Here is a 576,716-nt window from a genome sequence, read left to right as displayed (position 1 = left end):
CTTTACAAAGAAAATAACATATTATCGGAAAAATTCTACAACATAACTCTTATTATCTAAACACATTAAGCCAGGTAAAACACAAATTCACACAGTGTAATAACACAAAAATACAGGACAGGGTTTGTTTCCAGTGCGACATTTGGTACTGCTGTCCACCCCAAAACTTCATTCCATATATCTTTCCTTTTATTTCAACATTTGTTTCCACCAAAAAAATTCTATCCAAGCATGCTTTCTGTATTTATATGTTCACACATTCCTTACCTCATTATTTATTTTCCATTATCTTACCTCATCATTTATTTCCAAGAAAATCCTACCTAAATCTGTTGTCTGTAAAACCTACTTTTTTGGTTCATATCCTCTTTCAAAATACTTTTTTGGTCAAACCATTTTCTTATAGCTTCTCAATGCATTTCTTCCAATTCATCACAACTTGTTCTCTTATATGGCCTACCCCATCTTAAGCTAACTTAAATCTACTGAGCTCAGATGCTGAACTAAGGGACGACGCAATGCAGCAGCACAAAACAATTAGTACAAACAGCAATGACAAAAAAATCAAATTGCAAAGCAAGCAGCAGTAAATCTAAATTAACAGATAAAATGCAAAATTACAACTAATATGAGCCAATGTGCAGCAACAAGAAAAATAAATCAGTAGTAAAACTGGCTTAACAGAGTAATGTAAAGTGAAATTTAGTAGCGCTATGCCTGGTAAACAGCAGCAGCAAATGTAATAACTTATATCTAAACATGACAAAGCTCAAGCAAAAAAAATATTACACTAAAGATAACAATGCAGATAAGGGAAATGTATATTCACATCTTAATGTCTATGTAATTAAAGTGGTGCACCACAACTTATTCTACAAAAGAAATTACCAAGTACTTGAAAAGAAAATTCTGTATGCAATTCCTGTGAAATGTTTTTGTGCTCCTTCGTTTTTTTTTTAAGTACATCATAAAGTGATTATTTACTGGATCTATAGGCATAAAGTATCTATATTAGTACATCTATTAAATTTAATTTTAACCAATGCTGCAGTGCAGCTAGAAACTAGATATTAAAGAAAATGAGCAAATATGTACAAAGCAAGGCATGAAACATCATTCATTAGCCATATGGCATTTCATAAGGTAGTAAAAAAAATCTCTCAACTAGAAAGACAGTAGTCATAATCAGGTGTATAGACATAAAATATTTCTCGGTATTTCATTAGGCATTTCAGTAAATATCATAAATTAAGAGCTCCACAGTGTTATCATATGTTTTCAAGTTTGAGCGTGTCGTATTTGTGATGCTTTCTACAAAGGAATGTCAATAGCGAGGATAATGGCCCCTTTTTTTTTTTCTTCTGTGCCTCTGAAAGGCACACACAAATGGCTTTTTTCCAGGCGATTGTGACGCAGCTGGGTGCCCACGACGCATTATGTGCAGGTGGTCACTTAACTTTCTTACCGAAATATTTATGACACCAGTTTGCACTATAGTGACAGTCTCATATAAAAAATTTCACAGGTCTAGAATTTGCGTTACAAATCTGTAGAAACAAAATCCTGTAAATATAACAGTGTCCAAAAAAATTTCGTCATCATTGTGGTACAATAATGCATTTACACACATTTCATAACTCTTAAAGTACGATTCTTGGTTTCCAACATCCTTTTTCACAAGTCAGAGTCCCTAACCACTACTCATTATTCATTATCTTATTACACATATACATATTTGTCGACACTTCTTCAATATTACATCATAAGAAATACGTAGCATAATCAAATTCCTCATATACGGTAGCATCATCTTATTGATCATAAACATACCTCAGCAGCATAATACACATCTTCGTCGTAATAATAACATCATAACACCTCAGTCAAATCTTGGAAACCTCGTAGCTTTCTGCAATAATTTGAAAACCTAAAGAAAATTCTCTGCTCATTTAAATAGAGTCATCTACCTCAAACGTACTATAAAAATCATGATCCTATATCAAATATATCATTCAAAGCTCTCATACTATCCCAACAGTTCCCAAAAAATATGAACAGTTCACAAAGTACAGACGAAATACAATTTCATAAGTGTGAAGTTATCCAACTTTGTAATTGCTTAAACATCTGTCACTGACGTAGTAAAAAAAAAATGTTTGTCTCTCAGTTAAATGATCAGATAGCTGTGTAATTTATGTGTTAGAGAAATATGGTACCGAAGAGTAAAGTTGTATAAGCAGATACCATATTAGCTAGGGCTCCTTGTGCTTGCCAAACACATGATACACAAAGTAAGCGTGTACCCCCCTGAGGATTAATGTAATTATACCCTCAGGTGCTACAGATTACAGCAATGGAATGAAATGTATCATGAAAAACTTTCTTTGTAATTCAAAAACCTTTAAAAATAAATGTTTTAAGTACAAAATTAATCACTGAACTGCGTGTCCTGTAGCGCTAAATGTGCGTCTTGCTGTAAGATAATTCTGTTGAAGTGTTGTAGTTATCGTCCTCTGAAAGCAAAGTTCTGCTGAAGTCAATGTACTCACCTCATCATAAACAAAAGTGAGATACTTTGCGTATAGCTATCATAGTTATTATGCTTATTGCTGTGATGAAGAAAGTACTATAATGTAACTTATTGTTGTGCTACGAAAAAGGCTGTCTCATTATAGCTATACCACAAAAGTTACTACTAAAACATGTTTTACTTTCCAGAACAATTCAGAAAAACTGTGCAGATATAAAACAGATACACCGCAAAAACAACATTGTAAATTGTCACTCATTAGTAGCGTCGTGTAGCTGTCACATAAACTAACCACTGTGTCATCTGGTATCTCACAGAAAGTACTTTAAATCCAGAATGTATTTTCAAGTAAACCAAAATGTTGCATTAAAATCTCATTAGCAGTACTGGTAAATGTTCTAAGTATGTGAGCCTTATAGTCGTTACGTAATCGTGCAACTAACAAGCAAGAATGTACACACACAATAACACTGTGTCGTCTGTTCACAATAACAATGCATTCGTAATTTCTGTTTAAATAAGTTCCCTTGGTTCTTGACTGGATATTTAACTTCAAACATTGTTGCATGTTAACAGATTCTAAGTCTGACAAAGCATACTAGTAATGTAAAGTGAAAAATTTTATGGCAAAGATTAAGTTATAAAGCAGATTATCTTTCAATAAACGGTTTTACATGTGAAGTGTGGTGCAATCCTTTACTCTTCCTAGTACGCAGAGGTTCAACTTGAACGGAATTATCATGCGGTATACGTCGGTGAGGAATGCTAAAATTTTTCTCAAGGTTAGCGTCTATGTTATTTTTCTCTGAGCCAGCCGGCGCACACGGCTGCCTGCGGTGCGAGTCATTGTCTGTTCCTTTGTTGGCGCGCGTCGTTATTGGGATTAGGAGACCTAACTTCTACAAATTCACCTTGACGAGAAGGCCCTGCCCTGTTTGAAGCTCGCCATTTCTGATGCAATTCAGGTCTGTCGTTACGATTATATCGTCTGTCGTCATGTCGGTAGATTCCATAGTTTCTTTCACGCCGGTCATGTGGTTGGGAATTTCTCCCTGAATCGTAACTGCGCACTGGACCGTTGCATCTAAAGTTATTCTTTCTCCCTTGATAATAATTATTTTGGTTCCCATATTGTCTGTTTCTCTGATTGTCTCTGTGATAGTCATTACTGCGAAGAGGTGATCTTTCCCTGTAATTATTACTGCTCTGCCAATGGTTGTCATACGGGTGGTGTCTGTTTTGGTCACGATTTACGTTGTAAGAATAGCCTTGTTGTGTATTATTTCTGTCATTTCTGTCATTGTTGTGCTCCTGTTTTCGCGTTCCGCAATTGTCAGTGTCAATTTCCAGTTCTTGTAACAGTCCCTGAAAAGCTTCAATGTCGTCTTTGCAACGTCCTGCTAAAATAATATGTCGTAAATGTTCAGGCAATTTGATTAAGCAAATGCGGATGAGTTCTGAGAGGCTGAATGTGTTTGAAAGATACTGATTCTTATGCAACATGTCTTCAAAATATTTCATAAGACTGGAAGATTCAGATTGTTCGAAACGTTTCATCATTATGATGCTATGTTTTACTCGGTCTTGTGTAGCTTGAGACCAATACGCTGAGAGGAAGGCATGATAAAATTCTCCTTCACTGTGGCCATCGTGGATGCCCAAGCGCATTCTTACAGCTGGTTCATTCTCTAAATAGCCACACATAAATTCTAACCTGTGTTACAATGACCAGTTGGGAGGAAAACAATGAGAGAATTGTGGATGAATATCGTTGTCAGAATTCTTAAATGTTTTGAATTTACGTGTAGTAATGAACAGCTTATAGTCAAAATCATCGTGTCGGCGAGTCGCATTTCGCTCATTGTTACTTCGTTTCGGCGGTTCCATCTCAAAATCCAATGCGCCTTGCCAATTTCTTTCATAATTTCCGAAGTGCCCTGTGTTATTATTTTGTGGTTGTTCCGTATTTCTATGTCCCTCTTCCTGTACTGGAGCGTGAGTGTCCTCTGAAATATGTAATTCTTGTATTACTTGTGCCAAGTGATCTTGTACTTCCCGGATTTCTCTTTTGTACTGTGTATTGATTTGATTTTGATTTTGTTTGAATTTTCTTATTTGTTCATACTCTTCAGTGTCCGTGAAGGCTACAGGTCTTGTGTCATTCAGATCATCATCTATCTTTGTAGATAAGTTCTGCTACTTTATCCGTTAGTGAAATTATTGCCTCTGCGTGTTTTCCTGAACCAAGTTTCAGAGTGTCCATCTGTGTTGAAATCGTATCTACTGTGTCTTTTAAGTTTTCCTGAGTTTTTGCAAGTTGCGTAACCGAATTGGTAGATGCAACTGAGTCAATTTTAGCTTGCAAGGTGTCGTGATTTTCATGAACAATATTTTGCAGTTCTTTTATGGCTGCTTCGTGATTCTGTAATGCATTTTCATGACGCAAAAAAATAGGTTGGAAATGCTCACAAATTTGTGTTTTTACGTCGTTACAGACTTTTTGACATTTCGATTCGATTTTATGTAACTCAGTAGTTAAATCTTCACGTGTTTGTTCAAGCGTAGTGTGAAGATTTTGTTCCATTGCGTCTAACTGTTGGTGTGTTTGTCTCTGGTGTTGTTCCGTCATGTCTAACTTTTGAAGATTTTGTTCCATTGTGTCTAACTTTGGAAGATTTTGTCCCATTTGTTTCTGATTTTGTTCAAGCGTTGTGTCTAACTTTTGAAGATTTTGTTCCATTGTGTCTAACTTTTGTAGCCTTTGTTCCATTTGTTGCACTAACAGTAATAACAATGCACTGGTGTCTGAAACATGTTCCTCAGTGCTATTCGGCAGTGCATTTGAACCGGCAATATTCGCATTTTGAAAAGCAGAAAATGTGTCTTGATTTATCTGAGAAAACGATGAGGACGCAAAACCTGAATCTACAGTATTTGCAAGATTGTGTCCTGTCATTTCGGAATCCTGAGGCGAGCTGTTGCCGACCGATCGATCGATAATGCTTCCCTGTTCACTAATTGTTTCACTGTCTACACCATTATTTGCCGCCCGCTCCATTTCCCTATGCACAATTAGCAAATTATTACTTTGAATGTCTGTTAATTCATTACACAGTGGTACTGATAAGCTACACTCGTCGTCACTAGTAATTCTCAGTTTACTTTGGAGCCTAGTGTTACGTTTTTCACACACCATTATTGTCACAATATTTCACACGATAACACAGAAAAGCACAATTTGAAGAGCAAAAATAAGAGAACACATTAACATAGCACTGAAATTAATATCTAGTTAATTGCAAGCGCAGCTGCGAAATACTTGGTGCAAATTTACATGCATGCCACAACTGTTTTACTGAACAACAATGAAAGACTGCAACTACAAAGGAAATTCTCTCTATAATTACGCGCTAGCAATAAACAATAGCTACACTAATTACACAAACTACAAGAAAAAATCAGAAGATTTCAGTGAGATATCCTTGGCAAAGGGTAGACATATGAAACATCCCCTCTGAACAATTATATACGTGACTGTGCTTAAACTGACACACAATATTTTTAGCGCAACGCAATCTGACTTTCAATAATCCCTACAAAACAATGGCCCTGACTAACATTAACCTATACCTTTCTCAAACCACTTACCTCACCAAAAATCTTCGTTACTCGCACTATTGCAATACAGCGAGCGCCACTACTGCCAGCTAAATAAAAGATTCAAACTACTGAAGGCACTAACTACTGATAGGCGTAGTTAGCAAATGAAAGATTTTGATAGAGAACAAATGATGCATTTACCTTAATTGTCATAATATATATAGCAGTTCATGACATCCAGTCTTACAAATTTCAAAACTCCGCCATCTCTCTCCCCACATCCACCACTGCTGGCGGCTCACCTCCAACTGCGCAACGCTACGTGCTGTTCACATCCAGCTGCCCAACACTACAATGGCAGACAACAATGCAAACTAGCCACAGACTGCACACAGCACAGCCAGTGATTTTCATACGGAGCGCTACGTAACGTTGCCAATAAGAAAACATAAACAGCCTACTTACACCCTAAGCATGTATTCTTATTCGCAGCTGTTGTTAATTCTTCGTTTCTGCATCCCGGCTGCAGCCTTGAGAGCACATGGTTTGCATTTTCTTCAAACTCCCGTCTGGAAACCCCAGGGACTACAAATAAGATATCATCAACGTAAGTCACAACAGAGACTGCTTCGTCAGTCCCATCTAATAGTTCCAGCAGTGGCTCACTTGTAAGATCCCAGAAAACAGGTCCATGTTTCAAGTCATATAGGCTGCCATTGGTAATATCTTTTATCATTTTGTGCCACTCTGCCATTTTGCGGTATCGAACATTGTTTGCGACGTGTTAAAATGTTTATCAATTATGTTGGGCCACAGCTCTTCGGATTTCTGGGATCTTTACTGCGGCCTTTCTTTACAGAAACTGCAAGTTCTGGTTTCCAGGTCTCTTACGTCCAGCCTTGTCTCAGTGCCTCGTTCAGAGGACGAGTTAAGGAAGGCTATAACTATAGTTCTGCCTTTCGTATTACATCCGAACAGATGAAAAATTAGTCATTAACATCAGGCTATTTTCCAGAGTATTTAAAGCAGACAAGGATTGAACCTCTTCTAAAGAAAGGTATTGCAGAGGACATAGAAAGCTACAGATACATTTCCCTACTGACGCCATTCCCAAATATAACGGAATCAAATTTGTGAGACAGACTAATGAAGTGCTTTAATAAATGTAACCTTCCAAGTAATCACATTTTCGGTTGCAAAGTAATAGAAGTACCGAATCAGCTGTAGTAAAATTCTTAAAAGCGGTTCTTGATGCTTTTGACAACGATGAATGTGTTACAGTCATATTTTTAGATCTGTTTACGGTTTGTATACTGTTAACTGAAAGAACAACTAAATAAGCTAGAATCATTAGGAATAAGAGGTGGAGCCGAGTATTCTTAGCAGATGGAATACAAGGAACAGAGATAACACGAACCTCAAATAAGGCTAAGCTTTTTATGAAACACCTTTACAACCAAAATACGTTAATATTGGAGTTAGTGGGGGTATCGTATTGGGAGACAGTGGCGTTAGTTATGGGGAAAATGCTCATTGCTGATGACAGTACCATTGGTCAATATGTAATAAAGCTCCACTGAAGATAAAGCAAATAAATGTTATGAATTTCAGTTTTAAGGGGACAAAAATGACACTTAAATGTAAATGATATTTGTACGGACTGTATACCAAGCGTGAAATTTCTAGAGATCAATATTGGTTCTCAGCCGAAGTGGCATCAACACTGTCATCCAGCAAAGAAATAAAGCCCCCCCATCAGTAGATGTTTTGATCCTTAGCTCCGGTGAATGTACTTACGTTGTGGTCGTTGGTTTGTCCAGGATTACAGATCCATCAATTCACTTTATGTTTATGTGATTTTGATTTATAAATAACAATAGAACAGGGAGTAATGTAAGACATGTTACTGAACTTCTACCTGATGTAGTCAGAGTTGCCGACGTAGTATTTAATAAAATAAAATAGCCTGAATCTCTTCCTCCTTCACACTTTTAATGTACATTATCCCAAATGCTTCATCAGCATCATATTCTTCGCACAACTGCTTTCTTCGCACTATTATTAAGGGATTTACTTTCTCTATATGAACCTCATTATTTCCTGTTTCTTCTGACAAGACCTCTCGATAGTATTAGCTGCCAATAACTCTAGCAGTTAAATTTTTATCACCTTTCCACCAACTGGGGCACATACATTTTGACAGAACAGCTAACTTGTCCCAGTCAGTCTTGCTATGGGATTCTGGGTTCTGAAATTTCTGCAAATAATATTTAAATTCATCCAGGCTTTCGAGATCATCATTAAACGCTTCTGAATTTTCATAATGTAGCTCTGTCTCTGCGGGATTCTCAACTCTTTCATGTGCAACATTGCTAGTGTGTTTCACATGGTTCGTTTCATGTTTCAGGGCAACTACACTGACTGCCATCAGCATATGAAAAATATTCTTTCATCTTCCTCAGCAGTTCTCAGAATTTGCCCAACTTTACTTCATTTCCAGCAGATTAACTATTCTTTTTATCTCGCTCCATTCCTGCCTTTCTAACATATAACTACGTTGTTCCTTATATTACATCACCTTCTAATATATGGCTGCGCACCCGAAAGATGATGCAATATTCAATCCACTGGGAAAATTTCAAGAAATGTATTATTTCATTCCCTCAGTCAAATGTTTCACATCACTTCCTATTTCTGGAAACTCAGTTTCATTGACGTCTCTCGTATATCATAACCCCATTATATCTTCACTGCTGGCTTCCTTTGTTTTATGTTTTAATGCTATGTGGCTTCTGTCCCGCTTTGGCGAGCAGGGGACATAAAAGTGATAAATCAAAATCGAGTAATTTTTGGTGACGTGGCCGTCAGCTTGAAGATTGAGTTGATGCATCTGTCCGTGCTAGCCATGTTGTGCAAGCCTCACGCTAACTAGTGTAAATAGTGAGATATCCCAAATGTGCTCGTCGTAAATGAGATATCCTAAATGTGCTTGCCGTAAATACTACATACAACATGTATAGTTAAACAATTATGTCTTATTCTCTTATAGACTGCTGATAATTGCTAATATGAGTATGTGAAACTTGTTTGGTTGAAAACAGTAATAAACATTCAGTTTCAGTAGATGGATAACCTATAGCCTTATCTCCTTAATGCACGTACAAGAGTAGCATCAGCCAGTGTAAAGTGGCTGGGGCGAGGATTGGACCACTGAACAATGCTGCTGCCTGCCCAGGAGTGATCAGACTAGTTGTAACATATTCCATTATTGTTGCAAGTGTATCTGACAGAGGAAGCTTTTTCAAGTATTTTTTAATAAAAACTTCTTTATTTTCATTTGTCTTGCTTAAATCAGCTATTTCATTCTTGTTACCTCATTTACGCTTACAGTAATAATTTTTTACCATGTCATTCTTTAAAGAAACGTCTTTTGGTTTGCAAATGTACACTCCTGGAAATGGAAAAAAGAACACATTGACACCGGTGTGTCAGACCCACCATACTTGCTCCGGACACTGCGAGAGGGCTGTACAAGCAATGATCACACGCACGGCACAGCGGACACACCAGGAACCGCGGTGTTGGCCGTCGAATGGCGCTAGCTGCGCAGCATTTGTGCACCGCCGCCGTCAGTGTCAGCCAGTTTGCCGTGGCATACGGAGCTCCATTGCAGTCTTTAACACTGGTAGCATGCCGCGACAGCGTGGACGTGAACCGTATGTGCAGTTGACGGACTTTGAGCGAGGGCGTATAGTGGGCATGCGGGAGGCCGGGTGGACGTACCGCCGAATTGCTCAACACGTGGGGCGTGAGGTCTCCACAGTACATCGATGTTGTCGCCAGTGGTCGGCGGAAGGTGCACGTGCCCGTCGACCTGGGACCGGACCGCAGCGACGCACGGATGCACGCCAAGACCGTAGGATCCTACGCAGTGCCGTAGGGGACCGCACCGCCACTTCCCAGCACATTAGGGACACTGTTGCTCCTGGGGTATCGGCGAGGACCATTCGCAACCGTCTCCATGAAGCTGGGCTACGGTCCCGCACACCGTTAGGCCGTCTTCCGCTCACGCCCCAACATCGTGCAGCCCGCCTCCAGTGGTGTCGCGACAGGCGTGAATGGAGGGACGAATGGAGACGTGTCGTCTTCAGCGATGAGAGTCGCTTCTGAATTGGTGCCAGTGATGGTCGTATGCGCGTTTGGCGCCGTGCAGGTGAGCGCCACAATCAGGACTGCATACGACCGAGGCACACAGGGCCAACACCCGGCATCATGGTGTGGGGAGCGATCTCCTACACTGGCCGTACACCACTGGTGATCGTCGAGGGGACACTGAATAGTGCACGGTACATCCAAACCGTCATCGAACCCATCGTTCTACCATTCCTAGACCGGCAAGGGAACTTGCTGTTCCAACAGGACAATGCACGTCCGCATGTATCCCGTGCCACCCAACGTGCTCTAGAAGGTGTAAGTCAACTACCCTGGCCAGCAAGATCTCCGGATCTGTCCCCCATTGAGCATGTTTGGGACTGGATGAAGCGTCGTCTCACGCAGTCTGCACGTCCAGCACGAACGCTGGTCCAACTGAGGCGCCAGGTGGAAATGGCATGGCAAGCCGTTCCATAGGACTACATCCAGCATCTCTACGATCGTCTCCATGGGAGAATAGCAGCCTGCATTGCTGCGAAAGGTGGATATACACTGTACTAGTGCCGACATTGTGCATGCTCTGTTGCCTGTGTCTATGTGCCTGTGGTTCTGTCAGTGTGATCATGTGATGTATCTGACTCCAGGAATGTGTCAATAAAGTTTCCCCTTCCTGGGACAATGAATTTACGGTGTTCTTATTTCAATTTCCAGGAGTGTAGTTCCTTGTTATTTCTTTCGATTTGATAATCTCATGTGTGAAGTATTAATGCTGACATGGCGTCGATCGGGAAAAGTCGACACTCTACTACTCGTGAAAAAGTCGATACTTTTCGAAACAGTTCATCTTTAACCTATTTAGCTCAATAAGATTTAGTTGCCGTATATCGCGCATAATACTGTTTTGCAGATTGACTTCTAAATCCTTTTGCATACGAAGTTATCATCTGTCAACCTTTCTCTTTACGATTGTTTTGAAATAATTAATTAACGGTATTTAAAGTGGTCTGTATTCCTGTATATTTGGTCTGATATAAAAAAAAACGATTGAAAACGGTCTGCTGTAGTCACTTAGATAATAGGACATTCGATGCATAGAAAATATGTACGATGGTCAGTGTAAAAACATGGAATGTTGTTGCGATGGAAAATACAATGGAGACGATGAAGAATGCAGCAAATATCACATCACACACTGAAAAGAAAAGTTTCAGAAAATACAGGGATACAGTGGACGGTAAATGAATTATGGGAAGATTAAAGAGTGTGTGCAGTGAAGAACAAGAAATAGTTATATTTTTGAAATGGAAAAACCATTTTATGCATTTATAGTGATGACCTATGGAGATTGGCATTCCAGTTCGCAGATGGGAACAGAATACAAAGAAACTGATATTTTGTGGAAACAGTTGTAAGGACATGCAGAAAAGAAATACAGAAAAAACATTGAAAAAACACATTTTACACTACTGGCCATTACAATTGCTACACCACGAAGATGACGTGCTACAGACGCGAAATTTAACTGGCAGGAAGAAGATACCGTGATGTGCAAATGATTATGTTTTCAGAGCATTCACACAAGGCTGGCGCCGGAGGCGACACATACAACGTGCTTACATGAGGAAAGTTTCCAACCGATTTCTCATACACAAACAACAGTTGACCGGCGTTGCCTGCTGAAACGTTGTTGTGATGCCTCGTGTAAGGAGGAGAAATGCGTACCATCACCTTTCCGACTTTGATAAAGGTCGGATTGCAGCCTATTGCGATTGCGGTTTATCGTATCGCGACATTGCTGCTCGCGTTGGTCGAGATCCAACGACTGTTAGCAGAATATGGAATCGGTGAGTTCAGGAGGGTAATACGGAACGCCCTGCTGGATCCCAACGGCCTCGCATCACTAGCAGTCGAGATGACAGGCATCTTATCCACATGGCTGTAACGGATCGTGCAGCCACGTCTCGATCCCTGAGTCAACAGATGGGGACGTTTGCAGGACAACAACCATCTGCACGAGCAGTTCGACGACGTTTGCAGCAGCATGGACTATCAGCTCGGAGACCATGGCTGCGGTTACCCTTGACGCTGCAACATAGACAGGAGCGGCTACGATGATGTACTCAACGACGAATCTGGGTGCACGAATGGCAAAACGTCATTGTTTCGGATGAATCCAGGTTCTGTTTAGATCATCATGATGGTCGCATCCGTGTTGGGTGACATCGCGGTGAACGCACATTGGAAGCGTGATGGTATGGGGTGCCATTGGTTACACGTCTCGGTCACCTCTTGTTCGCATTGACGGCACTTTGAACAGTGGACGTTACATTTCAGAGTGTTAGGACCCGTGCCTCTACCCTTCATTCGATCCCCTTCATTCGATCCCTGCGAAACCCTACATTTCAGCAGGATAATGCACGACCGCACGATGCAGGTCCTGTACGGGCCTTTCTGGATACAGAAAATGTTCGACTTCTGCCCTGGCCAGCACATCTCCAGATCTCTCACCAATTGAAAACATCTGGTCAATGGTGGCCGAGCAACTGGCTCGTCACAATACGCCAGTCACTACTCTTGATGAACTGTGGTATCGTGTTGAAGCTGCATTGGCAGCTGTACCTTTACACGCCATCCAAGCTCCGCCGTTATTACGGCCAGAGGTGGTTGTTCTGGGCACTGATTTGTCAGGATCTATGCACCCAAATTGCGTGAAAATGTAATCACATGTCAGTTCTAGTATAATATATTTGTCCAATGAATACCCGCTTATCATCTCCATTTCTTCTTGGTGTAGTAATTTTATTGACCAGTAGTGTATTTCCCACGTGTGAGGGTAGTGTTTGTTAACTGCGTATCGTGTTCACGTCAGAGGCTACGAACGATTCTCAGTGTGACGACCATATGCATCCACGACACTAGAGACTGCACCGAAATAACGATGGACCAACGAGTGCTCAGCTGTCATTATACACCTCGTGATCAGCTTAAGATCGCACGTTGGGTCCAGCATTCTTAGCCATGGCGAAGGTAACTTTTTCGACAATTCGCAGTGCAATTGACCGTCGATCTCTCCAGGAGCACTTCCGAAATCGTTAGTTAATTTGAACTTCCGAATGATGTTTTTCAACTCTGGCAAGGAAACAGGACCTGTTCGTTTACTGCGTCGATACTCGCAAAGAGCGGCAGCACTAATTCTGTTGTTTCGATAAGACAGCTTCACGAATAAACCCCTGCTCACCTTGTCCGGACCCGTGCAGAATGTCTGCAGCTGTAATGCTCACTGATGCTTATGTTTCAGCCCTACGTCACCGTATCAGTACTGGAGCCTAACGGTAAGTCTTGATACTAACAATATTAACGATGCAAATCCTGCAGCGCGCGGTGTGAATATTATTCCTACACTGAAGCGCCAAATAAACTGGTGTAGGGATGTGTATTTAAATACACCGATATGTAAACAGGCAGAATACGACGCTGCGGTCGGCAACAAATATATAAGACATCAAGCGTCCGGCGCAGTTGTTAGATCGGTTGCTGCTGCAATGACAGGTTATCAAGTTTTAAGTGAGTTTCGAAGTGGTATTATAGTCGGCGCAGGAACGATAGGACACAGCATCTCTGAGGTAGAATGAAGTGGGGATTTTCCTTTACAATCGTTTCACGAGTGTACCTAGAATATTGGGAATCCGGTAAGACATCAAATCTCCGACATCGCTGCGGCCGGTAAAAGATCCTGCAAGAACGGGACCAACGACGACTGAACAGAATCGTTCCATGTGCCAGAAGTACAACCCTTCCGCAGATTGATGAAGATTTCAATGCTGAACCATCAAGAAATGTCAGAGTGCGAACCATTCAACAAAACATCATCAATATGGGCTTTCGGAGCCGAATCCCTACTCGTGTACCCTCGATGACTGCACGACGCAAAGCTTTACGCCTCGCCTGGGCTCGTCAATACTGACATTGGACTGTTGATGGCTGGAAACATATTGCCTGGTCGGACGAGTCTCGTTTCAAACTGTATCGAGTGGTTGGAAGTGTGCGGGTGTGGAGAGAAGCTCATGAACCCTGCATGTCGGCAGGGAGCTGTTCAAGCTTGTAGAGGCTCTGTAATGGGGTGGGGCGTGTGCAGTTGGAGCGATATGGTGTCCCTGATAATCTAGGTACGACTCTTGCAGGTGACACGTACGTAAGCGTCCTGTCTGACCAGCTGCGTCCATTCATGTCCATTGTGTATTCCGACGGACTTGGAGAATTGCGGCAGGACAATGCGACACTCCACACGTCCAGAATTGCTACAGAGTGGCTCCAGGAACACTCTTCCGAGTTTAAACACTTCCGCCGGCCACCAAACTCTCCATTATTGAGCGTATCTGGTATGCCTTGCAACATGCTGTTCAGAAGAGATCTTCACCCTATCGTACTCGTACAGATTTATGGACAGCCCTGCAGGGTTCATGCTGCCAATTCCTTCCAGCGCTCGAGGCCATGCTACGTCGTGTTGATACACTTCTGCGGACCCGCGGGGCCCTACAAGATGTTAGGCAGATGTACCAGTTTCTATGGCTCTTGAGTGTATAAAGTTGGGTACCAGCACGGTAAACAGTTTTTCGTCTACAATGGCTCAAGAGCGAAAGTTTAATTATAACCTTTGTGTACATCGTTTTATACTAATAATCTGCACTGAAAAGTGGAACAGTGCTATGGAAGCCTTCAGAAAAATACATATACAGGGTGGTCCATTGATCGTAACCGGGCCAAATATCTCACAAAATAAACGTCAAACGAAAAAACTACAAAGAACTAAACTTGTCAAGCTTGAAGGGGGAAACCAGATGGTGCTATGGTTGGCCCGCTAGATGACGCTGCCGTAGGTCAAACGGATATCAACTGAGTTTTTTTTTAATAGGAACCTCCATTTTTTATTACATATTCTTGTAGTACGTAAAGAAATATGAATGTTTTAGTTGGACCACTTCTTTCACTTTGTGGTCGATGACGCTGTAATAGTCACAAACATATGGCTCTCAATTTTAGACGAACAGTTGGTAACAGGTAGGTTTTTTAAATTAAAATACAGAATATAGGTACGTTTGAACATTTTATTTCGGTTGTTCTAATGTGATACACGTACCTTTGTGAACTTACCATTTCTGAGAACGCATGCTGTTACAGCGTGATTACCTGTGAATACCACATTGATGCAATAAATGCTCAAAATGATGTCCGTCAACCTCAATACGTTTGGCAATACGTGTAACGACATTCGTCTCAAGCGAGTAGTTCGCCTTCCGTAATGTTCACACATGTATTGACAATGCGCTGACGTATGTTGTCGGGCGTTGTCGGTGTATCAAGATAGCAAATATTCTTCAACTTTCCCCACAGAGCCGCTCGGGATTAGCCGAGCGGTCTCAGGCGCTGCAGTCATTGAATGTGCGGCTGGTCCCGGCGGAGATTCGAGTCCTCCCTCCGGCATGGGTGGGTGTGTTTGTTCTTAGGATAATTTAGGTTAATTAGTGCGTAAGCTTAGGTACTGATGACCTTAGCAGTTAAGTACCATAAGATTTCACACACATTTCAACATTTTTTCCCCACAGAAAGAAATCCGGGGACGTCAGATCCGGTAAACGTGCGGGCCATGGTATGGTGTTTCGACGACCAATTCACCTGTCATGAAATATGCTATTCAATACCGCTTCAACCGCACGCGAGCTATGTGCCGGACATACATCATGTTGGAAGTACATCGCCATTCTGTCATGCAGTGAAACATCTTGTAGTAACATCGGTAGGAAATCAGCATACATTGCACCATTTAGATTGCCATCGATAAAATGGGGGCCAATTATCCTTCCTACCATAATGCCGCACCATACGTTAACCCGGCAAGGTCGCTGATGTTCCACTTGTCACAGCCATCGTGGATTTTCCGTTGCCCAATAGTGCATATTATGCCGGTTTACATTACCGCTGTTGGTGAATGACGCTTCGTCGCTAAATAGAACGCGTGCAAGAAATCTATCATCGTCCCGTAATTTCCCTTGTGCCCAGTGGCAGTTCTGTACACGACGTTCAAAGTCGTCACCATGCAATTCCTGGTGCATAGAAATATGGTACGGGTGCAGTCGATGTTGATGTACCATTCTCAACACCGACTTTTTTGCGATTCCCGATTCTCACGTTATTTGTGTGCTACTGATGTGCGGATTAGCCGCGACAGGAGCTAAACCACCTACTTGGGCATTATCATTTGTTGCAGGTCGTGGTTGACGTCACATGTGGTTGAACACTTCCTGTTTCCTTAAATAACGTATCTATCCGGCGAACGGTCCGGACACTTTGATGATGTCGCCCAGGAGACCGAGCAGCATACATAGCACACGCCCGTTAGACATTTTGATCACAATAGCTATACACGATATCGACCTTTTCCGCAATTGGTAAACGGTCCATTTTAACACGGGTAATGTATCAGGAAGCAAATACCGTCCGCACTGGCGAAATGTTTCGTGATACCACGTACTTATACGTTTGTGACTATTACAGCGCCATCTATCACAAAGCGAAAAAAGTGGTCCAACTAAAAGATTCATATTTGTTTACGTACAAGAGGAATATGTAATAAAAATGGGGGTTCCTATTTTAAAAAAACGCAGTTGATATCCATTTGAGCTATGGCAACGCCATCTAGCGGGCCAACCATAGCGCCATCTGGTTCGCCCCTTCAAGCTAGACGAGTTTCGTTCTTTGTAATTTTTTTTCGTTCGATGCTTATTTCGTGAGATATTTGGCTCGGTCACTATCAATGGACCACCCTGTATGTATACTATATGCTAATTTTTTCACTTGAAAATATTTGGTGCGATATATTGTAGATTCAAAATGAGCCAATGGCAAGCTTCTATTATTATCCATGTTTTGGTGTAAAATCGAATGCCCTTAGAGTGGTCACTTTAATTTGCTTTTCCCCTTTGGGTTCACTTTTTTAAAATTCTGCGTCTTATAATTGTACCACATTGTAAGGACACGCAGAAGAGAAATAACGAATAAACCAATGAAAGGCCGAGTTTGTAAGTGATCGGCTGTTGATACTGTAAGGTGGCATCATTTTGAGCCACATTACAACTACCACTCCAGAAAGAAGACCCTTCAATAGTATAAACATCGAGACAGGAAACCATTAACGATACTGACATCGGCTAGGGATCTTAATTTGTAGCAGAATATCTGCACGTTGGGCGATAGTGGAGCGGACGGAGACGGGAGGCTGGCAGGAGAACGGGAAAGACACAAGCGAGGGAGGCAGGCCTGAGAGCTGAAGACAACAGCGCCCGTAAGCTACTGGAAACCCCAGGCGGGTGGACCGCGGCTTAGCGGGAGCCACGTGGCCGAGGACAAGGAGAAGACATAGGGGCTCGTTCGCAAAACGCGTGGCGGCGTGTAGGTGGTTTTCCCAACGGCCCGAGCGGAAGATTCTGGAACAGTCTGGAAGCTTCTAGAAGCTTCGGTCGGTTGCAAAACTGAGATTGGTCGGCGCTCGGAAACGAACGCCTCCCAGCAACATGATTGGCCACACACTATAAAAGGAGGAAGAAAAAAGAACAGGAGCTACGAAAAAGGGTAGCGACTGAGAAACACTTGTTCCTGGGGCGTCGAGGAGAGAGGTTGGTCCTGGCGAGGTGTGCGACCTGGTTACTGGGACAGAGTACTTGTAGCGAGAGCCTGAGGATCGTGTGGTGTTCCACGGCAGCCGTGGAGGTGCCTACGGAAGCTTTTGGTCAGGTAGAATTTATGTTATCTCGCTGAGGTTCAAAATGGCTCTGAGCACTATGGGACTTAACTTCTGAGGTCATTAGTCCCCTAGAACTTAGAACTACTTAAACCTAACTAACCTAAGGACAGCACACACATCCATGCCCGAGGCAGGATTCGAACCTGCGACCGTAGCGGTCGCGCGGTTCCAGACTGTAGCGCCTAGAACCGCTCGGCCACTCCGGCCGGCCTCGCTGAGGCGAGAACCTTTGCAGCGATAAGCGTTAGATCACTATAGTGGTCGTGCATTCGCAACGGCGGTTGGGGAAGTAAATTGCTGATCACATGTCTTTTTCGTGCTATGCTGAGGCTTCACGTTGCTAGTCGCGAGTGTAGTTCTAAATATAATTACATTTGCCATAGCTGATGTCAGTATTCCGCGCTTGAATTAACGACCGCGAATACATCACAGGACAGTGCCAGACAGAGCGATTACCAAATGTGAATAGGCAGAACTGTAATGTTGCTCGTACTGTGTAATTTTGTATAGAGTAAATTGCAGAAGAGTAAAGAATTTAACACTACTGAGTGTATCATTTCATAGCTAGTACTTTTCTTTGCCATTTTATTATCTCCTTATTTGTGTACTTCATGTTTGAAACCACCTGGTGGAGGCAGTGTTCGTAGGTCAGCACATCTGAACATTCTAGTGTGTACTGAGAAGATGGTTAGAAACCAACCAGATTTGTACACGACTAGTTGATGTCAAATATAGAGCGAAGGATAAGTTTACCCTTCTGGAGAGCATATAAGTGTCAGGGCGAGAAATTAGCGTTATAAAATCCGTTGTGCAGAATTTTTCACTTATACATTCGGCTTGCAGGCTTAACCGTCAGCAGAAAAGAGCAAAACAGAAGCGGTAGCTTACAATACCAGCATTTTTTCGGATTATAAGGGACGTAAGTTCTTTGACCTATGAGGGGAAGAACACACGTGCAGAGCAGGTCGACATTTGCGCCGAGGTGGCGGCTGGTGACTCCGCGGAGAGCACGGCAGCCACGTAAGTCGGCCAGTGGCCAGAGAGACCGCACCCTTTGGAGGCCACACATGTGCTGCGGCCGCGGCGGTCCCCGGGGGCGCGTGCGGGGCCCGTCCCAGCCCCGGGGCGCGCAATGCGCCGTGAAATGCCACCGGCGGCTGCGGGCGCGACCTTTCCGCCGCGCGGCCGCGGGCCTGACCCCCTCCCTAACGGCGCCCTAACAGCCCTAACTCGCTAATGCCAGCCGCCGCTCGTTAGTGGCCGTATCAATAAACAACGACGCCGCTTCCGCAGCCTGCAGGAACGGCCCATCCTCTCTTCCTCGTAGAAGCCGTCCGTGACACGCTTCGGAACTCACCCGCGTCCTCTTCCGGAATGCACGCGCTCTTATCGCTCTCCGCCCAGAGACAACGCGGACTCACTACCGTCCGCCAATCATTATCGACTGAAGACAGACCGGGGAGATGTTGCGTGTAGCAAGACGCATCGACAACGGGGTTACTAGCGTATTCCAAAGACACAAAAGGTTGTTGTTGTTGTTGTTGTGGTCTTCAGTCCTGAGACGGGTTTGATGCAGCTCTCCATGCTATATCCTATGCAAGCTTCTTCATCCCCCAGTACCTACCGCAGCCTACATCCTTCTGAATCTACTTAGTGTATTCATCTCTTGGTCTCCCTCTACGATTTTTCCCTCCACGCTGCCCTCCAGTACTAAATTGGTGATCCGTTGATGCCTCAGAACATGTTCTACCAACCCATCCCTTCTTCTCGTCAAGTTGTGCCACAAACTCCTCTTCTCCCCAATTCTATTCAATGCCTCCTCATTAGTTATGTGATCTACCCATCCAGTCTTCAGCATTCTTACTAAACTGATAGTTCGGCAATTTTCACATCTGTCAACACCTGCTTTCTTTGGGATTGGAATTAGTATATTCTTCTTGAAGTCTGAGGGAATTTCGCCTGTCTCATACATCTTGCTCACCAGATGGTAGAGTTTTGTCAGGACTGGCTCTCCCAAGGCAGTCAGTAATTCTAATGGAATGTTGTCTACTCCCGGGGCCTTGTTTCGACTTAGGTCTTTCAGTGCCCTGCCAGACTCTTCACGCAATATCATATCTCACATTTCATCTTCATTTACTTCCTCTTCCATTTCCATAATATCGCACTGGTTTCCCGATGTCGTTGCACCTTTGAACATTAGCCCGAAGCTTTTCCGTCGTGGACAACGCGGCTTCCAGCTGTTTACGGACAGCAGTCAGTTCTTTTCGTAGCTGCATCGTGATCGTTTCACGAGATTACGTGCGACGAAGCAATGTGTTCGCTAACACTGCTTGGAACGTATGTTCTCGGAATTTCAATAATAAACTTTTCCAAGATACGCTGCGCATCTCTTGTAGCGTCTGCCAACAGAGTTTGTTGAGCATCTCTGTACTGGTCTTGCCCTTAGCAGACAAACCCTTAACGAAATGTGCGGCTCATTGCTGGATTTTCTCTATATTCCCTATTAGTACAACCCGGTAAGGCCATCGGCTGACGAATAAAAGTCAAGAATTGGCCAGATGAATATTTTCTAAGCCACCTCCTTCGAGGACGAATTGCTCTTCCTTCAAAATTTTTTTTCCATGATTCTCAGCCTGTCTCCTATTTTTCCTAAAATTAACATCCATCGTCTGCAGATCTTTTAGTGTCTTCTGTTATTGTAAATTTCATGAAGGCAACAGATCGCCTCTGATGAGCCTCACGGAGCTCCCAACGTTATCCACTAGTAGATCGCTTGTACAAGATGTCTCTCCTATGGGTCCTCAGGCTCATTTTCTCTGGTGTTTCGGCAGATATCTGCAATTTCGTTTGTGCAACGTGTACCCGGAGTCAGCCCAAACAAACACTACTTATCGTGTCTTTCGTACGATGCCCAGTACTGAAGGAACCCGTTGGTATGTTTCACTTTACAAACAAAATGATTTTCAAATTCGAATTTTACGTGCTCTTTCCACAGACCGTTCCCAAATTTTTTTAGTGCTATGTTCCTTTTATCGACCTATATTAACAGCGGTGTCTTGAAAGGAGGATATAAGATAAACATCAACAAAAGCAAAACGAGGATTATGGAATGTAGTCGAATTAAGTCGGGCGATGCTGAGGGAATTAGATTAGGAAATGAGACACTTAAAGCAGTAAAGGAGTTTTACTGTTTGGGGAGCAAAATAACTGCTGATGGTTCAAGTAGGGAGGATATAAAATGTAGACTGGAAATGGCAAGGAGAGCGTTTCTGAAGAAGAGAAATTTGTTAACATCGAGTATAGATGTAAGTGTCAGGAAGTCGTTTCTGAAAGTATTTGTATGGAGTGTAGCCATGTAAGGAAGTGAAACATGGACGATAAAAAGTTTGGACAAGAAGAAATTAGAAGCTTTCGAAATGTGGTTCTACAGAAGAATGCTCAAGATTAGATGGGTAGATTACATAACTAATGAGGAGGTATTGACTAGAATTGGGGAGAAGAGAAACTTGTGGCACAACTTGACTAGAAGATCGGTTGGTAGGACATGTTCTGAGGCATCAAGGGATCACCAATTTAGTATTGGAGGGCAGCGTGGAGGGTAAAAATCGTAGAGGGAGACCAAGAGAGGAATACACTAAGCAGACTCAGAAGGACGTAGGTTGCAGTAGGTACTGGGAGATGAAGAAGCTTGCACAGGATAGAGTAGCATGGAGACCTGCATCAAACCAGTCTCAGGACTGAAGACCACAACAACAACAACAACAACAAATCCTACTCCCGTTATACCATTTCTTCTTGGTGTAGCAATTTTAATGGCCAGTTGTGTATTTTAGTGCAATGTTCCTTTTATCGACGTATATTAACAGCGACAGTGAAACACGAAGAGTAACCGGCAGTCCGGTGGCGACAGCGCCGCCCTGGCCCGCTCAGACTCCTACCGCCATGCAGCAACGCTGCTCAGTTGCCGCTGGCGTACTGATTATTCCTAGTATATTACTGGCGCTGTTAATATATCAATAGAACGAATAACTTACTAGACTGATTTAGCATCGCTCTATCGAATGGGCACGTAAAATTCTACTTTAAAAATAGTTTTGTTTGTAATGAGAAAATGGTTCAAATGGCTCTGAGCACTATGGGACTCAACTGCTGTGGTCATAAGTCCCCTAGAACTTAGAACTACTTAAACCTAACTAACCTAAGGACAGCACACAACACCCAGCCATCACGAGGCAGAGAAAATCCCTGACCCCGCCGGGAATCGAACCCGGGAACCCGGGCGTGGGAAGCGAGAACGCTACCGCACGACCACGAGATGCGGGCTGTAATGAGAAACAAAGCGACACTTCCTGTCGACGCTGGGCGTCATATAAGAGACGTGATGACCAGGATTTGTTTGGGCTGACCACAGCTACATGTTGCGAAAGCGAAATTACAAATAGCTTCCGAAAGACCAGACAAAATACGCCTGACGACCCAGAGGAGACACACTCTCGATATGCACCGAAGAGCCAAAGAGACTGGTACACCTGCCTAATACCGTGTAAGGCCCCCGCGAGCACGCAGAAGTGCCGCAACACGACGTGCATGGACTCGACTAATGTCTGAAGTAGTGCTGGAGGGAACTGACACTATTAATCATGCAGGGCTGTCCATATATCCGTAAGAGTACGAAAGGGTGGAGATCTCTTCTGAAAAGAACGTTGCAAGGCATCCCAGATGTGCTCAATAATGTTCATGTCTGGCGTGTTCGGTGGCCAGCGAAAGTGTTTAAACTGAGAAGAGTGTTCCTGGAGCCACTCTTTAGCAATTCTGGACGTGTGGGGTGAGGCATTGTCCCGCCGGATTTGCCCAAGTCCGTCGGAATAACAATGGACATGAATGGATGCAGGTGATCAGACAGGATGCTTACGTACGTGTCACCCGTCAGAGTCGTAGCTAGACGTATCAGGGGACTCATATCACTCCAACTGCACACGCCTCAGACTATTACAGAGCCTCCACCAGCTTGAACAGTCCCTTTCTAATGTGCAGGGTCCATGGATTCATTAGGTTGCCTCCATACCCGTATACCTCCATCCGCTCGATACAATTTGAAACGAGACTCGTCCGACCAGGCAACATTTTTACAGGCATCAGCAGCCCAATGTTGGTATTGACGGGCTCAAGAGAGGCGTGAAGTTTTGTGTCGTGTAGTCATCAAGGGTATACGAGTGGACCTTTGGCTCCGAAAGCCCATATCGATGATTTTGCGTTGAATGGTTCGCACGCTGACACTTGCTGATGGCGCAGCATTGAAATCTGCAGCAATTTGCCGAAGGGTTGCAATTCTGTCACGTTGAACGATTCTCTTCAGAGGTCGTTGGTTCCGTTCATGCAGGATCTTTTCCAGGCTGCAGCGATGTCAGAGATTTGATGGTTTACCTGATTCCTGATATTCACGGTACACTCGTGAAATGGTCGTACAGGAAAATCCCCACTTCATTCTGCCTCGGAGATGCTGTGTCCTATTGCTCGTGCGTCGACTGTAACACCATGTCGAAACTCACTTAAAACTTGATAACCTGTCATTCCAGCAGCAACCTATCTAGCAACTGCGCCACACACTTGTTGTCTTATATACGTGTTGCCGACCGCAGTGCCGTATTCTGCCTGTTTACATATATCTGTATGTGAATACACAAGCCTGTCGCCGTTTGTTTGGCGCTTCATTTGTATATTGTAAATAGTAAGTGCGTGTAATATTCCCTTGCAATACTCTTAAAATTAATTTTACATCTGCCGACAGGGCTAAAATCGTCACTACTGTGGCCTCTCACTCCTTCCTGTCTCAGCGTCACGGAACCCTTCTAGCGTCGCATTATAAATGTCTTAGATGTGCTTCCGTGTTGCTGTTTAGCTTTCTGTCAACTAGCTTACTCGATTTAGTACTCATCTATGCCATCGTCTCACTTCAAAGACAATAAATTCATACGATACTAAAACATTTGATACAAGCGACATACTTCTGACTGTGAATCCGGCGGACGTATTTATTCACAGAACTTATTATGGATGTACTAGCGCTGTTTTGGGAACAATTTTACGATACATTTGAATAAAAACAGTGCGTGTTATTCCCGCGTCAGCTTTTTTTGTAAAATTCCTTAGATTGAATTACGTAAAGGATTAAATGTTGTAGCATGCTTTACCGACCTGGGACACAAACGTTTCACATCACGTACCTACCCCCATGAACCATGGACCTTGCCGTTGGTGGGGAGGCTTGCGTGCCTCAGCGATACAGATGGCCGTACCGTAGGTGCAAAGACAACGGAGGGGTATCTGTTGAGAGGCCAGACAAACGTGTGGTTCCTGAAGAGAGGAATCAGCCTTTTCAGTAGTTGCAGGGGCAACAGTCTGGATGATTGATCTGGCCTTGCAACACTAACCAAAACGGCCTTGCTCTGCTGGTACTGCGAACGGCTGAAAGCAAGGAGAAACTACAGCCGTAATTTTTCCCGAGGGCATGCAGCTTTACTGTATGGTTAAATGAAGATGACGTCCTCTTGGGTAAAATATTCCGGAGGTAAAATAGTCCCCCATTCGGATCTCCGGGCGGGGACTACTCAAGAGGACATCGCTATCAGGAGAAAGAAAACTGGCATTCTACGGATCGGGGCGTGGAATGTCAGATCCCTTAATCGGCAGGTAGGTTAGAAAATTTAAAAAGGGAAATGGATAGGTTGAAGTTAGATATAGTGGGAATTAGTGAAGTTCGGTGGCAGGAGGAACAAGACTTTTGGTCAGGTGAATACAGGGTTATAAATACAAAATCAAATAGGGGTAATGCAGGAGTAGGTTTAATAATGAATAAAAAAATAGGAGTGCGGGTAAGCTACTACAAACAGCATAGTGAACGCATTATAGTGCCCAAGATAGGCACGAAGCTCATGCCTACTACAGTAGTACAAGTTTATATGCCAACTAGCTCTGCAGATGATGAAGAAATTGATTAAATGTATGATGAGATAACATAAATTATTCTGGTAGTGAAGGGAGACGAAAATTTAATAGTCATGGGTGACTGGAATTCGAGAGTGGGAAAAGGGAGAGAAGCAAACATAGTAGGTGAATATGGATTGGGGCTAAGAAATGAAAGAGGAAGCCGTCTGGTAGAATTTTGTACAGAGCATAACTTAATCATAGCTAATACTTGGTTCAAGAATCATGAAAGAAGGTTGTATACATGGAAGAATCCTGGAGATACTAGAAGGTATCAGATAGATTATATAATGGTAAGAAAGAGATTTAGGAACCAGGTTTTCAATTGTAAGACATATCCAGGGGCAGATGTCGTCTCTGACCACAATCTATTGGTCATGAACTGCAGATTAAAACTGAAGGAACTGCAAAAAGGTGGGAGCTTAAGGAGATGGGACCTGGATAAACTGAAAGAACCAGAGGTTGTACAGAGTTTCAGGGAGAGCATAAGGGAACAATTGACAGGAATGGGGGAAATAAATACAGTAGAAGAAGAATGGGTAGCTCTGAGGGATGAAGTAGTGGAGGCAGCAGAGGATCAAGTAGGTAAAAATACGAGGGCTAGTAGAAATCCTTGGGCAACAGAAGAAATATTGAATTTAATTGATGAAAGGAGAAAATATAAAAAAGCAGTAAATGAAGCAGGCAAAAAGGAATACAAATATCTCAAAAATGAGATCGACAGGAAGTGCAAAATGGCTAAGCAGGGATGGCTAGAGGACAAATGTAACAATGTAGAGGCTTATCTCACTAGGAGTAAGATAGATACTGCCTACAGGAAAATTAAAGAGACCTTTGGAGAAAAGAGAACCACTTGTATGAATATCAAGAGCTCAGATGGAAACCCAGTTCTAAGCAAAGAAGGGAAAGCAGAAAGGTGGAAGGAGTATATAGAGGGTCTATACAAGGGCGATGCACTTGAGGACAATATTATGGAAATGGAAGAGGATGTAGATGAAGATGAAATGGGAGATACGGTACTGCGTGAAGAGTTTGACAAAGCACTGAAAGACCTGAGTCGAAACAAGGCCCCTGGAGTAGACAACATTCCATTGGAACTACTGACGGCCTTGGGAGAGCCAGTCCTGACAAAACTCTACTATCTGGTGAGCAAGATGTATGAGACAGGCGAAATACCCTCAGACTTCAAGAAGAATATAATAATTCCAATCCCAAAGAAAGCAGGTGTTGACAGATGTGAAAATTACCGAACTATCAGTTTAATAAGTCATAGCTGCAAAATACTAACGCGAATTCTTTACAGACGAATGGAAAAACTGGTAGAAGCCGACCACGGCGAAGATCAGTTTGGATTCCGAAGAAGTGTTGGAACACGTGAGGCAATACTGACCCTACGACTTATCTTAGAAAATAGATTAAGGAAAGGCAAACCTACATTTCTAGCATTTGTAGCCGTAGAGAAAGCTTTTGACAATGTTGACTGGAATACTCTCTTTCAAATTCTAAAGGTGGCAGGGGTAAAATACAGGGAGCGAAAGGATATTTACAATTTGTACAGAAACCAGATGGCAGTTATAAGAGTCGAGGGGCATGAAAGGGAAGCAGTGGTTGGGAAGGTAGTGAGACAGGGTTGTAGCCTGTCCCCGATGTTATTCAATCTGTATATTGAGCAAGCAGTAAAGGAAACAAAAGAAAAATTCGGAGTAGATATTAAAGTCCATGGAGAAGAAATAAAAACTTTGAGGTTCGCCGATGACATTGCAATTCTGTCAGAGACAGCAAAGGACTTGGAAGAGCAGTTGAACGGAATGGACAGTGTCTTGAAAGGAGGATATAAGATGAACATCAACAAAAGCAAAACGAGGATAATGGAATGTAGTCGAATTATGTCGGGTGATGCTGAGGGAATTAGATTAGGAAATGAGACACTTAAAGTAATAAAGGAGTTTTGCTATTTGGGGTGCAAAATAACTGTTGATGGTCGATGTAGAGAAGATATAAAATGTAGACTGGCAATGGCAAGGAAAGCGTTTCTGAAGAAGAGAAATTTGTTAACATCGAGTATAGATTTAAGTGTCAGGAAGTCGTTTCTGAAAGTATTTGAATGGAATGTAGCCATGTATGGAAGTGAAACATGGACGACAAATAGTTTAGACAAGAAGAGAATAGAAGCTTTCGAAATGTGGTGCTACAGAAGAATGCTGAAGATTAAATGGGTAGATCACATAACTAATGAGGAGGTATTGAATAGAATTGGGGAGAAGAGGAGTTTGTGGCACAACTTGACTAGAAGAAGGGACCGGTTGGTGGGACATGTTCTGAGGCAGCAAGGGATCACAAATTTATTATTGGCGGGCAGCGTGGAGGGTAAAAATCGTAGAGGGAGACCAAGAGATGAATAGACTAAGCAGATTCAGAAGGATGTAGGTTGCAGTAAGTACTGCGAGATGAAGAAGCTTGGACAGGATAGAGTAGCATGGAGAGCTGCATCAAACCAGTCTCAGGACTGAAGACAAGAACAACAACATGATCACGTAAAGACAATATTGCTTTGTATGGACTGAGGGTTGAAGTGACATCTCGTGACGGCTGTAGAGTCGCTAGAATACTAAATACACTTGCACTGTAGCAATATAACTACGTTCAGAAGTATTCCGAGGTGCTACCACTGGAGAAGAAACCGAACACTGCCAATATTCAATGCGCTGAATCCAATTGGCCCCTTGCAGTTTCCACAGAGGTCCTACACTAATACGAAACTGAGCTGGCATGAAAACTTAAGGACGAACTTGACTTTGACTGTGATGCGTGAGTGCCAATTAAGACAGCTCGATGAAACTTGGACCATACATATAGGGTGTTACAAAAAGGTACGGCCAAACTTTCAGGAGACATTGCTCACACACAAAGAAAGAAAATATGTTATGCGGACATGTGTCTGGAAACACTTACTTTCCATATTAGAGCTCATTTTATTACTTCTCTTCAAATCACATTAATCATGGAGTGGAAACACACAGCAACAGAACGTACCAGCGTGACTTCAAACACTTTGTTACAGGAAATGTTCAAAATGTCCTCCGTTACCGAGGATGCATGCATCCACCTTCCGTCACATGGAATCCCTGATGCGCTGATGCAGCCCTGGAGAATGGCGTATTCTATCACAGCCGTCCACAATACGAGCACGAAGAGTCACTACATTTGGTACCGGGGTTGCGTAGACAACAGCTTTCAAGTGCCCCCACAAATGAAAGTCAAGAGGGTTGAGGTCAGAACAGCGTGGAGGCCATGGAATTGGTCCGCCTCTACCAATCCATCGGTCACCGAATCTGTTGTTGAGAATCGCACGAACACTTCGGCTGAAATGTGCAGGAGCTCCATCGTGCATGAACCACATGTTGTGTCTTACTTGTAAAGGCACATGTTCTAGCAGCACAGGTAGAGTATCCCGTATGAAATCATTATAACGTGCTCCATTGAGCGTAGGTGGAAGAACATGGGGCCCAATCAAGACATCACCAACAATGCCTGCCCAAACGTTCACAGAAAATCTGTGTTGATGACGTGATTGCACAATTGCGTGAGGATTCTCGTCAGCCCACACATGTTGATGGTGAAAATTTACAATTTGATCACGTTGGAATGAAGCCTCATCCGTAAAGAGAAATTTGCACTGAAATGAGGATTGACACATTGTTGGATGAACCATTCGCAGAAGTGTACCCGTGGAGGCCAATCAGCTGCTGATAGTGCCTGCACACGCTGTACATGGTACGGAAACAACTGGTTCTCCCGTAGCAACTTCTCTGACGCTGACATTAGGGTTATCGTCAACTGCACGAAGAATTGCCTCGTCCATTGCAGGTGTCCTCGTCGTTCTAGGTCTTCCCCAGTCGCGAGTCATAGGCTGGAATGTTCCGTGCTCCCTAAGACGCCGATCAATTGCTTCGAACGTCTTCCTGTCGGGACACCTTCGTTCTGGAAATCTGTCTCGATACAAACGTACCGGGCCACGGCTATTGCCCCATGCTAATCCATACATCAAATGGGCATCTGCTAACTCCGCATTTGTAAACATTGCACTGTCTGCAAAACCACGTTCGTGATGAACACTAACCTGTTGATGCTACGTACTGAGGTGCTTGATACTATTACTGTAGAGCAATGAGTCGCATGTCAACACAAGCACCGAAGTCAACATTACCTTCCTTCAATTGGGCCAACTGGCGGTGAATCGAGGAAGTACAGTACATACTGACGAAACTAAAATGAGCTCTAACATGGAAATTAAGCGTTTCCGGACACATGTCCACATAACATCTTTTCTTTATTTGTGTGTGAGGAATGTTTCCTGAAAGTTTGGCCGTACCTTTTTGTAACACCCTGTATATCTCTCAATTGCTGTTGATACAATCTCTTTGAAAACATTCCACAACTTTTCTACACTTACATGATCAGATCGGAAGGAGTGAAGACTGTCTCTTAAAAAGGCGTTAAGAGCATTTTTATCAGCTTTTTTAAATAGCTATTCTTTGCGTTACTTTTGGATGGTTGTAGGTGTTACGTTATTCTGCCTAGCAGCAACTGCCTTGTGTTCGCTAATCCCTGTATTCGTCACAACACTCACTATTTGTCCAGGATTATGTGTTGATAAAAGGTCAAGTTTCACCAAATGGAAATATCCTACGTTACACAAACGTTCTGTCACTAAACTTCCAGGAACAAGTTTTTCTGAAACATTATACTGCATATCCGGAAGAAACGATCCCTGAAGTTACGTATATGGCTCCACTCCGATTTTATTTTCGCTTTTTCTTGTGATTAAGGGAGACGAAATTAGGACAATTAGGGGCTGTAATTGTTAAACACGAGCGATTACCTCGTTTCAACGTTACAGCAAGACAGACCAACCTAATTTTTTAACGTGAATACAGCACATAAAGTAGCAATGTAAATTTATGAATAATGGTTTAACCGCATGAGAGGAGAAAAAAAATTTTTCTTCTTTACACACAGTTTTTGGCATGTTGGTTGGATTGTTGTCTGTTTAAAACAGGTACGTATAAATAGCACAACAAAACCACAGACAATAAATTTTAAGTTTTTTTATTTGTGATCCGTTTCTGGGAGCCGGCCGGGGTGGCCCAGCGGTTCTAGGCGCTACAATCTGGAACCGCGTGACCGCTACGGCCGCAGGTTCGAATCCTGCCTCGGGCATGGATGTGTGTGATGTCCTTAGGTTAGTTACGATTAAATAGTTCCATGTTCTAGGGGACTGATGACCTAAGAAGTTAAGTCCCATAGTGCTCAGCGCCATTTGAACCATTTGATTTGCACCGTTTCTGAGGCTCTATCATCAGGAGGCACTTATGTTGTTATGTTCAGGTACAGTACTCCTGGTGAACCATCGATATCGAAATATCTGCTGTCCTGTGCACCTTTGTTGTGTACTTTCCGCAAGAGCACTGAATTTGAGTTTATCATATTTACTGTTTACAAACTAGCTAGCTATACGAGCACATCTACGTAGCTGCATTTTTGAAACTGAGAAACAAGTTCCTCTTCAAAGAGCAAGGTAGACATAATCTTTCAACAGATACTGTCTGTAGTTCAATTCGAACCCTCCCACCACAAAACATAGCATGTCTTTTAGTTTCCGCTTTATAAATGAAATGGCTTCAGTGAGGAAAAAATGACAATTGTTTCCAGAATTTACAATGATTCTGTAGCTCGCCTTAGCCGAAACAAGGAATGAATTTTAATGGTATATGAATATCTGGAATAGCATTTCGGCAATCTCGGGAGATGCGAGCCACGTGTTGGAACACGTGGATATTATATCGAACTGTCCGCTTGCTACTATTGTTTTGGTCTCTGTTAGAGTTGGGTTGTTTTGGGGGGAGGAGACCAGACAGCGAGGTCATCGGTCTTATCGGATTAGGAAAGGGCGGAGAAGGAAGTCGGCCGTGCCCTTTCGAAGTAACCACCCCGGTATTTTCCTGGAACGATTTAGGGAAATCACGGAAAACCTAAATCAGGATGGCCGGACACGGGATTGAACCGTCGTCCTCCCGTGTGCCAGTCCAGTGTGCTAGCCACTGCAACACCTCGCTTGGTCTCTGTTATCAACGAATCCCCACCCGGCAAGGCTGTTTTGGGCAAAAATACCACAGCTATATCACTCACGCACACGTTAAGTAAAGGACCGCCACAATCGTTTGCATTCCAATAAAAATACTACAGGAATTAAATGCGGAATTTACTACATCCATTGCCACCAACGCGTTACATCGCCACAGCGTCAATTTCAAGACACATACTGCCACTTTACCGATGATAGCACCTTTTCTTGCATACTTGATATGTTCCACGTTGGTGGAGGCGCAGTGACAATACAGTCTAGGTAAACCATGTAGAAGTAGTTTATTAATAAAAACACAAACAAAAGCGCGTTGTTGGATTAAGTTATTTACAGGAACTGTTTGTGGTAGCTCGTGGTAACCAATGATTTTGTACAAGTTTGTAAGTGGGCGACGGCGCCAATAACGGACAAAGATGAAGTCTGATTTCACTCTGGAGTTGAATAGTTATAACGTAAAGTGATGATGATGGCCAATACCAAAGTCTCTAGTGTAGAGGCCATTTTCTGGGGGTGCCTGAGATAGTCACTGGCAGGTCTTTGTACGTCAGTGACTTTCGGTGGCATGGCGTCGGTTACTCGGATGGTTCCCTTAGCGAGAGTTCTGGCTGATGGACCACTACTGTGGTCGGCTCTGACCCAGAGGACTCTAAGGAAATATCCGGCATGGCAGAGCTCGGCGTTGGCCTAAATACCCTGGTGGCACCAGCTTACAGCTAGATCTATTTGCAGTCACGTGACCCGTGGAAGCTAAGAGGTCCACAGGGCCAGTGACCTCTAGTGGCGCTCAGACTACCGCCTGTCCGCCGCGATAGCGTGTAGGGTCTTCTGTCTGTCGACTGCTGGTGTGGCCCCTGCGGCCTTGCCGGGTAGGCAACTCACACGACGGTTTTGTGAGAGGGGTTGCTGGCAGAGATGACGAACGGCCCACACACAGTCCCTGCCCGCCAGTAGACGAGAGGGTGTGGCACATCTCGAAGGCCCAAGAGAAGCTGGCCTCCCTGTCACCTGCTCACAGAACCGGTCAATGTCCATAGGACTGGGTGCTGGGCTGGATGAGGGCTAACCTCACTCCGAGCTGAAGGCTGCGCAATCTCTTGAAGCGGCGGCTGGATGGCCTCGTAGACATTTCTGGTACTCCAGAACAAAAGACTGTGAAAGTCAGTGGGTTGGAGGTTTTGATGTGCTCGGGAGGAATCCCTGGTTAATATGTTTCCAGCATGTTAGAGTTGCACTCTAAAATTTCCTGACATAAAAGATGTGTGTTCACTGCCGGCACCCAGCACTGACAGTTATTGTTATTGGAGAAGACCACCGTTCAGACCAGACCTCATCCTAGAGTAATGGTGGCGGCGTAACTGCTGAAGAAAGAGCGGAGCGGGGGGTGGGGGGAGGGGTGGGTGGGGGGGGGTAGTAGGAAGATGAAGGATAGAGAGTTGCAACAGAGGGGCCTCCCGTATTGTTTCCCACTCTGGCTGGCTGTGTCTTGCAGGTTAGAGCGGTATGGAGCTAGAAAAAGGGTCAGCGCTTCATCCACAGCATAGTATTGGTTCAGACAGCGGCTTGAAAATGCAGGAAAACGTTTCTGCCAGCCTTCTGGACGCTGTATCGAGAGATACCGGGCGCAACAGAGATACTGCGTGCACCAAGCGATACCATTGTTGTAACCAAGTTTTTAATTCAGAGGACGTGAACAGGGAACTGCTATCGGTGACTACTATTTCTGGGATCTCTTCTAAGGAAACAGTACGAAAAAAATGGTTCAAATGGCTCTGAGCACTATGGGACTTAACATCTGAGGTCATCAGTCCCGTAGAACTTAGAACTACATAAACGTAACTAAGCTAAGGACATCACACACATCCATGCCCGAGGCAGGATTCGTACCTGCGACCGTAGCGGTCGCGCGATTCCATACTTAAGCGCCTAGAACCGCTATGCCACACCGGCCGGCGAAACAGTACGAGCAAGAACTTCAGTCATTGGAGGTGTAGATGTCGACGACATGATTGATACATACACCATTAACCACTGCCTGTGTCGGTAACAATGACCAGGAATGACGTGAAAAGAGGCACTCTAATTCTAAATGGAGGTGTGACCAAGGTGTTGAGTATCTGAGTAGGTTTACTCTGACAGATGTTGCATGCTGCTACCATGTTGGCAATGTCGAACGATCCTCCAATGTGGACAGTTCATTACAACGATACCAGTGAGCTTGTACTGCCGCGTGATACCGTTGTTTGAGAGCCGCTGGCCAACGGGCTTCAGGAGATGGAGTACTTGCAGGATGACACGGGCCTCATTTTCCTTGTTTCAAATATTACCTTTCATAGCACGTTCTAAACATTCTGTTACTGAATATCGGCAGTGATTTAATAACAATGATGTTCGGGTTTTACTAAAAAGTGGGAATAATGAAATAATTTTTATCACGTGGATGTCTAGTGGATACCTGCAGTGCACTAGTTGTAATGGAAGTCTTAAAATCTGCTACCGTTACTAACTGCACGTTGAACTTCTTGCACCTTTTATCGCATTTTTGGATACTGAAGTTTTTGCCTGCGTGTACAACAGACCAAAGGGCGTGGCGCATGAACAAGGGAAGAAACGTGCGTTTTTGTACAGCTAAAGTAGGAATTTTACACGAACACATTTTCACAAACAAATTGTGTGGTGTGAACGCCAGATACAGGGAACAAATGTTGCTGGAGAACGCTGCGGTCGCGAGCAACGATGAGCAGCACGTTCCGTGTGATGTACCAACTCTTTTCTGAGCTCGCACCAGTCACGATGGAAACAACGTCTAGCGTCCTACACGATGAGATAGAGGTTCCCTGCGAGGACGATTTCGGCAATGTGCGCCGCGTAAGACAAACTACATGTTGTGCTGCTCCGCAAACGTACTCGAAACTTTTATTTGTGCACCCAGTCTGATCGCTATTCACTGATACACTTAAACACCACCAATAAATGTCGATTGCTTTCGGAAAGGTTACGAGATTCAACCACTGGCCTAAAAAGTGTACATCGCTGACAGTTCATAAACCACTCCCAGCTGGTTTCTAGTGTTCAGTAATCATCATCATGACCATCATCACCTTCACTTCCAGGGATTAGGCAACCCCTTGTTTCGTCCCCAAAGGTTATTGTTAAGCCCATCTCATTTTGGGCCAGCTAGGGGCTTCTCTCTCTCGCACTGTATATCCACAGTTGATTCGTCAATGTTTCTTTTGGCATTCTGCTCACATGCTCTTTCCACAAGTTTCTGTATTACTCTGTTGTGTTGTTTATTCCTTGAACATTCAGCTCTTCTCTAATTTGTTTATTTCTAAACCGGACTTGGCAGGTGCAACCGTTCATTGTTCTCACGAATCTCATTTCAGCTGCCTGTATTTTGCTTTTATTCCTCTTTGCGAGAGGTTAGGTTTCACTCCCATACATCGGAGACTTCGCACCCACAGTTGTATAACACTTTATTTTTATTTCCTTTGTCACTCCTTTCTTTAAGGTTATGTTATATTGCCACAATATTGCTGAAACTGATGAAACTTATTGTGTATGTCTCTAATATCTGGTAACCTAATTGGTTTCCTAAATAATTAAAATTGTCAACATGTTCTGTATTTTTGACCTTGACAAATAGTTTTGATTTCATTGGTTTGATTCGTTTCAGTCCCATTACCTTCGTTTTATTAATTGTATTTCTGTATAACATTCTGTGCACATGACGCGCGTGCTTATTGTAATTTATTTTCATCACCAAATACAAGAAACGGCAAAAGCGCAGGTATTCATGGTTACACACTGTGTGTCTGTAACCCAGGATGTACTTCTAGTTTCCATCTTCTTCAGATGTGCACGAGTGTGTTTTAAATAATATCAGTACTGAACTAAACTGCGCCGTTGCGTGACACCCTGATTCACAAATTTCATTCCTGAAATTCTTGCACCTGCTTTAACCATTATTTTAGTGTCTGCGTACGTTTCTTGTAGAACCTTTATGATGTTCAAATGTTCAAATGTGTGTGAAGCCTTATGGGACTTAACTGCTAAGGTCATCAGTCCCTAAGCTTACAGCCGGCCAATGTGGCCACGCGGTTAAAGGCGCTTCAATCTGGAACCGCGCGCCCGCTACGGTCGCAGGTTCGAATGCTGCCTCGGGCAAGGATGTGTGTGATATCCTTAGGTTGGTTAGGTTTAAGTAGTTCTAAGTCATAGGGGACTCTTGACCTCAGATGTTAAGTCCCATAGTGCTCAGAGCCATTTGAACCCTAAGCGTACACACTACTTAACCTAAATTATCCTAAGGACAAACACACACACCAATGCCCGAGGGAGGACTCGAACCTCCTCCGAGACCAGCCGCACAGTCCATCACTGCAGCGCCCGAGACCCCTAGGCTAATCCCGCGCAACTTTTATGATGTGTTTAGCGTAACTTCGTTTTCTACTATAGTCTAGAGTGTTTGCCATTTTACATCATCGAGCGTTTTCGCAAAATCTTGTAGGGCTGTATGCATCTCCATACTAAACTCACGCCTTTTCGATCGTAACTGTTTTATAATGAATACACTATCTATGCACGGCCTTCCCTTCCTGAAACTGCTCTGTTCTGTTTTCCTAAAGAAATGTTTCACTTGTACCCTGTAGTGTCTTGTCAATCGCTCTATCAAGTATCTTACAGGCTCAGTCTATCAAACTTATCCCTCTATAATTATCACAGTTATTACATTAGCCGGCCGGTGTGGCTGTGCGGTTCTAGGCGCTTCAGTTTGGAACTGCGTGACCGCTACGGTCGCAGGTTCGAATCCTGCCTCAGGCATGGTTGTGTGTGATGTCCTTAGGTTAGTTAGGTTTAAGTAGTTCTAAGTTTTAGGGGACTGATGACCACAGATGTTAAGTCCCATAGTGCTCAGAGCCATTTGAGCCATTTTTTTAATTACATTTTCCTTTTTTAGGAAGAGCTACGACAACCTCACTCCTCTATGCACTTAGTATTTGGCTATTCGTCCAGCACATATTAGCCCCTTAATGTCAGAATAAATTTCTGGATGAAAGATAAAAATCACGGTACTTTAGAGGCACCTGAAAAGTCCAAGAGAACGCAGCACTTTTCAGAAGCGTCGATAACTTTATAACAATGAGCATCAAAAACAGTTAACTTTCCAGTTATTAGCACAGCACTGGATGATACGAATTCGAGACACTTGGCTTTAAGGGGTTAAATAGATGGATCATTTTAATAAGTTTCCACTATATTATATAAGCCTAAAGCATATTCCATCCTATCCTGAAGCCTTTAAATTTTTTATTCTTGATGCAGACTGTTCTTAATATGTTCCTTTTCTCCTAGCAACCTCCTCTGATAATCTTTAATCGTATACATGCAAATGAGTTGATGTATCAATATGTGCATGTATGTTCCACATCTTTTACTAAACCACTTGAGCGATTTTAATGAAATGTGATGCGTGTGCTACCTTATTGTCTGGGTAGAACTATTGTGGGGCTTAGAAACGCCTAGTTCCAAAAGATGAGGGGTTAGGGGTGAAAAGAGTAGTAACCCCTGACATCTAGGCTGGTCTACATGGCAAGTATGTTGTGCGAGTTGTATCAAAATGTGTTATATGGATATATATGCCAGTGGGCATGATTGAGCCAAGTGGAGGAGGAAGGGATGAATGGTGCAATGGAAGATGATGAGGTGGACAGAGAAAGAGGAGGAGGAGATGGACCTAGAGATGGTGGAGGAGGAGTTGGACTGAGAGGGTAGAAGGAGCTGGACAAAGAGAAGCAGAAGGAAAATATGAACTGACAGGGAGAGGGAAGAAGAATATGGACATAGAGACGCGAAGGAAATGGACCTTCGGGGAGGACAAATTGTACAGAGACATTGGGAGGATGAGGTGGACATTTAGGGTGGAGGACGTAGTGGATAAAGAGAGGGGAAAGAGGTGACAGACAGAGAGGGATTGGAGGTGGACAGAGGGGACATGGGGAGGAGGAGGTGAACATTGAGGGCGGAGGAGAGAGATGCGAGATGGACAGAGAGATGTGGGAGGAGAAGATGAAGGGGAATGAGGGGATGGACAGAAAGATGGGGAGGAAGAGTTGGGCAGAGAGAGTATGGTGGAGAAGAGGGGATAACAGAAGGGGGAACAGGAGATGGATAGAAAGAGATAGGGGGAGAAGATGAACAAATAGAGGAGGGCGGGGAGACAGACAGTGAGAGGGGGAGGAGGAGGTGGAAAGGAAAATTTGGGATGAGGAGATGGACAGAGAGATGTGGGCAGAGGAGGCGGACATAGAAAAGGGCAAGAGGATAGAGTGAGAGGTGGTAGGAGGTGATGACTAAAGAGAGGGCAAGGATGAAATGGGCAGAGAGGGGGAGATATAGAGATGGCTGAGAGAGGGGGAGCAAGAGGCGGACAGAGAGTGGGAGGAGAAGATGCACAGACAGATTGTGGAAGAAAACTAGAGTAAATAAATACATGAGCAATGTCGAAATGTTCAAATGTGTGTGAATTCCCAAGAGACCAAAGTGCTGAGGTCATCGGTCCCTAGACTTACATACTACTTAAACTAACTTATGCTAAGAACAACACACTCACCCATGTCTGAGGGAGGACTGGATCCTCCGGCAGGAGGCGCCGAGCAATGTCGGGTATTCAACTAGTCTCCAATAAGAAGGTAACAGCAGAATTACTCAAAGTTTCGAAATCCGTATGCAGTCTGTGGTGGTGAGGAGGGGGTGTTGTTGTACGAGGGGGAGGGAGGGACGTAGGAATTGGGGACGGTCTCACACACACACCTTCAGCTAGCTACAGGCTCCGTTATCTGATCTCCGCATACCGAGCACGCTACCTAAACAGCAATAGTCATCTATATAACAGGAATATATTGATGAGGATGTACTCGGGGATTCTTTAATTTTCCAGTATTGAGAGACTAACTTTATGAATGACGAACGATCAGTCACTCCCATCTGGCTATACACAACAATCTTAAAACCATCACCTCCACTCCACAGGGCCAACAACTCGTCAGGACTGCCGCTGACCTCGGGACGCTCCACGAAGTTATCACAACACTTAGGCCTTTCCCCCAACCAGACTAACGAACAGAAATGCAGGCATTTCGTCGGTAAGTTCCAGTTCCCGCAGATATGACTTCTTTGCAAATTGCTTCTTATTGCCAGAACTCTCCCACAACTTATTTTCAACGTATGCTGGAAAATCTCTGCCGTTGTCGGAAAGGCACCCTGATCAGCACCATGGTGATCCTGCATCCCTGGCAGAACTTCAAACAGGGCCACCGCCCCTCCCCCCTATTAACTACCTATCTACTATTTTTTCTGCGCGGGATTGCACATTGTATAATTTCGTAAGTGGTCTTATTGCTTCCGTAATATTATTAATCAAACAAAGGAAACTTATATTTTCCTTTTTTTTTTTAATTTACGTAGCAAATAGTGATATCTGAAACTTTGGGTAGTAAAAGTATACATCTCCTCCATCTTCGATAAAAAGTTAACTTGCCACGTCAAACTCGAATTAAATCCTAAGCTTTCGGTGACTGCATCCATCGTCATCGTAAGGAACTAAATCTGCGAGGCTCCGAGTTGTACGCCTGAAGGGCGGCATCTCATCTGATGGATTAATACATTACCTTCGTACTAGTCAATGAACAGATACTTTTCAAGAATACCTGATTTCCATTAAATTATAAAATTATAATATTATAATATCTTCTAAATCCCATTGTTGCCTAAAGTTCACTTTAGAACTATAAATAATTAAGAGCATTCACTACACCTTGTGTATAGTTTGTAGAAAAAGGCAGGCTATTCTTGCCTAAAAGTCACTTCAAAAGTGTAGCTAATTTAGGAAACTAATAATAAAATCAGTCATACTTATAATACTAAATAGTTACCCTTAATATACAGTCCAATTACATATAAAATTTGTTATGTTAGTTCGAAACGCAAAAGCTGGATGTAATTCAAAGGCTTTCCGTTCTCATTATCCGCACTGGCAGTCAACCATCTTATGAATGCTTTCCTATCCCTCTTCTGTTCTCTCTAGTGTTGACTAATATGTGAGGAATCTCTGGACAACGGATACAGGACTTAAAATAAAGCAAAAAGTTCATTTATACAAACAGTCGATTTTTATGTTTTCTTAGTTACAGGCACTTTTTTGTTCTTACATGTTTACTTCATTTCTGCATTTTTGTTTTCAGATTTTCAGCTTGGTTCTACACATAATGTTTTTTTCTTTTCTAATGTAGCCATCTAATGGTTAAATGAAATGCTTTTAAATGCCGCGTCACAGATTGTCTTGCTCGCTCGCATATTCCAGTTGTCTGCTGTATGTGCTGTAATCTTTTTTGAACACGCTGGCAAAGAACTCAACATTCACGATATGTCTTGAATACACTATATCCTCTAAATAGCCCCAAAAATAAAAATCCAGTGGATCGAGCAAGGCAAGATGTTGCAGCACCACGACCTATCAATTTATTTGGGAAACGCTGACTTAAAATTGTTCTTGCTCGCACAGCAAAATGAGCTCAATCGTGCATGATTCACACTTTCTGAAGTAAGGTCAGTGGAACGTCTTCCAGCAAAACATTTAATTATTCCATTAAAAATTCACTGTATGATGCTCCAGTCAGTGTACTATGGAAAATGAAAGGTACAATTAATTTATTTCCACTTGTGCCAGCCCTTACATTAATGCTAAACTACTGTTGATGTCCTGTTTTCAAAAATGCAAAAAGATTCTCATCCACCCATACACAAGTGTTGTGAAAATTCTGCAGACAAATCCTGATAAGCTTTACTTCATCAATGAATAGGATGGTAGAGAGAAAGAATAGATCTGGACCAAATGTGCCAAGCAAGCAAATAAAAAAAAAACATTTTTCGACTGAAAATTTGTTTCAATATAATCTTGCACTCTCTGGATAACGGAGTTACCCTTGTGATACTTTCCATGTTGTGTGTGACATGACTCACATTCTGAGTTTCTGCTATTTTCTGGTACTGTTTAATGTTACTGGTATTTAAAAGAATAATAAAACATTAAATTTATTGCTTTTGCTGGTGGCAAGTTTCTAATGTGGCAAACTGGTGCATAGAAAACTTTTACTTGTGGATAATGAAATTATATATTCCACCAACCAGCATCAGACCGACGAGAATGTTGACCAACGGCATTGTTTGGAGGCCAGTGACCGATCTAAAAATTACGCACTCTGCGTAATTACATTTCCGGGTTACTGATAGACGAGACCGGTAAAAGATATCTCAAGGGCGCTGAAATAAAAATTTGATAAAGTAATAGCCGTTTCAAAGGAGAAGAAATAAAAAATCGGGAACAACATGGACAGAAGAAAGGAAGAGACTTCATGGGGAGAAAGTGAGGGAATACTGGAAAAATAGGAAACAACAACAAAGGAAGAAGAGGAACTGAAGTTGAAGTTGTTAACGTGATCCTAGTTGGTGAATAAGATTACAAATAAATAAATAAATAAATAAACAATTCGTCGGCAACTCTCCTTCGCTGCAGCCTGAAAACGTTCTAAAATCTAGCATAATAATTTGATATGTAGAATTAATGAAGTCTTAATTAAAACATGGCTATTGTAATTAAATTAGCGTAAATATTTAATCAAAAGTTATAGATACTACAGCGACACTTACATTTTTGAAACAACCATCGAAAACCAACGAGAGAGAGAGAGAGAGAGAGAGAGCTGATAGCTCCTGCTTTGATATAATCCAAAAACAAATTACGGTGACTGCCTTCAACGTGCTTTACAGTTTCAATGCATAAACATTTCTCTGGATATAAGAACGTAGGCTTCAGCGGCCGGTGTCACAGTGATTAAAATTCTGCCCTGAGGAAGGCCGTTGCAATTCGGCCGAATCGTCGGTTTTAGTTTATTATTGTTGTTAGTTTTTAGCAATGGCTCTGAGCACTACGGGACTTAACTGCTGAGGTTATCAGTCCCCTAGAACTTAGAACTAATTAAACCTAACTAACCTAAGGACATCACACACATCCATGCCCGAGGCAGGATTCGAACCTGCGACCGTAGCGTCGTGCGGTTCCAGACTGTAGCGCCTATAACCGCTCGGCTACTTTTAGCAATGACGCGGCATAATACCCCGAAGAATTTTAATTACTATTTCTCTGGATCTTTCTGAACCGGAACAGCAAACAAAATACATTCCTTACGTTAAATCGTGATCTTTTCTCCTTACATTACAGATTTATTTAGACAGAAAAAATGAATTATTTTTGTATTTTAGGCTTAATTAAAAGATTGGAGCATATTCTATGAATTATTCAAGAATGCAACATTTCAACCGCTACCATTATTGTTCTCAATATGAGGAAGTAATCGTTTTCTAAATCAAGTGTTCGGACACTGTATGGTCTTATGACCTTTTCTCAAACGAGGCTGTCTCCGCAAGCCGTTCATATATTCTTTGAAAGGTCATATAGTTCGATAAGTAGCTATTAAGAAATCTTTTAGCTTAAAAATATCTGGCTTCAGATGCATTGCAATTTGCATGTCCATACATCAGATGCATGTCCGCTATGTTCTGAACAGAATACAATTTAGCCATAAATAGTCCAGAAAAAATATGGTCAAGTAGGCGTCACGCCGATGACTGGAAGTCAGACGCAGTACGTCCCTCTCCAGCTTATGTCGTTGACGCACTCTTGCTAGGTGGCGCCACTTTCGGAAACAGCTGACTAGATTTTGGGGGAAGAGTGTTCGGTACACACTATAAACTAGTAAAGTAAACTTCGACTCCTTATTGTGTTCTCAATACCACTCAATACTCACTTGTACCATGGGAACTAAGATAAACATAAGAAGGCTTTGAATTAACACTTCCAATAAAAAAAACATTTGAAAAGAGAAAATTCCCGTAGAACCAAGCCGCTAATATCCCAGAAATAATTGTAATGTAAGTATTACAGGTCTTAAAAAATTTGAAATAGATGATGGGCAAAGAACCAACAAACTGGCATCTTACGCTTTGATGTTCTTCTCTGAAAACGCTATTTTCTTGAAAGGCTGAAGAGTTTATCCGAAGAGCATATCAAGAACAACTCAACAAAAAACGTTATCTCGAAAGGAGATAGGAGAAACGGACAGAACAGAAACTAAGATCAGTGAGCTTATTAAGTAAGAACACATGAGATTCTGTACTCCACAATTACATCAATGACTTCAATAGGGTGGAACCCTCATAAGAACAAAAATAGTGGCGAGGAATACAGGAGCAGAAGAAGTCATTCTTTTTAATTATCTAGGATGTGGTATCATGTAAAACCGTGACACCGAAGTAGACATGAAAGTAGCAACATCTGGAAATATATGCTTAAAAATAAAATACTTCGTAAACAAGATACAAAAAAATAATATGAAGCAAGTTTTACAAAGTAATGGCCGTCCCCACACTACCCTACGAAAGTGAATCGTTTGTCATTTACCAAGTACAATGTAGTAAGATCCCGGCAGCTAAAATGAGATTTCTTAGAGCTGTGAATAGCTATACCAGAGCAAACAGATTAAAGAACAGCGATATTAAGAGGGAATTAAACATACTGACGTAGGAAGCAATGTGGAAGACAAAATAAGAAAATAGGCCGAATATCCTCCCGGAATGAACAGTGGCAGTTTACAGTACAAAGTTAGAAAATATTATGTGACAGGCTGAAGAAGTCTGGAAGGTCACGAAAGAGAGGAGCACTGTACCAAACAAAGTGCAGAAGAAGATGGAACAATTTATATTATTACACCTTCACAATTTATGACCTGTTTTAAAATACTAGGTTGTTGTTGTTGTTGTGGTCTTCAGTCTTGAGACTGGTTTGATGCAGCTCTCCATGCTACTCTATCCTGTGCAAGCTTTTTCATCTCCCAGTAACTACTGCAACCTACATCCTTCTGAATCTGCTTAGTGTATTCATTTCTTGGTCTCCCTCTACGATTTTTACCCTCCACGCTGCCCTCCAATAATAAATTTGTGATCCCTTGATGCCTCAGAACATGTCCTACTAACCGATCCCTTCTTCTAGTCAAGTTGTGCCACAAACTTCTCTTCTCCTCAATCCTATTCAGTACCTCCTCATTAGTTGTGTGATCTACCCATCAAATCTTCAGCATTCTTCTGTAGCACCAGATTTCAAAAGCTTCTATTCTCTTCTTGTTTAAACTATTTCTCGTCCACGTTTCACTTCCATACATGGCTACATTCCATACAAATACTTTCAGAAACGACTTCCTGGCACTTAAATCTATACTCGATGTTAACAAATTTCTCTTCTTCAGAAACGCTTTCCTTGCCATTGCCAGTCTACATTTTATATCCTCTCTACTTCGACCATCATCAGTTATTTTGCTCCCCAAATAGCAAAACTCCTTTCCTACTTTAAGTGTCTCATTTCCTAATCTAATTCCGTCAGCATCACCCTATTTAATTCGACTACTAGGTAAGAGAATTTTAATCGTACAATAAATGCATAAATTTAGTTAGTTAGTTACACGTTCCATAAACGATTTGAACAAGTCTCAGTGGGTTTACGGGATATGTATACATGATTAGTGTTACCATTAATGAACACATTATTATTTTTAGTCCTACTCATGCAGCTGCACTTATTTATTGTTATTGTTATTAACATCATTAATATTTAATGGAGCCGTCAAGAAGTGATTTTAAATTAGATTTAAAACTTGCTTCGCTGCCTGTCAGACATTTTATCTTATTGGGCAAATGGTCAAACATTTTTATTGCTGAATATTTAGCCTCTCACTGAGTCACTTACAGCCGTAATAATGGATAATAAAGGCTATTTTTCCCTCTAGTACTGTAGGTATGGACATCACTGTTGCTTTCAAATTATGATGTATTATTTATGACGAGTTTCGTTAGAGAATTTATGTATTGTGACGGCGCAATTAAAATGCCTAGCTCCTTGAAGAGATACTACCTACATGACGTCCGTGGATGAAGACCAGATACTATTCTTAGTGGTCACTTTTGCGCAATCAATACTGCTTTATAAGTTATTTGTTACCACAGAAAATTATTTCGTAAGACGTTAGTGAGCGGAAATAAGCAAATTACGTCAGGAAGCTGATACGTTAGTTTCCAAGATTAGCAATTATAAGAAAAGCAAAAGTAACTGAAGTTTATTGCTTGAGAAGCTCAGGAATATGCTTTTCCATTTCAAGTTTTCAACAATAGGAACACCCAAGCCGGCCGGTGTGGCCGAGCGGTTCTAGGCGCTTCAGTCTGGAACCGCGCGACCGCTATGGTCGCAGGTTCGAATCCGGCCTCGGTCATGGATGTGTGTGATGTCCTTAGGTTAGTTAGGTTTAAGTAAGTTGGATGATGCTTGTTGCAGTTTACCTTGTCACCTTTCTTACGAAGTGGTGTAACAATGACATGTTTGAACATTTTTGTAAAAATTCCCTGTGCCAGTGATGCATTGCATATATTACTAAGGATATAAATGATTCGTCGAGAGGAGATTTTCGATCTTGAGGAAGGTGGCGAAAGGCCGGCGCAAATCGCGTTCCAAACTTGTGCAGCAGATTGACGGCAAAGAGCGGGTGATTGCTGGCGCCGCAGCTCGGCTAAACAGCGCCGGCACTTATCTCGTTGATCGCGCCGAGGTGCGGGCCGCCGCTGGCCTCATTACCTGCAGTGGTGGTGGTGGTGGTCCCACGCGATGCGGCCAGATAGCGCACGCGCCGGCCAGGCTCAGACAGCGCGGAACCGCCTCGTCACCACACAACAGGCCTCAAACAGCTCTGCCCGTCGCCGGAGGACAAACAAAGGTGCTCGAGAGCTGCGACGTGGTAGCTTGCGTCCTTAGCTCTTACTGCAAATTCCCACCGTTAACAAACGCGGGCAGTCCTTTGGGGATACCCGCAGGTGCTAGGTCTAACAAATGCTTGTGATAAAACGTATATACAAAGTGACTCACCTGCCCCTACCAATGTCGCTTTATGCAACCCGTAATGGTATATCTGGCAGTGCCCGATTTTTTTCCCCCTCGATTGCTACGTCGAGACCATTAATCCTACACAAAAAAAAATGAACAGGACCATTTTGTAGGTAATTTAATGTAGTTAAAATTTAAATTGGGCTGTAGGCCACGTTTTTCAATTTATTGAAGAAAAGATTGACCAAGTGCGAGGAGGACTTTCACACTGACGGTTCTGTACAAACCTAATTATGTATACAGACAGTTCAGTCATCCTAGGAAACGAGAATCTCAACGATTTTTACCTCATATCGATACTGGCAAGATATCGGTCCCGAGAATTCCAAGACCGTATCAAAATTTCTACAGCAGTTTTTCAGTCTAGCCTGGACACACAAAAGCAAGCAGGGATCTTCAATTTATAAATGTGTAGAGAAGTATGTATAGTGCATTACCCTTGAACTTTGCCACTGGGTGGGGGGGAAGGTGGGAGGCTTGCATGCCTCAGCGATACAGGCAGCCCTACCATAGGTGCAACCACAATAGAGGAGTATCTGTTGAGAGGCCAGACAAATTTGTGGTTCCTGAAGAGGAGCAGCAGCCTTTCCACGGGAAACAGTCTGGATGACTGACTGATCTGGCCTTGTAACATTACCCAATGATCTGGCCTTGTAACATTACCCAAAACGGCTTTGCTGTGCTGGTACTGCGAACGGCTAAAAGCACGGGGAAACTACAGCCACAATATTTCCCGAGGGCATGCATCTTTACTGTCTGGATAAATGATAATGGCGTCCTCTTGGGTAAAATATTCCGGAGGTAAAATAGTCCTCTATTCAGATCTCCGGGTGAGGACTACTCAGGAGGACGTCGTTATCAGGAGAAAGAAAACTGGCGTTCTACGGATCAGAGCGGTTGTGGCTGAGCGGTTCTCGACGCTTCAGTCCGGAACCGCGCTGCTGCTACGATCGCAGGTTCGAATCCTGCCTCGGGCATGGATGTATGTGATGTCCTTAGGTTACTTAGGTTTAAGTAGTTCTAAGTCTAGGCGACTGATGACCTCAGATGTTAAGTCCCATAGTGCTTAGAGCCATTTGAACCATCTACGGATCGGAGCGTGGAATATCAGAACCCTTAGTTGGGCAGGTAGGTTAGCAAATTTAAAAAGGGAAATGGATAGGTTAAAGTTAGATATAATGGGAATTAGTCAAGTTTGTGATAGGAGGAACAAAACTTCTGGTCAGGTGAATACAGGGGTTCTAAATACAAAATCACATAGTGGTAATGGAGCAGTAGGTTTAATAATGAATAAAAAAAATAGGGCCTCCGGTAAGCTACTGCGAACAGCATAGTGAACGCATTATTGCAGCCAAGATAAAAACGAAGCCCACGCCTGCCACAGTAGTACAAGTTGATATGCCAACTAGCGCCGCAGATGATGAACATATTGAAGAAATGTATGAAGCGATAAAAGAAATTATTGAGATAGTGAAAGGAGACGAAAATTTAATAGTCATGGGTGACTGGAATTCGATAGTAGGAAAAGGAAGTGAAAGAAAAGTAGTAAGTGAATATGGAATGGGGATAAGGAATGCAAGAGGAAGCCGGCTGGTAGAATTTTGCACATAGGATAACTTAATCATAGCTACCACTTGATTTAAGAATCATGAAAGAAAGTTGTATACGTGGAAGAGGCATGGAGACACTGGAAGGTTTCAAATGGTAAGACAGAGATTCAGAAACCAGGTTTTAAACTGTAAGACATTTCCAGGGGCAGATGTGGACTCTGAGCACAATTTATTGCTCATGAACTGTAGATAAAAACTGAAGAAACTGCAATAAGATGGAAATTTAAGGAGCTGGGACCTGGATAAACTGAAAGAAACAGAGTTTGTAGAGTTTCAGAGAGCATTAGGGAACGATTGACAAGACCAGGGAAAAGAAATACAGTAGAAGAAGAATGGGTTGCTTTGAGAGACGAAATAGTGAAGGCAGCAGAGGATCAAGTAGGTAAAAAGACGAGGGCTAGTAGGAATCCTAGGGTAACAGAAGAGATATTGAATTTAATTGATGAAAGGAGAAAATGTAAAAATGCAGTAAATGAAGCAGGCAAAAAGGAATACAAAACGTCTCAATAATGAGATCGACAGGAAGTGAAAAATGGCAAAGCAGGGATGGCTAGAAGCCAAACGCAAGGATGTAGAGGCATATATCACTAGGGATAAGATCGATACTGCCAACTGGAAAATTAAAGAGACCTTTGGAGAAAAGAGAACCACCTTCATGAATATCAAGAGCTCAGATGGAAAACCAATTCTAAGCAAAGAAGAGAAAGCAGAAAGGTGGAAGGAGCGTATAGAGGGTCTATACAATGGCGATGTACTTGAGGGCGATATTATGGAAATGGAAGAGGACGTAGATGAAGATGTAATGGTAGGTATGATACTGCGTGGAAAATTTGACAGAGTACTGGAAGACCAAAGTCGAAACCAGATCGTGGGAGTAGACAACATTCCATTATAATGGATGCTACTGATAGCCTTGGGAGAGCTAGCAATGACCATCTGTTAAGCAAGATGTATGACACAGGCAAAATACCCTCAGACTTCAAGAAGATTATAACAATTACAATACATAAGAAAGCAGGTGTTGACAGTAGAGAAAATTACCGAACTACCAGTTTAATAAGTCACGGCTGCAATATACTAACACGAATTCCTTACAGACGAGTGGAAAAACTGGTAGAAACCGACCTCGGGGAAGATGAGTTTGGATTAAGTGGAAGTGATGCAACACTGGAGGTAGTATTGACCCTACATTTATCTTAGAAGGAAAGGCAAGCCTAAGTTTCTAGCATTTGTAGACTTTGACAAAGCTTTTGACAATGTTGACTGGTATACCGTCTTTCAAATTCTGAAGATGAGAGGGGTCAGTACCGGGAGCGAAAGGCCATTTACAATTTGTACAGGAAACAGATGACAGAAGAGTCGGGGGCAACAAAAGGGAATCAGTGGTTGAGAAGGGAGTGACACTGAGTTGTACCCTATCCCCGATGTTACTCAATCTGTATATTGAGCAAGCAATAAAGGAAATAAAAGAGAAAAATGTAGTGGGATTTAAAATCCATGGATAAGATACAAAAAATTCGAGGTTTGCCGACGACATTGTAATTTGTCAGAGACAGCAAAGGACCAGGAAGAGCAGTTGAATGGAATGGACAATGTCTTGAAAGGAGGATATAAGATGAACATCAATAAAAGCAAAACGAGGATGACTGACTGCAGTCGAATTAAATGAGGTAGTGCTGAGGGAATTAGATTAGGAAATAATACACTTAACATAGTAGATGGGTTTTGGTATTTGGAGAGCAAAATAACTGATGATGTCGAAGTAGACAGGATATAAAGTGTAGACTGGCAATGGCAAGGAAAGCGTTTCTGAAGAAGTTAAATTTGGTAACATCGAGTACAGATTTAAGTGTTAGGAAGTCTTTTCTGAAAGTATTTGTATGAAGTGTAGCCATGTATGGAAGTGAAACATGGAGGATAAATAGTTTAGACAGGAAGAAATGTGGTGCTACAGAAGAATGCTGACGATTAGATGGGTAGATCACGTAACTAATGAGGAGGTACTGAATAGAATTGGGGAGTAGAGGAAGTTGTGACGCAACTTGACTAGAAGAAGGAATCGGTTGGTAGGAAACTTTTTTAGGCACCAAGAGGTCACCAAATTTGTACTAGAGGTGAATACACTAAGCATATTCAGAGGATGTTGATTGCAGTAGTTACTCGGTGATGAAGAACCTTACACAGGATAGAGTAGCATGAAGACCTGCATTGATCTAGTCTCTGGACTGAAGACGACAACAAAAAAAGAGAGGAGATTTATTAAAACATTTTTATTTACTTACTAAGACGTGATTACAACTTACATTTCGTGTTAGTTTGCAGTAATTTTCGTATACTATGCTTTTGACGGGTGATGAATCCAATGGATGTTCAAATTGCAAAATTTTTTTTATGTGATTACAGTTTAAAGAGTTTCAGATTTTTTACTTGGTTATTGCCAAATTTCGTGATTCTAGCTGAACGGGAAATACCCTACAGGTTCTGACGAGTGAGTTAGCCTTTATCAAGATATGTAACATAAATGACCGACTCTTTTGATTGCACAGAATTGGAAGCTTAAATTTTTTGCACCGCCGAGGCACCATAGACTTTAATATGTGACATAAATTTGAGCCGGCCAGTGTGGCCGAGCGGTTCTAGACACTTCAGTCTGGAACCGCGCGACCGCTCCGCTCGCAGGTTCGAATCCTGCTTCGGGCATGGATGTGTGTGATGTCCTTAGGTTAGTTAGGTTTAAGTAGTTCTAAGTTCTAGGGGACTGATGACGTCAGATGTCAAGTCCCATACTGCTCAGAGCCATTTGAACCATTTTGAACATAAATTTGAACTTGATACGCCAACCTGTTATAGGGAAAGAGGGGTCTTAAAAGATAGACATACAGACAGACCGATAAATATCATTACAAATTAACAGTTTTCGGATTTTTCCTTCACTTGTACTGCTTCTTGGCAATTTAATGATTCTAGGCGGACGGAAGTACCCTAGCCTATAGGTTTTGACTTGTGAGTTTTCGGGTATTCAAATATGTGACATAAAGGCCGTACCTTTTGGTTCAAGTCACTTAGAAACTTACAAGTCTTACACTTTAAAGGGACCATAGCCTTCAATATGTGACATAAATTCGAATTTCTGAGAAAATGGGTTCTAAAGTCGGACAGACAGATAGATGAACGGACAGAAGTGCAACAAAATGATGCTATAAGGGTACCATTTTCACAGGTTGAGGGACGGACCGCAGAAGTTCAGACGCACCTCCACCCTACACTCATCCCTCACCAGTCAGGATTTCTAGTATGTTGTTCGTGGCACTCCGTTCTACTACTGTACAAGAATATCCGACTGCACCAAGTATTCCTGATATTCGACCTTTTCTGGTCTGTATTGATTGCACTATTACGCCATCAGCATAGTCGGCTATTTCATTAACATTATTAATTTAAATGTGCCGGCGAGGATAATAAAAGAAAACCGACTTTTGTAAGCATTACATTAAAACTATCTACATTGACAGCGCTATCCAGATTTGACCCTTCCAAGCCCAGTAGTATCGTAGTCAGTAGGTCTGACGAATACAACAATGTAATTGTTTATTTTACGCTGTTAAAATTCACGAAACTGTTGGATAAAATTTACACATACGTCAATGGTACAATTTAAACGTGCTCGACTAAGCCATTGGCGTAATAAGACCAGTCAATGAAGACTAAAAAAAGTAGAATGTGCAAATAATTCGCGCAGTCGCAATCTTTTGTACAGGGGCAGGAGGGAGTGTCATGAACAACATACTAGAAATCCGGACCGGTGGGGGCTGAATGTTGGAGTAGGGGAGCGTTTGAAGATTCATTTTGTACGGATTTCTTGAATAACTCATTAACTGCGGCCTCTAGCGAAAACATATCCCAAAGAAAAATTTAACTGTACATTACTCTTTCCACAAGAAGGTCCTGTTAATTTTTTCTGTAGGACTGATAGTTGGCGCGTAGCGAGCGAGAGAGTATGAAAATCTCGCGCGTGGTTTTTGAAGGCCAGATATATTGTGGGTTGCATAAAGCGACATCGGTAGGGACAGCTGAATCGCCATGTAGAAACACTATCGATTTCGAAGACGAAGATCCTACACAGAACAAATTTCTAATGTGAATCCACACGCTCTCTAAAGACTATAAACGGCGTCATTTCACTCCTTGACAAACATAATCATTAACCTCTCTTTAGAACAAATCGAAATTACCGAAGAAGTGTATGTACTAAAACATAGCAAGTAATAATTGTTAAAATGTTGACATAGTGAGTAAAACGTCTTCTTCTTCACTTCATATATTGAACAAATTGTCTGTTACGGTATTCCATGTATCGCATGGCCTTCCTACATTTTTTCTTCTAGAGCACGACTGGGCAACCAGTGATCCGCGGGCCGTATCCGACTCTCGATTGGTTTCCATCGGGTCCAAGCGCTGGCATTGTATTGATTTAGCGTTACAGAAACAATCCAAGTCTATGCGATCAGTCATCGTAAGTACTTTTGGATAAGTATTTAGAAAATGCTTGCTAATATTGTTTGTGGATTTTAAGACACTAAATTTCAAACACTCTGATGAGCTACCTGCAGTCGCGTCGTGTGACGAGGCGGCCAGCGAGCTTAAGAAAGTATTGAAACGTCCCCTTTGAACAATTTTACACGAGACTGTGCTTAACCTGACACACAATATTTTGTTAGCGCAACGCAATCTGACTTTCAAAATTCCCTACAAAAGAATGGCCCTGACAAACATTAAACTATACCTTTCACAAATCACTTACCTCACAAAAATCTTCGCTGCTCAAGCTACTGCAATACAGCGAGCGCCACTACTGCCAGCTAAATAAAAGATTCAAACTACTGAAGGCACTAACTACTGATAGGGGTAGTTAGCAAATGAAAGATATTAATAGAGAACAAACAATGTATTTACCTTAATATCATCACAAGCCATAATATATATATCAGTTCATGACAAATTACAAATCTCCGCCATCACTCTCCCCACATCCACCACTGCTGGCGGCTCACCTCCAACTGCGCAACGCTACGCGCTGTTCACAGCCAGCTGCCTAACACTACAATGGCGAGTATAACAACAATGCAAAGCAGCCACAGACTGCACACAGCACAGCCAGTGATTTTCATACAGAGGTGGCGTTACCAATAAAAAACCTAAACAGCCTACTTACATAGCCCCCATGCTCCCCACAAAAAATTTTACAAATTGGTTTGGGCAGTGGCCAATACAGATTTGAAAAAATTTTCATAATTACAATAACAAAGAAATCAAATGCACACACTTATTTATACAATGCTGGTCAAAAGCTAAAATTTTTGTCACAGTCCATAAAGACAGTCCAGATTGTTCATCACTGTAAAATTTCAGTGTTTTTCTCAAAGTCTGAGCAGTAAAAGAAAATGCACACGGAAGTAGTGGATTTCCATGGAGTCTTGAAGAAGCAGTGTTGTCCTTCCAACGGAAAGACAGTGCTGACTCTTGACATGCTGACAGGTAATGGGCCACAATATAGCAAACCCACAGCAGAGTCATTCGACGTTTTGAAGAACATTGGAGGTAGGTCATCACAGAGCAGACCCACCGTAGTCCTGGTAGAGATTACGATACTGGTGGGCCACCAGAGGTGCAGACCCACTGCAGTCCTTGTAGAAATAATGGTATTGATGGATCATCAAAGATGTAGACCCACTGTAGTCCTTGAAGAGATGGCCAGCAGCCATCTGTTGTGACTGTGCAGGTGCACAATCACCACTGAAGAGTCTTGCGGATAATGTAGCAAGTCCATGAACCACCACTTGTGCACTCACAAAGTTTCTGGAATTGTCCTTAGAACCAGCAATGCTGTTATCCAGTCCCTTGCTGAATTATCAACACACGTGCAAACACTAACAGCCCCTACTTCTCACATATTGTCCATATACTATGACCAACAGAAACGTGTGCAGTGAAAGGAATGCTTACAAGTTACTTAATTTGATGAACTGGTAACAATTACAATTTTATAACAGAAGAATACAATTACGAAGGTACAAAATACATCATTAAAGAACGTAATAATACAGATAAGATTTGTAGTACAGGCTTTAGAAAAGAATCGAACTAACATATACATCAGTGGAATTATGACATGAGTACATACATAAAAGATCACAATAACTTTTGAAACATCAACTTTACACATGAGCATTAAACAGAATAAATAATGTGTAAACATATATATAAGGTAAATAACATATTATTAATGCCAATTATATTTGAGGATAACAGTATTCCTCATCATAGTGAATGTAGCTTAATATTAAAAGAAGAAAAAAATTCTATGAAACTACACAGAGACAGGAAGAAAACAAATACACAAGGGTACACAAACACATAGTGGGATAACACCAATAGGAAAGGACAGGGTTCGTTTTCAGTGTAACATGTGGTACTGCAGTCCATCCCAAAACTTCATTCTATAGATCTTTCGTCTTATTTCAACCTTTGCTTCCACCAAAAAAATCTTATCCAAGCATGCTTTCTTTATTTATATGTTCACACATTTCTTACCTCATTTTTATTTTCCATTATCTTACCTCATCATTTATTTCCTAGAAAATCCTACCTATACCTGCTTTCTGTACGTTTTTCGTATAGATTCTCAATGCATTTCTTCCAATTCATCGCAACTCATTCTCTTCTATAGTCTACCCCCTCTTAAGCTAACTTAAATCTACTGAGCTCAGATGCTAAACTAAGGGACGAGGCAATGCAGCAGCACAAAACAATTAACACAAACATCAATGACGAAAAAAATTCAAATTTGCAAAGCAAGCAGCATTAAACCTGGCTTAGCAGAGTAACACAAATTAAAATTCAGTAGCACTACGCCTGGCAAACAGCAGCAACTTATACCTAGACATGACATAGCTCAAGCAGAAAAAATATTACACTAAAATGGCCATGTCTAAAACCTATGTCACATCTTAACACTAGAGTGATGCATCACGAGAACTTACACTAGCAGATAAGTTACCAAATCGTAAAGAAATTATTTATGCAATTCCTGTGAAGGGAAATGTCTTTTTTTTGCTCCCTCATTTGTTTTGGATAGATCATAAAATTATTTACTGGATCTGTAGGCATAAAATATTTATATTAGTACATATATTAAATTTTATTTTAACCAATGCTGCAGTGCAGCTAGAAACTTGATATTAAACAAAATGTGTAAATAAATACATAAAGCAAGCCATATGGCATTTTTCTTAACTAGCAAGACAATAGCTGTGAAATGTTTCTCATCGTTTCATTAGGCATTTCAGTAAAATATCATAAATTACGAGCTCCACAGTATGCTTTCAACAAGGAGATGTCAGTAGCGCGGACAATGGCCTTCCCTTTCTTTTTTTCTTTTCTACCTGTGCTTCTGACGAGGCACTCACACTAATGGCTTGTTCTCCAGGCGTCTGACACAGCTGGGTGCCCGCGACGCATTACGTGCAGGTGGTCACTTAACTTTCGTACGGAAATATTTACGACAGCAGTTTCTGCTACCGTCTCACATAGAAATATTTCACAGGTCAAGAATTAGCGTTGCAAATCTGTAGAAACAAAATGCTATTGATATAACAGTGTCCAAAAAAATTTTCGTCTGCATTGTAATACATTCACGAATATACACACACATTTCATAACTCTTAAAGTACGATTCTTGGTTTCCAACAACCTTTTCCACAAATCAGAGTCCCTAAACACTACTCATTATTCCTTACCTTATTCGTCGACACTTCTTCAGTATTTCATCATAAGAAATACGTAGCATAATAAACATTCCTCAACAACATAATACACATCGTCGTCGTAATAATAACATCATAACACCTCAGTCAAATCTCAAAATCGTCGTAGCTTCCTCCAATAATTTCTAAGCCTAAAAAGAATTCTCTGCTCATTTAAATAGTGTCATCTACCTCAAACGTACTTTAAAAATCATGATCTCATACCCAATATATCATTCAAAGCTCTCATAGTATCACAGTGATTCCGAAAAAATATGAACAGTTTACAAAGTACAGACAAAATACAGTTTCATAAGTGTGAAGTTATCCAACTGTGTAATTGCGTAAACATGTGTCACTGATATAGTAAAAATAAATGTTTGTCTCTCTCAGTTAAATGATCAGATAGCTGTGTAATTTGTGTGTTAGAGAAATATGGTACCGATGTGTAAAGTTGTATAAGCAAATACCATATTAGCTAGGGTTCCTTGTGCTTGCCAAACACATGGTACACAAAGTAGGCGTGTACCCCCCTGAGGATTAATGTAATTATACCCTCAGGTGTTACAGATTACACCAATGGAATGAAATATATCACGGAAAACTTTCTTTGTAATTCAAAAATCTTTAAAAATAAATGTTTTAAGTATAAAATTGATCACTGAAATGCGTGTCCTGTAGCGCTAAATGTGCATCTTGTTATAAGATAATCTCTGTGGAAGTGTCGTAGTTATTTTCCTCCGAAAGCTAAGTTCTGCAGAAGCCAATGTACTTACCTCATGATAAATAAAAGTGAAATGCTTTGCGTATAGATATCGTAGTTATTATACTTATTGGCGTGATGAAGAAAGCACTGTACAGTAACGTAATGTTGTGCCACGAAAAAGGCTGTCTCATTGTTGCTATACCACAAAAGTTACTACTAAAACATGTTTTTCTTTCCAGAAGAATTCAGAAAACTGTGCAGATATAAAACAGAAACACCGCAAAATCAACATTGTAAATTGTCACTCATTAGTAGCGTCGTGATAAAATCGTGTAGCTGTCACATAAACTAACCTCTGTGTCATCTGGTATCTCTCAGAAAGCACTTTAAATTCAGAATGTATTTTCAAATGAACCAAAATGTTGCATTAAAATCTCATTAGCAGTACTGGTAAATGTTCTAAGTATGTGAGCCTTATAGTCGTTACGTAATCGTGCAACAAACAAGCAAGAATGTACACACACAATAACACTGTGACGTCTGTTCACTATAACAATGCATTCGTCATTTCTGTTTAAATAAGTTCTCTTGGTTCTTGACTGGATATTTCACTTCAAACATTGTTACATGTTAACAGTTTCTAAAGCATACTAGTAACGTGAAGTGAAACGTTTTATGGCAAAGACAAAGTTAAAAGGCAGATTATCTGTCAATAAATGGTTTTACATGAGAAATGTGGTGTAAACCTTTACTCTTCCTAGTACGCAGAGTTTCCACTTCAACGCAATTATCATGTGGTATACGTCGGATTCTGTAAGGTCCATTGTAAACTAGAAAGAATTTGTGACTCAAGTGTTTCTTCTTATGTGACAATGAATGAGCTTTAATGAGAACTTTCTGACCAATATACAATTTCTTTGCATTTGCTTTACCGTGTAGTTTTCTCCTTTTGTCTGCTGCAGATTTTATATTTTTAAGAGCCAAATCAATTATGTCTTTGTGTCGAAGTTTACGTGTATTCGGGAAAGGTACAAGCTCTCTGATTCTGTTCGGTGGTTCTTCATTCTTCAGTACAAGAGTAGGTGGTAAAGCAGTGGAATCATGAGGCATTTCATTCAGCACGTTTTGAAATAAGTGTAAATATCTGTCCCAATGCTGATGCTTTCTGTGACAATAAAGCCTGCAGAGCTTATTGATTTCTTTCATAATCCGTTCGGAGGGGTTACAATGTGGTGAGTACAATGAAATAAAAACAGGTTTGATTTTATGGTTGCGAAGCATGCGTGACCAAACAGCAGATCTAAATTGCGGTCCGTTATCTGAAATGACTTTAGCAACGTGGCCAACTTCACGTAAGAAATTTTTAACAAAGGCGTTGGATACAGACCGTCCAGTGGCTTTACGTAACGGTGTGAAAGAAACAAATTTTGAAGTAAGTTCAACAGCGACTAGAACGTACGAAAATCCATTAGATGTTCTGACAAGCGGTCCCAAGAGATCAACAGCAGCAAATTCTTTTAATTTAGAAGGAATGATGGGAAACAACGGAGCACGATGTGAGACAGTAGATGGTTTCGCCTTTTGACAAAGTTTACAAATAGACAAGACTCTTCGAATTCGCTTTTCCATATTGTTAAAATAACAAGTCGTTCGAAGAATATGATAACATTTTCGTGGGCCAAAATGTGCGTAGCTGAAATGAATGTACCAAATGAGCTTATTAACAAAATCGTCTGGAATGCAAAGTACCCATAGCTTGTCATCAACAGTGCAGCGTTTGAAGAGTATGTTGTTTCTAACCAGGTAATAATGCCGAATCTTTGTGTGTGTCTTTTCATGCCATTTGCTCTTGATGTCTTTCCAAATCGGATCTTTATCTTGTTCATGAGCAATGTCCTTTAAAGATGTGGTGATGAAGTTTTCAAAGGCGACTTTCTGAATGTAAAGAATACTGAAATTTTTCTCGAGGTTGCCTTCTGTGGTACTTTTCTCAAGCCCAGCCGGTGCGCGTGACAGTGCGTCCACAACAATGTTCTCCTTGCCGGGAATGTAGACTATTGTGAAGCGGAATTCTTGCAGAAACAATGCCCAACGTTTTAACCTGTCATGATTTAATTTTGAAGACATAAGAAATTGTAATGCACGATGATCACTGTATACTTTTACGTGCTTACCAGAAAGAAAGAAACGGAATTTGTTAAATGCCCAAACGATAGCTAAAGCTTCTAATTCAGTAACGGAATAATTTTTTTCAGATTTTGTTAGCACTCGGCTAGCAAAAGCAATGGTTTTCTGAACGGTAGTGTCATTTTCTATGGCTTCTTGAAATAAATGGGCACCAAGACCGACTTTAGAAGAATCCGTGCTAAGGCAGAAATCTTGTGACAGATCTGGATGAGCTAAGATTGGCGCGTGAAGTAACGCTTCTTTCAAAGAATTGAATTCCAACTGTGCTTGTTCGTCCCAGTTCCAAATAGTATTTTTTCCAGTGAGAGAACAAAGTTTTGGTGTAACAAGAATTTGCATATTCAGAAAACGACGGTAAAAATTTACGAGACCTAGAAAACTGCGGACTTGTCTTTTTGTGGATGGAACTGGAATGGCTCTGATTGCTTCTAACTTTTCAGGATCCGGCTGAATGCCTTCAGAAGAAATAATATGTCCCAAAAACTTCACCTTTGTCCTACCGAATTCAGACTTTTCCAAGTTAACTGTAATTCCAGATTCTGCAAAAATACGTAACAAACTGTTGAGGATGCGATTATGTAGTTCCCATGAAGCTTCTGCTATTAGAATATCGTCCACATATAAGGTGATGTGACGTTTTAAGAACTCAGGTAATATCGAATTTAGCCCGCGAATGAATGCTGCTGAAGAAATGTTCAAACCAAAGGGAAGTTTCCGAAACTGATAACAAACGCCGAAACAAAGGAAAGCTGTGTATTTTCTACATTCTGGATGAAGTTCGATCTGATAAAAGCTGGATCTGAGATCAATGGAAGACAACACTTTTACACCATTAAAATTTTGAAGAAGTTCTTCCATCGTCTGCGGCCTGTCTGTTTCAGGAATAATGATAGTATTGATTTGTCTCGAATCTAAGACAAGCCTGATCGATCCATTTTTCTTCTCAACAACATGTAACGGATTGTTGTATGAGCTTACTGCAGGCTCAATAATGCCCTCGTCAAGCATAGATTGTATTTCTGTTCTAACACGGTCCCTATAATGCGCCGGAATTACGTATGGTCTAACACAAAATTTAGCATGCTCACGAACACGAAATTGGTATTGAAATCCCTTGATTGTTCCTGTTTTGTGAGTAAAAACTGTGGAATGTTCTTGTAAAATCTCAAAAAGGTCCTGCCTATCAGTGTCATTACAATTCTCAATTGTTTGAATTTTATTCTGAATTAACTCATTAATTTCAAATATGCCGTCGATATCATCCCTGTCAGTTCTTGCAGAGTGATTGTTAGTGTCTAGTTCCGTAGAAAATTCCGAATTGTTGTCCAACAGAAGGTAAAGCCGATTGATTTCTTCGTCATGGTTTGAGAGCCAATCTTCAAATTTCAAAGCTATTGACTTACCTTCCTTCTCTAAACCTATTTCAGCATCGTGAAAGTTTAAGATTGCTTTGTATTCATTCAAAAAGTCTACTCCCAATATAATTTCCGTCGACAATAATGGAACAATGAGAAAGCTCATAGAGAAGCTGTGGCTTTGACAATAGAATTCTAAGTTGGTTTGTTGGCGTACATCTACACTTTTTCCAAAGATTGCACCTTGTAATTTAATCTTACGTAACGGAAGTGTGGGACAATCGTTCGATTTGTTGCATTTGCTAAAGGCTGTTTCACTAATTACTGAAATGGGACTGCCAGAGTCAAGTACTGCCGTAAATTTTACATCATTTACTGTAATGTGAATCACAGGATATGCAATATTGTTATGTTTTATGTCGTGTTCCTGGAGTAAGATGTCCCTAATGTCTTCCATTTTTACGTAATTACTAGCTACGGCAGCTGTGTCGTCAGTTTCATAAGTATGTTTTGTGGCTGCCAGCGGTGTGAGTCATTGCCTATTGTCTCTTTGTTGGCGCGCGTCGTTATTGGGATTTGGAGACCTAACTTCTACAAATTCACCTCCTCGAGAGGGCCCTGCCCTGTTTAAATCCCGCCAGTTCTGATGCAATTCAGGTCTGTCGTTACGATCACATCGTCTGTCGTCATGTCGATAGCTCCTGTAGTTTCTTTCTTGTCGGTTAAGTGGTGGAGAATTTCTCCCTGAATCGTAACTGCGCGCTGGACCGTTGCGTCTAAAGTTATTCTGTCTCCCTTGATAATAATTGTTTTGGTTCCCATATTGTCTGTTTCTCTGATTGTCTCTGTGATAGTCATTACCACGGAGAGGTGATCTTTCCCTGTAATTATTACTACTCTGCCAACGGTTGTCATACGGGTGGTGTCTGTTTTGGTCACGATATGTGTTGTGAGAATAGCCTTGTCGTGTCCAGTTATTACTTCTTTCATCGCGGAATTGCGACGGATGTGACCTGTAATTGTTGTGTTCCTGTTTCCGCATTCCGCGATTGTCAGTGTCAATTTCCAATTCTTGTAACAGTCCCTGAAAAGCCTCAATGTCGTCTTTGCAACGTCCTGCCAAAATAATATGTCGTAAATGTTCAGGTAATTTGATTAAGCAAATGCGGATGAGTTCTGAGGGGCTGTATGGGTTTGACAGGTACTGATTCTTGTGCAACATGTCTTCAAAATATTTCACAAGACTGGAGAATTCAGATTGTTCGAAATGTTTCATCATTATGATACCACCCGGTCTTGTGTGGCTTGAGACCAATATGCTGAGAGGAAGGCATGGTAAAATTCTCCTTCACTGTGGCAATCGTGAATGACCGATCGCATTCTTACAGCTGGTTCATTCTCTAAGTAGCCACACATAAATTCTAACCTGTGCTCCAATGACCAGTTGGGAGGGAAACAATGAGAGAATTGATGGAGCCACGCTTGTGGATGAATGTCGTTGGCAGAATTCTTAAACGTTTTGAATTTACGTGTAGTAATGAACAGCTTATAGTCAAAATCATCATGTCGGCGAGTCGCATATCGGTCATTGTTAGGTCGTGTCGGCCGTTCCATCTCAAAATTCGGTGCACATTGCCAATTTCTTTCATAACTTCTGAAATGCCCTGTGTTATTATTTTGCGGCTTTTCCGTGTTTCTAAGTCCCTCTTCCCAAGTTGGGGCACGAGTATCCTCTGAAATACGTAATTCTTGTATTAACTGTGTCAGCTGATCTTGTACTTCCCGGATTTCTCTTTGGTGTTGCGTATTAATCTGATTCTGATTTTGTTTGAATTTCCTAATTTGTTCGCACTCTTCAGTGTCAGTGAAGGCTACAGGTCTTGTGTCATTCAGATCATCATCTACCTTTGTAGATAAGTTAGTGACCTGATCCGAAAGTTCGGCTACTTTCTCCGATAGTGAACACATTTCCTCAGTGTGTTTTTCTGAACCAAGTTTCAGAGTATCTACTGTGTCCTTTAAGATTTCCTGAGTTTTTGCAAGTTGCGTAACCGAATCGGTAGATGCAACTGAGTCATGAACAATGGCTTGCAGTTCTTTTATGGCTGCTTCGTGATTCTGTAATGCATTTTCATGCCGCGAAAAAATAGGTTGAAAATGCTCACAAATTTGTGTTTTTACGTCATTACAGACTTTTTGACATTTCGATTCAATGTTATGTAACTCAGTGGTTAAATCTTCACGTGTTTGTTCAAGTGTAGTGTCTAACTTTTGAAGATTTTGTTCCATTGTGTCTAACTTTTTGAGATTTTGTTCCACTGTGTCTAACTGTTGCTGTGTTTGTCTCTGGTGTTGTTCCATTGTGTCTAACTTTTTTAGATTTTGTTCCACTGTGTCTAACTTTTGAAGCTTTTGCTGTGTCTGTCCCATTTGTTGTATTAATTGTAATAACAATGCATTGGTGTCTGAAACATGTTCCTCAGTGCTTTTCGGCAGTGAATTTACACCGGAAACATTCACATTTTGACAAGCAGAAAATGTGTCTTGACTTATTCGAGAAAACGGCGAGGATCCAAAACCTGAATCGACAGTATTTGCGAGATCGTGTCGTGTCATTTCGGCTTCCTGAGGCGAGCTATTGCCGACCGGTCGATCGATAATACTTCCCTCTTCACTAATTGTTTCACTGTCCACGCCATTGTTTGACGCCCGCTCCATTTCCCTGTGCACAGTTACCAAATTACTACTTTGAACATTAGTAAATTCATTACTCGGCGGCGCTGATAAGCTACGCTCGTCATCACTATTATTTCTCAGTTTAGTTTGGAGCCTAGTGTTACGTTTTTCACACGCCATTATTGTCACAGTATTTCACACGACAACACAGAAAAACACAATTTGAAGATCAAAAATAAGAGAACACATTAACATAGCACTGAAAATAATATCTAGTTAATTGCAAGCGCAGCTGCGAAATACTTGGTGCAAATCTACATGCATGCCACAACTGTTTTACTATACAACAATGAAAGACTGCAACTACAAAGGAAATTCTCTCTACAATTACGCGCTAGCAGTAAACAAAAGCTACACTAAATACACAAACTACAAGAAAAAATCAGAAGATTCCAGTGAGGTATCCTAGGCTAAGGGTCGACATATGAAACGTCCCCTTTGAACAATTATACACGACTGACCTTAAACTGACACACAATATTTTGTTAGCGCAACGCAATCTGACTTTCAAAATTCCCTACAAAAGAATGGCCCTGACAAACATTAAACTATACCTTTCACAAATCACTTACCTCACAAAAATCTTCGCTGCTCAAGCTACTGCAATACAGCGAGCGCCACTACTGCCAGCTAAATAAAAGATTCAAACTACTGAAGGCACTAACTACTGATAGGGGTAGTTAGCAAATGAAAGATATTAATAGAGAACAAACAATGTATTTACCTTAATATCATCACAAGCCATAATATATATATCAGTTCATGACAAATTACAAATCTCCGCCATCACTCTCCCCACATCCACCACTGCTGGCGGCTCACCTCCAACTGCGCAACGCTACGCGCTGTTCACAGCCAGCTGCCTAACACTACAATGGCGAGTATTACAACAATGCAAAGCAGACACAGACTGCCCACAGCACAGCCAGTGATTGTCATACAGAGGTGGCGTTACCAATAAAAAACCTAAACAGCCTACTTACATAGAGAAAACATAAACAGCCTACTTACAGTATGTGTCACCAAAGTTTGCTCTTGCCCGTCCTAGCGCGTTTATAATTGAGAGTGTTTGAAAAACTGTACGTTGTTATTTTTGGCCGGGAGCCCCTTCTGGGGTGTTCGGCCGCCTGGTACAAGCCTTTTCATTTAACATCACTTCAGCGACTTTCGTGTCGATGATGATGAAATAATGGTAGGGACGAAACACATAGTTACACATTCCCGAGCGGAGAAAAGCCCCTACCATGCCGGGAAGCGAATCCGGTGACCCGTGATCGAAAGTCTGCAACGCTGACCAAAAGACCACGGGCTGCTGACATTGGGAGTCTTCTCCACCAATACAGTCTACATATTCCTCCCACTTTCTCCTACTTTGTTTCCTTTTTACCGGTTACGTTATACATTCCTAAATACTTCCGTATATCCTAATTTCGTTTACGATATTCTCTTGCTCATCCTTTCACTCTTTTGAGTCTATATTGTAATTGGCACTTTGCTGTCACTCATGCTTCAGTTCCATATGTGAGGATTACTAATGGGATGATGACGCAAACAGCCTCTCTCATCGGTAATGCTGGAATTCAATAATTCAGTATGGTGTTGGCCCACCCTTAGCCTCGATGACAGCTTCCACTCTCGCAGGCATACGTTCAATCAGGTGCCGGAAGGTTTCTTGGGGAATGGCAGCCCATTCTTCACGGAGTGCTGCACTGAGAAGAGGTTGCAAAACATCCCAAAGGTGTTCTATGGGATTCAGGTCGCGATTCTGTGCAGGCCAGTCCATTACAGGGATGTTATTGTCGTGTAACCACTCCACCACAGACAGTAGATTATGAGCAGGTGCTTGATCGTGTTGAAAGATGCAATTGCCATCCCCGAATTGCTCCTCAACAGTGGGAAGCAAGAAGGTGCTTAAAACATCAATGCAGGCCTGTGCTGTGATAGTGCCACGCAAAACAACAAGAGGTGCAAGCCCCTCCATGAAAAACACGACCACACCATAACACCACCGCCTCCTAATTTTAATGTTGGCACTAAACACGCTGGCAGATGACGTTCACCGTGCATTCACCATACCCACATCCTGCCATCGGTTCGCCACATTGTGTACCGTGATTCGTCACTCCACACAACATTTTTCTACTGTTCTATCGTCCAATATTTACGCTTCTTACACCAAGCGAGGCGCCGTTTGGCATTTACCGGCGTGTTGTGTGGCTTATGAGCAGCCGCTCGAGCATGAAATCCAAGTTTTCCCACCTCTCGCCTAACTGTTATAGTACTTGGAGTGGATCCTGATGCAGTTTGGAATTCCTGTGCGTTGGTCCGAATAGATGTCTGCCTATTACACATTACGGCCCTCTCCAACTGTCGGCAGTCTCTGTCAGTCAACAGACGAGGTCGGCCTATACGCTTTTGTGCTGTACGTGTCCCTTCACGTTTCCACTTCACTATCACATCGGAAGCAGTGGACCTAGGGATGTTTAGGAGTGTGGAAATCTCGCGCACAGACGTTACACACAAGTGACACCCATCACCTGACCATGTTTGAAGTCCGTGAGTTCCGCGGAGCGCCCCATTCTGCTCTTTCACGATGTCTAATGAGTACTGAGTTCGCTGATATGGAGTACCTGGCAGTAGGTGGCAGCACAATGCACCTAATATGAAAAACATATTATTTGGGGGTGTCCGGGTACTTTTGATCACATAGTGTACGTTTTCCATCTGCCTCGGCGAAAAATGAGGGCTGGTTCCCCTTATTCCGCCTCAGCTACACTATGTCGGCGATTGCTGCGCAAACAAGTTCTCCACGTACGCAATGATGTAAAAATGTACTGTATTTGTGAAACCATGATGTGATATAAGAGTGCGCCTGATGGCTCTAATCAGTTCAGCCTACATAAATAAGTAAATAAAAATAAATAGATTCTCCTCTTACATATTCTGAAAGCGAATGTCTCTGGAACACCCTAGCCAATTTCCCTACAGAGATGGTGTTCTGTAGCGTAGACGGAGCACCACATCCAGATCCTCCGTTTTCTGTCCATCACCTGAATGGTATCATGGTTCTTTCATCTACTACTCCTTATCTCCTAGGGTTATATAGAAAGATTTCTTGCACGAGCTGGAAGTTTTTGTATAGTCATCTGGCATTTCCGCAACCATTCCTATATTTACCACATTCATTATTATTATTTTGGGATTCTGGAGATCTTAAGATTTGCAGGTTTTTTTCGGTTTAAAACCTGCATGCCGAGGCTGCTGCCTCCATTGCAAACCATTGTGAAGTCGCAGTCATCGACCACAGGAACCACCTGGTTGTTCCGCCAGTCTCTGCGTCTCCGCCAGCGGGAGTAGTCATAAAGTGCGTTCTACCTATGCAGGGATGTATAGAAAACGTTTCAACTACGCTCATATTATATCCGATAGGTGATGCATACACTTGAGTATGGCTACACATCTGAAACTACGTAGTACTGAACGATATGAAATAAAATGATGGTTTAAACCTAATAATAACAGACAGAAATGGATCATGGCTATAGGCTTTATTGGAATTAAAATATGTGGTAGTGTTAGTACTATTGTTTTCTTGGTGTTAGTGTCGCAGTCTTCTGTCTAAAGATTTGTTTGATGTAGCCCTTCACCGTAGTACATTCAGCGCAGGCATCTCCAACTTTGCACAGCTACTACAACCTGATTCCGCTTCAAACTGTTTGCTGCAGTCAAACCTCGGTTTCCCCCGGCAATGTGTGTGACTCACGGTTCCTTCCATTACCAGATTAACTACTGTACGACGCCTCAGGATATGTCCTAAGCTGGCAGCAGTGACCGAGCGGTTCTAGGCGCTACAGCCTGGAACCGCGTGACCGCTACGGTCGCAGGTTCGAATCCTGCCTGGGGCATGGATGTGTGTGACTTCCTTAGGTTAGTTAGGTTTAAGTAGTTCTATGTTCTAGGGGACTGATGACCTCAGATGTTAAGTCCCATATTGCTCAGAACCATTTTTTTGATATGTCCTATTAACAGATCCATTCTATTGTTCAAGTTGTGTCATAAAGTTCCTTCTCGCCAGTTAGAGCCAAAACCACATCATTAGCTACTCGACGTACCTGCTTAACTCGCATCTGTTGATATCATTGCGCAGTGTCCATTCAGTTTCGGCTCCCATATCGCGTCCACATTGTCTGCATCTACACTCCACAAGAAATCGTAGGGTGCGTGGTGGGAGGTACTTTTGATATCGTTACCTTTTCACACCTTCCCTGTTCCATTCGCAAATGTTGAATGGGAATAAATGCTGTCGGCAAACCTCTTTACGAGCTTTAATTTCTATGATTTTCACCCTCGATGACATGTGAAATCACAATGAAATCCAGACCTTTAGCTGCTTAAAGGCGTTGATAAATATCAATGGGGACAGTTGAAAATATGTTCCCGGACCGGGACTCGAACCTGGGATCTCCTGCTTACGTGGCAGACGCTCTATCCGTCTGAGCCACCGAGGACACAGAGGATAGTGCGACTGTAGGGACTTATCTTTGGCACGCTCCCCGTGAGACCCACATCTCCAAATTACTGTCCACACACTACATTTGTAATGCCCCTGTCCACTAGACTCATTACTCGTGGCAGCCGTAAGAGTTCGGACAATGTGAGGGCATCCGGAGTAAAGAAGATCATTGGTCGGTAATCCTTATCTTTATGAAGATGGTATCTGTACTTTCGGGCATGTAGTGTGTGGACAGTAAGTTGGAGATGTAGGAGCGTGCCAGAGATAAGTCCCTGCAGTCGCACTATCCCCTCTGTCCTCGGTGGCTCAGACGGATAGAGTGTCTTCCATGTAAGCAAGAGATCACAGGTTCGAGTCCCGGTCGGGACACACATTTTCAACTGTCGCCGTTGATATTTATCAACGCCTGTAAGCCGATAAACGTCTGGATTTCAGTGTGATTTCACATGTTATCGATGGTGAAAATCATAGAAATTAAAGCTCGTAATGAGGTCTGGATTTCATCGTAATTTCATTCCTCGAGAGCTGCAAAATCACCAATGATATCTGTTCTTTCGGACATGTGGTAGCACCGGTTCCCCTCAGATCACCGAAGTTAAGCGCTGTCGGGCTGAGATAGCACATGGATAAGTAACCAACCGGTCTACCGAGCGCAGTTGGCAAGCGGGATGCATGTCCGAAAGAACAGATACCATCTTCATTCTCGATAACATGTGGTTTAAAGAGGAGATGTACAGATCGGGAAGAAATGAACAGTATAAATTCGTAGTGGTCTAAACTCATTATAACTTAAGGATGTGTACAACATTTACTGGTTACTACTACAAAAAAAAAAAAAAAAAAAAATGGCTCTGAGCACTATGGGACTTAACTTCTGAGGCCATCAGTCCCCTAGAACTTAGAACTACTTAAACCTAACTAACCTAAGAACATCACACACATCCATGCCCAAGGCAGGATTCGAACATGCGACCATAGCGATCGCGCGCTTCCAGACTGAAGCGCCTAGAACCGCTCGGCCACACTCGGCTGGCTACTACTACCATTATTACAATTATCTGTGTATATAAAATGACTATGTGTGAAGATCCAATTTTGTAGCTTTACTTAGGCCACTGACAATGCTTGTGCAGCAGAAAGTAAACACATTCCTCAGGTGAGTAAGTGTGTTTATGCGTCTTACATACAGCGCGTGCACTAAATACGGCACTGTATACCTCATACCGGGTGGTTATAATTAAAGTGCAGCTCTCACAGAGGTCCACTGTGAGCTGTAATTATCGTATGCCACCGAAGCTTGGTATATATGCTAACGTGGTGATGAGGAACCGATTTACGCTGTAAAAAAAAATAGTTCCAATTTTGGCCACCAGATTCAAGTATGTCGCTGTGAATCCAAGAAAGACGTATGTAATGGGTTAGGAACGGGACGTGGGCAGAAATGTGAGAAAGGTATAGTATTGATTTTATTATTAACCGCCGCTTACGCAATTTGTTCAGTGTGGGCACGGAAGACGTCCACGAGATGCTGAATCCGTAGGACGAGAGCAGAAATGTGAGAAAGGCATAGTATTAATTTTATTATTAACCGCCGCTTACGCAATTTGTTCAGTGTGGGCACGGAAGACGTCGACGAGATGCTGCATCCGTAAAACGACGTGATCAACAGTGGCTCGCAGAAGTTCCTATGGAATCTGAGCAACGTGCTCCCGTATACCGGCCTTCAGATCAGATAGAGACCGAACGTGTCCCTGGTAAACGTATTCTTTGAGATATCCCCGTAGCCAAAGTCACACGGATTCTGATCAGGTGATCTCGAAGGCCACACATCTGAAAAACCTCCAAAGATAACACGTTAGTGGAAACTGCCTGGCACATTAAAACTGTGTGCCGGACCGAGACTCGAACTCGGAACCTTTGCCTTTCGCGGGCAAGTGCTCTACCAAATGAGGTACGCGAGCTCTGGAAACATCCCCCAGGCTGTGGCTAAGCCATGTCTCCACAATATCCTTTCTTCCAGGAGTGCTATTTCTGCAAGGTTCGCAGGAGAGCTTCTGTGAAGTTTGGAAAGTAGGAGACGAGGTACTGGCGGAAATAAAGCTGCGAGGACGGGGCCTGAGTCGTGCTTGGGTAGCACAGTTGGCAGAGCACTTGCCCGCGAAAGGCAAAGGTCCCGAGTTCGAGTCTCGGTCCGGCACACAGTTTTAATCTGCCAGGAAGGTTCATATCAGCGCACACTCCGCTGGAGAGTAAAAATCTCATTCTGGACGTTTGTGGAAGTTTGCATTGAGCAGATATTTCGGTTGGCGAGCGACGTGAGGTGTTGCCCCATCTTGCATCAAAATACAATTTCTGTACAAGGAGGCCTCGATAACATGGAGCTGAATGTATTCTCTTCAAAAAATACTGGGCGGAGTATAAAGATGCTTGTGAATCCACAGCACACAATCACATAAGGCGAGTGGAGCGGCTTTTCGCGCACAACACGTGGTTTAACAGTACCCCAAATTCGGCAGTTCTGCGTAGTCACTGCAACCTGTAGTATAAAATGTGTCACGTCCGTCGTTAGAATATTGCCTGGCGACGTGTCATGAACTACGATCCGTGCCAGAAACCGAATAGCGATTCAGAACGTTGCTGTGGATCATGAGGTTTCCATTGCTGCACCATCTGGACCTTGTACGGGCACCAGTGTGAAACATGTAGACCCCAGAAGTTTCTGTGCTGTTGAGCATGGGATGAATAATTCTCGCCACACTGCACGAACCCTAGCACTGCGTACGGCACGTGCTGCATGCTCAGTTACAGCAATAACTGTTTCTTCAATAGCCTCCGCCTGGATAGGATGCCATGCTGTTCCAGGTGCCACAACAAGCTCACCTGTGTTTTCAAATTCCATTGTCATCTTCTTTAGCGCATTTAATAACATCGCGTTTTTCTGAGGCCTTTCAGTCGGCGATATTCTCTCAGTGCAGCACTGTAATTGCTGCCACTCACATAAAACAGTTTCACTATCAGCATACTGTCTCTGTTCTCAATAGCTATACTATTCACTCACGTTAAGGCTTGTCAAATGACAGGACGGATGTGTTACCGTCATACAGGTCTTCTGGTCCAGACTGTATACCAATTAGGTTCCTTTCGGAGTATGCTGATGCATAACAATCATATACAACCGTTCGCTCGACGAAAGATCCGTACCCGAAGACTGGAAAGTTGCACAAGTCACACCAATGTTCAAGCAAGGTAGTTGGAGTAATCCATTAAATTGCAGGCCCATATCGTTAACGTCGACATGCAGCAGGATTTTAGAACATATATTGTGTTCGAACATTATGAATTACCTCGAAGAAAACGGTCTATTGATACACAGTCAACATGGATTTAGAAACACAAATGGTTCAAATGGCTCTGAGCACTATGGGGCTTAACTGCTGAGGTCATCAGTCCCCTAGAACTTAGAACTACATAAACCTAACTAACCTAAGGACGTCACACACATCCATGCCCGAGGCAGGATTCGAACCTGCGACCGTAGCGGTCGCGCGGTTCCAGACTGTAGCGCCTAGAACCGCTTGGCCACCCCGGCCGGCGATTTAGAAACCATCGTTCCTGTGAAACACAACTAGCTCTTCATTTACATGAAGTGTTGAGTGCTATTGAAAAGGGATTTCAGACCGATTCCGTATTTCTGGATTTGCGGAAGGCTTTTGACACGGTACCACACAAGCGGCTCGTAGTGCTTATGGAATATCGTCTCAGTTATGTGACTGGATTTGTGATTTCCTGTCAGAGAAGTCACACTTCGTAGTAATTCACGGAAAGTCACCGAGTACAACAGAAGTGATTTGTGGCGTTCCCGAAGGTAGTGTTATAGGCCCTTTGCTGTTCCTTATTTATATAAACGATTTTGGAGGCAATCTGAGCAATCTTCTTAGGTTGATTGCAGATGACACTGTAGTTTATCGTCTATAAAGTCATCAGAAGATGAAAACAAACTGCAAAACAATTTAGAAAATATATCTGATTGGCGCGAAAAGTGGCAGTTGACCCTAAATAACTAAAAGTGTCATGCACATGAGTGCTAAAAGGAACTTGTTAAACTTCGCTTACACGGCAAGTCAGTCTATTTTAAAAGCCATAAATTCAAGTAAATACCTAGGCATTACAATTACGAACAACTTAAATTGGAAGGAACACACAGAAAATGTTGTGGTGAAGGCTAACCAAAGACTGCGTTTTATTGGCAGGACACATAGAAAATGTAACAGACCTACTAAGGAGACTGCCTACACTACGCTTGTCTGTCTTCTTTAAGAATACTGCTGTGCGGTGTGGGATCCTTAGCATATAGGACTGACGGAGTACATGGAAAAAGTTCAAAGAAGGGCAGCCCGTTTCCAATTATCGCGAAATATGAGAGAGAGTGTCACAGAAATGATACAGGATTTGGGCTGGAAATCATTAAAAGAAAGGCGTTTTTCGTTGCGACTGAATCTTCTCACGAAATTCCAATCACCAACTTTCTCCTCCGAATGCGAAAATATTTTGTTGACACCGACCTACATAGGGAAGAACGATCAAAAAAATTAAAAAAATGGTTCAAATGGCTCTTTTTTTACCTTTTTTTCCTTTATTAAAACAACCATATATGTACATAAACACAAAAACAAATTATTGAAGTGCTGGAACTGATTCAACACGAATTGTATCCTACAATAGACTGAATAACACATTTCAATATAGTGCCATTTGTAAGCTTACAAAATAGAACATAAATAGTAAACTGACAGTAGCCTCTTCAGTCCAGACAGAGACACAGATCCGAAACGCAAACATATGAATAATTGATTGTCTTAACTGGAATGACAGTTCTGTGATTTGATACATAACCGTCCAAACTCAAAGTCATTTGGAGCACACAAACGGATAACAAGAGATGCACAGGAACATAAATTATGAAAACGTGATAATGAAGTTAATAACACCATTGAGAAGTCGGGAGTAGTCCTAGGAACTGGTATAACCCCCTATTCGTTGTGTATTTTGTTCGCTACGTAGTCTTGCATGTGATTTGTGTCCTTACCGGCATCGAGAATTACCCTACGCCTTGTTTTTCAAAAATTATGTCTAACATGTTAACGAACATCTTCCTGAAATTTGGGTAACGTTTCATCTTCCAGCGTGTCGTTCTCATGTAAGCCTCGAAACTAATGAGATTATCTTCACTATTGTGGATGATGATATATGTCACAAACTGTCCTAACATCCACATTACGGTGTTGTTCTTGGTAGCGGGAAAATGTTTCGTGTCCGGCGAGAGCAGGATGTCGGTGCAGTGGCTGGCTGGGCTGCTGCGGGTAATCAGGCCCAGCCTTTGCTGCACCCATTTCCAGTTAATGAGATGACCGCCACAAGTGAAGCGATGGCGTAAGGTGTCGACCAGACCACAGCGGACGCATTTATCACTGTCACTTAAACCGATTCTATGCAACCTTTCATTAGTGGGTATAACATCGTTTACCACTTTATACCGTGTGGACGCCACTTCAGCAGTGTGGATGGTTAAACTTATGTTGTCCCAAACTACCTTCCAATGAACACTCGGGTATTTAAGTTCAATGGGATTCCGGACGATTGGAGATGTCCAGCTTCTAAATAGCAGGTGCGTCGTCGGTAAATCCTGCGTGAAATAATGTCCATCAGTATAGCTTACTTCAAGAAAAAACTGCTTGACATGTTGTAGTTTGTAATGTATTTTACCTACATCAATGGGTGGATGCGTATCGGTGGGTTGTAAGGTTTGGAAGAGCCAACTGGTTACGCTGAGAGGTTCCTTGTCCAACAAATGGGTGATTGGTTTAATATATAACGCAGTACACTTTCGGTTAATGTCAGGCATGTTTAGTCCGCCGGCCTGTCTGGAAGAAGTCAGCGTGGTGTATTTCACTTTGAACAGGTGCCCTTGCCAGATAAATCTATTAGAGAGTTTCATCAGGTGTTTGGCCTGCATCTTGCGGACTGGAAATAGTTGGGCCATATAGTACGCTTTACTGAATATGTAACTGCTGAGGAGTCGTATGCGTTGGAGAATGTTAACGGACCGCCAGTTGTTTTCATAGATGGCACCTTGCATTTTATTGGTGATCTGCTTCCAATTTTTTGCATTCATTTTTAGCGGGCATTTGTCGATAATCATCCCCAGAGTGGTGTGGGTTTCGACACGCTTCGCCCAAGGTAAAATAACTGCGTCGAATCCTCGAATGTTGACAAAGGTGCATTTACCGGCGTTCATTTTAGCACCGGAAGCACGACAGTACTCGTCTACCGCGGTCTTGAGGGTTGATACGTCTCTGTCGTTGCGCAATAACACTCCGACGTCGTCGGCGTAAGCACGAACCACGAAGGGCGTCCCGGCGATCGAAAGGCCTGAAAGTTTGTCATGAATAGAGCGTAAGAGTGGCTCGAGCGATAAAACAAATAACATCATGGAGAGAGGGCTCCCCTGCGGCACTCCTCTTTGGACATCGATGGGTTCAGTAAGCTGTCCATTTACGCTGATTCTGGTTGTAATGCCCGTGACGAAATGTTGCACGACATTTATAACCCGTTGCTCAAAACCACAACGCTGCAGTAGCTGTAGGAGGTACTCGTGGCGGACGCGATCAAAGGCCTTGCAAAAGTCGATAAACAGCAATGCGAGATTCACGTTAGTGACTGACGCTATGGCTATTACATCTCTATATTCCGAAAGGGGCGTCATAATAGTGCGACCAGGGAAGCATGATTGATGGTTGTGAATCACTTGCTTCATTAACGGAGACAATCTGCTGTTGAGTGCTCTGGCGAAGGTTTTGCAATCAAAATTGAGTAAAGTAATAGGTCGGAAGTTATCTAAGGTTTTTCGGTGTTTGCTTTTTGGTATCAATACAATTCGGCCTTCCTGCATTTCGGCCGGCACGTCACTCCCTCGCATCACTTCATTGAGAACATCTGTAAATGCGTGTCCGATTATGGGCCAGAAGCGCACATAAAATTCCCGTGGCAAACCACCAGGGCCAGGGGATTTATTTGATGGCGAGCCAGAAATCAGTTCAAGGACTTCGTCTGGAGCAACATCGTGTACGACCGCCGAGTTGTCCGCAGGCGTGACTACGGTGGGCAGAGCACTCACGATATCGCCGCCGTCATCACTATATGTATCGCATTGCGAGTACAGATCCGTGAAGTACCGGTAAACTGCAGTAAGAATCTCACTCTGTCGGGTCAAACGGAGTCCATCATCTGTGTCCAGCTCCCCGATAAAAGCTCGCTTGCGATGGGCACGATGTTTTATGAGGTGACACAGCGATGCAAGTTCGTCCTCTTGAAGCGATTTTGCTTTACATCTGATCTTCAGTCCTTGAAGCTGCGTTCGCTTTATGCCTATAAGCTTCGCCTTTATTTGTTTGATGGTCGTCAGCTGTGTGTTGGTTGGTGTCGTAGTCGCATACAACTCTCGCAGAACTGTTTGGTAAAAATCAATGGTGCGTTTGACATCTTGCGCCCGTTGCCAACTGTAGTTTCTTAAAGATAATCGCATTTTTCGTTTGACCACAGCATTCCACCAGGCTATCTTGCTCGGATATCTGCAGCATTGCTTGAGACAATCCGCCCATGTCGTGGAGATGACATCTTGTAGCAAGGCATCGGCGAGAACAGAAACATTTAGGCTCCACGGAATCCTATGCCATTTAGTATGCTGTTTGGCCAGATTTATCGTGACACAGAGAGCGCAGTGGTCGGAAAAGCTAGCCGGAATGACATCGGCGTCCAGAACATGTTGGCAAATGTTCTCAGAGATGTACAAACGGTCTAGACGGCTACATGCGGTGGTGGTCAGGTACGTGTGCTTTACCAGGGTAGGAAATTTTAGTTCCCACGCATCCTTCAGCTGCAGGTGACGCACCAGATCATGTAGTTCCCTACAGTAATTAAAGTTTGGCGATTGGTCTTTCCTGTGGATCACACAGTTGAAATCACCACTAATTATCAACTGGGTTGGGTTGCGGCGTAGCAAGTATATGGTGCCTTGTTTAAAGAAGTTAGCTCTTTCTGATTTTAAGGTCGTTCCAGATGGAGCATAGATATTGACGAGGGTGACGTCAAAAATTTGGCAAGCCATGCCTCTACCGGAGTCCAACATTTCGATATTGCTCACTGGGATTCCGTCTCGTGATAGAATGGCCGTACCTGTACCCCCGTCCGCCACGGTGTTTACGATTGTTGCAAATCCTGATACATGAAAACTTAAGATAGACACTTCCTGTAACAGAACTATATCAGCTTCGGACTCATAGATAAACTGCCGTAGCATTGCTAATTTTAAATCTGTTCTAACTCTATTAATGTTCAGGGACAAAAACTTATAAGCTTGACTCATGATCGTCCGAGACTTGTGGGTGATGGGAAGTGTAGGAAGCCCAGTCCATCTCACCGTCGGACTTCGAACCTACATCCGCAGGTTTTGTACCAGTTTTTGCGCTGACTTTACTTTTTGAGTTACTTCCAGCCACGGAGTCCTTTGATTTAACTTTATTTTGCCGTCGCAAAGGCGTCAGAAGTCGGCGAGTCATGGCTGTAAGCAGTATGTGAAAGTCCTTGCTTCGGAACGGGTAACGGCAAGTCCGAAGACGCGGCTTCAGTAGGCTCACTGTGTTTGTTTGGAGCCGCACTGGCTGTTTGTATACAGCTGTCCGGGTCCTCGTGTTGTTTGGAAGCAGTTTCGAGGTGGTGGCTGTTTGTGTTATGCTCTACACCGCGTGCTTCATCCGCCGTGTTTACGAGTTGCAGTTGAATGAATGCCGCCTCTTCTGTGTTGGCCACCTGCGGCGAGTCGGCAAGCGGCATCGGAACGGATTGCTGTAAACACTCGGCTGCACTCGTATTGACAGTTTCTGCGTCGGGCTGTTGAATGGGGATTTGGCGGGTCGTAACTGAACCATCCGACACATGCGTGTCCTGTGTGGAGGCCCGTGGCACCGCGTCATCGGTTTGAGTTTTTACTATCTGTTCGCCAGAACCACTACCGTCGTTTGTTACCGACAGATAATGCAACACCGGTGGCTAGGGGGTGACTGGCCACGGGTTTTTGAGGCAAGGGTGGGAAGGTGCTGTTACCGAGATCGTTGTCCTCTGACGCAGATGCACTCGGTTGGGAGTCAGTCACAGAAGGCGTCCGATTTTGAGTTAGGACATCAGCCAATGTTAATCTCTGTCGTTGTTGCAGATTGTTTCGAAGTACGACAACTCGCCGTGGGCAATCCTCTGGTAAATGGCCACTCGTGTTACATATAAAACAAGTGCCTGCTTGCCCCTCGTAAATGACATGAGCCTTATAACCACAAACCATTATATAGGATGGGATATTGACTTTAACTGCCATGTCAACTGAGCGAGCCCCACTATAACATTGAAGTTTGTGACGGCTCGACCATTTTTCGTTTCTAATCTGTCGGATGTCACCGTATTTGGCGAGGACATCTCTAAGAAAACAATTCTCAACCTCAGGTGGCAAATTGAACACTCGCACTTGTTTATACTCAATGTCAGCGTTAGTTATTGAAACTGTACTCACCGACTAATCACGATGTCGGAACTCTGCTTTCCCACCAGTATTCACCAAAATTTTCTCCAGTTGTATCTGGTCTAAAAACTTCACAAAGAAACAGTATTCCGCCATGTCATAATATGCTGTTTGGACCTGATCGGATGTGATGCCAATAATACCTACTATCCAGTCATGGATTTCTAGAGAACTCGGTTGCACATTCCTGGAAGATTTCTCAAATGCAAAGCACAGGGTATTCTTACGTGGTACACTGGGAGCCATAACTGCACTATATGAGCGGTCGGGACCGCTGTGAGTAAATTAAGAAGCTTGTGTACGACGGTAGTGAAGAAGCACTGAGAATATCACAGGTCACAATCCAAGAATTTCTATAAACACGGCTTGCGGCGCTACGACTACGCGGAAGTACCGACACGTCCGATCGCTGTCGCGTCCCAAGCGGAACTGCCCTGAGCACTATGGGACTTAACATCTGAGGTATCAGTCCCCTAGAACTCAGAACTACTTCAACCTAAGGACATCAAACACATCAATGCCCAAGGCAGGATTCGAACCTGCGACCGCAACGGTCGCAGGGTTCCAGGCTGAAGCGCCTAGAACCGCTCGGCCACAGCGACCGGCAAGGAACGATCACCACGATAAAATAAGGGAAATTAGAGCTCGTACGGAAAGATATAGGTGTTCATTCTTTCCGCGTGCTGTACGAGATTGGAATAATAGAGAATTGTGAAGGTAGTTCGATGAACCCTCTGCCAGGCAATTGAATGTAATTTGCGGAGTATCCATGCAGATATGTAGATATACAGCGCAAGATTTGCACCTGGTGACCAAAATTGGAACTACTTCTTTCCAGCGTAAATGAGTTGCGCATTGACGCATTACCAAGTCTACCTAGTTTCGCTGCCCTACAATAATTACAGCCCACACTGGACATCTGTGAGTAGCTGCGCTTTAATTACAACTACCCGGCAATTTCACTTCGCTACCTTTACACAGCGCTCTTTAGTCAGACACTGGATGTGCCAATCCGGTGCGGGAACCTGCTGGTTAATAGGTTTAGAGCCCGGAATCCCTGTTGTGGAACTGGTGCAGTGTGGAGGGGAGGTGTTTGTGTGCCCTCGTCGAGCCGTCAAAAAGGCTAGTGATACGAGGCTCCCCGCTGGTATTGCGACGTGCAATATGCCGCCAGTCGGGGGCTCGGCTCTTTTTGTGATAGCGCCCCGCAGAGTTCTCTAGAGGGGGTGGCACCTGCCTGCAGCCCTCCGGTGCGAGCGAGGGGTGGCGCTTTCACACGGCGGGACAGCCATGGGGCCCTACCGCACTGGGGCGCCACGGTAAGTCTTCTGGCAGCGCTCAGGTCTGACAGTACGAGACGCCAGAGGAATGCCTGTGCATCTCCGCTCAGTTGAAGAGCTGCAAGCATTGTGTGCAAGTCCGATATGAAAAGGGAATGCAGAAAAAGAAGTTCTTGGCATGTCCCTCTGTAACCTTCCCACAAAAATATTAATAATTGAATGTTACTTCTGAACAAAATTGGTTCCCATTTATGATGTCTGTGCAGAAATGCATTCACATTTAATGTACTCACAAAATTCCTTTCTCATTTAATGTTAAGTTTGAAACAAAAAAAAAACTCCTAAACCCCGAAATAAAAAATTCAGTAACCTGGTAAATTTTACGACGACAGCAGCGCTGCCCCACGGCCCTGTATTCTGAATAAAGAAACAAAAATTCTTACCTCAATAAAAACCGCGAATATATCTGCTCTTGCCGGCCGGAATGGCCGAGTGGTTCTAGGCGCTACAGTCTGGAACCGCGCGACCGCTACGGTCGCAGGTTCGAATCCTGCCTCGGGCATGGATGTGTGTGATGTCCTTGGGTTAGTTAGGTTTAAGTAGTTCTAAGTTCCAGGGGACTGATGACCTCAGAAGTTAAGTCCCATAGTGCTCAGAGCCATTTGAGCCATTTATATCTGCTCTTACCTAAAAAATTATCGGCACAGCTCCGTGCAATGCTGGCCTATGCTTTGTGATTCGTGAAAGGAATAATCATCCATTGGATATATTCTTTAAATTGAAATGAATGCTTTTTTTTTTAAAAAAATTACTCTATATTATAAAAATTATTATTGGGGGCATTTTTTTAAAGAAATTGGATGACAGTTAACATACACTACTAGGCTGCTTCTTTACCTTCTACAATAATACTCATCCTCCAGAGTCCCGACCAGAGCAAACTGCAGACAAGCGCAGACACGCGCCGACTACTGCCGACTCACGCAGACTACTATACACTAGCACAGACTCCTGTAGACTACTGTACAGTAACGCACACAAGCGACAAGCAACAACTAACTACATACTGCTCTCTGGTCAGAGACTCTCCTATGCCTTGCCTATTGCAGGCAGCGCATGTAGCGCATACCTCTTACATAACCCTCCACTGGGGGGGCAAAAATTTGACAGCGATGGTGAGTCAATTGGACTTGCCATGAGCAACAAATTTTTCTTAGTTAACTAAGTTTACAGTCACAGAATATATACATATATATAAGTGCAGAACATGAAATATAGTGCACATGCACTGAGTACAGAACATATCAAGCAATAACAAAATGTATACGCAATGAGTACAAATCATATTAACAAATGACAAAAGTGCACACACACTGTAGTACGGAACATATCAGGAAATCACAAAATGTATACGCAATGAGTACAAATCATATTAACAAAAGACATAAAGTGCACACGCACTGTAGTTTTTTTTTTACTATTTTACAAGAACTAGGATAGGAAAGGGAAGGATTGCACCATGGTTGTAGCACATTAGGTTGCACGCAACTGCACTGAAAGTCCATATCTTTCTACAGAAGCACAACACCAAGTGAGACAATCTGAAGTTCTTTTCCCTGAAGTATTAATCAGTGTAGCCAAGACACTGAAATGTCGTATCATTTTGGTAGTACATTAGGTACTCCAAACAGTGGGACCATAATAACATCTCCATCGCTCAAGGTGGTGGACAGCATGTCGTGTCAACACCACGTTCTTGTAAGGTACACCAACGTAGAATTAGTGCAAAAACCAAATATAGTGCTCCATGATCATGAGGATAGACAGGACAAACGGATATTGTAGTAATTTCTGGTAATTAGGTCAGAAGGTGAAGGACATTAAGTCTTATGCCAGTCATCATTGATAATTACACTAGTCTATCAACTGATTTGAGTAATTCGTGCCACTCATCGCCCAGTTACTGAACATTTCTGTACCATGTATGAAGTATTACAGAATAATGTTCATAAGTCATCTATTTACAGAGAACATTGACACTCATTGACCAGTTACAAACCATCATAAGTCATCATTCAAAACAGGAGCTAATGAGTGTAGCATCAAGCTACTGGTATTCATATATATAGCATGAAAGTGACATAATATAAATTTAAAATACAAGAAACAGTGGCATTCATTGGCTAGCAAGTATTGAATATTACAAAACATTTTTCATCATTCAAGTGACGTATGACATATTTAAAAATGTAACACTCTGTAACTATTACTCAAGTCTGTGGTTGGAAAACATCATTCAGTATTACTCATAAGTCTTTTAAACTTGTAGTATTATTTGGGACTGTTAATACATTTTTTTTATATTAGCAATGCATTGCCTTGGGATCGATAATTAATTGCTGGGGCATAATAATATTTGCTTTTGACTTATTGCTGCAAATGAGGATAGGTAACGTCATTCGTCATGAGTCAGCTGTAGCAAGGTTATGAAACAAATAGAGTGTATGTGATCACATTCATGAATGACACAGGTTTAATAACCAACTGCTTATAGCACATTAATTTCATGAATAATTTCTCCTGCAAAAATACAAAATGGATTATTAAGCTGAAAGAAGAAATGCATATTATGCTGAAAAGTAGTGAACTCCGAATTAACAGGTAATGAAATATGTATTAAATATTTATGATCTCTAGCTGTCCTTTCCAAAACCTTCAGTCATCATACCATGCGACATAAGACATACTGTCAAGACGAACAGCAACAAACACTTAAATAACTACATAGCATAAATACATAAAATTCATCATTATCCTCATCTACAAAGAAAAACTTAAAAGCGGTGCATTTAGTGGCCATATAAAGTTTATCACTATCAACACCTGTAAACAAAAACTTCATTATTCATATCACTATAACTCCATTATTATCATCACCTGTAAAGAAAAACTTCATTATTCATATTACTATATTCTTCATCACTATTCATCACCATTCATTATCATCTGCAAAAAAGTCACATCATTATACAACTATTCATAGTATAAAGTTCCTTATTTCTAGCATATTTCATCACTAAAACTAAGATGTGTAGTTCTGTCTGACAGCCTGCATCAATCGCCTCGTTTTCTGAAAGAAAAAATTAGTTAAGACTGCTATCATACGATGTGTATAGTATATTCTTGTTAATGCTTGTTAATTCTGATCCATTTACTCTTCGTGACGAGGTATTGCATCTTCTTTTCGTTCATTTCGAAGGTGAAATTCCCATTTCTGTTTAATTTATTTCTTTTACACGTTATTTCTTTCTGAAAATGATAAACAATGATTAATGTCTTGCATTTAAAACATATACCCATTAAATAAAAGCTGTTTTATAGTGATATAATTGAGCATACAGCATAGCATGACAGAAAACGTAATATGTCAAAAACATAGACAGTGTGCTGGTACAAAAATGTACACAGAGTATCACAATGTAGCAGCAAAAAAAAAAAAAAAAAAAAAAAAAAAAAAAAAAAAAAAAAAAAAAAAAAAAAAGAAATAATAGCCACGATGTTGAGATATCATAAGGCAAAATGTCAAAGTCAACCGGTGTTTGTTATATCTTAAATATTTCATAGTGCATAGTGCAAACAAAACAGGAAAACAATCATACATACACGAGAAATGAAAAACGCGCACGGTCTGATGTGTAACGACAAGAAAAGCGACCTGCTAACCTTACCTTGCCGGGCACTTGCCAAGAAAAAATACGATAATCATCAGTAAGTAGTCACATAAATATAATTGCATCATTGGTCATATAAAAATCAGGAAATGGTATTACAGTGTGATAAATCATAAAGTACATTCATTTAATAAAGGGTTTGATGTTGGAGACATGGTGATTCCCTTTTGTTTTTCTGGTTCTCACAGTTCCGACGTGTACTACATTGGGATGACGAATGCTGCGAATTCGATGTGGACCTGCGTATAGAAGCTCAAATTTATTACATCTACTTTTTCCTTTGTTAGATAAATAATGTGTGCATACTAATATCTTCTGCCCAATGTGAAAGTCACAGCGTGTACAAACCTGTTTTTGCTGTCTTCTCCGGCGCTCTGCGGCACGTTTGATGTAGTTCAGCGCAATGTCAATTATTTCATGGTGTCGTAGTCGACGAGATGTAGGAAAGGTTACTAATTCTTTAATTTTGTTAGGTGGTTCAACATTTTTCAGTATAACAGACGGAGATAGCATAGTAGATTCATTTGGTATGGAATTAATTACATCCTGGAATGAGAGTATGTGTGTGTCCCAATCAATATGTTTTTTATGGCAGTATATTCTGCACAGTTTACCAATTTCTTTCATTAATCGTTCACAAGGGTTCGAAGAAGCATGGTACCTGGATATATAGATCGGAGAAATGTTTCTAGCTCGTAACATACGTGTTCATATAGCAGATCGAAACTGTGATCCATTGTCGGAAATTACTTTCAATACATGCCTTACATGAAATAGAAAATGTTTTACAAATGCTTTTGAAACAGTTTTAGCAGTAGCTTTGCGTAACGGTGTAAAGGTAACAAATTTTGAAGTGAGTACAACAGCGACAAAAATGTAGCAAAAACCTCTATTAGTTCTGGGAATCGGACCAAAAATGTCTACAGCGGCCATGTGTCTCAATTTAACAGGTACAGTGGGATGTAATGGAGGAATATGTGAAGTCGTATCTGACTTAGCTTTCTGGCAGATTTTACGTGACGCTAAAACTCGCCGAATACGTTTTTCCATGTTGGTAAAATAACAGTTCTGTCTCAGTATAAGAAAACATTTTCTGGCTCCGTAATGTGCGTAACTTAAATGTGTATACCAGATTAATTTGTTAACAAGTTCGTCAGGAATGCATAATAACCAATTGTTGCTGTCAGGGTGAGAGCGGCGAAACAGAATGTTATTGCGTACTGTGTAGTGGTTTCTAATGGTAACATTATTCCTATCTTGCCAAAGGTGTTTAATTTCTTTCCATACGTTGTCTTTACTCTGCTCTTGTGCTATGTCTTGTAATGACGACGAAATGAAATTCTCAAATGCAACTTGTTGATTCGTACATGACGCTGAAATTTACTTTGCAGAAGTTGGTTGCGATGTCTTGCTGATTGTTGCTGAGAGAACGGGATAGTGCGTCTGCTACAATATTTTGTGTACCGAGAATGTAAACAATTGTAAAATTAAATTCTTGCAAATAAAGTTTCCATCTACTTAATCTGTCGTGTGTAAATTTAGCCGAAAGTAAAAACTGTATCGCTCTATGATCTGTGTAAACGGTCGTATGTCTTCCATAAAGAAAATGCCGAAATCTCGTAAATGCCCATACAACACATAACGTTTCAAGTTCTGTAACAGAATAATTGCGTTCAGCAGGTGACAGAATGCGACTCGCAAAGGCTATGTTTTTAATTACTGTAGTGCCATCTTCTTCAATTTCCTGAAAAATGTGTACGCCTAAAGCGGTGTTAGAAATGTCGGTGGAAATGGAAAAATTTATAGTAAGATCTGGTATGATAAAAGTGGTGCATTCAACAAAGCTTGTTTTAGATTGACTAATTCAGACTATTGGTTTTTCATGTAAAAGTATGTCTCAGGTGTCGTCAAAAGTAATAACATTTTCGTGAACAAGATTCTCTGTGTCAAAAGTATTGCTTGCGTTGCTGGAAGATGCAACCTGTACTGTATCTAGTCAAATTCTATCTGACGTGCTATTATTTGCGGGAGGATGCTGTGGCATTTCCACTATTTGTACTGTTCTGTTATTTCTCCCTGTCGTATTACGTTCGGGATGATATCTACCGTCTGGTTCATTCATGATAATATGTTGTTGCGGATGATTCTGCTGCTGGTAAGACCGACTGTTATTAAACGTACGCTGAAAATTGTGCTCATTATTTTTACGTCTGTCATGATAGTCATTTCTATACGGTGCATAGCGATAGGAATTGAAATGGTGTGTTTTCTGTACGTACTGATTCCCTTCTTGCGGTGCGTTACTATTTGTTGGAGCTGACGCTATACGTGTAGGCGGCGAAACATTAAAACTTGGTTGACCTTGCAGACTACATTGTTGGTTAGGTATGCTAACCGGCTAATTTTGATGCTGTTGTTGAGAAAAACCTCTATTGTTACCAAAATGCGGTTGCTGATAATTTTGACGATTGCTGAAAATGTTGTACATACTAATGATTACAATTTTATCTGTTATTAAAATTACGCTGGTAGTTCTGGAGTGTCTAATGAAAACTGTCACTTTCGGTAAAACTTGTCGTATCAGGTTTTCTTTACACGTTTATAATCCTAGATAGATCGATAGTTGAAGAGCTGTTCTGACAGACATAAAGGATAGTAGAAGAGAAGGCAGCAGTGCAGAAAACTAAAGATGAAACAACACTACTGCGGCTCGGGGCCCTGTGCACGCTACGGTACATATTCATTGAAGTGTAATGAATCCCCTGGGGTTTATTACGCGCTACAAATAAATTTTAGTTTCTGCGTTACAGGAAACGCCGGAGAAAATTCAAAAATACACTCCTGGAAATTGAAATAAGAACACCGTGAATTCATTGTCCCAGGAAGGGGAAACTTTATTGACACATTCCTGGGGTCAGATACATCACATGATCACACTGACAGAACCACAGGCACATAGACACAGGCAACAGAGCATGCACAATGTCGGCACTAGTACAGTGTATATCCACCTTTCGCAGCAACGCAGGCTGCTATTCTCCCATAGAGACGACCGTAGAGATGCTGGATGTAGTCCTGTGGAACGGCTTGCCATGCCATTTCCACCTGGCGCCTCAGTTGGACCAGCGTTCGTGCTGGACATGCAGACCGCGTGAGACGACGCATCATCCAGTCCCAAACATGCTCAATGGGGGACAGATCCGGAGATCTTGCTGGCCAGGGTAGTTGACTTACACCTTCTAGAGCACGTTGGGTGGCACGGGATACATGCGGACGTGCATTGTCCTGTTGGAACAGCAAGTTCCCTTGCCGGTCTAGGAATGGTAGAACGATGGGTTCGATGACGGTTTGGATGTACCGTGCACTATTCAGTGTCCCCTCGACGATCACCAGTGGTGTACGGCCAGTGTAGGAGATCGCTCCCCACACCATGATGCCGTGTGTTGGCCCTGTGTGCCTCGGTCGTATGCAGTCCTGATTGTGGCTCTCACCTGCACGGCGCCAAACACGCATACGACCATCATTGGCACCAAGGCAGAAGCGACTCTCATCGCTGAAGACGACACGTCTCCATTCGTCCCTCCATTCACGCCTGTCGCGACACCACTGGAGGCGGGCTGCGCGATGTTGGGTCGTGAGCGGAAGACGGCCTAACGGTGTGCGGGACCGTAGCCCAGCTTCATGGAGACGGTTGCGAATGGTCCTCGCCGATACCCCAGGAGCAACAGTGTCCCTAATTTGCCGGGAAGTGGCGGTGCGGTCCCCTACGGCACTGCGTAGGATCCTACGGTCTTGGCGTGCATCCGTGCGTCGCTGCGGTCCGGTCCCAGGTCGACGGGCACGTGCACCTTCCGCCGACCACTGGCGACAACATCGATGTACTGTGGAGACCTCACGCCTCACGTGTTGAGCAATTCGGCGGTACGTCCACCCGGCCTCCCGCATGCCCACTATACGCCCTCGCTCAAAGTCCGTCAACTGCACATACGGTTCACGTCCACGCTGTCGCGGCATACTACCAGTGTTAAAGACTGCGATGGAGCTCCGTATGCCACGGCAAACTGGCTGCCACTGACGGCGGCGGTGCACAAATGCTGCGCAGCTAGCGCCATTCGACGGCCAACACCGCGGTTCCTGGTGTGTCCGCTGTGCCGTGCGTGTGATCATTGCTTGTACAGCCCTCTCGCAGTGTCCGGAGCAAGTATGGTGGGTCTGACACACCGGTGTCAATGTGTTCTTTTTTCCATTTCCAGGAGTGTAGATGGTTGTATCCAGTCCAATTCTAGTTTCTGCGTTACAGGCCAAGCTGGAGAAAATACAAAAGCAAATTGTCGTATCCACTCCAAAGCGTGACTCTATGTTCTGTCATTATTAAGTACCTTAGATTTTTTTACGGATAAAAATTGCTTATAATCAACGTTATCGTCTCTGAATGTGTGAACAGAAAAATGGTTCAAATGGCTCTGAGCACTATGGGACTTAACATCTATGGTCATCAGTCCCCTAGAACTTAGAACTACTTAAACCTAACTAACCTAAGGACAGCACACAACACCCAGCCATCACGAGGCAGAGAAAATCCCTGACCCCGCCGGGAATCGAACCCGGGAACCCGGGCGTGGGAAGCGAGAACGCTACCGCACGACCACGAGATGCGGGCAATGTGTGAACAGGTTCAGGATTGTATGAGAATCTATTTGTCTGTGATTGTTCGGAATCTAAGTCACGTACTCTCTGTAAATTACCTAAATTACACGGGCTGTGTGAGTCTGACAAATGTTCGCAAAGTGGCGTCTGCTGTGATGTGTTAAAGGCTGAAACATTTTTCATCTCTGTTGCCTCTTGCTGTAAAGTTGACAATTTTCTACGTAACGTATTATTGGACGAACTTATCTCACTGATTGTCTGCTGTAAATTTTGGAATTCGGGTGTTTGATTAAACGAAATCGGTGAAGCATCGTCTGATTTGCTGTCATTATTACTTTCAATAACGTCAATACGACTGGCCAATTCATCATATTTTTCAGTCAGTATTTTTACCTGATCATCGTTTTTAGTGTCACAAGCATTACTCTGTTTTTGTATTTTACGTGTGGTTTCGTTCAATTTTTTAACGTCTGCTTTGATGACATTGGGATCCTGTATTAGTTCTAATTGTTCAAGTCTATCGGTCACTGTCTGAAAGTCTACTGTGTGTGTATCTGTTTTTGATTTAAGATCGGAAATTTCATCACGCAATTCGGTGTTCAACTGTTCGATAGTATTAATTTCATCTGATACTGTAGCAATATTGTTGTCTACGTATGTTTTTGCTTTCGTAAACAACTTACGTTTATCTTCCTGTCTCTGTGCAGTAATTGTTTCCATGACTTGTCGTTTTACTTTATTTTGTTCCTGTATGAATTTACGGTAACGCGTTTCACTGTTTTGTAGGTGGTGATTAAAACGTTCGTCAATTTGGCTGTTCTGTTGTTCAAATTTCGCGTCTACCTTTGCATCCAGTGTGCGTGAAAGTTCTGCTGACATTAATTTAAACTCGTCGCGTAACTGTGTTGCTTTTTCAGAGCAGAGCGACTGCACTAATTTCGTCTCTAAGTGATTCTGTTGTAGCTGTTTGCGTATTCCTCAATTCTTGAGCAACAGATCTAATTTCTTCACTACTGTTCCTAGCACAAGCCTTAATTTCCTCACGTAATTGTTCCTTAGTATCATGACATTGCGGGGCAACGGCTCTAATCTGTTCACTAAGCTGTCTGGAATTGTTGTCTAGTTTTTCATTACGGTTGTCATGTTTTTCATTCACTGTTTATAATTGTTGTCTAGTTTTTCACTAAGTTGTTGTTTGAGATTTTCATTATTTTCATTAAGTTGTTGTTTGAGATTTTCACTAAGTTGTTTAAAATTGTTGTCTTGTTCTTTCTTCGACTGTTTGGAATTGTTGTCTTGTTTTTTAATATTTTCATTAATTTGTAGCAACAATGCCATAATTTGATCCAAGCTAAAATTAGCAACTCTATTGTCTGTGCTGTGTGTTGGTGTAACTGCATTTGTCACGTTTTATGTAACCATTTGGTCATTCTGTGATTCTCGAAAAGGTTTGCCAGTCGGATGTGCACTGTCAGTCACTATCTCGGAATCAAATAAATCAGACGTATTCTGATTACACTGTTCATTTTCGTTAGAAAAATTTATGTGTTCGTTACGTAAATTTTGCGAGCCGGGTATGTCGAACTGGGCAGCGTTCATTGTAACAGAACGTCCCGCGTCATCAATTGTCGTTAAATTAACAGAGGACACAATTGAATTTGTTTGCTCATCATTAGGATCAAAATCAATATTAGTGGTCGGTACGCACTGATTGTCTGTAAATGGAGGATTGTCATCATTACACTGAGTGTCGCAAATATTATCGGTCAAATTGTTCGAGTCGGCTATTTCACTCATTACACATCGCGATGTACTGTTAACAGTTTTTCGCGGCATTTTCCACAAATCAAAATTAAGCACAAATGAAACAAAGACAAAGCGAAATAGAACAAACAATTACAACAAAGTGCAATAAATTGCCGATGATCTGTGAAAGAAAGAGTGACAAATTAGTAAATGCGTTGCGCCAGATGCAAACTACATTTAAGTGAATAAGAGCAGATATATGACTACTTATCAGAAGATTCACAAAGAAATACGATCCTGGCCGGATGTCGCCAAGTGTAACCTCCCCACAAAAATAGTAATAATTGAATGTTACTTCTGAACAAAATTGGTTCCCATTTATGATGTCTGTGCAGAAATGCATTCACATTTAATGTACTCACAAAATTCTTTTCTCATTTAATGTTAAGTTTGAAACAAAAAAAACCTCCTAAACCCCGAAATAAAAATATTCAGTAACCTGGTAAATTTCATGACGACAGCAGCGCTGCGCCAGGGCTCTGTATTCTGAATAAAAAACTCAAAAATTCTAACCTCAATAAAAACCGCGAATATATCTGCTCTTACCTAAAAAATTTTCGGCACAGCTCCGTGCAATGCTGGCCTATGCTTTGTGATTCGTGAAAGGAATAATCATCCATTGGATATATTCTTTAAACTGAAATGAATGCTTTTTTTTAAAAAAAAAATTATATTATAAAAATTATTATTGGGGGCATTTTTTAAAGAAATTGGATGACAGTTAACATACATTACTAGATATGCGCAAGGCTGCTTCTTTACCTTCTACAATAATACTCATCCTCCAGAGTCCCGACCAGAGCAAACTGCAGACAAGCGCAGACACGTGCCGACTACTGCCGACTACTGCCGACTCACGCAGACTACTATACACTAGCACAGACTCCTGCAGACTACTGTACACTAACGCAAACAAGCGACAAGCAACAACTAACTACAAACTGCTCTCTGGTCAGAGACTCTCCTATGCCTTGCCTATTGCAGGCAGCGCATATAGCGCATACCTCTTACACCTCCGTTGCTGACACGCTTTATAACGACATAAGAAATTACATGGTAAATTTTCCAGTGGCGAACGGCCTTCCCGCAGTGGTAGCACCGGTTCCCGTTAGATCACCGAAGTTAAGCGCTCTCGGGCTGGGTTAGCACATGGATGGGTGACCAACCGGTCTGCCGAGCGCAGTTGGCAAGCGGGGAGCACTCAGCCCTTGTGAGGCGACGTGAGGAGCTGCTTGATCGAGTAGTAGCGGCTCCGGTCTCTCAGACTGTCATACGGCAGGGAGAGCGGTGTGCACCTCCATATTCGCATCCAGTGACGCCTGTGGGCTAAGGATGACACGGCGGCCGGTCGGTACCGTTGCGCCTTCTTGGCCTGTTCGAGCGGAGTTTGGTTTAGTTAAAGTTTTCCGATATTCTCAGAATGTCATTCTGTTCATTTGACGAGGTAGTGGAGATCTGGTTGGCTCTGAGCACTATGGGACTTAACATCTGAGGTCATCAGTCCTCTAGAACTACTTAAACCTAACTAACCTAATGACACCACACACATCCATCCCCGAGGCAGGATTCGAACCTGCGACCGTAGCGGTCGCGCGGTTCCAGACTGAAACGCCTAGAGCCACTCGGTCGCAACGGCCGACAGTGGAGATCTCCCGAGATAAACTGACGAAAAAGGTCACTGTCTAAGGAAAGTAATGTCACCAGAGGAAAAGATTTTCGTGACCTGTGTACAACGCCAGATGTGCACCTGGTGACCAAAATTGGAACTAATTCTTTCCAGCGTAAATCAGTTGCGCATTGGCGCATTACCATGTCTACCCAGTTTCACTGATCTACAATAATTACAGCCTACACTGGAAATCTGTGAGTAGGTAATCATTTGTTGTCTGCAGTGTTTTTTACAGTTTTAGTTGTGACTGTAAACTATACATAGAAATGTTCTTCAGTTTTCATTTGAAAACTACATGATGATAAACTAACGTTAAATTTAAAATTTTTTAAACAAGAAGGCGAAAACCTGTCGCCTTTGTTTACATGTTTTTTTCTCAAAATAATTCTAGCGTGCCTGATGTGCCTGGTCCTTTAGCATCGTTTGCTGCAGCAGGAGATGTAGCTGTGCTATTTCGGTCTGGAAGCAGACTTCAAGGTAAACTTACATAATTATACAATGAAGGCTTTCACGACCGGATGTTTCAGCTGCTAAGAATTGTTCCAGATTGTATGGCCGTGGTCCATGGAACTCTTCTACCCCTGACGTTTCGTCCGAGGCTGCGTTGGACATCTTCGGAGGTCCTCCTGGCTGTGCTGAGTCTTGCCGACTGACGAGTCGAACGTCGAAGGGGGGTCTAAATACCGTGGAAAGTGGGCGTGGTCTGGACTTCACGTGATAGCAGACATAAACCTTGTCAAACATAAAATATAACTATCGACAATACTACGTCAAGGATGAAAACTTCTCGTCGATTCTATAGCGCCACTGTCCATATATCGTTGAGTTTCATAGCTTCTTCTTTTCTGTTAAAATTCTTCCCATATTTACGTACTTCGATGGCTTCTCTGTATAGCCGTTGATAATAGTTCGTCATAGTACATAAAACTTCAGTTTCCGAAAGTTTCACTACGTGATCACCTGACTGAAGAGCATATTCCGCCACGGCTGATTTGTCTGTTTTCTCTTGTCGGCAAAGACTTATGTTCCTTCAACCTTGTATTCACACTTCTCTTTGTAGTTCCAATGTAGACCTTATCACACGTACTCGGAATCTTGTATAATCACTTGCACACACAGGGGGACGTTTATTCTTAACGGAACGAAGTGCTTTGCCTATTTTCTTAGTTGGTCTGAAAATCGGTCGAAGGTCGTGTTTGCCGGCCGAAGTGGCCGAGCGGTTATAGGCGCTACAGTCTGGAACCGCGCGACCGCTACGGTCGCAGGTTCGAATCCTGCTTCGGGCATGGATGTGTGTGATGTCCTTAGGTTAGTTAGGTTTAAGTAGTTCTAAGTTCTAGGGGACTTATGACCTCAGCAGTTGAGTCCCATAGTGCTCAGAGCCATTTGAACCATTTCTTTTTGAACGTCATGTTTCCTTAAAATCTTGCCGATTTGATCCGTTACTTTTTTGATGAAGGGCAGAGAAACCATGTTCTTCCATCGCTGTGGCCTATCGTTGTCCTTAGGCCTCCTGTTATTCGGTCGCAAAACTCTATTTATTTCCTTACTAGAGTACCCATTCTTCTTAAAAGCCTGCTTTAGATGTTTTAACTCGGCGTCCAGGTGTTCCGGCGTACAAATCCTTTTAGCTCTGTCCACTAGACTTTTAATACACCTCTTTTCTGTTGTGGATGATGACTGTAATCCTTATGCAAGTATTTGACGGTACGTGTAACCTTCTGAAAGACTTTATGTTTCATGCTGCCATCAGTCTGTCTCATAACGAAGACATCCAAGAAGGATATTGCATTGTCTTTCTCCATTTCCATGGTAAACTGGATTTTTGGATAGAATGGCATGAAGAGCTGCATCAAACCAGTCTCAGGACTGAAGACCACAACAGCAACAACAAGTATTTGAATAACAAAAGAGTTCCTCTAGAACGTTTTTGCCATGTGACCAAACTACAAATGTATCATTCACGTGTCGATACCATCGACATGGTTTCTTATTCACTTTTTCCAGCGCTAACTGTTCGAGTTTTTCCATGTAAAAATTAGCGATCGTAGAACTCAATAGGTTACCCATGGCCACACCATCAACCTGCTCATAAAACTCATCCTCCCACTGGAACGGACTAAAGGTGAGACAGTGTCTGAAGAGAGTAGTCAAATCTGCTGGGAAAACATCCGCTATGTAAACCATAACTTCGTTAAGCGGAATCATAGTAAATGAAGACACTATGTCAAAACTGACAAGAATATCCTCAGGAGCCAAAGTTAGTGCCTCAAGTTTCTCAATGAAATAACGTGAGACTTTTACATAAGTATCAGTTTTGCCAATATGTGTTTGTATACAAGTTGCTAGATATCTTGCTATTTGGTACGATGGGGAATTAATAGCACTGAAAATGGGCTTCAGAGGAAGGTTAATCTTATGAACTTTAGATAGGCCATAAAGTCTAGGACACATAGCTTCACTCTTCAACAAAACTTTCTTGTCCTCCTTTTCAACTGAAGTAGATGACTTTATCGGCGTATTTGTTTTCCTCAATATGCTAGCTGTAGGGTCTTTCTTAAGTTTATTATATTGTCCTTACCTTAAAAGATCCAAAATCTTACTTCTATAATCCTCTTTATTCGTAACAACAGTAGCATTGCCTTTGTCAGAAGGAAGAACCACTATCCCTTCGTCTGCATTTAAATCTCTGAGAGCCCTTCCCTCACCTTTCGTTAGGAGCGCTTGCAGCATCAATGTCAATGTTGTGTTATGTAATTAATAACGTTGTGTTTTAGTGAATGGTACACTGTGATACATTTTTAAATAGGTCTTTAGGAGAGGAAATGTATTACCGAATAAAAAATACAGGGTGTCATTTAAAAAAGTCAAACCACAGTTCGTATCTTCGTAAAAAACAAAGCTACAACGAAGACACCATGCTGATTGATGTCCCTCTGGCGGCTAAAGAACATTTGCTTGAAGAATTTTGTAATTTGCATCTGGACAGACGGCTATTTAGGGTGGTCAAGATAAATGGGACGCCCTGTACATGTACACCACTGGCCATTAAAATTGCTACACCAAGAAGAAATGCAGATGATAAACGGGTTTTCATTGACAAAAATATTATACTAGAACTCACATGTGATTACACTTTCACGCAATTTGGGTACATAGATCCTGAGAAATCAGTACCCAGAACAACCACCTGTGGCCGTAATAACGGCCTTGATACGCCTGGCCATTGAGTCAAATAGAGCTTGGATGTCGTGTAGAGGTACAGCTGCCCATGCAGCTTCAACACGATACCACAGTTCATCACGAGTAGTGACCGGCGTATTGTGACGAGCCAGTTGCTCGGCCACCATTGACCAGACGTTTTCAATTGGTGAAAGATCTGGAGAATGTGGCTGCCGGGACAGCAGTCGAACATTTTCTGTATCCAGAAAGGCCCGTACAGGACCGACGATATGCGGACGTGCATAGTCCTGCTGATATATAGGGTTTCGCAGGGATCGAATGAAGGGTAGAGTCACGGGTCGTAACACATCTGAAATGTAACGTCCACTGTTCAAAGTGCCGTCAATGCGAACAAGAGGTGACCGAGACGTGTAACCAAAGGCACCCCATACCATCACACCGGGTGATACGCCAGTATGGCGATGACGAATACACGCTTCCAATGTGCGTTCACCGCGATGTCGCCAAATACGGATGCGACCATCATGATGCTGTAAACAGACCCTGGATTCATCCGAAAAAATGACGTTTTGCCATTCGTGCACCCAGGTTCGTCGTTGAGTACACCATCGCAGGCGCTCCTGTCTGTGATGCAGCGTCAAGGGCAACCGCAGCCATGGTCTCCGAGCTGATAGTGCATGATGCTGCAAACGTCGTCGAACTGTTCGTGCAGATGGTTGTTGTCTTGCAAACGTCCCCATCCGTTGACTCAGGGATCGAGACGTGGCTGCACGATCCGTTACAGCCATGCGGATGTCTGTCTTCTCGACTGCTAGTGATACGAGGCCGTTGGGATCCAGCGCGGCGTTCCGTATTACCCTCCTGAACCCACCGATTCCATACTCTGCTAACAGTCATTGGATCTGGACCAACGCGAGCAGCAATGTCGCGATATGATAAACCGCAATCGCGATAGGCTACAATCCGACCTTTATCAAAGTCGGAAACGTGATGGCACGCATTTCTCCTGCTTACACGAAGTATCATAGCAACGTTTCACCAGGCAACGACCGTCAACTGCTGTTTGTGTATGAGAAATCGGTTGGAAACTTTCCTCACGTCAGCACGTTGTAGGTGTCGCCACCGGCGCCAACCTTGTGTGAATGCTCTGAGAAACTAATCATTTGCATATCACAGCATCTTCTTCCTGTCGGTTAAATTTAGCATCTGTAGCACGCCATCTTCGTGGTGTAGCAATTTTAATGGCCAGTAGTGTATAATATAACGTTTCTGTCTTCATTCATAAGTTCGTAAAACATGTTTGGTTATTCAAGTCAGTGTACAGTACAGTACTCGCCACGTTCTTTTCAAGACAGATATAGACCATTCGCATGCATTCGGCGTCTTTTTAATACCAAAAGCCTCAATGCCACACCTGATTCCAAGCATAGAGGCACCGTAGTATCCATCCCATCCCATGAGGTTAGAATCTAACCTACTTCACACACAGAATAGATTACAACCTAACCTGACCTAACGTAAACTTTGTGCCCCCCATCCCCCTCCACCCCCAACCCAAATACTGACGAAGGAGATGGGGGGCACTGTGAGGTAGCTGTCGGCCGATGTTATAGGGCGATCGCTGGCGGCGGCGTCTGAAAACCGTTGTCGGCGCCACTGTCGACGCAACCTTATAGTCAACAAGAGAAAAGTAACATCCAGATATTACAATAATTATAAATTAAAAGCTCAAAAATATGTATGATCTACAGGAGGGGTTCATAGATCCCAGTGACGTCGCGGCCTTATAGTGGCCTCTCGAGAAGTGACCGACCCCGAAGTTCATCGCATGCAGTTCCCGTCGCAATATCGTCTGGCGGGCCGCCTGCTTAGATGAGTGGTAACGTGCTTGCCTCCCATGCAGCGCGCCAGCTTTAGATTCCCGACAGAGTTGCAGATTTTCTCCGCTCGTGCACTGCGTGCTGTGTTGTCCTTCTCATCATTTCATCCTCATCACCGGCACGCAAGTCGCCCAATGAGGCTTCGACTGAAGTAACTCGGCGACCGAACTTCCCAGGATGGGGCCTCCTGGCCAACAATGTCACACCCACATTTTTTTTTTTTCGTCTCGGAAACAGGTTGGGATGGACTTCCAGTCACAGCCTGCAGCAATTTTTGTCGGGTTTGGGAGCGATTTTGCTTCACAAGCCGTGAAACACGTTTCCAGTTCGTCTTAGTCATTTTTTCTTTTTTTTACCCGACGGCAGTTCTGAGGTTCAGCGATGTTACTTTGTGCCTAGGTAAGGTGAAATATTACCGGTATGAATTTCACTGGATGCTAGGTATAGTAATTCTCACCGATGGAGTAAAAGAATTAAAAATGATCTCGAGATTTATCTGTGCTTGAACGGTTGAGGTTTCGCAGATTATGGACGACGCAGATTTATTTCATCTGAGTCACAATTCTATGTTTGTAACTTTCATTCATGTTCGTTTACTGTATCGAGATTGTTAGATTTACTGAACTTGGTATAAGTTCTGATGATTACCCACGTAGCTAATTAACAATATACTGATCCAGTATTTAACTCCTAAACCGCTTGAACGAGCAAATATGCCTGAGCATGAACATTAAGCACGGGCGTGTTGATGAGCCCAGAACCAAACGCAGAGGTTTCTTAACGTTTAATTAACAGTAAATAATTAAATATGGACAGACATTTTTGTAAACAATATTTAAGGAAACAAAGTGAATCTAAAAAAGCGTTGTTGTCAAACGAATGGTCAGCTGTGAGGTAAACTCAAGATGTCAGATCGACCCGATATGCAGTCACACAGTGAACAGAAATGACTAATTCATAATGATATATCAAGATCATGTAACGAAGTTGGTCCAGCTACGGCCTCTGAAGAAGTATTGCATCAAGTTCTTTAAATTTTTTAGCTTTTAGTGCCCCGGCTATATTGCAATGAGATAATGATCGGGAATTCTGTAATCAAGTCACATCTCAAAGAAGATAGTTCATGGAAAGCCGCGTCGCAGTCAAACACAGGGCTCAGTTGAAAGAGATAATTACGATACATAGAATGTGCTAACTGTGTGGATGAACGATAACGTTACAAATAGAGGGTCAGATATCTGCCCTTTGTTCAGTTTGCCAAGAATGCTTCATACCACGGAGGTACACACGAAAGTCATTACGAACCCATGTTTGGTGTAAAACCAAGGGACATAGCATCGTCATCTTTGCCTGGCGAACAAATCGCAAATATTGAAACTGAAGAAATACTCGGAGAAACTTAATACATTCGAAGGATATTTTGGCAGTGGCCATACCGCAAACTATACTCCAAAGGAAAATATTGAAGAAGAGCTGCAACCAACCACGTCTTCCAGAATCAAATCCAGGGTTTTAGTCGGGGGGGGGGGGGCTGAGTGAGCCACAGAAATCGTGCCATCTCCAAATTCTCTGGGGTAAATGAAGGTGTTTGCTTAACCCTGCAGCAGCTAGAGACTGTTAACTCAGAAATGCGTTTTGGAAAGAATCATTCTCTCTCTCATCTTTTTTTTTAGTTTATGCTGGAGCCCAGGAGCCCCCTCCCTCCAACCCCCGCCCTGGCTCGCCTCCGACGCCTTCATATCGAGCCCTGACTGAACAACACGCGTTTTGCCTCGAATGAGGATCTTCTACTGAAAACAACGAAAATGTTACGAACCTCTACATCTACATCTATATGGACACTCTGCAAATCATGTTTATGTGCCTGGCAGTGCGTTCATCGAACCACCTTCACAATTCTGTATTATTCCAATCTGGTACAGCTCGCGGAAAGAACGAACAACTATCTCTTTCCGTACGAGCTCTGATTTCTCCTTGGCCACAAGAGAAAGGTACTGCAACATTTGGTTGTGGATGGCGTCCGACCCTGGGGCGGAGTATAGGGATGAACTGAGAGCATGACCGAGCACCCTCATAGTAAAGGCGGCATTTGTAGCACTCACGATTCGAAGAAGAGAAAGGTATCGCCCGAGCCTCCTTCGCTCGTTTCCGATGGACGAAGGCAGGATGATAGTGGGAAGAGCTCTAAACTTCCGCAAAATGGTCGCCCAAGGTGTTGGAGATAGCGATAGTGTCCACGATGACATTGTCTGCTACTGTGAGGCCGGAAATGGGGGAATGGATCTTGGTCCCAGAGAGCCGCCGGAGGCTGTCCCACACGACAGAGGAAGGGGTGGAACAGTTAAAAGAATTAGTGAATGAAATCCAGCTAGCATGTTTGCTATCCTGAAGAACGCGATGACACTTTGCACGCATCTGTCTATAATGAATGCAGTTTGCCATCGTAGGTTGACGGATAAAAACGCGGAGAGCATGTTTGCGTGCGCGAATTGCATCGTGGCATGCCTCAGTCGACCAAGGGACTGTGTGGCGAAATAAATAAAAAAAATTAAATTTATTGATTTTTTTTGAAAAGAGAAAAAATTATGGATGTGGCGCTTTAACTTTAAAAGTTTTTGTTATATCCTAACCAGTAATGCCACCCGAGCCCGCTGCAAAAAGGTTGGCAGCATCAAAGTCCGGACGCCGTCCGCATAAGCAGCGCCAGCGAGACAGGAAATCGCCGCAAGTCTGCGCGCGCCACCGCTGGCTTCTGGGTTCTTAAGCGCTGGCGTCGCGAGCGCTAGGACAGTTCTGTATTCGCCGCTCAGTTGTATATTCGCCACCGATTTGTGTACTTGCTAGTCAGTTGTGTGTTCATCGCAGCAGAGTTGTTTTTTGTCGTCAGCCGACGCTGACCTAGCCGCTCCGACTCGAACTAGACAGATTTCTGTAGACACGGAGTTCACTACTGTGTTAATAAAGATAAGTACCGACTTTTATTTAATCAGAGTGTTTGGGTTTCCTCTTTCTGTTCACTGTTCCAGCGGACCGGTCGGCCCGCTATTAAAAGTGTGGCGGTGACTTCGTAAGCCGTTTCTACAGCGAATTGCTTGTCGCTACGAACACCGCCACAAAAGTTTTGAAAGGCTTTCTTTACGGACTGTATTGACCGGCTTGAATGCGGACAAATTCAGTGCTGCGTGAAATTTAGCCTGTAATATAATTCACAGTTCCGATTAATTACATTTTTGAATTCCATGTCATTGTTGATTTAATCAGAGTTCTCACCTTAGACGTAGAATTAGTCCTTCTGGCACAATATTAATTCATTAGTCGCCATCGATGTTTTTCTCTTTGTTGACCGTGAGTATCTTCCTAAGTCGGCATCGGTTTACTTCACGAAGACGGTGGAAACCAAGGAATACAATGCTACGTCGCTTTACATAATTCTCGTAAATCTTAGATAGTTTTTATTCACAAGAATAAGACTTGCTCTGCTCGTCGCACAAACCATAAATACTAACAATATTGCTGCCTTTCCGCGCACACCAAAAATTACGTCCGTCCCCTATAAGGTAACAATCGAAAGTGTATCTTAAAAATGGTTCAAATGGCTCTGAGCACTATGGGACTTAACCACTGTGGTCATCAGTCCCCTAGAACTTAGAACTACTTAAACCTAACTAACCTAAGGACATCACACACATCCATGCCCGAGGCAGGATTCGAACCTGCGACCGTAGCAGTCGCGCGGTTCCGGACTGCGCGCCTAGAACCGCTAGACCACCGTGGCCGGCGAAAGTGTATCTTAACTCCTCCTTGGAGTGTGAAACAAAAGAGAATCCAATATGAACATTACAGAGATTATATTCTACATCCCTCTCAATTTAATCTTTGGCGCAGTCTTTAAGGTACTGTATGTCTCTGCGTCGGAATGTGTCATTACAACTGTCCCCCCCCCCCCCCTACTGTATACTGTCACTAGAAAATTTTGTTTGGTTGACAGGATACAGTAGTCGAACCTTCAATTGACAGGTTTGGGGGTCTTTTATTTACAAACTTCAATTTTACTGTCTCATTTTCATGGCACTGTGAATTCTTTGGTATTACTGGGAGTGTGTCAGTTTTGTGGCATACTTATGCTAATATTTACAAACCTAAATCCTAATATACAAACTTTTGATTAATACTGAGAAAACGGCATCATGTAGTAAAGTTTGTACAATAAAATATACAATGAATACAACGTTACTTACAAATGTTTCCTTCCTCATCAGAGGTGAAAATTAAGTCCTTGTATTGCTTTCTGTATTTATTGTGGGGCGACGAGCTTTGTTCGCTGGCCCCGTATCAAACAAAAGAGAATCCAATATGAACATTACAGAGATTACATTCTACATCCCTCTCAATTTAATCTTTTGCGCAGCCTTTAAGGTATTGTATGTCTCTGCGTCGGAATGTGTCATTACAACTGGGACACGACGTGGTAAGGAGGAAGAGCGAGGAATAGAACGCACTGCAGCAGTAAGGATAACGTTGGTGAGACAGTCCCCCTGACCATCACAAGTGCGGAAAACTTGTTCTTCGAAGGTCGCCAGGGAGGAGTAAAGCTGCCCGTCAGCCTTAGTAAGCTGCCATTTGGGCATGCACGCAAGTGAGGTAGGATTCAGCAAACGGAGAGCACAAGGGAAATGGTCGCTCGAGTAGGTGTCAGAAAGAACGGACCAATCAAGACAATGGGCAAGCTGGGCAGTGCAAAAGGATAGGTCCAAGTAGGAACAGGTGTGCGAGGAGTCAGAAACGAAAGTGGGTGCTCCAGTCTTAACGCAGAAGGGGTTAAGTTGGTTAAGAAGGTCAGCCGAGAGGGCACCTCTCAGACAGATCCTGGGAGAACCCCAAAGGGGATGATGCGCATTAAAGTCAACGAGTAGCAAAAATGGGGAAATGGGGGAGGTAGCTGCCCAATAAGCTGAAGGAAGTCTGCCCTGGTGACATCGAGTGACGGAGGTACATATATGGTACAGAGGGATAAAGTCGAACTGCAACAGCTTGAAGATAGGGAGATGGGTTGACTATGAAGGTCATCCCATATGAGCAGCATGAAGCCCCCATGAGATGCAATGCCGACCTCAGGGGGAAGGTCAAAACGAATTGGTAAGTAATGCGAAAGCTCAAAGCGGTCGTGAGGGCGCAATTTCGTTTCCTGAAGGCAGAGTACAAGTGTATGCTGCGATGCCAAAAGCAGCCGTAAAGCCTCTTTGTGGAACCGAAGGCCGCGAACGTTCTATTGGAGGACAGTCATGAGGAGGAAGAGAATTTGGGGTGTCAACTCAGCGGCCGCCGAGTGACAGCCGGTGTGAAGTGGCTACTACAGGGCACAAGCGCAGGAGGATCCTGTTCCATGGGGTCCACAGAAGCATCGACTTGCTTGTGCAGTCGGTCAATGGAATCCGACGCTGAAAAACGGTTGGCAATGCGCACCGGCGAGAAAGAGGCCGGACGAGCTAAGGTACCACGTGGCGACACCGTCGAATAGGATCTTCGAGTTGGCGAAGGAGAAGACCGTTTGCCTTTGGTGGACTTCTTTTCCGGTTAAAGGAAGACTCGGGTGCTGTTTGGCTGGAGGTATGGAGGAAGTCTTCACGGGAGTACTCCTTCTGTCCTTTCCTGCCTACTGGTTGTGTAGCTGGTGGCATCGTCCCATGAGGCGAGAGTTTGACGGGTTGTTGCACAGTGGAACGGGTGGATGGCGATGCTACCTTGACACTGGGCGATTTCACAACTTCAGAGCTGTCTGCGTGGCCATGTCCTTCATGGAGTGAGGGTAACAAGAACAGATCTGTAAGGTGCCAGATGGGAGAACACAGGGTTTGCTACTAGCCAGCAATTTGCGAGCTACTGGGTAAGGCACTTTTTCCTTTACCCGAATATTTTGGACAGTCCACTCATCGAGATACAGGAGACAATCCCGAGAGGAGGCGGCATGGCGGCCATTGCAGTTGATACAGCGGGGAGGAGGAGGTGGACAATTGCCCTCGTGTGCATCCCTACCACAGGTTACACATTTGGCTCGGTGTCGACAAGACGTTCTAGTGTGTTTGAAACAAAGACACTGGTAGCAACACATCGGGTTCGGAATGTACAGCCGGACTGTGATAATTTTATGGCCAGCTTTTATCTTGGACTAAAGCAACACCCAATCAAAGGTGAGAAAGACAGCGCAGATGGACATTAAGAAGGAATCTACCGTTTTCGTTACACGATGGACGCCAATGACACCCTGATCAGAGAGGTAAGATTGGATTTCGGCTTTGGTTAGACCGAAGCAGCCTGGTGTAAATTACACCACGGGAAGAATTCAAAGTTCCATGGGCCTCGACACGAACAGGGTAACCGTGGAAAAGCGAAGCAGCAAGCAGTAGTTGTGCTCGAGAATCAGAAGTGATCTCCAAAAGCAAACTGCCATTCCGTAAACTAGAGCAGGATTTCACAGGGCGAGCAATTGTATAAACAGCTTTCTGAATAATAAACGGATTTACCGTGGTGAAGGACTGACCGTCTTCAGGATGTGAGACCACTAGGAACCGTGGTGCAGCGGCAAGGGTCTTTGAATCATTAGCCACATTACGTTTACGTTTTGTAGACGCTGACTCATTGCCAGGAAATCCTCCGCGATTGCCAACGTCTCCGATGACGCGCACCTTCCAACTGGAGGCCCGCTTCACAGGTGATCGCACCTGCCTTAGGTGATTGTTCACACCTCAGGTCACACCTCCCAAACATCTGACAGAGAGACCAAGTGGCAATTTGGTAAGGTTACAGCTCAGGCAATCACCCCTCCCTGGGCCTGGCCTGTACCAGGGGGTACGTGCGAACCCTACGTGTCGACCTAGGGCTGGGAATTACGCGTTACCCAGTCACCTGTTACGCGTCAGACGTGTGGGCCAGCCAGGGGATCCTCAAGCGCCAAAGCGGAGGAACGATAGAGGAAGGGAAACAAAGAAAGGGAAAGAAAACTAAAGGTGAGACTGTTCTGACGTCAGTGACGGAATGCAAAACATTCCCAATAACACCCCAGACATATTCCCAAAGAGAGGGGAAAAAGAATAGCAAGAGGATAGACATGCAGCACGGAAGAGAAAAAATGCTGCATAGACTGGTGCCCCGTGGTTGCCAAGCACGAATGCGCCAAAGAGTGGCGAGACCCTGGGGGGATTTCAGGAAGGAATGGGCGAGGACAAAATTCTAAATGTGGTGTCACCGCCAGACACCACACTTGCTAGGTGGTAGCCTTTAAATCGGCCGCGGTCCGCTAGTATACGTCGGACCCGCGTGTCGCCACTATCAGTGATTGCAGACCGAGCGCCGCCACACGGCGGGTCTAGAGAGACGTCCTAGCACTCGCCCCAGTTGTACAGCCGACTTTGCTAGCGATGCTACACTGACAAATTACGCTCTCATTTGCCGAGACGATAGTTAGCATAGCCTTCAGCTACGTCATTTGCTACGACCTAGCAAGGCGCCATTATCATTTGCTATTTATCTTGTGATGCATGTACCGTCAGACCGATGTTCACCAATTATGAATTAAAGTTAAGTATTGCAGTAGTTACTTACGTTCTTTACTACTATAAATTCCCTTAACTGTTTCAGACCTCACGCCAGCCTGCGTGAGCTTAAACGCGTTCTTTCGGCTACCGGTCATAGTGGCTTGGCTGTCTTGCCAAGTCACAACACTAAACATTAGGGATAGGAACACGCCAACCATGTTGCGAATACTAAGAGAAAAATAGTTTTACAGGAATATGAATTAAAGTACTGTAAGAAAAAAAGTCTACAAAATTCAAGCATACATAATGACGTAAGCAACAGAATTCTTCACAGATAGGTTATCATGTTTCATTATGTCTATAAGCACAGTCATATATGGCAGTAATAATTTGCATTATGAAAGCAGGTAGAAGAGTGTCCTTGTCAAAAATGACCAAACTTTCTTTAGCTCGTTGCAATAATGTCACCATGTGGAAGCAGACTCAGGCCAAGCACAGTTCTCATCTGACAACCCCAAACATGCACAAACGGTAAACTGTAGTAGCATCTGCTTTATGCAGACTGTAGATCCACTGATAACTCCAAAGCCATCTCATAGTATCGAAGAGCAACTTGTATCGGTGAAGTATGCCAACACCTGACAGAAAGTATTTCAGTATATAATCATTAGACATATTTCTTTGGCCATGACAAGTCTCAGTGATATGTGGTGAATGGCCAATCAGTTACAATTTGTTACATTTACAGTATACAGTTAGTTACCTGTATAAAGACTGGAGTAGCACGATCTTGTTTCTATGTCTTTAAACAAGGCAAGGAAAAATGTCATCATGGTTTTACAATAATGAATTACAGAAACATTAGACAAGGAAATCATGTGAAACAGTGTATAGTGACAAGTATGATAAGAAACAGTTGTCATACATGTACAGAATGATCTACGAGGTGCATTCAAGTTCTAAGGCCTCTGATTTTTTTTCTAATTAACTACTCACCCGAAATCGATGAAACTGGCGTTACTTCTCGACGTAATCGCCCTGCAGACGTACACATTTTTCACAACGCTGACGCCATGATTCCATGGCAGCGGCGAAGGCTTCTTTAGGAGTCTGTTTTGACCACTGGAAAATCGCTGAGGCAATAGCAGCACGGCTGGTGAATGTGCGGCCACGGAGAGTGTCTTTCATTGTTGGAAAAAGCCAAAAGTCACTACGAGCCAGGTCAGGTGAGTAGGGAGCATGAGGAATCACTTCAAAGTTGATATCACGAAGAAACTGTTGCGTAACGTTAGCTCGATGTGCGGGTGCGTTGTCTTGGTGAAACAGCACACGTGCAGCCCTTCCCGGACGTTTTTGTTGCAGTGCAGGAAGGAATTTGTTCTTCAAAACATTTTCGTAGGCTGCACCTGTTACCGTAGTGCCCTTTGGAACGCAATGGGTAAGGATTACGCCCTCGCTGTCCCAGAACATTGACACTATTATTTTTTCAGCACTGGCGGTTACCCGAAATTTTTTGGTGGCGGTGAATCTGTGTGCTTCCATTGAGCTGACTGGCGCTTTGTTTCTGGATTGAAAAATGGCATCCACGTCTCATCCACTGTCACAACCGACGAAAAGAAAGTCCCATTCACGCTGTCGTTGCGCGTCAACATTGCTTGGCAACATGCCACACTGGCAGCCATTTGGTCGTCCGTCAGCATTCGTGGTACCCACCTGGATGACACTTTTCGCATTTTCAGGTCGTCATGCAGGATTGTGTGCACAGAACCCACAGAAATGCCAACTCTGGTGCCGATCTGTTCAACAATCATTCGGCGATCCCCCAAAACAATTCTCTCCGCTTTCTCGATCATGTTGTCAGACCGGCTTGTGCGAGCTCGAGGTTGTTTCGGTTTGTTGTCACACGATGTTCTGCCTTCATTGAACTGTTGCACCCACGAACGCACTTTCGACACATCCATAACTCTATCACCACATGTCTCCTTCAACTGTCGATGAATTTCAGTTGGTTTCACACCACGCAAATTCAGAAAACGAATGATTGCACGCTGTTCAAGTAAGGAAAACGTCGCCATTTTAAGTATTTAAAACAGTTCTCATTCTCGCCGCTGGCGGTAAAATTCCATCTGCTGTGCGGTGCTGCCATCTCTGGGACGTATTGACAATGAACTCGGCCTCATTTTAAAACAATGTGCATGTTTCTATCTCTTTCTAGTCCGGAGAAAAAAAATCGGAGGCCTTAGAACTTGAATGCATCTCGTACAGAAAATTCTAACTCTATTGAAATAAATATGTTTCTGTGGGCATCAGTGGAATACGTAAAGTGTAGAGAATATGGTATCAAGAGACACATAAGGACGGTGATCACACACAAGAAATAAGGCGAACACAAATATATAATTAGGAAGAATATAAATTAGGAAGTAACCAAGGTTCACAACAAAGAATACTGTATATAGTCAGCCAAACGTCAGTCTATAATTATACCTAATACAGTAAGTAATTAGTATGCTATCTAGCTACACTTCATCTTTTACTTTCTGCACTTTTTAATCCTTTTGTCCATAATTTCATCAAATTTCAACTAATATCACTGCTTACTTTGCCCCTTCACTCCTTTCTGTCATATGTTTGATACATTCTGACAATTTCTTATTATTTAGCTCCTTCACTCTACCTACCATGTGTCATCTTTGCCCTGTCTAACCATTTCTCATATTTGTCCTTCATAACCATTTCTCACATTTCATTTTTGTAACCTTTTCTTTGCTCTTTCTTACCTTTTTCTCTCTTTTTCCTCCTTACACATCTCTCATGACTTATGAGAGCTCCCTACAGCACTACACTTAACATAATTATTATACTAATTGTGGCGCAGACTATAGCAGCGATTTAAACAGAGAATATGCATTATAAATAAATTCAGTAACTGATACAAGTGTAAAAAATAAATATAACCTTAAATTTCTTTAAGCTAAAGCAATGAATCTTCACTTAAAACTTCCGAGCTGATGTACAAAACTCTCCCCTGACGTTTCGTCTCCTACTGCGGGAGACATCCTCCGAGGTAAAGCGGCGAACTGCAAAGAGAACTCGAGGAAGCGCTGATTATATTGGCAGTACAGAGGGCGCCACTGCCCATCACGTGGCTTCGGCTGTGAAGCTGTCTCTGGTAATGCCGACATTATCGATTGAAAGCAATCGATCGTCGCGTTTCCGGTGCAACACCGACATCCAAATTTTATCCAGTTCTAACACCTTCCTCTTTTCTGTTAAAATTATTACGGTGTTTATCAGTCTCGATAGCGTCTCTATACATGCACCCATAATAAGGCGACGTTTTAGAAATGACGCTCGTCTCGTTGAATTTTATTTCGCGATTACATTCCTGGTAAACATGCTCTGCTACGACCGATTTATCCGTGTGACCCAGGCGGCAGTTCCTCTTATGATCAACAAGACGGGTGTTCACACTGCTCTTTGTCGTACCGATAGAAACCTGTCCACAACTACAGGTGCCGGCCGGTGTGGCCGAGCGGTTCTAGGCGCTTCAGTCTGGAAGCGCGTGACCCCTACGGTCGCAGGTTCGAATCTTGCCTCGGGCATGGATGTGTATGATGTCCTTAGGTTAGTTAGGTTTAAGTAGTTCTAAGTTCTAGGGGACTGATGACCTCAGATGTTAAGTCCCATAGTGCTCAGAACCACAACTACAAGTACCTCTATATACCACTGGTGTAGCCAAAGGATGTCGTGCATCTTTTTCCGATCTTAAATATTCTTTTATTTTCCTCGTTGGTCTGAAAATAGTTTACACCCCATACGTGCTTAACACCTTCCCATTGCGATCTGTGACCTTTCTAAGGAACGGAAGAAAAACTTTGCCGTTGGGCGGTTGTTGTTCGTTGTTGATCCTGATTCTCTGCCTACATCGAGCACCTCGCTCTATGTCCTTATTAGAATAGCCGTTATTCACGAAAGTCGACAGTAGATGTTAAATCCCATCTTTTAAATGAACAGGTTCACAAATATTGTACGCCCTTTCTAACGAGCTTTTTATTACAACTCTTTTTTGTCTAGGGTGGTGATTTGAATCTCTATGCAGATAACAATCAGTATTGGTTCAAAGGGCTCTGAGCACTATGGGACTTAACTTCTGAGGTCATCAGTCCCCTAGAACTTAGAACTACTCAAACCCAATTAACCTAAGGACATCACACACATCCATGGCCGAGGTAGGATTCGAACCTGCGACCGTAGCGGTCGCGCGGCTCCAGACTGTAGCGCCTAGAGCCGCTCGGTCACAACGGCCGAACTGATATATATATATATATATATATATATATATATATATATATATATATATATATATATATATATATATGACTTTTGAACGCTATTAAGGTAAATACATTGTTTGTTCTCTATCAAATTCTTTCATTTGCTAACTATGCCTATCAGTAGTTAGTGCCTTCAGTAGTTAGAATCTTTTATTTAGCTGGCAGTAGTGGCGCTCGCTGTATTGCAGTAGTTCGAGTAACGAAGATTTTTGTGAGGTAAGAATTCATGAAAGGTATAGGTTATTGTTAGTCAGGGCCATTCTTTTGTAGGGATTACTGAAAGTCAGATTGCGTTGCTCTAAAAATGTTGTGTGTCACTTTAGTGAATGTCTGTGTACGTTCCGATTTGCTCAGCTGTTTGAAAATCAAATGACATAAGATGTTTATCAGCACAGTAATTAATTAATTTTTCTAAGGGGACGTTACACAGGTGCAAGTGGAAGAAGAAGAAGTCCTACCAACATAAGGTTGCAGCAATGAGGAAAGGTGTCTAGCCAACTCGTGGGTGGGACTGGCTATAGCACTGACAGTTGGCCACAACGGAACCTCAGGATTAAGCAATTCGGGTAATCCATAAAGTGTAGGTGGGTACGCTTCTGTTTTACAAAGCAGCTTCTTATCGCAGGAGGAGAATGAAGACGCTTTCAGCAGTCGGTTAATCATTTTTAAAATCTGCATAGCCGGATCATTCTGAAGTTTTTTATAATTGGAGGGAACCAAAGTATCATTTTGGTTCGTCTCTATCAAGTTTTTGTCCCGGTTCGGAAATATCGTAGATCCAGGGCTGCCACTGAGTGGACGTGCTGGTTTTTCATCCTTCGTCGCCGGTGAACAGCAGACAGCATGGGTGCATGATTCAGGCGCCTGCTGCCGAGGCCCGTACGCAGCAACGTTCGCTGAACGCTTGTTGAGGAGACACCCGTGCTAGTCTTTCGGCTCACCTGAGGAGTCGGTCGATCAACATTTGCTCATCTATTCGCCCGCACACATCTCTGCAGCCGTCGTTCACTCCATTTGTGCACCACTATTGCCCCCCGGTTTCGGCTAGCGCCATTTTGCCAAGCACAGTACACTTTTAACCACGGCTGCGCGCCAACAGTTCAGGAAATGCTTCTACACTTCGTCCGAAAGCCAATGATCATGCCCTTTTGGACATCACATAAATCACTCCCCTCCCGCATTACAACGACTGCACTGTTTACCGCGTCCCATCGACATCGACATGCTTGATATACAGGGTTATTACAAATGATTGAAGCGATTTCACAGCTCTACAATAACTTTATTATTTGAAATATTTTCAAAATGCTTTGCACACACATACAAAAACTCAAAAAGTTTTTTAGGCATTCACAAATGTTCGATATGTGCCCCTTTAGTGATTCGGCAGACATCAAGCCGATAATCAAGTTCCTCTCACACTCGGCGGAGCATGTCCCCATCAATGAGTTCGAAAGCATCGTTGATGCGATCTCGCAGTTCTGGCACGTTTCTTGGTAGAGGCGGTTTAAACACTGAATCTTTCACATAACCCCACAGAAAGAAATCGCATGGGGTTAAGTCGGGAGAGCGTGGTTGCTGATCATGGTCACCACCACGACCGATCCATCGGTTTTCCATTCTCCTGTTTAAGAAATGCCGAACATCATGATGGAAGTGCGGTGGAGCACCATCCTGTTGAAAGATGAAGTCGGCGCTGTCCGTCTCCAGTTGTGGCATGAGCCAATTTTCCGCGGGCTACGCGTGAATCTTGCCCGCACGCGTTCAACCGTTACTTCGCTCACTGCAGACCGACCCGTTGATTTCCCCTTACAGAGGCATCCAGAAGCTTTAAACTGCGCATACCATCGCCGAATGGAGTTAGCAGTTGGTGGATCTTTGTTGAACTTTATCCTGAAGTGTCGTTGCACTGTTATGACTGACTGATGTGAGTGCATTTCAAGCACGACATACGCTTTCTCGGCTCCTGTCGCCATTTTGTCTCACTGCGCTCTAGAGCGCTCTGACGGCAGAAACCTGAAGTGCGGCTTCAGCCGAACAAAACTTTATGAGTTTTTCTACGTATCTGTAGTGTGTCGTCACCATATGTCAATGAATGGAGCTACAGTGAATTTATGAAATCGCTTCAATCATTTGTAATAGCCCTGTACATGTGACGGATCAAAGTTATTGTATCAATTTTCGTGTCGTCACGATTTAATTTTCTCGTTTCTGTATATTGTAATAGCAGTCAAGAAGTGAGATAAGCCAAGGAAAAAGGGTGTGATATTTATCATTTCATTGCAACTAAAGTCTATGTTGATGAATAAGTTCTAGAAAAAATCCATACTGTGTTCAGCAACACAAACGGTCGTACAGAGACTGTAAGCAGGCTGTTTAGGTTTTTATGTTGGTAACGCCACGTAGCGCTCTGTGTGAAAATCACTGACTGTGCTGTGTGCAGTCTGTGGCTGGTTTGCATTGCTCGAAATTTTGCTATTGTAGTGTTGGGCAGTTGGATGTGAACAGTGCGTAGCGTTGCGCAGTTGGAAGTGAGCCGCCAGCAGTGGTGGATGTGGGGAGAGAGATGGCAGAATTTTGAGAGCGGACCATCTGGACGTGTGTCCATCAGAAAGAGTAAATTTGTAATACTGTATATCATGATAACTTTTGAATATTATTGAGGTAAATACATTGTTCTCTATCAAAATCTTTCATTTGCTAAGTATGCCTATCAATAGTTAGTGTCTTCAGTAGTTAGAATCTTTTATTTAGCTGGCAGTATTGGCGCTCGCTGTATTGCAGTAGTTCGAGTAACGAAGATTTTTGTGAGATAATTGATTCATGAAAGGTATAGGTTATTGTTAGTCAGGGTCATTCTTTTGTAGGGATTATTGAAAGTCAGTTCGCGTTGTGCTACAAATATTCTGCGTCAGTTTAGTGTTGATCAAAATAAGTAAAGAGAGAAATGTCTCAATACGATCAGCTGTTTGAAAATCAAATAACAGCACAGTAATTCATTAATTTTTCTAAAAGGATGTTTCAAGACGTCAAAGACCGTCCACGCATCGTTGGCCGACAGTCGAGCTTGTTCGCCCTAGAGACCATCTTGGGCGAACTGGCCGCTAGGAGAGCAACCGACGGCCAGGAGATTCTCTATTTTGATTGTTAAGAAATAATGGTAACTCCCTGTATTTGTCTGAATAAATGGTTCAGTTATGATACTGAAAGGGTTTTCAGTCGTGTCGTGATCGATACTTTCCTGGTGTATCGATCATCTCGTCATTGATGAAATTTGCTGCGACTTTGTTCACAAAGTATATGAAGTTGTTCTTGGACTGAGTTCTGTTTGAAATGCGAGGTTTGAAGAATGCAGTAATTGATCTAGGGCATGATGACTATAATCATTTGGGAATCTTGTCAGAGGGTGCTCCTCGTATTTTGTGTGACATTTGACGGAGGATCAAGTGATTTTAATTTGGCACGGGTTTAGCCAAGAGTACACTCTGACAACATTTGATAGTAGAATTCGTGAGTCTTTAAAATACGACGACACTCTAATTTTGTCTTCAGTAAATTTGTGTGAAGTGGTCCATGTGTGTCCTGTGATGTGTGTTAGTTCACAAGCCAGTGGGTGTAGGTGTTGCAAATTGTGAGGGGAGATTTATGAAGAGACTCTATAGGGTAGTTGAGTGTCAGCTGCGAGAGTAATTTCTTGAGTATAGTGTCGTACCGCCAGGTAGTAACGTTATTGTATATGCGGAGTAACTGCTTATCGAGCACTATTCACGAAGATTTTCTTGATCGACGGGTCAGGCACAGAATCACAAGCATTGGAAGTGAGTTATTATAGATAGCTTATTTTATCGGCTTGTTACTGACGTAATCATTGAGTCCACATTGCCCTATTAAACACTATCGAAGGCAAATTCCAATTGCTACCATTATTTCTGTAACAAAAGTGATCAGTGACATTACATTTAGAATTTGCTAGAGAGTACGTGAGAGGTCAACATCTGAAGAGGCTGATATTTTGAAGGTCTGGACTTGAGAGATATAAATTGGTGGCGGCACCTAGGACTTATTTTGAGTTTTTTGGTATCGTTCAACTAGCAGTTTTTTGCAGTCACTCGTTCACAATCGATTTTTAGTCATTGTCAAGCGTTTTCGTTTAAAAAGAAATAAAAAACTAAATTTTAGTACTCGAGTTCTCATTTACCCACGACGAACTTCCAATAACTACTTGTAAAAAACCGAAGAATTTAAAAAGGAAAGTAAAAGTTATAGGTCTGATATTTAGCAAGTGGTGTAAGCGCGCTGAAGTCTGCGGTAAGATCCAAACAATTTTATTGAGCATAGTTTAAACCAAAGATAGTCATTCCAAAGACTGGCGCCTTATAGCTTAAGACATTAAATCAACTGCATAAGAGATTGGCACTGAAACTTTACGATTAATTAAATACCAGAGTTGCTCAGTATATTTCTGAAAAGATTTGCTAAAGGAATGAACTGGTATATGTTACCGCCATTATGTGAAATCCCGGTATTGTGTTGAATGCGAAGGTAATGTATAGAATGGGTGATGGTTTTAGGCAAACTATGAAGTATAAGTTTTTTATGAAAATGTTAACTACTTCTCCTAGGCGTTTTATAAAATTTCTTGGCATTTTACAGAGTGACCAGTACCATTTACGGAAACTGTTAAAAGAGCACAAGATGAGAAGCCTTTCCTAATTAATACGAATTTGAAATTGGAAGAACAAAACTACGAAACAAAGCTAAGGATATTATTACCGGAAAACAATGAAAGCAGAACTGAGACTGAAGTCCTTGTTACAATAAGTACTCACTTTTCTTCTTCAGGAAAAAAACACTTAACATTTTGCTAATTTGATTTTATACATGCATATCACGACTTAAAGAAGAATGCAAACAAAATGTTGTTACCGGTAAAACACAAAGCAGAACTAGCATGACCTACTTGTTGCAGGAGGAAAGGCTAGAGTGACATTTTGAATTGCACTTAAATTTCTTTTTGACACAAAGGCACCTCATATTTTAGCATTTCGTGCTGGACGTGCAGATGACAAAGCCTTGGCCGCTTTCTGTGGGTTGAGAAGTAGCTGTAGATCGGAGAGATACTTTGTGGTCAGGAAAGTCTTCAATTCTCTTCAAGTTCTGTGCAGATACGGCACATTCTGATCTTGTGGGCTCTTCGATAACAATGGCTTCATTACTATTTTGGTGGACTCCATCGTGGATTACACTCTCATCTATGTCTTATGCAGGGAGCTATGCCTCTTGAATTGACTCATCTCGTCTTTCTTTCTGCTGTTGTGTTGTTTGTACAATCTCTAGTGTTTTTTCCAGCTCTTCCGCAGTCTCTGTGTCTTGTAAAACTTCGTCAGGTAGAGACCTAATCTAGCTCTGCAACCCTGCAGCTTCGAATGGTGACCTGTTAATCCCTCCGTTTTTCATAAGTTGGAAGAACCGCAGACTGTCACTCCGGCAGCAGGTTTTTTCCGTCTTGCATCCGAGCACACAGCATATTTTCAATGTCCTGACTTGCTCTTTCGACGCTCCCCTAACTTTCTGAGTGACACGGTTTACCATGGACGATCTCCAAGGTGGGCCAATTCTCCTTGAAGCTGCTTACCACATTGTTTGCAAATTCCCTGTCTTTGTCGGCGCATTATATACTTCGTAAGCAGACAGTCTAGCAAAGTATACAATGACTCGGCAATGTATAAAATATTAATCTTTTCATACTTTGACGCATGATTTCAGGCATTCTATACATTTGTAAGGTGTCAGGCAAATCCAACTTCTTCCATGAAAACCTTGACATGATAAGCAAATCCAGTAGTATGTCACATAGCTCCGAATAAATCGTGACATTAAATTAACCAAAGTAATACGAGTAACGAGTGAGCAAATGGAATACCACAAACAAAAGAATGCCTAAATGCATGTCATACCTTCCCACTGTGAGACAGACGCAGTTCCGAGGGGAGAAACGAGAACAGAAGCCGAGAGCAGAACCGTGTTAAGCTGGAAGGCCCTACGATAAAGAACGGACTCCCACGTCGCCAGCTAACCGCTAGGACTACACCCCAGCCGCAAGTTTTAGCGTGAGACTTTTCCGCGTCTCTGTTACGTCAGGACCACCCCCCAGCCCATGTTAAAAGCTAGAGCCCCCCAGAAGAAAAGGTATAGATCTTACGATAACAGTAAAAGGACCACACCACCCGCAAGTTTTAGCGTGAGACTTTTTCGCGTCTCTGTTACGTCAGGACCACCCCCCAGCCCATGTTAAAAGATAGAGCCCTCCAGAAGAACAGTATAGATCTTACGATAACGCTAAAAGGACCACACCAGCTGCAAGTCTTAGCGTGAGACTTTTTCGCGTCTCTGTTACGTTGCAAACTTTAAAAAACATTGCCCCACCACGAAAAGTATAACGTTTCTCATTGGATAGACAGAATTTTTGTAGGCGGAGCTTAAAGTTAACATTGAGACCCTGATTGGTCAGATGAAAACACAGACCGATAGTTTTTTTAAAACCAACTTCGGTAAATTGTAGTAGGAAGAAGTTAGGAGAGGTGAGCGGAGCTGTGCTGTCCGCCGCCCCCTGACGAACACCGACAAGGTAATGAACGCACGCGATGCCGCATAACAGCGCATAAAGCTTCACTCAGAACTGCAGAAGTCTCATCTGTTACACCTCGTTTTTGCGTAATACTAGTGTCGATCGTCAATTAAAGCTCATGGTGTTCACATTTGCCACTTGAAGTAAAAATCTGAAACGCGATGATTTTTCTGTTATATAGTTATTGAGAAGCCACATCAGCCACTGTAATTTACGACAAGTTAGATAAGTAATTAAAGATAATTGAGGGTCACTGTAGACCATTTTGATAGTTTTCTCTTTTGTGAAACTTAATTTAAACCTAGATTATAGATGTGATATGGCATAGGTCATCCTTCGATCCATTGTAGAACTTGGAAACCCATTCAGGGAATATTCGCTCACATTTTTGTTGAATGAAGTTGGTTTTTACCATCCTGTATTAAAACATTTCCTTTTATCAATAGTGCAATTTATAAACAAGGTTTTGTGAGTAGAATAAAATTTCCAATGGTAAACTTAACTGCTTTTCCGACGTTATTTTACCAGCTAACTAAAAATAGGAAAGCCTTGAACCCCTTCCACTAAATTTAGTTATTATTAAGATTCTTTTACAGGGAGTGCAGTGGAGCTGACGCTGAAATCATTAAGTATTTGGTTATATCATCGCTAGTCTCACTGAACTCTTCTGAATTCTACATGTCATGTGTGGTCTGGCGTCTCCTTATGATTAACAGGTCCCAGGTTCAAACTAGTCAATTCCCTAAAAAACACGCTCAGAGCGTCGTTGCGCGAAAGTGGTAGGGAGACACGATATAAAACAAACAGACACCATGCAGAATGTTAGACATTACCTAGGCATTCTATAGAATACTGAATTTCACACAATGCCGGTAACATATATAGAGATCAAACTAAACATTTATTAGCAGCGGAACCAATAACCAAAGGTGCTGCCTAAAATTTATTTACGTTGTCTTAGTAACAGTTTGGAAGTCAGAGTCTATTGCGAAAACTTATTTAATTAATACACTACTGGACAATAAAATTGCTACACCACGAAGATGTGCTACAGACGCGAAATTTAACCGACAGGAAAAAGATGCTGTGACGTGCAAATGATTAGCTTTTCAGAGTATTCACACACGGTTGGCGCTGGCGGCGACACCTACAACGTGCTGACATGAAGAAAGTTACCAATCGATTTCTCATACACAAACAGCAGTTGATCGGCGTTGCCTGGTGAAACGTTGTTGTGATGCCTCGTGTAAGGAGGAGAAATGCGTTTCCGACTTTGATAAAGGTCGGATTGTAGCCTATCGCGATTGCGGTTTATCGTATCGCGACATTGCTGTTCGCGTTGGTCGAGATCCAATGATTGTTAGCAGAACATGGAATCGGTGGGTTCAGGAGGGTAATACGGAGGGCCGTGCTGGATCCCAACGGCCTCGTTTCAATAGCAGTCGAGATGAAAGGCATCTTATCCGCATGGCTGTAACGCATCGTGCAGCCACGTCTCGATCCCTGAGTCAGCAGATGGGGACTGCACGTACAGTTCGACGACGTTTGCAGCAGCATGGACTATCAGCTCGGAGACCATGGCTTCACTTACCCTTGACGCTGCATCACAGACAGGAGCGCCTGCGATGGTGTACTCAACGACGAACCTGGGTGCACGAATGGCAAAACGTCATTTTGTCGGATGAATCCAGGTTCTGTTTACCTGTACGGGCCTTTCTGGATACAGAAAACGTTCGACTGCTGCCCTGGCTAGCAAATTCTCCAGATCTCTCACCAATTGAATACGTCTGGTCCATGGTGGCCGAGCAACTGGCTCGTCACAATACGCCAGTCACTACTCTATGAACTGTGGTATCGTGTTGAAGCTGCACGGGCAGCTGTACCTCTACACGCCATCCAAGCTCTGTTCGATTCAATGCCCAGGCGTATCAAGGCCGTTATTTCGACCAGAGGTGGTTGTTATGGGTATTGATTTCTCAGGATCTATGCACCCAAACTGCGTGAAAATGTAATCACATGTCAGTTCTAGTATAATATTTTTGTACAATGAATACCCGTTTATCATCTGCATTTCTTCCTGGTGTAGCGATTTTAATGGCCAGTAGTGTATTTTTTTCCTCGCTTTTCTCGTCTACTACGATGGAGTGGCGCCTGAATGTCTTAACAGGAGTAAATATGTGGAGACTCGTAGCTCGAAATTCAGACACAATACATACTCCCCACTGCTGGTGCTGCCACCTGCTGTCTATGAGTGACTGTTGCACGTTGATGTCGAACGTGGTTGGTGACCACGTTAACGTGACTGGGCCGTGTAGTAACTGCAGTGATAGGAGTTCCTCCAGGCGAAGACTTTGTTCCTTGGAAGTGTACGGCGCATCTCGCAGCTGCTCTCCTCCCCCCCCTCCCCTGCCCCCTGCACCCACGACTGTTTCCTGGCTCTGTGTCCCGCCCCCGGAGAGGGGGGCGGGGCGACCCCGTTGGTGGCGCGCGGCAGCCCTTAACGCAATTTGGCCGCACTTAACAGGCGGCAGCGCTAATCCTGTTGCAGGCTGATTGCCATACAGAGCGGTGGCGGCGGCGGCGGCGGCGGCGGCGGCGGCGGCGCGGGGTCGCAGGCAGCAGCACAGTAGCACGCGCTGCGCTCCTCCGCGCCGCGCCGCGGGTTTTTACCACCCAAATTGACAATTACGCCGCCATTATTCGGTTTATTGGTCACATCCAGCGGCGCGGCAGTTGTGCGGCGGTTCGTTAGGACGCTCTTCAGGCGGGGGCGTGACGGGCCGCCACCGCCGGCGCGCGTGGGCGGCTCGGGGGGAGGGGCAGGGGGCAGGGTTTCTGCCACTGCGTGCCGCCCTCTGCAGGCACTGTAATGCTCCTGTTCCAGGCCGCTCCTAGTCGAGGTGCGGTACGCTGCTACGCTTTCAACTTCAGACGTACGCTTTACACCCTCTCTTAATATCTACATCTACATCTACATCTACATGGATACTCTGCAAATCACATTTAAGTGCCTGGCAGAGGGTACAGCGAACCACCTTCACAATTCTCAATTATTGCAATCTCGTATAATACGTGGAAAGAATGAACACCTATACCCTTCCGTACGAGCTCAGATTTCCCTTATTTTATCGTGGTTCAAAATGGGTCTGTGCAGTATGGGACTTAACTTCTGAGGTGGGGACTGATGACCTTAGCTGTTTAGTCCCCCCTTAAACACCCCAACAACCACCACCAACTTCTGAGGTCATCACTCCCCTAGAACTTAGAACTACTTAAACGTAACTAACCTAAGGACATCACACACATCCATGCCCGAGGCAGGATTTGAACCTACGACCGTAGCGGTCGCGTGGTTTCAGACTGTAGCGCCTAGAACCGCTCGGCCACACCGGCAGGCTTTACGGTGATAGGATCGTACGGTGATCGTTCCTCCCTATGTAGGTCGGTGTCAACAAAATATTTTCGCATTCGGAGTAGTTGGTGATTGGAGAGAAGATTGGTGAGAAGATTCCGTCGCAACGAAAAACGCCTTTCTTTTAATGATGTCCAGCCCAAAATATCGATTCACAGTGCTCTCACAAATAAGAGATATCGATATTTCCATCCCTTACATTGAAAAACAATTGAGGTTACTAATAGCTAACATCGAAGAAACAATGACGGAAAGGTTCAAGAGTGGGATTAAAATTCAAGGTGAAAGGATATCAATGATAAAATTCACTGACGACTTTGCTGTGCTCAGGGAAAGTGAAGAAGTGTTACAGTAGCTGCTGAATGGAATGAACAGTCTAAAGAGTACAGAATATGGACTGAGAGTAAATAGAAAGAAGACGAAAGTTATGAGAAGTATCAGAAAAGAGAACAGCGAGAAACTTAACATCAAAATTGAGGATAACAATGTTGACGAAGTTAAGGAATTCTTCTACCCAGACAACAAAATAACGCATGACGGCTGGAGCAGGGAGGGCATAAAAAGCATACTAGCACTGGCAAAAAAAGTCTTCAAATGTATGTGAAATCATATGGGACTTAATTGCTAAGGTCATCAGTCCCTTAGCTTACACGCTGCTTAACCTAAATTATCGTATGCACAAACACACACACCCATGCCCGAGGGAGGACTCGAACCTCCGCCGGGACCAGCCACACAGTCCCTGACTGCAGCGCCTTAGACCGCACGGCTCATCCCGCGCGGCAGCACTGGAAAAAAGGGCATTTCTGGATAAGAAAAGTCTACTAATACCAAACGTAGGCCTTAATTTCAGGAAGAAATTTCTGAGAAAGTACTTTTTCAGCACAGAATTATACACTCCTGGAAATTGAAATAAGAACACCGTGAATTCATTGTCCCAGGAAGGGGAAACTTTATTGACACATTCCTGGGGTCAGATACATCACATGATCACACTGACAGAACCACAGGCACATAGACACAGGCAACAGAGCATGCACAATGTCGGCACTAGTACAGTGTATATCCACCTTTCGCAGCAATGCAGGCTGCTATTCTCCCATGGAGATGATCGTAGAGATGCTGGATGTAGTCCTGTGGAACGGCTTGCCATGCCATTTCCACCTGGCGCCTCAGTTGGACCAGCGTTCGTGCTGGACGTGCAGACCGCGTGAGACGACGCTTCATCCAGTCCCAAACATGATCAATGGGGGACAGATCCGGATATCTTGCTGGCCAGGGTAGTTGACTTACACCTTCTTAGCACGTTGGGTGGCACGGGATACATGCGGACGTGCATTGTCCTGTTGGAACAGCAAGTTCCCTTGCCGGTCTAGGAATGGTAGAACGATGGGTTCGATGACGGTTTGGATGTACCGTGCACTATTCAGTGTCCCCTCGACGATCACCAGTGGTGTACGGCCAGTGTAGGAGATCGCTCCCCACACCATGATGCCGGGTGTTGGCCCTGTGTGCCTCGGTCGTATGCAGTCCTGATTGTGGCGCTCACCTGCACGGCGCCAAACACACATACGACCATCATTGGCACCAAGGCAGAAGCGACTCTCATCGCTGAAGACGACACGTCTACATTCGTCCCTCCATTCACGCCTGTCGCGACACCACTGGAGGCGGGCTGCACGATGTTGGGGCGTGAGCGGAAGACGGCCTAACGGTGTGCGGGACCGTAGCCCAGCTTCATGGAGACGGTTGCGAATGGTCCTCGCCGATACCCCAGGAGCAACAGTGTCCCTAATTTGCTGGGAAGTGGCGGTGCGGTCCCCTACGGCACTGCGTAGGATCCTACGGTCTTGGTGTGCATCCGTGCGTCGCTGCGGTCCGGTCCCAGGTCGACGGGCACGTGCACCTTCCGCCGACCACTGGCGACAACATCGATGTACTGTGGAGACCTCACGCCCCACGTGTTGAGCAATTCGGCGGTACGTCCACCGGGCCTCCCGCATGCCCACTATACGCCCTCGCTCAAAGTCCGTCAACTGCACATACGGTTCACGTCCACGCTGTCGCGGCATGCTACCAGTGTTAAAGACTGCGATGGAGCTCCGTATGCCACGGCAAACTGGCTGACACTGACGGCGGCGGTGCAGAAATGCTGCGCAGCTAGCGCCATTCGACGGCCAACACCGCGGTTCCTGGTGTGTCCGCTGTGCCGTGCGTGTGATCATTGCTTGTACAGCCCTCTCGCAGTGTCCGGAGCAAGTATGGTGGGTCTGACACACCGGTGTCAATGTGTTTTTTTTTCCATTTCCAGGAGTGTATGATAGTGAAACACGAACTGCGGGAAAACCGGTACAGAAGAGAATCGAGGCATTTGAGACGTGGTGCTACAGAAGAATGATACAAATTTGGTGGACTGATAAGGTATGTAATCAGGAGGTTGTGCACAGAATGGGAAAAGGAAGATATGGAAAACACGAACAATAAGAAGGGAGGGGATGGAAGGACATCTGGGGAATAGCTTTCCTGATACTAGAAAGAACTGTAGAGGGCAAAAACTGTTGAGGACGACAGAGATGGCAATAAATTTAGCAATTAATTGTCGAAGTAGATTGCAAGTGTTGCTCTGAAATGAAGAAGTTGGAACAGGAGAGGAATTCGTGTCAGGCCGCATCAAGCCAATCAGAAAAAAAGCGAACAAAGCGCCAGGGACGCCATGCAAACTGCGCAGAATAAAATTTACACCCAGAAAAGGCCAATTGATCACCCCGTCGGAACTCCAAGACTTTCCCGGCAGACGGAAGAGTCAAAGGGCTCTAATGTGGCACATTGATGAAGAGGACTGGAGATGCTCGACCCAGAGCAATAATGCCATAATTATACAGTAGGAAGTGACCATAACTTATTTTATTTTCTGTCGGATGCAATCACAAGCTTTTTGTTTACGTCTTTATCTTCAGAAACTACCATGGAAAATATAAAAACGAAATAATAAACACGAAATTTAAAAATCGTACCACGTTTACTTGACAAAGCATACTTTAAAATAAATGTTAAATAACATCGATGTACGATACATATACTATCTAAAAGGCGAGGATTATGCATGTAGACGCGTGAAATAAGCTGTACGTAACTTCTCTCCCCACAACCAGCGCTACTTGTCTGCATCTTCTGTATGTGACTTAAAAAGGATGAAAACGGTTTTCTTTATAGCTAGCTGAGTATCCGGCATAGCCCGCGTATGTATCTGTTCCACCAAACTTTCTTCCCATCTCCTCCGGTCTTTCTCCCTCTGTCGATCACCTCCTCGAGCCTTCCTCTGTTCGCCTTCTTCTCCCCTATGTCCATCTGCTCCTTCCCCCTCTTTCCATCTTCTACTTCCCTCCTCTTTATCCATCTTCACCTCTCCTTTCTTGCTGTCCATTTCCTACGCCTTCTCCCTGTTTATCTTCTCCTATTTCCTTCCTGTGTCCACTCCTCAACTGGCTCTAAGCACTATGGGACTTAACATCTGAGGTCATCGGTCCGCTAGAACTTAGAACTACTTAAACCTAACTAACCTAAGGACATCACACACATCCATGCCCGAGGCAGGATTCCAACCTGCGACCGTAGCGGTCGCGCGGTTCCAAACTGAAGCGCCTTTAACCGCTTGGCCACACCGGCCGGCTGTCCACTCCTCCTTCTCCCTCGCTCTCTGTCCGTCTTCTCTTCTTCCCTCCTCTCTCAACGTTGTAACACACACCCCTGTAGGAGTGTGGTGGTTCTTATCCCCCACAGTATTCCTAATCAGATCGTAAATAATATGTGTACCAAATTTGACTGAAATCGTTCCAGAGGTTTAGAATGACCTTTTTAGCTGTTGTTTGCTCACGTATGCACATGTCAAATATATTTTCATGTATTTCACCTATTTTTCACGTATTTGTACACATATTTCATCTGTAGCAAATTTTGCCCTGCAGTTTCGTTATCACTATGCGCAGCTCAATGATATAATTTTGTAGGTACATTCAGCGGCAGGTGTGGATTCTGTCTGCGAAATGTGTTGCGAAGAAAGTTAGCGGTAAAGAAGTAATAAATTAAAATGTCATGCTTCATGCGGCTGTTTTCACTGCTTGAAGAGTGAAAATGTAGTAACTGATGAACTTTTTTGTTTTCATCATTTTCTGAATGTCAGTGAGGAAAAGTTCCGCAAAGGTTTGAAATTATGTGTAAAGTTCGTTTCAAGTCACTAAGTGGTCTCATTCTCAAATACTGGTCGATTAAAGAACGGGTATTCGTGCATCGTGGGCTGCCCTGCTTTTTCATCCCCATCCCCAGCCCTTGGACGGTAGTTGGTCCTTAGCCCACAGTGGTTCTTTGCAGACAGTAAGTGTTGCGTGTTCCAAGTTTGGTTGAAATTGGTCCATCGGTTTAGGAGAAGATATGGAAGATAAATACATACGTAAATATACATACATACATACAGGCATTTTTATAGTGTGTATGGATTCTGAATATGACTGTCATTCTTACCAAACAGAAGATAGAGAGTATTATTAAACTGTAGATTAAGTAAGACATACAAGGAGGGAGATGCTTCATAAAATAACTTACGCAATAGAAAAAGCAAGCTTTTTAATTTGACAATCCATAATACGCTTTTTCGTATTAGGCCAGACTATGCATCATAAAAGGACAAACTGAATTTAAATATTGAAAAAGTAGAATCCGTGCTATATGCGAATCAACACTATGTGATGAAAAATGTGCGGACATCTGTCTGAAAATGACTTAAAAGTTCGTGGCTCCCTCCATCGGTGTTGGCCCACCCTTAGTCTTGATGACAGCTTCCACTCTCGCAGGCATACATTCAATCAGGCGCTGGAAGATTACTTGGGGATTTGCAGTCCATTCTTCACGAATTGCTGCATTGAGAAGGGGTATCAACGTCGGTCGGTGAGGCCTGACACGAAGTCGGTCTTCCAAAACATCCGAAAGGTGTTCTGTAGGATTCAGGTCAGAACTCTGTGCAGGCCAGGCCACTACAGGGATGTTATTGTCGTGTAACCACTCCGCCACAGGCCGCACACTATGAACAGGTGTTCGATCGTGTTGCAAGATGCAATCGCCATCCCCGAATTGCTCTTCAACATGGGAAGCAAGAAGGTGCTTAGAACATCAATATAGGCCTCTGCTGTGATAATACCACGCTAAACAACAAGGGGTAAGCCTCCTCCATGAAAAACACGACCACACCATAACACCACCGGCTCTGAATTTTATTGTTGGCACTACACAAGCTGGCAGATGGCGTTCGCCAGACATTCGCCATACCCACACCCTGCTATCGGATCGCTACATTGTGTACTGTGATTCGTCACTCCACACAACGTTTTTCCACTGTTCAATCGTTCAATGTTTACGCTCCTTACACCAAGCGAGGCGTCGTTTGGTATTTACCGGCGTGATGTGTGGCTTGTGACCAGCCGCTCGACCATGAAATCCAAGTTTTCTCACCTCCCGCCTAACTGTCATAGTATTTGCAGTGGATCGTGATGCAGTTTGAAATTCGTGTGTGATGGTCTGGATAGATGTCTGCCCATTACACATTACTACCCTCTTCAACTGTCGGCGGTCTGTGACAGTCAACAGACGAGGTCGGCCTGTACGCTTTTGTACTGTATGCGTCCCTTTATGGTTGGTTCAAATGGCTCTGAGCACTATGGGAATCAACTGCTGTGGTCATAAGTCCCCTAGAACTTAGAACTACTTAAACCTAACTAACCTAAGGACATGACACACATCCATGCCCGAGGCAGGATTCGAACCTGCGACCGTAGCGGTCGTGCGGTTCCAGACTGTAGCGCCTTTAACCACTCGGCCACCTCGGCCGGCCGTCCCTTTATGTTTCCACTTCACTATCACCTCGGAAACAGTGGACCTAGGGATGTTCAGGAGTGTGGAAATCAGGCGTACAGACGTATGACACAAGTGACACCCTGTAATTTTTCCTCCTATCTATGTAATTATGTAGTTACGTAGTTCTCAATTCGTTCGAGCAATCAATCATTCATAATAGGAAACACAGTCATAACTCAGTCACTCAAAATGATTCAGAAATTTTACTTGTTAGAATGAAATCAGGCGATGATTCTTCTTCTCTGCAGGCTCGTGCTTTGTGGCAGTCTGCTAATGTGTACAAATAAAATGCCTCGTATTTTTGGGAGCGTTGTATAATCAGTCGGGAAACCTCAGATCAAGCGGATATTTGGCTTTGATGACGTTTAACCTTCCGAAGAAGTAATGGAGCTCTTGGATTATTAAATGCAGGTTCGTATCCAGTCTTTCGGAAGTTCCCTTCTGATTAACAACCACGCAATATATCGATGAATATCATTAATTCTCAAATGTCAAATAATGTAAATTGTTACACTCCTTTTGTATGAAGGAGCAATTTATATATTTCCTTTTTAATCGTACAATTTCTTATCAGCTATCTTTTGTCATAAATCTCAATATTCAGATTACAATTCTTCAAACAATGCTCAAGCTAATCGGCACGAAGATAATCTCGGAAGCTTTTTTCTAACAACCACCAGAGATAGTACTACAAAGAATAATTATGCGCTCATGACACAGTTATTGTATGAAACTACTTTGCGCATGGATTCTGCGAGTGTGAAGATAGAAAATTAGTAAACGTCATTCAAGGGTAGAATTGTATCAGAATAATTCATCGAATATAAAGAGATATTACAACCCAATCACCTGACTACGTTCGAAGTCCGTGAGTTCCGCGGAGCGCCCCATTCTGCTCTCTCACGATGTCTAATGACTACTGAGGTCGCTGATATGGACTACCTGGCAGCAGGTGGCAATACACTGCACCTTTTATGAAAAACGTATGTTTTTGGCGGTGTTCGGATACTTTTGATCACATAGTGTATGAGGAAATCTCGTAGAACGTTATGTCGGCGACTGGTGACACTGCTCTTCCGGCAGCAGGATGTGTTTATTACCGTTTACCCGCAAGGCGTCATCGAAGCGGCTCGGGTAGGGCGCCACAGTACCTCACTGCAATTATGCGAAAGGCCGCGCGGGGTAGCCGCTCGGTCTAGGACGTCTTGTCACGGTCCGCGCTGCTGCCCCCCTCGGAGCTTCGAGTCCTCTCTCGGGTATGGGTGTGTGTATCATCCTCACCGTAAGTTAGTTTAACTTAGGTTGTGTGTAAGCTTAGAGACCTACAGGGTGTTTCAAAAATGACCGGTATATTTGAAACGGCAATAAAAACTAAACGAGCAGCGATAGAAATACACCGTTTGTTGCAATATGCTTGGGACAACAGTACATTTTCAGGCAGACAAACTTTCGAAATTACAGTAGTTACAATTTTCAACAACAGATGGCGCTGCAAGTGATGTGAAAGATATAGAAGACAACGCAGTCTGTGGGTGCGCCATTCTGTACGTCGTCTTTCTGCTGTAAGCGTGTGCTGTTCACAACGTGCAAGTGTGCTGTAGACAACATGGTTTATTCCTTAGAACAGAGGATTTTTCTGGTGTTGGAATTCCACCGCTTAGAACACAGTGTTGTTGCAACAAGACGAAGTTTTCAATGGAGGTTTAATGCAACCAAAGGACCGAAAAGCGATACAATAAAGGATCTGTTTGAAAATTTCAACGGACTGGGAACGTGACGGATGAACGTGCTAGAAAGGTAGGGCGACCGCGTACGGCAACCACAGAGGGCAACGCGCAGCTAGTGCAGCAGGTGATCCAACAGCGGCCTCGGGTTTCCGTTCGCCGTGTTGCAGCTGCGGTCCAAATGACGCCAACGTCCACGTATCGTCTCATGCGCCAGAGTTTACACTTCTATCCATACAAAATTCAAACGCGGCAACCCCTCAGCGCCGCTACCATTGCTGCACGAGAGACATTCGCTAACGATATAGTGCACAGGATTGATGACGGCGATATGCATGTGGGCAGCATTTGGTTTACTGACGAAGCTTATTTTTACCTGGATGGCTTCGTCAATAATCAGAACTGGCGCATATGGGGAACCGAAAAGCCCCATGTTGCAGTCCCATCGTCCCTGCATCCTCAAATAGTACTGGTCTGAGCCGCCATTTCTTCCAAAGGAATCATTGGCCCATTTTTCAGATCCGAAACGATTACTGCATCACGCTATCTGGACATTCTTCGTGAATTTGTGGCGGTACAAACTGCCTTAGACGACACTGCGAACACCTCGTGGTTTGTGCAAGATGGTGCCCGGCCACATCGCACGGCCGACGTCTTTAATTTCCTGAATGAATATTTCGATGATCGTGTGATTGCTTTGGGCTATCCGAAACATACAGGAGGCGGCGTGGATTGGCCTCCCTATTCGCCAGACATGAACCCCTGTGACTTCTTTCTGTGGGGACTCTTGAAAGACCAGGTGTACCGCCAGAATCCAGAAACAATTGAACAGCTGAAGCAGTACATCTCATCTGCATGTGAAGCCATTCCACCAGACACGTTGTCAAAGGTTTCGGGTAATTTCATTCGGAGACTACGCCATATTATTGCTACGCATGGTGGATATGTGGAAAATATCGTACTATAGAGTTTCCCAGACCGCAGCGCCATCTGTTGTTGAAAATTGTAACTACTGTAATTTCGAAAGTTTGTCTGCCTGAAAATGTATTCTTGTCCCAAGCATATTGCAACAAACGGTGTATTTCTATCGCTGCTCGTTAAGTTTTTATTGCCGTTTCAAATATACCGGTCATTTTTTAAACACCCTGTATGATCTCAGCAGTTTGGTCCCATAAGCCCTTACCACAAATTTCCAAATTGTGCGAAGGTTTCACGATGGACAAGGACGATCGGGGTGCAGTCAGGCCGTGACACAGTGAGCAGCGAGTTTCCAGAAATACTCGAAGTAAATTTCATAGATTTTTGTGTGGTCGCCAATTACACTGGGCGCAGACTCGTATACCCAGCTCCAGGACCTGTTGGAAATAACCACCGATAACATTCTTTCAGCTGCATTCTACTGAATGGTTTTCGAAGTACCATCACTGTATTCCGGTTTCTGTGATACTTAAACACTTGTCCAGTGAATCTGAGAAAGGAAGGGACAATGTTTCTGGCGACAGTATAATTGCAGCTCGATAGTAGCTTTTGATAAAGGAATATAAATTTCTGATCACCAAATATATTTTACAGTGTCTGTAACACTTATATCGAATAGAAGTTGGTTTATATTATATAACTTTGTATCTGTCGTTATGAAGTGTTTATTCTTTGTTAGTTAAGGTCATTAATTTTTGACAGGAAATTTAAAGTTTAAAATGTATATATGGAAAAACATAAATGATTGTTTAAAATAATGAAATTTTATAATATGTGTAGGTTTATAAGATAAACAATGTGTACTGGAAACTGGTTCATGCTTAGGGCACTTGATTGTAAAATGTAAAAGATGTAGTAAAGTCCCTCCAAAATGGAAGTGCCGCGGCGCAATGTAAAAGGTAGTTTTGGCGGTCGAACTGGGCGGCTCCTTGGTGTGAACGGTACGCAGCCAGTGGCTAGCCGTTGCACGGTACACATCGACGGTGCCAAGGGAGGCAACTGGGGGCCACTTTGCATGGAATTTTGCCTCGGATGTGGATTTGGCTGTTGCTTGGTACTCTCGGCAATAACCAATGGCTCTAATATGTTGGATAACCGTCGCCAAGAAGAAATTTTACAGAGTATTCAGACATCAAGAGCTGTGAGTACAGTTAGCCGCCACTTCGCTTGTTACCGCAACTTCGCCACTGCTCCACCAACTTCATGCATACAGATATGTATCAATGCGTGGACCAGTTAATTTGTGTGAGTGATTATAATAATAATCGAAGTGCTATAAACCTGTGTTTGGGACCGCATCTTCTATCCTGATCATCCTTTCCAGGGTTCCGTCCTAACCTATCTATCTATATCCGAATCCTGCTCCAGCTACTGCTGGGTCTGGGTGCTGACGAGTCCTCTCCGTTTAGCTCGGTCCTCCCACCACTTTTCTTTCTCCACTTGCTGCCAGTTCACACCTCCCCTTTCCACAGATATTCTCACTCCCGTTTTCCACCGTGTTTCTGGGCGCCCTCTGTGTCTTTTTCCGTCCATCTTCAGTTCTTCCATAATTTTGGGGAGTCTCTACCCACACATCCTCTTAACATGCCCATATCATCTTAGTCTCTTTTTTCTTTCAATTTCTTCTCTCATACTTTCTTGTTTAAGGTCCTTTCTGATATCTACGTTCCTTAGTCTGTCCATTCTTGTTTTTGCCTTAACTGCTCAGAGAAATTTCATTTCCCCTGCTTGCAGTCTGCTCCAGTCCCTTTCTGTCATTGTCCATGTTTCTCTTCCATAGGTGACAATATTGAAGTAATAACTCTTATACATAAGGAGTTTTGCTTTTTCTGAAACTCCCTTATTCCAAATCAGATGTTTTATTGTTTGGTAGAAATTGCCTCCCTTCTGTAACCTCCTACTGTAGGGAACCAGCCTACTCACGCCGTATAAAATTCACATCAATCTTTCCATGGTGTGCCAGCCTAGTCCGCTGTAACTAGCTCTGACGTCATAAATGTTGCGCAATACTTTAAAAATCAAGTAAATAACCTGAAACGTTTCTAGCATGTCAGGAGTAATACTAAATCAATATGTGTTGAACATCAGTTCAATAACTTTAACCATTTTAGAAATTTGGACGTTTTTCTGTAAAAATCATTGGCGCAACAGAAAAGAGCTAGAAACTTAAAAATTTACATTTAGATTCCTTTTTCATAATAATTTAGTAGAAACAGTATTCAGGATCTCACAAATTAAAATTTTTGTTGAAATTCATGAATTTCTGGTTTTTGTCTTAGAAATTAAGGAAGCAAGATAGATTAAGTAGGCGAATAAATAAGGCTACGATGTTTAAATTCAAGTAGAAGGGAGATCCGCTATAATCATAAAGATGTGAGAAGTTTCAATTGAATAACTATAAAACTATAGCGATAGCGTATCTCCAAAGGGCAAGTTCAGAGCTCATCTACTGCGTGTAGTGTAATTAAATTAATTCTCTGGCCCAAAATAATTGACTTAGCTGCGTCAGACTTTTATTATGATTATTTACCTGTGTGCTAGTTGCACATTTAAATTGAGAGCTTCATTGGCCATCAGCAAAGGAAGGAATGATTTATTCAATAACTTAAAGTGGTGCATTACAAGCCCAGCGGCTAGTCGGGAGAGCAATTTTGATCAGGCGTTCCCTTAGCCGTCCGCACCGCGGCTTTATATAAGAACGCTGCGCGAGGAAGTAAGGCCCCAGTTCTCTCCAGATGCTGAATAGCACACCACCTGTGCCGGGAGTCGCGTCGCGTCGGTATCATTGCTATAAACAGCCTCGGATGCCGTAATAAGTTACTCGGGATACGCGTAACCATGAAATCATTTTCGAGTGAAGTGTTCATTCTGGGATAACTTTAATGATCTATCTTCAGTTTGCGTATGTCGTATTTTCACAAGCCGCTGCGAGACAGACATTCTACCATTATTTAGCGTGGCGTTTGATGAACATTATCATCAACTTATGGCGAGCATTCATTTAAACATTTAATTTGAACAGTTATAGTGGCATCAGCGCATTAGACTCTGAACTGCTCTGTTAGTTGGATTGTGTCGATTCTTTTGGTCTGTGCCTTTCAGAATATAGTGAACATTTTTAGAGAATCGACTTTGATTATGAATCCCAGACAATCTCCTAATTCCTCAGTGCTATAAGCTGTAGCTATAAGTGTATTTCTCAGATGAAGTGGGCACTAGGAATTCTAATTACAGGCTTCACGTTTTGCTAATCACTTTCTGGTTGCCAATATTGTAGTTAGAGAGCCAGTGTTGAGAACGGCAAACAACAGCATAAATAATAAGAACATTTATATAACAATTAATTCCACCCGCCACCCCAGATATGGTTAATCGGCCGGGAAATGCATCTTTTCTACATTACATTCTACATTTAAATAACAACAATAATAATACCACAGCCGCCCCACAGTTGGTGCATCGGCTGGGAAAGAAACTGAGTAAAAGTGAAAGTGATTTTTAAATATTCGAATTCGGGAGTGAAATGCGACACACAACTCAATAATAAAACAGTGATAGTCTTACGTATGCATGTGGAAGACGCAACTGGATTAACAACGCATCTGGATTGACGGAGCTGGCACTGAGTCTAGCGGCGCTGCCGGCGTCGCGAGAAGCCAGTTTCGCCTCACCGCAGTTGTCCGCTGGAACAACCGGAGTCGCGCCTGGAGTTGCGGGCCATGCAAACACACAGCAGCCGTCGAAGTGCCGTCTGCAGTTCAACGCGCCGCGTCGCATCAGTAATCCTGGTACGCCGCGCCGGCAACGCCATACGTCGTGTAGAAGGAACTAAGTTAAGTGAAAAGCTGTTAAAATTTTTACTAACCTGCACTAAAAGACTGTCGGCGATGGAACCGCCAGAAGAAACTGAGGTTAAACCTATATCAGAACCTATGTCTGTTGAGGGAACCCCGGGTTCCCGGGTTCGATTCCCGGCGGGGTCAGGGATTTTCTCTGCCTCGTGATGGCTGGGTGTTGTGTGCTGTCCTTAGGTTAGTTAGGTTTAAGTAGTTCTAAGTTCTAGGGGACTTATGACCACAGCAGTTGAGTCCCATAGTGCTCAGAGCCATTCTTTTTGTTGAGGGAACTATAAATCCAGACAACGGTTCAAGTATAAATATGCATGAAAATAGTAATGTTAAAGTGAAGTATGAAGTATTGACTCCTGAGAGTAGTGTGAAAAAGGGCAATGATTCAATAATAGAGACCCCTGTAGTAAAGCAGAAATTGTTAATTTATTGGATGATAGTTTATCTGATGAGTTAAAAACCAACAGTCATCAGAGATGGTAGAGTTTAAGAAGGAGAAGTTAGATATGACTGATCCATCAGAAGTTTCATTTAGTTTTGATGATTCTGGTGTTGGAGCTAGTTTTTCGTCACCTGAGTGTGATAAAAAGCCAGCTAGTGAGCAACCCAAAGATACTGAGGCTATTGATTTAAATGTTATATTACAAGCAATAGCTACCAGTAATGCTGAATTAAAGTCTGAGATTGTGGCCAGCCAAACTAATTTTAATAAACGGTTTGAGGCAATGGACAATAAATTAGAATCCAATAAAGCTGAATTAGAAACTTCCTTCAAGACTGGCTGCAATAAGTTGAAAGAGGATCTGGACAGTTTGAATTATAAAATTGATTACAACCATGAGGATATTAAGAAAAAGGTTGCTCAACAATTTTCTGAAATGTGTAAAACAGTAAAATCCGAAGTTGCTGAGGTTCGCGAAGACTTCCAAATGGAAGATGCGAAGCTGGAGCACAAGTTAACAGAAAAGATCGAGGCGGAATCTGAACTGTGCTCAGATAGGTTTAAAGATGTTAATATAAAAGTAAACATATATCAAGCAGAAGTAGAGGCAATCAAAATTGATACTACTCATATTGTGCAAAGAGTAGATAATGTTGAAATGAGAGTAGAAAATTTTAGTGCTAACATTGCTAACATTGAGAGTAAAGTAGCTTCAGTAACTTCTGGTAATGGTAGTATGCAACAAATTGTAGCTACAAACGCCGCTTTTATCGGGTGTCGGCAGTTCTTGCGGTTCGATCCAGATAAAAATATCCACCCGTTAGATTTCTGGAACGATTTTGAAGATGTGATTCCACCAACTTGGTCTGAACGAGAGAAAATATCATTTATTAGAAGCCATTTAGCAGGTGACGCCATGCGTTGGTCTGCTGATGTTATGTTGAAGTGTAAAACACTAGCGGAAGAATTTTGGAGAGGAAAACGCTTCAACGCAGGCAAGGAATCTATAAAAGAGTTTGCTAGGTCATGGATCTCACGTTTGTCACATTTGGCCGAAAAGCTAAAACTTGAAATGATAATACTAAGTCTTGAAGCCAAACTGCCATGGTATTGGCAAACTAGAATTATATCTGCCCCTAGAGACAATCTGGATCGCTTCATTGAATATTTGGAACGTGTAGAACGTGTTGCTGCCAATGCGGAGCAAGCACGTAATAACAGAAATGTTAATAACAATAGTAGTAATTTTAAGAACGAGCAGAATGGCAACGTAAACATCAGAACAGTAGGTGTTCGTCATCCTAAGAGAGGTAGGAATTGGAGAACTAATTATCAGAACCAACAATGGCATCTAAATGATAATAATTTTGTTCAGAACAAAATTATGCAGGTAAACAACAGTGCGGAAAGCAATGCTGTGCCAGTTCACTATAATGGAAATAAAGGAAACAGTAGTAGGCCGAGGCAGGAAAACTAGTTCCCGTCTATGAGGACACTGGCGCTCACCAGGCGGTTATTTTTCCTAAGCCAGTAATTACAGTAATTGGTAAGACAGATCAGAATACTCAGACTGAACATGTGGATGAAGGGTCGGTAGCATCTAAGGATACAGCAGAAATATTAGATCACTCACAGTATTTGATAGATACCATGTTAGAGACGCTTTCTAAGTGGGAAGAGAAAGAGAAGGCGCAGCAGTGTAACGGTAGGGAGGAGCTACAAAATACTGAATTGTCAGGTGAAGAAGCAGAAGAAATTCATGCTTATATTTACGATGAGGATGATGTGCTCTTATCTAAAGTGCCTGTGCAGGATGTTGATACTGTACTAATAGATTTAGGACAGGAGGTAAGTGAGAATTTAGAGGATAGCCTGTTGGGGGTCGATGAACCCAGTAGCTGTGACCAGTTGTCACTTGAGAAGGAACCCGACGATAATAGTGAAAGTGGTTTAGCTGTAACTAGTGTTATGCCCGGTCTGGAGGCGCAGAATCGCTCAGACTACAGTAATTTGGGTCATGTTCAGCAAACTAAATGTAATGAAGTCGTGCGGTGTTTCGATTTGAAATTAATAGACCGACTGGAAAAGGCAGCTCAAAATGTAATTCAGGAAACCCCTACACACTTTGACCTAAATGTAATGAAGACAATGTCGATCACTTTAGCTGGAGACAAATCGAAAAGGAACTATTGGATGAGTTTGAGGAACCACCTGTACAACCTAGAACAAGCCACCCTATAATAATAGTGAATATGTTGGGTATCAATGTACGTTGTCTCTTAGACAGTGGAAGTGAGGTGAGTGCGATATCTCAGTCCTTCTTTGATGCATTACCTGATAAAGACAAGCTTACAGTAATGAGGGTATCAGGACTAAGAATAATTGGTGCTACTGGCAAGGTGTCAAAAACAGTAAAACAAGAAGCTTTGCTGCCCTTTAATATTAATGGTGATATAATTCATCATCCATGCTTAATTGTAACTAATCTCAGTATTGAGGTTTTAATTGGCATAGATTTCTTGTCAAAATATCAGAGTGTTGTTGACTTTGAAAGAAGCCAGTTAAAAATGGTCTTGCCGATAACCGGAGTAATTACGGTACCTTTTATTGATAAACATGTAGTAACTAATGATGAAACTTGGGAGCTGCTTATACGAGTTCTGAAAAATAGGAGATATTGGGACGAAGGTGTTAATCTTAGTAAAAGTAAGCTAAACACAGAAGAAGAAGAAGCAATTATTTTGGACAAAATAGAAGCTAAATTGCAGGAAATCGATAAAATTTCAGCTAATCAGAAGGAAGAACTGAGACAGGTTTTAAAAAGGCATCATAAGGTATTTTCAAATCGACCTGGCGTGGTCAAAGGTTATGAATGTCAATTAAAGGTGAAACCTGGCCAAGTGTTTTTCAGGAAGCCATACCAAATACATGTAGCTAGGAATGAGGCAGTTCGAAAGGAGATACAGAGAATGCTAGAGTGGGGTGTGATTGAAAGCGGTCAGTGAGTACAATAATCCTCTTGTTGTTGTACCAAAAAGAGACGGGAGTGTTAGATTGGTCTTGGACGCTCGTTGGTTGAATGAAATAGTGGTTAGGGAAAGTGATAGACCGCAGAACATGGACGAGTTATTGCAAAAGTTCCGGGGAGTAAAATTCTTAACTTCTATGGACATCACGTGTGGATATTGGAATTTGCCACTGGCGGAAAGTTCAAGGAAGTACACAGCTTTCTTGTACGAAGGAGTTTGTTACCAATACCGTGTGGTACCTTTCGGACTTAATATCTCTGTTTGTGCCTTCGTACGTGTGATGTGCCATGTTTTAGGATCAGCCTTAATTAATAAAATAACAGTCTACGTAGATGATCTGTTAATAGCAACTCCTACCTGGGAAGAACACATAGTTTTATTAGAGGAAGTGTTAGAGGCTATTGAGAGAGGTGGCATGAAACTAAAGATTGAAAAGACAGTGTGCGTTAAAGAGGAAATAGGTTTCTCGGGATATATGATAAGTGGAAAAGGTATTCTGCCTGACCCAGGCAAGCTAGCAGTCATTGAAAAATTTGAGGCTCCCAGAAACAAGAAGCAGTTGAGATCGATGTTCGGTCTTTTCGGCTTCTATAGGCGTTTTGTTAGTGATCAGGCTTTTAATGCGCCCTGTCTTCACCTCCTGCTGAAAAAGAATACCCCTTGGGTGTGGACAGCAGAATGTCAACAGGCGTTCGAGGTGCTTAACAATCTTTAATTAATAGTCCTATTTTAAATCATCCTGATTTTGAAAAACCATTCTGTATGTCTGTTGATGCTAGTGGCTATGGTATAGCTGTGGAGGTATTCCAAGTAGAAATAGAGAACGAACAAGAAGTGCACAAGACTATAGCTTTCGCAAGTCGATCTTTAAAGGCAGCAGAGAGAAATTATGGCATCTCAGAACTGGAAGCATTGGCAATTGTATTTGGGGTACAGAAGTTTGAGCAGTATCTATTAGGTCACAAGATAATTGTTAACAGTGACCATAAGGCGTTGACCTTTTTAAAGGCCTCTAAGTAGAGGAATGCTCGTTTGGTAAGATGCTCATTGTATCTCCAGCAGTTTGACCTTGATGTTAGATATATTCAATGGAAAGACAATCTGGTAGCTGATGGGTTATCTAGAAGTGCGGAGCTCTGTGGTGACGCGGGAATTACTGCAACAGACCTAAGTGAAGTACGAATGTTTGCGTTGCACAAAGTAAAGGAAGAAAGTGCATTAAAGAGGGTGATTAAGAACTTGAGACGTGAGCAGAATGCAGATGACCAGCTGAAATTAGTAAAGAGCTATTTGGGAGATGCGAACTATCATAAGGTTTCGCAATACTACTGTCTGCATAAAGGTATTCTGTTTAGGAAGAAAAAGGTAGGTGTTTCTGAGTGGAAGCTGTGCTTTCCCTCACAACACGTAGACTTACTAATCGACTATGTACACCTGAGGTATGGGCACTACGGTGCAAAGAAGTGCATTGCTAAATTAAAAGAGAAGGTTGTGTTTGACAGCATGTACCGCCGTGTTGCCAAGCGTCTAGCATCTTGTGTAGTGTGCCAGAAAGTCCGTGCTGCTAACACCAGAATACAAGGGGATATGCATTCAGTAGAGCTAACTGAAACGCTAGAATTACTGGCTTGTGATTTGTTTGGCCCTCTTCCTGCTTCGAGAGGTGGGTGCACCCATGTTTTTGTTGTTGTGGATGGATTTAGTAAATATGTTAAGCTATACCCAATTAAAAGAGCAAATGCAAAAACGTTGGTAGAAAAGTTGGAAAAGGATTTCTTCGTGAACGTTGGCGTTCCGAAGAATTTGCTGTCAGACAATGGGCCTCAATTTACTTTTGATAGGTTTAAAGAATGTCTGGGTAAGGCCAGAGTGAAACATCTGAAAATATCTGCGTATTTCCCCCAAGGAAATATGAGTGAACGTATTATGAGAGAATTGAATAGGCTTTGCAGGACTTATTGTGCTCGGAAACACTCAAGTTGGGCAGAGCACATGAAGTATTTTGAGAATGCAATTAACAACTTAAGGCATGATGCAACTGGTTGTGCGCCTTGTGAATTGATGTTTGGCCAAGAACCGCATAATGTAATTGCAGATATGGTAGAATTCCCTATTCTAACGCAAATATCCACAGACGAGAAGAAGTTAAAGGCTAGGGCAAGTATAAGAAAAAGAGCATTGGAAAGGAAGAAGCGTCATGACGCAAAAGCTGTACCCACCAGTTTTGAAATAGGTCAGTTAGTCCTTGTCAAAACCAAGGAAAAATCAAAGAAAATAAATGCAGAAACAAAGAAATTCATGTTCGTATACCAAGGACCTTTCAGGATCATAGGAAAACCACATGTCAATGCATATAGGCTAGAGTACCCTAAGAGTAAAAAGCTATTAGGTCTCAGGAACGTGATCGACCTAAAGAAGTTCATAGGTAGTGAATGAATTCTGTAGGGAGGAGGTTGTTCTGTAACCTCTACACAGTGTGGCAGCTGTGCAGTCCCAGCTGTGTGAGATCTTCTTTCCATTTCAGGTCTCACTCATTCTTCATCTTTCCTATGTACAAAAATTTTGACCCCTTCTTTCCAGTACGAAAATTTTCTGAAACCAATGAATTCTGTAGGGAGGAGGTTGTTCTGTAACCTATACACAGTGTGGCAGCTGTGCAGTCCAAGCTGTGTGAGATCTTCTTTCCCATTTCAGATCTCACTCATTCTTTATCTCTTCTATCCAACTCTTCTTTGCAATACAAAAATTTTCCGTCATGGCTATCAAGCCATGAGTTCTGTAACCATTCTATCCACCGATTAGAAAAGAAAAAAAATCTAATGTGACAAACGTAACAGTGACATAAACAACAGAGAACTATGACGTAATTAAGATACAAATGTATTTGAGTAACAATTATGTATAGAACCCTGGTAATATTGTAAGTACAAAGTGTTGTTTTATTGGAAATGGTCCCACAATAATATCTAAAAAAGATATACGAATTCGTGTACAAGCAGGATCTGAAGTGGCAGTGAAACCTAGTGTATGCATTAGAACTAACTAATAAATAGTAAGAGAGAGTGCTTAGTGCTATGAAAATATGCAGATAAGTTGTAAAAATGAACTCACCTTGTGTAGCAAGGAATGGCAGTGTAATAGAATTGAATAGTGTTTGTGGTTGAGACGTGAAGGACACGTCCCTGAAGTATTTATAAGGTTGGAACTGGCCATTGTTTTTGTGTAGTGTGTGACAGGACACACCTACACGTATTGAGGTTATGAGTTGGAGGCGTGAATGCGACCATAGGTACTTTTATGTTAGATGAGACAGAGCAGCTCAGGGTGTCCTATAGGTTTAAGGAATTTAGCATTACGCTCGTCCATAATTACTTAATGCACTTTAGTGGTAGGTCGAGAGAGACTACCTGTGGTTTCGGCGTCCGATCGAGTGGAAATGGATTGCCACGTGAGCAAACTGATCAGCTGCAGTACACTATAGATATGGAATAAATGTGCTATCCTATGCTTTAAATGTTAATAGAGTGAGTGTTAAATAAGTACATACACTAGCAACATAATTGAGTAACATAATGGCAGACGTAAAACATTATTTATAGCTCAGCATAAATACACTTCGATGAAGTAAGTACATAATTGCAGATGTGGAACTGACACAGCAGCAGAGGACCAATAAGCGGATTTAGTAGTCAACTAAACGTAGTGTGTTTTGAACACTCAGAACTGTACTATTACCACAAGTTACTCACATGTACAAAGAAGCTGAGAAGACAACTACTAATCAAATATACTCATACTATCTCTAAGAATAAGGTAATCGAAGATGATTCAGCTAAGTAAATAAAATACAAATGTATCAGGAATGTACCGAGCATTGGTTCAGTGTTCCGGCCCAGAAATGATAAATTGAGATTAAATATGATTTATGATTGTATGCCTTGAGCATAAATTTTCTCTAGTACGTGACTAACAGCGTTTTGAGCCATTTGTTTACCGATTTTATGACAGTTAAGTAACCACGAGAATAAATTGAAAAAGTTCTGTTAACTTTGTTCCAGTAACATATTGAAAGATAAAATGTATATATCCCCATTTCATTGTGAGCCACCCTTAGCTATTAAGTGAACAGAGTCTGAGGCACTCTTTTTGTCTGTTCTACAGGACAAACCAGATAATGGCAGCCTGGTAGCTGCGTGAAAGCGTGGAGTGATTTGGACACAACTCACAGTGACCCCTCTCCTTTCCCCATGTAATTTAGAGTGAACGTAAAGGACGCACACCATAGCAACTTCCCCTCCTCTACCCTTGTGAATGGAAGTGTAGAACGCAAGCCAAAGCGGATACAATCACGTGTGTAAAAATGAAATTGTCATGATTTGTGAAATTTTCTTTCAGGTTTAGAAAAGGCTGCTGAGATGTAATTATCTGTTTATGTATCATGAATAACTGTGTTATTTTCTTTGAATTTGTGTATGTAAAAATGTATTTAATGGCTTTAAGATTTTCATAGTTTTACATATTTTTATGTGTTTGTTCATCTAAGGCAATATGTATGCCAAAGTGCTTCATTGATTTTGCTTAAATTTTGGGGGACAATGTTGCTTAAGAGGCAGTGAACATGCCAGCAATTTAAATAATTGAAGTAGGTAATCAGTTTTCTTTTAATATTTCTATATGTTTACATTTAAATTTTAATTTTCATAGGGAGTTAAGCTGTACTCTTGCTTCCCTTTTTGTAATTAATTTTTTTTTTACATTAAAAAAAATTTAAGTAGAGGGTGATGTAGGGAAGCAGTCTACTCACGCCGTATAAAATTCACATCAGTCTTTCCATTGTGTGCCAGCCTCGTCCGCTGTAACTAGCTCTGACGTCATAAATGTTGTGCAATACTTTAAAAATCAAGTAAATAACCTGAAACGTTTCTAGCATGTCAGGAGTAATACTAAATCAATGTGTGTTGAATATCAGTTCAATAACTTTAACCATTTTCGAAATTTGGACGTTTTTCTGTAAAAATCATTGGCGCAACAGAAAAGAGCTAGAAACTTAAAAATTTACATTTAGATTCCTTTTTCATAATAATTTAGTAGAAACAGTATTCAGGATCTCACAAATTAAAATTTTTGTTGAAATTCATGATTTTCTGGTTTTTGTCTTAGAAATTAAGGAAGCAAGATAGATTAAGTAGGCGAATAAATAAGGCTACGATGTTTAAATTCAAGTAGAAGGGAGATCCGCTATAATCATAAAGATGTGAGAAGTTTCAATTGAATAACTATAAAAACTATAGCGATAGCGTAACTACAAAGGGCAAGTTCAGAGCTCGTCTACTGCGCGTAGTGTAATTAAATTAATTCACTCGCCCAAAATAATTGACTTAGCTACGTCAGACTTTTATTACGATTACTTATCTGTGTGCTGATTGCACATTTAAATTGAGAGCTTCATCGGCCATCAGCAAAGGAAGGAATGATTTATTCAATAACTTAAAGTGGTGTATTACTAGCCCAGCGGCTAGTCGGGAGAGCAATTTTGATCAGGCGTTCCCTTAGCGGTCCGCACCGCAGCTTTATATATAAGAACGCTGCGCGAGGAAGTAAGGCCCTAGTTCTCTCCAGACGCTGAATAGCACACCACCTGTGCCAGGAGTCGCGTCGCGTCGGTATCATTGCTATAAACAGCCTCGGATGCCGTAATAAGTTACTCGGGATACGCGTAACCATGAAATCATTTTCGAGTGAAGTGTTAATTCTGGGATAACCTTAATGATCTATCTTCAGTTTGCGTATGTCGTATTTTCACGTGCCGCCGCGGGACAGACATTGTACCATTATTTAGCGTGGCGTTTGATGAACATTATCATCAAATTATGGCGAGCATTCACTTAAACATTTAATTGGAACAGTTATAGTTGCATCAGCGCATTAGACTCTGAACTGCTCTGGTGGTTGGATTGTGTGGATTCTTTTTGGTCTGTGCCTTTCAGAATATAGTGAACATTTTTAGAGAATCGTTTTTGATTATGAATCCCAGGCAATCTCCTAATTCCTCAGAGCTATAAGCTGTAGCTATAAGTGTATTTCTCAGATGAAGTGGGCACTAGGAATTCTAATTACAGGCTTCACGTTTTGCTAATCACTTTCTGGTTGCCAATATTGTAGTTAGAGAGCCAGTGTTCAGAACGGCAAACAACAGCATAAATAATAGGAACATTTATATAACAATTAATTCCACCCACCACCCCACATATGGTTAATCGGCCGGGAAATGCATCTTTTCTACATTACAATCTACATTTAAATAACAACAATAATAATACCACAGCTGCCTCACACTTCTAATTTCGTTGGTTATTCTTCCATCACTAGATATTTCACTCCCTTAATAAGTTAAACTGCCTACCACTTTGAGGGGTTCTCCATTCAAAGTAATATTTCCGTTCATCCCTTTGTCTTTTCCAAATACCATTACTTCACTCTTATCTTTATTTATTTTTGATCCACACCTTTTCATTATTTCCTTCCACGCATCAAGTTGTAACTGTACATCTACCTCTTTATCACCCCATATTACCGTATCATCTGCAGAAATCATCATTTTGTATTTTTCTTTTACTATATCTTCAACTGTCCTAGTCATTCTCTCCATCACAACATCAAAAAGTGCAAGAGATAGAATACTTCCTTGTCTATGTCCTTGTCTTATTTGGAAATATTCAGAGTTCTCCAATGATGTTCTAATTCTACAATTGTGTTCTTTGTACAATGTCTTTATTACATTAATGTATCCATCTTCTGTATCTATTTTCTTCATTTCTTCCCAGAGTCTTTCCCTGTTAACTGAGTCATATGCCTTTTCTGTGTCTATGAAAACCATTATCACCCTTTTGTTATACTCCCAACTATTTTCCTAAACCCATGCTGTTCTTCCCTCGGCTTCTTCTCTATCTTTTCAGTTATTCGATTTAGTAAAATTCCTTAAAAAATCTTGGCTGTATTACTCATAAGGGTTATTCCTCTGTAGTTTTTACAAAGTCTTTTATTGCCTTTTTTGAAGATGGGAACAATGTCTCCTCCAATCGTCAGGTATTGTACCATTTCTACACACACTTGACAGTACTCTATACAGCCACTGCATTCCCACTGGGCCTGCTGCTCTTATCATGTCCACTGAAACTTCATCAGGTCCTGGGGCTTTTCCCCCCATTCATCTTCTTCACAGCTATTTCCATTTCTTACCGTGTAATTTGTCCTAATTCTGATTCCCAACTTCTCTCAATTTCTCCATTATTTGTTGTTTCCTCGTGTACCTGTTCCTCAGCGTTTAACAGTTTCTTAAAATGTTCTTTCCAGAGTACTTTTATATTCTCTGGATCTTCAGTCACAGTACAATCTTTACTGGTACTTCAGAAGCCTTCATTTTACTTTTCATCATTTTATTGAACATTTTCTTATTGGTCTTCACATCTTCGTCAAGTTTTTTTTTTTTTTTTTGTAAACTCTTCCTATGCCTTTTTCTTTGCTGTTTCCACTATTTCTTAGCAGTTCCTTTTTTCCTACATATCTTTTATGGTCCTCGTCATTTTTTCCACCACTTTCTCCATGCTCCATTTTTTCTTCTAACTGCTTGGATTGTGGTATCATCCCACCAACTTGTCTGTCTTACTTTTTCCTTTCCAGATGTTCTACCACATACTTTTGTGCTGCTTCGGCTAAAATGTCTTTGAATGAACTCCATTCTTTTTCTACTTCACAGAAAACTTCTTTTGGAAATTTTTCAGTGATTAATTCTCTGTAATTCTCAGCACTTTCACTCTCCTTCAGTTTCCAATCCCGTATCCTCATCACTTTCTTCTGTTTTATATTTTTCACACACTGTTTCATTTTCCATTGTCTCACCAGTAATCTATGGTCTCCATGTGCACTCACACTTGGAATTACCTTCACATTTGTTACATTCTCTCCCCATTTCCTATCTACTAGAATATAATCAATTACATTCTTGGTTCTTCCATCCCAACTGTATTTGTTCTTCCATCCCAACTGTATTTGGTGATAGCATGACTTTCTCTCTTCATAAACCAGCTGTTCGCTATTTTCATTCCATTCCACTGGCACAAATCCAGGAGTCTTTCCCCTTCTTTATTTCTGTTTCTATATCCAAAACATCCCAACACTTGCTCAAATCCCGTTCTGTCTTTGCCTACCTGTGCATTAAAATCTCCCATCACTATATAAGCACTCTCCATATTGTTCTTTAATTCATTTTCAAAGTCTATCTTCTCTTCTTCCCAAATGTTTATAAAACTGAGTATCCAGTTTCAAATGAACTTGTGATTTATTTATGTTTGTCAAATGTGCAAAGATCAACAAAAGTGAAGTTAGTTACAATTTTTCTAAAGTACTATCAGCTTATAGCAAAGTATCGTTTTGCAAAAATACTGTACCAGATTGTGTATATGCTACTGTCTAAAATACCTGCTTCACAGGTGATGAAAAAGGCAAATAAGTTGAAACATAATTTAGCCTTGATCACTATCATAAATGATTTTTGTTAAGTTAATTGAGCTCAGTGTTGAATAATTTGCCTTGAAAAGTAAAACATAAACTATCCCAAGTGAAGTTAAGAAGTGACTTTGTTCAAATTAAATTTTGCTACTGAAATAATCATAGAGTTTGAGAGTCATGCTATACCAGTTTATGGGTCCCGTCCATATTCTTCTCGTATTAGAATGATAATTGGAATATTATTGCTGCTAAGGAGAACAAATATAAGCAGAGGGATATGAAAAGTGTAATTGTGGTATCATTACTTTTATTTGTGGTTTTTACATGCCAGTTAAGACAGAGGCCCATCAGGTCCATCTTTAGTCGTGCACTTCTTGCATTAACATTTCAGTACTGGTTCAAGTAATGATCTTGAGTGGAACTGTTACTAGCATAAAATTGGTACAATTTTTGCTTTTTATGATTACTAGTTTGTGCGTTATTGGTAATTGCTGCCACCCACAGCTTAGAGTGCCATGTGTTTGCTTGTATCCTGTGTGCTATGCAAAGGGAAATATTAATGAAATTAACTTCAATAACTAACATTCAGTTTTCTTAAACATGTATTTCCAAATTCATGTGCCTAATTGGGCTGGCGACCGTTTATGAATTTTACTACTTTTATTAACCTCAGAGTTAAAGCCTCTTTAGTTTTCTATTAATTGCAATATCTTCAATATTACAGTCCAATATCTTTATCTATTGGATACCCACACAGTCAAAATTCCCATATCCTCTCAGGGGGTTACATTAGCTTGTTTCACAGCGGGTTAGTGTTTGAGAGGCACCCACATGCCTTTACTGTGGCATCAAGCAGTCAGGCCTGCAAGATGAGTGGTCTGCCAAGCGAGTGGACTCATTCTTATTTATCGAGTAATATGAACTCTAGTACTCACAATTAAGTTACAAGTTATTCTCCTGTTTGAATATTACGCAACGGGTACGGAAACGCACATCTGACTATTAGTAATTTACACAACTCTGACTGTTCACTACGCACTGGCAATACCACATTTTCTTTCTTATTTAACGGCTTTGATCAACACGTGGCCATCGCACTGAATATGAATGGCGCACACATTATAAATTCTGGGTATCGTGACAACATACTATTCGAAGGAAAAGGCCACCAATCTTTTTCTTTTCACTATCTTATTTATTCCGATATATTTTATAACCTAAACACACAAATTCTATAACCTACAACAATAACACATGAGAAATTCCGCCCAGTGGGCATGACTTTACATTGGTGATTCTCTATCTTATGGTCTCGTAATTATTTAACGCTACAGTGCACTTTCTGGATAGGATGGTGGATCTTTTGCTATATCTCACACTTCGACTCTCACACCCATCATCACGAAACTTTCCTCCAGACCGAGTGGTACAAAAAGGAACATGCATAACCCACTGCCTCTGAAACTATCTTGTTACTCTCCTATGCCAACCACACATACTTAAATTTCATGAAGTACATCACACTGGCAACATACAATACAAAACAAGGAATAGTCACAGCGTTATAATCACATCACTTTCAGCTTTCCCACTTCAATTAAAATTCATCCCAGTTTCACACGACACTGCCCCACTTCGTAACTTTTCTTTCCTACTACGAACTCTGGAGGATATATGCACGTCTTCCTGTGCAATGCAAGCCAAGTGGCGTTGCTGGATAGACGGCTGACTCACCTTGCTTCACTCTCAGAGTATTATAGTTTGAATCAAGCGTCACACGGAAACATAACACGCAAAGTAATATTAAGAACATATTCAGCACACACGCGAGTCCTCAACTGATACCATGGACGAGTACTTCTCTTTATCCTTTGTCTTATACACAGATTGAGACTCACACAGTACTCACCACGTGGAAGTGCACGTCTCTAATTTCAAGTCCTGCACACGCCATTTCTTAAATATTTCCAACTTATAGTACACACGTTAGTAATTTAGCTTAACTTAAGCCCTCGGAAGTATTTCAAATTATTGCTACACGTGGTTTCATTGCGACCATTGGTCACTTCCGAAGATTACTACGATCCCCTTAATATTACCTGCCTGACATTTAATTCTCCCCACAAAAGTTCCTGAAATGGAGAAATTATTATTCCAAACTACTCTTAAGTATTTCACATGCATAACATGTCTCCACTCTTTTGTCTTTACGGAGCACATCTAAGACAGGTCTTACCAACACTAGATCCAGCAGCAGAGTGCTGAAACATGGCCATTCTTCAGGTCATCTCGCACCTCCGTCGAGGTGGGGGAAGACCATGCTACCCATTGGTCAGCCCCATTTCAGGCGCTCAAAGCTCCGGTAAATTTCATCTCTTTGGTTCCACCAAAGGTGACCAAAAGATTGTCTCAAAGATGATCATATATTCACATTCACTATCTGCGATTAGCAGACGACCATACGCGAGGTAGCATCGGTACACGTAGTCATAGAAAAGTACGATCCAATGTAAACGTCAGAAAAGAGAACTTCAACCATCGTCAAGAAAAGTGAAAGTCAAGAATCCGACACTGCAAAACACACTCAAGTGGAGTATTTAGAGGCCTTAAAATACTCAGTATGAATGCAAAACAAGCTAACAAAGTCTTAAAGTCTTGAATAGTTCTAAGGTGTTCAACATGATGGCATTGTTCAAGTGGCGCGATGTTTAGGCAAGCCGGTTTCTTGCCATCCGTTCTCATGTTTCCCTTCTTAATTAATACTAATTAAAACTAGGTTACAATTAATTTACAACCAAAAGCTAGTTTGTGGTTTTTTCGATTTTACAATATTTTTATGTATTAATATCTGCTAACATTATAATGAATGATACATGAAACAGGATATTTCTTTTTAATGTGTTGTTGTAAGTAACTTAATTAACGTTTTGGATTTGGGCAGTGATGAGGTGTGCATTTTGCTAGATGTGCTGGTTGATAGATTGTTATTTAAGGTGCATTGTTGTGTGGTCACTGTTGCCACAGTAGTTGGTTTTCAGTCATAAACGTGTGCGTCTGCTTCCTTATTCTCGTTTGGCTCTGGTTCTGATCTCTCTTGTAAACGGGTTGGGGTGGGGAAATCATCTGTTAGTTCAAAAATGGTTCAAATGGCTCTGAGCACTATGGGGCTTAACTTCTAAGGTCATCAGTCCCCTAGAACTTAGAACTACTTAAACCTAAGTAACCTAAGGACATCACACACATCCATGCGCGAGGCAGGGTTCGAACCTGCGACCGTAGCGGTCGCTGGACGCCAGACTGTAGCGCCTAGAACCGCTCGGCCACCACGGCCGGCCTATCTGTTAGTGTTCGAGTTGTTCTGTGCTGAGGTCGGAGCTTATTTTGAGGGTGTTTTGTATGGTGATTCTGGAAAGGGTAAAAGTATTGAAATCTGGGTTTGTCGTTCATTGTTATACTAGTTGTTACTATGTTTCTCATACTCGTATCTTCTCTGTTGATGAGAATTTGCTGCTCATAGCCTGATCTCAGATTTACGAGGCGTGTTTGGAATAGGGTGATCTCTACTGATTCGTAGGCAATGTCTCAGCGGATTCTATAGTGAAATTTGACAACACTTCGGATAGGTTGTCGTTCAGTAGAGTACAATCTGAATATGGTCGTGCGAGGCAGTCTGGCAAGAAAAAAAAAAGAAGAAACGAACGACATAATACAAACTCTCTGATTCATCCCTCTCTCTTTGACCAACTCGCCGAATCACTCGTATTTGGTAGAACATGTAGACAAATACTACAACTTCAAGACACACATTCTCCACAGCCTATAAAAAAAACCCAACAAAGACGATCTCTAATCAGTCTGATTCAAGGACGATTTCATGGTTGTTGGGACGCGACAGCCATCCTCACCTATAACACGTTTATCCGACCTATCATGATAGGTCAGGTGATTTGCAGCTCTTACAGATTGCGTTCTGTACAAACCGTTAGAGCAACCGCCAAATACCACGTGCCTTATGATCGAGTACGCCAGGACCACAGCCTGCTGAAGATGAAGATAAGTTGGTTGCGACGGCGATTATTCCATACGTCGAAAACATATCAGCAAAAATCGGAATACCACTCCGTAAAAACAGTGCATGCACCGCCCGACAGCCGAGACGAAAACCTTATTAGTATCAGTGAAGGCTGACCAACAGCCTGGAAACCAGGATTCAATCGCGCCACTTGCTAGTGTGGAAAAATGTATGTAGGCCAGACCATCCGGATAGTAAAGAAGAGATGCACTGAGCATAAACGCCACACTGACACCATTCAACCGGCAAAGCTCGCTGCAGCATAGCACTGCGTCTACCACCGACGTACTATGAGTTATGATGTCACAAAGTTGTTGCAACAATCCAACACCTTCCGGGATTGTATTTTCAAAGTAACTGTAGAGATCCGTTTGCGTGACGGACTATTAAATAATGACAGTGGTTTTCTATTAAGCACGGCCTGGGACCCAGCCTTGAGCATGACCAAATCACAGCGGCAGTCTACGTGGAGGTATGTTCCCGCCATGACAACAGAAGAGGACGAAGAAGCATCGTTGCCACGCCAGCAAAGATCGGCGTCTGGCGCCGGCCGTGGAGCTACTGAGGACCTTGGATCGACGCCCCACGTCGCGTTTCCTCCGCCACCGTACCAGGTCTATCCACGGAGAAGGCTGGCTGAAGACGGCGAAGCGGGGTAGAGGGTGTAACTGAGGATGGCCAGACGTCAGCTTGCCGAAACGTCGCGTCTTTTGGAAGACGCCACCTGGCTGTACACCCGATAAGTATTCAAGATTTCCCTACGGCTGAAAAATTTAAAATCAAACAAGCTAATTAATTAATGGCGTAGGAATGCACAGTTCTTACCCTGTATATTAATAGACTCACATCCTATGTAACAACGGTTGCACTGCAGCAATTCATATATGAGCTTGAAACCAACATTATACTCTTACAAGAAATAACACAGCTAGCCATAGGGAACTTCACAGGTATGGCTATTCTTCCGCGTCAAAGTATCTCAGTCAGAGACACTGATAAACTACGTCGTCCACGCACATTAATGTGACCACTATGTTCAACGTCAACATGCAATAACTACTCACTGATGGCAGATGGCAGCAGTGGCAATGGAGGGTATATAAAGCGTGTCGGGAGGGGGCGTGCAAAATAGTGTAGTCGTTGTCGTAACGCGGAAAAGGAGCGTTTTATGTGACGTCCAAAAGGGCATGATCGTTGGCTTTCAGGACAATGATGGAAGCATTTCCGATACGGCTGTTTATGAACAGTGGTTAATATATAGAGTGCATGGCAAAATGGCGCTAACCAAAACCAGCTCTGAGGCAATTGTAGTTCACCGCGGGCCATAGATGACAGCGGTGAGCATTGGATGCTGACATGTATACGGGCGAATAGACGTGCAACTGTTGAGCAAGTGACTGGCCAAATGAACCAATGGGTTACCAACAGTGTCTCCTCAGCGACCGTTCAGTAAACGTTGCTGCGTCTGGAACTCCTCACCAGGTGCCTGGTTCGTGTAGCCATGATGACTGCTGTTCATGGGTGACGAAGGTTGGAATTAGCAACTGGACTTCCACTGAGTGGTGACAGGCGGCCTTTTAGGATGAATCACGTTATATTCTTCATAGGGAATACGGCCATAGGTGCGAAAGTCTGAAAGCAAACATCCTACTTGCGTTATATTCTGTGGAATACGTTCATGGCATTCCCTGGGTGATCTCGTCATTCTGGAACACACAACGGATCAACAAAAGTATGCTTATACCTTTCGGGACCCTGTCAACCCCTACAATCAGTTCGGCTTGGACAATGCAACTTTTCACACAGGTCGCAGTGATTCGTAGATCGCCAGGGTGAGTTCACCGTACTCCATGGATACCAACCAAACTCTCCGGATGTAAGCCCAATCGAGCATCTGTGGGTACACTTGGATCGGGCTGTTCGCACCACTGATACTGAACCGAGAAACCTGACGCAGTTCACCAAAGCACAGGAGTCGACATGAATCCGCATTCCTGTTGGTACCTTCCAGAACTCCATTGACTCTCTTCCTGCACGTCTGGCAGAGGTCCGTACTGCAAAAGGTGGTTAATCAGGCTTCTGACAGATTGTCACATTAATGGGACTGGACACTGTAGAATCCGGGAGAGGGATCGCTTGTCAAATCACAATTGCAGCCTTCTGATCGTTTACGCACTTTCAGGCAGTAACAAAGAGATAAAACAACCAGTTTTCTTTAAAAGATGAAATAATTTGTTTTCACAGAGATAAATAATCAACTTACAGGAAGCGACTTTAAAATCAACTTGGAAGACCAGTGATCAAATTTTAACTACTGTAAGGAACTGTACTACCTTGTGTGTACCTGTGGCTCAAAAGTGAGTAATTAAAACATACGCTAGTCTAATTGACGGAATGTATTTAACAGAGAACATTCGTCAACGAATTTTTGTCAACGCATCACTGTACTTCAGCTGCGACGTTGAACCTAGACAAACAGCCCGCAAAAAAGGAAAGGGCTCTATGGATGTGAAACGTCTCACACTGTGACCAAAAGAATGTGATCAAAAGTATCCGGTCACCCCCCAAAAACATACGTTTTTCATATTAGGTGCGTTACGCTACCACCTACTGCCAGGTACTCCATATCAGCGACCTCAGTAGTCGATAGACATCGCGAGAGAGCAGAATGGGGCGCTTCGGGGAACTCACGAACTTCGAACGTGGTCGGGTGATTGAGTGACATTTATATCATACGTCTGTACGCGAGATTTCCACACTCCTAAACATCCCTAGGTCCACTGTTTACGATGTGGTTGTGAAGTGGAAATGCGAAGGGATACGTACAGCACAAAAGCGTGGAAGCCGACCTCATCTATTGACTGACAGAGACTGCCGACAGTTGAAGAAGGTCGTAGTGTGTAACAGGCAGACATCTATCCAGACCATCACACAAGAATTACAAACTGCATGTCCGCCTGATTAGCTGGGTAGTATCGTGCTAGCCTCCCACGCAAGTGGGCCCGGGTTCGATTCCCGGCTGGGTTGGGGATTTTCTCCACTCAGGGACTGGTTGTTGTGCTGTCTGCATCATCATTTCATCCTCATCACCGGCGCGCAAGTCGCCCAGTGTGGTGTTGAATGAAATAAGACTTGCACGTGGCGGCCGAACTTCCTCAAATAGGCGCCTCCCGGCCAATGATGCCATACGCTCATTTCCATTTTTTTCCGAACTGCATCAGGATACACTGCAAGTACTATGACAGAGGTGAGAAAACTTGGATTTCATGGTCGAGCGGCTGCTCATAAGCCACACATCGCGCCGGTAAATGTCAAACGACGCCTCGCTTTGGTGTAAGAAGCGTAAACAATGGACAATTGAAGAGTATAAAAACGTTGTGTCAACTGACGAATCACGGTACATAGTGTGACGATATGATGGAAGGGTGTGGGTATGGCGAATATCCGGTGAACGTCACATGCCAGCAACAGTAAAATTCGGAGGCGGTGGTGTTATGATACGGTCGTGTTTTTCATGGAGGGGGCTTGCACCTGAGCCGTGTATAGACTCGTGCTACACCTTGTGTTTAGATTGCATTGGTTTTCCTTTTCTTCCCCTGACGTGTTTGTTTGATATGTTGTCTGTCATTAAGTCGCTGCTTGGTTGTCTTTTCCCTCTACTATCGACATCTGCGTTTTTGCTTCCGGGAAACTGCTTTGGAGGAAGTGAGATCTTTGACCGGTTGTAACCTCGTGTGGTGGCGCGTAAGTAGGGGGTGGCGCGCAGAGAGTGTAATGGACACGGGAGGGCAGTGTGGCTCTCCAGCGCGAAGTAGGCGTGGTCGGTTGTGTGTAACGAGCGGGTCGAGTTGACGGAAGAGCTCCCCGCGTGTTGGTTGTATACAGAATCGCCCCACGAGTAGTTGCTGTTCATTTCGCCTTGGTGGGACGTTAACAAGCTTCTTTAAATCCTCCGTATCAACACGAGTTTAAAAGGAGACACCTAACATGAAGGAGCGGTCACTACCCGTCAACGTAGCAGAGAAGACGTGAACTCCGGTGACAGAGCGTGTTGTCGCGTGACCGTGGCGTGTTGGGTACGCTGGCGACGCGTGCGCGGTCGGATGTGTGGATCCTTGCCATCGGAGGTCGTGTACTGCCTGTTCGAGCATATCTGCAAGTTAAGTTCGTGGAAGGTTTAATCATTAAGTAATAATTTTGTGTAACCAGGGTCTCTTCTGACTTGTGGCATCCGGCGACCGGGTTTCCTGTCCCTGGCACCAGTGTAATTGAAGACGGTGATCTTTCCTCCTCCTCTCGTTACTGTGCGATGGGAGGTGTAGTTTTGGCAGTTTAATTGTTTCGCTGTTCTGTCGTTTGTTATGAGTAAATTCATGCTTCTTGTTGGTTGATCATGTGGACGCTCATTCAGGACTGTGTGGTGTAATGTTTCCTTGCACGAGGTTAGCTCTAATTCTGTCAGCAAGTTAAGCCATCTTATAACAAGTTTTCGCTGGCTAGAAGTGGGTGCAGTGACCAGCCTGAGAGTGGCAATTGTGTTTATGGGCGTATTTAAAAAATGGTTCAAATGGCTCTGAGCACTAGGGGACTTAACATCTGAGGTCATCAGTCCCCTAGAACTTAGAACTACTTAAACCTAACCAACCTAAAGACAGCACACACATCCATGCCCGAGGCAGGATTCGAACCTGCGACCGTAGCAGTCGCGCGGTTCCGGACTGAAGCGCCTAGAACCGCTCGGCCACCGGGGCCGGCGGCGTATTTAAATTGGTCAGTATTCTGTCTAGCCTGAGCATCCCTGAGTGGGTGATTTGTGGCCGCCTTACACGAGTCCGTCATATATGTTATGTTCTAATGATATTCCAGGACACTTTGGTTTAAAATTTTTTAATATTCCTCCAGGTTTGTATATTCCTTTTATTGCCATTAATTGTGTGTTTGCTGAGACCTGTTTAATTTTTTAATGGCGGTGTTGGTAGCTTCACTACCTCACCGTACTTTATTTAAGTTCTGTATTTACTTTAGTAGCCTGTTTACTAATGTTCTTTAAAAATTTTTTAAACTGTTGTATTGCTATAAATTACTTGAATGCCGTTAGCGGCGTGTTTTAAAAGGTTGTTTATTGCCGTACTGCTAGCTTCTGTGTAATTTTTTTTTTAATTTTTAAATTGTTGTATTGCTATAAATTATTTGATTGCCGTTATCGGCGTGTTTAAAAGGCTGTTTATTGCCGTACTGCTAGTTTCTGTAAGATACGAATAAAACATCTGTGAAAATCTCAACTCGACAGTAAACTACTAGAAATTTGGCCCCGTTTCCCAACTTGTGGCGTGGCTTGTAGTAACCGTAACCACTGTGTATGTCAGCACCCTTTGTTGTTTTGCGTAGCACTATCACAGCACAGGCCTGCATTGATGTTTTAAGCATCTTCTTGCTTCCCACTGTCGAAGAGCAATTTGGGGATGGCGATTGCATCTTTCAACACGATCGAGCACCTGTTCATAATGTGCGGCCTGAGGCGGATTGGTTACACGACAATAACATCCCTGAACTGGACTGGCCTGCACAGAGTCAAGACGCGAATCCTATAGAACACCTTTGGGATGTTTTGGAAGACCGACTTGGTGCCAAGCCTCACCGACCTCATCGACATCTCTCCTCAGTGCAGCACTCGGTGAATAATGGACTACCATTCCCCAAGAAATCTTCCAGCACATGACTAAACAAATGCATGCGAGAGTGGAAGCCGTCAACAAGGCTAAGAATGGGCCAGGCTGACTGGACCTACTTCCAGGACGACAACACGACAGCGGCAGCCCCTATGCGAAGAGGACATAAGGGCCGTGACCGACTGGCGACGGCCCAGTTCAATAGCAGCTTCAAGATCAGCGACATCGATAGCAGCGTCAACGCTAGATCACTTCGCTTGTACTCTCTGTGTAGCACAGACTTGGGATTGTCTATACTGAAGAAGACTGATTATTTTCTATGTCCCATTTGCTTGCAACACATCTGTGTAATTGCCAAAGTTAAGTATTGTGATTTTCTTATTGTGATAAAACTTATTAATAGAATTATTTGATTGTTTGTCTAGTGAAACGAACATTCAGGCTTTCTAGACACTACATATTTGGCGACGAGGAGGTGGACGAACACCAATGCGATAACCCAGAGCCTGGCCGCCTCGCTTTTGTTTTGTCGTGGGCTTTTCTGTTTTGCTGGTCTTTTCCACGCTGGGGTGTGTTTACATGTTTTAGTAGTAGTGTTTTTTCTATTCATTGTTTTCACGAGGGCGTTGCAGAAATTTTCTTTGCTTGTGTGCTTATTTTTATTGCTTGCATTGTCTGTTCATTGTATTAGCCCGTTCCAAAATCAGCAACCCACCCGTCCCACACCCTGCTCAGACGCTTCAGCTACAAGCGATCGATGCAGCGCAGTTAACACAGATGTTTCATTCAGAAATTTTTCCCTAACGCCACTCCGAGTGAACTTTCTTATGATCAAGTTGTAGATTCTCTAACTGTCATGACTAACAAGTGAATGCGGTGGCTGCTAGGTACCAATTCTTTCATTGCTAGAAATGGTCACAACAAACTTACCGCGGGTGGGTAACAGACTTGCAGGGTACGACGAGGAGATGCAAATTCAAATGTGCTTGTGGTGCTTTATATTCAGATGTTGTGTAGCGTGATGCAAGTGGGTGTAATGTAACTGATGTCAGACTTGGAGAACAGATTTTGCAATAGTCAGATCCGTCATTTTATCAGGTAGTGGAAATTCTAGATCACTATGAATCAGATGCCGTAGCGGCCGATAAATTTGAGCAGCCACCAAGTTGATAGTTTGAGTCGTCCCTTGCCCACGACTGGCCCAGTAGGCAGCAACAGCACTCACGCACCAAGCCGCATAAACAGTTCTCTAAACAGGGAAACAGAATTACGTCATTCCCTCGGTGCCATACATGGTACAAAGCCAAGACTGCCCGTCCGAACAAGTACAGTGTTACGCTTGTGGCAAGAAAGGTCACATACAATCCATATGTTTGCAGCGCAACAAACTTAAGAGTTCTGCCCACTCACCAAATCTAGTCACATGGCCCATGTAACCAATGCTATTGTAACGTAGCAAGTCATTACGAGATAACATTCGTCTAGTACGGTGGCTGCAGGATGGCTGTTTCCCCTCCCCCCCCCCCCCCTCCCCCCTCACTGCTCACAGGAGAGCTGACTCTGCCTGCCGTGAGAACTGCATAGCGTAACATTCACTCGATACGAAGATTCATACCCTCCAGCAATCTAAATAATTCATATTAGTTATTATCCGATTTTGTTTAAATTTGGTACACAGCCTTTTGTTATTAATCGAATGATGTTGTCAAAATTTCAGATTTTTATTTATTATAGTTCCGGAGATAAAGAGAATTACCTAAAAGGCCTAAAACTTACGCTTGTTTTTTAAAACCAAGCTGGGAACAATAACAGATTGACTTTCATTATCATTTGAAGCCATTACAAAGTTGTCAGTGCATACAAATCAATTAATTACAATTTTCTTTTTAAAACTTTAGGCACTATGCATTCGTAATACAAAAATCGATCAAATTTATTATTTGATTATCTTTTGTTGTGTGAGTGCTAGGGAATGATTGAGAGAGTGTATGTATGACATACGTTATAATTTAATATTTCATTTTACGTAAAACCTTGTACAAACGAAGTGGGGAGAGTTATGTTGCAACCAAGATTCAGGTGACATATGTCTGTGTGAGCATGCTTTTGTATAAAAGCAGCCAGAATGACAGAGGCGGAATAAGTTTATTTATCAATTTGAAGAATATTTCGTACCTATTCTGATTAAACTTAATACAAGAAACTGAAGTTGTGCTGACAATTACTATCAAATTAGTGATTGGCTAAGGCAGGATTGCCCCGAGAATGATCAGCAAGGAACGTTCTGATTGGTCGTTTAAATCAACAGCCAATCAGAATTAAGCTGTTCCCGTGGGAATAGAGGAGTGTGCTGAGAGGAGAGTACCCCGGGAGAGTCGCTTGCCAGCCGGCCTATGGATAACACGATGTTAGATCGCTCCTTAAAAATACTCTGTAAGATCAGGAAATAGTGAGATAATTTCGGTTCGAAAATATCGTGACTTGAAGCGACTGGAGTTGCGGACATTTTAATGAAAGTTTGGTGTTTCTACGTTAAGTAGTTAAGTAGTTTCTGGTCGTAGTAACAACTCCCCATGGCGTGTTTCGTGCTCCGTGCGGAATATCTTGGCGAGCACTTCTTACGAAGAAGACCACTAAAACAACCGAATGTTTAACTCGCGAATAGTTGTAGGTCTGTGACTGGTAGAACATGAAAATTAGTTGGGTCGGACTTGCTAAAATTCTGGATGTTTCTTCGAGTGAATATTTGTTATACAGACAGTGAACTTTCAAAGATAACGTTTCACCATATTAAATACGGACTTGATAGCCGTTTCATGTGTTTCAGCATAAATAAAACACAGAGTTAATCTAATATTAAACGCTTTTCTGCAAGTAGACTGAATATCCCGAAAGCTCTATATTTTAATAATGAACTTTCAGGAACTGATTTTCAGCTAGTTACGCGGTGTGGTAGGTATTAGGTAGTGGTTTCATCAACGCTGCTTTACACTGTCTAGCACGTATCTGCTACCACAGAGTGAAGGGACATCGGCAAGAATCCTATCGGGGTAGGTGGACTGAACGATACCGTTAACGCCGGCCGGGGTGGCCCAGCGGTTCTTGGCGCTACAGTCTGGAACCGCGCGACCGCTACGGTCGCAGGATCGAATCCTGCCTCGGGCATGAATGTGTGTGATGTCCTTAGGTTGGTTAGGTTTAAGTAGTTTTAAGTTATAGGGGACTGACGACCTTAGAAGTTAAGGCCCATAGTGCTCAGAGCCATTTGAACCATTTTTGATAGCGTTAACAACACAGACGACCGACCCCGCCTTGTCGCACAGTGTATGCAAAACCTGCTACAGGCATTAGCAAAACTAGGAAGCAAACAGTTTCTTCAGAGCTACGCCAGTACAACAAACTTTTTGTTAGATTGCATATTAGTGGGAAACTTGTGAAATTTCAGTTGGACACAGGTGCCTCTGTTACACTGCTGAGTCGTAACACATACGAACCGCTACGCTCCCCACGCCTGTCTAAAACTAGTACACACCTGACGGCTTATAGTGGACAAGACATTCCCGTTCTCAGAAAATGTGCTTTGCCTGCCATGTATCGGTCACATACCTGAACTGTGACTTGCAATGTGCTACAGTCATGCGATTGTGAGAACATATTTGGCATTGATTCGTTTGAGCTGTTTGGTTTTTACTTTCAGGACAATGTGTTGTCAGTGACTGCTGTGTAGCTAGCTTGCTGAAAGAATCCCGTAAACCCTTTTCTAAAAGTTTAGGAAAGGCTAACAATTTTGTTGCACATATTTCTGTCCAAGACAATGGTCAGTAGAGATTTTGCCGGTCCAGAGCTGTTCCCATTGCATTACAGGGCAAAGTAGCTGCTGAACTTAAGGAATTACAAGACAGCGGAGCTATTGCACCCATACAAGCTAATCAATGGGCAAATCCACTGGTTTTGCTCCCCAAACATTCACGTCGCATTCGCCTCTATGTTGACTTTAAGTCTACAGTCAAGCCTGTGAATGATACTTACCCATTGTCACGCCCAGAGGATCTCATGGACAGATTAGGCGCTGGTCGCTACTTTTCAAAAAATGATTTGCATGACACATATCTTCAAATGCCACTAGATGAAGAATCTCAGGCCGGTCGTTGTGGCCGAGCGGTTCTCGGCGCTTCAATCCGGAACTGTGCAGCTGCTACGGTCGCAGGTTCGAATCCTGCCTCGGGCATGGATGTGTGTGATGTCCTTAGGTTAGTTAGGTTTAAGTAGTTCTAAGTCTTGGGGACTGATGACCTCAGATGTTAAGTCTCATAGTGCTTAGTCATTTCAACCATTTTAAGAATCTCAAACCATGTGTGTTGTGAATATTCATGTGAGCTTGTTTAAATATTTGCGTTTGCCTTTTGGCATTATTTCCGCAACCGCAATTTTCCAACGGTATTTGGAACTGTAGCGGTCGCGCGGTTCCAGACTGTAGCGCCTAGAACCGCTCGGCCACTCCGGCCGGCGCCTACATACAACTTTGGCCTGTGTTCTGCTGCATCTCACGGTTGCGCTCCCGCCCGATCGCGTCAGCACGTGTGAGTAGGTCAACACGTATTTGGATAAGAATTTCTCAGGTGTTACGTATGAATGGGGGTCTCACCACCTATTTGCGGGACCCTGGCGTGGGGCCCGTGCGTGGTTTGACAGCTGACGGCTGCGTCGACTGTACTTACGATCGTGTCATCATCGGTGTCTAGCGGATAGGAATTTCTCATGTGTTACGTATGAATGAGGGTGCTGCCATCTCATGCTTGTGGAAGCCGAGCAGGGGCTGTGCGTGGTTTGATATCTGATGGATGCGTCACACCTGTGTACTCTACTGGACAGGGGGAGGTGGACTGTGCTTGCGAGCATTGATTGCATTATGTCGCGAGCGGCTCTGTAGGCCCTGCTCTGTGATATTTGGACAGTTTACGGGCACTGAGCGTGTCTACACATCAGTGTGATGAATTATTTAGGAACAGTTTGCTATTGTGTACTGAAATTACGAGTTGGTTGCGTGTCTGTGGGCTGTGCAACATGACCCCAGGCACATCAGGGTGGATGTTTTGTATGAGTGTGGTAAATATACTCTATCCTTAAATAAGTTGTTTGAAAATAGAGTGCACTCCATCTTTACTCTCCCCAGCAGCCCAGAGTAGGCTGAGTCGTTTTCCCACCATTTTCCCTCACCATCTTGGTTTACGTCACGAAAAGGACGACAATGTCCTCTGCTGTTGGTACTGAACACTAGACCTCGTGGAGAACACACTGTTTGCCTCCATCACGGATAACTGTACTTGCGTCATCAGCTGGTGTCACGGAGGCGTTCTCTGGTAGCGACGAAATGTACTAAGCCAGTTGGGGTCTGGAGCTCGTGGTGAACCCACTAGGTGGCGCCATCTTAGATTACGGTACTTCATCATCACCTGACGTCACTACAGCGTCCTCTAGTGGCGTCGATATGAAGTGAGTTGGGCTATGGACTAAGTGGCGAATACACTTGGTGGTGGTGCTGCCTCTAATTGTTTGAATAAAGACTGGTGTGTAATTTCGACAGTTCACGATTAGCAAGCATGTTTGTGGGGTCTTTTACATCGATTATTATTTAGACAATTTAAGAGTTGTTTGGCTCTCTCGACGTAAATGTATTGCATTATTTACGAGTGGTTTGCATCTCTGTAGGCTGTGCAATGCGTTATTCTTGACGGTTGACAATTAGCAAGCGCGTGTGTAGAGCCTTATACATGAGTTATGTAGGAGTAGTTTATAGGTCTGTATGCTGTGGGAATGTCAGAGCGTGTTTTCTGTGATATACTCCATCCCTCAATAAATTGCTCCAAAATAAATAAAATACACTACTTCCTCTCGCCATCAGCCTAGTGCAGGCTGAGTCCTTTTACCGCCCGCCCCTAGGAAGAGGTGGCGGCCTCCCCTCCCATTGTCATGCTTCCTACACGTTAGGTTAGTGGTGGTGGTGAGCTTTGTTTGCAAGAATTTTTGTTACGTTGGTAGTGAAAGGCCAAGTGACCTTTCTTTACTGGCAGAATTCAAACTTGGCGCCGGTTCCTATGAGGAGCTGGTGGTTGGGTGGCTGAGGTTAGTACAAGTGTCCTTTCTTTCCCACAATTTTCATAGGTTGGTAGCGAAAGTGCAAGTGACCTATCTTACTACGATTTTCTTAGGTGTGACGCATTATCATGTTGGAATTTGAACTTCCCGCCATTTTCTTGGGGGAGGGTGGGTAGGTTAGTTGAAGTAAGCAAATTGACCTTCTTCCTGCCAAAATTCAAACTTCCCACCAAAATCCGCCATCTTAATTGACGTCACGGGGGGGTGTGTCTGACGTCACGACCTCCATCTTGGATAACGGTACTTTGCGCTCGTGTCCGCCTTGTCCCAATACGCCTGCCTCCCCTCCCATTGTCGTGCTCCCTACACGACGATGGTTGACCATACCATTGCAACAAGTGAAAAGTTCTGCAGAATACAACTTAGTGACATGGATAAATGCCCCTCATGTGGATTAGTCCATTCCCTTCTCCACCATTTCATTTGCTGCTCTCGTCTATGGAAACAGAGATGGACCCTCCTGCAGACAAAGAGTTACTAAACCAACTACACGACAGACATCCTACTTAGGCCTGCACTGCATTGTTAGCTGCTCAAAGCAGGAGACGTGTTTTGTTAGTGGTGCACAGTTATCTCAATCTTCACTGAGATAAACTGACGCTGCAGTTTTCATCTTCAGCACACCAGTGCAAAAGTTGTCACAGAATCAGCTAACTAAAAAATAAGTTCAATCCGCTCGCTTCTTGACGTGTAAAATCCAACCCAAGTTATTTTCATTGAGAGACCGTGTGTCCCATATTTTGTGTGCTAATTGCTTTAGTTCTTAGAGGGAATTAGTAATATTTTTAGCTTAACATCTTGAAAGATAATCAGCAGGCTTAGTTTGTATAAAACATTGCACCAGCCACAATGCAGCCCACTGTGAATGTGGTTCTCAAGCATGCGATGAGTCAGTTGACACTCGTAAGTAGCTGAAAATCGCCCTGACTACTGTCGGACAATTGGAAGCTGCTGTGAATACGTGTGTTAGGAGGGTTCCAGAGTTGCCAAAGGCATCTGAAGTACTAAAAGTACTACCCTCTATTGTTAACCCTGTCTCCCCTGTATGAAGTACGAGATCTCACTGTCTACTTGACTGCGAGTGGCGTCCTGTACAGAATAGAAAGGGACCTACAGGGCTCAGTGTGTCCCTGTAACCAGCAGGTTCGAGGTGTTGTCTACCTGTGAAAATGAAACCAAAAAAATCAAATGGCTCTGAGCACTATGGGACTTAACTTCTGAGGTCATCAGTCCCCTAGAACTTAGAACTACTTAAACCTAACTAACCTAATGACATCACACACATCCATGCCTGAGGCAGGATTCGAACCTGCGACCGTAGCGGTCGCGCGGTTCCAGACTGTAGCGCCTAGAACCGCTCGGCTACCCCGGCCGGCAACTGAAACCAGGCCAGTGGGACTCGCTTCACCTATTTGGGATACCTGCTTTATCCTGCGTCAAGAGGCGGTAAACGCAAAAGGGGAGAGGTCTACCAACCATCGGCAATTCAAACGTACGACAAATAACGGTTCCCCTTAGGGAAATGACAGCAGGGCGCAGGAAGGTACAGTAAATGTCCACAGTGTGTGCACCTGGGGGCCACATTTAACATGGTGAAGAGGCTATTCTGTCAGCCAGTGAAGGAACAGGGCGCAAAAAGCCGCAGATTATGTTGCACGTTGTAACAAACGATGCATGTCGCCTGGGGTTCAGAGCTCAGAGCTCAGGCTTGGATCATTGCGGTGACTGGCAGAGAATTTTGACAAGATCAACCGCGGGCACAGATTTTTAACGAAGCTCACAGTTTGTAGGACTGTCCCCAGAATTGACTGAATCAGAGACTTAGAAGGTTCTGTGAAGAGCGCCACCCGTTGTGGCCGAGAGGTTCTAGGCGCTTCAGTCCGGAACCGCGCTGGTGCTACGGTCGAAGGTTCGTATCCTGCCTAGGGCAAGGATGTGTGTGATGTCCTTAGGTTAGTTAGGTTTAAGTAGATCTAAGTATAGGGGACTGAAGACCTCAGATGTTAAGTCCCATAGTTCTCAGAACCATTTGAGCCATCTGTGAAGAGCCAAAATACGACTTCCTGGTCTTGTGCCATAGTGAAACTCCCTGTTGGCATCTGTCTCGGGTTCGGTCGACGTTCATCTGATGATTTTTATGACGTTTCGCCAGCACGAGTGGCTGCCATTGTCAAAGCTTCACCCTCCATTGCTGGTGGCGGACTGGAGTCGATCTCGCGACCGCAGACTATAAGTACCGGGCGCGCCAACGTCCAAGGGCTTCTCCGCGGTCATTTCCGGTGCGGTTCTCCTCGCGCTGTGTGACACCGACTTAGCGAAACTTGCACGGAGTCACATTCGTACCGAAAGGAAATGTGTTGACATTTGCACGGACCACAGGACGCTGCAGGTAGTGGACAGTGTGTTCCAGACGTAGCGTACAACGGCGTGTCCCGCCGCTATATGCGACGTTTTCTGGGAGAGGTCGAAGTCCGTTTCCTGCCCAAAGTTTCATGTCTCCGCACAAGTTCGTAATGTGCGTGGCTTTCTTCCAGAGTTCAATACTGCAGATGACCTCTGGCTCGCAAGTAGTGTTTCGTGTTTTAGTGCTGAGATAAGTGAGTTCACCGAGACCACCAAAGGGATGCTTTTACTGATTTACAATGGGCATCAGTATGCAGTTTACTATAAAGACAAACAAGAAATGACTTATTGAAGTTGGGTAAATTTTAATAAGAATAAGTGCACAGAAAGACTATTCACGAAAAATAACACAGTTTTGGGGAAGGTAGCCACGTGTGTATTCCAGATGAAGCAGAAAATTATGTGCGAAAACATTTTGTCAGCGCAAAGAAGCGGACAAAAAAAAGACAAACAGACGCTACAGTTTCATAAGTTTACGTTGAAAAAGTAGGGCAGCTCTTCAATCGAGGCTACGACTCAGTAACATCGTTACCGTCACACAGAAGTGCGAAGCAAACGTTACATCGTATTAGACGAAAATATATGGGCACTACGCAAGATCCTGCCGACTCTGGGGGAGTATGCTCCCAAGAAAATAATTTGCTGATGAATGATTGTAGCAAATTTTTACTTGCAGATGATAACAGGGGACCGAATGACAGAATAGTGGTGTTTGCCAGCCAAAAGGGAAAAGCATGTTTATCAAACTACGAATCTTTTTTTTGTGGATGGGACGTTTAAGAGTTCTAACAAGCAGTTTGGGTAGTTGTTTATACTCCACGCCGACCTTAATAGTTTGTAATCTTCCAACAGAAAAAATACGTAATTATATATAGCATCCACATTCAGTGTAACAGTTAAAAATACCTCCCAACAGTAAAAAATAATTATATCATTCACATTCAGCGTAACCTCCCAATAAATAAATTCCGTAACCTATCAATAATAAAATGTGACTAATCTCCTAATAAAAATGCGTCTCACTCATAACCTTTCAATAATTGACTGTGAATTTAAACTGGTAAATTTTGGACGTCAGCAGTGCTGCGTCATTGCCCTGAAAATTCATTCTGAATAAATTGAAAAATCTTACGTGAATAAGGTCGCCGGATGACGCGTATATATCTGCTCCTATAAGAAATTTTTCTGGCACAGCCGGGTGCAGTGCTGACCGATAGATTTGTCATGTGTAAAAGAAACAACTGATTTTTCTTTACAATAATCGGGATGACCATGGATTGAAGAAATTATTAAATTCTTTAAATTGAGATGAATGATTGTCAAAAGTTAATTTTTATAAGAAAGATTATTATTAAGAGATTTTTTAAAGGCGTTTACATGGGGCTTGATATAACAATAGTACATATGCGCTAGGCTGCTTTTACCTTATACTACAACGCTCAGGCTCCGCCATCGCTCCCCATGACTCGCCCAGCCAACTCGATACACCAGACTGCTAGCTACTACTACTACTACTAACACTGCTCTTACTGCATACAACACTGCTCTCTGGTCAGAGATTCTCTTATAGCTTACATATCGCAGGCAGCGCGTGAGCAATCCGTCGAAATTACATCTGTTAGAGTGCGCTAGCAATAAATTCCTTAGTCATGGACCTCTTACAAGTTCATGGGAGGAAACTAACATCATTCCAGTTGTTTACGCTTTGTTTCCAAATAAAAAGCGAGAAATATGTAAACTTTTTTAAAAGCTATTGAAACTAACATGCCTGGATGTAAGGATGTAACCCTGCATCTCTGATGTTGTTGTTGTGGTCTTCAGTCGAGAGACTGGTTTGATGCAGCTCTCCATGCTACTCTATCCTGTGCAAGGTTGTTCATCTCCCAGTACCTACTGCAACCTACATCCTTCTGAATCTGTTTAGTGTATTCATCTCTTGATCTCCTCTACGACTTTTACCCTCCACACTGCCCTCCAGTAGTAAATTGGTGATCCCTTGATGCCTCAGAATATGCCCTACCAACCGATCCCTTCTTCTAGTCAAGTTGTGCCACAAATTTCTCTTCTCTCCAATTCTGTGTTTTACCCCTGCCACCTTCAGAATTTGAAAGAGAGTATTCCAGTCAACATTGTCTCTGGTGATGGACTTCAAAATTGCCATCGTCCAAGCAGCTAACTATTCGTTTCTTGGAACAGCGCTTACTGGTTTCAGTTATCATTTTCATCAAAGTTTGTGGAAACAAGTTCAATGTTGTGGCCTCGTTCCATCCAACAAGGAAAACGAGGTGATACGCCACCACATAACAATGTGTTCTTCTCTAGTACATCTTCCCCTGGCAATGTTGGATGATGGTCGGCTGCGTATTCAGGAGAGCACTCCTGAAAGCCAAGCTCTTCAGGACCTTTATTACTATTTTGTGTACCATTGGCTCGATAATGAGATAATGAACGTATGCCAAGAGAGATATGGCATTACTGTGGAAGGCGCCAAGGCAACATGATCTATCTACTACAAGTACTTTACAAAGAGCAGATGTGTTGAACAGCTATGTCAGTAACGAGAGTTTTTAGTCATTTCAGAACAAGCTAATGCAAAAGTCATTTTTTGGCAAATAAAATCGTGTTGAATTTTGTCGACGAAGGAAGATTGTACAGTTACTGAGTGGTAAAGGCATGGTTAAAACACAAAAGCTCCTTTAACTGAGACGGAAGGAACTGGGTGACAAGTCGAGAAGACTGTGTAGAAAAACTGCAAACAGGAGAACCAAGGTTACCTAATATTTTCAGCCATTACGTAGTCATTTTTATATCGGGAAGTTTAATCGGCTACACTGAAAAAATAACAGATCGATTCAGTCGACTGGTTACATGTTCACAATGGACATTTTAATAACAAAACGTCAGCTCGAAATTAAGGGGACACTGTATGTCCTACGCCGCCAATGTTAAATTATCGAATTATGTGGCCCTTTATCTTGGAAATTTTTTAAAACACCATAGATAGTTTCTTTTTCAACCTTGCAGTTCACACTTGTAGTTGAAATAAGGAAGTGTCAAGTAACTAATAATTAAGGCCTAACATTCGAATGAAGGACGACATCGAAGTAACCAAGAGGCGGGTTTATGGATTTGTTGCCGGCAGGTTAAATGAACACGCGAGTATTACGGTGACCTTCGTAATTTCAAATGGTGATCCTTGGAGGGTTGGTTGATTGATTCCGGATTTGGGACCAAAGAGCAAGGTCGCCGATCCCATCGATTTAGGGAAGGATGGGGAAGAGAATCGGCCGTGCACTTCCAAAGGATCCACCCTGATATTTGCCTCAACCGATTTACAGAAATCACGTAAAACCTATATCAGAATGGCCGGACGCGGGTATGAACCGTAGTCCTCCCGAATGCGAGTCCAGTGTGTTAACCACTGCGCCACCTCGCTAGGTCCCTGTACGGAAGACTATGTTCTCGGGAAACGCTATTGAGGTAATTTAGAGCACCGGCATTTCCGGCTGCCTGCATAACTACCCTACCGCCGCCTGAGTACATTTCGCGAAAGGACTGCCAAGACAGCCGCGCGGGGTAGACGTGCGGTCTAAGGGCGCCTTGCCACTGTTCGCGCGGCTACACCTGTCAGAGGTTCGAGTCCTCCCTCGAGCATGGGTGTGTCTGTTATTCTTAGCCTAAGTTAGTTTAAGTTAAGTTAAGTAGTGTGTAAGCCGAGGGACCGATGACCTTAGCAGTTTGGTCCCATAGGAACTTACCACAAATTTCAAACTTTACTGCCAAGACAAATACGAGAAATTAGGGCTCATCATAGAATAGAAAGGCGGAAGTTAGAGTTTAATATCTCGTGGACATCGAGATCATTAGATCAGAACACAAGCTGGGGCTGTTTCAAGGATGTGGAAGGAAAATCGCCCTCACCCTAAAAAGCAATCATTCGTGCATTCGCCTGAAGCGATTTAGGAGAATCATGGCAAACCTGAACGTGGTTGGCAGGACGCCGATCTGACCATCCTCCTCCTAAATGCAAGGCCAGTGTGCTAACCACTGCGCCACATCGGTCGGTCGTCACAGGTAGGAGTCAGAAGCTGTTGGCAGCCTACGCTAAATGAGAGTAAGGCTCGATTCTGGTTTACACCTTTTCTACAAAATCAACATTTTCAGCTCACAAAGGCCCTCAGCAAACGCAATCAGTGAAACAGAAAGCAAGTAGTAGGAGCGCGCAATTAGATTATTTGGTGCTGACGAATGTGTCAGACATATCGCGGTGTTTCGACGTTACTCCAGTTAATCAATAACACTATACAGTGATATTCACAGCCAACAAATACGAGCAACGGAAATTGAATTTACAGCCAGGAAAATTGATCATCTCATCCAATTCGGCACAAAAGGAACCCTTTCATTGGAAATAGCTCTGTCAAAATTTAAGCGCGTCTCGACTCCGAAATTCATTTATCAGTCTCTAACTACACTGAACTGAACGAGAACTTCTCGGTGGTATGAGCAACTGCCGCGTCAGAGCTGCAACTTAATCACGGTCCGTGTCTAACACCGAAAATGCAGATGAAATGCCTTCTGCACCACCCAAAAATTTTGACGTTTAATATCCATTGATAACACGTACTGTACTTCTGAATTTGAATCTATAGATATTGAAAGCAAAGTAATAATAATAATAATAATAATAATAATAATGTCGTGTAATGAGGGCCTCCCGTCGGGTAGACCGCTCGCCTGGTGCAAGTCTTTCAATTTGACGCCACTTCGGCGACTTGCGCGTCGATGGTGATGAAATGATGATGATTAGGACAACACAACACCCAGTCCCTGAGCGGACAAAATCGCCGATCCAGCTGGGAATCGAACCCGGGCCGTTAGGATTGACAGTCTGTTACGCTGACCATTTTTTTTTCTTTTAATCCAATTTTGTTCGTTTTCGTTCGTTATATCTGCTCTGGGCGGACGTCGAAAGACACCCGTTTCAGGTCGTTGTTCATCTATTCACTCAGTTTTTTTATTACAGAGGGCAGCTAGCCCTCTGACCGAACACTATGAGCTACCGTGCCGGCAACCACTCAGCTATCGGGGGCGGACGTAAGTAAAGTTAAAACGAGCTAGTGGTTAAATAAATTACTGGCTTAACTTAAACTTCGTTACGTAAAAAATGACTTTCAGTAACCTCATTGTAACGTAATGCAAAATTCAGAAAAAGGAAAGCAACCTGCTTTTGGTTGTTGAAAGACTGAATTGAATTTACCTTGAGCAAATGAGCAACTGATTTTACTTTTTATATAATAACACTGAGATACATAGCTAGCCCGCAGAAGTCACTGGCTAAGCTCAATACAGGAGAAATGAAATTGCGCAAACTTAATTTGTGTTGTATATTTAGTTATTAGTTTCGCCAGTAAAATTTTACGTCACTTTAAATGAATGAAGTTAACACTTAAAATTGCAAATTACTTAAGCCTGTGTTGTGCAATATAAGAATGAACAGTTCAAATGGTTCAAATGGCTCTGAGCACTATGGGACTTAACATCTATGGTCATCAGTCCTCTAGAACATACAACTACTTAAACCTAACTAACTTAAGGACAGCACACAACACCCAGCCATCACGAGGCAGAGAAGATCCCTGACCCCTCCGGGAATCGAACCCGGGAACCCGGGCGTGGGAAGCGAGAACGCTACCGCACGACCACGAGATGCGGGCGAATGAAGTTACTCAGGCAGAAAATTTAGATTGATACTGGTCATCAGCATTCAATAAGTAATCGATGTACCAGTGTGCTTATTCCTGGCTTTATATAATTGATTGTAATTATTATGAAACTGTTGTAAGTTACTGGGTAGTAGCCAAGGTAACTTTATCTAAATGTATCGATAGCAACGACGAAATGGCAGTAGCTGTGCCTTTGTTTATCTTTGCGTATGGAGAGTCTCTGTTACGTTGCGAGCTGAGAGGAAGCAGAGCAGTTTCAGTCATGAGAGTGCGGGTGTCCCGCAGACACGGGGTGCAACTATGATCACGCCAGTGTAGGCGCGCCTAATTCGTTAACCCGCGAATATTGAGAGCTCGGTAGGAGTGAATAGGCAGAGAAGCTTCAATTCAAACTGCTGGCTTCCCCATAATTATCCGTGGCTCTGGAGACGACTCGGGGTTCTCAAGCGGCATCTCAGCATTGTCGTCGGCTACATTCTTCGTCGTCCGCACAGATACAACGTCGTAAGACTGTCAAGTGACAGATATAGTAATCAAGTGGCTTTACCCAGCTGAATTCCTTTCAGAAAGTATGACTAGCTTGAATGATAACTTGCAATAGTTTAAACTTCTAGGGCACCTGTATTGTCATTGACCTCAGACATTATTACCGGGCAGGGTCTCTTTCCAATCACCGAGTGTCGCAAGAACATGAAAAACTGATTAACTATTTACTGCCAGTTTTGTTTGCTGATGACCAGTATCAATCTAAATTTTCTGCCTGAGTAACTGTTCATTCGCCCGCATCTCTTGGTCGTGCGGTAGCGTTCTCGCTTCCCACGCCCGGGTTTCCGGGTTCGATTCCCGGCGGGGTCAGGGATCTTCTCTGCCTCGTGATGGCTGGGTGTTGTGTGCTGTCCTTAGGTTAGTTAGGTTTAAGTAGTTGTAAGTTCTAGGGGACTGATGACCATAGATGTTAAGTCCCATAGTGCTCAGAGCCATTTGAACCATTTGAACTGTTTATTCTTATATTGCACAACACAGGCTTAAGTAATTTGCAATTTTAAGTGTTAACTTCATTCATTTAAAGTGACGTAAAATTTTACTGGCGAAACTAATAACTAAATATACAACACAAATTAAGTTTGCGCAATTTCATTTCTTCTGTATTGAGCTTAGCCAGTGACTTCTGCGGGCTAGCTATGTATCTCAGTGTTATTATATAAAAAGTAAAATCAGTTGCTCATTTGCTTAAGGTAAATTCAATTCAGTCTTTCAACAACCAAAAGTGGGTTGCTTTCCTTTTTCTGAATTTTGCATTACGTTACAATGAGGTTACTGAAAGTCATTTTTTTACGTAACGAAGTTTAAGTTAAGCCAGTAATTTATTTAACCAGTAGCTCGTTTTAACTTTACTTACGTCCGCCCCCGGTAGCTGAGTGGTTGCCGGCACGGTAGCCCATAGTGTTCGGTCAGAGGGCTAGCTGCCCTCTGTAATAAAAAAACTGAGTGAATAGATGAACAACGAACTGAAACGGGTGTCTTTCGACGTCCGCCCAGAGCAGATACAAAGAACGAAAACGAACAAAATTGGATTAAAAGAAAAAAAATGGTCAGCGTAACAGACTGTCAATCCTAACGGCCCGGGTTCGATTCCCAGCTGGGTCGGCGATTTTGTCCGCTCAGGGACTGGGTGTTGTGTTGTCCTAATCATCATCATTTCATCACCATCGACGCGCAAGTCGCCGAAGTGGCGTCAAATCGAAAGACTTGCACCAGGCGAGCGGTCTACCCGACGGGAGGCCCTCATTACACGACATTATTATTATTGTTATTACTTTGCTTTCAATATTTAGTATTTCAGGATAAGTAACTGCAAACTCAGTGCTTTCTGATTCATTTATTTTCTCGTGGGCTGCTGTGCTGTGGACACGCCAGTGATTATTGCTTAAATTTCTTTGCCATTACCTTTCTTAAGATTCTGGAGATTCATTGCCCTAGCGGGCTGGAGACCGTTTCATTATCCCCTTTTCAGCTAATCAGTGTTTTCTTTTTACCATCAATATTTTTTGTAGTAAATATTACGTGTTACTCTTTTCTCTCCTGTGCGGTTCGCGAGCGATTGCACTATATTCCATCCATTTAGAAATTATCGTCATTATTTAGCTTAAGTTTAGAACAGATTCTTCCTTCAGAAGAGTCTGTTGTATTCTTTCCTCCAACTAGCCGGTGTTACTTTTCCTTCGGTAACGATAGCCTAGTCACTGCAAAATTTCATTAGGCATATATCGCAATCCAGTAAGCTGATTAGGAAGGGGGGAGGTAACATATGGCGACGCTGGTGACAGGACAATTTCAGTTTGTTTTGGCATGAATTTTGCATTGTACAGATTCGTAGCGAATTAAACCCTTGCGCTACGAATAAAGTCACTCAAGCACGGTAGTAGTGAGTGGTGGAAAAAACCCACAACATTTCTAAATTTGCATTAATCAGTAAAGCAGCCAACATGGTGGGCACAAATGAAATTTGTTGAGAGCTCGGTAGGAGAGGACTGGCGGAGGTTGGTTGGTTGGTTGGTTTGTGGAAGGAGACCAGACAGCGTGGTCATTGGTCTCATCGGATTAGGGAAGGATGGGGAAGGAAGTCGGCCGTGCCCTTTCAGAGGAACCATCCCGGCATTTGCCTGGAGTGATTTAGGGAAATCACGGAAAACCTAAATCAGGGTGGCCGGACGCGGGATTGAACCGTCGTCCTCCCGAATGCGAGTCCAGTGTCTAACCACTGCGCCACCTCGCTCGGTCACTGGCGGAGGAAGCTGCAGTTCTGGCTATTGCCTATGGCTCTGGAGACGACTAAGGGTTCTCTAACAGCAACAGCGGCATCTCAGCATTGTCGTCGGCTACAGTCTTCGTCGTCCGCACAGATACAACGTCGTAAGACTGTCAAGTGGCAGATGTAGTAATGTAGAGGCTTTACCTAGTTGAATTTCTTTCACAAAGTATGACTAACTTGAATGATAACCTGCAATACTTAAAACTGTTGTTCTGTGGAAAAGTGTGACAATCTTTTGTTAGCACGCCAGTGATTACTTGCTTAAATTTATTTACCATTACCTTTCTTAAGATTCTGAAGATTCATTGCCCTAGCGGGCTGGCGACCGTTTATTTACGCCCTTTTTGGTTAATCAGTGCTTTATTTGTATTATCAGCAGTTTTTGTAGTAAATATTACGTGGTACCCTTTTCCCTCCTGTGCATTTCGTGAGCCCACCCATTTCAAAATTATCGTCAGTATTTAGCTTACGTTTGGAATAGATACTTCCATCAGATGAGTCTGATGTACACTTTCCTGCAACTAACCCGTGTTATTTTCCTTCGGTGACGACAGCCTTACTCACTGTAAAATTCATTAGGCATATGAGATCAGCGTCAATTATATTGCAAACCAGTAGGCCGATTAGGAAAGGGGAGGTTACACGTGGATAGACCGTTTTGATTGAAAAAGTGCCTTTTATATAACAACATGTACATATCAAGACTGTCCATCTCTGTGTGTACATTAAGTGCACTTTACAGGATACCTTGGAACATCATTTCGTGCGCGCTGATTAAAACATAACGTTGTCGTGGGTGCATAAAACATTGACCAATGTCAGCCGCTCGGCTCCTTCAGCGATGACAATAAAATACAAAAAACGGGCATTAGAGGCTGTTTAATTCAGCAACACTGGTTCTTATAAAGCAAGTTACAGTTTTCTAGAAATGTCTCTCAGTAAAGCAGACAGAGGTTGCCAGACCAGTAATTTTCGCTCTTCTTCGAGAAGACTCCTTTTTTCCTCAAGGAAAGATTTACTTGTTCTCATGAAGTTCCAGCTCTATGCGTGTTTGTAGGCGTGTGTGTGTGTGTGTGTGTGTGTGTGTGTGTGTGTGTGTGTGTGTTTGGAGCTTATGGGCGCTCAGCGCCCCTTTGTCAGCGCCCTTACGTATGTTAAAATACTCTTTGCTTTCAATTGTTTTTTCAAGAAGAGCTGCTATTGGCTGTTTTTTCTCCCAAGAAGAGTTTTCTTCTTTGTTTTTGTCTTCCTGATGAGTAATATGTTGTGATCTTTTCCCACTTGATGACGGGATTTATTCATTTTTAGGATTCCGTACTAAAATTGCTAAAAACAGATACTTTATGGGATCACTTTGTTTTCCGTCTGTCTGTCTGTCTGTTCGACGGCTAAAAAACTGTTTTCTCAGGAAGGGGTAGACTTATCGAACTGAAATTTATGCCACATACTAAGGCTATGGTCCCTTGGCAGTGTAATAAATATATGCTTCTGAGGCAATGCAATCAAAAGATCCTATCATTAATGTTAATGTCACATATATTTATACTCGCAAACTCAGTAATCAAAACCTATAGGGTACTTCCTGTTGGCCTAGAATCATGACATTCGGCAAGGAGAATGGTTTCACAATGCAAGTTAAGGGGTAAATCTGAAATTGTTAATTTGTAATTAAATCCCACACAAATAATTTCGTCATTTATTGTTCGACTACCTCTCTGTCCATGAGTTTGTCGAGATGCCTTTATCTCAGGAAGGGGTAGACATATCAAGCTGAAATTTGCGTCATATATTAAGGAGTATAGTCCTTTGATGGTGTAAGAAAGCTAAGATTTTAAGTCGACTACGGTCGAAAGATACGGCTATTTGTGTCACGTATTTGGTAATTGCAATCTCATTCATTAAAACCTGCAGGTTACTTCCCGTTGACATAGAATCATGAAAATTGGAAACAAGCAAGGTTTCACAAAACAACTAAAGGCACAAACCAGAAAATTGTTAATTTATTATTATAGCAAAGAAAAACTTATTTATTTTGTCACTTGTCATATGACTCAAAACATCTTCTAGGGTGTTGGAATTACTGGAACATATCAAGCTGAACATTTACTGGTGAGTTCGTGTAAGAAAAAATATATTTCGTCTGATAATATAAGGAAGCTTTTGCACTAAATACGGTACTCGTTTTTAAATACCGAATTTCCTGTAAAGAACTATTTCATCTTGCTTTCCAATTTGTTTCACTGCCTCTCGGTCGTTTAACATCATTGGATAAATGACCAAAGATTTAAGCAGCAGCGTTGCTCATCCTAAAATCTGTTTCAATGAAGAATAATGATGGTCATTTTTTCTAGGATTATTATTATGAATGTCATTATTCCTTCTGAACTGTAACGTGTAGCCGAACCCCCACGATTTTACGTAAACTCCATTTGTACTTTCAAAAGGCGATAAATTACGTACAATTGTTCCGAGTTTCTTATTTAATACTTATTATGAAACTGCTTTTTGTGAGCAGTTGTTCTTATAATTGCTTTTTGCATAAGGTAATATCGTTTAAATTCTCCAGGCATGGTCAAAACTGAGTAAAGTCATCGGCGGCAGCGCGCGGAATCAGGCGCCGAAGTTGCCTCCTGGCTGTAGCACTGATCGTAATTTTATCCTGTAACAATCAGTGAACACAAAAGTTTTGGTCCTATCTTTCACTGGAGTATCTGTATTGCATTTACTTAGGCCACTAGCAATAAAATTATCACCTCTCTTCACGAACTGAACCGTGTGCGCACTAAACGGTCCGCGCAGAGGGGCCGCGCGGTTTGAGGCGTCATGCCACGGACTGCGCGGCCGCTCTTGCCGGAGGTTCGAGTCCTCCCTTGGGCATGGGTGTGTGTGCTGTTCTTAGTTTAAGTTAGTTTAAGTAATGTGTAATGTTAGGGACCGATGACCTAAGCACTTTGGTATCTTAGGAATTCGCACACATGTGAACATTTTCGCACTAAACGGAATTTTGTCAGACAATTAAGGTGATCGACTAATGATTCCGAAGTAACTGACAATGCAGAGGCTCGACCCCAAAATGTATTACCTACTACAAGAACATGGCCTCATTCATAGCATTAGCTTCTTGTGGAAGTATTTTGACCAAAAGTCGCCTTGCTCTATTTACGGTTCTGATTATAATCTGAAGTGTAAATCGCATTTCATTCAAAAGGGGAGTTGTTCAAACTATATTTTTTTATACACATGAATTTTCACTGTAGTGGTTTTACTTCTACCATTTAAATTTGGATTTCCTGTAAATCCAACTCGAGGAACTCTCTCTGGGTGAACGCTGTGGGAGGCAAAGACTGGAAACTAAACATAGCAAAATGTATTATCAGCTTTTTCGGGACGAGGACACAGACCGAACGTCAATTTCGTCAGTCAATATGAAGGAAAATGCTGGATTACGAAAGCAGCATTTTCACATCACATGTGTCTCTTCTTCGTCATTCGAAACGTATAACGAAAAGAAAGTTACACTGACGTGGCCAATACGTTATATTACTGGATCAAATGTGCGTTTAACACCAGGAAAACGTCGGGAAATGCCTTCCTTGCACTGTATTATCAGCCAAAGCACTGTAAAATTTACTATTTAAAACAACTATTGCGTGCACACGACAGAAATGAAGAACTAGAACCAGTCGTAAACAGAAGTCTGCTAATGTTTGGGGGCAGCTAACATGGTGGCGTTGGCTCCAGAGCAACGTACAGAGTAAGTCTGCAGCGCCATCTCCCCTTATTATACCTCGATGATTAAAACCACCTGAAACAACGCGGTAAATTCGTAAGCGAGAAACAGAAGACAGTTGGCTCAAGAGGGCTAGTCATAGATGAAACTTTGCGTCTAACTTGTGAGAATAAAACAATGCAAATGCCGAGTTGTCAGAACCGCATTGCTGACTACGAATTGTGTGCTAAATTATTAAAATGGATGGCATGTGTTGGAATGCCAGGCAGCGTAGACTTAGGACAATGTTTTCTCTGAGAGCGAAGACGTGGAATGGATGATTTCCATGATTTGTTGGGATGGAAACATTCGCCTCTATTGAGCAGATTGTCTGTTCATTAAATTTCCACAGATTGCTTGACGAATGAATCCTAGTAGGAAAAGAGTGCGGCCCTTATCTGGACTTTGCGGTTGTCTCTTGATTGTATCATTGATGGTTACAAGTCTTTTGTTTATACAGTGTTTGTATCTTCACAGTACATGTAGGGTGCTTCCGTAAGAACAAAAGTGTAACAGGACGTAGAGAATGCTCCACTGAAGAAAGTAAAAGATATGGAAGTAAACTTGTCCACCACTTTGTCTAGCATTACTCTTTTCCAGCTTATTTAAACTAACTTCTGTACAGGTTTACATGTACTGTGCTGTAAATTTACTTTACATTCTTTATTTGCTGCTAGGAAACAAGGAGGACAAGCCTGATTACTAGGTTCAAAATGGTTCAAATGGCTCTGAGCACTATGGGACTCAATATCTTAGGTCATAAGTCCCCTAGAACTTAGAACTACTTACACCTAACTAACCTAAGCACATCACACACACCCATGCGCGAGGCAGGATTCGAACCTGCGACCGTAGCAGTCCCGCGGTTCCAGACTGCAGCCCCAGAACCGCACGGCCACCGCCTGATTACTAGGAAGTCATGATACAGTTTTTTTTCACTTTATTTGTGGCTCTGTTGTGTTTTATTTACATTGCCCGATATCAGAATGTGCTATGAATCAACGACAGACCCATTCATTACTCAGTGCTATTCAGAGACGTACAGTACAATACGATGGAGCAGTACCGGTACAGTTTTGCAGAACTCACTGTCGCACACCTTCACTATGGGGAATACGTTGCAATGCTCTCACTGCTGAATGGGTATTCCGGGTTATGATTTCCTAACAGGCATCATCCGTCACGACGAGTGTTTATTTCTCTCGATCGACGAATGCGGGAGACTGGTTCACCGGAAAGGAGAAAAGGACATGGTAGTATGAGGATCTCTCGCGCACCCTATTTTGAAGAGTAGGTGCCGGATCGCATTGCAGCGGACCTCAGTACAAGAATTCGTTGTGTTGCGCGTGAAATGTGTGCTGCACATACTAGCGTGTGGCGAGCTCTCCACGAACAACGATTGCACCCATATCACCGACAACGAGTGCGTGCAATGACTTTGACTGGCTTGGTTCAAATGGCTCTGAGCACTATGGGACTTAACTTCTGAGGTCATCAGTCCTCTAGAACTTAGAACTACTTAAACCTAACTAACCTAAGGACATCACACACATCCATGCCCGAGGTAGGATTCGAACCTGCGACCGCAGCGGTCGCGTGGTTCCAGACTGTGACTTTGACTGACTGTGCACCAAAAGACGCATTGTGTCAGTGGTTGCTCCAACAATGCATTGATCGACCAGGTTTCCTCCAAAACGTGATGTTTACTGACGAGTTCTCATTTCATCGTAATTGTGTTTCGAACAGCAGAAATAGCCATGTGTGGGATGAGGAAAATCTTCACGCTGTGGTAGAGTCATATCATCAAGTACGTTTTGCTGTGGAAATCCGGGCAGGCATTTTGGGCGACAATTTCATTGGGCCACAGTTTCTACCTGGCCTTCTGAATGGCTACCTGTATTTGAAGTTCGAGTAAAGTGTTCTACCTAAGTTGTTGGAGAACGCTTGGCTGTTCGTGAGAGGATGTGGATGCAAAAAGGATTTGGATGCAGAATAAAATGACGGCGTCCGTCTCACACCAGTGTAGATGTCCGCAACCATCTCATCACTGTAGTTCGTGGTCGCTGTATTGGAAGGGGAGGTCCTATTCCATGGCCAGTTCCAACACATTTTGTAAGATACAGTACAAATGGTACGTTCATTGTGTCAATGGTATTTGCACTTAACTGTAACTAATGTAAATAAAAAAGTACACAGTAATGTTATTTTATTCTTATCATCTCCTTAAGCTGTATTGTCTGACTCCAGGTTCCCTACCTCAAATTGTTCAGTGGAGCATACTCTATTCCTGTTAAATTTTTGCACACTCTTACGGAAAACACCCTGTATATCACGAGCGTGTGCATGCATGTCTGAAGAAATAAAAACTGTTGCTGATGATTACGGACGTGGTAGATATCACAAAATAGATTCACATTGTGCGACGTCAACTGTTGGCTACACATAAAAATTTGTGCCGGACTGGGAATCGAACCGTAATTTGCTGCTTATCCTGAGCGGCCGCTTTAACAATTTTGGCTATCCGAGTACGTCACCAGAACCTATGCAAACTTCCGTATTTCACGTAATCACAACCCATGTCCTCTGACAATTTTTGATTCCCGCACAGAGAAAAGTTTAGATGGGAAAAGAGGAATATGTATTGGTGGAAAGAGAATAGAATGTGTAAGATTTGCTGATGACATGGTATTAGTGGCAGAAAGTGAGCGGACAGTGAACAACATGCTCAAAGATTTGAATGAAGCTTGTGTGGAATATGGGATGCAAATAAACACTGCAAAAACAAAGAGTATGGTCATCAGTACAAGACGCAGACTGTCCAATATTAAAATAGGCCAATCTATCATTAGCCAAGTAAGTGAATTTAAATATCTGGGAAGCATAATAACTGGAGACTTGAGATGTCACCAGGAGGTGAAAACTCGAATTGCCATAGCGAAGGAGGCATTCAACAGAAAGATGAGACTCTTATGTGGCAAATTAAATAAAGGACTAAGGAAAAGGCTTGCCAAATGTTTTGTCTGGAGTGTGGCACTATATGGGGCAGAAACATGGACTCTGAGACGAGAGGATGAAAAAAGGCTAGAAGCATTTGAGATGTGGATGTGGAGGAGAATGGAGAGAATAAGCTGGATGGAAAGAGTGAGTAATGAAAGAGTATTGGAAAGGGTTGGTGAGAGAAGATGTCTGCTGAAGGTTGTAAGAGAAAGGAAAAATAACTGGTTGGGACATTCATTGAGAAGGGAGTGCTTGCTAGTAGATGCTTTGGAAGGATTGGTTTGTGGGAGAACACTGAGAGGAAGAAGGAGATACAAGGTGATAGACGACATAAAGGGAAGAGGAAATTATGCAGACCTGAAGAGGATGGCAGGACACCGGACAGCTTGGAGAACTACCATGTGAAAACCTGCCTTTAGGCAGAACACTGATGATGATGATGATGATGATGATGATGATGATGATGATGCACAGAGGAACAATTATTATATCGTCTTTTTCGTCCGTCGAAGCATGAATGCATCACTCATCGTTTCAATGTGTTTATACAGTGTCTGTGTCTTTCACAACACAGTGTCACTCGAACGTGGATGCACGCTCGCAGTAAGAGATAATCTGGGTTCGATTCCTAGTCCAGCATAAATTTTCATGTGTTGCAAAGAGTTGGCGTTAATGCATCGACGCAGAGTGTGTATCGGTTTCGTAATATCCATGGAATGGTCCGTGGAAATACGATGTCCAGCCACTGCAAGTTCGTTGGGCAATAGAAAGCGGGTGTGTAGCTGGTAGCGAATGCACTGTTCTGTACAGTCCGTACTGTTCGTTCTGTGTGACGTTTACCTCAGTGTCCCGGTTGCACGCCCAAAAGATGATGGAATATTCTTTCTGCTGATAAAACTTCAAAAAATACGTTTAAATCCATCTTCTCCAAACCGTAGTGGAGCAAATGGTAGAGAGTACTTCCAGTTGTACCGCATATTAGAATTTCTTCCTATTGCATGGATGTCTGGAGCGAGTGACGTATGACTGCTTCAGTGCCCCTATGTGTGGTGTAATTAATAATCCTACCTTTCCTGTGCCTACCCGAGCGGTATGTCCGCTGTGGTATATCCCTAGATCCCTCACTTAATGCTGGTTCTTGAAACGTTGTGAATAGGTTTCAAGCGCCTGCGAGTTCAGCATTCACGTGACTTTTTCCTGTGACAAACGCAGCTAGTGCCCTTCTTTCAAACGAATTATGGGTTTTGTTAGTTGAATTCGTAATGGGTCTCAAATACTTGAGCAGTTTTCTAGGACAGGTCTCAAGGGTGTTTTGCAATCAATCTCCTTTGTGGACTGCCTACATTTCTCCCAGTATTTTACTAATGCACTGGACTCTCCACTTGCTTTACCTACGGCTGAACTTAGGCGATCATTCCATTTTGTCTCTCTATTAATACTTACTCTCAGATATTTGTATTCGTTGATTAATTCCGACTGCGATTCATTGGTATTGTAGCCTTGAAGCCACGTAGGTTGAAATTTCTTGTATTTTTGTGAAGTGCACAAATTTCGAACATTTGAAACAAGCTGATAATCATTGCATCACTTTGAATTTTTATCGACTGAAAGAGGTGTGTTATCTTCTTACGAGTTTTTGTTATTTATGAGGAGCACGTCTACCTCATTATGATGACTATTACAATCTTTTAAATTACCTCTGTTTGCCAAATAACATGGACTTATGTAAATACACTGACCTCTCAAAAAAAGAGGAAGAAATTAGTCATATCTTTCCTGATGATTCTCTCTCACTGCGTGTACAATGTCGCGCAAGCCACTAGCTAATTTTCTCATCACTCCTAGAAGTTTAGTAAAGAAACTTTTTTATTTGTGCTGTGGGTATCGCCATACCCTCAATTCAAACATGGAGATTATCATATTAAACAGCAGAGCAGTCTTTCCTTTACGAAAATCTGTCTGACAAGATTAACCTCTTTAAGATTTTGAACGCTTCAGTTAATGATCTTTTTGAGAATTATAAAAGGAGGTGGATCGTGTGTAGGGCCAGAATAATAGGAAATTATGTAAGAACAAATGGAGGTCTATTACAATCAAACTTACATTACTCCACAAGCACTCCAGGCACGATATGTATGCAATATTAATTATAATTGGTCCCTTAACATATACTGGGGTCGTCAATCGCTTTCTTGAGCACAAATACCAGCATGGATATCCCATGAGAGAGTTAGGCTATGGAATCCAGGAATCTCTAAGAGAAGAATAATTCTGTCTTACAATTTACATAATCAATCATTGGAAATAAATTACAGGAAGCTTCTATCCACTACTCCAGCCTGGGAAATCATTATGATCTGAAGGAGGTAGCTACACTAGATGGAAGTCTACTACTTCAGAGACTTCCGCAAACACGCAATTAAATTTTATACCTTTCCATTATCGAAAATACCTCCGTATACACTCAGACCAGTTTTAATCACGACAATTTGCCCTGTCGAATGGACTTTCTCTCCAACGAAAAACCATTGTTTTCTTTGCACATGAAGGACCAGTTCGTTGCCCAAAGGACCAACTGATAATACAAGGAAAATGACTATAAAACCACGACAAACTCAATAAATCGTATCCTGAATACTACTAATTAAACACTGAGAGCAGTTACTCACTGAATAGTCAAGAACTTTTCGCAGTTAGAACAGAGCTCTGTGGCGAAATCAATCAAGTCACAAGAGTATGATTACATTACGAAAATGTGGCAGAAATCACTTCCTCCGATGAGTTTAATTCTTCCTGAACTTGTGCATATCAGTTACCTGGCTCGGGGGAAGCCACTAAAGTAAACAAACAGAAGTTATGAAGGCTCAAAGTCGAGTCTGTCCGAGAAACAAAGCACGATTGCAAGGCCACACATTTCACTGAGATTTAGGAACGGATTGCTATCGATGGGTCACCTACAAAAAATTTGTAACAAATTTCTCTGGTACCATAATAAAAATTTTATTTCCAGTGTAACTAGAACATTATCTTTCGCGTTTCACTTTACTAGACACAGAAGTCATAAATATTCACTATTAATGAAACATGTGTTATCGACCCAGTCCAAGGCTTTCCTTCATTGTGTCACATAGTTTCCACTAACTGGCTATAGTATAACAGTTGTGAAATACTGCACTCATACAAGTCTGTCAATAACTTTCATATTTTTTTTTTTTTTTTTACTTTTAGGTATTCTAACCCCAGTAGGCTAAAGTACACTCATGCTCATAAATTAAGGATAACTGCAGAATGTGGTGCTACACAACGTGGCACTACACAAAACTGGCGATAATAGCATAGGCACATAAGAAACACACACGACACAGATTTGCAAGTCCACGGTATTGGTGATAAGTTGAGGAAACCGTCCCGAAACACATGTGCTACAAAACGCCACTGTTTCCTGCACATGCACCCCGACATCAATATCAGATATGATCACCATGCACACTTACACAGGCCGCACAACGGGTTGGCATACTCTGGAACAGGTGGCCGAGCAGCTGCTGGTCTGTAGCCTCCCATTCTTGAACCAGTGCCTGTAGGAGCTCCTGAAGTTTCGTAGGAGTTTGAAGACGTGCAGCGATAAGTCGACCGAGAGCATCTCAGACGTGCTCGATGGGGTTTAGTTCTGGAGAACGGGCAGGCCACTCCATTCGCCTGATATCTTCTGTTTCAGGGTACTCCTCCACGATGGTAGCTCGGTGGGTGCGTTATCATCCATCAGGAGGAATGTGGGACCAACTGCACCCCTGAAAAGGCAGACATACTGGTGCTAAATGATGTCCCGATGCACCTGACCTGTTACAGTTCCTCTGTACGTGCACCAATCATAATCCCACCCCACAACATCAAACCACGACCTCCATACAGGTCCCTTCCAACGACATTTAGGGGTTGGTATCTGGTTCCTGGTTCACGCCAGATGAAAACCCGGCGAGAATCACTGTTCAGACTATACCTGGACTCGTCCGCGAACATAACCTGGGACCACTGTCCAATGACCATGTACTGTGTTCTTGACATCAGGTTTTACAGGCTCTCCTGCGACCAGGGGTCAGTGGAATCCACCTTACAGATCTCCGGGCGAAATAACCATGTCTGTTCAGTCGTCTGTAGACTGTGTGCCTGGAGACAACTGTTCCAGTGGCTGCAGTAAAGTCCCGAGCAAGGCTACCTGCAGTACTCCGTGGCCGTCTGCGGGCACTGATGGTGAGATATCGCTCTTCATGTGATGTTGTGGACGTCCCATACTGTAGCGCCTGGACACGTTTCTTGTCTGCTGGAATCGTTGCCATAATCTTGAGATCACACTTTGTGGCACACGGAGTGCCCGTGCTACGACCTGCGGTGTTTGACCAGCCTCCAGTCGCCCTGGTATTCTACTCCTCGTAACGTCATCAATATGTGTTCTTTGAGCCATTTTCAACACACAGTCACCATTAGCACGTCTAAAAACGTCTGCACACTTACTCGCTGCACCGTACTCTGACATGCACCAACACAGCTCTGCGTATGTGGACTGCTGCCAGCGCCACCGTGCGACGACCGCAGGTCAAATGCACTGCCTGGTCATACCCCGCGGTGATTTAGACCCGCAAACCGCCCACCAGAGCGTTGTTTCACCATGTATCGGCATTATCCTTAATTTATGAGCATGAGTGTATTTAAATGCAACAAACTTTTTTCTTTCCTTATGTTGGTTTCTTTCTCTTTTGTATTTTTTGCTACTTGTTCGAGGATGCATAGCCCCTGTTATATTTCCGTTTCATCTAAGGGAAGCTTAATAGGCGAGCTACCATATCAATGAAATACGTGTTTTTGTGCTATGGTGGGTCGATGGAGTCATCCCTTGTTATTGCAACTGAATGCGACGGTCTGCAATAAACAGAAAATTTCAAGTAATTTTCTGCCTCTGTTACTGTTAAACCTAAGAAGTTAATTTTTCTTTCGGATTCTTTCTCTAAAGAGTATCTAATACTGTGATGTTGCTGGTTAAAATTCCCAAGCAGGGCATGCAGATTCCTCTCCCCTCCCTTTATGTATCATTTGTGTATGACTATCTTCTGTTTCAACAGTGGGTTATTCTGAAGCATCGCTCTCTCTCCATTATTGATAATAATTGGAATTACGAAAAATTATAAATCTGAAATAACTTGTGCATCAAATCTGAAAATGCGGGTCGACCAAAGAACCGACAGTACTTACAGATTGCAAGTACACACAGATTTATTACATTCACGTCAACAAAATGACAACAGTGAAGAAAAGATAATAAAAAGAAACGGTGAAATGAAACGCTTATTAGGCATTCTCCTTCAGACTGTTACCTTCACACACAAATATCTGTAATCAGTGCATACATGCTTATCATTATAATTAATTTTACTTAGGATTTTGAATTCACCACTATCTATATGTCTACAAGTACATGTGCGTCCATACTCCGCAAGCCGTCTTATGGTATGTGGCGGAGGCTAGTTCTAGTACCCTTGTCATTTACCCTCTTTCTTGTTCCCCCTTTCCCAGTCGCGGAAAGAACGATTGTTGGCAAGACTACGTGTGGAATTTTAGCTTCATGGCTTTCGTCGATATATACACAGAAAGAAGTAAAACACTGGGTGATTCTTTTAGAAATGTACTGTCTCACAAATTTAATAGTAAACCAAGCTGTTATGTACAGCGTCTCTTTTGTAGCGTCTGCCACTCGAGCTGGCGTTTCCGTGATTCTTTCGTGCTTACGAAATGAACCCGTAAAGAAACGCGTTGCTCTTCTTTGAATCTTCTCTGTTACTCTTATCCGTTCTGTCTGGTACTGACCCGAGAGCCACGATCAACATTCAAGGGGGTTTTGTATGCTATCTCCTTTGTTGGTTGATTACATCTCCCTAAAATTCTTCCACTGAATCTTAGTGTGACATCTGCCCTACCTGCGATTAGTTTCTTATTGTTATTCCACTTTAAATCGCCCCATATGAATACTCATTCATGTTTTATGGAAGTGACTGCTTCCAGTGATTACTCTACAATCGTGTAATCATACGATAATGTATCGGACTGCCTCTTTCTGCACAACACATTACATTTGCTTACAACGGGCATCAGCTGCCAACTCTGCAGCAAGTGTCTAACCTCTGCAGCTCATCCTTCACTTCGTCAAAATTTTCTAGAGTTGCGACTTCTCTGTAAGCAACAGAAGCATCCACCAAAAGACCCTAAGGAACTTCAGACGTTATAATGGGAAATCTAGGACGTAATGTAACGCTCTAATGAAAAGGATAAATGCTACTCACCGTATAGCGGAGACACTGAGTCGCAGATACGCACAACAAAGAGACTGTCGGGAAGTGAGCTTTTAGCCAACATACATACACTCACGCAAATACACACACACACACACACACACACACACACACACACACACACACACACACACACACACACACACAGATGAGCATAGCCTCTTCAGCTGCCAGGAACTGTGCTCAGTATGAAGTAGTGAATATTACTGTTCTTTCCTTTTTTTGCTGCGCCAACCGCTGCCTGGAAACTATACTAACAAATATGATTGCTTCACCCGGCAGGCGCAAAAATAGCTATTTTTTCTAAACGCTTGGCCATCTGGAGCTCCACCTTCTGTTACTTTCATTTCTGGCCAAACCCTGCATTTTTTGAATAAATCGGTGTGAGGAATTGGCACAGCGCAGCGGAAAGAGAACAAAACTGTAATCCGAGGGTACTAGGCTTGTTCCCTGTGTGTAAACTTTTTTATTTTCAATTTTTACGTTACTTATACTGCAAATGAACGGAAACAATGATTAGTAGGTCCTTTATATCAATATTGTCATGAAAGCTGCAAAAAAGATTAGAATTGCAAATAAATTTCCAGAAAAAGATCGTTAGGCGTACATGAGGACTTTGTAATAAAATTAGATATGTTTATTACCTTACAGTTGATAATTTACACGTGCTGGGGTGATATTCATTGTAATGTATTTGTACACCTAAATTTTCCTCTGGCTTTCTGTTTCATGTCTTTCACGAAAATATGAAATAGAACATAGTGAGCATCATACATATATGCTGCACTTCGCGTTCGGCATGTGATTCCTCATGCTAGTTTAAGGTTTTGCATGTAGCAAAACCTAGTCCAGTCAGTATGTTTCACAGAAATATGATTTAAAAAAGGAGGCTCTGGCAACGCTATAATTGCGTGCAGCGTGGCTAAGAGTAGCTATCATGAACTCTGCACTGTACTGGAGCTGTCCCATTAGTTCAGTTAGGTTAACCGCCACGGTAGCTCAGCGTGTTCGGTCAGAGGGTTAGCTGCCCTCTGTAATTAAAAAAAACTGAATGGATAAATGACGAAGTTCAACAAGCTTCATGGGACGTCCGCGCCGAACAAACACAACGAACGGTTACGAACAAAATGAGATTACAAAATAAATAAGTAAATAACGTTAGATGAAGCACTGCTTTGGGGTACGGATATGCCAAGTCGCCGATGTTCGAGCCGTATGCACACCAAACATTTATTTACAATTAAAGTATCAAATGGTATCCAAGTTTCATCCGCACAATGCGGCATATTTTTTTCTGTTACTGTTACCTGTATTTAAACATTCAGACGTAACATGAACTTCTTACAGACATAAACGGCCACTTTGTTTTGTCTATAACGCAAATAAAGCCAACAGAAAATAATAGTGGCTAGAGTTACATCTTCTGTATCCAGTGATGTACAGAAAACAGAGTATGTAGGTTGCACTAGATTGCATATTACGCGACATACACTAATTCTGTCCTGTACATTTGACGTCCAGCCTCATCTGCACAGACCCGGTACGTAAATGTACGAGAAACATTCACTTTAAAGACGTTCAAAGCGACCACCTTGCATTACAAACACTTGGCCACTCTCTGGACCCTACGCAACACAGTCGCGTCCATCACTGCCGAAGCGGCACGCATGCGAGCTGTTAGTCGTGTTCATCCATGGGTGGAGTACCACACACATCAAAAAAGTTTTGCTTCACCTCGGTTCCGAGAGTTCCGGAACCTGTACAGAAAATTGGAATAGAGATCAACATAAACGTCATATCCGTCCTTTTTATTGCTCGTGTAAACCACACATTGCGTGTTGTACCACCATACAGCGAGACCTTTAGAGGTGGTGGTCCACATTGCTGTACACACCGGTACCTCTAATACCCAGTAGCACGTCCTCTTGCATTGATGCATGCCTGTATTTGTCATGGTATACTATCCACGAGTTCATCAAGGCACTGTTGGTCCAGATTGACCCACTCCTCAACGGCGATTCAACATACGTCCCTCAGACTGGTTTGTGGTCACGTCAATCTATCCCAGGCATGTTCGATAGGTTTCATGTCTGGAGAACATGCTGGCCACTCTAGTCGAGCGATGTTGTTATCCTGAAGGAAGTCATTCACAAGATGTGCCCGATGGGGGCGCGAATTGTCGTCCATGAAGACGAATGCCTCGCCAATATGCTGCCGGTATGGTTGCACTATCGGTCGGTCGCTGGCATTCACGTATCGTACAGCCGTTACGGAACCTTCCATGACCACCAGCGGCGTACGTCGGCCCCGCATAATGCCACCCCAAAACAGCAGGGAACCTCCAACTTGCCGCACAGTGATGAATTCCAGCCACAGCCGTCGTTGTGGCTGGAACTCAGTTCCGGCGAGGCAGTGCATGAGCATTAACTCACCTGAAGATGGCGGCTAGCTGGTCCGCCGAAATATTGTGTCTGGACGACGACATGATCCGGCTGCAAACCCGTGAATAATATCAGCAGTTATTATGCCGGGAAAGTCTACGAAATCACATTCATAGTAGTTTATTGATGATTCCGGCTCAACGTTCCCTAATTAATGCATACCCTGAGTTATCGACATGACTGCTTCCCAGAAGGTCCTCACAATCTGATCATGTCAGTGTCCACCAATTTATGCGAAACCGCTCTTGTCTGAGTTCCTTCTGTTAAGTAAATCAGAGCTAGTCCTAACCAACACACAACGTTAAGATCCAATGCTGGTAAAAATGTGCACAATGGATTTCAACCGCAAAGAAGGTCGTGGCCCAACATTGAAAATTAACGTGGGAATCAGAATTTTTGTATTCCATTTTTTGCAAATGGACGAAGGGATAGCTTGTTGGTGGAATAAGAATCAAATGCAAAATTAAATTGTAGGATTATTGCAAATAAAAATCTGCATTAATCAGTCAAAAATGTACATGACTTTTAAGGTGTTACTTTACAACAATGTACATACAACTCTTTCCCGGAGCTACTGAGTGGCAAAGTTACATGAGGACGATGGAATTTAGCTGTTCATTCGTTCCTGAAACTATACAGAATGTTTGTCTCGCCTAAATATTGATTATGATAGCTGATCATTGGTTACAAGAGGTTATAAAAGAGAACCAAGGATCTTAGCTTTCACTAATAGACTGAAAATTCTCGCCCTAACTGCTGACGAGATTCCCATAACCGAACTTTCCTAACATGCCTATGCTGTATTCATGCTCACCCTAATATTCGACGCCACGTGACTTGAGCGGTGTCCAGGTGACTAGCTGTGAACTAGTACAACACTTGCTGTGTGGCGATGGTAGCAGACCCTGATCTCTACATGACGAATTCATGTGCGAAATGTCCTTTTTTCACTCCTTGTGAAGACCTGCACTGTTTGGCACTCTGGCATTTATTGGTCTTTATAGCTTGTTCTAAAACTACCATCCCTTTTACTTCTGCCCAAGAGTTAAAAGAGCCAATCACGTGCTGAACAAACCTCCTACGTCCATCTAAGGTCACAGGGCAGTCAACCAATCGTTGCCTAATGTTAAAATAGCTAGCCTCTCAATACAGTCTGCGAGAAAGCTGACAACCTAGACGAGAGGTAGTTCCTCACACTCCCACATATTCCCAAAATCGTACTCTGTGTTGGAAGTTTGCAGAAAAATTTCGACAGTGGGCGGATTTTACTACAAGGCGACTTTGACACACTAGGGACGCCTTGCTTCAGACGTACCCTCATTTTGTTGCCCGAAGCAAAAGCTGTTTCGTGGCCCTGAGCTGACAATACTCAGCGCCAGGCCGGAAACAGTCACTGCTCTTCTGCCCGGGCTGCAATTCCCAGAACGACTCACATGGGATTCGCTTTCTCCCAATCGTCCTGACACGCACCGTAAGCCCGGAGCTCATGGCTCGCTTCCAGATTCAGAAGAAGAAGAAGTTACGAGCACCTCGTTATTGGGGGTGTTAATTAGAAAAATGAAAATAAATCCGACCAACCACTGTCATGAAAATAAATCTTTTCTTTGTTGTTGTTATTGTGGTCTTCAGTCCAGAGACTGGTTTGATGCAGCTCTCCATGCTACTCTATCCTGTGCAAGCTTCTTCGTCTCCCAGTACCTATTGCAAACTACATCCTTCTGAATCTGTTTAGTGTATTCATCTCTTTGTTTCCCTCTACGATTTTTACCCTCCACGCTGCCCTCCAAATCTAATTTGGTGATTCCTTGATGGTTCAGAATATACCCTACCAACAAATCCCTTCTTCTAGTCAAGTTGTGCCACAAATTTCTCTTCTCTAGAATTCTATTCAATACCTCATCATTAGTTATGTGATCTACCCATCTAATCTTCAGCTTTCTTCTGTAGCACCACATTTCGAAAGCTTCTATTCTCTTCTGGTCCAAACTATTTATCGTCCACGTTTCACTTCCATACATGGCTACACTCCATACAAATATTTTCAGAAACGACTTCCTGACACTTAAATCAATACTCGATGTTAAAAAATTTCTCTTCTTCAGAAACGCTTTCCTTGCCATTGCCAGTCTACGTTTTATATCCTCTCTACTTCCACCAGCATCATTATTTTGCTCCCCAAATAGCAAAACTCCTTTACTACTTTAAGTGTCTCATTTCCTAATCTAATTCCGCAGCATCACCCGATTTAATTGGACTACATTCTATTATCCTCGTTTTGCTTTTGTTGATGTTCATCTTATATCCTCCTTTGAAGACACTGTCCATTCCGTTCAGCTGTTCTTCCAGATCCTTTGCTGTCTCTGACAGAATTAGAATGTCATCGGCGAACCTCAAAGATTTTACTTCTTCTCCATGGGTTTTAATTCCTACTCCCAATTTTTCTTATGTTTCCTTTACTGCTTGCTCAATATACAGATTGAATAACATCGGGGATAGGCTACAACCCTGTCTCAATCCCTTCCCAGCCACTGCTTTCCTTTCGTGCCCATCGACTCTTATAACTGCCATGTGGTTTCTGTACAAATTGTAAATAGCCTTATGCTCCCTGTATTTTACCCCTGACATCTTCAGGATTTGAAAGAGTATTCCAGTCTACATTGTCAAAAGCTTTCTCTATGTCTACAAATGCTAGAAACGTACGTTTGCCTTTCCTTAATCTATTTTCTAAGTCGTAGGGTCAGTATTGCCTTACGTGTTCCAACATTTCTATGGAATCCAAACTGATTTTCCCCGAGGTCGGCTTCTACCTGTTGTTCCATTCGTCTGTAAAGAATTCGTTTAGTATTTTGCAACCGTGATTTATTAAACTGATAGTTCGGTAATTTTCACATCTGTCAACGCCTGCTTTCTTTGGGATTGGAATTATTATATTATTCTTGAAGTCTGAGAGTATTTCGCCTGTCTCGTACATCTTGCTCACTAGATGATACAGTTTTGTTAGGCCTGCCTCTCCCAAGGCTGTCAGTAGTTCTAATGGAAAGTTGTCTACTCTTAACTAATCTTATATCAGCATCGGCACGCAAGTCGCCGAAGTTGCGTCAAATCGAAGGACTTGCACCTGGGGAGAGGTCCACCCGACGGGACGCCCTAGTCTCACGACCTATGTGCTCTATTCATGCGATCTCATTACAAAACTGAATAATTATGATAGGAGACAGGCCAGATGACTCGCCGATTTTCACGTTTCATTTCCGTGCAAAGAATGATTCACATGGCTCATCCATTATTATTGTATCTTATTCTGTATGTAAGAAAAATTGATAGGATCGTCAAAACCCAACATTTCTATATAAATATCTCTTTGGCTGACTCCCTGGCAGCGAGAGAGGCAGTATTTCCATCGTGCTCTCGAAATTTCGAAACCGTTTTGTCCTCTTATTTCTTTCCCCGCGGGGCAATAACGCAGTTTTCGGTAGCAGGTCCCCGCTGCGAGGAATCCGCTGGGTGGTGGGGGGCAGGCAGTTGCGCGAGCGGTGGGAGCGGGGTGGGGCAGAGGTCCTCGCCAGTGCCTCGCTTCCTCTCACACAACAATTGAATCGCGGCAGCTCCGGCCTCGCCTCACCGGCAAAGAAGCAAACGTGCGCAATCAGCGGCTCTCTTTATTTTCCTTCGCCCTCTTTCCCGCCATCTGATTCTCCTCCTCTTTTTAAACCCGTGTCCTCGTCGCTCTTTTTTCGATGCGGCTGGCAGTCTTTTCCCCCAGTGCCGAAGGGATGGCATCGGAGTTGGATCCCCTGCCTCATCTCTCCTCCCCCCTCACCGTCCCGAAAAAAAAGACTCCGAGAGTGGAGGGAGGGAGGATTGAATTTAATAACGCAGTGAACATGTGGCGCAGTAGAGGGGGCAAAAGGAAAATCGGGTTTTTCCGCGGCATTTCGAGCCGTCGGGAGAGCGAGCTGTCGCGTCCGCAGCGACAAATGCCGCTCGTCTGCCGCCTGATCTCGCTCTTTCCGCCAAGGGCGTACTTTTCTGCCGCCGGCGCTGGTGTGGGGACGGCGGCGGAGCGGGAGAACGGGGTAGGAGGCGGGGGAGGAAGTGGAAGATCGATGTGCGGGCAGAGTTGAAAGTCTCGCACTCGGCCAGGGCGAGGGCGCCAGCGCTGGAAAAAGCCAGCGAGGCGGCTGCAGTCTGCTTCCTCCCGGAAGAGGCCGCTTGGGGTCGCCTAACTCGGCCCGCCCGCATGTCACCGGAGAGGGTCCCAGTGTTCTACTGCCTATCGAGTATTAATTTCTCCAGTCCGTCCCAGCTTGTAACATGATTATTAGCGAGACCATTTGTAACATGATTATTGACGAGTGCACATCTCGGAAAGGGAAACCTAATACTTGTGGAGGCATTGCGTATTGTGAGTGACGTTGGTCTGCAGATGGAACGTTGTCAAGCAGTGTTCCTTCAATCCCTTCTCGATTGACGGTCAACTCCTTCACCAAGTTCCCTACCTCTGCGATGAACCTGGAGATCTAGTGGTAAAGTACTGGGTGATCAAAAAGTCAGTATAAATTTGAAAACTGAATAAATCATGGAATAATGTAGATAGAGAGGTATGGTGTTTTATTAGAACCATAAAAATACAAACGTTCAAAAAAGTCCGACAGATGGCGCTGCATCTGATCAGAATAGCACTAATTAGCATAACAACATAAGACAAAGCAAAGATGATGTTCTTTACAGGAAATGCTCAATATGTCCACCATCATTCCTCAACGATAGTTGTAGTCGAGGAATGATGTTGTGAACAGCAATGTAAAGCATGTCCGGAGTTATGGTGAGGCTTTGACGTCGGATGTTGTCTTTCAGGATCCCTAGAGATGTCGGTCGATAACGATGCACTTGCGACTTCACGTAACCCCAAAGCCAATAATCGCACGGACTGAGGTCTGGGGACCTGGGAGACCAAGCATGACGAAAGTGGCGGCTGAGCACACGGTCATCACCAAACGACGCGCGCAAGAGATCTTTCACGCGTCTAGCAATACTTTTTTTTGTTCTAATAAAACCCCATGTCATTCCAAGTATGTGTGTCAATTTTTACCTCTCTACCTACGTTATTCCGTGGTTTATTAAGTTTTCAAATTTATACTGACTTTTTGATCACCCGATATACTATGTGATCAAAAGTATCCACACACCTGGGTAAACATGAGAAGTCCGTGGCGCCCACCAACGGTAATGCTAGAATTCAATATTATGTTGGCCCACCCTTAACCTTGATGACAGTTTCCACTCTCGCAGGCATACGTTCAATCAGGTGCTTGGGGGATGCCAACCCATTCTTCACGGAATGCTGCACTGAGAAGAGGTATCGATGTCGGTCGGTGAGGCCTGGCACGAGGACGGCGTTCCAAAACATCCCAAGGTGTTCTATAGGATTTAGTGCATGCCAATCCATTACAGGGATGTTATTGTCGTGTAACTTACGCAGCCATGGGCTGTGCATTATAAACAGGTGCTCGATTGTATTGAAAGATGCAATCGCCATCCCCGTATTGCTCTTCGACAGTGCGAAGCAAGAAGGTGCTTAAAACATCAGTGTAGGCCTGTTCTGCGATAGTGCCACGCAAAGCAACAAGGGATGCAAGCCCCCTCTATGGAAAACACGATCACACCATAACACCAACGCCTCCGAATTTTACTGTTGGCACTGCACACGCTGGCAGATGACGTTCACCGGTCATTCGCCGTACGCTCACCCAACCATCGGATCGCCACGTTGTATACTGTGAGTCGTCACTCCACACAACGTTTTTCCACTGTTCAATCGTCCAATGTTTACTCTGCCTACGCCAACCGACGCGTCGTTTGGCATTTACCGGCGTGATGTGTGGCTTATGAGCAGCCGCTCGAACATGAAATCCAAGTTTTTTCACCTCCCGCCTAACTGTCTTAGTACTTGCAGTGGATCCAGATGCAGTTTGGAATTCCTGTGCGGTGGTCTGGATAGATGTCTGCCTATTACACATTACTATCCTCTTCAACTGTCGGCGGTATCTGTCAGTCAACAGATGAAGTCGGCCTGTACGCTTTTGTGCTGTACGTGTCCCTTCACGTTTCCATATCACTAAGACATTGTAAACCGTGGACCTTTCCACATCACTAACACATAGTAAACAGTGGACCTAGGGATGTTTTGGAGTGTGAAAGACGTATGACACAAGTGACATCCAATCACCTGACGACGTTCGAAGTTCGTGAGTTTCGCGGAGCACCCCATTCTGCTCTCTCACGATGTCTAATGACTATTGAGGTCGCTAATATGGAGTAGCTGGTAGTAGGTGGCAGCACAATGCACTTAATGAGAAACGTATGTTGTTGGAGGTGTCGCCGGCCGAAGTGGCCGTGCGGTTAAAGGCGCTGCAGTCTGGAACCGCAAGACCGCTACGGTCGCAGGTTCGAATCCTGCCTCGGGCATGGATGTTTGTGACGTCCTTAGGTTAGTTAGGTTTAACTAGTTCTAAGTTCTAGGGGACTAATGACCTCAGCAGTTGAGTCCCATAGTGCTCAGAGCCATTTGAACCATTTTTTTGTTGGAGGTGTCCGGATACTTTTGATCACACAGTGTAAATATATTTTCAGTTTGCTTTTAATCTAACTTTCCCCTTCCAACAAAGCAAGGAGTTGTTAGGGAAGACGCATGTTTCAGATTCTACGTTAAACTGTAGATACCCTTCCCCGGTTGGATAACTGGGATAGGTTAGGGGCACACGAGTCACTGAAGTGAATCCAGTTGAGAGACTTGCACTAGGAGATCTAGCAACACGCAGTTACAGGGGCTGGAGAAAAATATGGAAACACAGCGAGAAATGCATGCTTGAACGAACATAAATACAGATGCTAGCCAAGTCTGCAGGGTGAGCTGTTGTATTTGACCACAAACGGCAGCTTTGTAATGTCATAAACAGCTCGCAATGTCATTCGTAGTCAATACAGTGTTGTGTGTAGTTGGGAGTATATTATGTCAGATCTAAGTGAATTCGAATGTGGGCAAATGTTGGCGCTCGTATGATGGGTGCTTTCGTAACCAAGGTAGCTGAAGTGTTTGGCGTTCCAAGGGGAGCCGTATCTAAGATTTATACCACGTACAGGGATGTCGGATAGAACATGATCCGCTAAGTCACAATGTCGACGAAACTGTGTGTCGAGTGATCGTGACAGACGGCTATTGAAGACGATTGTGACAAAAAATAAGAGGATGACGGCTGCGAAAGTCGCTGCCGAATGCACTGTCGCACTCCCAAAACCTGTCAGCACCAAAAAAATACGAAGGGCGCTCCATGAGCTGGAAATTGCAGATGCGACTCCATCTCATCAATGATGCAAATGCCAGTAACAGGAAAATATTTTTACGAAGAAGTAAAACGTGTACTATAGAGCAATTGAAGAAAGTCATTTCGTCCTATGAGTCTAGCTTAACATTGTTTCCAGCTTCTGTCCGAGTTTACGTCCCAAGAAAGAAACTTGGCGGGGGATTCGGTGTTTATTTGGGCAGCCATAACGTAGTATTCGATCAACATCTCCATCCAGAGTGAGATTTTCACTCTGCAGCGGAGTGTGCGCTGATATGAAACTTCCTGGCAGATTTAAACTGTGTGCCCGACCGAGACTCGAAGTCGGGACCTTTGCCTTTCGCGGGCAAGTGCTCTACCATCTAAGCTACCGAAGCACGACTCACGCCCGGTCCTCACAGCTTTACTTCTGCAAGTATCTCGTCTCCTACCTAAGCCATGTCTCCACAGTATCCTTTCTTCCCGCAGTGCTAGTTCTGCAAGGTTCGCAGGAGAGCTTCTGTAAAGTCTGGAAGCTAGGAGACGAGATACTGGCAGAAGTAAAGCTGTGAGGACCGGTCGAGAGTCGTGCTTCGGTAACTCAGATGGTAGAGCACTTGCCCGCGAAAGGCGGAGGTCCCGGGTTCGAGTCTCGGTCGGGCGCACAGTTTTAATCTGCTAGGAAGTTTAACATCTACATCGTTGTCCGCAAGCCACCTAGTGCTGTGTGGCGGTACCACTGTCTCATCCCTCCAACCCTGTTCCACTTGCGAGTAGTACATGGGAAGAATGATTGTCGGTAATCCTCTGTATTGGCTCTAATTTCTCGAATTTTCTTCTCGTGGTCAGTACACGATATATATAGTCTGACTCCTCCTGAAAAGTGCTGTCACGAAATTTTAACGGTAAATCTCTCCGTGATGCACAACACCTCTCTTGTGATGTCTGCCAGTGGAGTTTGTTTAGCATCTCCGTAACGCTCTCTCGCCATCTAAATGATCTTGTGATGAAACGCGCCTCTCTTCGTTGGATCTCTATCAGTGCTATCTGATAGGTATCCAGATAAATGAACAATATTCAAGAATTGGGCGAACAAGCGCCTTATAAGCCACTTCTTTCGTGGATGAGTTGTATTTCCTTAAGATTCTTCCTATGACTCGGAGTCTGGTGTCTGCTTTTCCCAGTATCTGTTTATATGGTCGTTCCACTTTAGGTCGCTCTAGATAGTTACGGCCAGATGTTTTACGGCAGACCCTTTCTCCAGCTGTTTCTCATCAACAGTGTAGCTGTACAGTAGTGGACTTCCTTTCCTATGTATGCACAATATGTTACATTTATTTACGTTCAGGGCCAACTGCCAGAGTCTGCACCATTCATCAATTCTCTGCAGATCGTCCTGCAAATTCTTACTAGCCGGCCGCGGTGGTCTAGCGGTTCTAGGCGCGCAGTCCGGAACCGCGCGACTGCTACGGTCGCAGGTTCGAATTCTGCCTCGGGCATGGATGTATGTGATGTCCTTAGGTTAGTTAGGTTTAAGTAGTTCTAAGTTCTAGGGGACTGATGACCACAGATGTTAAGTCCCATAGTGCTCAGAACCATTTGAACCATTTGAAATTCTTACTATCTTCGGGAGTTGGTACTTTGGTATAAATAACTGCATCATCTGCGAATAGCCTTAAAGAGCATCCGATGCTTTCTACTAGATCATTTATATATATAGTGAACAGCAACGGTCCTATCACACTTCCCTGTGGTACTCCGGATTCTATCTTTACACCTGTCGATTTCGTTCCGTTAAGAGCGACGTGTTCAGTTCTATTTGCAAGAAAGTCTTGAATCCAATCGCAGGTCTGCACCGATACTCCGTTAGTTCGTATTTTTTTCATTAAAAGGAAGTGTGCGACGGTGTCAAATGCCTTACTGAAATCAAGGAACACGGCATCAACCAGAGCGCCAATGTCCACTGCGCTGTGAATCTCATGGAAGAATAGATCGAGCTGAGTTTCGTAGGATTTCTGCTTGCGGAATCCATGTTGATTTTTATAGAGGAGATGTTAAGTTTCCAAAACCGTCATAATTCTTAAGCATAAAACATGTTCCAGAATTCTACAACAGACTGACGTCAACGATATATATGTATAATTGTGTGGATCTATCTTATTGTCTTTCTTAAAAACGGAAATGACCTACGCTTTTTTCCAGTCGCTAGTAACCTTTCGTTGCTCAAGCTATGTACGATAAATTACTACTAGAAGGGGAGCAAGTTCTTTTGCATAATGACGTGTGTGGGTGACAGAGTATAAGCAGCTGATGTGAGAGGTCAGAGAGTGAGGTTGCGAAAAAAATGTGGGACGCCTCACGATTTTGTGTATCATTCTTGCGCAGCCGCCACGCTAATCTTCTCTGTATCGTTCCAATTTTAGTACATGTACCGCCAAAGCGGAATTTTACCCCACGGGTACTCAGCAAGGTCACTTTACTGCCAAGAATTATGTCACCATTTTGGCCATCGGGTCTGTCGCATGGTACAATATCTGTTGGTTCCCCAGTGGTGATGCTGTGTTCCAGGACAGGGCCCTTGTTCGCACTGCTCGCATAGTCCAGGACTGGTTTTGTGAGAGCGAGGACCAACTGTCACCCCCTCCCTGGCCACCACCCTCACCAGATCTCAGTATTGTTGAGCCTTTGCAGTCTACATTGGATAGGAGTATGCATCATCGCTATCCACCTCCATCAACGGTACCTGAAACTGGCAGTATTTTGCATGAAGAACGCTTTAAGACGCCCCTAAAGCCCATACAGGACCTTTATGTACCCGTTTGGAGACGACTGAAAGCTGTTTCGAATGCCAACGGGTTTCTTGCAACATAGTAGACATGGCAAGTGTTGTGTTTTTGGTGTTTTCATTTTTTTGTCCAATCCCTATCTATTATTGCTACCTCGTCTATCAACAACACAACAAACGTCGTTCTCCACTGGTAAGTATTCCTGTGAAGTTGTTTTTGTCTAATACTATCCTGCCATTTAACAGTCCGTTTTCTTATTCCTTTGTGGCCTCTGTAGCCCCTAAATGTTCTGCATTTTCTTCTTCTTCTTCTTCTTCTTCTTCTCTCATAGCTTCTTCCTCTTTTCTCCCGTTGTTCTTCCGAAGTCTTCAACGCCTCTCCTCTAGTTTGCTCCGTTGGCAACTCTCTACTGTTTTCCTGTATCCTCCTGTGTGTGTCACGTCCAAACATGAGCATTACAAGACGCCAATTAGAGACCCATAGTGTGTGATTATTTTGTTTTTGGCAGTTTCTAACAACCCTACCACAACAAAGGTCAAAATTTAATAATGATTCTGGTGTTTCTCACGCTGCTAAATACTGCATTTTCGGGCAACAACAAAGTTATAATGTGGCAGGTGTCATTAGAGCACTGTTATTAAAGTCATTTCATGTAATAACGAATAAACTAGGCACTCATCTTTTCGTGTTTCCAACGCTGGTTTCGTTGTAAAATCATGGCTCAATCGTCGGAAATCTAGGTGGTGATGATTCCAAGCTCGGATGCAAAAAGGCCTAGGTTTTATTCTGATATATTCAAAAGTTTTGTAGATGCGCTTCACAAACCATTCTTGAAGATTAAACCTTTCAAAGTTAGCACAATAGTGACGTAAAAAAATAATCAGCACTCCGAATTTAAGTTACACTTCCTTTTAATTGCTTTTATTGCAATATCACGTAACACACAAAACATCACTTCACAATACAAAACATACTTGAAAACATCTTCCTCACAGTCACTGTTAAAGTTCACATTTTATAATCTGACTACAATATGCGTCTTTCCAACATGACGTCCAAGCCTTTACTTCTTTTAAGGTCCGACTCTCTAACAACTAACTAATAATCGCTTACGCGCCCAAAAATCAGAGTTACAAGTACGTCAAAGATCATAGTGACAAAAGAAAGAATACACATAAGAATAATATCATTACAATATAGACATATCGATGTATCACAAATGAAATCAAATCTGAATGTTGTCTCAGAATTATGTTAAGTAGTTAACAGAAACGCAGTAAAATATCGCTGGTATCGAGAGGTTGAGTTGAGGTGCCGTAATGGTTACGTAATTCAAGTACCATTACAAGTTTGAACACAAGTTTGCGTATTTTTGTTTCACATGCAAACCTTTAAAGTGAAACTTTTTTGTAGCTTTGACAAGGGAAAGAGGAAGCGAGTCGAAGGCAGACGGTGACGAGCAACACCGGAACAGAAAATTCTCGGCGGAAAAATCAGCACTTGCCTCCGGCAGCTACATCGACAGCCATCCGTCAACGTTGAACTTCGGACAAGTGATAAAAATGCCATTCATTTGTCGACCATAAATGGTTCCACAGCGAGATAATATGATGTAAACGGCAGAGAACTTGAGCTTTTGGTCCTCAAATGAAATTAACTGAGTCGAGGTATTGGTCCACATCTGTCTCAAGTACCGAACACGTAAGAGGTGATTCGATCTCAGAGGGTTCTTTAAATGGAGTTTCTGTCAATGGGAAAGCTTCGTTTGAGAGGCACCCACATGCCTTGCTCATACTGTGGCATCAAGCAGTCAGGCCTGCAAGATGAGTGGTCTGCCAAGCGAGTGGATTCATTCTTATTTATCTAGTAACATGAACTCTAGTACTCACACTTAAGTTACAAGTTATCCTCCTATATGATTAATACGCAACGGAAACACGCATCTGACTATCAGTAATTTACAGAACTCTGACTGTACACTACGCACTGGCAATACCACATTTTCTTTCTTTTTTCATTTAACGGCTTTTGTCAACACGTGGCCACCGCACTGAATATGAATGGCGCATACATTATAAATTTGGGACATTATGACAACATACAATTCGAAGGAAAAGTCCACCAATCTTTTTCTTTTCACTATCCTATTTATTCCGATAAATTCTCTAACCTAAACACACAAATTCTATAACCTACAACAATATCACATGAGAAATTCCGCCCAGTGGGCATGGCTTTACATTGGTGTATCTCTATATTATGGTCTCGTAATTATTTAACGCTACAGTGCACTTTCTGGATAGGATGGTGGATCTTTTGTTATACCTCACACTTCGACTCTCACAATCATCATCACGAAACTTTCCTCCAGACCGAGCGGTACCGAAGGAACAAGCATAACCCACTAATCTTTTGAAACTACCTTGCTACTCTCCCATGCAAACCACACATACTCAAATTACATGACATACATCACACTGCAATAAGAAATATAAAACACTATCACTTTCAGCTTTCCCACTTCAATTAATATTTATCCCAGTTTCACACGACACTGCCTCACTTCGTAATTCTACTTTCCTACTATGAACTCTGGAGATATATGCACGTCTTCCTGTGCAATGCAAGCCAAGTGGCGTTGCTGGATAGACGGCCGACTCACCTTGCTTCTCTCTCAGAGTTTGAATCTAGCGTCACACGGAATTATATCACGTAAGGTAATATTAAGAACGTATTCATCACACACGCGAGTCCTCAACTGATACCATGGACGAGTACTTCTCTTTATCCTTTGTCTCATACACAGATTGAGACTCACACAGTACTCACCACGTGGAAGTACTCGTCTCTAATTTCAAGTCCTGCACACGCCATTTCTTAAATATTTCAACTTATGGTACACACGCTATTTCTTAAATATTTCAACTTATTGTACACACGCTAGTAATTCAGCTTAACTTAAGCACACAGAAGTATTTCAACTTATTGCTACACGTGGTTTCATTGTGACCGTTGGTCGCTTCCGAAGATTACTACAATCCCTTTAATATTACCTGCCTGACATTTAATTCTCCCCACAAAAGTTCCTGAAATAGAGAAATTATTATTTCAAACTACTCTTAAATATTCCACATGCATACCATGTCTCCACTCTTTCATCATTACGGAGCACAACTAAAACAGGTCTTAACAGCACAAGATCCAGCGGCAAAGTGCCGAAACATGGCCGTTCTCTGGGTCCTCTCCCATCTCTGTCGAGGTGGGGGAAGCACCTTGCTATCGTATTGGTCAGCCACATTTCAGGCGCTCAAAGCTCTGGTAAATTTCATCTCTTTGGTCCCACCAAAGGTGGCCAAAGGATCGACTCAAAGATGATCATATATTCACATTAACTATCTGCAGTTAGCAGACGACCATACATTCATTCATTTCACAGGTCTCACCAAACTGGATGTAGGAATTTACTTTGTGGGAGTGCACATGTGATCAATTAAATAAATAGTCATTCTTTCCCACACTGGTATCCGGCTTCGCTGTATTAAATGAAATAGAGTTATTTTACAAAAAGAATGTGTTGTTCTGACAAAAATAATGAAGTATGTTGTACCTATTTTCAATGTCGGGCGGTACTGTACCCTTTCACGTTAATTTTACTGAAGCGTATAATAACCGAATTTGACGGTGAACAAGACATTTGAACCCGATATTCGTTACGTATTGTTGCTTGAGTTAACTCTTAAAAAACACGTAAGAAATATTTTACGACCAACTCAATTCTGAATTTTAGAGTGGCTCAAAGACTGACTAAACAGAAATCGGAAGAATATTCTACTGGTATCTGGTACGAAGTAGCTTACATTCCAGAGCCTAAGTGTGCTGCATCTATGGGACCATGTGAAAGGCTGGAAGAGCCGCTTATTCTATGAAGTAATTTACTGTGGAAATGATAGGGGCTACTCATTAGTACCGCATTAGTTCTGTCGAAGATGGTTAAAGTCCATTAGTATCAGATCGTGTAGGCAAAATTTCGATCCCTTCTATCAATATACTGATCCACTGAATACCGAAAGCCAGCGTTTTTAGTTGCTTGATGTTGAATCTGGAGCTAATTATCACAACGTGCAGTGTAAAATCATTGGGACTAGTACTACACACAGTAGCCAAAGCCTGAAGATGTTGAGAGTTTCTCAATTTTAATGACAGGCTGGGTTCAAGTGGCGATGGGTGGCTAGACAAAGTTACAGGGCAGTACGTTACGCACGGAAAGTCATCGAGTAAAACAGAAGTAATATCCGGCGTTCCCCAAGGCCCTCTATTGTTCCTGATCTATATTAACGACATAGGAGACAATATGAGTAGCCGTCTTAGATTGTTTGCAGATGTCCTGTCATTTACCGTCTTGTAAAGTCATCAGACGATCAAAACGATTTGCAAAATGATTTAGATAAGATATATGTATGGTGCGAAAAGTGGCAATTGACCCCGAATAAAGAAAAGTGTGAAGTTATTCACATGAGTACTAAAAGAAATCAGCTAAATTTCGATTACGTGATAAGTCACACAAATCTGAAGGCTGTAAGTTCAACTAAATACTTAGGGATTACAATAACAAATATCCTAAATTGGAACGATCACATAGATAATATTGTGGATAGAGCAAACCATAGACTGCGATTCATTGGCAGAACACTTAAAAGGTGCAACAGGTCTACTAAAGAGACTGCTTACACCACGCTTGTCCACCCTATTCTGGAGTATTGCTGTGCCGTATGGGATCTGCATCAGGTGGGACTGACGGATGACATCGAAAAAGTATAAAGAAGGGCAGCTCGTTTTGTATTATCGCGAAATAGGGGAAGTAGTGTCACAGACATGATACCTGAATTGGAGTGGTAAGTATTAAAACAAAGCCGTTCTTCGTTGAGACGGGATCTTCGCATGAAATTTCTATCACCAAATTTCTCCTCCGATTGCGAAAACATTCTGTTACCACCCACCTACATAGGGAGAAATGATCATCACGATAAAATAAGAGAAATCAGGGCTCGCACAGAAAAATTTAAGTGCTCATTTTTCTCGCGTGCCGTTCGAGAGTGGAACGGTAGAGAGACAGCTTGAAGGTGGTTCATTGAACCCTCTGCCAGGCACTTTATTGTGAAAAGCAGAGCAATCACGTAGATGTAGTGGAATTCTGTTTTAACGAATGCATTGACTAACGACTAATAAATGTCGTTGCGTTTTATTGCAATAAAAAGATATAGCATTTGAAAAGGGTGAGAATACAAGTAATTGGTTGACTATTTGTAATACAGCAGCAAAAGCCAGAGGCTGCTAATGTAGCATGGTAGTAAGTCTGTAAATAATTCACGTAAAACATACGCTTAAAATAATCCCAATGAATCCGTGCTTCGGAATACAGATGTAGAATTAGGGGTAGAAGCTGTCCTTTCTGTCAAGAGGAACGTATCTGTGGGTTTGTATCATAGTGCACAGCGAGCTAGAGGGTAGTTATGTACATCTGTCGTTGATTTCTGGCATATAGCTTCTCCAATTATCCTTCCCTTCTGACTTGATCCACAGTTCCGATCAATCCCTTGTGGGTTTAACAGCCCACTTGGTTCCTGTCTTTTCTCTTGACCTCTCTGTTGTTTCCCACACTCTTTTCATCATTTTAGCCATATTCATCCTGTTCACAGGCCTCCCAAATCTGATTTCTGGTAGTATTGTCCTCATGCTCCCCAAGTCTTCGCATCCACGTCTCACCATCTATTTTAGGGCCCAGTGCTTTCTTCAGTATTTTTCTCTACTTGTTCCGCACCATGTCGTCCTAATAATATCGTCTGAGCCAAATACCGTTAATTTGTTTTACACTCTAAGACTAAAAAAAGGAAAACGACGCACCACGAAGGAATTATCCAAATGGAATGGAAACTGATGAAAATGATGTACATGTACAGACAAAGAAATTAGTAAACTTTCAGAAAAATCGGATGATTTACTCAAGAGAAAGAGCTTCACAAACTGAGCAGTTCAATAACTCGGTCAACCTCTGGCCTTTATGAAAGCAGTAGAGTTGACCGAATTCTGTCCAACTGGCGCATTAAATTGTCAAAACCCCGAGCTGGTTGCAGGGCTCTGCCCATAACGCTTACTCTTAAAATATTCCTTTTGGCGTGTATATCACTGGTCATGCAGAAAGCTGGCTTCAAATTGTTCATGCTCTGTTATTCCCTAATTGCTCTTATTTCTTCTTTTTCAATTCTCACGGAAATTGAAATTTCTCCACCTTCTGTACGGTACCTTCTGGTGTCGCCCCCCCTCTCCTCCTCCCCCCCCCCCCACCTCCACTCACAATGGTATTCAGTGCCTTCGTCTTGTTGTAGGCGAACCGCAATCCCACCATTTTGGCTATCTTGCTTAGATCACCGAACTGTGTCTTTGCGTATGCTTCTGTCTCACTTATTATCGCCCAACCATTCGCAACGTCCACTTGGGCACTACTGTCGTTTTTTCTCTCACGTTCGTGTTTGGTATTCTCAGTTTCTTTTTGATTGCTCTCTCCTGTGTGAACACTTCGTCCAACACTACTGGATCAAATTGGTGGCTACCACTCCACCTATTTGACACCGGTCTTTCTCAAACTCTTCCGATAGTGCGCCTCTGAATTTTACCCCTGCCTTTGTGACTGTCGAATTACCGTTATTAGTTCTTGTGTAATACCGCCTACTCCTATGTTCTTTGGGAGCCTTCCAAGAGTGTTTCTCAATGTAGTCTTAAGCCTTCATGAATTCCACGAAGGTTATTATGTTATGTTAACCGGGGACCTAGAAACGACGGATAGGCTCCATCCCCGCCGCAGCCGCAGTGGTCCGCAACCCCACGATGACTACCGCAGTCCACTTCACCCCTCCGCTGCCCCACACCGAACCCAGGGTTATTGTGCGGTTCGGCCCCCGGTGGACCCCCCAGGGAACGTCTCACACCAGACGAGTGTAACCCCTATGTTTGTGTGGTAGAGTAATGGTGGTGTACGCGTACGTGGAGAACTTGTTTGCGCTGCAGTCACCGACATAGTGTAGCTGAGGCGGAATAAGGGGAACCAGCCCGCATTTGCCGAGGCAGATGGAAAAAACCACCTAAAAACCATCCACAGACTGGCCAGCTCACCGGACCTAGACACAAATCCGCCGGGCGGATTCGTGCCGGGGACCAGGCGCTCCTTCCTTCTCTGGAAAGCCGTGCGTTAGACCGCACGGCCAACCGGGCGGGCACGAAGGTTATCACCATCATTTTGTCTGTAAGACTAAGTTCGATCAGCTGTTTCAGAGGAAATATCCGTCCCATGAATCCTCTTCCCTTCCTACATCTGTCCTGATAGTTTCCAGCTGTACTTTCTATCTGTTCTTCTATTTCCTTCAGGAGGCATTGTGGTTGGGCTCCAGGAGCAATATCCCTCTGTAGTTGTTTGCATCCCTCTTGCCCCCTTTCTTTTCTGTTGGCAATACGGTCGCATTCTTCCATCCTTATAGTAACTTCTCTGTCGTCCTAATCCGGTAGATAATGTTGATTATAATGTATGCCGCACTGTCTCCTCCCTACTTCATCATTTCTGCTGCCATCCCATTCCAGTTACTTTATTATTCCGTAAGTCATTTACAGCCCGTGCGACCTCATCCGTATCTCCAGTTCCATCCATATTTACTGTTTCTCAGACTAACTGCCACATGGTCAACGTCGAATTCTACAAGGAAGGTGCGCGGGACTGCCCATATCTATATCTTGCTCGTTTTGGCCCTGAAGTGTGTTGCCATCTGTCATTTTCTGTTTACGTCGCAGTTCAGTTAACCTTTTCCCATTACTGATTGTCCTACTGTTCCCTTATGTTGATTCTACCCTCCAATCTGTGCATTATAATCACTTAACGAGTATCCTCACCTGCCTGTGTGGAATGCTTTGCAGTGTATTATCTATATTCTCCAAGAAGCTATCTTCTACTTTCTGATCATTCTTGGTCTTGTCATTACTGTCTGTCATTGCTCGTGTTCATTTTTGCTATATATTCTCCCAGTTCGTTTACCATAGTATACTTTTGGTTCCCTGCTCGGATGGATAGTGTTCATAACATTTCAGATCCACTCTTCAGTTGTGTACTATAAACCACGTACCAAGGCATGCAGGTGCGTGTATTTTCTTTCCCACTCTGACTCCTGGTTTTCCTTTATGCATTATGAAAACTTCTGATGCCGCAGTATCCTCGTCACTCTATCTTGTCTGTTACATGGCTAGTATCACGATGCTCCGTTGTTCCGTAGCGTGTATAAACTATTTAATTTTATCGGTCAGGGTCAGTGTCTGTAAGTTTACGGTTCTCATTTTGAAAATTCCGATGACCTTGATATTCTTCTACATATACATCTACAGCTACATGGATACTCTGCAAATCACATTTAAGTGCCTGGCAGAGGTTTCGTCGAACCACCTTCACAATTCTCGATTATTCCAATCTCGTATATCGCGCGGAAAGAACGAACATCTATATCTTTCCGTACGAGCTCTGATTTCCCTTATTTTATCGTGGTGAACGTCTCTCCATATGCAGGTCGGCGTCAAGAAAATATTTTCGCATTCAGAGGAGAAAGATGGTGATTGAAATTTCGTGAGAAGATTCCGTCGTAACGAAAAACGCCTTTCTTTTAATGAAGTACATCCCAAATCCTCTGCCATTTCAGTGACACTCTCCTATATTTCGCGATAATACAAAACGTGCTGCCCTTCTTTGAACTTTTTCGATGTACTCCGTCAGTCCTATGTAGTAAGGATCCCACACTGCGTAGCAGTATTCTAAAAGAGGACTAACAAGCATAGTGTAGGTAGTCTCCTTAGTAGGTCTGTTACATTTTCTAAGTGTCCTGCCAATAAAACGCAGTCTTTGTTTAGCCTTCCCCACAAGATTTTATATGCGTTTCTTCCAATTTAAGTTGTTCGTAATTGTAATTCCTAGATATGTAGTTTCATTTACGGCCTTTATATTTAACTAATTTATCGTGTAACAGAAGTTTAACGAATTCCTTTTAGAACTTGATCTTCTGATGACTGTAGTAGTCGATAAACGGCAGCGTCATCTGCAAACAACCAAAGACGGCTGCTCAGATTGTCTCCCAAATCGTTTATATAAATAAGGAACAGCAAAGGGATTATAACACTACCTTGGGGAATGCCAGAAATCACTTCTGTTTTACTCGATGACTTTCCGTCAATTACTACGAACTGTGACCTCTCTGCGAGGAAATCACAAATCCAGTCACATAACTAAGACGATATTCCATAAGCACGCGATTTCACAACAATCCGTTTGTGCAGTACAGTGTCAAAAGCCTTCCGGAAATCCAGAAGTACGGCATCTATCTGAAATCCATTGTCAGTAGCACTCAACACTTCATGGTAATAAAGAGCTAGTTGTGTTTCACAAGAACGATGTTTTTTAAATCCTTGTTGACTTTGCGTCGAGGTTCCTGAGAACTCAGACTCTTCCCTTATGCACAGTCCAATAACCAACAATATCTACTCGCGAAGTTTCCACACAAATGAAGGCGTGACCCAAGAATCCGTTCTACCACCACTACTCTCACATACAAATAGCCGACATACAAAAACCACCCCCTCTTGTATTCCGACAACACCGTCACCTTTTCTGCAGTCCATCGTATCCTCCTTTCGTCCCAACGATTCCTCCACCTTCTAATCTGCTAATCTTCCTCGCTTTGTGCGTTTGTTGTTGATTGGTAAGCCAGTTTGCATTGTCAGATAATTCCATTGTGAATGTATGCGACTGAATTGTATTATGAGTATGAGGCACCGTTGGAACAGTCAACAGATCTTTCAGACGTTGTTCTCGATTTTCATTTGTCTAGAGAATAATTCCTTGCTACAAGAGGCTCATTAAATCTCTGTCTGATAGCTTGTCAAAAATGAAATGCTTCAGGTTTACTCTTTAAATTATCGTCATATTTTATTCATTTTTACAATATACAAATATTGATAACATTATCTATTTCACAAAATTTCATCTTTTTCTCTACATACGTGATCTAGAGTCTAGCCAGCATGGAGTCTAGATTGGAACAGCCGTGAAAAAATCTTATACGGTGAGAGCTCACGGTAACTGCTCCCAGCTATGTTTTAGAATATTTCAATTTTTAGATAATTTCCTCTCACTCATAAATGTCACATTAGTTTTGTCCATGTAAGTTACTATTTTTCTTGTTCCAATCAGAGACTTAACATAAGTAACATCGAACATATAGGTAATAATTTTGAGTTGTGTGGCGCTAATACCACTTTCTCCCATGTCGTTTATTGAAATACTGGAATTTTAACTACTGACACCGCTCCCACTTGCAGTTCCTTATGTAACCAAGAAAAATAGCAATAGCTTGATTAAATTTTTTACCAAATGTGCCACTTTAAACTTCATGTAAAATAAGAATGAGAAGACAATTTTAGAATAACATAAAACTTCAAATGCAAGAAACTGTTCAAACCTGGGCACGAAAAATGGTAACAATTAGATTGTTGGGGTGTAAGTGGCATTTAATTCTACTGGAGTAGTTAGTTTTGCAACCCAGGTACATAAAGAAAATAGTAAAAAAATATGTGCAGTGCTAATGAAGCTAGTAATAGTTTTGTGAGCGAATAATTATACGAAATGTAATTAAAGAGTTTTTGGAAACCCATGGTTTGCACACAGGTGCATTTTCATATTATCAAAGAACCAGTTTTGATCAGAAACGGACCATCGTCAAGTGTAATGTGTCATATATGATTAGATATATGACAAATCATAATTATTGGCAAGCATCACACCATAAAACAAAATGTTAAATTCGAATATAATGGTGGTGTACATACAGAAAACAGTCGTTAATGTCTACATCTACATGGATACTCTGCAAATCACATTTAACTGCCTGGCAGAGGGTGGCGAAAAACATAGCAAGACTCAAAATGCAATGTACACTGCCACGTTACCTACTGTGTGCTGTATGTACTCCATTATTACATTCAGATTTAATATGTTGGATGTGGCATAATGCTTGTCAACAGTTACGATCTTTCACACATATTATTAAGGATGTCACCTTATCCCTGAGGATGGTCCGTTTCTATTCGAAACTAGTTGTTTAATAAAGTGTTAATATAGCTGTGTGCAAACCATGACTTTCTGAGAGTTTGTAGAAGCTGTAAATCATCGCCTTCTGAAAATAATGTAAGCAAAAAGTGTCAAGTTATTCATAAAACAAATACACCATCATAGTACAAATGACCTATTCTTAATCCTATCAAAAATCTTTCTTGGAAAACATCTAAGTCAAAAATGAAGTAGGCACTGTTCATCTCAACAATTTCATCTCCTGGTGTAACCAGTAGTATGTAAAAAAAAAGACAAAAAAGTAAAACGAGGGCTGCCCAGAAACGGTAAAGCTTTGCACAAATGTGTTGGGCAATGTCTCTAGTATGCCTGTCGGTGGTGACGCGTCGCTCTTTTCAGTTTTGAGTGAACAGTGAGAACGTAAAGATGCGTAGGGAATAAAGATGCATAGGAAATAGCGTCTTCCGCCAAGTACTAGGGCCTAGTTAGAGATTTCGCCTGTGTCATGCAGCCCACATAACACAAATGTCGAGCAGTTCCTTCTTCATGCCAATTCTCCGCCGCACACTGCAGGGGCAATGAAGACGCTCCTGCAATGTTTCCAATGAGAAGTGTTTGATCAATCACCCACAATACAGTCCATAATTGGCTCCCCCTGAGTCTCATCTCTGCTCACAAGAACCGCTGGCTATGAAGACAAAATTTTTCCACAGACAACGAGCTGCAGACCAGTGCAGATAACTGGCCGAAAGCACAGGCGCATGTTTTCTATGACGAGGATAGTGGAAAGTTGATACAACACTTCGAGAGAACTCGAAGTTGGAGCGGCGACTATGTAGAGAAGTAGGTGGAAGGTGTACCTAACTGTTGCAAATAAAACGTTTCTGGTTTTCACTGTGGTTTCCATTTCCCGAACGATCGGAACTTACTTTCTGAACAACCCTCGTAGTTACAGCTGGAAAGCGCACAAAAGGCGAATATGCTCCTCTGTAACAGACTCTGGCGGAAAAGTGGGGACCAGCATGTGAACTTATTTGCACTCCTTTAACACAGAATATTCTAAATCCTTTTAGCCAGTCTTTCTCTGTACTGAAGTTTTCATAGTCTAGCGTCTCCTTCCAATTCCTCTTGCCTCTATTTTTGTGTCGTCACTTTGCCACTGTCGAGTCTTGTACCACGGGAAGCAAGCAGAGGATGTTGTTTGGTGGTCGGTATCCTCTTTCTACAACACAACTGCATGCATGTTTTAACAGGGTTCTTCACCCATAAGAACAAAAAGCTACTTATCTTTAAGGAAGTTGTTCTGGTACAAGCTCTTCCGTAATAGGCCACGTTAGTCTCAATGCTGGTAAAGTAAAAGTTCCGCTATGTACATTGAACTGGTCGCTATGTACTGACTGAATCTTAGCTAGAGACTGACCAACTGCGACTCCTACTGTGACGTACTAGGTGACTATCTGTGACTGACTGGCCCTCTGGTCCGCAGCGGCGATCTAAATACTGGTGGTCGAGAGTTGGCAGCGCGTTGCTTGCCAGTCTGTCTTTGGCCTCTCTCCTGATAGGCGCGCTCGACTCAGCGCCTGTTATCAGTCTTTTTGCAATCTCTTTGCTGATCGGTGCGCTCGCTATAGCTTAAGCCTGCACATACATAAGTCTGTCTTCCACTGTCTCCTTTTTCTGCCATTGGCACTTTCACCTGTGTTTCCCCCACTGTCACTGTCTTCATCCCTTTCTCTCAATCATCCATACCACTGTCCCCTTCTCTGCCACTTTCACAGTCCCTCTGTCCCACTGCCATTGTGTTTGCCAGATTCTTTTTCTGTCCCATTTCCCCTGTCTCTTTCTTTCTCGCTTATAATCTTCTGTCTTTCTCTTCAGCCGGCACTGTCTCCTCTCCACACACATCCTTGAGGGGGGCTCTCTCAGGGTTTGACCACTAGATCTGGAAACTTTAAAACATAGGTATATAGGATGGAGAAAACTGGCAAATTGTTTCACGTTAAAGTTCACCGTTCTGGGAGGAGTCCAGAGTCCCCAAGCCTGTGTATGGTCTCCACACAACTCTCTTCTTGATTGCCATTGTCTCCTCTCCCTGTTGTCCCCAATGCTGCTCTGTCCATCCATCTCTCTTTATCTTTCAATGCCACTATATTTCACATACCAACACTGCCCCCCTCTCTTTCTCAGCCACTGGCACTGTCTCCTCTCTCTTCCTCCGTCAACGTCCCTTCACTACTTTCTTTTAGCACAAAAATGCACTTATATACTATCACGAAAAAATTTTTGGTCAGGAAGGCGAAATGAAGATGAAGACAGCTGATTCCCCACTTTTCTGTCAGAATCTTTGAAATAGGAGTATACTCGTCTTTTTTTGTGCTCCGACAGGGGCTTTTGTCAGCTGGTTCCCTTTTTCCCCATTACAGCAGGGTGTGCTTCTTATATAAAACGAATTCTGTATGTCAGTAAAGTTTGGACAGTTTGTTTATATACTTCGGCACATTTACATACTCCGACACACATCAGCAACAAATACGTATGCATAATATAAGACTAACACAAAATCGTATCCCGTCCAACACAAGTTTACATTACCTCAAGTAAAAATACAAAACTTGTTTAGCCTACACCTACAGCATACTAAAAAATATCATGTTTGTTTTATAAGTACCTAGAATTTTGTATGACAAAATATTTTTTTTTTACTTATGCCGCCAGGTGGCAACTTCCAGGTCTAGACAACCTGTACAGGTGTGAAGTGCCCATTATACATACACTACGCGTCAAATTTTTCTTGGTGAAGAAATGACGTCGATAAACATAGTTTGGTGAACTCATAATCATTGCGATGACCCCAGAACCCTTAAAATACGTTCATTCCGTCAGTTAACACTACATATACGCCACAGCGGGATATTACGTGCACATTTTACATGCATCAGTACGGTAACTTTGAACCTCTGGATCTCGATAGGGGATAATGATACGGGAAAAAATGTCAAGACGCCACGAGAACATCGCCTTAAGAACATATGGTCAAAATTTCAACTATTTATCATGAATGTAAATACAGAAGTGGCCATCGCCATTAGGATACTTTTGGCATCCAAAAATCATGTTTTTCGGGTTTTTTCAGAAACCGCCCATGAACAACTGCTACTTTTATAAACCGTCTAAGACCCGCCCTAGGCCACATCTACTTCAAAAGAACCAACCGAATTGCTCAGTTTGATTGAGCTGGAGAAAGTGTGTATGTTTAAACTTTGATCCTGCGCTATAGGATAACTATAGTATGCTCGTTCTACCGATAGGTATACAAATGATCACTAGGACAAGGGCTATCCAAAGCACTTGACCTTCTTACGTCTGTCATCAATGGAAATCGACGTACGAACCGCATTATCATGCGTCGCTTTTTGAAACGTATTGCACGGACCGATATGAAAAGTAACCAGACTGTTGTGTCGCAGAGACCTTACCGATGGCTGCGAGGGAGGGGTGGGAGGTGAGGCGAGGGGCAGGCACCGTTGATCCTTCCTTCCGATGTTTGGGTCTAGGGGTGGGAAGAAAACCTGTTCCTTACTTTTGGAACACTTTGATGATACCAGAAGGGCGACACTCGCGAGAAAAGCGTCTCCTTTCGCATTGGCATGTTTGGAGCCAAGATTTCAATTCAATAGTTCCATCTTTTACCGATTTACGCCGTCTTGCGGCTATCTTGAATTAACTGGAAATCCACAGCCGTCCAAACCGCCTCGTTAAAAGGACTTGGACTAACGCTCGATCAGAAACTAATCTGGAGCTCTCACTAACTAACCACCTAGAAGAAAACCAACGGTAGAATAAAATTAATAACTGGGCGAAAATGGCGATTAAATCCCACGATAATCATTCATATAAATAAATCCCTCTCTATTCCAACCTTACCTACTCCGGTGTAGCTGGGACATCCGCTCCTCACAATTTCTCTCACTTCCTCCAAATCCACCTTCCTATCGTCTCCAAACTCTACAAGTAATTTCTCAGCGCAAATTCAATCGCCTTTCCCTCTCAGACCATGAACTCATCCCTAAAATCTAATGTTTCTTCCAACCATAACCTACACCCAACCTACACCATCCCAAATGAAGGCTGTAACCCACCCTTTTCGTCACCCATCGAGCATCCCACACATCTCCTAACCCGCACATCCTACCTATCAATTTATACCGTCATACACATACTTCATCCTTCTCAATATCATGTCAGTATCAATCCTTACCGCATCCCACCATTTACCTGCAGTTCCCAGGAGCGCACGACATATCATGCTCAAATAAATTTAAGGGTGCATGACACACTACTGGCCATTAAAATTGCTACACCAAGAAGAAATGCAGATAATAAACGGGTATTCCCTGGACAAATATATTATATTCGAACTGACATGTGATTAGATTTTCACGCAATTTAGGTGCATATCCTGAGAAATCAGTACCCAGAACAACCACCTCTGGCCGTAATAACGGCCTTGATACGCCTGGGCATTGAGTCAAACAGACCTTGAATGGCGTGTACAGGTACAGGTACCTATACAGCTTCAACACAATACCACAGTTCATCAACAGTAGTGACTGGCGTATTGTGACGAGCCAGTTGCTCGGCCACCATTGAGCAGACGTTTTCAGTTGCTGAAAGATCTGGAGAATGTGCTGGCCAGGGCAATAGTCGAACATTTTCTGTATCCGGAAAGGCCCGTAGTGGACCTGTAACATGCGGTCGTGCATTATCCTGCTGAAACTTAGGGTTACGCAGGGATCGAATGAAGGGTAGAGGCACATGTCGTAACACATCCTAAATGTAGCGTCCATTGTTCAAAGTGCCGTCAATGCGAACAAGAGGTGACCGAGGCGTGTAACCAATGGCACCCCATACCATCACGCCGGGTGATACGTCAGTATGGGGATGAAGAATACACGTTTCCAATGTGTGTTCACCGCGATGTCGCCAAACACGGATGCGACCATTATGATGCTGTAAACAGAACCTGGATTCATCCGAAAAAATGACCTTTTGCCATTAATGCACCCGGGTCCGTCGTTGAATACACCATCGCAGGCGCTCCTTTGTGTGATGCAGCGTTAAGGGTAACCGCAGTCGTGGTCTCCGAGCTGATAGTCCACGCTGCTGCAAACGTCGTCGAACTGTTCGTGCAGATGGTTGTCGTCTTGCAAACGTCCCCATCTGTTGACTCAGGGATCGAGACGTGGCTGCACGATCCGTTACAGCCATGCGGATAAGATGCCTCTCATCTCGACTGCCAGTGATACGAGGCCGTTGGGATCCAGCACGGCGTTCCATGTTACCCTCCTGAACCCACCGATTCCATATTCTGCTAACAGTTATTGGATCTCGACCAACGCGAGCAGCAATGTCGCGATACGATAAACCACAATCGCGATAGGCTGCAATCCGACCTTTATCAAAGTCGGGAACGTGATGGTAAGCATTTCTGCTCCTTACACGAGGCATCACAACAATGTTTCACCAGGCAACGCCGGTCAATTGCTGTTTGTGTATGAGAAATCGGTTGGAAACTTTCCTCATGTCAGCACGTTGTAGGTGTCGCCACCGGCGCCAACCTTGTGTGAATGCTATGAAAAGCTAATCATTTACAAATCACAGCATCTTCTTCCTGTCGGTTAAATTTCGCGTCTGTAGCACGTCCTCTTTGTTGTGTAGCATTTTAATGACCAGTAGTGTATAACAATCGTATTTTCATTGACATCAGCACCATAACTATTTGATGAACCTATCTGGACATCCCCATGTGATTGACCATTGTATGTCATGAGAGGCGCGAGCATAAAACGAGGCAGAGAATAGAGAAGCAGCACAGCAGAATGAGCTGGTCACGAGAGCTCAGTGACTTTGAACGTGGACCTGTCATTTGATGTCACGTGAGTAAGAAGCCCACGAGGGTCGTTTCAACTCTTGTAGAACTGCTCAAGTCGAATGTTGGTTATATGATTGCGGAGCGGAAACGCGAAGCAAAAAACACAGCTAAATCAAAAGCAGTACTAGCGAACAGGGACTTCGAGCATGGAGGAAGTTAGTTGTAAAAACTCGCACGGAGTCAGCGAAATGAGTCACTGGTGAGCTACTAAGCGCCACGACCAGTCCAGCTAGCACATTGACGGTGCGTAGGGAGTTAAAAATAACGGGGTACGGTGCGCGAACAGCTTCTCATAAGCCACACACTTCTGCAGTCGTGCTAAGCAACGCTATAGACCACGTAAAGAGCGACGCCACTGAAAAGTGGATGACGGCAAATAAGTGATTTGGAGTGGTAAATCACATTATCTGATGGAAGAATCTGGATTTGCCGAATACGTAGAGAAAGTTGAGCAACGACGTTGCCGCAGTGGATACACCGGTTCCCGTGATATCACCGAAGTTAAGCGCTGTCGGGCGTGGCCGGCGCTTGGATGGGTGACCATCCAGGCGGCCATGCACTGTTTCCATTTTTCGGGTAGCACTCAGCCTCGTGATGCGAATTGAGGAGCTACTCGACCGAATAGTAGCGGCTCCCGTCACAGAAAACCATCATAACGACCGGGAGAGCGGTGTGCTGACCACACGCCCCACCTACACACATTCTCAGCTGAGGATGACACGGCGATCGGATAGTCCCGAAGGGCCACTTGTGGCCTACAGATGGAGTGCTTAGAGAAAGTTACCTATCGTTATGTGTTATACAAATAATGATGTACAGAGGAGGTGATATTACGGTATGGCAATGTTTTTCGTAGGTAGGGTGTGTTCCCCTTATTATGCTTAAGGTGACAGTATATTCCTAAGGGTATGAACGCATTTTACAGCATTCTGGATTATGTACAGCAGATGAACAGTCAAGAATGGTTGATTTGGGGGAGGAACCAGACAGCGAGGTCATCAGTTCAAATGGTTCAAATGGGCCTGAGCACTATGGAACTCGGCCGGCCGGAGTGGCCGTGCGGTTCTAGGCGCTACAGTCTGGAGCTGAGCGACAGCTACGGTCGCAGGTTCGAATCCTGCCTCGGGCATGGATGTGTGTGATGTCCATAGTTAGGTTTAAGTACACTACTGGCCATTAAAATTGCTACACGACGAAGATGATGTGCTACAGACGCGAAATTTAACCGACAGGAAGAAGATGCTGTGATTTGTAAATGATTAGCTTTTCAGAGCATTCACACAAGGTTGGCGCCGGTGGCGACACCTACAACGTGCTGACATGAGGAAAGTTTCCAACCGATTTCTCATACACAAACAGCAGTTGGCCGGCGTTGCGTGGTCAAACGTTGTTGCGATTCCTCGTGTAACGAGGAGAAATGCGTACCATCACGTTTCCGACTTTGATAAAGGTCGGACTGTAGCCTATCGCGATTGCGGTTTATCGTATCGCAACATTGCTGCTCGCGTTGGTCGAGGTCCAATGACTGTTAGCAGAATATGGAATCGGTGGGTTCAGGAGGGTAATACGGAACGCCGTTCTGGATCCCAACGGCCCCGTATCACTAGCAGTCGAGATTAGACGCATCTTATCCTCATGGCTGTAACGGATCGTGCAGCTACGTCTCGATCCCTGAGTCAACCGGTGGGGACGTTTTCAAGACAACAACCATCTGCACGAACAGTTCGACGACGTTTGCAGCAGCATGGACAGTCAGCTCGGAGACCATAGCTGGGGTTACCCTTGACGCCGCATCACAGACAGGAGCGCCTGCGATATGTACTCAAAGACGAATCTGGGTGCATGAATGGCAAAACGTCACTTTTTCGGATGAATCCAGGTTCTGTTTACAGCATCATGATGGTCGCATCCGTGTTTGGCGACATCGCGGTGAACGCACATTGGAAGCGTGTATTCGTCATCGCCATATTGGCGTATCACCCGGCGTGATGGTATGGGATATCATTGGTTACACGTCTCGGTCACCTCTTGTTCGCACTGACGGCACTTTGAAAAGTGGAGTTACATTTCAGATGTGCTACGACCCGTGGCTCTACCCTTGATTCGATTCCTGCGAAACCCTACATTTCAGCAGGATAATGCACGACCGCGCGTTGCAGGTCCTGTACGGGCCTTTCTGAATGCAGAAAATGTTCAACTGCTGCCCTAGACCACACACTGTCGAGATCTCTCACCAACTGAAAACGTCTGGTCAATGGTGGCCGCGAAACTGGCTCCTCACAATACGCCAGTCACTACTCTTAATGAACTGTGGTATCTTGTGGAAGCTGCATGGGCAGCTGTACCTGTACACACCATCCAAGCTCTGTTTGACTCAATGCCCAGACGTATAAAGGCCGTTATTACGGCCAGAGGTCGTTGTGCTGTGTACTGATTTCTCAGTATCTATGCACCCAAATTGCGTGAAAATCTAATCACATGTCAGTCCTAGTATAATATATTTGTCCAATGAATACCCGTTTATCATCTGCATTTCTTCTTGGTGTAGCAATTTTAATGGCCAGTAGTGTAGTTTAGGGGGCCGATGACCTCAGATGTTGTCTCATAGAGCGTAGAGTCATTTGAACCATTTGGAAGTGTCCCCAGCAGGTCCTGACGTCATCTTTATGGATAACAAAGCGCGTCCGCATCGAACAACGCAGATGGAGGAACGCGTGGAGCGTGAGGATTTTCAGCGAACGCATTGGCCTGCCCATTCCCTCCACTTAAATTCCATCGAGCACATGTGAGATGCACTGGGGAAGCATGCTGCAGCTCGTCCACAAGAACCAGTGACCATCCAGCAGCGCTTAACCACGCTGGTGGAGTGGAACGCCCTACGACAAGAACTGTTTATCAACCTTGTGGCCAGCATGGGAGCATTTTTGCACAGCGTGCATTGTTGTTCGTGGTGATCGCACACCCTATTAAGTCTCCCCTACTAAGGAGACTGCCTGCACTACGCTTGTCCGTCCTCTTTTAGAATACTGCTGCGCGGTGTGGGATCCTTATCAGATAAGACTGACGGAATACATCGAAAAAGTTCAAAGAAGGGTAGCACGTTTTGCATTATCGCGAAATATTGGAGATAATTTTGGGCTGGACATCATTAAAAGAAAGGTGTTTTTCTTCGCGACGGAATCTTCTCACGAAGTAAATGGTAATTAAACCAAGACCCTAAGCTGTCGACAGGATTTGATACACATCAACGGGGACAGTTGAAAATGTGTGCTCCGACCGGGACTCGAACCTGGGATCTCCTGCTTACATGGCAGACGCTCTATCCATCGGAGCCACCGAGGGGACAGAGGATAGTGCGACTGCATAGATTTATCCGTTGCACGCTCCCCGTGAGATCCACATTTCCAACTTAATGTCCACGCACTACACTCGTAGCGCGCCTGCCCATTACACTCATTACTCGCGGCAGACAATCTTACCGAGTCCCGTAAGAGTTCGGGCAATGCGTGTGCACCCAGCACAGAAGAAGAAGGTCAATGGCCGGTTAGCCTTAACTATATGAAGATGGTATCTGTTCTTTCGGACATGTCCGAAAGATCAGATACCGTACCATCTTCATACAACTTCTCACGAAATTCCAATCACCAAGTTTCTCCTGCGTATGCGAAAACATTTTGTTGACACCGACCTTCATAGGGAGAAACGACCACCACGATAAAAAAAAAAGGGACATCAGAGCTCGTACGGAAAGATGTAGGTGTTCGCGCTATACGAGAATGGAATAACTGAATTGTGAAGGTGGTTCGATGAACCCTCTGCCAGGCACTGACATGTGGTTTGCACAGTATCCATGTTGATGTAGATGTAGACGTCGCGCGTTTTGTAATGTCCAGAGGGTCCATCATGAATGGCCGTGATTTTAGTGCAACATTTGCCTTTGAATAAAAGCGCCGTTTCTGTTCGTCTCATTACGTGTTTCTTTCGCTAATGTCCAGTACTATACTGTACTATACTGTTGTAGCAGTTCTTTCTTTGTGTGGTCCAAGTTTCATCGAGCTATCGAGTTATACTATATGGCAGTGAGACATCTTGCGAATGTTACTTTTGTCCTTCAGTTTTGCACACTAGTGCAATAACTACAACTGTACCGAACACTGGAATTGCATCCCTCCATCAACTTCCAGCGCTGCAAAGCCACTGTTTCGTGTAGCCTGGACATCCGCCGTAAGAAAGTCCCATCAATATCTCCTAACCTTTGAACGCCGCGCACCCCACCTTGCTTTCCACGTCCGTGTATCCTTCTCTACACAGCTCGTTTACCAGTGTATCATTCCTCCCGCACTCCTTACACAGAATGATCATCATACACACTTCACATCTCGCAAGCTCGACTCCAACAACCGCGCTGCACCTCATCTAATTTCCAATACTTTTGTGCTGCCGCGCTAGTGTCAGTTCATCCCACTAAATCTACATCTACGCTTTCCTCACAGCCTCTCCCAGAGCGGTTTTAACAAACTCCTCCTTCCACACAATGAAATCCATGGCTAAAATTATTGTTCCTATGAGATCTATCCCAATCCCCGCCTCCCGTACTTCACTCCAGGACTTTCTCTCCCCCCCCCCCCCCCCCCCACACACACACACACATACATTCTCCTACTCTTTCCTACCCCACAATCATGTTTGTTTACCACCAATTTTCCCTCATTATACGAACTCTAAAGTGTAAAATATCATGCTCCATTGATGTTCCACACCTTACATCACAAGAAGAACTAAATCTATCCATTCTCTAATTATCCCCCCCCCCCCCCATTGCCAAGTCAAAAGTTTTAGATCATGTGTTTCAACAGTTTTATCAGAATTTATTATAAAAGGCCATCAATGTGAAATCCTTATTTCAATAATTTTCAAAATCACGTAAACAGCAACATGTGGAAAGTACTGTTGTGTCATGCGTAAAAGAAATCACAAGTTTTCTATTTAGTCCACTGTTCCGATCAGGGGAGATTCTAGAAGTCGGTCAAGGGGGTGGGATGCTAATGGCGGGAGGGAATGGAAATGGAATATCGGTTAACAAAAAGAGAGTTGGGGGTCCTCCACCGACAAATCGGTAAAATTTGATTGCTTAAAGTAGTTTTTGGTAACTATTTTGGAGTTCAGGGTAGAAAAGTGTCTACGGAATGTGTGTGCCCGGGAAAATAATACGATTTGACCCAGATGTCCAGCGATTTCAAAGCTTTTGTCTGTGGTCAGCAATTTAAGTGTTGGTACTCCTACATTAATATCCATCCAGTGTATATTAATAAATAATAAGACGCCCATTTTAAGTTAAATGAAATTTATTGGTTTAGATAGTAAGCTCTTTGTCGCTCTTATTCTTTTGTTAAAATGTATTTGAAATACATTGCAACCTGTATTGGTACATAATTATATAAAAGAAATGTAATATATTCGCTGGTTTCTGAAGTGATCTTATCCAGTGTAATATGATACTCTATTTGGGGGAGGGGGGGGGGGGGGCGGGCTACAGCCCCCATAGCACCCCCTCCCCCCTTGTCACCACCCCTGGTCGCGAATTTGCAAAAACAACATTCATGATCTCATGTACTTAGACTTAGTTCCACAAAAGCTAAGTACCCTATTGGGCAACAAGCTTGCTCCAGGAAACTCTATCAGCTGGCAGGTTTTCAGCTTCTTCCCAGTTTAAGTCCTTTCATTGAACATCCTTCGCAATAGTTCGTTTACAGCTTTTACAAGGTCACCCTCTACTTCTGTACGCATCCATTGGTTTCCACAACAGTGTTGATTTGGGGCTTCCTCCGTCATTTACGCGTGGAACGATTCTGTTCAGGCTGCTTAGACCAGTTCTTCTCAGAACTTTATCATTTGAAACATGATCGCGACAGCTTCTTTGGAATACGTCGTAGGCATCATGGATGAAAAATATTGAGCTTGTGTGCTGACTCTACAGACATTTTCCAGGTCTCAAGTGCATATATGGCCATCGGCGTGATGATAGAGAGGTGTGGGAGCAGGTTGCTCTTCCATATAGTGTTTTGGTGTGTTAGTGAATGTGACATCGATAAGGTTGGCTTCAGAGCTATGTGGCCTGTAATGTCACAAGAGACAAAAGAAGATTGTATTGTTTGTGAGGGTTGTAAAACGTATCGTTGCCTAAGCAACACGCCAATTCACGTCTTATAAAATGTTATAGTAAAGAAGTTTTAAGTTCTTATTTGTGTGAGTGTTTACCTGTGTTAGATACCACCGACAGAGGAATACAGCCGAAGCTTTGTAGACGTTCTTATAGACTCTAATTGCCATATGGATCGCATACGTTGGAAGACTGCAAAAGCTTTCCGAGTTCTGCTGGTTATGTTTGCATCTACGATCCCGTTATTACAGGTTAGGTTGCTGACATATGGTAATCGATCCGCATCTTCTGTTGCACCATTATTTGGGTAGATACATTTCCACTTTTATGCACATTGTGTTTGTCTTAGCTCCATTTATTTTTAGCCTGCAGAAGTGGCCATTCCATCCAGCTTGGTAGTCATTAGTTATAAACAGGAAAATCCAGATACATAAATTAGTTTGTTCACTACAACGATTTCGGTGTCTACCGTCAAAAGCTTTTTTAAAATCAACAAATTTGAGATGAACTGTACAGCTGAATTCTCTGAATCGTTCTATTACGTTTCGCAGAACACATATTTGTTCACAGCTGGATTTTCCACTTCGAAAGCTAGTGTGTTTCTCTCGTAATCGACAGTCTGCTGCCGTTGTATCCTTTTTAGAAGAACGAGACAAAAGCTATGCCTGGCGCAGAGAGAAGTGTGATACCTCTCCAGTTTCTACATTCGGTTAGATTTCTTTTCTTCAGTAGTTTAAAATACCCGCCCGTATAGATGCACGCATTAGCACGCTGCTTCCGGTATTCGAATAACGACGAGAGCCGATGTGCGGCCAGCTTGGATCTGGTTTGTAGGCGGTTTCCAAATTTCGATTAGTATACACTGGACTGGTACAGACGTCTTGCCTCAGTTACACGATTCGCAAACATTTATAACACGTTCTCATACTGCCATGAAGTGCAAACAATAAAGTACGGAAGAAGTAGTGTTAAGGTATGAGAGGGTTTTTCATGGTTACTGTGTGGTCACCTTATTGCGCGTAACACAACGTTATATGCTCAAGAACATTCTACTGCATTGTCTACTAATAGTTCGGAGCAATGTGCTGCGTTGACAGAGTGGCGTCGATTAAGTCTCCAGGCGTAACATTGCAAAGTGATATGAAATGGAACGAGCGTCTAAGAAGTGTAGTCTGGAAGGCGAATGGTCGACTTCAGTGTACTGGAAGAGATTTAGGAAAGTGGAAAAGAGATCACCTATAGAACACTAGTACGATACATTCTTGAGTACTGCTCCAGTGTTTGGGATCCACACCAGGTCGTATTAAAGGACGACATCGAAGCAGTACAGAGGCGGGCTGCTAGATTTGTCACCAGTAGGTATTAAGGAGATGCTCCAGGATCTGAAATGGAAATCCCTGGAGAAAAAGGCGGCGTTCTTTTTGAGGAAAAATGTTGAGAAACTTTAGAGAACTTACATTTAAAGCTGACTGCAGATCGATTCTATTGCCGCCAACATGCATTTCGCGTAAGGACTACGAAGGGATATTAGGGCTAGTGCGGCGGCATAAAGACAGTGCTTTTTCTGTCGGTCAGTTTACATGTGGAACAGTAATGCAAACGATTAATACTGGCGCAAGGGACAACAGCCACGCACCATACGGTAGCTTGCCAAGCATGTATGACTGTATGCACACTAAAATTGCTACACCACGCAGATGACGTGCTACAGACGCGAAATTTAACCGACAGGAATAAGATGCTGTGATATGCAAATGATTAGATTTTCAGAGCATTCACACAAGGTAGGCACCGGTGGCGACACCTACAACGTGCTGAAAGGAGAAACGTTTCCAACCGATTTCTCATATACAAACAGCAGTTGACCGGCGTTGCCTGGTGAAACGTTGTTGTGATACCTCGTGTAAGGAGGAGAAATGCGTACCATCACGTTTCCGACTTTGATAAAGGTCGGATTGAAGCCTATCGCGATTGCTGTTTATCGTATCGCTGCTCGCGTTGGTCGAGATCCAATGACTGTTAGCAGAATGTGGAATCGGTGGGTTCAGGAGGGTAGTACGGAACGCGTTGCTGAATCCCAACGGCCTCGAATTACTAGCAGTCGAGATGACAGGCATCTTATCCGCATGGCTGTAACGGATCGTGCAGCCACGTCTCGATCCCTGAGTCAACGGATGGGGACGTTTGCAAGACAACAACCATCTGCACGAACAGTTCGACGACGTTCGCAGCAGCATGGACTACAGCTCGGAGACCATAGCTGGGGTTACCCTTGACGCTGCATCACAGACAGGAGCGCCTGCGATAGGTACTCAAAGACGAATCTAGGTGCATGAATGGCAAAACGTCACTTTTTCGGATGAATCCAGGTTCTGTTTACAGCATCATGATGGTCGCATCCGTGTTTGGTGACATCGCGGTGAACGCACGTTAGTAGCGTGTATTCGTCATCGCCATACATCTACATCTACATCTATACTCCGCGAGCCACCTTACGGTGTGTGGCGGAGGGTACTTATTGTACCACTATCTGATCCCCCCTTCCCTGTTCCATTCACGAATTGTGCGTGGGAAGAACGACTGCTTGTAAGTCTCCGTATTTGCTCTAATTTCTCGGATCTTTTCGTTGTGATCATTACGCGAGATATATGTGGGCGGTAGTAATATGTTGCCCATCTCTTCCCGGAATGTGCTCTCTCGTAATTTCGATAATAAACCTCTCCGTACTGCGTAACGCCTTTCTTGAAGTGTCCGCCACTGGAGCTTGTTCAGCATCTCCGTAACGCTCTCGCGCTGACTAAATGTCCCCATGACGAATCGCGCTGCTTTTCGCTGGATCATGTCTATCTCTTCTATTAATCCAACCTGGTAAGGGTCCCATACTGATGAGCAATACTCAAGAATCGGACGAACAAGCGTTTTGTAAGCTACTTCTTTCGTCGTTGAGTCACATTTTCTTAGAATTCTTCCTATGAATCTCAACCTGGCGCCTGCTTTTCCCACTATTTGTTTTATGTGATCATTCCACTTCAGATCGCTCCGGATAGTAACTCCTAAGTATTTTACGGTCGTTACTGCTTCCAATGATTTACCACCTATGGCATAATCGTACTGGAATGGATTTCTGCCCCTATGTATGCACATTATATTACATTTATCTACGTTTAGGGAAAGCTGCCAGCTGTCGCACCATGCATTAATCCTCTGCAGGTCCTCCTGGAGTACGTACGAGTCTTCTGATGTTGCTACTTTCTTGTAGACAACCGTGTCATCTGCAAATAGCCTCACGGAGCTACCGATGTTGTCAACTAATTCATTTATGTATATTGTAAACAATAAAGGTCCTATCACGCTTCCCTGCGGTACTCCCGAAATTACCTCTACATCTGCAGATTTTGAACCGTTAAGAATGACATGTTGTGTTCTTTCTTCTAGGAAATCCTGAATCCAATCACAAACCTGGTCCGATATTCCGTAAGCTCGTATTTTTTTCACTAAACGTAAGTGCGGAACCGTATCAAATGCCTTCCTGAAGTCCAGGAATACGGCATCAATCTGCTCGCCAGTGTCTACGGCACTGTGAATTTCTTGGGCAAATAGGGCGAGCTGAGTTTCACATGATCTCTGTTTGCGGAATCCATGTTGGTTATGATGAAGGAGATTTGTATTATCTAAGAACGTCATAATACGAGAACACAAAACATGTTCCATTATTCTACAACAGATTGACGTAAGCGAAATAGGCCTATAATTATTCGCATCTGATTTATGACCCTTCTTGAAAATGGGAACGACCTGCGCTTTCTTCCAGTCGCTAGGTACTTTACGTTCTTCCAGCGATCTACGATAAATTGCTGATAGAAAGGGGGCAAGTTCTTTAGCATAATCACTGTAGAATCTTAAGGGTATCTCGTCTGGTCCGGATGCTTTTCCGCTACTAAGTGATAGCAGTTGTTTTTCAATTCCGATATCGTTTATTTCAATATTTTCCATTTTGGCGTCCGTGCGACGGCTGAAGTCAGGGACCGTGTTACGATTTTCCGCAGTGAAACAGTTTCGGAACACTGAATTCAGTATTTCTGCCTTTCTTCGGTCGTCCTCTGTTTCGGTGCCATCGTGGTCAACGAGTGACTGAATAGGGGATTTAGATCCGCTTACCGATTTTACATATGACCAAAACTTCCTCAGAAATGAACGTTTGATGGTGGTCACTCAGATATTCTGCGATTTGTGCCCTATCACTCTTGTTAAGCAAATATATTAATCCTTCCTTTCTTGGCATTTCTTATTACACTTGTAGTCATTGATGCAACCACTGACTTATGATCACTGATACCCTCTTCTACATTCACGGAGTCGAAAAGTTCCGGTCTATTTGTTGCTATGAGGTCTAAAACGTTAGCTTCACGAGTTGGTTCTCTAACTATCTGCTCGAAGTAATTCTCGGACAAGGCAGTCAGGATAATGTCACAAGAGTCTCTGTCCCTGGCTCCAGTTCTGATTGTGTGACTATCCCATTCTATACCTGGTAGATTGAAGTCTCCCCCTATTACAATAGTATGATCACGAAACTTCTTCACGACGTTCTGCAGGTTCTCTCTGAGGCGCTCAACTACTACGGTTGCTGATGCAGGTGGTCTATAGAAGCATCCGACTATCATATCTGACCCACCTATGATACTTAACCCAGATTATTTCACATTCGCATTCGCTAATAACTTCACTGGATATTATTGAATTCTTTACTGCTATAAATACTCCTCCACCATTGGCGTTTATCCTATCCTTGCGGTATATATTCCATTCTGTGTCTAGGATTTCGTTACTGTTCACTTCCGGTTTTAACCAACTTTCCGTTCCTAATACTATATGCGCACTATTTCCTTCAATAAGAGATACTAATTCAGGAACCTTGCCCTGGATACTCCTGCAGTTTACCAATATTACGTTAACTTTTCCTGTTTTTGGTCTCTGAGGACGGACGTTCTTTATCATCGATGATAATGTCCTCTCTGGTAAGCCGTCAGGTATTTTATCGTTTCGCCCAAGGGGGGGTCCCTCTAACCTAAAAAACCCCTGTGTGCACGCCACACGTACTCTGCTACCCTAGTAGCTGCTTCCGGTGTGTAGTGCACGCCTGACCTGTCTAGGGGTGCCCTACAGTTCTCCACCCAATAACGGAGGTCGATGAATTTGCAACCATTATAGTCGCAGAGTCGTCTGAGCCTCTGGTTTAGACCCTCCACACGGCTCCAAACCAGAGGACCGCGATCGACTCTGGGCACTTTGCTGCAGATATTAAGCTCAGCTTGCACTCCGCGTGCGATGCTGGTTGTCTTCACCAAATCAGCCAGCCGCCGGAAGGAACCCAAGGATGGCTTCAGAACCCAAGCGGCAGGCGTCATTCGTTCCGACATGTGCTACTATCTGCAGCCGGTCACACCCAGTGCGTTCAATAGCTGCCGGAAGGGCCTCCTCCACATTACGGACGAGACCCCCCGGCAAGCACACCGAGTGCACACTGGCATTCTTCCCCGACCTACCCGCTATTTTCCTGAGGGGCTCCATAACCCGCCTAACGTTGGAGCTCCCTATAACTAATAGGCCCGCCCTCTGTGACTGTCGGGACCTTGCCGGAGAATCGGCCACTGGCCCAACAGGCGAGGCATCCTGTGGTGGCTCGGAAACGATGTCATCACCACTAGGAAGCACCCCGTACCTGTTGGAAAGGGGTAAGGCAGCTGCCACGCGGCCAGATCCCACCTTCGCCTTTCGGCCAGGCACGCGCGAGCCCACCACTGTCCGCCATTCACCCTGGAGTGATGGCTGACCGGTAAGATGCTCACTGCCGGAAGACGCAGCGACATCAGGGGTTCCATGTGATTCCAAGGCCACCGAAGTAGGCATAGGTCTCACCACAGTTGCCCCAACGCCACTACGAGCCGACGCCTGCGCCTCGAGCTCGATGAGCCTAACAGACAAAGCCTCCACCTGCCCCCGAAGAGTGGCCAATTCTCCTTGCGTCCGCTCACAACAACCACAGTCCCTACACATGACTATGTTTACCCTACTCTATACGGTGACAAATTCCCAAGATAATCTTCTGATGAGCTACTCTGATAATCAAGAAACACTCACTGAAATACGAGACGCGAAAACTACGCTAGGTTTTCCCAGAAAAACTATTTAAAAGCTAAGCGCAGCAAATAAGTACAAAAACGCTTTATACAAACAGTACTCGCTGCTGCTGGTGCTCTCGCTCTGGCTGTCACAAGACAACTGCTGATTCAAGTGACTAGTGGCTAACGGCCGCGAAACAAACAAAAGACGGTTTTAGGGCGCTTTCTGTTCTAAACGATCAAGAAAACACTAAGAAATCTAACACGAAAACTACGTAAAGTTTTATCAAGAACTGTTAGTTACTATGCAGAGCAGATAAACACAAATAGAATCCCTTCCTTAGTGGAAGGTCGTAAACAAAATGCAAAATAAACGCTTTATACAAACAGTACTCGCTGCTGCTGGTGCTCTCGCTCTGGCTGTCACATCACCCGGCGAGATGGTATGGGGTGCCATTGGTTATACGTCTCGGTCACCTCTCGTTCGCAATGACGGCACTTTGAACAGTGGAGTTACATTTCAGATGTGTTACGACCTGTGGCTCTACCCTTCATTCGATCCCTGCGAAACCCTACATTTCACCAGGATAACGCCCGACCGCATGTTGCAGGTCCTGTACGGGCCTTTCTGGATACAGAAAATGTACGACTGCTGCCCTGGCCAGCACATTCTCCAGATCTCTCACCAACTGAAAACGTTTGGTCAATGGTGGCCGAGCAACTGGCTCGTCACAATACGCCAGTCACTACTCTTGATGAATTGTGTTATCGTGTTGAAGCTGCATGGGCAGCTGTACCTGTACACGCCATCGAAGCTCTGTTTGACTCAATGCCCAGGCGTATCAAGGCCGTTATTACGGCCAGAGGTGATTGTTCTGGGTATTGATTTCTCAGGATCTATGTACCCAAATTGCGTGAAAATGTAATCACATGTCAGTTCTAGTATAATATATTTGTCCTATGAATACCCGTTTATCATCTGCATTTCTTCTTGGTGTAGCAATGCGATTAATCAGCATCTGCGAGACAATGATTTCTAGAAAATGACGTTTATGAAATGTATTAGCCTGCGTAGAGTCACGACCAGAAACCAATGGGACACCTTTGGGATGAGATACAACGTCGACTTCGCTCCGGACCCCAGCGACTAGCGTCAGTACTTTCTCTGGTTTCGACTCTCGTGGGAGAACGGGCAGCCATTGTTCCGCAGACATTGTCACCTCACTGAAAGTGTCTCCAGCAGAGTTCAAGTCATCGTAACGGCGAATTCCGCAAATATGTGTCCGGATCCTCTTCATCAGTTGTGCATTACATAGCCTTCCGCTGCTAAAGTAAGTTGGCATAAACGTTTTCTGGGCATGATACAGCGTTAAATTACAAAATACACTGAAGAGCCAAAGAAACTGGTTTTGGCATGCGTATTCAAATACCGAGATTTGCAGACAGTCTGTATACGGCGCAGCAGTCGGCAACAGCTCTTTAAGAGAACAAATGTCTGGCTAAGTTCTTAGATCGGTTACTGCTGCTGAAATGGCAAGTTACCAAGATTTAAGTGAGTTTGAACGTGGTATTACACTCGGAGTACGAGCAATGGGACACAGCATCTCCGAGGTAGCGATGAAATGGGAATTTTCCCTTTCGACTGTTTCACGAGTGTACCGTGAATACCAGGAATCCGGTATAACATAAAATCTCGGACATTTCTGTGGGCGGAAAAAAGATACTGCAAGAACGCGACCAACAACGACTGAAGAGATTCGTTCAACGTGACAGAAGTGCAACCCATCCGCAAATTGCTGCGGATTTCAATGCTGGCCCATCTACAAGTGTCAGACTGCAGGACACAAAGCTTTACGCTTTGCCAGTGCCCGCCAACGCCAGCATTGGACTGTTGATGACTGGAAACATGTTGCCTGGTCGGATGAGTCTCGTTCTAATTTTATCGAGCGGATGGACGTGTACGGGTATGGAGACAACCTCATGAATCCATGGATCCTGCATGTCAGCAGAGGACTGTTCAAGATGTTAGAGGCCCTGTAAATGTGTGGGGCGTGTGCAGTTGGAGGATATGGCACTCCTGATACGTCTAGATACGACTCTAGCAGGTGGAACGTACGTAAGCATCTTGTCTGATCACCTGCACCCTTTCATATCCATCGTGCATTCCGACGAACTTGGGCGCTTCCAGCAGGAGAATGCGACAACCCACGGGTCCAGAATTGCTACAGAGTGGCTACAGGAACACTATTATGAGTTTAAACACTTCCGCTGGTCACCAAACTCCTGAGACATGAACATTATTGAGCACATCTGGAATGCGTTGCAACGTTGTTCAGAAGAGATCTCCACTCTTGAGAATAGGACAGCCCTGCAGGATTCATGGTGTCCATTTCCTTCAGCACTACTTCTGACATTAGTCTAGTCCTTGCCACGTCGTGCTGTGGAACTTCTGCGTGCTCGCGGGGGCCCTACACGATATTGGGCAGGTGTACCAGTTTGTTTTGATCCTCAGTGTAACTGTAACTGGATAAAACTGGTGTACTTTGTTTTGAAGGGCCCATTATATTTCGTTAGGACTCCTCTACTGAGCAGTAAATTACGTCAGAAAGAAAAGGTGATTTTGATGTCATTGGTCTCTAGTGGTGGGAGGAATGGGAAACTTTATTAGATTGATTTCCGATTGTTGAAGGAGTAGAGATTCGCTGTTGTCTATTGTTCATTACAGTATGAGACACGTCGCAATCATCGGCGAATAGAGTGTATACTGCTGTGCTCGTCATGTGGCATGTAAGTCGCGCTGGAGTAGTTACTCGCTGGTAACGCTCGCGTCACAAATTGACTGTGTGGTCTGATGGGCTCTCGACAGCTAGCAGCCGGAATGATGCTACCTTAAGATCGTCCTCTCTATTAACATTGTTAGCGTGTTTTAACATGTCAGCGACCTTCCTGATCTTGCTTCACAACACCTTTCCGCTTGCCGAGTACCCAAGTTTCATTGAATTTTATTTTTGTGTTGCCTTCCTTTCGGCGTTCGGGCACCGCAGTTTTCTTCTGCTGTCCGAGCCGATTGTAGCGTTCGTGCTCCCAGATGTGTAATGCTACGGGTCTAGCAGTTTCGCCAATGTAGACTTCTCCATGCTCACTGTCCACCTTGTACACACCCACTGTGTGCAGAGAATCTACGGTATCTTGTCCATAGTGGAACCTGACAGCGTGGATGCTACGTTTGCTCCAAAAAATATCCTGACCGTTTTTCATTCTTTTATTGTGTAACGATGTCGGTAGTTTAGTATGTTGGATGGATGCCAGGCATCACCGGGAAAACAGACAGTAAATACTTTATGGTCTCTATTAACGCATCTTTCTCCATCGCAGTACGGGATGGCCGTGATTTGTCTGAGGAAGTCTGCTGCCTCGGGTCTTGCCGATGGAGCGCAGTGTAGGCCTGCCGTTATCTTCGCGACACAACTTTCTTCGTCAGTGGTATTTCTTCGTGCTCAGTGGCCTCTCGAAGCCCGTTGTGTTGGTGCTGTTCGTTCCTCGCCCGGCCTCTCCAACGTGTTGGAAGGCGGCTGACACGTGACGTAGAGGAGAATGATCCACTGCCCCTTCGTTAGTGACTAAGGCTGCTACCCTGCTGTGGCGTTGGCTCGCTGTGATGACGATGTTTGGTTTGTGGGGCGCTCAACTGCGCGGTCATGAGCGCCCGTACGAAGTCCGAATTTTTACGCAGTCCAATTTTTGCACAGTCCAATCTAGCCACTGTCACCAATGATGATGATGATGATGATGATGATGATGATGATGAAAGGATGAGGACAAAGCAAACACCCAGTCCCTGGACAGGGAAAATCATCAACCCGGCCGGGAATCGAACCCGAATTGGCCCACTGTGGCGACAGCTGAATTAAGGTTTAAGTAGTTCTAAGTCTAGGGGACTGACGGCCTCAGATAGTGTCCCATAGTGCTTAGAGCCGTTTTAATCATTTTTGTAGCTTTGTTTTTTCCAAAGATATGAAAAGCAGTATGACTTTTTTAATGATACCCTCTCCTAAAGACCTATTCAAAAATGTATCAAAGTGTACCATTCACTGAAACACTACGTTATTAATTACATAACACAACATTGACTTTGAGCCCGGGATCACAAACTCGCCCACTTGCTGGAGTTGTGAGAAAACAAATGAGAACCAAGTAAAAACATAACACACAAAAGACTTTCACTCTCTTGTACCATTGCCCAGGAGTAGAATATTCAAAGGCGCTCAAAATGGTGACCCTGGACACCGATACACTGGTGCACTCGTTGAATGAAAGAATTATTTACTGCTTCCGGTGTTGCCTGCTGAAGGGAATTACCAGCAAGTACGATACGTTCCTGCATGTCCTCTGGAGTTGTTGGAATATCGTGATAGACAACGTCTTTAATGCATCCCCAAAGAAAACGCTCCAGAGGACTTAAATCAGGAGACCTAACAGACCAAGTAACTGTTCCTGCTCGACCAATCCATCTGGCAGGATACCTTCGGTTCAGAACACGGCGTGCACGCAAGGCATTATGTGCTGGACATCCATCGTGTTGATACCACATAAGCATTCTTGTTCTTAGCGGCACTTCATCCAGAAGAGGAGGATGGTCTGAGGAAGTTGGCATACGCTGTGCTGTTTAGACTACCATTGATGAAAAAAGGGTCAATAACTGTAGCACCAGACGTTAACTCTTCATTGACGCTTATGTTCCACCTGTCTAAGCCATCGTGGGTTGTCGCTGGACCAATAATGCATGTTCCTTGCATTTACCTGTCCTTTATCTGAGAAGGAACATTCATCGGTAGATAGAACATTGGAGAAGAAGTTCGGATTGGCGAGGATTTGCTGCTGTGCCCAATGACAGAACTGTACACGATTCTGGAAATCATTCCCATGCCATTCTTGATGTAGGTGTACATGGTAAGGATGGAACCGGTGACATGTAAGAATGCGATGTACACTGGTTTTAAGAATGCCAATCTCCTGTTTAAGCTGTCGTGTGCTCACATGTGGATTCATAGCAACGGAAGCGAGAACAGTAACTTCGGCAGCTTCGTCTGTGCGAGTACTACGACGATTGCGTTGTCGTGGATTGAAACTTCCCGTTTCTTGAAGCGTAGCAACAAGACGAGGAAACATCCGTCGGGAAGGTGGGTTCTTGTCAGGATATCGCTCTCTTTACAGTTCCGCTGCCTGCGTAGCATTTCGCCTACCTTCAACAACAACAATAAAAGAAACGTTATGTCGACGCAGTTTGTAGGAAGGACAGCCTTTACTGTATACCTACTCTACACAACAGTATTTAAAAGGACTAAACTACTGTACTAAATGTAGCCATACACAAGGAAACAGTATCGCATTTACTGTTCTGCTAACTTACATTCCCCATAGATGAGTAGCATTTCTACCTTCTCTTCGTTGGTGTACATTCTACTCACACAGCTCTTCAACCGACCATGGTTGACGGAATGACGGGTATGCATTCTACTTATGGTTACATTTGTCAGCGTCAGTACGTGGATGTGTTCCATTACCCCGAGTACCTGCACCAAGCGCTGGGAGCGTCAACGTCGGTGTTGTGGTATGTAATGAATAACGTTGTGTTTCAGTGAATGGTACACTGTGATACATTTTTGAATAGGTCTTTAGGAGAGGAAATGAATTACCGAATAAAAACTACAGGGTGCCATTTAAAAAAGTCATAGCGCTGTAACGAATGCAATCATGCTGATTGATGTCCCCCTGACGGCTAAAGAACATTTGCTTGAAACACTTTGTATTTTCATTTGGACAAACAGTTATTTAGGGTGGTCAAGATAAATGGGACACCCTGCATGTGTCTGGAGTGTGATACATCTTTTGGCAAATATATTAAACATTTTCGGTGGCCACTAGTGCGGAAAGGCTTCTGAAACCCTGCCGCTTCAGTATTGGTGCGTGAACTAAATCACACAGTACCAGGCTGGATGGAGAAGGAAGTCGGGCGTGCCCATTTGAAGGAACCATCCCGGCATTTGCATAAGACGATTTGGAGAAACCACGGAAAACCTAAATCAGGATAGCCGGACGTGAGTTTGAACCGTCGTCCTCCCGAATGCGAGTCCAGTGTGCTCACCACTGCGCCAGCTCGCTCGGTCAAGTGTTATGAGCATCACTGAGTTTCTGTGCACGAATGGTCGGTGAACGTATGGCTGTGTTCTTACTCGAATTCGCCACCAAGACATTTACTTGTTAATTACAACGTAATTGTATATAATATAATAATATATACATATAATGATATTTATAATAATATATAATACACTAGAGCACTGTTGCCGGTTGAATCAGCTTGGGCCTGCTGTGCTCAGCACGATTCATTCGACGACAAACCTGTCGCTGCGCGAAGTTCCTGTAAGCGCTCACATCTTCATCGGAGCAAGAACCAAATCTCACAGCTAGCGAGGTTGGGTCTGCCCAACAATGTGGCTGTACTTCCGCGTATCTGCTTTCCAGAGGAAGTACTCAGTTTGCTCGCAAGGACGATGTGACACTGTCTAGCTATCTCTCTTGTAAATTAGATGGGATCTGTGGTATTTATTGAACCGCCTTCTATTGCCCGTTGTGGAGTCATCCTCATGAATATGGATTTCGTGACACGCAGAATGAATACACTGAATGAGTCAAAGTGTTACGACTGCGTGTTTGACAGCGTGCTGAATCACTTAGGAACCGCAATACAGCTGCAGTTCTGCGTTTCATGAATTCGGGGAGGGGGGGGGGGGGAGGAGGAGGGAGGGGCGTTTGTGCAGGTATGTAGCAGTAGATTCTTACATAAAGGTTGCGCAGTTTCCGTACATCACAGGCCGGCGGTTTGGGGGTACAGATTAAGTTCCCGGCAGCACCCCGTTGGATTCTATAGAAATCTGGACGCCAGGACATCAGCGTGAGTCCACTATCATGCTCCCAGAGCCACATTAGTACAGTTCTGGCCTTGTAACATGGATTGTTGTTCTGCTGACAGAAGCCATCGCCTTTGGGGAAGACATCAAACATAATCGGATGCTAAGGAAGCCCAGATGATTGTTCCTCATAGCATTGTACTGCCTCTACCAGATTCGTGAAAGGGTGCACGTTTCGAGAAGCCATTCGCATGAATGATGGAGTATTCAGTCACGAACAACGACATGATGCAACAAAAAACCTGATTTTTTTGACCAGGCGAGACACATTCCCATTGATACATGGTGCAGTCTCAACGTTCTCATGTCGAGGTTGTTGGTACAACATGAGAAAACATAGAGGTTGTCTGTTGTCTTGCCCTGTGTTCCACAATGTGCACTGAACGGTGTGCTGCAAAAAAGTTTGTGACTGCAACAGAACTGGACTCTGTCGTTTGAGCCGGCCGGAGTGGCCGAGCGGTTCTAGGCGCTACAGTCTGGAACCGCGCGACCGCTACGGTCGCAGGTTCGAATCCTGCCTCGGGCATGGATGTGTGTGATGTCCTTAGGTTAGTTAGGTTTAAGTAGTTCTAAGTTCTAGGGGACCGATGACCTCAGAAGTTAAGTCCCATAGTGCTCAGAGCCATTTGAACCATTTTTCTGTCGTTTGATCTGCCATAGGTGGCCGCCTGTCCCGCCTTACAGAGCCTGGAAGCCTCCGATCTCGCCGTTCTGTGGTGAGGTGCAGACGTCCAGTGCCTTGTCGCCTACTCATGGTTTCACCGCTCATGAACCACTTTCCACAGTTGATCACGACAGAACCTGCGAGACTCTCCATTATGTGCATTATCCTATAACGTTCGTAATCAGCGGTAGCTCTTAACACTTTCCAGAGCTAATGAAAGTCAGTACATTCTAAGACAAAAAACAAGGACGCACCACGAAGAAATTACCCGAATGGCACGGAAATCTGTAGATGTGATATACTGTACATGTAGAGAAAAATGATTACAGTTTAATTTGATGATTTATTCAAAAGAAAAAGCTTCAAAAACTGAGTAAGTTGTAAAGTATGTATGTAGAACTTTAATCGGAACCTAACCAAGGCTCGACATACGTTACGTACCAAGAATAATGGAGATGTAACCCTTGTGCGCGATTTCTGGTTAAGCCACCTCACAAGGAGAATTATAAATTTAAAAATTACAGGGTCACCACCAGCCCTAGCCCTTCCTAATAATTAAGAAAAGACCGAACTGCAAATTATCAGTTCAATTAAATTAAGAATTTAATTATAAGAATGCAATTGTTTTTAAAGACACTAATAAGATGAAAAGCATTGTAAGTCGTATATCAATGAGCTTGTTTAATTAAATTGATTTTTTCTTCCACTTTTTTGTTCATCACAAGGAAGCAGATTAACTTAAAAAAAAATCGGGGAATAGAAAATTAATTTGAAAACTGGCATCAATGAGAAATATAAAGGCCGCAGAGTTTATCTTTTACGTAGCACATTTATTTCATTCCTGAATTTGATGCACATCCTATGAATACACATGACTGGTGCCTGAATGAAAAATTCAACTAAATAATTCGCCAAGAAATGGTAGAACAGCGCAATTAAAAAAGAAAAAAAACACACAAAAGGGAAGTGGAACACAATAATTCACAGAAATAGTTCAGAGAGGTACCTATCACCATAATGCTCATGCACTGGATTGCAAAGAGATTTATCCGATTCGCAAGGCTTGTATAGTAGATATACGACATGGAATTCGCGCCTGCCGCTTACGAACGGCCGAACTTCAGCACGTTGTAAACTTGATTACGAGTTAACTGTTCAGAAACTAGACATTAAACCAGGCACAAATGTAAGAAATTGAATCATGCAATAGCAGAATGATTTTGCCGTCACGAAATAAAATTAACTCGGCAAGGCGGAAACCCTCTAGGAGCTACGAACTGTACTCATCAACCGCTAGCTGCATTGAGTCCTTTCTCCACCGAACTTCGCCTAAATACCGGTGCAGCGGAAGCTACCAGAGGGATAGGCTTCCGTCACCAACCTGACAGACAAACCAACCTCAGACTAAAAGGGGTAAACCTCTGTCCAGTTACTGGGATCCTAAGTTGGACATCCTGTGCTACCCTCCAAACGAGAAGCAAACATCACCTACTCCTAGCAGTCGACAACCAACTCCACGTCCCCCACAAAAGAAACCTGAAACCACTCGTAAAAAACACTCATTCAGTCACATTTACACACACATAGGGTAGGGTGAAGGGAAAAACGTAATAAATACGGGTCATGATTTCCTATGAAACACAAAAAAATCAAACATAATATCATTTAATAAGCCTTACTTTGATTGCTTAGTCTTTCTGGGAGAGTTAATGAATTAAACCTCAATCAGGTGGTGGACAGAATAGGATGCACAGAATCCAGTGAGACAAGCGTCTATGAATCCACTCCACAGAGACGTTTCGAAGTTAATAACGCATTGGCCCACCGCTGGTCCTTATGCAAGCAGTTATTCGGGTTGGCATTGTTGATAGAGTTACTGGATGTCCTCTAGAGGAATATCGTGCCAAATTCTGTCCAACTGGCGCGTTAGATAGTCAATATCCCGAACTGGTTGGAGAGTCCTGTCCAATATGCTCCAAACGTTCTCAGTTGGGGAGATATCCGGCAATCTTGCTGGCCGAGGCAGGGTTTGGAAAGCACGAATACAAACAGTAGAAACTCTAGCCATGTATGGGTGGACATTATCTTGCGAAAGCCCAGGATGGCTGCCATGAAGGGCAATGAAAACGAGGCGTGCCACTGTGCTGCATGGGTGCTGCGGATGGCAATCAAAATGGTCCTACCATGAAAAGAAATGACACTCTCAAATCATCACTTCTGGTTTTGGGCCGTAGGACGGACGACAGTCAGGTTGGTTTCCTGCCACTGTCTGGGACGTCTCCAGATACATCTTCGAGCTGGAATCTGACTGGTGCAGAACTGTCTTCAGGTGATTAGTCCCACTTCGAACTGAGACCCAATGGCCAACGAAGACACGTCTGGGGACGCCCCAGACAACGGCAGAATAGCAACCTGAGGATCGCCCGCCATAGTGTCTTATAGACAGATGTGATGCTTCGCAGTGGTACTTCATTTCAAACAGGTCGCCTTTGGTTGTCATCCGCGGCACTCTTACAGCACAGCGGTACGTCGACGATATTCTACGCCCCGTTTTGTTGTCAGTCATGAGGTCACAGTTCGCAGTGATGGACGGTAAATTATCGAGTAGATCAGAAGTGATATCTGGCGTTCCGCAAGGTAGTGTCATAGGCCCTCTGCTGTTCCTGAGTTATATAAGTGATCTAGGTGATAATCTGAGCAGCCCCCTTAGTTTGTTTGCAAATGACGCTGTAATTTGCCGTCTAGTAAAATCATCAGACGATCATTTCCAATTACAAAATTTTCTAGAGAGAATGTCTGTATGGTGCGAGAAGTGGCAATTGGCACTAAACAAAGAAAAGTGCGAGGTCATCCACATGGGTACTAAAAGAAATCCGATAAATTTTGGGTATACGATAAATTGAACACATCTAAGGACTGTCAATTCGACTAAATACGTAGGAATTACAATTACGAGTGACTTAAATCGTAAAGACCACATAGACAATATTGTGAGGAAGGCTAAACAAAGACTGCGCTTTGTTGGCAGAACACTTAGAAGATGCGACAAACCCACTAAAGAGACAGCCTACATTACACTTGTCCGTCCTCTGCTGGAATGTTGCTGCGCGGTATGGGACTCTTACCAGGTGGGATTGACGGAGGACAGCGAGAAAGTGCAAAGAAGGGCAGCTCGTTTCTTGTTATCGCGCAATAGGGGTGAGAGTGTCACTGATATGATACGCGAGATGGGGTGGCTGTCACTCAAAAAAAAGCGGTTTTCTTTGCGTTGAGATCTATTTACGAAATTTCAATCGCCAATTTTCTCTTCCGAATGCGAAAGTATTTTTAAGATACCCACCTAGGTAGGGAGAAATGATCATCATAATAAAATAAGAGAAATCGGAGCTCGAACGGAAAGATTTAGGTGTTCCTTTTTCCCACGCGCCATTCGAGAGTGGAATGGTAGAGAAGTAGCATGAAAATGGTTCGATGAACCCTCTATCAGGCACTTAACCGTGAATTGCACATTAACCATGTAGATGTACATGTAGATGTAGAAGCTACTCCTGGTTTACATTTCAGCAAGGTGATGCCCGCCCGCACATAGCTAGAGTTTCTGCTGCTCGTCTGTGTGATTAAAAAACTGTACCTTGGCCAGCAAGGTCGCTGGATCTGCCTTCAATTGAGAATGTGCATGGGCAGGGACCTCCAACCATCCCGGTATTATGACGATCCAGCTGCACAGAATCCGTCACGATATCCCTCAGGAGGACAGCCAAAAAATCTATAAACCAATGCCAATCCGAATAACTTGCTCTAATTGTGAAGCTCTTTATACATAAGACCCACCATGGATACAGCCGTTGACCTACAGTCTCCGGTACATGATTGACAGTTCACTTTCTTTAGTGAGAAAAGAACCATATGGAAGTCTTAACCATCACAAACAATTAGAATATTTTACCCATATATATATATATATATATATATATATATATATATATATATATATATATAATAGAGAACCTTATACGTTTGATAATCCGTTATTGCTGTTCGCTTAATTTTAGCCGTGCGGAATGGCGTAACACTTTTCAGGTACGTAATGCTACATGGACAGTAAACACTGAACCGCCAAAGAAAATGGATAGGCATGCATATTCAAATACAGAGAGAGGAAAACAGGCAGAATACGGCGCTGCGATCGGCAACACCTCTTAAAGTCAACAAGTGTCTGTATTGTTCTTAGATCGGTTACTGCTGCTGCAGTCGCAGGTTATTAAGATTTAACTAAGTTTCAGCGTGGTGTTATAGTTGGAGCACGAGCGATGGGACACAGCATCTCCGACGTAGCGATGAAATGGGGATTTTCCCTTTCGACTATTTTACGAGTGTACCGTGAATATCAGGAATCCGGTAAAACATCAAATCTGCGACATTGCTGCGGCCGGAAAAAGATCCTGCAAGAACGGGATCAACGACGACGGAAGAACACCGTTCAATGTGACAGAAGTGCAACCCTTCCACAAATTGCTGCCGATTTCAATACTGGGCCATCAACAAGTGTCATCGTGCGAACCATTCAACGAAACATCGTCGATAAGGGCTTTGGGAGCCGAAGGCCTACTCGTACACCCTTGATGGCTGTACGACACAAAGCGTTACGACTAGCCTGGGGCCGTCAACACCAACATTGGATTGTTGATGACTGGAAACATGTTGTCTCGTCGGACGAGTCTCGTTTGCAATTGTATCGAGCGGATGGACGTGTGCGGGTATGAAGACAACCTCATGAATCCTTGAGCTGGTGGAGGATCTGTAATGGTGTGGGGCGTGTGCAGTTGGATTGATAAGGGACCCCTGATACGTCTAGACACGACTATGACAGGTGATACGTACGTAAGCATCCTGTTTGATCACCTACATCCATTCATGTCCATTGTGCATTCCGACGGACTTGGCAGCTTCCAGCAGGACAATGCAATGCCCCACACGTTAAGAATTGCTACAGAATGGCTCCAGGAACATTCTTCTGAGTTTAAACATTTCCGCTGGCCACCAGACTCGCCAGACATAAACATTATTGAGCATATCCGTGATGCCTTGCAAAGTGCTGTTCAGATGGGATCTCCACCCCTCTTACTCTTACGGATTTATGGACAGCCCTGCAGAATTCATGGTATCATTTCCCTCCAGCACTACTTCAGACATTAGTCGAGTCCGTGCCACGTCTTGCTGGCCAAAGTGGCCGAGCGGTTCTAGGCGCTACAGTTTGGGACGCGCGACCGCTACGGTCGCAGGTTCGAATCCTGCCTTGGGCATGGATGTGTGTGATGTCCTTAGGTTAGTTAGGTTTAAGTAGTTCTAAGTTCTAGGGGACTCATGACCACAGCAGTTAAGTCCCATAGTGCTCAGAGCCATTTGAACCATTCGTGCCACGTCTTGTTGAGGCACTTCTACCTGCTCGCGGGGGCCTACACGACGTTAGGCAAGTGTACCAGTTTCTTTGGCTTTTTAGTGTAGATAGACTTCCATTACATGCATTTAAGTGTGTGAAATAATGCGAATTCATTTTCAGTCCTTTCCTTTTTATAGAACTCTGTAATGGAATCATGTCTTCCCGAAACATATTGCGTGTTTAAATTAACTGCATTACAAATTTGAACAACTGACACGTCATAATCTCCAAACGGATACCGTGATACTTCACAGCAGGTAATCGATTAGACGTCGGTCGACTACTTACAGTCGACATACACTATGTGATCAAAAGTATCCGGACACTCCTAAAGACATAAGTTTTTCATATTAGGTGCATTGTGCTGCCACCTGCTGCCAGGTACAACATGTCAGCGACCTCAATAGCCATTAGACATCGTGAGAGAGCAGAATGGGGTGCTCCGCGGAACTCACGGACTTCGAACGAGGTCAATTGTTTGGGTGTCAGTTATGTTGTACGTCTGTACGCGAGATTTCCACACTCCTAAACATCCCTAGGTCCACTGTTTCCGATGTGATAGTCAAGTGGAAACGTGAAGGGGGACGTACAGCACAAAAGCGTACAGACGACCTCATCTGTTGACTGACAGAGACCGCCGACAGTTAGACACCGTCGTAATGTGTAATAGGCAGACATCTATCCAGACCATCACACAGGAATTCCAAACTGCATCTGGATCCACTGCAAGTACTACGACAGCTAGACGGAAGGGGTGGAAACTTGGATTTCATGTTCGAGCGGCTGCTCTTAAGTCACATCATGCCGGTAAATGCCAAACGACGCCTCGCTTGGTGTAAGGAGAGTAAACATTCGACCATTGAACAGTGGGGAAACGTTGTTTGGAGTGCCGAATCACGGTACACAATGTGGCGATCCGATGGCAGGGTGTGGGTATGGCGAATGCCCGCTGAACGTCATCCGCCAGCGTATGTAGTGCCAACAGTAAAATTCTGTGGCGGTGGTGTTATGGTGTGATCGTGTTTTTCATGGAAGAGGCTTGCACCCCTTCTTGTTTTGCGTGACACAAGAACAGTGCAGGCCTACATTGATGTTTTAAGCACCTTCTTGTTTCTTTATGTTGAAGAGTAATTCGGGGATGGCGATTGCAACTTTCAACACGATTCAGCACCTGTTCATAATGCACGGCCTGTGGTTGAGGAGTTACACGACAATAACGTCCCTGTAATGGACTGGTCTGCACAGAGTCCTGACCTAAACCCTATAGAACACCTTTGGAATGTTTTGGAACGCCGACTTCGTGCCAAGCCTCACCGACTGACACCGGTACCCCTCCTCAGTGCAGCACCCCGTGAAGAATGTGCTGCCATTCCTCAAGGAACCTTCCAGCACCTGATTGAACATATGCCTGCGAGAGTGAAAGCTGTCATCGAGGCTAAGGGTGAGCCAACACCATACTGAATTCCAGCATTACCGATGGTGGGCATCACGAACTTGTAAGTCATTTTCAGCCAGGTTTCCGGATACTTTTGACCACACGAAAGGAGACGTCAACTCAACAGAGTTCTACTACAAGCTTGCTACGGGCTCGGCAAGTAGTCGATGAATCTGGGACTCTGCCTCCCGTACAGAAGTACTGTTGGAACAGCCGACGTCCACCCGTGGCAACGTTTTGACGGCCTAACAGCCGTCGCTCAAGACCGGGATCAGCGTAAGCCGCGCTTATCCGCTTTGGCCCGTTTGCCTGCCGGCCGCTCGGCGTTCAATTAAAGAGGATGGGCAGCGTGGCCGCCTCCCCTCACCCAGAATCACGCCGCCTCTCTTGTCTCGCCAGTTCTCACCTCTTCCTGCAGCAATCGGCATCAGGTTGCTGCGTTTAGAGGCCAAATTGCCATGCTGATTGCAATGCAAGTGAATCACCGCCTAATGAGGGATTATTATTCGTAATTTACTGGCGGCGGCTATTTCGATCGGGAGCCATGCAGCGGAAACCAACGTCGCTACTTAGCTTCAACAAAGTGATTCGGATGCAGCATGCGGCAACTGTACTGCACTAATCGATACAGCTTGCCATGCACCGGGCAGTTATATTAAACTGACAGGGTTCCGAGTGCTGTAAATGCGGGCTGTATACATCGCTAGCAGAGTACGATGAAAAAGTAATAGTTCAGTTCTCCGACACCAAGTGAAAATATGGCGCTGTAACCAGTCAGAATGTGGTGTGGGTGGAGGGCATGGGGAGGAACCATCAAACGCATGGTAGCGGTGGTTCTGGCACTTTTGTTAGAATGCGGTCACAAGTTACAGCATATGTTCAGTGTGGTCTCCCGACTCAGCAACATGAGAACGTAGCACAGTCGACAGCTGTTTGCAGCATGCCCCTCAAATCAAGAAGATTCATGACACATCCATGATACGCACGATCATTCAGATATCCCCAGGAACCGAAGTCACACAGATTTAGGTCGCGGCATCTGCAAGACCACACATCTTGAAATTGCCTAGAGATGATGTAGTCGTTACCGAAGGTTTATCGTTGCAAATCGTTCAGCTGACAAGCGACGTGTGGTGTCGCCCCACTTTGCATGAAGGACACGGTTGTGTTCTTGCGAAGCGGGAATCACGTATTTCACAAGGAGGTCGTTACAACGTGCAGATGACACTGTACACGTAACACGTCTTCGAGGTGTCTTCTCCTCGAAGAGAAATGGACCGAGAATGAAGGAGCTTGTGAAACCACACCACATAGTCACATAGTCTGAGTGCAGTGGATGTTCCTGCACGCATGTGGCGAAGCAGAACATCTAAATGCGACAGTTCTTTGAATTCACGGTACGGTGCGGAATAAAATCAGCTACGTCCCTCCAAAGAATATTCCCCGACCACATTTCATCCATTTCCATGCGTGCCAGAAATCAAAGGGCCATGGCGTTGTAATCTATCTTGGAGCTTCATTTGGTCCACATTCTGAATCTTCTAGGGATACCAGTGTAAAATGCGCAGTAAAATCTTTTGAACTTAGAGACAATTCCCTTGACACAGCTCGAGCACTGCCTGCAGAATTTGAGGAGCATGCTGCATCGCCGCCTGTAGCTACAGCAACTTCATCAACAACCGCCATGAGAATGGGCTGCCTCCCCCTCACTGCTGCACCACCTAATTCACGTGTTTCTTCAAATTTCTTGATCATATTCATTAGCCCATTTATTGATATAGGGCTTTTTCGCAGCTATTTCTGTCGGTCATATACTTGTGACGCAGGCTACTATTTCTGCTGTCAGTTCACGAAAGGAAATCAACATAAATCGCGAAGCAACAAACGGCATACTGACATGGAAACAGGAAACAATGGACATTCTGACTGCTTACAGCGCCATATACTCGCCTGGTGGTAGAACGTGGAACTGTTTATTTTTCAGGGTTCTCCGCGATTATACGAGAGCATATCAGGGAACATTACGCCCTGACATCTTGAAATGCAACACCACCACTGGGGAACAAACATTGTACCATGGAATCGACCTCGAACAGCCAAGATGGTCAAATAATCCTTGGCAGAGTAACGGTCAAATAGTCCTTGCTAGAGTAACCAGGGGCCCAAGGAATACCACCATGTGGCTGCCCAAATCTTCACTGAACGCCCCGCCTCCCCCGCATGTAACATTCTTGGGCCGTAAAGTCGTTCAGAACATTGGAACAGTGTGAAACAAGGCTCAGCCGACCAAATTACTTTCTTCCGTAACTCCATGGCAACGGCTTTGCCGCAGTGGATACACCGGTTCCCGTGAGATCATCGAAGTTAAGCGCTGTCGGGCGTGGTCGGGACTTGGATGGGTGACCATCCAGGCCGCCATGCGCTGTTGCCATTTTTTGGAGTGCACTCAGCCTCGTGATGCCAAATGAGGAGCTACTCGACCGAATAGTAGCGGCTTCGGTCAAGAATACTATCATAACGACCGGAAGAGCGGTGTGCTGACCACATGCCCCTCCTATCCGCATCCTCCACTGCGGATGACACGGCGGTCGGATGGTCCCGATGGGCCACTTGTGGCCTGTAGACGGAGTGGGGGGGGGGGGGGGGTAACTCCATAATCTAGATTTTGGTTGGCTTCGGCCCCATGTTTATCTGTTATGGGCATTTGCATCACTGACGAGTGGTTTTGAAATTCCAGGTCTCTCTGCAGTTCCCTGCTTCTGGAACTCCATTCGTGTTGTTTTGGTGCTGACGGGGTTCGCGAGTGCGACATTCAGCTCTGCAGTCATTTTAGCAGCTGTTGTCCTCTTATTTTTCGTTATAATCCTCTTTAATGACCATATATCACGATCAACCAACACACAATTTCACCCGCATTGATTTACCGGGTGATATTTTTCCGCTTTCACTGTGTCCTGTATAAATCTTCGACACGGTGCCTCTCGGAACACCAAATTCTTTGGCTGCCTTGTTTACGGAAAGCACCCACCATTCGAGCGCCAACAATTTACCCATTTTCGAATTCACTTAGCTCTGACATAATGCGCTCACAACTGCACAGAACACCTGACCACGACTGGGGATACTGGACAGGTGCCGTTCGTGATAAAATACAACGTTACTTGCAGGCTTGGCTAGCACATGCATTTATGTTCAAACATTCATTTCTCGCGATGTTTCCCTATTTTTGACCAACCCCTGTAAGGTTATACAATGGAGCTCAGTCTAAATACGTGAACGCCAATATACTGACTGACGGCCTCATCATCACCCAGCCCATATCGCCAGGGAAAGAAGCTGCAAATTTGGAGAGGGTGTTAACTTTATATTACAAGTCTCTGTCGACCCATTATGGCCAGGGGACATGGGCTGGTACGTACTTCTCAACTCAATATATTTTACCAATGTGACGTCCCCCCTCCGCCGCGTGCTGGTGTTGTCGACGCCGTGGAGCTGTTACTGCTACAGCTCGGTCGGTGGAGTCGATAAGCGATGTGCGATGATGGATGTCTCCGTCGGTTAAGGAGAGACAAGATCTGAAAAAGCGCTTAAGAAATCGTTCCTCGCGTAATGATTATATTGCGAGTCCGCACAGTTTCCTTATTAATGCGAACTGCCCACTCTGATTGTTTCTTATGGTTTGAAGTTGAATTATTATGTGCCCGGTTAACACTTTAGTGCAGTAATTGATGAATCTTCCCTCATGCGCATCGTCCACATTACCAAAAGCGAGGAAAAAGTTCAATTGCAGATCGTATTGGTCGTTGTTTGTTAGTTGCTAAGTAAAATTGTTCGCTCTATATGACGCGAGATCCACAAATACTCTTTAACAATGTCTTAATTATCTTGCGTCGTAATATTATGTATGTCCAAACCTTCCTTGTCACAACTAACAGTCCACGAATTTACTTCCAAGTTAGTCACTGTTCATTAACTTTTGATGAGCAATTACCAAATATTCATAGAACGATGGAGGTGACACGTTTTGCATTTCCACTTTTGATGAACAATTTTATTGTTCCTTTTTGCTAAATACTTTATAAACATCACGCCACACGCACACACGGTTAATTAGCACTGGCAGTTCTGTTAGTTTCAAGTATCGTGACAATTACGACAGCTTTAACCCTCGGCGTAATTGTATCTTCTTCATGCTATTCGTCTCAATGTCTCCTACTCGAGACTAAACGTGTATTGTCTTTTGAAACTTTCTATAAGTTCACTTACATGAATGTTGAGTCCAGTATTGCCTACTTCTGTTAATAAAGTCCAACAACTCGGTATACACAGTCAGCATACTATCTCGGTTCAAGTCTCTAGTCTGAATATCAGTTTACAAAATCCGTGCGTCTACGTCACGCAACAACGACTCTTGAAAGTAAAACAATCTCGTCGCGCTCCGTTCGCTCAACTATGGCAAGAACTGCTCTCGTATGACTTGATAGCACGAAAGCTAGCAAGCGACTTACTTTTTCCGTGATTGAGTATTGTAGACGCATTGAATTTCTTCGTTGCGTTTACAACTCTCTTCCACATAAAAGTTCTCTGACCGACATTTCTTTGGACTTATCTTTCATGGTATTGATTTGCAATTATTACTTAGATGTTTGGCAAATAACTAAAGATGACCTTTCTTTCTTCTTCCTTTCTACCAAAACACACTCTGTAATGCTTAATATTGGTGTTTATCAAGACTTTCTGGTGTTATATCATCGGCAAAGTGGTCGTACCTGTCAGGATAACTTTTCCCTACTTTACATCGTGATGGTCTTTCCTAATTGGGTTTTGGGGTTCATTAGGGTGTTACACTCTATACTTTATTTTATTTTATTTCGAACGCAACCAGTTTCGGCTATTTATTTTGTCATCTTCAGGACTCAATACGCTTTTTCCGGACCAACGAGCTTATCGTATAGCGCCATAAAACTGGATACCGTGAATCCCAATCGTTGTGCAACTGATTGTAAATAAAATAAAATAACCTAACGTGTACGGCTGTTGGTAAAGTTTATTGACTCTAGAAATTATACTCTAGGTGATGTTTAAGAAAGCACTATTCGAAATGCTACCACTATGGGGGTGAAATAGGGGATGAAAAACGTGTTTGAAAAAGTATCGCTATATCGCTATTAAGGCAACTTTGAAGCTAGACTACGAAAATTGCTATTTGGTTTCTCGGTCACAAATAAAAAAATACGTGTTTCAGTTTTCTTGGAAAGGATGGGAATTTGAAGTTGGCAGAGAGTGTAAATCTTGAAATTCCATTCCTAAGGTCGTGAAACGTGGACTGAATGGCTTTTTAAAAATTTGTCGTCATTTAGGCAATTTAAGCTAGAACTACGAAAATTGTTGTTTGGTTTCTCAGCCAGAAATAAAAAAATACGTGTTTCAGCATTTTTGGAAATTCAGCCAAAGTGGGTGAAACAAGAGATGAAAACTTTTAAGAAAATATTGCGTTATATTAAAAAAAAATTAGAGCTAAATCTATGAAAATCGGCATTTCATTTCTCGCTTACATTTAAAAAATAAAATGTGTCAGGGGATGAAAGTTTCTACGGAAATATCACCACAAGCACGCAAAAGGTATGATTAACAAAAACCTTGGGCTCCAGCTACCAGATCCGCTGTTTGGTCGGAGTAGACTATGCTTCTGTGGTCTTACATAGCATAAAAAGTTTAGAAGGTATTGAACTTGAGAACAGAATAAAAATTCGTTTGAAGGAAAAAAAAAAAAAAAAAAATCAGTGCACACCATACAGTATACGTGAGCGAAGCATCTAACGCGAAGCAAGTGAAACTACAGACGAACAACTTTTAGAGTTGTGGTTTATTTTTCTGTGCTAACAAAGAGAGAAAGGCAGTACAGTAACTTAGTTCAACTATGGTTTGAATGTCAAAAGAAATCGGTAATTCTGAAATTTATTCCTAGTAGTTACTCCTATGTCGAGGGAACAGCTTTCACTTTTGTTTATGTAGCCGTCAGTACACCATCACTTGGTACGTACGTTCTAAATTCAGCGGTGTGGCTGATATATAATCTCACTTGACAAAATACTGGTCGCGCACTTAAAAAAGCACACTGATGGCTTTGGAGGGCTGTAGACGATGTGGAGCCGCTAACAGATCCACGAATGAAAGTGGAGTTTTGTGTCTGCACCAGTCGGTTTTAGGGAATCAGCTCGTTAAGACGGGTCGACGTCGAGACGTGACGATCTCAGAAATGGGCTATCGCGATTCGACATGGCCACGAGCACACTGCGAAGGAAGTTGCCCGGTTCTTTCTTACATGAAAGCAGACAGTGTCTACGAGGAATGGTATATCACACGTAGCAGTGTTACACGGCGTGAGAGAACTGGTCGTTAATACGAGGGCTGTCCAGAAAGTAAGTTACGATCGGTCGCGAAATGGAAACGACTATGAAAATCGGATAAAGCTTTGCAAAGATGTGTTGGGAAGTGTCTCTAGTACGACTCTAGGTAGAATTACGTCGCTCTTTTCATTCCTGAGCTCTTAGTGAGCGCGTAAAGATGTTACAGAAAATAGTGTCTCTCGCCAAGTACGAGGGCCTGGTGAGAATTTTCCCCTGAAGCTATGCAACCAACATTACGTAACTGTCGTGCAGTTTCTTCTTCAAGACAATTCTCAGCCTCATTCTTCAGGGGCAATGAAGATGTTCCTGCATCGTTTCAATTGGAAATGTTTGGTTACCCACAATACAGCCCGTAATTGTATCCCACTGAGTTTCGTCTCTGCTCCAACGAACCGCTGGCTATGAAGACAACATTTTGGCACAGACAACGAGCTTTAGGCCAGCGTAGAGAATTGGCGGAAAGCACTGGCGGCTGCCTTCTATGATAAGGGTATTGGAAAGTTGGTACAACCATACGACGAATGTCGTAGTCAGAACGGCGACTACGTAGAGAAGTAGCTGAAAGGTGTAGCTAACTGTTACAAATGAAACATTTCTGATTTTTACTGTGATTTTCATTTCGCGATCAATCGTAACTTACTTTCTGGACAGCCCTCGTAGATCCTAATCGACAGGGACTGAAGACGAGTGTCACGCCTTATCTATGACAATCGCTTTTAGATACGTCGGGAGTTATTTGTATCAGTGAACGCGGGTCCACCTCAGCCAGTACTGGATTGAACAGTGCGAATGCAACTGCTAACCTCGTAAGGGAGCATCGTTCACAGACGCAAACAAAGTTGCATGTCTTCAATGGACCAAACAACACGGAAAGTGGACAGTAGTTTGCTAGAGACGTGTACTGTGTTCCGAGGAGTCGCGATTTCACCTCGTTTTACATGATGCAAGAGGTCGAGTCCATCGACAGCACTGTGAGGCATTGTAACATCAGTGTATGATGAGCGCAGATCAGGTTGCCGTGATCGTGAACTGGAACGACTATTTCAACATTCTCTGTGAACATGTGTTGTCCTTTCTTCACGATGAGTATGCTGTAGATACGCCCGTCTTCCAATATGATGGCTCAAATGGCTCTGAGCACTATGGGACTTAATATCTATGGTCATCAGTCTTCCAATATGACAACAGGTTTGTTCACAAGGCTGAGCACATACGTTTTTTATTGACGTGAACCTAGGAGAAAGGAAGGAAGATTAGGGTTTAACATCCCGTTGACATTGCCAACATCAGAGACGCAGCACGAGGTCGGAGTTTTTCAAGGATGGGGAAGGCATTTGCCTGGAGCGGTTTAGGGAAATCTCGGAAAATCTAAATCTCTGTCGCCAGACGCAGACTGAACCATAGTCCTCCCAAATTCGAGTCCAGTGTACTAACCACTATGCCACTGCACTGGGTCGCGAGCGCTTTGACACCCTGTCACACCTCAACCAGCTCGCTAAATCACCTCACATTATGAGGGTTGTCAAGAAAGTAATTTCCGATCGGTCGCGAAATGGACACCACAGTGAAAACCCGATGAAGCTTTGCACAGATGTGTTGGTTAGTGTCTCTAGTATGACCATCGATCACATCAAGACGCTCTTTTCAGTTGTGAGCGCACTGTGAGCGAGTAAAGGTGCCTAGAACAACGATATCTCCCGCCAAGTAGGAGGGCCAGCTGAGAGGCTTCGCCTTAATGAATGCAGCCCACCTAACACAACTGTCACGCACTTCCTTCTTCGTGACAATTTTCAGCTGCACTCTGCAGGGGCAGTGAAGACGCTCCTGCAACCTTTCCGGTGGGAAGTGTTCGATCACCCGCAACACGGCCCTAATTGGCTCGTCCTGAGTGTCATCTCTGTTCACACGAAAAGCTGGTTACGAAGACAACACTTGGGCGGAGGCTACGCCCTGCAGACCAGCATAGAGAATTATCGGAAACTACAGGCGGCTGCCTTCTATGACGATGGTGTTGGAAATTTGGTATAACGCTCCGACAAATGTCTACGTCGGAGCGGTGACTGTGTAAAGAAGTATCTGGAAAGTGTAGCTAGATCTTGCAAATAAAATGTTTCTGATTTTCTCTGTGGTTTACATTTAGCGACCGATCGGAACTTACTTTCTGGACAACCCTCATATCTTTGACCACTAATTTTGTTTCCTCAGTTAGAGATATCAATGAGCATTTCTTTTAAGTATTGTGTCAGTCAGAAGGATCAATATGAAACAAATATTTCCCGCTGTTTCGTTTCCCAACTTGGGGAGAGGCGGGATATGTAGGGTTATTTGAATCTCCAGGGCTTCAGAAGACAAATGAGCAAAAACTTCAAGTCAGAAAACAAACCCATATTAGTGGACGGAGAAACTCTCCAAGATTGTAACCCACATTACAGGCGCTCACTGTGGGCACCGTTTGTGATGCGGCGAACTTCAATACGTGGGTGAAATTCATTGACATTACTGTCCCGTTTTGCAAATTGTTAATTATGTTGCCAGACTGTTGGCGCGAGCTAATTTGAAGTGACATTACGCAGCAGAAGGGTAACACTGAAACTTAAAGACTGCAGGATGTACAGGTGCATTCTCTAATTACACTGAAGCGCCAAAGAAATTGGTGAACGCATGTGTATTCAAATATGGACATACGTAAGCAGGCAGAAAACGGCGCTGCGGTCGGCAACACCTATATACTCGTAAGACAAGTGTCTGGCGCAGTTGTTAGATCGATTACAGCTACTAAAATCGCAGGTTATCAAGATTTAAGTGAGTTAGAACGTGGTGTTATAGTCAGCGCACAAGCGATGGGACACAGCATCTCCGAAGTAGCGATGAAGTGAGCATTTTCCTGTACGACAACTTCACGAGTGTACCGTGAATATCAGGAATCCTCTAAAACATCAAATCTCCGACTCCGTTGCTGCCAGAAAAGGATCCTCCAAGAACGGGACCAGCGATGGCTGAAGAGAATCGTTCAACGCGACAGAAGTGCAACCTTTCCGCAAATTTCTATAGATTTCAGTTCTGGGCCATCAACAAGTGTCAGCGTGTGAACCATCCAACGAAGCATCATCGATATGGGCTTTTGGAGCCGAAGGCCAACATGACACACGACACAAAGCTTTAAGCCTCACCCGGGCCCACCAACTCCGAGATTGGACTGTTGATGACTGGAAACACGTTGCCTGGTCGGACAAGTCTCGTTTCAAATTGTGTCGAGAGGATGGACGTGTACGGGTTTGGAGACATCTCATGAACCCATGAACGCTGCATATCAGCAGGGGAATGTTCAAGCTGGTGGAGGCTCTGCAATTATGTGAGGCATGTGGAGTTGGAGTGATATGGGACTCCTGATGCGTCTAGATACGGCTCTGGCAGGTGACACGTACGTAAACATCCTACCTGATAACCTGCATCCATTCATGTCCATTGTGCGCTCCGACGGACCTCGGCAATTCCAGCAGGACAATGCGACAACACCCATGCCCAGAATTTCTACAGAGCGACTCCAGGAACACTCTTCTGACTTCCGCTGGCCACCAAACTCCCCAGACATGAACATTATTAAGCATATTTGGGATGCCTTGCGACGTGCTGTTCAGACGGGATCTCCACCACTTCGCACTCCCACGGATTTAATGAAGCCGTGCAGGTTTCGTGGTGTCAAATCCCTCCAGGGAGCACTACTTCAGACATTAGTCGAGTCCATGCCACGCCGTGTTGCGGCACTTCGGCGTGCCCGCGTTTATCCCACACGATATTAGGCATGTGTACCAGTTTCTTTGGCTCTTCAGTGTATAAGAATTCTGCAAACTATTAGAAGGATTGTATAAAGAAAGTCATTTTTATTAGACATAATGTGTTTGTTTAAGACTTCATAAGGTTTTATCTAAAAATAAAAGAAAAGCAAGGACATAACTATACGAAAGTGTTGTAGGGCGTGATTCTAAGCTCCGCCAGAAAGATATTAATTTTTCAGAAATGAGGGAACAGGTAAACACTCACGGAAAGCTGCTATCAAGAGCGTTTCATAATACCGGTTAGAAAGGTGATTGATCAGAACTGGTGGTAAATAAACCAAGTAAAAGGCGTTGCTATCGCGCTAGATCCACTGAAACAAGACCATATATAAGACGGTAATATTAATAAACCAGGGGGAAAATATATGAAAGTAAAAGAAACGTCTTTACAAAACGATTGAGCCAACGGGAAATTACCTTGGAAATCGTGAATACCACCGAGCGTAGTGCAGCGTAGAGTCACGCCTACATCACATAAACCTAAAAATCAGATAAGTAAACCGTCTGCAAGGCGGCCACAAAGGAACTAGACTGTGAAATACGTACATGTGGACTGCGATAGTAGAGTGGAACGAGCGTAGGGGGCGCAAATGTCGGAAAATCTTCGGTTCAGGTATGCGTAAAACTACAAGAAGAAAGTGGTTAAAAGTAAGAAGTAAAGTTTCTTTAAAAACCATATTATTGTAAAATGACCAATCTGCAACAAGCGGCCCGCATCTCGTGGTCGTGCGGTAGCGTTCTCGCTTCCTACGCCCGGGTTCCCGGGTTCGATTCCCGGCGGGGTCAGGGATTTTCTCTGCCTCGTGATGGCTGGGTGTTGTGTGATGTCCTTTGGTTAGTTAGGTTTAAGTAGTTCTAAGTTCTAGGGGACTGATGACCATAGATGTTAAGTCCCATAGTGCTCAGAGCCATTTGAACCATTTTTTTTTTGCAACAAGCGCCAAACAAAGACAAGTGAAATACGAGGGGCATTCAATAAATTGTGCAACACATTTTATTTTTGAATGCAGGTTGGTTTGATCCAGGATTCCAATACACCATATTTTTTCCCAACTCTTTTGACTACAAAACCCCATTTTCCAACATAATCTCCATTCAATGCGACGCCTTACGCCACCTTACTGGGTGAGCCCGTGTGCCCTCATGTTACCACCGTACTGGTCGACGCCGGGGCCAACGTCTCGCTGCATCAGTAACGAAATAGATGGAAGTCGGAAGGTGCGGAATCCGGGCAGTAGGGCAGATGATGAACACCCCAACTCGTGGACAAGTGTATCAGCACTACCAACAGAGACGTCCAGTTGAGCAGCGAGATGTTTAATTGTGATTCGTAGATCACCTCAAATGAGAGCGCACGTTCCAACATTTGCAGCAGTCACAGCCGTTTGCGGCCGGCCATCACAAGGGAGATCGGACATGTTTGCGCGACCTTGTTGCGATGCGACACTCGGCTCGCTCAACGATTCGCCGTGTTTTTGCTTCCCTGCTAGGTCTCTGTAGGCATTCTGCAAGCGCCTATGAATATCTGCGATGCTCTGGCTTTCCGCTAAAAGAAACTCAATGACTGCTCTCTGCTTGGAACAGACCTCCGTTACAGACATTTTGAAGCCTACGTATAGTACCGCCACCTGTCGGAACTTCATGAAACTATAGTTTTTTTCCCTTTATTGAATTTCGATTCCCACCCCCCGAAGGGGGCGGGCTGGTAGCAGCTTAGTACGCTGCTCTTCAGCCTACTGAATTTTTAAAACATAAGAATATAAGAAACAATAAAAGCAGGCGATAAAACGGTGACTTAAATTGTAAAATGGCGGAAAATTGTGGAAAGTTAAAACATGAAACAAAGGGTGGGCGATGATAATAAAATACGCAGGAAGCAGACAGGTAAAATAGTAGACAGACAATTAAAAAACACGGCGACAGTCTGGTTTCTGTTCGCAAGAGATATAAAAATCACACCCAGCGGCAGTATGATGTCCGTTCGCAACACTTCGGAAAAGACGCACAACACTTAACAATCACTGGAAACACTGCGCTAAAAAGTCGGCACGAAGATGACACTCCACATCCATGGGCAGATGGGGGGGGGGGGGAACTAGACAGATGAGGGGGAAAAAAGGGAGGAGGGGAGGAGGAGGGAAAAAACGAAAGGGGGGGGGGGACCGACGGAGGGAGAGGACTCAAATGCGAGGGGGGGGGGGGGGCAGGGCAGACGTGAGAGGGATGCGGAAAGAAGGCAGAGGAGGGAAATGCAGGACTCTGGGGAGAGATGAAACTATAGGGAACCAACTGTCTTATGAGGTTGATCTTATAACACGTAACATGAGATCATAATTAGCCTAATTTTTACTGACCAACTGATCGTTTAGAAGCCTATCATTACTACCAGTTAAATGTACAGTAAAGTCCGTCTCTTCAACTATTAGCTATAGCAGTGTTTCCTTCACCAGTGAGACATTGATACATAGCAGTATGATGTAACTCATTACCAATAATCCTCTGATGATCTATCGTGGGACACATTACTTCCAATGGTAGCAAAGGGCTCATCACATAGAAAATGCATGGGACTATTGTAAAAGCTGATGAAGCGCACTGTCAATACTTCCGTAATCTCGTAACTCAACGGGATCAAATCTTTAAAGTGTGGCATTAGTCTGATACAGCATGCCTCCCTTCCTCGCCGAACTGAGGCCGTCTGTGAAATCTTAGGTATTAGCGCGATGTCTCCTGAGGAGGAGGGTGACTAATTTCTTTTCGCTATGCTTACTGAACTGTGCGCAGATGTTATATGCACCATTCTTAAAATCTTATCAACCCAATCTAAATATCACAGTTCCCCATTAACAGAGAATACCTTCAGACAGTTAATCACCGAGCAAGCAAATAAGTAGATAAATGTAGCCGGCTGGAGTGGCCGTGCGGTTCTAGGCGCTACCGTCTGGAGCCGAGCGACCACTACGGTCGCAGGTTCGAATCCTGCCTCGGGCATCGATGTGTGTGATGTCCTTAGGTTAGTTAGGTTTAATTAGTTCTAAGTTCTAGGCGATTGATGACCTCAGAAGTTTAGTCGCATAGTGCTCAGAACCATTTGAACCATTTTTTTTAGATAAATGTAAACATTCGTGTGATGTTCGAATACAGTATTAATTGCATGTTGCTTGACTTAGGCGCGTCGATTTAGTATCTAGGCGTAACGTTGCAGATGACAGGGAATGGAACGAGCACATAAGAGCACTTGTATTGAAGGCTAACGGTCGACTACAGTTTATTGGAAAAGAGTCGTACATGTATGAAGCTGGTCGTAGGTTGTGTTCCATAAATGAACAGCATAGAGACAGAAGTGATGACACTTTCTGCAGGACCTGTCTATCATTTTGCAGGACAGTGCTCAAGCACGTACAGAGCAAGCCGTTACTGATTTGTTTGACTGATGAGGCTGCTAAGTGCTGTATCACCAACTGCACTTCCCTGATTTAAGCCCTCGTGAGTTCAACTCGATTTCTAAACTGAAGGAAACACTGCACGGCATTCGCTTCAGAACTGCTACAAATTCGTCGGGCAATAGCCCGCGCCGCTCGAACTGTCAACAGAACTGGCACTGCTAAGAGTATCCTACGACTTCCACATCACTGGCAACGGGCTATACACTATGCTGGTGACTACTTTGAAGGTCAGTAAAACTTTGAAACACGTATCTATTTTGTACGAGTTGTAAATAAACAGTTGCCACTATCAAAGTTCCGACCCTCGTATTAACGACAAGGTGAAAATTAATGAAAGTGCAGGAGCATTTCGCCAGTGGCCTCCTAGCCGTGCACAGGAAATTGGACAGCAGATAACGTGAGGTCAGCGTGAGTATATTGCCAAATGGTGCTGGCCCCGCAACACGAGATAGTTGAAGGAACAGAAAAATACTGTGTGTCAATCATCGAGCAGTTACGGTGCGATGTAGTGGTGTTCTTCATTACAAAGTGGCCCATAGACAACATCTGGATGAGTTTAGAGGGGAAGAATCAATGGGAAACTGTAAGAAGGACGAAGAGTGGTGACTGTATCCCAGGAGTTTGGTATTCTCACAGCGTTGTTTCACGTACCGTGGGGAGCGTTTGGAACCACAGGCACTGCTGCCCGAAGGAGAGGAGATGGTCGACCACGGTCTTCTGCAGTACCAGATGACCGCTACGTTGTGCAACGGGCAAGCAGGTGTCCACGTTAAACAGCGGGTCCAGTTGGAAGCACATTTAACAGCATTACAAGGCACACAATCTCACGCTTCACGGTCGCATGGCGACTGCATGGAGATGGTCTCTTTGCCCGACAAGTAATTCGTTGCTTTCCGTTCGTACCCATAAATCAGTGGAATCATCTCTGACGGTGTCAACAGCACAGTAAGTGGACCAACAAAGATTGGGGTTACGTGCTTTTCCGGATGAGAGCAGTTTCAGTCCGGTAGTAATTCCGGACGTACTCAAATATGGCGAGAGGGTGTAACACGTAATGGAGCCAGGAACAATGTAGAGCATGATCGTTTTGGTGGCTTAAATCCCACCGAGCATGAGTAGGATGCGAAGGGGGAAGTATCGTAGCACATCAGTACGCACCCGTGACTGTCCAGCGGTTGTCAACCGTACTAGTGGAGAGATGGAAATTTCTACCTCAAGGAACTCACTATCAACCTTGTGGCCAATATGAGAGAACGTTGCTGAGCATGCATTGCTGTCTGTGGCGGTCACACACCGTGTTAAGAACCGTGTTCTGCCTTTCGTAACATCCAGGGTACCATCATAAGTCTCGGTGACTTCATTCTAATTATTTGCCTTTGAATGAGAGTGTCATTTCAGTTCATCTCTCTATGTATTTCTTTCGGTTACCTTCTCTATTATATACTATGGCAGTTTTTCTACGTATATTACAAGTTTCATCGGGCTATGTTCCATGCCAGTGACAAATAGTGCAAAAGTTACTTGGGTCTTTAACTTTTGAACACCACTGTATTTATGAATCAGACAGGTAAATTTAGGTCTCTAATCCACTATAACCACACTTCTGTCCACTAAAATTGCTACACCAAGAAGAAATGCAGATGATAAACGGGTATTCAATGGACAAATATATTATACTAGAACTGACATGTGATTAAATTTTCACGCAATTTTGGTGCGTAGATCCTGAGAAATCAGTACCCAGAACAACCAGTTCTGGCCGTAATAACGGCCTTGACACGCCTGGGCATTGGGTCAAACAGAGCTTGGATGGCGTGTACTGGTACAGCTGCCCATGCAGCTTCAACACGATACCACAGTTTATCAAGAGTAGTGACTGGCGTATTGTGACGATCCAGTTGCTCGGCCACCATTGATCAGACGTTTTCAATTGGTGAGAGATCTGGAGAATGTGCTGGCGAGGGCAGCAGTCGAACATTTTCTGCATCCAGAAAGGCACGTACAGGACCTGCACCATGCGGTCGTGCATTATTTTGCTGAAATGTAGGGTTTCGCAGGGATCGAATGAATGGTAGAGCCACGGGTCGTAACACATCTGAAATGTAACGTCCACTGTTCAAAGTGCCGTCAATGCGAACAAGAGGTGACCGAGACGTATAACCAATCGCACCCCATACCATCACGCCGGGTGATACGCCAGTATGGCGATGACGAATACATGCTTACAATGTGCGTTCACCGCGATGTCGCCAAACAGCGATGCGACCATCAGGATGCTGTAAATAGAACATGCATTCATCCGAAAAAATGACGTTTTGCCATTCGTGCACCCAGGTTCGTCGTTGAGTACACCATAGCAGGCGCTCCTGTCTGTGATGCAGCGTCAAGGGTACCCGCAGCCATGGTCTCCGAGCTGATAGTCCATGCTGCTGCAAACGTCGTCGAACTGTTCGTGCAGATGGTTGTTGTCTTGCAAACGTCCCGATGTGTGACTCAGGGATCGATACGTGGCTGCACGATCCGTTACTGCCATGCGGATAAGATGCCTGTCTTCTCGACTGCTAGTGATACGAGGCTGTTGGGATCCAGAACGGCTTTCCGTATTACCCTCCTGAACCTACCTATTCCATATTCTGCTAACAGTCATTGGCTCTCGACCAACGCGAGCAGCAATGTCGCTATACGATAAACCGCAATCGCGATAGGCTACAATCCTACCTTTATCAAAGTCGGAAACCTGATGGTACGCATTTCTCCTCCTTACACGGGGCATCACAACAACGTTTCACCAGGCAACTCCGGTCAATTGCTGTTTGTGTTTGAGAAATCGGTTGGAAACTTTCCTCACGTCATCACGTTGTAGGTGTCGCCACCGGCGCCAACCTTGTGTTAATGCTCTGAAAAGCTAATCATTTGCGTATCACAGCATCTTCTTCCTGTCGGTTAAATTTCGCGTCTGTAGCACGTCATCTTCGTGGTGCAGCAATTACATGGCCAGTAGTGTATGTTATAGCTACTGTATGAACACAGTTTCTATTTATAGGATGCAGAACAGAATTAAGATTCAAGTATCGAACATGCCTTTACCAGATGAAATAGGCACATGAAACTACACTGTTGAGGCAAAACATAATGACCACTGCCCACCAAAGCATTGAATGTCGCCTGGTGCTGCGGGCACGTCACGTAGAAAGGAAAGTATACAATGGAAGCAGAGGCACCGAGCGAGGTGGCGCAGTGCTTAGCAGACTGGACTCGCAATCGGGAGGACTAAGCTTCAAATCCGAGTCCGGCCGATCAGATTTAGGTTTCTACTGCTTTCCCTAAATCGCTCAGAGGAAATTGCGTGGATGATTCCTTTCAAAGGACATGGCCGATTCCCTTCTCCATTCTTGACGCAATACGAGCTTGTGCTCCGTCTCCAATGACTTCGATGTCGACGCAACATTAAACCCAATCTTCCTTCTCTTTTCTTTCAGTGGAAACATTCTAGCAACCATGCGGTCCGCAAACAGCGAAAGCTACTGATATAAGCGGCTCTGACAAAGGGCAGATTTTTATGACAGAGTGCGTGGGAATGAGCAGCTCTGAAACGGCGAAGCTGGGGGGGGGGGGGGGGGGGCTATGTAAGGTGGTTGGTTGATGGTTAAACCACAAGTGGGCGATAAAGTGCTGGACCTCCAAGTACCAGCATAGAACGTGGGGATCAGAGGCTTGCCCGCCCCGTAAAGCGGGATAGCAGGCTCCCTGTGTCAGATCTGACGACACAGTACAATGTTCGTATAGACGCAAGATTTTGGGCGCAAACCGTTCAGCGGAAATTGTTGAACACGTGTTCATATTGACTCAACGACATCATCAGTTACTATTACAGTGGGTACGCCACCTTTGAGATTGTTCAAATGTGTGTGAAATCTTAAGAGACTTAACTGCTAAGGTCATCAGTCCCTAAGCTTACACACTACTTAACCTAAATCATCCGAAGGACAAACACACACACACCCATGCCCGAGGGATTACTCGAACCTCCGCCGGGACCAGCCGCACAGTCTATGACTGCAGCGCCCTAGACCGCTCGGCTAATCCCGCGCGGCTTTGAGACTGAACCATGAACCAATGAAAACGAGTCACCTGCTCGGATAAATTGCATTTATTTGTTTATTTATTTTTTGACAGGTCAATAGTCGTGTCCCAGATACGCCGCCATTCATGCGAACGGCTGCACGAAAAATGCACCTCGCCACGGACGCCAGCAGGCGGGGGCAGTATCATAGCATCATGCTCTGCGTGGCATTCATCTGGACTTTCATGCGTCCTGTGGTCGCACTCGAAGGCACCATGACAAATGTGGATTACGTGAGAATAATTACGAACCACCGGTATCCGTTCATATTTGATGTCTTCCCTGACTGTGATGGCATCTTCCAGCAACATGACTGTCCACGTCACAAGGCCAGAATCGTGCTGAAATGGTTTCTGAAGCACGATAATGACCTCCAGTTGATGTCTCGGGCACCAGATTCACCTGGTGTGAACCCGATAGAACATGTCTAGGATAGTGTCTGACACAAGCACCATTAAAACAAGTCACCGGCCTATGTTTTATGAAACTGCATATGAGTCTGCTGACACATACCTCTGGAAACTTTCCAAGAACTTGTCGAATTCGTACTTCGCAGAATATATTTAATTTACTGGAATTGTGTGACCTTTGTGAAGACATAAGATGCCACACACTTCCTGAGACCTACCAAGAATTTGTGAATCCATGCCATACAACCTCGCTGCTCTATTGCGTTCCAAAGGTAGACCAATGAACGAGGGCTATTCGGAAAGTAAGGAACGATAGGCCGCGAAATGAAAACCACAGTGAAACTCAAAACTGTTCAACAGTTAGCTACAACTTCCAGCTACCTATCTCCATAGTCCCCGATCCGACTTAGACGTTTGTCGTAGTGTTGTACCAACTTTCCAGTACAATCGGTATAGAAGGCAGCCGCCAGTGCTTTCCGCCAATTCTCTACGCTGGCCTACAGCTCGTTGTCAGTGCCAAATTGTTATCTTCATAGCCAGCGGTTCATGTGAGCAGAGATGAAACTCAGAGGAAGACAATTACGGACTGTATTGTGGGTAATCAAACATTTACAAGTGAAAACGATGCAGAAGCATCTTCATTTCCCCTGCAGAACGCGTCTGAGAATTATCATGAAGAAGAAAATGCACGACAGTTATGTAATGTTGGCTGCATAGCTTCGGGTGAAATTTCTCACCAGTCCCTCCTACTTGGCGGGAGACACTATTGTCCTAGGTATCTTTATGTACTCCCTGTGTGCTCAGAACTAAAAAGAACGACGTAACGCGATCGACGGGCATACTAGAGACACTGCCCAACACACCTGTGCAAAACTTCATCGGATTTCTCATTGTGGTTTCCATTTCGTGACCGAATGTTCCTTACTTTCAGAATAACCCTCGTACTATCACGTAGGTACCTCTAATGTTTCGGTTTACCATTGTATGTTCAGCGAAGGCGACAGTATCAATGCGTGTGCCATGAGGAACTTTTTGGACGATAATATAGTTAAAATACGTATATTAATTGTGATAAATTGTCAGCTCCGATCAGAGGTTGTTTCCTGCTCCCTGCAGGAAAGTATAGTCACTAGATTATGTCGCTAAAAAAATACAGCACGAATAGGAGGTGTGTTCAAAAGAAAAGGTACGAAATACTACTGTGGTTATAGTTGAAGTCTTTATTCAAAAGTAAATCACCACATGCCGAGCACAATTATCCCAATGTTTGATGAGCCGAAAAATTATCTGTTCCCAGAATTCCTGTGCCTGTGACAGGAGCCAGTCCTCTGCTGTGTCCTTCAGTTCGTTGTCCGAGTTGTAGCGCTTTCCTTTGAGATGTTTTTCTAGCGGTCCAAACACATGGAAGGTGCAGGGTGATATGTCCGGGCTGTAGGGCGGATGATCAAACTTTTTCCACTTGAACTTGACCATCACACTGTGTGTGGCCTTGGAGACGTCTGGACGGGTGTTATCGTGGAGCAGAATTACTCCCTCACGCCTTCGTGAGCAGTCCAGGCCGTTTGCTCTGACAGAACTTGCGTAGGCTACGGAGTGTCTCACAGTACACGTCACTGTTAATGATTTCTCCGTGCTCGAGGAACTCGATGACCTCGGACGTCGTAAAAGAAGGTGAATATCATCTTACCTGAGGGTCACAGCTTTGAATTTTTTTAGGGCAGGTGACGACACACGCTTCCCGTCCATAGATGTATTACTGCGTTATCCCAGAGCGGCAGATACAAATTTCAACCGGTTTGGTTGTTACAACGTTTCGTACATTTTCATTTGATCGCTCCTTATACGTAGTCTTCTTACTTGAATACTGAAAAATGGCTCTCTTAAAATGCTGATAAACGCAGCATAATTGTCATGGCTCAGAGGAAAACTCGACAGCACGCGATTTCAAGTTCAGATATAAGCTTCTGGTGCCCGTGATGAACTCTAAATTTTTAATGGTAATATTACATCGTGAAGCTACGTGAGGTGAGCCAGAGACGTGAAATAAGTAGCGGGGACAACGAAGGAACAAATTAGATTTGTTAGCAGGGGCCTGGGAAAACGTGATACATGTGTAAAGGAAACCACGTAGACGACAAGAGTGACAAATTCTAGAGTACTGAGTTAGGAGTCTCGCTCTCGTATGTGTTACCGCAGACAGCAAACTACGAATAGTTTAGAGACGCTACGATCGTAGCACATCACTAATGACCACACAGAAAAGTTATGAATATTATGAGGGAACTTCAAATAGAATGTTTGGAAGAAAGATGACGTTGGGTAAATTTAGACGAGCTGTATTCGAGGAAGACTGTGCAAGATCTCCGCTGCCTGTTTCATAAGTGGCCCACTTTCTACATCTACGTCTACATCTACATCTACATGGATACTCTGCAAATCTTATTTAAGTGCCAGGCAGAGCGTTCATCGAACTACATTCACAATAACTCCCTATTATTCCGATAACGTTGTAATGGTTCTCTATTTACGTGACTATTACGGCACTCCAACCCCAGTTCTCGCTACCAGTAATATCGTACTACTTTTCTGCGAAGTAATAGAGATATTTTTGTGACAATATTCACATTTGGTTTTATTAATGTATAAGTACTTCGATGTATCGATATATTACAGTGATATGGTTCTTGTGTGTATTCATTTATGTGAGACTATCATAATTTTTTACTTACTTGTAACCGTTTTGGCGCGAATGCGCACAGAGCAGTCTTTGTTTCACTTTGGCAGAAGTTGTTGTTTCGCTTTGTAAAAGAACAGTAAAGTCTTGTGTTTGGTTAAAGTGGAAATTAAATATATGAAGATTGATACAAAACTGTTTTCTTGATGATATGACAATTAAGAAGAAGTATATGTGAATTTACAAGAAGTTTAATAAAAATGTGGATCGTGAACACCAAGTCAAAAATTACTTCTACCGTACCACTGTTCTGATCTGGGATTGTTCGATCATTAAGAATTTCCTGATAAACGCATTTGTTAGGTCTTCAAATATTCCTAAAATATAAATCTGGACCTTCTAGCAGTCAAAGTGGAATCACTCTGGAATCAACAAGATGAGCCATAACAACTTCGACGAAATCTACGTGGGAATCCATTCAAGATAAGTGCCAAATTAATGACTTTTTTACAGTGACCTCATTATTTCCATTCTGACGATACCATCCACAGTCAATAACTTTGTTGTTGCCCGATAAAGCGAACATATGCTGTGTGGGCAACATTATTAATCTGATTTCTAACCTACTTTGCAAGTGGTGGTATTGTTAGAACGTACAGCGCGCGGAAAAAACGAACACTTATATCTTTCCGTGCTATGTCTGATTTCCCTTAGTTTATTATGATGATAGTTTCTCCCTGCGTAGATCGGAATCAACAAAGTATTTTCGCATTTGGAGAAGAAAGTTAGTGTTTAAAATTCCGTAAGAAGATTCCGCCGGTACGAAAAACGCCTTTGTTTTAACGATGTCCACCCCAAATCCTGTATCATTTCAGTGACACTCTATTTCGTGATAATACAACATGTGTTGGCCTTCTCTGAACTTTCTCGATGTACTCCGCCAGTCCAATCTGGTGTGGATCTCACACCGCTAGCAGTATTCTAAAACAGGACGGACAAGCGTAGTGAAGGCAATCTGTTTACTAGATCTGTTACATTTTCTAAGTGTCCTGTCAATAAAACACAGTCTGGTTAGCCTTCCCCAGAATATCTTCTATGTGTTTCTTCTAATTTAAGTTGTTCGTAATTGTAATTCCTAGGTATTTAGTTGAATTTACGGCTTTTAGATTAGACATTAACCGTGTTACCGAAGTTTAACTGATTCCATTTAACACTCATGTGGATGACCTCACACTTTTCGTTATTTAGGGTCAATTGCCAATTTTTGCACCATACAGGTATCTTTACTAAATTGTTTTGCAATGTGTTTTGATTTTCTGGTGACTTTATTAGTCGGTAAACGACAGCATCATCTGCAAACAACCTAAGACGGCCGCTCAGATTGACTCCTGAATCGGTTATATAGATTCGGAACAGCAAAGGGCCTATAACACTACGTTGGGGAATCCCAGAAATCACTTCTGTTTTACTCGACGACTTTCCGTCAGTTGCTACGAACTGTGACCTCTCTGACAGGAAATCACGAATCCAGTCACATAACTGAGACGATTCCATAAGCACGCAATTTCACTACAAGCCCCTTTTAAGTTACAGTGTCAAACGCCTTGTGAAAATCTAGAAATACGGAGTCAATTTGAAATCCCTTATCAATAGCATTCAACACTTCGTGTGAGTAAAGAGCTAGTTGTGTTTCACAAGAACGATGAAAATGAAACCTCCTGGCAGATTAAAACTGTGTGCCGGACCGAGACTCGAACTCGGGACCTATGCCTTTCGCGGGCAATTGCTCTACCAAGAACGATGTTTTCTAGGTGGGTGTCGACTGTGCGTTCGCCACGAAAATAGCACAATTCAGATTTTTGCAACGCACGGAAGTATTTAGATAGTAATTTTTTCCCTCGCATCACACTGGCATAGAACAGGAGAGAGAGCGATGTTAATATTGACACAGGCTGCTCAGCGTAGTGGCTTGTGGTGTACATGTTAACCGACCAACCGTGAAATACGGCGTTTAACGGAATGCCTAGAGGATATATTGAATAGCAAAAATCATGAAGCAGGGTATGGAGAACATCTTATTTCTTTCACTAAGACCTATACTTTTCAAAATTAAAAAAGGAGCCACTCAACATATCAAGGTAAATTGGTTTTTTATTGTTTATAAGGTTACATATTGCAGATATGTTCTGAACAATATATAGTTCAAATGTCCACGACGTCTTTGAAAACATGGACGTACACGATTGCCCTAGTGATTAGTTACTCTATCCAACGTTAGTGGTGTTATGTCCAAGCTAGCTTGACGAATGCTCGCCTCCAAATGTTCCAAAGTCTGTGGCTTGTCAGCATAGACCTGCGCTTTCATGTAGCCCAAAAGAAAAAAAAAAATCACACGACCGTGGCTGCCAGTTCCCTGCTCCACATCTTGAGATGATCCGGCCGCCAAACTTCTCCCTCCAAGCATAGCATCAGTTGTGTGGCACGTAGCACTATCCCGCTGGAACCACATGTTTTCAGTATCTGTGGTCTCACGTTCTGGCTACAGAAATTTGCGCAGAATGAGTTTGTAGCGGTTGCCATTGACTGTACAGGCTCTTCTCTCAACATCTCGACAGCAATAAGGTCCAATGACGCCGCCACGCTATAAACCGCACTACACAGCGAGTTTTTCTGAATGCAATGGCACTTCACGGAACGTTTGTGGGTTCTTCTAACTCCAATAACGACAATTTTGCGTACTGACGAAACCATTAAGACAAAAAGGCGCCTCGTCTGAGAAGATGATTTCTCCACTGAAATAGTCAGCTTCCAACTGCTGTACGTCCAATCAATGAACTCACGACGCAATGTGTGATCCTTTGGCTTCAATTCTTTGGCCAGTACCACTTTGTATGGGTGCAGACCCAAACCCTTTGACAAGAATCGTCACGTTGATGTCTCAGATAGCCGCAGTCGTTGAGATCGTCCCGAAACTGGCACATTCGGCCCTTCCTCAATACTGGCCACTACTGCTGTGTTCTCACTTCGCGCTTTCGTTGCCTTCTTGGTGGCTTCTGGTCGTGTAGAGTGAAATCGCGCTCAAACTTGGCCACAGTGTGGCGTATAGCCTGGATAGAGAAACGATGATGGCGACCCAGTTCTCAGATGAACAAACGACGAGCACCCACAACTGAGCCGCCACTTTGGTAGATTTTTGAATGATTTCTAAACATTCAGGGAGCGTCAGTCGCCGCGCGACGAAACGACAAATTGTGTTGGATATTTTCACATCAGGAAGTGCTTGAAAAATACTAGAAACTCGAAATTACGATTTTAAAGAGTACCACTCTTTACGAAAGCCCCTTTATTTTGACAGTGTTAAGATCCACAGATGTCATTATTGTAACAGTTTCAGCATAGTTTGGCCGGAGTTCAGTTGTATCAGAGTGCCACTTTCGTTAAAATGGAGACTGCACGTGATGACTCTGAAAATTTGTCGTTAATGAAAGTGCAAATGCAATGAAGCAAAGCTTTTGTAGAGATTTACAGACAAAAAAGAGTGATTCTTCAAGAAACAGTGTTTTTCTAACAGACGTTCACTTTAAGAAAATAACAATGGGCGCTAATGCGCGCGCATAAGACCGTGGAAAAAAACAACCTCGTCATCATTTCTTAATGAAAGATATACAGTGTACGTACAGGGAACACAGGAACTTATACAAACGCTGAAGGAAATATGTGATCGCGTACTTTATGAGACATATGTAGTATTGCCTATGATGGGCGAGGCAAGATGTTAAAAGGCTTGTATACCAGATAAATTAATAAACACATGGCACAGAGCTTTTCATACATATCTGTGAACCGTGCCATCAATCTATCGGGACCACACAAAGATCTGTGAAGTGCATGTGCAAAAATATGTAATTGCTAGAGCCTCAACTGCTTGTATGTAAAGAGGAAAGTTATTTGCGATTCAAAATGTCATTTCATTCCTGCTTGCTGTAATAAATAAAGCATAAAAGAGATATGTAAAGGCTCTGGCTCTGAGCACTATTGGACTTAACATCTGAGGTCATCAGTCCCCTAGAACTTAGAACTACTTAACCTAACTAACCTAAGGACATCACACACGTCCATGCCCGAGGCAGGATTCGAACCTGTGACCGTAGCAGTCGCGCGGTTCCGGACTGAAGCGCCTAGAACAGCTCGGCCACCGCAGCTGGCGATATGTAAAGGTTTTTTTATATATATGTAAAGGTGTTTTAAAATACCGCTACCAGTCACAAACTTTGTCAACTACTGTATTAGTTATTTATTTATTTAGCGACGTGTTTCGAGGGTTAAACCTTATCTTCAGGCTAAATGGCATTACAAAAACAACTTTACATTGAGGTCATACCGATATTACATAGTCTTTTCGTAAATTCTGTGGTCATCCTGTGGAAGAAGAGAAAACGTAGTAAGAAGCGATGTCACTTTGGAAGCTGGACTGATGTTTCCACGAAAATGTTGTGTAATGCTCACTCACTTCGTTCTTAAATTCGTTGTGATGTGTTGCGGTGCATCCATTTCCATCACAACGAGACTACCACGCCAGAAGAACGAAGTGAGTGACCATTACACAACATACGGTAGTTGACAAAGTTTGTGACTGGTAGCGGTAATTAAAAGAAAAACTTTATGTATTTCTTGAGACATTCGCGGTCGAAAAATAGTCAAAACGGCTTCAAATAAAAGAGATACATAATTGGAAGTTTAGATTCAGTTACTGCTTACTAAACGTTTGAAATAATACAGGTTGACTCTTACAGAGAAGACAACAGCAAGCGTCTACTTTTTATCATGTTATTTATTTAAATAGCGCCGTTACAGGTTTGGAACCGAAAGTTTCATCTTCAGACGGCTTGCTCACGTTACGATACATTTTACATTAGCTTTTTCCCAAATGATGAAATTTCCTTGGGGTTTGGAACCCATTCCGCAACCCCCTTACTCACCTGGTCTTGGACCCTCGGATTCTCACCTTTTCCGCTCTCTATCGAAAAACCTTCAAGAAACTTCCTGATGAAAACGCGCTCCGAATATGGCTCGAACGAGCTCTTCGCCTCAAAACCATGTGATTTCTACAGTCTCGGAATGGAAAAGTTATCCCAGCGTTGACAGATGACTAAAGTCTCTGTTATGTGTATCTGTTGCGTTTATGAAAGATTCGATAAAACGCTACGAAGTTGTGCACTAACCCAGTAATTAAGTCTTTATGACCGCCCTTAGTGTGTTAGTGTCTGTAGTTATGAGAATGACCGTAGCGCTGTGTGAGCAAAATGTAAAAGGCTCGCGGTAACAACAGAGAAAGAGAGAGAGAGAGAGAGAGAGAGAGAGGACTGTGCTGTCCAGAAGGGATGAGCTCGACGCGACGGCAAGGCAAGGCGAGGGCAATCCGTCGTCGTCGACGGTGGCGTTATATCGTCATAACTGAATCTCCGGCCGCTCGCAATTCTGCCTGCGAAGCCGGGAAGCGGGAAAGGGGGTGCATTGTAACGTCGGCCGTGCCCCTGCTCGCGCCCCCTGCAGAGTAATTCAATATCAGCTCAAAGCTTGTCTTTGTGTACTCGCCAATAACACGAATATTAACCTAATTGGTATGCTCCATTACTGCTGCTGTGAGGGGTAGGACCGCGGCGGCGCGCGGGGTTGGGGGCAGCGGCTGCTGGGATTAGGCGCACGTTCCGGGCGTCGTTGTAGTTAATTAACTCGCTGGCAACTTCTACTCCTCCCTCGCCGCCCGCCGACGGCCGCTCTGACCCACCCCTCCCGTGCTCGACGCCCCCCCACTACGGGCGTCCCCCTCAACCCTCACGCAGCGGCGGCTCGGCGCGTCGCGACCCGACGCTCCCCACCACTGCGCCTCGTTGCCTAGCGACGGTGGGAGTGGCCACGGGCGCGCGGACCAATGGCGCCCGGCCCGGAGAGCGTCGCGGACCAACCGGCGCGAAGCGTCGTCAGTGGCCATTTTTACAGACGTCGCCCCTACCCTTAGCAGAAGCTCCCTCCACCCTACAGCCGTGGACGACTTACCGAATGCGGTGTAGGGATCGCGGAGAGTTTGGGATGCGCGCACACGAGTGAAGAGGTTGCGCGAGTGTGTGTGTGCTGTGTATGTGTGTGCGTTGTCTCTGTTTAGAAGCAATTCCAGCAGCGACGAACGCGGGGCACGGTGTATCGTACGCTCTGCCCCTTAGGGGACGACGGCAGAAAAATCGAGGAAGGAACGAGAAAGAGGGCAGATAGGCTCGATAGCAAAATCTGCTCGTAAAAGATTCCCTTTTTTCCGTTTCTCACGGCCTCCATCGGTGCGGCCGGAAAGGGAGAGGGGAGGAGGGAGGTAGGGCGCAACTGTGGAGGGGAAGAGTTTCCCCACCCCCTACGGAAGTACGGATTGCAGCAACGAGCGACACAACCCCTTCAGTTGCTGCCCCTTAGCCGCTAGAGCTACACCGCAGATTGGTCGCGTTTGTACGGCCAGAGCCCATTCCTCCGGTACAGAGGCGGGAACTCTGTAGACGCTAGGGTGCCCACGCCTACCCTCCCTATCGCACCCACCGACGGCCACGTCTTCAGCGCCAGAGAACGCCAGTCGCTGGACAGTTACGCCCGTGGCGGGCGGTTGACAGCTCGGCGGCACAGACACGGGATCAGAACGTCTTTCCCTCTCTGGGGGACCTGCGATGGTTCAGTAGCGGCCTGGTGCATTGCTCGTCGGCGTCACTTGACGATGGACAAGCAGAGGCTGCAGGACCCCAGGGGCAGCAGAACATCCTTCCTCATTGAGGACATCCTCTTCAGGCCCAAGGCGACTCTCCCGCAGGTAAGGACCACGTGGAAGGCATGGCGCTTACTGTGTGTTTATCACGTTGTAAATAACCGCTGGGCTCATTTCTATTGTCATGCTGCTGGACTTGCTTTCTAGTACCATGAACCACATGAAACTTACAGCACTCCTGATTCCTACCTCGTGAGTCCAAAAATTTTGAGATGGATTAGTAATAAAAGTTAAGGTGGTGGCTGGTAATGCTTCTAGTATTCTACATCATCTCGCCCACACATGAGTGCAGCGCACATAATGTTCATACCACCGCGCGAAACTGCCAAAAAACTCATTTGAAATGCTGTTGAGCTCGCACGTCAAAGTGGCTTGAACGTCGTTATGTCGTGACAGCACTGACTTTCTCATGTGAATTTCTGTTTTGTGGTAGGTTCGTATTGATAACGCGAAGTCTCATCACTCATGATGATTCTTTTCCGGAAAGGGAACGGCCACCTTTCGCATTTCAATCAAATCGTGGCAGGCGTCCACGCGTCGTTGTTTTCTTTCGGGCGTCAGTCTAGAGAATGTCTTGAACATATGATTCAGATGTGTTGCTTCATTACGATTTGTGACAACGTCCACACAGGGCGACCGCAAGCCCTGTATTTAAAACCGCCTGCTCACAACCGACTGGTCGGATGCGGATCTGCTGTTTACAGTAATTAAATCGAACTGTCACTGTAGTCACTGCGCTGACGTTGCTTGTACGTCAAGAATAAAATCAGGCTCGAAACCTTTTAGATGTACGGAGTATTTGGTGAGGTACCCTGATGTTGAAATGAGCTTTTCAGCATTACTCAGAAATCCACGCAATTTTTTTTTCTCTGTGTAGTAGACCATTTACCTCTTGTCCCAACCTACACATTGGTGGAAGAATTTTTGTTTTTAATGGAGTGATGTAGCCTACGTTTTAGTGGTATTCTAAAGTTTTCGGAGACTAACACTGACGTAACGCTCGTTAATCCTGGTATTAAAACTTTCCACAAAAATAATTTACAAATTTACGTCTACACGATCTTCCCCATCCGCGTCCCAATCACGAAGGGAGCATGGGAACAACTATCAGTAAACTTCGGTATGAGCTCTAATTTCTCTGATTTTTTCATCGTCGTCGTATCTCGGAGGAAGTAATACGTTGCCCGACTCTTCTTAAAATGTACGTTCTCTGAACTTCAGCAGTAACCATTTCCGTGACACATAACACCTCTCCTGCAGTGACTGCCACTGGGCCGGCCGAAGTGGCCGTGAGGTTAAAGGCGCTGCAGTCTGGAACCGCAAGACCACTACGGTCGCAGGTTCGAATCCTGCCTCGGGCATGGATGTTTGTGATGTCCTTAGGTTAGTTAGGTTTAACTAGTTCTTAGTTCTAGGGGACTAATGACCTCAGCAGTTGAGTCCCATAGTGCTCAGAGCCATTTGAACCATTTTTGACTGCCACTGGAGTTTGTAGAGAGTCTACGTAACACCCTCGCGTGAACTAAACTATCTCGTGACGGAAAGCGCAGCTCTTAGTGGGATCTTTATTTGTTAATCTAACGTGGCAACGATCACACACTGTTGAACAGCACTCAAGAATCGGTCAAACAAGTGATTCGCAAGCCACTTCTTTTGCGGATGACTTACATTTCTGATATGAAAGAACAACCAGTCTTGATTGCAAAATTAGAATTTTTATTTTATTTATCCTCCAGTGACGCATCTTCATATGTGCCAATGGAAAAATGTGGCGTTAAGTACTCGTATACAGGATGCCGCGCATATAGATATCCCAGTAGGAAACAGCCGCGCTCAGAATTTGAAAAAACCTTATGTGGTGGCTGGTGCAGAACATGAGAAATATACGACAATCGGCAGCTAAAACACATAAAAGCCCTTAGTGGGTAGTTGCCCTTGCAATTTTTTAAAATTTTTTTAAGGCCGTCGCGCGATATGCGGCGCCGTCAACATCCGCTGAAACAGAATCAGCACTACATTGACGCATCACACAGTAAATACGTAGGAGGCGCAGTCGCTATTGCTCCCCGCTGTGCACATAGAATTACATTTCGTTATGATTCTTACAATTAGTCTCAACAATGCGTTTGTTTTTCCTACAATTTTATGTAGTTGCTCAGTTGATGTCTCTCCGAATTCCTAGAAATCTTACGGTTGTTACTTTTTCCAGCGAGTTTTCGCCAGTAGCGTAATCGAATCGTAGTTGATTTCTCCGCCTATTTAAACGCTGTATGTCACATGTATTTACGCTCAGGGGCATCTGCTAGTCCTTGCACAAATGATCGATTCTCCGCTTGTCATTCAGCATTTCACTATAGTCTCTATTGACAAGTGAGCACATCAATATAGCCAATTCAAAATCCCAGGGCTGCCTTCCCATGGAAGCCGTGCATCTATCTTTCCCACGTATTAACGACTATTTTAAACATGAATGACTGTGATATAAACGATAACACCACAGCCAAACGTCTCAGCGTTTTGGGTTAACCAATTGTTGTTGTTGGTCTATAGATATCCCAATGTTGTGGCTCTACCTACCGTACGCCTGTCTGAATCGTTGATGCACGCAAACCACGCTACAGCATCAAATATTGTGTGGTACTAACCATCTGACTTGTATATTATTCTCTTGTAGCGGTTGTTTAACAAAATATTTGACCGTCTACCGCCACCCCGTCTCCATGCTTCTTTATCTGAAAGTTTGTTGTCAGCTGTCTCTCCTGCACAACCCTACTATTTCTGAGATCCCGCTCTTCCTAAGTTTACCTCTTTCCTGACTCCCTGGAGCTCCCCACAATCATACTTTCTGAGGTATTCTGTGGTCATCCGTACGTGTAATACAGCCTTACCACTCCGGTTATTTTCTTTCTATTCACTGTACCAATGTCAAACATATTTCCGTCACTCCCTTAATGTCTTCAGTTGTTACCCGGTCCGTTATTGTAGTTTTTCAACACGTTCTCCAAATATATTGCGCGGAGCTTTTCTTTCATTTTCTTTGTCAGTATCCACATTTTCTCCTACGTATAGTACACTATTTTCCACAAACCTTTTGCACAGTTGCTTCTTCGTAGCTTTGAAAATATTCTCATCGTATAAAACTGGTTGTAGGTTCGTAGTTCTGACCTTTTCTTTCCATATTTTATTCAGTACATCTTCAACATACCTTCTATCCGCTGTCATTGTGGCTCTTAAGTAGTTATTTGAAACTGTATTTTTAATAACAGCCTTCTTGGTTTTTAAGTCATGCCTTTCCGCTCTTATTATCGTACACCGTGATTTTCCAACATTTATCTCGATATCCCACTCCTCGCATTCCTCCACTAATTTTCTGAATGTGCAGCTTATGTCTTCTTCAATCTCGGCACCAATCTCTACTATCATTTCCTGCTCTCAGAGCCATACTTGGACACCTTATCCTCCAGTTTTTAAGGTTCTTATCAATATATGCCATAAACAACGTAGTAAATTTGCAACAAATCTCACTCCCTTGTCAACAGTAAACTCTCCCAAAAGATAGTTACCTCTTTATAAGGCTGTTTCACTACACTGAAATAGTCTGCAGAAACATTTTTGTCTTCTATTGCTTCCCGCAGATATTTAAGTGGCACAATGTAAGAAGCATTCTTCAACTCAATAAATATCATATGCCTCGTCATTCCATGGTTTCTGCTAGCTGTTTCAGACAAAACATGTTGCCTGTGTATGTTCTACCAGCCCTAATTCCACTTTGTTCTTCCAAATCTTCTACCTGCTGTTCTATTCTTTGTTTTATGTTTCGTCTATACAGCCCACCCACATAACAATGATTTCCTACAATTATTGACATCTATTTTGTCGAAGATATACTCTCCATCCACACAGCTGTTAAATTCTTTTGCGAGCATTTCTGATGCCAACAAAGGGAAATTTTTCGCCATCTCTACGGGTATTCCTACAGGGCAAGACGCATTGTTGTTGCTGTTCTAAACACGCCCAATAAACCTTGACACATGCACTCATCGATTATAATTTAATTCGAACTTTCAACTGTAATTCTATGCGCAATTTTTAAATGTCCAAATTCATTGTTTCCAAGAGTACATTTCAGGAAAGTTTGTATTTTATTTTAACCAAGCCCGTTAGCAGACAATCCGATTCCTCGCTAGGCATGCCTAGGACACCCAAAGCACATGTCACTGAACTCTTGGATATCCCAGCAGTCTCAGTATGTTGATGACATTAGTCGTGTTTGAATTTGAGTGTCATTAAAACCACTTCGTGTACTCTTTGCAATGGTTGTTACGTTTCACATCCCCGTTTAAACGCTTGAACTTATTTCGGGAGCAATTGCCCCACACTGAAACAAAGAAACATATCCTTCCGTCACCCGTGCAGTAGTGTTAGACTGAAATCTGTGAATATTTATGATATAAGACAAATTTAAACAGTTATCTGTGTCACTCATTTTTTACTGAACGTATACGATGGATTTCGAGAATTTTCATCCTCATCCTCTGGTGGATACGGTGGTTTCGTTGTGTTAACCCCAAAAGAGGGCATCTCTTATTGATTGCAGTCAGTGGCATAACGTCGTTGTATAGTAATACCCTGCAGTATGCGTCTTACTGAAAAAATTTGGAAAAAAATGCAGGACGATATCTAGCTGTACTAATAAATTTGGGCTGTCTCTTGAGAAGAAGGTATAAGGTGAACACTATCAAAAAGGAAAACAAATATGTTGCAGTATAATAAAATTAAATCAGACGATGCTGAGAAGAATTAGTTGAAAGACTTCTGCTATATGTGCAGGAAAAAAATTTGTGATAGGTGAAGCAATGATATTACACGCACACTGGTACCAACAAGAAAAGAGCTTTTGAAAAAGAGGACTTTCTTAACATCGAAAATAAATTCAAGGGTGAGGAATTATAATTTTTTTAAAGGTGGAGTGCAGCCTTGTGATGATGTCGAATTTCAAAGATAAACAGTTCCGACAAGAAGAGTATAGATGCACTGCGAGTGTGAAGTTACCGAAGAATGCTGAAGATTGTGTGGATAGACCAGGTGACTAAAAAGAGATACTGGATGAATCAGAAGAAAAGAAATTTATGGTACGACTCCACTAAAAGAAGGTACAGGTTGATAGGACATATTACTAGGCCTCAACAGTCAGTTTTGTAATGGAGAGGCAGACCACGGCTTGATTACCGTAAGCAGTTTCAAATGGACATCATCTGCAGCAGTTACGCAGAGATGGGTACAGGATTGCACGGAACAAACTAACGTGGAGAACTGCATCAAATCAGTCTTCGGCATTTAGACCAACAAATTACACTACTGGCCATTAAAATCGCTGCATCACAAAGATGACGTGCTGCAGACGCCAAATTTAACCGACAGGGAGAAGAAGCTGTGATATGCAAATGATTAGCTTTTTAGAGCATTCACACAACGTTGGCGCCGGTGGCGACACCTACAACGTGCAGACATCAGAAAAGTTTTCAACCGATTTCTCATACACAAACAGCAGTTTACCGGCGTTGCCTGGTGAAACGTTGTTGCGCTGCCTCGTGTAAGGAGGAGAAATGCGTACCATCATGTTTCCGACTTTGATTAAGGTCAGATTGTAGCCTATCGCAATTTCGGTTTATCGTATCGCGACATTGCTGCTCGCGTTGGTCCATATCCAATGACTGTTAGCAGAATATAGAATCGGAGGGTTCAGGAGGGTAATACGGAACGCCGTGCTGGATCCCAACGGCCTCGTATCACTAACAGTCGAGATGATCGGCATCTTATCCGCATGGCTGTAACGGATCGTGCAGCCACGTCTCGATCCCTGAGTTAACAGATGGGGACGTTTGCAAGACAACAACCATCTGCACGAACAGTTCGACGACGTTTGCAGCAGCATGGACTATCAGCTCTGAGACCATGGCTGCGGTTACCGTTGACGCTGCATCACAGACAGGAGCGCCTGCGATGGTGTACTCAACGACGAAACTGGGTGCACGAATGGCAAAAGGTCATTTTTTGGATGAATCCAGGTTCTGTTTACAGCATCATGATGGTCGCATCCGTGTTTGGCGACATCAGGTGAACGCACATTGGAAGCGTGTATTCGTCATCCCTATACTGACGTATCCCCCGGCGTGATGGTATGGGGTGCCATTGGTTACACGCCTCGGTCACCTCTTGTTCGCATTGACGGCACTTTGAACAGTGGAAGTTACGTTTCAGATGTGTTACGAAAAGTGGCTCTACCCTTCATTCGATCCCTGCGAAACCCTAAATTTCAGAAGGATAATGCACGACCGCATGTTACAGGTCCTGCACGGGCATTTCTGGATACAGAAAACATTCTCCAGATCTCTCACCAATTGAAAACGTCTGGTCAATGGTGGTCGAGCAACTGGCTCTTCGCACTACGCCAGTCACTACTCTTGATGAACTGTGGTACCGTGTTGAAGCTGCATGGGCAGCTGTACCTGTACACGCCATCCAAGCTGTTTGACTTAATGCCCAGGCGTATCACGGCCGTTATTACGGCCAGAGATGGTTGTTCTGGGTACTGATTTCTCAAGATCTATGCACCCAAATTGCGTGAAAATGTAATCACATGTCAGTTCTAGTGTAATATATTTGTCCATTGAATACCCGTTGATCATCTGCATTTCTTCTTGGTGTAGCAATTTTAATGTCCAGTAGTGTATTCTGTGAGGTGAAAACCCTCGAAACACATCATGGAAGCTTAATTATAAAACGAGACTTATTAATGAAGGAAGGACTTCCTTCTGGAGTATGGGATCGTAATGACTACTGTCATGTACGAGGGCCTTTTAATAAGTAATGTAACACATTTTTTTCTCTGCCAGTTTCAGTTGAATAAATGCGGAATTTGTTGTGGGACATTGTGGAATATTACCGCTTCAGCCCCAATGGTTTCGTGAAGTACCGATAGTTGGCGGCGCTATACGCAGCCTTCAAAATGGCGTGTGTAACCGAGGTGCATTCCACGGAGAGAGCTGTCATTGAGTTTCTTTTGGCGGAAAACGGAAGCATCCCAGATACTCGGTAGGCGCTTGCACAGTATCTACGGAGACCTAGCAATGAACAAGAGCACGGTAAGTCGTTGGGCGAGGCAACAAGGTCGCGCAAACCTGTCCGATCTCACGCGTGGCGGCTGGCCGGACACAGCTGGCGCAGCTGCAGTGTTGGAACGTGCGGACAGTCTCATTCGAGCTGATGGACGGATCACAATGAAACGTCTCGCTGCACAACTGGACGTCTCTGTGGTTAGTGCTGACACACTCGTCCACTAAGTGGGACACTCAAAGGCTGAGTGCTTCGCAGCCCGGCAGATGCCATGAAGAGCAAAGAAGGACTCCGTGGGAAACAGTACGTGGATTATGGGAAGCTTGTTGATTGCAACATGATAATGGCTCCGGCGTCGACTAGTAGAGTGGTACCATTAGGATATACAGGCACTACCAGTATGGTGGCGCAAGGCGCCCCTTGAACGGATGCTATGTTGGAAAATTTTTGGAAATTTGTGGTAAGGTCTTATGGGACCAAAATGCTGAGGTCATCGGTCCCTAAGCTTACGCACTACTTAATCTAACTTAAACTATTGTATTGTATGTTAACTGGGGGCCTAGGAACGACGGAGAGGCTCCGACGCCGCCGCGGCCGCAGTGGCCCACAACCCCACGACGACTACCAAATGGCTCTGGGCACTATGGGACTTAACTGCTGTGGTCATCAGTTCTCTAGAACTTAGAACTACTTAAACCTTACTAACCTAAGGACATCACACACATGCCCGAGGCAGGATTCGAACCTGCGACCGTAGCGGTCGCGCGGTTCCTGACTGTAGCGCCTAGAACCGCCCGGCCACTCCGGCCGGCCCACGACGACTACCGCAGTTCACTTCACCCCTCTGTGCCGCCCCATACAAAACCACTCTTTCAGGGTTATTGTGCGGTTCGGCCCCCAGTGGACCCGCTCCGCTCCCCCGCAGAGGCCAGTGACAAATGACATCAAGAAGCAGCCATTCGCACCAGCTTACAGGGCAAGTAACTTGTCTGAGCTCGTATCGGCGCTGCCAAATACTGACTATTATAGGTACTAACGAAAGGGAGGAATAAAGGACAATGAAACCAAGAACTTATAGTATTAAACATACGTCAGGAAACTGTCGATTCGCCCGACACGACATATGCCAATGTTACAACACTGTTAACGAAGTTTGGATGTTATTAGATATGATGATAAGATCCGTATGTGGTACATGCAAGATGTTGCATTGGTGCACTTTCATGTGTGTATTCTGGAATACGTAGCATTGATCTTCGACAACAAGTGTATTGGTTGTGACTCGCCAAAACCATAACCACCCAGGTTCCTCGATTTGAACCCGTTGATTTATTTATTTATTTATTTTTTGGGATATTTGAAAACTATGGTGTATTCCAGCCCTGTTGACAGTGCCGATGAACTCTGGCACACATTGTGAAGGCGTGCTGATGCTTGGCATCACATGCAAAGTTATTATGGGCAACACTTGTTGTATTACGTTTGTCATCAAGCGCATACCTGCAGTTCGGATTTTCCCGGTGGTTTTGACGTACTCAGTCATAATAAGTAGTTTCGGGGACTGATGTTTGCCAGATTTATTTGCATGTCTTCTGTACTCTGCTTGCCCCTTTTGTTTGTACCTTTTGCTTTTCAAACACTCTGTATTTGGCAGTACCAATAAGAGTTTCAGGCACGTAATGTGATCTACTTGCTACGAATGTAACGGCTGGTGTCTGCACTGCTCCAACAAAAGTTTGAGAATTGCCATTGCGCTAAGGTCCAAACGTAACAATGATGGGAAAATCTCTAATTTTAATTGTCCGTTTTTTGCCTCTTTTTTGCAAAACCGTTAGAAATAGAGTAGGTCCTTTGACTGTATTCAGAAATCCTTATCACTTCTAGTACAGCTAGAAAACTGTCATTTGATCTGTGTTAAAACAATTTAATAGATGGATCTGAGTCTATTGTATGCTTTTTCTCCATTTACATAGAGAGTAAACAGTTTTCAATACTTCATTGCGCCTGAAACAGAAGCTTTTAACGAGCTTGGGAGCTCGTAACCGAAAAAAATTGCATCGCGGCACAATCTCTTAGCATTGATAAGCTGCGATGGAAGGTTTATCGAAATCAATAGCAAGAACCATGGACCTTGCCGTTGGTGGGGAGGCTTGCGAGCCTCAGCGATACAGATAGCCGCACCGTAGGTGCAACCACAACGGAGGGGTATCTGTTGAGAGGCCAGACAAACGTGTGGTTCCTGAAGAGTGGCAGCAGCCTTTTCAGTAGTTGCAGGGGCAACAGTCTGGATGATTGACTGATCTGGCCTAGTAACACTAACCAAAACAGCCTTGCTGTGCTGGTACTGCGAACGGCTGAAAGCAAGGGGAAACTACGGCCATAATTTTTCCCGAGGGCATGCAGCTTTATTGTATGATTAAATGATGATGGCGTCCTCTTGGGTAAAACATTCCGGAGGTAAAATAGTCCCCCATTCGGATCTCCGGGCGGGGACAACTCAAGAGGACGTCGTTATCAGGAGAAAGAAAACTGACGTTCTACAGATCGGAGACTGGAATGTCAGATCCCTTAATCGGGCAGGTAGGTTAGAAAATTTAAAAAGGGAAATGGATAGGTTAAAGTTAGATATAGTGGGAAATAGTGAAGTTCGGTGGCAGGAGGAACAAGACTTTTGGTCGGGTGAATACATGGTTATAAATACAAAATCAAATAGGGGTAACGCAGGAGTCGGTTTAATAATGAATAAAAAAATAGGAGTGCGGGTAAGCTACTACAAACAGCATAGTGAACGCATTATTGTGGCCAAGATAAACACGAAGCCCACGCCTACTACAGTAGTACAAATTTATATGCCAACTAGCTCTGCAGATGACGAAGAAATTGAAGAAATGTATGATGAAATAAAAGAAATTATTCAGATAGTGAAGGGAGATGAAAATTTAATAGTCATGGGTGACGAATTCGGTAGTAGGAAAAGGGAGAGGAGGAAACGTAATAGGTGAATATGGATTGGAGCTAAGAAATGAAAGAAGAAGCCGCCGATTAGAATTTTGCACAGAGCATAACTTAATCATAGCTAACACTTGGTTCAAGAATCATAAATGAAGGTTGTATACATGGAAGAACCCTGGAGATACTGACAGGTTTGAGATAGATTACATAATGGTAAGACAGAGATTTAGGAACCAGGTTTTAAATTGTAAGACATTTCCAGGGGCAGATGTGGACTGACCACAATCTATTGGTTATGAACTGTAGATTAAAACTGAAGAAACTGCAAAAAGGTGGGAATTTAAGGAAATGGGACCTGGATAAACTGACTAAACCAGAGGTTGTACAGAGTTTCAGGCAGAGCATAAGGGAACAGTTGACAGGAATGGGGGAAAGAAATACAGTAGAAGAAGAATGGGTAGCTTTGAGAGATGAAGTAGTGAAGGCAGCAGAGGACCTAGTAGGTAAAAAGACGAGGGCTAGTAGAAATCCTTGGGTAACAGAAGAAATACTGAATTTAATTGATGAAAGGAGAAAATATAAAAATGCAGTAAATGAAGCAGGCAAAAAGGAATACAAACGTCTCAAAAATGAGATCGACAGGAAGTGCAAAATGGTTAAGCGGGGGTGGCTAGAGGGCAAATGTAACGATGTAGAGGCTTATCTCACTAGGGGTTAAATAGATACTGCCTACAGGAAAATTAAAGAGACCTTTGGGGAAAAGAGAGCCACTTGTGTGAATATCAAGAGCTCAGATGGAAACAGAGTACTAATCAGAGAAGGGAAAGCAGAAAGGTGGAGGGAGTATATAGAGGGCCTATACAAGGGCAATGTACTTGAGGACAATATTATGGAAATGGAAGAGGATGTAGATGAAGACGAAATGGGAGATAAGATACTGCGTAAAGAGTTTGACAGAGCACTGAAAGACCTAAGTCGAAACAAGGCCCCGGGAGGACAAAATTCCATTAGAACTACTGACGGCCTTGGGGGAGCCAGTCCTGACAAAACTCTACCATCTGGTGAGCAAGATGTATGAGACAGGCGAAATACCCTCAGACTTCAAGAAGAATATAATAATTCCGATCCCAAAGAAAGCAGGTGCTGACAGATGTGAAAATTACCGAACAATCAGTTTAATAAGTCACGGATGCAAAATACTAACGCGTATTCTCTACAGACGAATGGAAAAACTGGTAGAAGCTGACTTCGGGGAAGATCAGTTTGGATTCCCTAGAAATATTGGACCACTTGAGGCAATACTGACCCCACGACGTATTTTAGAAGCTAGATTAAGAAATGGCAAACCTACGTTTCTAGCATTTGTGGACTTAGAGAAAACTGGAATACTCTCTTTCAAATTCTGAAGGTGGCAGGGGTAAAATACAGGGAGCGAAAGGCTATTTGCAATTTGTACAGTTACCAGATGGTAGTTATAAGAGTCGATGGGCACGAAAGGGAAGCAGTGGTTGGGTAGGGAGTGAGACAGGGTTGTAGCCTATCCCCAATGTTATTCAATCTGTATATTGAGCAAGCAGTGCAGGAAACGAAAGAAAAATTCAGAGTAGGTATTAAAATCCATGGAGAAGAAATAAAAACTTTGAGGTTCGCCGATGACGTTGTAATTCTGTCAGAGACAGCAAAGGACTTGGAAGAGCAGTTGAACGGAATGGACAGTCTCTTGAAAGGAGGATATGAGATGAACATCAACAAAAGCAAAACGAGGATAATGGAATGTAGTCGAATTAAGTCGGGTGATGCTGAGGGAATTAGATTAGGAAATGAGACACTTAAAGTAGTAAAGGAGTTTTGCTATTTGGGGAGCAAAATAACTGATGATGGTCGAAGTAGAGAAGATATAAAATGTAGACTGGTAATGGCAAGGAAAGCGTTTCTGAAGAAGAGAAATTTGCTAACATCGAGTATTGATTTAAGTGTCAGGAAGCCGTTTCTGAAAGTATTTTTATGGAGTGTAGCTATGTATGGAAATGAAACGTGGACGATAAATAGTTTAGACAAGAAGAGAATGGAAGGTTTCGAAATGTGGTGCTACAGAAGAATGCTGAAGATTAGATGGGTAGATCATATAACTAATGAGGAGGTATTGAATAGGATTGGGGAGAAGAGAAGTTTGTGGCACAATTTGACTAGAAGAAGGGATCGGTTGGTAGGACATGTTCTGAGGCATCAAGGGTTCAGCAATTTAGTATTGGTGGGCAGTGTGGAGGGTAAAAACCGTAGAGGTAGAGCAAGAGATGAATACACTAAGTAGGTTCAGAAGGATGTAGGTTGCAGTATGTACTGGGAGATGAAGAAGGTTGCACCGGGTAGAGTATCATGGAGAGCTGCATCAAACCAGTCTCAGGACTGAAGACCACAACAACAACAGTATAGAGATGTTATGCTCAGTACTTCTCCATTTTCTGAGGCGCTCTTCCAGTTCAAGGGGACTGCGGAATAAAGCCTCTGCGTTGTCAGCAGAGTTCTACAAGTCTATTCATTATTTAAATAATTGTCAAAACGAGAACTTATAACTGGGGATAATATTTGTTGAACACGGCTTCTAGAATCGGCAACTGGAGCCCTTTTCGTCGTCTTAACTTCATACAGCCGTGCGCTAACATCTTGTCTGAGAATCCTATACACTATTACTGCTGCTGCGACCGCAAACTACCTGCGCTGTTAGCAACAGATGCCAACATTTACGATTCCATTTTTGGAAAACTATTGGTTGCAGATGGCGTCATCTTTAACAGTCTCAGACATGAACGATTTAGACTAGTCAAGAACTAGATGATGAACCAGCAGGTATTCACATATTGTCAGGCACTGGTCTGTGTCGTTTTGTCATTTGAAAGGTGCTGCGGTTATCCTCTGTACCTTCCCTACTAAAATATGATATCCCACGATGATTGAATGGTCACAGCTCGTCATAGCCTGGGTGACTGTCGTGGCTCATACGGATTTGAAGTGTTCAGAATGTCTTTGTCAAAGTCATACGTGTGTTCTTACTGAATTTCATAACCCCCCCCCCCCCCAAATAATAAATCATCCTTAGAAGAAAGGAAAGGAGGAAGGAAGAAGGGAAGAGTAGGGTTTAATGTATCATCGATATCGAGGTCATTAGAGACTAGATATCATCCTTCTTTCGGACGACAACAAACGTCTTCACGAGAATTCCGCAATCACATTCTCCTCGCAGACTGTAAAAATGTTTACAGTTGCATCAATTGCCTTTGCTCCAGAACAGCAATTAAAAAGAAATAAGTTTCGAATATGTTTCATTCCTTCCACTTGACGTTCAAACTTTTATAACCATAAAGAGCATTAATTTTTATAATACCTGCAAAATTCAAGGGGCAATTACAACACTCCAAAGATCGAATGGTAGATAATGTTATGATGACTACGAACGAGTCGTCGCCAATGTTGACTGGTGGCCAATGCTAAATAGAAACATAATTAACAGCAGGTTTGTCAGTAACGGCGATAAGGTGCTGGCTGCATGGTCCGGATCTGCAACGACTAAAATAATTAGAAGTCGTTGGTAAAAAATAATATTTACTGTACTTAACTGGTTGTACAGGATTCTTCTTCGCTGCATACATATACTTGTAAACAGATTGCTATTGAGGCCTCATTTAGGCCAAACGTTACTAAGCGCCTTGTTAGAGGTTGCTTCCTATCAGCTGAAAGCTATGCTACTTTACTACTTGACGTGCAGAGCAAGAGAGGACGAGAGCTCTCTAGAAACTTGATACAAGGCGCGAAGCGGCACTGGTCGCAACTCGCGGGTCCAACGATACTAATACGGACCGCGGTCGATAACTGCAACGCCTAAAAAGTGTGATACCGAACGTTGATACCACAGATAAAAAAAAAGAAACAGTATCCTACGAGGCTGCGAACTCGTGCATCAGCCTATTGTTAGAAACATATGATGCTTTAAATATTAGTTCGGCAACAACGGCACTGCGTCCATTGCACTTTTGTAGTACCAATTCCTCATTTTAATGATCGTATCTTTACTGCAGGTGGAGTTCTATGCCTTTGGATCCTCGATACGGTGATACTTAGATGGGAACGGATAAAATGTACTTCCGTCTCAATAAAAGTAAATATATGTTTGCTGTAATAGCGATATTATGTGTTTAACAATTCCGTATTTAATGTCCAAATTAAAGCGCTGATTAAGTATTCAAAAATGTTATATTCGTAGATAGTAATGTGCTTTAGAGCATTTGTTTAAGGGAACAAACAACAAAGTAGCCCATGTCCATCATGAATGCAGCAAAATCCAGCAAACCTATAAATTGTGCTTAGAGTATTATTAACGCACCGAAATTCCGTGTAATTAAATAATGAAAAGCTAATTCAGAAGGGACACGTCGTTACTAGTCAGATCCGAGGAGGTACAAACTTTACATTACATTCTCGATTCTTTAATGAAATTGCCTACTTTCGCTAACAGTTGAGTTCCCTACGCTAGTTTTTTATCCACGTAACAGCTTTAACTTGCTATTGTCTGTACACAAAAGGTGCATATTACTGTCAAGGGCGAACGCATTGAATTTATCGCAGCAAATTTCGGACAGAGCTACGGGAACTCCCAGAAGTATGATTTGCAAACACACAGCGCCTAACAGGGCGTTTCAGTTGATAGTGAAGATGTAATTCTGTGTGCCATCTCAAAATTACTTTTTTCTTTCATCAGTCTGCTTCGGTGTGAGTAGCTGATGTGTATCCTAATGTTGTTCACGATCGGCGGAGAGGCCCACGAGGAAGGCAGGCCGCGGCACGTACGTCTCCAAGGTAGGCCTGCACTCGCTCGCTCGCTCGCTCAAATCAGCAGACAAACTACGTTTCTACACCTGTTAAATCGTAACTAGGCGTGTCCGTACAAATGAAAACTGCATCTTCTGCTGGAATCTGCTGTTATGGAATCTTACTGTTATTAGTCCTATAATGATGGGAAGTCCATGGGCCTCTTTATAATTTATTTCGGCTATACGAGGTGCATTCAAGTTCTAAGGCCTCCGATTTTTTTTCTAATCAACTTCTCACCTGAAATTGATGAAACTGGCGTTACTTCTCGACGTAATCGCCCTGCAGACGTATACATTTTTCACAACGCTATGATTCCATGGCAGCGGCGAAGGCTTCTTTAGGAGCGTTTTGACCACTGGAAAATCGCTGAGGCAATAGCAGCACGGCTGGGGAATGTGCGGCCACGGAGAGTGTCTTTCATTGTTGGAAAAAGCCAAAGGTCACTAGGAGCCAGGTCAGGTGAGTAGGGAGCATTAGGAATCACTTCAAAGTTGTTATCACGAAGAAACTGTTGCGTGACGTTAGGTCGATGTGCGGGTGCGTCGTCTTGGTGAAAGAGCACATGCGCAGCCCGTCCCGGACGTTTTTGTTGTAATGCAGGAACGAATTTGTTCTTAAAAACATTTTCGTAGGATGCACCTGTTACCATAGTCCCCTTTGGAACGCAATGGGTAAGGATTACGCCCTCGCAGTCCCAGAACACGGACACCATTTTTTCATCACTGGCGGTTACCCGAAATTTTTTTGGTGGCGGTGAATCTGTGTGCTTCCATTGAGCTGACTGGCGCTTTGTTTCTGGATTGAAAAATGGCATCCACGTCTCATCCATTGTCACAACCGACGAAAAGAAAGTCCCATTCACGCTGTCGTTGCGGGTCAACATTGCTTGGCAACATGCCACACGGGCAGCCTGTGGTCATCTGTCAGCATTCGTGGCACCCACCTGGATGACACTTTTCGCATTTTCAGGTCGTCATGCAGGATTGTGTGCACAGAACCCACAGAAATGCCAACTCTGGAGGCGATCTGTTCAACAGTCATTCGGCGATCCCCCAAAACAATTGTCTCCACTTTCTCGGTCATGTCGTCAGACCGGCTTGTGCGAGCCCGAGGTTGTTTCGGTTTGTTGTCACACGATGTTCTGCCTTCATTAAACTGTCGCACCCACGAACGCACTTTCGACACATCCATAACTCCATCGCCACATGTCTCCTTCAACTGTCGATGAATTTCAGTTGGTTTCACACCATGCAAATTCAGAAAACGAATGATTGCACGCTGTTCAAGTAAGGAAAACGTCGCCATTTTAAGTATTTAAAACAGTTCTCATTCTCGCCGCTGGCGGTAAAATTCCATCTGCCGTACGGTGCTGCCATCTCTGGGACGTATTGACAATGAGCGCGGCCTCATTTTAAAACAATGCGCATGTTTCGATCTCTTTCCAGTCCGGAGAAAAAAAATCGGAGGCCTTAGAACTTGAAAGCACCTCGTACTGGCGTACAATAAAATAAAATCATGCTAAAATGTTTATCAGTTGCATAAGGTACCACTTCCAGCATGTAATGAGTACTGTTAATCAGAAGAGTAAATGCTATAAACAAGCCATTATATACCATTTATATCGAGTATTGATCTTAAATTAAATTTTGCTGTTGTACTGTTAATCAGTAAGAGTTCATAATAGCATATTCCAGTGTGAGACGCAATTCTCGTTAGTACTTACACGCCCAGCTCCGAGCTAACAGGTTTAGAAGCGCATTTTGTCTGCTGAGCTGAGCGAGCGAGTTCAGGACTACCTTCGTGACGTACGCGCCGCGGCCTGTCTTTCTCGTGGGCCTCGGATCGGCGGAATATGACGTCATCGCTGAAGTCGTGGTGTAGTTAATTATAATGCTGAGAATATCATTGTACCTGAGTGGCGTCTGATAAACGCAGTCTTCGACCCCACGCACAGCATCCGACAATTCGGCGTCAGGACAACGGGCCGGCCTGCTGTAAGTGGGGCCAATCTGGAATTGTCAAACGGCAAAGAGTGGTTCTGCTTAGACCGCGTCACTTTTGCGGGGACCGATGCGGCGGTCCAACATTTTGCTGGAAAGTGACTGCCGATTAACAACAAGATAGTTGTGAATCGCGTTCGCCTTTATTATGGCAATGTAAGAGGGTCACTGTAAATGTAAAGAACATTCTGATCTGACGATCCGCGCTGTTCTCCTCCCACCCAACCCTCTCTGATCGTTGGCGCCAATTCGAAGGCCCACGTTCACGATCAACCTTTTGTATCAAATGCGTCCTTGTCCAGACGCGGATTTGTCAAACAAGTCCGTAACATACAAACAAATTTTGTCACTTTAACCTCATTTTGAAACAGACGATGTTCGTGTTCGTGAGTATTTTGACAGTAGTGAGAATGACCACAAATGCAGACAAAGCAGTTCTGGCATTGCCTTTGGCACTGTGTTAAAAGAAGAAGGAGAAAAGACACTGATCCAGGGAATGGCTTAAAAAGATACGGAGATCTACCCATGAAAAATATGCTAAAGCAAATATTATTCTCTGAAGCCAATGATTGCATCAACTTTCTTCGAATGGAAAGTAATGCTTTTAAAAATTGTTAAGGCTCTCGTAAAAGAGCAAACTTGTGTGTCAAATTCGCTCTTATCTAGAAACGGATGTGTCAAACGTGTACCATGAAAGCTTGTCAGTTTAACTTCACATTTGAGGTAGCCGTTTCTTGTGTGTCTTCTATGTTGGCGCTAATGAGAATGGCTGCAAATGCAGATAAAGCGTTTGTAACATTGACACTCGCTCTTGTCACGGTTCGCGCGGCTCCTCCCGTCGGAGGTTCGAGTCCTCCCTTGGGTGTGTGTGTGTGTGTGTGTGTGTGTGTGTGTGTGTGTGTGTGTGTGTTGTCCTTATCGTAAGTCAGTTTAAGTTAGATTAAGTAGTACTAAGCCTAGGGACCGATAACCTCAACAGTTTGGTCCCATAGTTCTTACAATAAATTTCCAAATTTCTCTGTTTAAAAAAGTAGTAGTAAACAAGTCGCTGCTCAAGGGAAAGATTTAAAATGAGAGAGAAATGCACACATGAAAATCTGTTAATGGAAATGTTACAGAGATCTTGAAGATACATCAATTTTATGGTTCAAAAAATGGCTCTGAGCACCATGGGACTTAACATTTTAGGTCATCAGTCCCCTAGAACTTAGAACTACTTAAACCTAACTAACTACATCACGCACATCCATGCACGCGGCAGGATTCGAACCTGCGACCGAAGCAGTCCCGCGGTTCCGGACTGCAGCGCCTAGAACCGCACGGCCACCGCGGCCGGCTCAATTTTCTGGGATGGACAATGAAACTTTTAATAACTTGTTTTAGAGTTACTTCGCCCTCACATCGGAAAATAAGAGAAACGTGCCGAAATTTATTCTTTTCTACTTGGTCTTCCAATGACAGTTCATTAAAATAAGACAACGTGAGAACATATAGCTTACACAGTCCATAGGTGAACCGGAGTCCTTCGATTTGCTTTATTTCATGGCACTCCTGCTTGTATGTTCTAAGCAAAATATATACTCCTTCTTCTTTATATACGGATGGGAAAGGTTTGATACTTCTTGAATTTTCGTAATTGTCAGTGCTATTTTGTTTTTATCCTTGATCGTAGTTTCCATAGTTGTGGAAACTCACGATGCAATGAGATAAATTGTAGTAAAACACGTTTGCACTGAACATATGCGGCGAAACATCGACACATACAACTTCCGCCGTCTAGTCAAACTTTCTGTCAGTTCAAATATCACGCAAATACGTCAGACACAATCTATGCTCGACAAACACGTCAAACAGCACCGCACACTGTCAAGTTTTTGGCAAACTTAGTACAGTGTGACAAATAGTTTGATCGTGTACGGGTACCATAACACTAAAAGCGAGCGAGAACGGTCGTTTACTGTTGATCTGTGAGTTTTTAAAATGTGTGACAAAATTAACCATCTCTCAAGGTGAGAGACTCAAAGTGTAGTACGGTTTCAATGCACAAAAAAGTCCGCCATACCGAAATTTACAGACAAGTATGGAAATGTGATGAGAGAAACTTCATTCGAAGATGGTGCAACATGTTTAAAGGCAGGCGAACTTCCCATGTTAAAGAACGTACAGGATGGCCTCCAGTTGTGGCTTTCGAACTCAAATCGAGGAAAGACGTTTCATTATTGATGGACTAAGCTTGTGCTTTCCTGAAATGTCACGTTCAGTTTTTTTAATGAAATTGTTAGTGATAGACTTGCAAGAGCTGCCCGCTTATACTGAACCTCTCAGTTTAGCTAGCGAATCAGTAGAAGATGGTATAAGGTGCGTACAGTACGACTGACTGTGCTTGTCCACCCGAGTCTTACGCAGATTAAGAGAATCCGTCCTTGGAATACCTTCGTGAGCCGTCGTGTAGGATTCTTTCTACCTGTTTCGCCGAGAAGCTCTCGAAGTTTATGCCTCCCTCCTCAATCGAAATTTCTATTTAGGCTCAGCCCACTTGGTATTTGCACCGAGGAGGGAAGTGTGATAGGGTAGTCCTTGAAGTTGTGCCAAGCCACTGTGCAAGGATGGCGTAGCGCTTAGCGCATCTGCCTAGTGAGCAAGAGACCTGGATTCGAATTCCATCTTTGGTACAAATTTTCATTCGTCGCTTCAGTCTACATACACTCCTGGAAATGGAAAAAAGAACACATTGACACCGGTGTGTCAAACCCACCATACTTGCTCCGGACACTGCGAGAGGGCTGTACAAGCAATGATCACACGCACGGCACAGCGGACACACCAGGAACCGCGGTGTTGGCCGTCGAATGGCGCTAGCTGCGCAGCATTTGTGCACCGCCGCCGTCAGTGTCAGCCAGTTTGCCGTGGCATACGGAGCTCCATCGCAGTCTTTAACACTGGTAGCATGCCGCGACAGCGTGGACGTGAACCGTATGTGCAGTTGACGGACTTTGAGCGAGGGCGTATAGTGGGCATGTGGGAGGCCGGGTGGACGTACCGCCGAATTGCTCAACACGTAGGGCGTGAGATCTCCACAGTACATCGATGTTGTCGCCAGTGGTCGGCGGAAGGTGCACGTGCCCGTCGACCTGGGACCGGACCGCAGCGACGCACGGATGCACGCCAAGACCGTAGGATCCTACGCAGTGCCGTAGGGGACCGCACCGCCACTTCCCAGCAAATTAGGGACACTGTTGCTCCTGGGGTATCGGCGAGGACCATTCGCAACCGTCTCCATGAAGCTCGGCTACGGTCCCGCACACCGTTAGGCCGTCTTCCGCTCACGCCCCAACACCGTGCAGCCCGCCGCCAGTGGTGTCGCGACAGGCGTGAATGGAGGGACGAATGGAGACGTGTCGTCTTCAGCGATGAGAGTCGCTTCTGCCTTGGTGCCAATGATGGTCGTATGCGTGTTTGGCGCCGTGCAGGTGAGCGCCACAATCAGGACTGCATACGACCGAGGCACACAGGGCCAACACCCGGCATCATGGTGTGGGGAGCGACCTCCTACAATGGCCGTACATCACTGGTGATCGTCGAGGGGACACTGAATAGTGCACAGTACATCCAAACCGTCATCGAACCCATCGTTCTACCATTCCTAGACCGGCAAGGGAACTTGCTGTTCCAACAGGACAATGCACGTCCGCATGTATCCCGTGCCACCCAACGTGCTCTAGAAGGTGTAAGTCAACTACCCTGGCCAGCAAGATCTCCGGATCTGTCCCCCATTGAGCATGTTTGGGACTGGATGAAGCGTCGTCTCACGCGGTCTGCACGTCCAGCACGAACGCTGGTCCAACTGAGGCGCCAGGTGGAAATGGCATGGCAAGCCGTTCCACAGGACTACCTCCAGCATCTCTACGATCGTCTCCATGGGAGAATAGCAGCTTGCATTGCTGCGAAAGGTGGATGTACACTGTACTAGTGCCGACATTGTGCATGCTCTGTTGCCTGTGTCTATGTGCCTGTGGATCTGTCAGTGTGATCATGTGATGTATCTGACCCCAGGAATGTGTCAATAAAGTTTCCCCTTCCTGGGACAATGAATTCACGGTGTTCTTATTTCAATTTCCAGGAGTGTATATAGATCATAAGCGTTGGATACTTTAAACGGTTTCTGGTATCATACACACAGATCAGCCGGAACAGTATGACCACCAAACTACTATCGATATTAACTGGCCCAGGCGATAGCAGCGTCAGCAATTACTGCTAGTCAGACACACGCACGGTGCATGTAGTATTAGTGGGCGTGCTGTCCGCGTGTAGAAAGGAGAAGGCGCGCTATCTGTCGGAGTTTGACCGAGGGCAGATTGTGATGACCCAGAAGATCGGAACGAGCATTTCGGAAACTGTATGACCTGTCGGGTAACCGAGGAGTGCTGTAGTGAGTGTCGTCAGTGCGTGGCGAAGTCGAGGTGAAACCATGTCCAGACGTCGTGGGGTTGGGTGACCACCCCTCATTACAGACTTCGGACGTCTTAGGCTGAAAGGAATGGTAAACAGGACAGGCGGTGAACTGTGACGGAATTAAAATGGTTCAAATGGCTCTAAGGACTATGGGACTTTACATCTGAGATCATCAGTCCCCTAGATTTAGAACTACTTAAACCTAACTAACTTAAGGACATCACACACATCCATGCCCGAGGCAGGATTCGAACCTGCGACGATACCAGCAGCGCGGTTCCGGACTGAGGCGCTTAGAACCGATCGTCCACAGCGGCCGGCTGGCGGAATTGACATCAGATATATACGCTGGGCAGGGTACACGTGTGTTTGAACACACAGTGCAGGCACCACTCCTAAAGATGGGTCTCTTCAGACAACGGCCCTCATGCCACGACATCGGCAGCTACGACTGAAATGTGCACATGACCATCAGAAATGAACATCGGCGAAATGGCAGGTCGTTGGTCTGATGAATCCCGATACCTTCCTCATCATGCCGATGGGAAGGGCGAATCCGTCGTCTTCCAGGGGAGCAGTTCCTTGACACGTGTACTGCGGGACGGAGGCAACCTGGCGACGTCTCCATTATGCTCTGGAAAACATTCACGTGGGCATCCATGGGTCCAGGGGAGCTCGTGCAAGGCACCATGGCGGCCGAGGAGCATCTTACTCTGGCTGCAGACCACGTCATACCTTCACGACAATCATGTTTCTCGATGGCAGCGGCACTTTTCAACAAAATTATGCACCATGTCATAAGGCCAGGAGTATGATGGAGTGGTTCGGGGAACACAGTGGCGAATTCCAATTGAGATTAGAATTATATAAGTACGGGGACAGGTGAAAATGTGTGGCCCGACCAGGATTCGAACCCGGCATCTCCTGCTTACTTGGCAGACACACTATCCTTCCGAGCCACCGAGGGCATAGGGGATAGTGCGACTGCAGGGACTCTCTCCCGCACGCCTCCCGCGAGACCCATATTCTCACCTTGTATGTCCACACACTAAATTCGTGGTGTCCCACTCCAACACACTCATTACTCGTGGAAGACATTCTTACCAAGTCCCGTAAGAGTTCGTGGAATATGTATGCATCCGCACAGAAGAAGCTCATGGCTGGTATTGCCAGAACGATATACATACACTACTGGCCATTAAAATTGATACACCACGAAGCTGACGTGCTACAGACGCGAAATCCTACCGACAGGAAGAAGATGTTGTGATATGCAAATGATTACCTTTTCAGAGCATTCACACAATGTTGGAGCCGGTAGCGACACATACAACGTGCTGACATGAGGAAGGTATCCAACCGATTTGTCATACACAAACAGCAGTTGACCGGCGTTGCCTGGTGAAACGTTGTTGTGATGCCTCGTGTAAGGAGGAGAAATGGTTACCATCACGTTTCCGACTTTGATAAAGGTCGGATTGTAGGCTATCGCGATTGCGGTTTATCGTATCGCGACATTGCTGCTCGCGTTGATCGAGATCCAATGACTGTCAGCAGAATATGAAATCGGTGGGTTCAGAAGGGTAATACGAAACGCCGTGCTGGATTCCAACGGCCTCGTATCAATAGCAGTCGAGATGACAGGCATCTTATGCGCATGGCTGTAACGGATCATGCAGCCCCGTCTCGATCCCTGAGTAAGCAGATGGGGACGTTTGCAAGACAACCATCTGCACGAACAGTTCGACGACGTTTGCAGCAGCATGGACTATCAACTCTGAGACCATGGCTGTGGTTACCCTTGACGCTGCACCACAGACAGGAGCGCCTGCAATGGTGTACTCAACGACGAACCTGGGTGCACGAATGGCAAAACGTCATTTTTTCGGATGAATCCAGGTTGTGTTTACAGCATCATGATGGTCGCATCCTTGTTTGGCGACATCGCGGTGAACGCACATTGGAAGCGTGTATTCGTCTTCGCCATATTGTCTTATCACCTGGCGTGATGGTATGGGGTGCCATTAGTTACACATCTCGTTCACCTCTTGTCCGCATTGACGGCACTTTGAACAGTGGATGTTACATTTCAGTTGTGTTACGACCCGCGGCTCTACCCTTCATTCGATCCCTGCGAAACCTTACATTTCGGCTGGATAACGCCCCACTGCATGTTGCAAGTCCTATACGGGCCATTCTGGATACAGAAAATGTTCGACTGCTTCCCCTGGCCTGCTGCTCCAGATCTCTCACCAATTGAAAACGTCTGGTCAATGGTGGCCCAGCAACTGGGTCGTTGCAATACGCCAGTCACTACTCTTGATGAACTGTGGTATCGTGTTGAAGCTGCATGGGCAGCTGTACCTGTGCACGCCATCCAAGCACTGTTTGACTCAATGCCCAGACGTATCGAGGCCGTTATTACGGGCAGAGGTTGTTGTCCTGGGTACTGATTTCTCAAATTGCGTGAAAATGTAATCACACGTCAGTTCTAGTATAATATATTTGTCCAATGAATACCCGTTTATCATCTGCATTTCTTCTTAGTGTAGGAATTTTAATGGCCAGTAGTGTATATGAATATGGTGTCTCTTCTTTCGGACATGTCCGAAAGAATAGACACGATATCCATATAAGTTCCAATTGAAGTGCTGGCCCCCAATTCGCCAGATCTGAACCCGAAAGAACACATAAGGATGCTATTGAACGTGACGTCAGAGCTCATTGTCCTCCTCTCCGGAATTTACGGGATTTATGTGACTTGTGTGTGCACATGTGGTGCCAGATCCCTCCAGCGACCTGCCAAGGGCTTACTGTTTCTATGCCACAACGCGTCGCCGCTGTTATCCGTATCAAAGGAGAACGTACCGAACTTTATGTAGGTGGTCATAATGTTCTCGGTGACCAGTGTAGTTTCGTTAGATTTCCATTACTACCCGGGTTTCGTACGCTGTTTGTATGGATATGGGCCGTCGCAGAAACCAACGGACAGAGACATTTGTTATGTTCAAAACATCGTGCGAGATGTAGAAAACTGATTCATGACTGACGTCGACGGGTCCCACAGTCGCCTCGAGTGCGATACGACGGTCTCCGAAGGCCAGGGTCTCGAGTTCGCTCAGTCCCGATTCTTCACTGAGAGATGGTCTGCCACCCCGTTCTTCGCAAATTAAGAATTGTCTGAGCACTTCCGAAACGTCTGCGTTAGTTAAATACAGTGTCACATTATGGTACATTGTTGCCGTACTTCTCTACCAGCTCAGCAGAAATTTGTCTTACTAGCGTCGACAGAAAATAAATTAAAAACAAGAAAACGCGCACCGGTCATTCAGTTAGTCATCTTTTCGTTGGTGTGCACTGTACTCACAGTAACCTTCAACTGAACACGGCTGACTGGTGTGAGTTTTCCTTGCACTCCCATTTGTTTACTATCTACTACAGAAAACGGATGCCGGCCGGGGAGGCCGAGCGGTGCTAGGCGCTACAGTCTGGAACCGCGCGACGACTACGGTCGCAGGCACGAATCCTGCCTCGAGCATGGATGTGTATGATGTCCTCAGGTTAGTTAGGTTTAAGTGGTTCAAAGTTCTAGGTTCTAGGGGACTGATGACCTCAGAAGTTAAGTCCCATAGTGCTCAGAGCCATTTGAACAGAAAACGGATGAGTTACGTTACCTGACGTGTCCTAGTACAGGAATGTCAAACTCAATTTTGTGTCACCATTCTAATAATATCACGATTATGTAAATGGTACATTGCGGTCTGTTTCTGAATATATCTTGAGGAGAGGAAGAGGATTACCGAATAAAAAATTTAGGGTGTTATGAGGGATATCTTTCAAATTCTGAAGGTGGCAGGGGTAAAATACAGGGAGCGAAAGGCTATTTACAATTTGTACAGAAACCAGATGGCTGTTGTAAGAGTCGAGAGACATGGAACGGAAGCAGTGGTTCGGAAGGGAGTGAGACAGGTTTGTAGCCTATCCCCGATGTTATTCAATCTGTATATTGAGCAAGCAGTAAAGGAAACAAAAGTAAAATTCGGAATAGGTGTTAAAATCCATGGAGAAGAAATAAAAACTTTGAGGTTCGCCGATGACATTGTAATTGTGTCAGCGACAGCAAAGGACCTGGAAGAGCAGTTGAACGGAATGGATGGTGTCTCGAAAGGAGGAAATAAGATGAACATCAACAAAAACAAAACGAGGATAATGCAATGTAGTCGAATTAAGTCGGGTGATGCTGAGGGAATTAGATTAGGAAATGAGACACTTAAAGTAGTAAAGAAGCTTTGCTATTTGAGGAGCAAAATAAGTGATGATGGTCGAAGTAGAGAGGATATAAACTGTAGGCTTGCAATGGCAAGGAAAGAGTTTCTGAAGAAGAGAAGTTTGTTAACACCGAGTATAGATTTAAGTGTCAGGAAGCCTTTTCTCAAAGTGTTTGTATGGAGAGTGGCCATGTATGGAAGTGAAACATGGACGATAAATAGTTTGGACAAGAAGAGAATAGAAGCTTTCGACATGTGGTGCTGCAGAAGAATGCTGAAGATTAGATGGGTCGATCATATAACTAATGAGGAGGTATTGAATAGAATTGGGGAGAAGAGAAATTTGTGGCACAACCTAACTAGAAGAAGGGATAGGTTGGTAGGACATGTTACGAGGCATCAAGGGATCACTAATTTAGTATTGGAGGGCAGCGTGGAGGGCAAAAATCGTAGAGGGAGACCAAGAGATGAATACACTAATCAGATTCAGAAGGATGTAGGCTGCAGTAGGTACTAGGAGATGAAGAAGCTTGCACAGGATAGAGTAGCATGGAGAGCTGCATCAAACCAGTCTCAGGACTGAGGACCACAACAACAATGAGGGATGTTCAGTAAATAATGTTACACTTTTTTCTCGACCATTTTAGGTTGAAAAAATGCGGAATTTGTCGAGGAACATCGAAGTTCCGGTAGGTGGCCGCACTATACGATGCTTTCAAAATGACGTCTATAACGGAGTCTTGTTCCAAGCACCGGGTTGCCAACCAGAGCTTCACAGCTATTCACAGGTGCTTGCAGAATGTCTACGGAGCCCTGGCAGTGAACAACAGCTCTGTGAGTCGTTGGGCGAGGACTTCGTCATTATCGCGACAAGGCTGCGCAATGCTCTCCTATCTCCCGCGTGCCGGACGGTCGCACACAGCTGTCTTTAATGCAATATTGGAACTTGCGGTCATTCTCACTCTATGGATCACAATCAAACATCTCGCTGCTCAACTGTACGCCTCTGTTGATAGTGCTACTCAAAGATGTGCACCAGTAGGGTTCCTCGCCGCCTAGCAGTAGACCAAAAAGAGCAACGAAGGACCATTTGTGCGGAACTGCTTGTGCGTTAAGAGGCTGATAGTGGCCAATTTTTTGTCGAACATCGTCACTGGTGATAAAAGACGGGACTGTTCTTCCTCGTGCACCCTATAGCCCGATCCTCGCACCTTCCGACTTTCATCTGTTTGGCCCAATGAAGGATGCGCTCTATAGGAAGCAGTAAGCGGTGATGGGGAGGTTGTTTATGCAGCAAGACGTTGGCTCCGACTTTGACCGGTAGAGGGTCCTATGCAGCCCTTCTAGTAAGGTGGGATAAGCCCGCCCGGTTAGCCGTGCGATCTAACGTAGGGCTTTCCGGGTGGGGAGGAGCGCCTGGTCCCCGGCGGACTTGTGTCAAGGTCCTGTGAGCCGGCCACTCTGTGGATGGTTTTTAGGCGGTTTTCCATCTGCGTCGGCGAATGCGGGCTGGTTCCCCTTATTCCGCCTCAGCTACACTATGTCGGCGATTGCTGCGCAAACAAGTTCTCCACGTACGCGTATACATCACTATTACTCTACCACGCAAACATAAGGGTTACACTCGTCTGGTGTGAGACGTTCCCTGGGGGGGGGGGGGGGGGGGGTCCACCGGGGGCCGAATCGCACAATAACCCTGAAAGAGAGGTTCGGTGTGGGGTAGCGGAGGGGTGAAGTGGACTGCAGTAATCGTCGTGGGGTTGTGGACCACTGCGGCTGCGGCGGGGACGGAGCCTCTCCGTCGTTTCTAGGCCCCCGGTTAACATACAGTACAATACAATACAAGGTGGGATAGGGTCATCGTACTGAACGGAGATTGTTTTAAAAAGTAGGTTTTTTTAGACAAAAGAATGGAGAATAATGTGGTTTATTAGAATCCTGAATGAAATCAACCTGCTTTCAGAAAAAAAAGGTGTTACCTTATTCTTTAACGCCCCTCGTATTCAAAAGAAGATGCTGTTGTTCATGTCTTCCTAAAGAATAAAATTACAAGAAGGCAGTAATGCTGGTTAATGTTTCCTTGATAACTAAACAACATTTGCTTGATTCACTTTCTATTTCCCTTCCGGACAAAAAATTATCAAGGATGGTCAATATACAAGGTGGTCAGAAAGAATATGAAAAGCTTGTAAGGATGTTGCAGGGTTTGTTGAGCTGACTAATTGTTAAGAAAAAAATTCCGTAAGATGCGTCTTTTCCGAGTTAATTATCACTAAAGCTAGTCAATCAGGCCGTTGCGTGCCCTAATCGAAGCGGCGGTGTCGCTACGTGCATTCGTTTGGTTCCCGAAAGCGAACAAGTGAGCGATATAAAAACTGGACATGGGACGGTAGTAAGGATCTAACCCGAACCAAAGGCTGAGTAGCCTCGTGCGCTATCATCTACGCTCCGATAACAAGTGACACTAATTGCATGCAGCGGGCCGCTTGAATTTGCGAGCCAACGGCCTGACAGGCTAACTTGAGTGCTAATTAACTCGGAAATGTTGCCACGTATCGATTTTTTTCCGAACAATTATTTCTCAACACAGCCTACCCTGCAACACTTTTAGAAACTTTCCAGATTGTATCTAACCAAGAGGTATATGGGTGACCAACTATATACAGGGTGTCCCAGTAGGAGCGGCCAATATTTGGGAATATGACAGGATCGATCATTCGAAACAAAAAAATAAAGTAGACATGTGTTCTAAAATGCATACCTTAGGAGCTATCAGAATTGTCCATCTTCGATAGTGTGAAACACATCTCTTCTACAAAGCAACTGCCAATAGTTCTTCAGCTATCCATTTTAGAACCCTTGTTTACTAGACAACTTTTTTTATTGTTTTGGTCCATACTACTACTTCCCAAAACATCGAAAGCAAAGAGCATGCAATGGAAGAGATTTATTACAAAGTGTCGAAGATGAATAAATATTCATAGTTCTTAAGGTATGCACTTTAGAGCTCATGTTCACCACATGATTTGCTTCCAGTGATACTTCCTGCCATATCCCTGATTATTGGTCATTCAAATATTCGCGCTCATGGACGCCGAAGTGCAATTCCTTGCATTCTGAAAGTACGAAGGGACACTCTAACAAAATTTCTTTTCTATATTCTCTGTAGAAAGTGTCAGAGAAAGGCAATTTTGGAACACTGTATTCACATGTCCGACACCTGTCTTCATCAGTAGTGTATAACAGATCAGCACGGTTAAGACAGTGGCTGGAGTTTTGCGTTGTGCCATTGGAGTTAAAGAGTTCAGTTAACTGTCTGAGTGTAAGTTTTTTGTTTTCTAATTTTGATCTGTCCAATTTCTAAACTCGTACATACCTTTCTGCAACAGTTGTTTTAACGCTGGAAATAACGATTATTTATCAGATGTGTAAGAAAAACTCGTCAAAATTTATCAACGGTTAAAAATAAATGGGGCAGTAATAACCTCAGAACTCGTCAATACCGAGATGTTCAACATAAACGCCGTATTGAGTAACAGCGGGCAGTTGTACTATTTTAAAAACATCATCAATGGCGAGAGCATGTCTTTGATTGTACTCTCATTTCCGCGTTAGAATTAAGTAAGTACGCTTGGTTTGCATAAGACTTCCCACAATTGCATTATTATGAAAAAAAAGCAAATACCCCATCACGCGGTGTAAAATTACAAATTTTAAAATAGTCACCTAGACGCTGAAATGAACTCTCCAACTCGAGTAGTGTAACGCAAATCTCCACCCGCTGCCCTAACTGTGCGGAACTGCTACATCCTATGGTATGAATACGTGATTACAGTGTTGACACGTTGCCTTTCTTTGACGTCGATTTTCTACCGAAAAACTGCACGGGACGAAATTTCGTTACAGGCATTCTTATACTGTTAGTATGCAAGAAATCGCGCTCTGACGTCCAAGAGCGCTAATTTTGACTCACCAGTATAGCGATGAGCAAGCGAATTACACACGGCTGTGTAAATCTTAGGACGAAAGTAACTTTTGCGTGACATGTCACTGAGTGGTAATATATCGAGTGGTTATTATTAAAATGCAGCTACTCGCAGAGGTCCACTGACGGCTGTATTATCGGCAGCCTTAACTCGCTGTGTATGCTAATGCGTTGGTGCGGAACCGATTTAAACTGCAAGAAACTTAGTTCCAGTTTTGGTCACCAGGTGCAAGTTTGGCGCTACGAATACAAGAAAGACGTATAGATATGTTTCCATATCGATTGGATTGGGAATGGGACGTGAGCAGAAACGCTCAACCAAGTGAGAAAGGCATAACGTTGATTTTACTAATAACAGCAGCTTTTACAATTTGATCAGTATGAGCGCCGGAGACGTCGACGATGTGCTACTGAAACATTCCCTTTGAAAAATTTATGAATTACTGTGCTGATAAACCCCTTACGTTATTTTATTTTCAAACAGCTGAGCAAAACTGAACGTACTCAGACATTTCTATCTTTACTTAATCTGATCATCACTAAACTGACACAATATTTTTAGCGCAACGCAATCTGACTTTCAATAATCCCTACACAAGAATGGCTCTGACTGACAATAACGTATACCTTTCATGAATCACTTACCTCACAAAAATCTTCGTTACTCGAACTACTGCAATACAGCGAGCGCCAATACTGCCAGCTAAATAAAAGATTCTAACTACTGAAGTCACTAACTACTGATAGGCATAGTTAGCAAATGAAAGATATCGATAAAGAACAAACAATGTATTTACCTTAATAGTGTTCAAAAGTCATAATATATATATATATATATATATATATATATATATATATATATATATCAGTTCATGACATCCAGTCTTACAAATTTACGGTCTCTGATGGACACACGTCCAGATCATCAACTCTCAAAACTCCGCCATCTCTCTCCCCACATCCACCACTGCTGGCGGCTCACCTCCAACTGCGCAACGCTACGCGCTGTTCACAGCCAGCTGCCTAACACTACAATGGCAGACAACAATGCAAACTAACCACAGACTGCACACAGCACAGCCAGTGATTTTCATACAGAGCGCTACGTGGCGTTACCAATATAAAAACCTAAACAGCCTACTTACACTACATCCGTGAAACGATGTGATCAAAAGTTGCGCGCATCAGTTGTGTTGGAATTTGACCAACTTATTCATGTATACCGGCCTTCAGCTCAGGTAGATACCGAACGTGTCCCTCGTAAACGATTTGTTTTAGATATCACCATAGCCAAATGTCATATAGATTTGGAGATCTTGCAGGGCATACATCTGGAGAATGTCTGGACATGACACGTTCGTGGAAGGTTGCTTTAAGGAGATCTCTTACTGGACGAGGGACAAGAGGTGTTGCCGCATCTTGCAAGGAAACAGTAGTTTCCACACAGTTGCGTTCTTCCAAAGCAGGAAGCTGTACGAAGCTGTACGAGGTGGCCTCCTAACGTACAGGCGTCACGGTACACCTGACAAGCCCTCTGTGTATTCTCTTCAAAGAACAACAGCCCGAGAGTAAAAGAGCTTGTGAATGCACACCACACATTCACATTCGGCGAACGCAACTACTCCACGCTCACAACACGCAGTTCAACAATACCTCAAATCCAGCAGTTCTGTTTGTTCATTACATCCTGTTGTGTGAACTGTAACTCGTCACTCCATGCAATATTGTCCAGCCACATGTCATCAACTTCTGCTCGTGCCGAAAGTCGAAGAGCAAATTCAGAAAGCTGCTGCAGATCATGAGGCATCAGTTGCTGCACTGTCTGGATCTTGTACGGAAACCGGTGTGAAACACGTAGATCGCAAACCTTTCTGTACTGTGGACCATGGGATGGACCATTCTCGAGTCACTGCACCAGCGCTAGCGCTACCCATGGGCAGTTACAGCAACTGCGATCTTATCAGTGACTTCCTCTTCCAGGTGCCACACCAAGCTCATTCGCGTTTTCGAATTTCACTATCATCATCTTTAAACCATTTAATTACATCAGGTCTCTCCTCAGACTTTTCCCTCGGCGATAACAATCGCACAAGTGATCGATGGAATTTAAGTCGGACGAAGCGAGCAGGACAGTCCATTCGCCGAACATCGTCTCGTCGCACGAGCTCCTCCACGTGTGATGTTGGAAGCAGTCGTGTGATATCAACCAAAAAATGAAGTCAGCTCCGTATGCACCCCTGAAAAGACGAACATGGGACGGAATACAGCGTCACAATAAAGGTGAGTGGTGAGTGTACCGCGTCGAAAGATTTGGAGGTCAGTGCGTCCGTGCAACATCGTAACTCCCCCACCATAACACCTGGACCACTATATCGATCATATTCGACAATGCATTACGTGTTCTCCCCTCTCGCCATATGAAGGTACATCCAGCATTGTTGCACGAGTAAACATCATTTAAACTTCATACTCTAGTGAGATCAATAATTTTGGTATTTGAACTAAAAAAGTTCGTGACTTGAGGAAATGAAACTTATATGTGTATAGAGAGCACGTAGTACAACTGTCATATAACCCCTTCAATGGATTTTATTTCTTAACAATTCAAATGGCTCTGAGCACTATGGGACTTAACATCTATGGTCATCAGTCCCCTAGAACTTAAAACTACTTAAACCTAACTAACCTAAGGACATCACACAACACCCAGTCATCACGAGGCAGAGAAAGTCCCTGACCCCGCCTGGAATCGAACCCGGGAACCCGGACGCGGGAAGCGAGAACACTGCGGACTCTTAACAATTCACAGAACACATACACACGAACATGAACATTTCATTTGATAAATACAGGGTTAATATCGGGGTTTTAACGCCTTATAATATCGGGGTTTTAACGCTTTATAATATTTATCACATTAAACTTACAGTTATAAGTTATATGTCAAATGAAAGAGCACCTCAGTTTTACAAAGAACCTCACTGGCATAGCGAAGTAAACGATTGGTTGAACTTCACTGTACCCAAGCGCTGGATAGGCCGCAAGGGGCCCAATGACAGGGCTTACTTTGCATGGCCTCCACATTCGCCCGACCTAGCGCCTTGAGATTTTTTCCTTCTGGGTTTCATCAAGGATCGTGTCTACGTGCCTCCGCTACCAGCAGACCTCGCTGAATTAAGAAACCGGATTGAAGCAGCTGTTGCTACAATCACTGAAGACACACTTAACGTTTGGGAAGAACTCGGCTATAGACTTTATGTGTGCCGTGTGACAAATGGTGCTCACATTGAACATTTATAAGGTTCTTGGTAAAACTGTAAGTTGCTCTTTCATTTTACATATCATTTATAACTGTATGTTTAATATTATAAAGCATTAAAACCCCGATATTCATTTATAAACACCCTGTATTATTTGCGAAACCTAAAACGGAAATTACTGGCAATTTTTTTTTTTCGAAAAAACAGGTTTGCTTGTTGAAGAGCGAATTGTAGTGAATCCAGACTCATCGTTTTAATTTTAATATATTATTATGGCAAGTTGCAAACCACCGTCAGTGAACACTGAACGTCATACGAAAAGAACGAGGAGTCGAAATTTAGGGAAAGATTTGAAACAGAACAAGCATAGGCAAGCGCAATGAACGAAAGGAACTGGCGGAGAACGGTGGATCTGAAACGAGCAACGATTACGACTTGAACAAGGACAAGATCGAAGCGGAAACGAGAAACATCGGAACTGGTTCAAATGGCTCTGAGCACTATGGGACTCAACTTCCGAGGTCACCAGTCCCCTAGAACTTAGAACTATCTAAACCTAACCAACCTAAGGACATCACACACATCCATGCCCGAGGCAGGATTCGAACCTGCGACCGTAGCGGTCGCGCGGTTCCAGACTGTAGCGCCTAGTACCGCTCAGCCACTCCGGCCGGCCATCGGAAATGGAATGAGGAACAAGTGACCAGGCCAAAAAGAATGTGACCGGCCGGAGGAGATCGAGGGAGGGACGAAACCAATCTGAAGGGACCGGTGAACGACCTGTTCCTTCTCGAACGACCCACTTCTATCACTGTCAGCTGCCGGAGGCAAGATACAGTGGTCGTCGTTGGCCAGGGTCTGCAGCACAGATAAAAGGAGCAAGAATTCGGTTTAACGTTTCTTTCGGCATCGAGACCGTTGGTGGCAGGCCACTAACTCGAACTGGGGGAGTTGGGGAAGGAAACTGGCCGTATCTTTTTCAAATGAACCTTCCTGGCGTTTGCCTCATCTATCTTAGGAAAAGTACGTAAAACCTAAATCTTATGGCCCACAGCAATATAAAACTCATTCCTCCAGTGCACTATCTCGTTTGATGGTGTACAGTACAGTTGAACACCCGTCACGTCGATCTCGTGTTCCGCTATACCAGCTAGAAACGTTGAGTCTTTACAGTACGTGCATTCTTCTGTTAAGATGTCACAGGGTACAAATGTAGGGAAGCTGCGATTGTATGTACCAGGTCTAGGGACACCAGATACTCGCGAAGAACGGCTCACAGTGGCGGGTGCTGCAAGAAGAGTACGCTGAGAAGCAAATCGTTTATGATCACTGCCCTCCGCGAGATTAAATGCTGCTTGGTGGCGTTATAGGCATGTACTACGGTAAGCGAGGTAGAGAAGCGGAGCAGAGACGAATGAAGAATCATTCAAACGACGATTCGGGCAGCAAAAATGGAAGAAGAACACTAACAAACGCGACTTTGACAAACGGCAGATTGTTATGGCATGGCATCTCGGAAACGGTGAACCTCCTCTGCTTCTCGCGTGTTACTATTACGAGGATCTACGTGCTGCTGCGAGCATCAGTGTGAAGCGGTTGAATGACTACGAAAACATGACAAGGAGACAAGGAATTTGCACCCTGATTCTACTCAGTTCTTTAGAAAATAAAAACTGCAATCTCACCACAGTTATTTAAAGGAGATAGGAAGCCCGGGGTCACTGATTTTTTAATTTGACTCAAAACAAATTTTATTATAAACTTCAATTCGGACATTTACCCTCTTGCTGATGCAATATACAAATATTCACTTCAAATGAATTACATAAGCACGAGTAAGAATCATATTTTGCGTCCCCAACCAAAATCATTGATAGTAGGTTCGGTGAATAATCGATCACAAACAATCGTTCTTGTTTAATCATATCTCATAAGACTAATAACATTATAAACTTCCAACCAAAGTTACTCAGCCACACAATACCACAACTTCAAAAACAACAAGAGATCTTAAAGCTTAATAAAACTGAACTGTCCACATAAAAGGACACAGTGAAACATGCTTATACTAAAAATACAAGGTGGGCCAACGACGGTCGCAAAACTTGCACACAGGAATAATAACAAGTTGCATGTTCATTAAAGATGTACAAATGATTAAAATAGGTGTTAAATAAGAACGGCTACTAATAACTCAACCAGTAAAATAACTTACCGAAATGCTAATATTATAACAGGGTAACCTCACTTAACTAACGGACATAATGACTCAGAATGATTCCCATATTGCACTTAACTTCAGAGAACAGCGTCAAGGCCCATAGCAATGTTTGGAAGCAATAGCGCTACGGCCGGCAGACAATACAAGTGTTCACTGCCCACGGTTTGTACACAGGGTCACATAGCAGGCGGTATATATTTATATACACTCCTGGAAATTGAAATAAGAACACCGTGAATTCATTGTCCCAGGAAGGGGAAACTTTATTGACACATTCCTGGGGTCAGATACATCACATGATCACACTGACAGAACCACAGGCACATAGACACAGGCAACAGAGCATGCACAATGTCGGCACTAGTACAGTGTATATCCACCTTTCGCAGCAATGCAGGCTGCTATTCTCCCATGGAGACGATCGTAGAGATGCTGGATGTAGTCCTGTGGAACGGTTTGCCATGCCATTTCCACCTGGCGCCTCAGTTGGACCAGCGTTCGTGCTGGACGTGCAGACCGCGTGAGACGACGCTTCATCCAGTCCCAAACATGCTCAATGGGGGACAGATCCGGAGATCTTGCTGGCCAGGGTAGTTGACTTACACCTTCTAGAGCACGTTGGGTGGCACGGGATACATGCGGACGTGCATTGTCCTGTTGGAACAGCAAGTTCCCTTGCCGGTCTAGGAATGGTAGAACGATGGGTTCGATGACGGTTTGGATGTACCGTGCACTATTCAGTGTCCCCTCGACGATCACCAGTGGTGTACGGCCAGTGTAGGAGATCGCTCCCCACACCATGATGCCGGCTGTTGGCCCTGTGTGCCTCGGTCGTATGCAGTCCTGATTGTGGCGCTCACCTGCACGGCGCCAAACACGCATACGACCATCATTGGCACCAAGGCAGAAGCGACTCTCATCGCTGAAGACGACACGTCTCCATCCGTCCCTCCATTCACGTCTGTCGCGACACCACTGGAGGCGGGCTGCACGATGTTGGGGCGTGAGCGGAAGACGGCCTAACGGTGTGCGGGACCGTAGCCCAGCTTCATGGAGACGGTTGCGAATGGTCCTCGCCGATACCCCAGGAGCAACAGTGTCCCTAATTTGCTGGGAAGTGGCGGTGCGGTCCCCTACGGCACTGCGTAGGATCCTACGGTCTTGGCGTGCATCCGTGCGTCGCTGCGGTCCGGTCCCAGGTCGACGGGCACGTGCACCTTCCGCCGACCACTGGCGACAACATCGATGTACTGTGGAGACCTCACGCCCCACGTGTTGAGCAATTCGGCGGTACGTCCACCCGGCCTCCCGCATGCCCACTATACGCCCTCGCTCAAAGTCCGTCAACTGCTCATACGGTTCACGTCCACGCTGTCGCGGCATGCTACCAGTGTTAAAGACTGCGATAGAGCTCCGTATGCCACGGCAAACTGGCTGACACTGACGGCGGCGGTGCACAAATGCTGCGCAGCTAGCGCCATTCGACGCCAACACCGCGGTTCCTGGTGTGTCCGCTGTGCCGTGCGTGTGATCATTGCTTGTACAGCCCTCTCGCAGTGTCCAGAGCAAGTATGGTGGGTCTGACACACCAGTGTCAATGTGTTCTTTTTTCCATTTCCAGGAGTGTTTAATCCGACCGGCACCACAATGAGCGGTCCTGACAATCCATAACCGCGCCGACGCCAGGGAACAAGCAGTCTTAACAAATGGCCTCAGCACAAATAGATTGCAATGAAAACAAGGTCAAATCACAGCCACACTGGAATAAATAATAAGCACACCCCCAAATTCCTTGTCTCCCTGTAAATCAGCGGGAAGCTTTGGAGATCACTTCCAGTTGCCTTAAGGCATTTTCAACATTAAATAAACATACCAAATGCTGGCATGACAAATGATTAAACCATCAACTCTACGGTTGCCGGGCACGTATACATTCGCAGCCAGTCCCAAAGCTGGCAATATGCGCTAAAAGATGTTAAAATTTGCATGAAAACCACTTAAAACATACACTCCACGGATAAACAGAAACGGAAAGTTTAAGGTAAGTCTCCTTAAAATAGTCACTGTGGAACCAAGTTCAGAACCATCTCCGACAGCTACCCATGCCACCATAAGTTTCAACAGTCTTCTTAGTTGAACACAGAAAAAAGTCATACGTCGCTTGGAGCTTGCAAATTACGAGCTGGGAAGCTGTTCAGCGGGGAGACGAAGAACCTACCACAATTTTGCACGTCAAGGCGCCTCATGATCGGCACCGTACATCCGGCGCGCGCCGAAAGACAAGGGCGGCGAGCATGGCGAGGCCCATGCACTACGGTTAGGGCCGCGGGCTTGTTTTCAAGTTGGCTCGTTGAACGCCGACCGGAGACTCACTCGTCAGACGTTCACCCGAAAAACCGCCGGGGGAGCAGTCAAAGATAGCAGGACAGCCGAATATCGATATCAGCGATGCAAGTGGAGTACCCTAGCGCCAGCCCCCACGGCTCTGTGTTGGAGGTCCACGTACCATCGCAGAATGGGGAGTACAGAGGCTTGCTCCTCTGTAAAGCAGGAAAGACGGCGATCTGCGACAGGTCTGACGACAGAGTACAATTCAGGTCCAGGCACAAGTGTTTGGGAGTACACTGTTCAGCGACCACTGTACGACATGGGGCTTCCCGGTAGATGACCCCTGCATTTTCCCATGTTGTCCCAACGACATCATCAATTATTGTTTGTATTCTGCAAGGAATCATCGGGATTAGACCGTGGATCAATTGAAACGTTCTAGCATTCTGCGGGGTGTCTGTTTGTTCTAAGTCGTGTCTCCCTACCACTTTCGCGCAACGACGCTCTGGGCGTGTTTTTTACGGAATTGACTAGTTTGAACCTGGGACCTGTTGCTGGTAAGGAGAAGCCAGACCACACATGACATGTAGAGTTCAAAAGAGTTCAGTGAGACTAACGATGATATAATCAAATACTTAATGATTTCAGCGTCAGCTCCACTGCACTCTCTGTAAAAAAATCTTAATACTAACTAAATTTAGTGGAAGGGGTTCAAGGCTTTCCTATTTTTAGTTAGCTGGTAAAATAACGTCGAAAAAGCAGTTAAGTTTACCATTGGAATTTTTATTCTACCCACAAAACATTGTTTATAAATTGCACTATTGATAAAAGGAAACATTTTAATACATGATGATAAAAACCAACTGTGTTCAACAAAAATGTGAACGAATACTCCCTGAATGGGTTTCCAAGTTCTATAATGGATCGGAGGATGACCTATGCCACATCACATGTATAATCTAGGTTTAAGTTAAGTTTCATAAAAGAGAAAACTATTAAAATGGTCTACAGTGACCCTCAATTATCTTTAATTACTTATTTAACTTGTCGTAAATTACAGTGGCTGATGTGGCTTCTCAATAATTATATAACAGAAAAATCATCGCGTTTGAGATTTTAACTTCTAGCAAATGTGAATACCACGAAGTTTAATTGACGATCGACACTAGTATTACGTAAAAAGGGGATATAACAGATGAAACTTCTGCAGTTCTGAGTGAAGCCTTATGCGCTCTTATGCGGGATCGCGTGCGTTCATTACCTTGTCGGTGGTTAGTCAGTGAATTTCCCGAAATTGGTTTAAGAAAAAGATATCTAGCTGTGTTTTCAACTGACCAATCAGGGTCTCAATGTTAACCTTAAGCTCCGCCTACAAAAATTCTGTCTATCCAATGAGAAACATTATACTTTTCGTGGTGGGGCAATGTTTTTAATGTTTGCAACGTAACAGAGACGCGTATAGTCTCACGCTAAGACTTGCAGCTGGTGTGGCCCTTTTAGTGTTATCGTAAGATCTATACTGTTCTTCGGAGGGCTCTATCTTTTAACATGGGCTGGGGGGTGGTCTTGGCGGTCGGCCGGCTATGTGGGTGTCCGTCCCTTATCGTAGGGCCTTCTAGCTTACATGACTCTGCTCTCGGCTTCTCGTTTCTCCCCTCAGAACTGCGTCTGTTTCACGGTTTGGAGGTATGACATGCATTTAGGCATTCTTGTGTTCGTCTGTGATATTCCATTTGCTCACTCGTTGATCGTATTACTTTGGTTAATTTAATGTCAGGATTTATTTGGAGCTATCTGACATATTGCCGGATTTGCTATCATGTCAGGGTTTTCATGGAAGGTGTTGGATTTGCCTGACACCTTACAACGTCTCGCCTGGTCGGATGAAGCACATTTATTGTTGCACGTGCACCACGTCACAAACTCTGGCCGGTAGGGCTAGTACAGAGCTGTGGGAGACTTTCATTTAGGATTCCACTGTATCTGTGGTAGAAATTGAAAGTACCGTGACAGCCGTCGACTACTTGAACATTACTGCGGACCATCTGCATCGATTCGTGTTACACGTCTTCCGCGACGGTGGAGGCATCTTCCATTAGGATAACTGTCCTTGTCACAAGTTCATAGTATGTAAGGATCATGCTAGTCAGTTCACGTCGGTGTCTTGGCCGCAAATTTCTACCAATTTGAACCCGCTTAAATACATGTAGGATATTATCAGGTGCGAGCTCCATCCCTATAAACCACCGGCCCGTAATTTCAGGGAATTGCATAGACATTTGGTGCCATGTAGCTACCTGCCAACACCTACCAACAACTTGTCGAACCTGTACCACACAGTCCCAACAACTTGTCGAACCTGTATTACGCAGTCCCAACAACTTGTCGAACGCGTACCACACAGTCCCAACAACTTGTCGAATCTGTACCACGCAGTTCCAACAACTTGTCGAAGGTGTACTACGCAGTCCCAACAACTTGTCGAATCTGTACCACGCAGTCCCAACAACTTGTCGAACGTGTACCACGCAGTCCCAACAACTTGTCGAACCTGTACCACGCAGTCCCAACAACTTGTCGAACCTGTACCATACAGTCCCAACAACTTGTCGAACGCGTACCACGCAGTCCCAACAACTGCATACCATGCAGTATTGCTGCATTACTTTCCAAAGATGGAGCAACACGCTATTAAGCAGCTGGTCAGAATGCTTTGGCCCATCAGTGTATACGGTGCGAGGCATCCCATGGAAACCACCCTCCGTGGCCGAGGTCGCTAACGCCCCCTCGTGACTTGGCTCTCGACTCGTAGGTAAGCCGGTAGCATATTAGTGAGAAGAAAATAAGAAAGTCGTGGTTGCCAAGAGGAACAGGACAGACATCATGAAGTCCCTGAAGATACCACTCGAGGCGGCTTCCAAGAAAACCACGCAGGCAGCGTGACGTCACCGCTCATCCCTCACGGCGCAAACGGGAGCCCAACAGGGCGCGGCAGCTGCCGCCGCCGCCACCACTGCAGTCCCCAGTCGCGCCCCGTCCACTGGGAAACGCCAACAATACAGTGACCCAGAGTAGGGTGTTACGTGCTAGTGTCAGTGTCGAGTAAAAAGCAGAGTAAGCAAAGTCAAAAAGAAAACAAATACGCCCCTTCTACTTTAAAGAAGTGCGAAATAACCCAGAAAACACACAACGGAAAAATCTACGCAAAAAATTTCAACAAGCCAAGTTAAATTTTGTTGTAAAAAAAATAATCCTTTCTCTCTTCCGGTGGCCGAGCGGTTCTAGGCGCTTCAGTCCGGAACCGTGCGACTACTACGGTCGCAGATTCGAATCCTGCCTCGGGCATGGATGTGTGTGATGTCCTTAGGATAGTTAGGTTTAAGTGGTTCTAATTTCTAGGGGACTGATGACCTCAGATGTTAAGTCCCATAGTTCTCAGAGCCATTTGAACCATTTGAACCAATGTAACCGTAGAGTGTTTTGTGTGGTTTTGTTTTGATTCATCTTGGTTTGTTTTGTTGTGTAATGTCTTTTCCCTTTGGTAAACTTATGTTCCACCAAACCCACATAAAGAAATGAAACCTTGCAGACACGTCAAGCTCACACATTCAAAATATAAATTATTCGTAAAAATAGGCTTAAGTGTCGTAAATGATGGTGTAACCATAGTTTTGTTGGTTATTTATATGTGACAACTCCATGTAAAGAGTGCCACCTAACCCACATCTAACTAAAACCACCTAAGGACACGTCGAACGAAAACTTTCCACCTAAATTCCCCAAGTGCAAAACTCTTTAAATGTTTCAAAAAATTTCCTTAAATCCTGTTAACAATATTATAACCATGTACAGTCGTTGTTTGTATTCACTTTCGTCTTTAAATGAATTAACAAGCCCGCAAAACATAAGAGCACCCAAATACGAGGGTTGGAACTTAAATAGTGGCAACTATTTATTCACAACCGATACAAAAGAGTTACATATTTGCACGTGTTACTGTCCAAAGCAGTCACCAGCGTTGTGTAGAACACGTTGCCAGCGATGTGGAAGGCGTAGTATACCGTTAGCAGAGCCTGTTCTGTTCATGGCGCGAATGGAGCGGTCTAAAGTTATGGTGATTCTCTCCTAAGCGAACCTTTTCACCTGAGAGTTGCGGGATGTATTCCAATCTCTATCTCCCTCTACACTTTTTAACCCTCTACAGCTACTATGGAAGTTACTTCCTACGGTCGCAGGTTCGAATCCTGCCTCGGGCATGGATGTGTGTGATGTCCTTAGGTTAGTTAGGTTTAAGTAGTTCTAAGTTCTGGAGGACTGATGACCACAGATGTTAAGTCCCATAGTGCTCAGAACCATTTGAACCATTTTTTTGAAGTTATTTCCTGATCTCTTACACATGTTCTATCATCCTGTGTCTGCTTCTTGTCAGTGTTTTCCACATATTCCTTTCCTTTCCGGTTTTGCGGAAACCTCCTCATTCCTTACCTTATCAGCCCATCTAATTTTCACATTCACCTGAAGCACCACATCTCAGTTGCTTCTGTTCTCTTTTGTTCCGGTTTTCTCACAGTCCACGTCTCCAAACGTACATTATCAGAAATTTCTTCCTCAGTTTTAAGGCCTATGTTTGATACTAGTACAGTTGTCTTTGCCAGAAATGCCCTTTTTGCCAGTGCTAGTATGCTTTTGATGTCCTTTTTGTTTCATCCGCCAAGGATTATTTTGCTGCCTAGGCAGTAGAATTCCTTAACTCCATCTATTTCGTGACCATCAATCCTGATGTTAAGTTTCTCGCTGTTCTCATTTCTGCTACTTCTCATTACTTACGTCTTTCTTCGATATTTTCTCAGCCCATGTTCTGTACATACTAGGCTGTTCATCCCATACAACACATTATTCTTCACTTTCTGTCTCTGTATCACGGGGTCCCGGGTTCGATTCCCGGCCGGGTTGGGGATTTTCCCTGCCCAGGGACTGGGTGCTTGTGTGACAGTGGCTAGATTGGACTGTGTAAAAAAATTGTACTGTGTAAAAATTTGGACTTTTTACGGACGCTGATACCCGCGCAGTTGAGCGCCCCACAAACCAAACGTTGTCGTCATCTTCTTCATTTTCACTGAGGATAGCAAGGTCATCAGTGAATCTTATCATTGATATCGTTTGACCCCGAATTTTAATTCTGCTCTTGAATCTTTCTTTTATTTCTCTCATTGCTTCTCCGATGTATAGACTGAAGATAGGGCAAAAGGCTGCACGTCTGCCTTACACCCTTTTTAATCCGAGCACTTTGTTCTTGGTTTCCCAGACTTATTGGTGCCACTTATTTCTTGTACATATTGTATATTACCCTTCTGTCCCTACAGCCATGTTCCTAGGAACTAATATTCTACTGAAATCTGAAGATGTTGCAATCAACAGAATTTTGTCAAGAGTTAATGTGTTATAGTATTACTCTACTACGCACACTAACAATCAGCAAGTGAAATCCAATTGCCGCGCGGGATTAGCCGAGCGGTCTGAGGCGCTGCACTCATGGACTGTGCGGCTGGTCCAGGCGGAGGTTCGAGTCCTCACTCAGGCATGGGTGTGTGTGTTTGTCCTTACGATAATTTAGGTTAAGTAGTGTGTAAGCTTAGGGACGGATGACCTTAGCAGTTAAGTCTTATAAGATTTCACACACATTTGAACATTTTTTGAAATCCAGTTAAGAAGAAGTATCATCAAAAACAAGGTACAAGATAAAAACATTTTGAATTAGAAGCTATTAACAGTTAACAAATTTACATTTGCAAGTCAAGAGGATTTATTAAGACTTTAAAGAAATTTCGTGGCAGGGTAAAACTGTGTGCCGGACCGAGACTCGAACTCGGGACCTTTGCCTTTCGCGGGCAAGTGTTCTACCGTCTGAGCTACTCAAGCACGACACAGGCCGCGTCCTCACAGCTTTAATTCCGCCAGTACCTCGTGTCCTCCCTTCCAAGCTGAGATGGCAGAGCATTTGCCCGCGAAAGGCAAAGGTCCCGAGTTCGAGTCTCGGTCCGGCACACAGTTTTAATCTGCCAGGAAGTTTCGTATCAGCGCACACTCCGCTGCAGAGTGAAAATCTAATTGGGGAAACTTTAAAGAAAATTCATTTGCAAATATCACGCTTCCTATGACAGAAGACCTTCTTCAGTCTCAAGGTACAAGATGGTGAACAATCGATGACATATGGCTTAACCATCCACACGTTATGTAAGTAATTCTAAAAATATACAGAATGTTACCCACCATAAAACTCTGTAACTGAGGAACTAACAACAGCCTATAAATAATTTTAATATATCAAACAGTACTTAAATATGTAGAACTCGTAACATTTACTAACGATGCGCAAAACACAGTCTCATGTCTGACAACAACAAAACTATCAGAAAATGCCGGAAACTGTTTGTGGTGGTTTCTGGTGCGCATTTCTTCACGTGACTCTAAAATCAGTCACCAGATTAAAACACCGACCAGGAAACGTGTTCTGAGGTGCAGCGTCGTCCAGGATATTTTCCCCTATGTGACAGCATTACAAGCACGCTAGGCATTACTATTTTCGTGCGATTTTGACTGGCGTTCAAAATATGGTAGTCACAAATGTTATCACAATTTAATTTAATTTCGGCAGATGGATTGTTTAATTCCTTGTAGGGCTCACATATATTGGCGGTATTCACTTCTAACAATGGTTCTGCGTCATTAGTTAGTACGCCAGTGTGGAAGTAATATTACGAGTGTGTGCTATTAATGAGTGGGAATATATTGAATAATAACAGTTTGAGTCAGGTTTCACGACAGTCATTCCGATTTCTGTTACACGCACACTGTTGAATCACAGCTCTACCTTTGATACACGTAAGAGCTTTTTCTATCATGCTTAAGGTACATTCTGCGCAACTCATACGTAATATCGTTTCATCCTTCCCCAGTCAACCAACAGTATCATATACACTTTAATATCTTTAGCGCGACTAGCACCTCGCGTCCATTCTCCGGCCCCAGACCCGACAGACTTCATCTGTTGACTCTAGCAAGTGCCTGTTGTCTGCACTGTCATTGAGGCTGTTGAAGGAAAACTGTCGTAGTAAGGACGGCGTACCGTGACGTCAAGGAAATTAGGGGCACGTCTCGTCCCGAAAGCATGCTGCACACCACACGCCGCGTCATCACGTGGTACGACGCCTGCAACAACTCGGCGTCGCAGCATTCCGCCAACGGGCGGTGCAATCCTTCGCCAAACAGCTAAACAGTCAACGTTGCGCTATTTGCACGTGCGGATCGAGCTACCAGGCAGGGGTGTGGGAACACCCCTTCTCCCTTTCCACGGGATCGCAACTCGTTGCCGCCCCCCCCCCCCCCCACCAGCCACCAGCATCCGCTGGGCAGTAGCCGTCGTCATCAGTCCATTACTCGTACACTGAGGTCTGGAGTTCGAGTCGCCCCATGCCACCCGGCCTACACGCGCAGTCTCGCCTCAAACCGCCGGTTGTCCCAAGCGCAGTCACCCGACCTTCAGGAGCGCTGCACTACCTTCAGCTGGCGCTAGGTCGGTACGAAGACACTCATTGAGGGTCGAATTGTGGTTCATTCATCTCATAACGTACATTTGCAATCCATTTGATTTTCGTACAGGAGACATGTCAAAAATTTATAATAAAGTTACAATGATTTTTACACTAATAAATAATAGTACTAAAATAAATAATATTATCAAAATAAATGATAACACTATAATGATATTTCTTGGGATATGCAACACATTGTATCCAGCTCAAATTTCCAGTTTGCCTACATTAAATCAACCAAAAAGTAATAACATTTCAGTATCAGTGCCTCATAAAGCTTTCTTTTAAGTGGACCTAAATTCATCTGCATTAGCTTGTTCCCTTATAATTTATTATAAATTTTCATTCCCGGTATGGAGGTTCCTGGGCATACAGTTTCAGGCGGTGGGTGGGAAGCATAAAACGTTCTTTGTTTCTTGTATCATGTGAATGAACAAAATGGTTTCCCTCAAACAGCTATGTCTGGTGTAAAAAAGACATATATATATATATATATATATATATATATATATATATATACACGCGCTCCGATTGGCTTTGGGATTGCCGTTTGGTTGACAGGGCAGCGCTATGGTTGTCGCGGCCAATCGGAGCGAGTGGCACCAAGTTTCCGTAGTTAAAACATTGTGCGTTGTCGACCTACACAACATCAGTAATTTTGGTTCCTTCTGGCGTCAACTAACCAGATCTAAAATTTCGTGACACAATTTTTCTCCACCATGTATACATATAAAACTTGTACAAACTCCTGGTAAGTTGTCCGCTAACCTGGAGTAAGTCAAAGTTCGATTACGTATATCGTTCATGACAACCACTACTATTCCTATCACCTGCAATCCCACGGAGGCCGCTCCGAAACTCTGTTGTGACTTGGATCTGATTTAGCTCTGTGCTGTGTTCCAGGACGACGTGTTGTCGTTGTACGAACACTGTCCACGATACGTGTTCATAAAAACTATTTTCCTTCATTCCCATTCAGGAATCTGCCCCTACAGTTTGTCGTTTTTATTAGTTCACCCTGTATAGGGATGGTAGAGCTAATGTTTTAAGTTTTCTACATAATGTACGACATGTTTCATTATGATTTACAGTGCACACATTTCAAATGATCGTACTCCGTATTTTTAATATCCGCACTATTTTTGTCGAGTTACCTCAAAAAACAATACCATACTTAATAACTGATTCACAGCAGCTTGTGTATGCCACTTTTCGTGCTTCCATGTCAGTTGCAGTTGACAATATGTGCACTGCAAGTTTGTTTGCTTGGTCTCAACTTGTGCCAACTAGCTCTTTTTACCCAGATTTATTCCGAAGAATTTGACTGGTCATTTTTTTCTATATCTTTATTGTTGTGAACAATCTTAATCTGCTCTACTTTTTACTGTTTGGTTTTCAATTGCATCATGTGAGTTTTAGATATGTTTAGATTCAACCCATTTAACTGGAACCAACTTTCTAAGGTACTAATAGTACTGATCACAGATTTGGGAATTTTTTCTAAGTCCTTGTTTTCAACTAAAACAGAAGTATCATCTGCGAACAGAACCAACGGGTAGCTGATATTTAGCTATAAGTCATTAACGTAAGAGAGAAGTAGGACTGGGCCTAGTATGGATCCTTGTCAAACACAATGAGTTTTTTCCAGTCACAATAATAATTTGCCACTTTTACAGAGATGCTAATCTCTGATTTCTGTTTAAAAATGGGATTTAAGCCATTGTAGGGCACTGCCCCTAATGCCGACCTTTTCGTCATGGCTGTGTGAATATGCCTTATGTCGCTGTGTAAGGCGTGTGACCTAGAAGCGGACTTAGCCGCTGAGCGAGGCTGTCGGGCAACACGGGCCCTAGTATTACTAGGCCCGTGTTGCTGGAAAATCAAGATTGCGCAACACTGATAAGGCGCGCTGGCGCTGTGCGCGCGAGTGGGGGCAGGAAGTTCGCATCCTGTTCTGAGGCAGCTGCAGGCTCATTCGACTCTAGGCAGCCGCACGAAGCACACAGCCATGCCGTACCGTCGTAGAAGATACAGGAGGAGGAGCACACTTCCAGTGTACAAGACAGTGGATACATTTTCAATTACACCAAATGAGACTGGTCAACAGGAGTTATTGCAAGGACCTATTACTTTTGTTGGTTGCAAGATTCAATTTTCTTGTACTACAACAGAAGTAGTTAGTGGTAATGCATGGTTAACAATTGCTGTTGTGAGAGGTACTGACAAAGCTCTTGAAGGATTGGAAGCCTACAAATGAGACTTATTTTCTCAACGAAACTGTTCATTGCATGTATGGTATGAGGTATTACTAAAATAAAACTGAGGGGACAGATCTAGAGTTACTTGCGTAGCTCAGTCGTTAGAACACTTGCTCACGATAGGCAAAGCGCCAATGTTCATGTCATGATCCGGTACACAGTTTTAATCTCCCAGAAAGCCCTAAGAGTCATGTCTGCTGCCAGTGCGTTTGAATGGCGCACGTTACCTGTCGTTTGTTCTAGATGTGCTGGTTCAGCGGTTAGCGACTATAACTGCTGTGGTTTCAACATGACAGTACACCATTTAACTTCGACACTGATGCCTGTGAGGTACCTTCCTCTTTGGCGTAGAAGGGCAGGATCTTTCTCATGGCCAACGCGATCGTTCGACCTAACTCCAACGGATTTCCTCCTGCGTAAATTTTACGTAAAGTCTTTCATGTGTGAATATCAAATAGAAAATGACAGGAATTGGTTGAGTCTAACCATGTGGCTCAGATTACACCATACTCAGGGATGTTTTGGACAGAGCGACGAAGTTTTATGCACTGTTTTAATCCATGCTTTGATCCTGGTGTTGGTCAGTGGCTTAACTTGTTACTGTGTGCCGAGAGCTGTTTATGCAGGCAAAAAATAAATATTCATTTCTGACCATTATATCCTTCTCTCAACGGATTTAGTATTAAATCCGCTACTATTTGAGCTCAAGTGTTTCTGTGATACATGCTGCTGGTAAGCAAAGGCAACATCGCTCTATAATTTCTGTTCGATGAAAGCCACACTGTTCCCGGAAATCAAACTGCAATGGCACGGATTCGCTGTCTTCAAAGCGCTGCCGGAATGCAGAAAGCTTGCGACCTCCTGGTTTTAATTTAGAAGTATAAATAGGCTTCAAACAGAACTACCCCAAAGTCTCTATAATAATTGGGCTTATGGATGAATAATTCTCCTTCATAATCACCGAGCGAGGTGGCGCAGTGGTTAGCACACTGGACTCGTATTTGGGAGGACGACGGTTCAATCCCGCGTCCGGCCATCCTGATTTAGGTTTTCAGTGAGTTCCCTAAATCGCTCCAGGCAAATGCCAGGATGGTTCCTTTGAAATGGCACGGCCGACTTTCTCCCCTGTCCATCCCTAATTGGATGAGATCGATGACCTCGCAATTTGGTCTCTTCCTGCAAAGAACCCAACCCAACTCCATCCAGCCTCCCAACCCATAATCATTAGGCAATGATGGCTACGCTTACAACTTCGCAAAGAATATAAAAAGCTCGGAACAGTAGCAGAAAAAAATTATTGGGTGTTTGTATAGGCTTGATAGCTGTAACGTATATGCAACCAATATGTAACGTAGCTACAACAAATATGCCTATGTTCGATTGTGAAAATAGACTCGATAAGCAACCTGAGCTATTAGTAAATGGAATCTAATCTGTATAACACTGTGTGCGTGATGTATGAGTGTCAGTTTCACTGTCCTTTAAGCCGTTAACAGATCATTATATGAAAAACTTAAAACTAACATTTGCATAAGCTATCTGACTGCGTATTTGAATATGAAAAACTACAGGAACAAATTAACCTGTAACAATGAATACCTAAGCTATAGGACTGCGTTTATGAATAATAATTGACAAGTGATACAGAATCCGGCTTGTGCAAAAGAATTTACTGGATTGGAGTACATGACATGTTGTGGTGTGTCAGTGTCTCTGTTTTGGCCCTAACTTTTACACTCACATCTTTAGATGACTGCCTTTTTCCATGTGGTTTACAGCAATTCGCTGCAGCAAGCAGCAGCAGCGGCAAAAAGCTTATTGATACTAAGAACAAATTTAATAAAAAGTCGTTTGCTTGGGTCAAATAGGTTCAAATAGCTCTGAGTACTATGGGACGTAACTTCTGAGGTCATCAGTCCCCTAGAACTTAGAACTACTTGAACCTAATTAACCTAAGGACATCACACACATCCATGCTCGAGGCAGGATTCGAACCTGCGACCGTAGCAGTCGCGCGGTTCCAGACTGTAGCGCTTAGAACCGCTCGGCCACCCCGACCGGCTTGCTTGGGTCTTGTTAACTACTAAATAACTTGTAAGAAGGGATTCCATAAATTAAGTCTATTTAAAAACTTCGGAAATCATCATGACCAATAATAGTTTGACAAGTATTAATAATGGTGACAGGCCTGACAATGACCTTATACGTATCAATAATGGCTGAGTGGCAGATTACTAAATTATTTCAATTGAAAAGTTACTTTAACATTTAACAGCCACAGCAATTCGCAGCAGCAAGCAGCAGCAGCGGCTAAAGCTTATTGTTACTAAGAATGAATTTAATAAAACGGAGTTCGCTTGGGTCCTGTTAACTACTAAATAACTTGTGAGAAGGGATTTCATAGATTAAGCCTATTCAAAAACTTCTGAATCATCAAAACCCGTAACCAATAATAAACAATGACACTTACAATGACATCGGTATCAATAATGACTGAATGCCAGATTAAGAAATTATTTCAATTTCAAAGTTACATCAACATTTAATAACCACGGAATATTTATGATTTAGATGTGGAGAATAATTATTGATATCTGGAGCATAAGGAGGCTTTTTTAACTGACACGCAAAACATGGGATTATTGCAAACTCGGACTAACAATCACGAGCCTAACCCTGCAATTGCTTTTGCGCTATGCTTGCGAATTTTACCTTGAATTCTATCTTCAAGCGTAGTTAAGCCATCAAAATCTCTCCTGGCTATATAAAATGAAATCAGGTCTTGGGTGTGATAAGATCTGCCATCAAAGACGTGAGGGCAGCGTGACGCGTCTTCTGTCTCCGAGCTCTCGACCGACTCTACTACTTCCACTCTCGCAGACAGATCTCATCTCACAACAATTCTTAGAATCGCGCTCCCACGTGTCGCCCTCAGATTGTTACTATCGATATCTGAGTGCTTACACAAGCAAAGAATAGCGTTAAGATGACTATATTGTTTTCAATGAAATGGAGAGTTCTGACACACCCCTTACACAGCAACCGTTTCCCTTTTTGAATTTTGTATGTTTAATTGCAGAATTCAAAAAATGGTTCAAATGGCTCTGAGCACTATGGGACTTAACTTCTGAGGTCATCAGTCCCCTAGAACTTAGAACTACTTAAACCTAACTAACCTAAGGACGTCACACACATCCATGCCCGAGGTAGGATTCGAACCTGCGACTGTAGCGGTCGCGCGGCTCCCGACTGTAGCGCCTACAACCGCTCGGCCACTCCGGCTGGCAATTGCAGAATTAACTAGTCTTCGAGGTACTGCGGGCTCATCAGCAGCTGTAGTTGTTACGGGTACATTATCACCTGGACCACTTGCAGCAAGGCGCTCAGGTCGTATTGCTTGCGAAAATAACGAATATTTCGGCATAAGTTAATGGAATATGTACGCAACGGAAAGGTCATTATGTTTTAGAATACTTACATGGAACTGCGTAGTGATATCCATGATAAATTCATTTCGATAATATGACTTTCATTCAGCTTACACAAACATGCACGTAGTATTTATGTGCATTAGGTTACAGTAAACAAAGCTGGACGAAAATTCAGAGAGTATCATATCATACTCTTTGATTGGAGATGAATTAAACAGAACAAAATATTTACAAGCAGGGGTAATGGAAGTAAGTGGTCATTGCAAGCTACAGATGTGCTCATACGTTGTGAACATACATGGACTACGGATGGAAGGAGTTGCAGATATACAAAGCGCGAAATATTCATTATATACATAAAAGACTGAATTACCTACTAGCACCTGGCAGACATGCGAGGGCGTGTTAAAAAGTAATGCCTATGAATTTTTTATGTGAAACCTTCAAGCTTTTTAAATTAAACAGGGCGGCCTTAGTGGCCGAGCGGTTCTAGGCGCTACAGTCTGGAACCGCGCGACCGCTACGGTCGCAGATTCGAATCCTGCCTCGGGCATGGATGTGTGTGTTGTCCTTAGGTTAGTTGGGTTCTAAGTTCTAGGGGACTGATGACCTCAGCAGTTAAGTCCCAAAGTGCTCAGAGCCATTTGAATAATTTTTTTTTTAAATTAAACAAGCGTTATTAACATTCGACATCTTTGTTATTCATATCTATATAGTCATTCCTCAACATATTCACTCTGGTGACGAAGAGATTTCTCCCAACGAGAGACCAGTTTGTTGATGCCGTTGCCTACAGAATGTTTGACTTTGTTGACGGAGCCACAACATCGCCTTCGCTTGCACCACTTTATCACTACCACAGGTGTTTTTAAGTTTTGGAAACAGATGAAAATCCGATGTGGCCAAGTAGGGACCGTACAGAGGATGATCTAAGACCGAGAACGCAAAATTTGTGGTAAACTGCTGAGGTCATCGGTTCCTAAGCTTACACACTACTTAATCTAACTGAGACTAACTTACGCTAATGACAACACACATACCCATGCCCGAGGGAGCTCTCGAACCTCCGACGGGGACAAGGCGCCCCTGACAAGCGCGGCAGAGAACGCAAGGCGTCGGATTGTTGCAGATGCCACAGCGATGGTAGCTGGTCTGGCATTCTTATGCTGTAGGAGAGGATGCGCCATGTGTGGATGAACTATTCGAATTCGTGCTTTCAGTTTTCTGAAGGTGTCTCACGCCCTGGCATGTTACATTCCGCCGTGTTACAAGCTACAATTCGGAGCTCTCTAGCGGTAGAGGGCCGCAGATACGTAGACATGAGGAATAACGATGTAGTATGTTAATAACGTTTGTTTTATTTAAAACTCTGTGAGAATTTTCACGTAAAAAATTATGAGGCATTAGTTTTCAGTACACCCCCGTACTTACTGTGCATGTACAGTAATTCCGTTGGAGATAGCAGAGGACTTGGAAGAACAGCTGAATGGAATGGGCAGCAAAATAACTATGGATGGTCGAAGTAGAGAGGATATAAAATGTAGGTTGGCGATAACAAAGAAAGAAGAAGAGAAATTTGTTAACATCGCGTACAGATTTAAGTGTCAAGAAGTCCTTTCTGAAAGTATTTGTATGGAGTGCAGCTATATATGGAAATGAAACATGGACGATAACTAGTTTAGACAAGAAGAAAATAGAGGCTTTCGAAACGTGGTGCTTTGGAAGAATGCTAAAGATTAGATGTGTAGATCACGTAACTAATGAGGAGGTACTCTGCCTCAGATCGCTATGGGACTTAACATCTGAGGTCATCAGTACCCTAGAACTACTTAAACCTAACTAAACTAAGGATATCATACACATCCATGACCGAGGCAAATATCAAAGCTCATCTACACTACTGGCCATTAAAATTGCTACACCAAGAAGAAATGCAGATGATAAACGGGTATTAATTGGACAAATATATTATACTAGAACTGACATGTGATTACATTTTCACGCAATTTGGGTGCATAGATTCTGAGAAGTCAGTCCCCAGAACAACCACCTCTGGCCGTAATAACGGCTATCATATGCCTGGGCATTCAGTCAAACAAAGCTTGGATGGCGTGTACAGGTACAGCTGCCCATGCAGCTTCAACACGATACCACAGTTCATCAAGAGTAGTGACTGGCGTATTGTGACGATCCAGTTGCTCGGCCACCATTGACCAGTCGTTTTCAATTGGTGAGAGATCTGGAGAATGTGCTTGCCAGGGCAGCAGTCGAACATTTTCTGTATCCAGAAAGGCCCGTACAGGACTTGGCAACATGCGGTCGTGCATTATACTGCTGAAATGTAGGGTTTCGCAGGGATCGATGAAGGGTAGAGCCACGGGTCGTAACACATCTGAAATGTAACGTACACTGTTCAAAGTGGCGTCACTGCGAACAAGAGGTGACCGAGACGTGTAGCCAATGGCACTCATATCATCACGCCGGGTGATACGCCAGTATGGCGATGACGGATACACGCTTCCAATGTGCGTTCACCGCGATGTTGCCAAACATGGATGCGACCATCATGATGCTCGAAACAGAACCTGGATTCATCCGAAAAATGACGTTTTGCCATTCGTGCACCCAGGTTCGTCGTTGAGTTCACCATCGCAGGCGCTCCCGTCTGTGATGCAGCGTCAAGGGTAACCGCAGCCATGGTTTCCGAGCTGGTAGTCCATGCTGCTGAAAAAGTCGTCGAACTGTTCGTGCAGATGGTTGTTATCTTGCAAACGTCCCCTATCTGTTGACTCAGGGATCGAGACGTGGCTGCGCTACAGCCATGCGGATAAGATGCCTGTCATCTCGACTGCTAGTGATACGAGGCCGTTGGGATCCAGCACGGCGTTCCGTATTATCCTCCTGAACCCACCGATTCCATATTCTGCTAACAGTTATTGGATCTCGACCAACGCGAGCAGCAACGTCGCTATACGATAAACCGCAATCGCGATTGGCTACAGTCCGACCTTTATCAATGTTGGAAACGTGATGGCACGCATTTCCCCTCCTTACACGAGGCATCACAACAACGTTTCACCAGGCAACGCCGGTCAACTGCTGTTTGTGTATGACAAATCGGTTGGAAACTTTTCTGATGTCAGCACGTTGTAGGTGTCGCCACCGGCGCCAGCCTTGTGTGAATGCTCTGAAAAGCTTATCGTTTGCGTATCACAGCATCTTCTTCCTGTCGGTTAAATTTCACGTCTGTAGTACTTCATCTTCGTGGTGAAGCAATTTTAATGGCCAGTAGTGTATAAGTGGCCTTTTGATCAGTGAGTACAAATGGGTTCTCAGTATGTCCTTATGGCAGGAAATTCACTTTTCTATTAACTAGGAGATCTTTTCTCTCCTCGTGGATTTTGATGTTGGAGCCCGAGTCCGTCGCTTATTGTGGTAAGGGACGTTATCTTTAGCGAGGACAGCATGAGGTAGTAGATTAGGTAATAATCTCTCCTTCAGCTAGTTTCCATAGTTTGAGAAATCCATGTCGTCGTGATAATCACCCATTTTCTGACTTCGCTGCAAAGGCGTTTCGCCCGCCATCACAGATAATGATACTTGAACTTCCTTTTGAAGCAGGTTTCGACAGATCTTGTAGTGAATTGTCACTACATCTGTACGATGCTGTGTGACAAGTGCGACCATATCTCTCGTCCATATAGACAATATGATGCACTGCCGTCTGTATTCTCGGATACTTTTTAAGTAAGCAATTCGTTTTGTCCTTATATTACATTGTTCCTGGAGAACTTCTCGGTTATCTGCCATATTGTTCCACATAAATCCTAGAGCGCGAAGAATTTTGCGTGCGTTGAAAATGTTGTGGATTCACCTGTTCTGCATGCACTCTTCCCAATTCTCTCTTGATTCGGCGAACGGAAATGTGAATTTTAGTTTCAATAGAGCACCTAGCAGAGCTTTTTTTTCATGAAGTGGTAGACATTTGCAACGATTCCTGTGCTTGGCTATGAAGAAATTTGCCCTTTAACATGCTTTGTACAGATGGAATTTTCCATTTCGAATGTGTTCTCCCAGAGTGTTTTCTACTGGGGCACTCCGCCTGACTCGACGGCAACACGCCTGATGCTGCATTGTGTCTACTGCTCTTCGTGCCTGCGGTGCTCACGTTTGTTTGCATGAGATATGCTGGCGGTATTCGTAAAAGGTCTCTGTGGAAGAAGCGTCAGCGGTTCAGAAGCAGGCCACCCACCGGTTACAAGCGGTGTGCCGGAAGTAGCCAGCGGACTACGGGGTACAACAATATCGAACTTCCAGGCGTCATGAAAACGAAGTTCCTTGTGACGACGCCCTAGCATAAAACATTCTCCGTTTTTCTTGCACGTCAGATCTGTATAAAGCCCCAGGCTCCTGACAGTCACCACTCCCTCTTCTCCGCTCTATCCAAGCCAAAGCCACAACTGCCTCCGACTCCTCAAACTCCTCTCTGGCCAGAAATGGGGGTTGAACCCCTCTACCATCCTCCACACCTACAAATCCTTAATCCGTCCCATCCTCTGTTATGCCAGTCCCTCCTGGATATCCGCCCTCCTCCCCCCCCCCCCTCCCCACCAAATTCTAAAAGTCCCTGAAGATCCTCATCACCATGCAATCTGCCTCACCTTCTGTATACACCTCCCGTCCCCCACATGGATCCTCTATGACCTCATCCTTTCCCCCATCTGCTCCTATTCCTCGAACATATCCGCATCCTCTACACCTCCCGCCGCCTTGATCCCCTCATCCCCTCGTTGCTCCTCTCCTCTCCAACCCCCACCCTCTGCCACACCTTCACTGTTGTGTCCCCCCCTACCCTTCACCTCAACACCATCTCCTTCCCCAAGGTGGCTTCCGTCGACTCCCCCTCCCGGATGATGCCCTCCCTCCCTTCATTTATCTCTCCTATCAACTCTGATCCTCACCTCCCCATCCCTTCCTCTGTCCTTTTCCCAGGCTCCCTCTTCTTCCCCCACCCATCCTGATTTTTCCCTGCTTACCCTCTCTCTGCCTCCCTTCTCTCCCCTGATTCCTTTTTGCTCTCCCCTCCACTGCCTTTCCCACTCCTTTTTGCATCTGCCCTGCCCCCCCCCCCTTTTCAATGTCCCTTCCCTCCATCGGCTCCCCTTTTTTCCTTTTCCTCTCCTTCCCCCTTTTTCCCCTCATTGGTCTGGGTCCCCCCCCCCTCCTCACACTACCGCAGTGTCACCTGTATAGTGTTGTTTTAAGTAAGTGTTCAGTGTTGTGTGTCCCCTGTCAGTGTTGCGAACAGCCACCATACTGTCGCTAGTTGTGTTTTTTTCTCGAGCAAACAGACACCAGACTGCCGCCCAGACTGTACCTGTCTGCTTATTGTGTGTCTTCATCCGCATCATCACTGCAGTGTTTTTATATTTTAAACTCCACAACTTTCCCCTATTTTACAGTTTTTTTATAATGTTACTGTTTTATAGCCTTTTTAGTTGTTTGTTTATTTTCTCATTATGTTTTTTAACTTTTCTGTTGGCTGTAGAGCAGCATATTACACTGCTGCCAGCCCACCCCGCTCCTCTCTGGGGGGGAATCAAAATGCAATAAAGGTAAAAAAACAGTCACCACCACCGGCTTCGGCAGGAGCGATTAACTGTAATGGCTGCCACTGTGGTGGCCAAAACAGCCCATGGACATCTTGTGACTGATTAGCGTAGGTCATCAATACGTCACGCTCCTGCAGTTGGTGGCACTGTTTGCGATGGTACACGATTAGTCTAATTTAAATGTAACTCGTCAGTCATCGAGGCTGTTTAAATAAAAAAAGAAAAAATGGAAAAAAGTGTAAACGGTGGGTAGGCACCTGTATGGAAATCGAAAGCATGCAGGGTAGAACCACTGATTTTCCAGTCTGCCTTTAACCTAGCATTCACTTTTCTGTGATTTGGAGATCGCCAGAAGCGTCACGTCATTCGAGTTCCATTAAACTGTAGGTCATGTTTTCCCAGTTGGATACCTGGGATTGGGTAGGGACACGCCAAGTGGCGTTCATTTGAAAGACTTGCACCTGGCCTTTGAGCCAAGCCAAATTATTACGAGTATTATATGCTCAGCACGATCGCTTTCTTGCACACACCACTAACATTACATCAGACTCCCAGTACGTAGAAGCATGGGAGAACATTTCCAGTTTCATACAAAATTATTCTGTTTTTATTTGTGAGGCTGTGAGTTACGTTTGTCCAAAGTATTGTCATTTGATTTTGCCAAAAATTTATTACAAGCAATAGACTTGTTTGCCACCCTCAGCCACGCCACGCGAAACAGCGTCATTTGGGCTTGAAGGTTGGTGCTATTTACTTAGTACTACACCAAATAAAGTATAACTGTTCTGTGTTCCGTGTTGGCAGCATGGAATCACTTCTGTGTCAAATGAAGCTGAGATGTTTGATGTACAAGGTTTATTCGGAAAGTAAGGAACGATCGGTCGCGAAATGGAAACCACAGTGAAAATACGATGAAGTTTTGCACAGGTGTGTTGGGCAGTGTCTCTAGTATGCTCGTCGATCGCGTTACGTCAGTTCATTTTAGTTCCCCGCGCACACAGGGAGCACATAAAGATACCTAGAACCATAGTGCCTCCCGCCAAGTACGAGGGCCTGGTGAGAAATTTCGCCTGAAGCTATACGGCCATCATTACATAACTGTCATACGTTTTCTTCTTCAAGACAATTCTCAGCCGCATTCTGCAGGGGCAATGAAGATGCTCCTGCATCGTTTTCAGTTGGAAATGTTTGATTACCCAGAATACAGCCCTTAATTGTCTCCCCCCCCCCCCCCCTTCCGAGTTTCATCTCTGCTGACATGAACCGCTGGCTATGAAGACAACATTTTGGCAGCGACAACGAGCTGTAGACCAGCGTAGAGAATTGGCGGAAATCACTGGTGGCTGCCTTCTATAACGAGGGTACTGGAAAGTTGGTACAACGCTACGACAAACGTCTAAGTCTCATCGGCGACTATGGAGATAAGTAGCTGGAAGTTGTAGCTAACTGTTGCAAATAAAACAGTTTTGACTTTCACTGTGGTTTCCATTTCGCGACCTATTGTTCCTTACTTTCCGAATATCCCTTGTAACTGGTTGGCAGAATCTGATAGTTAGTATGCCAGAAGACGAAGATCTCTTTCATGATGCAATATGGGCTCACTTCTTCGCCAAACAAGCATGTAGCATTCAGCATATGAGTGCATGCTGAAAACTAATGTCTCCGAATTTTTTATGTGAATTCTCATACAGTTATTAACTTTATTAATATTCTACATTTCTATCCTTCATGTCTACATATTTATTTCTCAACATAGCCACCCTAGCGACGAACACATTTCTCCCAACGAGAGACCAGTTTGTTGGCATCGCAATGTAGAACGTTTGACCTTGTTGACGGAGCCACAACCTCATACATATGTTTGCAAGGCTTCATAACTATCAAAGTGAAGTTCTCGACGGTGTTGGGTTTTGGAATCGGATGAAAATCGGATGGGGCCAAGTCGGGACTGTGTGGAGGATGACCGATGACAGCTGAAGGAGAGAGGAGCCATCTAGAGGCAGAGGGCTGCAGCCGGCGTCAGGAAAGCGGAAAAGTCGGCCGAGCAAGATGCGTGACATGTAATAACTCAACTGATACTGAGAACAGAATAAAAAGTTCGGAGGCATTATCTTTCAGCACGCCCTCGTAGTAATTTGGCACAATGAGCTCATTGCAGCACGAAAAGAAGACGACCTGTCTGATGTAATCGATATACGCCTGCAGCAGCCTGAAGCTGCGTGGTCCAGTGTTGCAGGATAGTACGAGTCGTATGTCCCCACTAATACTAAAATTAACGCGAACTTTTGGTGTAGCGTGAAACAAAATTACTGAGGGTTATAAATTGACAGCCTCTGTTCCGCCACTGCTGCGTCCTCGATAATGCTGCAGCAACAGAATAGGTGCGCCTTCGAGGTCCTTTCTTTTCTTTTCTTTTCTTTATTTTTTTATTTTTTTTAAATACTTCTGTACCCCGCACGCCATATTACGGTTGTGGCGGGCAGTATTTCTTGTACCGCTATCTGATTCCCCTTCCCTCATCTACTCATGGATGCAGCACGAGAAGAATGTTTATCGGTAAAGCTCCGTATGGCGTCTAATCTCTCTGATTTTCTCGTGATAATTTCACAAGACGAATTTCGGAGGAAATAATATATCGACTGATTCTTGGCCGAACGTACATATCTTCTCGAAATTGTAATAGTCAGCCTCTCGATGATACACAGTGCATCTCTTGTAGCATATGCCACTGAAGTTTGTTGAGCATCTCCGTAACTGTCTCGCGCCGAGTAAAGGATCCAGTCACGAAGTTGTACACACATGCTCATAAATTAAAGATAACTGCCGAATGTGGTGCCACACAACGTGGGACTACACAAAACTGGCGCTAACGACACAATCTGCAAGTCCACGGTATTGGTGATAAGTTGAGAAAACCGTCCCGAAACACATGTGCTACAAAACGAAACTGTTTCCTGTGCATGTACCCCGACATCAATATGGGATATGATCACCAAGCACACGTACACAGGCCACACAACGGGTTGGCATACTCTGGATCAGGTGGTCGAGCAGCTGCTGGGGTATAACCTCCCATTCTTGCACCAGTGCCTGTCGGAGCTCCTGAAGTGTCCTAGGGGTTTGAAGACGTGCAGTGATACTTCGACCGAGAGCATCCCAGACGTGCTCGAAGGGGTTTAGGTCTGGAGAACAGGCAGGCCACTCCATTCGCCCGATACCTTCTGTTTCAAGGCACTACTCCACGATGGCAGCTCGGTGGGGCCGTACGTTATCATTCATCAGGAGGAAGGTGGAACCCACTGCACCCCTGAAAAGGCGAACATACTGGTGCAAAATGACGTCCCGATACTCTTGACCTGTTACAGTTCCTCTGTCAAAGACATACAGAGGTGTACGTACACCAATCACAATCCCACCCCACACATTCAAACCACGACCTCCAAACAGGTCCCTTTCAAGGGCATAAAGGGGTTGGTATCTGGTTCCTGGTTCACGCCAGATGAAAACCCGGCTAGAATCACTGTTCAGACTATACCTGGACTCGTCCGTGAACATAACCTAGGACCATTGTTCCAATGACCATGTACTGTGTTCTTGACACCAGGCTTTATGGGCTCTCCTGTGACCAGTGGTCAGTGGAATGCACCTTGCAGGTCTCCGGGCGAATAAACCATGTCTGTTCAGTCGTCTGTGGACTGTGTGTCTGGAGACAACTGTTCAGTGGCTGCGGTAAGGTTCCGAGCAAGGCTACCTGCAGTACTCCGTGGCCGTCTGCGAGCACTGATGCTGAGATATCGGTCTTCTTGTGGTGTTGTACGCTGTGGACGTCCCGTACTGTAGCGCATAGATACGTTTGCTGTTTTCTGGAATCGTTGCCATAATTTTGAGATCATACTTTGTGGCACACGGAGGGCCCGTGCTACGACCTGCTGTGTTAAACCTCCAGTCACCCTAGTATTCTACCCCTCATAACGTCATCAATATGTGTTCTTTGAGCCATTTTCAACACACAGTCTCCATTAGCGCGTCTGAAAACGTCTGCACACTTACTCGCTGCACCGTACTCTGACACGCACCAACACACCTCTGCGTATGTGGACTGCTGCCAGCGCCACCGTGCGACGACTGCAGGTCAAATGCACCGCATTGTCATACCCCGAGGTGATTTAAACCCGCAAACCGCCCACTAGAGCGTTGTTTCACCATGTATCAGCATTTTCCTTAATTTATGAGGATGATGTATTAACACGCTCGATAATAGTCGTAGAACGATGAACAGCATTGCAGAACAGGTCGTAGAAATGTTTTACCAGCGGAAAAACTCCCGTATCAGAGCACAAAAAACGCGAATAAAATCCATTTTAAAAGGCTGTCGGAGAAGTGGGGTACCAACTGCCTCATTCCTCAGCACCTTTAAAATCTTTGGCTTTCAAACATACTCGCGCTCTTTTTAACATGCAACTCACCTCTCACTCCTACAAGCTCCCCGGTCACTCCCTCACACCCGCTAATTGAACTCTGTAAGTCGCTCATACCCATCCACTCCCATTTTCGCGTCTTGCCCACTTATTCAGCCCATTTCGCTATCATAATCTCTTTGTCTCTCTAAATGTTGCCATCCCCTGTCTCGCAGCCACTGCCTCCTTCGTTCAACCCTAATACTATCGCTGTTTCCCTCTTCCTCTCTCTTACTGTTGATGTCACATTCATTCATTTCAACAACTTCTGCCTCTTCTCATTGTCACTATCTCTCTCTTCCGCTCTGTCATTGTCATAGAGTCTGTAACTCGTTGTCACTGGCTCCCATCCATTTCCGCTTTCTCTTTATTCCTCTCCCACTGGCATTATCTCCTTTATTTTTTTCCTAGCGCTGTTCTATCACTGTCAACTATATTCCGCTGCCCCCTTTCTCTCACTCTGCGATTATCTCCTTCACTTTTTTCTGTACTACAACCGATCTCTGCTAACTTCCAGTGTTTATTACTTTCTGTCTCTTTCCCACTGCCACTTCTCCTTCTCTCTCGACATAAAAACTCACGAATATGTGCGCATGACAGTTTCTGGGAACATTTTTAAAGCTACTGATGCAGCTGATATCCCAACTTGACACTCAGTCTTTTAAAAAGGAGCATATTAGCAATTTTCACCCTTGTTCCCTTCTTTCCCCTGTCACAGAAGAGTATGTGACTCATATGAAAAGAATGTTAAGAGTCAGTAAAATTTTGATTGTTTACTTACGTGAAATTGAGATAGCACAAAACTAATTTTACACCTGTGGCAGGATTTTACGTGCACAAAACTTTTGCATGTGCTTTAGTACCACGACATGGCGTTTCCATAAATTTCTGATGATAGCGGAGACACTTTTCAGCATATTTCTCCGTGGTACGTAACTTGATAAACTACGTTTTCGCCTCTAAAATGGTTCAAATAGCTCTGTGCACTATGGGACTTAACATCTGAGGTCATCAGTCCCCTAGAACTTAGAACTGCTTAAACCTAACTAACCTAAAGACATCACACACAGCCATGCCCGAGGCAGGATTCGAACCTGCGACCGTAGAGTTCGCGCGGTTCCAGACTGAAGCGCCTAGAACCGCTCGGCCATACCGGCCGGCCGTTTTCGCCTCACACCAAATTTGACGTGTATTTCCCATTGATTGCTGCATACCTATGTACGACGCGTTCACCCAAACCTTGATTAATCTGATGATAATGTATAAAAGGAAACAAGTAATTAAAGAAAGTATTCACCACACAGCATGTGACTTCCATGTATTTTTATAGCGTCCATGACAGCGCTGATACAACCTTCAAGATTGGCGCAAACACCTGCATGTTAAAATAATTTCGTGGAGAGACAGGGATTGGGCGAAATCGATCAGTCAACCAACAGCTCATTTTGAGTGTAGGAGACACGTTTTGAGCTCTCTGCCGCGGAGGTAGTGTGGCAGTGTGTGTTTTGGGAGTTAGTAGTCAGCGATCAATAAAGCTGTTCTCTCTGTGTGGGAAGTTCAGAAAGACTTCGGAAGGCCGATCCCGTGGACGGGTATGTGAACTGGCTTAGTCAAATGCCTGTTTTCAAGGCAGTTAGTTGCTGGTGATTAGCGACCGTATACAGACTCTGTAATAAGAGGCCATCTAGCAGAGTGTTGAGCAAAAAATTAGTTGGAGGTGTGTTTTCTAATGAACGAATCAGATTTGGCGGCGCTTATTGGAAGATAATAAATTGAGTATTGCTCCAATGGAGATTTGAAGTATGGAATTGTGTACCGCCTTCTCCTGTTTGTCGCTCAACTGTGACCCTGTTGCTTACAGAGACGATCGTAGGATATTGTTATTGATCGTGAACTTGCTGAGTACAGTGTTCGCTGTCCTATCCAGTGGTTCGATTGGGGAATTTTTTGAAAGTTGTCGGATAACTACAGGGCATTGATTAGTGAAATGGAAGAATTGACTATTGTAGCCCTGTTTCGTGACTCAAAATGAGACTGGCGATTCTTATTTAGCTTGATAGTATATTTTTAGCAGTGCACAGAAATTATACAGGTCCACCAACAAATGTTTCGGAGTAAGCTTCCAGAACAATTCATCATGTGATTTGTCTCGCACACCGCAGGATACGAAGAACACTAAACAAAGAAAAGTGCGAGGTCATCCACATGGGTACTAAAAGTTGTCCGATAAATTTTGGGTATACGATAAATCGCACCAATCTAAGGGCTGTCAATTCGACTAAATACCTAGGAATTACAATTACGAGCAAGTTAAATTGGAAAGACCACATAGATAATATTCTCGGGAAGGAGAAAACAAAGACTGCACTTTGTTGGCAGAACACTTAGAAGATGCGACAAACCCACTAAAGAGACAGCCTACATTACACTTGTCCGTCCTCTGCTGGACTATTGCTGCGCGGTGTGGGATCCTTACCAGGTAGGACTGACGGAGGACATCGATAAAGTGCAAAGGAGGACAGCTCGTTTCGTGTTATCGCGCCGTAATAGGGGTGATACTGTCACTGATATGATACGCGAGTTGGCGTGGCAGTCACTGAAACAAAGGCGGTTTTCTTTGCGGCGAGATCTATTTACGAAATTTCAATCACCAATTTTCTCTTCCAAATGCGAAAATATTTTGTTGACACCCACCTACGTAGGGAGAAATGATCATCATAATGAAATAAGAGAAATCAGAGCTCGAACGGAAAGATTTAGGTGTTCCTTTTTCCCACGCGTCATTCGAGAGTGGAGTGGTAGAGAAGTGGTATGAAAATGGTTCGATGAACCCTCTGCCAGGCATTTAAATGTGAATTGTAGAGTAACCATGTAGATGTAGATGTAGAGTACATGGGCTCTGGCCGTGGCCGCTAGTCGGACAACGCCAGACGCCGCAGAAGCTCATTGGGTGGGACGAAAAGGAACGTATTATGCTAAGCCGATTGGAGTCGAGGTGTTTCGGTGCTGTAGATTGCCGTTGCGTGTTCTCCTCTACACCAGATGAAGCTGTGTGGTTTGATGTTGCAGTTCATAATACGACTTAAGTGTTACGCCTGTATGGAGTTCCATTGCTATACCGGATAGTGCTGCGTGGTTTTGTATTACAGGTTGGTAATATGGCTCCAACATTATGCCTGACACATCTGAGTAGTTCGTATTTTCAGCTTTGTAGTACAGCCCCAGCATTTTCCATTTACAGGTGAATTTCGTGGTGTTGCAGACTGTTGACATGGGCAGCTTGCTATGCTGGATGGAGGTGAGTGATCTGGTGTTGCAGCGGCTGACGAATCTGAGTGGTTTGGTGTCGCAGGTTGGCATTGGGAGCCAAACATTACGTCAGTTGGAGCTGAGTGGTGTCGTGATGCAGGTTGATGAAATGGGCCAACTACTATGCCAACTGGAGCCGTGTGATTTGGTGTTGCACGTCTAAGGGTGCGCCCAGTATTATGCCTGATGAAGCCGAATGGTTTGCAGTAGCAGACTGGTAGTCCAGGGCCAGCCTTAGACCAGCTGGAGCTGACTGGTGTGGTGTCGTAGACTGGGAGATTGGGCCCTGGTGAAGCTGGGTGTTTTGGTGCCGCAGGTGGGCAGCATGGGCCCGACGCTGAGCCGTGGCGCGGGCGTGATGGATCCCGGTTACCCTCTGCTGCCGGCAGCCTACCTGCACCCACACCCGTACCTGCACAAGGCCGAGCCCTTCTTCCTCACCCCAGGTAAGCCGCTGCTCGCAACATCCACACAGCCACTAATGAATTATTTACACTGCAGATTACATATCTGTTAGGCAGCTTTTTAACTGTGTTGACGAGATCCAGTCGCTCTATCATCAATAGTTCCATGTTCCAGGGGATTTCACTCATGTCAGAAATGTTACGAACAGAGTGACAAGGTTTTACGTTATAGCCCCAATATACACTAATGGCCATTAAAATTGCTACACCACAAAGATGACGTGCTACAGACGAGAAATTTAACTGACAGGTAGAAGATGCTGCGATATGAAAATGATTAGCTTTTCAGACCATTCACACAAGGTTAGCGCCGGTGGCGACACCTACAACGTGCTGACGTGAGGAAAATTTCCAACCGATTTCTCATACACAAACATCAGTTGACCGGCGTTGCCTGGTGAAATGTTTTTGTGATGCCCCGTGTAGGGAGGAGAAATGCGTACCATCATGTTTCCGACTTTGATAAAGGTCGGATCGTAGACAATCGCGATTGCGGTTTATCATATCGCGACATTGCTGCTCGCGTTGGTCGAGATCCAATGACAGCAGAATATGGAATCGGTGGGTTCAGCAGGGTAATATGGAACGCCGTGCTGGATCCCAACGGTCTCGCATCACTAGCAGTCGAGATGACAGGCATCTTATCCGCATGGCTGTAACGGATCGTGCAGCCACGTCTCGATCCGTGACTCAACAGATGGGGACGTTTGCAAGACAACAACTATCTGCACGAACAGTTCGACGCCGTTTGCAGCAGCATGGACTATCAGCTCAGAGACCATGGCTGCCTTTACCCTTGACGCTGCATCACAGACAGGAGCGCCTGCAATGGTGTACTCAACGACGAACCTGAGTGCACGAAAGGCAAAACGTCATTTTTTCGGATGAATCCAGGCTCTGTTTACAGCATCATGATGGTCGCATCCGTATTTGGCGACATCGCGGTGAACGCACATTGGAAGCGCGTATTCGTCATCGCCATACTGGCGTATCACCCGGCGTGATGGCACGGGGTGCCATTGGTTACACGTCTCGGTCACCTCTTGTTCGCATTGACGGCACTTTGAACAGTGGACGTTACATTTCAAATGTGTTACGACCCGTGGCTCTACCCTTGATTCGATCCCTGCGAAACCCTACATTTCAGCAGCATGATGCACGACCGCATGTTGCAGGTCCTGTACGGGCCTTTCTCAGAAAATGTTCGACTGCTGCCCTGGCCAGCACAATCGCCAGATCTTTCACCAGCTGAAAACGTTTGGTCAATGGTGGCGGAGCAACTGGCTCGTCGCAGTACGCCAGACTTTACTCTTGATGAACTATGGTATCGTGTTGAAGCTGCTTGGGCAGCTGTACGTGTACACGCCATCCAAGCTCTGTTTGACTTAATGTCCAGGCGTATCAAGGCCGTTATTACGGTCAGAGGTGGTTGTTCTGGGTACTGATTTCTCAGGATCTATGCACCCAAATTGCGTGAAAATGTAATCACATGACAGTTCTAGTATAATATATTTGTCCAATGAATACCCGTTTATCATCTGCATTTCTTCTTGGTGTAGCAATTTTAATGGCCAGTAGTATATTTTTTTTCTTAATTTTAGCCCCTGAGTGTTCTTCTTGCCAGAATTCATGGAACACAGTACCTGAAAAGTAACTGAAAGATTCTAGACATACAGAATGATTCGAAATTCTCTTACCATTGAAATGATAGATATGTCTCTCGTCATGAAATGTGTATTTAAATGAAAGTTACCAAAATTTGTAAGTGACAAAGTGGTCTCAACTTGTTTTCCTTCATGTATATCATGTAGAAACCAATTATCTACCGTAGCTTGCAAAGCCCTATAGACACATTTCTTGGGTAATGGATAATATCTTTTCTCGTATTCCATCTTTCAAATCACTGATTTAACTTTCCTTTTGTATACATAGTCCTATAACCAAAAATCACGTCCGGTAATTGTGGAGGCCAGCATAATGGTTAACCAAGACCGAAGAATCTTGTGGAGAATGTTCGGTCAAGATCTGTACGATTGGTGCGTGCATTAATGCGTTGATATGCCATCTTGGTAGAAGAAGCTCAAGTGTCAGATGTAGCGGAATTACGTCAATGAGATATTCTTGCAACATCGTGAAGTACACGTCCGCATCCACAGTGGGGGTTACAGTTGACCAGAGATTCACCTAAGGAGAGCCACATTCATGTTCTTGAATTTCATGAGAATTTTCGTCTTGTGGTGCAGTTCTTCTTGTTGTGTTCGTGGACAATAACATCATGTAAGTTAAAAATAGAAATTGAACCCACTGATGATAGCACAAAAGTGCTGAAACATGTATAGGTGAAACAAAACAGAAAAAGGTGTCTTGCATAATGCGGAACTTCTCAACCCATGAGGATTTTCACTGATACATCGATAAATAAATCCACATGTTTCAAACGTAGTCTCATTGGTTCATTATGTAGCCTTACCAATAAAAAATGTGCTGAAGTTTGCTTAATTATTATGCTGAAGCCGAAACTTTTGCGAAGGCCCTAACGGTATTCAGAAAAGATAGGCTAAATACAGTTGGCGGTGCCATGTTTGTCGCTGTTAGAAGTAGTTTATCTTGTAGCAAAATTGATTCAGATATTTCCTCTGAGTTCATATGAGTAGTGGACATTCTTGGCAGCCGGAATAGAATAATAATTGCATCCTTTTATTGACCTCTCAACTCAGATTATACAACTGCTGAAAGGTTCAAAGAAAACTTGATTCTAATTTCAAACACGTACCCGTCACATAAAATTATGGTTAGTGGTGTCTTCATTTTACCCTAGAAATGTTAAAAAAAATATATGTTTAAATCCGGAGGTACGCATAAAACATCATCCGAAATTGTGCTAAACGCATTCTCTGAAAATTATTTCGACTAATAAGTTCATGAGCCCACTCGAACAGTAAACGGTTGTGAAAACACACTTCACCTCTTAGCAACAAACAGTCCTGAGCTAATAATGAACATCAAAACGGATAAAAGAATTAGTGAACACCGGGTTGTCCTAGCGACACTGAATGCCATAACTCCCAAATCCTCCAAAAATAAACGAAAAATATATCCTTCAAAAAAGCAGTTAAATATTCGCATGACGCTTTCCTGAGAGACGATCTCCACTCGTACCAAATTAACAATGTTTGTGTAGACCAAATGTAGCTTGAATTCAAGGAAGTAGTATCGACAGCAGTTGTGAGATTTACACCAAATAAATTATCAAACGACGGAGCTGATCCCCCATGCTACACGAAACAAGTCAGAACACTGTTAGATGTTGCAAAAAAAAAAAAAAAAAAGAAAAAAAAACATTCCAAATTTAAACGGACGCAAAATCTCCTAGATTGGTGATCTTTTACGAATGCTAAAATTTAGTGCGGACTTCAAAGCGAGATGCTTATAATAGCTACCGTAACGAAGCCTTGTCTCGAAACCTGGTAGAAAACCCAAAGAGATTCTGATCGTTTGTATGTAAAGTTTGCTAGCGGCAAGACACAATCAATGCCTTCTCTGCGCGATACGAATGGAAATACTAATTGATGACAGTGTTGCTAAAGCAAAGTTACTAAACACAGCCTTCCGAAATTCGTTCACCAAAGAAAAGGAAGTAAATATTCCAGAATTCGAAAGGAGAACAGCTGTCAACATGCGTAACTTAGAAGTAGACATCCTCGGGACAGTGGAGCAACTTAAATCACTTAATAAACACAAATCTTTCGGCGGTGCAGACTGTATACCAATTAGGTTCCTTCCAGAGTATTCTGGTGCAGCAGCTCCATGATTAACAAACATATAAAACCGCTCGCTCGACGAACGATCCGTACCCAAAAACTGGAAAGTTGCACAGGCCACACAAATATTCAAGAAAGGCAGCAGGAGTAATCCATTAAATTACTGGCCAATACCATTAATGTCTATATGCAGCAGGATTTTGGAACACATATTGTGTTCGAACATTATTAATGACCTCGAACAGAACAGCCTATTGACACATAGTCAACACGAATTCACAAAACATCGTTCTTGTGAAACACAAGTCTTTACTCGCGCGAAGTGTTGAATGCTATTGACAAGGTATTTCAAATTGATTCCGTATTTCTAGATATCCAGAAGGCTTTTGACCTTGTATCTCACAAGCGACTTGTAGTGAAATTGCGAGCTTATGAAATATCGTCTCAATTGTGTGACTGGATTCGTGATTTCCTGTCAGAGAGAAGACAGTTCGTAGTAACTGATAGAAAGTCATCGAGTAAAGCAGAAGTGATTTCTGGTGTTCCCCAAGGTAGTGTTATAAGCCCTTTGCTACTGCTTATATACAGGGTGTCCCAGCTATCTTGTCCACCCAAAATATCTCTGGAACAATAACAGCTATTGGAAAACGACTTTCACCAGTATCAATGTAGGGCTGAGGCCCATGAATGTACATATTTGGAAACATTCTAAAACGAAAGCATATGTGTTTTTTAACACAAACTTACGTTTTTTTAAATGGACCTCCTATATTTTTTCTTCAGCAATCCATAGCATGACAAAGCACATACACAATGGCGTTGATTGCATCGCAATATTCCCATTACATCCCGAGATATTGAGACGCGAAGTTGACGCTTGAAACACCCGACATGCGCTGCTAGCGCACGTCCTGAGGCTCAGGCGTGAACCCCATGCTGCCCGTAATCGCGATGTGATTGACATGCGTAATCACACGTCCATACTAATCAAGAGGTCCGAAACGAATAATACGGTCTTCTGCCATCCTGCATTAACGTCCTGAGCCTCAGGACGTGCGCTACCAGCGCATGTTGGGTGTTTCAAGCGTCAACTTCGCGTCTCAATATCTCGGGATGTAATGGGAATATTGCGATGCAATCAATGCCATTGTGTACGTGCTTTGTCATGCTATGGGTTGCTGAAGAAAAAATATAGGAGGTCCATTTAAAAAAACATAAGTTTGTGTTAAAAAACACATATGCTTTCGTTTTAGAATGTTTCCAAATATGTGCATTCATGGGTCTCAGCCCTACATTGATGCTGGTGAAAGTCGTTTTCCAATAGCTGTTATTGTTCCAGAGATATTTTGGATGGACAAGATTAGCTGAGACACCCTGTATACAAACGTTTTAGGAGACAATATGAGCAGCCGTCTTAGGTTGTTTGCAGATGACGCTATCGTTTACCTCCTGGTAAAGTCATCAGAAAACCAAAACAAATTGCAAGACTATTTAGAAAAGATATGAGCATGGAGCGAAAATTGGCAGCTGACCTAAATAATAAAAAGTGTGAGACTTAGAAGATGCAACAGATCTGCTAAAGAGACTGCCTACAGTAGCCTTGTCCGTCCACTTTTGGAGTACTGCTGCGCGGTGTGGGATCCTTACTATACAGAAAAGTTCAAAGAAGGGCAGCACGTTTTGTGTTATTGAGAAATAGGGAGAGAGTGTCACGGGAATAATACAGGATTTGGGCTGGGCATCATGAAAACAAAGACATTTTTCGTTGCGGATGAATCTTCTCCCGAAATTTCAATAACTAACTTTCTCCTCCGAATGCGAAAATAGTTTGTTTATGTCGCCTTACATAGGGAGAAACGGTCGTCATAATTAAATAAGGGAAATCAGAGCCCGTACGGAAAGATATAGGCATTCGATTTTCCCGCGCGCTATTCGAGAGTGGTATAATAGAGAATTATTGTGAAGATGGTTCGATGAACTCTCTGACAGGCAGTTATGTGTGATTTGCAGAGTATCCATGTAGATGTAGATGTAGATGCTGTAGATGTATCTGGCAGTTAATACTCCGATTTCGAAATATATATGAGTAAAATGAACCTCTAATAAACTGGTAGTAATCAGTATGTTCGTTACCCCGAATTATAGAGTTTTCTAATTAGTAGTGTAGATTTCCCATTTGCTGATACGTCTGGATATAACCAGCTACCAATTTCACAGAAGAATAGCTCAATAAGAGCACAGATGACGAATATAAATAATGCCTGATACAGGTAGCCTGAATATATCAAGTCAACACAAATTAAATATACTAACGCTGATGTTCCCTGTATCACGTAAGCCTCACATGGACACATCACCGACAATGAGTTACCTGACGCATCAAACATTCCAGCTGAACGGGAGACGATAGAAACAAATCCATTTGTTGAGGAGCCGGTTTTTCACCATTTCATGAACGATGTGCACTTATTCAGCGTCAGCTACAGAAGACCACAGACACAAAACGTAGCCATCTTTCGTTGCACCTTTGTGTCCATTTTCGAGGTATCATGCAATTCACATCTGGGAATCCTTAAAGAATTCCGGCCAAACTATCCAACACACTCCGTAACCACCGAATTCATCAGCACTCAGTCCTGCAGTACACTCTAACGACTTAATGGAATGGGACACTAGTTCATTCGATTTATACCTGACCTCCTTTTGGATGTTCTGGCAACACTTTGTGCAGCATTTCACTGGCTAACCACGATTTCATTCGGTGGTGAGCCGTTTCTCTGTGTTACATTTTGTGGAAATTACCATTCCACGAATGCTGCACTCTTCCTATCAATCTTACCTCTGGGGGTATGCTGGTATTTCATCACTTATCCGTATCGACACAGTGCTGGAGAATAGGACAAAGTGGAGACGTTTCCACCAGGCCTTTGAGTTCTTTATCAAAAACCAGTAAAGAAGAAAAAAGATACTAATTTAACGTTCAGTGGATGACAATGTTATTAGAAACGGCTCATGAGTTCGCAAGAGACTAGGATGAGGAAGGAAATGGACCGATTCCTTCCCAAACAAACCATCACGAAATTTGCTTTAACCGAACTACGGAGACCACGGAAAATATGAATGTGTTTGCTAAAGTGGGGTTTCATCTTACAGTTAGCTTCCCTCGAGAAGCCTGAGTCACCGCGCCATCTGGCTCGGTTAGGCACCGTCATTTCGTTCGCGAATTTTCAAGTCCCACTGGCATTTGTCTAGTTGTACGCTATGAGATTAGGGCGTACTTTGTCTAAGTTTGATACATTTCTCATTCTACATATTTGCTGAAATGGTTATAACGCTTCGATCGCTCATAGCGTATCTCCCTTCCTATCAGTTTTTTCACTTACTTCCTCGTAAAGTGACGACCCTCTCCCTCCTTCTGCCCGTCAAGCAGACATGTTATCTTGCCCTCTTCCTCCTTTCTTCTGTGCCGTCTTTCACTCAAATTCTCCCTACCCCGTTTGTTCCACAACCCTTTTCTGTCCCACTCGCTGCCATCTCTCACTCTCTACCTCCCCCTCTGTCCCAGGTCCTCTCACTTGTCTCCCTGTCTCACTTCTCCTTTCTCCCTTCCCCCTCCTTCTCTCTTCTGCTTATCAACATCCTCTTTCCCCTTTAACACACCCACTTGTTTGCCTTTTCTCACGGTGTTTGTCTGACCGACATGCTGCATATGTCTGGTTCACTCTTTCTACTGGTCTGTGTCTCCCTTTTCCCAACTTCCACTTTCTCTCTCTCTATCGCTGTCTTTTCCTTTCTTTCCCACTTTCCTTCTCTTTCTCTCTCAAAAACTTTTAAGCGCCTCTCGATTTTCTCTCTCTACATCTCCTTTTCACAACCTCTGTCCTTGCCGGCCGCGGTGGTCTAGCGGTTCAGGCGCTCAGTCCGGAACCGCGGGACTGCTACGGTCGCAGGTTCGAATCCTGCCTCGGGCATGGATGTGTGTGATGTCCTTAGGTTAGTTAGGTTTAAGTAGTTCTAAGTTCTAGGGGACTGATGACCACAGATGTTAAGTCCCATAGTGCTCAGAGCCAGCCAACCTCTGTTCTCTTTTAGATCTCCCTTTCCTCCTCTAATTTCACTCCCTTCTCTTAGCCTATAACATTCGCTAACTTTCAAGTCTTCCTTCACTCTTTGTGTTTTATTTTGAGTCACCATCTTTTTCTTAATTTAATACTTTTCTCTTACCAGCACCCGTCTCTCATTCTTTCTCTCTCTCTCTCTCTCTCTCTCTCTCTCTCTCACGCATATGCGCACACTCACAGACAACACGTTCATTGTCATGAATTGCTTTGTGAATCTACAGAAGACTAAACATTTGCGTGTAGAATAATCCTTAAAAATCCTGACAGCTCAGACTGTTTGCCGCACCGGAACTCGAAACTGGATTATTGGCTTCCACAGGCAATGAATGCTCTCAGCATATGAGCTATCGAGACATGACTCACGACCTAGCCTCAGAGTTTTGCTTCTGCCTCTGCAGACTACAAGGTTCATTCTAATCTAGAGAATACCTTTGGGAGAAGAGAAACAGAAATTACATAAAATTAAATTAAATCAAAGTAAATACGTAATGATACTGAAAAGAGTAGCAACAGACATCTGAAAGAGAGAGAAAAAATTTAATAATCTTAACTGTTTATAAGAAGCGAGGAAAGCTTGTATTGAGTTCTCAGGAGAAAGAAGTTTACTTGCACTTTGCACGTGCACGTCTTGAGCAGACAGCAGCTGGTGACGGGCGGCGTGTGTCGGGCTGTGCAGGAGGCATGCCGTTCGGGCCGCTGCTGGCGGGCAGTGCGGGGGCGGCGGCGGCGGAGCTGTCCGCCAAGCACTGCCGGCGGCGCAAGGCGCGCACCGTCTTCTCGGACCAGCAGCTGACCGGCCTGGAGAAGCGGTTCGAGGCGCAGCGGTACCTCTCCACGCCAGAGCGCGTCGAGCTGGCCAACGCCCTCAACCTCTCCGAGACACAGGTACCGCTCACCGCTACAGGGAAAAACCTCCAACCGTTGAGTAGCAATAACACTTAGCTACAAAAACAAAAGCGATATTTTTCACAAGTATCAGACTCGTACCACTCCTTTATGACGTAAGCTTTATCAACACTATCTGATCAAAAGTATCCGCACACCTATTAGTTGATATTACACTAAAGCGCCAAAGAAACTGGTATAGGCATGTGTATTTAAATACGGAGACACGTAAACAGGCAAAAGATGGCTATACGGTCGGCAACACCTATACAGGGTGTAGAAAAATTGTGTCACGAAAAAATTTTAACCCTGCATGGCTGATGCCAGTAGGAACCAGAATTACTAATGTTGTGTAGCTTCACAGCGCACAATTTTTAAACTACAGAAACATGGCGCCACGCGCTCCGATTGGCCGCGGGATTGCCCTGTTGCCGGATGCTTGGGACAACGCATGACCGCGAATGCTTTGCCTGCCGGAGATGGCGATGTATCCAAGGTGGCCCGCAGGCTCGGTGGTAGCGCGCCAGCCTTCCATTCTGGGGACTTGGGGGCGAATTCGCCAGTGACCCGACACATCCAGTGTAGTTTCATGATAACACGTACCGGGAACAAACCCGTCAATAGCTGTTAATCCGCATACTGAAAGTCTTTTACAAATTGTGTCGCCCTGAAAAGGGCCTTTTTTGTAGCTAGGCCATTGTTTACTTAAAGCAGATGCTCGAACTCGAGACCCTCTGACGCGACTCAAGCTTGGTAACGTCGAATGGTGTTTTGCCAAAATGTTTCAAAGATTCGTGACACTGTCCTGATGTGACTAGTGGCATGTTGAATGCGATCCATTAATTCCTCTTCGTTTCTAGGTAGTTCGTGTCTGGGTGGGTGAACTAGAACCTCGAAGAATCCCCACAGGAAAAAGACCCGTGGCGTGAGGTCTGGTGATCGCGGGGGCCATTGCCTAAGAGCACCTCTGCCAATTTCCCGGCCGTCGAAGAGTTCATTTAAAAATCCGCGCATAGCACGACTGCTATGCGCGAGCGCCTCATCATGCTGCAACTAATTGCGTAGACATATGTTCAGGGGAACATCTTCCAGTAGGCCGGGTAGAGTTTCTTGCAAAAAGTGAAGGTAATTTGTCCCGGTAAGTCGAAGAGGTAGACGGACCGGCCACATCAGATCGTCACCCTCAATGCCTGCCCAAATGTTGAGCGAAAGTCGTTCCCGGTGCCAGTGGGTGTACGTGACGTGAGGATTTCCCCTTGCCCAGTAATGAACGTTTTGAGTGTTGTATGGCCACCCTGATGGAAGGTGCACTCGTCGATAAACAACACAATGGCAAGGAATTCGGGATCTTGTGCAACACGTCGCAAAAACCATCGGCAAAACCCTAGCCTGTGTCCATAGACCGCCACCGGATTTAGGTCTTGGACAGGGTGGAAACTAAATGGATGCTGGCCGTCATCCCTCAAAACCTCCCAGACTAACCGATGAGTGGCCCCCATGTCGTGTCCAACCGCTCGAGTAATTGTCGAAGGTGCTTCCTCGAAGCGCTCGAGAACACTCTCTCCAAAGACAGCATCCCGTCGTGTTCGAAGTCATCGCAATGATATCCCGCTAACGAGCCTGTTTCACCAAGTCGCTGGTAAATTGCAGTAAATTTGCGGGTGTGGGTGGCGTCTTGCTGGGTACCGTTCCTCCTACAACCGTCGAGCTTCATGCGCATTACCATCGGATAGTTCATAAACAAAAAGCATGTCTCGTTGTTCTTCAAACGAGTACTGTGCCGCCATGCTTACTGTATGACTAAATCACATGTGACGTGTGTGCTCCGAAGCGAAGCTTACGTGTGAATGCCGCTGACGTGAGGTGGAGACAAACGGCAAGACCTAATCGACACGCGCGCGTATCACGTTGGGGCAGTCACGGGGCGAGGGACGTTTGCATGTGTGAACCGAAAACCATAGCGCTGCCCGTCAACCGAAGAACGGCAACAGCGCAATCCCACCGCCAACCGGCGCCCGTGGCGCCAAGTTTCTGTAGTTTAAAAATGGTGCGTTGTCGACCTACACAACATTAATAATTTTAGTTCCTACTGGCATTAACAATCCAGAGTTAAAATTTCGTGACACAATTCTTCTCCACCCAGTTGTCAGATCGGTTACTGCTGCTATAATGGCAGGTTATCAAGATTTAAGTGAGTTTCAAAGTGGTGTTATATCGGCGCACGAGCGATGGGACACAGCATCTCTGAGGTAGTGATGAAGTGCGGATTTTACCGTACGGCCATTTCACGAGTGTACCTTGAATATCAGGAATCCGGTAAAACGTCAAATCTCCGACATCGCTGCGGCCGGAAAAAGATCCTGCAACAACGGGACCAACAACGACTGAAGAGAATCCTTCAACGTGACAGAAGTGCAATCCTTCCGCAAATCACTGCAGATTTCAGTGCTGGCCCATCAACAAGTGTCAGGGTGCGAACCATTCAACGAAACATCATCGATATGGGCTTTCGGAGCCGAAGAAACACTCGTGTACCCTTGATGACTGCACTGCACAATGCTTTACGCCTCGCCTGGGCCCATCCGTACCGACATTGGACTGTTGGTGACTGGAAACATGTTGCCTGATCGGACGAGTCTCGTTTCAAATTATATCGATCGGATGGACGTGTACGGGTATGGAGACAACCTCATGAATCCATGGATCCTGCATGTCAGTAGGGGATTGGTCAAGCTGGTGGAGGCCCTGTAATGGTGTGGGTCGTGTGCAGTTGGAGAGATGTGGGATCACTGATACGTCTACATACGACTCTGACAGGTGACACGAACGTAAGTATCTTGTCTGATCACCTGCATCCATTCATGTCCATTGTGAATTCCGATGGGCAGTTCCACCATGACAATTGCGACACCCCACACGTCCATAATTGCTACAGAGTGGCTCCAGGAACGCCCTTCTCAATTTAAACACTTCCACTGGCCGCCAAACGCCCCAGTCATGAACATTATTGAGTATATCTGGGATGTCTTGCAACGTGCTATTCAGAAGAGATTTCCATCCCCTCGTACTCTTACGGATTTATGGACAGCCCTACAGGATTCATGGTGTCAGTTCCCTCCAGCACTACTTCAGATCTTAATCGAGTCCATGCCACGTCATGCTGTGGTATTTCTGCGTGCTGCGGAGCCCTACATGATATTAGGCAGGTGTACCAGTTTCTTTGGCTCTTCAATGTAATATGGTGTGTGTCTGTTCTTCTCCTTCATAACGACTTGACCTCTGCTGGGACACTTGCAAAGAGGTGCCTGAATGGCTGCTGAGGAAAGGCAGTTCATTCTCGTCAAGAGCCGAAACCAGAGAAGATAGTGATGTTGGATGCTCGGGTCTGGAGTGAAGCAGTCGGTAAGGGTGTCCAGGCAGTTTTAATCAGATAATGTATATTTCAGTTCGATGTTAACTTAATTGCATAGAGTATATGCTGAATAAAAAAGGGATACAGATTGCGTTAAATATCTCTTGGGAGACACGTACCATGTGGCTGAATTTGTGCAAATAGGTCCACAGATGAGACATGTGTTGATGGTGCGTGTGCCAATGTTCCAGGTGAAGACGTGGTTCCAGAACCGGCGCATGAAACACAAGAAGCAGTTGAGGAAGCTCAGTGAAGAAGGCAAACATCCGTCCGGCGAATCTGCCTCTGGTGAGTCTTCTTTCTTTGCTGGTGTAACAGTTGTGATACTAAATGTGACACTTCTGTCACTCATTGTAACTGGGTTTTCTCTTTTGATGCTGTCAATTGTCAGGATGAGCATTCTAAAGCATTCTGTCAGGGTGAAAATATTAAATAAATTAACTTTTCTCTCTTAAGAACATGTGGGCAGGGTGGGTTCTTCCTTGGCTCGGGTATGAGGTCGAATGAAACATCATTTTACATAAGATAACTTTTATTGAAGATTTGTACAACTGTATCTTACGGGATGTTCTGGTTCGGAGAGCGGCAGCTGTGTCGTTTGTGAAGTCTTCTGCTGCGGCAGCGGCGGCGGCGGCGGCGACGTCTGATTACGCGTAGCGGTGTGTATCTCGTGTCGCCGTCTCGCCCAGTTGACTGGAGACGCGCAGCGCGAGGTGGCCCGTATAATTATTGCGAGCGAAGTCGTGCATCGGATGGCGATACCTTGGATGTGGCGTCCCAGTGTTTCTCTTCTCGAAGCGGCCGCGTGTGTTGTGCGTCGACCAGCGGAGCGGCGCGGCGGGGCAAGGCCAGTGTTCCGAACTCGAACCACGGACTCCCGCTTGCCAGTCTTCGGCTGTCAGGTCTTCATCCCAGCTCACAGGTGACTGCTGAGGTGAGGCCGTCTCCTTCCCGTCCTCACGAGTCACCCGGGTACGTAAAAATCAGACTTCAAATACCTTTTATCTTCTGTCTTCTGGCGCCGCGGCTGCTGCTTGCTATTCCATTACAGCGGCGGACTTGGTGCGTCTGTGTATGATGCAGTCTCTTCTTGCATGACGGTCTTCAGCACCGAAACTGACTGAAAACTACTGCTACTCTTCTTTTCTTCCTTCGTCTCTCGTCTTCGTCTCCGTCCCCGTCTCCATCTTCGTCTTCGTCCCCGTCTTCATCTGTCTTCATCTGTCGGGCCCACCGCGTCTCATGTATTTATTCACTTCAGTTCACTGGAGGTGAACGACTTCACGGCCATTGCCTCTTCTGTCACGTTGAAAAGCTTCTCGAAGAATCTCGGTCATTGGCTCTTGGAATGTAGGCGGGGGCCTCTGATCGCATGTGACGACTGAGAAACACGTGAGCCGGTCATTGCCTCTTCCGTCACGTTGAAAAGCTTCTCGAAGAATCTTCTTAACGTCGGTCATTGGCTCTTGGAATGTAGGCGAGGGCCTTTGCTCACATGCAACAACTGAGAAACACGTGAGCCGGTCGGACGATGCCCTGACGGCTGAATCGACAGCGCCCGCTTATGTGGAATTTGCTGACTTCACGGTCATTGTCTCTTCTGTTCTGCTGTTCTGCCCACTGAATGCGAGTATGTAACTCTCTAAACTAAACCAAGTTTTTCATTTATATTCTAATTTCTAGTTCACTTCGATGTCACTAATTTATTTACTTATCACTCAACACTGGCAACCTGTAGAGCCTTGATCTCTCTTTCACACGCCCACTGTCCACGGGGACTTGTTGACTGTTCACACACTATGTAGCGTGCCAGAAGCATCACTAGGCGCAGGACCTTTAATTGTGTATCGACATTTCACCTTGAATCCACCATAGGCCCTCCATTATTCACGGCGGACGTGGCATATGTGTATAGAGAACGATTGAATTAGAACTTGTAGGTGGTTTGTGCAGCAGTGGGGGTCCGGAAAGGAGGGTTGGTTCTGTAGCTTCCCAGTTGGTTAACCCCACTCGGAATGATCACTTGTGGCCCCATTTCAGGGCTGGCGTGCGATACGTTCGAGACTGTTTGGGGATGGCAGGGATTTCCTGATACTCCGGTTCTAAGGATTCACATTGTTGTCCCTGGCAATCAGGGTCTCACTCACATGAACGTAAGTAATATTAGTACATATCATAAATGTAGAATTCAATAGCAGAGACTTCCTGGAGAACATAAATTCCTTAACCCTGAGATGTACCAATGGTTAAGACTAGAAAGTGCCAGTGAGTCTTTTACTGTTGCTCCTGATGTGATGGAAGTGTAGATGGTCAACAAATATGGTACCACGTTTTAAGGGTTTTGGGTGATTTTTTGTTTTGTATTTTATATTTACACTGCCTGGCAAAACAGGTGAAGCTATCATACGGCGAGGAGGAAACTGTGGCGTCCCCGCACTCCAACCGCGTTCTGATATTGTCGACGCCGTAGAACTGCTACTGCCACAGCTCTCGCAGTGGAGTTGAGACACGATGCGCGATGACGCAGGTCCCCTTTGGTGAACGGGAGACAGAAATGCGAACTCGTACGATGGATGCTTCTTCTGATTTAAGATTGAATGATTCATTGCCTGGATATGCAGTGGTTGTTAAATCTTATCCGCATCGTACACACCACCAATTGCGAGGAAACTGTAATTATCAGTCTTCTCGTATGTTGTTGGCTCGTTGCTATGGAGTTGTTGATCCTGTATGAAGCGAGATCCACAGATGCTCTTTGATCACGTCTGAGTGAACCTACGCCGTAATGTTAAAAAAAAGTTCAAAAGTTCTCTTTTCAATTAATGAAGTAGGTATTTCGATATTCAGATTAAATTGTCCCTGCTGAACAGTCGTTGGTTAACTATCATTGATTATATCACTTAATAATGTACTCCACGCTTGATATTTCACTTGGAACGAACAGTTTATTGTTCCTTGGCCACTAAATACTTTATAACTTTCGCACCACACGCACACGCAGTTGGCTGGTAAAGTCAGTTCTGTTAAAATTAAGTTTCTTGACAATTACGACAACTTGACTCTTCAGCGTAATTGTATTATCTTCGTGAAGTCGTGTAATTGTGTCCTACTCGACACTAATTGAGTATAGTTCTTTGATACACTATCCACTCTTCTTTTAGTTCCAACTATTTGAAAGTCAAGTCCAATATTCACTAGTTTCGTCAATAAAATTCAATTAACCCGTTATGCACAGTTAAACGCGTCTATCAGTTCCTGTCTCTGCTTAGAAAATCAGTTTCCGAAGTTCGTGAATCACGTCACGCAAGAAACACTTCTGAACGCAAAACAATCTCGTCGCGTTCCGTGCTCTCAATAACTAAGACAAGATTTGTTCTCGCACGTCTTTACAGGACGAGAGCCAGCAAGCGACATCTTCTGTGAAAGAGTATTGTAGGCGCATTGAATTTTTTCGTTGCGCTTACAACTCTCTTCCACATAAAAGTTATCTCTGACTAACATCACCTTGGACTTAGCTTCCAAGATATTAATTGCAATTATCACTTGGATATTTGTCCATTAATTAAATCTGAGGTTTCTTCCTCCTCTTTTCATAACAAAAACTCTGAGTGATGTATAATGTTGTTGTTATCAAAACTTCTTGGTGTTAGCTTATAGGCAAAGATGTCGTATTTGCCAAAATAACTCTTCCCTACTTCATATTATGATATTCTGTCTTAATTGACTTTAAGGGGGTCGTTGGGGTGTTATAAAACGAAATCAGGTTTCATGGGTTTAGAAAGTAAGTTTTGTTATTTCGAATGTACAACGAAACCGGCAATAGTGTGACTTCTTGATATTGTGGATACCGGCTGTGGGGCAGAATTGGCAGCCGAGCTGGTGCCACACGTAGTACCAGGGACAGGTTTGGGGATCTTGGTGGTCACAAGAGCACCTCATGTCACACAGGCAGTTCATAGAGATTCGTACCACGTGCAGATGTGGATTTTAATGTCCCGTCAACAGCGCGGCCGTTAGAGACGGAATCCAAGCACGGATATCGAAGGGATATGGACGGCAACCGGCCGTGGCGTTTTAAAAGGAACCACCGTGGTATACGCCTGGAGCGATTTAAGGATATCACAGAAAAGCTAAATCTTAACGGCCGGACCGAATTTGAATCGTAATCCTCGCGAATGCGAGTCCTGTGTGCTAACTAGTGTGCCAACACGTACGGTTACCGACAATAGTCAACCGGGGTAGTACAGAATCGTCAGTCATCACTTGACTGATTGCAAGACCATTCATCAGTAGGACATGGTCACCTGTCACGACTGTTGGTGTTGCGGTGTTAATGGGAACCTCTGCGTGAGGCGGCAATTCCACAGTCTAACTGCTGCTAGTCTCCACCCAATGGTGCCAGATGACACAGTATACTTAAGCGAGTCCACTACTGGATGTTCAAAAGTTCAAATGTTTGTGAAATCTTATGGGACTTCACTGCTAAGGTCATCAGTCCCTAAGCTTACACACTACTTAACCTAAATTATCCTAAGGACAAACACACACACCCATGCCCGAGGGAGGACTCGAACCTCCGCCGGGACCAGCCGCACAGTCCATGACTGCAGCGCCCCAGACCGCTCGGCTAATCCCGCGCGGCACTACTGGATCTCAGGTGGTAGGAACACTATGTGCTTGGTGCACAGTACGGCGTTACTCAATTCTGGTAGTCACACGTAGTGGACTGGAACCTTGAGAACGGGTACCTCCGCCCTTAGTTTCCCACACAGCGCAACATCGGGACACTGATCTGTCGGAATGCCACACAAATAAGGATATTGCATGGACACCCACAACGAACTCTGCCAGGTGTTGATAATGCTGTGCTACACAAGTACGCAGCATATATCGTTCACAGTAACCACTAAACCTCCGACGCTGTTCACGTCCCTTATACACCCTGCCAAGCCTGGTAACAACACGAAACACGAACAACAATAATGCATCTAGTGGTCATTATATCAGTCACAGAGAATTGTAACTCTATTTATATACCCGCCAATTATGTGTACATGTCCGACATTACATCGACATACAATCACATCTTTCAGTTGCTTTACTTCTTTTGTCAGTGTTGTTTCACCCTTTATTGCAAATGCTTAAACTACATTACAAATCAGGAAGTGGATGTTTAATGAAAGCTGTATACATCTTCCTGTGGCTGTGAGGAAATATTACCCGCATTAGGTTCTACGTGGTGAGCGTCGAGACCGTAAGCAATAATAAATAAAGAAGAGTAGCAAGAGCGACGTTGACCACAACCCATTCTCTGACCATAGCCGGCGTGGTTTCAAGCTAGTTACGACGATTCGCTATCAGGAAGATTCTAGCCTCTATTAATTTCGAAATTTTGCTTTTTTTAAACTTTAGTTGGGCCTATGTGCATCAGTAGTTTCTCGGAAAATAGGGATATTGTAACCAGGCAAAACCACGACCGTCAGGCAACGACTGTGGATTCTCTGAGTGCTCTGCGAGATGATTCATTTTTAACTGCAACAGATGAAAGATTAGTTACCTTCATTACATGAATGGACAAAATATTTACTTAACTTGAGACATTTATTTGCTACAGGAGAGTGTAGAATACGACTGTCATTGACTATAAAAATATCACTTGATGCATATCATCACACAAATTGTAGTTGTGGAGTATAGCGTTCAACATTAACACGCCTAGATGTTCCACTGGACTTCGACCAACATTGTGCTATTAGACGATGTTGACTATTCAAGCTGAGCTCACGAACTGGGGTAGATCTCTTCCAAGCTCAGCTCTATAGTGACTTCAGTGTGAGGGCGTTGCAGTGCTGGGGTAGAGCAAGAATGTAGCCAAGGGGGGGGTAGGGGGATTCTGGGGGGGGGGGGGGGTTCTGGAACCCTCCCCTCTCCATCATAAATGGAGTGACATACGACCTAACTGTCATGCAGTGGAACAGAAAAAGATTCTACATCATATGACGAAAAATGGACATGCACTATTAACAGCCAACAAGACCATAGATAGATTCAAACTATCGCTATATCGATAGCATTATCGGCTGTCGCCATTCTATTTTAGCCAAGACCAACCACTTTACACTGTTGGCCTCACTTCAATTCAATAGCATTAATGTCGGTGTACTGTACCCTTTGTTTTACAGTAGATAATATCTTAATGTCATGGTAAGCGAAGGAAAACGAAAACTTTTACTACTGTTATCAAAGTAGTTCTGCGTTACTTATAGGTGCATATATACAAATTTAACGTTATTTAAGAAAATTAGTGACAAATTTCAGTTACAACAAACATAAGAAGTCTGTCTTTCATGTAAAACAAATGATCCTATCTAATCTTCATTCAGTAGCCTGATTTTGTATGATGTGGATAGTGTAAGGAAATAGTACTTTCAATTCATTATAGTATATTAAAAAGTTTTTAGTTAAACTGATTAACTCAGGTTGTAATTTTCTTGTTGTTATCATATAAAGATAATTGATATACAAGACATTCACTTAACGATTTATGTGAAAGAACTACAGATTAAATATTGCTTTAATCTATTTAAAATTATTCAGAGTAATTATTTTTACTCATATTATTTTGTTTTGAAGTTTTCATTCATTTTCAGATGTTTTGTTATAATCTTCAGACTGTAATGCTTACAAGTTGTAGAAACAATGATATAAAAATATGTTTTTCTTTACTTTTGTAGTAATATATATCTTGATTTCGGGACTACAAATTTATTCCTCGGGCTGACAGTATATAATTTTAAAGTTAGTTTACGTAGTGTTTGGACAATATGCATAGTCCAGCGATGATTACATTGTAACACGGCTGGTGATCATATGTGCAATAAGATGGCTCTCTTATGCAAAGGCGATTCGCCACGTCTTCAAGTTTTACTACAAGAACAATGTTCTACTATCAAATATCTTATTCGGAATATCCTTAGAACATTGATTCCCACTATCACAACCCTAACATACTTGCAAAAAAAGTCACACAAACAACAAAATATGTTGTAGGTCACAGAGGAGTTTGTTTGAATCAAAGACTGTACAATCATATTATCATGGATAAATACTAATTTATCTATGAGGTTGCATATATTAGAAGTCTAGCTGAAATCAATGCGCGAATCAATGTTAAGATCCATAAACTGTAGCTCACAGTATTCGTGCATTCCACTTTGTTTTATAAATGAATTAGGTTGCTACAGTTACTGTCTGACTCTTGAAAGAGCAATTTTAAAATAAAGTTCTTCATCACCTAAGGAAATATGAAGAATTTTAATTAAATGAAATATACTTTAATAGTATCTGAGACATAATTAAGGAACTGGAGATACTTTGATGTGCTGAAGGAGTCTGATTCGGTTTCAGGTAAGTTTTTTTTTTCAGATTTAAGTACAATAGGCCTATTTTAGTAGAAGAAATATAGCTACTGTCAGAAGAGATTTGGACCCACTTAACTTTATCAGTTATTCAATCCAACGCTAAGAGTCTTCTGCTCTGTACGTTTGTGCATGTAAATTATACTTGGATCAGAAGTAATTGTTTTTCTTACACAAAAGCACCGAAGTTTCGAGATCAGCTAATTTTTATTACTTATCTATATTCTGGAAGGATATAAAACATACAACGTACTACCAATAAATGATGTATGGTTCCCATAATGCGCAAAACAACCAACCAAACAAACAAAAAACAAAGAGATGTCTGCGGCTCCCATTTTCTCACTAAGACATTCATTTATGTTTATTCTCCTATCAATTCTACCAATGTTACCAGTAATCCTACCATTTACTACGTCATTTATATAGTGGATCGAAATTACCGAATCGTAGGTTTGGTAGAGCGCAAATCTACCCCTGATGCTTTTAAAGAGATGTTTCATGTATGGTGTTTATCGCTGGAAAAAACTGGTTTTCATTTATATCAATTTTCTGCATTTCCGATTCATCCTGAGCATCAAAACTGCTCAGAATAACCGGTTTCTAAATGGTTCAAATGGCTCTGAACACTATGGGACTTAACATCTGAGATCATCAGTCCCCTAGAACTTAGAAGCGCCTAGAACCGCTCGGGCACACCGGCCGGCTTAACCGGTTTCTGAAATAACTGGTTGTTGTTTTCAGCAGTAAATGTAGACATCAAACAAACACTGAAAAATTCGAAGGCTCCCTCACACTTCTGCATTATATGTTCAAAAAACTAAAATATTAGCTAAAATTCATAAATAAAAGAAAACTTAGTGTGTCCACCATTTGCTACTTTACCAGAAAAGAAATGAGAAATGTCTGGTAGTGTACACCACAAAAAAACACTAGTATTTTTCTGTTGATTATAATTTTTTGAAACTCTGCTCAAAATTCTCCTTTACAGGTGAACCACGCTTCCCTAAAATTCTCCCAATAAACAGAAGTCGATCCTTCGCCTTCCCTACCACAATTCTCACATATTAGTTCCACCTCATATCGCTTTGCAACGTTGCGCCCAGATATTAAAACGATGTGACTGTGTCAAACAGGACACTACTAATACTGTATCCGAACTTTACATGTTTGATCTTCCTACTCGTCCGCATTAACTTACATTTTTCCACATTTACGGCTAGCTGCCATTTATCACACCAACTGCCCACCCTGTCCGCCAAATCATATACCCTTGTCTCTGACGTACACTCGCCGTCGAGCACATCATTGTGGGTTCAATTATTTAAGAAGTCTTCGAGCCACTCACATACACTATGGGATAAAAAGTATCTGGACACCCCCAAAAACCTACGTTTTTCGTATTAGGTGCATTGTGCTGCCACCTACTGCCAGGTACTCCATGTCAGCGACCTAAGTAGTCATTAGACATCGTGGGAGAGCAGAATGGGGCACTCCACGGAACTCACGGACATCGAACGTGGTCAAGTGAATGGGTGTCACCTCTGTCATACGTCTGTACTCCTAAACATCCCTAGGTCTACTGTTTCCGATGTGATAGTGAGGTGGAAACGTGAAGGGACACGTACAGCGCAAAAGCGTACAGGACGACTTTGTCTGTTGACTGACAGAGACTGCCAACAGTTGAAGAGGATAGTAATCTAACCAGACCATCACACAGGAATTCCAAAATGCATCAGGATCCACTGCAAGTACTATGACAGCTAAGCGGGAGGTGATAAAACTTGGATTTCATGGTCGACCGGCTGTTCATAAGCCACACATGACGCCGGAAAATGCCAAACGACGCCTCGCTGGGTGTAAAAAGCGTAAACATTGGACGATTGAACACCAAACTCCCCACGCGTGAATAATATTGAGCATATCTGGGATGCCTTGCAATGCATTGTTCAGAAGAGATCTCCACCCCCTCGTACTCTTACGGATTTATGGACAGCCCTACAGGGTTTATTTTGTCACTTCCCTCCAGCACTACTTCAGACATTAGTGGAGTCCATTCCACGTCGTGTTGCGACACTCCTGCGTGCTCGCGGGGCCCCTACACGATATTAGGCAGTTTTACCAGTTTCTTTGACTCTTCAGTGTACAGCGTGTTCCATTGATAGAGACCGGGCCAAATATCTCACGAAATAAGCATCAAACGAAAGAACTACAAAGAACGAAACACGTCTAGCTTGAAGGGGGAAACCAGATGGGGCTATGGTCGGCCCGCTAGATGGCGCTGCCATAGATCAAACGGATATGAACTGCGTTTTTTTAAATAGGAATCCCCATTTTTATTACATATTCGTGTAGTACGTAAAGAAATATGAATGTTTTAGTTGGACTACTTTTTTCGCTTTGTGATAGACGGCGCTGTAATAGTCACAAACGTATAAGTACATGGTATCACGTAACATTCCGCCAGTGCGGACGGTATATGCTTCGTGATACATTACCCGTGTTAAAGTAGACCGTTTACCAAACGCGAAAAAGGTCGATATCGTGTTGATGTATGGCTATTGTGATCAAAATGCTCAACGGGCGTGTGCTATGTATGCTGCTCGGTATCCTGGTCGACATCATCCAAGTGTCCGGACCGTTCGCCGGGTAGTTACGTTATTTAAGAAAACAGGAAGTGTTCAGCCACATGTGAAACGTCAACCACGACCTGAAACTAATGATGATGGCCAAGTAGGTGTTTTAGCTCCTGTCGCGGCTAATCCGCACATCAGTAGTAGACAAATTGCCCGAGAATCGGGAATCTCAAAAATGTCGGTGTCGAAAATGCTCCAATATCGATTGCACCAGTACCATATTTCTCTGTACAAGGAATTGCATGGCGACGACTTTGAACGTCGTGTACAGTTCTGCCACTGGGCACAAGAGAAGTTACGGGACGATGACAGAATTTTTGCACGCGTTCTATTTAGCGACGAAGCGTCTTTCACCAACAGCGGTAACGTAAACCGGCATCATATGCATTATTGGGCAACGGAAAATCCACGATGGCTGCGACAAGTGGAACATCAGTTACCTTGGCGGGTTAATGTATGGTGCGGCATTATGGGAGGAAGGATAATTGGGTCCCATTTTATCGATGGCAATCTAAATGGTGCAATGTATGCTGATTTCCTACGTAATGTTCTACCGATGTTACTACAAGATGTTTCACTGCATGACAGAATGGCGATGTACTTCCAACACGATGGATGTCCGGCACATAGCTCGCGTGCGATTGAAGCGGTATTGAGTAGCATATTTCATGACAGGTGGATTGGTCGTCGAAGCATCATACCATCGCCCGCACGTTCACCGGATCTGACGTCCCCGGATTTCTTTCTGTGGGGAAAGTTGAAGGATATTTGCTATCGTGATCCGCCGACAACGCCTGACAACACGCGTCAGCGCATTGTCAATGCATGTGTGAATATTAAGGAAGGTGAATTATTCGCTGTTGAGAGGAATGTCGTTACATGTATTGCCAAATGCATTGAGGTTGACGGACATCATTTTGAGCATTTATTGCATTAATGTGGTATTTAAGGTAATCACGCTGTAACAGCATGCGTTCTCAGAAATGATAAGTTTACAAAGGCACATGTATCACATTGGAACAACCGAAATAAAATGTTCAAACGCACCTATATTCTGTATTTTAATTTAAAAAACCTACCTGTTACCAACTGTTCGTCTAAAATTGTGAGCCATACGTTTCTAACTATTACAGCGCCATCTATCACAAAGCGAAAAATGTGGTCCAACTAAAACATTCACATTTCTTTACGTACTACACGAATATGTAATAAAAATGGGAGTTCCTATTTTAAAAAACGCAGTTGATATTCGTTTGACCTATGGCAGCGCCATCTAGCGGGACAACCATAGCGCCATCTGGTTTCCCGCTTCAAGCTAGAAGAGTTTCGTTCTTTGTAGTTTTTTCGTTTGTCGCTTATTTCGTGAGATATTTGGCCCGGCCACGATCAATTGACCACCCTGTATGTCTCAACGCTACTCGGAAAACATACGGAGCGTTCGCTTAGGCCAAAAGGAGAAATCTGCAGCGGCGGATCACAGTCTCTACGAAAAGTATGTGTTTGGCTTCAAACAAGCAAGGCCGCTGTGTAGGGTGAATGTGTTCTATGATTCGATCTTTAAAGAGGCCGTGGAAATACGAGTCCATGATAACCGTGCCAACCGAAATAGCAGCTTCCAACTTAGCTCCGCATGAGATGCAGCCGTAACAAAAATACGACAAGAACGCTCCGATGCGAAACCGGCGAAGGCAGCGGACGGAATGGACAGGCCCCACCAGGATGCGACACCCGAACCCTCCAGCACGCAGGGAGGCCTCACCACCACCGGCCCCCGAATCCCCCCCCCCCCCCCCCCCCCCATCGGGCGGCGACAACCCCTTCCGGAGGCGTGCGGCGCTCAGAACGCGAACCCAATTCACCTGAAGATGACATACTGGAAACTTGAAACGTTTCCTCAGAACGACGCCTTTACACGGTTGATAGCCCGAGAAGACTTCTTCACCTACACTTCGAACACACCTATCACATTCCTGTATTACCGGTTTCATACCCTTCCAGTTGTCAAGCGAATGAGAAGCTATGGTTTTCAGTGAGATGAAACTTTAGATTTTTCGTCTACTAAATGCTCGCTTATTTGTAATATACCAGGTGTACCGGTATGAAATGAGCGTCATTTAGTGAAAATGAAACACTAATTTTGAATTGAAAAGTAAAAATATTTTATTCAAAGTACTGATCATTGCTCTCTGTATATTTTGACCACCTTTCTGGGAATTTGTGGACACCACGCCCATAGAAATGTTCGTCTTTTGGAGCAAACCAATCAGACACCCAATTTTCGACTTCTTCGTAGGAATCGAAGTGTTCCTCAGCCAATGCGTGTCCCATTGATTAAAACACATGGTAGTCGGAAGGGGCCAAGTCTGGTGAATACGGCGGGTGGGATAGCAGCTCCCATCCAAGTGTTTTGATTGTATCCTGAACCAGTTTTGCTGTGTGTGCAGGTGCATTGTCGTGTAAAAAAATTACTTTGCCATGTCTTCTAGTCCATTCTGGTCTTTTTTCTTTCAATGCTTAGTTCAAATTGATCATTTGTTGTCTGTAGCGATTAGTATTCACAGTTTCACCGGGCTTTAGAAGCTCATGATACACCACATCTTTCTGATCCCACCAAACACAGAGCATTGTCTTGTTGCCGAATCGATCTGGTTTTGCAGTCGATGTTGATGGTTGTCCCGGGATTAACCCATGATTTTTCCCGTTTAGGATTCTTAAAATAAGTCCATTTTTCATCGCCAGTAACAATTCGATACAAAATTGATTTCCTTTCATGCCTTTGAAGCAAAATTTGACAAATGGTTTTTCGGTGTTCCATCTGTTTTTCATTCAATTCATGTGGCACCCATTTTCGACTCTTTTGGATCTTTCCCATAGCTTTCAAACGGTCAGAAATTGTTTGTTGTGCAACATTTAGCATTGCTACCATTTGCTTCTGACTCAAAGTATCATCTTCATCCAATACTGCTTGCAATTCGGTGTCTTCGAACTTTTTTGGTGGTCTTCCCCGTTCTTCATTTCTTACATCAAAATCATTATTTCTGAACCGTTGAAACCATCTTTTATATGTTGCTTCTGATAGAGCATGATCACCTATGCCTCGAAAAGCATTCGATGCGACTCTGCAGTACTTTTTTCAAATGAAACCAAAAAATTAACGCTTTCCGCAAATCATCACTTCCTGATCCAAAATTCGACATTGTTAACACGATGAAAACATATGATGTTGTTTGTTCCATGACTTGATGTATACTAATTATCTTTGACAGACGTCATACCAACCAAACAAAAAAAAGTAAGGCACGTTCACAACAAATGTTCCCTATCGACACATTTGTATCTTAACGCTCATTTCATACCGGTACACCTGGTAGACGAGACAGTTCGTGCAGCCCTGACGACGAGCGCAAAGCAGCGTAACCATTCCAGCGCGCTCCCGACGCCATGCGAGAGCCGCCGATCGCTCGGTCGAAACTAAACTTTGTAAACGCAGCGCAGCACTACGCGATCGCATCATTAGCCCGGCAGCGCTTCATCAAATTGGCAGAATGTGGGGCCGATGATGGCCCGCTGAAAATTACTCTTCGTAACTGCCACGCTACGCCATACAATCAATAATGTATTAGAGGCAGCGCGGCGCCGGATTATAAAACTGCCAGCACGTTCGCGGCAATTAGTTTCGCATTACTGTTATCAAGAGCATTTCCAACCTTTAAAACTGTTGACGATGTCACGCGTTTTCCACATTTGCGTAACAGGAGTGCATAAATTGCTGGTTGAAAGTTTCGTGGTACTTCCGAAAATAACCCTGTACCGTTTCCAAAGATTAGGCCAGAACGGAACAAAATTTCGTGACCGAAATCATATTCGCTGGGACTATAAACGTAGCGTTATCTGCACGTTTGGTGATGCGTAAGTCAGTGTGTGACATTGTGGCGAAACTAACATATGTCAAGGTAGTAATGAAAAAATGCAGTCGGGAGCACAGAATCGCCAACAGCAACTGCAATTGAACTGCATAATGTAATTATATAAACAAAACCGTCTTAGAATAAATTTTTCACACTTCAGCGCCGCGTGCGCTGTTTTGGAATGTCTATCAGATTAAAACTGTTTCGAACCGGGAATCGAAACCACAATTTTGCTTGTAGCGGGCACTGCTCTTATTGATGGAGCTATCTTTTTTTTTCTTAAAAGATTTTTTCTGTTCTGAAATATAGTGAACTACAATGTGTAACGTGCCTTCAACAAATAAAGCCGATGTTCGTCTGTGAAAATGGACTCGATAAACAACCTCAGCTATTAGTAATCGGAATCTGACTTGCGTAACACTATGTGCGTGTTGTATGAGTGTCAGTTTCACTGTCATTTAAGCCCTCAACAAATCGTTACACGAAATACTTAAAACTAACATTTGGATAATCTATCTGACTGCGTATTTGAATATGAAAAACTACAGGAACAAATGAACCAGTAACAATAAATACCTAAGCTATCTGACTGCGTATTTGAATAAGAATTTACAAGTGATACAGAATCTGGCTTGTGCAGCGGAATTTACTGGATTAGAGTACATGACACGTTGTGGTGTGTCTGTGTCTCGGTTTTGGCCCTAAGCTCTACACTCTCCTCTTTAGATGACTGCCTTTTTCCAAGTGGTTTACAGCAATTCGCAGCAGATGCAGCAGCAACGGCAAAAAGCTTATTATTGCTAGGAACGAGTGAAATAAAAAGTCGTTTGCTTGGGTCCTGTTAACTACTAAATAACTTGTAAGAAGGGATTTCATAAATTAAGTCTATTTAAACACTTCCGAAATCATCAAGACCAATAATAGTTTGACAAGTATTAATAATGGCGACATGCCTGACAATGACCTTATAAGTATCAATAATGACTGAGTGCCAGATTAACAAATAATTTCAATTGCAAAGTTACATTAACATTTAACATCCACAGCATATTTATGAATTAGATGTGGAGAATAATTATTATTATTTGGAGGATAAGGCGGCTTCTTTAACTGATTTATTGCAAACTCGGACTAACAATCACGAGCCTAACCCTGCAATTGTTTTTGCGCTATGCTTGCGAATTTTACCTTGAATTCCATCTTCATGCGTAGTTAAGTCATCTAAATCTCTTCTGGCCATCTCAACAATGCCTAGAATCGCGCTCCCATGTTTCGCCCACTGATTTTACTATCGATATCTGAGTGCTTATTTATTTCCATAGAGAATCGCAGAATCTTACACAATGCAAAGAGTAGCCTTAAGTTGGCCATATTGTTTTCGATACTCAATGTAATTTTAATCAATGTAATGGAGAGTGCTGACACACTTCTTACGAATGTTGTATAAATGTTGATGCAAAGCTTAACCATTATCAAAACAGCTTTCAAATTATTAAGTTAAGCAAGTATTTCTATAAGAAAAACTGGCCATGTGTGAGTAGCACTCCCGCACTGAGGGTTCCGTATAGACTTCATTACGCATATAGACAGTTCATCCATTCCGGGAATGAGGATCTTGACGATTTTTGCCTGTTATCGACATTGATACTCGCAAGTTATCGATTCTAGGGATTCCAAGACTTTCGAGCATGTTATAATTTCATGTGAGAAGTCGGACAACAAATGACAGAAGGAATATTTTTTTCTGATTTTTTTTCCTTTACTTGTACTGTGAAACCTAGCTTCTTGCCAAATTCTTGGATTCTACATCTACGTCATGCAAGTCAACTAATAGTGTGTGATAGAGGGTACATTCGGTATCATTACCTGTTCCCTCCAACCCTGTTCCACTCACGAATAGTGTGTGGGAAGAATGATTGTCGGTAAGTAATATGCTGTCCGACTCCTCCTGAAAAGTGTTGTCCCGAAATCTGAATACTAACTCTCTCCGTGATGTAGAACGCCTCTCTCGTAACGTCTGCCAGTGGAGTTTGTTTAGCATCTCCGTAACGCTCTCTCTCCGGCTGAACGACCCCGTGACGAAACACGCCGCTCTTTGTTGTATCTTCTCTATCTCCGCTATCAGTCCTACCCGATGGGGATCCCAGATAGATGAACAATACTCAAGAATCGGACGAACAAGCGCCTTATAAGCCACTTCTTTTGTGAATGAGTTACATTTTCTTAAGATTCTTCCTATGAAGCTGAGTCTGGTGTCTGCTTTTCCCACTATCTGTTTTATTTGGTAATTCCACTTAAGGTCGCTCTGTCTCCAGTTGTTTGTCATCAGTAGTGTAGCTATACAATAGTGGATTTCTTTTCCTATATACAGGGTGGTACATTGATCGTGATCGGGCCAAATATCTCAGGAAATAAGCGTCAAACGAAAAAACTACAAACTTATTTAGATTGAAGGGGGAAACCAGATGGCGTTAGGGTTGGCCCGATAGATGGCGCTGCCATAGCTCAAACGGATATCAACTGCTTTTTTTTATGGGAACCCCCATTTTTATTACATATTCGTGTAGTACGTAAAGAAATATGAATGTTTTAGTTGGACCACTTTTTTCGCTTTTTGATAGATAACACTGTAATAGTCACAAACATATGGCTCACAATTTTAGACGAACAGTTGGTAACAGGTTGGTTCTTAAATTAAAATACATAACGTAGGCATGTTTGAACATTTTATTTCGTTTGTTCCAATGTGATACATGTACCTTTGTGAGCTTATCATTTCTGAGAACATATACTTCTACATACATACTCCGCAATACACCATACGGTGCGTGGCGGAGGGTACCTCGTATCACAAATAGCATCTTCTCTCCCTGTCCCACTCCCAAACAGAACGAGGGAAAAATGACTGCCTATATGCCTCTGTACGAGCCCTAATCTCTCTTGTCTTATCTTTGTGGACTTTCCGGGAAATATAAGTCGGCGGCAGTAAAACTGTACTGCAGTCAGCCTCAAATGCCGGTTCTCTAAATTTCCTCAGTAGCGATTCACGAAAAGAACGATTCCTTTCCTCCAGAGACTCCCACCCGAGTTCCTGAAGCATATCCGTAAGTCTCGCGTGCTGATCAAACCTACCAGTAACAAATCTAGCAGCCCGTCTCTGAATTGCTTCTATGTCCTCCCTCAATCCGACCTGATAGGGATCCCAAACGCTCGAGCAGTACTCAAGAATAGGTCGTATTAGTGTTTTACAAGCGGTCTCCTTTACAGATGAACCACATCTTTCCAAAATTCTACCATTGAACCGAAGACGACTATCCGCCTTCCCCACAACTGCCATTACATGCCTGTCCCACTTCATATTGCTCTGCAATGTTACGCCGAAATATTTAATCGACGTGACTGCGTCAAGCGCTACACTACTAATGGAGAATTCAAACATTACGGGATTCTTTTTCCTATCCATCTGCATTAATTTACATTTATCCATATTTAGAGTTAGCTGCCGTTCTTTACATCAATCACAAATCCTGTCCAAGTCATCTTGTATCCTCCTACAGTCACTCAATTACAACACCTTCCCGTGCACCACAGCATCAGCAAACAGCCGCACATTGCTATCTACCCTATCCAAAAGATCATTTATGTAGATAGAAAACAACAGCGGACCTACCACACTTCCCTGGGGCACTCCAGATGATACCCTCACCTCCGATGAACACTCACCATCGAGGACAACGTACTGGGTTCTATTACTTCAGAAGTCTTCGAGCCACTGACATATTTGGGAACCAATCCCATATGCTCGTACCTTAGTTAGGAGCCTGCAGTGGGGCAGCGAGTCAAACGCATTCCGGAAGTCAAGGAATATGGCATCCGTCTGATACCCATCATCCATGGTTCGCAAGATATGTGAAAAAAGAGCGAGTTGCGTTTCGCAGGAGCGATGCATTCTAAAGAACGCATGCTGTTACAGCGTGATTAGCTGCAAATACCACATTAATGCAATAGATGCTCAAAATGATGTCCGTCAACCTCAATGCGTTTGGCAACACGTGTAACGACATTCCTCTCAACAGTGAGTAGTTCGCCTTCCGAAATGTTCGCACATGCATTGACAATGCGCTGACGCATGTTGTCAGGCGTTGTCGGTGGATCACGATAGCATAACCTTCAACTTTCCCCACAGAAAGAAATCCGGGGACGTCAGATCCGGTGAACGTGCGGGCCATGGTACGGTGCTGCGACGACCAATCCACCTGTCATGAAATATGCTGTTTAATACCGCTTCAACCGCACGCGAGCTATGTGCCGGACATCCATCATGTTGGAAGCACATCGCCATTCTCTCATGCAGTGAAACATCTTGTAGTAACATCGGTAGAAATTGCTTAGGAAATCAGCGTACACTGCACCATTTAGACTGCCATCGATAAAATGGGGACCAATTATCCTTCCTCCCAGAATGCCGCACCATACGTTAACCCGCCAAAGTCGCTGATGTTCCACTTGTCGCAGCCATCGTGGATTTTCCGTTGCCCAATAATGCATGTTATGCCGGTTTACGTTACCGCTGTTAGTGAATGACGCTTCGTCGCTAAATAGAACGCGTGCAAAAATATTGTCATCGTCCCGTAATTTCTCTTGTGACCATTGGTGGAACTGTACACGACGTTCAAATTCGTCGCCATGCAATTACTGGTGCATAGAAATACGGTACGGGTGCAATGGATGGTGATGTAGCACTCTCAACATCGACGTTTTTGAGATTCCCGATCCTCGCACAATTTGTCTGCTACTGATGTGCGGATTAGCCGCGACAGCAGCTAAAACACCAACTTGGGCAACACCATTTATTGCAGGTCGTGGTTGACGTTTCACATGTGGCTGAACACTTCCTGTTTCCTTAAATAACGTAACTATCGCGCGAACGGTACGGAGACTTGGATGATGTCGTCCAGGACACCGAGCACCATACATAGCACACGCCCGTTGGGCATTTTGATCACAACAGTCATACATCAACACGATATCGACCTTTCCCGCAATTGGTAAACGGTCCATTTTAACACGAGTAATGTATCACGAATCAAATACCGTCGGCACTGACGGAATGTTACGTGATACCACGTACTTATATATTGTGACTATTACAGCGACATGTCACAAAGCGCAAAAAGTGGTCCAACTAAAATCACGTACTACACGAATATGTAATAAAAAATGGGGGTTCCTATTTAAAAAAACGCAGTTGATATCCGTTTGACCTATGGCAGCGCCATCTAGCGGGCCAACGATAGCGCCATCTGGTTTCCCCCTTCACGCTAGACGAGTTTCGCTCTTTGTAGTTTTTTCGTTTGACACTTATTTCGTGAGATATTTGGTCCGGTCACTATCAATGGATCACCCTGTATACGCAATATGCTACATTTATTTATTTTCCGGGTCAGCTGGCAGAGTCCTCACGAATCATCAATTCTCTGCAGGTCGCTCTGCGAATTTTTACTATCTTCTGGCGTTGCTACTTTGGTATAGACAACTGCATCATCTACGAATAGCCTTAAAGAGCATCCGACGCTTTCTACTAGATCATTTATACATACTGTAAAAAGCAATGCCCCTATCACACTTCCCTGTGGGTAGTCCGGATATTATCTTTACATCTGTCGATTTTGTTCCGTTAAGAGCGACGTGTTGAGTTCTGTTTGCAACAATGTCTTGAATCCAATCAGAAGTCTGCTCCGAAACTCCGTTAAGTTCGTATTTTTTCCATTAAAGCCAATGCGAGACAGTGTCAAATGCCTTACTGAAATCAAGGAACCCAGCATCAACCTGAGCGCCGTTGTCCACTATGCTGTGGATCTCATGGAGGAACAGAGCGAGCTGAGTTTCGCAGGATCTCTGTTTGCGGAATCCATGTCGATTTTTATAGAGGAGATGTTCCTTTTCCAAAAACGCCATAATTCTTGGGCATAAAACATGTTCCATTATTCTACAACACATTGATGTCAACGATATAGGTTGTGTGGATCTGTGTTACGGGCTTTCTTAAAAACGGGAATGAACTGCGCTTTTCTCCAGTCGCTAGGTACCTTTCGTTGCTCAAGGGATCTGCAAGTTCTTTCACATAATCTTTACAGAATCTTATATGTATCTCACCTAGTCCTGACGCCTTTCTACTACTTAGCGATTGTAGGTGCTTTTCAGTTCCGCGATCGCGCAGAATTAGCTGAGCGGTCTAAGGCGCTGCAGTCATGGACTGTGCGGCTGGTCCCGGCGGAGGTTCGAGTCCTCCCTCGGGCATGGGTGTGTGTGTTTGTCCTTAGGATAATTTAGATTAAGTAGTGTGTAAGCTTAGGGACTGCAGTTGAGTCCCATAAGATTTCACACACATTTGAATTTTGAACAATTCTGCGATCGGTTATCTCAATATCTGCCATTTCGACGTTCGCACGACGATTGCAAAGAGGAACAATGTTATGATCTTACGCGGTGAAGAAACTACCCCAGCAAGCAAGAAGTATCAAAATACACTCCTGGAAATTGAAATAAGAACACCGTGAATTCATTGTCCCAGGAAGGGGAAACTTTATTGACACATTCCTGGGGTCAGATACATCACATGATCACACTGACAGAACCACAGGCACATAGACACAGGCAACAGAGCATGCACAATGTCGGCACTAGTACAGTGTATATCCACCTTTCGCAGCAATGCAGGCTGCTATTCTCCCATGGAGACGATCGTAGAGATGCTGGATGTAGTCCTATGGAACGGCTTGCCATGCCATTTCCACCTGGCGCCTCAGTTGGACCAGCGTTCGTGCTGGACGTGCAGACCGCGTGAGACGACGCTTCATCCAGTCCCAAACATACTCAATGGGGGACAGATCCGGAGATCTTGCTGGCCAGGGTAGTTGACTTACACCTTCTAGAGCACGTTGGGTGGCACGGGATACATGCGGACGTGCATTGTCCTGTTGGAACAGCAAGTTCCCTTGCCGGTCTAGGAATGGTAGAACGATGGGTTCGATGATGGTTTGGATGTACCGTGCACTATTCAGTGTCCCCTCGACGATCACCAGTGGTGTACCGCCAGTGTAGGAGATCGCTCCCCACACCATGATGCCGGGTGTTGGCCCTGTGTGCCTCGGTCGTATGCAGTCCTGATTGTGGCGCTCACCTGCACGGCGCCAAACACGCATACGACCATCATTGGCACCAAGGCAGAAGCGACTCTCATCGCTGAAGACGACACGTCTCCATTCGTCCCTCCATTCACGCCTGTCGCGACACCACTGGAGGCGGGCTGCACGATGTTGGGGCGTGAGCGGAAGACGGCCTAACGGTGTGCGGGACCGTAGCCCAGCTTCATGGAGACGGTTGCGAATGGTCCTCACCGATACCCCAGGAGCAGCAGTGCCCCTAATTTGCTGGGAAGTGGCGGTGCGGTCCCCTACGGCACTGCGTAGGATCCTACGGTCTTGGCGTGCATCCGTGCGTCGCTGCGGTCCGGTCCCAGGTCGACGGGCACGTGCACCTTCCGCCGACCACTGGCGACAACATCGATGTACTGTGGAGACCTCACGCCCCACGTGTTGAGCAATTCGGCGGTACGTCCACCCAGCCTCCCGCATGCCCACTATACGCCCTCGCTCAAAGTCCGTCAACTGCACATACGGTTCACGTCCACGCTGTCGCGGCATGCTACCAGTGTTAAAGACTGCGATGGAGCTCCGTATGCCACGGCAAACTGGCTGACACTGACGGCGGCGGTGCACAAATGCTGCGCAGCTAGCGCCATTCGACGGCCAACACCGCGGTTCCTGGTGTGTCCGCTGTGCCGTGCGTGTGATCATTGCTTGTACAGCCCTCTCGCAGTGTCCGGAGCAAGTATGGTGGGTCTGACACACCGGTGTCAATGTGTTCTTTTTTCCGTTTCCAGGAGTGTATGTGGCATAAATCGCCGATATTTTAATTGTACTGACTTAGAAGCTTGACGTTTTTGCACCACCAAAGAACCATGGACCTCAGTATATAACATAAATTTCAACTTATCCGCCAGTTTCTAAGAAAAAAGAGGTTATAACAGCCGGGAGGACACACCGACAGTCCGATAGCAAATGACAAAAATGTTTTCGTGTAATGTAATTACAAATTAACAATTTCGGATTTTTCCACTTACCTGAACTGAGCAACCTTCCTTCTTTCCAAAATTTCTAGATTTCAGACTAATAGGAGTTACCGTACAGGTTTTGATGAGTGAGTTTGCGAGTATCAACACATGTGACGTAAATAATCGTACCTTTTGATTGCATTGACCTCTAAGCTACCGTTTATTATATGGTATACGAACTACAGACCCTAGTATGTGACATAAATTTCAACTTGCTACGTGTACCCGTTCCTCAGGAAAAAGGTTTTCGAAAAGCGGACAGATAAACAGACGGATAACAAAGTAATCATGTAAGTGTTCCATTTTCACTGATTCAGATACAGAGCCCTAATAATGGTAACAGTAAAAGTGTGAAATTCCTTCTTGCAGTTTAATTTGTGATGTGATGATCTGGCTTAGATGTAAATTAGAGAATTAGAAACAGTACAACTGCAACATTTGCCACACAGTCTGTAGCACAAAATGGTAACCCGGTTACCCAGTCACTTTGTCTCAACTGCAAATTGGCTTCCAAAGGCAACAAAAACTTGATTTGCACTATTTCATACATTTATTGACCGAATTTAAAAAGTTAATATGCTGTCGTATTCTATTCATTAACAGGCACTAGCTTATGTTAAAAGTAGAACGCAGTAGTGAAGTATTTAAGTTAGAGACAGTAGACGTGTCTTGATGCAGAATAATTCGCAGCGCGCAAATTACACAGACTATCTACATCCATTATTTCTGAACGAGAGCGCGTAGTAACTTCCAGCAAACTTTATACACAATTTTAAACATTTTCACAACTTCTTCTCGCTGACACCCCACGCAGAATAATGAAAAGAAACGAGTTTATCGCTTACCGCATTTTTGCTGTTCATTCAGTAAAATTTCAATATTAGACATCGCTTTTTAATTTACTTCCCTACTACTAACTCTGTTCGCAACACGATATGCAGACAATATCCATATACACCTCTGTATGTACCTGCAAAATGATATCATTTTACGACACATAATCCAAGAGATACGATGTCATAAACATTCAGATACGTGAAAAACAAGTTTTTTATATAACGGAGCGCTAATTATCCAGAACCACTCTTCCACTATTTGATAATTAGTGACTTTCAATAAATCTTCAACATAAGTCCAAATCTTTCCTAATCCTTTTCCTCTCATATATCCGCGTAATGTTTTCCATCCTTAACGTCAAATATTTAACACGCTAATATCTGTAACATAATCAAAATTTTGTGGTTATTGTATGCATAGGAGTTCGATTGTTTGATGGGGAACGTGCATGAAACGCATACACTTATGCTACCAAACAGTGCGCCAAAGATATTTAAGATAAACTTCATAAAATTTTATATGATGGTTAGCAATAGTATAATGCAACTTGAAACTCAGTTCACGAAACTGTTCTTCGAATTTAGATATCACTGTAAAAATATAAATTTTCTTACATCTATAATTATTAGTGTTTCTTTTCTTGATAAACTATTACACCAACTACTGGCAAATTTGAATTGTGTTATGTCTACATCCATATAAACAATTATACGTGGGGCGTTCAATACGTAATTTTCTTCTCGCCCAATTTCCGTTGAAAAATACAGAATTTGTTGTAGGACATCATGGAATATTCCCGCTTCGGCCCCTTTAGTTTCATTAAGTTTCGATAGACGGCGGCGCTCCGTGTAGTCTTAAAAATGGTGTCTGTAACGGAGATGTGTTTCAAGCAGAGAGGTGTCACTAAGTTTCTTTTGGCGGAAGACCATAGCATCGCAGATATTCATAGGCGCTTGCAGAATGTCTACGGATACCTGGCAGTGAACAACAGCACGACGAGTCGCTGGGCGAGGCGTTTGTAATCATTACAACGGGGTTGCCCAAATCTGTCCAATCTCCCGCCTACCGGCCAGTCGCGCACGGCTGTGACTCCTTTAATGTTGGAACGTGCGGATACTCTCATTCGAGGTGATCTGTGGATCACAATCATTTCGTATCTCGACTGGGTGTCTCTGATGGTAGTACTGACAGCCTCGTCTACCGGTTGTATTGAACTGAGATTATGTTGAAAAATATGGTTTTGTAGCCAAAAGAGTGAGGAATAATATGATGTATTTGAATACTTAAAAAAAAATCTACTTTCACAGAAAAGGTATTATATTACATACTGAAAGCCCCTCGTACATGAGCAATTTTGAAAACCTTTAATAAAAAAAATTATAACGTTGTATATCCATTTGACAGGAATCGGTATAGGAATTTCAACAACTACATATCTCATCTGAAACACAACATTTGACTCTGTGTGTTTATTTGCTGCACTCTAAGAAACGTGTGAGCCAAATTTCAAGGCATTATTCGACGTATCACAGATGTCCTGAGAAAAATGTGCGTAGTGTCAGCAAATGTATTTTTCAGAAAAAAGATTTTAAGGATTACACTTACATTTTCTTCTGTTATACATTCTCAGGATGCACCAGCATAGTGTTCAGGATGTTCTTCGTCCTCAAGACTTGTCTTGTACTTTCTTTTCCGTTTTCTTGTTTCCTTTGCTAGGTCCTGAATAGACACGTCAGCTCTAGACACACGACGACTGTCAATTTTTTCAAGAATTGTTAGAGTGAATGCATCCACACTGAAGCCCAAACGCTATAACACTTATGTGGACGTAACATCAATGATTACACATTCTTGAATGCATTTCTAGTCGGTGTAGAAATTATTATTCCACAGGCAGTTGCGAAAAGAAGCGTGCCCGGGAAACATCGAGAAACGTAGATTCTTTTTTTCTCCACCAGTTCATATATGACTTCTAAAATGAAACTTTGGGAACTATTTGTCAGCAAATATTACTACTGAATGAAAACAAAATCGAAGAATTAAATTTTTGGACACATTTGCAAACGTCCCTCCTGGAAGAATCGGGGAAGGGAGGCGGGGGTGGTTCGTGGGGGGGGGGGAGGACGTCTGTAGGAGATATTGAGTTATTTTTGTGATTTTACAAAATTTTCGCAACTGTCTTGTTCCACCAGATGCTTGTGTTACTGGTTTGAACAAAAACTGTTCATCTTTTCAATTCTTAACCTGTGAAGTGAGTCACTTTCAAATAATTGTACGCTGGCTGGATACAAAATGTGATTGAAGACTCCAATGTTGGTTTGACCAAATGTCGGTAAATTCATGTATATCAGTGACCCTTAGTTTGACGAGCAAAAAAGTCAAATGACCTACAAGGCATCTGGCTTCAGTCGTTTCTTCCCTGTCATTCTACGCCATCCAGAACGAATTTGCTCCACGTTGGATGACGTTATGAGGTTTTGTGTGAGGAGATCTTTAAGGTAGTCGTACAGCATCGCCCGGTAAGCAAGTGTACGAGATTTATTGTAGGTCTTGGGTACGAAGACAGGTTTAGTACCATGAGCTTTTAGAGAAGAAGATCGTTTTTGCATCATGCTTCTTTGGAGAAACTGTTCAAATTCTGTTGCGGCTTCCTCATTAGACAAAAGCCTTGGTTTTGCAGAGATGATTTCTGCCAGAAGTCTCAGACGCTCTATGTACACCAGTTGAGCTGCGATGTAGCCCTCATCTTCTTTGTCCACTGTCCCGTTGCTAGTGGAGCAGTCGTTGGTTGCCCTAATATGCGACCGGCCACACAGTCGCGAGAGCTCGTGGAATAGTGACGATTCAAATAGCCTTCCGTGGTCTTTTGTTGTCGTCTCGCTATCTACAAAAACTGTGATTACGGTTTCTGCGGCCACGTCAGTAGTCAGAAAGGCCTCAGGCCAGCGTGTAAATCTGTCAGCCACCTTTAATAACTTATATGTAAATTGAAGGTGAAGGGAGGAGAAAGGAAAGAAAAGCGGTTGCTGATAGCACCTGAATCTGGAAATTACACAGGATCAGCAGTGACCAGTGAAAATGTGGGCCGGACAGGGATTCGAACCTGGCATCTTGTGCTTACTAGGCACGTGTGTTAACCACTGTAACACCTGGGGCGCCAGCTACTGTGGCCGAGTGGTTCTAGGCGCTTCGGTCCGGAATCGCATGACTGCTACAGTCGCAGGTTCGAATCCTGCCTCGGGCACGGATGTGTGTGATGTCCTTAGGTTAGTTAGTTTTAAGTAGCTGTAAGTTCTAGGGGACTGAAGACCTCAGATGTTAAGTCCCATAGTGCTCAGAGCCATTTGAACTACCTGGGGCATAGTGCTTAGCGCAACTGCACGGATTATCTTAGCACACCTCCCGGTCCACCCACATTCCCACCCAGCGACACCTGTCCACAGTCCCTCTCCATTTCCCCCTTTGTCGCTACTCTGAGATTCCCCCAAGAAGTCGGACGTACTAGCGTATCCGCACTGAAGAAGGTGGATCCATTTCCCACCTAGGCGAAACAGTTGTATGAATGCGTGGTCTCTGTTCTTTCGGACATGTCCTGTCAGTGTAGAATTTCCATTTTGCCTCCACGCATCCACACTTCAGTACCTGACCTGCAGCTCAGCGGAAAATGAGCACTAATGAGTTACTTGTGCCACACGTACGTGGAGATACTATCCAACCTAAAATAATACTATTCGTAATAACAGTAATTATTAGTCTACAAAGGAAGTAAAACTTACAGGTATGTAATCCTGTTCAGTACACGGTCCTCAGTTACCAACAGAAATATCTGCACTTATCCCACTAACACCCTGTATGCACATGGTGCTCGAAACTACGGCCATCAGAGCCCTTGTATTGTTGTGGCTTTCACTCAGAAGACTGGTTTGATGTGGCTCTCCATGCTTCTCTATCCTGTGTAAGGCTCTTCATCTCCCAGTAACTGCAGCAACCTACGTCCTTCTGAATCTGCTTACTGTAGTCAACTCGTGATCTCCCTCCTCGATTTTTATCCCCCACACTTCCGTCCAATGCTAAACACGTGACCCCTTGATGTGCTATATTATAATGTTTCTTACCAACCGATCCCTTCTTTTAGTCAAGTTCTGTCACAAATTTCTCTTCTGCACAATTCTGTTCAGTATCTCCTCATTAGTTACATGATGTACCCATCTAATCATCAGCATTCTTCTATGGCGCCATACCTCAAGCGCTTCTAGTCTATTCTCGTCAAAACTGTTTATCGCCCATGTTTCAATTCCATACATGTCTACGCACCATACAAATACTTCCATAAAAGACTTTCTGACACTTAAATCAATACCCGACGTTAATAGATTTCTCTTCTTCAGAAACACTTTTCTTGCCCAGGCTTGTCTACATTTTACATCCACTCTTCTTCGGCCAACGTCAGCTATTTTCTTGCCAAATAGCAAAACTCATCTACTACTTTAAGCGTCTCCTTTCATAATCTAATTCCCTCAGCATCACCTGATTTAATTCGACTACATTTTACTATCCTCGATTTGCTTTTAATGATGTTCATATTATATCCTCGTTTAAGGATCTGTCCACTCCCCTCAACTGCTATTCTTCTCTGGCAGAATTACAATATCATCGGCAAGCCTCAACGATTTCATTTCTTCTCCCTGAACTTATTTCCTACTTCAAATTTTTCTTTTGTTTCCTTTACTGGTTGCTTAATGTACAGATTGAATAACATCAGGGATAGGGTACACCCCCGTCTCACTGCCTTCTCAACTGCTGCTTCCCTTTCATGCCCCTCGACTCTTACAACTGCCATCTGGTTTCCGTACAAACTGTAAATAGTCGATCGCTCCCTGTAATTTACCTCTGTCACGTTTAGTGTTCCAAAGAGATTATTCCAGTCAACAATGGCAAAAGCTTTCTTTAAGTCTACAGATGCAATAAACGTAGGCTTGCGTTTCCTTAACCTATCTCTTACGAAGCCTTAGGGTCAATATTTCCTCGCGTGTTCCTATATTTCTCCGGAATCCAAACTGATCTTTCCCGAGGTCGGTTTGTACCAGTTTTTCTCGTGTTAGTATTTTGCAGCCATTACTTATTAAGCTGATAGTTCGGTAATATTCACACCTGTCAGCACCTACTTTCTTTGGAATTGGAGCTACTGTATTTTTTCTGAAGTCTGAGGGTATTTCGCCTGTCTCATACATCTTGTTCATGAGATGGAAGAGTGTTTTCATGGCTTGCTCTCCCCATGCTATTAGCAGTTTTAATAGAATGTTGTCTACTCCCCAGGCCTTGTATCGATTTAGGTCTTTCAGTACTCCGTTAAATTCTTCACGCAGTATCACATCTCCCACGTCATCTTCATTTATGTCCTCTTCCATTTCTATAATATTACCCGCAAGTACATCTCCCTTGTATAGACCCTTTATACAGGGTGGTCCATTGATAGTGACTGGGCCAAATATCTCACGATAAGCATCAAACGAAAAAACTACAAAGAACGAAACTCTTCTAGCTTGAAGGGGGAAACCAGAATGCGCTATCGTTGGCCCGCTAGATGGCGCTACCATTGGTCAAATGGATATCAACTGCGTTTTTTTAAAATAGGAACCCCCATTTTTATTACATATTCGTGTAGTACGTAAAGAAATATAAATGTTTTAGTTCGACCACTTTTTTCGTTTTGTGGTGGATGGCGCTGTAATAGTCACAAACGTATACGCACGTGGTATCACGTAACATTCCGCCAGTGCGCACGGTATATGCTTCGTGATACATTACCCGTGTTACAATGGACCGTTTACCAATTGCAGGAAGGTCGATATCGTGTTGATGTATGGCTATTGTGATCAAAATGCCCAACGGGCGTGTGCTATGTATGGTGCTCGGTATCCTGGACGACATCATCCAAGTCTCCGTACCGTTCGCGCGATAGTTACGTTATGTAAGGAAACAGGAAGTGTTCAGCCACATGTGAAACGTCAACCACGACCTGCAACAAATGATGATGCCCAAGTAGGTGTTTTAGGTGCTGTCGCGGCTAATCCGCACATCAGTAGCAGACAAATTGTGCGAGAATCGGGAATCTGAAAAACATCGGTGTTGGGAGTGCTACATCAGCATCGATTGCACCTGTACCATATTTCTATGCACCAGGAATTGCATGGTAACGTCTCTGAACGTCGTGTACAGTTCTGCCACTGGGCACAAGAGAAATTATGGGTCGATGACAGATTTTTTACACGCGTTCTATTTAGCGACGAAGCGTCGTTCACCAACAGCGGTAACGTAAACCGGCATAATATACACTACTGGGCAACGGAAAATCCACGATGGCTGCGAAAAGTGGAACATCAGCGACCTTGGCGGCTTAATGTATGGTGCGGCATTATGGAAGGAAGATAATTGGCGCCCATTTTATCGATGGCAATCAAAATGGTGCAGTGTATGCTGATATCCTACGTAATGTTCTACCGATGTTACTACAAGATGTTTCACTGCATGACAGAATGGCGATGTACTTCCAACATGATTTATGTCCCGCACATAGCTCGCGTCCGGTTGAAGCGGTTTTGAATAGCATATTTCATGACAGGTGGACTGGTCGTCGAAGAACCATACCATGGCCCGCACGTTCACCGGATCTGACGTCCCCGGATATCTTTCTGTGGGGAAAGTTGAAGGATATTTGCTATCGTTATCCACCGACAACGCCTGACAACATGCGTCAGCGCATTGTCAATTCATGTGCGAACATTACGGAAGGCGAACTACTCGCTGTGGAGAGGAATGTCGTTACACGTATTGCCAAATGCTTTGAGGTTGACGGACATCATTTTGAGCATTTATTGCATTAATGTGGTATTTACATGTAATCAAGCTGTAACAGCATGCACAGAAATAAAATGTTCAAACGTACCTACGTTCTGTCTTTTAATTTAAAAAACCTACCTGTTATCAACTGTTCGTCTAAAACTGAAAGCCATATGCATGTGACTATTACAGCACCATCTATCAGAAAGCGAAAAAAGTGGTCCAACTAAAACATTCATATTTCTTTACGTACTACACGAATATGTAATAAAAATGGGAATTCCTATTTAAAAAAACTCAGTTGATATCCGTTTGTTCTATGGCAGCGCCATTTAGCGGCCTAACCATAGTGCCATCTGGTTTCCCCCTTCAAGCTAGACAGGTTTCATTCTTTGTATTTTTTTTTCGTTTGACGCTTATTTCGTGAGATATTTTGCCCGGTCACGATCAATGGACCACCCTGTATTCTCCTTCGGCCTTTCAGCTTTCCCTTCTTCTTTGCCTGGGTCTGGTTTCCCTCTAAGGACATTCATACAGGTGGTTCTCTTTTGTCCAAAGGTCTGTTTCATTTTCCTGTAAACGGTATCTATCTTTCCACTAGTGGTACATGCTTCTGAATCTTTCTGTTTGTCCTCTATCCGTTCCTGCCTAGCCATTTTGCAAAATAAAAAGTGGTTCATGTTGTGACTTGGCAAAACAGCTAAGCCACTATGAGATAGCCGAAAGGCACGCGTTTAAGCTCACGCAGGCTGGCGTGAGGTCTGGAACAGTTAAAGGAGTTGAGTCTAGTAAAAAAAGTACGTAGCTTCTGGAACACTTAATTTTAATCCATAATTGGTGAACATCGGTCTGACGGTACATGCATCACAAGATAAATAGCAAATGATAATGGCGCCTTGCTAGGTAGTAGCAAATGTAGCTGAAGGCTATGCTAACTATCGTCTCGGCAAATGAGAACGTAATTTGTCAGTGAACCATTGCTAGCAAAGTCGGCTGTACAACTCGGGCGAGTGCTAGGAAGTCTCTCAAGACCTGCCGTGTGGCGGCGCTCGGTCTGCAATCACTGACAGTGGCGACACGCGGGTCCGACGTATACTAACGGACCGCGGCCGATTTAAAGGCTACCACCTAGCAAGTGTGGTGTCTGGCGGTGACACCACAGTTCAAATGGCTCTGAGCACTGTACGACTTAACATCTTAGGTCATCAGTCCCCTAGAACTTAGAATTACTTAAACCTAACTAACCTGAGGACATCACACACATCCATGCCCGAGGCAGGATTCGAACCTATGACCGTAGCGGTCGCGCGACTTCAGATTGTAGCGCCTAGAACCGCTAGGCCAATCCGGCCGGCAGCCATTTTGCAGTTCCTGTCAATCTTCTAGTTTAGACGTTTGTGTTCTCTTTCGCTTGCTTCATTTACTACGTTTTTGTATTTTCTCCTTTTCAATTGAGTTCAGTATCTTTTGTGTTAGCCAAAGATTTCTACTAGCCCTCATCTTTTTCCCTACTTGATCCTCTGCTTCCTTCACTCCTTCATCTCTCTAAGCTACCCACTTTTCTTCTGCTGTATTCCTTTCCCCTGTTCCTGGATATCGTTCCGTAATACTGTCTCTCAAATTCTCAACAATCTCTGGTTCTTTCTGTTTATCCAGGTCCCATCTCCTGCAATTCGTACCTCCTTGCAGTTTCTTCAGTTTTAATCTACAGTTCATAACCCATAAACTGTGGTCAGAGTCCACATCTGCCCCTGCAGATGTCTTACTATTTAAAATCTGGTTCCCAAATCTCTGTCATACCATTATTGAATCAGTCTGAAACCTTACGGTGTCTCAAGGTCTCTCCCATGTATAAAACCTTCTTCCATGATTCTTATACCAAGTGTTAGCGATGATTAAATTATACTCTGTGTAAAATTATAGCAGGCGACTTCCTCTTTCATGCCTTTCTCCCAGTCAATATTCACCAACTACTTTTCCTTCTCTTCCTTTTCCTACTACAGAATTCCAGTCCCCCATGACTATTTAATTTTCGTCTCCCTTAAGTATCTGAATAATTTCTTTTACCTAGTCGTACATTTCTTCAATCTCACTATCTGCGGAACTACTTGGCATATAACTTGGCATATAACTTGGACTACAGCGATGGGCGTGGGCCTCGTGTCTATATTGTCTACAATAGGGTGTTCACTACGCTGTTCATAGAAATTTATCCGCAGTCCTGTTTTCTGATTCATTATTAAACCTATTCCTGCGTTAGCCTCGTTTTATTTTGTATTTATAACCCTGTATTCACCCGACCAGAACTCCTATTCCTCCTGACACCGAACTTCACTAATTCCCACTATATCTAACTTTATCCTATCCATTTCCCATCTTAAATTTTCCAACCTGTCTGGCCGATTAAGGGATCTGATGTACCACATACCGACACGTAAAACGCCAGTTTTGTTTTTCCTGATAACGACATCCTCATGAGCAGTCCCCTCCCGGAGATTAGAATGGAGGACTATTTTACCTCCGGAATATTTTACCCAAGAGGATGCCGTCACCATTTAACCACGCAGTAGAGCTGCTAGTCATCGGTAAAAATTACGACAGTGGTTTTCCCTTTGATTTGCAGCCATTTGCAGTACCAGCACTAGCACAGAGCGGCTGTTTTGGTTGATGTTACAGTCAACCATCCAGATTATTTCCCCTGTAACCATTGTACTTTAGGAACGATACGTTTGGCTGACCTCTCAAAAGAAACCCCTCCGTCGTGGTTGCACTTACGGTATCGTTACCTGCGTCGCTGAGGCACCAAGCCTCCCCACCTACGGCAAAGTCCGTGGTTCGTTACTAAAGTAATTTCACATAAAATCGGCTAAATGATTAAAATTAAAAGGTAAAGTATGAAACAGATATCTGATCCACTCAGTTCCATTTTCACTCGCACTTTGACACAGAAGCACAAAATACTGTACGTAAGACTGAGCCCACAGACAATTTGTAAACCGAAACAGATTGTACCTAAACAACAGCTAAAATAATGTAAAAGGGAAGTGTGATTAGCTAATCACTGAGAAATGAAAAGAGAGCCACACACCATGAAAACGTATTAAGAACTTTTATGTAATAACCTATGCAAAAGGTCAGGTGCTGCAGAAACTCTAAGAACATAAACCACATTTTTTCATCGTCTCCTAAGTTAGATGGCACATTAGTTAATAAGTCTTTTTAGTCTTTCTTTTAAGTGGGTCCGTGCGACCTTTTGCATAGGTTATTACATAAAAGTTCTTAATATGTTTTCATGGTGTGTGGCTCTCTTATCATTTCTCAGTGATTAGCTAATCACACTTCCCTTTTACATTATTTTAGCTGTTGTTTAGGTACAATCTGTTTCGGTTTACAAATTGGCTGTGGGCTCAGTCTTACGTACAGTATTTTGTGCTTCTGTGTCAAAGTGTGAGTGAAAATGGAACTGAGTGGATCAGATATCTATTTCATACTTTACCTTTTAATTTTAAGCATTTAGCCGATTTTATGTGAAATTACTTTAGTAACGAACCACGGACTTTGCCGTAGGTGGGGAGGCTTGTGTGCCTCAGTGATGCAGGTAACGATACCGTAGATGCAACCACGACGGAGGGGTTTCTTTTGAGAGGTCAGGCAAACGTATGGTTCCTGAAGTATAGTGGTTGCAGGGGAAACAGTCTGGATGGTTGACTGTTAACATCAACCAAATCAGCCTCGCTGTGCTGGTACTGCGAACGGCTGCAAATGAAAGGGAAAACCACAGTCGTAATTTTTACCGACGGCATGCAACTCTACTGCATGGTTAAATGATGACGGCATCCTCTTCGTTAAAATATGCCAGAGGTAAAATAGTCCTCCATTCTAATCTCCGGGAGGGGACTGTTCAGCAGGATGTCGTTATCAGGAAAAACAAAAGTGGCGTTCTACGGGTCGGTATGTGGTACACCAGATCCCTTAATCGGCAGCCAGGTTGGAAAGTTTAAGATGGGAAATGGATAGGATAAAGTTAGATATAGTGGGAATTAGTGAAGTTCGATGGCAGGTGGAATAGGACTTCTGGTCGGGTGAATACAGGGTTATAAATACAAAATAAAACAAGGCTAAAGTAGGAGTAGGTTTAATAATGAATCAGAAAACAGGAGTGCGGATAAATTACTATGAACAGCAGTCCAGGTTTAAATACCAAGTAGCTCCGCAGACAGTATCCATTCGGCTCCCAAATGGGTTATTTTAGCAAGGCTCTCGACTGTTTTCCAACAACCTCTGACAAGCTGTGTAGGCGACATTACTCCCACGCGCGGTCTGCAAAAGGGAGCCGCCGCTTTTAGACTGGCAGGCGCCGTGTGGAAAGGAAGTGACGACAAGGCTGCACGAACCGACAACGCGCTCGCGTAGCCGTGAACGTAATTGGCGTGGCGCAGGCGGCGGCCCGCGCGGCGTGTAGTTAAACTATTACCCCGCCAGCGAGGGGGAAGCCCCGACCGAGACGGCGCTCGTGCGTCGTCGCGCCACTTCGGCTCGTTCCGGCGCGGCCCACTTGTGCCCGCCCCGCCGCCGGCGCCGCCTAATTGGACGCCCGGTAACTAGCAAGTTAGCAAGACGTCGTCCGGGCCCAAAGGGAGCGCGGGCGCCCGAAAGAACGCCTGCTTAAAGACGTTGCCGGCAATCGATACTGTGTAAAGTTCAGTCGACGGCGGCGGGAAAACCTAATTACGTCGAACTTGCGGCGTGCAAGGCGGCCGAGGCGCCTCAGAGGCGCGGCCGCACAAGGAGGCCGTCTTCGAGGCTACGGTCGAGACACGCAGGAAGTTCAGGGGGAAAGATGCTGTCTCAGCAACGCTGAGCGCCACGCTTCACAGCCTGTGTTTTGTAAGCCTCCCTGTCATCAAGCGGTACACGTACCGTTGATATAAACAACAAGATCTGAAAGGGTGCAGATCATAAGTTAACTGATCTCTGGTCTAATAAGGAGAAGGCCTCAGACGCGGCCAAACGATTCGGCTCGTACTTGGCATGTCCTGTGTGTACAACGTAAAATGAAAGCCCCGAAGGTATTTTGGCTCAAACCTCCTCCCTCCCCCCCCCCCCCCCCCACCACTCTGCCCGCTCCCCCTCCAGTTTTGAGAAAACCATTCCTAAATTTCGTGGCGCATAATAGACTCAAAACTGACGGGATCGATAGACAACTGAAAAATAAGCATATTTTATCATCACATACGGAGACCACAAATGCGTATTTTCCTATAAATCGATGAAAGAAAATGTGCAAATGTGTGTGATTTCCTAAGGGACCAAACTGCTGAGGTCATCGGTCCCTAGACTTACACACTACTTTAAACTAACTTATGCTAACAAGGGAACCTCCCCATCGCACCCCCCCCCCCCCCCCCCCCAGATTTAGTTATAAGTTGGCACAGGGATAGGCCTTGAAAAACTGAACACAGGTCAATCGAGAAAACAGGAAGAAATTGTGTGGAACTATGAAAAAAGCAAAATATACAAACTGAGTAGTCCATGCGCAAGGTATGCAACATCAAGGAGAGTGTGAGCTTCGGAGCGCCGTGGTCCCGTGGTTAGCGTAAGCAGCTGCGGAACGACAGGTCCTCGCAGGTTTGAATCCTGCCTCGGGCACGGATGTGTGTGATGTCCTTAGGTTAGTTAGGTTTAAGTAGTTCTAAGTTCTAGGGGACTGATAACCACAGCAGTTGAGTCCCATAGTGCTCAGAGCCATTTGAACCACTTTTTTATTTATTTATTTATTTATTTATTGTTCCGTGGGACCACATTTAGGAGAAGTCTCCATGGTCATGGAACGAGTCAATACAAGAAATTATAACACGATTGTAGAAACAGATAAAAATAAATATAAGAAACAAATTCAGGCGACAAGTCGTTAGTTTAAATAAAGAAAATCAAGAATGTAACACTGGAATTTGCTTAATTTTTTAGCTCTTCCAGGAGCTCCCCGACAGAATAGAAGGAGTGAGCCATGAGGAAACTCTTCAGTTTAGACTTAAAAGTGTTTGGGCTACTGCTAAGATTTTTGAGTTCTTGTGGTAGCTTATTGAAAATGGATGCAGCAGAATACTGCACTCCTTTCTGCACAAGAGTCAAGGAAGTGCATTCCACATGCAGATTTGATTTCTGCCTGGTATTAACTGAGTGAAAGCTGCTAACTCTTGGGAATAAACTAATATTGCTAACAACAAACGACATTAAAGAAAATACATACTGTGAGGGCAATGTCAAAAATTCCCAGACTATTGAATAGGGGTCGACAAGAGGTTTTCGAACTTACACCATACATAGCTCGAACAGCCCGTTTTTGAGCCAAAAATACCCTTTTTGAATCAGAAGGATTATCCCAGAAAATAATACCATATGACATAAGCGTATGAAAATATGCAAAGTATACTACTTTTCGTGTTGAAATGTCACTTATTTCAGATACTGTTCTAATGGTAAATAAAGCGGCATTTAGTTTCTGAACAAGATCCTGAACATGGGCTTTCCACAACAGCTTACTATCTATCCATACGCCTAGGAACTTGAACTGTTTCCGTCTCGCTTATAACATGCCCATTCTGTCTGATTAAAATGTCAGTTCTTGTTGAATTGTGGGTTAGAAACTGCAAAAACTGAGTCTTACTGTGATTTAGCATCAAATTATTTTCCACAAGCCACGAACTTATATCATGAACTACATTATTTGATAATGTTTCAATATTACACACAAGATCCTTCACTACCAAGGTGGTGTCATCAGCAAACAGAAATATTTTTGAATCACCTGTAATACTAGAAGGCATATCATTTACATAAATAAGAAACAGCAGTGGCCCCAGCACCGACCCTTGGGGAACGCCCCATTTAACAGTGCCCCATTGAGACTGAACATCATTACCACTCTCAATATTGCGGAGGATTACCTTCTGCTTTTGAACGACAGGTCCTTGGTTCAAGTCTTCTCTCGAGTGAAAAGTTTAATTTTTTATTTTCAGACAATTCTCAAAGTTCAGGCACTCACACATAATCAACTTCGCTCTCCAAAATTCCAGGACATGTTCAGATTTGCTTGTACATATGCAGGATTTCACGGTCTACACACGGAAACATTTGAAAACGTAAAAAACATATGTTTTGACAGAGCACAGGGAAAACTGTGCGACTGTGAAACTGTTGCATTCATTTCTTGCAGTTTATGTGACAAACTCTTATGTTTTCATCACTTTTTTGGGAGTTATTACCACATCCACAAGAAAACCTAAATCGGGCAAGGTAGAAGAATCTTTTTCCCCATTCGCCAAGTGTGCAAGTTAGGTGGGTCGACAACACATTCCTGTCATGTGATGCACATGCCGTCACCAGTGTCGTATAGAAGCTATCAGACGTGTTTTCCTATGGGGGAATCGGTTGACCTATGAGCTTGCGATCAAATGTTTTCGGTTCCTATTGGAGAGGCACGTCCTTTCGTCTACTAATCGCACGGTTTTGCGGTGCGGTCGCAAAACACAGACACTAAACTTATTACAGTGAACAGAGACGTCAATGAATGAACGGACAGATCTTAACTTTGCGAAAATAAAGGAAGTAAAATTTTCACTCGAGGGAAGACTCGAACGAAGGACCTCTCGTTCCGCAGCTGCTCACTCTAACCGTGGGACCACGTTGTCGTTGATGTTGCCTATCTTGCGCATCGACTCATCAGTTTGTATATTTTGCTTATTTTTTCATAGTTCCACACAACTTCTTCCTGTTTTCTCGATTGATCTGTGTTCAGTTTTTCAAGGCCTATCCACTGTGTCAATTTATAACTAAATCTGAGGGGGTTGCGATGGGGAGGTTCCCTTGTAAGAACAACACACACACCCATGCCCGAGGGAGGACTTGAACCTCCGGCGGGAGGGGCCGCGCAATCCGTGACAGAGCGCCTCAAACCGCGCGGCCACTCCGCGCGGCTCGAAGAAACTGTTACGATTACCCCTCGTGTACCCGCAAGGTAACATTTGTCAACGAAAGAGCACTTTCGTAGCGACCATAGCATCTGTCTGGGATGAAGAGAAACTGTTTTCGTTTCCCAAATGCAAAAAAATGGTTCAAATGGCTCTGAGCACCATCTTAGGTCATCAGTCCCCTAGAACTTAGAATTACTTAAACCTAACTAACCTAAGGACATCACACACATCCATGCCTGAGGCAGGATTCGAACCTGCGACCGTAGCAGTCCCGCGGTTCCGGACTGCAGCGCCTAGAACCGCACGGCCACCGCGACCGGCTTCCCAAATGCATTTTGCAGTTTTTATCATTTGTATTTTTTTCCGTGTCGAAATTGGTAGGAATAGGTGGATTAATAAGGTAATCAGTGAGGAATAATAACAAGGTAGACAAATTTCTCCATCAACTTCTATCAGTGAAAAATTAGACTTCTAATCCTGGTTGCCCTACTGCGGCTTTTTCACTCAGTTACATGTCCTCACATTCTTTCGAACAACGACATGGATCGAACTTGTCATACAAATATTCATCATTCACGGTTACAGTGTCAGTGCTTATACAGTGTTCGTATCTTTACAGTACACAATTCATGACTGCCGTACAGGCGGACAGATATTATATCGTCATTTTAGCCCGTTGAGGCATACATGCATCGCTACTAGTTACAGTGTGTTTATATAGAGTCTGTTGTTGAAGAAACAGACACTGTATACGCACAGACATTTAATGATCAACGATGCATATATACCTCGACGTGCTAAAATGACGATATTTCTCCCCCCTGGCATCTGTCAGGCGCTTAAGTGTGAATTGCAGAGTAACCATGTAGATGTAGATGTAGATTATGTGTATGCGAGCATAAGGATTGTGAAAACGTGACATACGGGATTTCGGACAGCCTAAGTGTTTAAGACGACTATTCGTGATAAAAGGGAAATTCGGGTTCGATTACCGGTCCAGCAAACATTTCCGTGTGCCGCAAACAGGTGACGTCAATGTAGTCGCAATATCCGTATATATTTCATAATATAAACATTTGAAGCAAATACACTCGCTGCACCAAGAAACATGTAATGAATGCTATCTTCGTGCGACTGTATCGTTCCTTCGAATATCCGAATATTTGGCGGAAAAAAGAGTTAGTTTGCATTTTAAAATATTTCTTTTTCGGAAATTAATCATAATGCGTATCGTGCATACGATAACATCGCCTAAAAATCGTTGTTGGAAGTTCATTATAAATTTTGCTGTAAATCGTTGCCACATCCTCACAGTTGTGGAATTCTCGCAGGGTTTCCAGAAGCACATTCAATTTTGAAACCTTCAAATGAAATTCGGGTAACGGGACTCGCTGTAAACAAGCATCGCGTGAACGAATGTGGTCCCTCGTCAGGAATTCCCAACTGTATTGCCTGGAATTGTTTCCATACATGGAAGCTTAATGCACCCTTTAATAATAAAAAAATAAAAAAAACGACGCACTACAAAGGATTATACAAATGGGCAAGAAACTGATATTCGTGCAGGTATCGGCGGAAAATGCAAAATTGTAAGCGTTGGCCACCGATGGATGACTGTTTGACGCTGCAGCGTAATTTCACCGCGCATCTGGCAAGGATAGTAATCAGGGGGTATGTAGATACCAGGGCATAAAGTCTTTGCGAATTTCGTGGCGTGTATGTTCGCCCCCGGTAGGTGAGTGGTCAGCGCGACGGAATGTCAATCCTAAGGGCCCGGGTTCGATTCCCGGCTGGGTCGGAGATTTTCTCCGCTCAGGAACTGGGTGTTGTGTTGTCCTAATCATCATCCTTTCATCCCCATCGACGCGCAAGTCGCCGAAGTGGCGTCAAATCGAAAGACTTGCACCTGGCGAACGGTCTACCCGACGGGAGGCCCTAGTCACATGACATCATTACATTCCATGTATTCAGTTGGAAAGTAACTACGCTCCCCAGTCAGAAGTGTGAGAAATATACGCAGATTGCAGCATTTGAGTGAGGCCTGTAGTTGGTTTTAAAGAAGGTGGTTGGAGTAATCGGCGAATCGCACGGCATTTGAATAGGAGCAGTGCCACTATTCTACAATGTTGGCAGGAATGGATGAATCATGACCGAACACAGCGTCAAGAAGGAAGCAGTCAACCTAGAGAGACGGCAGAGCATGAGAACGTAGGAATCGTCAGAGAGGTTCTCAAAGCTCAGAAGTTAGATTTTACACAGAGTACGCGAAGGAAGTTGCCCTCCTTCTTGCAGAGATGCACCGTAGGTCTCTAGAGGAGCGTAGCGTTCCAAAGAAGGGACGTCGAACAGATGTGCAGAACTACAAGCCTATATCTCTAACGTCGATCAGTTGTAGAATTTTGGAACACGTATTATGTTCGAGTACAAGGACTAGAAATCTACACTTTAGGAATCAGCATGGGTTTCGAAAAAGACGGTCGTGTGAAACCCAGCTCGCGCTATCCGTCCACGAGACTCAGAGGGCCATAGACACGGGTTCCCACGTAGATGCCGTGTTTCTTGACTTCCGCGAGGCGTTCAATAAAGTTCCCCACGTTTGTTTAATGAACAAAGTAAGAGCATATGGACTATCAGACCAATTGTGTGATTGGATTGAAGAGTTCCTAGATGACAGAACGCAACATGTCATTCTCAATGGAAAGAAGTCTTCCGAAGTAAGAGTGATTTCAGGTGTGCCGCAGGGGAGTGTCGTAGGACCGTTGCTATTCACAATATATATAAGTGACCTTGTGGATAATATGAGAAGTTCACTGAGGCTTTTTGCGGATGATGCTGTGGTATATCGAGAGGTTGTAACAATGGAAAATTGTACTGAAATGCAGGAGGATCTGCAACGAATTGACGCATGGTGCAGGGAATGGCAATTGAATCTAAATGTAGACAAGTGTAATGTGCTGCGAATACATAGAAAGAAAGATCCCTTTTCATTTAGCTACAATATAGCAGGTCAGCAACTGGAAGCAGTTAATTCCATAAATTATCTGGGAGTACGCATTAGGAGCGATTTAAAATGGAATGATCATATAAAGTTGATCGTCGGTAAAGCAGATACCAGACTGAGATTCATTGGAAGAATCCTAAGGAAATGCAATCCGAAAACAAAGTAGGTTACAGTACACTTGTTCGCCCACTGCTTGAATACTGCTCACCAGTGTGGAATCCGTACCAGATAGGGTTGATAGAAGAGATGGAGAAGATCCAACGGAGAGCAGCGCGCTTCGTTACAGGGTCATTTAGTAATCTCTAAAGCGTTACGGAGATGATAGATAAACTCCAGTGGAAGACTCTGCAAGAGAGCCGCTCAGTAGCTCGGTACGGGCTTTTGTTGAAGTTTCGAGAAAATACGTTCACGGAGGAGTCAAGCAGTATATTGCTCCCTCCTACGTATATCTCGCGAGGAGACCATGAGGATAAAGTCAGAGAGATTAGAGCCCACACAGAGGCATACCGACAACCTTTCTTTCCACGAACAATACGAGACTGGAACAGAAGGGACAACCGATAGAGGTACTCAAAGTACCCTCCGCCACACACCGTCAGGTGGCTTCTGGAGTATGGATGTAGCTGTAGATAGACGTACAAGACATTACTGTTACCGATCTGACGTGCAGCTGGTGCTTCAGCGACCACAAGAGCCGGAAATGGGCGGCTCACTGAAAAGGAGTTGAGCTCACGGCGCACTTTGCGCCGACTATCTTTGACCTCTTTACACCGAGAAGCCCGTTTGCAGTGTCATCGGGCGCATTTGTCTAGGACTCTCATTGACTGCAGTAGAACTGTCTTCAGTGACGAGCACCGCTACGAACTGAGCGCCGATAAACTGCGAAGACGTGTCAGGAAACGCCCAGCACAGCGGTGGCTCGCCAGCCATACGTCCCGGCAACAAGGAGTGATGGTGTGGGTGCCATTTCGTTTCATAGCAGGACTCCTTCGGTCGTCATCCGCTACTTCCTTACAGCACTTAAGTACAGCGACGATATTGTACGACCCCGTTTGTTGCTCTTCATGGCAAGCCATTCTGAGATTACATTTCAGCAAGATAATGCCCACCCGCACACGGTGAGAGTTTCTGCTGCTTGTCTTCGTGCACGCCAAACCCCCCATTGGCCAGCGACGTCGCCCGATCTCCCCCAAACCGAGAACGTTTGACACATTATGGGCAGTGCCCTCGGGACTTTCATAATATAACGCGCCAGTTGGACAGAATTCAGCATGACATCCAACAACTTTGTCGTGCGGTAGCGTTCTCGCTTCCCACGCCCGGGTTCCCGAGTTCGATTCCCGGCGGGGTCAGGGATTTTCTCTGCCTCGTGATGAGTGGGTGTTGTGTGATGTCCTTAGATTAGTTAGGTTTAAGTATTTCTAAGTTCTAGAGGACTGATGACCATAGATGTTAAGTCTCATAGTGCTCAGGGCCATTTGAACCATTTTTTTTTTCCAACAACTTTATCAAACAGTGCCAATCGTAACAACTCCTCGCGCAGTGGTCAGAGGTGGACCAACGCCTTACAGACGTGCTCAATTTGTCAAGTTCTTTCCCTTCAATAAATCACCCAATTTTTCTGAAATTTTAATCATTTGTTTGTCTCTACATTTAGATCACCAATTTCAGTCCTGTTCGAACAGTGCCTTTGTGGGACGCAGTTCTTTCTTTTCTTTATTGTCTTACACTGTATTTTAATTCTTTACTAACCGAAGTCGTCTGAGAAATTTATTTCTTTATATTGCTATTACTCCTTATCGATTACCTTATCAACCGTTGTATTCCTACAAATTTTAATATACAAACAAAAAACTGCAGAGCGCATTTGAGAATCGACCAGAGGTTCTCACCTCCTCGAACAGATGCCTTGGTCGCTAAGTCAGCAGCGCTTTCGTTGAACATCATCTGCATTATAGAAACAAAGCGGCAGTCTTAACAGTATCTTTCCTCAATTTATAGGAACGTGTGTGATGATGAAAAATACTTATTTTCAATTATCTACCGATTCCTCAATTTTCGGACGACTGCGCTTCAGGAACTTTAGGGGTGGTTTTCTCGAAAAAGAGGGACTGTTGAGCCGCAGTACCTTATACTCTTTCATTTTGTGTCGTACACGAGCGACCTGCCAAACATATTAGGTCGGTCTACAACTTTGCTTCGCCGTTTTGCAATAGACGGCAGTAGCGGCAAGAAGGGTTCGCGTGGTTGGTCTTAGGTGTAATACAATAAGCTTAGGCATGTGTAAACATAATGCCATAAAAATATTAGTCGATTTGTGATTGCAACGTAAGGCTATTCTTGATTAATTACGTCAACTTACGTACCCATTTCTCGCCATTTGCGGGAAGTTTTAATTTTCTGCTTTGACATGAAGAAATCTGCGGCTATGGCTCTTAAAATGCTACGTAAGACCAATGGTGAGGGAACTATTAGTGGAAGAACATGCAGAGAATGTTTTCAGTGCCTTAAGAACAGTGATTTTGATGATGAAGGCCGGCATGGCGGTGGATGACAGAACGTTTTCGTAGCTACTGAAATGGAAGGAGACAGTCACAGGATATAATTACCGAACGTGATGCGTTCGAGCCTAGCACTGAAACACAAACGGTCACAATACGGCGACAGATACGTAAAGGTAATTTTGCAGCAGGTCAGTGCTCGACCCCACGTCGCAAAAAAAATATACATGGAAACGTTGAAATGAGTCGTCCTATCCCTCCCACCATATTCTCCATACGTTGCTCTCTCTGACTACCACCTTTTTCGATCAGTGGCATACAGTCTGGCTGACCAACACTTCCGATCATACGAAAAAGTGCAAAATTGAATCTATTCATCGATCCCTACAAAAGACGCCCAGTTCTTTCGCCACGGGATTCGTATGCTATCCGAAAGATGGGAGAAAGTAGTGGCCAGCGATGGCCAATACTACGAATCATAATGTTGTAAGTTTTTCACAATAAAGCCCCGAAGTTCGAGAAAAAATGGCGGAAGCAAAGTTGTAGACCTAGTAAGTCGAATCGGTGGCCGTGTCAGAGGCATTCCCCTGTTCGGGAGCACAGATGCAGCGAGAAAGCCAAATATACTGGTATTACCTATGAGTACAGTAACTGAGAGTATCAGTGAAATCATTGGTCAGAATATTGGTCACCCTATTAAAAGTTCACACTATGGAATTGGTAGCAGGAGATCGTTTGACCATCCACCAATGACTTTATGCATGGCTGTGGTGTGTATGTACCAGTCGCTTGTATGGAATCAGCGCAGTCGACGCGGTTACGTGACCGAATGACAGATATGAAATTTCGCATTTCTTTGTGCCGACGATCACACTGTCATTGAAGCTGCCACATTTGTTCGTGTATCAACGCGACATTCTACAGGTCTACAAGGTGTGATGTACCACTCGCGGGCATGCAATACAGTTTAAGCCACGTGTACAAGTGAGAGTTTTTCACTCTCAAACAGCTTTTGCGAGTAATATGTCTCGTGTAAACAGCGCCGAGAGTCGGAAAGTGGTTCAGATGGCTCTGAGGACTATGGGACTTAACATCTGAGGTCATCAGTCCCCTAGAACTTAGAACTACTTAAACCTAACTAACCTAAGGACATCACACACATCCATGCCCGAGGCAGGATTCGAACCTGCGAGCGTAGCAGCAGCGCGGTTCCTGACTGAAGCGCCTAGAAGCGCTCGGCCACCGCGGCGGGCGCCAAGAGTCAGCTCGCCGGCACTGTCCGAGAGTGGGACAACATCCCAGATAGTCGCACTCTGCGAGTTTAGACCTCATGTTGGTAGGTTGGTTGGTTCGGAGTGTAAAGGGACCAAACTACAGGGTCATCAGTCCCTTTTTCCTCATGCAAACAAGGGCGTAAAAGTAACGAGGAACCACATCGAAAGAGAAAACGAAAGAAGCGAACCAAAAGCGAAAAACGTACGCTAAAAGGGAAAGTAGTGAAAGGTATTAAAAGAATATAACAGATGGCCTGGCCTCCACAGAACATTTCTGCATGGTATTTCCTGTGCGTTCTCACGGAGGATTGCTCACTATCACCTTCCTTCAAAGTGGAAGAAAATGTGTTTTTTTATTGTTATTATTTTTAAACGGCCTCCGGTTGCACAGCCACGTAGGGACTTCAACAAGTAACTTACACATGCCATCTCAAGCTAAGGCCATTGTGCAGCGAGAGTTTCGCATTATCAGAAGAGAGTTCGTTCGAATTTCCTTCGGACGCACCTCTGCTTCGGTACGGATAACAGGTGCGTGGCAGTGAGACTGCGGCAGCTGGAAATCTAATAGAGGACTGGAAGTTAATGCCGTATTTTTAAATCAAATTTCCCGGCCGGTGTGGCCGAGCGGTTCTAGGCGCTCCAGTCTGGAACCGCGCAACCGCTACGGTCGCAGGTTCGAATCTTGCCTCGGGCATGGGTGTGTGTGATGTCCTTAGGTTAGTTAGGTTTAAGTAGTTCTAACTTCTAGGGGACTGATGACCTCAGCTGTTAAGTCCCATAGTGCTCAGAGGCATGTAAATCAAATTGAAAAAGATAAATTATTAATTAAGTTTAATTCCTAAACCGTAATATAAAATCCTCTGTTATTAACAACCTTTTGCCATCTGATGTGCAAATTTTCAATCCTGAATCGATAAAAATTTATTAGTATTTGTGCAAAACATCTGGAGGTGGCACTTTGGACGTCATCGGTACTTTCAGCTTTTTTTGAAAATGTTATAGCGATCGGGAGAAATGAAAATCCAATAGCGCTTTATCGGGCGAGTAGTGTCGATGAGGTGGTACCTCCAACCCCTGTTCACCAATTTCTTCAGGTGTTCATCTTGCTCATTGCGGTCTTGTATTATCTTGTTGCAGAACAACGCCTTTTTTGCTGTCAACTGCTGGGCACTTTTCAATTATAGACTGATTTATTCGATCCAGTTGTTCACAGTAAATATCTGCATTCACAGTTTGTCCAGGTTTTAGCACTCCAAAATGAACGGTTCCGCGAATACTCCACCAAACACACAAAAGCTCCTATTTGGAGTGTAGACCTGGCTTAGCTGCACTTCAGAGCCACTGTTTTTTGCGCTTTTTGCTATCATAGAGCCCTTGTGATCAAGCGATCTAAAAGCGCTTCTGTATTGCGCCGCTGAAGCAATAAGATGCATGAGGTGGATCGGTTACCTTTCTTTGTATTTACCAATCTGCTGCAATGTTCTTGGATGGCCGAGCAATGTTGGTTAACAGTGTTTGACGCTTCTTTGATTGTCTGACACGGATTTGCTTTCATTTCTGACCTTAACATGTCATACGGGTCCGAAAGAAAATAGCCGGATTTGAACTTCGAAAACCACCACAGGCATTTACTAATGTCTAATGAACTTGGGTAAACATCGCAAATGTTTCTTGGTGCCGGGCGGGGTGGCCGAGCGGTTCTAGGCGCTGCAGTCTGGAACCGCACGACCGCTACAGTCGCAGGTTCGAATCCTGCCTCCCATATCCCATAGTGCTCAGAGCCATTTGAACCATTTTTTTATTCTTGGTAGCAATTGTTGCGTCAGTACTCTTTGGAAACTCAAAGAGAATACAGTGTACCTCTTCTGGTATTTGGCTGGCCATTTCACTACAAATTGAAAAAAAAATATTTACGAGTAAACAAGTCACTCTAACGTTAAAATGTCTGACACGGCTCAAAAATTTGAAGTACACAATGACCAGATAAATGACAAACGAATATCTACATGCGCAGAGACGACATTAATTTCCGGCGCCCTGATACTCAAGAGTTGAAGTACGGGGGACAGTACGATTCTTGTGGACAAAACGCCTAATCTGCACACATATTCACCGTCAAATTCTGGTGATATGTGGACCAAATGCAGTGCCGCGTCCAGTCGCAGTGAAATGGTGCCAACAATTTGGCTAAGGCCGCACAGTCGTGCGTGGCGCTGTTCGGGAATTTCAGGTGTTTCAACAGTGCGATTTCCACATTTTGGCCAGTCTGAAAGAACATATTGGGGAAAGAGGTTTTCCGACAGTGAGCACGTTCACGCAAATGTTCTTAAATAGCTTCGTGAACAAAGCGTGCAGCTCCGTCTTCGGAGAAATGAACAAGTGGTAGAGAATTCCGTCCTTTGTTTGCAAAGACTTGATGACTATGTTAAACAACAGCGTCGTGCATCTGCGTCACTTTGAAGTGTAGTGCAAAATTCAGTAAAAGTTATTTGGTCTGCAATAACAATGTGTAACTTATTTTTTGAAACCTCATCATATTTACACAACCACATACACTCCTGGAAATGGAAAAAAGAACGCATTGACACCGGTGTGTCAGACCCACCATACTTGCTCCGGACACTGCGAGAGGGCTGTACAAGCAATGATCACACGCACGGCACAGCGGACACACCAGGAACCGCGGTGTTGGCCGTCGAATGGCGCTAGCTGCGCAGCATTTGTGCACCGCCGCCGTCAGTGTCAGCCAGTTTGCCGTCGCATACGGAGCTCCATCGCAGTCTTTAACACTGGTAGCATGCCGCGACAGCGTGGACGTGAGCCGTATGTGCAGTTGACGGACTTTGAGCGAGCGCGTATAGTGGGCATGCGGGAGGCCGGGTGGACGTACCGCCGAATTGCTCAACACGTGGGGCGTGAGGTCTCCACAGTACATCGATGTTGTCGCCAGTGGTCGGCGGAAGGTGCACGTGCCCGTCGACCTGGGACCGGACCGCAGCGACGCACGGATGCACGCCAAGACCGTAGGATCCTACGCAGTGCCGTAGGGGACCGCACCGCCACTTCCCAGCAAATTAGGGACACTGTTGCTCCTGGGGTATCGGCGAGGACCATTCGCAACCGTCTCCATGAAGCTGGGCTACGGTCCCGCACACCGTTAGGCCGTCTTCCGCTCATGCCCCAACATCGTGCAGCCCGCCTCCAGCGGTGTCGCGACAGGCGTGAATGGAGGGACGAATGGAGACATGTCGTCTTCAGCGATGAGAGTCGCTTCTGCCTTGGTGCCAATGATGGTCGTATGCGTGTTTGGCGCCGTGCAGGTGAGCGCCACAATCAGGACTGCATACGACCGAGGCACACAGGTCCAACACCCGGCATCATGGTGTGGGGAGCGATCTCCTACACTGGCCGTACACCACTGGTGATCGTCGAGGGGACACTGAATAGTGCATGGTACATCCAAACCGTCATCGAACCCATCGTTCTACCATTCCTAGACCGGCAAGGGAACTTGCTGTTCCAACAGGACAATGCACGTCCGCATGTATCCCGTGCCACCCAACGTGCTCTAGAAGGTGTAAGTCAACTACCCTGGCCAGCAAGATCTCCGGATCTGTCCCCCATTGAGCATGTTTGGGACTGGATGAAGCGTCGTCTCACGCGGTCTGCACGTCCAGCACGAACGCTGGTCCAACTGAGGCGCCAGGTGGAAATGGCATGGCAAGCCGTTCCACAGGACTACATCCAGCATCTCTACGATCGTCTCCATGGGAGAATAGCAGCCTGCATTGCTGCGAAAGGTGGATATACACTGTACTAGTGCCGACATTGTGCATGCTCTGTTGCCTGTGTCTATGTGCCTGTGGTTCTGTCAGTGTGATCATGTTATGTATCTGACCCCAGGAATGTGTCAATAAAGTTTCCCCTTCCTGGGACAATGAATTCACGGTGTTCTTATTTCAATTTCCAGGAGTGTAGTTATTTAATACAGGGTTATTCGTAAGTACCTGCTGCGTCTCAGTGGACAGAGCATCTGTCCAAGTTCTTACCTCATACTACAGGTGCACAATGTGGGCACTGTTTGTGACGCAACATACATAAACACATACTAGCAATTCTTTGAAGCCGCTGGCACGAACGTCCTGAGAAAGCAGCCTGCTATGGAAATCTGTTCATTTTGTTGCCTATCTGCAGGTGTGAACAAATTCAACCTGTATATACAGGTCAGTCAGAAAGTGTCTGATAAGCCTGTAAGCGTGTTACAGATTAGGTTTTGCTGAGAAATAATTGATAAGAAAAATAATTCGATACGTTGTCCCGCCTACAAGTAGCACTGAAGTTAGCCAATCGGCCCGTTGCGCTCGCAGATTCTAGCGGCCCGCCACAGACGGTGTTACCCAATGTGTTCTTCGTTTGGTTTTCTAAAACCGAAGAACAGAGCGATACAAAAATTAGACGTGATATCGAACCCAAGGAAAAGTGGAGGAGTCTCATGCTCTATCATTTTCGCTTTAAGGTCACTGATTGTATCTGGCGGGTAGCTTGGATTTGGCCGCCGCAACGTATCGAATTTTTTTCTCAACAATTATTTCTCAGCACAACCTACCCTGACAAGCTTCTCAGACTTCTTTTGACCACCCTGTAAAAAAGGAAATCTCCTGATTGATTCACTGTCTCATTGTATCCCAGCCCAAACCACTAAGGACAGAAACTCGAAATTTTGAGAGGGCGTTATGTTATGCTGTAGGAATCGTTTAAGAAAGTATTTTTCGAAATTCCACCCCTAAGGGAATAAGATAGGGGATATAAGGTATTTTGAAAATTTGTTGGTATAAACGCAATTCTGAAGTTACGAATATGAAAACTGGTATTTGGTTTATCGGCCATAAATTTAGAAAAAATGTTTCAGCATTTTTAGAAATTGAATCCTTAAGGGTGTTAAATCGGAGGTGAAAGTTTTTTTAAATAAATCATTATTAAAGAACCATCTACGAAAATTGGTAGTTGACTTCCCGGTTAGATATAAGAAAATTCAACCCATGACAGGATGAAATGGGGGATGAAAAGTTTCACGAAAATATTTCATTAAGAAAGCATTTTTGAAACTATATTTATGAAAATTTCTATTTGACTTCTCGTTTCAAAATTTAAAAAAATACTTGTTTAAGTGTTTTTCTCATTTGGAAATTCTACCCTTAAGGAGGTGAAATAGGTGAAAATTTTTATAAAAATATTTCGCTACAACAAAAACAGAAAAAGATCTGTACTGACTGTACAGTCTATGCGACCGAAGCAGTGGGCACTAAGCTTGTGCGACAGTAAAAAGCAAATGATTTGTCTAAATTTTCTGTCAAGCTCTCTCCCTAGTGGAACTACGCCACTGCTAGTACATCGAATCGAAAATCCAAACCTGGGGAGATGCTGTATCCACAGATATGTGTAATTTTTCTTTGTATGTATTGTAGTTTTCGAGCACCTATCTTCTGGTTCATAGAGACACTTTTTGATAAACCTGTATTTCACGCACTATATAATTATGTGAAATGTTTACCGCGAAACTTACGTTCATCATTCGAATCCCTGTCAATTACATATTGTCACTCTAAATAACACAAGCAAATAAACTTTCGCATTTTTTTTTCTTTCACATGTAATGTAATAGCCTTGCGCTGATGATAATTATTGACAGTTGTGTGATACTCGTTGTGAAATTTATGGGGCTAGAGACAAGCTACTAATACAAACTAGGGATTAACATTACGTCTATAAACCACTTTATAATTCAATGAGTGCAGATGGTTTCTTGTTCTGGGATCAACTAGAGTGGTGTGCGTATTTGGAGTCAACAGATGATGCGATCGTTGTGGCTTGGCGTCTTCTCATCTTGGAATTTAACGAGGAGTATTCGGCTGTGGGGCAAGATTCTTGATGCTTGTGGATATTGGAATTTCCAGTCTGACTGCTGCCTTGCCGAGTTTCACCTACTGGCTACCGTAGTGGAAACATCTGAGTAGTTATTGATTTACGTCAGTTAGTTGTGGAGGATGTTTTTCGTAATACTGAGATTCAGTGGAAACGTCCAAGGCAACACCTACGTCCTATTCGCATTTTTATTATTTTTGTTACATGACGTCGCGAAAGTTTGAGATCTGAATAGTACGTTTAAAAGTTACAGTCTTCCTCCTCACTGAATTTCCTTGCTAACACGACAATAAAACGACTCCTTAGACGTGCTGTGTGGCACTTCAACACCTAAGTTTGAGATCTGAATAGTACGTTTAAAAGTTACAGTCTTCCTCCTCACTGAATTTCCTTGCTAACACGACAATAAAACGACTCCTTAGACGTGCTGTGTGGCACTTCAACACCTAGACTGATTTCTCAAAATCTGTTATTTTACATAAATTTCTTCACGTACAGAAAGTACACTGCCATGGCTCATTGTGACTATAAACAAACTATAATGGTTTCCAGAATGAGAATTTCACTCTGCAGCGGAATGTGCGTTGATATGAAACTTCCTGGCAGATTGAAACTGTGTCCCGGGCCGAGACTCGAACTCGGGACCTTTGCCTTTCGCGTGCAAGTGCTCTACCAACTGAGCTACCCAAGCACGACTCTCGCCCTGTCCCCACAGCTTTACTTCTGCCAGTACCTCGTCTCCTACTTTCCAAACTTCACAGAAGCTCTCCTGCGAACATTGCAGAACTAGCACTCCTGAAAGAAAGATGTTGCGGAGACATGGCTTAGCCACAGCCTTGGGGATGTTTCCAGAATTATATTTTCCCATTCTGGAAACATCCCCCAGGCTGTGGCTAAGCCATGTCTCCGCAATATCCTTTCTTTCAGGAGTGCTAGTTCTGGAAGGTTCGCAGGAGAGCTTCTGTGAAGTTTGGAAGGTAGGAGACGCGGTACTGGCAGAAATAAATCTGTGACTACAGGCCGTGAGTCGTGCTTGGGTATCTCAGTTGGTAGAGCACTTGTCCGCGTGAGGCAAAGGTCCCGACTTCGAGTCTCGGTCCGGCACACAGTTTTAATCTGCCAGGAAGGTTTATAAGGGTTTGCTTTGTTAAACAATTTAATTTTTTAGCTACACCGAGCGTATACACTTCAAAATTATTCAAGGTGGGTACTTAAGACGCCATCATGCTCCACTCTTAGCTCGTCGTTGCTAGTATATCTCTCGCACGGTCGTCTCAAACCTGTAGCGTCTTCCCTGATATCATTTTATAGTCTTAATTTTAACTGATCCTTGATCGCATGTGAAATCTGATACTGAACACTAGTGCACTCGTTCCTTCCAATTCAGTACTTAATATTTCTGTTTTCTTCTAAATGTCAAATGTAGACTACAATTCTATTAACGAGTCAAATTTTGGCTCTTTCCATTCTTATAATTGTGCTACTGTCCTCCATTTTGATCTACATTCTTCCGATAAGGTTTGATTAATCGATATTCAAACTGATAGTCCTTTAAGTAGGACCGAGTCTAATTTTTTGCAAAGAACTTCCCGCACTTCCTTGGTGACTAACACAAAAAGTTATAGTGCCACCTCTGCAAAAAAAAGGGTTACTACATTAATCGAGGAGTCACAGGACGTGGGGCCGTGGCGTTTTCCATACGATCCGTGCGTTCACCCACTAATATGATCCCATCGAGAGGTTGTAGACAGGAAACCGATTGAAGGGTAGATGTTTTTAAGGGCAGAGAGAGAGAGGGGGGGGGGGGGGAGTGGAAGCGTCATGGGAAGAAATCTCTGCGATAGTTGGGACATACGGCAGGCCTGCTAGAGGATTTGTGCCAGTGGCGACAGTTCACGTGTGGGTCCTTGGAAATTTTAGTAGACGGATATTACCGACGATGCCTCCTGGGACACGTGCAACGTCAGCGTATCTTCTTCTTCTTCAGTAGCTCTACAGCCCTTGGTGAGCCTTGGCTTCTTCAACAATCTTCCTCCACACTTCTCGGTTATTTGCTGCTCTTTTCCACCCCCGGACTCCCATATTGCTGATATCCATTATTACCTCATCGATCCATCTTCTTCTAGGTCTCCCTTTTCGCCTAACTGAATGGATCATACCTTTCATCATTTTCTTTGGAATTCTATCCTCTGCCAATCTCTCCAAGTGTCCTAGCCATCGTATTCGCTGTGATTTAACAAATTTTACTATGTCCCTGCCTTGTATTAACTCCTGTAATTCAGCATTGTAGCGTATTCTCCAGCCTTCTTCCTCCCTTATTGGCCGATAGATTTTGCGTAGTATTTTCCGCTCAATGCTTCTTAGAGCATTTTTATCGTGTTCTGTCAACGTCCATACCTCTGAGCCGTATGTGATAACTGGGCGGACTAGGGAATTATATATTAGCAATTTAGTTTTTCTTGTAACAAGGCTACTTTTGAAAAGCTGCATATTTGCAAAGTAAGCTCTGTTTCCTGCTTGTATTCTTTCCCTTATAGCCATTCCAATACTGTTATCATTTGTTATTAGGGCTCCCAAGTAGTTAAAAGAGGACACTCCATTGAAGCATTTCCCATTGATGTTTAGGTTTTTAGGGGTTCTTCTGGCCTCAGATTGTGACATTACCATACATTTTGTTTTGTTTACATTTACTATGAGGCCAATTTTTAAGGCTTCTGTTTCCATTGCCCGGTATGTTTCTAGGAGTGTATTGGTATTTCTTCCTACTATAGCAATGTCATCAGCGTATGCACATATCTGGCTAGTTTTCATAAATATGGTGCCTCTTTTGTTGATTTTATTTACTGCACCATGCAGGGCAATGTTGAATAGGACAGTGGAGAGACTATCCCCTTGCTTCACACCTTTATTAAAGTCAAAGCTTTCACTTGTTCTGCTAAGGACCTTTACTTTTGCTCTTGTCTCTGTCATTGTCATTCTGATTAGTCTTATTAATTTAGCACATATACCAACTTCTTTCAGTACTCTGTATAGTTCTTGCCGATTTATGCTGTCAAAGGCTTGTTTGAAATCAATGAATAAGAAATGCAGATCTATATCATATTCATAGAACTTTTCCATCATTTGCCTTATCACAAATATTTGATCAGTTGTTCCTCTGCCCAGTCGAAAGCCACACTGATATTCCCCTAGTATGCCTTCTGCACACTTCCGTATCCTTTCGTTTAATATACTTGTGAAGATCTTATAAGCTGTACTTAGGAGTGTTACACCTCTATAGTTTTCACATGCTGTTCTGTCCCCTTTCTTATAAATTGGGACTATTATTCCAATTTTCCAATTATCTGGCATAGTTTCTGTTTTCCATATATCTGATATTAATGTGTGCAGTTCCTTTATTGCAGCCTCACCACCAGTTTTTATTAATTCAGCAATTATGCTGTCTTCCCCAGGGACTCGATTGTTTTTTGACTTGTGCACAGCCTGGGAGACCTCTTGTAGTGTTGGTTTTCTTGCCTCATTGGTTTCATTGTCTACTTCCAGCTCCACTCTTCCCTCCTGTGCAGCTGTCTCTTCATCTTCTAGGCTGGTGCTTAGTGTATCTTTGAAATATTCTGTCCATCTTCCCACTATCTGTTCTTCTTCCCTTATCATTTTCCCATCTTTACTGGAACAGGCCATTGTTTTTGGTTGGAATCTATTCTTCATTTTGCCTATGGCATGATAGAACTTTCTTATTTCACTGTGTTCCTTTAGTTCTTCTAGTTCTTGAAATTTCTTCTTATTCCACTCTCTTTTCTTTCTCTTGCACAGTCTGTTAGCTCTTCTCCTTAATTCTCTATATTGTTCCACATTATTTCTGGTTTCTCTCCGTCAGGGTATCTGTAACATGCAAAAGGCGCCATCAGAGATGTCAGTTTCGTTACAAAATCGGCCACTCGCTGTATAGAATCGTGAGAGACTTGTTTGTGTTTCGTGTGTTCGGCTTTCCTATTTTTGTCGGCAGTGAGCTGTAAGAGTCCAGTAGATGATGGCAGTCACTGCATCACCTTTATTGGGTTTCACTTTTTTAGAGGACAGGGTGGGGGTGGGGGCAAGGTGAGATATACCACCACAAGCTAAGTCCTTTTCCATAGAGTGTCTGCTCTCAGTTGTGCAGCTTCGCACGACACGCTGAGCACGCTGCCTCTGTTGCAGACGGGCCCGTCGACTTCTCGTCGCGGCCGTCGACGGCGACGGCGCCCCAGCCGTCGCACCAGCACCACCTGCAGGCGCAGTCGCAGCCGCAGGTGCCGCAGCACGGCACGCCCACGCTCAGCTCGTCTGTGTGCTCGTCCGACGACAGCGAGGACGAGATCGACATCGTGGGGCACGGCGGCCGCCTCTCGCCGCCCCCACCGCCACCGCAGCTGCCCCTCCCCCACCACCAGCACCAGCAGTCTCTTCCCCTGCCGCCGCCGCCCCCACCACTCGTGTGACCGGCGCCCATCCGGCCTGGGGGACCCTTCCTGGGCCAATAGGTGCCGGGCGCTGTCTGCGGCATGTGGGGATTCCCAGTGCAGCGGCGGTACGTGGGGATTCCCCAGATGTGAACAGTGACGCACGAGGCGATGTGCTACTCCAATGTGTGCCGTCGCATTCCGTTATTGGTGCATGAAATGGAGACATTAGCATGCGTTGGACTGCTGCCGGGTCATTCTCGACGATAACAGGTTCCCCGCGCAGTGACGTTACGTGGGGATTCCCCCGACGGGAGCTCTGTTCGGCAAGGACGCTCAGAGGCACTCTGGTGACCCTCCCAGATGCGACATCGAACTCTATCGGTGGTGGGTGAAGTGGAGCAATGAGCATAGGATAGGCTACTGACGAATCATGCTGCGTGAAAATGGGTACACTCAGAATTGTTGTAAATCTTCATCTTATAGTAAATCGAAGAAAGTCTTGAGAAACAACTGTTGTGGAGTTCGAGTCAGGCATGTGACTCACTAGATCGGTAAATCTCGTAACTATTAAGATAATCATGTGGCTTAGATCTATGTTATGGAATTACAGGGCCCACTTATTAGAATCTGAAGAAACAGTGGTTGCCATGGAATTATGCGACAACTCACAGCCAGATTGATGACGGTTTACAGTCTCCTTTCAGTCATATCTTTCCTGATAGAGTCTGCTCAGTTTTACACGATATGCTGACCCCTCACTCAATTGCAGACGGGCCATTAGATGTTATTCTATCGCATACAGTTTGGTTACAGTACACATAGTTATACACATATGTAACTGGAATGAAAAATAAACTGATCTTTTACTATGAACTAGAATCATAATGCGACTGTTTCGATCCATATGAAGATTCCTGCTCAGAATGTTTGCAGTTACAATAAACACTTCACTTCCGGGGAAACACTCTAGTTATTGACTTTTTTTAAACAGCGCTGCTGAAACCGTTACGTTCAAATGGTTCAAATGGCTCTGAGCACTATGGGACTCAACTGCTGAGGTCATTAGTCCCCTAGAACTTAGAACTAGTTAAACCTAACTAACCTAAGGACATCACAAACATCCATGCCCGAGGCAGGATTCGAACCTGCGACCGTAACGGTCTTGCGGTTCCAGACTGCAGCGCCTTTAACCGCACGGCCACTTCGGCCGGCTAACCGTTACGTGAAACCACAATATTCATGCAGCAATAACTACAACTTAAAGCAGTTTTTCATTGCACACTTCCGTGCTGGATTGCGTCGGTATGGTCAGAGTCAAAGACGTCGCTTCTATCCAGTGGAAGGACGATCTGGACAATGCAGCCAGTACGACGGTATTCCCCAGTACTACACGTTGACCGAAGCTGGTGGATGTCAGAAAGCTCTGCGCGAAAGGAGTACCTGGTCCAGCAACATTTCGATGCATTGTGAGGCATTAAACCCTAGTCATTTTCTCTCGTTCTCAAGTATCTCGGTTAATATACCTGAATGCGGTTCTTGGTTCAAATGGCTCTGAGCACTATGGGACTCAACATCTGAGGTCATCAGTTCCCTAGAACTTAGAATTACTTAAACCTAGCTAATGTAAGGACATCACACACGTCCATGCCCGAGGCAGGATTCGAACCTGCGACCGTAGAGGTTGCGCGGTTCCAGACTGAAGCGCCCAGAACGAATGCGGTTCTCTTAGTATTAAATACCACATAATATTGTTGCAACAGCCATTATTTTATAAAACTCCATTCCACATTGTTACAAAACTTACCTTCGTATCCTTGGTGTATCAATGTCATCGCATGGTGGCTGTGGAATTTCTGCAAAGTCTGTGATTGTGGTCATTTTTATACTTAGTATGTAATGAACACATATGCCCGCTCTTAGCACTCTACTGATTATATGAGCATGGTATGTTTCATAGTATGCTGTTTCTTCTTTTGTATGTCGACATGAAATTTTAGACGTAAAGCAATATTATCCTCCTGGTGACGGCAGAAAGCAAGAGTGTCATCTTTTGATCGGTAAAATGTAATGAGTGAAACTGCAATTTATATTCATTAATCGCTAAAATAAAGCCGGCTGTTGCTTCTTTGTGAAAAGCTACATGGCCTTCAGTGACTACAAGGTGAAATCTGAGGCTGATCAGGCAGCCTAGCTTCGCCAACTCTCGCAGCATGCTGGTTACAACAGAAATATGATGTGGGTGCTTTTAGTGCTTAAGGTTTTAGTAAGATTTGGTAGTATATTTTATTTGGATCCTCAGTGTTCTTAAGCAAAAAGAAGAAGAACCAGAGAAGTTACCACTATAGTTATGATAAATACTAACCAGTTCAACCACTGACACCGAAATTTCAACTATATCTTGGTGTACGAGGCGTGTTTTTTTAAGTAAGTACCGTTTTGAAATTAAAAAAAGACGTGCTAAGATATCTCAATAATTTTATTTTTACATGAAAGCCTGTACCTTTTCTACATAATTTCCGTCAATACTGAGGCGCTTGTCATAACGTTGTACCAGTTTTTTAATACCCTCATCATAGACGTCTGCCGCCTAGCTTGTTAACCACTTCATCACCACTGTTTTGACCTCGTCATCGTCTTGAAGACGCTGACCGCCCAGGTGTTTCTTCAAGTGCAGGGACAGATGGTAGTCACTGGGCGCAAAATCGGGGCTGTACGGAGGATGGTCTAGAGTTTCCCATCGAAAAGATGTGATGAGATCTTTGGTCTGATTCGCGACATGCGGACGGGCATTGTCTTGCAGCAAAACGATGCTCTTGCTCAAATTCCATGGACTGTTGCTTTGATTCTGGTGTGACGTAGATCACCCATGTTTCAACGACCGTAACAATTTGGCTTAAGAAATCATCACCGTCGTTGTGGTACCGTTCAAGGAAAGTCAGTGCACTGTCTAAACGTTTGGTTTTGTGCACATCCGTCAACATTTTCGGTACCCAACATACGCACAGTTTTCGGTAATTCAAGTGCTCGGTCGCAGTGCCATACAAAACACTACGAGAAACATTAGGAAAGTCACCCCGCAAGGAGGAAATCGTAAAGCGTCTTCTTTTCTCTCACCTTATTGTCCACTTCCTGCACCAAATTTTCATTAACGACCGAAGGACGCCCACTCCGTTGTTCATCATGCACATTTGTACGGCCATCTTTAAATGCTCTCACCAACTTTCTTACTATTCCATCACTCATAATGTTTTCTCCATAAACTGCACAGATCTCACGATGAATATCGATCACCTTTAGGCCTTTAGCACTAAGAATTCTTATAACAGCCCGTACTTCACAGTCGGCGGGACTCACGATTATCGGAGACATCTTAAACACTCAGTACACATCGTAAACAAGGAAGAATCAGACTGTAATGGCGTCAATGCGTAGATTAAGGTACAGGCTTTCATGTAAAAATAAAATTATTGAGATATCTTAGCACCTCTTTTTTTAATTTTAAAACGGTACTTACTTAAAAAACACACCTCGTAGATATGGGCTTACACAGTACAAATAGGTTACAGATTTAGTTCTCAACAAGACAATCTGTGCTGAAAGTGATTTTAGAGATGTAGTTGAAATGGACAAAAACTAATAACCTCTGTTAAAAATGGAATGCACAAAGTTGTGGATGCTCTACAATATTAATTTATTTCGTTCATCGGTTTTCAGCTTACAAGCTATCATCAGACTCTTACTATTGTCGTCAAAGAGATTACGATACTGTTGAATAAACTTCGTAGGTCTAGCGGTTCTAGGCGCTCAGTCCGGAACCGCGCGACTGCTACGGTCGCAGGTTCAAATCCTGCCTCGGGTCTGGATGTGTGTGATATCCTTAGGTTAGTTAGGTTTAAGTAGTTCTAAGTTCTAGGGGACTGATGACCACAGATGTTAAGTCCCATAGTGCTCAGAGCCATTTGAATAAACGTCGTAAGACGTTACAATGGAAACGTGCAAACACAGAGTAAATGTCTCTGACAATATAACAGCAACGAAATTCAAAACGTTAAACACTAACTACACATAAAGCAAACAAACCAGAAAAGAAACTCTAACACGAAACATAGAGATTGTGTGTGTGTGTGTGTGTGTGTGTGTGTGTGTGTGTGTGTGTGTGTGTGAAGATGAGTGGAAGAGGAGGTGAACAACACTGACAAACAAGAGTACATGTAACTGTGGCAAAACAAGCCAGTAGCATTTATAAAAAGTTAAATTAAATTGACAAACATAATAAAATTAATACAAGAGTATTGATGAATAGCTGTAAGAGGTATTACATATGAAATTTGACGCACAGACACAATAAAAGATACGACTGACAATTTTAACAGAAAATATAACTGCGTATCAGTGTTGTGAACAACGTCTCTTATTCTAAGGGAAATGTATATGCAACAAAACAACAGAACATATGGAGCACATAAACAATCACAATTAAATAAATGTAGGAAGAAGTGGAGGAATAGAATGGAACTGCCAATGTGAGAAGAACTGAAGAAATTTGAGGCGTAATAGAAGTTTAGGAGATTGGAATTACTGATCTGTGCGTATTAATTTAATATTAAATCAGGACTTTTATTGATTTCCAGGGCTACCAAAAGTTTTTGCCCTTTGTCTTCTAAGTGGAGAAAATGGCACTGTAGCTGAGATGTATGGCCGTCAGTCAGTATGTACTAAGCAAATGTGCAGTAGAATCCTGTAACCTCCAGCTGTGTTCATGTTCAGCAAGAATAGTTGCTATGTCTCTGCCTGACTGACTAACATAAAACTTAACACAGTGCGGACAAATGATTTTATGTACATAACTGTTGATGATTAAATGGATATTATCTTTATTATTGAAAATGTATTTGGCTTTGATGTTCCTCACATAGTTGGGAATCTTGAAGCTGCAAGATTTCGGTAACTTGGTCACACTTTGTGACAGCTGTCCAAAGTATGGAAGAGTGCACCAGTTACACCACACATTGGAAGCAACAGCAGAGGTAGCACAGGGGACGGGTACAATTGAATTTAAACTTTTAGATAGGGGCTGAATGTGTTTCTTTGCTAAAAATGACATTTATTCTACGTTTGCGTCTCTTTATGTGTGACATGTAATTTAATGTTATTGACCAGTAATGTAGCCTCTTTTATGACGATAGTCAGTTAAAGTCTAATGATGGTCTTGTAAACCGTACTTACAGAGCATACACAGTTTTGTGCATATCGTTTATAATTATGAAGTTGTACCAGGAAGAGACGGAAGAATCATTTAACATAATATCCTCTCTACATACATGTGCAACCGCGGAAAGATAACAAAAGGTCATATTATGTTATAAACATATATAAATTTGCCACCACCGTGGTTGATTTGTTTATTTTCCTGCTCTGACATTGTTGGGCTATATACGAGTTTTTCTCACTTTCTGAATAGGTGAAGGCTGGCGAAAATTCTGTAGCTATTTATCATGTGGCAAGTTGGGTAATTATCTCTTTTTAACACGTTTTTATTAGGTCGCTTTGTTGTCAATCAAATTTTGAAATTGATTTTAAACTAACTTCCCGATAAGCTACAGAGGTAAGACTTTCCACATGGCTCAGAACTGTATGGCAATGCAATGCTGACTGACTTTCTTCTCTGGTGTGTGGCGGAGGGTGGTTTGTGTACCACTGCCATTTCCCCCTTTTCTGTCCCAGTTGCGAGTGAACAGTGAAAGCTTAAATCTCGATTTGAACGCCGCCCGTCCCGCGTTCCAGCTTAACTTCTGAAACAGTAATTTTGAGAAGCACGTCGTCTTTCTTTCAGTTATTTTCAGTTCAAAAACCGGAGCACCTTCGTGCCACTCTCGTACTGAGTGAACCAGTCTGTTGCAAGCCTAGCAACACGAATCTGCTGAATTTTTGCCATCTACAAACAATCGAGCTTTACTCCACAAGAGTCTTGCTTGTAGATGCACTACATTGTCCCACGTCCTTTTCCATACGTCAAAGTCATCCACTTATCTTACATAAAACAGGTTTTACATGTTTGCTCCCGTTCAAGTCGCCTCGTCACGATACTCCTAGACGTTTCCTCGATGTCAAAAAACTCTGAATCATATCACAAACCCTGTACTCGAGAACCGCAGGACCTTTTCCGTATTTTCCTGCAACTTACCTAGCACCGCACTGAAGACCAAGTACTGATTTTAGCATTTTACCGATAGTACACCATCCTTCACAAAAACGATTTTCTTTCTTACTTTATGTGGCCCACATATTTTTCTTCTGTCAGTCTCTTTCGCTGAAAGTACTGAGAATAGTCTTCCCTTGAGTCTCCGGGGAAGAAAGTTAAGGTTATGTTATAATCATTATCAACGATATTTTGTCAGGTAAATCTCCCCAGGAGCACCGACGATTCAATACGTTTAGTGAAAATGACAACGACTATCCGAACTTATCAATAACGGACTAAAGTCCTTAAACGCTAGTGCATAAAGTGTTCTACATAATAGGAATACGAACGTTAGAGATGAGGTTTGTGAATGCAGAACAAAAGGGAAAATATCTTTAAAATCAAACGTTGCATATGCAAGTATTTTTCCACGAGGAGAAATTCAGAGACCGCAAGTGAGTGCAGAAAACTTCTTTCGAGACCTGTTATCAATATGTTTTTAAAAAATATTGCGTCTGCACATGTAGTTCTAAAGGAATTAATATAAAATTGGAAGTGCAAGAACAGTAACAACTACCACAGAAAAGAGCATCCTCGGAAATCAGGGTAAAATGTGTAATTCAGTGACATTGTAAATACATACATCGTGTACATAACTAGATAACGACTGTCCAAGACAGCATTGAATGTGTATGTAGTGCTAGAATACTGCGTAGACAAACTGACACGAGTAAGAGTTTACCTGCAGAGCTTTTATCATAACCGCAGTTCAGCAAAGACGTTAAATGTGAATTCATGCATGTTAACCGCTAAAAAACACCGGCTTTAATTTCGACTAAGGACATTTTTTGTACTCCTACAGAGTTCTGCTTCGTAAGGAACATTTCTTTTTGTAGACAAATATTAATAATAATGAGTTTGTTGACAGTCTCAAGTCACTTAAAAACATGGAAATAGTTTACTGTGGACGAATTTTACGACTGAACACGTTTGAATTGTACAATGAGGCATGAAATATGTATGTGAAATAATTTATGTATGCACTCAAACGATTTCAAATAAAGAACAACCGTAATACCTGATGTTAGCATTCTGAAATAATGTTCGCCTTATTACCAACTCATTTATTAGCATTATGTTAATTACTGAGAAGCTCCCGCATGTCATACACTACTTCCGATTGCTAATGTAGCAGCACGGTAACGTGTATAATTCCATCTGCAAATAAGTGCAGATGAAAGTCTGGTAAGTAGACGAACTTAAGCCTAGCATATTTAACCTGATCGTAATATTTGTGTCTGAAAACTACAGTCTTAGCAGAATTTTCTAGTCAGCTCTCCAAAATTGCACTTGCCGAAAAAAAAATTGTTTTCGTCATCTTATCCCGAAGACGAAGGAGCTGACACGTGCGAATATTTCCGAACTATGATTCTAATAAGCAATGGTTGCAAAATACTGACAGAAGAATGGAAAACTAGATGAATGCGGACCTCAGCGACGATCAGTTTCGGTTCTGCAGAAATGTAGGAACACGAGAGGCCATACTGGCCCTAAAGAAAGGCAAACCTACGTTTATAGCAATTGTAAATGTAGACAAACGTTTTGACAATGTTGATTGTAATACACTCAAATTCTGAACGTAGCAGGGGTAAAGTACAGAGAGCGAAAAGTAGCAGTAATTGAAAATGAATACAGTCTGTACATTGAGTAAGCTGTGTAGGAAACAAACGAGAAATGTTGAAAGGGTAGACTGGCAACAGCAAGAAAATCGTTTCTGATCAAGAGAAATTTTTAAATATCGAATAGCAGCTTAAGTGTTTGGAAGCATTTTCTGAAGGTATTTATATTAGAGTGTAGCGTTGTACGGTAGTGAAAAGTGTACATAAGCATTTCAGGCAAGAACCGAAAACAAGCTTTTGATATGTGGCAGTACATAACAATTTCTAAAATTGGATGGATAGATCGAGTAACTAATGAGAAGGTACTGAACTGAATAAGGGGGGGGGGGGGGGTGGGGGGGGGGGGGGGAAGAAATTTGTAGAGCAACTTGACTAAAAGAAAGCACGGTTGATAGTGATAAGGACACATCCTCATGCATCAAGGAAACGTGAATCTTGTAATGAAAGTGCTTCCGGTTAAAAATCAAAGAGGAAGACCAAGAAATGAAAACAGTAAGCAGTTTTAATTGGATTCAGAGATGAAGAGACATGCGCCGCATAGACTAGGGCGGCGGAATGCATCAAACCAGTGTTCGGTCTGAAGACCACACCAGCAACAACCTCCTCGAAGTACAGGTAAGATGAGCAATACGATAAGGCAAGATAACAAGCTAACAACCAGACAACACTTTACTCCAGACAACAGTTTATATTAATTTCATAGCTAAGCTTAGTTTTGGAGTTAGAAATGATTATTTCTGAGTTAACAAATAATACAACCAAACAGACGAAATTGGATTTTATTTTGATAGACCATAAGAACGCAATGCATTCCTTTAACAAACCGCATTAGTATTCAGCACACTTGGCAATGGGTGACAAGTGTGTAACAACAACAGCGTTGTTCATGGTTCAAACATCAGCAAAATGTGGCAATACATTAAACCATAGCAGCTTAGTAGAACAGTGAGGTGACGGTGACGAAGTATTGCAAAAATATCTTACTCAATTGTTTGGATTATTTCTCATACGTGGTAGCAGCTTCTGCTTGGGATTCAAAATTATTTACAGCTGTTACGCTGGCGAATTTCACAAATGTAGAAGCAGACAAAATTCAGAATCTTAAAAACTTTCGTTTACATCAGTTGCTAGGTGCAACAAGAAATGAAAAGTATCACTTCTAAAAGACGTCTGAATGAAGTGGCTTGCTAAAAATACCCATAATTGAAGTTAACGACATTAAATAATGTGATTCTTCAGTTTCTCCCGGCGTATTTCTTGCTCGAACCGTCCACGGGTGTACTGTCGGCCCATAGTGTCCAACGGGCACAATATTTCGGCGATCAGACATGTCGCCGTCGTCAGATGCGCTGACGAACTGAGGTCCTGAGGGCGGGCGGCCGTCTTAAATCTCCTACCCTCGCGAGGCGTTCTCTCCGCGGTCCGCGCCAGCGCGTCAGCGGTCGCTGAGAGGCTGGCGTCGACGTCTGTGGTGGCGTCGGTGTAATTGCCTCGTCCGCCCTAGTCGTCCGTTCGTTTCCTTTTCTGAGTGTCTTTTTAATTAGACACAATTCTGGTTCCCATGCCCTGCTGAGGTTGTAGCTGCAATCTCGTTTGATGAGTCCGTCCCTGGTACGAATTTCGATAGCCTCTCTAACGACGCTGTCCCTGTATTTAGCTGTCTGTGCCAAGCCCCTGGTATGTTGGTAGTCCATTTCGTGATTTTCGGACGAACAGTACTCTGCGACCGCTGACTTGGGGCACCCAAGTCGAGTGTGCTTCTGATGTTCTCGGCAACGATCTTCGGTGGTGCACACTGTCTATCCAATATGGGCCGGCAGTACACCCGTCGACTGTTCGAGCAAGAAATACGCCGGGAGAAACTGAAGAATCATATTATTTAATGTTGTTAACTTCAATCATGGGTATGTTTAGCAAAGCCACTTCATTCAGACATCTTTTAGAGGTGATACTTTTCATTTCTTGGTGCAGCTAGCAACTGATGTTGCACACCTGTGGACTGTTCGAGCAACATTAAATAAGTTACAACAACAACAGGATGCTCAAGTAAATGTCTCACTTAGCCAAGGATCCGTATGAAACCGCAGTGACGTCGCAGTCAGGTGGGACGCTGACGCCACTGGCTGGGAAACAACGGCCAGGTCCGCGCGGCGAGGCGAGTTAACAGCCGGCCAGACCAGGCAGAGCACTGCCGAAGCCTATAAAAAACTAAAACTTAAGTTAGGTTACACAATTGAAATGAAATGTCGTGTGGCTAGGGCCTCCCGTCGGGTAGACCGTTCGCCTGGTGCAGGTCTTTCGAGTTGACGCCACTTAGGCGACCTGCGCATCGATGGGGATGAAATGATGATGATTAGGACAACACAACACCCAGTCCCTGAGCGGAGAAAATTTCCGACCCAGCCGGGAATCGAACCCGGGACCTTAGGATTGACATTCCGTCACGCTGACCACTGAGCTACCAGGGCCGGACGGTTACACAGTTAAAGGCCGATTAACACACAAAGCAATACATCGCTAGAAGACCCAGAGAGAGGCGTGGTAGTAAAATGGCCAGTCTCAACTGACAAGACCTAATCCTGCAAAAGACCTTTTAACATATGCCAGTAAAAATGGCTCTAAGCACTATGGGATTTAACATCTGAGGGCATCAGTCTCCAAGACTTATAACTACTTAAACCTAACTAACCTAAGGACATCACACACATCCATGCCCGAGGCAGGATTCGAACCTGCGACCGTAGCAGTCGCGCGGTTCCGGACTGCGCGCCTAGAACCGCTAGACCACCGCGGCCGGCAAATCAGTAGCAGCTTGCACTGTACGTGCTTGAGCAATGCCCTGAAAAATGATGCTCAGATCCTGCAGAAAGTGTCATCACTTCTGTCTCTATGCTGTTCATTTTTGGATCACAACCTACGACCAGCTTAGAGACATAAGTGATGAAACTTTCTGCAGGACCTGGCCATCATTTTGCAGGACAATGCTCAAGCACGTACAGTGCAAGCTGTTACTGGTTTGTTTGACTGATGGGGCTGATAAGTGCTATACCACCTACTGCACTCCCCTGACTTAAGCCCTCGTGAATTCAACTTGATTTCCAAACTGAAGGAAACACTTCACAGCATTCGCTTCACAACTGTTACAAATTCGTCGGGCAATGGAGAGCGCCGATCGAACTGTCAACACAACTGACACTGCTAAGTGTATCCTACACCTTCCACATCGCTGTCAACGGGTTATACACAATGCTGGTGACTACTTTGAAGGTCAGTAAAACTTTCAAATGTGCGTGAAATATTATGGGCTTAACTGCTAAGGTCATCAGTCCCTAAGCTTACACATTACTTAACCTAAATTATTCTAAGGACAAACACACACACCCATGCCCGAGGGAGGACTTGAACCTCCGCCGGGACCAGCCGCACTCTCCATGACTGCAGCGCCTGAGACCGCTCCGCTAACCCCGCGCGGCAGTAAAACTTTGAAACACATATCTGTTTTGTACGAGCTGTAAATAAATATTAATGTGCCAACCCTCGTATTTCGCCAACTAGCACCAAAATTGTAGTTACAGTCTGGAGGAATTTTCAGGGAATTGTTCCTACTGATACGCAATTAGAGTAATTTGGCCTGCAGCTAACGGCCGTTAATCAATTATTCAAAAACAGTCTTAATCGCATTTATTATTATTATTATTATTATTATTATACCACCAACCGGTTTCAACCCGAGGTAGGGGTCATCCTCTGGGCGTTTACACCATTGCTCGACTGCTGGTGGTGTCACTCCCGTCTACATAACTGCAGGAAACTATAGTTAGTTGTTAGTAGACAGTTTCCTGCCGTTATGCAGACAGGAGTGACACCACTAGCAGTCGACCAATGGTGTAAACGCCCAGAGGATGACCCCTACCTCGGGTTGAAACCGGTTGGTGGTATAATAATAATAATAATAATAATAATAATAATAATAATAGGCACAGCCACACATCGATCAAGACGCATCCAACACATGGCTAAGAAAAGGCAATATATACAGTGAGACGGAAGGATTCATGATTGCAATACAGGATCAAACAACAAACACCAGATATTACAGCAAGCATATTATTAAAGATCCCAATACCATAACAGATAAATGCATACTTTGCCAACAACAAATAGAAACAGTATATCACATCACAAGTGGATGTACAATGCTAGCAAATACAGAATACCCCAGAAGACATGACAATGTAGCAAAAATAATACATCAACAGCTTGCCTTACAACATAAATTTATAGAACAACATGTTCCCACATACAAGTATGCACCACAAAATGTGCTGGAGAAGGATGAATACAAATTATACTGGAACACAACCATTACAACAGATAAAACAACACGACATAACAAACCTGACATCATACTCACCAATAAAAAGAAGAAATTAACACAATTAATCGAAATATCCATACCCAATACAACAAATATACAAAAGAAAACAGGAGAAAAAATTGAAAAATACATCCAACTGGCTGAGGAAGTCAAGGACATCTGGCATCAGGATAAAGTTGACATTATACCAATTATACTATCAACTACAGGAGTCATACCACACAATATCCACCAGTACATCAACGCAATGCAGCTACATCCAAACTTATATATACAACTACAGAAATCTGTAATTATTGACACTTGTTCAATTACCCGAAAGTTCCTAAATACAATGTAACATATACCGTACAGTTAAAAGGAAGTCACGCTTGATCAAGGTCCGCGTCACCTTCCATTTTTAACCAGACATAACGTCTGAGACAAGAAAGAAGTAATAATAATAAATGCGATTAAGACTGTTTTTGAATTACTAATTAATTATACTAATCGCTGCTTCTCTCCACAACCGTGTTGTCCAAAAATTAACGGCCGTTAGATACGGTAAACAGTAGACTCCTAGAAGTCTAAATTAACACCATGCTCAAACTCATGTCACAGTTTACTGACAACCATGAACTCACAAATTAACAAGAGGCCAGGAAGCTTAATCAATAAGTTTACTTAAGACTACTTATACAATCGACAAGGAAAGAGTTGAAAATTTCAGGACTCTTAAGAAGAGGGCCATTACGGCCTGTATCGCAACACCAATTATAAAAGCAGGATAGTAATTTAAACTCGCGAACTGACTCGGGAATCGCACAAATTAGACTGAGGACAGCCTTTGCCCTATTCTGGTAGAAAAACTTTTGGCCCAACACACCATAACTGCACACAATTTAACGACCTCAAGATCTGTATGAAACGTCAAAGTTTTCATTCACTGAGGCAAGGTTTAGACAGTGCCTCCACAACACTACGACAGGACACCAATAGCTCACAACGTAAAAAAAAGATTTTTTTCCAACAGGAACAGCCCTCTCGAAACTGGCAGGGAATTGCTGCAAATCCAGGTTTCAGGTTGCTTATAGCTCTTGCAGGTTACTGTGACCGATGCGCAGTGAGCAGTTTTCGTCCCAAGCGCTGGGCGAATTCATTAGTTTGTTCAGAAGGGGAGGCCGATAACAGAATCAGCGATAACAGAATCGAGGCGCGCAGCCTGCAGTCTTTCTCAAACGATTTTATAGAAACTAAAGAGGATACAGAACGAAAAAATGCCCAATGAACTTACGTCCGGAAACGCATGGTTTCCATGCTAAAGACCATTTATTCAATCATGTATTGTTCTGTAGTCTAATACACGCTGTACCATGCAGCCACAGTTACTATATGTGTTGAAAATAGCTTCATTGTGCCTCAAAGCATGTGTGTACGCGCCGTACCGTTTTCAGTCTTACACGTTCATCGGCCAGACTGCATCCGAACAGTTTCAAAGGCAGCATGAATACGTTCCTCCATTGTCTCCACATCTGTAATGCTTCCTGCATACACGATGCTTTTGAGATGGCCCCATAACCAGAAATCCGGCGGGTTCAGATCCGGTGAACGAGGAGGCCATGCAACTGGATTCCCTCGTCCGATCCGTCGACAAGGGAAGAGACGATTAAGATGCATCCAGACGTTATCGGTGAAGTGGGCTGGAGCATCATCATGTAGCAGCCACATAACCCTACGAATCATCAATGGGACTTCTTCTAGCAGGGGAGGCAAAGCCACCCGCAAGAAACGGCGATAGTTCTGCCCCTTAGGCGACGTGGAAGAAAGACTGGTCCCAAAATATGGTCGCCAATTATCCCGGTCCTCAGATTCCAGCTGCGCCGATGTTGATGATTCGTTGTCACCATACCATGATGGTTCTACATACCATCCGACAGATGACTGTCATGGAAGTTAAAGATACCACAAAGGTGGCTTCATCTGTGAATGTGTATATATTATAAAAGTAATCCCGGTTGCCTGGTGGAGAAACCAGTGACAAAGCTCCTCCAACCCGTGGGAAGTTTGTCTCTAGTAAGCTCTGCATACGCTGTAAGTGATAACGGTAGTAACAATTGTCTTGGATAATGTTCCCCACGGTCGTCTGGCTTATCCTGTACTGACGAACCAACTGCTTGGTACTGACACGGCGGTCGCCTTCCTCCGTGTTAATCACATTTTCCTCCAAGTCTGGTGTCTGAATATTTCGGGTGTTTCCTTCATGATTTTCTGCTTCCTGAAACGACCCTGTCTCAGACAAACAGCGAAACACTGAATGCTGTGGTTTTTGTCGGTAGGGATAGGTCTCTTGATACAACCTTGCTGCCCACCGCCCGTTGCCATTTGCCTTTCGGTAGGTAAAGACAATGTCGGTAAGCTCTCGATTCGAATGCGGAACCATTGTGTTCAAAGCTGTATCACATCCACTACGAAGTGAGTCAGCAAGAGAAGTGAATCGGAGACAACATTACCAAATATACACACCAAGAAAAGTTTTGCATCAACTCGGTTCCAAGAGTTTCGGAAGCTGTACAGAAAATTGGAACAGAGATCAACATAAACATCATTTCCGCCCTTTCTATTGCTCATGAAAACCGCACATTGCTTGTTGTATTACAATACAGCGAGGCTTTCAGAAGTGGTACGTAGTCCAGATTGCTGTACATATCGGTACCTCTAACACCCAGTAGCACGTCCTCCTGCATTAATGCATGACTGTATTCGTCGTGGCACACTATCCACAAGTTCATCAAGGCACTGATGGTACAAATTGTCCCACTCCTCAACGGCGATTCGGCGTGGATGCCTCAGAGTGGTTGGTGGGTCACGTCGTCCATAAACAGCCTTTTTCAACCTGACCCACGCATGTTCGATAGGGTCCATATCTGGAGAATATGCTGGCTGCTCTAGCAGAGCGATGTCGTTATCCTGAAGGAAGTCACTCACAAGATGTGCACAATGGGGGCGCAAATTTCGTCCGTGAAGACGAATGTCTCGCCAGTATGGTGTCGATATGGTTGCACTATCGGCCGGAGGATGGCATTCACGTATCTCACAGCCGTTACGGCGCCTTCCATGACCACCAGCGGTGTACATCGGCCCCACACAACGCCACCCAAAACAGCAGGGAACCTCCACCTTGCTGCTCTCGCTAGACAGAGTGTCTAAGGCGTTTAGCCTGACCGGATTGCCTCCAAACACGTCTCCGACGATTGTCTGGTTGAAGACATATGCGACATTCATCGGTGAAGAGAACGTGATGCCAATCCTGAGCGGTCAATTCGGCATGTTGTGGGGCCCATCTGTACCGCGCTGCATGGTGTCGTCGTTATGGAGATGGACCTCACCATGGACGTCGGGAGTGAAGTTACGCATCATGCAACATATTGCGTACAGTTTGAGTCGTAACACGACGTCCTGTGGCTGCACGAAAAGCATTATTCAACAAGGTGGTATTGCTGCCACGGTTCCTCCGAGCCATAATCCGTAGGTAGCGGTCATCCACTGCAGTAGTAGCCCTTGGGCGACCTGTACGAGGCATGTCGTCGGCAGTTCCTGTCTCTCTGTATCTCCTCCATGTCAGAACAACATCGCTTTGGTTCACTCCGAGACGCCTGGACACTTCCCTTGCTGAGAGTCCTTCCTGGCACAAAGGCGCGATCGAACCGCGGTATTGACCGTCTAGACGTGGTTGAACTACAGACAACACGAGCCGTGTACCTCCCTGGTGGAATGACTGGAACTGATCGCCGTGTCGGACCCCCTCCGTCTAATAGGCGCTGCTCATGCATGGTTGTTTACATCTTCGGGCGGGTTTATTGACGTCTCTGAACAGTCGAAGCGACTGTGTCTTTGATACAGTATCCACAGTCAACATCTTACATCAGGAGTTCTGGGAACCGGGGTGATGCAAAACTTTTTTTGATGTGTGTACTGTGGCAGGAGAGGGCACTAGGGTACGACGTATGAGCAACAGTACTACCCTCTAGGACAGGCTCATCCAAGAATCGCGCCCGGGGGCGCAAGGCAGTGTAGTTCAGCGCCCCGTCCGCGACCGTGTGTCGCTAGTGTCGGCGTAGCAGCGACAGAGAGAGCTGCGGAGCGAGTGAGAGCGAACTTCTCTGCGCTGGACTGCCCCACGGTCAGATCTAACGCAAACAAATTAACAAAGGAAGCGCACCTCTATAAAAGCGGCCCATGAGCCGTAAAACAAGACAACCACTTACTGTTGAGGTAACAACTAGTGTTCGTGTGGCAGAATTACTGCGCAAAGCTTTAGAAAAAAACATCAAAAACAAGAATCGAAGAACAACTTAGTAGTTTTATGACCCACTGGTTGATTCTACTAGTACTGCACATGTACACTCGTCGTATGTGCAATAGGCGTCTCCTGAAAAAATATCAGTTTCTTAAATGAACTAGTCATAAATATTCTATTTTAGAAATAACTTTATGTAAGCGATATAGAGTCTCATTCCTACTGTTAGTAGTTATAAGTAATTATTTTTTGTTGTACTTTGTGCTACAGCTTCTTGTATCACTTTTCAGAGTTCAGAAATTGGATGCTTAGTTTGCTGTTTTGTACGTAATAATTTTAACTGACCAAGGCTGAAAACTTATTAAAAACACAATTAATGTTATAAAGCTCTTTAACTCCTACAATCAACATTGTTAAAGAAGACAGTTCACATTTTATATGTGTTTCTTTTTCGAAGAAACGATTTTGTCTAGGTTTGGTACAATATTCCGTGAGACTGCTAACCTCAAAGAATTAGTCAAATTTTTATCGCCAAGTAATGTACGATTCTTAGTTTTAGCAAGCTTTAACAGAGAGAAAAAGCGCTCACAAATATATGTGGAATCAAACATTGACAGAAGTTTGGCCGCGTGCTTGTGCAAAAGAGGATATTTCTCTCGTGGAAGACAACTGTAAAAGTCATCCAGAGTTTTACACATAAGAAAGCGGTCCTTCAGGCGGATATCGCACTGCAGGTCAATCAGATCTAGTTGAAGCACTTGTAAGACGTCCTCTGCCCGAAGGGAAAACGGGCGAACAAATATATCTAAGGGCGGCTGAAGCTCACTTATCACCAAAAATCTGTTTTCAAACTATTCTTGTAATTCGATAATGATTTGAACATAATCTGAAAAATCCACATCTTCTCTAACGCTGTCTAATGCAGGAAAGTGACACCAATTCTCCTCGCGCAACTGTTTCTCGTGATTTTCGCCTTGGAGTGAAATGTTGAAAGTATTTAAATGACGAATAAGATTACTCAAAAAAGCCATATTCGCCACCCACATAGGATCACAAAGTAATTCTTCTGGACGTCCTTTCATTACCAAAAAGGTATTTATTACGCCTCTCAAGGAGAACAACCGATGAAGCACCTTTCCTATGCTCAGCCATCTTACTTCGGTGTGGTAGGGGATTTCCGGGTATTCCGCTTCGATATCAGCCAGAAATTCTTTAAATTGGCGATGTGTGAGTCCATGCGATCGAAAATAATTAACCGTTCGGAGAACTGTGTCCATAACATTTTTTATGTTGACAATCTTCGCACAAAGTGCCTCCTGGTGTATCAGACAATTGACTGCCGCGAATAAGGAACAGCCGACTTCAGCCATTTCTGACCTGACAAAACTCAGAAATCCAGTGCGTATACCTCGTAGCTCAGGGGATCCATCCGTTGTTACACTGGTCAGGCGTTCCCATTTTAAACCCATTGACTCTAACACGTTTTTCACTGCTAGAAAAATATCCAAACCTGTGGTTGTGTCTTTTAGTGGTATAAGGTCGAGAAATTCTTCTGTGACACGCAGATTGACGTCGATACCTCGAATGGATATGACGAGCTGAGATGTGTCCGCAACATCCGCGGACTCGTCAAGAGCGATAGAAAATGAAATGACGTTTGCCGCTCTCTCCATTAATTGCTGTTCCAAATCTGAGGCTATATCTTCAATTCGGCGAGCAACAGTTTGAGGCGAAACAGCTACTTTTTCAAATTTTTCCGTGAGGTCTGCTGGACAAATACAAGCCGCCGAGTCGACCAGGCAATTCTTGATGAGATTCCCAGCCGCAAAGGATTTACCTGCTTCCGCAACTCTCAGCGAGCATTTGTAACTTGTGAGCAAACTTTGCCCACCTGTTTCCTGCTCCTACCACGGCAAAAAAAGAACATACAATTAATTTTGTACAATCCTGTTTTTTTTAACAGTTTTATCATTTTAACAGCTGTTTCATTCATTGAAACTCAAATAAAAAATCTAACAAGAAAAGATTGGTTTTAGGTGCGTTTCCCCCCAGTTCCTCCAAAAAGCGGCCTTAGACGCTATCCAAAACAGCGAAATGTGGTCGCAAAATAAATTTTTATCTATTGCAATATCTGCGTTTTAATTAATTCAAAATATAGATCAAACTACAACATATGTTTTCCCATCCATAAAAACACAAATATACAAAAACAAAGAATGACTCCCAATGACACTTTGCTGCCCGAGAGAGAGTTTGTGACGGCTTTTCAGAAAGTGGCAAAAAATAACGCACTAAAACTTTTTCTTACGCCTGTGCGACGCGATTTAATGCAACCAAAATACAAAAATTAACCGAAAAGAAATGTTCCTTGTTGCTGACAATCTGATATTCGATAACTGGCACATTGCTAAGTGACAGATTATAAAATATAGTTTTATTTATCATCTTTATAAATTACAAAGAGTGATATGATAGGAGACACTTACTTCACTGTCCGCAGCTCGTGGTCGTGCGGTAGCGTTCTCGCTTCCCACGCCCGGGTTCCCGGCTTCGATTCCCGGCGGGGTCAGAGATTTTCTCTGCCTCGTGATGACTGGGTGTTGTGTGATGTCGTTAGGTTAGTTAGGTTTAAGTAGTTCTAAGTTCTAGGGGACTGATGACCATAGATGTTAAGTCCCATAGTGCTCAGAGCCATTTGAACCATTTTTTTTACTTCACTGTAATGCTGCTTGAAATTTTCTTTCAGGTCTTCAAGCTTTGACTGGCGCTCCTCTTGCGACAAATTTTCGAACTGATATTTGTGACAGGTATTAAAGTGGCGTTCAGTCGAGTACTTTTTTAAATACGTGAGGTTCCGATGTTATACTAAACATTTGGCACGATTTTTGACTGCAGTACAAAGGAAATTAATTTCCCACTCGGGTTTATATAGTGCGGACTCGCCGCTCCTCTTTCTTTTTGTCTGCTGCTGTTGACCAACCATCTCGATCCACTGTAACCTTACGTCTGTTGCCTGACGGCTTTGTGTCGCTTTTGGCCGCTGCTGGCGAGTACAGGGGCATGCGGAGGCGCTGCGGGTGGACCGCACGGCCAGCTGAGCGACACGGCTCGGCCAATGCAGCAACATACGAATTCGCCCGGGGCGCTGGCCGCGGGCGATCGCGGGCGCTGGCGCCCCGGGGGCACAGTATGGACAAGCCTGCTCTAGGAGGAAACCACGCATACTGTAACTGTGGCTGCATCGTACAGCGCGCTTTAGGACGCAGAAGAATGTACAGGGTTATTACAAATGATTGAAGCGATTTCACAGCTCTACAATAATTTTATTATTTGAGATATTTTCACAATGCTTTGCACACACATACAAAAACTCAGAAAGTTTTTTTAGGCATTCACAAATGTTCGATATGTGCCCCTTTAGTGATTCGGCAGACATCAAGCCGATAACCAAGTTCCTCCCACATTCGGCGCAGCATGTCCCCATCAATGAGTTCGAAAGCATCGTTGATGCGAGCTCGCAGTTCTGGCACGTTTCTTGGTAGAGGAGGTTTAAACACTGAATCTTTCACATAACCCCACAGAAATAAATCGCATGGGGTTAAGTCGGGAGAGCGTGGAGGCCATGACATGAATTGCTGATCATGATCTCCACCAAGACCGATCTATCGGTTTTCCAATCTCCTGTTTAAGAAATGCCGAACATCATGATGGAAGTGCGGTGGAGCACCATCCTGTTGAAAGATGAAGTCGGCGCCGTCGGTCTCCAGTTGTGGCATGAGCCAATTTTCCAGCATGTCCAGATACACGTGTCCTGTAACGTTTTTTTCGCAGAAGAAAAAGGGGCCGTAAACTTTAAACCGTGAGATTGCTCAAAACACGTTAACTTTTGGTGAACTGCGAATTTGCTGCACGAATGCGTGAGGATTCTCTACCGCCCAGATTCGCACATTGTGTCTGTTCACTTCACCATTAAGAAAAAATGTTGCTTCATCACTGAAAACAAGTTTCGCACTGAACGCATCCTCTTCCATGAGCTGTTGCAACCGCGCCGAAAATTCAAAGCGTTTCACTTTGTCATCGGGTGTCAGGGCTTGTAGCGATTGTAAGCGGTAAGGCTTCTGCTTTAGCCTTTTCCGTAAGATTTTCCAAACCGTCGGTTGTGGTACGTTTAGCTCCCTGCTTGCTTTATTCGTCGACTTCCACGGGCTACGCATGAAACTTGCCCGCACGCGTTCAACCGTTTCTTCGTTCACTGCAGGCCGACGCGTTGTTTTCCCCTTACAGAGGCATCCAGAAGCTTTAAACTGCGCATACCATCGCCGAATGGAGTTAGCAGTTGATGGATCTTTGTTGAACTTCGTCCTGAAGTGTCGTTGCACTGTTATGACTGACTGATGTGAGTGCATTTCAAGCACGACATACGCTTTCTCGGCTCCTGTCGCCATTTTTTCTCACTGCGCTCTCGAGCGCTCTGGCGGCAGAAACCTGAAGTGCGGCTTCAGCCGAAAAAAACTTTATGAGTTTTTCTACGTATCTGTAGTGACCATATGTCAATGAATGGAGCTACAGTGAATTTATGAAATCGCTTCAATCATTTGTAATAGCGCTGTATAATTGAATAAATGGTCTGTAGCATGGAAACCATCCGTTTTCGGACATAAGTTCATTAGACCTTTTTTATTCCGTATCCTCTCATCGATCAATTCCTAGACTTTGTACGCGGTGGGAAAAAATCGCCCTGTATACAACAAAAATAAATTCGTCCTTCTTTTACACACTTTGACACTCCGACTTAAACAGAAGAAAATTTATTATCAAGGGTTTAGAAGTCTCTGCACTTATTGCTTCGGATGCTCAGCATCCTCTTCTGCACTTGAAGTGTAATGTTTGGTAATGGTTGGTTAGTAAATCAGCCTGCTGGTCCTTGAGTGGAAGATAATCCAGTACAAGTTCATCCCCCTTGTACTTACTGAGCACAAAATGATAATGCACATCAATGTGTGCATACTTCTTTGATGAAACTCCTGTTTTTAGTAAGTCTCACTGTACTTAAATTGCCAATGTAGAACGTTGTTTTGTGTTGAAAGCCAAGTCATTGAACAAATTCTTAACCCAAACAATTTCTTTCACTGTCCGACCGGCCGCAGTATATTGCGCCTCACTTGTAGTGGCCGCTAACAGCTATTGCTTGTTGAAGCAACAATTCTGTAGTGGATTCACCAAGCTTTAACAACGCAACAGTTGCGAGGTTCTTTGTTTCCACATCATCAGCACATTTAATTTTTATGTTTTGAAGGAAAATAAAGTCCGTAGTCCGTGTTGCCTTCAATACAAAAAAAAAAAAGGTTCAAATGGCTCCGAGCACTATGGGACTTAACATCTGTGGTCATCAGTCCCCTAGAACTTAGAACTACTTAAACCTAACCAACCTAACGACATCACACACATCAATGCCCGAAGCAGGATTCGAACCTGCGACCGTAGCGGTCACGCGGTTCCAGACTGAAGAGCCTAGAACCGCACAGCCACACCGGCCGGCTGCCTTCAATACATTTCATTAACATTTTCAGAGAATTCCAACGAATTTTCTTTGGTTTCTCAAGATACTGGCTGGGCACTGTTGTCTGCGAAGGTAATGCCGGCCGTGTTCCTACTGACTTATACACCAGACTACCCACAGCTTGCCTATACGGAACACTGGACATGTCCTTATGTGCGTTTTTATGCACGTCAGCACAAATCTGATTATGGTGCTGGCGCTGTTACAGGATTAACATCATCAATGCTAAAGGAGCTTAGAACGTTCTTTGTGGCATTTAAATGAGAGGGAAATGTAAGACGAACGTATCTGTTAGGATTGTAGCCATATTTGGCGTTAATATGTAATGGCAGCAGACGACAGAAGCGAGTATCGTTGTTAACGGCACAACATCGCCTGCAGCCCCTGTCCTGGGCTCGTGACCATACCTGCTGCATCCTAAACGACTGGAAAACCGTGGGGTGCTCAGATGAGTCCCCTTCGAGTGTGACGAAGACCCCACGAAGCCATGGAACCAAGTTATCAACAAGGCACTCTGCTTCATGATGGTGTGGGCTGTGTTCGCATAGAATAGAATGGGTCCTCTTAATATTCGGCTACTTGGACACCAAAGATGTTCGGACTCACATGCAGTTCCCCTTCATCGAAATGTCTTGGCTCAAACTCGTCTAGGGGTTGAACCGCACGTGTCGCATTACACGTCAAATTAGACACTTGCGACCCTTTGGTTACATTGTCTAGCTGATGGCAAGTTTGCGAAATACAAAATTAATATAACATATAATAACAGTGATAATAATATCAGGAACTAAATTAACGACCTATAAATGATATAGGCCACACAGTTGCGATTTGGTTAGAATAATGTTTATTCAGAAAGCAAACTAATAGCTCAAAATGGTTCAAATGGCTCTGAGCACTATGGGACTTCTGAGGTCATCAGTCCCCTAGAACTTAGAACTAATTAAACCTAACTAACCTAAGGACATCACACACACCCATGCCCGAGGCAGGATTCCAACCTGCGACCGAAGCAGTCGCGCGGTTCCGGACTGAAGCGCCTACAACCGCTCGGCCACCGCGACCGGCAAAACTAATAGCGAAAGTGGTCGCATTTAGAGTTACTGTTACACTCGAGCGCATATCAATTGACACTGTTCGATCATTCACAATCTTATCGCGAAACACAAGTCCAATACTCCACCTCGTTATTTACACGAAAAGTTAGATTTCACACATGGCGCGCCGGCCTGGTGGCCGAGCGTTTCTAGGCGCTACAGTCTGGAACCGCGTGACCGCCACGGTCGCAGCTTCGAATCCTGCCTCGGGCATGGATGTGTGTGATGTCCTTAGGTTCTAAGTTCTAGGGGACTGAGGACCTCAGCAGTTAAGTCCCATAGTGCTCAGAGCCATTTGAACCATTTTTTTTGTTTGTTTTGTTTTGTGTGGAGGAAATGATGATTTGATGCTTAACTGGAAATACTGATAATTTAAATTTACTATCTATTTTAAACAAATAAAGTTACAGAGTTGATATTTACTAAATTTGTCATTTTAATGATGCACTTCTATATGAAACGTCGATCGTTAAGATCGACCAAAGCGTTCAGATTTTAGCATTCAGCTCTTTGTTACAAAACTTGTTAATTTCACTTTAACAGTAAATCCTAAACTATTATAGATATTCAAGTTTTATTGGGATGATCATGAAAAGTTACGAAGGATCGTAGATTAAAATACTGTGGCTTCATTCCCTGTTGTGCTACAGAATTAAATAGTTTCCATTAATGTTTCCCATTATGGCCAATCTTAGGTCCGCCATATTTAACACTGCTGTCTCCTTGGCCACAACCAGCTTCTACGGGGTTTCCCTGTGACGTAGGTTCTTGCCTGTCTCACTCGCACACTACAGAGCGTAGGCCTCATTCAGCACAATACACTGTTTCCCCATCTCGTGGCGAATCTGCGCTATTTGTGGCAATTAAATGAGAGGGAAATGCTCGTTAGCTCACATGGTGTGGGCTGTGCTCGCATGGAAAGGAATGGATCCTCTTGATATTCGGCTACTTGGAGACTATCTGCAGCCACTCATCGACGTCATATTCCCAAACAACGATACAATTTTTATAGGTCACAATGAGCTATGTCGCCAGACAACAACTGTTCGCGATTGGTTTGTAGAACATTCTGGACCATTCGAGCGAATGGTTTGGCCATCCAGATCGCCCGATATTCATCCTACCGAACATTCATGGGACATAATACGAGGTGCATTCAAGTTCTAAGGCCTCCGATTTTTTTTCTAATTAACTACTCACCCGAAATCGATGAAACTGGCGTTACTTCTCGACGTAATCGCCCTGCAGACGTACACATTCTTCACAACGCTGGCGCCATGATTCCAATGCAGCGGCGAAGGCTTCTTTAGTAGTCTGTTTTGATCACTGGAAAATCGCTGAGGCAATAGCAGCACGGCTGGTGAATGTGCGGCCACGGAGAGTGTCTTTCATTGTTGGAAAAAGCCAAAAGTCACTAGGAGCCAGGTCAGGTGAGTAGGGAGCATGAGGAATCACTTCAAAGTTGTTATCACGAAGAAACTGTTGCGTAACGTTAGCTCGATGTGCAGGTGCGTTGTCTTGGTGAAACAGCACACGCACAGCCCTTCCCGGACGTTTTTGTTGCAGTACAGGAAGGAATTTCTTCTTCAAAACATATTCGTAGGATGCGCCTGTTACCGTAGTGCCCTTTGGAACGCAATGGGGAATGATTACGCCCTCGCTGTCCCAGAACATGGACACCATCATTTTTTCAGCACTGGCGGTTACACGAAATGTTTTTGGTTGCGGTGAATCTGTGTGCTTCCATTGAGCTGACTGGCGCTTTGTTTCTGGATTGAAAAATGGCATCCACGTCTCATCCATTGTCACAACCGACGAAAAGAAAGTCCCATTCATGCTGTCGTTGCGCATCAACATTGCTTGGCCACATGCCACACGGGCAGCCATGTGGTCGTCTGTCAGCATTCGTGGCACCCACCTGGATGACACTTTTCGCATTTTCAGGTCGTCATGCAGGATTGTGAGCACAGAACCCACAGAAATGCCAGCTCTGGAGGCGATCTGTTCAACAGTCATTCGGCGATCCCCCAAAACAATTCTCTCCACTTTCTCGATCATGTCGTCAGACCGGCTTGTGCGAGCCCGAGGTTGTTTCGGTTTGTTGTCACACGATGTTCTGCCCTCATTAAACTGTCGCACCCACGAACGAACTTTCGACACATCCATAACTCCATCACCAATTGTCTCCTTCAACTGTCGATGAATTTCAATTAGTTTCACGCCACGCAAATTCAGAAAACGAATGATTGCACGCTGTTCAAGTAAGGAAAACGTCGCCATTTTAAGTATTTAAAACAGTTCTCATTCTCGCCGCTGGCGGTAAAATTCCATCTGCCATACGGTGCTGCCATCTCTGGGACGTATTGACAATGAATGCGGCCTCATTTTAAAACAATCAGTCCGGAGAAAAAAAATCGGAGGCCTTAGAACTTCGATGCACCTCGTAGAGAGATCAGTACGTGCACGAAATCCTGCGCCGGCAACACTTTCACAATTATGGACGGCTGTAGATGCAGCATGGCTCAATATTTCTGCAGCGGACTTCCAACGAATAGTTGAGTCCGTGCAATGCCGAGTTGCTGCACTGCACCGAACAAAAGGAGGTCCAACACGATATTAGGAGGTATCCCATGACTTTTGTCACCCCACTGTACTTTCTGAATGCAACTCGTATAGTTCCCGATTCTGGGGAGGCGAGGGGATTCGAAACGTTCCTTTCGTCTCTGCTCGGAACTTCGGTGGCGTCTTGCGGAAACTGACTGGGCCGCGGCCAGCGTCCGCACTCTCTTGGCTATGTGCGGCACGTGGGACAAATTTAGCGGTGTATTGCTGCGCAGATTTAGTAGAAATGTTGATTGACAGACCTGGATTGTCTTTCTGCATTCCTGGTCATGTATAATCAATTGAAATAGGGTTCGTTAATCTCGTTTCTTGATACTGCAAAGTACATATTTAGAAGCCCTATAGCAATTCAACCACTTTTATAAAGTTTTTATTAAAAATTAAACTCCTCCAGCTGTACTTAAGATTTCATACTTATTTGGCTACTAGTTTCGACGTTGCGTCAACGCCATCTTCAGGCCCTATATAACGCACCACACATAAAACAAACAATGTGATACATCAGTAGTCTGTGAGCTATTGTACAAAATAAATATATTATAAACATATTATATAAAGGATGAATTCATTAAAAATAGTTGCATTTCGTTCCTTTTCATTAAGATGCAATTTATCTTGCCATTAGCAATTTATATGGTACAAACAAGTATAAATGAGTTTATATATACACGGTTATTTCCATTACAGTTCTATATCAGACATTTGAATAAAATGGGATTACATATAAGTCTAGGTAACACACTGTTACTCTTAGAGATAATAATTTAGGCATGAAACAGTTCTAAAATGTGTTAAAAGCGAATAATAATGCCCTAAATCCTTCTTTGTGTGCACAATTTAGCTAACAGGAAGGAAAATATGCATTGCCAATCAGACATATGTAAGGTATTTTTATAAATAGTGAAAAGTGGGAAAGATGAAAAGGAGTTACGTTTGTATAACACTGTATCGTCATCACTATAAAGTAACAAAGTGAAATAGGTTACTTAAACAACCTCATTCATAACGATACGAAACACAAGTGAGGAGGAACTGGAATAATGGTATGGAACCCAGTTAATATATTAAAAGGTAGTCAATGGTGTAAAATAAATACACATGAGTCAGTTCATGAATCTACTCATTCCAACAAGAGAAATATAAGCCAACATGACACCAAAATGTACCATTTCAATGATGGTGTCTCATTTATGGCCGTAACCCAGGTCTAAAATAATCTAATTCTAATAGGCCTGCATTAGTAAAAGAACGATCAAGTACATAACAGTGCTCCAAATAGAAGTAAATAGTCTGTTATCAGTCAAAATAGTTCGTCACATATGTAAAATACTTGTAGTTCCTCTAATAACTAATTACTAAAGAAGAGTACACAGTAAGATATACAAAGTATAACTCTCGTATTGTTATATGAATCTAGTCTAAGGCTGACATAGGTCAACAACAATCAATAAAACGCCTAACAATCCACTCACCTGGAGACTAAAGTCTAACATTTATATCATCACTATACCATAAGTGCTCACTCGTTTCTCCTATCCTTATAAACCTATTCTTGTATAAAATTACTAGTTTAAACACATTGACTATCCACTCATTTCCGAGAACGATCATGGGAGTGGAGGTAAAACTATTCTGAATAAAAGACCCACCAAATGATTAGGATAAAACTGGAGTATAGCCCTGACTCGTATAAACGAAAGATGATAATGTGTCAAGTACAGATTCTGGCTAAGGGAGGCTTGTTCTTTCATCGAAGTGACAACATGGTGACCCCCGTAGTACATATAAACGAGTACAGAAACGTGAACTACTTGTCTTGCAATCAATATTAAACGGAAAAATCTTCACACCAGGGGAATCAATCCAAATATACGAGATTCGACTGAATCTAGAGTCATATTCCCATATATAAGACGGATAACCATAAAAATCCTTCTAACGATTGGTATAATGGTTGCCAGACATCCGGTAACCGTGCACTTTTATAAAGATTCCGAGGTCCGTCCACTGGACTGGAGTATATTCACCACCTACAGTTCCTCCACCTCCTTCATCTTGCGTCTAAAAAATACCATCGATAATCTCCACATAATAAATAAAACAAGGATACATTTCAGTACTGATAAGCGAAAGCCTCACACAAAAATATCATTCTCAAGTTACCACGGAAACAAAGATAATTTCTCGACTTCTATTAAACCTCGCCAAATCCATCTCATTTACTAGATCACCCCGTCCACCTAGCTACTGGTTCCGTGATCTGCTGTAAGGGTCGTCCTTAATGGGTATCCACACGCCTAGAACACTCGAAAGTGTTTAAAGCACACTTTCACACTGGTACGGGGGAACGCATTTTCTAATCCTCGTAGACCTTCCACAATGGAAAAAATATCTTGGTTTGTTACTCACTATCACCACCTACGGACTTCAGAAACGCAGTTTAGAACACTGCTTCCGTCCCAGAGGGTGCACAACACATCCTAAATCCTCAAAGTCTGCCACCCAACTCCTCGATTTCGCGAAGTACACTCTGCTCCACAAAATTATTTGGTACATAGGCTTTTCAGCCAGCAAAATGTAGGCATCCCGATTGGCCATTTTCTGCTTCCTGTTGAAGTACTTCTGTAAGGAACAACCGCCACAGGTGTTCAGGAAATGATGTGTTACAGATTAAGACATGACCTGTGACGCTGGCATATTCTGCATCGTCCAAGCTGTTTGAAGAAGTGTTACTAAAGTTCTCTCCCACGCGAACCTCAGAACTCAACGTCTTCATCTTATGCTTTATACCGCGAGCATGCTCGTGACAAAGATTGTCTATTTCTCGAGGGCACCTATAATACTACAATAATGGTACTGTGGCATGGATGGCTATCTACAGTCAGGAACCTGATACTTCTATTGGGTGGTTATAATTTCCAAGATGCCACTCCAGACGGGTGTAAAAATAAATGTGCACAACGGAAAATAATAAACGCTAAAATGAAGATTTGGCCCTGGCTGACTACCCACTGAAGCAGATCTTGGGATCTCTTAATGGACTTTAACATATAAATTACAACCTAAACGCAAATGAATGGTTAAGACAACTAATACTACTAAATGATAAACGTTGTTCCTGCTTATGTATTTATTGTAGATTTAAAAAAAACCTTTATATTACAAAGTTTACATTTCCTAAGTAAAATTACTAATCAATTGCCCAACTCTGCCCCTTATGACTGCACGATCTAATTTCAATAACGTGAAATGACTGACATCTTCTACGTACCAAACACTGGAAGACACTACTTTCAAAGGTGATCTATGGTGGTGTGGAACCTTAGTGGAAATAAACTAACGTGATCACAGCCGTTTAGCTTTTATAGCCCTAATAAGCCAAAGCAATTTGCGATATCACCGTATGTACTGCGTCCGGTGCGTCGAAGTGATGGTTCTCGTACTCGTCTGCGACGATGGAAGAACTCCAGCCGCAGATAAACTCTTTCAAACACTAGGACGGCACAAGGCGGTCCTCTGACTAATGTACTCTAATACTGTCTTCTCCTCTCTGTGTTCTACAGACAAGAAACGCGAATTCCCAGCCACAAGGACGGAGTTCATATAACGTCTCAACGTAAGTATAGGCAGAGGAAGTGCTCTCAATTACTGAACGCTGCGTACTCAACGACGACTTTCAACACGGAGGTGAAGTCCAGAATCGTATAGGTTCGCAACAGTACAGTGCCTAACAGTTCTAACTATAAACTCTCATGAGAGCAGAGACAGCAAGTTCGTCTGGACCAACAAAAGCTGATACTGAGCGACCGTCACACACGGGCGCTCAAAACAGAAGACCACGTTTCTTCACCGCTGGCTTCCCAGCAAGGCTCAGCCCCCCACCATTGTAATTCTCGAAAACGAACCATATTCCCGAAACCACGGAATATTCTCCTTCTCTACAGAATCTTCCGAACGCCGACCAACCATATTTTAGTCTTTTGTCGTCCAGCGCGGAAAGTTTGCGAGGAAAAACCTATACTCGTACAATGGTACGCTTCTGAGTAAAAATACTTGGAAATAACCCAGCCTGCGTGGTTTCCGAGGTGCCGCTTCTCCGTTCCTCTCACCTGCGTCCAAGATTTGCACAGTTCGGAAGTATTATCCGGTTATCCTTTCGGCCCTACTACAATAGCGACCGATAGCGGCCGGCCGCCCCTGTATTGTGTCTTCTCCCTCAGGTGCCCAGATTGTCTGTCTTGGTACTTCCTGTTTTTAAGCAGGACCAACATACCTTTGTGTGCCTTCCACCCAGGGTTAGAGTTCCGCCTGCCGTTTCGTTTCCATTGTCACTCCTACCACTAGTATGTTAATAAAGACACTCTGTCACCTTTCATGCAATAGACGTTAACAATTATTTACAAGGTGTACGTGACAATGTCAGTCTCCTTTATATATTCATATATACGATGTACAATCTATCACATGCCCGCATCTCGTGGTCGTGCGGTAGCGTTCTCGCTTCCCACGCCCGGGTTCGATTCCCGGCGGGGTCAGGGATTTTCTCTGCCTCGTGATGGCTGGGTGTTGTGTGCTGTCCTTAGGTTAGTTAGGTTTAAGTAGTTCTAAGTTCTAGGGGACTGATGACCATAGATGTTAAGTCCCATAGTGCTCAGAGCCATTTGAACCAATCTATCACAAGATACCTAATTGTGTTTGTGGATCACGGCAAAGAATGTGGATGGGTGCTTGTAGGGTGCAAAATTATAGCCACCTTACAAATTAAAATACAGCTACTCACGGACGTCCTGTGTGCGCTGTAATAATCGAATGGCAGCGAAACTTGGTAGATATGATAAAGCGTTAACGTGGAGGCGATATATGCTGGAAAACAAATTGGTTCCTGTTATGGCCATCAGGAGCATTCTGGTGCTGAATGATGTGTTGGCAGAAGAGCCAACACCGTGTTGCTAGAGGAGGCCGAAATGCAGGCGTTTAAGCTCACGCAGGCTGGCGTGAGGTCTGGAAAATGACAAGGAATTATAGTAGCCAAAAATAGTACATAGCTTCTGGAATACTTAACTTTAATCCATAATTGGAGAACATCGCTCTTGATGATACATAATTACAATCTCAATATAAACTGGTAATGGCGCCTTGCTAGGTCGTAGCAAATGACGTAGCTGAAGGCTATGCTAACTATCGTCTCGGCAAATGAGAGCGTATTTGTCAGTGTAGCATCGCTAGCAAAGTCGGCTGTACAACTGGGGCGAGTGCTAGGACGTCTCTCTAGACCTGCCGTGTGGTGCCGCTCGGTCTGCAATTACTGACAGTGGCGACACGCGGGTCCGACGTGTACTAATGGACCGCGGCCGATTTAAAGGCTACCACTTAGCAAGTGTGGTGTCTGGCGGTGACACCACACTGAACACTGTTTATTTGATGGTATGACGTCGACTCTGTCATTTGACAAGCCGTAGCGTGGCTTATGTAGCAGTTACTGTGCTGCATTGAGAATCACCGACTGCAAGGTTTCAGGAGAAGCGCGATGTCATTAAATGGCTTAAGGAAGACGGTAACCAAATTCGAAAACACGGATGAACCTGGTGTGGCACCTGGATGAGGACTATGCCCTGTCTCGATGGAAGCTATTGACGAGGTTGCTGTTGCTCAAACAGCAAATGCCACGCTTAGTGCAGGATGTCGTGCAGTGTCACGAAAATTGTGCATCCCAGGGCCAACAGAACAGAAAGTTTTGCAGTGTTTTTTACTTGTATCCGGAAAAGATACAAACACAGCAACTGAAACATCATGATCCGCAACAGTGTTCTGAATTTGCTCTTCGATTTCTGGCACGGACTGAAGTTGATGCCATATGGCCGGGCAACATTCTGTAGAGTGACGAGATACATTTTATGCTACAGGATGTAGCGCATTCTGACGAATTTAAACCGTATGTTGCGCACGAAGAACCATTTTACTCGCCGTATGTGACTGTGTAGTGAGGATTCACAAGCACCTCTACCTTCGGACCGTTCTTCTTTGAAGTGAATGCACCCACAGGGTATGCCAGGTTATCGACACCCCCCCCCCCCCTGTTCAGCATGTGGTTCCTCGTTTCGAAGAGCGCACCTGTGGGGAAAGCACTGTTTTCATACAAAACGGCGCAACACCTCATATCGTTGGCCCAGTAAAAAGATGAGCATGATGCAATTATCCACCAACGTGTTATCATCAGAGGGTTTCCAGGTGTATAGCTTGCAAGATCACTGATCTGAACACATGTGACTTTTGACTCTGGGGAATCTAAAATAATGCTTTTACCAGGAACACTTTCTGTCTCTGTCTGATCTGATGGCCACTATACATGAACACACTGCTCAGATTCCACGGGAACTGCTGCGAGCAACTGTTGATCACATCGTATTACGGATGCAGCGTCTCATCGGCATATTCGGTGCTCATATTAAACAAACTATCTAAGCGGCAGTTAATAACAAAATCAGCTTTATGTCTTAGTCACTTGTTTGTTTCTTTCTGCTCACGTCCCGTTCCTAATCATTTACATACGAAAACATTTCCGTAATTATTTTTTCTTCACAGCGCTAGATGTGCACTTGGTAGCTAAAACTGGAACTAATTTGCTCCAGCGTAAACCAGTTCCGAATTAACGCAGTAGATTATCTACGAAGTTTCGCTGTCGTGCGATAATTAAAACCCACTCTAGACCTCTGTGAGTAAGTGCACTTTAATTATAACCACCTGATATAATGAAAGGGTATGTAAAACATTCTCGGTTGTCTTGCCGCGTCAATTCTTGATAAAATCTCAAGCTTTCGACGGTAGCCTCCATCGCCATAATCAGGAGCAACTGACTGTCTTCACTGCTGCTGTGGAGGCCTTATACAGCCCGTGGACGGCTTCTGATTGGTCGGCTTGTGATTTGTCGGCGATTACGTACTGCTGTAATAACAAAATGAAAACTATATGGAAATTTGTTAAAAGCGAGAAGGGAAAAGCTTATCTGCAAAGAAGTGATTAACTTAAGAACTGGGAGCCTTTCGGTGGATGCTCCCGAAATGGTGGCTAATATCTTTGACAATCATTTCCTAACAGTCACCAACCAAATGGGTTGCCAGGGTTCTGTAAAGAAAGCTACAGGATACTTGCATAACACCTTAACTAACAAAATAGATGAGACGCATCTTCGAAAAACTACAGTGATAGAATTAGAAAAAATAATTATATCTTTAAAATGCAAAAATTCTGCTGGAGTTGACAACATCTCCAGCAAGTTACTGGAATACTGTTGTAAAGAAATAAGTACAGTCCTCTGCCATATTAGTAATACGTCATTGGAAGAAGGTGTTTTTCCCGACAAGCTAAAATATGGGCTTATGCGACCAATTTATAAAAAGGGAGAAAAGACTGAGGCTACAAACTATCGACCAATTTCATTACTCTCAGTTTTCTCCAAGGTACTAGAGAAACTGATGCATAGGAGAATGGTTGAGTATCTTAGTAAATATAACATCCTCAGCAGTAGCCAGTTTGGTTTTCGGAAAGGGGTATCAACCGTGGATGCAATACATGCCTTTGTTGACAATGTTATGGAAGCCATAAATAATAATATGATGACGGTTGGAATATTTTGCGACCTGTCAAAAGCTTTTGACAGTGTAAGTCACCATATTCTTTTGAGTAAAGCCAAGACCCTAGGAATGGGTGGAACCGTAGGCACGTGGCTTGAATCCAATCTGTGTGGTAGAAAGCAGAAAGTAATCGTGAAAGGACTGCATGGTGGCCAGGTATCTTCAGAATGGGGCTCCATTACTGCAGGAGTACCTCAAGGCTCAGTATTGGGCCCACTGCTCTTTCTAATATTTATAAATGACTTAGCACTATGTACAGGATATGGGAAAATACTCATGTTTGCTGACGACACCACTTTATCAGTTAATAATCTCTCAGAGAATGGATCAAATGAGGCTGCAAATAAAGCTTTTGCAGATTTGACAAACTGGTTTGAAACCAATGGCCTTACAAGTCAACCTAAAAAAGACAAATTACGTTCATTTCTCTTCTAACACAAATATTACAAATGAAATGAACCTAAAAATGGGTGAGCACGAGATTTTGAAGGTTGAGTTCTAAAAATCCTTCAGTCTGCATGTTATTGTTGTGGTCTTCAGTCCTGAGACTGGTTTGATGCAGCTCTCCATGCTACCCTATCCTGTGCACGCTTCTTCATCTCCCAGTACTTACTACAACCTACATCCTTCTGAATCTGTTTAGTGTATTCATCTCTTGGTCTCCCTCTACGATTTTTACCCTCCACGCTGCCCTCCAATGCTAAATTTGTGATCCCTTGATGCCTCAGAACATGCACTACCAACCGGTCCCTTCTTCTTGTCAAGTTGTGGCACAAACTCCTCTTTTCCCCTATTCTATTCAATACCTCCTCATTAGTTATGTGATATACCCATCTAATCTTCAGCATTCTTCTGTAGCACCACATTTCGAAAGCTTCTATTCTCTTCTTGTCCAAACTATTTATCGTCCATGTTTCACTTCCATACATGGCTACACTCCATACAAATACCTTCAGAAACGACTTCCTGACACTTAAATCTATACTCGATGTTAACAAATTCCTCTTCTTCAGAAACGTTTTCCTTCCCATTGCCAGTCTACATTTTATATCCTCTTTACTTCGACCATCATCAGTTATTTTGCTCCCCAAGTGACAAAACTCCTTTACTACTTTAAGTGTCTCATTTCCTAATTTAATTCCCTCCGCATCACCCGACTTAAGTCGACTACATTCCATGATCCTCATTTTGCTTTTGTTGATGTTCATCTTATATCCTCCTTTGGTCTGCATACAGATAGCAAAATGAAGTGCCACCACCATATTCAAGATCTGTGCAAAAGGCTAAGCTCAGCAACGTTTGCCTTAAGAATAATTTCAGACACTAGGGAAATGAGCACAATAAAAACTGCATATTTTGGCTATTTTCACTAACTTACGGCCTATGGTATAATATTTTGGGGAAATCAACCAATAGCAAAAAATGCACAGAAGCGAGTAATAAGAATTATGTGTGGAGTACATCCTAGGCACTCGTGCAGGGATCTGTTTAGAGCTCTACAAATCCTTACAACACCTGCCCAATATATATTTTCCCTGGTGTGATTTGTTTCAAAAAATAGCAACTTATTCAAAATGAATAGCTCATACCACAGTTATAACACCCGAAGGAAACTGGATATCCATTATGAGCTAAAAACGAAAAGCATCGTCCAGAAGGGGGTTTTATACAGTGGCACCAAGATTTTTAATGCCCTCCCACCGCACATTAAAGAACTGGTTGGAAACATGCCAAAGTTTAAAGGAAATCTGAAGCACTTCCTTTTAGATGAATCTTGTTACAGTATTGATGAATTCCTTAGCAAAAATGCATAGAATCTCTTGTTTGTGCTTAAACCTTACTGTGTGACCTCTGCAACTGATTAATCATACTCTGTAAGTACAGTGTAACTTAATGGAATACCCAAATTTATGTATGACTGTATATTCTTTCAGATGTCCTGTATCTTAACTAATATGTAAGGGTACATGCTAAACTTCACAGTTTCTTTAATCTAATGATAAGATCAATGTATCTGTGCACAAAACAATAATCTGTAAAAACTTGACTCGTTCTACATCCAGGGATATGTTCCCATATAGATCTATGGAACACAAAATAAATAAATAAATGTCGCAGACGGTGTGAATGTGTGCGCTGGTGGCTCCATCGCTCCCGCGGGAACGTAAACCTTGGAAGGAATGTCTCTGCTACTTCTCCGCGTCGAGGGCTCGTTTCCCTCGATCGCTGAGATAGCATCCGCTATCACGGTTACAGTTCTTCTCGCTCATTCTTATTTCAACAACCTCCTTAATAATAGCATCCCAGTATGTGGAGGCATGGGACAAAATTTTGGTTTCATCGAACAGTATTTTATGTTTGTTCGTGTGGCTGTACTCCGCAATTGCCGATTTCTCCAGATCTCTATTTTTGGTACGCCGTTGGTGTCCTGCACAGCGGTCGGCAACGGTACGAATGGTCTAACTTGTATAATTGCTTCCACACTCAAAAGGGATATTATTACTTCCAGGGACCCTGAGGCCGAGGCTGTCCTTAACAGGGCGCGTCATCTGCTTAATTTTCTTAGGAGGACGAAAACTCGGTGTTATACCCCGTCTACCCAGGACTCTTGCTATTTTGCTGGATACAATTCAAGAAATAAATTCGTTAACACCGAATTCCGCAAACATGACAGAGGCAGCTATTAACGTACGGCAAACCGACAGACAGACACTAACTGCCTAACAAATGCGGATGGGAGACAGACGAGCAAGCTGGGGACGAGAGACTGACCAAGAAAACAAGTAGAATTTAACAAGTAAATGAAACAACATATCACGAATCACTTAACTTCTAATAAACTGCGATGTCTGGCGAAGACCTGGCGCAGCACCCACAAAACGCTCTCCCGAACCTTCCGCTGCCAGCCGCTTCAACGGACGCAGGAAGGCGCGTCGATCTCCCGTCTCACGGCGTCGCAGCTCGCACCGGCCAGCCGATGTCGTGGGTTGACTCCAGTTGCTCTCGTGTCGGCCGCGAAGCCACTACCCCTCGCTGTACGGCGCGGCCACTGGACTCACGTGGCGACCTCACATGCGCCGACACTCCAGGAGGACAAGTCATCTTGTGTCCCAGTGCGCGACCGACCAACCGATCGATCCAACCGCCAATGCCCATTGCCTGAGCAAACTCGAGCAGACTGGCGGCCTAACACATACTAAAGTGCGCGTCATTTACGACGGCGGCCGAGTTTAGGTTCGTTCTGCGCATCTGACGTCAAAAAACACAGTCAGCCAATGAACAGAGAACGACGTTGCCAGAGCTCGACTGCAGTGCAAAGCACGGACGAGTGTCTTCAGTTTTAGAACTGTTCAGTCATAAATAATGTAACTGAACAAAAGCAATGTCTTGATAGCAGACTTCTTTTATAGAAAGTGTGGAAAAAGCATTCTTTATACCAATTGCTTTATATTCTATTAATTAATTAAACCAAACAAGCAATAAGCCTCCTAATTCAGGCGATAGCAAGGAAAGATGTTTGTATCATTCTCACTAACCGCTTTTTCGCAATAAAGAACAGCGGTAATTGTTTCTTTCCTATTGTACTTCGACGAAACTTGAGTAATTCATAGTCATACCAACAGTGTTTGTCGGTATTTTTCGTGCTATTTGAAACACATTTGTAAGGTCCATTGAATGATGAGCTGCGTTAGCCTAATGGTGAGTAATGATCCAGGGTGCATTACAGCAACACTATACGATATTGTCAGGCCAGAAAGTGTGGAGCCGCCGATAAATATACAAAAAATAAGTTTTAAGCTGAAACACATTAGGGAGTATTATCTTGAACTAAGTTATCTCAGCAAAAAGATTTTAAACTCCAAAAACGTTACAGCAAAGGCGATTTTAGCTGAAAGGCGGAAACATGAAAGGAAAAATAACATAGAAACCAAATATGCTGGAATAGCATGGAATGTGGTCTGGAAAAACATCAGTAGTGATGTTCTTTCGTCTGACGTGAGAACAGCGTGGTACAAGGTAGTCAACAACATCATCAGCACTAATGAGCGCCTCTTTGCCGTCGGTTTAAGTGACACAAACCTCTGCAGCAAATGCAACCTCGTTGATAGTGTGCCTCATCGTTACACTTGTGGAAATCGGATTATCAACTGGAGGTGGACCAGGGAGAAAATTGCTCAAATAACAAGAACTTCAGCAAACAATGTACCGACTAACATTTTCTTCAGACCAGAGGAAAGTTACTACCCTCAGGCAAAAAATAACGCTGTGATTTGGTTAATGGGCAAATATACAAGTTATGTTTTTAACAATATTGGGAGCGATGAACATATTGAATACAAGATGTATATGGAAAATGAATTCGAGAAAATACTCAAATATCAGAATCACAATAAGAAATATGGTAACATGCTCCGAATTGTCTTCAACCGAATGGGCATAGGTTAGGAACTGGATTCCTAGTAGAGAGGGAATGGATTGGGTCACGTTCCCGACCCTAACCTCACCTGCAAGTCGCACATGAAAAATAAATCAGCAGTACAGCAGATACAAGAATACGGCGAGAAACATCTGGTGTCTGATATAAAGGAAGATCATGAACTCCCTATAGATGCGTTTAGAAGGCTGGAACTGACAAAAATAACAAGGCAGTGAAATATTTTGCGATGTCGCTGTTCGGGACTTCTCTTCTGTCCATGTAATTTACCCTGGAAAAAACACATATCAAGGATTTACTGAATGATTAATTTGGGCCTGGGAAATGATGATGAGGAACCGGCTGCAGAAGAAGAAAATGTGCGTGCTGAACTGCCACCAGTTGAAGGTGACAGTGAATTGTGCTACTACTAAAGACTCATTTTTTGAATCTGTAATTCATGACTGCAATTATCTGTCACCTTATTTATGTCATTTCATTGTAGCCATTTTTGTTACTGTTTCTAGTGAATAAAAAAAAAAAATGGTGAAAGTGGTTGGCTGGTAAGTGAAGGGTTCTAAGTTCAAATCTTGATCGGTGCTTAATATTTTTTTATTTAAAAACAATATCGAAGTGTCTTACTTCAATGGATTTTATTCGTTTGAATGCAATTTTTTGAAATTTATAGTGGCAACTAAAATCGACCATACGGAAAGTATACGCTATGGACTTTTTACCTCTGCAAACTCTTCAAAATTTCGTGCAGTGGTTTACTACATCTAATGCTGCACAATAACTACGTTGATCATCGAAACAAAATTAAGTCATTTATGGGGGGAAGGTATCAGTCAAGAATATGTGTAGAAATCAAATTATTGGGCCAAATAGTTTTTGTGAAATCGAATGATAAAGTGTGTCAAAGCAGTCGAAACACCATGTGTGTGCACAGGCGAGCAGTGCAGTGATGACCAAATCGCGCACAGCGCTGAATGCGGGGAGAACGTCTCTGTAGCAGCGAAAGGGTTAATGCGGCCGTGGTGGCTGTACTTCATAAACTGCGCGCTCCCCTCTAAACGTAAATTTGCAAACTATACTATGGCGCTGCTTCTTTTGGCGCGTGCAACTGGCAATGCAACAATCTCCCGCGTCTGGGCGGGCATGCGCGAACCGCCAAGATAAAAGAATTGAATTATAGCCCCACACTGACCAACTGACCACTTCCCCTCTAGAGAGCTCATAGCGCCCCTTAAATGCACGTGAACAGGCAACCTTTCCCCTTTCCCACCAGAGGGAGACACCATGGCTGCGACTGCCACAACGGCGCCACCGCCAGAAACGGAGGGCGACTGCTTCACATTACGCGCTGCGGCGCGCTCTTCAAAATAGCAAATCTACCACGGCTCACCTGCTGTATGTCAGAGTCCCTTTTAACACATTTGTACGTACTGTCCTCCAACAGTGATGCCATTTTGTTATGAATTCCGTAATTAACCATCTGAAGTACGGGTTCCGAAAGAATGGCTATGGTGCACGCGATATGAAGGTAAAGTTCTCCAAGAAAAGGGAAACTGGAAATGCTACACACTCACAGGATGAAACACCGACTGCAGTTCTTCCTTTTTGTGGCGCTATATCCGACGAAATAGAAAGAGATCTGGGTAGACGGAGGGGTATAAGACCGATTTTTGGTCCTCCTAAGAAAATTAAGTTCAGTCTCGGCCTCAGGGTCCCTGGAATTTATAATATCCCCAGTGAATGTGCAAGGAATTATATAGGTCAGACCATTCGTACCGTTTCCGGCCGCTGTGCAGAATGCTAATGGCGGCGGAACACAGGCTCACGAACAAACATAAAATACTGTTCAATGAAACCAAAATTCTGTCCCATGCCTCCACATACTGGGATTCTGTTAAGGAGGCTGTTGAAATAAGAATGAGTGAGAAGAACTTTAACGGTGATAGCGGGTACTATCTGAGCAGTGCACGGAAACGAGCACTCGATGCAGAGAAGCAGCAGAGACATTCCTTCCAAGGTTTACGTCCCCACGGAAGCGGTGGCGCCACCAGCGCACACATTCACACCGTCTGCGACAGCAGTACGTAATGGCCGAACAATCACAAGCCGACCAATCAGAAGCCGTCCACAGGCTATATAAGGCCACCACAGCAGCAGTGAAGGCACCAAGACCCAGGCGATCATTGTAGGCCAAACCACCCCTTCCTTCCGTCTCCTCGACTTCTATGTAAGCATTTATGGCCGTCCTATCCCCCTCACTCCCACCCCCAAGTATCTTGGCGTCACCATTGAGCGTCGCCTCTCCTGAACCCCCCATCTCAGGACTATCCAAGCCAAGGCACACCCTCTACTCCGTCTCCTCAAGTTCCTTTCTGGCCGTACATGAGGTCTGGACCCCTCCACCATCCTCCACATCTATAAATCCCTCATCAGCCCTATCCTCTGCTACGCTCATCCTGCCTGACTCTCTGTCCCTCCTACCTTTTACAAATCCTAGAACGCCATGATCTCCACGTCGCGTATCGAATCCATCCCCCATCCCCCACGCGGATCCTTTATGACCTCATCCCGTTCCCGCACCTAGTCCTTTTCCTCGAATGGATACGGATCCTCTACACCTCCCGCAATCTTGATCCCCCTCACCCACTTGTCTCTGCCATCCTCTCCCACTCCCATCCACTGCTGCGCCTGTATTCCCACATCCCACCTGCTGTCCACCTCTCCACTCTCCATACCCTCACCCAAGGTGGCTTCCACCAACTCCCTGATGATGCCCTCCTCCCCTCCATCTACCCCTCCTAATAACTTTGATCCTCCCCATCCACCCTCTGTGATTTTTCCCAAAGGCACCCTCTCTTCCTTCTCTCCCTCCTCCTTCCTCCCTCCCTCCTCTCCCTGGGCCTCCCCCTACCTTCTTTCCTCCCCCTCCCATCTCCTCTGCCACTGACATCTACACCCTCCCCTCTCCCTCCTCCTCCAACTTTTCCCCTATTTGGGAGATCCCCAGACTCGTACACGTATAGTGAACTTTCGCGCGCCAGAGATCATCGCCTAGTGTTTGTGTGTGCCATCGTGTTCGTGTTTCCAGTGTTCCAGTGTTTCATCGTTTGTGCTCCAACGTTCGCGTGTGTCATCTTCGTGCGTGTCCACGTTTCTGAACGTTTTTATTTTGTACACTGCGCCCGTGAACGGCTTCGTGTGTTTTAATTTTGTATGTCTAAGTTTGTATGTCCACCATGTCTGTTCTGCAATTGCCTCCTTTTGTATCATTAGTCGTATCTTTGGCCGAAGAGCGGCGTAGTATGCCGCTGCTGGCCTACCTGTAGCAGGTGTGAAATCAACAATAAAAGGAAAAAAATAAGCAGTGAAGACAGTCAAATCACAAGCCGACCAGTCAGAAGCCATCCACAGGCTATATAAGGTCACCACAGCAGCAATGGAGACAGTCAGTTACTCCTGACGATGGTGATGGAGGCTATCGTCGAAAGTTTGAGATTTTATCCTGAATTGACGCAGCAAGAAAACTGAGAATGTTTTACATATAAGTACCTTTGCGAAAGACTTTGTTCTCATAATGAAAGGGTGTTCTTCCTTTGTCCCTTGCCTCACTGTGACGCATAGTCATGTAAGTTTATAGCCCGTAATAAGAGGTGCATTCAAGTTCTAATGCCTCCGATTTTTTTTCTCCGGACTCGAAAGAGATAGAAACATGCACATTGTTTTAAAATGAGGCTGCGTTCATTGTCAATACGTCCCAGAGATGGCAGCACTGTATGGCAGATGGAATTTTACCGCCAGCGGCAAGAATGAGAACTGTTTTAAATACTTAAAATGGCGACGTTTTCCTTACTTCAACAGCGTGCAATCATTCGTTTTCTGAATTTGCGTGGCGTGAAAGCAATTGAAATTCATCGACAGTTGAAGGAGACGTGTGGTGATGGAGTTATGGATGTGTCGAAAGTGCGTTCGTAGGTGCGACAGTTTAATGAAGGCAGAACATCGTGTGACAACAAACCGAAACAACCTCAGGCTCGCACAAGCCGGTCTGACGACATGATCGAGAAAGTGGAGAGAATTGTTTTGGGGGATCGCCGAATGACTGTTGAACAGATCGCCTCCAGAGTTGGCATTTCTGTGGGTTCCGTGCACACAATCCTGCATGACGACCTGAAAATGCGAAAAGTGTCATCCAGGTAGGTGCCACGAATGCTGACGGACGACCACACGGCTGCCTGTGTGGCATGTTGCCAAGCAATGTTGACGCACAACGACAGCATGAATGGGACTTTCTTTTCGTCGGTTGTGGATGCCATTTTTCAATCCAGAAACAAAGCGCCAGTCAGCTCAATGGAAGCACACAGATTCACCGCCACCAAAAAAATTTCGGATTACCGCCAGAGCTGAAAAAATGATGGTGTCCATGTTCTGGGACAGCGAGGGCGTAATCGTTACCCATTGCGTTCCAAAGGGCACTACGGTAACAGGTGCATCCTACGAAAATGTTTTGAAGAACAAATTCCTTCCTGCACTGCAACAAAAACGTCCAGGAAGGGCTGCGCGTGTGCTGTTTCACCAAGACAACGCACCCGCACATCGAGCTAACGTTATGCAACAGTTTCTTCATGATAACAACTTTGAAGTGACTCCTAATGCTCCCTACTCACCTGACCTGGCTCCTAGTGATTTTGGCTTTTTCCAACAATGAAAGACACTCTCCGTGGCCGCACATTCACCAGCCGTGCTGCTGTTGCCTCAGCGATTTTCCAGTGGTCAAAACAGACTCCTAAAGAAGCCTTCGCCGCTGCATTGGAATCATGGCGTCAGCGTTGTGAAAAATGTGTACGTCTGCAGGGCGATTACGTCGAGAAGTAACGCCAGTTTTATCGATTTCGGGTGAGTAGTTAATTAGAAAAAAAATTGGAGGCCTTAGAACTTGAATGCACCTCGTATTTACAGATCCTGAGATGTAAACTGGAAACATGTGAGACCTTGATAGATCCGGACTTTAGTTCCGGCACAGTTCGCCACCTGTACAGTTTTACCAGTCTCTCCAGTCTACCTCGTACGACATCTGTAATGAGTGGTGGGCGCCCGACTTCTGAACATTGTTTCACGTTGGTTTCGCCACGTGTTGAAGACACCCACCACACCACTATTCGAACACCCGACAAGTCGTGCACTTTCCGAAATGCTAGTGCTGAGCCTCCTGCCCTCGCTCAAACTCTGATAGATCGCTCGTCTTCTCCATTCCAAACACACACAGCATTCTCACAGATACTATATGCACCGTGCTAGTGTGTGACTAGCTGTCGTTCCTCGCCAGGTGACGCTGCTATCGCCTGAACGGGTTATATCAATAGTAGGTCGGCGGTCATAATGTTCTGTCTGATCAGTGTATGCCTTTCATGGTGGTGGCGGCATCTTGCAGCACGATAACTGTCTGTTTCACAAGGCCACAATTATGGTGGTTTATGACAGCGAGCTCGCGTTAATTTATTGGCCACCAAATTCGACTGATCTAAATCCGATGGAACAGGTTTGGTACACTACTGGGCCCAGATCGGTGTCCTCGAACCAGCGGCCCGTAATTTACGGCACTTGGTTAGACATTTGGTGCCACATATCTCCGGAAACCTTCCAATGTGTTGTTCAATCCATGTCACGAATAATCGCTGCTGTATTGGGTTTCAAAGGTGTACTAACATGCTATTTCAATAAAGACAATACCAACCGCCGTGATATAGGTTTATTTCTAGACAACCGGTTTCGACGTTACACTTTGTTATCTTCAGGCATAAACTGTGGAGGATATAACAGAAAAATAATTACATACTGAAATACAGAACAAAAAGAATCAAGTGTTGCATATTACTTTACGTAATGAGAATTATACAGTGCATGTTGTATCAGAGCAAAAAATCATATTAAAATACAGAGCGTATTGCTTAAAAGCTGCAAGTGTTACATGTAAATTTCCTTAATTAAAAGAACTCAGGCTTAATAAACTCCATAATACACGGTAAAATCCATTGTTCTGTTATGTCCTCCACAGTTTAGGCCTGAAGATAAAGTAGTGTAACTGAACCGTAAATTTACTTTCAAAATCTTTTCTTAAAGAATTTACTTTATTTACTAGCGAAGAACATTAACACATTTAATCACACTAGGTGAGCGTGGAAGTAGTCGCCAGGAAGTAAATGATGGCAAATGAAATTACTTTTAACAAATGTGAATTTTATTCCTAAAAGCTTTTCAAAAACAGATTCAAAATTATAAGTAGAAAAACATCCTTGAAATATCAAGTTACAATTTTATTTAGAGGCAGAAAGAACAATATTAACAGTATGAGCCTTCAGGCTGAAAAGCTTGCCTGCTCCCTTTCAACACAGCCGTAGTCATGACCGCTCACAACAACCTCTGAAAGAGTACACTGGTGCAAATCTGCAACACACCTGATTACTTTAAACAAAAATTTATAAAAATTCACACAAACACGTAAACTATGCACCCCGTAGGAGGGATGCAAATGGTACAACACTCAACTTATTTGCCGTCGAAAGTTCAATTTCTTTTTTTTTTTTTTAAAGGACTCTTGCGGTGGGAGGGTGGCAACCTTATAACCTAAAATGACTATTTAAATAAAACCTATAAAATGTAGACTTACATAAAATGTACAACATGCTCTACATTACATATATACCACCTCGCAAGATGATAGGCAAGATAAAAACATATTTCAAGAATTCGGCCTTTAAGCAATAAATTCGTTAACACCGAATCCGACAAACAAGACAGAGGCAGCTATTAACGTATGGCAGATAGACAGGCGCAGGGGGGGGGGGGGTTATTGCTCTAAACCTCCCCAACTCCACAAGGTGAAAACGGACCACCCAATTCACATATAACCACCTACCCGCGGGTGGGTAAACGGAGAAGAATGGTGGGACGACCCCAAAACAAAGCGGCTGGTGACCTCACCACGAAAACAAGTAGAATTTAACAAGCAAATGAAACAACATATATCCAGTCACTTAACTTATAATAAACTGCGATTTCTGGCGAAGACCTGGCGCAGTACCTCCCAACGCTCTCCCGAACCGTCCGCTGCCAGCCGCTTCAACGGACGCAGGAAGGCGCGCCGATCTCCCGTCTCACGGCGTCGCAGCTCGCACCGGCCAGCTCGATGTCGTGGTTTCGCTCCTGTTGCTCTCGTGTGAACCGCGAAGCTACTACCCCTTTCTATACGGCGCTGCTCACTAGACTGACTTGGGGACATCACATGCGCCGACGCTCAAGGCGGACAAGTCATCTCGTGTCTCAGTGCGCGACCGACCAACCGACCGATCCAACCGCCAATGACCGTTGCCCGAGCAACTCGAGCAGACTGGCGGCCTAACGCGCAGACTCAGATGCAAGAACTCAGCCCCGACTGGGCGACCACTAGCTGAGTTCTATTATGCCGCACAAATGCAAACGAGAGACAGACCAGCAACTGGGGACGCGAGACAGACCTAGCCTCACTGCGACTGACCCCCTGCCGAGCTGATAGCGCCGCTTAAGTACACGTGAACAGGCAACCTTTCCCCTTTCCCAGCAGAGGGAGACACCAAAGCTGCGATTGCCACAGCGGAGCCACCGCCAGAAACGGAGGGCGACTGCTTCACACAACGCGCTGCGGCGCGCTCTTCAAAACAGGAATTTTTTACCACGGCTCAGTAACGTCGAAACCGGTTGCTTAGAAATAAACCTATGTAACAGAGATTGGTATTGTCTTTATTGAACATTGAACAGCTGTAGTCCCTTACTCCACTGGAAGATGGAGTTACAAACAGGCTACTTAGCAGGTGGCAGTGGCTCACCAGTCTCCCGTACCACTGTCCCTGAAGCAGAAGGGACTGGGCTGGACCTACGGAGCGCCATCGTCCGACAATGAGAGCAGAAGCGTGCTCGGGTGCCCCCCACGGCAATTAGGGGCGGGGCGTAACGTCAGTGTTGACGTTGATGTCCGGTGACGGGCACGTGGCGGCCGCGTGGCCGGCGCTCCAGTCCCAGCCCTCTCTGAGGGGGTTCCCCGCCGCGAGAGCTCGCCACTGGAACTCCAGTAGCGAGCGACACCACGTGAGATGAAGTGAGGTGGGCTACACAGCAGAGCGGGTTGCTGTTACAGGTGGCCACTACGGTACATTCATGCAGTCTCCACCTGTGTCAAGTATTTATTTATTGCTTATATAGCCTGACCAAAGAAATGTGTATGAATTCCTAAGGGACCAAACTTCTGAGGTCATCGGCCCCTAGACTTACACGGTACTTAAAGTAACTTATGCTAAGACCAACACATACACCCATGACCGAGGGAGGGCTCCAACCTCTGGCAGGAGGGGCCGCGCAGTCGGTGACGAGGCGCCTCAAACCGCTCGGCCACTCCGCGCGGCTAGCCGACCAGATTCGTGTCTTCAGCCAGGAATAATAATAATAATAATTCTTGCATAGACCGCCAAATAACCTACCAGTCGAAACAACAATAAAAACTATCAACACAATCATACACAACAAAATAAATGAAAACACAACTATGGAAGAGTTACAACTACTGTTTTATATAGGAGCACTCACTACACTAAATATACACACTAGGCAGAGATCAGAACCAATCAACACACAGAAGAAACCCACAAAACCAGCATGGAAACACAGGCTACAGATCAGAATAGAAAAACTGAGAAAAGACATCGGACAGCTAACACAATTTATAAGAAATGAAATGTCAGAAAAAACGAAAAAGGTTAGGTAAAATCTCACAACAAGAAGCGATAGAGCAATTAGATGAAAAGAAGCAGAAATTACAAGCATTGGCCAAACGACTTAGAAGATACAAAAAAAGTGAAAATAGAAGGAAACAAAACCAAACATTCAACACAAACCAAAAGAAATTTTACCAGACAATAGACAACACACACATTAAAATAGACAATCCACCAAACATAACAGACATGGAACACTTCTGGAGCAACATATGGTCAAACGCGGTACAACATAACAGGCATGCACGGTGGATACAAGCAGAAACAGACCATACAAGATGATACCACAAATGCCTGAAGTGATAATTTTGCAACATGAAGTCACTCAAGCAATTAATTCTACTCACAATTGGAAAGCCCCTGGAAATGATAAAATAGCAAATTTCTGGCTAAAGAAGTTCACCTCAACACATTCACATCTAACTAAATTATTTAACAGTTACATTGCAGACCCATACACAGTCCCTGATACACTTACACATCGAATAATTTATCTGAAACCTAAAGATCAAGCAGACACAGCAAACCCAGCTAAATATCGCCCCATAACATGCCTACCAACAATATACAAAATATTAACTTCAGTCATTACACAGAAATTAATTACACATACAACACGGAACAAAATTATAAATGAAGAACAAAAAGGCTGTTGCAAAGGAGCACGAGGAGGTAAAGAGCGACTGATAATAGATGCAGAGGAGACATATCAAGCTAAAACTAAACAAAGGTCGCTACACTACGCATACACTGATTACCAAAAAGCTTTTGATAGTGTACCCCACTCATGGTTACTACAAATATTGGAAATATACAAAGTAGATCCTAAATTGATACAGTTCCTAAACATAGTAATGAAAAATTGGAAAACCACACTTAATTTCCAAACAAATTCAAATAATATCACATCACAGCCAATACAGATTAAGCGTGGAATATACCAAGGAGACTCATTAAGTCCTTTCTGGTTCTGCCTTGCTCTGAACCCACTATCCAACATGCTAAATAATACAAGTTATGGATACAATATTACTGGAACATACCCACACAAAATGACAGATTTGCTATACATGGATGATCTAAAACTACTGGCAGCAACAAATCAACAACTCAACCAATTACTAAAGATAACAGAAGTATTCAGCAATGATATAAATATGGCTTTTGGAACAGACAAATGAAAGAAAAATAGCATTGTCAAGGGAAAACACACTAAACAAGAAGATTACGTATTGGATAACAACAGCGACTGCATAGAAGCGATGGAAAAAACAGATGCCTATAAATATCTAGGATACAGACAAAAAATAGGAACAGATAATACAAATATTAAAGAAGAACTAAAAGAAAAATATAGACAAAGACTAACAAAAATACTGAAAACAGAATTGACAGCAAGAAACAAGACAAAAGCTATAAATACTTATGCTATACCAATATTGACCTACTCATTTGGAGTAGTGAAATGGAGTAACACAGACCTAGAAGCACTCAATACACTTACACGATCACAATGCCACAAATATAGAATACATCACATACATTCAGCAACTGCAAAATTCACATTAAGCAGAAAGGAAGGAGGAAGGGGATTTATCGATATAAAAAACCTACATTATGGAGGTAGACAAATTAAGTAAATTCTTTCTAGAACGAGCAGAAACTAGTAAAATACACAAAGCAATCACTCATATAAATACATCGGCTACACCACTGCAATTTCATAACCACTTCTACAACCCTTTAGATCACATAACATCAACAGATACGAAGAAAGTAAATTGGAGAAAGAAAACACTACATGGCAAGCACCCGTATCATCTAACACAGCCGCACATCGATCAAGACGCACCCAACACATGGCTAAGAAAAGGCAATATATACAGTGAGACGGAAGGATTCATGATTGCAATACAGGAACAAACAATAAACACCAGATATTACAGCAAGCATATTATTAAAGATCCCAATACCACAACAGATAAACGCAGACTTTGCAAACAACAAATAGAAACAGTAGATCACATCACAAGCGGATGTAAAATACTAGCAAATGCAGAATACCCCAGAAGACATGACAATGTACCAAAAATAATACATCAACAGCGTGCCTTACAACATAAACTTATAAAACAACACGTTCCCACATACAAGTATGCACCACAAAATGAACTGGAGAATGATGAATACAGATTATACTGGAACACAACCATTATAACAGATAAAACAACACCACATAACAAACCTGACATCATACTCACCAATAAAAAGAAGAAATTAACACAACTAATCGAAATATCCATACTCAATACAACAAATATACAAAAGAAAACAGGAGAAAAAATTGAAAAATACATCCAACTGGCAGAGGAAGTCAAGGACATGTGGCATCAGGATAAAGTTGACATTATACCAATTATACTATCAACTACAGGAGTCATACCGCACAATATCCATCAGTACATCAATGCAATACAGCTACATCCAAACTTATATATACAACTACAGAAATCCGTAATTATTGATACATGTTCAATTACCCAAAAGTTCCTAAATGCAATATAACATATACGGTACATTTAAAAGGAAGAGACGCTTGATCACGGTCCGCGTCGCTTTCCATTTTTAACCAGACTTAACGTCCGAGAAAGTAAAGAAATTATAATAATAGTAATAGACACTAATGATGATAATAATAACTGACAATAATAATAATAATGAAAATAATAGTTAACACTAATAATAATAAAGAGGATTAAGAATGACATATGGGGGACGGGCAAAATAATATGAACACCTGACATATACACAATATTTACTTATTGATAAAGAGTTGGGGCCGGTCGAAGTGGCCGTGCGGTTCTAGGCGCTGTGGTCTGGAACCGGGCGACCGCTACGGTCGCAGGTTCGAATCCTGCCTCGGGCATGGATGTGTGTGATGTCCTTAGCTTAGTTAGGTTTAACTAGTTCTAAGTTCTAGAGACTAATGACCTCAGAAGTTGAGTCCCATACTGCTCAGAGCCATTTGAAGCATTTGAACCAAAGAGTTGGGCCACATTTGGCTTTGAGAACAGCAGCAACTCTTCGCGGAATACACTACAGGCCATTAAAATGCAGATGATAAACGGGTATTCATTGGACATGTGATTACATTTTCACGCAATTTGAGTGCATAGATTCTGAGAAATCAGTACCCAGAACAACCACCTCTGGCCGTAATAACAGCCTTCTTACGCCTGGGCATTTAGTCAAACAGAGCTTGGATGACGTGTACAAGTACAGCTGCCCATGCAGCTTCGACACGACACATAGTTCATCAAGAGTAGTGACTGGCGTATTGTGACGAGCCAGTTGCTCGGCCACCATTGACGAGACGTTTTCAATTGGTGAGACATCTGGAGAATGTGCTGGCCAGGGCAGCAGTCGTACATTTTCTGTATCCAGAAAGGCCCGTACACCACCTGCAACATGCGGTCGTGCATTATCCTGGCGAAATGTAGGATTTCGCAGGGATCGAATGAAGGGTAGAGCTACGGGTCGTAATACACCTGAAATGTAACGTTCACTGTTCAAAATGCAGTCAATGCGAACAAGAGGTGACCGAGACCATTGGTTAATGGCACCCCATACCATCACGCCGGGTGATACACCAGTATGGCGATGACGAATGCACGCTTCCAATGTGCGTTCACCGCGATGTCGCCAAACACGCATGCGACCATCATGATGCTGTAAACAGAACCTGGATTCATCCCAAAAAATGACGTTTTGCCATTCGTGCACCCAGATTTGTCGTTGTGTACACCATCGCAGGTGCTCCCGTCTGTGATGCAGCGTCAAGGGTAACCGCAGCCACGGTCTCCGAGCTGATAGTCCATGCTGCTGCAAACGACGTCGAACTGTTTGTGCAGGTGGTTGTTGTCTTGCAAACGTCCTCATCTGTTGACTCAGGAATCGAGACGCGGCTGCACGATTCGTTACAGCCATGCGGATAAGATGCCTGTCATCTCGACTGCTAGTGATACGAGGCCGTTGGGATCCAGCAAGGCGTTCCGTATTTCTCTCCTGAACCCACCGATTCCATATTCTGCTAACAGTCATTGGATCTCGACCAACGAGAGCAGCAATGTCACGATACGATAAACCGCAATCGCAATAGGCTACAATCCGACCTTTATCAAAGTCGGAAACGTGATGGTACGCATTTCTCCTCCTTACACGAGGCATCACAACAACATTTCACCAGGCAACGCCGGTCAACTGCTGTCTGTGTATGAGAAATCGGTTGGAAACTTTGTTCACGTCAGCACTTTTTAGGTGTCGCCACCGGCGCCAACCTTGTGTAAATGTTCTGAAAAGCTAATCATTTGCATATCACAGCATCATCTTCCTGTCAGTTAAATTTCGCGTCTGTAGCACGTCATCTTCATGGTGTAGCAGTTTTAATGGCCAGTAGTGTAGCTTCTCTCATTCTTTTACCTAAATAAGCGCCAATTTCATAAACGATGTTGGGGCTGGAAATCTGGTTATCAGCCTGTGCCATAAAACTGCTCATAACTTTTCAATGATGTTGAGGTTATTGTGCTGGCCAGGGAAGACGTATGATGATATTATGATGCTCCACGAATGATACCTGAACCGTTTTGGCTGTGTGTATGGGCGTACTATCATCTTGGAATATGGCAATGTTCTGCAGCAATATGCTAGTCATACTAAGCACTTCATTGTCGACGATGTCGAGATATTCATTCGCACTAATCCGGACAGTAAGGGAAATGGTAGGATCAGCTGAGTACCGCGACGTAGCCGGCCAAAGCGTTACGCAATTTCCCTTATGCTTGACCGTAGGAAGGAGGTAGGCCGGATCGTATGCTTCTTTTGGTGTTCTCCATACACAGACCCAGCAGTTTGTGGGAAACAATGTAAACGATGGTTCAGCGGACCATACCACATTCTTCCAGTCATCAAGCGTCCAGGTTTTATGATCGTGGCGCTACTTCTTTCACAGCTTTGCTTTGGCTTCCGACAGTAAGGGTTTAGCAATTATAGCCCTTCCGTGAATGTTAGCCTGGTGAGGTTCCCACAGTACCGCTTTTTTCGACACAGCATCAGTCAAGTGAGTGTTGAGTTGTGCAGTCACTTTTACTGCAGTAGTTTTGTGTTCTCTGGTCACGATTTTCTTTTCAATTCTCGTCGGTCACAGGCAGTTACTTTCGACTTTTCCTATTTCTCTTCGTCAACGATGTTTTACCATTTTTCGTGTGTCCTGTTATTACCGTTGATACTGTCGCTCGTGAAACGTTAAACAATTCAGCCGTTTTCGTGTCGGTTACACTACCGGGTTGCCCTTTTTGAATGTCCGAGAGATCGCTTGTGTTCACTGTTGCAGAACGAAGTGTAAAGTACACTGGAAGGTAACCTCCGAGGCTTTCCAAGTCAGCTGTGCACTGCAGCCGTGTAGCAGTATTTACACGTGTGCAGTGGTGCCAACTTGCAACAAGATATACTATATTGCATGGTGTTCATATTATTTTGTCCACCCCTTGTACATTAGTTTAGCACACTCCAATACATGTTTTGTATTATAGAAGCGGAAGGGATATGGAAAGAGGAGAAGATTGAAATGACAGTGACAGTGGCTGTTAGGAACGAACAGAATTTAAATAAAGAAATCTGCGAAGTTGGGGGATGGAAAAGTTATGGGGGATGGGAAATGACGAGAGTGACTTGCAGACTAGTATAGAGAGGGATGGCTACTGTGATAGAAAGTGGGCCATTAACTGCCTTTTGAAGTTTGGAGGGAATTTATTTCTCTGGTTTTTTGAGGAAGACTGTTCTAAAGTTGTGTTCCTGATAATTGAAAATGATTTAGAGAACATGGCAGTGTTACGTAATGTTACAGAGAGGATTTTACCCTGTTGACAAAGGCTATTTTTGCTGTGCTGTTCAGGTAGTAGTGTAAGAGTTTAAGATAAAGAGGACGGAGTGAAACTATTGAATATACGGTAGAGAAAACATAGAATATGATACACTCTACGACAGAACGCAACCATGATTATTGTTCTTAGGGAGGGGTGATGCAGTCGAAATAGCGTACGTCACTAATGTCTCGCTCACAAGCTTTCAACGCCAGTTCCAACCTGTGTGAGCTTTCGTACGAAAGTCGTTGTGGAATAGCAGCACCTTAGTCAAGTTTGGGAGTATTAGTAACTTTACGAGGTCCTTCTTAAGTTCGAAAGGAAATACTTTTTTAAGTTTCTGTAGTGAATAAAGTGACGGTAGCACCTTCTTAAAGACTTCAGTTGAGTATTCAGTCCAGTCTAAGTGGTGGTCCATAATTACCTCCAAGTTCTTTGCAGGAGTGGAAAAGCTTATTTTTGTGCCGATTAGGATTAAGCGTGGAAGAGATTCTCTGATCCGCGTGGTAATAAGTCTTCTGTGACCGACTAAGATTGTTTGCGTTTTACATAGGTTAAATTAAAAACCTATGTTCTGCACCCAAATGGTTCAAATGGCTCTGAGCACTATGGGATTCAACTGCTGAGGTCATTAGTCCCCTAGAACTTAGAACTAGTTAAACCTAACTAACCTAAGGACATCACAAACATCCATGCCCGAGGCAGGATTCGAACCTGCGACCGTAGCGGTCTCGCGGTTCCAGACTGCAGCGCCTTGAACCGCACGGCCACTTCGGCCGGCGTTCTGCGCCCACCCGGTAAAGACAAGCAAGTCAGCTTTTAGATATTGGATGGCTGTGCGCAAGTTTGTTGGACTTCCACTTAGATATAAGTGAAGGTCTTCAGCGTATGGTTGATATTTGCAGTGGGTGAGGATAGTAAATATGGCTCCTACACCAAATAATTATAATAGGAGATGGAACACTGTGCAATATCGTATGGGACGAATCATTATGACACGAAATATCCGAGAAATTATCATGGGGATTACTGGACGTTTACCTCAAAAGAAAAGAGTGCAGAATGAATGAATCATCATGAAATATTATTACATACGTAACGAACTTAGGTGGTGAAATAGGGGATGAAATAATATACAGTATTGTATGGGGCGGCACACTGTGACACAAAACAGCGAGTAGGTGTCAAGAAAATAGTTGGATTCTTTTTACCTACAAAGAAAGAGTGGTGAATGAGTGAAACACCAGAAAAAGTTACTATAATTGTATGAAAAACACGAGCCTGCAACTTAAACTTCTTGTCACATTATATTCACACCAACTGCAGGGAAGACATGCCAGTCAGTTCATGTACTCCGACACACACTGCACCATACCACATGTGGCAGACTGTCGGAAGCCTTTGAGCCCTAAGTACTCGACTGGGAGGCGCCGGTCACTCACAGAGGAATGCGTGATACTGGATGTTGGTTTCCTTTGAAATTTGCAGAGATGAGCTTTGCTATTTGGGAAGCAAAATAACGGATGATGGTCGAATTACAGAGGATATAAAATGTATACTGGCGATGGCAAGGAAAGCGTTTCTGAAAAAGAGAAAATTTTTGGCATCGATTATAGATTTATGTGTCAGGAAGTCGTTTCTGAAAGCATTTATATGGAGTGTAGCTGTGTATGGAAGTGAAACATGGATGACAAACAGTGTAGACAAGAAGAGAACAGAAGCTTTTGAAATGTGATGCTACAGAAGAGTGCTGACGGTTAGATGGGTGGATCATGTAACTAATGAGGTGATTCTAACAGAATTGGGGACAAGAGGAATTTGGGGTACAACTTGACTATAAGAAGGGATCGGTTGGTAGGACATGTTCTGAGGCGTCAAGGGATCACCAATTTAGTATTGGAGGGAAGCACAGAGGGTAAAAATTGCAGAGGGAGACCAGGAGATGAATACACTAAGCAGGCTTAGAAGGATGTAGGGTGCAGTAGCTACTTGGGGATGAAGAGGCTTGCACAGGATATACTAGCATGGAGAGCTGAATCAAACCAGTTTCTGGACTGAGGACCACAACAACAACAACCATACTCACTTCCTGTTTTGTTCCCACACACGCACCTTCCACACAAGATCAGTGGAATCAGATGCTTTATGTGCTCGCCCTGCAGGGCAGATAGCGACTGAGCTAGTTCACAGTGCCACCACTAGAGGATGTCCCAACCCAACCCTCACCCCCTCCCTCCCTCCCTCCCCCCCCCCTCCTCCCAGAAAAAATTGGCAGGAAAAATACTCGCTGTGGTGGAAAGGAAGGATCTCATGACATGAAACTCAAATAAATGTCAATAATATATTGATGTATATTGTTTATGTAATCAGTTTGCAGGAGACAGGGTTCCCCCACTTTGGTAGAGCTCATGTCTGCACCCCTCCACCCCCGCTTCCCACGATGTAATAACTGTAAGCACCAAGGAATGGAATGAAGTGGGGTATAGTAGCCGCCTTTTGGGGTTTTACACACATGTGTCTGTCATCTGGGCGCCGCCACGGAAGTCAAAAGACACCCAGCATATCGATCACGATAGTAAAGACCACCGACCAAGGACAGGATGTCGACCTCCTTTGATCACACGACCCTTAGCAAAGTTTTAGGTGGCGGCAACTCTTTGATATTGACACCTGAGAAATTCCTGTTCAAACACTTGCCTCTCTCTCTCTCTCTCAAGTTGCTGTTTCTTGCCCGAAAAGTATCTGTCATGTTCCACACCAACCCCTCTCATATTCTGAACAAAGCAGTGAATACCTGTAAATCACCAGCTGTGAATGTCTTGCAAATATTCCCTCATTCTATAAGACTGATTGACTAATTAATTAAATCAGGACAGTTTTTCTATGCAGCCTATTTGTGGATACTAGAATTGATATATTTGGTGGGATTCGATCCTGTAACTGCCCGGTTTCCAAACACTTCTGTACTTTTTCCCCCTGCCTCCTGTTGGTGATACTGGCACAGTTACATCGTTTGGTAGAAAGTCCATTACACTGGAGGGAGCTGAAAATTTCAAATTTCAACTCAACTGTGAGCTATGTCCTTAAACAGTCTGTAGAGAAGTTGGATTGATATGTGTGCTCGCAGTACCACTAGTGAAATGAATTGACCAATCGGGAATTTGATGTCTTGATTGGAATTTGTGCAGTATAAAACGATAATTGGAATTTCAAATTTCGGCGTGAATTCATATTGTCATAGTTGCGCATTTCCCGACCGCTAAGTTTGTTCACTCAGCTACACAAGGACGAAGAAGGAGGAGGAGGAGGAAAGAGTCTACCACGTGATAGTGTATAACAACAACAAATACCACTACATACAGAGTGCAATGCAATGTATTGAGAAGCACTAAACCTTGATCCTTTTAGCTGTCATTGCTAGATGCCCGAGATTGCTGAAAACACATACATACAGCCCACTCACCTCCCAGACGTCGACATGCAGAGCACTCATTCTCTCGTAAACTGCCAGTGCCAACGCTCAGAGGCAGGAGAAAACTGCCGCCATGACCACAGTTACAATCGTGGATGTGTGTGTCTCCTAGAGTGCACCACCTCGGCCATGGAGGTCTCCCAGGGATGGCTGGGGTGATAGAAATTCTGATGCTAGCAATATGTCCAGCGCCAACACTTGGCAGTAATCGATACTGAATCACTCAATTGTCAAAAGAAACAGACAGTAAAGTGCATGCTGAATACTAGTTCACTATTCAGCTACCCAGAGGGTACCACAAATGCCACCGCCGGGCCTTGTCCCTGCAGCTGTGAGGAAGAACCGATTACACGGAAGGCTGGAAATTTTCTATATACCAGTCTTAAGTTGGAAATGTCAATTCTTTCTGGCCACCAGCTACCTCCACCACACACCTGGACAGCAGGCACAGTTGTTATAGGAAACAAGGCACATATTTATTACTGTAATTACGATTAAATATTACGATTGCAGTCCCAGTCTCGCGACATTCGACAGTGAGGACAATATCCTGGCAGCTGTGGCTCTATGACAAATCTCACGTTGAGATATCAGTATCAATATCCTCTTTATGGCCGTAAATAATCTCCCCCTTATGGTTATTCATGCATTTAAGACGCAATTCTCAACGTGAAATCCATACCTCCTTTACGACTGGACAAAGCCATTTTCTTTGCATCTGTCTTAACATTAACCACAGTAATTGTAAGCCCCAACACCTACTTTACAAGCCTGCTGATCACAACTAATTTACCATACACCCCCTGCTAAGTGTAATACATTGCCAAGAACAGAATGCTGGTGGCACCAAACAATACTGAGAGAAAATCTGCGATGGATGGACATGCCCCCGCTGTTTTTCTTGCAAATGGTACCAGTGACACGTCTTAGGAGGACAGACATAATCGTCTTATAAGCGACCAGCTATTAAAGACACAATCGCAATCACTAAGTTACTGTCAACCTGGATAACAAGGCGTCTTTGTTCTAGAGCCACACACAAGTATCACTAACAATATCCATGATAAAACTGTACATGCTTTATAAATCGAGGTATGGTATTGTTTACAAGTGAAGTGGTTTTACATACATATACCGTGACGTTGAATACGGACAGTGATCGCGGGGTCGTGTATTAACAAACCGAAAATGCGGGTGCACATTGCCAGCTGTATAAGCTTGTAATAAAACCACCCTTCTCACTGAATTTAGAAAGTGATTCGGCAAAGGGTCATGGTATTAAGCCGACATTTGAAACTCCCTCATGCCACTGCCAGATATTTCCCGCACTATCAAACAGTATTTGTAATGCATTCTATCTTGATACCATGTAGACAGTGTAACAGAGGTTCTGTGTTACCTCCACTGGGTTATATGTGAGGGAAGAAGATGGATGATTGAGAATAACCACTTACAGTAGATGGTGAGTTATGTGAGGCATCATTTACAAAATGCAATTCTAGATAGAAGTCGTAAGAAATGCACAAAATCCTATGACCAATAAATGGGCTTTTCAGATCTGTAGTGTTACGATTTCTGTTAGAAATTCTGTCTGTGATTTGGAATCAAATATCTCTATTCCACTAAACACTTGCATTGATTCTAAGGAGATTAATTTAACGATTACAGCCACTGGTGAATCATATTCATGGCACTCTCATATCTCTAAACGAGTCACAGTTTTCGAACCTACACCACTGGCCATTAAAATTGCTACACTACGAAGATGACATGCCACAGATACGGAATTTAACCAACAGGAACAAGATGCTGTCATATGCAGATGATTAGCTTTTCAGAGCATTCACACGAGGTTAGCGCCGGTGGCGACACCTACAACGTGCTCACATGAGGAAAGTTTCCAACCGATTTCTCATACACAAACAGCAGTTGACCGGCGTTGCCTGGTGAAACGTTATCGTCATGTTTCGAGTAAGGAGGAGAAATGCATACCATCACGTTTCCGACTTTGATAAAGGTCGGATTGTAGCCTACCGCGATTGCGGTTTATCGTATCGCGACATTGCTGCTAGCGTTGGTCGAGATCCAATGACTGTTAGCAGAATATGGAATCGGTGGGTTCAGGAGAGTAATACGGAACGCCGTGCTGGATTCCAACGGCATCGTATCACTAGCAGTCGACATGACAGGCATCTTATCCGCATGGCTGTAACGGATCGTGCAGCCACGTCTCGATCCCTGAGTCAACAGAAGGGGTCGTTTGCAAGACAACAACCATCTGCACGAATAGTTCGACGACGTTTGCAGCAGCATGGACTATCAGCTCGGAGATCATGGCTGCGGTTGCCCTTGACGCTGCATCACAGACAGGAGCGCCTGCAATGGTCTACTCTACGACGAACCTGGGTGCACGAATGGCAAAATGTCATTTTTTCGGATGAATCCAGATTCTGTTTACAGCATCATGATGGTCTCATCGGTGTTTGGCGACATCACGGTGAACGCACATTGGAAGCGTATATTCGTCATTGCCATACTGGCGTATCACCCGGCGTGATGGTATGGGGTGCCATTGGTTACACGTCTCGGTCACCTCTTGTCCACATTGACGGCACTTTGAACAGTGGACGTTACATTTCAGATGTGTTACGATCCGTGGCTCTACCCTTTATTTGATCCCTGCAAATCCCTACATTTCAACAGGATAATACACGACCACGTGTTGCAGATCCTGTACAGGTCTTTCTGGATACAGAAAATGTTCGACTGCTGCCCTGGCCAGCACATTCTCCAGATCTCTCTCCAATTGTAAACGTCTGGTCAATGGTGGCCGAGCAACTGGCTCGTTACAATACGCTAGTCACTACTCTTGATGAACTGTGGTATCGTGTTGAAGCTGCATGGTCAGCTGTACCTGTGCACGCCATCCAAGTTCTGTTTGACTCAATGTCCAGGCGTATCAAGGCCGTTATCACGGCCAGAGGTGGTTGTCCTGGGAACTGATCTTTCAGGATCTATGCACCCAAATTGCGTGAAAATGTAATCACATGTCAGTTCTAGTATAATATATTTGTCCAATGAATACCCGTTTATTATCTGCGTTTCTTCTTGGTGTAGCAATTTTAATGGCCAGTAGTGTAAAAGTAGCGTACTTAGACCGTAAAGCAACAAAACATATTTTTACCCAAGAAATTTAATTAGTTTTCCAAAACAACAGTACACTGTGAAGGTGTTCCTGAAGGCATTATATTTACCAACAAACATGATACACAATAATCTTCTTTAAAAGCGTAGTATTAAAATAATCAGCCACAAAGTGAAAGAAATGCATTTATTCAATTACAGACATATGCAGGACACAATACCATCCTTAACAATGATATGCAACTGTCTACACGTGCTTACTAACGATCATGTGTCTGTTCCTCGTCCTGAGGTGTCATTGTCTGTCACAGATACATAACTGCCGACAATATTCTTCAGCATTTCTGCATTGTCGTCTCGAAGGAACTTGAGTTGAGCAAAGGTATCTTTTGTCTTTGCATCCGTAATTCCAAGATGAGACATCTTCACCATCACCATGTACGACTTCTGCATTCGTAACGTATATCCACGTTTCTTTATTTGGTAAGGACTGAAACTATTGATTAGCAAACAAACAAACCGGCAGCAAATCAGTTTTTATATATTTACGACACTCGGTGATTGCATGAAAAGGAAAAGGAGCATGCTTGGAAATTATGCCTGAGGAGAATGACAACATAGGAACCTTACAAGTTTTCACTACTGCAGGTTATTATTCAAGTGAGTCACACTTTGTGAAAGACATGCAACTGGGTAAAGCCTCCACAATATCTGTCAGTTTACAGTCTTACGATGCTGTAGATGAGCGGACGACGAAGAATGTAGCCGACGACAATGCTGAGCTGCCGCTGTTGCTGCTGCTGTTTGAGATGCCCGAGTAGTCTCCAGAGCCACGGATAATTATGGGGCAGGCAGCAGTTAGAATTGCAGCATCTCTATCTGTCCACTCCTGCCGTGCTGTCAATACTCGCGGGTTAACGAATCTAGCGCGAGGAAAAGACTGGAAAGTTCCACAGGTCACACCAATATTCAAGAAAGGTAGTAGGAGTAATCCACTACATTACAGGCCCATATCGTTAACGTCGATATGCACCAGGATTTTAGAACATATATTGTGTTCGAACATTATGAATTACCTCAAAGAAAACGGTCTATTGACATACAGTCAACATGGGTTTAGAAAACATCGTTCGTGTGAAACACAACTTGCTCTTTACTCACATGAAGTGTTGAGTGCTATTGACAAGAGATTTCATATCGATTCCGTATTTCTGGATTTCCGGAAGGCTTTTGACACTGTACCACACAAGCGGCTCGTAGTGCAATTGCGTGCTTCTGGAGTATCGTCTCAGTTATGTGACTGGATTTGCCATTTCCTGTCAGAGAGATCACAGTTCGTAGTAAATGACGGAAAGTCATCGAGTAAAACAGAAATGATTTTTGGCGTTCCCCAAGGTAGTGTTATAGGCCGTATGTTATTCCTTATCTACATAAATGATTTTGGAGACAATCTGAGCAGCCGTCTTGGTTGTTTGCAGATGACGCTGTCGTTTATCGACTAATAAAGTCATCAGAAGATCAAAACAAACTGCAAAATGATTTAAAAAAGATATCTGAATGGTGGGAAAAGTGGCAGTTGACCCTAAATAACGAAAAGTGTGAGGTCATCCACATGAGTGTTAAAAGGAACTCGTTAAACTTCGGTTACACGATAAATAAGTATAATCTAAAAGCCGTAAATTCAACTAAATACCAAGGTATTAGAATGAACAACAACTTAAATTCGAAGGAACACTTAGAAAATGTTGTGAGGAAGGCTAACCAAAGACTGCGTTTTATTGGCAGTACACTTAGAAAATGTAACAGACCTACTAAGGAGACTGCCTACACTACGCTTGTCCGTCGTCTTTTAGAATACTGCTGCGCGGTGTGGAATCCTTACCAGATAGGACTGACGGAGTACATCGAAGAAGTTCAAAGAAAGGCAGCACGTTTTGTATTATCGCGAAATATGGGAGAGAGTGCCACAGAAATGATGCAGGATTTGGGTGTAAATCATTAAAAGAAAGGCGTTTTTCATTGCGACGCAATCTTCTCACGAAATTCCAGTCACCAACTTTCTCCTCCGAATGCGTAAATATTTTGTTGACACCAACCTACATAGGGAGGAACGATCACCACGATAAAATAAAGGAAATCAGAGCTCGTACGGAAAGATATAGGTGCTCATTCTTTCCGTGCACTATACGAGATTGGAATAATTGTGAAGGTGGTTCGATGAACCCTCTGCCAGGCACTTGAATGTGATTTTCAGGGTATCCATATAGCTGTAGATGTAGATAGCCGCACACTGCTAGCCGCACCTCGCTTCTGCGGGAGCGCCCAACAAACACTTCCGCACTCCTTCATGACTAAAGCTGCTTTGTTTCCTCTCTGCTGGCAACGCGACAGAGACTCTCCATGCGCAAAGATAAACAACGGCACAGCTACGGCCGTTTCGTCGTTGCTATCGATACATTTAAATACAGTTCCCTTGGCTATTACCCACCAACTTACAAAATTTTCATTATAATTACAGTCAATTATATACAGTCAGAAATAAATAAACTATTACATCGATTGTGTATTAAATATAGTGTCTGTGATAAAGCTTCCTGATTCAGAATTAGAAGTACAGTACAAGTTATCAACGGATATTCTGGATGGTGCAGAAGGTATCTTACCTGCATTTTCGGTGTTACAAATGCACGACCACCTTTGTCCGTCAGTACATGAGGTTTACGTGCTCTTTGTCTAGCTATGGCTGTTCTTTGGTGTTTCCACTTCACAATTCCATCATCTCCAATCGACATCTGGAGCTTTAGAACCGTTGAAATGGTTCAAAATGGTTCAAATGGCTCTGAGCACTATGCAACTTAACCTCTGAGGTCATCAGTCGGCTAGAACTTAGAACTAATTAAACCTAACCAACCTAAGGACATCACACACATCCATGCCCGAGGCAGGATTCGAACCTGCGACCGTAGCGGTCGCTCGGTTCCAGACTGTAGCGCCTAGAACCGCACGGCCACCACGGCCGGCGTTGAAATGTCACTAATGGATATGTTACTCAGGTGACGTCTAATGACTAATTTATTTTTCTGTTATAGCTTCTCTACTGGCAACACAATATTCCCCATATTCTTCTATACTGGCGGACCCGCTTGTAGAGATATCTAACGGTCAATTCTGCACTAGTACATAAAATACTTTTGATCAGAGAGTGTATGTACTGTTTGCTGTAGCATTAGCAAGAGTCTTTCAAGATAACTTCAATGCTGTAGTACGTATGGAACACAATCAAACGATAACAAGGCCACAGCGCCGCAAATCTCAATCCCACCGTCCTCCCAATTACACTACTGGCCATTAAAATTGCTCCACCAAGAAAAAAATGCACGTGATAAAAGGGCCCATTTTCACGCAATTTGGGTACACAGATCCTGAAAAATCAGTACCCAGAACAACCATCTATGTCCGTAATAACGAGCTTGATACGCCTGGGCATTGAGTCAAACAGAACGTGGATGGCGTGTACAGGTACAGCTGACCATGCAGCTTCAACACGATACCACAGTTCATCAAGAGTAGTGACTGGCTTGTGACGAGCCAGTTGCTCGGCCACCATTGACCAGACGTTTTCAATTGGTGAGCGATCTGGAGAATGTGTTGGCCAGGGCAGCTGTCGAACATTTTCTGTATCCTGAAAGGCCCGTACAGGACCTGCAACATGCGATCGTGCATTATCCTGCTGAAATGTAGGGTTTCGCAGGGATTCAATCAAGGGTAGATCCACGGGTCCTAACACATCTGAAATGTAACATCCACTGTTCAAAGTGCCGTCATTGCGATCAAGAGGTGACCGAGACATGTAACCAATGACACGCCATATCATCAGGCCGGGTGATATGCCAGGATGGCGATGACGAATGCACGCTTCCAATGTGCGTTCACCGCGATGTCGCCAAACACGGATACGACCATCATGATACTGTAAACATAACCTGGATTCGTCCAAAAAAATGACGTTTTGCCATTCGTGCACCCAGGTTCGTCATCGAGTACACCATCGCAGGCGCTCCTGTCTGTGATGCAGCGTCAAGGGTAACCGCAGCCATGGTCTCCGAGCTGATAGTCCATGCTGCTGCAAACGTCGTCGAACTGTTCGTGCAAATGGTTGTTGTCTTGCAAACGTCCCCATCTGTTGACGCAGGGATCGAGACGTGACTGCATGATCCGTTATAGCCATGCGGATAAGATGCCTGTCATCTCGACTGCTAGAGATACGAGGCCGTTGGGATCCAGCACGGCGTTCCGTATTACCCTCCTGAACACACCGATTCCATATTCTGCTAACAGTCATTGGACCTCGACCAACGCGAGCAGCAATGTCGCGATACGATAAACCGCAATCGCGATAGGCTACAATCCGACCTTTATCAAAGTCGAGGCCGGCCGGTGTGGCAGAGCGCGTCTAGGCGTTACAGTCTGGAACCGCGCGATCTCTACGGCTGCAGGTTCGAATCCTGCCTCGGGCATGGAAGTGTGTGATGTCCTTAGGTTAGTTATGTTTAAGCAGTTCTATGTTCTAGGGGACTGATGACCTCAGGAGTTAAGTCGCATAGTGCTCAAAGCCATTTGAACCATATGAAAGTCGGAAACGTGATGGTACGCATTTCTCCTCCGTACACGAGGGATCACAACAACGTTTCACCATGCAACGCCGATCAACTGCTGTTTGTGTATGAGAAATCGGTTGGAAACTTTCCTCATGTCAGCATGTTGTAGGCGTCGCCATCGGCGCCAACCTTGTGTGAATGCTCTGAAAAGCTATTCATTTGCATATCACAGCATCTTCTTCCTGTCGGTAAAATTTCGCGTCTGGAGCATGTCACCTTCGTGGTGTAGCAATTTTAATGGCCAGTAGTGTATACCAGTGGAAGCAAGCACGTAACTCAGGTATGGTTCGAGTGCTTACGTGCGCTCTCGAAACCAGTCGGTCTGCCCTCTGCTGTTGTAACGACAGACGACTTTCTCATGAAGCTATTCCGACTATCAAAATGGGAACGACAGTTGGCAAACAGAGTCGGCAGTGCGATTTTATGTTCAGCTGTATCCTGACGGCGCCAAGCCGATACAATCTGTCTTTGCAAACTTCACACAAAAATTTTAAAGAAACTGGATCTGAGAATAATAAAATGTAAAGCAGAAATGAAAAGCAGCTGAACAGAGAGACGCAACTACCGTTTTATCAACGCTAACGCACAATCCACAGGCCCCTACGAGACAACTTAAGCGTGCAGCCAGCGCCATCCAAAGGTGTGCTCTGAAAACACTATAATACATTTCATGCTCTCTTTATTTTGCTCTGCCGTAATTGTCGTGGCAACGACTTCCAAAATCGCTAAAAATTCTACGACTGGTGTCTACAAAAATTGCAAATTGACACTACGTTTCTAAGTAAGATCTTCTTTACGAATTAAGTATCGTAAGCAGACCATGTACATATCAACCACGGTGTTATGAACTACTGGCCAGACGGAAGTCCACTCTGGCTGAGATGTGCGTATCAGCAACGTCTTTTGTTTTTTAACATGTTTTGCGGCTTTCGAAGAATCATATCTTTAATCCCTGTTTCATTCATGGGACTCTAAATAGCCACAAGTATCTACTGTTCCTAATATATCTGCTGCTGCAGCTGTTGAAACAGATCCCGCAGGGCAATGGGCAATCCATGTCCTGTCAAAATTGAGCACGTCCCGACCAGTCCCCACAGACAATGACGGACCTCCCTCACAGATCATTTGGAGATGGTTGGATCGGAGGTGCTGGAAACACGAAGACGTCTGCATGTTGACAAGATTTAACACCCCTTGACTTTTAACTGCAAGGAATACTGAGAAGACAGGTCTAAAAGTAATAAGGACGATTTCCGAAGACGCGAAATGCCGCATAACACAGGTGCGTCCTCCGCGAAGTCCAGATGAAATTCAGGGTGGAGTATAGTCTGTCTGAAATCGCTTTATACCGGGAAACAACGTTCGAGGTCAACATTTGGGCACTTGATATGACAACAATAATGATAAACACGAACCATTCCTGAGTTACGTGCTTGCTTACATTTGGAACAGAAGGACACAAGTTTCTGGGATCTCGTCTTCTGACGGCAGAATGCTGTTATGTAGCACTGTTATCTCGTTGCTGTTTGATAAACTTCCACACTCATTATGCCACTGAAATCCTCTTCGAAGGAATAAAATACAAACATTCAGAAACGAGCAATGGGGACAGAAACTCGCTGGGCTGGATACCACACGTCCTGGCGTGTGGCAGCTGGCCAGACACTTCACCAGGGAGAAACATTACATTCCCACGTTACAAGGACCAGACGGCCCAGCCTACTCCGCGACGGAAAAGGCAGAGCTTATGGCCACAACACTTGCAGCGTCCTTCATGCCGAATCTGGTTCCTTCAGACCCAGCATTCACACTTGAAACGGACCAGGAGGTTACACGACTTGTAGCCCAGCCCTCGCGCAACGACATAAGACGTACTAGCACAAATGAAATCACATGGGCTATCAAGCACACCAACGCTAGAAAAGCCCCTGGGCCTGATGGCATTCAAAACCGTGTCCTCCGGGAGTTCACGGATAAAGCCGTAGAATATCTCACACACTTAACGAATGCCATCCTGACGCACCAACACTTCCCTGACTTTTGGAAGGCGGCCATCCTGATGTTCAGGAAGCCAGTGAAAGACCACTCCCTCCCACAAAATTACCGACCCATCAGTCTGCTGTGTTCGCTCAGCAAGATTGTTGAGAAGGTAATACTAAAACGTATCACTAGGCATTGCATCGCCAACGACATCCTAAGACCGGAGCAATTCGGCTTTAGGAATCACCATTCGACAACACAACAACTCCTCCGCGTAGTCGAACATATAACACACGGCTACAACATGAACAAAGCCACAGGGGCCGTGTTCCTAGACATCGAAAAGGCTTTCGATCGTCTCTGGGACAACGGACTCATACGCAAACTTAGCGAAGCTGGTTTCCCGGACGGACTCGTACGTCTCATACACTCATATCTCACGAACAGATGTTTCAACACTAACGTGCAGGATAAACAATCAACACAACACGGTATCCAAGCTGGAGTACCCCAAGGGAGCATCCTAGGGCCCATCTTGTTTAACCTGTACATTAATGACTTCCCAGCGACACAAAACACGACGTTAGCCGTATAGCCGGATGACACAGCCATCCTCGCGCAAGACTGGAAACCGTCGAACATCAATTCACGAATACAGACAGCATTCAGAACAGCTGAGCCTTGGTTGGAGCGATGGCGTATTAAAGTAAACGTCGACAAGTGCGAAGCAGTTCTGTTCACACGCAGACCGAAACTACTGCGCAAACACCAACACTGTAGACCAATAACACTACATACACGCCCAATAGGTTTCCGAGAGAAAGTCAGGTACCTTGGTGTCTGGCTGGACCGGAAACTTACATGGGGGGACCACATCGAATACGTTGCCAACCGAGCGCACGCGAGGCTCAAACAGCTCTACCCAATGCTCAACAGGGAAAGCACACTGAATAGGAGGGTGTCGAGGTCCATATACATGACACTGATTAGACCTCTGATGACGTACGCAGCTCCCGTCTGGGGATATGCAGCTCCTACACGACTGCGCCGCCTGCAGATCATACAGAACAAGGTGCTACGAATCATTAGCAACGCTCCACGCTACACACGCACTGTGGATCTTCACCATGAATACCGCCTTGATACCCTCAAGGAAGTATTCAAAAAACACGCCACACGACTATACAGGAACTCGAGACACTCGAACAATCCTTTCATCCTCACTCTGGGAAACTACGATCACAACCACAGGTGGAAACACAAGCGGCCAAAGACACTGCTAGCTAGGGCATAGCCACCTATGGTAAACTAACATACGCAAACAGCGACAAACGTCGGTAAGCCCCTGCATACCAGCAACACTGACTGGCAACTACCAGCTGCTATTAGAGCCGACCAACAGGCCACAGCAGGGACACCGACGAGCTCACCCACAGACGCACAAACAATCTGCCAACATTCCCTCACACTGTGCCTCCGGTATATGACCTATCGGACACAAGATCGATAGCAAACCTAACTGTTGCAGGTTGCTGACGCTGAACGAGGACTCTGTACCAGCACCCAGCGCCAGCCGCCGAGCAGCTCAAACGCACAACGTCAAGGTATCGACATGTATGATACCCACTACTAACAAAGCCTATCCTTGCACAACCTATCGCAGGCAGCAAGACAACCGCTACTGCTCTTACCACCCGACCTAACTTTCGCAGAGGTTTTTTTCCCTTGGCTCTTGCCTTGGCACTTTTTTTCCTCTGCCCTTCAAACCGCTACCCTTCGTCATATTTCGACCAATCTATCTCCAGATGAGCGCGTATTAATGGTTAATCCTAACCAGACGTACGCAAACATCGCAGCACCCACATCCTGCGACACCTCACTTTAGTGAACACTAACCCTTATGCAGAGATGGCAGTAGACCTTTTGTGTTGGCCATCATGCCAGTATGGGCGTGGAGGGGCTCCACCTCTATTTAAAAAAAAAAAAAAATCTTCGAAGGGTCATCCTATTGTCACAATACAAAAACAATGTAATTTAAATTATAAGAAATGTCAGATTTGTAATTCGGCAGCTATAAACGGTAAAAATTGCTGGCATATATATCAAAAAACTCGACACAGCGTGATACAGGGTGCAACAAATAGGAATGGCCAAACCATCAGGAAACATACCTGACACATAGAGGAATAAAAGTGTTACATGGACATAGGTCCAGAAATGCTTTATTTCCACGTTAGATCTCATTTTCTATTTTTCTTAAATCGAGGGAAACACAACTGATTTGAGTCATAGTTAACAAACCGGATACAAAAAGCTACGCTGAATAATTCAAACGATGTTGGAAGGGCAAAAAGGCTAATGACAAGCGATAAATCATGAAGTTAGTCCCACAAGGTTCAGTTTCGGGTCCTCCTCTATTTTCTATTCTCTTCTCAACCACATTAATCGTGGGAAAAACAACTGCTTTGAATCATAATTAACAAACAGAACACAAAAGGTTGTGCTGAATAATTCAATGCTGGAAGGAGAAAAAAATTTAATGACAAGGAAAAACAGTCGAGAAATTATTCAGTCACGTTATCGAAAAGATTTTGTGTCAGTGACTGGGCCGAAATTGTTGGTGATTGTTTGTTAGGGCCTCTTGTTCTTCCATCCATGTTCAGCGGAGAAACGTACCATGCTTTATTAGATAATACTTACCTGTACTGCTAGAACAAGTTCCTTTACGACTGCAACAAAACATGTAGTTCATGCACGATGGAGCTGCTCCTCATTTCAGTATGAATGTTCGTAGGCTTCTAAATACTCGTAGTAGATTCCGTAACAGATGGGTAGGCAGAACTGAATCAGTTCCTTGGTCACCAGGCTTTCTAGACCTACATCTACTATACTTGTATTTGTGGGGGCATTTGAATGCCGCTGTAGACGTAACGCCGAAAGAAGATGTATAGAGACTTCTTGCCTGTATTGTGGAAGGCTGTGAAACAAGACGCAACTTTCCAGAAATACTTCAGCGCATTAGGTATTCAAGGCGACAGAGGGTTGATGCCTATATGCCTGTGAACGGAGGGCATTTTGAACATTTAATTTATAAAAATGTTTCATACTGTACTGATACTTTCTTTTCCTGTGTTTCCCACGATTAATATGTTGAAGAGTTGCAGAAACATAACATGACAATAAAGCGTTTTCGGCCCAGCGACGATATAACTTTCTTTTTTTCTCTATGTGTTAGAAATGTTTCCATATTATACCATTTATTCGTTCGGGGCATGTTTGAGGTGGCCATTCTCGGCTGCCATATCTGTATACCTCACAGAGACAATAATGCAACTCTGCTTTAACAATAATTTGAAGCCTCCCTCGCCGGCCGGAGTGGCCGAGCGGTTAAAGGCGCTACAATCTGGAACCGCACGACCGCTACGACCGCAGGTTCGAATCCTGCCTCGGGCATGGATGTGTGTGATGTCCTTAGGTTAGTTAGGTTTAAGTAGTTCTAAGTTCTAGGGGACTTATGACCACAGCAGTTGAGTCCCATAGTGCTCAGAGCCATTTGAACCATTTTTTTGAAGCCTCCCTCCAAGCTAGGGTGCGACTCTAACACCTTCAGGACACAATTAATATTGAAGGCATCCTGGTTCTCGTGTGATTGCGGATTCGTGAAGTGTAAGCGAGGTATACAAGTGGAGCAGAGGTAAATGGGAACTTATTCCAACAACGATATGATACGCAAATGGGGAAATACACCGTCATAAGCTACTCTGACAAAGGGCAGAATGCTATGGCCCAGCGCCTGAGAACGAGCATATCGATTAAGCTGGTCAGCTATTCATGTGGTACTGTAGTGAGGAGTTATTGAAAGTGGTTCAATCTCCGTGAAATCATGAGTCGGCGACAAGGAGTGGGATATCCACACCTCATCACATGATGTGAAAGTCGAAGGGTTGGCACTCTGTAAAACAGGAAAGCTCTAGCACATCCCTCAGCGTACACTAATCAACGTAGGGCTTCGCAGCAGATGACTCCAACTTGTTCCCATGCTGACCCAACGACATCGTCCTTTACGATACTAATGGACAGGTGGTGGAGCGTTAACCAACGAAAAGGTCTCACTTGGTTGGACGAACTACGGTTCTTGGTACACCACATCGCTACTAGTATCTGGCTACTCCTTCCTGCAGGTGCTCAAAACATGCAAGTAGTGGGACAAAGTTCGTATGGGCCCACTCGCCATTGTTGCCAAATTTATTCAAGATGGCGACGATAGATATGGCAACATCGCAATGATGTCATGCTGGGAAGTTCAAATTTTGGCGGGAAGATAGGTCAATTGGGCTATCTCTACTAACCTAACCTCCTCCCCTCCCATCCCCTCTCCCTTCCCCTCCCCCAGAAAATGCCAGGAAGTTCAAATTCCAGCAGGACAATGCAACACACCATGGCTACCTCCACTAAACTAAGAAAATGACGGGAAAAAGGGCACTTGGGCTACCTTCACGAACTTAATTCATACGACTGCCACCTCATTGTAGGAATTGGCAGGAAAAGGATTCAGCCTGTGCTGCATAGGATGGATATAAGTCTTTATTTTTTATGCGGTCTTTATTTAAACAATTTGAGGCAGTACCGCCATCCAGTGTGTTCACCATAACTTGCGGAGTCCAACTGACCTTGTACACAGTACCACCACTAGAGGGCGCCATCATCTCTACTGTGACATAATCCAAGATTGCAGTTTGGAGGGTAAAAATGGCAGGAAAAGTACTCAGCCCGTTCTGGGCTGCTGGAGAGAGGAAGGAGTGTACTTTATTTATTTTTGTAACAATTTATTTAGGGACAGAATTGACATAGTATATTTATACAACTGATACAAAACACTCATCCTGAAGCGCTTGAGGTCGCAGTAAATAGTCTACATACCTGCAAACTACTCGTAAATAATGCAGTACACTGATGTGCAGAGATGCAAATAACTCGTAAATTACCGAAATAATGCAGTACACAGCGTACAGACGTGCAGACTACTCATACATTACCGAAATAATGCAGTAGACTGATGTACACAAGCGTAAACAACTCGTAAATTGTCAAAATAATACATGTACAACGCTCTGCAGGCACGCTCGCTAGCTATAAGCTGTCGACGTAATCCACTGCACAAACACTCAGTGCACATAAAAAATGCGACATATCAGCGAACATTTCCCACGCACACATGTTTTGCTAGGCCAGCTGGATGCAAGCCTGCAACAGAGCGTGAGCTACTGCTCTCAGGCCGCTGCCGACAGCAGGTGAAAGTCGCATCTACAGATAGAGTTCTTCGAGTGCTATACTGACGTCACATCTGTATGTAAATAAGAGGAGAGTCACTCTCTGGGCTGCATACATGTGTTTACCATTGCCGGCGCGAAACCTCTGCTTCCCAGAATAGCACAGGCTGCATTGTTCCTAGCGACCCCAACAGGACACGTGAGACACCTCTGGCCGCATATGGGCTTACCCAGCCACCACGTGTACCTGCTGGTCCAGTGCAGGCCTAATTGTCAAGCGAGAGATGTCTGTATAGTGACTCAACAGTGCAGGTACAGTTAAAACCTCTTAATGTCATACTGACGTCTCATGTCTGTAAATAACAGCCAAGCTCCTCTCTGGATACACTATGGAAATCTTCTGCAATGCTTTCAGAAACTGAGTAACGAAAATAGCCCAGAATAGCACCGATTGCTTTCTCCCTCTCACTCCTAATGGAACAGCCTCTCCTTTATTTATCAGTCACTTCTAGGAATTGGTAAACTTTTACAGAAATAGTTAAACCTCACATTTGTTGCAGCTTTCGTGCTGTCTCAGCTTGCGTGAAGGGAAATTCATGTCCTAACAGGACCTGTTTCTAACGAGGCACCCCGTCCATCATGTGAGAGATGTGTTTAAACGTAGAGGTCGAGTATCAGCTTCAGACAGCAGTTTGGAAACTCTCTACAATGCAGCCTAACTCTTCCAGTTTCCTTATGTTGTAACCATCTTTTATTTAAAATCATTTAGTGTGTGTGTGTGTGTGGTGTGTTATGGTAACAGCAGTAAAAACATGAATTATATCGTCTGACATCTAGTTTTCTGTGAGAAGCAATGGATTGGAACGTGTTAAAGTCAGTTTAGAACCTGACACAGACTTTGCAGCGGTGGTGGAAGAAAAATATGGCAGTCTACAAAGTGTGTTACAGCAGAAAAAACAATGTATCAAACAATGACACAGGGTCCCAGGGAGAGTCTCTTCGACTTATAGTATATTTTGTGGGATGCAGTCATCCTCCTACAGTACAGGCGATGCACCTTTACACTGGTCCATGCAATGGATCAATAGCGGTGTATTTAATAGGATTGTCACATGTGCTCGATGCTGGCATGCATACGGTATTTATTTTAGGTATATGGGAGTAGAGAGATATGGTAAAAAATTTATCGAGCTCTCCATCAGGTGAAGTTAGTGGAGCTTGTATTGTTCGTAATTTTTCTCTGCTGGATGCTACAGAATAATGAAGACAGCGTGTTGGGGTGATAGACACGAATGGGCCCTGAGGGACATGGATCTGCTTTGGACAGCCGTACTTGTACGTAGTTTGAGGATGCACCCAGTTCCCATACTGTCTTTTATACTTCTTCGTGTTGTAGTAGCGGGCTTCGTTTGTCGCTGACATTACACATCGCGCATAGTTGGTGGAGCTATGACAGTATGTTCCCCTTTCCATCTAATCGTCAAAACATGGTCCAGTCGCACTAACTCAGCTTTGCCTGTTTCTACATGGGTTGCAGAATATGGTAGATACAGCTTTGTCTGACTTCTACTCAGTTCTGCCTTAAATTGGAACGATCACATGCATAAAGCTACATAAATGGCAGCAGTTGGAAGATGTTTAGCAACTACCTAAAACAACACTGGAATTTTACTGTAACAGATAGGTTCGAGAAAGGTGACTCTTTTCAAGGTTCGACAGCGCCAGAAATATGATTCACTAGTGGCTGTAATCATAAAGGACTTCTCCACAGGATCCAACGCCGGTATGTGGTTGAATGGAGAGACTTGATTCCAAAGACCAGACAGCATTTCTAGCAGATTGCGTAACACTAGAGATCTGAAAAGCTAGTGTACATGTCTTATGACCTCAATCAGCACACCATCTACTGTTTGTGATCCTTCTCAATCAACCATCGCCTATAACCCAGTCGATATATCACCAAACCTCTGACATGGCATCGAGACAGAATGCATTACAAATACTGCAGAAATATCTAGCGACGGCGGCGTGAGGGAGTTGCAAATACCGGTTTCATACCATTTTCCTTAGCCGAATCACTTTCTAAATTAGGTAATTTTATTACAAGGGCGATGTACTTGAGGACAATATTATGGAAATGGAAGAGGATGTAGATGAAGATGAAATGGGAGATACGATACTGCGTGAAGAGTTTGACAGAGCACTGAAAGACCTGAGTCGAAACAAGGACCCCGGAGTAGACAACATTCCGTTGGAACTACTGACGGCCTTGGGAGAGCCAGTCCTGAAAAAACTCTACCATCTGGTGAGCAAGATGTATGAAACAGGCGAAATACCCTCAGACTTCAAGAAGAATATAATAATTTCAATCCCAAAGAAAGCAGGTGTTGACAGATGTGAAAATTACCGAACAATCAGTTTAATAAGCCACAGCTGCAAATACTAACACGAATTCTTTACAGATGAATGGAAAAACTAGTAGAAGCCGACCTCAGCGAAAATCAGTTTGGATTCCGTAGAAATACTGGAACACGTGAGGCAATGCTGACCTTACGACTTATCTTAGAAGAAAGATTAAGGAAAGGCAAACCTACGTTTGTAGCATTTGTAGACTTAGAGAAAGCTTTTGACAATGTTGACTGGAATACTCTCTTTCAAATTCTTAAGGTGGCAGAGGTAAAATACAGGGAGCGAAGGGCTATTTACAATTTGTACAGAAACCAGATGGCAGTTATAAGAGTCGAGGGACATGAAAGGGAAGCAGTTGTTGGGAAGGGAGTAAGACAGGGTTGTATCCTCTCCCCGATGTTATTCAATCTGTATATTGAACAAGCAGTAAAGGAAACAAAAGAAAAATTCGGAGTAGGTATTAAAGTCCATGGAGAAGAAATAAAAACTTTGAGGTTCGCCGATGACATTGTAATTCTGTCAGAGACAGCAAAGGACTTGGAAGAGCAGTTAAATGGAATGGATAGCGTCTTGAAAGGAGGATATAAGATGAACATCAACAAAAGCAAAACAAGGATAATGGAATGTAGTCGAATTAAGTCGAGTGATGCTGAGGGAATTAGATTAGGAAATGAGACACTTAAAGTAGTAAAGGAGTTTTGCTATTTGGGGAGCAAAATAACTGATGATGGTCGAAGTAGAGAGGATATAAAATGTAGACTGGCAATGGCAAGGAAACCGTTTCTGAAGAAGAGAAATTTGTTAACATCGAGTATAGAATTAAGTGTCACGAAGTCATTTCTGGAAGTATTTGTATGGAGTGTAGCCATGTATGGAAGTGAAACATGGACGATAAATAGTTTGGACAAGAAGAGAATAGAATCTTTCGAAATGTGGTGCTACAGAAGAATGCTGAAGATTAGATGGGTATATCACATAACTAATGAGGAAGTATTGAATAGGTTTGGGGAGAAGAGAAGTTTGTGGCACAGCTTGACCAGAAGGAGGGATCGGTTGGTAGGACATGTTCTGAGGCATCAAGGGATCACAAATTTAGCATTTGAGGGCAGCGTGGAGGGTACAAATCGTAGAGGGAGAGCAAGAGATGAATACACTAAGCAGATTCAGAAGGATGTAGGTTGGAGATGAAGAAGCTTGCACAGGATAGAGTAGCATGGAGAGCTGCATCAAACCAGTCTCAGGACTGAAGACCACAACAACAACAACAACATATTACGAGGTTGCACCGTCAGCAATGTGTAACCATACTGTTGGTCTGATACTAAGCACCGCAGCGAGCACCGTCTATATTCAGTGTCACGGTATTTGTCTGGGAAAAACCACTTCATTCCGAGATAATGCAATACCTCGATTTATAAAGCCTTTGTGGTGGGGCACAGGGGGGTCTAACAGCAGTGAGAACGTTTGTGTTTCAGTGATGTTTCTTGAAAGCAAGACTTAACGATTTTCAGGAAGAGTAACACGTGATGGACGGGGTGCCTCGTTAGGACTATCGGGAAGAATGCCATCGATGTTATTCTGGGCTATTTTCCTGAACAGGTTCTGTTAGGACAGGAATTTCCATTCAGGCAAGCTGCAACAAACGCAAGGTTTAACTATTTCTGTGAAAGGTTACCAATTCCTAGAAGGGACTGATAAGTAATTGATAGGTTGTCCTTTTAGGACGGCGAGGGAGAAAGCTTTCAGTGTTATTATGGACTATTTCCGTTAAAAGTCTCTGAAAGCATTTCAGAAGGTTTCTGTAGTGCATTCAGAGAGGGGGCTTGGCCGTTATTTACATAGACACGAGACATCAGTATAACTTTGAGAGCATTTAATTGTACCTGTGTGGGTGAGTCACTATGCAGACATTTCTCGCTTGGCAATTAGGCCTGCACAGGATCAGCAGGTACACGTGGTGGCTGGGTATGCCCACATGTGGCCGGAGGCATCTCACGTGTCCTGTTGGGGTGGCTAGGAACAATGCACCCTGTGCTATTCTGGGAAACATTGAAACAGATTTCTATAGCGCGACCTCTGACGTCAGTATCCACAGGTAGAGAGGTTTCGCGCCAGCAACGGTAAACATACGCGTGCGGCCCAGAGGGTTACTAGCCTCTTATTTACATAGACATGAGAGTCAGTATAACTCTTGAAGAACTCTATCTGTAGACGCAACTTTCACCTGCCATCGGCAGCGGCCTGAGAGCAATAGCTCGCGCTCCGTTGCTGGCTTGCATTTGGCTAGCCCGGCAAAGTGTGTGTACATTAGAACAGTTCGCTGATACATGTACTGAGTGTTTGTGCAGTGCATTATTTCGACAGCTTATAGTTAGCGAGCATGTCTGCAGAGCGTTTTACATGCATTATTTTGACAATTTACGAGTTGTTTACGTGTGTGTACATCAGTGTATTGCATTATTTCGGTGCTGTATGAGTATTTTGCACGTCTGTATACTGTTTACTGCATTATTTCGGTAATTTACGAGTTATTTGCATCTCTGCACATCAGTGTACTGCATTATTTACGAGTAGTTTGCAGGTCTGTAGACTATTTACTGCGATCTCAACCAGGTCAGGATGAGTGTTTTGCATCAGTGTGATAAATATACTGTTATGTCCTAGCCAGTAATGCCACCCGAGCCCGCTGCCAAAAGGTTGGCAGCATCAAAGTCCGGACGCCGTCCGCATAAGCAGCGCCAGCGAGACAGCAAATCGCCGCAAGTCTGCGCGCGCCACCGCTGGCTTCTGGGTTCTTAAGCGCTGGAGTCGCGAGCGCTAGGACAGTTCTGTATTCGCCGCTCAGTTGTATACTCGCCACCGAATTGTGTACTTGTTAGTCAGTTGTGTGTTCATCGCAGCAGAGTTGTTGTTTGTCGTCAGCCGACGCTGACCTAGCCGCTCCGACTCGAAATAGACAGATCTCTGTAGACACCGAGTTCACTATTGTGTTTCTGTATCTTCATCAATAAAGATAAGTACCGACTTTTATTTAATCAGAGTGTTTGGTTTTTCATCTTTCTGTTCACTGTCCCAGCGGACCGGTCGGCCCGCTATTAAAAGTGTGGCGGTGACTTCGTAAGCCATTTCTACAGCCAAGTGTTTGTCGCTACGAACACCGCCACAAAATATACAATGTCTAATCCGTCCCTAAATAAAATATAAATAAATAAAGTACACTCTTTCCTCTCTCCAGCAGCCCAGAACAGTCTGAGTTCTTTTCCCACCAATTCCTAGGATGAGGTGTCGGTCAGATGACTTGGGTTCGTAGAGTTAGCCCAAGTGCCCTTTCTCCCGCCATTTTCTTAGGTTAGTAGAGGTAGCTGTGGTGTGTTACATTGTCCTGCTGGAATTTGAACTTCCCAGTATTATCTGGGGGAGCAGAGGGGAGGGGGGGAGGGGAGGGGTTAGATTAGTGGAGGTAGCCCAATTGACCTATCTTCCCACCAAAATTTGGTCTTCCCAACATGACGTAAATGCGACGTTGCCATATCTATCACCGCCATCTTGGATTCGCCATCTTGAATAAATTTGGCAACAATGGAGAATGGGGTCATACGAACTTTGTCCCACTACTCACGCACAGTTTCACCGACTGGAGGGAGCAGTGGTGTGCTGTGCGAGATACACTGACCTGCGCTTCCTTGGGACATATGGTAATAGTCAAAGGCCGCCTGACAGCTGTGGATTACATGAACATTAATGTAGGCTACTTGCAATCCTTCATGCTTTACATCTTCGCCGAAGGCGGTGGCATCTTCTAGCAATATAATTGTCCATGCCACAAGGTCAGAATCATGCTGCAGTGGTTTGAGAAGAACGATAGTGAATTTTCGTCGATGTCCTTCCCACCAAATTTGGCTGATATGACTCTGCGGGAACACTTCTGGGGCTCTGTTGGGAGCCAGCTCCATACCCATAAACCACCGGCCTCAGTTTACGGGAATTAAGTGTGCCATGCTTTGAAATCTGGTACAACATACCTCTGGAAACCTACCAACGACTTTTCGAATCCATGCTATGCGGAATCACTGTTGTGTCGCGTTCCAAAGAAACACCAACAGGCTTTTAAGCAGGTGGTCATAGGACTTTGGCTGATCAGAATAAGTTATAAAGCAGCGGCACAGAATTTTGCCTGATATGGCGAGTTCTAAATTGGTGTCTCAGTGGTAGAAGACTGCAATGTAAGCCAGTTGAGGTTGCGCCAGCCATGTGGACAGAATTAGAAATGTTCCCTATAGGTCAAAGTATGGAGAATGTTTATCGCTTCTTCTAGCTTCAGAAGCAGATGTCTGATACCAGCCTGCCACGTAATTCGTGTCACATAGATAGTTTGTTAGCCGAGTTGTGGTGACTGATATCATATAGTAAGTTTCTAGGTGATACCGCTAGAATTTTTTTTTTGTGTCAGAAATATGGCAGCACAATGTAGACTATCTCAGATATACTAAAGAGACGTGGCTATTGAGTATTTGTTATTGCCGTCAGCTACTGCAGTAAGCACATGTGGCACAAAATTAGTCACTTCCAGGAGACTTCACGCTCATACCGAGTAATTCCGCCTTAAGCCTTAATAATGGCTCAATTCGGCGGGGAACGGAGTCCGCAAGTTTCTTCAGGTATATTGTACCCTAATGAAGCAAATAACTGATGATTAAGTCCAGTAGGGACACCAATTTGTTACTGTTTCCTTCTGTCCCAAGTAGTCCCAGACATTTTACGCAGGATGAAAGAGAAATACTGACGTCAGAAACATAAAGGCATTTAAATAATTCATTGGTGACAAGTGAACATTTGTGCTGGACTAGGAATCGAATCCGGATTTCCGGCTTTCCACAAGTGGTCACCTTAACAGCTTTGGCTATCTGAGCACGCTTCCCGTCCAACTCGACTTCTCAACTTGTCGCTCATTACTTCCGTAGAGCCCCCTGTCCACCATCCTCACTGCTCGCAGCATTTAGCATGATCCCCCGAGAAATCGAACCAGGATGCTTCCACCCTGAAGGGCACATCGGAAAGAACAGGCACTACACATGTATAGTAATTTTATACAGAATTAAGATCAAGCGATTTTGCGGACAGTCAAGGTGTCATAGGCTGCTTCTTGTTTTTCAACTCGGGAACCTACGCATGGAACCGTGATAACATGGCTGTTGTCATTTTGGAAGACCATGTCCATAGCGTACTCATAAAACTAACAACACTTGGTCACCAATAATGTCAAAGGAAAATGCTGCTCCATTTTCCCTGTAACGTGAGTGGATGGGTTCGAGTCATGATGTGAAAACCGCTCCCAAATCATCAAAACTGCCTCCTGCTTGAACTGGCAGATCCACAACTGCGGGTTAAATGGCTCATCGGTCCGTCAGTGCACCCAACTCCTGGTATCATTTGAAAAGCGGTAAAATCGTGACTCGTCGTACCATATCACACGCCTCCAGGCAGCTCCTGAGCAGTTTCTGTGTTGCTTCGGCCATAGTAGAAGTGTTGCTTTTTGTGCAGCTGTCAGCGATGGCATTTTGATCTCCAGAATCAAATAAATTGCCGTCATTCAAAATATGGCGTCACATGCGCACTTGCTCACCACTGAGGACGCCATGTTTTGTATGAAGACAGTTGTTTGACATTCTAAGATGGGCTGCGCCCGTTTCGCGTCAGTAAAAATGGCATTTGAACAGCAAGTAATCAGTTCATTTCATTGAACCCATTTGTTAGTGTTATAAAAACTGCTCCAAGTTCGCCGGCCGCTGTGGCCGTGCGGTTCTAGGCGCTTCAGTCTGGAACCACGTGATTGCTACGGTCGCAGGTTCGAATACTGCCTCGGGCATGGATGTGTGTGATGTCCTTAGGTTAGTTAGGTTTAAATAGTTCTAGGTTCTAGGGGACAGATGACCACAGATGTTAAGTCCCATAGTGCTCACAGCCATTTTTGCTCCAAGTTCTGCCATTCTGTCACGTCTCGATGTCGGACCACTTTTTACTGCACTGATTGCATACAACCAACCGTCACATACACAACGCATTATTGCCAGCATTTACAGGGGTTGGACAAAAACATGGAAACGCCGCGAAAAATGTGTACTTGAACATACTAAGTGCATATGCTAGCCAATCATATTGGTTGCACTGTTGCATTTGAACACGAACGACACTTGTGCGGTATGCTCAATACGTCTAAGGGTCAGTCGTTGTCAGAGCAGCGTTCTGTGTAGGCGGTAGTGCGCTATGTCGGAGCTGAGCCAGTTCAGACGTGGGCACATTGTTGGTTCTCGTCAGCTGAGTGCTTCCGTAATCATGCGAACCGAAATGTTCTGTGTTTCAAGGCGAACCATATCGTACATTTATACCACATACAGGGAAACGGGAAAATACCACCCGCTAAGTCACAACGACGACACAAGCGTGTGTTGAGTGATCATGGCAGACCGTCATTCAAGAGGAGTGTGACAAGAAATAAGAGAACGTCCGTTGCAGAGATGACTGCAGATCTGAACATAGCGCTAGCGATCCCTGTCAGCAGCAAAACAATTCGAAAGGAGCTCCACAAGCAGGAAATTCTAGGACGTGCTGCAACTTCAAAACCACTTATCAGATGCATATGACTATTACCTTGCCGCTGACTTCGAGTTACAGAATTGTAGCAAGTTGGTATGTCATGAAATTAATTTTATCGAAAACGCATAGGATTTTTTCTATTTATCGAGGTTTTTTTTTCAGTGGAACTCGCTACACGATCGACTTATGAAGAAATACGATTTATCGAGGATCGAATTATCAAGAATCACCTGAAGACTGGAAACGTCAAACATTCCAAGTGTCAAATGTGAGAGGAAGAGACGACTTTTATAACATTTTCCAGACATACGTTTTTTGTCTATTGACTTCTACGGATTTTACTATTTTTGAAACCCAAATTACCTCCTTCCGTTATAAAGACGATGTTGAAATACAGGCAAAGACAAAATATGTAGTCTGCTTAGCACACAAACCGTGCATTAACTAAATGGAGGGAAAGGAAGCCAGTGTGCACTCTGTGTGCATTCCGGCGGGGTGTCATTCCGGATGTGGAAAGGGTGCTTCCGGATGCCATGAAGAGTACAGGGTGCAGCCAACTGCAGGTGGTGGCTCATGTCGGTACCAATGACGTGTGTCACTTTGGATCGGAGCAGATTCTGTCTGGTTTCGAGCGGCTAGCGGAAATGGTAAAGACTGCCTGTCTTGCTTCCGAGATTAACCACCATCTGCAGTATCGTCGATAGAACCGACTGTGTTCCTTTGGTGCAGAGCCCAGTGGACCGTCTTAATCAGAGGCCCAGGCGGTTCTGTGACCGTGTAGGCTGCAGATTCCTTGACCTGCGCCATCGGGTGGTGGGTTTCCGGGTTCCGCTTAATAGGTCAGGAGTCCACTACACACAGGAGGCGGCAACACGGGTAGCGGGGGCTGTGTGGAAGGGACTGGGCGGTTTTTTAGGTTAGAGGGTCTCAGGGAACCACAGAAGGGGTGTCCGTCAGAAAGTGGGCAGGTAAAACACAGTAAGGTAGTTGTAGAAACGATTGGTATTGTAATTGTAAATTGTTGTAGCAGTGTTGGGAAAGAGCCAGAGCTCCAAGCCCTATTAGAAAGCACTGAAGCTCCAATAGTTGTAGGTACAGAGAGCTGGCTAAAGTCGGAAATAAGTTCAGCCGAAATTCTTTCAAACAGTGTACAGAAAGGATAGTTTAAATACAGTTGGTGGTGGAGTATTTATTGCTGTCAGAGGTAGTTTGCCTTGTAGCCAAATTGAAGTAGATAGTTCATGTGAAATAGTATGGGTAGAGGCTATACCTGACAATCGGACTAAACTATTAATTGGATCGTTTTACCGAAACCCCGACTCAGAAGACATAGTTGCTGGACAGTTCAAAGAAAATTTGAGTCTCATTCCAAATAAGTACCCCGCTCATACAATTATAGTCGGTGGTGACTTCAATCTACCCTCGATATGCATGAAAAATTATACGTTTAAAGCCGGCGGCAGGCATAAAAAGTCATCCGAAATTGTACTGAATGCTTTCTCAGAAAATTATTTTGAACAATTAGTTCATGGGCCCACTCGGAGAGTAAATGGTTGCGAAAGCATACTTGACCTTTTAGTAACAAATAATCCTGGACAAACAGTGAGTGTTGTGACGAATACAGGGATTAGCGACCACAAGGCAGTTGGTGCTAGGCTGAATACCGTAACACCTACTAGCATCAAAAAGAAAAGAAAAGTATATCTATTTAAAAAAGCTGATAAAAATGCTCTTAACGCCTTTTTAAGAGACAGTCTTCACTCCTTCCGATCCGATCATGTAAGAGTAGAAAAGTTGTGGAATATTTTCTAAGAGATAGTATCAACAGCAATAGAGAGATATATACCACATAAATTAACAAGTGATGGTGCTGATCCCCCATGGTACACAAAACGGGTCAGATCGTTGTTGCAGAAGCAACGAAAAAAGCATGTCAGATTTAAAAGGACGCAAAATCCCCAAGATTGGCAAAGTTTTAGAGAAGTTCGAAATACGGCGCGTTCTTCAAAAAAATGGTTCAAATGGCTCTGAGCACTATGGGACTTAACTGCTGAGGTCATAAGTCCCCTAGAACTTAGAACTACTTAAACCTAACTAACCTAAGGACATCACACACACCCATGCCCGAGGCAGGATTCGAACCTGCGACCGTAGCAATCCCGCGGTTCCGGACTGCAGCGCCAGAACCGCACGGCCACCGCGGCCGGCGGCGCGTTCTTCAATTCGAGATGCTTTCAATAATTTCCACAACGAAATTCTGTCTCGAAATCTGGCAGAAAACCCAAAGAGATTTTGGTCATACATAAAGCACATCAATGGCAAGACGCAATAAATACCTCACTGCGCGATAACAACGGTGAAGTCACTGATGGCAGTGACACTAAAGCAGAGTTATTAAACACGGTTTTCCGAAACTGCTTCACCAAAGAAGACGAAGTAAATATTCCTGAATTCCAATCAAGAACAACTGCCAAGATGATAAACATAGAAGTAGATATCCTCGGTGTAACAAAGCAGCTTAAATCACTTAATAAAGGCAAGGCCTCCGATCCAAATTGTATACCAGTCAGGTTCCCCTCAGAGTATGCTGACAAAATAGCTCCATATTTAGCAGTTCTATACAACCACTCGCTCACAGAAAGATCCGTACCTAAAGACTGGAAAATTGCTCAAGTTACACCAATACCCAAAAAGGGAAGTAGGAGTAATCCGCTGAATTACAGGCCTATATCACTAACGTCGATTTGCAGTAGGGTTTTAGAACATATATTGTAATCGAACATTATGAAGTAACTCGAAGAAAACGATTTATTGACATATAGTCAGCACGGATTCAGAAAATATCGTTCTTGTGAAACACAACTAGCTCTTTATACTCATGAAGTAATAAGCGCTATCGACAGGGGATGTCAAATAGATTCCATATTTTTCAATTTCCAGAAGGCTTTCGACACCGTACCTCAGAAGCGTCTTTTAATCAAACTGCGTGCCTAAGGAGTATCGACTTAGTTGTGCGACTGGATTCGTGATTTCCTGTCAGAAGGGTCACAGTTTGTAGTAACAGACGGAAAGTCATCGAGTAAAACAGAAGTAATATCTGGCGTTCCCCAAGGAAGTGTTATAGGCCCTCTATTGTTCCTGATCTATATTAACGACAAAGGAGACAATCTGAGTAGCCGTCTTAGATTGTTTGCAGATGCCATTTATCGTCTTGTAAAGTCATCAGATGATCAAAACGACTTGCAAAATGATTTAGATAAGATATCGGCATGGTGCGAAAAGTGGCAATTGATCCTGAATAAAGAAAAGTGCGAAGTTATTCAGATGAGTACTAAAAGAAATCAGCTAAATTTCGATTACGCCATAAGTCACACAAATCTGAGGGCTGTAAATTCAACAAAATACTTAGCGATTACAATTACAAATAACCTAAACTGGAACGATCACATAGATAATATTGTGGGTAGAGCAAACCAAAGACTGCTATTCATTGGCAGTACAACAGGTCTAACAAACAGACTGCTTACACAACGCTTGTCCGCCCTATTCTGGAGTACTGGTGTGCGGTGTGGGATCCTCATCAGGTGGGACTGACGGATGACATCGAAAAACTACAAAGAAGGGCAGCTCGTTTTGTATCATCGCGAAATAGGGGAGATAGTATCACAGACATAATGCGTGAATTGGAGTGGCATTCATTAAAACAAAGGCGATTTTCGTTGCGACGGGATCTTCTCATGAAATTTAAATCACCAGTTATCTCCTCCGATTGCGAAAACATTATGTTGGCACCCATCTACATAGGGAGAAATGATCATCACGATAAAATAGGAGAAATCAGGGCTCGCACGGAAAAATTTAAGTGCTCGTTTTTCCCGAGTGCTGTTCGAGAGTGGAACGGTAGAGAGACAGCATGAAGGTGGTTCATGGAACCGTCGGCCAGGCACTTTATTGTGAATAGCAGAGTAATCATGTAGATGCAGATGTAGACCGCTTAGCTCTGGAACCTATAGAGACGGAAATACCTGGCACAAAAACCATGCGTCATCATGTAATGAATTTTTTTTAAACATTTTCTCCACGATTTGGCACTTGAAATATGTATAGGGACCTATAAGAAGTCCTAGAACACGTGAAAATATTACACTTAGAATGTTTCAAATTCCAGCTCTTGAACAGTATATCGAATGCAGGCGTTTATCTCCAATTTGTAGCATCATGAGTTTCCAACGCCTGCGTTCGATGTATCTGCGACGTACGACTTTTTGATCATATTTTACTATCTTGTTGTCTTAACCCGACGTCAATCACGACATACTTATGAGGGCTATTCGGAAAGTGAGGTTGATCGGTACGAAATGGCAAGCACAGTGAAATTCAAAAAAGTTTTATTAGCAACAGTTAGCTACACCTTTGAGCCACTTCTCTACAAAGTCGCCGCTCTGAGTTAGAGATTTGTCATAGCGTTGTACCAAGTTTCCAAAATCATCGTCATAGAAGGCTGCTGCCTGTGCTTTCTGCCAATTCTCTACACTGATCTGCAGCTTGTTGTGTGTACCGAAATGTTGTCTTCATACACTGCAGTTCATGTGAGCAGAGGTGAAAATCGAGGGAGCCAAGTCCTGGCTGTATGGTGGATGATCAAACACTTACCACCGAAAACGCTGCAACAGCGTCCTAATTGCTCCTGCAGTGTGCGGCAGAGAATTGACATGAAGAAGGAAATGCGTGACAGTCACGTTGCTTGGGTTGCATGAAATCAGGCGAAATCTGTCACAGGCACTCGTACTTGGCGGGAGACATTACTTTCTACGCATATTTAAGTGCTCACTATGCACTCAGAACGGAAAAGAGCGACGTGACGTGATCTACAGTCGTACTATAGACACTGCCCTGCACATCTATGGAAAACTTCATTGATCTTTCATAGTTGTTTCCATTTCGCGATCGATCGGACCCTATATTTCGAATAGCCGTCGCTCAGATCGGGGGTGAAGCGGGTATTTTAGTCATCTGTTTCGTGGTATGTGAGCGGTTGTGACAGGAGTGAAATTCCGATGGAGTCAAGCTAAGATTTTGCAGGTCTCTGCATTGCACACAGTAGAGAAGGGTGTTAGCCTAAAGAGGTGAGTATCATGATGATACAGAAATGAGACTCTGGGTTGGCTTACTGGTTTGCTTTTATTGGTCTTTCACATGTTTGCAATAAACATGCAGAAGAGCATAGACTTTGGTTAAAAAAAAAAGGTAGATGAGACTAGATTCTCCAGTCATTTGCCAGAACAAGTGATCACTACAACCTATGACTGCATTAAGATTGGGGCAAACACACTCACGTATACACTAATGGCCATTAAAATTGCTACACCACGAAGATGACGTGCTACAGACGCGAAATTTAACCGACAGGAAGAAGATACTGTGATATGCAAATGATTAGCTTTTCAGAGCATTCACACAAGGTTGGCGCCCGTGGCGACACCTACAACGTGCTCACATGAGGAAAGTTTCCAACTGATGTCTCATACACAAACAGCAGTTGACCGGCGTTGCCTGGTGAAATGTTGTTGTGATGCCTTGTGTAAGGAGGAGAAATACGTACCATCGCGTTTCCGACTTTAATAAAGGTCGGATTGTAGCCTAACGTGACTGCGGTTTATCGTATCGCGACATTGCTGCTCGCGTTGGTCGAGATCCAATGACTGTTAGCAGAATATGGAACCGGTGGGTTCAGGAGGGTAAAACGGAACGCCGTGCTGGATCCCAACGGCTTCGTATCACTAGCAGTCGAGATGACAGGCATCTTTCCGCATGGCTGTAACGAATCGTGCAGCCACGTCTCGATCCCTGAGTCAACAGATGGGGATGTTTGCAAGACAACAACCACCTGCACGAACAGTTCGACGACGTTTGCAGCAGCATAGACTGTCAGCTCAGAGACCACGGCTGCAGTTACCCTTGACGCTGTATCACAGACAGGAGTGCCTGCGATGGTGTACTCAACGACGAACCTGAGTGCACAAATGGCAAAACGTCATTTTTTCGGATGAATCCTGGTTCTGTTTACAGTATCATGATGGTCGCATCCGTGTTTGGCGACATCGCAGTGAACGCACTTTCGAAGCGTGTATTCGTCATCGCCATACTGGCGTATCACCTGGCGTGATGGTATCGGGCGCCATTGGTTACACGTCTCGGTCACCCCTTGTTCGCATTGACGGCACTTTGAACAGTGGACGTTACATTTCAGATGTGTTAGGACCCGTGGCTTTACCCTTCATTCGATCCCTGCGAAACCCTACATTTCTGCAGGATAATGCACGACCACATTTTGCAGGTCCTGTACGGGCCTTTCTGGATACAGAAAATGTTCGACTGCTGCCCTGGCCAGCACATTCTCTAGATCGCCCACCAATTGAAAACGTCTGGTCTATGGTGGCCGAGCAACTGGCTCGTCACAATACGCCAGTCACTACTCCTGATGAACCGTAGCATCGTGTTGAAGCTACATGGGCAGCTGTACCTGTACACGCCATCCAAGCTCTGTTTGACTCAATGCCCAGGCGTATCAAGGCCGTCATTATGGCCAGACGTGGTTGTTCTGGGTACTGATTTCTCAGGATCTATGTACCCAAATTGCGTGAAAATGTAATCACATGTCAGTTCTAGTATATTTGTCCAATGAATACTCGTTTATCATCTGCATTTCTTCTTGGTGTAGCAATTTTAATGGCCAGTAGTGTAGTACTACAGACCACGAACCATGCAAGTGCCAGTGTTTGTTGTCCACAGGTCGTGGTCGTGCGGTAGCGTTCTCGCTGCCCGCGCCCGGGTTCCCGGGTTCGATTCCCGGCGGGGTCAGGGATTTTCTCTTCCTCGTGATGACTGGGTGTTGTGTGATGTCCTTAGGTTAGTTAGGTTTCAGTAGTTCTAAGTTCTAGGGGACTGATGACCATAGATGTTAAGTCCCATATTGCTCAGTGCCATTTGAACCACTGAACCAGATTTTGTTGCTCCAATTGAACGCTTAGGCTCAAGTACATCTCACAGTGAAACTTACCGGGTGACAATCATTGAACTATATGATACTAAATCGTCATCTGAGTGGTTTGGGTTATGATGTTTAAACTGCACTGTTGGCCGAGGGGCATGACAGGAATTAGTATGCTCATGTATGGTCTGGTTTAGCGACGAATCCCTCATTCATTTGGACGGGTTCGTCAATAAGCAAAACTTGCGCATTTGGGGGACTCAAAATCTGCATTTCACGACCGAGAAGTCCCTTCACCTTCAACGGGTGACTGTATGGTGTACGATGTCAAGCCATGGAAGAATAGGTGCGATCTTCCTCCGTGGCACAGTGACTACCGAACGGAACGTGAAGATTTTGGACGATTATTTCATCCCCATTATCCAAAGTGAGCCTGATTTCGACAAAATGTGGTTCATACAAGATGGAGCTCGGCCCCATCGAAGCTGGAGAGTGTGTGATGTCCTGGAGAAACAATTTGGGGATCGCATTCTGACTCTGGGGTATCCAGAGGCCACTGGCATGGACCTCGACTGGCTGCCTTATTCTCTGTATTCAAACATATGCGACTACTTTTTGTCGGGCTATACTAAAGACAAGGTGTGTAGCAATAACTCCAAAACCATTGCTGACCTGTAAACAACCATTCAGGAGGTCATCGACAGCATCGACGTTCCGACACTTCGGCGGGTCATGCAGAATTTCGCTATTCGTCTGCGCCGCATCATCGCCAATGATGGTGGGCATATCGAACCCAAATCCGAATATCTTTAGTGTTGAATAAAGTGTGTGCACGCCATAGTTTGTAACTACTCAACGTTTTTTTCTTATAGTTTCATAATTGTCACCCTGTAAGTACATGTAGACAAATTTACGATGGAAACCAGTAAGCCTAGCCCAGAGGTAAGTACAGACGAGCTTTTGTAAATCGTTCTTAGTGTTCAAGATTAACAGAGTTTATTGCTTAGTCACTTAGTATTTGCTTAGGCTCGTTCACCCGAGGCTGCTGTCACTGGAAATCTCCAACTCCGCATTGCTTGGCATTTGAGTGCCTCAGTATATGGCGGTTGGGGCCGATTACTTATAGATGAGACGGGAATGCGCCTTTTCTTACCTCCAGCTCTCAATCAGTGAGCATGAAATCAGCAGTTTGTCAGTGCTTATGGCCTCTTAATGAACTGACGAAAGCGGCTTGCATTGTACATCTTACAAGGCTTACAGCTAATTTTCATACTAGGAGTACAACTTTGCTTCCGCCGTTTCTCCCCAACATTTGAGGCTTTAATGAAACAAATTGGTTACACATGTATCATTCAAAGTATTTTCCATCGTTGGCCACTACTTTCTCCCATCTTTTGGGCAGTGTACGAATCGGGCGACAAAACAATTGTTCATCTTTTGATGCGATCCACGGATCGATCCAATTTGTGACTTCTTCGTGATATCGGAAGTGTTGGTCAGCCAGGCCATGCGCCATTGTTCTAAACAGGTGACAGTCAGAAGGAACAACGTATGGAGAATATGGTGGGTGGGGTAGGACATCCCATTTTAACGTTTCCAAGCACGTTCTGACGTCTTTTGCAACGCGGGGTCGAGCGTTGTCGTGCTGCAAAATCACTTTATCCTGCCTCTCGCTGTATTGCGGTCGCTTGTCTTTTAACACTCTGCTCAAACGCATTAACTGCGTTCGATAACGAGCACCTGTGATTGTTTCACTTAGTTTTAACACATCATACTACACGACGCCGAGCTCGTCCACCAAATGTAGAGCATTATCTTGGAGCCGTGAATATTCGATTTGGGCGTCGACATGGAAGCATGGCCAGAATATCCCCATGATTTTTTGAGTTTAGGGCTATCGCAATGAACCCATTTTTCGTCCCCGGTCACAATTCGATGCAGAAATCCCTTCCGTTTTTGCCTCTGAAGCAACTGTCCACAGACACACAAACGCCGTTCAACGTCTTGAGAGGTGGCAGAAGCCCCCTCTCATATTTCTATCTTACTCTGAGTAATTCGATTTTCCTCTCTAATTACATGCGGTGAAAAGTTGCTATTCCTTCACATGCGGACTTCCCATGCAGCATCTCTCGTCACCTGGGTGGTTCGGTGACAGGCGGGCACTGCTGATCTTGAAAGGGTTAAGCCGACGGGTGTGAGGGAGTCGAGTAAATGCTTTCCAGACGCCGACATTGTCATAATAGCGGCGGAGACACGCTCACAGGGGCCTGAAGGAGCGTCTGGGTTAGAGATTCCGTTACTTCACAGAAACTTTGCGAAAACACTTTCTGGCGGGCTACCAGCGAGGCGTGGGAATGACTTGTGTCCCAGGCAGTCTTGGCGGGCAAATTCCCGCGTTTTCTCCAAAATCGTAACTGTGATTGGCTTGCTCAGGGCATAGCTCCGTGACGTAGCAAAATCGGTGCATAAATTGGCGCCAAGAATCTCCATTGGTGGGATGGTAGTGCTTCAGCAATAGAGTGGAATTTTCCGTGGGTTTTCGAGTTGCTGATTGGAACGTTTAACCACGGTCACTGTCATGGGGGCGGGAATGTTCTGCGTTCGGTTTGTACGGGTGCTCTGGTGGGAGTCGGTTCTCGCCTTTCGGTCAGAGTAGGTTACAAGACTGAGCTCTCGCTGCTCTGGACAACCTGCCTTCTGTTGGCTGTCTAATATACTTTTATTTGATTGTAACTGTTTAACGAAGTTGCTGAAGTTTCGACTTCAATGTAACTTTCCGAGTACAGTTCGCAATTGAGCGTTCTGCGTACAAGCGGCCTATGTTGTCTGTCTTGGGCAGTTTTGGCTAAAGTTGACTGTATCTGAGTTACTGTGTGACTTCGCTTGTTAAAATCAATCACTGTACCGTCAGTGATTGTGTGGCGAGCCTTCATCTCCCTCAGAGGCGCATTTGTATTGATAGGAAGTCTTTAGTCTGGAACAACCAGACCAGGACAATTTGTTTCGGGCTATACTCGCGACATTATCATCACCACGACAGGACGTCGAAGCAACTAGCCATCGCTTCTGGTATGCCAGATCGTGTCCTTGCATTTAAGAAGACAGCTTGGTAATGTATTTCCACAGCACCGGCAGACCAGGGAATTTGCACTGTGATGATCAGAGCTCAGCAGAGCGCACCTCTTCGTATTTTCTAACTTTGTTCTGTCTTGGGTGTTCATTGTCTGAGTTATCACTACCGTAGCAGCAATTAATGTTGAGTTGGCTGGGTGTTTCTCTTAAGATTTGAGCTGCAAGGAATTGGCTCCACATACCACTTCGTCATAAATGTCACAATCTAGTTTATGGACAACTTCACCTTCACAGCATTTATTTGAGTATCCAATTTGATCCAGTTTGATGTATTGTAAATGTTTCATGTGTTTTGTTTATGATTTTGAGTTTATTCATAATAAATCACATTGGTATTTTGGACAGAACTTTCATTCTGTTAATCGGTAGAGCAGCCCTTTCACTTCTCACTACGTTACTGAAACTTTCCTTTATTTAATTAATGTCTGTCAAATTAAATTATTGCAGGTGCCAAACTCTTTTCTACTCCACTTGTAGGGTCGATTACAGTCAGTTCGCGTTTCTTCTTAATCCATGTGCAACAGCAAAAGTAGGAGTTAGAAAAGGGGGGCTTAGGGCCTCATTTCCATATGAAGATTCGAGAAGAATTTAGTTTTAAATATACTGCTAGCCCCAGCACCTCACAGTCTCTTGGTTTCAGCTGACACGGGACCCAAGTTCCTTCTTCTTTCTCTATCATGCCCATAGCCTTGAGACGTTTTTCAATGGCTTGCTGTGTCACTCCCACTAATCGTGCCAATTCTTCTTGACCAGTATGAGATTTTCACTCTGCGGCGGAGTGTGCGCTGATATGAAACTTCCTGGCAAGTTAAAACTGTGTGCCGTACCGAGACTCGAACTCGGGACCTTCGGCTTTCGCGGGCACGTGCTCTACCATCTGAGCTACCCAAGCACGATTCACGCCCCTTCCTCACAGCTTTACTTCTGCCAGTACCTCGTCTCCTACCTTCCAAACTTTACAGAAGCTCTACTGCGAACCTTGCAGAACCAGCACTCCTGGAAGAAAGAATATTGTGGAGACATGGCTTAACCACAGCCTGGGGGCCCGAGTTCGAGTCTCGGTCCAGCACACAGTTTTAATCTGCCAGGAAGTTTCAATTCTTCTTGAGTTTGACGCGAGTCTTCACTCAGCAATGTCTTCAATTCTGCTTCTTCGAAAACATTCTCTCTTGCACCACTATGCCGGTCTACGACGTTAAAATCACCGTTCTTGAAGCGTTGAAACCACTCACGGCGCGTTCTTTCACTAATAGCGTCCGTACCATACGTGCTCGAGAGCATTCGATGAGACTCAGCCGCTGTTTTCTTCATTCTGAAACAAAACAGCAACACCTCCCGCAAATGACGAGGATTAAGCTCGTAAGCTGACATTTTCAATCAAGAACAACTTGCAGGCACAAATCGACTAATGTTTCAATGAGGTTATGTTGACCGAGGTCCAAGCCAACTGCCTGACACCTCCGATCAGTTTCTTTCGACCGCTACTTACCGATGCAGCCACCTATCGGCAAACGGCGGAAGCAAAGTTGTACACCTTGTAAAATTTTGTACATGGCTGCACGGTCAGAGACCGTGAATAGTTACAATTAAAAGAAAACAGCCCTCAGTCACTAATTTTTAACGAATTAACCGGGTTTCAACGCTGCTAGGAGTGTCTTCCTCGGAATTTAAACTAATTTTTAACGAATTAACCGGGTTTCAACACTGCTAGGAGTGCCTTCCTCAGTTTAAATTCTGAGGAATACACTCCTAGCAGTGTTGAAACCCGGTTAATTCGTTTTCTTTTAATTGTTGTACACCTTGTATTTTCACGATTTTTTTTCTGGTAAGCTTTCGTGATTAAGTCAGTACATATGCACAGCTATCCTGCCTATGTGGTGATTCGTTCCTTGACGTCGTTTTATACCAGAGAAACGACCGGGAGGCGTGTCGCGGTGTTGGCCCTGTCAGGTGTGATGACATTTGCCGCTCCGCTTTGATCCTGCCCGTCCCCCGTATCCGCGAGGCGCACCCTCCCGCCCTCTCTCTCTCCTGACAGGCCGTGCCTGAGAGCGCACGCCGTCTATTACGCAGGCCGGCCCCTACGACCCGCTCACCCCACAACAAACGTTTTGTCAGCCTTGTTAGCCGTAATCACAGGGCGGCGCTGCGCCAAAATAAAATCTGCTTCCCGCCAGCGCAGACGCTAAGCGGGGCTGCCGACCGCTTCTCGCCCTCTCCCGCCACCCTCCGCTGCTGCTGAGTGCCCGCTCGCTATCTCTCATCACCCATCTCGCTGATGGAGGATACTCACCATAACGACTAGCTGCGCTGCACTGCCCTGGCTAATATCTGTCCACGCTTCCCTCGCGTCATGCATCCAGTCGCTTCTTGCGCACTCGCTTTTCACTTGAATGTGCGGTACGAAGGTGGGTGAACACTGTGGGCTTATACACGCTCCGTTAGCGAAGATGCTTGAAGCTGTGAGAGCGTTGGTAGCGTAATTCTGGCATAGTTTTATCTGCCGTGGCGTTTCAGCACAGCGTACATCCGCTGCAGAGTGAAAGATACGTTATAGAAGCAATACGCCAGGTTATTGCTGAGCTACACTGTCTGATCCTCTGTGTAATGCGTAACTGACCGCCAGATGTGACGAGAGACGCACCCGCCAGTACAGAAGGCGGCGGCAATTATTCTGCGGTCTAACGCGCTGCAGTCATGGACTGTGCGGCTGGCCCCGGTGGAGGTTCGAGTCCTCCCTCGGGTATGGGTGTTTGTGTTTGTCCTTAGGATAATTTAGGTTAAGTAGTGTGTAAGCTTATGGACTGATGACCTTAGCAGTTAAGCCCCATAATATTTCACACACATTTGAACATTTGATTATTCTGCTGTCAGTAAGAAGCAGCACCTGCAGAGTGGGTACGTCAGGCCGTCAGTAGAGCTCGGCGGCTAGGAACGAGGCTACTCATTATAAGTCACTCGAGTAAAAAATCCATCAGGGGCATTGCAACCCTAATGAAGCTATGCAAATCGACTGTTGATGATGTGATTGTGAAGTGGAACTGCGAAAAAATAACCACAGGTATACCAAGACCACGAGAACCTCATTTACTGACGAACAGTGACTACCGACCATTGAGGACGATCGCTCTGAAATTCCAAGTGAAAAACCAAGAGGAATCGCTTGTATATTGCGAAATGTTATCTGCCGTTCGCCTAGTAACATGAGTATGAGTAGGGAGTTAAAAGGGGCAGTCAAACGAATCAGTTGGGCGTTACAACCCTACTAAAGCTACAAAAATCGACTGTTGATGATGATTGATGATGTAATTGCGACGAGGAAATGCGAAAGAATAACCACAGGTATACCAAGACCACGCAAACCTCATTTACTAAAGAACAGGGGCTATCGACCATTGAGGACGGTCGCTCTGGAATACCGCGTGAAAAAACAAGAGGAATCACTCGTGAATTCAGAAATGTTACCGGCTGTCCAGCTGTAAGCTACCGCTTCTGTTTTGCTCTTTTCTGCTGCTGGGTAAGCCTGCGAGCCGAACGTATAAGTGAAAAATTTTGCACAACGGATTTTATAACGCTAATTTGTCGCCCTGACACTTATACGCTCTCCAGAAAGGTAAGCTTCTCCTTTGCTCCATATGTGACAAATAGTTGTATGAAAATTTGGTTGGTTTCTAACCATATCCTCAGTATATGCCAAAATGTTCAGATGTGCTGACCTAGAAACACTGCCTCCACTAGGTGGTTGCAAACATGAAATACACAAATAGGGAGATAATAAAATGACCAAGGAAAGTACTAGCTATGAAATGATACACTCAGTAGTGTCAAATTCTTTACTTTTCTCAATTTACTCTATACAAGATAACACAGTACGAGCAACATTTTAGTTCTGCCTATTCACATTTGGTAATCGCTCTGTCTGCCACTATCTTGTGATATATTCGCGGTCGTTAACTCAAGCGCGGAATACTGACATCAGCTATGGCATTTGTAATTATATTTAGAAGTACACTCGCGACTAGCAACGTGAAGCCTCAGCATAGAACGTAAAAGACACGTGATCAGCAACTTACTTTACTTCCCTAACCGCCGTTGCGAATGCACGACTATAGTGATCTAACGCTTATCGCTGCAAAGGTTCTCGCCTCAGCGAGATAACATAAATTCTACCTCACCAAAAGGTTCTGTAGGCACCTCCACAGCTGCCGTGGAACACCAGACGATCCTCAGGCTCTCGCTACAAGTACTCTGTCCCAGTAACCAGGTCGCACACCTCGCCAGGACAACCTCTCTCCTCGACGCCCCAGGAACAAGTAATTCACAGTCGCTACGTTTTTTCGTAGCTTCTGTTCTTTTTTCTTCCCCCCTTTAATATGCGTGGCCAGTCACGTTGCTGGAAGGCGTTTGTTTCCGAGCGCCGACCAATCTCAGTTTCGCAACCGACCGAAGCTTCAAGAAGCTTCCAGACTGTTCCAGAAGCTTCCACTCCGGCCGTTGGGAAAACCACCTACACGCCGCCACGCGTTTTGTTAGCGAGCCCCTGTGTCTTCTCCTTGTCCTCGGCCACGTGGCTCCCGCTAAGCCTCGGTCCACCCGCCTGGGGTTTCCAGGAGCTTACGGGCGCTGTTGTCTTCAGCTCTCAGGCCTGCCTGCCTCGCTTGTGTCTTTCCTGTTCTCCTGCCAGCCTCCCGTCTCCGTCCGCTTCACTATCGCCCAACGTGCAGATATTCTGCTACAAATTAAGATCCCTAGCCGATGTCAGTATCGTTAATGGTTTCCTGTCTCGATGTTTATACTATTGAAGGGTCTTCTTTCCGGAGTGGTAGTTGTAATGTGGCTCAAAATGATGCCACCTTACACAGCTAGCAACATGACTCTGACAAGGGAACCTCCCCATCGCACCCCCCCCCCCCCCCCAGATTTAGTTATAACTTGGCACAGTGGATAGGCCTTGATAAACTGAACACAGATCAATTGAGAAAACAGGAAGAAGTTGTGTGGAACTGTGAAAAAATAAGCAAAATATACAAACTGGTCATCAGTCTTAGCCAGATAGGCAACATAAAGGAGAGCCGGAGCTTAGGAGCGCCGTGGTCCCGTGGTAGAGTGAGCAGCTGCAGAAGGAGAGGTCTTTGGTTCAAGTCTCCCCACGAATGAAAATTTTACTTTCTTTATTTTTGCATAGTTATTATCTGTCCGTTCGTTCATTGACGTCTCTGTTCACTGTAATAAGTTTAGTGTCTGTGTTTTGCGACCGCATCGCAAAACCGTGCGATTAGTAGACGAAAGGACGTGCCTCTCCTTTCGGAACCGAAAACATTTGATCGCAAGGTCATAGGTCAACCGATTCCTCCACAGGAAAACACATCTGATACATTCTATACGACACTGGTGACGGCATGTGCGTCATATGACAGGAATATGTTGTCGACCCACCAAACTTGTACACTTGGCGAATGGGTAAAAAGATTCTTCTACCTTGCCCGATTTAGGTTTTCTTGTGGATGTGATAATCACTCCCAAAAAAGTGATGAAAACGTAAGAGTTTGTCACATAAACTGAAAATAAAAAATTAAAGTTTTCACTCGATGGAAGATTTGAACCAAGGACCTCTCGGTCCGCAGCTGCTCACATTACCACGAGACCACGGCGCTGCTGCGGTCCCAGTGTCCTTAATTTTGCATATCTTGCCATGAACTACTCAGTTTGTATATTTTGCTTATTTTTTCACAGTTCCACACAACTTCTTCCTGTTTTCTCAATTGATCTGTGTTCAGTTTTTCAAGGCCTATCCACTGTGCCAACTTATAACTAAATCTGAGGGGGATGCGATGGGGAGGTTCCCTTGTGAGCAGGGAGTTAAAAGGGGCAGTCAATGAATCAGATGGGGCGTTGCAACGCTGCTAAAGCTACAAAAATCGACTGTTGATGATGGTTGATGATGTAACTGCGAAGTGTAAATGCGAAAGAACAACCACAGGTATACCAAGACTACGCAAACCTCATTTACTGACGAACAGCGGCTATCGACCATGGAGGACGCTCGCTCTGAAATACCGCGTCAAACAACAGGAATCACTCGTGAATTCCGAAATGTTACCGGCCGTCCAGCTAGCAACATGACTGAGTAGGGAGTTATAAGGAGCAGTCAAACGAGTCAGATGGAAAAAAGTTAGTGAACAGTTTATTACTTCAAAGGTAATCGCCATAATCGTTAATATACACTGAAGCGCCAAAGAAACTGGTATAGGCATGTGTATTCAAATAAAGAGATATGTAAACAGGCAGAACACGGCACTTAGGTCGGTGGTTACTGCGGTTATAATGATAGGTTATCAAAATTTAAGTGAGTTATATCGTGCAGTTATAGTGGGCGCACGAGCATCTCCGAGTCAGCGATGAAGTAGACATTTTCCCGTACTGCCATTTCACGACTGTATCTGTGAATATCAGGAATCCGATAAAACATCAGGTCTCCGACAACGATGCGGCAGGAAAAATATCCTGCAAGAATAGGACCAACAACGACTGAAGAGAATCGCTTTACGAGACAAAAGTGCAACCCTTTCGCAAATTGCTACAGATTCCAATACTGGGCCATCAACAAGAGTCAGCGTGCCAAGCAATCAACGAAGTATTATCGATATGGGCTTTCGGAGCCGAAGGCTCATTCGTGTACCCTTGATGACTGTACGACACAAAACTTTACGCCTCAACTGGGCCCGTCAACATAGACATTGGTCTGTTGATGACTGGAAACACGTTGCCCGGTCGGACGAGTCTCGTTTCAAATTATACCGAGCGGATGGACGTGTGCGGGTATTGAGACAACCTCATGAATCCATGGACCCTGCATGTCAGCAGGGGACTGTTCAAGCTGGTGGATGCTCTGTAATGGTGTGGGGTGTGTGCAGTTAGAGTGATACGGGACCCCTGATACGTCTAGAGACGACTCTGACAGGTGACACGTACGTAAGCATCCTGTCTGATCACCTGCATCCATTCATGTTCATTGTGCATTCCGACGGAGTTGGGCAGTTCCAGAAGGACAATGCGACACCCCACACGTCCAGAATTGCTACAGAGTGCCTTCAGGAACACTCTTCTGCGTTTAAACACTTCCGCTGGCCACCAAACTCCCCAGACATTACCATTATTAAGATATCTGGGATGACTTGCAACGTGCTGTTCAAAAGAGATCTCCACCCTCTGGTACTCTTACGGATTTGTAGACAGCCCTGCAGGATTCATGGTGTCAATTACCCCAGCGGTACTTCAAACCTTATTCGAGTCCATGCCATGTCGTGTTGCGGCACTTCTGCGTGCTCGCGGGGGACCTACACGATATTTCGCAAGTGTACCAGTTTCTTTGGCTATTCAGCGTAAGACAACATGCTTGAAAAATGTTTGCAGTTGCCTATGGAACCATGATTGTACCTATCGTGCACCTCTTCATCCGAAGGGAATCATGCGTGGTATTCTCCAAATTTTGTGGTGTCGGCAGGGCAAACAAACTGATTTTTTTCACAGTCGCGATATCTCTCTTCCATTTCCGTCAAACCACGATCCAGAATTTTGTGCTACAAAACTATATACAACGTGAAAAGGGTGTTCTTAATAAAACACACACTATATCATAACTAGGATTCATATACTTAAAACACACAGCACTAGGCGCACTACAAATGGAACCTATCTCCAAGCACACAAACCCACCACTCTGTCTGGAACTGGAAGTAGCCGGGAATAAAATTTCCTTGACCTTATCACATGCCTCTTTCACTTTCGTCACGGTTGCTATGGCAACCATACAATTACCTTCGACCTGTGACTCCACTAAGCTGTGAGAAAGGGAAAGACTATGGATCCGTAAACTTTCCCGACGTAGTAATTGATGATATTCGTATCCGGTCTCCAGCCGCAACATAATGTCATCTTGACTCAACGTTTTGGCGGTCCACCTGGCCGCTATATTCAGGTGAAAAAACCGTCACACTAGCTCGCCGGAACTCAAATTAAACCGCGGCGGCGGTTCCTTCATACACCGGGCTTGTGCGAACATTAATGCCCTCTAGTGTAAAGCGCGCAGCGCACCGGTGGTCGAAACCGGCGGAGACGATAAATCGCTATCAAACACTGTTGACACATTTTGATGACCGAAACAATGTCAAGCAAAACAGGTGTCCAATTCTTACTTAAACAATACCCCTTACCTCTGTTTATAATATTTTCATACAACCGGATTTCAATAGCTTCTTTCACCATACAGTCTCAATGACGCAAGGGCAACCACTTAAGTCTCATCATACAACATTTTATGTCTTTCAGTAAGACAATGTTCCGCACCCACAGACCTTTCTGACTGAAATAAACGAGAGAGGCTATGGTGCTCCACGCATTGATCCTGTACCATACGAATCGTTTGTCTAGTATAGACTTCCCCGCAGCGACACGTAATTTTGTAGACACTGAGATTGCTCGAATCCAAATCATCCTTTATTGGGCTAAGCAGCGCTTTAGTCTTAGCTGGCGGGTGAAATACGCGTGTAATATCAAATATCTTTAAAATTCTTCCTACTTTTGAAGACATGCTTCCCGCGAAAAGTAGGAACGCCACATTTTTGCTTGTAGCTTCTGTTCGTTCGCAACTAGGTCCAATCTGTAGAGCACGACGGATCTGATTGTCGGTATCACCATTCTACTCGAACACCGCGTTTAGATGATCCAGTCCTTGTGTCAAACTATAAGCATCTGCGACTGCGTAAGCTCTTTTTACCAATGTACGTTGGACCCCTGTTCCTAATATCCCATCATCCCTCTTGTAGAGCAAGACGTCTATAAACGGAAGTTTTCTGTCTTTTTAACTTACATTGCGAACATAATGTTAGGATGCAGACAGTTAAAATGAGCTAGGAAACGATCCAGAGCATCCCTCCCATGTGGCCATACCACAAACGTATCGTCGACGTATCTCCAAAAACAAGTTGGATTTAAGAATGCAGTCTTAGGTGTCGTGTCCTCAAAATCTTCCATAAGCAAATTGGCGATTATGGGGGATAATAGAATCCCCATAGCCACTCCGTCAGTTTGTTCAACGTATTTGTCATTAAATAAAATATACGTCGACGTCAACGCATGGCCACAAAGCTTAGTTGTTACTACGTCCAATTTATCACCAATTAACTGCAAACAATCTCTGAGAGGAACTCTCGTAAAAAGTGACACAACATCAAAACTAACGAACAAATCCGTGACTTCAAACGCTGAATAAAAACCAGAGAACCGGAAATACGATTTTTCTCTTTCTCCGACATGGGGACTGAGAATGGAAACTAAATACTTGGCCAGATTATAAGTAGTAACAGCCAAATTTCTCCTACTTACAATTTGGCCTACGTACATTGGTAAAAAGAGCTTATGCCATCTCATATGTTGAAAGTTTTGACACAAGGAGTAGATCATCTTAAAGCAGTGTTCAAGCAGAATGGTTATGTCGACAGGCGGGTCCGTCGTGCTCTACAGATCGGACCTTCTTGGGAACCAACAGAAGATACAGGCTAATCGGTGGCATTCCTAACTTTCGCGGGAAGCATATCTTCAAAAATGGGAAGAATTATAAAGAGATTTGATATTGCAAGCGTATTCCGTCCGCCAGCTAAGACTAGAGTGCTGCTTGGATCAGTAAAGGATGATTTGGGTTTGAGTAGCCCCGGTGTCTACAAAATTACGTGTCTTTGCAGGAAAATCTATACTGGACAAACGATTCGTACGGTCCATGATCGATGCGTGGAGCACCATCGCCTCATGCGTTTATTTCGGCCAGAAAAAACTGCCGTTGCGGAACATTGTCTTACCGACGGGCATAATATGTTGTATGATTAGACGCAAACGGCTTCCCCTTTGTCGCATTATTGGAACCGTGTAGAGAAAGAAGCTATTGAAATCTGGCTATCGGAGGATATCATAGCCGGCCGGTGTTGCCGAGCGGTTCTAGGCGCTTCAGTCTGGAACCGCGTGACCGCTACGGTGGCAGGATCGAATCCGGTCTCGGGTATGGATGTGTGTGATGTCCTTAGGTTAGTTAGGTTTAAGAAGTTCTAAGTTCTAGGGGACTGATGACCTCAGATGTGAAGTCCCATGGTGCTCAGAGCCATTTGAACCCATTTGAGGATATTATAAACAGAGATAAGGGATATCCTTTAAGTAATAGTTGGAATCCTGTTTTGTTTGGCATTAAAAAGTAGCAGTCTCTTTCGGTCATCAAAAGACGTCAACAGTGTTTGATATCGATTCGTCGTTTCCGCGTGTTTTCACCACAGATGCTTCGTAGTGCTTTGCACTATAGGGCAATTACGTTTGTGCACTTGCAGTAGACATGCTAGATATGGGGAAAATGGTTCTTTTCAGAGATCGAATCAGAACTGGTTACTCACTAGAATCAACTAATTATGTTTCAAACTCACCACACACTCACAAAGTAAGTAAAAGCAAAGCACATTGGCTTGTAATTCAGTTAACTAAACCTGTATTTTTGTCATTTGATCCCTTTGTGTAATGTCCCCTCGTAATTTTGAGATATAAAAGTTTTAATTACTGTCTGCTGTAAAAATTGTAAATATTACAACAAAATCCTAGATCTTTATTATCAAGTGGAAAATTTTTAATACTTGAGACTGATTCTTGTTATATTTTGGGCCTTTTATTGGAAAAAATAAAATTTAATAATTATAATGTAACGGTAATTAAAGTATATTTGTAGTCGTAATTTACTGTCAGTATTACCATATATGTACCCCAAAAAGGAAAAATTAATCACCATAGTCATTTATAATTAACATCTGACCCATGTTAGTCGATGTGAGTCTGTTTCTCTTCGCAGTGCATATTTGTCCTGCTTTTGAAAATACTTATTCACAGGGAACTGATGTTGTGATTCATAAAAGTTTTTGAAACAATTCAGACAGCGTTGGCCAAGGTAATTTTCTTGTTTCCCTCCAATTTAAGGGATCGTTGTTTCTCGACAAATATCCTTCCTCTAAATATTTGCACTAGTCGACAACTGCGGCACTTTCCGGTTCGTGATTTACTTGAAGCTGACCAATAGTTTCATCAAAAACTCCTCCCAGGCTGAAGAAGTTTCATGCATTACTGTGGTAACTGGTTGAGAAATGAGCTGTTTTTTTCTTGTCGAACAACCGATGCTTTCATTTCTGCAATGGCCTCCATATAGCAATCCCGAAATGTTTTGTCTGCTGAAAATTTTGTCTTTTGAATTGGGGGTCCAGTAACGTTAACCCGACCGCTTAATTCGTTTCTGGAGATAACGGCAAACCACTCTGATAACCCTTTAAGGAAATTATAAACCAATAACTCTATTTCTTGGGGACATTTTACATTTTTGTGTTTAAAAGATTTCAGTTGCCATTCCATTCATCTGGGCAAGATTTTCATTTTTGAATTTGAAACTGTTTTCTCTGAGTACACATCTTTGATAACTCATCGAAAACTTTCAAAATCTGTAATGTCTGTTGCATTATCTCCCAAAATGTATCTTTTAAGGTTTAAGGTGATCGATTTTGCACCTAAAATAGCGAGGCTAGAAATTATGGGATCTTTACTTAAAGTAAATATTTCCAACATTTCACAAGTGGGATTCCATGTGGTTGGGACACCTAGTTTCACTTTCAATGGGTCATTTTTTAAATTTTCTTGCATTCCTGCAAGTTTGCTTAGACCAAAGGGCCTCTCCTTAAAAACCATAATTCTTTTGACTTCGGCAACTGTTTTCTGTGTGGACTTCTGAATTACGTGTTGCATAGTGAGGTTTAAAGAACGTGCAAAGCATAGGATATGTGGAAGTTCGAAAAACATAGCAGTCAATTTCACATTCGACGAATTGTCTGTTACTATGGAGGTGATTTCAAAATCGATATTGTATTTGAAAATAACAGACTTTACCCAGTCTGAGATGTTTTCCACAGTGCGTCTGTCTGCTAACTGTGAGAAGCGTTCTAGGCGCTTCAGTCTGAAACCGCGCGACCGCTACGGTCGCAGGTTCGAATCCTGCCTCGGGCATGGATGTGTGTGATGTCCTTAGGTTAGTTAGGTTTAAGTAGTTCTAAGTTCTAGGTGACTGATGACCTCCGATGCTAAGTCGCATAGTTCTCAGAGCCATTTTTGTGAGAAGTGTGAAAGATATGACTTTAGTTCACTCTTCTCATCCATGAAATGTGCAGTGAGAGCATAACTAATGTTATTTACACTCGTCCAAGTAACAGACGTAAGGCGGACTACCTTTGCAGTGGCCAAATCATTTTTAATTTTATCGAATAACTCGTGATACAAACTAGGAATTAGAGAATTTGACGAAGTTTTTCGACTTGGTAAATTAAAATTTGGGCAAAGCATATAATTTAATTCCGTGTCTTCAGCTATAGAGAAAGGATGGTATTCTCCGCAAATCATTTTTAAAAGCTGTGCATCTAATGCCATACATTTATTTAATGTGAGAGGCTTCACAATATTAAAAAATTGTCTTATTAGTTGTTGTAGATGAAAAGCAGTTGAGGGTGAGGACATCACAAAAGGAAATAAATCAGGACTTGGTCCAGAACCCGATGACACTGATGGGCTGGATACAGCTTGAGACTCAGTTTGCCTTTCTGGGAGAATATCTTCACCCGAGGTGGAAGCAGATATCAATGAGGATGGTTCACGAGAAATGATTAGTCGAATTTGTGCATCGATTGATGGCGTCTTTAACCGGCTTCCTGACCCACATCGTTCCAGAGGTACTGTACAATGTTTAGATTTTACATGTCCCTTCAAGTATGATGATGAACCAGAGGCCATGGCAATTATCTGCTGACAGCAGCGCCACTTTCCTTTTTTCCATTTTGGTAAAATGGTACCGAACATCGTTCGTAATTCATCTAGGCAAAGGCAATGTGGATGACGTTGTGCAGCACTGAAAAGTACGCTGGCAAAATCAAAATTTTTGCTAACAACATAGCAATTTTAAAATTGGGTTGTTTTGAAAATCCGCTTTATGCAAGCACAGTTAGTTTATTTTTGTATTTACCCAGACATGTTTCGACACCTATGTGTCATCTTCCATGGCTCAAATTTTTTTATATATTTTTTTATTTCTGTAAAGTATAATACCAGATTTTATAATAATTTAACTGTTGTAGGCCTAAGAATTACAATATGTGCAATTTTCTTTGTTTTGCTTAGATGCTCACCTTAGAATTACATCGATAGATGAACTACTTTATTATACACCGGTTTTTTGTGCTCTTTTTCACCTTTTTTTACAGCATACAGGGATCTGTTTTCTCGGTTCCATCCCCAACCCCTCATTCCAGCTCTCTCTCTCTCTCTCTCTCTCTCTCTCTCTCTCTCTCTCTCATATTCCGCATACACACACATATACACATTACATACATTGAGTCCTCTCCCGGCAGCCACAATGCACCAGTTCAGACGAAACATTCAAAATTAGCGCCACAACAAATACAAGACCAGCGATGAATAAGTGAGCAACAACAATAACCTAACACGGCTCACTGGCAATGGAGTCAGAAGGGTCTGCTGAGATCACGTTTCGCCACATTTTGTGTAAGTGCATGTGAGGTGAACTAGTTGTGTGAAAAACTGTGGATACTGCACTGAATAGAAGTTGATCGATACACCAACCAGACACGAAACACGACGAGAAAATGTAAGTACAGAAACGCACATAACCTCTACCCACGGATCAGTTCCTGATAAATACGCATGGTTCTTCATGGCTAGTTTTGCAGATGACATGCTGTCAAAAATAAAAAGACGAAAAGGAGCACAAAAACCGGTGTATAATAATGCAGTTCATCTGACAATGTAGTTCTAAGGTGAGCATCTAAACAAAAAAAAGAAAATTGCACATATTGTAATTCTTAGGCCTAAAACGTTTAAATTATTATAAAGTCTGATATTGTACTTTACAGAAATAAAAAAATTAAAAAAATTGACCCACAGAAGATGACACATAGGTGTCGAAACATATCTGGGTAAATACAAAAATAAACTCATTGTGTTTGCATAAGACTGATTTTCAGAACAACCCAATTTTAAATCGCAAACATGGAAGAACATCGACAGGAGCTTCGAACGTAAGTTAAATGAGTATAGCAATTTTAAATTGTAAAAGATTAAAGCGAGGACAAATATAAATGCAGCACATTCCATAATCAGATGTTATAGAGTAGGATGTAGAATGTTGTGATCTGCGAAACCTAGATCCAAAACCGTGAACGAAAAGATCTGAAATAGGCAAACGTGATAATATACGAGGAGTTCACTGCTGAAAGCTAAGAATTTTGAATAATGTGATGTCCAAATTTATGCTACAAAGCCTGCGAACAAGAGATGGCAGAATAATGGTGCGGTTAAAGGTGGTAAAAAGCAGTGCAAATGTAGTGTAAAGCCTGTGCGTTAGGAGACACGAATTTGCCTACTCAAGCAGCCACAGGTTCTACCAATGTATAGTTATTGTGACTGTAGAACATGGTTAGCCATCACTTTCAACTCATTTTGACGAACTCCGTCATATATTTCAGAATAGCTACATCCATGTCTTTATTCTGACGAGCATGGACACCTGTCTCAAGCCAAGAATGCTCTCCAGGCCCGTAAATATAGGCTTCATTGTCCTAAACCACCCCAGTAGTAAAAGGTGAGAAGGTGGAGTAGCGGCATACAAACGCTTTGACTTGCTACTCATATCCAATAGTAATGAAGACAAAAAAGGCGAATATATGTTCGTGAATATCAAATCCCCCTAAAAAATTTGCCTAATCTGCGTCCTCTACAGACTGTACAAGTAAGTGGGATAGCCTGTTTCAAAACTAACCTTTCAAACTTCGGTTCGCCTTGAAAGCATACAAATAATACTAATAACACGTCAATATTGTGCCCCTTCACTTTGAAATTCACATGTGTAGTGTCTTCTTCAAATGTAACAGCATTTCAGCTTGCACGTACCCACAGTGCAGCCTATAGTCAAACCCTTATACATATATTTGCTACAAAGTCCACAAGCAAAGAAATTAGTACCTGGACTCAGCTCACAACATCATATTCATGACTTACTCTCTAAAATATCCAGGGAATAAACTGTAACTGACAACATACGGAGACTTCAATTGTATCAGTGTACCTGAACTGGCATCCGAGGTGCAAGAGAATTTGGGAGACGACTTCCGTTCCGTTCCTGGACTTGAAAGTCAAGCTCCATGGGTTTACTGCCAAACTAACTCGATTACATAACAAATATGCTTTCCCAAAGATCGAAACCTGAAGGGGAAACCTGCACCTTAGGTGGTGGAGGAGCTAAAATAGTTCATGAATCTCAGAGACATTGCACATCGGACTTACAAACGACCTCCTACCATTGAAAATCAAACTGATTACAAGTGAAAAGCAAACAGAATCAATCAATTTGAGAGAAATGATAACTAAGGCATTCCAATACATTAATCTAAAACACAAGGCCAGATGTTCTATACAAAAGATTGTGTTTTCTAGAGAAGTACAGGCAAAGTAGAAGCTCCAGGTGATCCCTTTGTCCCAACCAAGGAATTAGATCGTTACTTATCATTAGCGATAACCGTCATTGAACCGTAAACCGCCGGCCGCGGTGGTCTAGCGGTTCTAGGCGCTCAGTCCGGAGCCGCGCGACCGCTACGGTCGCAGGTTCGAATCCTGCCTCGAGCATGGATGTGTGTCATGTCCTTAGGTTAGTTAGGTTTAAGTAGTTTTAAGTTTTAGGGGACTGATGACCACAGATGTTAAGTACCATAGTGCTCAGAGCCATTTGAACCACTTTGAACCGTAAACCAAGCATAGACTCACTGGTTATTTCACGGAGGAAAATGACGGTAGTCGCGAAAAATTCTGTCTTGTGTTGAGAGCGCCGTCGAATAATCCTTCAGATCGGCATTTACTATACAGCAAGGTGTTACAGTCCAAACGATCAAGCTTATTTTGAGCCACTACTGTTCACAATAACTACTGATCCGTAGACCTTTAAGCTTTTCGCAGGACAACACAGCAGAAACGCTCGTTCCCATCAGAATACCAACACTAGAGAACCGATTGCTAAGAAGAGTAGCTGGGTGCATTCTTTATGATACTATTACCCAGTAGGCAGAATACATTTGGGAAGACCGAGGAAAATCAACCATTTCAACCAAGAGCGCGTGACAGCCAAATACCTAATACATTCAGGTAGAAGAGGAAGAGACATCGTATTAAAATATTGTGATCTTTTTAAGTAACTGTGATTTTAATAAGTTCTTTAATTACATATAAAACTGTGGTCTGATTTAAGAGGGGTCCTGAAGGCATTGATCTGTCGAGGTTAAATGAATAACTAAAAAATTAAACATAACTTGCAGGTTGTCCCAGAACGAATGGTCAATATTAGGGAATGAAGGGAACGATCATTTGAAGAACAACTACGTGTGGACATATGCACTATTCTGAATGGTTTCCGAGGTAGAACATATTTAATGTACATTGTTATGTGTTTTCTTTATTACTCAGTACATTTTCGTTGTTTACAATGTACCACAGTAGTGTAGACGAAGTCGAGACGAATAGTATGATAGAGGACATGAGGGCTATCAAGTTGGGAAACTACCTCCAATTGGCTTAAAAAACCTGGCTACATCTTAACGCATGTGCATTACGCGAGATTTCATTATTTGCTCGTTCCCTTCACGCAAACTATAAGTTCTAGAGAAAAAATGAATAGGACCTTTTTATAGGAAATTAAATGTAGTTTAATCTTGTACTGCGACACGTTTTCGCTACAGGCCGCGATTTCGAGTTATTCAAGAAAACCTACAAAAGTAACTTTAAATGTGGTAGTCTCAGAAACACTTTGGAACAGGGGATGTGTCCACATTTAGTTTTTTGCTTCAAGTGATCGTTCCTGCCACATCCTTCATTATTGGCAATTTCCTCTGAGACAACCCATATACATGGCCTATCATATACATTACAATAATTATATTTTACACATACCATAATTTTTATAAAAAGTTGAACTCAGACAGAGAAATGTTCAGTCAGGAACGCGAGTTGCAGGCTGTATCACTGTGCCAAGAGCCACAGACAACACAGTGCCACCTCAAGTTGCCATGTGATCTGTTGTGACTTGGCAAGACAGCCAAGCCACTAGGAGGTGAAGCCGAAAGGCACGCGTTTAAGCTCACGCAGGCTGGCGTGAGGTCTGGAACAGTTAAAGGAGTTGAGTCTAGTAAAAAAAGGTACATAGCTGCTGGAATACTTAACTTTAATCCATAATTGGTGAACATCGGTCGGACGGTACTTGCATCACAAGATAAATACCAAATGATAATGGCGCCTTGCTAGGTCGTAGCAAATGACGTAGCTGAAGGCTATGCTAACTATCGTCTCGGCAAATGAGAGCGTAATTTGTCAGTGAACCATTGCTAGCAAAGTCGCCTGTACAAGTGAGGCGAGTGCTAGGAAATCTCTCTAGACTAGACCTGCCGTGTGGCGGCGCTCGGTCTGCAATCACTAACAGTGGCGACACGCGGGTCCGACGTATACTACCGGACCGTGGCCGATTTAAAGGCTACCACCTAGCAAGTATGGTGTCTGGCGGTGACACCACATGATCTCCTCCATGCGATCTCATCTGTGAGAGGGGTGGGGAGCAGTGAGCTATCTTGCAATCCGATCCGTAAGAGTGGTGGGGAGCAATGAGCTACCTTGTGATCTGATCCCTGATCACTGGAGAACAGTGATCTAGTGGACAGCTTACAGCCCGATTGGTGAGAGTGATGGGAGATGCGGGCTATTGGGAAGGCAGTGATGCCTGGATCACCTTGCGATATGCTCCCAGTGTACAGTGGATGGAGATCATGGGTTATACGATCGCTGACAACAGTTTCCGAATGCGATACAATGTCAAAAGATAATAAGTAACAACTCACCTAAAAGTACAGGGCTATTACAAATGATTGAAGCGATTTCATAAATTCACTGTAGCTCCATTCATTGACATATGGTCACGACACGCTACAGATACGTAGAAAAACTCATAAAGTTTTGTTCGGCTGAAGCCGCACTTCAGGTTTCTGCCGCCAGAGTGCTCGACTGCGCAGTGAGACAAAATGGCGACAGGAGCCGAGAAAGCGTATGTCGTGCTTGAAATGCACTCACATCAGTCAGTCATAACAGTGCAACGTCACTTCAGGACGAAGTTCAACAAAGATCCACCAACTGCTAACTCCATTCGGCGATGGTATGCGCAGTTTAAAGCTTCTGGATGCCTCTGTAAGGGGAAATCAACGGGTCGGCCTGCAGTGAGCGAAGAAACGGTTGAACGCGTGCGGGCAAGTTTCACGCGTAGCCCGCGGAAGTCGACGAATAAAGCAAGCAGGGAGCTAAACGTACCATAGGATGGTGCTCCACCGCACTTCCATCATGATGTTCGGCATTTCTTAAACAGGAGATTGGAAAACCGATGGATCGGTCGTGGTGGAGATCATGATCAGCAATTCATGTCATGGCCTCCACGCTCTCCCGACTTAACCCCATGCGATTTCTTTCTGTGGGGTTATGTGAAAGATTCAGTGTTTAAACCTCCTCTACCAAGAAACGTGCCAGAACTGCGAGCTCGCATCAACGATGCTTTCGAACTCATTGATGGGGACATGCTGCGCCGAGTGTGGGAGGAACTTGATTATCGGCTTGATATTTGCCGAATCACTAAAGGGGCACATATCGAACATTTGTGAATGCCTAAAAAAACTTTTTGAGTTTTTGTATGTGTGTGCAAAGCATTGTGAAAATATCTCAAATAATAAAGTTATTGTAGAGCTGTGAAATCGCTTCACTCATTTGCAATAACCCTGTATATATATATACTTACTGAGCTTCTGAAATTTGAGGTTTTCTTTTCAAATGAAACGCGAAAACATTATGCTGGAAGTGTTTTATATGTTGATATAATATTGTACAGTCTGTCGGTACCCTCAGTAGCTGTGTAGTCAGCGTGGAGGATTGCGAAGTGAAGAGACCTGAGTTCGATTCTCGGCCGACTCAAAGATTTTTTTTCCACTCGAGGACTAGGTGTCATGTTGTGCTTACTTTCGTACCACCATAATTGGGATTACTATTGAGATGGCTGACTGGATATAGCTTGACAGCCAACAAACTGAAAAAAGGAGCTTTCTTTAGATTCTGTTGTTATCATGGATGAGAAAAGCTCCACGTACTAACAAGATATGCAGATCCATGAGCACATGGTCTACATGGTGTTACAAAAAGGTATGGCCAAACTTTCAGGAAACATTCCTCATACACAAAGAAAGAAAATATGTTATGTGGACATGTCTCCGGAAACGCTTACTTTCCATGTTAGAGCTCATTTTATTACTTCTCTTCAAATCACATTAATCATGGAGTGGAAACACACAGCAACAGAACGTACCAGCGTGACTTCAAACACTTTGTTACAGGAAATGTTCAAAATGTCCTCTGTTAGCGAGGATACATGCATCCACCCTCCATCGCATGGAATCCTTGATGCGCTGATGCAGCCTGAAGAATGGCGTATTGTATCACAGCCGTCCACAATACGAGCACGAAGAGTCTTTACATTTGGTACCGGGTTTGCGTAGACAAGAGCTTTCAAATGCCCCCATAAATGAAAGTCAAGAGGGTTGAGGTCAGGAGAGCGTGGAGGCCATGAAATTGGTCCACCTCTACCAATCTATCGGGTACCGAATCTGTTGTTGAGAAGCGTACGAGCACTTGGACTGAAATGTGCAGGAGCTCCATCGTGCATGAACCACATGTTGTGTCGTACTTGTAAAGGCACATGTTCTAGCAGCACAGGTAGAGTTATCTCGTATGAAATCATGATAACGTGCTCCATTGAGCATAGATGGAAGAACATGGGGCCCAATCAAGACATCACCAACAATGCCTGCCCGAACGTTCACAGAAAATCTGTGTTGATGACGTGATTGCACAACTGCGTGCGGATTCTCGTCAGCCCACACATGTTGATTGTGAAAATTTACAATTTGATCACGTTGGAATGAAGCCTCATCCGTAAAGAGAACATTTGCACTGAAATGAGGATTGACACATTGTCGGATGAACCATTCGCAGAAGTGTACCCGTGGAGAGGCCAATCAGCTGCTGATAGTGCCTGCACACGCTGTACATGGTACGGAAACAACTGGTTCTCTCGTAGCACTCTCCATACAGTGACGTGGTCAACGTTACCTTGTACAGCAGCAACTTCTCTGACGCTGACATTACGGTTATCGTCAACTGCACGAAGAATTGCCTCGTCCATTGCAGGTGTCCTCGTCGTTCTGGGTCTACCCCAGTCGCGACTCATAGGCCGGAATGTTCTGTGCTCCCTAAGACGCCGATCAATTGCTTCGAACGTCTTCCTGTCGGGATATCTTCGTTCTGGAAATCTGTCTCGATACAAACGTACCGCGCCACGGCTATTGCCCCGTGCTAATCCATACATCAAATGGGCATCTGCCAACTCCGCATTTGTAAACATTGCACTGACTGCAAAACCACGTTCGTGATGAACACTAACCTGTTGATGCTACGTACTGATATGCTTCATGCTAGTACTGTAGAGCAATGAGTCGCATGTCAACACAAGCACCGAAGTCAACATTACCTTCCTTCAACTGGGCCAACTGGCGGTGAATGGAGGAAGTACAGTACATACTGACGAAACTAAAATGAGCTCTAACATGGAAAAATGGTTCAAATGGCTCTGAGCACTATGCGACTTAACTTCTGAGGTCATCAGTCGCCCAGAACTAAGAACTAATTAAACCTAACTAACCTAAGGACATCACACACATCCATGGCCGAGGCAGGATTCGAACCTGCGACCGTTGCGGTCGCTCGGTTCCAGACTGTAGCGCCTAGAACCGCACGGCCACTCCGGCCGGCCTCTAACATGGAAATTAAGCGTTTCCGGACACATGTCCACATAAAATCTTTTCTTTATTTGTGTGTGAGGAATATTTCCTGAAAGTTTGGCCGTACCTTTTTGTAACACCCTGTATACACATTTTTTGTATCTTGGGAAACCTTTTCTAAAGGATGTAGTGTGGGGCGCCGTTGCAGCAGCCTACCAGAGAATTTTCATTCTGCGCATTACAGCCACCATTTTGAAATAAGATTGAGTTTTTCTGAGTCACCCATCACCTACTCTTTTGAAGGGTCTGGCTCTTTGAAGCAAGGAGCGGACTGCCCATCTCTAGAACGTACAGGTGGTGAATAAAGAAACCGCCGCTGTGATTGGTTTTCAGTTCCGACGAGTTAGTGTGACGGCTTTCTCACCTGAAGATGGCGTCCAGGTGGACCGCCGAAATATTGTGGCAAGATGACTTTATGTTCCAGGTGAAAACCTGATGTGAATACCAAGGGAAACGTTACTTCACTTCGCCTGGTCAGCATCGCTCGCTTGCTATTACAAGAGAGTACCATGCAGAGCAAAACAGGAAAATACGTTTGAAGTAAAAGCCAGCATTTATGGTAAAATAAATAAACTTTAGGGGAATATGGTAAGATAAAATATATTGGTAAAGTGCCACGTCTTTGAAGAGCCTGCCGCATGACGGCGCTGGTGGAGCTGCCCGCTGCTGGCGTGTCCGCCTCCCGCAGGTCTGTTATGAGCGGTGAGGCCCACCGCTGCGCCTGCAGGTGTCTGCGCGTGTTATTTGATTTGCCGCGCGCGCCATTCTCCGTCTGCTAATCCGCCGGCGGCTAGGGGAACCCCCGCCGGGCTGCCACGCGCCGCCAATAATCAGGGCTCCATCGCTCTCCCTGCCGCCCCCCCCCCGCCCCAACCAGCTGTTGGACTCGTCCCTCTGCCAATATGCTGCTACTGCCCGTTCAATGGACTCCCCGTGCAATCTTCCTACCTGTGGCGCCGTATTCATCCTTAATGTCAAACTGAGTTAGTTCAGACAGTTTTCTGCTACAGCTGAAACCCATTTATCCAGACCAGATGATGAGATGTTGGCCTCTGAATCATTCCTCCAACTTTTCTGCCGAACGAGGTGATACAATGGTTAAGTACTGCAAGTCATCAGTTCAATAGAACTGTTTGTCGGATCATGTACCACTGTGAGCCATATCGACTCTTGATTGTCCGTGACAGCAACGAAAATTAAGCCACTGTTCGTGCACGCAACCAGTCATATAATATTATTAATGCGTTTATCAAAATATCCACGGGTGTACTGCCGGTCTACAGTGTCCAACTTCCTTTCAGCCCCATCGACGGGACGAGGTTCTCCTCACTCGGCTTCGAATAGGCCACAGCCCTATGACGCATGGCTTTCTATTCCGGCGAGAGGACCCTCCAATGTGTGGTGCTTGCGGCGTCCAAGTCACTGTGCGCCATGTTTTATGGGATTGCGTTTTATTTTCTGACCAGCGGGTCGCGGCTGACTTGCCAGCGGACCTGCCATCTCTTTTAGGCAACACTCAGACGAACGTGGCTAAAGTTTTAAAGTTCTGTGCCCTGTCAAATGTTTTTACAAAGATTTTAGGGTGAGGATTTTAATTTGCTCACAGTGTGACAAGCTCGCACATATTTTATGTAAGTGGCCAGCCAATAACAATTTCCTGTGACATTCTTGTTGCTATGTTTCCCCTTTCCTTAGGTTTTACTTTCTTATGTAGCATTTTCCTTCTTTTCCTGCTTTCTTTGAGTGTGTGCTTTAGTTTTCTTAGGTCTGTCCACATTCGTTCCTTTTAATGTGTGTCAGGGCGCTGATGACCTCGATGATGAGCGCCCATAAGCCCAAACACACCACCACCACCACCACAGTGTCCAATGGGCACAATATTTCGGCCATCATACATGTCGCCATCATCAGGTGAACTGACGGACTGAGCTCCTGTGAACGTGCCGGCAGGGAGATCCGTACGCTATGGCTGCTCAGAGGGAACTGGGTTCGGTCGCGGCTGTGGCCGGTTTAAATACCCTCCGCCCGCGGCGCACTCCCTCCGCCATTTCGAAAAAATGGGTACTCAGAGTGGCAGATTCAACATGCTCTCCGCCCAACCACTACAGCACAACCTGTGGAGATGGATGAAATCACGAGGGAGGAGGTAGGCACTGCGTTTATTCCATATACAGGCGCACTCTCGGGGAAAATCGCCTGCATTTTGAAGAAACACCGGGTCGGAACTGTGTTTTGTCCTCCGAATAAAACTCTTGCACTGGTGGGGAGCGCCAAAGATGACCTCGGTTTGAGGAAGGCCGGCGTGTACCAGATTCCGTGTCAATGTGGCAAGTCGATGCGTACCGTCGAGATCGATGCCGTGAACACCAGAACACTGATGTATCCGAGCAAGTCGGCGGTCGCTGAACTTTGTTTGTCGGAAAATCACGCTATGGAGTATGAACGCACGAGGATTCTGGTACAGACGTCGAGATACTGGGACAGCGTTGTTAGAGAGGCCATCGAAATTCGCACCAATGGCGACCTCATAAACCGTGACTGTGGCTATAATCTTAGCAATTCTTGGGAACCACCGATTGGGTTAATCAAGAGTAAATCGAGCAAACGTATAGTTGTGACGACCACGGCGGACAGAGCCATCACACCGACGTCATCTCAGACGCCGTCGCAATCTGTTCCACCGCGCGACCGTGGCGCGGGGCGCGGACGGCGGGGAGAGCGCGCCGCGGGCGGAGGGTATTTAAACCGGCCGCCACCGTGACCGGACCCAGGACGGGCACCCGTTCCGAGTGGGGGCGGGAGACTGCGGACGGAGCGCACAGGCACGTTGCACACGAGGCAGCAGAAGAAGCCGGCGCGCACGCACCTCCACACGCTGACGATCGGACATGGCCGGACGCAGGAAGGGCGGCAAGATTGCGGCCGCGCTGGAACTCCTGGTCAATGCGATCGGCAACGATCGCGGACGCAGACGGCGCCACAAGAAGAAACAGCGCACTGAGCAGCAATGCTTCAAGTGCCAAAGGATGGGGCACATTGCAAAAGTGTGCAGGGGCACATTAGCGTGTCTGAAGTGTGCTGAGGCACACGACACACGCAACTGCACCAAGCCCCGCGACGCGGCTGCCAAGTGCGTGAATTGCGGCGGTGCCCACGCCGCAAACTCGCGCAGCTGCGTCTACGTGCGGGGCTACAGAAGCAAGATGGCCGCCCCACGCCCTGCAGAGGGACCTGGCGTCGAGACGGACGTCTCACCCCCCCGTTCCCGCGGGGGTGGTGGACCGTGCCGTCGCGAAGCCGCCACAGACGACGCACTGGCCGTCTTCCACACCGCCCTTGCGGCCGAGAGGGCCGCCACGAGGGAGGAACTCCTGGCTGTTCACCGCCAGCTGCAACAGCTGCGTGAGGAGCTGCGGGTCCTCAGGAAGACGCCTACCCCCACCGCCAGCTCCACTGCGAGTCGGCCAGCGGGGGTTGACGCCTCCACCCAGACGGAGCCACCCGCGCCGCCAGTTGACGTGACGGGCGGCGTAGAGGCACCCATGGACATCGAAGTGGAGCAGCCTGCTCTCCCTCCTGACGGCGAGGTCGAGCCGCGGGCACACGACGAGGAGACGCGCACGGAGACACGCCCAGCTGCTGCGGCGGAGACTGAATGCCTGCCGCTCCCTACGGAGTACAGCTTGCAACCTGTGCTGCAGTTGGTCGCCGCGACTCTTCGTGACGGGACATACCCGCACCTGGACAACCTCTATCCATCCACTCCACCCCACAGGACGAAGACCGCTTCTTCGCAAGCTGAAGAAGCGGTAGCAGACGAAGAGCTGCCCCTCCCGCTCCCAGACGAGCGGAGCGTGCAGCCCTTCCTCAAGAAGATCGTGGCGTCGCTGAAGGACGGGACGTACCCTCACGGGGAAAACCCGTACCCCTTCACGCCGGCACACGCGAAGCCACCACCGCCTCACCAACCGTGTGACCCCAGGCACATGCGTTGCATGTTGCGTGAGGCGGTAACCAGGAAGGAGCTGATTTTGCTCAACAGCCGCCCCATCTTCACCCCTTCGGACTGGGAACACATCACCCTGGTCACAGAGAAGTGGGTAAAGGAGGAGTGGCGCTCCGGCAGGCGTCAGCCTGCCCCAGAAGACCTACCAGCAATAAACTACTTCGCTAATTTAAAATTAGAGAGGTAGCCAGAGGCCCATTCGAACGAGAGGCCACACTTACGACAACCCAGATGTTAAAGGAGGAATAGCAGCACTGCTGCTTAGCCTCCCCCATCTCCGGACAGAGGATGTCCGTGAGTTTAGCGAGACGAGACGAGACCGGACCCAGTTCCCTCCGAGCAGCCATAGCGTACGGATCTCCGTGCCGGCACGTTCACAGGAGCTCAGTCCGTCAGTTCACTTGATGATGGCGACATGTATGACCGCCGAAATATTGTGCCCGTTGGACACTGTAGACCGGCAGTACACCCGTGGATATTTTGATTATCAAATACGCCGGGAGAAACTCAAGAATCACGTAAATGCGTTTGTTTATAGTGGTCATATACACCATACGCAATACTACACAAAAAGATAAAATAACAAATGAAACCGTCCACTTCTGCAGGCAATAATTTCTTCAGTAATTTTGATTACGTCGTGATGTAAAATTGTGATGCGAATTATTTAGATAAGAAAGGGAAAAATCGGAGAAGTTCAGATTGGGAAATGTAGAAACACAAGAGGCAGCACCCTCTCTACGACTTGTGCTAAAAGACAGACTGAAGAAAGGCATGCCGGGCAAGCCGACGTTCATATCGTTTGTAGATTTAAGAGACAGCTTTTGACAATGTCAACTGGAGTATACTGTTTGAAATTTTGAAGTTAGCAGTTAGCGGAAGTTTACGCACAACTTATAAAAAGAAAAAGAAAACAGATTGCAGTTATAGGAGTCGAAGTACACGAAAAGGAGGCAGCGTCTGAAAAGGAGAAGGGTAGGATGTATTTCAAACTGTACATCACGCAAACAGTAGAGGAATCCAAAGACGAATTTGGAGAGCAAGTTAAAGTTCATGAAGAAGAAATTAGTTTTGAGCTTTGCCGATGGTATTGTAACTCTGTCGCCTGACTGACATTATGCACAGCGCAGCGTAAATGAGAAAAGCTTGCCTCTTCTAGCGAATGAGATGAATATTGACAGGCTATGGGCATCTCAGATTAAAACTTTCTACACTATCAGACCATGGAAAGGCATGGACTAAAACCCCACTTGCAGAGAACCACTGATTTGTAAGGATACTGGATAATGGTGGTAGAAATCTCAGCACTAGTAAATAAAAGATTTAGAAAACGTAAAAACGAGATGTATTCTGTTGAAATCAGAACAGGAAACGTACGTTGAACTAAGGGCAGCCTCCACTGACGTGAATACATTCACCAAGCGACATGTAGAATGAGCCGTGAATTAGCACTACACGAGCTTAACCGAGAACACAACAGAGAGATAATGTTGAAACGTGAGAACTAGGCTTAGGGAAGAAGGAAGAAGGGGGGCGGGGGCAGATTTGGATGAGACTTATCGCATTGCTGGTTCTGCTGCTCTCACGTTGCATCGCGAAATACACTACTGGCCATTAAAATTGCTACACCAAGAAGAAATGCAGATGATAAACGGGTATTCATTGGACAAATATATTACACTACAACTGACATGTGATTATATTTTCACACAATTTGGGTGCATAGATCCTGAGAAATCAGTACCCAGAACAACCACCTCTGGCCGTAATAACGGCCTTGATACGCCTGGGCATTGAGTCAAACAGAGCTTGGATGGCGTGTATAGGTACAGCTGCCCATGCATCTTCAACACGATACCACAGTTCATCAAGACTAGTGCTTGGCGTATTGTGACGAGACAGTTGCTCGGCCACCATTGACCAGACGTTTTCAATTGGTGAGAGATCTGGAGAATGTGCTGGCCAGGGCAGAAGTCGAACATTTTCTGTATCCAGAACGTCCATTGTTCAAAGTGCCGTCATATGCGAACAAGAGGTGACTGAGACGTGTAACCAATGGCACCCCATACCATCACGCCAGGTGATACGCCAGTATGGCGATGACGAATACACGATTCCAACGTGCGTTCACCGCGATGTCGCCAAACACGGATGCGACCATCATGATGCTGTAAACAGAACCTGTATTCATCCGAAAAAATGATGTTTTGCCATTCGTCCACCCAGGTTCGCGTTGAGTACACCATCGCAGGCACTCCTGGCTGATGCAGCATCAAGGGTAACCGCAGCCTTGGTCTCCGAGCTGTACATCACGCAAACAGCAGAGGAATCCAAAGACGAATTTGGAGAGCAAGTTAAAGTTCATGCTGCTGCAAACGTCGTCGAACTGTTCGTGCAGATGGTTGTTGTCTTGCAAACGTCCCCATCTGTTGACTCAGGGATCGAGACGTATCTGCACGATCCGTTACAGCCATGGGGATAAGATGCCTGTCATCTCGACTGCTAGTGATACGAGGCCATTGGGATCCAGCACGGCGTTCGGTATTACTCTCCTGAACCCACCGATTCCATATTCTGCTAACAGTCATTGGACCAACGCGAGCAGCAATGTCGCGATACGATAAACCGCAATCGCGATAGCACTACAATCAGACCTTGATCATAGTCGGAAACATGATGGTATGCATTTCTCCTCCTTACACGAGGCATCACAACAACGTTTCACCAGGCAACGCCGGCCAATTGCTGTTTGTGTATGAGAAATCGGTTGGAAACTTTCCTCATGTCAGCACGTTGTAGGTGTTGCCACCGGCGCCAACCTTGCGTGAATGCTCTGAAAAGCTAATCATTTGCATATGACAGCATCTTCTTCCTGTCGGTTAAATTTCACGTCTGTAGCACGTCATCTTCGTGGTGTAGCAATTTTAATGGCCAGTAGTGTATATTTCAGTTTTAGGAGCTCTTTTTCTCTAGAGTGTCACCTTGTACGGAAGTGAAGTCTGAAGGACAAACAGCTAAGACAGACAAGAAGAGAACAGCAGATTTTCAATTGTGTTGCTACAAAAGAATGTTGAAGATCAAATGTGTAGATCGGATAGCTGATAAAAGGGCACTGTATCGAACTGCATAGAAAAGAAGGAATCAGTTTATACGAGGGTTGACTGAAAAGTAATGCCTCCACCTTCGTAACTCTTCAATAGCTGGCAGCATTTGTATGTGACAGGTATTGGCTTGTTCCGTATCCTCTTCTCTACAGCTCCAGTTGGCGGGAAGCCAATTCTTGACAGCAGAAGGTGTCATCCCAAAGAAAATTCATCAGAGAATGAAAGCAGTTTATGGTGATTGTGTTGATGTGAGTACTGTGCGTCGTTGGACGAGAAAGTTTAAAGATGTTCAGCCGGGAACATCTGACTTGCGTGACAAACAAAGAGTTTGACGTACTGTGACAGCAACCACCGAGTTTCACAAGCAAAATGTTGACAGATTGATTCAGGACGATCGTCGTATCAGTCAGATTGCAAGCACAATCGGCGTTTCACAAGAACTTGTGAGTCACATTATTGCTTTGCTTGGCTATCGGAAGATCTGTGCATGACGGTTACCCGGGATGCTGACTCCTGAAATGAGAGCGCACGGACTTAAAATTTGCCAGGAACTCCTCTCGCGTTACGAGGTTGAAAGTGACGCCTTTCGCCATTCTGCTTGCATTTATGATGAATATCCATCGGGGTCACACCTTCTGCTGTCAAGAATTCAGTGACTGCACGTTGCTTAAATCTCATTGACCGACCGTCTGCACAGGGTTCCATACTTTGCAGTGTAACAACACAACCATTCAATGCTAAGGCTTCCCGCCAACTGGAGCCGTAGAGAAGAGGCTACGGAACAAGCCAGTACCTGCCGCATACCAATGCTGCCAACTGCTGAAGAGTTACGAAAATGGAGGCATTTCTTTTCAGTCAACCCTCGTAGAATACATCCCGAGACATCAAGAAATCGTCAGTTTAGTATTTGAGGGAGCTGTGGTAGATAAAAATTGTGTAGGGAGACCAAGGAGCTTTCTACAGTACGCAGATCCACATTGATTTATGTCGAAGTAGAGAGAGATGGTAAAGCTTGAACAGGACAGTGTGGCGTGGAGAGCTGCGTCAAACCAGTCTTCGGACCAAAGACCACAACTAAAGCAATAATTTCTGAGGTTCTAGGGTGGTGGTGCTTCATTCATACGGGGCGGGGGGAGGGGGGGGGGAGATTGCAAATGGTGCGATGCATCGTCTGGTATAGTAAGTCGTAAAATAAATGCGCAGCCGCCTCGGACGCGCCGGAGTCGGCCGCTGGTCGGACGGTTGGGCCTGGCCCGCCGGACGCCCCAGCGGCCGCTCCACACAGGACGGATCCCAGGTTGACGACCCCGGCTACGGCACCGGTTCATGACAGGACAGAACGTCAAGAACGACGATCGACAGGCGCTGTTCGACCGCAGAAGACTACACAACACACGACGAAACCGTATTCGGACGTCGGCCATACGTCACGTCGCGACGGACGCAGCAATGAAGACGACCGCCAGGACTACGCCAGAAGACTCGATATATGTCGGGAGGAGGACAAAGAAACGGTGAAGGACATACAAAGCCTTATCCACTATTCACGGGAAACGCAAGAGCAGGATAACGACACCTGTCTGGCATCTCCATCCGTGGACTCAGATGTCGAATCACAGCACTCCCACCAAACGGTCGATGACGCGGAGATGGTAGCGGCCTTTTCAGCAGAAAACGACAACGACTCCCCTCACGCAGAGGGGGACTTAACGCTCGTACACAACAAACGGCGCAGAAGCAAAGCATTAGCCAAGGACTTAGCCAACCCGGCTAAGAGACGAACAGAGACCATCCCCACAACGAACCGATTCGCCCCACTGACACCTCAAGCTGCGCCTCCACAACCCACCAACAAGCCACAGGCACAAACTTCTAATGGCGCAGAAGCCGTGGACACAGACATGAATGTGCTTCGCAAAGTGCCCCCAGTCACAATTTATTACACAAAGGATTACGTTCACCTCAATGAAACGCTCAACGGACTTCTAGAGGGCAACCTTAAAGCTGTATACCAAAAGGACCGCATCAAATACTACTTTGAGTCCTTCGAAGACCAAAGTCGTGCAATAAAATTCTTCACGAACCACAGCTTCTCCAATTTTACGCATCAAGCACCAGACGACAGGGAACTGAAAGTAGTTGTTAAACGCCTTCCGGCGGAAGTTACCGAAGAACAACTTTACTATGCCCTCAAGGAAAAAGGCTTCAAAGTGCTACAAGTCTACCAATTTAAGGAACGCGATGAGAAGACGAAAGAACTGATACCGCAACCTGTGTACCGAGTCACCCTCCCATCCGGGAAAGACAGTGACAAGATATATGATGTCAAATACCTGCTCTACACACGAGTGATAATAGAAACCTGTAATAGTAAAGAAGGACCTGTCCAGTGTCGACATTGCCAACGTTTCGAGCATACAGCGAACTACTGCAGCATGCCAGCCCGCTGCGTCCGCTGTGGTGGCTCCCATAAATCATCGAATTGTACCCATCCTAGGACGGCGCCCCCAAAGTGCGCCAATTGTGAACAAGAACATCCAGCGGTCTTCCGTGGCTGCCCCAAATTTCAAGAACTTCTTCGGAAATACACTAGAAGGACACCAAAGAAGTCGACCCCACAACGGCCTATAATTGTTAAGAACTCGGCCATGGCAGCGATTCCGGCCACCCAACAACAAGCGGCACCTCTCCCTGTGAAAATAATCGCCTCTCGACCACAACCGGCACCCAGAGTGACTCTACGACAGAAAAGACAACAGCGCTCTTACTCCGAAACAATATATGCCCATCCACCGACGCCAACACCAGCGGGGACATCATCTGCCTGGTCGACCACCTTTACACCAGCGTTAACAGATATTCTTCAACTACTCACCGCCCTCCAGCAGAAGCTGTCGTCTATCCTCTCGCTTGTAGAAAGCGTACTGACAGCTTTTCAAACACCCTAAATGGATAGACGGCATCACACGAGGCATCTTAACTTCTGCATTTGGAATGCCAACGGCCTGAAACTGAAGAAAATAGAATTCACGGACTTCTTACATCGCCACAGGATAGACATAGCATTTGTCTCCGAAACACATCTCCGCGAGTCAACCGACCTCCGCTTGAGGAACATGCACATCTACCGGACGGACAGACGGGACCAACGCGGTGGAGGGACCGCAGTTCTGATCAAAAAATGCATTCGTCACAATCAAGAACGTTTACCCCAACTCCAGACTTTAGAGGCCACGGCAGTAACAACCACACGACGCTCGAAAACATTACATGTACTGCGGCTTACCTTAGCGCAAAGAAGCCTCTCCACCCAGAAGATCTTTACGCCGTTAAAGAGGGTTACGACAAGATCCTCCTTGGAGGGGATCTTAATAGTAAACATGTTGCCTGGAATTCCCGTAAGACTAACCCAAAAGGACATATGTTCTTTGCACTGGCTGAGAATTTACATGTTTCCGTCCATGGCCCACGGGAACCGACGAGGATACCTTACGTCCAGACACAAGACCCTGATGTTCTAGACATCGCCATAATCAAGAACATCAACCCGAATCTCCATCTGCGGACGCTGGATGATCTTTCGTCGGACCACAGACCGGTGTTAGGACTCACAGAGAGGGCTACTTTGCAACTCCCACTGCCGGCGACAAGAACTTGCGATTGGCAGCAGTTCCAAACGTACCTCAACAACAACGTGCGACCAACCCAGGTTGTTACTACCAGAGAAGCGATTGATGTGGCAGTCGCAGTACTCACGAAGAAGATTAACAATGCGAAACAACGAGCACTCACGGAGCGCCGGCAACCAGAAGTCAATTATGACGAGTTTCCACCACCACTGCAGGAACTTTACGACAAGGTGCAATCGATTTCGGAAACGATGGGTCCGTTACCGTCATCCGGATGATAGACGAGAGACTCACAGACTAACCCGAGAACTCCGGCGGAAGGTTCAGGACTGGAAGCAACACACGTGGGAACTCCGCATGGACAACTTTCTATTACGCACCAAAGATGAATGGCGAATAGTTAAAAGTCTCAGACAGCATCAGCCCCCCAAAAGGGCAATTCGAGGACCCCATGGCCTCTTGTACGACTCACTGGCGCAGGCGGAGCTGTATGCGGATACATACCAACAACAGATGACTACGCCCCCCACGGAGGATGGAGATGATGCACTCCACCGTGCAGAGGAGGACACAACGGCGGAATGGGAAGCTATTCGGGACGCCCCGACTAACACTATGCCCCGGCTGACAACGCCGGAGGAAATTCGGAGGATTATCAAGTATAGCAAACACACCGCACCTGGAACAGATAGAATCAGCAATACGGAACTGAAACACCTACCGAAAAAGCCTATTGTGCTTCTCACAGGGATAGTGAACAGCTGCCTCAGGACTGGATACTTCCCAGAGGCATGGAAGATTGCCAGAATAGTGCCAATACCAAAACCGGGCAAGGATCTCTCACACCCTGACAGCTACAGACCCATAAGTTTACTGCCGACGCTGGGAAAGGTACTGGAACGTGTCCTACTGAAACGCATGCTGGACATCCTTGTGACACACAACATCATCCGACCGGAGCAGTTTGGCTTCCAGGCGAAGCAATCGGCTGAGTTATAACTACTGCGCATTACGGGATCTATCCAAGACATTTTCAACAAGAAAAAACATACCATTGGAGTCTTTCTCGATACAGAGAAGGCTTACGATAAAGTATGGCGACGCAACTTGATCGTCAAGCTCCGACGTACCACTCCCCTACCAGACTTCTATTTAAAACTTCTCGACAATTTTCGTCAGGATCGCAGATTATATGTTCGCACTAATGACAAGAATTCAAAAACACGGCCTGTCCTTGAAGGACTTCCACAAGGATCGGTCATATCTCCACTGCTGTTTAATTTATACATTAACGACCTCCCGACGGTGCCACATGTTACTGCCAGTTTCTATGCCGACGACACAGCGCTGCTGACTGCAGGCCAAACAAAACCAAAGTTATTGTCTTCACACGTTGGAGACCCATCGTCAATGAACGCCTACGTATATCAGACCAGCCACTCCCCTGGGCAACAACTGTAAAACACCTTGGAGTGCATCTGGACGCCAAAGTGCTGTATAGTCATCACATTATGGAGAAGAAGACGTCTGGCCTCACATTGCTGGGAGCTCTCCTCCCATTTCTGAAGAGCTCGTACCTCGGCCAACGCACGAAACTCCAGTTGTACCACGCCACAGTCGAACCATCTATTTTGTATGGATCGACCTCTTGGGGTACTACGTGTGCCACTAACTACAAGAAGTTACAGGTTGTACAGAGCAGATGCCTACGATGGATCACTGGAGCCCACTGGTGGATCCGGAATCATGATATTCATCGAACCTTAAGCGAATCTTACATCTCAGACAAGGTCAAGGAGAAGGCACGAACCTTATTTCGGAAGTTGGACATGATACGTGGCAGTACACCACAACTCACCACAGTAGGTACGTTAGAACCCTTACGCAAGCACAAATATAAAGTACTGAAGGCGATAGTATTTGAGCCTCCGTAAATGATATCCCTACGTAATTCTCCATAATTTAAGGACATAAAGTCCTTTAGCACTTCTAAACACATGTTTTCAAACACACACCAAAAGCTGCGAATTAAAGGACCCTTTTGTGTGCCCAAACTAAAGCTGAAAGAAGAATAAATAAATAAAGAGAAAATTTTTACCCTTTCCATTCCCTACAGAAGTAAAAATCAACGAAGTTGATCAGACTACAGCACCACCAAAAAAAAAAAAAAAAAAAAATGTGATCGACGGATCACAATCACACACCTCGCCTCACAACTGGTCGTCCCTCCTTCCCTCGTTGGTGGTGCTGCCACACCCGTCCATCAGTTTGGGTACTCAAACGCATGTACTATTCTTCCTCATCTACCCGACATCTTCCGACTTCCATCTATTTGGCGCAATGAAGGATGTACTCCGCGAGAAGTAGGACGTGAATAATGTTGAGGTTATTGATGCAGTAAGACTTTGGCTCTGTCATCGACCAGTAGAATGGTGCCATGCAGACGTACAGCCCTTCACAGTAAGGTGGCTTAAGGCCGTCGCATTGAACGGAGATTATGTTGAAAGATAGGGTTTTGTAGCCAAAAGACTGGGGAATAATATGGTATATGGGAATCCTGAATAAAACTAACCTACTTTTAGAAAAAAATGTTGCATTACTCACTGAACGCTCCTCATACTTGCTCTCTCCTTGTAGGGTCATGTAAGAGTCTTGTGGTCGACACTCGTGTCGAGAACGAAGAAGGCCTCGTGTTAATAATTCTCGTTGCTTGTGATATGGTTTCGGCGTCGGATTTGTACAAATCGGTACAAAAGAGCTTTATGCGATAGCACATGCCGATGTAGAAGGTGGAGCAACGTTCGTTTATGTAGCACGTTAAGAAGGGATATGAAACTCTGCAATATCATTGTAGTGAGCTACAGTATTACAATAGTGAAATCCTGGGAGACTTAGCTAAAAGTAGGACAGTGACCTTACCGAAGAAAGGAACTGTCACTAAGTGTTCTACTAGAGAATACCAACACTGCCGTCGCATGCTTTAAAAATATTGCTCAATGTAATTAGAACATGATTAGAAAGAAAACTTAACAATATATATCTCAGGATCAGTTTGGTTTCCCATCAGGAAAGACAATTTCAGAAGCTGTCCTAGCAGTAAAAACTATTCAAGAAAGTAGACAGAATTTTAACGGGAGGAGATACATTGCATTTGCGGACGCAGAAAAAACCTTAGACAATGTAAATTAAAACCAGCCCTTGAAGACAACGGAGATTATAGGACTGGACACGAGTACCGGAGATCCATTCTGTTCCTGTACAAAGACCAAAGCACAGAGACATGCGTAAATAAAAATGTAAAAACTGCACGCATTACAACGGTACCGAGACAAGGTTGCGCACTACCTCCGTACTTGTTCAACATATCCGTTGAGGAGGCTATACTAAAGTCAAGCAAAACACCAAAGGCATCAAAATCAACGGACAAGAAATCCATTTTTTAGGGTTTTCAGATGACATTGAGTTAGCCACAGATTCGGAAAAGGAACTACGTAAAATGCTGCGACTTTCGTCAGCAACACTAAAGGAAGTAAAATTGAAATCGAACATTTAAAAAACGATAGTAGCCTAATAATTGTCAGAAGAAAAGACTGAAGAAACGCAACTAAACATCAATACAGATGACGATACCATACACAGTGCAGTCAATTCTACTGCTTAGGAAGCATTGTCACTCAAGTTAATAGGTGCATCGCTGAAATTAGAAGAATTTCCGTCGTAAAACAGGCCTTCAGTAAACAGAAACATATTCTGACAAACAGCCACATAGTATTAAAAACAGGAAGAAATTCATCAAAACATTTGTCTCGAATGTTTTGTTATATGGCTGTGAAACACGGGTCTTAATGAATACCTGGAAGGAATGTAAATGGTGATGCGAGGAAGTACGCTGAAAAAAAGGTGGAGAGAAAAAATTCAGTAGTGTGTCCTCAAAGAAAGAGATGAAAGGAGGTAATTGGTTATTACCGCAGATGAGAGGAAAATCAAATTCATTGGACACATGATATGTCGCAAAGAATTCTTGAACACCATACTGGAAGCACCTCCTTAAGACCAAGAAAAATATAGAAGAAAGGAATAGGAAGATAGCGGAAGGAACATCTGGGTTCTTAGATCCAAACAGTACTCTGAATTGAACCCGCTCAGCAGAGGAGAGACAAATAAGGTTGCAGCTGTTGCAACAAAATGTGTACTTGGATTTTTTGCATCCTCAACAGACCAACGGTAAAGTGATAATTTTCTCATTTTCGATTGTAGCTTTGAGCCAGGCACTTCTGTACCTGGATTCCTGATCTAAAATGCCCTCCTCCACCATCCCCGAAAGTTTGAAAGATTGTACCGTCATCACGTAAATTGCCTGGACCTTTGAATAAAATCCATTTGAGTGTTATGCCGCGTAGTATGCACCACTAAAACAACCATAAAGCAGACGTTTCGATCGTCTTTGCAGCGATCTTCTTTAGGTCGACTAAACTGTAGAGTTCAGAGGATGGTCTTCCCTACACCATCTTTTGCTTTCCTACTTCATCTCAGGGTAGCGCTGCCACCCAACGTCCTCATTGTGTGTTGCATATATTCCAGACTCTGTATCCCGTAAAGGAGAGTGTTATACCGTGCAAGACTTTTCAAACTTTCAACTCTAGCCAATCCTGCAAGAGAAGTTTAAAATATTTTCTTATCAAATTTTTTAATGGTATATTCACTTGTTGCATGCTGGAGTTGTTTTATAAACTTTCAAAAACTACCTCAGAAAACTGAGGTGTTACCGAAAGCAAAAAGTTTTCCAAACTGCAATACGTCATGTACCTAGGAACAAATATCACTCCGTCTTCAGGCCACGAGTGGCCTACCGGGACCATCCGACCGCCGTGTCATCCTCAGTGGAGGATGCGGATAGGAGGGGCGTGGGGTCAGCACACCGCTCTCCCGGTCGTTATGATGGTATTCTTGACGGAAGCCGCTACTAATCGGTCGAGTAGATCCTCAATTGGCATCACGAGGCTGAATGCACCCCGAAAAATGGCAACAGCGCTTGGCGACCTGGATGGTCACCCATCCAAGTGCCGACCACGCCTGACAGCGCTTAATTTCGGTGATCTCACGGGAAACCTAGGAACAAATATTCGTTAGAAATTTGAAAGTGTTTAAATCGATAATATCTTGCCAATAAAGTACTTAACACTATCTACACTGCGGTGACCAAAGTCATGGAATGTCTTCTAATATCGTGTCGGATCTCCCTTTGCCAGGAGTAGTGCAGCATCCCGACGTGACATCGACTCAGCAAGTTTTTGGAAATCCCTTGCAAAAATATTGAGCCGTACCGCCTCTACATGCTCCGTAATTGCAAAAATGTGATGGTGCAGGATTTTGGGTACAAACTGACCTCGCTGTTATGTCCCATAAACTTTCGATGGGACTTATGTCGGGCGATCCTAGTGTGGCAGTCATTCCCTCGAACTGTCCAGAGTGATCTTCAAAACAATCGCTAACAATTGCGGCCTGATGACATGTCACATTGTCATCCATTAAAATTGCATCGTTTGTGAACACAAAGTCCAAGAGTGGCTGCAAGTGGTCCCCAAGTAGCCCAAAATAAGCAATTCCAGTCAATCATCGGTTCAGTTTGACAAGAGGACCCACTCCAGTCCATGGAGCCACCACCAGCTTGCATAGTGCCTTGTTGACAATTTGGGACTATGGCTTTGTAGCGTCTACGCCAAACTCTAACCCTACTGTCAGCTCCTACCAACAAAAATCGGGACTCGTCCAACCACCCCACGATTTTCCGGTCAACTAGCATCCGACCGATGTGATCACAAGACCAGTAGGGACACTGCAGCCGACGTCGTTAGCAAAGGCATTCGCTGCTGTTGTCTGTTACCATACACCATTCACGCAGTCATAACCGATACGTTCATCAGAGGTCGAACATTGATTTCTGCAGTTATTTCGCGCTTTGTTACTTGTCTGCTAGTACCGACAACTCTACGAAATCGCAGCTGCTCTCGGTCGTTAAGTGAAGGCCATCAGCCAGTTGCGTTAACTCCGTTGAGAGGTAATGCCCAAAATTTGGTATTCTCGGCACACTCTTGACACCATGGAGCTCGGAATGCTAAATTCTCTAACGATTTCCGAAATGGAAAGTCCCTTGCATCTACACTAGTGGCCATTAAAATTGCTACACCACGAAGATGACGTGCTACAGACGCGAACCTACAGGAAGAAGATGCTGTGATATGCAAATGATTAGCTTTTCAGAGCATTCACACAAGGTTGGCGCCGGAGGCGACACCTACAACGTGCTGACTTGAGGAAAGTTTCCAACCGATTTCTCATACACAAACAGCAGTTGACCGGGGTTGCCTGGTGAAACGTTGTTGTGATGCCTCGTGTAAGGAGGAGAAATGCGTACCATCACGTTTCCGACTTTGATAAAGGTCGGATTGTAGCCTATCGCGATTGCGGTTTAACGTTTCGCGACATTACTGCTCGCGTTGGTCGAGATCCAATGACTGTTAGCAGAACATGGAATCGGTGGGTTCAGGAGGGTAATACGGAACGCCGTGCTCGATCCCAACGGCCTCGTATCACTAGCAGTCAAGATGACAGGCATCTTATCCGCATGGCTGTAACGGATCGTGCAGCCACTTCTCGATCCCTGAGTCAACAGTTGGGGACGTTTGCAAGACAACAACCATCTGCACGAACAGTTCAACGATGTTTGCAGCAGCATGGACTGTCAGCTCAGAGACCGTGGCTGCGGTTACACTTGACGCTGCATCACAGACGGGAGCGCCTGCGATGGTGTAGTCGACGACGAACCTGGGTGCACGAATGGCAAAACGTCATTTTTTCGGATGATGTTTACAGCATTATGATGGCCGCATCCGTGTTTGGCGACGTCGCGGTGAACGCACATTGGAAGCGTGTATTCGTCATCGCCATGCTGGCGTATCACCCGGCGTGATGGTATGGGCTGGCATTGGTTACACGTCTCGGTCACCTCTTCTTCGCATTGACGGCACTTTGAATAGTGGACGTTACATTTCAGATGAGTTGCGACGCGTGGGTCTACCCTTCATTCGATCCCTGCGAAACCCTACATTTCAGCAGGATAATGCACGACCACATGTTGCAGGTCCTGTACGAACCTTTCTGCATACAGAAAATGTTCGACTGTTGCCCTGGCCAGCGCATTCTCCAGATCTCTCACCAAATGAAAACGTCTGGTCAATGGTGGCCGAGCAACTGGCTCGTCACAATAAGCCAGTCACTAATATTGATGAACTGTGGTATCGTGTTGAAGCTGCATGGGCAGTTGTACCTGTACACGCCATCCAAGCCCTGTTTGACTCAATTCCCAGGCGTATCAAGGCCGTTATTACTGCCAGAGGTGGTTGTTCTGGGTTCTGATTTCTCAGGATCTATGCACCCAAATTGCGTGAAAATGTAATCACATGTCAGTTCTAGTATAATCTATTTGTCCAATGAATACCCGTTTATCATCTGCATTTCTTCTTGGTGTAGCAATTTTAATGGCCAGTAGTGTAGCTCCAACTGCTGTCCCATGTTCAAAATCTGTTAATTTCCTTCGTGTGGCCTTAATCACGTCAGATACCTTTTCACATGAATCACCTGACTACAAGTCCGCCCCCGGTAGCTGAGTGGTCAGCGCGGCAGAACGTAAATCCTAAGGGCCCGGCTTCGATTCCCGGCTGGGTCGGAGATTTTCTCTGCTCAGGGACTGGCTCTTGTGTTGCCCTAATTATCATCATTTCACCCCCATCTGCGCGCTAGTGGCCAAAGTGGCGCTCCGACTTGCACCTGGCAAACGGTCTACCCGACAGGAGGTTCAAAAATGGCTCTGAGCACTATGGGACTCAACTGCTGTGGTCATCAGTCCCCTAGAACTTAGAACTAATTAAACCTTACTAACCTAAGGACATCACATACATCCATGCCCGAGGCAGGATTCGAACCTGCGACCGTAACAGCAGCGCGGCTCCGGACTGGAGCGCCTAGAACCGCACGACCCGACAGGAGGCGCTAGTCACACGACATTTCATTTCACCTGACTACAAGTGATGGCTCCGCCAATGCACTGGCCTTTTATATCTTGTGTAGGCGATACTACCGCCATCTGTATAGGTGGGTGTCGCCATCCCATCATTTTTATCAGCTTAGTGTATTACGTTCCTACATCAAACAAATAATCAGTAGGTGAAATCAAATTAAGTAGAAATATTATCAGACACCAATTTTAAGTCAAATATTCTAGTGTCTTCATCGCCACTGTTAAGTCTTGTACTACGGGAAGCAAGGCAGCGGATGCTGTTTGGAGCCGGATGGGGAGCGTCCGAGCGGTTAAAGGCGCTACAGTCTGGAACCGCACGACCGCTACGGTCGCAGGTTCGAATCCTGTCTCGGGCATGGATGTGTGTGATGTCCTTAGGTTAGTTAGGTTTAAGTAGTTCTAAGTTCTAGGGGACTTATGACCACAGCAGTTGACTCCCATAGTGCTCAGAGCCATTTCAACCATTTTTGGATGCTGTTTGGTAGCTGGTAGCCTCTTTCTACAGTAAAACTTCACACATGGATTAACACGGTCAAAACGAAAATTTCGGTTCCGACACTGACACTGTTGAGTGTTTATGGAAAACGTTCAAGGCAATCGTAAAATTCATTTTAGACAGGTACGTGCCGAGTAAAACCGCGAGGGACGGGAAAAACCCACCGTGGTTCAACAACAAAGTTAGGAAACTACTGCGAAAGCAAAGAGAGCTTCACTACAAGTTTAAACGCAGCCAAAACCTCTCAGACAAACGGAAGCTAAACGATTTCAAAGTTAGCGTAAGGAGGGCTACGCGTGAAGCGTTCAGTGAATTTGAAAGTAAAATTCTATGTACCGACTTGACAGAAAACCCTAGGAAGTTCTGGTCTTACGTTAAATCAGTAAGTGGCTCGAAACAGCATATCCAGACACTACGGGATGGTGGCATTGAAACAGAGGATGACACGCGTGAAGCTGAAATACTAAACACCTTTTTCCAAAGCTGTTTCACAGAGGAAGACCGCACTGCAGTTCCTTCTCTAAATCCTCGCACGAACGAAAAAATGGCTGACATCGAAATAAGTATCCAAGGAATAGAAAAGCAACTGAAATCACTCAACAGAGGAAAGTCCACTGGACCTGACGGGATACCAATTCGAGTCTACGCAGAGTTCGCGAAAGAACTTGCCCCCCTTCTAACAGCCGTGTACCGCAAGTCTCTAGAGGAACGGGAGGTTCCAAATGATTGGAAAAGAGCACAGGTAGTCCCAGTTTTCAAGAAGGGTCGTCGAGCAGATGCGCAAAACTATAGGCCTATATCTCTGACATCGATCTGTTGTAGAATTTTAGAACATGTTTTTTGCTCGCGTATCATGCCATTCCTGGAAGCCCAGAATCTACTCTATAGGAATCAACATGGATTCCGGAAACTGCGATCGTGTGAGACCCAACTCGCTTTATTTGTTCATGAGACCCAGAAAATATTAGATACAGGCTCCCAGGTAGACGCCATTTTCCTTGACTTCCGGAAGGCGTTCGATACAGTTCCGCACTGTCGCCTGATAAACAAAGTAAGAGCCCACGGAAAAAAGAAAAACGATTTGAAGTGGAATGATCATATAAAATTAATTGTTGGTAAGGCGGGTGTCAGGTTGAGATTCATTGGGAGAGACTTTAGAAAATGTAGTCCATCAACAAAGGAGGTGGCTTACAAAACACACGTTCGGCCTATACCTGAGTATTGCTCGTCAGTGTGGGATTCGTACCAGGTCGGGTTGACAGAGGAGGTAGAGGAATCCAAAGAAGGGCGGCGCGTTTCGTCACAGGGTTATTTGGTAAGCGTGATAGCGTTACGGAGATGGTTAGCAAACTCAAGTGGCAGACTCTGCAAGAGAGACGCTCTGCATCGCGGTGTAGCTTGCTGTCCAGGTTTCGAGAGGGTGCGTTTCTGGATGAGGTATCGAATATATTGCTTCCCCCTACTTATACCTCCCGAGGAGATCACGAATATAAAATTAGAGAGATTCAAGCGCACACGGAGGCTTTCCGGCAGTCGTTCTTCCCGCAAACCATACGCGACTGGAACAGGAGAGGGAGGTAATCACAGTGGCACGTAAAGTGCCCTCCGCTACACACCGTTGGGTGGCTTGCGGAGTATAAATGTAGATGTAGATGTAATTACGTGAACATAAAGCTACTTGTCTTCAATAGAGTCCACGTGTTGTGGGACAGGCTCTCCCGCAACAGTCCACATTAGCTTCACTACTGGGGAAGTACAATGCGATGAATGACAGACACCAAATTGAGGAGCGAGTTGGTGCGTCACTGACTGAGCTCGTGACTGAGCAACTGTGCTAGTGACTAGGGCTGACTGCGACCGAGCCCTCCGGACAGCGGCGACCATCTAAATAAATACTTGCGGTCGAGAGTGCGTTGGCCGCATGCTGCTTGCAAGTCTGTCTTTAGCCTTTCTCATGATAGGCGCAGTTTATTCAGCTCCTGCCATCGATATTCTTGCTACATCTTTGCTGACTGGTGTCTGGCAACAGATTACATCAGCACAAATACAGTTTTAAATAGATGGTATTGGAAACTTGCACAAACTTCCATTCTCAAAACACACAAAATTATAAAAACTCAATTGATTTCCAACTATCACATGTTCCATAGTAGAAGATCATCTTCCGTTTCAAGGTACAAAATGGTGCACGAGCGACGAAGCATGACTTTGCCATCAACATGTTATGTAACTAGTTTCAAAGATACATATAATTTTACTTACGGAAGATTCTGCAACTAAAGAATTAACAATATCTTCCAAACAGTTTTTAATACACAAGGTGATTATAATTAAACTTTTCGATACTTCAGAGAGCCCCCGTGGAAAGCGAGTGGTCATTGGGTAATGAAACTTAGTGGAAAGAGTGTAAGGACATGCGGAATAGAACTAATGAATAAATTATTGAAGGAAACACATTTTAATTTCCACATGAGGTGGTAACATTTTTTAATTGCAAATCATGTTTACGTTCAGGGTTACACACTTCTCTCAAAGTAACGACCAAATGCATCCACGACAGGCCGGACTTGATTAGAGACCGCTCAGCTGCTGTCCAAGACATCTCAGAAGGGGTGTTGGCTGAAGTGACACAGGTCATGTACTCCTTGAAGATAGCACAATGCATCCAGTATTCTCAGCCACGGCAACTGTTGTGTATGAGGCGGAACTATGAGCCTCATGGAAAAAGGGTGACCCGGCTGAGTCACGCAGTTTGACTCTTAGTCTGATCACAAGGGGTGGTTATTATTGCACGCGTTGATCACGTAGACTGACGTAAGGATCAGTGAACATGCTTGACGGGGTGTATCTGGATCATCTTAGGTGATTAGAAATTAGAGGACAGGAATACATTTAAATACTTAGGTTTAATTCAACATCAGCGATGAAAGTCGATCTTGACTTTGTACAATAATATTTACAACTCTGATTGCTTCACACATATAGATCAATTGGCAATACATAAACTATATGTAGCTCCTGGCTAGGTCGTAGCTACTGACTTAGCTGAAGGCTATGCTATCTAGCGTCTCTGCCAATGATATCTCTGAAGCTATTACAAGTGAACCGTTCCTATTAAAGTCGGCCGTAGAACTGGGCAGTGCGCTAGCTTGTCTCGTAAGACCAGCCGAGTGGCGGCGCTCGGTCTGCTAGCGTCGACAGTGGCGACTCGCGGGTCCGATGTGTACTGACGGACCGCGGCCGATTTGAAGCCTACAACCTAGCCAGTGTGGTGCCTTGCTGTGACACCATATCAACAGTAACTTCTTCAACAATTTGTAGCGCAGTTGACCATCGGCCTCTCTGAGGAGCAGTTCCCAAATTGCCAGTTAATCCGAACTCCAAAATCATGTTCATCAACCCCAATGCCGAAAGATAACCTCACCATATCCCTTTAGGGCGTCGATAGTCGCGAAGAGCAGCAGCACTCTTGCTGTTTTGATAAAACAGCTTTGCGAGCAAAGCCCTGCTCACTTGTCCAGACATTTTCAGCCACGCGGGGTAGCGTCGTGGACTGAGGGCCTTTTCGTGGTCCGTGCGGCTCCCCACATCGGAAGATCGAGTCCTTCCTCAGGCATTGGCGTATGTGTTGTCCATAGCGTAAGTTACACTAAGTAGTGTGTAGGCTTAGGGACCAATGACCTCAGCAGTTTGGTCTCATAAGACCTTACTATAAATTTCCAAAATTTCCAAACACATTTTCACTGTCTGCAACTGTGATTCACACTGATGCTTGTATTCTTCACTGCCATATGCACGACTTTGTACAGTTACAAGAGCTTCTTGTAAATTGATAGATCGGCCACATTTCAGATGGTGTGCGCGCTGAATAATTACCAGACATGTAAATAAACAAACTGCGCGTGTGACAAATAAACAACGGACTGTAACGTGAGCCTGAACAGAAGTAGAAATAAAACATCAGACATGTAGGGTAAGGTAAGTGACGAATTCATTTGACAGTCTCACCAAAATTAATTTTATTAGCTTCTTTGTAGCCAATATACACGGAATATTACGTCTCCTGTCTTGATAGTGAAATAAGGCAAGGAAGAGACTACACTGCAATGTCGTACACGAGAAAGCAGCAAACATCTCAACGATACGCCATGAGGGGGAAAGCTCAAACCCTGATGATGAGGCCGTGCTTCTAAATGTAAGTCGTCCAAGAAAACGTGTTACTACAATGTAAGCGTGGGGTTCCGCGGCCGTTTTCACTCTCAGTCAGTGCAGAACGCTGAGGGACCACATTTGGAACATCGCCGAAACGGAGAATTTCACAAATTGACAATGCGGGCGCATACCCTGAAGAGTTTTACTGACGCTAATACTACTTAATCCATGAATTTTTGTTATTCATCCATCGTTCTCAGAGAAACCCGATGGCTACCATAAAAAGCCAGTCATATTTTCAACGGGTGAATCCAGTCATCTCTATACTACCTGGATGTTGAACTTCAGCTGTCTGATCGTGCCAGCCATAGATGCTCATATTTCGTTTCTTGCCAAACTACAACATGACTGCTAGGAAATGTCACTAGAAAACGAAAAGAAAATACTTTTCAATTCCGCTCCCTCATCAGCCTATTACATCATATGTTGACATAAAGTTCAAAACAAGAAATCAGTTTGCAATTCTTTGTCACGTGCAGAACGATGGAAATTTGTTTGCCAAACTACAATATGGCGGACGATGCAAAGCACGTGTATTTACAGACACGCTGCAGTTCTGTACTCAGAGACCAGACTTCTACATCCAGGTTGTATAGAGATCACTGGCTGAATCGCACTGCTGCCCATTAAAATTGCAACATCAGCGCCAAATTGGCATGGATTCTACTACCGCTTCAGTTGGCATTAATTTCTTAATTCGTTGCGCGACCAGTTTTCACGCCTGAAGTTTCATCTTCAGGTGTCATTAAATAATTATAAAAATATAAATGAGTGGTGGTCGGACCAGTCTGTAACTGAGGGCCACGACCGCGCCAAACAAACCCTTGGGAGCATAGGCCCGCAACCACAGCTGTCGTCTGGACAGCGCGGCACTGAAGATGGAGCTTTACGTCTCGAAACCGGTCGTGCAATAAATTAAAAAAATACTGGTAAGTGTAGTGGATTTTTTATTTTATAAATACGCCCCTCAATTGCGGATGTTAGGCTGAACAAATAAATTCCACGCGTTTCGATATGGAAAATATTAACATTTCGAGGCAACCGCACAAAGTAAGTATAGCAATGCAATCTACATCCACACGTATTTTAAAAATGTATATATGTATGTTCCACATTTTCTCCTAAACCACTGCAACCAAATTTACTGCCTGGAAGGATTGCTGTGGCAGAGAGAACCATCTATTTCTCAGAGGGTTGAGGGTGAAAAAGCAGTGTAACTCAGATCGCGGTAATACCCATGTCTTATTCATCTAGGTGACATGCAACAAACATTACACATAATTACAAACCCTCATCAAACATTTTCTCCAACAAAATAATGAAAAGAATAGAGTTTATCGCTTACTACATTTCGCGTTTCATGCAGTGAATCAGCGGCATCAGGCCTGACGTTTAAATTTATTAGTTCTTTGCCACTCATTTTATTCGTGACATGCTTCTCCAAGAGTATCCACATACACTGCACCGCCAAAGAAACTGGTATAGGCATGCGTATTCAAATACAGAGATATGTAAACAGGCAGAACACGACGCTGCGGTCAGCAACGCCTATATAAGACAAGTGGCGCAGTTATTACATCGGATACTGCTGCTTCAATGGCAGGTTATCAAGATGTGAGTCTGAACGTATGTTATAGTCGGCGCAAGAGCGATGGTACACAGTATCTCCGAGATAGCGATGAAGTGGGGATTTTCCCGTATGACCATTTCACGAGTGCACAGCGAATATCAGAAATCCGGTAAAACATCAAATCTCCGACATCGCTGCGTCCCGAAAAAGTTCCTGCAAGAACTGGACCAATGACGACTGAAGAAAACCGTTCAGCGTGACAGAAGTGCAGCCCTTCCGGAAACTGCTGCAGATTTCAGTGCTAGGCCATCAACGATACATCATCGATATGGGCTTTCGGAGCCGAAGGCCCACTCATGTATCCTCGATGACTGCACGACACAAAGCTTTACGCCTAGGCTGGGCCCGTAAACATTGGAAACATGTTGCCTGGTCGGACGAGTCTCGTTTCAAATTAAATCGAGTGGGTGGACGCGTACGGGTATGGAGACGACCCCATGATTCCGAGGACCTTGCATGTCAACAAGGGTCTACTTAAGCTGGTGGAGGCTCTGTAATGGTGTGAGGCGTGTGCAGTTGGAGTGATATGGGACCCCTGATGCGTCTAGATACGGCTCTGACAGGTGACACGTATGTAAGCATCCTGTCTGATCACCTGCATCCATTCATGTCCATTGTGCATTGCGACAATTCCAGCAGGACAATGCGACATCCCACACGTCCAGAATTGCTAAAGAGTGGTTCCAGGAACACTCTTCTGAGTTTAAACACTTCCTTTGGCCACCAAACTCCCCAGACACAAACATTTCTGACGTATCTGGGATGCCTTGCAACGTGCTGTTCAAAAGAAATCTCCACCCCCTCGTATTCTTACGGATTTGTGGACAGCCCTGCAGGATTAATGGTGTCATTTCCCACCAACACTACTTCAGACATTAGTCGAGTCCATGCTACGTCGTTACACGGCACTTCTGCCTGTTCGCGGGGTCCTACGCGATCTTAGGCAGGTGTACGAGTTTCTTTGTTTCTTCAGTGTAGTTATTCATGCTGAACAATGTGTGTGGTATTGATAGCTACGAGCCACGGCGTAGGTGTAAGTTCTTAGGTTGGTACTACGACACACACACCGACGACAGCGCCGGCACTGTGCAGCTCTACGAGCGCCGCTCCAGATTCAGCCACTTTGATTCCGAATAGACGACCAAGAAACAGTGTTTCTATTTCATAGTGGGCGAGCCACTACAGATTTTGTCAGCGTAACCTGATTGATGTACAGCTACGGAACTATGTGCTCATCTCAGCCTAAGTTAAGTATTACCAGTTGTGTATGTTCATATACCAGTAAAAGAGCTATAACCTATACGCAGTAACGAAGCATTTCGCCTTTTCCTGCTCCTACTAACTTCCTACAGTCGGCCTATACTTCAGTTTTCAGGAGCAGACCCTCACGCCGCCTTCTAGGCGGGATACAAAAATGTAGACATAAATGTAACCAATATTTATTCCCCAGAGAAGCAGGGAACGCTAAAAGGAAGGCGAAGAGGAACCCTGACTGACAAGGAATGCAGTAGAATGAAGACTATGCTCCAAGAACGTTAAGAGGCACAACTTAATACGACTCAAATCTTCATTCACAATTTACTGCAAATTGTATTTTTCATAGTTCAGGTACTCGTATTTCCTTAAGTTTATAAAGCACTCCACCAACTTGCAGTTGTCTATACCCATATAGAAGATCTAAACTTCATCGCAGTGTCAAGTAAATTATAAAAAAAAAATTAAATTTTTAATCATGAAAAATGTTTTAGAAATTAACATACAAGATATAATAAAATTTTGGTTGACATAATGTTCGGAATTAAATGGGTCAAGTACCTCACACATAAATGGCAAAAATAGTCTCTACTCCAATCGTGTTATGGGATTAAATAATACCTGAATATGAAAAAGCATTTTAGAATATCTTGTCCATAAATTGAGGCATTAAAATGGGAAAGGTAGTATGTAAAAACAAATCCGTTTTGAGATTTTTTATGGGAAAGGCAGTGAAATATGTCTCCGTGGGTTATAAGTAGCAGTGTCAAAGTTGAGAGTGGTTGCGTTCTTATCAACGACGTTAAGATGACGCTTGTGGCGACATCACGTGAGCTGGCATGGATATTGGAGTAAGCCAACAAGCGACCGAGTTACCAGCTTTTATACTCTGTCCAACCGTTCGTTGCAGTTTTGTTGATTAGGCAGTAATGTTACTAGGAGTTATTAGTACGACAACATGCCTACAAACTGGTAAGCTATATTTTCCGCCTGCAATGGAATTTACTTGATTACATTCAGGGGTAACACCTAGTTTTGTGTGTTTTATTACGACCTAACCGATCTGTATACTTCCTTTAAGCAGGGTTATTGTAAATGCAAATATAACTGCCGTAGTCTTGAAGAGAATGGCGTACGGAAGCTGCACTCAGAGTTTTGGGACGTAAATCTGAGAAGTCGAGGTAAAATTCTTTTTGGTTTAGTTAGCATAGACCACATAAAACAAAGAAAGTTGTGTAATATTGACGATTGTTATTTGAGCGGAAGACAAATATCTGTCACTGACTTTGACTTTGTGATGTAACAATTGATCCAGCCAAAATAAAAATGGCTTTAATCTGTACAGTGGTAAACAGTACGGCTGATAATGTCAGTTTGACATTCCTAGAGTCGAGGCATTCATACATGCCTTGTGGTTGAGATTTCGGCACAATTGTGAAAAGAAGGAAGATTTCACAACCAATGACTCCTGACGAAATAGATGATATGATTAGAAAAGCAGAGAATGCACGACCATTACCCGCCAGGTTAGCCGAGCGCGCTAACGCGCTGCTTCCTGGACTCGGGTAGGCGCGCCGGTCCCGGATCGAATCCACCCGGTAGATTACGGACGAGGGCCGGTGTGCCGGCCAGCCTGGATGTGGTTTTTAGGCTGTTTTCCACATCCCCCTAGGTGAATACCGGGCTGGTCCCGACGTCCCGCCTCAATTACACGGCTCGCAGACATCTGAACACTTTCGCACTATTCCATGGATTACACTAGTCGCAGACAGTTGAAGTTCACTAATTCCTTTCCGGGAGGCGGGTGGCAGGAAGGGCATCCGGCCACCCCATCAATTAACATCGCCACATCCGATTAACCATGCCGACCCTGCGTATCCGCGGGAAAAACGGCACAAGCAAAAGAAAAGAAAGAAAGAATGATTAATGGAAAATCTCATACAAAGATGTGAAACAAATACTAACAAAGAGATAGAGAGGCTGGCCAGTACTTACCTCAGCTCAGTACAGCCGACAGATACACAAAACAGAACAGAAAATTTACGTATCCTAGCTTTCGGAACTTCGTTCCTTCGTCAGGGAGGACGAAGGAACAAAGTTCCGAAAGTCAAATTACGTAATTTTTCTGTTCTGTTTTGTGTATCTATCGGCTGTACTGAGCTGAGGTAAGTACTGGCCAGCCCCCCTATCTCTTTGTTAGTGTAAGAAAGAAAGAATGTGCGACCATTCAATTTTGCAAAGGTGATGGAGGAAGATTTCTACGATGTCGCCTCGATATGCGATAATTTATTGCATACAGCTTCAGTGGTCAGTTCTGTTTCTTGGATTAGATCTGTGAGGGATAAGCTTCTCATCATATAAATAAAAGATTGGTTCAATGAAACGGAACCATAGAGGGAGCACAACATTTTGAAAATGGGTACTACTGTCAAGAACAATTCTGCGGTTCGTTCCCTGCTAGCAACTGGAAAAAGGCCCAGCATTAGTGCTGCTAAAAAAGACTTCAGGACTACATGGACATAAAATATCATGCATTTTACCGCAATCTTTGTCGTCATAATTATATTCCTTATACAACTGTGACAGCTTGTAAATATATTTGTAAAGTTAATTCTGAGTTTCTGTAACCATTTTGTAAATACAGCCTGCTACGGTCTCAGGTTCGAATCCTGCCTCGGGCATGGATGTGTGTGATGTCCTTAGGTTAGTTAGGTTTAAGTAGTTCTAAGTTCTAGGGGACTGATGACCTCGGATGTTAAGTCCCACTGTGCTCAGAGCTATTTGAACCATTTTGTAAATACCGCTTCGTATTTCGTGGTGTCAAAACCGTGTCTTGCTTCTCCTGTCAAAGTTGCTCATCAGAACTTATTCCCTTCTCCACGTCAGCCCCTCAATTTTTTGTTACTATTTTCACAAACATCAGTACGACCAAGGTTGCTCAAAATATATGCTAATTGTTTACAAATTATTGCGTTGAACTACAAAACTGCGCTGATTTTTACATATGAACCAAAAAAGTACCCATCGCCGCTATGTACGATACTCTAAATTACAACATTCCAAAACCAGACATGTACGATATGTAATCATGACGATAGGGTGAGATTATGGCAGTGAGCTCACTTTAACTTAAAGTTTTGTGCTAATTCTGAGCAGTTATAAATGTTGCTAGTTTTATGGTCGATGCTGCCTAGAATCAAAAAAATAAACAAACGTTACCAGATTGCATTCATCATCTTCATATGGTGCCAACACCTGGCGTTATAGTATAGGTGTAATCCGATAAGCAACGCGACCACCTCTGCTTGGGATAGCCAGCACTTTGGACAGCAGTTACATTCCTGACAAATTAAGGTCGGTAGCTTCACCCTCTCCCCGACTTGTCCATTCTGTTATCTGCCAACGCTATAAAGCAAGACGGCATGAAGCCCATGCAGTCATCACCTACCTCGATACAGAGGGCGTTTGACTGTTGTCTCGGCCAGCAAGTTCTCAAGAGCGCTTACCCATTGAAAACGTCTGGTCTAGGATTGGCGAGGATGGGCGCGCTACCACAACCATTGATAGTACAGAGCTTATCAGCAAAGAATATCGAACCTCAGTCTTTCATCCAAGCTCAGTTAATCATGAATTCTTCCTGCTACATCCACATCTATACTACTGGTCATTAAAATTTCTACACCACAAAGATGACGTACTACAGACGCGAAATTAAACCGACAGGAAGAAGATGCTGTGATATACAAATGATTAGCTTTTCAGAGCATTCACACAAGGGTGGCGCCGGTGGCGACACCTACAACGTGCTGACACGAGGAAAGTTTCCAATCGATTTCTCATACACAAACAGCAGTTGACCGGCGTTGCCTGGTGAAACGTTGTTGTGATGCCTCGTGTAAGGAGGAGAAATGCGTACCATCACGTTTCCGACTTTGATAAAGGTCGGATTGTAGCCTATCGCGATTGCGGTTTATCGTATCGCGACATTGCTGCTCGCGTTGGTCGAGATCCAATGACTGTTAGCAGAACATGGAATCGGTGGATTCGGGAGGGTAATACGGAACGCCATGCTGGATCCCAACGGCCTCGTATCACTAGCAGTCGAGATGACAGGCATCTTATGCGCATGGCTGTAACGGATCGTGCAGCCACGTCTCGATCCCTGAGCCAACAGATGGGGACGTTTACAAGACAAACACCATCTGCACGAACAGTTCGACGACATTTGCAGCAGCATGGACTATCAGCTCTGAGACCATGGCTGCGGTTACCCTTGACGCTGCGTCACAGACGGGAGCGCCTGAGATGGTGTACTCAACGACAAACCTGGGTGCACGAATGGCAAAACGTCATTTTTTCGAATCAATCCAGGTTCTGTTTACAGCATCATGATGGTCGCATTCGTGTTTGGCGACATCGCGGTGAACGCACATTGGAAGCGTGTATTCGCCATTGCCATACTGGCGTATCACCCGGCGTGATGGTATGGGGTGCCATTGGTTACACGTCTCGGTCACCTCTTGTTCGCATTGACGCCACTTTGAACAGTGGACGTTACATTTCATATGTGTTACGACCCGTGGCTCTACCCTTCATTCGATCCCTGCGAAACCCTACATTTCAGCGGGATAATGCACGACCGTATGTTTCAGGTCCTGTACAGGCCTTCCTGGATACAGAAAGTGTTCGACTGCTGCCCTGGCCAGCACATTCACCGGATCTCTCACCAACTGAAAATGTCTGGTCAATGGTGGCCGAGCAACTGGCTATTCACAATACGCCAGTCACTACTCCTGATGAACTGTGGTATCGTGTTGAAGCTGCATGGGCAGCTGTACCTGTAAATGCCATCCAAACTCTGACTCAATGCCCAGGCGTATCAAATCCGTTATTACGGCCAGAGTTCTGGGTACTGATTTCTCAGGATCTATGCAAAATAGTGGCAATTTCAGGTAACGGTGACAGAAATGGGTGGCATCACACACCATTCTCTCGAAAGTAGACCACATAGTACTGAGATCTGATGACTGCAGTGGCCACAGGAGATGCACCAGCACATTCTCCTGCTCAGAAAATCAGTCCTGGACGATGCGCGTTGCGTGAACGGTTTCGCCAGTGGGGAACAAATATCGTACCAATGAGCGGGTTTGATCAGGCAAAATGGTCACATTAATCCTCGGGAGTAATCTGATCTTTCAGAGCAACCATTGGGTCCGTGGAATGCCACGATATGGCTGCCCAAAAGCGTTAGCGATCCCCCGCCAAGTCTTAGTCTTGCTAGTAAGCAACCTAGATCGTAGGCTTGGGACGGCCTAGACTCATCCGACCAAATGACTTTCTTCCATTGCTTCAAGGTCCAGGTTTTATGACTTCGGCACCACGTTTTTTTCGTAACGGGAATTCACATGAGTGACGAGTGGTTCTGCAATCCAGTTCGTCATGTAGCTCCCTGCTTGTGAAACTCCTTTCTTATTGTTTTGGCACTGCCAGGGTTCGCGCAGTAGACAACATTCCACTAGAACTACTGACAGCCTTGGGAGAGACAGTCCTGACAAAACTCTACCATCTTGTGAGCAAAATGTATGAGACAGGCGAAATACCCTCAGACTTCAAGAAGAATATAATAAATCCAATCTCAAAGAAAGCAGGTGTTGACAGATCTGAAAATTACCGAACTATCAGTTTAATAAGTCACAGCTGCAAAATACTAACGCGAATTCTTTACAGACGAATGGAAAAACTGATAGAAGCTTACCTCGGGGAAGATCAGTTTGGATTCCGTAGAAATGTTGGAACACGTGAGGCAATACTGACCCTACGACTTATGTTAGAAAAAAGATTAAGGAAAGGCAAACCTATGTTTCTAGCATTTGTAGACTTAGAGAAAGCTTTTGACAATGTTGATTGGAATACTCTCTTTCAAATTCTGAAGGTGGCAGGGGTAAAATACAGGGAGCGAAAGGCTACTTACAATTTGTACACGAACCAGATGGCAGTTATAAGAGTCGAGGGGCATGAAATGGAAGCAGTGGTTGGGAAGGGAGTGAGACAGGGTTATAGCCTATCCCCGATGTTATTCAATCTGTATACTGAGCAACCAGTAAAGGAAACAAAAGAAAAGTTCGGAGTAGGTATTAAAATCCATGGAGAAGAAATAAAAACTTTGAGGTTCGCCGATGACATTGTAATTCTGTCAGAGACAGCAAAGGACTTGGAAGAGCAGTTGAACGGAATGGACAGTCTCTTGAAAGGAGGATATAAGATGAACATGAACAAAAGCAAAACGAGGATAATGAAATGTAGTCGAATTAAGTCGGGTGATGCTGAGGAAATTAGATTAGGAAATGAGACACTTAAAGAAGTAAAGGAGTTTTGCTATTTGGGGAGCAAAATAACTGATGATGGTCGAAGTAGAGAGGATATAAAATATAGACTGGCAATGGCAAGGAAAGCGTTTCTGAAGAAGAAAAATTTGTTAACATCGAGTATTGATTTAAATGTCAGGAAGTCGTTTCTGAAAGTATTTGTATGGAGTGTACCCATATATGGAAGTAAAACGTGAACGATAAATAGTTTAGACAAAAAGAGAACAGAAGCTTTCGAAATGTGGTGCTACAGAAGAATGCTGAAGAATAGATGGGTAGATCACATAACTAATGAGGAGGTATTGAGTAGAATTGGGGAGAAGAGAAATTTGTGGCACAACTTGACTAGAAGAAGGGATCGGTTGGTAGGGCATATTCTGAGGCATCAAGGAATCACCAATTTAGTATTGGAGGGCAGCTCGGTGGATAAAAATCGTAGAGGGAGACCAAGAGATGAATACACTAAACAGATTCAAAAGGATGAAGGTTGCAGTAACTACTGGGAGATGAAGAAGCTTGCACAGGATAGAGTAGCATGGAGAGCTGCATGAAACCAGTCTCAGGACTGAAGACCACAACAACAACAACAACAGGGTTCGCGAGTGTGACATTCAGTTCTTCAGTGACTTTTGCAGCAGCTGTCCTCCATTTTTCGTCTCAGTCGTCTTCAATGACCGTCCCGCTCACGCAACACACACTTTCGTCCGCGTTATGACTTATCGGATGATCATTTTCTGCTTTCCATGGGTAGGGGGTATAAATATTCGATACGGTTCCTCTTTAAATACCAAATATTTCGCCTACCATGGGTACGGGTGCATCCACCATACGAACACCAACAACTTGCCCATGTTCCAGTTCACTGGCTCAGACAGCTCCATCCTCAACTAAACAGAACACTGTTTTTACAAGGATTGCACTTGTAACGTATTGAGGACATCGCTCGGGTGCCGTTCGTGGTCAGATACAACAGGCGACGCAAGCTGCAGGCTTCGCTAGCAGCTGCATTCTTCACGCTTGCATTTTTCGTGGTGTTTAAATACAGGGTAGCGCACGAAATGTGTTACCATTTTGTTTTTGAATGTAAACTTTGTCAATACAATCTGAAAGGAACATATACTACAATGAAGATCCGTCCATGGAGATTTGTTCTAACTCAGTACATGCTCAATATGTCCACCATTTCGTTTCTTAACTTCCGTCAAGCGAACACTGAAGTTAGTGATTACCCTACGGCACATGTCTTCCGTAATTTCACTGCAAGCTTGAAGAATAAGTCTTCTGAGCTCCATGAAATCACGTGGACGTTTCGGCAAAATTTTTTCCTTTAGGTTGTAACCTCCCCCTCACTTATCGACCTTAAGGACAGTGAAAAATTAAACCGCGTGTACCTAATGGAAATTTGGGAAAAGCAATCGTCACCGAAGTTAATCTGTCGGTAAAGAGGGAGGAAAGGGTTACATCTAAATGAAAGGAAAAATGCAAATGAAACTGGTGGAAATTAATTTTGAAAAGGGCTAAAGTTAATAAAGAAAGTAAATGTGCGGCCGTTCCATTAACAATTAACTAGCGGTAATTAGATATTTGAGATTTGGGGGAAATTACGGTCGCCAGTCCTAAGGACAATTACTATAGTAACTGAAAAAGAAAGGTTATTACAGATATAATTAGCACCAGAAGCGTGGCAACTGAAGGTTGACACGTGTAGTGTGAAAACTGAAAGTTTGTCAGAAGTAATAAATTTCGCTACACTCTGACTTAATTTAGCAAAAGAATTAATAAAACCGGAAAATTGAAAGTTAATTTAGTGACTGAAATTAATAGTGAGCTTTGTTTCTGAAGCACTACGAAATTCAATAAAATAAGGTTAGTCTTGGGCTACCTCAACAATCATTTCAAAAGCTACTTGAATCTACGCAATTTAGAAATAAGAGATTTAACTTTGAACTTGAATTTAACGATTCTGAACAATTAACAATAGTAAAATTTAGTACGTACCAAGCTGAGTTGCAGTCACAGGTAAGCTAAAATACGGTAACAAAACTCGCACTCTTAATTTGTGCTTGTGTAATCTAAATATTGTAGCCAGCTATGAATACCTTAACTGTACTTTGAAATTAAAGCAGTGAAATCGAATGATGCTGACGTTTGAATTCCAACGACATTCGGGTTCATTCCGGAAAAGGAAGGGAGCCTGCTTGGTAACGCAATTGGGACAATGAGCAACAAAGGTTCATCCTACGTTGCTGTAATTTAGTTATGAAAATGGAACAGCTGAAAAGCTGAGGTCTGCCATACAGTTCTAAAACTTTACGTGCTTCCAGTCTTCCTTGATTGAAGGTTTGAAGCCGTCGATCGAGGAGGTGGCGACAGTCACTCATTGTCGGCCGTCGCTGTTGCTGAAGCTGGATGTTGGCGCGCCTTCTTCTCGACACGGTCACCAGGCGAAACGGGCTCTTGATGTGCGCCAGCTAATGCTTCCCGTCCGCGACACCGTGTCAAAACTATCATAGCAAGTCGATCGCAATTACATGCTGCCCAACCCCGAAAGCGCGGCAACTCGCGGGAGCGTCACACAACACACCTGCTCCACTGCACCACCCCAGCCAGACCCCAGAGTTAACCCTACCAAAGATCCTAAACACTTTGGTTCTCCACACGACCTATCGATGTATTCGTTCGATAGCATAGTTTTCCCTAGGCCAGACCCAGCGTATAAATACAAATAATATTCACAAAGCACGCCAACATAAATGCATAAATATATATATACAAACAGTAAAACATTGCAATATATAAAGACACAGTAATGTCATATCTTCAGGTAACAAAATAAGGAAAAAAAATTATAGTGCAGCGGATGGAAATAGGAAAATATGCATTTCCGGCGTTACAAGGTACCCCCAAAGAAAAAAGTCACACGGTTTGAGGTCTGGACTATTCGGGCGCCAATGTTGTCCGTCATTGAAGCGACCTGGAAACCTGAGTGAAATGATCCGCATGTCGAAATGTCGTCTAAAAACTCCAACACAGTGTTTGCAGTATGTGGCCTTGCTCCATCTTGCATGAACCACTGTGTGTTGAAGGGCAAGGCAGTAGCAAGAAGCTGTGGAATGAAGCTATTGCGAAGCATGTTCAAATAACGCTCGCTGTTCACAGTTTCTTCAAAGAAAAAGGTTCCAATAAGTCCGTGACTGGAAATGGCTGCCCACGCTGTAATCCTCGGAGCATAATGTTGTCGTTCATGAAGCACTTGTGGGTTTTCAGTGGCCCAAAAGCGTACATTTTGTTTGTTAACCGCACCGTCTAAATGAAAATGCGTCTCGTCTGAAAACCAAACGTTATTGAGAGTTTCTTCCCTATCCTCCGCCCACTGAGCAAACAGTAGTCTCTACTGCTTGCATTGAACGGAGCGTCTGGATATTCCCAGTTGTACTGCTGCCTTTCTACACGATTTCCCGGGCCTTCTCCGTACAGCAACTCGTACCGCTTCAATATTCTCCGGCGAACAAACAGGCTTAGGCCGAGGTCGCTTCGCTTCCAATACTATTCCTTCCTGTACAAATTTATCGTACAACCTGTGGATGGTCTTCTTGCAAGGGACCCATCGTGTGTTAAACTGTTGTCGAAGACGCCTCTGAGTCACAACAAGGCTTTTCGTTTCATGAAAAAGTAACACAACTGCCGATCGTTGCTGTGTCGTCAGTCTTCCATTGTCAGCCATTGCTGCTTACTAGTCTCCTATCGGCTGTATCGTGAATTACACGTCATTTCCATTTCGTAACTCATTTGTTTTTCCAGGCTCTGCTGGCACTGCTGTAGAGATCCCAGTGGGATATCTAATGTACGTCGTAAATTGTGAAAGAAAAAATTGGTAACACATTCCGTGCGCCACCCTGTATTTTTGTCCGACCCCTGTACATGCTACAGAAGTCACCATACAGTGCATGGCGAGGATTTCCTCGTATAATTGCTAGTCACTCCGTTTCCTCTTCGTCTCACAAATGTAGCGATCCACAAAAGATTGTCCATATGCCACTTTGAGAGCTCTCATTGCTCTTATCTTGTCGTGCGGTTCTTACGTGGGATGTACGATAGCGGCAGTAAAATCGTGAACGCCGCCTCTCTGATCTTTCTCAATAGCTTTTTGGGTCATGTTCCTTCCAGGGATTCCCATTTGAGTTCACGAAGGTTTCCGTAACACTAGCTTATGGATCGAACTATCTGTAACAAATGTGAGCCGTGGTAAAAATTGCTGTTTTGAAGAGCGCGCCGCAGCACGTAGGATGAAGCAGTCGTCTTCCGTTTCTGGCGGTGGCGCCGCTGTGGCAATCGCAGCAGTGGAAGGATGAGTCTAGGCCGTCCCAAGCCTACGGTGTAGGTTGCTTACTAACAAGAGTAGGACATGGTGTCTCCCTCTGGAGTGAAAGAGGAAAGGTTGCTTGTTCGCGTACCTTTAAGGGGAGCTATGAGCTCACCAGGGGATCAGTCAGTCGGAGGCAGTTGGTCAGCCAGGGCAGTCTGTCAGTCTGGGCGAGTCTGGTCAGTTGGTCAGCCAAGTTAGTCTGGGTCTGCTCTCGTCCGCATTGGTGAGGCGGTTAGTGTCTGTCGGTCGTCCGGAGTGCTAGTATGTGTTAGGCCGCCAGTCTGCTCCAGTTTGCTCAAGCAATGGGCATTGGCGGTTGGATCGATTGGTTGGTCGGTCGCGCACTGGGACACGACTTGTCCGCCTGCAGCGTCGGCGCATGTGAGGTCGCCTCGTGAGTCCAGTGGCCGCACCGTACAGCGAGGCGTAGTGGCTTCGCGGACAACACGAGAGCAACAGGAGTCAACCCACGACATCGGTCTGGCCGGCGCGAGCTGCGGCGCCGTGAGACGGGAGATCGGCGCGCCTTCCTGCGTCCGTTGAAGCGGCTGGCAGCGGACGGTTGGGAAGAGTGTTTTGGGGGTGCTGCGCCAGGCCTCTACCAGAAATCGCAGTTATTAGAAGTTAAGTGATTAGTGACATGTTGTTTCAGTTACTTGTTAAATTCTACTTATGTTCTTGGTCAGTCTCTCGTCCCCAGCTTGCTCGTCTGTCTCTCGTCTGCATTTGTTAGGCAGTTAGTGTCTGTCTGTCTGTCGGTCTGCCGTACGTTAACAGCTGCCTCTGTCATGTTTGTCGGATTCGGTGCTACCGAATTATTGCTTAAAGACCGAATTCTTGAAATACGTGTAATGTAGAGCATGTTGTACATTTTATGCAAGTCTGCATTTTATGGGTTTTATTTAAATAGTTATTTTACGTTATAGGGTTGCCACTCTTCCACCGTAAGAGTCCTTTAAAAAAAATTGCACTTTCGGTGGCAAATAATTTGAGTGTTGCACCATTTCCATCCCTCTTACGGGGTGCATAGTTTACGTGTTTGTGTGAGTTGTTAAAAATTTTATAGTTTAAGGTAATCTGGTGTGTTGCAGATTTGCACCAGTGTAATCTTTCAGAGGTTGTTGTGAGCCGTCATGACTACGGCCGTGTTGAAAGGGAGCACGCAAGCTTTTCAGCCCGAAGGCTCATACTGTTAATATTGTTCTTTCTGCCTCTAAATAAAATTGTAACTTGATATTTCGAGGGTGCTTTTCTGCTTATAATTTTAAATCTGTTTTTGAACAGGATTTTAGGAATAAAATTCACATTTGTTAAAAGTAATTTCATTTTCCATCAGTTACTTTCTGGCAACTACTTCCACGCTAACCTAGTGTGATTAAATGTGTTAATGTTCTTGATGAATCGCTAGTGAATAAAGTAAATTCTTTAAGAAAAGATTTTGAAAGTAAATTTACGGTTCGAAATGTATTAATTATTTCGATGTCTTCCTTTAATATGAGCTGACGACAATCCCAAACAGTCGAACAGTACACAAGAAAGGGTCACAAAAGTACTTTGTACGCTCTCTTTTATTAATGACCTACACTTTCCCGGAATCCTCCCAGTTAACCGAAGTTTATAATGGCCTTCCCTACAAACAGTTTCACGTGTTCGTTTGCCGCGCTGGGTAGCCGCACGGTCTACGGCGCCTTGACACGGTACGCGCGGCTTGCCCCCGTCGGAGGTTCGAGTCCTCACTCGGGAATGGGTGTGTGTGTTGTCCTTAGAGTAAGTTAGTTTAGTTAGATTCAGTAGTGCGTAAGATTAGGGATCGATGACCTCAGGAATTTGGTCCCATAAGACCCTACCACAAATTTCCAGATTTTACGTGTTCATTTCATTTACGCCTAAATATATAAATTGCGTAACTGTGTCCAGCAGCACACTCCTAATACTATACTCGAACATTACTGAATTGTTTTCCTACTCATCTGCATTAACTTATATTTTTCCACATTTAGAATCAGCGGCTATTTATCCAGTCATACTGTATACGCGCAGTAACCAAAAATTTCGTAATATTCAATCCTTCTCAATTATAACTGGCAGCAGCGTAATGCAACATGCCAGGTGCGAGTTGGGTCTAAGGGTTCCGTACACAATAAATTACATATACAGACAGTAATAATAATTTCGTGTGGCTCAAGGGCCTGGTGGAAGTCTTTCTATTGGACGCCACTTCGGTGACTTGCGAGTCCCTAACCTGCACCAGTGAGCCAACTGGGAAAAGGGGACCCATAGTTTAACGTGGAATCCGAAACACGTGTTGTTTGAGGTTGAGAGGTGAAGGTCAGGTTCGACGAAGAGCGAAACGTCCGACAGAGATTCGATTCCGCAACCTCTCCGCTTGTAGGCACTCGCTTTAACTTTATTTATTTATTTATTCGCGCAGTGTGCCCCTCTGGCCGAACACGCCGAGCGACTTGAATAATGACAACAAAGCCAGCGGCTGTATTGGAATCTACCGTCGCTTATTCTTTTAATACATGGGTTCCAGTTGTCGTCTGACCACGGGAGGTACGGAAACCAGATAATTTTGGCCCCATGTAAGCGATTCTGTAGATTGTTCATGAGAACGGTTGTAGGTGGCAGGTTACGTTCGGGGCCTGAAGACGACCCCAAGTGGTGTCGAAACTGGTAGTATGTGTTAAAAGGAATATACGACGTTCGATTCAAATACAGCCACTGGTTTTGTTACCATTATTCAAGTACTAAGTGTCCGGCTGCGGTCACACTTTCCTTGATGGATTACCAGAGGCGCTGAACTACCGTTCCGGCTATCACTAGACAATCAGGAACAACGTACTCGTATGTATGGGTAGTTCTTCTATGGGTTTCGATGACAGAGTTTGTGACTGTCAAAGTATGTCACATGGATGGCGTATCTTTTGATTGTATTGAGTTAGAAGCTTAGACTCTGTACACCGCCGAGGGATCGTATAGCACAGTATCAGACGTATATTTCAACTTGACACCTAAACCTGTTCCTAGAAAAAGGGGCGCTAACAGACGGACAGACAGACAGGGAGACAGACGGACAACAAATAGCAAAAAAATATATTTGTGTGATTTAATGAGAAGTTAGCAGTTTTCGAATTTTTTCCTTTAGTTGTTATTCAAGTTGTATACTGAGGAAGCAGTAAAGTAAACTGTGGTGTCACCGCCAGACACCACACTTGCTAGGTGGTACCCTTTAAATCGGCCGCGGTCCATTAGTATACGTCGGACCCGCGTGTCGCCACTGTCAGTGATCGCAGACCGAGCGCCACCACACGGCAGGTCTAGAGAGATGTACTAGCACTCGCCCCAGTTGTACAGCCGACTTTGCTAGCGACGCTACACTGACAAATACGCTCTCATTTGCCGAGACGATAGTTAGCATAGCCTTCAGCTACATTTGCTACGACCTAGCAAGGCGCCGTATTCAATTGATATTTATTATATGAAGTATGTATCATCAAGAGCGATGTTCTACAATTGTGGATTAAAGTTAAGTATTATATCAACTACTTACTTTATTTGCAATTCTCAAGACATTGTCCTGTTCCAGACCTCACGCCAGTCAGCGTGTAATTAAACGGGTGCATTTCGGCCTCCTCTAGAAAAACAGTGTTGACTCTTCTGCCAACACTACAGAAACAAAAGAAAAGTTCGAAGTAGGTATTAAAATCCATGGAGAAGAAATAAAAACTTTGAGGTTCGCCGATGACATTGTAATTCTGTCAGAGACAGCAAAGGACTTGGAAGAGCAGTAGAACGGAATGGATAGTGTCTTGAAAGGAGGATATAAGATGAACATCAACAAAAGCAAAACGAGGAAAATGGAATGTAGTCCAACTAAATCGGGTGATGCTGAGGGAATTAGATTAGGAAATAAGACACTTAAAGTAGTAAAGTAGTTTTGCTATTTGGGGAGCAAAATAACTGATGATGGTCGAAGTAGAGAGGATATAAAATATAAACTGGCAATGGCAAGGAAAGCGTTTCTGAAGAAGAGAAATTTGTTCACATCGAGTACAGATTTAAGTGTCAGGAAGTCGTTTATGAAAGTATTTGTATGGAGTGTAGCCATGTATGGAAGTGAAACATGGACGATAAATAGTTTGGACAAGAAGAGAATAGAAGCTTTCGAAATGTGGTGCTACAGAAGAATGCTGAAGATTAAGTGGGTAAATTACGTAACTAATGAGGAGGTATTGAATAGAATTGGGAAGAAGAGGAGTTTGTGGCACAACTTGACAAGAAGAAGGACCGGTTGGTAGGACATGTTCTGAGGCATCAAGGGATCACAAATTTAGCATTGGAGGGCAGCGTGGAGGGTAAAAATCGTAGAGGGAGACCAAGAGATGAATACACTAATCAGATTCGGAAGGATGTAGGCTGCAGTAAGTACTAGGAGATGAAGAAAATGCACAGGATAGAGTAGCATGGAGAGCTGCATCAAACCAGTCTCAGGACTGAAGACCACAACAACAACAACAACAATTACAAATCAACGATTTTCGGATTTTTTTTTTTTTTTAATTTCTGTGAAACCATGCTTCATGTCGAATTTCGTGATTCTAGGTCAATGTCGTGTTGGTGAGTGAGTTTGCGAGCATCGAAATATCTGATACAAATGTATCTTTCGATTTCATTGACTTACACGGCCAAAGGACCGTAGAGCTTAGTACCTGTCATCAATTTCGATACCTCTACCCGTTCCTGAGAAGAAAGGGGTCTTAACAGTCGAACAGACAGACTCACAGGCAACAAAGTGATTCCGTAAGGGTTCCGATTTTTTCCCACTGCGGTACGGAGCGCTAAAAAAATACAGCAATAAAACTGTTATCCACAGAAAAAAGCCATCGAGTACGAATTATCGAAAACAACATGATTATCCATCGATAAATTACCATATGGGAATCATAAGCAAAAATTAGGTAGTGAGCAGTACAGTAATAGCAGCGGCCCATTGTGAGGGTCAGCCGGCGCGCGCGGCTCATTACACGGTACGTGGCCGCGCTGTATGACCATTACCTGTGCCGCTGCTCGGCAATTAGGGGGTTCCCCGCGAGCGTCCATTTTGGCGGGCGCTCAGCCGTCCACCGGCCGCGCGCCCGCCGTAGTAATCCGCTAATAAGCCGTGATTAGCCCCGCTGATCAATATAACGGCGTGCCGCGGGTTGGCGCACGCGCCCCGCAGCGCGCGGCTCGCAACTCGTATAGCGGATGCAGCGAGCAGCGGAAACATCTGCAAATGTCGCCTCACACCACACAAAACTATCGTACGACACGGACAGGGAAGCATCCTTTTAAGAATGTCAGGAGCGTTTGGGACAACACCGAACAACAATCGAAAACTGCCTGGAGCAGCTAAATCGAGAGCCAACGCGTAATGGAAATATTTTAGATCTGGTGGCCACGAACACACCAGACCTCATCGACAGTGTCAGTGTTGAGACAGATCATCATGTTGTCATTACGACTATGGTTACGAAAGTTAAAAAGTCGGTCAAGAAGGCTAGGAGAGTATTCTTACTAGAAAGAGCAGATAAGTAGTTGTTGGCATCCCACTTAGTACATGAATCAACTTCATTTACTTCGGGTACGATCGACGTGGAAGAATTATGGGCAAATTTTTAAACACATTGTAAATCACGCATTGGACAAGTATGTGCCGAAAAAGTGGGTTACGGACGGAAGAGACCCACCGTGGTTTAACAGCGCAATTCGGAGAATGCTCACGAAGCAAAGGCAGTTGCACTCGCATTACAAGAAAGATCGGGAGAATGAGGACAGGCAAAAGTTAGCAGAGGTTCGTGCTGCTGTAAGAAGAGCGATGCGCGAAGCATTCAACCACTACCACCGTCATACCTTAGCAAAAGATCATGCTGAAAACCCAAGGAAATTCTGGTCTTACGTAAAATCGGTAAGCGGGTCGAAGGCTTCCATCCAGTCACTCACTGATCAGTCTGGCAAAACGAAAGCTGAAACTTTAAATTTAGCATTTGAGAAATCTTTCACGCAGGAGGATCGTACAAACATACCGCCGTTTGAGTCTACAGATTCCCGTATGGAGGACGTAGTGATAGACATCCCTGGGGTTGTGAAGCAGCTGAATCGGTTGAAAATAAATAAATCGGCAGGTCCTGATGGGATTCCAATTCGGTTTTACAGAGAGTACTCTACTGCATTGGCTCCTTACTTAGCTTGCATTTATCGCGAATCTCTTGCCCAACGTAAAGTCCCGAGCGACTGGAAAAAAGCGCAGGTGACTCCTGTATATAAGAAGGGTAGAAGGACGGATCCTCAAAATTACAGACCAATATCCTTAATATCGGTTTGCCGCAGGATTCTCGAACATATCCTCATTTATAATATAATGAATTTCCTTGAGACCGAGAAGTTGCTGTCCAAGCATCAACACGGCCTTAGAAAGCATCGTTCCTGCGAAACGCAACTCGCCCTTTTTTCACATGATATCTAGCGAACCATGGATGAAGGGTATCAGACGGATGCCATATTCCTTGACTTCCGGAAAGTGTTTGACTCGGTGCCCCACTGAAGACTCCTGACTAAGGTACGAGCATATGGGATTGGTTCCCAAGTACAGGGTTATTACAAATGATTGAAGCGATTTCACAGCTCTACAATAACTTTACTATTTGAGATATTTTCACAATGCTTTGCACACACATACAAAAAATCAAAAAGTTTTTTTAGGCATTCACAAATGTTCGATATGTGCCCCTTTAGTGATTCGGCAGACATCAAGCCGATAATCAAGTTCCTCTCACACTCGGCGCAGCATGTCCCCATCAATGAGTTCGAAAGCATCGTTGATGCGAGCTCGCAGTTCTGGCACGTTTCTTGGTAGACGAGGTTTAAACACTGAATCTTTCACATAACCCCACAGAAAGAAATCGCATGGGGTTAAGTCGGGAGAGCGTGGAGGCCATGACATGAATTGCTGATCGTGATCTCCACCACGACCGATCCATCGGTTTTCCAATCTCCTGTTTAAGAAATGCCGAACATCATGATGGAAGTGCGGTGGAGCACCAACCTGTTGAAAGATGAAGTCAGTGCTGTCGGTCTCCAGTTGTGGCATGAGCCGGTTTTCCAGCATGTCTAGATACACGTGTCCTGTAACGTATTTTTCGCAGAAGAAAAAGGGGCCGTAAACTTTAAACCATGAGACTGCACAAAACGCGTTAACTTTTGGTGAATTGTGAATTTGCTGCATGAATGTGTGAGGATTCTCTACCGCCCAGATTCGCACATTGTGTCTGTTCACTTCACCATTAAGAAAAAATGTTGCTTCATCACTGAAAACAAGTTTCGCACTGAACGCATCCTCTTCCATGAGCTGTTGCAACCACGCCGAAAATTCAAAGCGTTTGACTTTGTCATCAGGCGTCAGGGCTTGTAGCAATTGTAAACAGTAAGGCTTCTGCTTTAGCCTTTTCCGTAAGATTTTCCAAACCGTCGGCTGTGGTACGTTTAGCTCCCTGCTTGCTTTATTCGTCGACTTCCGCGGGCTACGCGTGAAACTTGCCCGCACGCGTTCAACCGTTTCTTCGCTCACTGCAGGCCGACCCGTTGATTTCCCCTTACAGAGCCATCCAGAAGGTTTAAACTGCGCATACCATCGCCGAATGGAGTTAGCAGTTGATGGATCTTTGTTGAACTTCGTCCTGAAGTGTCGTTGCACTGTTATGACTGACTGATGTGAGTGCATTTCAAGCACGACATACGCTTTCTCGGCTCCTGTCGCCATTTTGTCTCACTGCGCTCTCGAGCGCTCTGGCGGCAGAAACCTGAAGTGCGGCTTCAGCCGAACAAAACTTTATGAGTTTTTCTACATATCTGTAGTGTGTCGTGACCATATGTCAATGAATGGAGCTACAGTGAATTTATGAAATCGCTTCAATCATTTGTAATAGCCCTGTATGAGAGTGGCTCGAAGACTTCCTAAGTAATAGAACCCAGTACGTTGTCCCCGATGGTGAGTGTTCGTCAGAGGTGAGGGTATCATCTGGAGTGCCCCAGGGAAGTGTGGTAGGTCTGCTGTTGTTTTCTATCTACATAAATGATCTTTTGGATAGGGTGGATAGCAATGTGCGGCTGTTTGCTGATGATGCTGTGGTGTACGGGAAGGTGTCGTCGTTGAGTGACTGTAGGAGGATACAAGATGACTTGCACAGGATATGTGATTGGTGTAAAGAATGGCAGCTAACTCTAAATATAGATAAATGTAAATTAATGCAGATGAATAGGAAAAAGAATCCTGTAATGTTTGAATACTCCATTAGTAGTGTAGCGCTTGACACAGTCACGTTGATTAAATATTTGGGCGTAACATTGCAGAGTGATATGAAGTGGGACAAGCATGTAATGGCAGTTGTGGGGAAGGCGGATAGTTGTCTTCGATTCGTTGGTAGAATTTTGGGAAGATGTGGTTCATCTGTAAAGGAGACCGCTTATGAAACACTAATACGACCTATTCTTGAGTACTGTTCGAGCGTTTGGGATCCATATCTGGTCGGATTGAGGGAGGACATAGAAGCAATTCAGAGGCGGGCTGCTAGATTTGTTACTGGTAGGTTTGGTCATCACTCGAGTGTTACAGAAACGCTTCAGGAACTCGGGTGGGAGTCTCTAGAGGAAAGGAGGAGTTCTTTTCGTGAATCGCTACTGATGAAATGTAGAGAACCAGCATTTGAGGCTTGCTGCAGTACAGTTTTACTGCCGCCAACTTACATTTCGCGGAAAGACCACAAAGATAAGAGAGATTAGGGCTCTTACAGAGAGTCATTTATACCTCGTTCTGTTTGGGAGTGGAACAGGGAGAGACGATGCTAGTTGTAGTACGAGGTACCCTCCGCCACCCACCGTATGGTGGATTGCGGAGTATGTATGTAGATGTAGATATAGAAGCATTATGCGTCGTCCTGGGTGTGTTCCCGATAGACATTACTTCAGAGCTGCAGCATTCTGGGTGAAAAAGGGACGACAGGACAAAGTACAGGATATGCGAGAAAACAAATAACTGACAAGGCGAAATGATACTTGGCAGACTGAATGGAACGCAACAGTAAACGGACGCAGAGAACACACATTCTTCCCGAACATCCGAGAACGAATGAGGATGAAATACAGGGTGTAAATTTTAAGTTGACAAACCAGAATAACTCGAAAAATAAGCTTCAGACGAAAAAATGTGTAAAATCCAGAGCTGATTATTTCTGAGGGGGACATCTGCTGGTGCTAAAATTAGCCCGCCACACCAGCCCCTTGGGGGTGGGGCGGGAGGCAAATTTAAAAGATCAAATAGTAACCCCAATTTTTAATGCAGAATCAGATTCTAGATAAAAAATTACGTACATTTTGTCTTAAACATTTGTTTTGATTCTTGGTAGTTGACGCTGTAATTCACGAAAATCCATGTTCTCAAATGCAAATGGCTCTGAGCACTATGGGACTTAACTTCTCAGGCCATCAGTCACCTAGAACTTAGAACTACTTAAACCTAACTAACCTAAGAACATCACACACATCCATGCCCGAGGCAGGATTCGAACCTGCGACGGTAGCGGTCGAGCGGTTCCAGACTGTAGCGCCTAGAACCGCTCGGCCACTCCGGCTGGCCCATGTTCTCACTTTTGCGTTGAAAATGGTTACAGAGAAATAAAAAATTCTTATTTGCATAGGAAATTTTGATTCGTTAAAACTAAAATTCTCCCGCTCTCTCCATAGGCTGGTATTTGAGAGAGAGGAATTAGAGTTTTACAAATGTTGACCCAATCCGAATCTGCGGGAAAAATTAATATTGGGGTCAACATTTGTAAAACTAATTCCTCTCTCCCAAACCCCACCCTATGGGGAGAGAGGGAGAGTTTTAGTTTTAGCGAATCAAAATTTACGAAGTAAATAGGTATTTTTTATTTATCCGTAACCATTTTCCACGCAAAAATGAGAACATGGATTTTCTTGAATTACAGCGCCAACTACCAAGAATCAAAAATGTTTAAGACAAACTGTACGTAGTTTTTTATATAGAATCTGATTCACGAATCACGATGACGAATACACGCTTCCAATGTGCGTTCACCGCGATGTCGCCAAATACGGATGCGACCATCATGATTCCGTAAACAGAACCTCAATTCATCCGGAAAAAATGACGGTTTGCCATTCGTGCACCCAGGTTCGTCGTTGAGTACAGCATCACAGGCGCTCCTGTCTGATGCAGCGTCAAGGGTAACTGCAACCATGGTCTCCGAGCTGATTGTCCATGCTGCTGCAAACGTCGTCGAACTGTTCGTGCAGATGGTTGTTGTCTTGCAAACGTCCCCATCTGTTGACTCAGGGATGGAGACGTGGCTGCACGATCCGTTACAGCCATGCGTATAAGATGCCTGTCATCTCGACTGCTAGTGATACGAGGCCGTTGGGATCCAGCACGGCGTTCCGTATTACCCTCCTGAACCTATCGATTCCATCTTCTGTTCAACAGTCATTGGATCTCGACCGACGCGAGCAACAATGTCGCGATACGATAAACCGCACTCGTGATAGGCTACAATCTACCTTTATCAAAGTCGGAAACGTGATGGTACGCATTTCTCCTCCTTACACGAGGCATCACAACAACGTTTCACCAGGCAACGCCGGTCTACTGCTGTTTGTGTATGAGAAATCGGTTGGAAACTTTCCTCATGTCAGCACGTTGCAGGTGTCGCCACCGGCGCCAAGCTTGTGTGAATGCTCTGAAAACCTAATCATTTGCATATCACAGCATCTTCTTCCTGTCGGTTAAATTTCGCGTCTGTAGCACGTCATCTTCGTGGTGTAGCAATTTTAATGGCCAGTAGTGAATTAAGCGACTCAGGGGCGCGGAGTACAGTGCAGTCGTTGTCGTTCTCGTATTGCGAAAACGGAACGATAAATTTTACGTCCAAAAGGGCATGATCATTTTCTTTCGGGCATTTCCGAAACAGCTAAGTTTGTTAACGGTTCCTGTGCCACCGTGGTTAGAGTATACTGCACATGGCAAAATGGCGCTATCCAAATGCGGTGTCGAGTCAAGTGATGGACCACGGGCCACAGATGACAGGGGTAAACGATGGCTGCGGAGATGTGCAGGGGAGAATAGACAAGCAACTGTTGAGCAACTGACCAACCAAATGAACCAAGGGGCTACCACAATGTCTCCTCAACAACCGTTCTGCGAATGTTGCTGCGTATCGGCCTCCACAGCAGTATCGGAATCGAATGTCCACTGAGAGGCATCAGGTGGTCTCTTCAGTTGAGTCACGACGGCACTGGATTCCGCGTGGCTCCACATACCTTTCAGAACTTCACTGACTCTCTTCGTGCACATCACGTACCGGTCCGCGCAGCTGAAGTTGGTTACTCAGGCTTTCGATGCGTGGTCACATTAATGTGACTGCACAGTGTATATTCAATACATATTTAGGGAGTAATTAATACATATTTAAATGACATTGTTAGACAGTGGAAACTGGAAATCAAGAAAGATGACAGATTATTGTTATTTAGCCTATGGATGATACAGACATATCATTAAATTAAATTACATATACATATGTACATATTTATACACAAGAAAATTAAGTTTGTCTTTACAACTGAATATCCAGTCCTTCAGTCCAGCGCACTGCATCTGGAGTTGCTAGCAGGAAGTCCTCTTCGGTGTCGTGATAGGCTCGAATTCTGCATTCACTGACAATGTGGTGAACAGTCTGGTGTGGAGACCCGCAGTCACAGGCTGGGTCAGACAGCTTCTTCCACTTAAAGAGAGCATCCCTGCATCTGCCATGGCCGGTACGGATTCTGTTGAGAGTAGTCCAGGTTTTGCGTGGTAGGTCGAATCCACTTGGAAGTTCAGCACCTGAGAAGATGTTATGCAGGTGCACATTTGTCACTGCTTCCCACCGACCTTTCCATTCTTCTACATCTACATCTACATTGATACTCCGCAAGCCACCCAACGGTGTGTGGCGGAGGGCACTTTACGTGCCACTGTCATTACCTCCCTTTCCTGTTCCAGTCGCGTATGGTTCGCGGGAAGAACGACTGTCTGAAAGCCTCCGTGCGCGCTCTAATCTCTCTAATTTTACATTCGTGATCTCCTCGGGAGGTATAAGTAGGGGGAAGCAATATATTCGATACCTCATCCAGAAACGCACCCTCTCGAAACCTGGCGAGCAAGCTACACTGCGATGCAGAGCGCCTCTCTTGCAGAGTCTGCCACTTGAGTTTATTAAACATCTCCGTAACGCTATCACGAAACGCGCCGCTCTTCTTTGGATCTTCTCTATCTCCTCCGTCAGACCGATCTGGTACGGATCCCACACTGATGAGCAATACTCAAGTATAGGTCGAACGAGTGTTTTGTAAGCCACCTCCTTTGTTGATGGACTACATTTTCTAAGCACTCTCCCAATGAATCTCAACCTGGTACCCGCCTTACCAACAATTAATTTTATATGATCATTCCACTTCAAATCGTTCCGCACGCATACTCCCAGATATTTTACAGAAGTAACTGCTACCAGTGTTTTAAATCCTTAGCAACCATGTCAGCAGAGTTGGATGGCGTGATTTCAGTCTCTTACGATTTAAAAAGTGGCAGGTTGCTATGCACGGGTAGGTTAGAATTCCTGGAGATCTTGTGGAATTCTCTCACAAGGGCAGCACATTTGCGTGGATCAGGAGGCATTATACCAGTTAACAGTTGAAGCCAATAAACTTGAGTAGGTCTGATTGCGCCAGATATTATGCACTTTGTCGTATTCAGCTGGGTGTCAACAAGCCTTGTGTGATGACTGTTCATCCAAACAGGTGCACAATATTTAGCACTTGAGTGAAACAAGCCCAGAGCTGAAGATCGCAGGGTGGTTGCTGAAGATCACCAGATAGTTCCGCATAGCTTATGGAGGATGTTGTTTCAAGTCCTCAACTTTTGAGCTAAGTTAAGAAGGTGTTGTTTGAAGCATAGTGTACGGTCCAGGATGACACCAAGATATTTTGGGTTCCAGTTATGACGAAAAACTCTGCCTCTGAAACTTACTTCCAGTTTTGAGTTCGCCAACCGATTATTTAAATGGAAGCAACACATTTCTGTTTTACCCACATTGGGATGGAGTCTCCAGATTTTGAAGTAATTATCTAATGCAGACAGGTCATTGGCTAGAATCTCTTCTGTTGTCTTCATTTCCTGGTGTCGTACGGCTAGAGCCAGGTCATCGGCATAGCAGTATTTTCAGGACGATGTGTCAGGTAGATCAGATAAGATATAGTTTGAACAGTAATTGTGAGAGAACTAATCCTTGAGACAATCCGTTGTTCAGCTTCCTCTCCTTACTTATGTTGCTTCCACTGATTACCTGGAACTTCCGATCGCTTAGCATGCTGTTAATCAGTCGAGCCATTGTTCTGCAGGGTATGATGCGGAGAAATTTGTAGATAAGGCCTTCCCTCCACACAGTGTCGAAGGCGGCAGTTAGATCACCAAACGGCACAGATGTTTCCTGCTTCGTCTGGTATTCTGACTCTCTTAAGCGTGTGAGAGACAATACTTGGTCGCGCAAGCACGCCCTGGTCTCAAGCCCGCCTGATCAACTGGAACGTTCTCTATGATGACAGATTATTACGAGGGCATATAGACTTGAATATTCTGCTCTTAGCTGATTACCAAATAATTGTTAAGAATATATAAAATTATCTAAACGCTTAAGTCAAATACTCTCTCTGATCAAAAGTATTCCAACAACCCTGTCTAATGAACTGCTGGGCACTAGATGGCACGAGATGCGTGCCCGTCAATACAACAGGAGGCGCGAAGTATCGAGTTTTTAGAAGAGAAGGAAAAACAGCAGAACGGGTCATTCAGGAGAGATCACCGACTTCAAACGTGAAGAAATCATGGGATGTCTCCTTAGTAATAAAACCATCAAGCACATTTTAACCCTTCTAAAGCTGCTCGTGGTCTCACGGTAGCTTTCTCGCTTCCCGAGCACGAGGTCTCGGGTTCGATTCCCGGTTGGGTCAGGGAGAGTCACCTGCCCCTAGATGACTGGGTGTTGTTGTATCGTCTTCATCACCATCATTCTTCTCCGTTGCGGTCGGAGGAAGGCAATGTCAAACCACCTCCATTAGGACCTTGCCCAGTACGGCGATGCAGGTCTCCCGCATCGTTACCCTATGCTCTGTCAAGAAGCATGGGACTTCATTTCCATTTTCAAAGCTTCTCAAGTCGGAGACTGGCGATTTGACTGTGAAGCAGAAACGCGAAGGAACAATCGCGGCTAAACCAAGTCCAGCAAACCTCACGTATTGACGAACAGGGACCGCCAAGCATTGCTTGTAAAATATCGGATGAAATCAGCGGAAAGAATCACTCTTGAGTCCAAATTGCTACAGGTAATCCAGTTAACACTGACTGCTCTTAATCAATGCTAAACGACCGATGTTTAAGAGCGATGTCACTGGATGGCCGATGACTGGTAACGAATGGCTCGGAATGTGCAATGTAACCCCTTTTTGTGTGACAGTGCGCCCTTTGAACATTACATGTTTGAAACTTAAATTTATGAAAGGACGGGTACATTACAGAGCTGGTAAGAAAAGTAAAATGTTCTGCTTCTGAAGTCATTAATATGGCGCAAGTTTAATTTTAGTGCCATAAGATACCTTTTCTATTCGAAACGTTGAGGTTATCATAGCCATAGGGTCTCAGTTGGAAAACAGAAGCTTCGTGGCGCCAGGTGGTGTTGACACAGTTAACGCAAAAAGTCAGTTTTGCATGAGAATAATAATAATGATAGGATATTGTTAAAATTACACTACTCACCATTAAAATTGCTACACCACGAAGAAATGCAGATGTTAACGGGTATTCATTGGACAAATACATTATACTAGAACTGACATGTGATTTCATTTTCACGCAATTTGGGTGCATAGATCCTGAGAAATCAGTACCCAGAACATCCACCTCTGGCTGTAATAACGGCCTTGAAACGCCTGGGCATTGAGTCAAACAGAGCTTGGATGGCGTGTACAGGTACAGGTGCCCATGCAGCTTCAACACGATACTACAGTTGATCAAGAGTAGTGACTGACGTATTGTGACTAGCCAGTTGCTCGGCCACCATTGACCAGACGTGTTCAATTGGTGAGAGATCTGGAGAATGTGCTGGCCACGGCAGCAGTCGAACATTTTCTGTATCCAGAAAGGCCCGTACAGGACTGGCAACATGCGGTCGTGCATTATCCTGCTGAAATGTAGGGTTTCGCAGGGATCCAATCAAGGGTAGAGCCACCGGTCGTAACAAAAAAATGGTTCAAATGGCTCTGAGCACTATGGGACTTAACATCTGAGGTCATCAGTCCCCTAGAACTTAGAACTACTTAAACCTAACTAACCTAAGGACATCACACACATCCATGCCCGAGGCAGGATTCTAACCTGCGACGGTAGCGGTCGTGCGGTTCCAGACTGTAGCGCGTAGAACAGCTAGACCACCGCGGCCGGCACCGGTCGTAACACATCTGAAATGTAACGTCCACTGTTCAAAGTTCTGTCAATGCGAACAAGAGGTGACTGAGACGTGTAACCAATGGCACCCCATACCAGTATGGCGATGACGAATACATGCATCTAATGTGCGTTCACCGCGATGTCGCAAAACACGGATGCGACCATCATGATACTGTAAACAGAACCTGGATTCATCCGGAAAAATTACTTGCCATTCGTGCACCCAGGTTCGTCGTTGAGTACACCATCCTAGGCGCTCCTGTCTGTGATGCAGCATGAGGGGTAACCGCAACCATGGTCTCCGAGCTGATAGTCCATGTTGCTGCAAACGTCGTCGAACTGTTCGTGCAAATGGATGTTGTCTTGCAAACGTCCCCATCTGTTGACTCAGGGATCGAGACACGGCTGCATGATCCGTTACAGCCATGCGGATAAGATGCCTGTCATCTCGACTGCTAGTGATACGAGGCCGTTGGGATCCTGCACGACGTTCCGTATTACCCTCCTGAACCCACCGATTCCATGTTCTGCTAACAGTCATTGGATCTCGACCAACGCGAGCAGCAATGTCGAGATACCATAAACCGCAATCGCGATAGGCTACAATCCGACCTTTATCTAAGTCGGAAACGTGATGGTACGCATTTCTCCTCCTTACACGAAGTATCATAACAACGTTTCACCAGGCAACGCCGGTCAACTGCTGTTTGTGTATGAGAAATCGGTTGGAAACTTTCCTCATGTCAGCACGTTGTAGGTGTCGCCACCGGCGCCAAGCTTGTGTGAATGCTCTGAAAAGCTAATCATTTGCATATCACAGCATCTTCTTCCCGTTGGTTAAATTTCGCGTCTGTAGCACGTCATCTCCGTGGTGTAGCAATTTTAATGGCCAGTAGTGTATAAACTGTAGGCTCGAATGGCGTATCTTGAAATATGGAATAGACACCGCGCTTATGGAGCCCGATCGTTGCATCACCAAACTGTCCACTTCCAATTTATTTAACAGCATGGAAAATATACAAACAGTTTTGAACTAATAAATAAAACAATTCGTTTTAAGCAATCCATTATTATTTCGTCATAAAATTACGCAAACAAAACATACAGGAAGTTCTCGTGTCGAAGCTCGAAGATGAAGAAGAACAACAGTGAGTTGTACATAGTTTTCACACTTTTCAAAACAATAGGAAAACGAAAATCCCATCGGCAGTATAATGTGCTCAAGATATAAACTTTCTGCTATACTATTAAGTCTCTGACGCTGAGTCGTAATGATTTGCTACAAGCGGTAATCCGAAGGCCGAGTCTAGGTTTGCAGAGTTCCTGGCTAATATTACCTGCCACCTTGTACAGTACCAACACTGAAGTACGGTGGAACTGTTGATACTGTGTGAGTGTGTTTAAGTGGCCATCCAGTGCTCTCGTTATTGTCGTTAAGAAAAAACGCTAAATGTGGAGTGATATGAACACATTTTAGGGCTTTGTACACTACGTACAGTAGATGACAGTAGACGATGACAGCCTGTGTCAGTATAAGAACGCACCCCGGCATAAGACAGCATTTTGAGGCAACAGTTCCTGGAAATAACATTCCTGAAAAAGATTGGGCTGCACAGAGCCCCACTTGAACCAAATGGAGAGCCTTTAGAATGAAATACTCTGAAGAGCCAAAGAAACTTCTACACCTGCCTAACATCGTGTAGCGACCCAGCGAGCACGCAGAAGTGCCGCAACACGACGTGGCATGGACTCGACTTATGTCTGAAGTAGTGCTGGATGGAATTGACATCATGAATCCTGCAAGGCTGTCCATAAATCCGTAACAGTACGAGGGAGTGGAGACCTCTTCTGAAAAGCACGTTGCAAGGCATCCCAAATATGCCCAATTATGTTCGTGTCTGGGGTCTTTGGTAGCCAGTGGAAGTGTTTAAATTCAGAGCACTATTCCTGGAGCCACTCTCTAGCAATTCTGCACGTGTAGAGGTCTGCATTATCCCTGCAAGAATTGTATAATGGACATGAATGGCTGCAGGTGATCAGACAAGATGTTTATGTACGTGTAATCTATTAGAGTCGTATCTAGACGTATCAGGGATCCCATGTAACTCCAACTGCACACGCCCCACACCATTACAGAGCCTCTGCCAGCTTGAACAGTCTCCTGCTGACATGCAGGGCCAACGGATTCATGAGGTTTTCTCCGTACCCGTACTCGTCCATCCGCTCGACACAATTTGAAACGAGACTCGTCCGACCAGTCACATGTTTTCAGTCATCAGTAGTCCAATGTTGGTGTGACGGGTCCAGGCGAGTCGTAACGTTTTGTGTAGAGAAGTCACAAGGGTACACGAGTGGGCCTTCAGCTCCGAAAGCCAATATCGATTATGTTTCGTTGCATGGTTCGCACGTTGACACTTGTTACTCGCCCTGCATTGAAATTTGCAGCAATGAGCGGAAGGGTTGCATTTCTGTCACGTTGAACGAATCTCTTCAGTCGTCGTTGGTCCCGTTCTTGCAGGATCTATTTTCGGCCTCAGCGATGTAGGAGAATTGATCTTTCACCGGATTCCTGATATTCACGGTACACTCGTGAGATAGTCGTACGGGAAAATCCCCACTTCACCGCTACCTCGGAGATGCTGTGTCACGTCGCTCGTGCGCCGACTCACTTAAATCTTGATAACCTACCATTGTAGCAGCAGTAACCGATCTAACAACTGTGCCAGACAGCTGTTGTGTTATATAGGCGTTGCCGACCGCAGCGCCGTATTCTGCCTGTTTACTTATATCTGTATGTGAATACGCTTGCCTGTACCAGTTTCTTTGGCGCTTCAGTGTGGAAAGTCGACTTCGCTTCAGACCTCAGCATCCAACATCACTTCCTTGGCTGATTTCGACTAATGAGACACCTTATTGAATGTGTCTCCAGCATTGTTCAAGTCGTCATGAAGACTAAAATGTCCACTAATGGGTACCCAAATACTTACAGTGAGATATTATACGTTAGAACAATTATTTAAAAATAACAGTTGAAAAATTTAATTAATGACCTTCAAAGGGAAATTTTGTAAACGCTACAAAATAATGGTAGATGAAAAATTCAATATAACATGTGTCATATTTTCAGCTTTCCACTGAGGCATAAACTAAAAATTAAGTAGTCTTAAAATAAATGTGACACAATACATAGAACACAAGGTGACAAGACAAGGCAAGAAAAAAGCTAAAACTTTGCAAAGTAATGAGATTACAATTTCAGAAAAACATCTTCACAAATTGAGCGAGTCATTAACCATCTGGTCCACCTCTGGCCCTTATGCCTGCAGTTATTCGGCTTGGCATTGACTGATAGAGTCGATGGATTTCCTCCTCAGGTATGTCATTCCAGAGTCTATCCAACTGACCTGTTATATCGTCAAAATCCCGAGATGGTTGGAGGGCTTTGCCCGTTATGCTCCAGAAGTTCTCAACTGGGGAGAAATCCGGCGACCTTGCTGGACAAGTTAGGGATTGACAAGCACAAAGACAAGCAGTAAAAGCTTTTGCCGTGTGTGAGCGGGCGCTATCTTACTGAAAAGCAATGAAACGGGGTGTAGAATATCGTCAGTCTTCTATAAGCGTTCCCCGGGTGACAACCGGGTCCTGTTATGAAGTGAAACAGCACCCCACACCATCACTCAGTTTAATGCATTAATGTGCATTACGAGTTCTATGCCCTGCAGAGTTTTGATAACTCACGCCCTATTATATCATGAGCGCGGTGCACGGTGTGCGGCGCGAGGATGTGACGTAACAACGGCGACTCTGACGGGCAGTCGTGTGAGGAAAGGCGCCGTTGACGGTTGGGTCTAAATTGCGAATTTTTCTAAATAAATTAATTAAGACTTCGACTCTATTATCTGACACCGCTGTTTTGATATTTATCTACGATGTCTAGGCAGTTTACTTGTATTTAAAATTCATACTATATCATTTTTAGACGTTTTCTGTTTTTATTTTAGTTCCTTACCGACGACGCTTGGATCAAAATATTACTACTTAAATTAAACTTCAAGAAGTAATATATTTTTTACTTTTTAGAGGCTTTTTCCGCCTGTTATAAATTTAAGTTTTATTTTACGCTTTTTGAACATGATATTTTACTAGTTGACAGCATACGATCGACACTCTACCCCCAAATTTACACAAATACTTTCCGGGACGAAATACGAAATTGCGACACGAGATCTTTTTCACTTACGCGATTTAAGTGTTTCTTTCTTTGTAATTCACAGATATATTCTCTGACTATGTTTCTGTATGTGTTTAATTTAGGTAACATAAATATTAAGCACTGGCGATAATTCTAAATCAAGTCAGAAGAAATTGGGCTACCATTGCGCTCTACTACAATAGGCTCCTTAAACTGTTAGGGCAAAGTCATTCGATTTGGTACTGAATTGCAGACCTCAAAAAAAGCTACAAAAAAGTTTGCGATAGCATAAGCTTACATTTTACGGTCGAGTCACAATCTCCCTTTTTCTGCTTGGTCGGTACTCAAACGGGCGACTTCAAAGGGCAAAAATCATCATTCTTGGTCAACAGTAAAAGTTAAACATATGCCCTTGCGGACTTTTACGCAGTTCTTCTTGGCTCTGCAAACTGGTAATACGTAATTTGATGGTTCAAATGGCTCTGAGCACTATGAGACTTAACTGCTGAGGTCATCAGTCGCCTAGAACTTATAACTACTTAAACCTAACTAACCTAAGGACATTACACACATCCATGCCCGAGGCAGGATTAGAACCTGCGACGTAGCGGTCGCGCTGTTCCAGACTGTAGCGCCTAGAACACTCTGCCACACCGGCCGGCGAAATTTGATGTAGCTCTTATATATTACGTAGCGTTTATAAAGAGAGCGTGTTGGCAGAAAACATTTTAGTAAATTTAAATGGGTGCACACACTTCCATGGAACATAGCTAAGAACCATCCCGATTAAACTAGCTCTCAAATAAATCGGACGTTTCATTTGGGAGCTACGATGCCAGAGACAGATACACAGATATGCAGACACACTTTAAACGATTTGCGTCGGAGAATTAAAAATACCAGTCTCCAAAGGTAGATGCTGCCAACTGTCTGTAGTCAATAATGTCTTAAAATGTCTTAGGATTCTTAATTCTCGTACAATGGCTAACAACGGGTTTAATCATACTTAACAAAAACAGTGCAGTTAAGTTGTGCTGAATAATTCAGAACAATGATTGGAGATTTTAATGATTGGAGAGAAATCACAAAGGGAGTCCCACAGGGTTCGCTTGTGGGTCCACTCCTATTCTTATACAAGGTGATTCACGAAGATATGTAAATATGTTATTCTACAAGTAAAACTAAAGAAGAAAGTTCAGATAAACATATGTCCGCAAATGTTTAGCTGTGGAATTACGTCTAATAAAAGATTTTTCCTGAAATTTAGCAACTTCGCTAATATGAAGCCATCGCAAAACTGTGCGAGGTTAAAGTAAAGCGCCATTTACATTTATTTTGTTATTGGTCTGGCGAATCTAATAAAACATGTCTCAGACGTGTAGCTGCAGTAGTTTTCCAGAACATCCAGAGAAGCAAAGATGTAATTTCGTAAAATTTTTATTTTATTAACTGCTTGACAACTGCACGAAGATTTCAACAGAAGTTGTAGCGAATATAATTTTGGAAAAATTATGGTAATAACGTTAACAGAAACTATATGAATGTGTAAGATAATCTGCTTTTATTAATACCATAGCACACGTAAATTCATGTTAAACTGGAAAAAAACAAAACTCAGTGTGAAGGACGTTGTACAGTGTATATACAGTTTCACAATACATTCACAATAAATGTTCAAGAATGTCTCCACCGAGTTCAATCCATTTAGCTGCACGTGTATGAACAGATTTTGTTGCTCGTTTCAGTTTCACAGGGTTGTTCGTAATTTCGTCTATTGCATTCATAATGCGAGCAAGTAATGCCTCACGTGTAGCACTGCCATCACATTTGCCATACATAAACACCATATCGGCGTATTCCTCAGTCGTAAATTTGAAAGGCATCCGTATTTCATAAATAATCTACAAACTGCAACAGTTACAATATGGTTTCACTTAAATACAATGTTGTTATTATGTTCTTTCACTGAACAATACAGAAAACAAACTCGTTTCAAGGTTAGGAAACGACTGAAACAACTCACTAACGGTTGCCACCAATGACATAAACGTTTCTACATTCTTAATGAAAAGTAAACAAATTTACTTGTATAATGATCTTATCTTCTTTGGATGTTCTGGAAAACTACTGCAGATACACGTCTGGGACATCTGTTATTAAGATTCACCAGACCAATAACAACAAATAGAAATCATGCTTTACTTTAACCTCGTGCAGTCTTGCGATGGCTTCATATTAGCGAAGATGCTAAATTTCAGGCAAAATCTTTTATTAGCTGTAACTCCGTAACTAAATATTTGCGGACCTATGTTCATGTGAACTTTTTTCTTTAGTTTTACTTGTAGGATAACATATTAAAATATTTGCATATCTTCGTGAATCACCCTGTATATATTTAATGACTTTCCATTTAACTTTGAACAAGCAGGCGATACTAGTGTTATAAAAAATCCCACCAGACAGAAAGCAACAGACAGGATTGTTAATGATGTTTTTCAAAAAAATTATTAAGTGGTTCTCTGAAAATGAACTCTCTCTTAATTTTGAGAAAACGCACTTATTTAGTACTGTGCAAGAAATAGAGTCATACGAAGAACTTACGTAGCACATGAATGGAAGTCAGTAAATAGCGTACAATGCTCCAGATTTTTGAGTGTACATACTGATGAAAACTTGAACTGGAAGAAATGTATTAATGAGGTTCTGAAACAATTAAGTTCAGTTGCTTTTGCTCTTCATAGAAATGTTAATCTCGGAAACAAACGTATCAGCCTGTTGACATATTTTTCATATTTCTACTCAATAATGTCTTATGGATTAATTTTCTTGGGTAACTACTGTTTTGAGTGCATAAAACAGAGCTCTAATAATAACGTGCTGTTCACGCGCAGTCGTCATGTAGATAGCTCTTCAAGCAGTTAGGCATTTTAACTGCACCATCACAATACATACATTGCCTAATGAAATTCATCATAAATAATCCATCACAATTTGAGAAGAATACTGATGTCTGCGCCTAGAACACTAGAAAAAAATAACCTTTAACACCCATTATTTAAGTTGTCAGTTGCTCAGAAAGGAGTTAAATATGCACTATCAAAAATCTTTGATCATTTGAGCAATAACACAAAATGTCTGACAGGTAGCAAAGCAAATTTAAATCTAACATAAAACCATTTGTCCTGGACAACTTCTATTTCATGGTCGAATTTTTACTTAACTCTGGGTGTCTGTAAGACAAACCCATCTTATCAAATTTAGATCATTACACCATCAGTTATACCGGAGCCAAGGTAACCCCTGAGGGCTGGCAACCCATATTACACCAAAGAGGACAAGGTTGTCTATGCCCAAGGCGTACCAAAAGCATCATGGTAGACGCCGGCTATTTACGTACAAGAAAAGGGAAACAGTCATTCCGAGCACTACTTCCTGCAGGGGGAGCTCGAGCCACAGCCTGCAGGAAGTATCACTACGCCAAAACCTGACTGGATGGAGACAGCTATTTAGGGGCTAGAACCAGCCCCGAAGTTCAGTTCACGCTGGATGCCGACCTCGTGTACTGCGACCGTTGAAGATTACGTCTTCGTCTCTGAATTGAACTGTTACTAGGGTGTGTGTATCACCACGAACCTTTGTGGAAAATTAGAAGTGAACTTTTGTTTGCCTCAATGAGGAGACATTTACTGGCATCGTTATTGTTACCTTTCGTTTATTTTTCAGTCATCAACCTTGTGGACTTACATCAGTAAAAGTTGTGGTTGTGAAAAATTGTGAATTGTCAGTCACAACAATAATCCTTTCGTGATTGACGGTGTCGTGACCACGAGTCGCAACTCCTGCACGCTATACTTCCCCTCCAGCAACAGATGTTACACGGGTCAGCCTGCATGCCAGGGGGAGCGAGTTCGCCAGCAAATTTTAGCGGCATGCCACAGACGTCGCTACTAGATTGCGAACTATACGTATCACGTCACGCATGACGCGGAACAAATAGCTCCTACCACTGTGCACAAGGACAAAAACCGAGCACAGCCCTTAACCTGGACAGTTCTGGTTAGATTTCCAGCAAGAGCCAGTCGGAGTTCCAGTTCCAGTTGCAGTCGCAGTTGCAGGTCCACTTCAGTGCAGCTCTGCAAAAATTGACATAATGTCATTGGAGATTAGCAGTCACTAGTTGTAAAACAGGTTTTTTATTTTGCGTCCTCACTGCATTAAAGAAAAGACTAGTTTCTGTTCAACATAAACCATCCTGTAGACAACAGCAAAAAAACTAAACAATAAATACTCTAAGAAGTATGTAATGTTATAATACCACACCAGCATCAAATATCAAACGGACTAGAATATACCTGATTGTACCGATTACAAAAGCACCAGCAGCCAAAATTTACATGCTACATTACTGGATAGAATACAAGGTTTGCGTAAAAATATGGAAACACTGCGAGAAATATATGATACAACATAAATATAGAAGCTATCTGAGCCTACAGGTGGCGCCGTTGTACTTGACCACTAACAGTACTTCCTCAGTGACCTCAGTACGTTGCAAGCGTCAGTCGTGATGAGAACGGTGTACTGTATAGCTGAGTGATTCGCACTTGGGCAAATTGTTGATGCTTGTACTGTGCGTGCTTCCGTACCCAAAGTATCCAAAATGTTTTGTATTTCAAAAGGCATCATTTCGAAGGCTTATATCGCATACAGGGAAAGCGGGAAAACATCATCCGCCAGGAAGTTTCATAACTGCGCACACTGCGCTACAAAGTGGAAATTTCATTCTGGAAACATCCCCCAGGCTGTAGCTAAGCCATGTCTCCGCATTATCCTTCTCCCAGGAGTGCTGGTCTTGCAAGTTTCGCAAGAGAGCTTCTGTGATGTTTGGAAGGTAGGAGACGATGTACTGGGGGAATTTAAGTTGTTTGGACGACCTGTGAGTAGTGCTTGGGTAGTACAATCGGTAGAGCACTTGCCCGCGAAAGACAAAGGTCCAGAGTTCGAGTCTCGGTCCACCACACAGTTTTAATCTGCCAAGAAGTTTCAAACACAGGTGTTGTGCTGGACGTACGGGATCAAAAACTCGATCATCAAAGGATCAGTGGATATACGGGTCCATGATAATCTTGTCAACCACATAGCAGTTTACAACTGAGCACCACACGGTATGAAACGCAAGCAAGAATGTGTCAAGAACGCTCTGATCTCAAAGTGGCGAACGCTGCGGACAGAATGGACAGGCAGCACCAGGACGTGAAGCCAGGACCATCCAACACGCCAACACCCTCATCACCATCAGCGATCTCCCCCCCCCCCCCCCCCACTGAATTCGAATTCAGAGGGGTGTCTTTGTCGCCTTAAGGACATTCCTGACTAAAACCAACATGAGAGGACGCGCGACTGGTCCAGTCGTTGCTGAAGAGCCAGCGGAGCCTGCGGTAAAGCGGTAAAGATGACGAATAAGAAATTTGTCAAAACGCTGTTACTTAACCAAGGTCGTTCCCTCACTATATAAGCGGGTAGTGCACGCCAGCGGAACCATTCCGCTGCGAGCTCTATCTGCAACAGCATTGAAGCACTATGCCTCGTCGACGTGTGCATCGTCAACGCCGCCACCGCATGCCTGTCTACTCTAGCTATTGTCCGAGGCGAGAATGCCTCTCTACCTGGACTCGAATCATTCACCGACCGAGATGTCATCGCCTACAAGACCTGGCATTGTGGAATAGATGCTAAGTCCCAATCTAGACCTAGTTGTGTATATAGTAATATGCCGTTTACATTGTATACCCGCTCCTGTCGTAAAGTTAGTAATGATGAAAAAATACATGTGTGGATGAAAGGACTTGGTGTACTCTAACTGGTGATGTAACTCTGTATTATAATTATTAATAAAGTGTCATCTGTAGCATCAGCTATCAACCGGGGAGCGTACATCGCGAACCGGGGGCTCAAGGATGCAACAGTTTTAAAAAATTAACAAAGCATAGTGCCGCACTGCTCGCTGGGCGCCTAGCCGGCCGGTTACCCAACCCGCTTGGCTCGGCGCTAGGCCGGCGCACCAGCAGACGCGCGCTCCTAAAACGACTAGAGCGCGTACGAGGGCCTGCTTTCTCGTGTAACTGGGCTCATATTCACGGAGACCTGAAGGTGTGGGCTCAAGTCATAGTACGAAAAACACCTCAAGGTCATCATCACTGGACCACGTCGGGCCTGTAATACATCGTTCACAAACTGTCTGTTAAACGCCTCATTCGGTCATACACTTTGTATCATGAAATATCCTGCCAGATAACATGACCTAATTCGAATTCAGAGGGTTGTCTCTGTCACCGTAAAGTCATTCTTGACTAAAATCAACTCTCCACGTCCAATCTCAAAGGAAAGACCGTCACAAAATGTATTTAAAACAAACCTGATTTGCCGAACTCGTGACCTTTGCCTTTCGCGGGCAATTTCTATACCGAGTTCTCGGAGTCTTTCGCAGTGGCATGCTTCAATAAAATCTTCTCGGTTTGCAAGCCACCTCTCTTCGAATAAAACACTGTCTCCGCCAGCGTCATTAGGAATTGTCACGGACTGTGCGGCCCCTCCCGCCGGGGGTACGAGTCCTCCCTCGGGCATGGATGTGTGTGTGTTATTCTTAGCATAAGTTTAAGTAGTGTTTAAGTTTAGGGTCCGATGACCTTAGGAGTTTGGTCCCTTAGGAATTCACACACATTTGAACATTCTTGATTATCTGTATCATTTCAGGGTTCAGGGCAGCTATTGTCGAATTGGCCTCTGGGCTTCCTCTATCCGATACTGTCCTTGTTGGCAGATTAATTTTTCCCCTTTGATGTAAAACTCTTGTAATCACATGATGTCCACATATTCTTAGCTGCACAATGATGTTTGGTAGTTCTGTGGAAACCAAGGTGCTGTGCATAACTGTGCATATGTGTAACATCCGCCCGGATAACCGGGCGCGTTAGCACGCCGCTTCCGGGATTCGGGGAGTCGCGCCAGTCCCGGCTCCAATCTACCCGACACAAGGTGGACCAATCCGCTTAAAAACTGGGATATAATAGAAAAATGGATATAAAATCCTGCAAAACTGTGCTCTTTTTATATTTTTAGGGACGCTGATTACGGATCCGATATCAAAATTACAAAATTCATAACGGCGGACCCAATTTGGCGGATCAAACATTGTAAATTTAGCTGATTCGCGTAAAACATCGGGTATAATGTATTGTCAGATAGCTTATAATGAACAGAAATTGAAATTGCCGTACTGAAATGTTTTATACGATATTTTATTTTTGTCAGTCAAACTTGTAAGCTACCGCTTCTGTTTTGCTCTTTTCTGTTGATGGGTAAGCCTGCGAGCCGAACGTATAAGTGAAAATTTTTGCACAACGGACTTTATAACGCTAATTTGTCGCCCTGACACTTATACGCTCTCCGGAAAGGTAAGCTTATCCTTTGCTCTATATGTGACATCAACTAGTCGTATGCAAATCTGGTTGGTTTCTAACCATATCCTCAGTATATGCTAGAATGTTCAGATGTGCTGACCTACAAACACTGCCTCCACCAGGTGGTTGCAAACATGAAATACACAAATAAGGAGATAATAAAATGACCGAGGAAAGTACTAGCTATGAAATGATACACTCAGTAGTGTCAAATTCTTTACTCTTCTCCAATTTACTCTATACAAGATTACACAGTACGAGCAACATTTTAGTTCTGCCTATTCACATTTGGTAATCGCTCTGTCTGGCACTGTCTTGTGATATATTCGCGGTCGTTAATTCAAGCGCGGAATACTGACATCAGCTATGGCAATTGAATATTTAGAACTACACTCGCGACTAGCAACGTGAAGCCTCAGCATAGAACGAAAAAGACTCGTGATCAGCAATTTACTTTACTTCCCTAACCGCCGTTGCGAATGTACGACCACTACAGTAATCTGACGCTTATCGCTGCAAAGGTTCTCGCCTCAGCGAGATGACATAAATTCTACCTCACCAAAAGCTTCCGTAAGCACCTTCACGGCTGCCGTGGAACACCAGACGATCCTCAGGCTCTCGCTACAAGTCCTCTGTCCCAGTAATGATGTCGCACACCTCGCCAGGACCAACCTCTCTCCTAGACGCCCCAGGAACAAGTGTTTCTCAGTCGCTACGCTTTTTCGTAGCTCCTGTTCTTTTTTCTTTCCCCCTTTAATGTGAGTGGCCAACCATGTTGCTGGAAGGCCTCGCTTGTGTCTTTCCTGTTCTCCTGCCAGCCTCCCGTCTCCGTCCGCTTCACTATCACCCAACGTGCAGATATTCTGCTACAAATTGAGATCCCTAGCCGATGTCAGTATCGTTAATGGTTTCCTGTCTCGATGTTTATACTATTGAAGGTTCTTCTTTCCGGAGTGGTGGTTGTAATGTGGCTCAAAATTATGCCACCTTACAAACTCGTAATCCCATTAGTCGCTCCCACCATTTTTGCTATCAGAAACGTCGCTGCCGGGTTGTTCACTGGGAGATGGTTCGAAAACCAGATCTTTTACGAGATGGGTTTTGTTATCTTCTTTAATAATAATTTTGTGAAATTTCGAGATGAGTGGATCCGAAGATGCCAAAGTCAATTGTATGCATCAGGCATCCTTTTCTCTGGGGAATATTTACACGTAAAATCTTCTCGGTGACGTCCATCCTTATTCCGAGCTTCCTGCGTAGCTTCAGGTAGTTGATCAATCGGCTACGGAGCAGCTTCGATTACATCCGTTAATCAAAACTACACTGTGCAACAGAACTGAAGGGTCACTTTTTAACTATAAACATGTAATTCTTTTACATTACAACGCAGAAGTTTGAAATTTGTCTCAAAGGTGGCTACAACCTTCTTCTGCTACGGTGCAAAAGCATACCATCCTGCAGCGTCACATTTGGGCTCAACGATGTTTCAAATAGCAAGGCGTCACCCCTGAGAAAAAAGAAAGCTGCGACTCAGAAGTTCATCTGAAGTGCAAGTTTGGTTAATAGTGTCACATTTTCATCAAACTGCACCACAATTCTGCCTGAGGCCATTGTGGACGTGTCACATGATGGGACGATCGTCAATCCCCACCCCCTTAACTACACCTCACCCTTTTCTTCTCTTGATGCCTCTGCGATGGAGGTTGGAACGGCGACGAATGAAACCACCCCTTCCCTTGGAGCGTTCATTGACACACAGCCTCTTACATTACACCCCTTCTCTTGACGTCTCTGCGATGGATCTCAGCACGGCGACACCCAGTGTTTACTTATGGGTGGCCAAGGTAAAGCTTTCAGACACACTGCCGCTCAGAATCGACAGCAAAAGGCCTCAAAGGATGGCACAAAGGGCATCAATGAAACCATCTCTTTCGTTGGGTCGTTGATTCCCACTGTTACACGGTCTAAAACGACAGTCCTTAGAGCGTTGAGCACGAGGACGCCGACAACCTTTGACGTTGTTGACATCCCCGGATCAAACCATCTCTAAGGACATTGTGACTCCTTTGTAGTGCAGCTCGACCGCAGTTTTTACTCTCTTGTATAGGTTGTCACCAATAGGGACCGTTCGAAACCATTCGACGAAATCTGAAAGTGATCCAAAGCAGCAAAGGGTGTGTATACGTTTTCAGCCCTCCTGCTTGACGCCCTACTTTGGCGTGATCATAGAGGGGTATGACATGGATACATACATGATTACAATTGCAAAGGATCCCTCTACGGTACCCCAATTCGGCAGTATCCTCAGTGGCACCTACCCATGTTCACTGATAATTTTAAATATATGGCTTTACACAGAAAACCTGTGAAGCAGTCCTAGGCGCCTGCTGGCGGGCAACCACTTGAAATGGCTCCAATGCCCAGTGTCGTACAGTAAAAGAATGACTGTCCACTAAAAACGCGCAACTAGGCGCACATAAATACATTTCACCTCTTTATCTATACTATTAACGTAGAAGGAGAGCCATTTACAAAAGTGGAGCACTGTAGTGGAAATTTTTAGCAAACTATTCCGGATAATATCGGTAGTGGGTTAGTTATAAGTCGATATACGTGTTTAGACTGTTTAAAAATGTCATAAAAATACGTTCTGGAGCGCTACCCTGAACCCTGGGCAAGATCACTGTCACATATTAAATGCCCCACACAAGCAGTATCTGAAAAACGTGTTCAAAAAAATGGTTCAAATGGCTCTGAGCACTATGGGACTTAACTTCTAAGGTCATCAGTCCCCTAGAACTTAGAACTACTTAAACCTAACTAAGCTAAGGACATCACACACGTCCATACCCGAGGCAGGATTCGAACCTGCGACCGTAGCTGCCGCGCGGTTCCGGACTGCAGCGTCTAGAACCGTTCGGCCACACCCGGCCGGCGAAAAACGTGTCTTCCGATTCTCTGTTTACCTGCGACCGTCAAGGGACATATCACATCGACCAATGACTGGAATTCCACCGCAGTATTACGTAAGTATGCACCAGTGCAGTCGACACAAGATTTCGCAGAATGAAGGTCTAAACGCGCACCCTTTTCTGGTTCTGTTCTGTCCTGGTTCTGAAGTGATTTGGCCACTCGTGTATGCGGACACATGACAAGGGCCATTAAGCCGGTCAGCCTTTTGGCGTGGTTTTTAGGCTGTTTTGCATTTCCGACTTGTTAAATATATGGGGCTGGTACCCACGTCGCGCCTCAGGTACACGATTCGCAGACATTTAGAAAACGTTCTCACGCTTTCACGTGGGAAAACAATAGAGGCAGGCAGATAGGGTGCAATAGCATTGCCGAATCCAGATTAACACGCCGATCTTGTGAATGATGGCAGATAAGGACAGGAGAAAAAGATCGAGGATAACGACGTTCATCACATTTCTGTAGAAAAGTGACACTACGTGCAGGTTGGCATAGTATTTTACAATGTGCAAAGTACCAAAGTTTGAGTGTATTTGCTATGGTGCGATGTGAAAGTACGCAGTTTCCGTTGGAAGACCACAAAGTCGAGAACGAGTACGTCAAGCAGGTAAACTCGTATGAGCATTGAAGAATCATCCGGCAGATGCACCAGGTCGAAGATACCCTTTCGGTAAAACGCCGTGTCCTGGTGCATTAAGTCCGTAAATGCCTACTGTACATCCTCCCCCCCCCCCCCCCCCCCCAGGAATCGGTGACGCTTCAAGGCCCTTTTTAACCTACCGAAGCCGTGATAATCGCATGGGGACATAACAGGACTATAGGGCGGGTGCTCGACTGTCCCCCACTTGAGTTGACGTAACTTCTACATTACAACATTTGCTATATGGGGACGTGCGTTATCATCCCTTGTCGCAGTTTTCAAGGACGTTTCGCCTTAAGTAGACGCCGTAATTTCTCAGCGCTGGGCAGGTGATGGTGACATGGGGTTCCTTGAAATTCATATGCAATACGTAATCAAAGAAGAGGATGAGTAGCACCTTCCCAGTAAAGGGCTACAACATGGCGCACCATGATAGACATGTTGCCGCAGATACACTCTTTGATGGATGTCTACCGGTGTTTGCTCTTCGGCAAGAAAAGAATAACAGTACGTTGGTGCGCTTTGGACGCATTTGGTAATAACGTCGCTGTAGTTCACTTTTCCGCATTTACCACAGGGAAGTCAGAAAGACACGAACGACACAGTAATCCCTTACCTATATGTTGGTACTTATACACTGAAGCGCCAAAGAAACTGGTATAGGTATGGGTATTCAAATGCAGAGATATGTAAGCTTGCAGAATAAGGCGCTGCGGTCGGCAACGCCTTTATAAGACAATGAGTGTTGGGCGAAGTTGTTAGAACGGTTACTGCTGCTACAATGGAAGTTTATCAATATTTAAAGTGAATTTGAACAGGGTGTTATAGTCGGTGCGCGAGCGATGGGACACAGAATCTCCGATACAGCGATGAAGTGGGAATTTTCCCATACGACCATTTCACGAGTGGACCGTGAATAGCAAGAATCCGAAAAAACATCAAATCTCCGACATCGCCGCGGCCGGAAAAGATTAAGCAAGAACGGGACTAACGACGACAGAATAGAATCGTTCAGCGTGACAGAAGTGCAACCCTTCCGTAAACTGCTGCAGATTTCAGTGCTGGGGCATCAACATGTATCAGCGTGCGAACAACTTAACGAAAAATCATCGATATGGGCTTTCGGCGTCGAAGGCCCACTGTATACCCTCGATGACTGCACGACACAATACTTTACGCCTCGCCTGAGCCCGTCAACACCGACCATAGACTGTTCATGACTGAAAACATGTTGCCTGCTCGTTTCGAATTGTATCGAGCAGACGGACGTGTACGGGTATGGAGACAACCTCATGAATCCATGGATTCTGCATGTCAGCAGGAGACTGTTAAAGCTGGTGGAGGCTCTGTAATGGTGTGGGACGTTTGCAGTTGGAGTGATACGGGACCCTCGAT

At 44.0% G+C, this 576,716-nt stretch overlaps 1 protein-coding gene, 1 non-coding gene and 1 pseudogene across 2 annotated transcripts; 2 read left to right on the top strand and 1 right to left on the bottom strand.

Moving 5' to 3' along the window:
* Window positions 1–192,367: 192,367 nt before the first annotated feature.
* LOC124712802 lies at window positions 192,368–192,472 on the bottom strand. The gene has a single exon (XR_007005619.1). It is a non-coding gene; the product is annotated as a U6 spliceosomal RNA (small nuclear RNA).
* A 46,524-nt stretch (window positions 192,473–238,996) lies between these two features.
* On the top strand, window positions 238,997–239,114 carry LOC124712617 (annotated as a pseudogene).
* Window positions 239,115–264,336: 25,222 nt separating this feature from the next.
* On the top strand, window positions 264,337–508,107 carry LOC124712122 (brain-specific homeobox protein homolog). Its single transcript, XM_047242421.1, has 6 exons — window positions 264,337–264,429; window positions 328,811–328,940; window positions 337,520–337,725; window positions 341,329–341,425; window positions 395,821–395,872; window positions 507,957–508,107. Exons 1-6 carry the CDS (start codon window positions 264,337–264,339, stop codon window positions 508,105–508,107), a joined length of 729 nt encoding a protein of 242 aa, XP_047098377.1.
* Window positions 508,108–576,716: the final 68,609 nt, after the last annotated feature.

The sequence above is a fragment of the Schistocerca piceifrons genome, chromosome 8 (assembly GCF_021461385.2).
Source record: "Schistocerca piceifrons isolate TAMUIC-IGC-003096 chromosome 8, iqSchPice1.1, whole genome shotgun sequence".
NCBI classification, from domain to species: domain Eukaryota; kingdom Metazoa; phylum Arthropoda; class Insecta; order Orthoptera; family Acrididae; genus Schistocerca; species Schistocerca piceifrons.
The sequence above is the reverse complement of the archived record's forward strand: the minus strand, read 5'-3'. Positions and strand labels throughout refer to the sequence as shown.

Excerpts from the sequence above, each read along its gene's own strand:
- LOC124712122 (XM_047242421.1), top strand. The coding sequence starts at position 264,337 with ATGGACAAGCAGAGGCTGCAGGACCCCAGGGGCAGCAGAACATCCTTC. Across the intron at positions 264,430-328,810 it reads CCAAGGCGACTCTCCCGCAG|GTGGGCAGCATGGGCCCGAC; the intron begins GTAAGGACCACG and ends TTGGTGCCGCAG. Across the intron at positions 395,873-507,956 it reads ACGGCGACGGCGCCCCAGCC|AGCCTGCCGCATGACGGCGC; the intron begins GTCGCACCAGCA and ends ACGTCTTTGAAG.